The sequence below is a fragment of the Pelodiscus sinensis genome, chromosome 10 (genome assembly GCF_052426305.1).
Source record: "Pelodiscus sinensis isolate ZL-2025 chromosome 10, ASM5242630v1, whole genome shotgun sequence".
Taxonomy (NCBI): Eukaryota; Metazoa; Chordata; order Testudines; family Trionychidae; genus Pelodiscus; species Pelodiscus sinensis.
The window spans coordinates 50,074,256-50,644,697 of NC_143061.1; the positions used below are offsets into that span (position 1 = coordinate 50,074,256).

Genomic DNA, 570,442 nt, shown 5'->3' on the forward strand with positions numbered 1-570,442 from the left:
GCAAGACATTTACATTAATTTTAATAATCTCTATCAGGATACAAGAATTATGCATGTAAAAATGTGCAAGGCATTTGGCAAACATTTCATCAGAAAGACCCAAAGAACTTGGTGTATATGTGAGGGGTTTGCACCAGTGCAGCTGTACCAGAATAACGACCCTTGTGCCCATTTCCCTAGTGCGTAGACCTCTAAGGACACGAATGTGGGTAGATCCCTGCATCCACACAGTTTCATTGGCCTCTGTGCGGCTCCATGCAAACCTTAGCACAGGATAAGGCATAACTGGGCTGAGTTTGTCCCAGCTGAGGGGTCATCCTCAGCTGACAGGAACTCCCTAAGCATGGGGCTCAAATGCCAGACCCTTGTGAAAGTAAGAGGAGGGGAGACAGGTGTCCTGGTCAGATGTAGCTCATCCCTAACCCGTTCCTTCCCGCTGTTCAAAGATAGAGCAAAAAAGGCTTCAAGAAAGAACTAGATACATTCATGTAGGTTAGGTCCATCAATGGCTATTAGCCAGGATGGGTAGGAATGGTGTCCCTAGCTTCAGTCAGAGGCTGGGAACAGGTGACAGGAGAGGGATCGTTTGATGATTCCCTGTTCTGTTCCCTTCCTTTGGGGCACCTGGCATTGGCCACTTTTGGAAGACAGGATACTGGGCTAGATGGGCCTTTGGTCTGACCCAGTATGAATGTTCTTCATTAGCAGCCTTTTGTTCTTTTAAGAATTCAATGAGAGCTGAAATCACTTGTGGTGGGACAATGTTTCTACCTAGCCTGCTCAGAGCTAAAAAAACCAAAGAAACAATTACTAAGCGACTGATCTATAGAAGAGGCAGGTGGCAGCAGCAAAGAGGCAGGTGGCAGCAGAAGGTGCCTGATGGGCAGCCAGTGAAAGTGGTGAAAAGTCAGCTGGTGGGAGCAGCCGGAGGAGCAGCCAGGTGGTGGGACACAGCAGCTGGCAGGGTGGCCATGTGCTCAGATGGTGAGCAAGCCAGGAGCTTCTTCCCTGCTGGGAGGCAAACTCAGACAGATGCACTTCCGAACCTACGGTCCTCATTGATCAAGGACAACCACTGTGAGTGGGGTGAGGTGAAGGAGCTCAGGGGGTACAGTAAGGGAACCTGAGCTGCACTCAAGTGCAGGCGGCAGAGGACTCTGCCCCACACAGTCTGGGGCGGGTGTCCTACTCACAGTTTATGAATCCTGCTGGTGGTATGGATCACATTCCACCATCCTGTATTCAGTACGAACGGGATTTGTAACCCAACACCAGCCAAAGCTGATCACTTGGAGCCAGCTCTTGTTTGCTGGATACCGATGCAGATTAGGTGTGTTCATGTAAAGTTTGCATCTGAAATCTCTTCTCCCCAACTATCAGGGAGAGTTCATTCAGACTCTAATTACACATCATAGAAAATGGGTTTGTAAGATCAGAGCTTTAGCATGATTCATCCCCTATTTCGCATCTGCCAACTTCTGTCCCCACCTTCTGTTCATTTTGCACTCTCAGGATCACTTTGGGTACGTCAACACTGCAGAGTTTTTGTGCAAAAACAGCCGGTTTTGTGCAAAAACTAGGAGCGTCCACACTATAAGTGTGTTTTTGTGCAAGTACAGTAGATCATCAGAAGACAGAGGAATAAGCCTTTTTGCACAAGAGCTCTTGGGTGTGTGGACAGACAATAGGAGTTTCTTGTGCAAGAACCCCCTATCGGGAAAAGCACAGGTGCTCTGATGGCCATTCTGTGAATGGCCATCAGAGCTTTCTTGCACAAGAGTGTCCATGGCAGTGTGGACACTCTCTTGCACAAAAGCACATGGCAGCATAGATCTCTTCTGCAAAATGTTCTTGCATGAGAAGCCTACACTGTAAACGTGGCCTTTGTGATGTAAAATTCTAGTTTCCACTTTCCTATTCCCCTCCTCTTGAGTTCATCTTGCCCAAGGGTTTTCACGTAGCCATTTGGCTCTGCCCTCTCTGCCAGTGAACCCCTCAGAGTCAGCTGGCACCCTTTCTTCTTTACCCATCCCCCTTCCCCAGGCAGATATACTAAAAGCAATGGGCTGTGGTGGAAAACTGCTGCTCCTCACTCCCCATGGAGTCTGTCTCCCACATGACAATATTTATCCCCAGGACAGGCTAGTGAGGATCCTGCCCTCTCCCACAACGTCAGCATGGGAGAGCTATGAGGGACCCGAGAGTCTCGCAACTCTCTCTGGGGTCCAGACTGGTAGCTGGTATCCAAAGGGCAGCAAAGGATGGGCAGACCTGCTCTCACCTCTCCACCACTGTCCTAGAAACGACAAAGGCCTTTCCTTCCATCAGCATCTGGGTCTGGCCCCAGAAGGCGAGATGTTGGGCAACTCTCACGAGGTTGTGTTATAGCAGGAAGCCTGGGAAAATTCTAAGCGGAGGAGCTGCCGTGTAGCAGAAAGAGCAGCAGACAGTTGTAGGGGTTCAGACTCTTTTCCCCTAATCCAGCAAAGTTCCCTTTTCAGCATTAGAAGAAACTGACACTAAGTCTGCCGGTATCACACGGCACCTCTCTCAGCTGATGCTGGGGAAGGAGGGAAGCCTGATGTTGGAAAGCTGCACCCTACTGCATCTAGGATCTGAGTGGTGGCCAGGAGAGAGCCTGTTTGGAACGCAAATGTGCGTGTCTTGTTCTGTGCAACCGCCATTCCACAGGCGTCAGCACAATATGCATCTAAACTGCACGCAGCAGACTTGTGCTTTCAGGACCTCTCTCCCCAGGATTGGTGTTGCTCTTGGCAGCATTTCACTTATAACTGCCCCAAAGAGGTTTAATGTACAGTCTTAAATTTGGAAGTTGGCCTATTATGACATAACAGTAGGATTGCTGTACCATAATTGCATAGCTATTACTTGCCATCAGCCGTGCCTATTGCACAGCCTTGCTAATAGCATTTTATAATTGAACAACAAGGTACAGCAGAGTTAGGCATGTGCTCTTGAGCTATAAAAGCGATGATCTCATGATAAACACTCCTTTAGAAGTTCTCACTGTGGTTATAAAAAGACATAATTGTGGGAAAAGGGCTCCTGGCAAGAGATGAATTTGCAGTTCGCGCTGCTGAACAGTGAAATCAGCAGGCAGTTGCACACATTAATCTCGCTTGTGAAACCTGTGGCCTGCCAAGGGTTTGTGGAGATAGCAAAGGGACAGTGTGGGGGCATTTTAGGGGAGCAATGGTGGCACTGCAGGCTGGGCACTGGCGCGCCATCAGTTGGTGGTTGGTTTCGAAGATCATGCTCCACCTGAAGGAGATTTACCAGGCTATATGAGACCTTCAGTGCACTGGAGACAGACAGTCCCTCATCTTGCAAATGACTCTCGCTGGGTGGATCTCGCTGCCATTCATAGAACCCCACTGACTGTAGTTGGGGGTTGCCCCCACACACAGCAGAGCTCAGGTCAATTGTACTTTATGCCCCCAACACTACCTGGCAGCAAGGAGGCAAGCTGAGACGTCTCATGCCACCTGTGCATGAGAGACAATGTCTTGAGGGACAATGGCCACTGCATGACCTTCTCGCTACCCAGCCCCATTCTACCCTCACCCCTTCTTCCCTCATCTCCAATTGTGCTGCCTCTCCTACCATACCCAGTTCTAGCACTTCCTTCTTCATAGCACACGAACTGAGCCCAGGCCTCTAATTACAGCTGATAGCTCTGTCCTGAGAGCCAGCATGGGCTGGGCCCACGTTTTGCCCACTTCTGGAAAGAGGGGCGATCAGGACTTCCCCACGCTCTGATCCCTTCCATTCAGGGGTAGGAAGAGGCAAGCTGAGGGCCAGCCTCTCTCCCAAATAGTTCAAAGGCAGCCACTCTGCTTGCAGGCCTTCTGTCGTAGTAGTTGAACGTAGATTAGAGCTGGAGGCTCCCGCAAGGCTTCATTATGCTAGATATTGTAAACACACGATAGCGAAATGCTCCCTGCCCAATGTTTGCTTGAAATCCAAGACAATAGGAGGATGCTGAGATGGGGAGCACAAGACAGAGTGTTATGACTTAGCTAGTAAACAGCAGCCAGCGTGCACTAATCATGAACAGCATTAGACTGCAGAACCTGTGCCCTGGGAGCACAGAGGTGGAGCAACGAAGCCCCCTCAACACTCCACGATGAGATCACTCCCTGAGTTAAGTCTTCACTTGATGTGTATTTTTATACAGGCCGAGGCCAAATCTTCACTGGCAAGTGACTGTGCAGTAAATCATCTCCCAGTGCTGTAACGCCCGACGTGCCCACACTGGCACAGCATTTAATGCGCACTAGCTCTGCAGCTGCTGAGCTCTAGGGAAACCAACTCAACGAGAAGCATAGAGCTTGCTGGACTCTGGATATAGCACTGGGGTGCCTGTGGGAATACTTGAATTGATTGCTGCGTCCTGACTGCCCTCCAGAAATGGCCCATAATCCCTCAAGTCCCATCTGCTCTGTTTGTGGAACTAGTCTGTTTGCCCTGCAGGTGAGCGCATCTCCCCTTTCAGCGCTCCCTTTGGGACAGCCTGCTTGCTGTGCTGATCTGCTCCAGGACACAGAGCAGACCAGTCAGCTGAAGTGCTCGTGCTGTTGAACACAAAGGCAGGCATCTTTTTGCGTGAATGAGAGAGAGAGGGGCTATGCACAGAGCTGGAGAGTGAGGCAAGGGGGCTGAAATGTAGGGGGTTCCCCCTCCCCATGTCTCAGGAGGGGTTGTTTCCTGCCACTATCTGATCTTACGAAACAGCATGATGACATCCCCCCAAACACATCCCCACCCCCCGCATACACACACACACATACATTCTTCCCCCTTCCCCAGACTTATTTTGAAAAGCAGCTGTCAATATAGCAGGATGACAATGGAGCAATGGGATTGGGAAACCTGCATCATGTGACATTGACTGCCTTGTGCAGCATTGCAAGTCCCTCCCAAAGCACCCCGTGGCCAGAGGCACAGTGGGATAGCTCCCACAACGCGCTGCTCTCTGAGACATTGCAAGAGCTGCTAATGTGGATATGATCCACCATCACAAGGAGCACAATGTGGACACACAACAGTGGTTCCCCTGAAACACTCTGTGAGCAGCGCTGTAACTACCAGCGCTGTACATCTGCCAGTGTAGAAATAGCCTAAGGCTTCCAGTGCAAGACACTGGAAAAATCCAAGTGTTATTACCAGGGCTTGACAAACGGTGGCAAAAACCGCTCGCCAGCCCTGTCCCACGCATGCACAAGAGCCGCATTGCACATGCGCATGCCACAACTGAACGGGGCGCACGGCTGAAATCTACTCGCCACGGGCAAGTAGATCATATAGTTTGTCGAGCCCTGGTCATTACAATAATCTAAACAGAAGATCTTAAAGACTAAAAAACAATCTAAAATTGCATTAATCTGGGCCATGCCTTTATTTTTATCACTGTACATCATTAACTAAAACTGCTGCCCCCAAATCCCATGCAGCTAGCCAGTAGCATTACATCTGAACTCCCTGAAAGCTTTTTGCAAAGTGACGTCTTTTCTGAACAGACAGTTCAGAAGACTTAATCAGGCAGGTTAGAAGGCCTAAATCAAGAGTGGTTTATGACAAAGATGAATCTGAGCAGTGTGTTCATAAGTGTTCCCCATAAATCAACCCAATGGAAAGTCTCTCGCTCTCAAGAATAACTGCGAAAGGGATTTACAGTGTTTGGGTAGGGAGGAAGCGGGGAGAAGAGAATCACAATACTTGGCTTTTCCATTGCTGTGCTTTTGATAGGACTCTCAGTCTGGGCCATTCATTATCAGTGCTGGATTATTTCTTTAGAAATACCGTCTTCTAGGTAATTGTCTGTCAGTGTAGCTGCTCTCAATTGCTCATCGATTATACAAGCTCTTCTCTCGGCCTCTAGCAAGTTCCTTACAGGACACTGAATCAGTGGACTTATTATCCAGGGTCAAGTTCTGTCAAACACTGGGTGGGTGCACAAAGGAGGAGGGGTTCTAAGGGCCTCCCTCTGGGTACAAGCCTGCCCCAGGCTTCTTGTTCTCCTGTGACATTTGCCTTAGTTATTGTCCCCCGAGTCTGCAGACAGCTTGGTACACCACTGCCTCCATTTGCTCCTGTGTGTGGAAGGCTTTCTTCCCAACAAAAATAGCTACAAAGACAGACGCTTATATTCTGGAGCATAATTCCATGGCACAGGAGAGTCATGCAAAAAACCTGCAGCAAAGGCATCGGAGAAAAACCCCAGTTGTGAGATTATTAGGGTCCTGTACCATATTGGGTTTTCTCTCTCGTGAGAGAGGAGACCCTCAGAACTCCCATTGGGAGACACATTTGGGGCCTTCTTGGAACCAGAATATTTTCTATCATACTAGTTCCTCTTGGCAGCATATATAGTGGTTATATAGATTTTCATGGCTTTGGCTGAAACCTGGGACAGGACAGCCAAGTACTAGGATGTGAACTCATAGCTTTTCTGACTGGAAACCAAATAGTCTAACTCCTTTTCAAGATTATCTTTACAATAATCTAGTTACTGTGAGCCGTTATATTACCGGGGTAGGCCTCTCCGCAGTGACTCCTGGAGTGTGTTTGGACTCTTCACTGTATACAGCATCAGTAATCTATAGAAGCGTGTGTGTGTCATCAGTTATGGGGGAAATCCTTTTAAAACAAAAGGATAAAATAAGGGGTATGTGGATTTGTTTCTCCTCCCTCCTTCCCAGCAGACACTCCAAGTCATATTCCGGTGGCAGCTGTCAAGTTATGGTACAACCCACATACTGCTTGAGGTCAGAAAGACGAAAGATTGAATCCAACATCCCTTATACCAATGAACACCCAGATTAATTGTACTGATAGTGAAAAAACAGCATAACTGAAGAGAACCATGCACCAGGTGCCAATGCCATCCAATTGGCAGCACCTTTACTTCTTAACTAGAAGATCAGTAGCAAGACTACAATTCAGATCATATTCCAGTGTCCCAATGCATTGCTGGAGACAGGTTTAGGCTGCGCTGTCTGGGACAGATTCTAAGCCGGTATCTATCTGGATAGACACCCCAGAGGTCAGAAAAGACACTGATAAATAAATCCTCCTTGACTATTTTGAAAGGTGCAAGAATAACCTTGGCTTCAGGCTTTTCACATGACTCTCCTATGCCTCAGGACTACTGATCTGGTCAATTTCGCCTCTCACTAAAAGAAGACCTATTGTCTAAGACAGAGTCTGAGCTTTTGCTATTACATGCACAATGGCTGCATGATGTGTCTACAAGTGTTACTGCTCTACCATTGTTTTAATTCTTTGCTTTATAAAAAGCCTGGACCACCCACATAGGGAAGGTCCCGTGTGTAACATTACTTTATCATTGCTTCTAAACAGCTAACAATTTGACAGAAAGGGTTTTGTTTACATTGTTTCTCTCACTTATCACCCTGGCACATGCCTTTTATTCAGTTTCAGATATGAAAACAAGCTTCCCACCAACAACCATAAACTTTGCATGGTTCCCACATGCTTGGCCAAAAGAAGGCTCCTTTTAGGAGCCTGGCTCATTGGTTAAGTCTGTCCTAGGGCATCCCGCAGTCAACAGAAACAACAGGCAGACTGTTAAAGGAACACGGTCAAAAGAAATGTATTATAGGAGTGCAGCGTACATGACATTTAGTATGTAGGGGTATCGGTGAAGGATCAGGATCCTACTACAGCAGCCACTGTACAGACAGACCTTACAAAGGAGAAGCGCCACACAAGTGGGGGACCAAGGTAAAGAGGAAGACAACTAACACTGACTACTGCTTAGTACACCAGTGCCCTACATGCCTAGTCCATGTTGCAAGCAATAACGAGACCCATTACTGTCAACACCTCAGAATATTAAAGAAGTGAAATTTGAAAAAAGTAGTTATGTTATTTATGTTTTCATTCACCTTAGAGAGCAAAGCTAACCAGGGAAAATAGGGGTTGGCAGACCAGAGTGGAGAAATGGGCCATCTAAGTCTAGTATCTGTAGGACAGTAGTCAGAATCAGGTGCTTTAAAGGAACGTTCAAGAAGCCACATCATGGAGAATTATTGAACATAAGGAAAGCTTTTCACTAACCCGCAGGTAGTTAGCAGTTGGCTTATGTCCTCAAGCATAAGGATTTAGATTTCTTATGAATGTTTTATTTTGTCTAATATGACTGGATATCCTGATTTCTCAAACTATTTCTTTTAATCCTGCTGAGCTCTTGACACCAGTAACACAGTCACAAATCGCTAAGAGAAATGGGGGTGGCTTCTGGTCTGTGGCTGAATGAGCACCTCTCCCCGAGCCACATTTTTGATTCACCCATTTGCAGAGACAACTTTTAAATTAATTAAAGATATTAGTTTATAGTGTAGCTGCCTTTTCATTGAGTCCCAGTAGTTATGTTATAGGGATGCTCTTCTATTCTGCTTTCCAGCACCTAAGAGAAAATTAAGATTAAGTCAGACAAAATCCTTTTTTCCTAGAAAGTTTAAATATTAAGAGAAATATTTGATTATTTTATGTTAAGTTTTGTAAGCCTCTTTGGACTCAGATTTTCCAAAAGTCTCCAAGGGGACTTGGATTTGCAAGTCTTATTCAAACTAGTAAAAAGTGGCTGTCCAATTCTTAGACAGTTTTAACTGCCACATGGATCACTACCTGGGTAGAAGCATGAAGGGGAATTCAATCCTAGTCAGACCAACATGAAATTACTATTAATACATTTTCCTAGCAGAAATGTCTATGGCTAAGGGGAGAAGGCCACATAGCAGCTGTGCTCCAGGGCATGTCCATCATAGTCTGCCAGACTGAGTCTGGTTCTATCACAGGACGGCTTCTGCAGACTCCTAGGGTAGGAGGAAAACACACCAGGAAGTCACTGCTCCCTCCCCTCATGAGTTTGAGGAACTTCCTTCTCCCCTCTCTGGTGCAGAACCGAAAAACTCATTGAGTCCTGTCTCACTAAACAAAGAAATAAATCCAGCTGCCCCAGGGTAAACGGTAGCCAACCACGAACATTACACTGAGGCAGAGACGACCTATACTTGCAGATGGGCAGGGAGTGGGGGAGTCTGAGTGAGGTCAGTGGCTTCTGCAGATGGCACCGATGACGTGAGCATGCTCAGTACAAGCCAAGAAGCAAGGGGGCGAGAAGGGGGGCCCGCAACAGCACAGGATTCTGAGCGCCCACATATTGCCTCTCCATTAAGGTATGAACCCCACCCCGTTAGGTCACCCCAGTAAGGGCTTGACTAAGCAGTAGTCAGTGCACTTGGCTCTCCATCTAACCATTAAGCAATGCTGCCTTTTTTGTGTTCTGTGAGTGGGCGAGTTTCCAACCAGCCTCCAAAAATGCTCATACAAGATGTTCAGTTTCCATTGCACCTGGCAGCCAGCGGAGCTCACGGAGCTCGGGTGACTCAGGCTTCGTCGGAGAAGCCCTACATATCAAAGGGGCTGCTGGACCCCAACCCCACTGCAGTTTCCAAAAGGGTAAAAGGCTTAGCCCCATGCAGACTGGGCTGCAATAATCTTGTATGGAGGTAAAATAAGCATAGAAAGCATGTCTGGAAGCAAGATCGGTGTCTGAGATATTAGTTCACAACCTCTTAGAAAACGGAGAATTTGTAGCCACTGTTGCTCCTTGGATTTCCAGGAGCAGCTGTGGTTACAAGAGCGACACACATTTGTTACTGGTTGGGGGGTTGGGAAGAGTAAGGAAAAAACTTTCATCCTTTCACTAAACTGAGCGTGCCAGTATCTGCACCCCTTTATTCCCCCCAGCACACTGGGCTATCCTCAGACTTGTCTCCAACGAGTTGTAGCCAGTTTGCCTCCATGACAACCCAGATCTTGACAAAGCACGGAGTAAGCCCTGCATTAGGGCCAGAGCCTCATCAGGTGTAAATCAAGATAGTTCCAGGAAAGCCAGTAGAGAGCCACTGTTTTACACCAGCTCTCATAGCATCCAGGGTAAATATTTATCCTAGAGGGAGAACTGACAAAATAAAGATCAGCGATGGCAGGCAGGGAAAACATCAGAAGGGAATTTAAGGCCTTGTCTACATTTACTGGGAAATGGATGCTGCAGAGAGAGTTTCTTCCGTCGACCCTCCACAGAGGGGAGTAAATTGAACTAAGGCACATCAACCCCATCTAGGCTATTCACATACCTTAGTTTGACTTTGCCCTCTAGAGTAGGCCTGGCTTAACGGGGAAAATTAATCCATCCCTGGAATGGTAGATAAGCTATTTGACTACCCTCTAGGGTCAGGTAGACCCATCAGCAAGCATAATTTTTAATAGGGATACATGTTCCCATTCTTCTACAGATGCTTGCTTTTAAAATCTGCTGACTACATACTACCCACCTAGCAACTACATAATGAAAAAGACTATATTATTCCCGACTCCATTGCATCAGCTAGCTATCAGAACAGATGTGCTACCACCACATGGTGACTTCCTCCTCCTCTCCCATTTTATTTTATTTTTTTTTGAGAGGGGGAAAGGAATTCATTGAGAAGACCCATTTAGCTACCACAGTGGCCATTTGAACTAATTAATGGCTGCAGTACTGCTGCAGAATGGAGTGATAAGCACAACTGAGAAAGGCCAACACAGGTGAGTAACTCAGCTAGAAATAACGGTTATTGCACACCTAGTACACGTGGAGGCAGAAGCAATAACCCAGATGTGTGTCATTCTCCAGTAGTTACAGAACAAGAGCGTTCTCCTGAGTGGAGTATCATAGAATCATAGAACCATAGAGCTGGAAGAGACCTTAGAAGGCCATCAAGTCCAGCCCCCTGCTCTAGGCAGGACCAATCCCAACTAAATCAACCTGGCCAAGGCCTTGTCAAGCCGAGACTTAAACACCTCTAGGGATAGAGACTCCACTACTGCCCTAGGTAACCCATTCCAGTGCTTCACCACCCTCCTAGTGAAAGAGTTTTTCCTAATATCCAACCTGGACCTCTCCCACCATAACTTGAGACCATTGCTCCTTGTTCTGCCATCTGTCACTACTGAGAACAGCCTCTCTCCATCCTCTTTGGAACCTCCCTTCAGGAAGTTAAAGGCTGCTATCAAATCCCCCCTCACTCTTCGCTTCTGCAGACTAAACAGACCCAACTCCCTTAGCCTCTCCTCACAGGTCATATGCTCCAGCCCCCTAATCATTTTGGTTGCCCTCCACTGGACCCTCTCCAATGCGTCCACATCCTTTTGGTAGTGGGGAGCCCAGAACTGGACACAATACTCCAAATGTGGCCTCACCAGAGCCAAATAAAGGGGAATAATGACATCGCTGGATCTGCTGGCAATGCTCCTCTTAATGCAACCTAATATGCCATTAGCCTTCTTGGCTACAAGGGCACACTGACTCATATCCGGCTTCTCATCCACTGTAACCCCCGGGTCCTTTTCTGCAGAACTACTACTTAGCTGGTCGGTCCCCAGCCTGTAACAATGCTTGGGATTCACCCATCCCAAGTATAGGACTCTGCACTTGTCCTTGTTGAACCTCATCAGATTGCTTGTGGCCCAATCCTCCAATTTGTCTAAGTCACTCTGGACCCTATCTCTGCCCTCAAACCTATCTACCTCTCCCCCCAGCTTAGTGTCATCTGCAAAGTTTCTGAGGGTGCAATCCATCCCCTCATCCAGGTCATTAATAAAGATATTGAACAAAACCGGTCCTAGAACCAAACCTTGGGGCACTCTGCTAGAAACCGACCACCATCCTGACATCGAGCCATTGATCACTACCCGCTGGGCCCAGCCTTCTTGCTAGCTTTCTATCCATCTTACCATCCATTTATCCAGTCCACATTCCCTTAACTTGCTGGCAAGAATATTGTGGGAGACCGTATCAAAAGCCTTGCTAAAATCAAGGCATATCACATCCACTGACTTTCCCACGTCCACAAAGCAAGTTACCTCATCATAGAAGCTGATCAGATTGGTCAGGCACGACTTTCTCTTTGTGAATCCATGCTGACTATTCCTACTCACTTTCCTCTCTTCCAAGTGCCTCAAAATGGATTCCTTAAGGATACCTTCCATGATTTTTCCAGGAATCGAGGTAAGACTGACCGGCCTATAGTTCCCTGGATTGTCCTTCTTCCCTTTTTTGAAGATGGGCACTACATTTGCCCTTTTCCAATCATCTGGGATTGGTCCCAATCTCCATGACTTTTCAAAGATAATGGCCAAAGGCTCCTCAATGACATTTGCCAACTCCCTCAGCACCCTTGGATGCATTAAGTCCGGACCCATGGATTTGCATATGTTTAGCTTTTCTAAATAGTTCCTAATTTGTTCTTTACCCACCAAGGGCTGTCCATCTTCATCCCACCTTGCGTCACTAAGGGTACGTCTAGACTACATGCCTCTGTCACCAGAGACATGTAGATTAGGCTACCTGACACAGTAAAATGAAGTGGCGATTTAAATAATCGCTGCTTCATTTAAATGTACATGGCTGCCGCGCTGAGCCGACAAACAGCTGATCAGCTGTTTGTCGGCTCAGCGCGATAGTCCGGACGCGCGGGTGTTGACATCAAAGGTATTTGTCGACCACCCAGGTAAGCCTCATCCCAGGAGCACAGAGCGTACCCTTAGCGCAGAAGTCCAGGAGCCAACCTTGTCTGTGAATACAGAGGCAAAGAAAGCATTGAGTACTTCAGCTTTCCCCACATCATCTGTCACTAGGTTACCTCCTTCATCCAGTAGGGGCCGCACACCCTCTCTGATCACCTTCTTCTTGTTAACATGCCTGTAGAAACCTTTCTTGTTATCCTTCACATCCTTAGCCAGTCGCAATTGCATTTGTGCTTTCGCCTTCCTGATAACCCCCTGGCATTCTCGAGCTATACCTTTAAACCCCTCCCTGGTCATTTGTCCAGGTTTCCACTTTTTTCAAGCTTCCTTTTTGTGCTTAAGTTCACCAAGGATTTCCCCTGTAAGCCAATCCGGACTCCTACCATGTTTGCCTCTCTTGCTACGCATCGGGATGGTTTCTTTCTGTGCCTTCAATAAGGCTTCTTTAAAATACTGCCAGCTGTCCTGGACTCCTTTCCCCTTCATGTTAGCATCCAAGGGGATTCTGCCCATCAGATCTCTGAGGGAGTCAAAATCTGCTTTTTTGAAGTCCAAGGTGTGAATTTTATTAGTCTCTTTTCTTCCTTTGGTCAGGATTCTGAAATCTACCATCTCATGATCACTGCTTTTCAGGTTGTCACCCACCTCTACTTCCCCTATTAGTTCCTCCCTGTTTGTGAGCAGAAGGTCAAGCTGCGCACAGCCCCTGATCGGATCCTTCAGCACTTGTACCAAGAAGTTATCCTCAACATTCTCCAAAAACTTCCTGGATTGCCTGTGTACTGCCGTATAGGTTTCCCAACAGATGTCAGGGTGATTAAAGTCCCCACGAGAACCAGGACCTGCAATCTGGAAGCTTCTCTCAGTTGTACGAAGAAAGCCTCATCTACCTCATCCACCTGATTCGGTGGCCTGTAGCAGACACCAACCACAACATCACTGCTGTTGTTTGCTCCTTTAAACTTAACCCATAGACTCTCAACAGGTTTTTCTCTCTCTTTATACTAGAGTTCAGAGCAATCATAGTGCTCTCTTACATATAGTGCAACTCCTCCTCCTTTTCTCCCCTGCCTGTTCCTCCTGAACAGTCTATACCCTTCCATGACAGTGCTCCAATCATGCGAGTCATCCCACCAAGTCTCTGTTATCCCAATTAAATCATATTTCTTAGACTGGGCGAGGGCCTCCAGTTCTTCCTGTTTGTTGCCCAGGCTTCTCGCATTAGTGTACAAACACCTCAGATAGCCAGTTGATTGCCCTATCTTCTCCATTTGAATCAGGGGTCCTCCTTTGTTGCTCGTTCCTCTTTGCATTTCTTCCCGGTATCCAACTTTCCCACTCCCCTCATGATTTTGGTCACCGTCCCCCGACGAACCTAGTTTAAAGCCCTCCTCACTAGGTTTGCAAGCCTGCCCACGAAGATGCTCCTTCCTCTCTTGGTTAGGTGGATCCCATCTCTTCCTAACAATCCTTGTGCGCAGAACAGAGTTCTATGATCAAAGAAACCAAAGCCCTCTCTGCGACACCACCTGCTCAACCACGCGTTTACTTCCTCAGTTTGACAATCCCTGCCCAGTCCTTTCCCTTCAACAGGGAGGATGGACGAGAACACCACTTGTGCTCCGAATTCTTGGATCCTTCTTCTCAGTGCTACATAATCCGCAGTAACCCGCTCAAGGTCATTCTTGGCCGTATCGTTAGTTCCCACATGGAGAAGCAGGAAGGGGTAGCGATCTAAAGGTTTGACCAGTTTGGTAAGCCTCTCAGTCACATCCTGAATGCGAGCTCCCGGTAAGCAGCACACCTCTCGAGATTCCAGGTCCGGTCGGCAGATGGATGGCTCAGTCCCTCTTAGGAGGGAGTCCCCGACCACAACCACCCGTCGTTTTCTTTTGGGTGTGGTGGCCGTGGAACCCCCATCCCTAGGATTATGCCTATCCCATGCCTTCCAGTAAATGGTGTTCCCTTCCAGTTTCTTCCTTGTGAGGTCCCATCCAAAGCATTCAACATTGCAGAGCCTGTGGAGAGAGCCTGAAAGCAATTGCTTAGCTCTATAGCATTGGGAGATTCCCGCGCTGGCCTTTTTCCCCTTCTAGAAGTTACATGCTGCCAGTTCTCTTCCTGGTCTCGTACTGCCCTCTCTGGCTCTTCCACCTGTCATGCTTGAAGGATTAAACGCTGCCTTCTATCGAGGAAGTCTTCGTCCTCTCTGATCGAGCGCAGGGTAGACACGTGGGCCTCCAGTCCTCTAATTTTTTCTCCCAAAATAGCGACCAGCTTGTACTTTGTGCAGATGAAATCCGTTCTTTCTTCTGGGAGGAAGACAAACATGGCACACTCCGTGCAGTTAACAACAGAAGACCTATCACCATCCATCGCTGCTGTCCTGGAGAAGGGATTTAAAAAGAAAGGCAAGAGAACCTCACGCCCTTCCCAACTCCCTCTCTAAACTCCCTGTTAGCACTCCCTGGTTGCTTGCCCCCACTGCCTTATAAAGCCTTGCAGTGCCTGAAAGTCCCTCCCCCTACCAAGGCTCAGCCAATCAGCAGAGGCTTCTAGAATTCAAACTTTAATTAGAAGCCAGCAGTTTTCACCTGCCAATCACAGCACACACTCCATGAAGGGGAGAGGGGAGGGCAAAGGGGAAGTGAAGGAAGAAAAAAAAAAAGCCTCACTCACAAACACAGGGGAAAAAACAAACAAACAAAAAAAGAATACACACCAACCCTCACTCACAAACACAGCTTTCGCCTCCTGGAGATCCTTGCCTGCCAAATGTAACATGCTTCCTACGGTATTCAGAATGATTGGTGTGAAGCCATTTTCATAGCAATGAAGTCATTTGCTTGTCACAGCTCCAGCCTGTCAACTAGAGACTCTAGGGGCATCTCATGGTGACTGGAGCTGCCACCAGGAATCCTGATTGCAAATAGTTTTGGCAGCAAATGTTCACGCATTAAGCTCTCTCGTGGCAACAAACCCCTCAGCCGCAGCCTGAGCACCTTCCAACCAGGGAAGCACCATGGATAGTCTGTGAGGAACTGCAGTCTAGTCAGATCACATCAGCCAATGGCGGCCTCCAGATTTTGCATTTCACCATGTAAGGTTTGTTCAGCCTCCATTCAGCCCAATCGGATGATGTGGCCATGCATTTACATGCACTGGATCGAGAGTCAAGTGACCGGGAATTGATTTCCACTTCTGCCACACTCATCCAGGGCAAACTCCTCTTCTCCATCTGCAGCATGTTAATCACTGTTTCTCTCACCCCCTTTGCTTTCAGTCAGGCCTGACCGGCAGAGGGAGGGGCAGCAATGGCAGATGCCCAAGGCCCAATGATTTACAACATTTACAGCGGTGGCTGGAACCCTTTAAAACCATCCCCGGAGCCCTGGGTGGCACAGATGGGCTGGCTGGGGCAGGCTCACCCCCAGCCCCACCTTGGGGGGGGTCTGGAGCCAGCCTCTCTCCTCTCCCCCCCACACACACACAGCTTGCCCTGGATTTGGGAAAGTCTGTCTGGGGCCCTGCTTTCAGTATTTGGGTAGTGGATGCTTTGAGGAGATCCTTTTTGTGGCACACTCTATTGCCCAGTCGTGAGTTGGGGTGTCCAAGAACTTCTGATTGTGGGCTACAAGCCATCCTCCCCCTTCTAAGAAACCTGGACTGTCTCTTTTTAGTTGTAGTTCAAAGTGGAGACTAGCAATGGCTACGTGCAGAAGACAAGAGCTGGGTTTTATTAGTAGTTGGCAAAGACAACATTAGTGGAACAACAGATTCTAATATAAATATTAGGAACTTTGTCTCTGGATTTTCAGTTATATCTAACCCAATTCCTCTCCCCCCAGAATGTATTTTCATGCCATTTTGCATGTTACTCTGTATCAGATGCAGAACAGGAATCATTTTAATTCTAGAGCCATTAACAGTATCCCACTGAACTAAAAAACAAAGTAAAATAAACGGGGAAATAGAGCAGAGGAGAATGGTGTCAAACTCCAGTTTCAAACTATCCCTGGTCTGAGAGTCTTATTAATTTAGTGTCCAACCATGTTTTCCCCCCCACCCCCCACCCCAAAACATTTTTACAAGCACCACTGCCACTTAGTCCTTTTGTAGGACCCCAAGCTCTGCTGCTGCAGCCCCCCTTTCCATCCATAGCTGTCCTCTTTGACTCCCTCAGCAGATGATCTTCAGTCCTTCAAAGCACAGGTAAACACCACCTTGGAACTCCCTTCTGAGTGCTACCAAGGTGCTGGCATGGCAGAGAATTAGCTGAATATTGCTGAGACTGGTGCTACTTCTTCCCATCCTCTCTGCTCCTGTGAGGAGCAAGGAGACATGAAGCATTCCTGCAATTCCTTCATTACAGTAACACTTCTCAGGCTCTGCCAGTTAGCGAGGGCAAGCTCTCTAAGGCCATTCCTACCCCAGGAAACAACTTCGAAATGACTACATTTGACTTATTTTGAAATTGTTAAATCGGGAGTTAACACGTCCTCACTACGAGGAAGCATCGAAATTAGTCTGAGGCAGGCTCCATTCATGTGCAGATGCTACCTTGGACTTAGTGCCTCAGGAAGCACTGGGGAGTAACTACATCCAGTTACTCTCAGGAGCAGTTCTTTCGAAATGGCAGTACCGGAGCATCCACACTATTGTTATTTTGAAATAACTATTTTGGTATTAGCAGTACTCCGGATGAAAAGCAGGTGTACGGATTTCAAATTAAGCAGCCTGTTATTTCCAAATAACCGGCTTGGTAGTGTGGACACTCCACTTATAAATTCAGCCTAAGGAGGGTTATTTTGGAATAAAGACCTAGTGCAGACCAGCGCTAACAGTGCAAATTTACAGATATCACATGACATATGCCAGCAGATAATCCAAGTCAGCACAATCTTGTAAGGAAGAGTCCCTCAGGCTATTAGGCCCCCATCCAAACCCCACAGACATACTTAGGAGAGTACATTGAAGTGACTGGATTCTGGATTGGGGCCTTTGTGGGAAATATATTCCCATGCAAGCTGCAGGATTTTGCTATGCTGCATAGTGTGTGGCACTTGCCCAAGACTGCAGTTTTTAACGCCCATCCAAAATGACTTGGCAAGGGGAAAATCTTTAGTACTCAACTGCATTATTGTCGTTAGACGCTCGGGGCCTGATCGAAAGCCTGTGGAAGTTAACAGGAGTCTGCCAGCTAATGAGTTTTGGATCCAGCTGTGGAAGTACTTACATGGAATTCAGCATGGAGAAAGAAGATGATGACAAAGGGAAGGCAGGAATGAAATATCCGGATCTCTCCTGAGGGGATGCACTCCCGTCTAGAAAAAGTTTTGTAAGGAGCTCTGCCCACAAAACATGCCAAGGATTCAGGCCAACCAGTGAGAACTATACCAGGTGCAAGCCAGCCTTAAATAGTCTCTGCAAAATGTGTTCCCTCTTTGCCATCTGCTTTTCATATCTTTGTAAGGAAAATGTTCCGCAGCGTCCAAGTGTAAGGATCAAAGCGAGTGCACCAGGATGCCGCATTTTACTGTAAGCACTAGCAAGTTGACCCATGTTTCATAAATCACCTAGTTGCCAGGATGTTGCGATAGCTCAGAAACAGACCAAGAGCTAAGTCCTGCTCCCACCACCGTCCAAGGGAACAACACCCACATAAAAGAGCACCCAAGTCTGGAGAGGAATTCAAACCCTTCGATACTTGTGCTCAAGACTTGGGCAATACTCCACACCGCACAGCAGATGTGGGTCTGGCATTATGCAGCTAGCAGAATCATTGGCCTTGTTGTGACCATGAAGAGCAACTGTTCCCCACCTAGATCATTAGAACACGCATTGCCTAAGTAGAATCCTTTGCATGGAGCTGCAGTTGGGCTGTGGTCTCCTCCCATTTTTTCATGCTTTAAAACTTGAGCTACATGCTTTGGGCACCCCCTAGCCAAGTAAAGAAGGATCCAGCATTTATAATGTAACACTCAGTTAGATGCCCGACATTGCTTCCCATCCAGCATGTCAATTCTAATGTAAACACACAGCATGGAATCTCCCATTTCTCCTGCTTCGTTTAGGGGACTGGGTGTACTGAACATGTCATTGAAGAAGCTGCTTTCCTTCCCCTCTGAAGAGCCACATTCCTGTATGAAGTGACACATGCCTCGTTTCCATAATACACAGTGTGTCAGTGTCACAGGTCCGCTCACTACTGGGGGCCACCTTCTGGACGCATCTGGGGATTAGCTCCACTTCAGTCCAATGCTTCCTTCTACAACCCGCTACATGGATTGCTGCCACCCTCTCTGGCTTCATGGCTGGACCCTCCAGCTAAGTCACTGTGGCTACGTCTACACTGGCCCCTTCTCCGGAAGAGGCATGCCAATTTCTAACTTTGGAATAGGGAAATCCACGGGGGATTTAAATATCCCCCGCGGGATTTAAATAAACATGGCCGCCGCTTTTTTTCCGGCTTGGGGAAAAGCCGGAAAAGAGCGTCCAGACTGGCGCGATCCTCCAGAATAAAGCCCTTTTCCAGAGGATCTCTTATTCCTACTTGAAATTTAAATCCCCCGCGGATTTCCCTATTCCAAAGTTAGAAATTGGCATGCCTCTTCCGGAGAAGGGGCCAGTGTAGACGTAGCCTGTATGTTTTTTCTCCTGCCATACTAAAGTCTTTTCCTCCAAGATGGCAGTTCTCTCTTCCCTATCCAAACCATGCGCCCCAGAGATTGGTTGGGGAACCCAAGCCCATCCTCTCTTCTGGGTTTCAGCTCAGGGACAAGGTTCTCATTTTTTCCATGCGTGTGCGGAATGCATTTTTGTATATGCACCAAGGCATGTGCATGTTCACCACCAGTAGAAACAAACAACTTAGATGTGGGTGCTTTGCTAATCAGCCAGGTGGCATTTTAATCTCTCGGGAGCAGCTGCACAAGTGCACAGCTTACAGGGAACACTGCTCAGGGACCCTCTAACAGAGAAGGTTTGTGCCACCTTTTCCTTCACCCTCCAACTAGTTTCCCCCTCTACTATCCAGAGAGTAGCTAGAGACTCCCTCACTTAAATCCTGTTCTTCCAGCAGCTTCCTAAAGCTTGTCTTCACCTGGTCCTAGATGAATACTCCAGAGATTAACCTCTTGAGGTTTGATTCAGCAGGTCGAGTAAGGAGTGAGGGAAGTCGACGGAAAAGTTTCTCCCCTCAACCTCACACAGTGGGGATGCCATGGAAATTCGACTTAATGTACATCAGGTCTACCTACTTTATTCTTGTTGCTGGAGATAAGTATCTTTGGACAACTTTCTGCAGTAGTATAGACTTGATTCTAGCACCAGCTGTTCATATCATAATCCAGGGGTTGCTTAGGCTGCAGCTGAAGAGAATTCACTGCTCTATCTAGTGAACTGGCCTTCTCAGCCTCATTAACCCCTTCTAGGCTGGTGTGAGGTGAACACCTCATAACAGTAAACTCTGTATAGAAGGAAGGGGTTGGAATTAGAGCAATCTACTTATCTTGATTCAGGCAAAATAATGGGTAAGAAAGTGTTGTGATGGAATAAAGTACAGGCAGTCCCTGAGTTACGCGGATCTGACTTATGTCGGATCCGCAGTTACGAATGGAGCCCGTCTCCCTGGTCTCCAGCAGACCAGGGAGAGGAAGCAAAGCGGTGTAGCATGCGGGCAGCGGACAGCCCAGACGCGTCTGGGCTGTCCGCTGCCCGCGTGCTCCTTGGCTTTGCTCTGCTTTGCTCCCCATCTCCCTGGGCGCCTCACTGTCTACACCACTTCCCTCAGCAGCCAATAGGATGTGAGGGGAACTCAGGCCCACCCTCTACTCCAGGCCCCAATGCAAGGACCCCAGAGAAAGCCTAGTCATTGTGTGCAATGTCCCTTTCAATAACTGCTTTGCTGCTGATGATTCTCTGGGCCACTTTGCCACAGCCCTCACCTCAGGGCTTTGTCTAAATACAGTCCCAGCAACTGATCCAGAGCACCATCTGCTCTCCTCCTTCTCTAACAAAGAGCTACTTATGGTCTGGCCCTCAGCTCTTCTTACACTGAACTGCTGGCCCCTGATTGGCTATGTCCCTCATACCCATGCTAGGATAGTGATAGAAATGTAGCCGTGTTAGTCGGGTGTAGCTGAAACAAAAAACAGGACTGTGTAGCACTTTAAAGACTAACAAGATGGTTTACTAGGTGATGAGCTTTCGTGGGCCAGACCCACTTCCTCAGATCAAATAGTGGAAGAAAATTGTCACAACAATATATACCAAAGGATACAATTAAAAAAAAATGAACACAGTGTTCATGCTAGGCAGCTTGGAGGACCTCTCAGCTGTCCTTTTTGGGGTGGTGTGTGGCAGGACCACGAGGCCTCCAGCAGAGGGCGTCATGGCCTCGTCCACCCCATTCCAGGGCTTTATACAGATATCTTGCAGAGGGCAAGACAAAAATCCACCCTCCCATCCTGGCGCTTATCATATGGTTGCAGCACTGTCTACAGTCTATGCTGACCCATAAGCTGGAGTAAAAGCTATTGTCTTTCCACAGTCACTGTGCATGTGTCCCCTCACAATCTAGATCTGCTAAGAGCACAGACACCCTACACTGCCATACCAACCTACCCACATGGTGTTACTTCCAGACATCCACAGCACAACTCAGCAAGGGAGTGAATTCACCCAGTAGAACGTTCTGCCCTGTGCAGCCAACTCTGCACTGGGGATATAATAGTGTAGTCAATTAACCAATAAGCAAAAGCTTATAGGTTAATGCTGTAGACGACCCCGCATGTCTCTCTCCGCCCACCCCCCACCTCCCAGCCAGTACATTTAACAGCAGGCTAGCCAGAACTGAGCTGGGCTGCTGGCCTGCGATGGTTCCGGGACCTACTCTCACTGTGGCTCTGCATTTAAAGGGTATGTCTAAACTACATCCCTCTGTCAAAAGAGGGATGTAAATCAGGCAAGTCAAAAGTGCAACTGAAGCGGGGATTTAAATATCTCTTGAAAAAGGGTATTTTGAAAGTGAAAGAACTGCGCCTAGACAGCGGTTTCACTGCCGAAATACCCTTTTTCGAAAGACCGCTGTGACGCAATTATGCAAATGAAGCACAGGATATTTAAATCCCCTCTTCATTTGCGCTTTCAGTTTACCTAATTTTCACCCCTCTTTCGATAGAGGGATGTAGTTTAGACATACACTTTGGTTATTAGGAGCCAAGTGAGCAAGCAGCCCAGCTCCATTCTGGCTCGCACCAGGTCTGGGAGCCAGACCCGCCCCCCACTACCCCACACTGCTGCCTCTTTCCATCAGAGGCAGTAGCACAGGGCGACAAACAGCTGGTCCGCGAGGGGAACTGATTTTAAACTGGCCACCCCCTTGCAGAACAGCTCCTACCTGGCACTCTGCGCTGCTGCCATAGAGCCACGCAGGATCTCCTCAGGAGTGGGGTCAGAGGACACTGGCTGCCAGTCCCACCCCAGGGACTATAGAATAGTTGACTAATCAAGAAGAATTCACAAGGTTACTCAACTATTTAGTTAACGGATATTCAACATCCCTACTCTGCACTACGTAAGCCCTCAAAATAGTCCTTGAACTGACCCCTCTGAAGAGATCATTTTCACCTCCAGGTTGCTTTGTGGGACGCCCAAGCCTTTCCAACACCATGTGCTTTCCCTCAAGAGAACTCAGGAGCAGGCTTTTCACAGTGCCGTTTTGTTGGCTGTTGTACAAGTCAGAAGGCTCCAGGAAGGTTACACATTCTCTTGTCTCTTAACTATATTCAATGAAATATTTTTCTTTAATTTCTTCTCTTCTCTGGCAGTAATTAAATCATAATTTTATAAGAGTGGCTTTTAAAGAGGCCACAAAATTGAAATTAAGATAAAGAACAGGAAAAAACCCCACAATATTGAAGCCTTTCATATGCACACTATGAAAATATTCCTGAAGGACATGAATTATAGGATCTGATGTGACTCATAACAAGATCCCTTTTTAAGGCTGTAAGTGGCCAGATATTTCAGGAAGACTAAGAAGAAATGCAAAACAGTCAAGATTTTTAACCAACACAGAGAGGAATGAATTCCTGCTGTGTCAAGGAAAATGCAAATGGCTTGAAATATGCAGATTTATTTTGAATTAAGTGTACAAAAACTGCCAATAGGATAACAAGTAGAATTGACTACAAAATTAGAGATAACAGGTGTATAGCACAGACAGCTCTGATTGTGAGAGCAGGTGTGCAGCAGATCTATTGTGAGGACAGTGTTTGAAATCACACCGAATGAAGATTCATAACACGTTAGAAAAACTGAAACGATTAAGTAGAATCATTTTTGCTAATAATGTCTGGGAGCTGGGACACAGTCTTCCACGTTTAACAGTCTATTTTAGGTCTTAGCTCTTTATAGAAAGTAAGGATCTAATTGTGACACTTTCTGAAAACATTTAAAGGATTTAGAAGCATAAGTCCATGGAAAGTCAATGGAACTTGTGTTCCTAAATCTTTTAGGAGCCTTTGGAAATCTCACTATTTAATCTAGGAACAGGAGGAGCTGGCCAAACATTCTGCATCGCCAGGGTTGATCCAAAGTCCACGGAAACGGATAGAAACACTCCTGTTGACTTCATCAGGCTTTGTATCAGTCCCATAGCAACAGACTGGAAGCTCATTGCAACATCCTGTGCAAGCCTTGAGAGACAAGCACAGAGTTCACCTCTGACTCAGAATCTGTCAGTCCACAGCATAGATCAGTGGCAGAAAGCCCCAGAGGAAGGAAAGTCACCATTAGACACCCATCTGTGCACTTCCAACAGGTTCCAGTGCTTTGAAGCACCTGCAAAGCTTTCAGCTCTACTTGTGAAATAGAGTCAGGGCCAAGTCTTAGTCCCTTTTTAGAGGCTGAGTATCCTGGCCTGCCAGCCAACACTACAGGGACATGGATGGGAGGCGCAGAATAATCACTCCTAATTTTCAGGGCCCAGAACACATGCAGTACCTTCCCCGCCCCCTGCTGCACTTATACTGCCTCCTCAACCCTGCTCATAATCCCCTTCTGCCAAAGATCACAGCCCAAACTCCTGCACCCCCTCGTGCCCACCAGTTCCCTGCCCCAAGTCACAACCACCTCCTTCACCCAAACTCCCTCTCAGATCCCACACCCCTTCCTGCACCCCATTCCCTTACTGCAAGCTCCCTTCTGCACCTCACCACCATCGCAGAGCCTTCCATTGCTATCATGGAAGAGCACCGTACTTGACCACTTTCCATATTCTTGGAGTGGCCCCCTGGCATAAACTACTGCCCACCCTTTCCTTACAATGAGATACCGATATTATAAACAAGACCGACGCAGGCAGCAACTTACCAAGCACATTTTTATTATTCTAATGCCTGGTTTAACCATAAAAACACAGGTGAGCCAGACTGAGGCCACCTGTGTATTTGCCAGTGTACCACTGAGGCCTGGGGGCCTGGGCATGAGCAGCACTTGTGTGCCAGCATCACATCACCATCTGCAAATTTCATTCTGCTGAATGAAAGCAGAGCGCCTGCCACTACACATAGAGGGGTAGCTGTGTCCGTCCCAGGAAACTAGCGTGACAAGGTAGGTGCAGGAATCTCTTCTACTGTATCAACTTCTGTCCTCTCACAACAGAAGATGGCCTAAAAAGAGCTATTACCTTCCCCATCATGCAGCTACATGTGTCAATTCATTTAATGCTCTGCCTTCTCCTTCCAGATGCTCTGCAGCACCATCCTTCCCCTTAACCTAGCAACATTTTCATTGGAGGGGGCGCAAGGAAATGCTTATCCGCATTTTTTGTTTCAAGGCAAAACTTGAGCCAGCACTACAGCTTCTGCACACTTATCTAGAAAGCAATTTTCTGCCTTTAACTATCACAATTATTTTTGCCCTGTGATTCGCCTACTAGATATTCTGTTTGCATAATCTTATTCCATGCTCATTGACAGCAGCATTCAGTGTCTTCATATCTATGTGGTCTCTAGCCCCACACTTAAAATACCTTGGCTATACAGAGGTAAACAAATCCTTCGTATGTCTTCCGTTTCTACCCCTGCGGACAAATGGAACACAGCATCGGAAGTGCGGGCTGACTGGTGAAAGCTCTAGCAGAGAAACTGCATCATTTGACAGGGAAAGCTTTACCTATCCTTTCCCAGGGCCTTTAAACTTCCCTTTTAAATAGCAGCTAATCGGTTAATTGGTTTGACCTCTGATTCACCTGTTCATTAAGGAAGTTCATCTCTTTGCCCAATCTGAGAGTAAGAGGCAATACGGTATGCTGCCTGGGCTCTCGCTTGGGGATGGTTTTACTGTGTGTGAACTGGGCTTTCACGTTTAATTCCTGACAACATGCTGTTCTAGCCAATGCAAAAGCCTCTACAATACCATTATTAAAGGGGTTTTATTTTAGAGCCTTACAAATTAGAAATGGAATTTCACTTTCTACAATATTTAAGAGCAAGTCAAAGATATGAAAGCATCACAGAAGGTAACTGTTTAAAAAAGAGAAAGTACTGTGCTAGATAATCCATTTAAAGACCGTCAGAAAGGATTGATAATTATCCTGGCATTATAGTAGCTTAGCTTCGACACACTTTGCATCTGTTAATTTTACATTACTTTTGCAGCTCCTACTCTGCAGTGTTTATTTTAGGGAAAATTTTCTACAAGACTTCAAAGGCTTGTACCTGATCGCAAGCCTCAATGAATCTAAATGGGGATGCAATTCCCAAGGAAAGGCTTACGGTCTTAACCAGAATGTTTCACTTCATCCGCATTAATATCTGAGAGTGTCCATGTTAACCAATTCACTGGCATGGTGAATGAAGGCACTATCTGTTGAGTGACAAATTCCACTCTCAGGAAGATCTGTATTGGTTAGTGTGAGCCAAAGGACTGACCTGTTGACCGAATTAAAAGTTGCTTTGATGTCAATACATGTCACAAAGTCAGTGGTTAAATTGTCAGTGCAACTGTCAGAAGCTGGAGAGTAAAGACACTGCCTTTTGTTCACAATACATATGTGAAACCTGGTTGCTGTGTACAAAGATGTCTATTAAGGGATATGCTATCAAATGAAACATGCGCAAAAACCACTCCAGGGACCAATGATGATGAGATCTTCCCACAGTTGCCACACTCACCCCTCTTCCTGAAGTTGGTAATAGCAGGAGCTTTAATTCTAGTGCTGTCGTCTCCGTTCAGATTTTCTGGTAAGTCCAGTGCACAATCTGCCAACCAACACCAATGTGCATGTTCACCAATGAGTTCACCGGTTTTGCTGCATTTCTACACAGCCTCAGGTGCGCAGCAGTGATGCAGTCTTTCTCCAAGCACTTTTCTGTTGAGACAATGACTGGATATTAGGACTTGCCATTCCACACATCAGAATCCAGGCTGGCCAAGAAGTGTTCTGCCGGGTCTGTAGAGAAATCAGAGAATTTCAGCCCCACTCGCCAAGGTGCTACCCACTCAACAGAGTTCAAAGTGTCATGGCAGACAACTAAGGCCCAGAACCCCCATCGCAGGAGAGCTTGAGTACCATGGAGCGTACTGACAAGTGCATCTACCCATGCTGCAAGCGGAGTTCAGTGAGAAAAAAAACTTTGCCTCTTCATGCATGAAGTCCAGGTCTCACTCTTGGACACAAAAACATCTTCATGCTGAACCAAAGTTCAGGAGCTATAAACCTACACCTGCTGCTAGAGAGCTACGTGGGTCAGAAACCTTGACCCACAGGCAAATTTGGAGTTGCTAGTGGCAGTTTATATGCACCATCAGCATCAAGCCCTGATCAAACAATGATTTGATGTCATTTTGCATGAATTCATCTCAGATCTGGCCTTCCTCCAGGCACTCATTATATTCAAAAGTGGTGTTGCATGAATGGACTGAGACACCCCAACACATTGTGTCCCCAAGCTCTGCATTGGTACTCCAGGGCTACGTCTAGACTGGCATGATTTTCTGCAAATGCTTTTAATGGAAAAGTTTTCCGTCAAAAGCATTTGCGGAAAAGAGCGTCTAGATTGGTACGGACGCTTTTCCGCAAAAACACTTTTCTCGCCATCGGGGCTTTTTTGCGCAAAACAAATCTCAGCTGTCTACACTGGCCCTTTTGCGCAAAAGCTTTTGAACAAAAAGACTTTTGCCCGAATGGGAGCAGGATAGTATTTCCGCAAGAAGCACTGATTTCTTACAGTAGGAAGTCAGTGCTTTTGCGGAAATTCAAGTGGCCAGTGTAGACAGCTGGCAAGTTTTTCCGCAAAAGCACCTGCTTTTGCAGAAAAACTTGCCAGTCTAGACACAGCCCAAGAGTGCACACCCGGAACCTACCAGGGCCCACAGGTAATGCCACCCTAGAGATTTGTGAATCCACAGGACTGAACCAGATCTGGGAATGTCACCCCACAATGCCTGGTGTGGTGCTATCAAGAGTGGCCACTCTGACTGGCACAACAGTCCTCAGTAGACTACATGATGTTTGATGCATGGAATCATTAAGAGGGGATAGAGAATAAAGACAGTATATCTTATTGCCTCTATATAAAACCAGGGCACGCCCACATCTTGAATACTGCATACAGGTGTGGTCACCTCATCTCAAAAAGATATACTGGCATTGGAAAAGATTCAGAGAAGGTCAACAAAAGTGATTAGGGATTTGGAATGGGCCCCTGGTGAATAAAGACTAAAAAGACTTGGACTTTTCAGCTTAGAAAAGAGGCGATTGGGGGAGGGGGTGGATGTGATAGAGGTCTCTAAAGTTATGACTGGTATGGAAAATGAATTAGGAAAAGTTTAGTGGAACAAGTAAATAAGAAGTAGGGGGTCACCAAATGAAGTTAGTAGGTAGCAGTTTTAAAACGCACACAAGAAAGTTTTTCTTCGCTCAGTCCACAGTCAACCTGTGGAACTCCTTACAAGAGGGTGTGGTGAAGACCAGGACTTTAACAAGGTTCCAAAAAAAGCTAGATAAATTCATGGAGATTAGGTCCATCAATGGCTATTAGCCTCTGCCTGGTGTCCCTAGCCTCTGCCTGGAACAGGAGAGGGATCATGTGAGGATTACCTGTTGTGTTCACTCCCTCTGGGGCATCTGGTATTGGCCACTGTCGGCAGACAAGGTACTGGCCTAGATGGACCTTTGGTCTGACTCGTATAGCTGTTCTTACGTATGTTTGATATATTAGCTAGGAGCACAACACAACTTGGCACTAAGCTTGTGAGAGCAGACCTTGGATATGATGAAAGGTCAGTGTCTTGCAACACTGGAGTGCGACTGTTGGATTAAAAGTCACGTGTGTGAGCTGATGAAATGGAACCAAACTGAAAAGTGTGCTAGATGGTCTGGAAACAGGGACACAAAGCTATTTTTCATTTGCTATTGTTCCTTAATGGAACAGTTGTGCACAGAAGCTATCCTTATTTCATGCAGGCATAAGGAAAGGAAAGTTCGCCTAGGCTTGCCAGAGCCAGAGTTAAGGACGATAGCTGTGCAGGATTTGTTTGTGTGTGGTCTACATTATTAAAACTGGAAAGCTATGGAGGAGATCAACAGATGCAAATGGTGGCAAACCTGTGGGCCTGACGTTTCTGTACAGCTTTTCAACCTGAAGTTCATTTGATTTTATTTTCGTTAATCCAAAAAGTTCCCAAGGAACAAATATGCTTCTTGGCCACTCTAAAAGAGTTTGCAAACTACTAGAAACCTCGATATCCATATGTTAGGAAATCCAAAGCCCTGCCTATTTCCTAGATCACCTCTAAGGGGACTGATTGGCTAGGGAACAGTAATGAAGAGAGCCTTTTACTGCCTGTGCTCCATTTCCAATATAAACAGGTCACTGCCATTTATACCTGGGGAAATCTCACCCATTATTAAATGTTGATATTACAAGAAAGCCATATTGGGGCCCCCATTATGCTTGATGCTAGTATAAGTAGTGTCAATTACTGTCCGACCCAGAGAGCTTGCAGTAGTGATCACTGGGGGTTTATCTGATGGCCCGCCCTTGAAGGTCCCTTTCCTAGAGCACAAGTGTAAGACTTCGGACACAACGTTGCGAGTTAGGCACCTAAATACTTTTGAAGGCCTGAGCCTCCATTATTGTCTGAACGCAAGAATTGTCCTTGCTTCTCCTACTCCTCTTTTGTCTGCTTAGGCCGTGAGTGATCCGAGGAAGGATCTCTGTGGGTATGTGCAGCACCTCTCCCAATAAAGCCCTGTCTTGGTTGAAACTTCTAGGCATCCCTGTAATTAACAGCCACCCGAGCGGAGGGGTCGTTCACATTGGGAAGTAGTTTGGCAGCCACATGGCTATGGAAACGCTCAGGTCTCCCTGTTCTGCAGCTGGGTAGAGGCCTTTGTAACCAGCACTGTCGATCCAGCACCAGTTCAGAAAATTGAAAGCCACCAGACAAAGCTCAGTGAAAGGGCAATCACCACTTCTGTGGTTGATGGAAAGCTATGGTATTGGTAGGCACCTCAAGTGCTGCTGCAACAAATCAGATTTACATACCCAATCAATTATTTTAAAGGGCCCTCACCCGCTCTTGGTAGGACTCCCTTCATGCAGCCCTCCCTTGAGGCAGAGCGCAGCTTGTGCTCCCTGGGTCCCATGCATCCTGGGAGAGGAGAGGGGTTGTACACTCCAAAAGCTCACGGTGACCCTCCCACTGCCTCATTTCTCTGAGGCAAGGGTACCCCGTTTTCATCACAGGCCACGCACTAGCTTGAGGGAAACCTCCCCATGATCCCAAGGTCCTTTTCCTCCTGTTGGCGGCCCCTAGCCAGGGAGAGGATTGCGGGAACCTGGTCCCACCCACTTACTCCACATTCCGGCCCAGGGCCCTATATGGCAGTCACCAATGGGGCTCTTGCCCCTATCCCCACTGAATAGCAGCCTCTCCCTGGACCACTTCCTCAACCACCCCCACAGTACCTCCCCCTCCCTGGCATCCTGGAGGAAAAACCCCTCTTGCCTGCAGCCTGCAGTTTTTGCCTCCTCACGGTGCTTCTTTTCTCCATCCCTTTTCTCTTCGCCCAAAGGGAAGCCTTTGACAGTGGGCCAGCAGGCCTTAACTGGCAGCAGGTGTTACATTAGGCTGTGCTGCAGGCCAGCTCCTAATGAGTTGCAGGTGCCCACCTGTCTTGAGGGCTGAGCAGCAGCTTCTGGCAGCCTATTGAGGGAACATGAACTCCCTCACCCAGCTACCCGTGTACCTGCCCTGCACTGAACTCCTGCCGCCCACTGCCTTTGGTCTGCCACACCTTGAGCAGAGGTGCACACTTTGTGCTCCAGTGCCCTGACTCTCCTCCTCCACATCCCATCAGTGAAATCCACAATGCTCTGAAGCCTACCCAGGATGTCCAATTCACCCAGAAGACCCATTCTTGGCCCATTGTATTTTTCTGAGCCAGGGGGGTTATACTAGCAGAAGGCTTTGAGTGATCTAACAACAAGACAGAAACTTTGCTGGAACCAGGATGCTCCAGGCATGGCAGCTGGAGAGAGGGGGAACCACAGTGAGAGCAGCAAGGCAGCTGGAAAGCATGAGACAAACAGGACAAAATAGGGTGAAGGTGGAGGATTGAGACTCTCGGAGCCAGGAAAGAAGGCCGGCGAGAGAAAGCAGAAGAGAAAAGCGAACTAAAAGCCGCCTAAGGAGCTAAGCATGCTCTTGGTTATTTCTCACTTCCTGCCTGTGTAGGGAGGAAGGGTTAGAATTGCTTCCCAGCTGGTGGTTGAAAGAAGCTTTTACTGGATAGAACCATCCTAGCCCACAGCAGGAATGTGTTGGCTCAGGCAGAGTGAGCGGGGCTGGAGGAGTGACCCTGTGTGCTGTGCCGCACACAAGGAGGCTCAGGAGAGCCAGGACTGCAGTGTGCCCAGGCTCTATTCTCAGCTAGTCTCTCACTGAGGTGTGCCAGAGGCAACAACGTCCCATGCTCCTTGGCCAAGAGGGAGTTGGGCCACCATGGGGCATCCTCTGAACTAAGACCCACCCCCACCATCATCACTGGAACCAGCTCTACAGGAGGGGCTGTCAGGAACACCAGCCTCTATGGTTGTAATTCATGATCACCGCAGCTGGCCAGATGCTCTGGACATTCATTTATTCAACACTGAAGTTTTGTCCATTATCTTTCATTCAAATGACTCCAATAGCAGCTAAAAGTTGATAGAGAGCAGCATTTCAATGAGGGCCATATACACTTGCAGATGCTAAGCAAATGGCTAAGTGAATGGTAGCTAGTTTGACATGTAGTTCATGAGGACTCTCTGGGTATGTCTACACAAAGTTATTTCAGGATACCAAAGGTATCCCAAAATAGCTACCCTTCATCTTCACAAGCCACATGTTATTTTGAAATTTTCAAAATAATGGGCGTACTAATTTCAGCATCCTGGTAACCCTCATTCCATGAGGATTAAGGAATGTCTCGAAATAGCACTATTTTGAAATTTAGTGCTGTGTAGACTGCACCAAATTTCAAAATAGCTTATTTCAAACTTATTTTGAAATAGGCTAATTGCATATCTTGTTTAGAGTGCAGTGTAGACATAGCCTCTGATAAAGGCATGAGCAGATATTTTCTCTCCCTTCTTTTCTCCATTCACAGGGGCTGCGGAAAAGTTTTTCCGTTAAAAGTATTTCCGCAAAAGCGCGTCTAGATTGGCACGGGTGCTTTTGCGCAAAAGCTTCCATGGCCAGTCTAGATGCTATTTTGCACAAGAAAGCCCTATCGCCATTTTAGTCATCGGGGCTTTTTTGTGCAAAACAGTTCTTCCCTGTCTACACTGGCCCTCTTGCACAAGTATTCTTGCGCAAGAGGGCTTTTTCCTGAGCGGGAGCGTGTAAGTATTTGCGCAAGAAGCACTGATTTTGTACGTTACCAGTGTAGACAGCTGGCAAGTTTATCTTGCCAGTCTAGACACACTCAGGGAGCTTAAAGTCTTTGTCAGCTATATCAGCACTGAAGTTGAAGCTCAAAGTTTCAATAGGGAGGCCTGATCCTCTCCTTTAGACAAACCAGATTTTGCTATTTTAAAAGTATTGCATGTGTGGAAAAGGCACATTGCCCACAGGCTGATAAGGAGTAGAAAAGACAGACGTTCCTTCCCCACAACATCTGGAATTGTCATTTTTTGCAAACTGCTCTAATTAAATATTGCCTCCCGTTAGTTGGGTGGCAAATAATCTTCCTCCAATAATGAATGGGATTAAGGGATACGGTTTTTACAAGGGGAGAACAGCTCTTTCAGGATTCAAGCAGACATGTTTGAAAGAAAAGGCAAAGGTTACATGTAAAGAGGAGGCCCTACTAGCATTTCAGGAGATAGCACATGTCACAAACTCAATGCAGGATGAAGAAGCAGCTGCAGTAATGGATTTGCAAATGTAGATGAGACTCATTTTGATTTATGGGTTTAAAAAAAGAACAGGAAGTAAAAGGAATGTTGTCAAAAGCCAGAGGAAACAGTCAGACAAAAGATGCCTTTAGAAGCGCATTTTCAGCCTGCCTACCTGCAAACTCTCTCTAAACAGGTGTTCAGTCACTTTTTTACAGTGAGTAATGAAGGATAAATTTACCATGAGTTTCAGCCCACTACTGCAGTCTCCATCACAATCACCTCACTCTGCTTTCTCTTGGCACAAAATGTCCATTTAAAGCTGGGCACAAGTCTGAAGTCAGGAATTTCGCTTATTAATGGTCATTTCTGTGACAGTCTCAGGTAAGCCACAAACTGGTTTTTCCATCTGATCACTAAAGGGACGCCCCTGTGGGATTCATCTGGCACCAGCAAGGCTTCTGCTCCTTCCTTCCTCAGCTGACATGGGGGGAACCCTCTCTGTACATAACACTCTTCCCTCTTAAGGCCTTCTGATTGCATCATTTTACAGAGTGGTTCTCCTTCACTCCTCCCAAGTGTCTCACCCCTGTGATCAGGGCCTATGATGCTTCTGCACTTCCAAGTAATCTTGCTTCACAGTCCCATGCCATAATCAATGTTCCCTGTAAGCTGGGCACTCAAGCTGATTAGTAGAACACCCACAGCTAGGTTTGTTTGATGGCTGGTGCACGTTTGCACATGCCTCAGTGCACATAACATTATTCCACACATGGATGGAAAAAGATTAGAGGGAACATTGTTAGCAATGTATCTACCTTTGAAGCAGCTCAACAGTCAGGCTAAGAAAGCCTGTGGTGCCCCACTGCCTTCTCTCCAGTTGGTTTAATGCCATCTCCAGGGGAAGCTGAGGATGGCTTGCTACCTCTTTTCTCCGGAGTGGCGAGGGGTCATGGGTGACTGCTCCCTCCCTTTCACCAGGGATGGCCTTAGGGAAAGCAGTGCCCTGGGCAAACTTCTATTTAGGCACCTCTGTGGGCATGGGACCCCCTATTTCCCCTGGCCCCTTAAACCTCTGCATCTCCATCCTGAACACCCTTCCCACTAACAGCTGCCACCCAACTCCAACACTACGCCCCTATCTCTGCACAATGCCCCCTTTGCCCCACCTCTGCGCCTCCAGTCTGGTCCCCCTGCACTGTGCCCCCTTCATCCCTCACCCCTGTGCCTCCCTCTTGCCCTCACAATGAAAAACTGACCTGGGAGCACCTGGCATTGCTGCTGCACAGAGCCAGTCAGAGAGGGAGTTCCTGGGAGCTGGGCCACTGGGGCGGGGGGAGATCCAGGGGGAAATGGGAACAAGAGGTCAGGGCCCCCTAAGACTTATTGATCTCTACTTTGCCCCGCACTGAGTTCTCAGTTTCTCCCATCCCTCCTACCCTGGAAGAGGCCAGCAGCTTCCAGCTCCCGCTGGCTGGCCGAGATTCCACCCCCATCTTCTATTGGGCAGCCAGGCTTTCATTCAGGCTGCCTGTGGACAGAGGAACTGTAGGTCTGGGGGCAGGGGTGGGGAGAGAAGAGAAGAGCCACGTTACAGTGGCAGAGGCATAACTAGGGTGCTGGGACCCCATGTGGAGCAAAGGCAGCAGATCTCTAGGGATTCCAGCTTTCTAATTCCAGAAAGCCAACCACCCTTACCCTGCCCCCTCTCAAGGCCACCTCCCCGCCGCCCTCACTCCAGCCACTTCTCTCCATCGCTTGCTCTTCCCCACACCTATCCAAACAATAGATCTGCATGTTGGGGCCCTGCATTCTCTCTGCAAGCTCCAACTGGCAAGTTCTTGGCTGGGTAGGTGTATTATGCAAATGTTCAGGTCTGATTTGTTATGGACACTAGAACTGGCAGCAAAATAGTCAAAAAGAGCAATTCTCAAAAAGTTAAATTTCCACAAAGGTTTTCCTGATTCTTTTCCTCCCCCTTCCCATTTTTTGTAACCAACTCCATGGTTTATGCTCACTAACATTATTGTCATGTTATGTGTGGAATTCAATGGGTCTATTAAAGGCCCACTCCTGAAACCCAAATGCAAATCCATGAGCAGAACCATAGTAAAGCACCTGTTGAGTTGAGGTACTTGTATAATTAAATATGTAGAAACTGACTCCCACACCTGCATGTAGATAGACACACGCAGTCATGAGTGTACATCTAACATGCATTAACACATACATACAGGCTACGTCTAGACAGGCATGATTTTCCGCAAATGCTTTTAACGGAAACGTTTTTCTGTTAAAAACATTTGTGGAAAAGAGCATCTAGATTGGCACGGACGCTTTTCCGCAAAAGCACTTTTTGCGGAAAAGCGTCCGTGCCAAACTAGACGCGGTTTTGCGCAAGAAAGCCCCAATCGCCATTTTTGCCATCGGGGCTTTTTTGCACAAAACAGTTTTTAGCTGTCTACGCTGGCCCTCTTGTGCAAATACATTTGCGCAAGAGGGCTTTTTCCCGAACGGGAGCATCACAGTATTTGCAGAAGAACACTGGCAATCTTACATCTGATCATCAGTGTTCTTGCGCAAATTCAAGCGGCCAGTGTAGACAGCTGGCAAGTTTTTCCACAAAAGCAACCGCTTTTACGAAAAAACTTGCCAGTCTAGATGCAGCCAACAAGTTTAGGCTCCTCTCTACCTGGCATGGAGAGCTATGTTGTACTTTGCATGGTCCATCATTTGTCTATTGACTGCCAGGGAAGGGCGCCAGGGGAGGATTTTTCAGAAAGAAAATTCCCCCATCAAGTGCGACACTTCCGACTCCTCCTTAACTCTGCCCCAGCATTTTAATCAATCATCCATCTACTGACATCCCTGCTATGGCTCCACTGGTGATTGGTTCACAAATCCTTATCCACCATCTGTGAAAGCCATCTCCCACTAATGGGCTATATTTGCTAGTGCAGGCCCATTCCACTGGTTTCATACATGGACTTCCTGAGGTAACTATCTCGTTCACCCCCATCAACAGGAAGTGGTTTGGGTTCCCTGATTACTTTGACAATACTTTAACAGGTTCCAAATAATGGGCTGGCACAGCCATCCACTGATCACTCCAGATAAGCTTATTTTTCACGATCTCCTTCCACCTCCTCTCTCCGGCAGTGAGATTAAAGATTTGCTAGTGTGACATATTGAGTTAATGGGAAGCTTTTCAAAACACTATAGAGAAGAAAAATTCCTTATAAGTTTATAACCCCCCCTTAGAGGTCATTGCCAGCAGAATTAAATGGTGTTTCTTCCTAAGCAGTTCAGATGCTGGGTCACAGACAGGCCACAAAGCAAGAGCAAAAGGCATTCTCCTGTTGTCTGAACTCTGAATGAGGCTGCCAGTGACCCAGATGGGGCTGAATAGCCGAGTAGTTTATAAACGTATTATAAAGTTCAGAACAACAACCAACTTTTGATGAAGTTTTTCATGGTTAATTACAACATTCCACTGCAAGGCTCCCTCTGACATTGGAGGGCATCAAGAGTGTCAAGGGCTGAACATTCCTTCCTGATTTATACTTTGAGTTATTATAGGTTGCGGCTACCCTTTAACTTGTGACCACTGAAGCCATCATCCAGGATGCAGGCTGTTTGGGTTGTGGTGCTGCCAAATGTGGTAGCCAAGTGAATCCCAAGCACACTGAATTTGGCAGTGCCTTTAACCACACATCCAGCCCAGATGTTGGTAACTGGATTGCTGTTCCTTCACAAACACCCTCAGGAAACATTGGCTTCTGCCATTCATAAGAACTTGCACTTTTGCATCTGCCACAGTGGGACAGAATGGGCTTGCAGGAAAATCCATTTTGAGAGAGAGGGGAAAGACACCTGCCCGCAGGAAACTGCAGGGCCTGTGGCATTCACTTTGGATTTCCCTAATGAACCCAGTCTGGCCTTAAGGAGGGAAAAGCTGGCAGATGGGCAGCTCTCGGTTCTTGGCTTGGGGACCTTAGCCATGCCACCTGATCTGATCCTGTTCAGGCTGCTCAGTTTACGCAGAGGTGGGTCAGGTGACAGAGACCACCAAGGAGAGCTTGAGGAAGCAGATCAGTAATTAGCAACCTTCTCTCCAGAAGAAAGTGCCATTTAATCCCAAGGAAGAACAGACAGAGCAGGAACCCTAAAAGCCCAAGTCACTGCACCCTGGGGTTCTTCTTAGGCCAGCTGGGGGCAGGAGAGCCCTAGGAAATCGCATCTATTACCTCTCCTCAGGATAAGAGGCAATTTCCAGTGTGCAACCCCCTAGACCTGCTGCCTTCCCAGAACTTCAGTGTAAGAAAAACAGAAGTCAGGCTGACTTTCAGCTCAAGGTCACACATGCCAGTGGTACTTTGCAGGGGGAGGGATGCAGCAGACTAGACAGAATCCAATCTATCTGGAGTGATTTATAAATATCAGAGACATGTCAAATCCATCCAAAACCAAAACGGAGGCTCCAGCCAAGAGTGAAACGCATGCACAGGCCTCCAAGCTGTGCGGATGCTTATCCTTGCCTCCCTGCTTCCTAAGCTAACAGTTCCCCGTCATTCACATTGCGCAGCCTCGCCTCAGGGTATTCTGTAGCAAGTGGGAAAAAACTCAGACGTTTCTCACACCCCATCTCAAATACTAGGCCCTGTGGTCCCACATTCTCCCATTGGAGAGCTGGGTAATAAATGGTTACTCCAAAACTGACAAACCGAGGATGGCGCTGGTGAAGAGGGAGGTGGTCTGATAAGGACCATTCCCTTTAAAGGGCAATAAGGAATGGACTTGTTGGCGGTTTCATGTCCCTCTAGATGTCCTTCCCCTCCAGCTTATCTATCTGCAGGCAAGCAGACATCACTTTTGTGCAAGATCTATTATGCACGTACCTAGCAACTTTCATCCTAGGAGCTCAAAGCGCGGTGGAGCAGGTGAGATTTACATAAGCCTCCAGTGGAATGCAGCACAGCAGCTGTTGAATTGTTGATGTGTACTGTTCAGTGTAGCATATGGTGGATACTGTGGCTATCTGAATAGCAGTGGGGATTTAGTAGGCAGAAAGATTTCCTGAGCTAGAATTAGACAATGACACGATGGCATCCTACTCTTACTAAAGATACCTCAGGTAGTCAGGACCTAAATTCCTACATCCCATGACAACAAAGGCCCTCTCTACCATCCTGGGGCATTTGTTCACTAGTGAACCAAGAGGAATGCCGCATACTCTACCACCAATACTACTTCCCACATCACTAAACAGGTTCCTCCCTCAAGTACCTAGAAGCCCAAGTCTGTTTCCCTGGAGAAACAAAATTCTATTGGATGCCAATTTCCAGACAACATAGAGCTATGCAGCAGTAAGATTTATTTCACATTAGCAGATTTACTCCGCCTTGCCCAGGTCCTTCACAATTCATATTTTTATTTCTGGAAAAAGAAGAAGAAAATGTCCATGCTTTATTGAAATGGTTACATTTTCAAAAATAAAGTGTTTTTATGAACTCCGTTTTCGTTTTGGATTTCTTAAAGGAAATGGTTAATATTTTTCTGTGAGTTTTGTATGCATGTCAGGTATGATCAGTAAAATTATCTGAACATCCCTATCCTGGGGCACTACTCTGCCACAGCACCTCCTTCTGATAGCACTGGGAATTAGCTCATCAGCTCCCTCTGGCTGGCATCTCCCCAGGTCCTCACTCCACACTCCAGTTCCAAGCCTGCATCACCCTCCAGCAGTGCCCACTATAGTTGTCTCCTGTCCCCCCTTCCCAGGGGGGTTAGAATCACAGATCTGGAAGACACCTCAGGAGGCCATTGAGTCCAGCCCCCTGCCTAAGGCAGGACCAACCCCAACTCAATCATCCCAGCCAGGGCTTTGTCAAGCCGAGACTTAAAAACCTCTAGGGAGGGAGATTCCACCCCCTCCCTAGGTAACCCGTCCCAGTGCTGCACCACCCTCCTAGGGAAATAGTTTTTCCTAATATCCAACCTAGACCTCTCCCACTGTAACTTGAGACCATTGCTCCTTGTTCTGCCATTCGTCACTATGAACAGCCTCTCTCGGTCCTCTTTGGAACCTCCCTTCAGGAAGTTGAAGGCTGCTATCAAATCCCCCCTCACTCTTCTCTTCTGCAGACTAAACAAACCCAAATCCCTCAGCCTCTCCTCATAGGTCCTGCGCTCCAGCCCCCTCATCATTTTGGTTGCCCTCCGCTGGACCCTCTCCAGTGTGTCCACATCCTTTCTGTAGTGGGGAGCCCAGAATTGGACACAATACTCCAGATGTGGCCTCACCAGAGCCAAATAAAGGGGAATAATCACTTCTCTAGATCTGCTGGCAATGCTCCTCCTAATGCACCCTAACATGCCATTAGCCTTCTTGGCTACAAGGGCACACTGCTGACTCACATCCAGCTTCTCATCCACTGTAATCCGCAGGTCCTTTTCTGCAGAACTGCTACTTGGCCAATTATTGGCAGTCTTGTGTCTCTGCACTCTGGGGGCCCCCCAAACCTCCTATGCCCACCTTGCCTCTGTGACCTAATTGGCTATATCTACCTCAGCTTAGGGATTTGCTCTCTTAGCCCACTCCCAGGGCTGGGTTTTACCCATAAAGGGCCAGGGCAGGGCAGATGTCCCATCACAATCCCTAAGGTCCGGTTTTGTTTTTTTAAATGCACAGTGGAATCTGGAATACTTCCTTGGGGAGGGAAGAGCATGTACACAGTTTTGTAAAATATTTTCCCTCTTAGCCCCAGGATTGGGGATTTCCAGCTAATCACTGACACTGCAGGGTCCACGGTGGCCCTGTGAGGCTTTAGGAGGAGGGAAAAATAATTTTGGAAAGCTGTGTAGCATTTAGGGTCTCTCATCAGGAATTGTCTGCTGCCAGTTTTCACTGCACTGCACAGACCAAGCTCTTTGTGTCTCAGGGCTAATTCCCATGCTGGGATACATACACATTCCTTCCATCTCTCTGTGGGGGAAGGCAGAGGCAGCACTTCCAGCGAAGAACCCAGGTACTCACGTGAACAAACTCCACTTTACATTCCATACCAGCCTGTGCATCCCCAGCCAGAGCCTCAGCCAGCAGTACCAGCTGCAGCATGGAAGTGGGTGTGTTTAGGGGAAGAGAGGGAAGCTACTCCTGTACTGTATCAGAGGGGTCGCCATGTTAGTCTGGATCTGCAAAAGCGACCAGGAGTCCTGTGGCACCTTATCAACTAACAGATCTATTGGAGCGTAATAAGCTTTCGTGGGAAAAGACCCACTTCGTCAGATGCATGTCATGCCATGGAACTGATGAAGTGGATCTTTGCCCACGAAAGCTTATGCTCCAATACATCTGTTAGTTTGTAAGGTGCTACAGGACTCCTTGTCACTTCTATACTGGATACACAAAGCCTGTTACGTGGGCTCCAACTGATCCAGAACCCTCAGGGCCCAATGAAGAGGCAAAAACTACCTGGCAGGAGGCCTAGCGCCCAACTGTCTAGCAAAGTAGAGCTGCTCACTCCGAGAGCTCACCCTCTTGGACCCAAGAGCCTTGTCTTCCAGGCTCAGACTTCTCCAGTTCCACTCTGCAAGAGGGAATAGACAGGATGCATTTGGGGGACCCTATTAAAGATGCTGGACATCACTTTTGGGAGGGGCACAGGGAAACTAATAAGGGGAAGGTAGAGGGGGATTTGCACTCAAAGGAGTCCAAGGTTTCTCTGATAGAGTGCCTCTGACATCTGCATTTAGATGTGGCCAGTACAGTTAGATTACCACCAACCTACTTTGGTTCCTGCCCAGTGCATATGCATCAGGAGAAAGTGGTGCTAAAAACACATACAGAGATCTGGTCTCAGTAGCACATGCAAAAAATCAGAGTCCTCATCCCTGAGGAAGCCCCAAGTACTGGCAGCCTGAGAGTGTGTCAGATGTATTCTCTGCAAACAGTTGGCCTGATGATTGCCCCTCATTTTCTCATTGGCTGTTCAGAGTATTTGCAAGTGTCACGGTTTTTCAATTAGTTTGTACAAGTGTATTTAAATTACAGCTTTCTGTGAATTGTGCAGAATGAATATTCAGCCAATGTTAGGGTTTTGGAGTTTGGTACTCAAGCTTTGCTATCTAAGTCACTTGCTCTTGTTTAAGTTACCTGATCGGATAACCAAAACATGATAAAGCTACTTCTGCTTCCACCTGAAGGTAGTTTACTTTCACCAGGAAATGAACTGAAATCCTTAGTTAAACTAATCTCAGTTACATGCCTGAAGTCTGCAGCACGGCCCACATCTTCTACCACAGACATTAAAAGCATGGAAATAGGGTAGGGGAAAGATCTGTGCATTCCTAGTTACCTTTACATTGCCTGAACCATGCCAGTAATATCCAATACTCCACACCACTTTTATCCATCTCCTACCAATCAGGTAAGTACATATCCCAACTCAGACTTGCATTTTGATATGAAATGTTGACAGGGACCTTGTATGCTTTTATTCCAATTATACCAACAAATCAGCACAAATGATAGTCACAAATTCTAGACATTTGTGAAGTTATACACAGCAGAGATCAGCGCTAAGGTTAAGCAAGCACAGAAGTGCCTGATGGCATTCACACAACAGATGACTTGTCATAAATTAAAGTTCGTTGCGGTGGGCTTGCTTTGGCACACAGTTCAGAATAGCTAAAATAGGCCTGTAGATGAACTCCGCTTTGCAACAATTGCAAGAATTGGCATGTGAGGGGCAACAATGTGGCCAAAAGGTAAGTCCCAAATATTTTAAGTCTGGCAAATGCAGTTCAAAGGAAAGACATACAGAGGAGAACACACAAACACCCACAGAGGAGTGGGTTTTGGAACTCAGCTCGTATTTCATCAAGGTACCACAAAAAGCTTAAGCGGAGTTTAACATTTACATTCTCTACTTCAGCTTTTGCTATTTCAATGAGCTTTTTACAAAATAAAGCTCCTGTTAAAGTCGAATTCTAAACCCCGAACTATGGTGAAGTTGTATTACCAGAGTCATGTTTGAAAAAATACCCTTCCTGCCTGAACATTTTAGGAAAGTTATAACTGGGTAGAAGAATTCTTGCTCCCATTCCTGCTCTTCTACCTGTGCACTTCAGATCCCCCCGGGATGGTATCACTGAGAGTCAGTTAAGTCTGGGGCAGGGGTAGAATTTTCCAGCTGGGTTTGGATTGAATCAGATGAGCAGTCAGTTATGAAAATTAGTCATGAAAAAATGCATCATGGATGGTGAAATCTGGTCTCCCCCTGTGAAAATAGGTTGTGTGCGCTTCTACCTTATACTATACAGATTTCACAGGGGAGAGCAGCATTTCTGAAATTGGGGGTCATGACCCAAAAGGGAGTTTTGGGGGTCACAAGGTTATTTTAGGGGTGTCATGTTGCCATCATTGCTTCTGCACTGGCTTGAGAGCTGGGCAGCTGGAGAGCAGCAGCTGTTGGCCAGGCACCCAGCTCTGAAGGCAGCACCATACCATGCTACCCTTAAATCTTCATTGCTGCTGATAATGGCTCTGCCTTCAGAGCTGTGCTCCTGGCAACCCAGCTACTCAGCTCTCTGGCCGCTGCCCACAAGCACTATACCCACAACTTGTTTTGGGGTCAGAACCCCCCCCCCCCCATTATTACAGCACCATGAAATTTACAGTTTAAAAAATCCTATGCCCATGAAAGTGACCAAAAGGGGCCATGAATTTGGTAGGGCCCTTCCTATGACACATTTAGCTACAGGGGATAGATTCTCAAAGTGAAACTTTTATTTGAGTTGGGTAGTATTTTGTCTGTTAGGATGGGCTTCCGTGTTCTCTTATCTGCTTGTAACCCCCAAGGAGATTGCTTGGATTCCCGGGGCTTTGTCTGCTGGCAGCTCAGGGAGAGGCACTCTGAGTTTGCCTTGGCTTCCCCTCCCTACCAGGGCCAGAGTCTGCCTGGCAACCCACAGGGAGTGAGATGCCCCTCCCAGGGGGAAGGAGAGACCATTGTTGAGGGGAGTCTAGAGCCAGCCAGGAAAAGGGGAGGACTGTGTGGGAGCTAGTAAGCCCCAGGCCTGCATGCAGGGTTCCCCCTGAGAGCTAGCCTCTAGGGACCTGAAGGCAGGATCCCTCAGCTGGGTTTATGTCTCCACTGTTGATTCCCAGTTGTGGAGTTTGCTGGGAGGCTTCCCCAGCCAGGCGGAGTTGGCTCTCCAGCTCCCTGGGTGAGAGAGTCACTGCATGGTCAGCTGGGCTCTAGCAGCAAGTTCAGGGCTGCTGCCTGCTGTGTGGGTCTGGAGGCTGGCCTGGGAGGCTATAGTTTTGAATTTTGGTGCAGTTGTGTGGTCTGCATCTTGAGCCCTGCACCCCTTCACGGTGAGGGGAAATTCTGGGACCGAAGCAGCCTGGTTCCTGCTTGAAGAGGACCCCTGTGAGAAGAGAGCAGCCCCTTTGCAGAGACTGAGTCATCTCTCAACCTGAGGCTCATTCATGGAGTGTGTGAGTGCACCAATTTTTAGTTAGTAAGTCAGGGAATTTGTTTGGGGATTTTATTACCTGCAGCCTATTAAACTGTGGAGGGATTTGCTGCCTTCTCCCATTTGTGAGTCCTTTGGGCTGTACTGGACCTAGTCAGCCCCACTGCTAAACCTCTGCAGAGAAGGATTGTGTGGTCAACAGTCATCAAGGGCCCCAACAAAGTACGCGTACCAACGGGACACTAACTTCACAGTTGCAGGGCACCGGTGACCCTAAAAATAATGTTTTACCCTGTTCTGTTATAATTGTCTCCTGTTTAATATAATTGTGTTTATTATAGTGTATGTGTTTGTGTTATTTTCTGGGAGTCACCAACTATCTGGCGAATACGTGGGGATTATCCTGGGCTAGAATTTTCCTCCCAAGCTGCCCTGGCAACCCTGCTAGGAAGGAGTGAGGGGGGTGGAGGCACCGCCAAGTACATCAATCAGAAAGAATAAAATTGAGTAGGTGGCGGGATCCAGAAGAACCCAGACCTATCCATCCGAACCTGAAAGGAGATTGGCTCTAAAAGAAGGTAACCAGGTGGAGAGGGGGCGCTACATGCTCCATACGCCATGCCCATGGTGGCAGCAAATGGGGAAAAGGTGATTTTACCGCATGAAGTTGTCTATGTAAACTGCATGAAATCCTTTGGTCATGGGACACAAACTGAACTCACAATGCTAATCAAGTGGGTGTAGCTTGTATTGTTTCAGTCACGGGAGTCAGCAGTGACTGCCACGTCCAGGGGCATTATGGTATTCTGCAAGGGAATGGCTCAATACACCTAACTCACCAACATTGTCAGTGTTACCCTTTTGCATCAGCTGCGGTCACAAGGGCTGTGTCTAGACTGGCCAGTTTTTCCAGAAAATCAGCCGCTTTTCCGGAAAAACTTGCCAGCTGTCTACACTGGCCGCTTGAATTTCTGCAAAAGCCCTGACTTCCTACTGTAAGAAATCAGTGCTTCTTGCGGAAATACTATGCTGCTCCCGTTCAGGCAGAAGTCCCTTTTGCACAAAACTTTTGCACAAAATGGCAGTGTAGACAGCTGAGATTTGTTTTGCGCAAAAAAAGCCCCAATCGCGAAAATGGCAATCGGGGCTTTTTTGCGCAAAAACGTGTCTAGATTGGCCACGGACGCTTTTCCGCAAAAAATGCTTTTGCAGAAAAGCGTCCGTGCCAATCTAGACGCTCTTTTCCGAAAATGCTTTTAACTGAAAACTTTTCCGTGAAAAGCATTTCTGGAAAATCATGCCACTCTCGATGTAGCAAGGCTACTTTCTTGGCTGCACTCTGCCAGCAGCATGCCCTATCTCAGGGGTGGAAGGGACCTTGAAAGGTCATTAAGTCCAGTCCCCTCACCTTAGGACTGAGCACCATCCCTGGCAAATTTGCCCCAGATCCATAAATAGCCCCCCTCAAGGATTGAGCTCACAACCCTGGGTTTAGCAGGCCCATGCTCAAACCACTAAGCTATCCCTCTCCCCTGCAAGAACTGTGGTGTAGGTTTGGGGAACTTCACAGATGGTGGCTTCAAATATCGTGATTTCAAACCATCTTGGCCTCCTGTTTGCCAAGCAAGCTTCTAGTATTTTTTTCCCATTCAGTGCTGGCTCTGCTCACTTCTCCATTAATTGGGAAGAGTAGTGTTACAGGAAAATTGGCTCACTCTTACTTCAAGAGTGCCTGGGCTTTGTCTTTAGTCAATGTCTGATTAAGACTCTCTCTCCCACTCTCTAACAGCTGTTTAGTATTTCAGTTGGAAAGCACAATTTAGGCCCTTTTCAGAAGCCATTTTCCATAAGCCGAACCATTCGCATTTCACAAGTCATTGGAACTGCCTTTTAGAACTCGAGCAAGGTCTGGCTGCAGCACTTTGCACGACTAGTGAGAGCAACCTGCAGCATCTAGTGGTCCCTGTGGAGATCCAGGCCTCCACAGGCATGGTATAAACCTTTAAGTGACAGTCCTTGTGCTAGGGATGTGTGTGCAAGTCTAAGTGGACAAGAGTGAGAGAAAGGAAATATTCCAATTCCCCTTTACAGATAGGGAACTGGAATTAGGGTTTCCATATCTCCATAGAGGACAATGCCAGAGGAATTGGAGGAGGAGTTCAATTGGGAAATGTGAGAGGAGGGGGCATTTGAGGAAAGCTGGAGGAGATGCACACAAATTGCATAGCTTATTCCAAAACAGCCTATTTAGAAATTTAGTGCTGTCTAAACAGCTCTAATTTTGAAAAAAAAACAGAGCGCTATTCCGATGAGTCCCTTAATCCTCGTGCAACAAGTTTTACGGGACATGGGAATAACAGAATATTTTGAAATAACAGGCATGCTGTTAAGATGCACAGAATGCTATTTCTGGCTAAAGGCCTGTAAGGGGAGAGCATGTGGCAAAGAGCCTCCTGTGCACCTTGGAAGTAGGACTTGAATCTACATTCCTGTGTCTGTAGCTGCAACAGGAACGTTTAAGCTATTGCTCTTTTTGCCTTCTTTAGCCACCTTGTCTCACCCTCCTTCTGGGGAGGCCAAAGCATCCTGCCTCATCGCTGCAGCCAAGGAGGAGCCATGTGGCTTTCTGGATGGTTACTGATGCAGGGAAACTAACTCCACATAGGGGGGGAAAAAAGCAGGAGAGGGGTGTTGTGCAATAGGAGATAAGATGGATTAGAAGACTAGCCTGAGAGGACTGAAGGAGGGGGGAGCAAGGAGCGGAGCCAGTAGTTCTGCACCCTGGAAGATGTCATCTTGTTTCATTCGGCATTGCAAGCTGACTGACTCAGTCACCCTGTTCACAGTGGTCACTCGCTAGGCAGGAGGAAACTCACAATAGAGCCCAGTAGAAAGAAGGGCTCAGATCTGTTCACTGTTCAGGAAAGTTCCAGAATACTGCAGCACCCCATAAAAAAATTCCACAGGGGACAGTTCCTCTGACCAGAGGCAATGGGTCTCTGGAGCACCCACCACAGTTTCACACAGGGCTGCTGAGACATTGCCTCAGCAAAGAGCAGGGAATTGTAACCAGGGGCAGATGAGAGTCTTGCGGGGCCCAGGGCCTATCAAAGCAGGGGGCTCGGGGAAGCACAATTTCGCACATGCGCCATGGCCACAGCCCACAGGTAGTAGCACATGCGCGGGGCCCATTGAAGCACAGGGCCCGGGGCTGTCGCCCCGCCCTATATCTGCCACTGAGTGTAACAAAATTGAATGGAAAAGCAATGCAGCATGCTAATGATTACACAGAAGCAGAATGAATGGATGCTGGCCACAAGGAGTCATAGAAATAGATGCTTAATACATTTTCCCCAAGCTAAGCCTTTATTTCAAAGGCCAGTCAAAGTTGCCAGGTGACAATTTACTTATGTTACTCACAAAACCTAAGTGCTTAAAGATAAAGAAACCAATAGCCAGCATCATCACAAATCTTACCTTGCCCATGTAACTAACATAACTCCTGACAATCATCAAGAGGGCTCATCATAAGAAATATTAGTTGCATGATAAAAGCCTAACAAGCACATCTGACTTTTAAAAATGGATGCAAGTTGTAATTGAGTGAGCTCAGACCTGAAACAGGAAAGCTCATGGAACCAGAACATGAGTGACAATAGGAGGCACCTCCTTAAACTTAGCAGGTCCTGCCTCAGAGGCTCACAGCAACCCTTAGTTTAGACATCAGCCTGTTCGTTGAACTACTCTCATCATTGGCCAACATGGGGAAAACAAACTTCATGGTCTTTGTGGCCCCTCCCAGTGGTATAGGGTAGAGCAACCCCATGTATTAAAACCAGCCTCTTTCTAATCCTGAAATGGAGAGTTGGTGATGAGGAGAAACTAGGCCTGCCATCTACTCTGGGTTCCAGCTCAAGGTCCCTGTAATAGCTAGCAGCTGTCTGTAATGTTTCTAGTAGCAGCTACAAATCCCTGGGCCCCTTCCTTACCAGAGGCTCTGCCTCCTAGTATCTGCTTGCACTTTCTCCTCCTAGGCCCTCTACCAAACGTACTCTCATCAACTCTTTCCTCACACACTGAGCAAACAGAAAGGAGGCCTTTTTAAACCAATTTCAACTGCTTTTTAATTAGCCCCTAGGTGTTCTAATTAGTCTGACTACCTTGAGTCTGGAAGCCTCCTAAGTTGTTCCAGGTGTTTTAATTGGCTTGATTGCTCTGACTGATTCTAGCAGGTTCCTGCTGGTTCTGGATCTGCTCTTGTTAGTCTACCTTGGGAACAGAATCTGTTCTGGAGCTAATACATTTTCCATCCGTTTCTCTCCTATAGGCCTTGGGCCTGACTCTGTCACAGAGGCCATACACTGATTATGGGCCTATATTCAATGGAACATGGTTTCAGCCTTAACACTGCAAATGTTACCATCTCTCCGGAACACCCATCTTGTCAGTGCACAGTAGCGCAGCTCTGCTACTATACTTCTTCCAGACTCTAGTCTAGAGTCCAGTCTCTTTCCCTGTTCTTCCTTCAGATCTTAGTCGACAGTCAGGAGGGGAACACGGGGCCCAACTGTTTAGTACATAGCTTAAGTTAGCTGGACTCTCTTCCTGTGTGTGTATGATGTTTCCTAGTCAGGATCACTGATGGGGGGAGGAGGAAGGGAAAAGGCAGCTGCCTCCTTGGCCGGGACATTTTAAAGGCCCATAACTGCTACTTCAGCAGCTGGAGTCCTGAGCCCTTTAAATCCCCAGCAACGTGCACACTAAGGCCCCACCAGTGCTAAAGGGCTGGGTGGGGGAGGCTAGCCCCCAGCCCCACCCCTTCCACATGAGGCCACACTCCTTCTGGGGACCTAGAACCAGGTCCCCTCACAGCCCAGCAAAGACTCATCAGCCCTACTCCTAGTGGTTTCGTGTGCAGGATAAGAGTCTGATAGGCGCTAAGCAGCAAATTCAAGAGATAGAAACTTGTGCTTTTAGTTCTGAGGGTGCCAGGTTTCTGTTCTTGAGGGTCTCATCACAGTGATGTCCTTTTTAGGGTCTTGAATTCCTGTGAACTTCAGAGACTAGGCAAGAGTTCCCTTAACACACGGGCTAAACATCTTTATTTTCCACCTCTTCCCTGGTCCAGAGCTCTAAAGCTCTCTTCAAATTCAAGCCACGCTAACCCACAAACACTGAAGACATTGCAGACAGCCATCTCCAGTAATGGCAAAATCCCACCTAAGGCCTCCCTCTCACTTAAAAGCATCCAGCCCAAGAAAGCTACACCTCAGGGACACCTACATCAGGTTAACAAATGCTGGTTCTCATGGGCCAAGGAGGAAAATACACATCCTCACACTAAAGAGTCTTCCCTGATAACATCCTCTCATCAACTCCTTCTCACCGATGCCGCGGAAGCTCAAGTGTCTCCACAGATCTATACTGTAGGGCTGCGTCTACATTGGCCCCTTTTCCGAAAGGGGCATACTATTTGACAGGTCGTAATAGGGAAATCCGCGGGGGATTTAAATATCCCCCGTGGCATTTAAATAAAAATGTCCGCCGCTTTTTTCCGGCTTTTAGAAAAGCCGGAAAAGAGCGTCTACACTGGCCCCGATCCTCCGGAAAAAAGCCCTTTTCCGGAGGATATCTTATTCCTACTTCAAAGAGCCAGTGTAGACGCTCTTTTCCGGCTTTTCTAAAAGCCGGAAAAAAGCGGCGGACATTTTTATTTAAATGCCACGGGGGATATTTAAATCCCCCGCGGATTTCCCTATTACGACCTGTCAAATTAGCATGCCCCTTTCGGAAAAGGGGCCAGTGTAGACGTAGCCTAGCAGTTTGGCCAAAAGAGAGGTCCTTCAGGTTACTGGTGTGGAAGGTAAAATGGAAGGTTCGAGAATGTGGCCAGCCCCAGAGAGGTGCAGAAACAGGCAGCCTTGTATTGAATATTTTTAACTTTTATTAAAATGCTTTTAACTATAACTTTTTATTTATCAACTTTTTACATGCGTGGGCGCCAGATAATTATTAACAGTAACAACAAACAAACTGCAATACAATAGAGGAAAATGCCCTGGGGTTTCTCTAAGTCTTAAGTAATTATCAATAACAGCCCAGGGATTTTTATCAGTTATATTTACATTAATTTCACTCATGAGGTTTAACATCTATTTAAACTCCTAACTATACTATTTAACAAACTTCTAACTAACTTACTCTTAACACTATTATTTATCAAACCTTTAACTAACTTTACACAGCAATACTCACAATTATCAGACATACAAGAGACAACAGAGACAACAGCATATTCGTTATTCGTTACGCTCTGTAAAAGATTCGGTAGATTCGGTGAGCGGGAGGGGGTCCTCGGGTGATCAGCCCTCAGAACCTGGCTCGTGTTCTGCCTTCCAAATTTTCGGGAACCCTCAACTGCATGCAGGAGGGGTAGCTGCTTTATAGAGAGAGCAAGAGCTTTCCCGCGCCTAGTTGTGATAGGCTTAACAGATTCAGTCTGCCTAGTGACAGGCTGAGGGGAAGGGGAGGGGGTGAGATGGCCCTTGACTGGCGCGAACTTCGCATGACCCTTACCTGCCTGGTGTCTTACTCCTGGTTTTTACTGATTTTAAGTCACATAGTGCAGGATTTTTGATTTGAGGGGAAGGTAAACTTGGGCTAGGAAGGCCTGGCCAGAAAAGAGCCTGGCCAGAAAAGAGCCTGTTTTCACAACTGGGTGATGCCCAAACCCAGCATAATATATTTAAACAAAGGCAAATTGATCTTGTGTTTCTAAAATCACACAGTTCATGTTGCCTGACTAGAATTCATGCCATAGACCTCTTGAATATCTGCCTAGGCATTATACAGAATAAGACCTGTGAAAATACCTTTTAATTAACCAAAATAAGCATGTAGATAACTTTGGACTCTACTTTGAACCCATGCCTACTTCAATGGCAGTGCACCTCCTGATGCTTGAGTTTGGCTCTATTGTGCAAATTCACCAGTACATTCTGACTGCTTCCTGCCAGAGCAGCTGTAAACCCATCTTTTCGCTGGCCATTTATGTTGAGTTTATGGCTGTTGTGTTACAAGAGCTGCATAACGTAGCAAACTCCAAAAGATGTATCTAGTTGCTATGTTTCAAAGTCTGTATGGTAATTATATTTTCCTTCTAAACTGACCTAGTAACCATGAGATTCTTTCATATAATATGCACTAACTCTGAGTGGCATAATAACTGGGCATTGGTATCCAACACTAAAATGTAGTCCTTGTCATTAGAATTTCTTTCAGCTCCTTCGAGTAGTCAAAATCCAGGGCAGCTACACATCCATTGCCATATCTGTGGCCTTCTTGTTAAATTAACTGGTACATTAGTATATAAGCAAGTGATTAAGAGACCACTAGAGAAATCATTAAGTGGTGCAGCTTCTGCAAGAGTGCGTACAAAGGTCAGATGTAAAATGGGAGCGCTCTCATGAGAATTCTCACCTACATTTGCTATTTTGATACAAAGCCTACGCGTCTCTAATTGGTAAGTTAACAAGGTAGTGGAGATTTTCATGCTTGTGAAAGAAATTTTTTTTCTAGAAGTGTTCACTCATCAATAATACTTTGTAGAGAAGTGGGCTGGTCCTGAAAGTCAGTGGCAAAGATACAATCGACTTCATTCATGCTGCATGCTAAATCAAGTTTTAACTGGCAAAAATAAAAAGCTACACAAGTTTGCCATAGGTGTCCTTTATTCACTTTGAGCTACAGCTAGCAGCATTAAACTATTCTACCAAACAATCAAAGACATTTGACAGGTAGCTATTAATATGTGCCGTAAAGATGAGGAGTGTTGAAATAATTCTTTCCAAGCCAGTTAATCCTTCCCTCACTAATTCTGAATATGAAAAATATCAGATGTTTAAAGCGTATAACTTATGACCTCTGCAATATACAAAGCTGTCTGTATAAACCACACTGAAGCTTTGATTCATGATTGTCAGGATGTTATTTCAGCACCCTGCTGTGTGCATGTTCTGAGAAGTATGCAAGAATGGTCTCTTAGTTAGCTCAATAAACTACTAACCACTTTTCCCCCCTTGTACTTCACATCTCCAAGGTAGATTGGAAGGACTAACATTTGTAACATTTCTGTGAGGTAAGTTATTACCGTTTTATGGATGGGAAAATGAGAGGTCACGTGACTTGGCCAAAACTACAGAAGGAGCTGAGTAGCAGAATCAAGGATTTTTTACTCATAGTCCTGTGCTCAGACCACAAGCATGTCCCCTCTTTTTGTTACGTTGAAGAATTAATAGGAAAAGTGCAGGGGAAATATTTCTACAGCAGTTTCCAAACAGACACCTTCTATATGTATGTACCGTAGAGTAGGTCTGAAAATGGGGGGAAAGGGGCTCTGCCCTTGTTGGATTGTTAGACCCTGGTAATGTTTGAACTGGCACAGTTTTCTGCCAAACACAGAAGTAACACTCAAAGCAATAATCCTAAAGTAGCAGTTCCTCAGGCTTCGGGATGTATTCAAGCTTCCAAATCCTTTGCTATTTTCCTGTACTCGCCAGCAGAACTAGCAGCTGTCTTGCATCCCAGAACTGGAGATGAGCTCCAGCTGTAGAATTCTGGTCTTGCTCTGGATCTTTGACAAACCAAAGTGCTGGGATGTTTGTGTTCAGCCAAAGGCTTCCCACAGGAGGCGTTCCTTCCTAACATTCTTGACCTGCTGTCCTGCATAGTACAGAATTTGTGCTTTCACTTGTAAATCCATAAACATCTGCCAGGTGGATGAAAACTTGACATCTCGCACATGTCAGTGTGGATGTGTTCTTGCGCAAGACTTCTTGCACAAGAACTCTTGCACAATATATTCTTGCGCAAGAAGCTGCCAGTGTAGACATAGTCTCAATGTGTTTTCCTGGACAGTTGCAATCTATTCCCACTTGAGCAGCAGTCTTTTCAGATGCATCATTTTTTGCCTTGCAAGACCTGTATGCAAGTTAGCGGTCAATCTAGATTTCTCATTCACCAATGAGCCATTCCATAAGCTTTTTCTTAACAAGTTTCCCCAGAAGGAAGGAAATGCTAGAGGCTAGTGCTTTAGCTCTTATAATATAGCTGGAGTTGCTTACCATAGTTCAATATTGACTCTGAGTGTAGACCTGGGGTCAGGAAGTTTTTCCTAATGTCCAACCTAAACCTCCCTTGTGCAATTTAAGCCCATTGCTTCTTGTTCTATCCTCAGAGTAAAGGAGAGCAATTATTTCTCCTCCTATTATAACCACTTTTCATATACTTGAAAACCCCTCACAGGCTTCTCTTTTCCAGACTAAAGAAACCCAATTCTTTCAATCTTTCCACATGGGTTATGTTTTCTAGACCTTTAATCATTTGTGTTGCTCTTCTCTGGACTTTCTCCAATTTGTCCATGTCTTTCCTAAAATGTGACACCCAGAACCGGACATGGTACTCCAGTGAGGCCTAATCAGCACAGAGTAGAGTGGTCTTGTTTACTCTTAATACATCCAGAATGATGTTTGATTTTTTGCAGGATTGATATTTCAGAAGTCAAGCTGCAAGAATATAGCTCTGAATTATAAAGGCTTACTGTCATTGTTTGCCAAAAGACGAAGAACATGTGTGCCTTTGGAGGAAGGAGGAATGGTCAAATCCGTTGTAGGGGGAGTGTTTGATGGATTAGTTATTCTACTCCTCCTTCTACTTCTGGAGTTCATATGAGAACTAGCAGAACCACAGCCACACTGGTGCTAGCTAAACATGTCCTTAGGGGACCTGGAGATCTGCAAGGGAATCTATACAGTGCAAGAGTACTGCTTAGGTGCACGAAAGAGAAGGGTAATGTAGGCAAGGGAATGCATTGATTTCCCAAAACTGCCTGCACTGCCCAGCTGCTCAGGAGGGGTTGGGGCCTGTGGCCAGGGAAGGTTGGGGCCATGCTGTGAGGCAGCCCCAGCCTCAGCTTGGGTTGGGTGGGCTTGGCTGGCGGGGGAAGGCTGTGAAGGGGAATGGTCTGGGGAGGGGCAGGGGTGGTGGCTTTGGGTAGAAGGGGTTTTCGCTGCCCTCTGTCATGGTTCCCATTTCCTCTCTAGCACATCTCTGCATGGAAAGCAGCATTCAGCCCTCAGTAAGCAGACAAATGAATGGGAATAAACAACTGTGTAAACAGTCACCCAGGGTACCTCTATGGTATCATTAAATAAGGACTTAGTACCCATGTGACACAGTCAGCACCATTAATCTGTACGTATGGGGGTGTTGTTTCAGGAATGGTGCATCCCCACCAGCAGATTTTCCTCTGGGTAATTTACATAGTGACACAATCCGCTGTACAAATAGGGAGGTTAAACTAGCTATGAGCCATGCCTTCATTCCAAGGCTCTTATTAGAAGACTGGTTATTTGCAATGGGAGGTAACTTCCTATTACAAAAATAATGTAAGGAAGTTCTGTGTATACAAAAACTTAACTAAGAAAAACACCTCCCAAACTGGTTCACCTGGAGCACCCAGACTCAAAGGGGGCGTTAAATAGGGATGGTGAAAAGCAGTGAGCTTTATTCTGCCACATTAGCAGAAATTTATGCTTGTAAAGTGTTGTACATTGATCCTATTTCTTCTCTTCTAGCAACCTTCCAGCTGCAGCTTTATTTACTGTCGTTCAACATTAGTACTTGATAACATACCTCAATATCCCAAGTGCTAAAACGCAGCGTTACAAACCACAGTGCTGTGAGCTGGCCCAAATTATGGAAACACAACAGCTGGTGCTGAACAGTTAGCTTGGCATCGGAGCCCAATTAAATACTTATGCCCATGTACAACTCCTCCCGTAACTCTGACTTACGTACTAAAAGGGTTTGATTTAAACCAGAAATAAGCTTGGAAGGGAAGGCTCATGTGGGCTGAGGGAAAAGACTTGCATGCAGGCAGGTGAAAGGAACCTACATTTCTTACAGGTATTGTCCTACTGCAACTTGGGTCCCTGCCAGCTCTTAAAATAGCTCCCTACTGGCTTTTGCTGCTGTGCACCAGGGTGCCACCCTGTACTTTCCCTCTGCATGCAAGTGCTGGCTTGAGCCCAAGGAAACTCTTTGCTCTTAAATTGCCACTAAGTTCTGAGCATTTTCCCTGATGGAGACTTCATCCTCTTTCTCGTGGTAATGTTATCTAAGGTTAGGGAAGTGGCAATGTGGAAGGGTTGACTAACTGCTGATGTACCCTCTCATGAACTGGCATGGCAGCTCTCTCCTCATCAAGCACCCGCTGCCAACAGTCTTTCCGGTCATGCAAATGGCTCCTTTTCCCCATGACTTGGTCCTTTAGCCAGATCACCTCAAGTCTCTCCCCTTCTGGAGCATCCGTGTCACAAACAGACAACTTCCTGTGCACCGCTGTTCATCAGTGTGGCATCTTCCACCCTGCCAGGGCTCCTCTTCCATTCCACACTTCTCAGAGCAGCAGCCCCAAGGCTTTTGACTAAACTCAGAGCAGAACATGAAGTGCAGCCAAAGCAACTTCTGCCCCCCTTCCTGTGGCAGAAACTTTGGATCCATCCAGAGAATTCCCCTCCAGTTCTCTTGTCTTCTGCAGAATGCTGGCTCTGATGAGTTACTTCCATCTTGCCCCTACTCCAGTCTATCCGGAGGCCTCCTGCCTCTGTGTTGCTCTTCTCTCAGGCCCACTTACCCTCACTGCCTTGCCCCATCAAGACACCAAGTGCAAAATATCTGCTGAAGTACCTCTTTCCAATGCTTCTGTGAACTTCCTCCCTGGGGCCAAAGTCCTGCTCTTTTGTCAGGGTTCATAGCCAAAGCTTGCTCCATCCCCTGGAGCAGTTCCCAGGTTCACTACTCAAGAGCAACTGCTGAATTCTTTTCCTCTCACCCTACAGCCATCTTCTACTTTGCCCCCCTTTTTTATAATCAACACCCTGCTCCTTCCCCAGCTGCAGTTCATTTTATTTAGGCCCACCTTCCAGGTACTTTATTTAAGCCCTCCAATTAACCCCTTCCATGCCAGTGTCTGGCAGCTACTTACCAGCAGTAAAGGATTGCCAGAGCTAAAAGGTTCCCTGCAAGTTGGGCATGATAACTGGGAGAAAGTCCCTGAAAAGAGAAGGCGAGGACAAAAGAGTGAGAGCAACAGGGCTTCCTTAAATGGAGAAAAGCAGCGATCGGTAGTACTGAATATCTCTGTCCTTTGTCCCCTATTTGTAAAATCAGAATAGTACTCCCTTTGTTTTCTCTCCTGCGAGTGTAAGTATTTTGTAGCCTGGAACAACAGAACCCTTGATTTCAGCAAAGGCCTCAAAATGATACTGTCATCCTACAAATAAGTGGGGGAAATGTATTATGATGGAAGTATACAAGTGCAGTACAAGGGGGAGAAAGAGTTAAAGAGAGAGGAAGTAGACAAGTTAGAGAGAGCAATTGAGAGACACGAAATACGTTACGCCTACAAGAAAGAGACTCAGCTGAACCACTGCATCCGACCTTTCTGTAAACTACTTCTCAAGGATGGAGACAGGGCCAGGGAACCCACAGAATTCAGAAGACCGTATAACCAAAGAAAGATTACTAGATTTTCTTTTATTACTGTAGTATTTAGGAATTTTGTAGTGTCCCTTTAACAGCTGGTGAGTCCTCTCATGCCCTCCGCATCTTATTTATTAAGGGTTGTCTACCTGGGAAAATTATACCAATATAAGTCAAAGAGTGAATTTAAACTGCTATTATTATACAGTACTGGTGTAGCCTCCACGTGGATACTTTTTAGAACAGCTTTTTTCAATTTAGTTTATATCACTTGAGAAGATACTTAAACTAAACTGAAAGAAGCTATTCTTAAATGGGAGTAGGTGTCCACATGGGAGTTTATGCCAGTATGACAATATCATTTTAACTATACTTGTATAATTATACCCGTGTATCTGACAAAGCTTTGTGTAGGCAAGCCCTTGGAAGCCAACAGAACAGCAGTGTAGATGTAAAAATAGGCTTTGCATGTTGTGTGTATTTAGTATCACACTGTTATTTGGAGCCCACCAGGCCTGTGGAGGTTCATCATGTTAATATTGTTATATAAAGCGTGAAAGACACAACACATGAATTCATGCAAAGAATGAGTTATTATTGGCCAGCTCTTAAATACAAGTTTAAATACATGGTGTTAGTGAAATACTGAGGAAGGCTGATCTTATGGATAAGGTGCTGGACTTAGTGTCTGAAAATCTGCATTCAGTTCCTCAATCTGCCAAAGACAGTAATGCATAATCTCTCTGCACTATCTGCAAAATGGAGAATGCTCCCTTTCTTTCAACCCTGTGTCTGCATTTTCCATTTGGAAAAGGATTCGCTTACTCTGGGTTTGTACACTACAAGCTCAGGATCTCTAGGTGCTTCCAGATTACACATAACTAAAGCTCTTCGACTTTGGAAAGCTAGGAGAGTGATCAGTTTTTTCTAGGTGAGTAGATGAAGACAGTAAGTTTATAAATCCTGTAGCTGTGACCCCTTTTCACTAATAGGGAAGTACCTAGTTGGCTCACGTAACCCAATTCATGGCATCGGAATTCACCTTCTAAAGAAGCTAGTGAGGATCATATACATTCTCTAGGAACTGCCACTGAAAAAGGTTTCAGTCTTGAGAGGAAGCAGTGAAAATACTCCAAATGCACCTCTCTACAATATCTGAAGGGTGCAAATGTGGAGGGAGAGGACTGAATTGGCTCCCTCCACCCCCAAGAGGTTATAACTAGGAGTAATGGGGTGTCATTCAGGAAAGAATATTAAGTGCTTCAAACATTATATTTGGACCACACAGCCATTGCTAATTAGCATTTCATTGCCATGTTAACCAATATCCCAACCCGCTACTTCCGAAATTACTTCTGCTGTGGAATTCAAATCATATTCCACTGGCAACAGGGCTTCTCCACTACTAAAGCTTAAAATTAAAGCAGGTCAGAAAAGTTCAAGAAGCAAAGTTTCATCAGAACATGCTGATTCAGTGAAATCCAACTGTTTTGGGTTTGAAAACTGGGGAGACGGCCCAATTTTCACTGAAATGCCCAGGGAACCTAGGCAGGGTTTGGAACCCTGGCTGGTGTTCTGCCAGCTCACCTGCTTGGCTCCTCAGAAGCCGTCCTGCTCAGCTACTGGAGCCCCAGGGTTTCCAGAGTGCAATGGACCCAGCCAGCCAGGCTGCCTGAAGGCCAGGGCCCCAGGGCTTCCAGGACCCATCTAACCCACTAGGCAGGTGACCTTGGAGCTTTGCTCACATTCCCTGATCATTTCAAACCTTTTGATTTTGAAATCTTGTGATCTCCTGTGAAATGGTATTATCTTTCTCCATGCTGCACAGCTGGAATGAATGAAGTGTTCCCTTGGGTAACAACAGCTCCGCAGGGACTGCTATGTTGATCTTACTGATGCTCAGCCTCGATTTTTCTCTTGCTTAATTTTATCCTCTACTCCTAGCTAAACTTGGGTTATCCTGACAATTCATCCTTCTGTTTACAGCCTTCAATATTTATTAGCCAGTTAACATATCCACCTGGCTCAGAAATTACATAGCTCTGCAAACTTGACATTAAGCTCTACCATCCGTGGAAGAGGCAAACTACCCCAGCAGGCGTTTTTTCTCCAATTCCAGCAGGATTTGGTGTCATATGAAACAGTTGTTGTCTTAGTATGTTAATGTGTATATTTTCATTGTTTTGACAGTCATGGGCTAGTCGTATATTCCAAAATTACATGGGCTTTGTCAGGCCCTTTCAAACTTCAACAGGCAGATTGAAAATGTTAAGAATCAAAACAAACCGTCATCTTGTTTATGCTAAATTGCTACTGAGTTGACGGGCGAGATATGTTACTGTGGGGAATGGCACTTCCAGAGGAGAGTGACTCTTTGAGGATGCTAGGAGCGACATGAGAAATGAATCACAAGAGAAACATGCAAAAGAGAAAGCAAGAGTTATGCCCACAAGCGACCAGGATGTAACTAAATTTTTATTTGTGTCATGCTTAGGTTAACTAAAGTAGGGCTTGTCTATACTTAAAATGATTCAGGGAAGATGCTACCTACGCTGACATCTATGGTCTATGGAGATCTCTTCCGTCACCTAGTGCTGTCTACACTGTTGATTAGGTAAGCATTACTATATCTCACAGGGTATGGACTTCTCACACCCTTGAGCCATAGCCATGGTAACATGCTAGTGCCGACCAGGCCGGAACAGACTGCTTAGCATAAAAAATGAACGTGATTCATGGAGAAGAGGCCAGTTAATACCTCTCCAGTCATATGAGGGGGATAGTCTACTACCCCCTGTGACAGAGGGCTGGGCAAGAACTGCGGACTCCGCCCTTTGTCATGCTGCTCCCAGTAAGGGAAGTAAATTGGAGCTGACTAGAGAAAACTTGTGCCATAAAAAGCAGGGAGGAAGGAAGCCGGGGAGGTGGGGAGAGAGGGAGTGGAAGCATTGCAATAGCGGTTTCCTCCAGGGGCAGAAACTAGAGCCCAAGCTGTGGATGGTGAAAAGGGGGTGGAGCACAACATGTAACTAAAAGGCCCCAGAGATTATTGAACCACAAGTGACTTTGTCAGCACAGCAACATCAGGAGCCAAGAGGGCCCTGCAGCACCCTGCTATGACCCCTCATAGTCCCCACCACCACCACCCCCAGCCAGAACTACTGGCTGGGGTTGCAGGAGCAGGCTGATTTTATGTTTATAGCACAGACATACCACTGAGGTTTTCCCCTTACATTTCAGTGGCTGAAGGGCAGGCCCATGATGAATTCATTTGAGGCCCAATTACCATGTTTACTGATATCTTATTAGTTAACTAGATTTACCTAGTGTTGCTTGGGTTCTTAACTCAAATTCTTCATTTAAATCATTGCTCTGGGGTGGAGCTAGGGATGAGGGGTTCGATATACAGGCTTCCCCAGGAAGAGAGGACAACTCCAGTGCTCTCTCACCATGGCAGTTTGGGACCAAGTGAGAAGCATCTGTCCATAGCCACTGCAGCTGCAGCAGGCACAGCTGGGGGGGGAGGAGAGGGCAGACAGACACAAACAGACAAGCTCTCTGAAATACATAGCAGATAGCTGTCCCTTTCTCCATCCCTACCCGCTGCTGGCCCAATGAGGTTATAGTTGTCCTGGTCCCCATCTCTGGCTCCTTGCTGCTCCCCTCTGCCCATTCTGTCCCTCTTACCAGATCTTGCCCCCTTTCCATTTTATGAGAAACAATCAAATTCTAGGCACATCCCATTGTCATGTCACAACTGAACTCTGACCTTGCTTTATGTTATGATAAAAGGAAACTGCCCATCAAATTTGGTGGTCCTAGCTCTTGCTGTTTAGGGAGAGTTCTTGAATAAATGGACTCACACAGACGGGTGGATACACAAACAGACAGATGCACAAACTTTCTCAAACATATAGTACATTAATATGAACAGCTAACTACCAAAGAATGTTCCTTTTTAAAAAGAGTTTTATTAATCATCTGGATGGGTGGGGAATATGACCCTTGTCTTCTGGTATAGTAATGGTCTTCTTGGATTTGTAAATGGCCCATCACAGGCTAGTTTTTAAACATTACATTGAACAGTATGTTATGGAAAGGAAAAGAAGAGAAACCTACTGTAGAATATACTATTCAGTCAAATCACAAATTAGGAGCATGTTCCACTGAGAAACCAAGGGCCAAATGTTCAAATTTTTGCAATCTGTCCATTTCTACTTGTTTTAAATGGAGCTACATCTGTTTGCACCACCTCAGAATTTAACTTTTAATCATAGCATGTAGGAATTAAAACAGTTTTACACGTTCACTTTCACTACTAGAGTGTCATTCCTTAGTGTAAACAACGAGTAGTTCTGTGGCATCTGAGGGTACGTCTAGACTACAGGCTTTTGTTGACAGAAGTTTTGTCGACAGATACTGTCGACAAAGCTTCTGTCGACAGATACTGTCGACAAAGCTTCTGTCGACAAAGAGTGTCTAGACTACATTCAGTTCTGTCGACAAAGCAAGCTGCTTTGTCGACAAAACCCTGTAGTCTAGACACAACCTTAGATGCAATAACACCTTCTGTCGACAGAACTCTGTCGACAAAAGGCGTTATGCCTCGTAAAATGAGGTTTACCAGCGTCGACAAAACTGCTGAGTTCTGTCGACGTTATGGCGACAGAACTCAGTGGTAGTGTAGATGCAGGTATAGTTTTGTCGACAAAAGTCCACTTTTGTCGACAAAACTCAGTAGTCTAGACACACCCTTAGAGACTAACAAAAAGATATAAAATCACAAACTTTCGTGTGTAAGCCCACTTCATCAGATGAATTGGACACTGGGTTTTACCCACAAAAGCTTGTGATTCTATATATTTTTGTTAGTCTCTAAAATGCCACAGGATTACTCATTGTGTTTAAAGTTACGGACAAACACGGCTACCCTTCTGAGACTCCTTAGTGAAGATTGTAGTAGAAATATCTAAAAAAATTGTTAACTTTAGATAAAACATGTCAACAAAAGTAAAAATCTAAACATTCAAGAAGAGGCTGATCATAATAGACCAACAAAAAACAGGACTATGTAGCACTTTAAAGACTAACAAGATGGTTTATTAGGTGATGAGCTTTCATGGGCCAGACCACCTAATAAACCATCTTGTCAGTCTTTAAAGTGCTACATAGTCCTGGTCTTTTGTTTTAGCTAGACCAGACTAACACAGCTACATTTCTTTCATAATAGACCAGTGACTTTTGAGGTGTCCTCAGACCTATAATTCAAATCAGCTGAGTTGATAACAATATTACATGGAAAATTAACTGACTTTGTCATGAGCTGATTTTAATCTGTAAACAGTATATATCTTCAAACCTGAATTATGATAAAAAAAAATCGTGATAGCAAAAGAGAATTATCTGTTTTCTAAGGGGATATTGTTGAGAGAGAAAAAAACAGAACAAGATCAAAATATGAAGACATCTTAAGAAATGAAATTTAACCTTTTAAAGGCAGCATAATGCAAAATAAACTTACTACAAGCCCGTGTTAAAGAAACATCCATGAAGTGTAACAGTCAAGCACTGCAGTACAGAAATGTATGTGTTTTCCTTATTTCAGTGGCCCTAATTACTAAAGGTTTCTTAACCAGACTTGCCATGGATTTCCTTTTGGAAAAGGAAAACAATGGGGCTCCCAGGTGTCCGGTCTTTGGCCTGGTGGATCTGGTCATCACTGCCAACAGGGCTGTTAAAAGTCCAATCACTGGCACAGCAGGGCCTTGGGGTTAGGAGCCAGCCCTACCGGCCCTGGCTCCACGCTGCCCCCGGAAGTGGCTGCCAGGTCCCTGCAGTCCTGAGGCGCTGGAGAGTCCAGGGTCTGAGAGGCTTTGTGCACTAGTTCCGCACTAGCAAGTGCTAGTTCCGCATCTCTCATTGGCCAGGAACCTGCAGGCGCGAGTGCAGCACATGGACCCTCTCTGGCCCCAACCATGAGCCTAGAGGCTGGCTGCAGGGACCTGGCAACTGCTTCCTGGGAACCGCAGTAAGCACCAGCAGGACCTGCATCCCTCTGCCCCCACCAAGAGCCTCTTCCTGCACCCCAAACTCCTCATCCCTGGTCTCACCACAGAGCCCACACCCCCTCCCACATCCCACACCTCTTGACTCTAGCCCAGAGCCCCTTCCTGCACCCCAAACTCCTCATGCTCAGCCCCACCCCAGAAACCGCAGTCCACGTCCCTCAGCCCCAGATCCATGCCCCAGGGGGAGCCTTCCCCTCACTTCAATCCCTGCCCAGCTTGGCACATTCCCCGACACTCTGGACCCCTCGTTTCTGTCCCCAGCCAGAGCCTGCATCCCTGGTCTATCCCTCTCTCTCTCCCACACCCGAATTCCCTACCCCAGTCCAGTGAAACTGAATGACAGGGGAAGAACAGCAAGCAACGGAGTGAGGGAGCTGGAGCGAGAGGGGGGTGCGGCCTTCGAGAAGGGTCAGAGCACGGGTGAGGCTTTGGGGAAGGGAAGGGCCAGGACAGAGGGGAAGTGCCTTACATTTCCTTATGGGTACTGCAGTATTTCAGCACCCTGGTGTGTGGGATTGCTCAAGGCAGGGAGTTGGGAGCTTCTAGATATGACAGTACCTGTAAGAAATGTAAGTGTGGGGTGGAGTGTGGGGAGGCTGAGGGTTATAGTATGTGGAGGGGGCTCTGAGCACAGGGTGAGGAAGTGGGGGATCCAGAAGTCATGGCAGGATTTGGGGGTGTGAAGGAGGTGCAGCAGTCAGGGATGGGTGCATGAGTAGGGGCTCAGGGCAGGGGGCTGTGTGGATGGGGAGAGTGCAAGGGGGGATGAAGCCTCCCCCCAAGGTTCATGCCAGGAGGCTGCCTGCTGTTCCCTTTTGTTGCTCTCAGGGTATGTCTACACTATCTTAATTTGAAATAGTTAATTAGAAATAAGCTCATTCGAATTAACTCATCTACACACAAAATCTATTTCGAAATAACATTTTGCTATTTCGAAATAGCACGTCCACACTGAGTGGACCCTGAACTGAAGTTAAGGCTGGACGGAACCAGTGCCGGCAGGGCATCAGATTAGGACTTAGTGTGTGGGGCTGTTGCCTAAGGCTAACTGAGCTCTGTGCTTAAAGGGACCCTACCCCCACCCCGGACCGACAGTTCTCAGGGTTCCCCGCTTGCTTGTCTACCTCGATGAGGGACAGCAAAGCAGTCCTGTCTTGGAGTGCCCTGAGTGTGCGCACTCGAACACCACAGCACTCGGCCACATGGAGCCAGAGCTACCCCTGGGCATGCTGGTGCGTCTTGTGGGGTCGTTGCCATCAGCCTAGCTGCACTTGATGCAGGCTGCCATCCGGGGGGGGCCCATTGGGGGGCTGTCAGGATCCAGGAGGCCCTGCAGGAGAGCGTCCACCCCGAGGAGCCCTCAGAGCCACCCCAGTCCTCCCCATTGGGGGCTCGTGCCCCATTGCTCCCTCACGTCCTTCCACTTACCCCTCCCTAGCCCCCCTTCCTGATGTCAAATAAAAAACATGTACAGGCAGTCCCCGGGTTACGTACAAGATAGGGACTGTAGGTTTGTTCTTAAGTTGAATCTGTATGTAAGTCGGAACTGGCATCAGCTGCTGCTGAAACTGATCAGTTTCAACAGCGGCTGAATCTGGACGCCAGTTCTGACTTACATACGGATTCAACTTAAGAAACCCAGGCGTCCCCAAGTCAGCTGCTGCTGAAACTGATCAGCGGCTGATTCCAGGAAGCCCGGGGCAGAGCAACTCTGCCTCGGGCTTCCTGTAGTCAGCCCCTGGTCAGTTTCAGCAGCGGCTGACTTGGGGACGCCTGGGGTAGAGCATCTGGGGTGCTGGTGGGTTGCTCGAGTAGCACCGCTCCTGGGTGCTACTGGAGCAACCCAGCAGCACCCCAGCTGCTCTGCCCCAGGCGTCCTGATTCAGCCACTGCTGAAACTGACCAGCAGCGGCTGAATCAGGACGCCTGGGGCAGAGCAGCTGGGGTGCTGCTGGGTTGGTACAGTGGCGCCGAGGAGCGGTGCTGCGGGACCAACCCGGCAGCGCCCCAACTGCTCTACCCCAGGCGTAGGCAAGAAAAGCCTGGTCTGCTGAGGGTAGGGAGGGGGGGCACTAGCTGCACCCCCCCCCAGCAGACCAGGGAGACGCGGGTGGCAGGACCGCCTGCGTCCTCCACGGCTTTGCTCCGTCTCCCTGGTCTGCTGACCAGCCTTGGCGCACCCCGGCTGTCCCGCTGTGGGCGTGCTCCAAGGCTTTGCTCTGCGTCTCCCTGGTCTGCTGGGGGGGGGGGCTCCCCCCCAGCAGACCAGGGAGACGTGGAGCAACTTTTCTCGCCCCGGAGGACGGGGGCGGCGGGACTGCAGCACATCTGGGCGTCCCGCCGCTCCAGTCCTCCGGGGTGAGAAAAGCCCCGTTCGTAACTGCGGATCCGACGCCAGGGAGACGTGGAGCAGCTTTTCTCGCCCCAGAGGACGGGGGCGGCGGGACTGCAGCGCATCTGGGCGTCCCGCCGCTCCTGTCCTCCAGGGCGAGAAAAGCCCTGTTCGTAACTCGGGGACTGCCTGTATATTCAAAAATAGAAACTGGGTTTATTGAACAAAACTGGGGGGGGAGGAATGAACCTCTGGGGAGACTGGGAAAAGGAGGTGGGAGAGTGGAAGACAGAAGGTGAGAGAGGGGAGGGGGAAACCTGGGAGGAGGAGCTGGAAGGGGGAAGCAAGAGAAAGAAGAGGGAGGGAAAGCTCAGCGCCCAGAGTTAGGGGTCTCGCCGGACCAACTTGATTTTCATGCAAACCTTCTCCTGTGAGGGACTCCAAGAAGATCTCACCAAACTGAGTGATTGGGCAACAAAATGGCAAATGAAATTTAATGTGGATAAGTGTAAAGTAATGCACATCGGGAAAAATAACCCCAACTATGCGTACAGTATGATGGGGGCTAATTTGGCTATGACAAATCAGGAAAGAGATCTTAGAGTTATCGTGGACAGTTCTCTGAAAACTTCCACACAGTGTGCAGCGGCGGTCAAAAAGGCAAATAGGATGCTAGGAATTATTAGGAAAGGGATAGAAAATAAGACCCAGAATATCTTACTGCCCCTGTATAAAACTATGGTACGCCCACATCTTGAATACTGTGTACAGATGTGGTCTCCTCACCTCAAAAAAGATATTTTGGCCTAGGAAAGGGTTCAGAAAAGGGCAACTAAAATGATTAGGGGTTTGGAACGGGTCCCATATGAGGAGAGGTTAAAGCGACTGGGACTTTTTAGTTTAGAAAAGAGGAGACTGAGGGGGGATATGATAGAGGTATATAAAATCATGAGTGGTGTGGAGAGGGCCGATAAAGAAAAGTTATTTAATAGTTCCCATAATAGAAGAACTAGAGGACACCAAATGAAATTAATGGGGAGCAGGTTTAAAACTAATTAAAGAAAGTTCTTCTTCACACAGCATGCAGTCAACCTGTGGAACTCCTTGCCAGAGGAGGCTGTGAAGGCTAGAACTATAATAGAGTTTAAAGAGAAGCTAGATAATTTCATGGAGGTTAGGTCCATAAAAGGCTATTAGCCAGGGGATAAAATGGTGTCCTTGGCCTCTGTTTGTCAGAGGCTGGAGAGGGATGACAGGAGACAAATTGCTTGATCACTGTCTTCGGTCCACCCCTCTGGGGCACCTGGTGCTGGCCACTGTCGGCAGACAGGATACTGGGCTAGATGGACCTTTGGTCTGACCCAGTACGGCCGTTCTTATGTTCTTATGTTGGGTTCGCATGTGGCCTTTGGTGGCCAGGCTGGCAGCTATCCTGCCATAGATGGCCGCATTCCTCCGTCTAGTGTGGAGATAATGGACGTTGGGGGCATCCTCCCAAACCTGAATGAGGTCCATGATCTCCATCCTGGACCAGGAAGGCGCCCGCCTTCTCTGGCCCGTCAGACTCCTGGGAGCTGGCAGACTGCTCCTGGGGAGCGGTGGAGGGCTGGCTGCCAGTGGCTTGCTGGCTCATGTTCTGGGGCCACTGGGTCAGGGGCCCCGGTGGCCACTGCTGGCTCTGGGCTGGCAGGCTTGGAGCTGGCATAGGCACTGTGGCCAGAGTCTACCACTATAATGGCTCCGGGGCTGGGGGAGAGGAGAGTAAGTTTTTCTGGTTATGCCCAAAGTGGCCACCAGGGCTCCCTGGGAAGGGCTGGAGGCCCCCTATTTCAAATTAAGAGTCTACACAGCACTTAATTCGAAATAGCTATTTTGAATTTGGCATTACTCCTCATAGAATGAGGTTTACCAAATTCGAATTAAGCGCTCCACTATTTCGAATTAATTTTGAAATAGCGGTTTGCATGTATAGACGCTATTAAAGTTAATTCGAAATAACGGCTGTTATTAACTTTGCAGTGTAGACATACCCTCTGGGAGTGAGAGGGTGGGGGTGGGTCACTCACTCCTCTGCCCCCTCCTTCCCCAGCCAGAGAGAGAGAGAGACATGCATGCTGTGTGTTTTGCTCTTGCTCCCTGATGGGAAAGGGAACAGCAAGCAGGGTTCCTGTATGAATATCAGAAGGCTTCAGCCTCCACCTCTGTACCAAGACCATGTTATTGCCTGGCAATAGCTGCAGAAGTAGTGCAGGCAAACACCTGGGCCTCAGACACTTGGCAGCCTTCCTGCTCCCACCTTGCTCCAAGAGGTAAGGATAGTCCGGATCAGTAACGTATCTGCACTGGCTGGTGCTGGGGGGTGTGCAGAGGGTGCTGTACAAGAGCTTAAGGAGAAGGGGTTTGCTGCACCATAAACCCACATATCCCAGCCTTAGTGTGCAGCAGCATTCTTCTTAATGAAGAATATCCTGAGGTTCTTTAGCGGGAGGACATGCTGCACGTGCCCAGCACCTACAATGAGTGTCTCGATTAGCCCTGCTTTTCCCTGTTAAGACTGCAGTTCCCACATGCAGGCAGCCAGCCAGTTCCTGCTCAAAGGAACATGCATGAGCTACAAGTAAGTGCCCTTTCTGGAAAGTTGAACTGCCTTGGGAAGGTGCCCCAATCGCCCTGCACCTTAATCTTCCATCCCCAATCAGTTTTGTACCATCAGGTACCCACAGGGCTCAGCTGTTATGGTTATAAAGAAAACCCCAGACATGGTGTAAACTTGTGCAATGAATGAAACAATGGCTGGGGGTGTGAACTGCCGTTGGTCATTTCAGAGAGGTTTAATTCGGATACCATAATAAATTATACTTTCAGTGTGAAAACAATTAACTCTTTCACTACCAAAAGCACAGAGACCTGGAGGAGGATCATATTATGAAGATATGTTTAATCTACTGTGAAATGTCTGATGATGGCACCACGAGTAGGTAGACTAGGAGCTACTGCCCAGTAAAGCGGGAATTCAAGGCCAAAGAGACTAGTGGAGCTCAGACAGGAATTCGAACTCCACCACAGAGGAAACATGAGACAAGGTGTTTGGCTGAGCCTAGAGTTGCACAGAGGAGGAGCCAGCCCCACAGAGCCTGTTGGAGCATGTGAACATCTGCACTGTCTGCTATGAGAGATGTCTCCTTTCCGCATCTCAAGTGGGCACAGAGTGGAAGAGTCATACAACCACCTTCATTCCCCAATCTGGCTTCTTTTTGGGCAACAGCTAGATAAGCAGAACCCATGTTTGTCTTTCACACTCTCACTGATGACAGCAAAGGTTGCTAGACAATATGCATTTACACTATCAGCTGTTATTGGGTCTGCCGCTCTTCCTGGGAATTAGCCTCAAATAACTGTTTTCAGCACAATTTCTATTTAAATCTGCTCAAGACTGAAAACAGCTACCAAAGATCAGAGAGACTTCTATGTTCTGGCTCCCAAAGTTGCTAATACCAATGCTTTCAGGGGCAGGAACTCCATAGTGCACCTGTCTGCCCACTGTCTCTTGCTAATTAGCCTCGTTCTTGGTAATAAGCAAATCTAGAATACTTTGCTGATTTTCCTCAAACAAATTGAGGATCATAATCAATCTTTTGCTAACAGATAGGCATCAGACACTTCACAACGCCTTGATCTTTGGGCTGAAAAGAATCAGCATCAACTACATCTTGCTCACTATCTTCTGAAAAATTAACATGTAGTCTTTGCCAAGATATGGTGGCTCATTTCCATGGATGATGTGGAGTCTTTTATGGCATGTTTTGATAGTTGCATGTACATCGTTCACCTTTTCTAACTTCCCTTCCCCATGGGCTGTCTGACCATTAAACCCAATTTGTCCAAGAATAACTTTCATTGTGGGTTGGGTTCCACCAGCACCATTGCATGGAAAGCTTTAGTATTGCAACTTATACATTATGGTAGGTAATCCTTTACTGCTGGAAATTCCATTTTCAGTCCATGGAGAACTAAGGACAAAGAGTCAGATCCTCTGTTGGAATAAACTGACACTGCTCCCGATCTGGCACCACTTCTTTAACTTAAAAAAAATCATTTTACTCTCACAGTAATCAGTTTTCAGGACACTTATTTAGCCCTGATGCCTCTGTCTCTATTTGAGGGGAACTGTTCATAATGTTCTGCAAGAAATCAGTATGTTTTCATGTACGTCTTTACATACATATGAAATGATGACTCACCTCGAGCATTACAAGTCAACATTAGGGGAAAAGCACACTAGGAATTAAAATGCAGCAACACACTGCAATTTCCCAGCTTTGCTTTTGCTTCCACAAAAGCCCTCATTTTGCCTCTTGTTTTGAATTTCAATGTTTAATAATGGTAGCAACTAGATGATTGACAATCGGTTGGTATTTAACGTCTGTAATAGTTTGACATTAGCAAAAAGCCCTAACTCGGACACATGCCTGAAAACAGAAAACAGGCACCATCAAGGATGTGACTCTCCCCCACATCTCCACTGTTACCCAAATAAACTGCAGGTTCATTTACACAGGGAAACTTACCTGACTAGCAATAGCTATTCCAAAATAGTGCCCTGTGTGGACATTCTGCTCCAAAATACAAGTGATTTTATTCCAGAATAGCTATTCTGCTTTGGAAGTGCACTGATTATTCAGGAATAGCATCTATCTGGGAGCTATTCTGGAATAGACATTATGGACAAAAGGACTCCACAGGAGCTATTCTACCATATCTAAATCTGCAATGCCTGTTTCAATTAATTCCCCATTTCAAAGAACCCTAATTCCATCTGGAAAGAAGAATGCTTTTATTTAAAACCTATAGCCCTTATTTCTGCAGCTTTTATAGACCAGAAACAAGTTCCTTGTGAAGTCAGATCAGTTGTAAGAATATCATTAAATAGCCTCTCTCAATTCAGGGATTCTTATCCTAAACATCTCCAGAGTTGTCTTGAAGCCAGTTACCAAAATGACAGATAACTGGAAAGTGTGAGAAGTCTGGGTAGAAACAGAAGTATTTTTCTACTTTCTTTCAGTTCCTTAAAAGCATAACTATGGGTTTGGTGCATAAGATAATTTTAATTGCCTCTTACAATTCCTTTCTTTTCCTCTTGACTAGGTTTTATGGAAAACACAGGTCGGCAAATATCCATTTCAAGCAGGTAAAAACACTAATCTCTTACCACAGCCTTCAGTCATACTTGTGTGAAAATTCTGATCAAGTCTAAGTTGAAGCTTATCATATTTTTCATTCAAATGGACACATTCTATATTTCCATAAGTGGCTATTCAAACTTTTCTCTTGTTTTACGCAGGAAATTTCTTTACTTCCCACCCCTCCCCATTTTTATGTTTGTAAAAACATGGGCGATGCCAGAACCCCTGTAACACTTGCCCATACACATGGGCAACCACATCCTTTTAGTCAAAAGTTCTTTAAGATGAAGAACAACAACACAGAATTACATCTGTGGTAGAGAGCACTGCTGGTGCACCAGCTCCCCCTCACAGAATGACAGCTGCCTCCACAGACAGCACATTTAAAATGTCACATACCAACCAGAACTACGTACTCCCTAACTTGAACGAGGAGAGATGCTGGAGCAGAGACTCAGTAAGCACCGGCCCTTATTTACTCAGTAATTGATCAGAAATGCAGACAAGTGGGATCCAGTAGATATAGTATACTTGGATTTTCAGAAAGCCTTTGACAAGGTCCCTCACCAAAGGCTCTTGTGTAAATTACATGGCCATGGGATAAGAGGGAAAGTCCTTTCTTGGATTGAGAACTGGTTAAAAGACAGGAAACAAAGGGTAGGAATAAATGCTAAATTTTCAGATTGGAGAGGGTGGTGTAGTGGTGTACCCCAAGGGTCAGTCCTGGGACCAATCCTTTTCAACTTATTCATAAATGATCTGGAGAAAGGGGTAAGCAGTGAGGTAGTAAAGTTTGCAGATGATACCAAACTGTTTAGGATAGTCAAGACAGAAGAAGACTGTGAGGGACTCCAAGAAGATCTCACCAAACGGAGTGATTGGGCAACAAAATGGCAAATGAAATTTAATGTGGATAAGTGTAAAGTAATGCACATCGGGAAAAATAACCCCAACTATACGTACAGTATGATGGGGGCTAATTTGGCTACGACAAATCAGGAAAGAGATCTTGGAGTTATCGTGGACAGTTCTCTGAAAACTTCCACACAGAGTGCAGCGGCGGTCAAAAAGGCAAATAGGATGCTAGGAATTATTAGGAAAGGGATAGAAAATAAGACCCAGAATATCTTACTGCCCCAGTATAAAACTATGGTACGCCCACATCTTGAATACTGTGTACAGATGTGGTCTCCTCACCTCAAAAAAGATATTTTGGCCTAGGAAAGGGTTCAGAAAAGGGCAACTAAAATGATTAGGGGTTTGGAACGGGTCCCATATGAGGAGAGGTTAAAGCGACTGGAACTTTTCAGTTTAGAAAAGAGGGATATGATAGAGGTCTATAAAATCATGAGTGGTGTGGAGAGGTCCGATAAAGAAAAGTTATTTATTAGTTCCCATAATATAAGGACTAGAGGACACCAAATGAAATTAATGGGTAGCAGGTTTAAAACTAATAAAAGAAAGTTCTTCTTCACACAGAGTGTTGTCAACCTGTGGAACTCCTTGCCAGAGGAGGCTGTGAAGGCTAGGACTATAATAGAGTTTAAAGAGAAGCTGGATAAATTCATGGAGGTTAGGTCCATAAAAGGCTATTAGCCAGGGGATAAAATGGTGTCCTTGGCCTCTGTTTGTCAGAGGCTGGAGAGGGATGACAGGAGACAAATCGCTTGATCATTGTCTTCGGTCCACCCTCTCTGGGGCACCTGGTGCTGGTCACTGTCGGTAGACAGGATACTGGGCTAGATGGACCTTTGGTCTGACCCAGTACGGCCGTTCTTATGTTGTTATCTGACTGATGTGAATATGAATGATAATTAATATCTTGTACAGCAGCAGGATCTACACTTCTCCTCCTCCAGGCATTGATCAGGCCCCCACTGTGCTGCACGCTCTGCAAAGGGAGAACAAAGAGGCTGTCCTATCCCTATAGAGTTCACAAGCTAAGTAAGGAAGTTTATGTGTAATGGAATAAAATGCTACCAACAGTGGAGTAACTCAAAGGACAGCTCTGTTAAAGGATTCATATAAAAAAGTATTACGGTTGTATTAAAGCCCTTTATTGTACAGAGTCTCAGAGGGGATGCTGGAGACTTGCTTACCTCCATGACAAGGTGAAAACTCTAGAGCTACTTTATTTTCCCCTCTCTGACCACAGCAGAGGAAATAGACCTGGGCCCTCTTATTGGTACAATTGGTTGTCAGTTTTCTTTAAAAAAAAATGGTTTTGGGTGATTGTTGGGTTCCATTTTGTACCACATTGCATGCTGAGTCTTGGAAATTTGGAGGGGCGACTGTTTACATTTTTATGCAGCACCATCTAGTGCTAGGAATATAGTGTTTCAGCCTAGGTAACAGCAGTTTCCTAATTGGGAATGAGTGGGAAAGGACTCAGTATTACGTGATATATTTAACAGTGGCTTCTTAGTTTATGCTCCTATGGAATAGCTGTTGGTTGTGCCCTTTGCATACTACTGTGCTAGCACAGTAAGTTGGTAAAGTATTTCGCTATAGCAAAAACATCAAAGATGGGGGAAATAAATGTTGATTAGATGAAACCACAGGAGGGTGGAGCCAAAGGGTTAAAGTGTTTTAAATTCCTAGCTCCTAGAACCAGGTCCAGGTCAGGGTTCAGTGCAGCTTTGACAGTAGCTTAGACATTTTCTAAGCAAATGCTTTAATACAGGTCAAACTAAGGCTTACAAAGGCGTGATTTGCTCATGTTAATGGAAGTTTGTAAGTTAAATGAATGTATTTTATGGTGTTTTAAAGTCAAGCCCAATATTTCTCATTTACAGTGTGCTCTAGATTTCTTTCTGGTTTTCCTTGTCTCCTCACTGTTCTCATAAGTGTTCAGCCTTTGTCACTCAGGAGACAATTGTAGTGTGTCGCTTATACATATCTTATTTCTAGAACATTTTTTTAAAAAGTGAGAGGTGGCATTCCCTGCCACCAGATATCACTGATGTCAAGAACATTGTACATTAAAAAAAAAAGGCCACTTGCACTGTATAGATAGGACCTATAGTCACATAAAAAGGTAAAATGTACATTTTACGAGGTAAAATGTAAAGTGACATTTTTCAATTAGAAGCTAGCCACTACTTGGGGCAAGGGTGAAATTTACCCATACATGAAAGGCTTGCAAAACTGTTCATTGTGAGGTTTCTTGAACATTCATTTGAAATAAATACCATTTTGCACTCTCACAGACATGATATTGGATTTTGATAGACCCCTGGGCTTATCTGGATGAAAAGATCAAAAAGCCAAATTGAAATAATATCAAGGTTCAGACAATGTACAAAAGCAAATACATTTGGAGTGCAGTTTGAAAAGCAAACTAATGATACAATCTTAACTCACTTCATTGTCCCACAAATCCCATTCTGAATTCCAATTAAAGTTAGTTAGCCAGAATGCATTTCCTACCTACCCTCTTAATGTCCTTGCTTGTGTGGTTTTAAACTAAACTCTTAAGGCTCCTTTTAAGGTAGCTTTCCTCCATTAATTTAATTAAAAATTATCAAGGTTTAATTTTGATCTTGCAATCCTCTTAAAATTCCTTTTTCCTAGTGTCACTTTCTTAATTCTCACGCTTTAATTTTACATCTTTCATAAAGAACGCTTTGATAAGATGCTGACAATCACAATCACCATTAGAAAACAAAGTGTGGAAAATCCCATAATTTCGTAATGTCAACTGGGTAGTAAATGTATCTGTGCTACTATTAACAGTGCTGCCCCCACGCACCCTAAACCAACATTACACACGTTTTGAAGTTTGAGGAAGCCTCTGAGGTTGATCTTCTGTTTCTCAGACACTCAGCTTTTGTTACAAAGAGGAAGCTGGCAGTCCAGATTCTTTTAGTCTTTCTTTATGCAGTAAAAAGACAATATGCAGATGTTATTTCTTAAGGCTTCTATCATATATAGGAACTTCTACATTTAAATCCAGATTAGTAGCAATTTTGGTCTTTCTATTTTAGCGCAATTTAGAAGCTTGAGTTATTTCAAGACGGCAGCCTCTATGCTAAAATGCACATGGAATGACCATTGTTGAAAGGACACTGCTCAGGACAGAAAGCTGTTACACCCTCCTGGCTTCCTAAGTTGGGACACTCTAGCCATCTCTTACAAAAGTGTTAAGTCATAAAAAGGAATGTGTTTCGAGTAGTGCAGTTTTAGTGGCTACCTGCACTTGTCAGTTGAACTCATCTTCATGACTTATTGCCTCTGAGCTGTGGCAGTATCCAGTTGCTCACTTAAAGTTTATTATACTGCTTTCAAGTTGATTTCATTACATATTTCCTTAGGTTTTGGAAAAGAAAGAAGACCTCCCGAGTCGCTCTCTAACCTGTGACTCCACTGGTCCCCTGCTCACTCAGTTCACCCTTTCAGCTCAACATTAAAAGTGAGCAAGCAAGGGTGAGTGCTTTCTAATTAGCCAAGTGTACAAGTCAAAATCATGTTAATGCCTCTACCTTAGCATACAAGCCCTTCAACGATTCTTTTGTTGGGACCAAGGAGTTGATGCTGCAAACCACTAAGACTGTACACAACAATTAGCACCCTAGTCCCAAGTAGCCATTATAGCCTCCCCATATGCACCAGTCACGAGCGTTCTAAACACGGCCGAAAAGGGAAGGCAGCAGACAGGAGCTTCCAGTGGTCTGAATCTGACCAGCTAGCAAAAGGACTCTGAATGAACCTGTGCCACAGAAGTAGAGAGGATGATAATCCTTCTCAAAGAGCATGGCATTTTCCAAACACAATTAAAAGAACTCTCCTCAATTGCAAATCACTTACAAAACTTGGACTGATTCCTCTCTGCCACAGAAGGCACTTGATATCAGCAACTTTGACTACTGCCCACCTCTAACGTCTGTTTCCTAGGCAAGGCTCTTGAGAGGCTGGTAGTGAATTGTCATCAGCAACATTACCCGACACATTCTAAAGCCTACTGAATATAGCCACAGAGACAATATCAAGGCACAGAAATGATGCTTGCTGCAATGACTTCCTCCAAAGTTAGGACAGACGTGAAATTGCTGTACTGATGTTTTTAGATTTTTCACCCATCTAAGATAGCACCAAAGGTGCTGCAGATCCCTGCTTTATGTCCTAACTAAATGATGCAGATGTAATTCCTTTCTAATGGTTCTGTCATATTAAACAGCTGCTTCTCTGTGCCTAAGAAGACTTGGGGAGGAGCCCTGCACAACACAATTTTTTCACTGCTCTTACTTAATCTCCATGTTCAAATGGGTGATAATGCCAGCAATATGCTGATGACACAGAGCCCTGTCCTTTGCATCAAGTCCAGACAGCATGGACTTGCAGCTGTTGCAACGCATGAACTTGAAGAACAGCTGGCCCCTTGCCCACTCTGTGGGATAACAAACCCCTCCCCTAGACAGGGCACTGCCTCAAAATCATTACATGTTTCAACCACAATCTCAAACCATGTTTAAACCTGTAGGTTTGTGCATGCTTCAAGAGTTCAGCTATCACAATACAAAGTAAAGCCGTGTTGTAACTGGATTAGGAGATGCCTATGTTGTATCTGTCCCCCAACTTGGTTATAAATATAGTGTAAAGGGGCCTTTATTATAAAACTGGAAAATGATGGACTAAGTCCTGATCATAATCTTGGTTTTCCTGCTTTACAGCATGATGTTATTATGCAGAAGTCCATAGATGCCGCTTTGGTGAGCTGAAATTCTGTGCAAGTACATAGATTTCTGAGTACCTGCAGGATGCCAAGGGGAAGAGGATTAACTAAGGGGTTTTTCTTCTGTTTAAATCTTGCCTAGATCTGTGGCATTTGAAAGCTACCAGGGACACCAAGCACTTCCAGATGGCCCTGTGAAACTGTTCCAGGGCAAGAGCCTAAAAATATAACTGCTTCCTCTCCGTGAGACCTGCCTAAACCTGTAGGCTCTAGTGGTTCCAGACTGGCTCATATGTTGTTTGCACTAGAAATGAAACATGTTCTAACAAATTCAGAGGACCACAGTGTTAATTGGCCCTTCAGGCCCATGTGCAGGAATTTCTATGTGTGTGTGTGTGGGGGGGGATGCTTTTTTGTAAATGTGAATGCACCTGCCATGGTCCCCCAAATAAGTGGGGAAATCTGCCCCAGCCTTCCCCTGGCTGGTTAGAGCATGCAGGAGGGAGGCTCAAGCAGAACGCCACTCCTGCCTTCCCCTCGCCAACCAGAGCGTGCATACTTGGGGTATCATGGGGGGTGCTTTTGCACCCTTCACACACCCCTGCGTAAGAGCCTGCCCTATGACGTGGCATGGACCATACCAAAGCTTCTGAATGCCTGGCTTTGTGACATAGCACCACTCCCTTTCCAGCTGTTAGGACAGTAACCCCCAAAATAGCAGCAATTAAGTGAACCATACACCCATCTTCTTTGACTAGGCGAAGAGACCAAGAAACAAAATTCCAAACAGGAATAAGCAGAAAAAAAGTCTTCTGCTCCAAAGAACATGGAAATGAACAGCTTCTCCTCCTCCTCAAAATTGGAATGGGGGAAGAGAACTTTATAAAAAGTGCCTTTGCTAATGGTGAGTATGCCTTAGGACTAGCCAAAATACAGTGTTTTATCAGCTTAACTAAAATTATTATTTAAAGTCAGAATCATTAACTGCTGTAAAAGACTGTGGATGTTATTGAGCAGAACTGGCTAAAATCTGCTAGGGACAGAAACAAGCCAGTCTTAAACTAAAGTACACAAACATAAGAATGGACATATTGGGTCAGACCAACGGTCCATCTAGCCCAGTATCCTGTCTGCCAACAGTGGCCAGTACCAGATACCTCAGAGGGAGGCAACACAACAGGTAATCCTCATGTGATGCCTCTCTTGTCACCCATTTCCAGACAAACAGAGGCCAAGGATACCAATCCTACCCATCCTGGCTAATAGCCATTGATGGACCTAACCTCCATGAATCTATCTAGCTCTTTTTTGAATCCTGTTAATGTCCTAGTCTTCACCTCATCCTCTGGCAAGGAGTTCCACATGTTGACTGTGCACTGAGTGAAGAAAAACTTCCTTTTATTTTAAATCTGCTGCCTATTAATTTCATTGGTTCTTATATTGTAGGAGTAAGTAAATAACTTTTCCTTATTTACTTTTTCCACACCAGTCATGATTTTATAGACCTCATCATATTCCCCTCTCCCCTTAGTCTCTTCTTTTCTAAGATGAAAAGTCCAAGTCTTTTTAATCTTCATATGGGGCCTGTTCCAAACCCCTTATCATTTTTGTTGCTCTTTTCTGAACCTTTTCCAATGTCAATATATTTTTTGAGATGAGGCAACTATATCTGTATGGTTTTTCACATCTCTACGCAGTAGTCAAGATGTGGGTGTACTATGGTTTTATATAGAGGCAATAAGATATTCTCTGTCTTAGTCTCCATCCCTTTTTAAATGATTCCTAACATTTGATTTGCTTTTTGACTGCTGCTGCCCATTGAGTATATGTTTTCAGAGAACTATCCATAATGACTCCAAGATCTCTCTCTTGAGTAGTTGTAGCTAAATTAGTCCCAATCATATTGTATGTATAGTTGGGATTATTTTTTCCAGTGTGCATTATTTTACGATGTGCATTTATGAAGATTAAATTTCATTTGCCATTTTGTTGCCCAATCAGTTAGTTTTCTGAGATCTTTTTGAAGCTCTTCACAGTTTGCTTTGGTCTTAACTATCTTGAGCAGTTTGATATCATCTGCAAATTTTGCCACCTCACAGTTTACCCCTTTCTATAGATCATTTATAAATAAGTTAAATAGGATTGGTCCCAGGAAAAACCCTTGGGGGACCCCACTAGTTACCTCTCTCCACTTGGAAAACTTACCATTTATTCCTACCCTTTGTTTCCTGTCTTTTAACCAGTTATCAGTCCTTCCCTCTTATCCTGGACAACTTACTTTACTTACGAGCCTTTGGTGAGGGATCTTGTCAAAGGCCTTCTGGAAATCTAAGTATACTATATCCACTATACTATACCCAGTTATGTTCATCTATGTGTCTGACAATTTTATTCTTTACTATAGTCTCAACTAATTTGCCTATTAGACTTACCGGTTTGTAATTGTCAGGATCACTTCTAGAGCCCTTTTTAAATATTGGTGTCACGTTAACGGTCTTCCAGTCATTAGGTACGGAAGCTGATTTAAAGGATAGGTTACAAACCAGAGTTAATAGTTCCACAATTTCACATTTGAGTTCTTTTAGAACTCTTGGGTGAATGCCATCTGGTACCAGTGACTTGTTACTGTTAAGTTTTTCAGGTTGTTCCAAAACCTCCTCTAATGACACCTCAGTCTGGGACAATTCCTCAGATTTGTCACCTAAAAAGAATAGCGCAGATTTGGAAATCTCTCCAATATCCTCATCAGTGAAAACTGAAACAAATAATTAATTTAGCTTCTCCACAATGACTTTATCATCTTTGAGTGCTCCTTTAGCCCCACTGGTTGTTTAGCAGGCTTCCTGCTTCTGATGTGCTTAAAATACATTTTGCTATTACTTTTTGATTTTTTGACTAGCAATTCTTCAAACTCTTTTTTGGCTTTTCTTATTATATTTTTACATTTAATTTGACAAAGTATATGCTCCTTTCAATTTTCCTCACTAGGATTTAACTTCCGATTGTTAAAAGATGTCTTTTTATCTGTCACTGCTTCTTTTATTTGGTTGTTAAGCCACGGTGGCACTTTTTTGGTTCTCTTACTGTGTTTTTCAATTTGGGGTATACATGTAAGTTGGGCCTCTACTATGGTGTCTTTGAAAAGTTGACATGCAGCTTGCAGAGTTTTTACTTTTGTAACTATACCTTTTACAGATTATTTTGATGCAACTACTGTGTGGTAGACAAGTCTCTGGAATACCTTGCTTAACAAAGAAATTATTTAAATGATTCCAGTTAAGCGTTGAAATTAACACCTCATTGAGGAATGTGTTTTTCAGAGGGTGAGGAAGTACAGTTCACACATCTGCGGCTACTGCTGTATGGCTGCTGTTTTCTACAGGGCAGGTTGGAGGATTGCACTGATGTTCTGCCAGCATCTTTGTCTTTTTCTTCACTGTAGAGTCCACTTGAGTCTACATCACAGAAACCTCTCACCTGAGTATGGTGGTGCCTTACACCCCAGCTAGCTAGCCTGGGTAGGCCATAGACTAAAACTTGAATGCTATTTACACATTCAGGCCAGTAACCCACCCATTTTGCAGGCTAATAATCGTCTAACACTTTCCCACAATATCCACTGTGTACCCAGAAGGATACATTCCCCCTCCCCCTTCACTAGGAAAGAATAACAGAATGGCTTATCTTAATGCAGTGCTAAGAACCATGGGATATGCTCCAAGTCGTCCTAGCACCCCACAGGGATGAGTGAAGAACCAATGTAGCTGTCTAGTGTGGCCACTCACACCCATGCTAGGCCCAGATGTTTGCGGTTACATGCAGATCAGCTAAGTTAACTCTGCAGCAAAGCCCTAGCCTCTCTGGTGGGAAAAGCAAAACTTGCAGTTTCTTTCTTAAAAAAAAAAAGAAAAGAAAACAGCTAAGATTTTGCAGACAGCAGCAAGAAATGATGAAGTGCTTTGCCACTGCATATGAGAACATTTTATTATTCCTTGCTATCATCTGCAGAAAGATCTCTCCTCTTCCTGGTTTGACCCCAACACCATCTTTTATGCTGAATAACTCATAACTGGCTTAACCTTCTTGTAGTACCTTTTTTTTCAGGAAGAACGGCTCTTGCGCAAGAAGGGTTTTTTGTGCAAAAAGGAGCCGTGTAGATGGCTCCTTTCTGTGCAAAAACCCCTTGCGCAAAACGGCAGCAATATTCCACACTTTGCCTCATTTGCATATTCTCTTGTGCAAGAGAGGGCAGTGTAGATGTAGGCTAAATATTTAACAGGTTAACTAACTAATTAAACAGAATTTTACATCCTCAATCTCCTTACTGATGAAAAGGAACAGCATATCACACTTAAGTGGGGACACTACTAATTTTAAGACCCTATGTCTGTCTGAAAATCTTTCCCATTTTATGACTATTGACACTGTACTTGTGTCAAATGTGATGGCATAATGTAGCTTGTCATAATAAGTAACACTTGAAATCTCAAACTGAAAGATGTTGGAAGAAAACATTTTTCTCTTGCAGTCCATTTTTTGCATTTGAAAGCACTTTGAGTTTACAGGGAAATCAGTGGAGCTACATGTCTAATAAGCCACTTTCGCAACCGTGCAGGTCTCTTTTGCAGCAACAGGGAGGAAACATTTTTTTAATGAGAAAAATGAACAAAACTGCATCTTGTAAAACTGATGTATTGCCAATGCAAAACATTTAAAATTGTGAAATTTAATAAATCATTTGATTTTTTTAAAATGAAATGTTCGATCTGGTTTATTGTTTGGGGTTTTTTTTATTTGTTTTGATCAGAAGCTTCTTTTTTAAAGCAAAAACTAAGATTCATTTATTCTTCCAATTCCATGAGTTGGACTTTAAGACATACACCAATTGGGCTACGTCTACACTGGCATGATTTTCCGAAAATGCTTTTAACGGAAAACTTTTAACGGAAAAAGCACTTTTTGCAGAAAAGCATCCGTGACCAATCTAGACGCGGTTTTCCGCAAAAAAGCCCCAATTGCCATTTTCGCGATCAGGGCTTTTTTGCAGAAAACACTACTGTGCTGTTTACATTGGCCCTTTTGCGCAAAAGTCTTTTGGAAAAAGACTTTTGCCCAAACGGGAGCAGCACAGTATTTCCGGAAAAGCACTGACGATCTTACATGAGATCGTCAGTGCTTTTCCGGAAATTCAAGCGGCCAGTGTAGATAGCTGGCAAGTTTTTCCGCAAAATCAGATGATTTTGCGGAAAAACTTGCCAGTCTAGACACAGCCCAAGTGTAGCAAGATTCAGGATTCAGAAAAAAACCAAAATTGTATAATGTATTTGTCAGTTATTTTTAACACATCACTATTTTGATCACTGTCATGAGTGAACAAGGAATAAATACAACTTGCCAAAGGAGCATTTTCTTTTGCCAGCAGCAGATACTAATTGTTGGTCTACAACCTGCATTAAAGGCTCTGAAAATATGTAACCTCTGTGTCTCAGTTTCCCTTCAGTGCAATGCAATACCTCTTGGATGTTGTGAGGCTTAATTTTGGTGAGGTCATGTGCCCAAGGGATAGAGCTGGAAATAACTGTCAATAAAATGCTTAATCCTTGCTCATTCAAAGCACTATGCAAACTCCCCATGCATATGATTCAGGAGACCTGATTTCCAGTCCTTTGCTTTATCAGCTTAGACTACACTCTTTCTTGTGCTGTACTTCTTGGCTATGTCTACACTTGCAGCTTCTTGCGCGATAAATATGCAAATGATGCTAAGCTTAGAATATTGCCGAGCCTCATTTGCATATCTAATCAGCTGCCATTCTTGAGCCAGAAGGAGTTGTCTACACTGCCCCTTCTTGCGCAAGAAAAAACCCCTTGAGCAATGCTGTTATTCCTGAAAATAATCAGATAGCGGCATTGTGCAAGAGGGTTTTTCTTGCGCAAGAAGGGGAAGTGTAGACAACTCCTTCTGGCACAAGAGCCTCTTCTGCAAAAATGGCGGCGAATTAGGTATGCAAATGAGGCTCGGCAGTATTCCACTCGGCCTCATTTGCATATTTCTCACACAAGAATCCGCGAGTGTAGACATAGCCCTTGTGACCATGAAGTTTTGCCACCGGTTACAATTGTATTTGTTCTCTATCGTATATTCAGTGTTGGCTGAAATGTGTTTATGGCAAATAATGTAATTTTAGTTACCAAAACACACAAGCTGTGTCTACACTGGTGCGATCTTGTGCCAAAGCGGCCACTCTTGCGCAAAAACTTGCTGCCTGTCTACACTGGCCATGTGTTCTTGCGCAAGTAAACTGACGTTCTGCTGTATAAAATCAGGGCTTCTTGCACAAGAACTATGATGCTCCCGCTCAGGAATAAGCCCTCTTACGCAACTGTTCTTGCGCAAGAGGCCAGTTTAGACAGACAACATGAATTTCTTGCACAAGAAAGCCCTATGGTTAAAATGGCCATCAGAGCTCTCTTGCGCAAGAGAGCATCTACACTGGCATGGATGCTCGTGCACAAAAGCACATCTCTTGTGCAAAAGCACATGCCAGTGTAGATGCTTTCTTCTGGAAGAGTTTTTGCACAAGAACTCTTTCGCAAGAAGCTGCCAGTATAGATGTAGCCACAGTGATCACAAGTAGGGGTTTATCGGAGTAAAGTTACAAAAAAGATAGGCTTTTCTAAAATGATTCAGGAACTCAAATCTCATTGTTCCTAAGTCATCTGGTAGTCCTGGGGCACCTTACAGACTGACAAGCATATATAAGATCATGAGCTTTTGTGGGTCCTTATCTCCCTTCTCAAAGCAGATTTTGGGGAGGTTCGAGGGGAACCCAGGCTTGCCCACTACACCAGGTTCCAGCCCAGGGATCCTAAGGCAGTGGCAGCTGGCAGCTTTTCTCTGGGCCACTTCCTCAAACAATCCTTCACAGTAGCTTTCCTTTGGTACCTGCTCATCAGTCCTCAGCTCACGCCTATACAGCACTTCCTGTCCTTCACTCTACTCCTTCCCCCCTTCCTTGCCTGAGGGAGACCTTTTAAAGCGACATCACAGGCTTTAATTGGCTGCAGGTGTCTAATCAGCCTGTATTCTTGCAAGCTCTAATTGACCCCAGGTACCTTCCTGATTATGCAGCAGTTAGGTTTGGGCTTCTTTTTTTTTTTACTCAGGAAAGAGAAAGCGATTCACCCAAGCTCCAGCATGTCTTCCCTCCAGTATGCAGCATCCAGCTAGTTTGGGTCTGTCACATAACATATAATTACAAAATAAATCAAATGGAATACAAATATTGTACTTATAGAGAAGTGTAAAGAAGTCATTTTATGAAATTTTAGTTTGTACTGATAGTCCTAGCATTTTTGATGCAGCCTGTTGCAAAACTAGGCAAATATTTTGTAGGCTGATGTATCCTATGGAAGATCTCTGCATACCCTTGGTTGAGAACCACTGGTCTAGATGACCATGGTGGTTAAAATGCTGTCATGTGTCTACTCTAGCACTCCTGATATTGTTGGGTATATACAAAGCTACAGTTCATCCTCACTTGAATCCTGGTTCATCAAAGTAGTTAAGTCTGTGTTTTATGATCATTCACTTCAGTGGGACTTTAAACTTTAACACAAATAGAGATGGATTTAAGCATATGTTTAAGTGTTCAGAGGAAGTGGGGCCATATCTGTACTCAGCTTTGACATATCAGCATTTATGGGCAAGATTTCAAGGCACTGAAGCAAAAATAAGGGTGTTGATACAGAGATTTGGTCAAGCATGGTAGTGATAGTCATGCAGAATATCTTACATCTTCCACTCCTGAGGTGACTGAGTATTCATAAATCATCTGGAAAAAGGAATGAACAGCAAAGTGGCAAAGTTTGCGTAACACACAATTATTCAAGATAGTTAACTCCAAAGCTGACTGTGAAAAGTTACTGAGGGATCTCACTAAACTGGCTCACTGGGCAACAAAATGACAGATGAAATTCAACATTGATAAATGCAAAGTAATGCACACTAGAAGATATAATCCCATATACACACACACACACACACACACACACACACACAAATGATGGGGGTCTAAATTAGCTGTTACAACTCAAGAAAGAAATCTTGGTATCATTGTAGATACTTCTCTGAAAACATCAACTCAATGTGCAGTGGCACTGAAGCAGTCAAAATAGCTAACAGAATGTTAGGAACTACTAGGAAAGAAATAGATAATAAAACAGAAAAGAGCATAATGCCACTATATAAATTCATGGTACACCTACACCTTGAATACTGTGTGTAGTTCTGGTTTCCCCATCTACAAAACGATGTATTAGAATTGGAAGAAGCTCAAAGATAGGCAACAAAAATGATTAGGGTGATGGAACAGCTTCCATATGAAGAAAGATTAAAAAGACTGTAAATGTTCGGCTCATAAAAGAGATGACTAACAAGGTTATGAAAGAGGTCTATAGAATCATGAATGGTGTGGAGGAAATGAATGGGGTTATATTATATAACACTACACATAACACAAGAACCAGAGGTCACTCAATGAATAATAGGCAGTAAGTTTTGAACAAACCAAAAGAAATGCTTCCTCATACAATGTACAGTCAACTTCTGGAACTTGTTCATAAAAATTTGGCTAGGTTCACACAGGAAAGTTCATGTAAGATAGATCCATCAATGGCTATTAGGCAAGACTGTCAGGGACACAACCCCATGTTCTGGGTGTCCTTAAACCTCTATCTGCCAGAAGAGGGATGAATCACTTGCTAATTGCCCTGTTCTGTTCATTCCCAAGCATCTGACACCATACACTGTCAGGAGGTAAGGCATTGAGCTCTAGAGAGACAATTGGTTTGACCAAACAAGGCTATTCTTTTGTTCTTACCCATTTCAGAAGTGTACAATAATTCCTTATATTTCCAATATGTCAATCATTCTGCAGTCCTTCTGGACAAAAGGTGCTATAGTACAGAAAACATTACATTTTCAACTATATCTCTGAATTTTCTTCTGTGGTTGGGTTTATGTTCTGTAAATTATATTTTAGTATATTCTATCACAAAACAACAAATAGCATGCTCACTACAAATAAAAATTAGTAATGGAATCTAATGGAACATCTCCACCTTTACAACTTTCCATGAATCTATCATAGCTAAACAAAAATTTTAAAATATTCTCTATCTTGGAGTTACCATCAAGTCACTAACAATAAATAACCCATGTAACTGAAATTAACACAATGGGCTATTTCCACTAGTTGTAGTCTTTTACAATCAGACAAACATCAATACTACGAACTGCTTTGTAGTTTTTATGATACAGCATATATTCCAACCACTTACATAAGCCATCATATACATGCCCATATTTACAAATCAAAATATAAATTTCAGACTGTAAGCAGAATTTATACTTCATTTGCAGATGCTGCTAAGTGTTGCGTCTAACAATGCTATTGTTCTGGAGCTTCTAACACACATGAAAAGGGAAAAATCAGAAGCAGACTTTTAAAAAGAATATATCAAACAAAATAAATGGCATAAACACAATATATGAAGCTTTGGGGTGCTATAAAGTTTTTATTGTTACTTCTTTGGGAAGAGCAGCATAACTCACTGTGGCTCTGCAACTAGTGAGTAATGCAGTCATCTCAAAATCCAACATATTTATTGGTAATACTGTTCAGACTAAGCTCTTGTATCTCATTTTCTCCTCATCCCGTATAAATAGGACCCAACTCTTTGCAAGTGGTAACCTACATCTTATTTCTTTGCACTTTATATAAACTTGGTGACTATTTTGGTGGAGGAAAAGAACTAGAGACTCTTTGAAATTGAGTTGTTATATACAGGCAGTCCCCGGGTTACATGGATCCGATTTACATCGGATCCCTACTTACAAACGGGGTGAGGCAACCCCGCACTAGCTGCTTCTCCCCAGCAGACCAGGGAGACGCGAAGCTAGCATGCCCCCCCCCCCCCAGCAGACCAGGGAGATGCGCTTTTCTCAGCAGACACCTCAGCTTGAGAATAAAGGACTGAGGGAAGTGAAGTGTGGGAGAATAAAACTGAGCTCTGGAGAAATGTTTGGCTAGATTTTCCCCTACAATATGTACCAGTTCTGACTTACATACAAATTCAACTTAAGAACAAATCTACGGTCCCTATCTTGTACGTAACCCGGGGACTGCCTGTAGTTAAATTAAAAGATCAGTAGAATTGCATGAAAACAGTAGAACACAGAAATAACCCAGAAAATAAAATATTTATGAGATGTAGATGTAGGAGATGAGGCATTTTCTCATACCATGGACTCTGCATAGAGAATAACCTATTTCTACTTGGCTACTTACATCACATTAGTATCTAAATGTCTTCTCGTTTTTCATTTATTTATTTGCACAATGCTTCTCTGAGGTTAGGAAGTGCTTTCATCTCCATTTTAGAGATGGGAAACTGAGGCACGGATACTAACTGACTTTCCTGAAGTCATCCAAGAAGCCTGTGGCATTTCCAAACCAACACTCTAGTCGGACCATCTTTCCTCTGGGTTAGGAAGGAACTCCCAAACCTTTTCCCAAGTAGTTTCAGGTAGACCCTGCCTTCAGTAAGGTGTTTAAGCATTTAAATAACAATCCTATTGAAGTCACTGAAGATTATTCGCTTATTGAGAAGGTTCCTGTATCTTGAGCATCCAGGGCTGACCACTGTCACGTGCAGAATATTGCACTAGGTGAGCCACGTGTTTGAGGCAGTAGGGCAATGCCTATGTTCCCTGCCCATCTTTTCACGCTGTTGTAACGGGAGTCTCTGGCAGGGTTAATTCTGAGCGGAAGTCTTTGCTGCTAACTTTGCAAAAACATGCTAGTTAGATGCGCCGTTTCTATCGACACCACAGCTGTGACTTTGCTTTGAGGCCAGTCACCTGATCCCTGGTGGTTTGGATTTTTAATTTCACGGCTCCCCCGTGAGAACCTCCCCCCCCCGCGCACCATAAAGTGTCTCACACCTGCTCCCTTCCCACCTTCAGCCACCCCGATCCTCCTGGGGGCCGCCAGGACCAGGGCAAGAGACTCCCCGCGCCCCGGGGCAGGAGCCGAGGCGGCGGCTCGCTTCTCCCGCACGTGCCCGTCCGTGCTCAGGGTGGCCGGAGCAGTGTGTGCAGCGGGGGCGCTGGGAGCACGGTCACCCCCCTTGGAGCTGTAGCCCCCCCTCCAGTTCTAGTCCCCCCCCCCGGGACTGTGCCGGCTCCCCCACAAGGCGGGGCGGCATCGCAGCGCGTCCCCCCGGCACTTCTTCCCTGCTGGCTCTGAGGTTTCTCTGCACCTTGGCGGGCTCCTGAGGGGGGCTCCTGCTGCGCCCCCCCCAGGAGAACGGTACGAACCAGTGAGCCTGCCCACAGAGCGCGCTCCCAGCGGCTGGTGGGGGAAGGGGGAAAAAGGCTGCGGGCGGGTGCTTGCAACCTGAGAGTTGAAAGGGCTGCGGGGCTTTGCCGTCCCTCTCTCTCTCTCTCGCTCGCTCTCTCTGCCTCGCGCTGCTGCTGCTGCTGCTGTCGGCGCGAGCCAGCCGCCGAGAGAGGAGCGCGGAGCCAGCGGCGCCGGCGCTGTGCATGCTGGGCTCCGATCATGGTGGGCTCGCGCTAGCGGAGGAAGGGCTCGAGCCAGCGGGCTCTCCCCCCCCCCCGCATTCTCTCCACGCGCCAGCCGGCCGGCGAGCCCGCGAGAGAAGGCGCCCAACGGCTGGGGGCCCGGCGGGCGCGCGCTCTGCCCGGGAGCGCCCGGCGGCGGCGAGGCGCCTGAGGAGAAGCAAGGAAGGAAGGAAGGGGCGGGGAGCGGGGCTCGCAGCGAGTGGGGCCGGGGCCGTGCCCCCGCCCACGCCCCCCGCCGCGCGCCCAGCCCCGGGAGATGGTGACACATGCGGCGCGCTGGCAGGAGCATGGTTGAGAGGACCAGCAAGTTCCTGCTGATCGTGGCCGGCTCCGTGTGCTTCATGCTCATCCTGTACCAGTACGTGGGGCCGGGGCTGAGCCTGGGGGCGCCCAGCGGCCGCGCCCCGGCCGAGGAGCTGGACCTGTTCCCCACGCCGGACCCGCACTATGTCAAGAAGTACTACTTCCCCGTGCGGGCGCTCGACCGCGCGCTCGCCTTCGACATGAAGGGCGAGGACGTGATCGTCTTCCTGCACATCCAGAAGACCGGCGGCACCACCTTCGGCCGCCACCTGGTGCAGAACGTGCGGCTCGAGGTGCCCTGCGACTGCCGGCCCGGGCAGAAGAAGTGCACCTGCTACCGCCCCAACCGCCGGGAGACCTGGCTCTTCTCGCGCTTCTCCACCGGCTGGAGCTGCGGGCTGCACGCCGACTGGACCGAGCTCACCAGCTGCGTGCCCGGCGTGCTGGACAAGCGGGAGAGCGCCGCGCTCAAAGCCCCCAGGTGAGCGGCACCCCCAGCACGGGAACCCCCTGCACCCGCACCGTGAGCACGGAGCGCCTCTCTGCACCCCCAGCCCACCTGCATGCCCTGCACGGGAACCCCCTGCACCCGCACTGTGGGCACTGAGCGCCTCTCTGCACCCCCAGCCCACCTGCATGCCCTGCACGGGAACCCCCTGCACCCGCACTGTGGGCACTGAGAGCCTCTCTGCACCCCCAGCCCACCTGCATGCCCTGCACGGGAACCCCCTGCACCCGCACTGTGGGCACCGAGAGCCTCTCTGCACCCCCAGCCCACCTGCATGCCCTGCACGGGAACCCCCTGCACCCGCACTGTGGGCACTGAGTGCCTCTCTGCACCCCCAGCCCACCTGCATGCCCTGCACGGGAACCCCCTGCACCCACACTGTGGGCACTGAGTGCCTCTCTGCACCCCCAGCCCACCTGCATGCCCTGCACGGGAACCCCCTGCACCCACACTGTGGGCACTGAGCGCCTCTCTGCACCCCCAGCCCACCTGCATGCCCTGCACGGGAACCCCCGGCACCCGCACTGTGGGCACTGAGTGCCTCTCTGCACCCCCAGCCCACCTGCATGCCCTGCACGGGAACCCCCGGCACCCGCACTGTGGGCACTGAGCGCCTCTCTGCACCCCCAGCCCACCTGCATGCCCTGCACGGGAACCCCCTGCACCCGCACTGTGGGCACTGAGTGCCTCTCTGCACCCCCAGCCCACCTGCATGCCCTGCACGGGAACCCCCTGCACCCACACTGTGGGCACTGAGCGCCTCTCTGCACCCCCAGCCCACCTGCATGCCCTGCACGGGAACCCCCGGCACCCGCACTGTGGGCACTGAGCGCCTCTCTGCACCCCCAGCCCACCTGCATGCCCTGCACGGGAACCCCCTGCACCCGCACTGTGGGCACTGAGTGCCTCTCTGCACCCCCAGCCCACCTGCATGCCCTGCACGGGAACCCCCTGCACCCGCACTGTGGGCACTGAGTGCCTCTCTGCACCCCCAGCCCACCTGCATGCCCTGCACGGGAACCCCCTGCACCCGCACTGTGGGCACTGAGTGCTTCTCTGCACCCCCAGCCCACCTGCATGCCCTGCACGGGAACCCCCTGCACCCGCACCGTGGGCACCGAGTGCCTCTCTTCACCCCTAGCCCACCTGCATGCCCTGCACTCCCCTGCACCCGCACTGCACCCCGGCCCACCTGCATGCCCTGCATGGGAACCTCCTGCACCATGGGCACTGAGTGCCTCTCTGCACCCTAGCCCACCTGCATGTCCTGCACCCCCCTGCACCCGCACTGCATCCCAGCCCACCTGCATGCCCTGCACGGGAACCCCCTGCACCCGCAGTGTGGGCACTGAGTGTCTCTCTTCACCCCCAGCCCACCTGCATGCCCGGCACACGCCTGTGCCCACACTGCCTGCACTGAGCGCCACTCTGCATCCCCAGCCCACCTGTATGCCCTATATGTCCCCCAGCACAGGAACCCCCCTGCACCTGCACTGTGTGCACTGAGCGCCTCTCTGCACCCCCGGCTGTGGGCATATATGGACTCCTCTGTACCTTCACTGTGTGCACTGAACTCCTCTCTGCATCCCCAGCCTATGGCACACACTGAACTGCACCCTCACTGTCTGTGCTGAACTGCTCTTGGCACCCCCAGCTGTGGGCATGCATTGCACTGCCTTGCACTCCTAGCACAGGAACCCCCCTCTGTGCTGTCAAAATCATGCACTGAATCTCTCTCTGTTCCCGTCTACAGTATGCATTACAGTCCCTTGTTCCCCCTGACCACCAACGTCTATCTGCACCACCAGCATAGCCCTATACCCTCAGCCCAGGAATCCCTTCCACACATCCATAGTTTACACTGTATTCCTTTGCATTCCTTTCTGCATCTCCAACCCACACCATGATCTGCACTACTTTGCACCCCAGGCAACACCTCTCCATTCCCAGCTTTTGGTACACACCACACACCCTTGTACACAGCAGTTCTCTGCATCCTTGGCCTAAACTCCCTCTCTGCACCACTATGATGTATATTGCTCCCTCAGTCCAAGTACCCCCTCTGCATGCACTACACTTCTCTCTGCACTCCCAACCCAGGCACCCCTCACTGCACCCCCCCTGCATGCCTACCCAGGGCATCCCCTCTTTGCACTCTGAGCCTGGCATCTGCAGCAGGCACTGTATTCGGTACCCCCAACTTAGGCACCTCCTCAGTGTTTATTGCAACTCCAACTTAGGCACCTCCTTGGTGTTCATTGCACCCCCTTTTCATGGACAGCACTCCTTTCTGCACCAACCAGCCCAAGCGCCCTCTTCTGTACACCCCCAGTATAGTTTGCACTTCCTTCTGAGTGCTCCCAGCCTACCCCGCTGCGCTCTGCATTCCTGTCTGAACCTCTATCTCACACTACTGCATGCACTGCCCCTCTTCTGCACCGCTGCCTGGCCACCCACCTCTGCAGCCATGGCATGCACTCCACTCTGCACCCTTAACCTAGACACTGCTGTCAACCCTGACAGCCCCATCTGCACCCCAAAGGCATCGCTGCATCTTTCTCTGCGCTCCCAGCTCAGATATTTGCCCTCTGTGTCCCCATACCATGCATTCATCTGAACCCCCCCCCCCCCCCCCGCCAGCAGCCTCCACCATGATAAACATTGCACCTGCCCTCTGCTCCCTCCAGCCTAAGCAACTCCTCTTCCCACACTATTGCAGGCACTCGGCACTCTAGCCCACCTCATTGTATTCATTGAACCTCCTCCTCTCTGCACCCCTGAGCCAGGTACTCCCCTCCACTCATCCCAAGGCATGCACTACACCTCTGCTCTGCATTGCCATCCAGACATCCCCTGGATGCCAATGTTTACACTACATTTCCCCTCTGCACCCCACCCGAATCCAGGCGACACCTCTGCCCACCTCATGGCAGGTTCTGGGCTGAAAACCCCTTCTGCTCACCCCACAGCATACATTGCACCCTCTCCTTGCAAGCCCAGTGAGTGTTCTACACCCTTCAGCCCGTAATACTTTTCAGCACTTCACACTCGTGTACTCCACCTTTCCTATGCAACCTAACAGCTTCTCTACCCTCTCTCTGGATCCATTGCCATATACATCACACCATCAGCCCTTCTGATAGCCCCAGCCTTTGTATCCAACTGTCCTGTCCCCAGCTGATCTCAGGCTCCATGGCTGCCCCTTTGAAAAGCTGCCTGGGGCTTTCAAAGTGGCAGCACCGCTGTGTGGCGCTGCCACTTTGAAGTACCCCTTCTCTCCCTCCCCATCCCCCTTTGCTGCCATTATATTATATTATATTATATTATATTATATTATATTGGCAGCAAAGGGGGGGGGATGTCGACTGGTCAAAATATTACCTGATAAGCACATGCTTATTGGATAGTCGATTAGTCTTTTACATCCTTATTTCATACCCCATACAGGCCTAAAAGCACCATGCAAATATCCACTGTATCCCCTCTTGGATTCCTATTCTTTTCCATGCACAGTTAGTGCTTGCTTCAACAGTTTTAGATGAAAACATGTCTTTCTTACAATCCTCAACCCACATCCCCTTTTCTCCCTCTATCTTCCACTTGAGCAAGAGGAAGTGCATCACCCCAAAATCCCAGGCAAGAGGACTGACTCAAAATTTCATCCTTACATACACCCAGTCCAATCCCTCCAGTCCTCACACAGACACCATGTCACATGCATTCCTGTCCTCTTATATCCTTCATTCCACTACCCCAATCTTAAATTGCTCTCAAGCTAATAATTTACAATAATCTTTGCATACTTCAGTTTATTTAAAAGCATTTCCGATTGTTCTGAGTCCTGCTTCCCTAATTTAACATATTTTAAGTATTTGAGTCCCAGTGGTATGATAATTTTGAACTAATCCTTGTCATTGGAAATATCATATACAATCTCTTTAGTGAATGTAAATCACTGTTGTTGTTACTATCTTGTGTAGTGTTTTTTTTCCATAAGTTTCATTATCAGCTATGCAACATTTTATGCAATCATTTGTTAATGCCATGTGCTGTGTAAATATTATTAATAGCATACCTAATCTCTTTAAGGCTGCCATTCACTAGAGCAAGTCTGTGTTTTAGCACCACTGTTCTTTTTCTCTCATGCGGTTTTTAAACTATTTTAGTTGCTTTTGTCCTAAGAACAGTATTCAATTAGTGTGTTCTGTATTGCCTGTTATGATTACTGCTCTTTTCAGCGATCTTGGTGAATTTCAGCATTAGTCAGCCTAATACTGTACTTGAGTCGCTGTCATGCTGGCTGACCCAAGAGCAGCAAATCAGAACATGTAGCCAGAGGGATGGAGTCCTCTCAGGCATTTCTTGTGATAGTTTATTTTTAAGGCACTTGTAAACATTTATAAACAAAATACCCTTCACCTGTCCTGTTGCTCTTGTGGTTTAGTGATGTGCTGCAACAAAAACTGCTCAAAGTTCAAATCTGGTAAAAACCCTGTCTGTGAACCTTGGCGCTCAGCTATACTGTTAATCTACCATAAAGACCAGCATACCAATTTATGGATAGATCCAAATACCTGTGTAATTTTGTCAGGCTCCTCAGTTGTACTTAAACCTACTCCACATTGCTTTTTCATGCAGTTACTACTGAATAGCATAATGCTGTTGTAATGAGAACATATAGTAAGGATCCTGTTACATGGTTGCTCAGTTACCTTTAACCTTAAAGGTTTAATATTTAGCTTTTACTCAAGATGGTTTCGCTTTTGAAAGACACCTCAATGTATTTTGTAGGCACTTCAAAATCAATGCTACTAAATATTGCAGCTTTTAAAAATTATTGAAGTGGGATTGTTTTCTTGCTAGTATTTGTTTTTTGGGGGGCATTTAAGGTACTTTATGTTTTTTAAAAATGGTCTGCGCTCAAAACACACTGAAAAAATGATCTAGTCCCCGTTCCCCCATGTTATTTAATGTTAGTTTTGCTTAGTGCTGTGGTCTCTTTGTTTCTGCTACCCCGCATAGGTTGGATTAGGACATGATTTTCAGAAATGTTGGGGCTATGGTATGGAGGTTTAGATAATCTGGTTATAGCAGTCTTAGTTTGTTAATACACATTGTGCATGGCTTTTCATTAATTTTTAACTGATAATTTTGGTATAAGAAACAGCTGCCAGATTTTATAATATCTTCCTAACACACTGCTCTGTTGAACTGTAGTACAGTTCATTGTGTCTGTAAGGCACCTTCAAAAAAAGATAGCATTTATCTGGCTTGTAATGAAATCAGGATTCATAAATGAGAGATGTTTGTTTAGAATCAGTGATGTAGTGAATTTTAATTTGTTCAGATAAAAAAAGATACCTTCTTGCATTATTTCCACTACACTAGCAGTTGTATTACTTCATTTCTCTGCTCTCTCTAATGCACAGGTCTCATAAAAACAAGCATTGTTTTGATGGCCAAGAAACAGTATTCAGAAGTTACTGTTGAAATAGGATTTGACTATGAAATTCTCACTTGAACAAGCTCCAGACAAAACTATCTGGGTCTGTCTGAATGCAGTAAGACTTGAGAATTCTTTTACTGCTCTTGTGCAATGCAGACATGAAACTGATCTTTCAGAACTTACAGTACCTTCCTTTATATTCAGTTCTTAAAGTGAAGTTTACCAACTTTGATCTTTCCAGCTATTGCATCAGCCTTGGAAGAGTGGGAAAGCAATTTTTTTGCCCAAAACACAACAGCTGTCATCTGATTAAAAATCTGTCTAACACTGTGACTTCTAGTAGCTTTTGGAAAGCTTGAAGGTCATTCAGAAATGTCCACATGTACAAATCATGAGGTTAAAGCTGTTAACTTTGAAAGGAATGCAGCTTATCACTTCGTAGTGCCCAATTGTGCTACATTCCATAACCTAGACATGGTACATAAATTGACAATGCATTAGTGTCTTTTTATTGTTCTTCTGTGTGAGTTGGCCTTAATGATGGGGAGAGCTAGAATGTCAAAAGACTGCAAATTCCTGGGATTTTTTGTTTGGGGTTGGTGGGGTTTTTTTTGTTTGTTTTTTGGCATTGTTATGGTAAACAAGGAACAGACATTTTAAGGGTCACCACTCTTAAAGTTTATGCTGTTTTGTTGTCTTCCAGTGATGTTTACCATGCTTTGTTTTTATATGCAATGAAGAAAATCCATGAAAGCTTATGCCCTAATAAATCTGTTGGTCTCTAAGGTGCCATAGGACTCTACCTTGTTTTTTGAAGATGCAGACTAACACAGTTACATCTGAGACCTTCCATATAAAAGACATTGTAAATTATATTTGCGTGAGCATTTCTTGAAGTAAATGTTGCATTTTGTACATATGCAATAAATGGAGTAAATTGACTTCTGTGCTGTAACATTTGGAACTAAATTGAGCTCCATTGTGGACCAAAAGCAGCATACATTATCTGCAATCTCTGCTGGATGATTTTGTTAGGTCGTAGACTGCAAGATTTTTGAGAACAGCAGTCTGTTCTCTGTTTTGTACAATTAGTACTTAATACATATTGAAACAGACTTTCAAGCCTGGATTTTGGTGCACTATTTGAGACACCTTAAAAGGCCCTGATTCTCAGAAGGCAGGAGCTCAGTGCTTTCTATAAATTTGGGTTTCTTTCATTTGTATCAAGGTAAGCATCTGAAATTGAGATTCCCAAAATGTTGGGCTGCTTTTTAAAATCATCATTATATTTTGCATTGAGTGTGTTCTTTAGCCTAGTTATCACTATTAATAGATTGTGCAAAGTAATCCAGTCTTATTTTGGCTTTCTCGACTAGAACAACTAGTTGACTAGTCTGTCCCCCATACCTCCCCTCCCCTGCTGCCTTTATCAGAAAGAGGCAGCGGGGGAACGAGGGGGAGAAAAAAGGGTGCTTCAAAGCTGCAGCGCTGTATGGAGCCTGGGGTCAGACTCCCGACTCCATGCGGTCCTGCCACTTTGAAATGCCATGTGCAGCCCAGGGCCAGCTGGGAGTTCCCAGCTGGCCCAGGGGCTCCATGTGGCGTTTCAAAGCGGCAGCGCTGTGTGGAGTCGATGTCTGACCTAGGGCTCAGAGTCCCAGCCTGACCCTGGGCCTTATGCAGTGCTGCTGCTTTGAAACGCCGCCGTGGAGAGCCCGGGGGCTGCTTGAGTGCCCTGTAGCACTTTGCCTTTGAAGTGTAACAGCTGCCTTGGAACTCCCAGTTGGCCTTGGGCTGCATGCAGCACTTCAAAGGCAGAGGTGCCCTTATCGAATAGTCAATGCAAATTGCATTGACTATTCGATTAGCCAATTAATCGAAATTTTACATCCCTATTCTCCACTCAGGGCTAGATATAAATTGGTGGTTTTCAAGCAGTTGTCTGCAGACCTCTGGAGTTTACAGACTATGTCTAAGTTTTCCAAAGGGGTCCACACTCCGTTTGAATTTGTTTAGGGTCTGTAAATAATAATAATAATAATAATAATAAAGGTTGAAAACCACTGATCTAAAGCCCTTGAGGTGAATGGAAAAATTCTTGAACCAGCCTCCAAAGCAGTGGTGCCCAAACTTTTCCTGATATGCCCTTCTTGCTGGTAATGGAATATGTTGGTGCCCCTCCCCATTCCTGCACAGTTAGCTCAGTAGAAGAGCTTGGGCTGAAGGCAGAGCTTGGTGCAGAACTCAGGGTGGGGAAGGAACTGGGTGTAGAGGCAAAACTAGCCTGGGGATGGATAGGGAATATATGAGAGCAGAGTTCAGCTAGGGTCAGAGCAGGGGGTGTAGCTGGACTGAGTGGTATTTCCTCCCTGCTACCTGTAAGGCCTGGGCCACCTCCACCCCCCAGCATGCTGCATGAAATGCTTCTCCGTGCCTCCTTGGTGGGTGTGCTCCACTGGTTTTTCACTTCACCTGTTGCACCTATTTCACTTTGTTCAAAGGACAATGGAGAGCTAGATGTTCTTAAGACCTTGTAGAGCCTGATGCCTTTCCTTTTTTATTGTGTTCTGTGGGAACATTAAGGTAATAAATAAACTTAAGCTAAGCAGATTCTTTCTCTTATTCTCCTCATTGAAAACAGTCTTTATAGTGATCCCTACTGGTTCATTCTTCTTTGTATCAAAACAAGAGCATGTAAACTGGTTATTTTCCTGATGATTCATTGTTCACATGGAGATGGTTTATAAGGCATGTCGATGTTTTAAATATCCATTCATCTCAAGCTGCTAGTGGCTTTAGGGATAGCCTGCATATTTGGCAAAACCCTGGAATTGTATTGCTCTCCACCCTCATTTAATTTCTGTTTCTAACACTGTGTAGATTGCTTCTTTTATTTTCTTTTTTAATGAGCCTCCTCAAGAGGCTAACTTAATCTTGGCTTTGTGTGTGCATTTATGTGTAAGTCTGTCATAGAAGTTCACCTGCTGAGCTTTTAATCTACATTTCACACTATGCTCAAGAAATTGACAGGACCACTTTTTTTCTGATCACATATACAAAAAACCTTCTTCCCCACACTCAAGTGCAGACTTGAATCCTTTATAAACAATGAAATACCATATAAGAACATTAACATGCAAAACCCAAGATGTCTGTTGCAGGTTTTCAGTAATACCCATAGTTAAGCAAATCAGTTTGCCTGGATTCTGGAGTCTCCCTGGCAAGCTATTTACGACGTTTGTTTTGTTTGGGCTTTATTTTATTAAAAGAAACCAATTAGCAGAGCCCAGCAAATGTGGACGGTTTTTGCCAGTTAGATTTTTTCTAATGTGTGAACTTTCACAGTTTCATACTACTTGTATCTTTCTTTGTATAACTCTGCATTAGGTGGATTGTTGGTAGTGTGTGCTTATGAGCTGTGGAGACACATTGCCGAGAGATGAACTGTTGGAGAGCTAAAGGTTTTACCAAATAACTTCTAGAATATTAACAGTTTTTAGTAGGTTGGATTTATATATGTGTGGGGGTGGGATGTGTGTGTGTAGAGAGCTAACGGCGTTGTTTATGTCAGGCACATCAGTGTGATTTCTGAAGTAATTCTGGTGAAGACTATTGAATGGTAACAGGTTAAAACTGTTGAAAGTGAGAGGAGAGAAGTCATTGGAATGTGGAAAACCACAGTCCTTTGTCCCCCAGATATGTTAAAGCCACTTGGCCAAATATGTACGCCCATACACTAGGGCTGGGGAATCTTTTTTGGTATGGGGGCCTCTGACCCACAGAAAAATCAGTCATGGGGCACACAAGTGAGAAGTAAAGAAAATAAAACCAATCTCTGATGTGGCCACTAAGAAAGAGGAAAACATTCCCTTTGAATGCCAGATTCTTGGGGGATCCAGGCTACTAGATTTTATGTGCTCTAGCCCACAGGGGGGCTGGAGCATAATCTCAGACTCCCCAGTTCTGGGGGGGGATACCCAAGCCTTGGGGCCAGATCCAGGCAAGTTGGGGGCTGCATCTGCCCCCCCCCCCGGGGCCTTAGGTTCCCCACTCCTGCCATACAGGTTGCATCTAGTTATCTTGATTCTTGAAGCCTAAAGAGATGGCTCTTAAATGTGGTCAGTTGTTCATAGCTGAGACAGTTTTAGCTTGATGGATTGTAAGTGGTTGAATTAGGTTAGTCATTGAAGTCAGGCTTTCAGCTAATTTAAAAAAACAAACAAAGAAACCTGCTGTTCTAGAATTAAGGTGTTCTGTTCACCTAAGTCTTGTAGAACTTTCTAATGTCACCTTAAGCTTAATTACTATTGGAATGTCTGTCCTTTGCTGGCAAAATGGAAAAGATGACTCCTTAAGTTTGCAGCTGCTTTAGTGTTGTCTTGTGTTTAACCTGACTTGAAATGCTGCATTGCTTCAGTCTTTTTAATTAAAACTGACGTAAGAACTATGATTTTTTTTCCCCCATTACACGTACACAGGGCTTCTGCATAAGTTTATCTCTGTTTTGCCCCTCACCCCTCTAAGAGCCATTGGGATGCAATCCATAGGCACGTGGTATTGGAAATAAAATACCAGACAATCGTAAGTCTGTTAACATAAGAAGGATGTTTGTCAAAGATTGTTGCTAAAAGATTTAAAAAATTGTAATCTTGCTAACTGCTTAGTGTTATATATTACATGTTGAAAAGTATAAAAAGAACCCTTGAAAATGTTAAATTGTTTCTTGGTAGTGGACCACATTACTTAGAATTATCACACCACAAGTGCATGCAAAATTTCCAAAACTAATTACTTTTATTCCCCAGAGAGTTCTATGTAGCACATCCTGGTCAGCACTAATGTTTCCTCTAATCTTTTCCATCCATGTGCAAAATAAACTTTTATGTGCACCGAGGCATGTCTGTGCACCAGCAGAAACACAAAACCTAGCTGTGGGCACTCTTCTAATCAGCTGGGTGGCATTTGAATCTCTTCAGAGTGGCTGCACAAGTTCACAACACTGGTCAGCAGTGTATTTTGTCTTACTGGAAAGTCCTTGGCTGGGTAGACATAAGGAAAACAGAGTGACAAATCTACTACCAACTATGCACACACAGATTTCAAGCTAGTGCCGTCCTGATTAGTACTTTGCTTTGGATCTGCTAAGAAGCTTTGAGCCACCAGCCCTGCAGTGGGATGCTACTGTAGTGGCTTTCAGTTAATCTTTAATAAAGTGCATACACCAGAAGTGACTAAGGTCTGCTAAAGCAGCTACTCACTTATCTAGTATGACCAAGCAGGGTATCAAGTATCAGAGGGGTAGCCGTGTTAGTCTGAATCTGCAAAAGCGGTGAGTTACATGCATCTGACGAAGTGGGTCTTTGCCCATGAAAACTTATGCTTCTACACTTCAGTTAGTCTATAAGGTGCCACAGGACTCCTCGCCGCCCAAGCATGGTATGTGTGCACTGTGTGTGTATCCTAACAAATCTCTCCCTGAAAGCAGGGGGAGGGGGAGGAGGAGGGAGAGGAGGAGGGGAGGAATGAAGTTTTTTTGGTTTTGTTTTTTGGTGTGCTAGCATGGGAGATGGAAACATTTGTAATTAACTTTGTGCTACTCTTAAGAAAGTGCTGCTGGAGGAGTTTTGTCTTGCAGCTTAGAGGTTTCTGTGACTCCCTCTTGGCAATCCAATCATCCCAAGCCCAAACTAAAGAAAGACTGGATACTTTTTCCTATGAAGCTTCCACTAATTTGCAGGATTGGGCTCTGACTGAATTTGCATGGTCTGTGCAGGAGCACTGGAGACAGCTTAAAGACTTGGCTGGCACAGGTACATAGTAACACAAGATTTCTGGAAGGATGTTTGTAACTGAACAAAGCTTAGTGGAGACCCAGTCTTTTAAAATAATGTGGTTTTGTCTTGAGTCTTCAAGAGTGACTTACCACTTTGATCACTTCGCTTTCTCTAATATCCCAGTTGGGCCAATCCCTTGCCTTATCTGAACTTTGTTTATAGCTGATGCCACACAGTGTTATGGATGATTCCTTGTTAATCTGTTTCTAACACATCTGGTCAAAACAGTAGCTAGGTTTGTGATATTAGAGAGACAAGACAGGGGAGGTAATATTTTTAATTGAGTCAGTTTATGTTGGTGAGAGAGACAAGCTTTTGAGCTTACACAGGGGGTTGTGATGTTAGTCAAAAGAGTTGTGTGGTTGTGGTTATACAGCTATTGTGGCCTAGAAGTTTGACTGTACAGCTCTGGTTTGATAAACAAGACAGGAAATAACCAGTTCAAGTTCAGGTAGGCATATCTGATTGGTTTAGTGTGTCCTATCCATTTTACTTGGTGTGTTTGCCAGCTTCCTACAGATTTTGCTATTTGATTACTCTTAATGGGGATCATGGTGCATGTGGATGGGCATCTTAAAGCTGTTGGCTTCACTTACTTGTAGGATCACGACTGTTTGTCTTTTTCCATGAAAGATCTCTTAGTTAGAAGCAATAACTGATTTATCAGTTAGCTATATTACCATATGCACGACAAACATTGTATTTGATTGTTCTAGGAGAAAACAGAACTCCATAGTGTGTGTGTGTGTGTGTGTGTCTGCAGTAATTTCAGAAAGCCAAATGGTGCATTCCTCTTTGTGTTTTCATAAAGTAGAGCCCTTATTGCATTTAAATTCATTGGAAATATTAGGATGAGGGTTGGGGAGGAGGAGGATTTTCTTCAGTAAACTTAGAATGTTTCTTCATGGAACAATGCTATTTGTCTGGGTTTTTCCCTACTGTTAAAGTGCGTATAGCTGTTTCTTTAAGTGAAATTTTGCTTGGGTTTGGGATGGAAGGAAATGATACTGATATTTTTGATTCAATAGAAGGGTGTATGTGTCGGTAGGAGGGGATAGGAGAGTATAAAGATGAAGGAATCCTTTGCAGATTCTGTCGACTCTGAGATGGTGGCGGTCTGGAAGGGCTTTTTTTTTAAATGTCTTTTTTGTTTTCCATCATTCTTAATGGACTTAGAAGTATTGATTGATCAGTGGAATTTCTGATTAGTGCAGCTCTAAGGTGACGGAGTCCCTATAATTGCTTTTTTATTTTGTATTTCTTCCCTCCTGCTTTCATTCAGTACAGAAATTGGATTCTCTTCAGAGTGTGCTCTCTATCCCTGTGCATAATCCTTTGGGAATTATTGTTGTCAAGAGACCACGGCCTAAATCAATTGATTCTGCAGCACTTCAGGTTTCAGTTCTGAATTGATGCTGCACTGGGTCTGGTTATGTTATTGACAATGGAGGGATCACCCAGCAGCTATTAGTACTTGTAGTTCAGTGGTCACTAACCAGTAGATTGGGATCTACTGGTAGATCTTGGAGCCTCTGACAGATGATCCTGACGAGTTTGCCCAAGACAAGAGGCTATCAAGTGCTGGCACTTCAGCTGCCTCTCCCACCACTGCTGCTCATCTCCTGTCCTTTGCCTTGGAGCTGCCCCTTCCCCCTGGGAGACTCCTGCTTTCTGTGCAGGGCAGGGGAGCGAGAAGGGGGTGCTGATGTTAAGGTGCCCCCTCTCCCACTCTGTATCCTTTCTCCACAGAGAGGAGAGGGGGCACAACAGTACTTAGGATGGAGTTTGCTGGGTGCTTTTGGGAATGGGCCAGGACAGGGATGAACCTGTCTTAGTCTCACTGAACCACCAAGTAGGAGCCACCAGCAGTGCCCAGTTGGAACCCACATCCCAAACTCCCACTCCAGTCATGAACCCTCTCCTGCACCCCAAGCCCTTGCCCTAACCCTGAGTACCCAAAAGCTGTCCCAGAGCCTGCATCTAGAACCCCCTCCTACATCCCAAATGCCTGCCCCAAGAGCAGCTCAGAGCCCCTCTCACACCAGATCCCTTAATCCAAGACCAGCACTTGCTCCCCAACTCTCTGCCCCAGCCTGATGAAAGTGAGTGAGGATAGACAAGAGAGGGAGATGGAGTGAACAGGAGTGGGGCCTTGGAGGAGGGGTGGGAAGGAGGCAGGTGAGGCCTTGGAGAAGGGGTGGGAAGGAGGCAGGTGAGGCCTTGGAGAAGGGGTGGGAAGGAGGCAGGGCAAAGGTATTTGTATTTGAGAGAGATCCTGGATTGCACTTAAATTCAGAAGGTGCTCTCATGTTCAAAAAGTTTGGAGACCACTGTTGTAGTTAGTCTCCTTACGAGGTGGAGAACCTCAGACCCAGGGGCTGGATGTGGTTGCCGGCTTGCCTACCTTCCGGCCCCTGAACCCTCCCCCCATCATTGGGGAGGCCTACCGTAATGGGGCTGGAATTCCTGTCCAGGAATTCCTCATGGCTTCGAATGCTCCTCAGCCTGGCCACCTCCTCCTGTAGCTCTCCCACCTGCTGCCTGAGAGATTCCACCAGCAGGCACCTTTCACAACGGTTGTCTCCCCCAGCCTGGAGATCACTCAGTGGGAATTGCAAGCCACAAATACAGCAAGACCACACCAGACCTGGGTAGAGGCATCCATGCTCAGGTTCTCTGTCTGGATACAGGCACAGGTGGAGGAGACAGGAGAAGTACTGGCACAAGCGCTACGGGTCTTCATCACCATCAGTCACTCCCTCTGCTCAACTCCCTCTTCAACTCCCCTGTCTGCAGTCCCCTGGTCGCACTGCTCTGGCTTTTTAAAGCCTGCTTGCCTAGGTCAGGCCTGCCCCCTTCTGAGTCACACAGGGGAAGGCTGAGCCTGAGGCTAATCAGAGGCAATCAAGGGAACAATGGCAGGCTCTCAGTCCCAACTGCCACAGAAGCTGAAACTGAAACTGCTAGCACTCACCTGGAATCAGACTCTCAATTCACACTTCAAACTGTAAAATTCAAACAGTCAGGCACAGGCACACACTCACACCACGGCTTGTACTCTCACCGGGTAGCCTCTTCGGCGGTGGGGTCGCTTTGCTCTCCCTCTTCAACTCCCCTGTCTGCAGTCCCCTGTCCGCTTCGCTCCAGTGCCTGTACCCAACAACCTTCTAGCCAGACACCCATCGCCTCCTGCACACATTTTGTCATCATGAGTGATTGGCTGGTGATCCATGGAAAGGTCTACATTGACTTGAGTGGGTTGAAGTCCAAGAAGTTTAAGAACCACTGTCCTAAAAAGAGTTAGAGGCCGTATTCCCTCTAATTTGTATGTCCTTGTGTGGACTAGGGATGTGAAAATGTAAATGTACATGGTTAACTGATTAGCCTGGGCTTATTGGTTAACATGCACGGTTACATGCAGCCTCCTGCCCGGCTGTCTCTGATCTGAGGCTTTTAGGCTAGCTCACCACATGTACCAGCTCCCTCAGAACTGCCTGTTCCCCTCCACATGTAACTGCTGAAATTTTCAGCAGTTACTCGTGTACATGAATAAATGCATTTTAACATCCTTCGTGTGGAATGACTTGTGTGGAATTATGTCCTTGTTTGGAATGAACAAAATTTGTTCCACAAATGGGCTGAGAGATTCAGTGCAGGAGGTTGGATAGAGGGTGTGGGATCTGGGGTGGGACTAGGGATGAGCTTTTTGGAGTCTGTGTGTGGAGTGGGGGGGCTCCAGGCTGAGGCCAAGGGCTCTGGAGTGTGGCAGTGGGTTTGGGGGAGGAGGTTGGGTTGGGGGTTTGGGATCTGGACAGGAGTTAAGGCGCAGGAGGAGGTTCAGGGCTGGGGAGGGAGCTTGGGTGGTGGAGGGAACTCCGGTGGTAGAGGGAGCTTGGGGCTGGTGTGGGTTGCTTACCTGATGAAGTGCTTGTTTGATAGAGGGGTGAACAGGTGGTTCTGTGCTTCGCCACACTCACCTGCATGCATAGCTCCCTGCAGATCCCATTTACCATGATTTCTGGCCAATGGGAGCTGCAAGGACAGAGCTTCCCAGTGCTCGCAGTAACATGGCTCGTTGAAGGGAGGAAGAAGGATAGGAAAGGAACAGAAGCTTATGAAGCCTCTGCTCCCTCCCACCACCACGAAGAAGGGCTGGCCCAGAACACAAGGGCTTTACGGGCTGCAGTCCGCTAAAACCCCTTTCTTAATCCAGCCCTACTTCTGGGGTCAGAGTAGTGCAGCTTTCTCCCAGCCACGGCAAAGGGAGATGTGTACTTTTCCAGTCCCAGCAGGGTGGCCACTCTCCCCCAACCATGACAATCCTGAGCCCCTGGGTGAAGCTTATTAGGCAGCTGCACAACCATGCAGCTTGAGGGAATTTTGGGTAGAGTGCTTCTGTCTCACACCTCTAGCCCTGACATGACATCTTGGGTAACAGCAATTATGTGGTGCTTTCACACATGGCACTCTCCAAGGCTGGTGAGCATTCTCCTGAGAGGAGTCCGACACATGCTGGTGTTAACCTAAAGTAAGTTTTGGATGGGAACTGTTTGACCCCTCTATCCTAATCCAAAATCTCAAGATTATATTTTTTCATATATATTCCCTACCTGTACAGCCATCCTGTTTCCTCCACAGTTGGCTGATGTGTCTCTATGCATATGATTTCTTAAATGCATTTGAACATATTTTTGCTGCTGCTTTATCTTCCACTCTTGGTTAAAGATAAACCTTTTATAATACTTGCCTGCCTTTTTATAGAGGAAATATTTGGTAATTTCCTGCTGTTTTAAACAAGAAATTAGTGATTTACAATTAACTTTTTTGTGGTCTTATGTTACATTTTGTTGCATAACTGTTCTTTGGCTTATTAACTGGAAAGCCTTTGATTACACTTCATCGCAAAGTACAACATTAGCATTTCTTTTGCTGCATTGTGACTTATTAAAAATACTGTCATATTTTGTTAGATTTTACTAGAACCTTGTGGGCCTTTATATATTTGTTTTTATAGTCTTTTCAGGAAAATTAATAATGCTAATTTTGAAGTATTAACAAAGTTCTAAAACTTTTGCAAAATAAAATAGTCTGGTCTGTGTTTTCAGAAGTGTGCTTTTGATGCCCAGCTTGAGATTCACTAAAAGGCTTGACTTTCAAAAGTGCTGAGCACACACTCTTTTGGAAATCAACGTTGTCTCAAGGTAGGCACTACAAATCATTCGTTACTTGTAGATTTAAGGCCGGTAGCTCTAACATCATCAGGAGTAAACAGGTGATGCCAGTAAAATCCTCAGACTGCTTGCAAGTTTCCTTTTAAAACCTTCAAGATTTGTTTTGTTTTTTTAAGTCTAGATTCCATTGTGTCTTTGTTCGGTGGAGTCTCTCCAAAGAGAGTTATTTTGTGTTTTCCTCTCAGGCCTCTGGAGAGGTGTGGGTGGCTGGAACCAAACAAATACTGTAAAAGTTGAATTGACTTTTTATGTTTAAACTACAAGCTCTTGCTATGTGACCCTCTCACCTTCAGTAAAGATTTCAGTTAGGGTAACAGCAACCCTGTACTGCAAGTATTTGAAAAAAAAAAATCAATGCTTCCTAGGGGAGACCAACAGCAGCAGATGGCTGACTCATCAGTTCCGTGAGATCCTTTGCTTTCCTAGTGGAGAGGCTGCAAGAATTAGGAGCACAAGAATCATAAACGGTAATCATAATCGGTCAACTATACCTCCTGTTAACATGCTTTAAATTGGAAGAGACGGGCTTACTCTTGTGCTACTTTTTTTCACCTCTCAACTAGCTCTCTCCAAGAAAAGATTCAGATGTGACTCATCTTGCTGCACAAGAGGCAAAAATGAATAGATTTATCCTGTCTACTTTGGCTTAATAAAGTACAGTAGAGTCTTCTTAAATTAAAATCCGTGTAAAGGGAAATACCCCAAACTTCATGCATGTGCAGTTGCAGAGAAGCCCTTTCAGAGCAGATGGCCTTCGTGTGGATTTTTGAAACCTTTTCTTTCCCACTACACCCTCACAGTAACAGACTACACTGAGCGCACACCACTGTGCATGTGGCCAACTTCATGCCATTTAAGGCAGTGTTTGTGATTTCTTTGCTGTATTCCCAAAGTTATGTGCCTCAGGTCTTGACTACACTGAAGCTTGCCCCAATTTCAGCCATTTACAACCAGCTACTAGTTGAATATTTTTCCTAGTGTAATGGCCTAAAGCAGTGTTTACACTAAGCTTTATTTGCCAAAAAAAACCCTCATCCATCAGTGGTAGAGTTTAATCAACCATGTTTGACCAGCTCAAAGTAGATGTATATAATAGGGTGATTACAATGCTGGCAGCACGTTGGCTATCACCAGTGTTGCAGAAGAGTAGTAATGATGGCAATACCTTCTCTGGTCCATATTTCACCCCTGTACTCCATGGAAACTGTTCTCACCAAAGCACTATACATCAGAACCAGTCTTACAACCTCATCTTCCTCAGGCAGTCAGCTAAATTTGACTCTGGAGACCATACTTTTTTTCTTACCTTGCCCACCCTGGGCTTCTGTGACTCAGTCCTCTTCTGGTTCTCTTCCTAATTCTCCAACTGCTCCTCTAGCATGCTCATCCCTCCTCCTCCCCCTCACCATCTTGTGGGGGGGGGTATTGTGTGTGTTTTCTTCCTCAGAGCTTTGTCTGTGGTCCATCACTCCCTCTTCTGTCTCTGTGTAATCACCTCTGTAAACACACAATCAATGGCCATTGCTATGCTGGCAAATCAGCAGACTTACCTCTCTTCTCCAGATCTGTCTCCGTCAGTCCAAAATAAAATTTTGGCCTGTCGCTCTGAGATCTCCTCATGAATGTCTGGCCATCAGCTTAAGCTCAGCATAGCCCAAACAGAACTCCTAATGTTTCCCCTCTAGCCTTTTCCCCACATTCTTTCTCAGTTATTGTGGACAACACAGCATCCTGCATGTCACTTGGGTCGATAACTTGCCTCCTTCCATTGGTTCCCCCTTCTCTGTTGCATTAAACAATAAGCAACTAGCCTTCAATATCAAAGTTCTTAGGGACCAAACCTGGCCCTACCTGTGTCTCATAAATTATTGTGGTGTTGACTAAGGATATTAAATATCAGTGAATTTACTAGTCGAGTAGTTGATGGAATTTCGTTCGAGTACTTGACTAGTTGATAGGCACTTTTGCATTCCTCATGGGGCTCTTGTACATATCATAGGAGGAATGCGAACTCCACATGCAGCCTGGGGCCAGCAGGAAGTCCTGCTGACTCGTGCTGCATGCGGCGTTCCAGCTTTGAAATGTACAAGAGTCCCTAGCGGGGGCTCTTCTGCATTCCAAAGCAGAAGTGCCCTCATGGAGCCCAGGGTCAGCGAGGCACTTAGAGTGCTCCACTGACCCTGGGCTCCATGTTGTGCTGCTGATCTGAAATGCCACACGGAACCCCGGGGTCAGCCTCAGCATTTCAAAGGGGCAGTGCCTCTCAGCTGAGAGGCAGCAAGGGGGCGGAGAATCAACTAGTTGTCTGACTATTCGATAAGCATTTGCTTATCCGATAGTCAACTAGTCCTTAACTTCCTTAGTGTCGACTTTCACTTATCTGCCAACAGGGCCAACTTCCATTGCCCATTGATTTTTAAAGTGCAACAAGCACACCAGAATGCTTCATCCCATGCGTCTCCTTATATATGGGAGACGCTTCCCTTAAACATCTGCCAATCTATCTTCGTTGTCCTTCATCTCCCTCCTTAAAACTCATCTTTGCTGTGATGCCTACAAAACAATCTGATAATGGTTAGGCACCTGGTGTGCTGAGATTTCTGCCTATCATGCTGACCTAGAGTGTCTCTTGATACTCTCTGGTACGTGTATCCATCTGTTTCTCTTGTCTTATACTTACTTTGTAAGCTACTTGACGGACAAGGATCCTCTTTTGTCATGTTCCATGACTGGGGCTGTTATGTCATAAAATGATTAGTAGTAATGGTGGAATTGTTTGTCAAACAAGCAGAATGTAGGTCAAATAAGTAACTTCAGAAAGAGTCAGAGCTGGTATGGGAATACACAGGAATCCTACTCTGTCCAATGCTGCATCCACTAGAGTAGGCTGCCTCTCCTGTTTGCTGAGCTGCATCCAACTATTCATTGCTGTGGGTCTGTGTTATGTTCAGTTGACCCATCGTGAATCTGAAAGTTTCTACAACTCCTTAAGTAAGCATCTGAACCATTCAGCCTCCCCCCTCTTCCACTAGTGGCTTGTGTGTTTGAGAGAGCTCTGTGGGGGATGGTGGAGGGAATATTATGCCACTGGATTCTAAAATGAGGGATTGTGAATCCTTTAGCTCTTCTCAAGAAAGTCAGGTGCCTTGTTAATTTGGGATAAGCCAGGAATCAATCAGCTGGAAACAATTTGTGCTTTGCCCTCTTACCCTAGTGAGAGGTGAGCCAGGTGATTGATTACCTCTCTCCCCACCTCTTTTGTCTGTTCAGCTTTCATGTGAAGTATTTCTAAAAGCTACCAGACAAGCAGCCTAGGGGGCTGATGTGATAAGAAGTGTGGGGATTACAGCAGTGCCCAGTTTCCCTTCCCCAGTCAGTGTTGTGCCTGCCTGTCTTTGGAAGGAGTTACCTTATCCCAGTATTATCAATCACAAGTGATCAAAAATCATGAGTTGGAACTCATGTCCTTTAAAAAATAAATACATCTGGGTTTTGATTTTAGTTGGCATTTCTCCTTGGAGCTTTTGTTTGTATATTTTGAAATTTTCTTTACAAACATAAGGGCCAGAATATTTTTTAAATGAAAGTTGAGGTTCTCATTTATTCACCTTACCACCCCATGAGCTGGCACTTAAAAACCCCCCCAAAAACCAAATGTAAGATTTGTGATTTTTATAATAAATAGATAATCGTGTGTGTTAGCTGTGGTGATAGAGTTTTGTGTGTTGTTTATTATAAGTGCAGCGTTTGAAATTGAGCCAAGAAAAGGAGTGATTTGATCTGTCCATTGGTTGGAGTACAATGAATACTGCATCTCATGTTGGTTTATAAATATTATAAGTTTTTTGCTGAGAGGGTGTGAGTACCAATTTCCCTGGGAGCCTGCTTTTCTGACTGCCTCCTTAACAATCACTTAAGCTAATAATGCAGGCTTGCATAAGTGTAAATTTCTGTGGTCTTGTTTTACTAGGGGAAAAGTGTTATTTTGAATGTGTTAGCTAATAGTGTTTATAATCCTGTTGATAAGCTCTCCCAACCAGCTAACATATTTTAAAACCACACCCTAGGATTTTGACATTGTTCCGGCCCATATGCGGGGAGGAGGGGAGGGAGGACATGGTGCAAAAGCACCCCCCCCCCATCATTCCCCAAGTAAGCCAGGGGAAGGCAGGGCTGGCCTGCTGCCCGAGCCTCTCTCTCCCATGCTGTGGCTGGCTGATTTTCCCGCTTACTTTGGGAATCATGGGGGGGTGCAGTCACACCCTTGCGGTCCACATTTACACAAAAAACACCCCCCCCACACACACAGAAATTTCTGCATATGGGACTGATGTTCACGTGTATTTTAACATGTATTCATCAGTACCTTTCTTCCTAATGTAGACATGGCCTGAGTTTCTTGACCTGAAAGTAGCCAGACTTGAGCTTTTCCTTTCCTTGAGAGTTCTGTAGTTCAGGACTTGCCCCTGAGGCCTTGACTCCATCTGCAGTTTTAAGGGTAGTGTTATGGCATAACACGTTGAAAGATCTAACATGTTTGAAAAATCTTAAATCTGGGCTAGACAGTTTAATGCATGCTTTAGCTCAGTGTTTCTCAGCCAGTGGTACAAGTACCCTTTAGGGTACTCGAGAAGTCTGGGGGGTACATCAACACAACTGAAATTTGGAGAAAACTGAATTTTTGTTTTAAGTTTTACAGCGCTTCTTATTTTTGTACTTTTTACACCCAAAAATTTCATTGCCCTCCCAGCTACGATTCAGTTGTTTAAACAAATATGTTGCAAAGGTAGAAAAAAAATCGTGTGTGTCTGAAAACTGTCAGTACCGGAGGTACTTATAATAATTTTTTTGAAAAGGGGCTACTTTATATAAAAAAAGGTTGAGAAACACTGTTTTAGCTGGACCTACTTAACATGTCAAAGGCAAGGTGCTTTGTCTGCATTTGATTTCTAAAATGTGTTAGCTAACATGCTAACAACATACTTAAAATCCAAGCTTACACAGATCCTAAGGAATGAGCCCAAGTGTAAACCCCAAATGTCTGTACCTTGAAACAAACATTGAGTGTCAGACTTGTGTGTTAATTCTCTTAATTTGGCTCTGAAGGCCTTAATAGTCTGACTCCAGGCTGATGGGTCAAAGGTGTTGCAGTTCCAAAGCAGGCCCAAGCAAAACCTGTGTAATATGTTTAAGATCCTGGAAAACATCCTGAAAGGATTTGCTAATGAAGGGAAAGCTAGTGCAGTTTGTGTGGCACCACTGCTGTATATTCTTTACAGCCGTGGTGTCCAACACGCTAGATACTACCTGCATGTGGCTATTTGGTCTTTTGTGTGTGGCTAGTTGGCTTGAACAATGTGGCTATTTGGCTGGTTAAGTGGGGTAAAGCCTGAGGTGACATTGAATCTGAAATTAGGGCAGTAGTCATCTGAAGAAGTGGGCTGTGCCCATGAAAGCTTATGATACTGTTTACATGTTTTGTTAGTCTTTAAGGTGATATCAGACTATTTGTTGTTTAAGTAAATACTGCGCATTGTAATTCGGACTTAAAGGCCTCCAGGTGCGAGGATTCAGAGTGCTCCATTGAGGAGCACTTTGTGCTCCAGTGCTCTTCAGCCAGGTGAGCAGGAAAAGCCCCTTCGCTCCACTTATCTGAAGAACTGGGTTGTGCCCAGGAAAGCTTATCTAATTTTTTTTTTTTTTTTTTTTTTTAAGTCTCGAAGGTGCTACAGGACTACTCATTGTGTTAAGTTACAAGCTAACAGGTCTGCCCCTCTGAGACAGGAAAAGCCCCAGGAATTTTGGATGTTTATTCCCTGTTGGAACCACATGGGGAGCTCACCAGCCCAGCTGAGCATGCCTTCCTAGCAGGGCCATCCTTAGGCCCATGCAGTGTACATGGCTGCATATGGGCACCCAGATATTGGGTGCCCCTATCCGGCCATGTCTGTGTCTGTGCTTACAGACAGCCCTGACAATTGTCTGCTGTTTCCTCTCTGGTCCAGCCCTTCACCAGGCTGCTCTCGGCCACCAGCAGCAGGGCTGCCTTGTCACTTCCATTCCTTCTCTCCCGCCCTCCCCCCCCTCCGCCGCCACCAATGTGCTGCTAGCTGGCCTGTGAACTGAGGGCTTCCTCCCCCCACACTAGGGGCAGAGAGGAGTCCTCAGCCTCTGTGGCTCCACACTAGATCTTGGGAAGCCTGAATTCCAGGAGAAGCTTTGCTGGGGGGGTACGCAGGGAAGCAAAGCCCCAGCAGAAGAGCCAAGGAGGTGGGGGCACGCAGGGAAGCTGAGTGCTGGTAAAAACTGCATGACCAGCTTGAAGTAATTTGTATAGGGCCCCATAAATTGTAAAGATGGCACTCTTCATGGAGCATTCAGGAGACACTGGATCTGATTGCTCTGGTGTCCAGGAAGAATCTGTGCCCGCAGAGTTCTGAACCAGCAAAAGAAGCTCTGATATCTATGCCAGAATCACCCAGGACAAGGTAAGGGCTACACCAGGGGGACACACACACAGCAATGTCATGTGAATATAAAGGAACTTAGACAAGAGTGTCACAGATGTGGGAGGCTGACAATATGCACTTATACCCATCTGCAACAATTTTTTCATCCCATGGGGCATCAGGACCCTAGCTCAGAATTCCACTGGCAACGAAGATGCGCTCCATCGACCATAGTTATCTGGTGGGAATATGCAAAATCACATTTGTTAAATCTGATACAGAGAGGTTCTCCTCTGGCTGTAGTAAATCCACTTCCCTGAGAATGGGTAGCCAAGTCAACTGCAGAATTCTGTCTGCCTAGTGCTGTCTGCACCAGGATTGAGGTCACTGTAGCTATAGTGGTGTACATTTTCAGCACACACTGGCCCTGTGGATGTTCAAGTGCTCCCTACCGCCACCCAAAACCATGCTGAAGCTAGCAACCAGTGTCCATTGAATGTTTCAGGGCAACTGCTCCAGGCCCTGTACTTTGGGGAGCACTGCAGGGGAGCTGGTGCTGGTGGCAGGGGTCAGGCCTATCCACATACTCGCTGGTGGTGACTGCAAGTGGAGCAATCCAGCCCCAACCTGCTCCGCTCCCCACCCCCAGCCGCATTGTTCAGGGAGGGGGCTCACAGAAAGTGGCAGAACCACTCCACGTACTCACCAGCTGGTGATGGGTAGTGATGCAGTTGGAAGCTGCGGAAGCAGAGTAATGTTTCCTCTAATCTTTTTCATCCATGTGTGGATGTTTTTCCACCCTTGTATGGAATAAGTTTTTATGTGCACTGGGGCATGTGCAATTGGGCACCACCAGTAGAAATACAAAATCCGACTATGGGTGCTCTGCTAATCAGCTGGGCAACATATGAATTTCTCCAGAGCTTCTAGGAAATGCTGGAGCAGAGCAGGCTGAGGCTGCTGCCCTGTTGCTGGGTGCCCAGTAACTGCATCTCTTTTGGGGGAGGGGAGGGGAGGGAAGGGAGGGAGGGAGAGGTGGCATGGCAGCGGGGGGGGGGGGGGGGTGGAGCAGAGGCAGGAGAAGGTTTGACAGGGCTAAAGTAGGAGTAGAAGCTTGGGACAAGGGGTAGCTGGAACCTGGGGCAGAGAGGATTGTCCTGAGCAGATGAGACAGACCTAAGCATCAGCAGGGCAAAGCCTCTTGTGTGCATCCCACATGAAAGCTTCTTGAAATCTTACCTTACATGCTACCAGTAGAATTCTCTTTGATGGCATCATCTGCAAGATATAATCTCTGAGCAACTGCAGGCCTGTTGTCTGCACAGGAGGGAAGTACTTTTCTGACTGTTAGCCTGATAGCGTGTGAGCCACAGATTTTAGAGCAGATACTTGGCGCGTATGTGCATGCATTGTTTGTTACATGCATGTATGTATATTTCTGCCCACAGCCGTCTCGTCTATAGGACGGTTTGAGACAACTGAGCCCTGCACTTTGCGTGGCCCTGCATTTCTGGTGGGCCATGGAAGTGCAAGGCCAAGAATGGATGGGGGAAATAGCAGGGGTCCTGGTGCCAGCAGCAGGGGTTGGGCTTGCCTTTGCACTCCCTGGCAATGCCAGGAAGTGGAGCAACCCAGCCCCAGCCTACCCTGCTCTGCTGGCTCCCAGCAGCAGCATCACTTGTGGGAGGGATTTGGGAGAAAGGTTGGAGTGGAGGCAGGGAGTGGACACAGCCGGGACAGGAAGAAAAGGGTCAGAAGGTAGGGCCAGGATCAGCAGGGAGCGGGTTTGTTGTCCTGGGCCCTGCACCCCTAAAGATGGCCCTATATTTGCCATATATTTCTCATTGCATTCTGATGTAGGATAGAAAGTGTTCTTTCCCTAGAGAGAGAAACCAAGCCAGAGGTTCAACAACTTTTCTGAGGTCACAGCTGGGGCAATGTATTATTAGAAATAAGGACTGTGTGGTTCGCAGTCCAGTGCCCAATCTGCTAGATTATGCTTCATCCCCAAACCAATTTGAGCGGTAAGGGGAGGGCAGGACTGTATCTTAGGGAGCAACAAAGTGTCCATTATTTCCTCTGGATCTGTCATGTGAATGAACTTTGAATGGGCCCTGTAGTGAGTAAGAATGTGAAAGTGTAACAATATACACATCTGTTAATGTGCATGATTACACAGAAGCCCCTCTTCCCCTGTGTGTAACTGTGAACTGTTGAAAACTTCAGTGGTTACCCAATTACTTAATGCATTTTAACATTCCTAGTAGCGGGGCGGTGGGTATAATAGGTATTGTCTTCCCAAACTGCCCACCTGGCCCTACCCAGACTTCACCCCCAGAATGCTTACTATAGGTTTACTGTGAGCAGAGTATTGCTTGTCCGTCAGAGTATTGCTGCCTTCCTGGGCCGCCCCATGTCCCCTGAGGCTGAAGAGGCTGGGGCCGTGCACTCCCACTCTTCACCTCCCCGTGCTCTGGAGCCAAAGAAGCTGGGGCAGAGTGCTGCCCCACCACCTCAGGGTGCAGGGCTTGCTCCCATAGGGAGTGGGGCCTTGGCAGAAGGGTGGGGTTGTGGCAGGATTGGGAGCTTGTCTTCCCCAGACCTACCTTCACCCACTGCTCATGCCTAATAGTGAGGGGACAGAGAAATAGTTCTCCCAAATCAGTTTTCCAAGTATCCTCAAAAGAAATGCAGAACTAAATCCTTTGCTGCAAGCTGTCCACGGTGACATCATTTTTATTTGGAAAGAACGCCTCTACCCTATCCCACCCCATCTTTCCAGGGTGAGTGTTTCCTGATTGGAATAATTTTCCTTATTGGTCTCTTGCTGCTGGTGCTGGAGGGGTTGACACTTGAGGTGTAGTTGGGCTATAATGGCACTATAAATCACAATAGAAAGGAATACAGCTGTAATTTATAAAATTCTAGCACCTTTCTGAATGATGAATAGTTCCTCCCTTCTATAGCAGGATGCTGTGTTTGGACAGTAGTTGGCTACTAAGAAAGAATGGCTGTTGTCAGTGTAACACTTCAGTAGAAACCTTTGCAGAAGGTTGATTGTGACTTTGAAGGATGGAATCCTTAAACATTAAGGAGTTGTAAGTGAGACACTTGCTTTTCCAAACATTTCAGACAGCTTGGATCTGTTCATGCTTTCTCTCCTAGGGTATTTCTTAGCTGGGTAGATTATTGGGAATTGTTATGAGTTCTCTTTTCTGCTTGAGTCTCAGAACAGACATAAATCTGCAAAAACTTAAAAAATGAATAGTCTAGCAGCACCTTAAAGACTAACAAAACATGTAGATGGTATCCTGAGCTTTCATGGGCACAACCCACACATGAAGTCATCTGATTCTTGAAGTCATCTGAAGAAGTGGGTTGTGCCCACAAAAGCTCAGGATACCATCTACATGTTTTGTTAGTCTTTAAGGTGCTGCTAGACTATTCATTGTTTAAGTTATTCCAGTTACAGACTAACTGGGCTACCCCTCTGAAGCTTCTAAATCTGCAAGTGAGTACTGATGTAATCTGGGAAAAGGGATTTTGTGATATTTTTGGGTATTGCTGAGAAGACCAGAGAGCGCCTCTTTCTTGTGGAAGTTAGTGGAGCTACTCAGGTACTGAGGTATTCAAGTATCTGAGGACACATGAACTTTTGCTACATTTAAAATGATGCTCACTGCCCTAATGAGCAGTGCCTCATTTTCATGAGGGTCCTGTAGGTGTTTTGTGCTAATATTTAAACTGTTTTAAGAATGTTCTTTGATGCATTAAATTCAAACAGATTTCCACACCATTGTTAGTAATAGCACCTGGATTATTCCGAAATTGACTTTTTGTGGTTCCTTTGAAGCCACAAGTGAACTCACATAAAATAGTTACATGGTTCAAAACAAGTAAGGGTTTCCAAAAATATTGTCTGTCAAATCCTCATGAGCATCAGGATCTGCTGCATAGATTTTGCAGAGAGGCATTTGTATAAACAAACACTTCTTCAGTTCTTAGAGGAAAGGAAAACTTCTCCAAGTGATATCTGTGATGCCACTGAGCAGGCCATATGGGTGGGAGGAGGAAGGCAAGAGCATTAATCTCCCACGGGTTGGAGAACAAACAACTTTACTTTCAAACTCAGCTGCTAGGTTTCAGCCATGGATTTCTGCAGATAAGGATACAGACTCACTGCTTGTGAAGAGGCTTTGCATTTCAATAAGTATTTAAAAGAAGTCCGAACAGGAGCTGGTTACTCCAGTTCACTCTGGTTATTGGTCTTCCCTCAACCCCTTTCCAATTATAATCAGTTTGAAAGTGTGACTTATGGCAGAAGCTGAAACTGTAGTGCAGGGAAGTACAGTACTTTTTACCCCGGTGGATGATGCAGCTTAAACAAAAGCTTAGTAGTTGTGGCTCCTCTTGAATTCCATAAAGGCTCACGTGATTTAAAAGCATGGCTTTGAAACAAATCTCTGAGCTTTGGTGGGGGAGTTATGGGCAAAGTTTGTTCCCTAGTTTTTCTCAGCATGAGCTTGGTGATACTCAAGGTGGAAGGGAATACAAATGAGTGGTAGCTGAAGATGAGTACTGCATGTAAGTGTGGGATGGAGAAGCTAGGGCAGTTAAGATGAATTCTGCACAAAGCCAGGATTAGTGCCTCAGAGATTCGTTAGTGGATATGGAGCCTTTTACACCCAGGTCATTGGATTGATTCAGACCAAGTTAGTAGTGACTGAAAGTTGTTAAACATCTGATGGGTAATATCAGTCCCCTTTCTCAGAGGACGGATATTGGTCCACAAGTGTAAGAATTCAATATTGCACTTTGTGGCATCCCAATTATTTTTAATTCTCAGCAGAGTGCCCGAAGAATGAATAGATACAGAGACTGAGACAACTTGAATGCCATTCTGCTTTATAATATAATAGAGATCCCTTGATGGAGTTCTGATTTGATCAGTCAGCCACTATATCTGTGTCAGCATACTCTCTGGCTCTCTATAGATAAAGCAGTGGAGGTGTGTTGGGAGGGCACGTACAGGATGCATCATCCCTATTATGATACTTCCTGTCTTAGGTGGCAGTGTGGGAAAATAAGTCAGCCATTCTGGCTTCCACTGATCAAGCCCGGTTTGCTCTATAACAGAAGAGATGTAAAAATGCTGCTACTCCGCTTCTTATCACTTCTAAGCTGTGTCTCAATCAGACATAGGATAGCAGAGGTGTGACCTGACTTTCAAAGTGAAAATTCAGGACACAGGCAGCATTGGGATAGCCTTGTGTCAGGTGAGGAGTTAGAAAACACCTGGGAGCATCTTAGCAACTGGGAGGTAGGACAACGGTGTACCTGGCCTTCCCTTACCACCCTTAGCACCTCTGAAGAGTTGTTTCTGTAAATCAATCAGGCAGCTAGAGCAGTCCTTGAAACCTGGAAGATTCTTGTATTTCTGGGTTATCTGGCCATTACTTTCCTAGTCCTTGGTAGGGGAGGTTTCTAGGAGTCTTTCAGGTTAAAACCAGAACTGCCATGGCTGTAGAGGATATGTGCTGTCAGAGCAATAAAGAAAGAGCAGGTGCAAACTTTGTATGGAGCCTAAGCCAATATTAATCAACTCATTTTTTTTCTCCTAGAGCAGAGAACTTTTTACTAGTTTCCCTCTTTCCTTCTACAGTTCTTCACACCAGTAATAATAACAGTTACTAATACAGATGCAATCTTGGAAACTCAGCCTAACTTGCAACCTGAGGGAGAGAATAGGTTCATTTGTCTTAAAGCCCTGGACACTAAGTGAACCTATCATAGACACATAGGCGAAAAGTCTGGGTTTAATTTTAGTGTTTTATTAGTGAAACCCAGGTGTGGCTAACAGTTGCAGCATATGCTCTCAGGAAAGGCCAACTAAAGGACTTCATTTTCTAGACCTCTGTTCATAGCTCTTGAGCTAGTAGAATTGCTCAGAGCCAGGCGGTTCTGTGTATCTGTCTCAGCCAGCTGTTCAGTTAGACATCTGATATCCTGAAAATGGCTGTAGTAACATTGATCTGATTCTGAGCTGCCAAAAGCTCTCCCATCTCTGCAATGGAAAAGAGAGTTGGGTTGTTCATGGCAACCCACAATATAGAACAGCTGGCTCCACTTGTAAAAGAGGGATGTTCCGGTGCAGTCTTTGTCTGACTTAATGTGCGTATGTCAGGTTTATGTCATGCATCAGATTGCACCCCAGTAATAAAGAACCACTGAGAGGGCACTAGCCGTGGTAAGTAGCTCAGTGCCTTGGTAGAGAGTCTCGATTGTCCTTTGACTTGCTGTGGATTAGTGTCTCATGTTTCCAGTAAGGTTGCAGTGTTTCTCAATTACATTTTTGTGATGCAACCTCAGACGTATTATTTCCTGAATTTTGCTGATCTGTATCCAGCTTTCACACTCTTTATTTAAACAAAGAGATGCCAGAAACTTTATATTTGTGAAACTCCGATAGATGCTGTATGCATGCCAAATGTTGGATGGAAATAAAAATCGGAATCAAGTATGAGCATTGTTTTGAAGCAAAACCCTCTTAGTTGCAATATAGTGTAAATCTTTCTGTTCTGAGAACTATCCTATGGTATGTCTACACTGCAGAGGTGTGTTTTTTTTTAAACAGCTGTTTTTCTGGAAAAACTTCACTTGCGTCCACACTGCAATGGTGTTCTTTTGGAAAAAAAAATCAAAAGAACAGAGGGGTTTTACTGACATTAGTAAACTTCTTTCTACAAGGAAGAAGCCTTTTTCCAAAAGATCTCTTTCGGAAAAAGGCATGTGTGGACGGGGAAGACGGAGTTCTTTTGGAAGAAGAGGAAAAAGCCCAGGTGCCTTGGTGGCCACTTCATCCATACTAATCACAGCTTAAATGTGAGATAGCGTCCGTTTGTTGTGGACTCTTCTCTGTCAAAAAAGCAGATTACACAGCAAATGTGCATCGAAAAAGCAGACGCTCCCTTTCGGAAGAAGTTTTTTCGGAAGATCTCTTCCAGAAAAACTTCTTCTGAAAGAAGCCTGCAGTCTAGACATAGTCCTAGCTGGGGAAGACCTTGAAAGGCATTAAGCTCCTATTACTTGGTAATGGAGGGAGCGGCTCACTATTCTGCAGAATGTAGACCAGAAGGTCATTGTGATAAACAATTAACTATAAAATTGCTAGCAAGAAGCCAAAAAGATACCTTTCAGTGCTTTAGGATTCCACCTAACTTTGAAATAGGGAATGAAGGAGGTACATGACAAGCAGGTAGTGACGACACATTCATAAATGAGAGAGGATTTTGTTTTAGTTTAAAAATGGTAATTGGGGAGGAGGATAAAAGTTGTGGGGGTTTTGCTTCAAAACGCATAAGCTAGAGTCATGTTTACATGATTCAGATACCTATAAGCTTGATTTAAGCAATAGCATTATACAAAGGGCTGTATGCCATTAAAATGTGTATTAATTACTGAAGACTGCTGACTCCAATTTCTAAACTTTGGTGGCAAATGAGGCATGAAATGTATTTTTATAAAAGTGTTGTCCAGAGTATCTGTAATGGCAGTGTTTAATTATGTTGGTGGAGTGCTTCAAAAGGTTTCTAAAGGTTCAGTCAAACACAGACGGCAGATCTATTGGATTGTCAAATGTGAATGTAGTTGCTGTCCTGCCCAAATTGTCCTTTTTGGCGAAAATACAGAAAGTATTGTACAGAGGAGTATTGTGCAGAGGGGTGACTGGGTGGAAATGAAATGAACAGTAATTTATAGACAACATCACAGTCTATTTCAGGGTTTTGCATATGGCATAAGTTGAGCGGGTATCTCATAACTGACAGACACTAAGCATATACAGTGTGTGTGTGTGTGTGTGTGTGTTCGTTCTCAACTGAGAGAGTTTAAATGTAGTCTATGTCTCCATTCAGGGTTAGCAGACATATTTTACTGTTCAGTAACTCTGTATCATCTGATCTTCATGAGATAAACTGCTTCAAAGAAACCTCAGCTGATGGGGTCTCAGTGCTGATTGCTACCAGAGTATATAAAGGCTTATTTATTTATACTAGTGTTAGATTTTTGTGAATACTGATTTGGTGCCTAATTTGAATTAGCAGCCCTCTTTTCACATTGCACACAGGTCCTAGGAGTGAAACCTACAGTGCCAGGACTTCCCACTGTGATAAACAAAGTCTGATGTATGTTCTGCGCACACGAATGTCACTCCACTTGACAAATGCACCACGTTCTCCTTTCGGCAGGAAGCTCATTGGTCTGGAATCTGGGCACTGCTCCCCATTGTCTTGTTGAAGATTGCTCCCTTCCCTGCCTGGTTTCTAGGATTTTGTCAGTCAGCATTGCCCTTCTACCTGCAGTAATTTTTTTTCACTCTGGTTGTCTGTTTCCATAGATTGTAACAGGAGCTCTGCTGAAGCATACCTTTGGCAATGGTAAAGGCAGTGGGGTTAATAGGTAGCAGCTTTAAAACAAAAAAAGGAAGTTTTTCTTCATGCAGTGTACCATCAAACTGTGGAACTCCTTGCCAGAGGATATTGTAAGGATCAGAAGTTTAAGAGGGTTCAAAAAAGAACTAGAGAAATGTATGGAGGTTAGGTCTAGGGATGTTAAAATGCAGTTAATTGACTACTCGACGGAATTTCCATTGACTACTTGACTAGGTGAGAGGCACTTCCACATTCCTCCTTTGAAATGTACAAGAGCCCCAGGGAAGTGCTGCATGGAACCCAAGGTCAGTTGGGGACCACCCAGCTGACCCCGGGCTCCGTGGCTGCCCTTTGGAAACGCGCAGAGGCAGCATTTCAAAGGGGCAGTACCGCACAGCTGATCTAGAGATAAGCAAATGCTTATCGGATTGTCGACTAGTCTTTAACGTCCCTAGGTAGGTCCATCAATACTTATTAGCCAGGATAGTTAGGAATGGTGTCCCTCACCTTGTTTGTCAGAGGCTGGAAATGAATTATAGTAGAAGGATTACTTGATGATTACCTGTTCTGTTCACTCCCTCTGAGTCATTTGGCATTGGCCGCTGTTGGAAGATAGGATAGTGGGCTAGATGGACGTTTGGTATGACCAAGCATGGCTGTTCTCATGTTCTTAAGGAGGAGCATATGTCACAAAAGAGCAGGCCTGATCCACTCTGTGACTGTCATCTTTTGCTTAACTAATCCTATGGATCCTGAGAGAGAGGGGGGTCCCTCAAAGCAAATCTTGAGACCCCCCAGCACTAAATGCCGGTAAGGAGCCCAACTATCCTGCTTTCCTCCAAACTATAGTGCCCTGAATGGACCTTCTCAAAGGATTCTAGATGAGAGGTGACCCATCCTCTAGTTCACCAGTTGGCTTCACTATATCTGGTTAGGGCCCAGGTAGATAGACTGGCCAACATGGGAAGCACCCCATCTGGGACAAAACCTGAGGCACCATTGGAAGTAGGGGCCTGAAAGCTCCCAATGTTGCTATAGCTTTAGCATTCCCTCATTGCTCTTTGAGTGTCTCCTCCATATCATGAATGAGCTAGAGAGGTCTAGCAAACTGGGGGCCTTTGGTCAGAGAAGATGCAAAGGAGGTCTGAGATGCTTAATCATTCCCTGCTCTGCAAGTCTGTAGGGGTTGGGAACTTGTTTGATTCCCTAGTGTGTACACATCCAAGTGTGCAAATGATTGAAGGTGGCATTGATAACTTTAATTGTTGGGCTATTCAGACAACACAGTGATGTAATAAACAAACTGGCAGGATGATACCAGTAGCTAGAAGCTAGCATGAGAAGCCATGATGATGAAGGACTGGCCAGAAGGCTGTTTGCTTGCTGTTCCTCGGAACTCCCCTGGTTGACATGTCCCACCTTCAAGCAGACAGTTTGACTCTGAAGGCCCTCCTAGAGGAATTAAAGCTGAACTGAGAAGTGCTTCATTCATCAAGTCTACAAACCTTGGGGCAAATTGTCATTGGATCTTTTTGCGACCACCAAGAAGGCTAAGATCTCTGACTTTCCTAGTCATTGCAGAGAGGACCTGGTTGACTACTGTGTTCCTTATTCCGTGAACAGCTCCTCTCTTACGGTAGCTGAGATGAGGTTTCAATTGTACTGGTCACTTTACAAGTGCAGGGCAAGTCCCTGTGAGAGAGAAGGTAGAGACTGAACCCAAAGCAATTTGAAGCAAAGTTGAGGTTATCTTTGTGCTAGGAACCTCCAGCACTGGAACAAACGGTCACTGTTACCTCCACCTTTCTGTAGACTTTTCATATCTGTTTGCAAACAATCACCAGTATCCTAGAATCATAGGGTTGGAAGAGACCTCAGGGGGTTGGATTCGACCAATATCTAAAAGCAAGGACCAATCCTAATTAAATCATCCCAGCCAGGGTTTGGTCAAGTTTGGACTTAAAAACTTCTAGGAGTGGAGATTCCACCACCTCCTTAGGTAACCCATTCCAGTGCTTCACCAACCTTCTAGTGAAATAGTTTTTCCTAATATCCAACCTAGGCCTCCCCCACTGCAGCTTGAGACCATTGCTCCTCATTTTGTCATCTGCCATCACTCAGAATAGCCTCTCTCCATCCTCTTTTGAACCCCCTTTAGATAGTTGAAGGCTGCTATCAGATCCCCCTCACTCTTCTGTAGACTAAGTAGCCCAAATTCTTCAACTTCTCCTCATAAGTCATGTGCTATCCTGCTTTTACATAACTGGTCTATGGGTCTAGACCAGCACAATTCAGACCTAAGTCGGTTGAAGCAAATGGAGGAAAAGTGAGGAAAATAAGGCCCAGTGTAAGTGGAGTTCATCATTCTCAGACATTTAATAATGCTAACTATCTTTTCCCTATTTACATTTAATAGCATTCAGTTCTGTTTGTCTCTTCCTGTACACCTAATTTAAAAGGCAATAAAGGAGCTTGACTGTTCAGCTCGAAACAGTCATACAGCTGCCACTTGTTTATTTTATCATTTTTGATAGCCATGCCCAACAAAATAATTTATGATATTCAGAGGTCGGTGCAAATACATAGTACAAGTGTAGGAAATTTGTTTTTTTATTTCTGAATGTAGATTATTTTTGAATGTAGGAGAAGCACCTGTCCAAATCTGCTGCAGCTGCAGTGGACACAGCGTGGGAAGGGGTGCATGTCGTCCCCCCCCCCCCCCTCGCAGGAGGACAGCTAGACACGCACAAACATAGACAAACTGAAATATTCCTCCTCCCTTTCTCCACCCTGCCCTCTGCTGGCCTGATGGAATTATAGCTGTCCTGGTCCGCATCTCTGGCTTCTTGATGTCCTCCACTCTGTGGGTCCCTCTCTCGAACAAACAGCCTAATGGATGGATGAACAGACGGACATGCACATATTTCTAAAATATATATATTAAGATGTATATAACTCTAATATATTTATAATGCACAAACAAATAATACCTCTCTTTTCTTTTCTTTTTCTTTTCTTTTTATGACTCCTGATGTTTATGTTGTATTTAAATGGATAGCAGCTGCTGCTTCCTTCCCCTCCCCACCAGCATTATTTTACAGTCAGTTTGCTTCTTGCTGGTAAAAAGATGACAGTCCTGAAATGAAAGGAGGTGAGAAGATGCTGTTGAGGCTAACAGAAGCAGCAGCATTTGGGGCCTGCAAATATGTCTTGTTTTAAATTGAATCCATTCTTTGGTGCTGGAAGAATATTACCATGTCACCCTTGGCTCATATTCAGAAAGTTAGAATTTTCTTTCAGGATTCAGATGAGTGGAGATATGCAATCTATGTAATGGGTTGAAAAACATACCCTCTGTCCCAGGAATGGCAATAATTGATGGGGGGGGGGGGCACTCCAAGAATTTGATAAGTGCCACAAGGGCCACACACTTTCATGATATTAATGGAGGAAGTGCAGGGTTTGAGATGAAGGTTGGGTGCAGAAGGGAACTTGGGATAGGGGATTGGGATGCAAGAGGGGGTATAGAGTCTGAGAGGGATTTTGGGTGAAGGAGAGAGTTGTAACAGAGGGCAGGAGTTTGGGGTGTAGGAAAGAGTGCAATATCCTAGAGAGGGGTTAGGTATGAATGTACGAGAGGAAGATAGGAGGGGATTGTGATCTGAGGCTGGGGGCCAGGGTTTGGGAGAGGGGTATGGATGCAGGAGTGGAGATGCAGAGTGTTTGGGTTACATGGGGTGAAGGTGTAGGAGGGGGTCAGAGGATTTGGGGAGGGAGTGGCTGGGGTGCTAGGTACAGGTTCTGTCTGGAAGACGCTTACCTAGTTGGCTCTTGGCCAGCAGCCCAGCAGGTTACTCAGGCAGACTCTCTTCCTTTTACACCTCTCACATTCAAAGCGGCTGCTGGCAGGGGCCATGTGCTTTCTGTGCACCATGAGCCCGGGGGAGGGAGGGGATACTTCATATGCCACCTGCTTTGCAAACAACGCCCAGACCAGTCTCCAGCCAGTGGGAGCTGCGAAATTGTGCTGGAGCTATGGGCCAGCATGCAAAGTGTCTCTCCCCTCACCTCCGGCTTGTGGCAGCACTTAAAGAAGCACATGGCCCTGCTCAGCCAGTTGCTTTGAGTGGAGTGTCTGGGTGGGGCATGCAGGGAGTCAGCTGAGGTCCTGTTTGGTCCCAAGGCAGATTTGGTGGATTGGCACAGCCCACGGGCTGTATTTCGTCTGTCCTTGCTCTGTCATGAGATATTGGAAATTAGGGGCCTGATTTGAAGTCCATTAAAAAACGACAGTCTTTCCATTGACTTCTTAAGACCTGACCCAACCTCCATTGAGTTTTGTGGTGGGGAGGATTTTTGGGGGGGAAGAAGGGATATTAGGAGAGAATGTACTTCCCTGCAGGGAGATAAAACATTTTCTCGTCTGGTGATGGGGTTTTGTGCCACCAAATATTTTATCCCTGTGGGGCCCCACAAGAAATGCAAATGTCGGAAGCTAATGCCCTATTTACTATTGTATTTTGAAATCAGTCTGTTAGCTTATAATTGATTTAATGTGTGCTGTGTTAATTTTGTATCTTTTTATTTTTTTAAATCAAAACGTCATGTGGTATCAAGTCAAATGCCTTACAGAAGTCTAAGTATACCACATCTACATGATCTTTATCAACCAAACTTGTAATCTCATTTTAAAAAAATCAAATTAGTTTGTCAGGTCCTATTTTTCATAAACCCATGTTGATTGGCATTAATTACATTACCTGTATTTTAATGCTTTGAGTCCTGTATCATCTGTTCTGTTTTACAACCTGTGATAGATCTCAGATTCTCAGACCTATACTTACCAGGGTTATCCCACTTATCCTTTTAAAATTAGGGATGTGAACCAGTAGTTGACTAGTCAATTAACCAATAGGCATTGGCTTATCGGTAAATCTAGTAGACTACTTGCATCCCCCACCCCCTTGCTGCCTCTGTATCGGAGGCAGCAGTGCTGGCTGACAGGAGGCTCCCTGGGAGTAGGGTTAGACCACCCTAGCTGCCAGCCCTGCCCCCAGGGACTATAGAATAGTTGACTAACCACTAAGAATTCATGCAGTCAGTCAACTTATTCTAATACCCAGGGCTTGCCAAGCGGCGGCAAGCCCCGCTCGCCAGCCGCGTGGTTCTGCACTCTGTGCATGCGCAGAACGCTCTGCACCGGCTCTTCTAGGTTGTAATCTACTCGCCATAGGTGAGTAGATTACATTGTATGTCAAGCCCTGCTAATACCCTCTATCTAACATCCCTATTTAAAATATTAGCACATTAGTTTTCTTTCAATCTTCTGGAACTTTCCCTGGTGTTCAAAGACTTTCTGAAATTCACTATTAATGAGCCAGCAAACTCCTCAGTCTGCTCTTTTAAAACTCTTGCATACTAGTTCTCTAGAACTGTTGATTTTAAAATGTCTGGTATTTAGTAGCTGCTATTGAACATCCTTTTGAGATAATGGAAAATAGAGAATGTTATCTTTCGTCCTCCTGTGTTTAAGAATTGCATGTAATATTCCAGATGAGGTCTCACCTGTGCATTGTATAATAGCAATAACACTTCCCTATCTCTACTGCGACTACATTGCCTGATGCATTCTAGAGTTGCATTAGCCTTTATGAACTATCTGTGTGATGCAGCTGTGAAAGTCATACTGTGGTCAGCCAATACACCCAAGTCTTTTCCCTCCTGCTTCTTCATTCCCTCTGAAGCATCTGCTACCTTCTGCTGCTAGAGACAGGATACTGGGCTGGATGGACCATTGTTCTGACACAGTATGGCCATTCTTATTGTCTTGTCTTCTCTGGTTTAGTATCTAGGCTCTTAGCATGGACAAACAGGCAATTAAATAATTCCTTCTCATATCCTTAGATTCCTTAATTGTTGTTGTCAACATCTGTCTTTTTTTGTGATGAGTGCAAATATTGTCCCACTTCTTATCCTCCCCTTTTGTTATTAATTTAATGTCCTCATGACTGCTATAACCAGACTATCCCTGGAAAGATTGGTCTCCCTTCTGAGGCAGCGGCTGTCATAACTACACAGCGCCCTTACTCTGTGTTCCATGTAACCAAAATCCTCCACCTACACTGTTTACCTAGTAGGGATGTTAGTGTGTACCCGTTTACCTGGGCTCATCAGTTAATCTTAACAGATGCAGAAGCTGCAAGGGGCGCGGGGTTGGTCCTTTTGGGGAGGACCAGCAAGGAGCTGGTCCTTTTGGGGAGCCAACTTTTAAGCCAGCTTCCTGCACACACTGGCTCCCATGAAACAGTGTCCTCGTCTCCCACTTCCCAGGCAGCAGTGCAGGGTGGCAGTGGAGGGGGGGAGGGAGGAAGGGAATCAGTACAGGCAGGATCCAGTACATGCAGGAAGCTGGCTTCCTGTGCATACTGGCTCCCGTAGAACTGCCTGCTCCCAGCACTGCTGCCTCTGGATCAGAGGCAGTGGGGGAGCAGATGGGATCTGGTGACCACAGGGTGCTCCTCATGAGTGTAACTGCTGAAAAATTCAGTGGTGATATAGTTACAAAAATAAACATTTGTTAACATCCCTGTTACCTAGCCAGCAGTTCATTTTCAGAATCTTTTGTCTTCCTTTGCTCATGAGTCAGGATGTGTCTCAGAAGTGGCACCTCCTTGAAAAATGTCACAACAAAAATATTTTATGAGATAAGTTTTCCAAGTCCTAATTGGATTCTGTTGGGTTTTTTAAAAACCCTTTTACCCTTTTTTATTCCACTCTTACTTTGCTGTAGCTTTCTGTAGGATTTATACAGATATATTATTAATGACTTAGTAAAAATGCAATGCATATTTTTTGGTGTTTCTTTGCTATTTATTGAATATATTAAAATATATAATTTAACATACAGTGTAAAGTTGTTTTTGTTTTGTTTTGTTTTGAAACCAGAACTACTGTTGATAATAGGCCCAGTCTTGTTCCATTGATGTCACTGGGAGTTAACTGTGCCTCACCAGCTTAGTAACTGAAAAAAACTGCATACGTTGGTGAATTACAACTTTCCCATCCAAAATAGGAGAGAGACTCACTCAGAGGTAGAATCAGGAGCAGCAGGGCTAGAAGACTGTCTGGGCTGATTCCCAGTCTGGCACTCCCAAGTGCAGAGGGTGAGGGCCCACAAAGACTTTAAATATATCTTGCCATACAGGCACTGGTTACAAAAACTTCCCCCAGAATTACGAATGCACAGATTTTTTTTTTGGGGGGGGGGCGTCCAGACTGTCCTGCTGTGCCGCCAAATAGCTGATCACCATAGCGCGGTGGCCATTTTGATGTAAATGAAGTGGCGATTATTTAAATCGCCGCTTCATTTTCCTACGTCTAGTAAACTCATCTACATGGCTCCGTCAACGGAGCCATGTAGTCTAGACATACCCCTTGTGTCCAACTGCAGTTATTGCACAGGATCCTAGTCTTAGTTTCCTCAAAGCAGCAGTGTGAATCAGTAGTTCTTAGGCATTATCTACATCATAGATTCCCAAACTGGGGGGGCGTGCTGAAATTCTGGGGGGGACCTAGGCCCCCCCTCGCATTAAGTTTTGCTGCCCTGTTCAGCCCCCCCCCAACAAGTTTTGCTGCTATTTGCGGGGGAGGGGCATGAGGGTTTTTCAAAAATCAAAAAGGGGGTATGATGCCAAAAAGTTTGGGAACCACTGAACTACATGATTAAGTGTGAGGAGGAATTTAGTGACTGGCATAACTATGCCAGTATAATTTAGCTATTATGGAATAACTCCATGTGGACGCTTTTCAGAATAACAGTGATTTTATTCTGGGATAAAGTCTGCTTCCTGAATGAAGTCATTATTCTGTAATGAAGTCACTATTTTTTTTTTGGAATAGTATCAATAAGGGGAGCTGTTCTAGAGTAGCTATCACCATGGAATATCTTAATCTAGGATTGGGCAGTTCACCAGTCCAAAAATAATTAGTAGCTTATTAGAATAGTAGGGCCATGGTTAGTCTGAGATACTTATACCTAGTTTAAAAAAATAAGTTGGTTAGCTTTTGTTTTTGTATTTTTTTTTAAGTTCTAAAAAATGAAAACAATGCACCATGATGCAGTCAAAATGGTAGGTTTCTGCTTACATCAGGGCATTTTTGCTGGAATATAAGATGTCAAATAATAAAATGTCAAGGAGCTGATAGAGGAGGGCAGGGGACTGGAGTCGATGACCTCTTAAGGTCCCTTCCAGTCCTAGTATTCTATGATTCTATGATTAGTGGGGTCAAGTTGATTATTATTTGACTTGGTAAGCCAGTCAATTGACAAGTATAGCTTAATCTACTGTAGTTTTGCTGGTCTATTTCCTCATGTAGACAAGCCTCTAATAATTTGGTTCTGAACTGCAGTGATTAAAACTGACTAGAGCTGGTATTAATTACATTCTGTGTCTGTTTAGGAAATCTGTGAGCAGCAAAGGCAACACTGCATTGATCTGCATTCCGTTCACATTCAGACAGTTATGGTGGCAATTTTAAGGACTTGAAATGGAAACTTTTTGTAAATTAAAGTTTAATTTCTGCAGAAACTGGTGGCTTGAATTCTTACACTTACCAAGGAAAGCTTTCTACATGCTCCCAATGGAATGCTCAAGCCCTGCTTTGAGGAAAGATGCTGAGAAATCATCTCTCATTATTTATGGGAGTCGTGTGCATCTCTTTTAAAATAAGATTAGTGTTGCAGTTGGGGAGTTCTGCCAGTGGAGAAGCTGGGGGTGGGAGGAGGGAAATGCATGGGGTTGAAATATAAGTATGGGGAGGGTGAGGAAGGACTGAATCATTAAATATGTGGGTGTCTCATATCTCATATACCAAATGTTCTCAGACTTTCATCCCGCAAAGCAGCAACTTGTGTGTCTGGCTTTTTTTTTCTTTTCTTAGCAACTGTTACCAGGAAAGTCTGCATACTGAAAAGAAGTTCCAAGAACTTTAAATCACAACATTTTAAAGCAATGGATAAAGTTCATGTAAGCACCATCAAAACACTGTAGTTATTGTAGTTAGGTGGGGGTGGGGAGAAGAGGGAAGGAAACAAATTAAACAGTAATTCTGCGTCACTACTGCAACTGACTGTGAAACATATGTAAGTATGGATGTACAGTTACCCTCCAAAAATAAAGCCATGATAATTGACATTGTTCTAATTCATTAAGTTTATTACCAAATACATAATTAGTTGATTCAAAATTCTGTGCTACATTATTTACCGTTGTTGCTATGAATTTCACAGGCTAGACTTGTGAAGTTGCTTTCTAAATCATACCCACAAAACATGTGCATGCATCTGTTTAGATGACATGAAAACAGGCCCAGCTGTGCCAGTTTCAGATTATATATGACAAAATAAGGGCACAGGCTCATTTCACAGGCATTTTTTATGTTGCTTTGAAAATTTGGTTGCTAAATCATATTTTGAGTTAAAAATTGTCTACTCCTATGGGCCAGATATTATGCTGTGTCTTGTGTCTGCTGAGTGCAACTAACAAGGGAGAATACAAAGATACCAGTTGTGAGTTCCTAACTTTGGGCCCAGTTCTCTATCACCAAACTCTGTTACACTAGCAGAACATAACTGGAGTATATTAGGGCTCTGCCACACCCCTCTTTTCCCCAACCCATATTACCTCTGTGCTGTGGCAATATGGGAAAAGTACAGCAGCAGATTTTGTATTGCCTGACTTCTGGGTGCTTCACTGTAACATCATTTCTTTTGATCTGACTAGAACATTTCCCTACATTAATCACAAACCTAGTTCTAGGCCTGCGTGTATAGAAGTGCATGCACTGTAGAACTGTTTGCCAGAAGATGTTATGGTCTTGGCTTTCTAAACAGGAAAAGGTAAATAAATTCATGGAGGATTGGTCCATCAATGACTATTAGCCAGGATGGGCAAAGATGGTGTCCCTAGCCTCTGTTTCCCTGAAGCAGAGAATGAGTGACAGGGGATCAATCACTTGATGATTACCTGTTTTGCTCATTCCCTCTGAAGTCGGGACACTGGTCTAGTTGGATCTTTGGTCTGACCCACTGTGGCCGTTATGTTCTTATTGCTCAGAGTATTTTTTAGTATTTAAAATGTTTTAAGGAGAATTAAAATGGTCCCTTATGTGCAATAGGGATGTGAATGGTTAACCAGTTACAGTTAACCAGTGGGTGCTGAAGCAGCCCCCAACCTGCAGTGGGGAGGGAGCTGCTCCAGCCCATGCAGGGCCCACCGACTGCCCTCATTTCAGCGGTTAACCAGTTAACCACAATGTTTAACCAGTGAACTGATTATATGAGATTTTACACTTTGAATGTGCTACTGCATTTATGAAATCAAAACCAATGGTTGAATAGTTTTCATGGCAGATGTTGAGGAGTGGTACAAAGTTTGGGGAAGTAATGTTTTAACTACCTTGAGTGCCAATGAACATCTGCTTCACAAACACACAAAGGAGCTGATTAGGAAATGTGCTTTACTGCAAGTGAATCCAGATCAAGTAACTTTGTTTTGTAACACTGAGGATTGCAAAGAAACAGCACCAAACCCACACTCACTAAATTAGAGGAGGTGATTATTATAACAAAATTAACCACAAGCATATAGTGAGTTTACTGTGTGCTTGAAACCTCTCAGGAAGTGCGGTTTATCTTTTATAACCACATGACTGAAAATGATTAAAAAATGTAAACAAGAAAGGAAACACCTCTTTGGCTTAGTATTTATTTTTGCACATTACCTATTTTGCAATGAAAGCTTTGAAAACGTTTTGGCACACTGTAATCTACATGATCCCACCTGCTCTTTTGCTCCATTGCTTCATGTATCTCTGTTAAAGCAGCTTGAAACAAGTTTCTCAATATTTCCCAGTGTTTTCCAACAACCAGTTTCATTAACAAGGTAATGCCTTGTTACCCAGGCATCTTAGGGAATAATTGATTTTTGGGGAGAGAAGAAACTGGTTTGCTTGGTGAAAACTACCTTTTACTTATGGTGCACGCATACAAAACTACTGACAAAAAAAAATCTTGGCGCCAAATCTTGGGCAGGTGTAAATTGGTGTAGCTCCAGTGGATTGAGCTGTGCTGATTTATGCCATCTGAGGATCTGGTACTGTGAATATTAAAAAAAATAAAAATAATCCTCCTCCCTCCCCACAAAAAACACAACCCCTAAAATCTATAGATATACAGAACTATGCATGAAATAACATGACAGAATTTCTAGATTTATTAACCCAGGCTTTGTTTACAGGGTGGGGAAAATTGCATGTTCTTCTTTGAGATGTTTTCCCCGTGGGTGCTCCACTTAGGTGTGTCAGCCCCGCTATGCACACGGCCCAGAGATCTTTGGTAGCAGTCCCCAGCCATCAGCGTGTGCTGCGCTATTGCGCAATTGCTCTGAGTGCCAGTTAGGCACGCACTGGCGGCCATTCCCTCAGTTCCATCTCAACCGCTGCCCATGGGTGGCAGGTTTGTATAATTTTTGGTGGTGCTCCATTAGCCACACCCCCTGACTGCTGTTAACCATGTCCTCTGACCCCCGTTGGCCAGGCCTCTGGAGGTAACACGCTTGGGGCAAGATGGACACATGACCAGAAGTAAAAGGTGTCATGTCACACCTCTCCTACCAACGGAGATTAGTTTGGCCCCTACCAAACCCCCCTAATGCAACTATCCTTCAATTGCATTAACCCAGTGTGTATGACATTAACTCAGGGGCAGAGAGACTGAGGGAAGTGTTCCCTCTAAGGCTATGTCTACACTCGTGGCTTCTTGCACAAGTACAGCCATTCTTGCACAAGAACCCACAGAGCATCCACACTGCCCTTCCTTGCTCAAGGAAATTTACAGTACGGGGTGGTAAGAGAGGGCGTCTTGCACAAGAACTACACTCTTTTCTAACACATGTAAGCTCTTGCGCAGGGATTTCTTGCACAAGAAACCCCGATGGCTAAAATGGCCATTGGAGCTTTCTTGCGCAAGAGAGCATCCACGCTGCCATGGATGCTCTTGTGCAAAAGCACAGCTCGCACATGGCGGTGTGGATGTGTTCTTGCGCAAGACTTCTTGTCTTGCACAAGAAGCCACCAGTGTAGACATAGCCTAAGAGTTTCCTCTCATGAGCAGAATGAATTTTGTGTTGTGCACAAGTATTGAGTTCATGCGGCTTGTTTGGATGTGCCACTGTGGCACCCAGGTTATTAATAAATATCTTATAAACCTCTACCTTGTCTCTCTGCTGCCATGTCTCCTCCCCTTGCTCCATCAGCTCCCCTTGTGCCTTCTGCCCCCCAACTCCTCACCCTCCCCTGCTGTCCTGACTCCTGCCCTTCTCACTGCCCTCAGCCCTCCTGCAACCTGCCACCCTCCACCAGCCCTTCTCTCCCCCCTGTGCCCACTCCTCCAGTAGCCCTACTCTGATCATGTGAGCTACCCCTCCTCATCCCCTCTCCTAACACCTCCCTCCATGCACCTGCCCTTCCTCTCTCCTCTGGTGCTGGTCCCTCCCCTGCAGGTGTCTGCCCTTCTGCTTCACCCCCAGAATCCCCTGGCACTTGCACCTTCCCTTACCCCTGCACCATCCTGGTGCCTCCCCCTTCCCTCACTATCCTGCCCCCTTTGCCCTCTTTTTCCCCGATGTCTACCCCCTCACCACCCTCTTCCCCCATTCCCCTCATGCCCCTGTGCCCTCACACATGACTTGCTCCATCCCCGCCTTCTTCATGTCCACCCCTCCTTTCAAACCTTCTCCCAGCACCTACCCCTCCTCCCTCTAGCTCCCAATGCCCTTACCCTCTCCCCTCACAGCATCACCCTGTTCCCCTCCCATTGACACCTCCTCTCCTGCCCTTTTCCTCATTGTCTCCACTTTGGCCCTCATTGCACCCTGTCCCTTGGTGCTCCTCCCCTCGGCACAAGCCCCTTCCTCTACCACCCACCTTCTGCCCTCCAGTTGGCAGCGACCCTGGCCCAGGCTCCAGACCCCATCTTTCGGGGCGGGGAGCCCAGACCCAAGTTCTGGGCCTCTCCGTTTCCCCAGCCAGCTCGAAACTGACACTGTCTCCAGGCCCTCCTCTGGCCTTTGTCTCTTTTTTGGACAAGGAGGCCACTTGATCTCCTTTTGCTCCAACATCTTTAGTTAGCACTTTGAAGGAGAGGGGCCCAGGCCATCAGTTGCCAGGAGACAGCATGACAGCCATTCTCTCTACAGCAATCAGACACCCTTATTCCTGCACCTAGATACTTAAGAAATGCATAGGGGAAGCTGAAGCACACACACAGTATTCATAAACCAGGTACCAAAAAATATCAAGTTCCTCTATGGCTTTTATAAACAGAGTTTGGTAACAGTGTTAAAAACCAACCACTACAGTAGAAATAAAAAGAAACATTATTACACTACTGACAACCAAGCAGTTTGACACTGTGTTCATAACTAACACACCAAGATTTGTTCAAAGCCTTCTCTAGTCATCTATTTATAGCCAATCAGCCCCTCTCCAATTCCACCTCCCTCCCCCCCCCCCCCCCCCGAGGAAAGTCAAGGGAAATTTAACAGATGTAATCCTGGACCCTAAAACCACACAACTGAGAGGAAAGTGGAATTCTCATCCAAAGATCACCATGTATAGCAGCAACTGGGCATAGAGATGTGTGCTCAGACTTAAATGGAAGTCACGCGTACAGGATTGCCCTTATTCCTACATTATTAAACTTGTTTTAATCGTGTTACTGCAGTATCAGTCCATACACACACACTGGGGTTAGTGCAAGATGTTTAGCCCTTTCCCCAGTCATCAGCTACCTTAAACAAGTATCCTGTTCAGATGTGACCCTGCACAAGAGCAATGTCATTGTTGATGTACTTCTTGTTCATGTTACTGTGTTTGATAGGTATTTTTATGAACTAAGACTAGGTATTTTCTCTAGAGACACTAACCAAAAATAAAGGATGAAAAAGGAGACTCTCCAAAAAGAAAGGCTGCATCTAGACTGGCAAGATTTTGGCAAAAGCGGCTGCTTTTGTGCAAAATCTTGCTGCCTGTCTGGACTGGCCGCAAGTATTTGCGCAAGAACACTGACTTTGTACTGTACAAAATCAGTGATTCTTGAGCAAATACTCCGATGCTCCCGCTCAGGGCTAAGCCCTCTTGCGCAAGTATTCTTGCGCAAGAGGGCCAGTGCAGACAGACAGGTTAATTTCTTGCGCAAGAAAGCCCGATGGCTAAAATGGCCATCGGAGCTTTCTTGCGCAAGAGAGCGTCTACACTGGGCATGGATGCTTTTGCACAAAAGCAAATGCCAATATAGATGCTGTCTTGTACAAATACTTGTAATGGAAAAACTTTTCCATTAAAAGTATTTGCGCAAAATCATGCCAGTCTAGATGCAGCCAAAATGTTTGTGTGCATATATGGAGCATAAAGCCAAACAGCTAGCTTCTCTCTCACCACCAGCAGCATTAAGGTTTTGGTGAGCTAGATAGTTCCTCCTGGCACACACACAGTAGCCCTACCTCTGCCATGTATCCTCCTACTTTCCCCCCATGCCCAGATTTCCCTCAGCCTGTAGTGAATACAAAACAGGAAGCCTGCTAAAAAACCTGTGGGTCCCCTATATGATCGAGCTATAAAAGGAGCAATCAAGGACAATAAAGCCATTGCGGAGAAACTAAATGATTTCTTTGCTTCAGTCTTCACAGCTGAGGATGTTGGGGAGATTCCTGAATCTGCACTGTCCTTTGTGGGTGATGAATCTGAGGAACTGTCCCGGATTGAAGTGTCATTAGAGGAGGTTTTGGAACAAATAGAAAAACTTAATGTTAACAAATCTCCGGGACCGGATGGCATTCATCCAAGGGTTCTAAAAGAACTCAAATGGGAAATTGCTGAGCTATTATCTGTGGTTTGTAACCTATCCTTTAAATCGGCTTCCGTACCAAATGACTGGAAGGTAGCCAACGTGACACCAATATTTAAAAAGGGCTGTAGAGGCGATCCTGGCAATTACAGACCGGTAAGTCTAACTTCAGTTCTGGGCAAATTAGTCGAAACAATAGTAAAGAATAAAATTGTGAAGCATGTAGAAGAACATAATTTGTTGGACAAAAGTCAACATGGTTTCTGTAAAGGGAAATCCTGTCTTACTAATCTGTTAGAGTTCTTTGAAGGGGTTAACAAACATGCGGACAAAGGGGATCCAGTAGATATAGTATACTTGGATTTTCAGAAAGCCTTTGACAAGGTCCCTCACCAAAGGCTCTTGTGTAAATTCCATGGCCATGGGATAAGAGGGAAGGTCCTTTCTTGGATTGAGAACTGGTTAAAAGACAGGAAACAAAGGGTAGGAATAAATGGTAAATTTTCAGATTGGAGGGGGTAACTAGTGGTGTACCCCAAGGGTCAGTCCTGGGACCAATCCTTTTCAACTTATTCATAAATGATCTGGAGAAAGGGGTAAGCAGTGAGGTAGTAAAATTTGCAGATGATACCAAACTGTTTAGGATAGTCAAGCCAGAAGCAGACTGTGAGGGACTCCAAGAAGATCTCACCAAACTGAGTGATTGGGCAACAAAATGGCAAATGAAATTTAATGTGGATAAGTGTAAAGTAATGCACATTGGGAAAAATAACCCCAACTATACGTACAGTATGATGGGGGCTAATTTGGCTACGACAAATCAGGAAAGAGATCTTGGAGTTATCGTGGACAGTTCTCTGAAAATTTCCACTCAGAGTGTAGCGGTGGTCAAAAAGGCAAATAGGATGCTAGGAATTATTAGGAAAGGGATAGAAAATAAGACCCAGAATATCTTACTGCCCCTGTATAAAACTATGGTACGCTCACATCTTGAATACTGTGTACAGATGTTGTCTCCTCACCTCAAAAAAGATATTTTGGCCTTGGAAAGGGTTCAGAAAAGGGCAACTAAAATGATTAGGGGTTTGGAACGCGTCCCATATGAGGAGAGGTTAAAGCGACTGGGACTTTTCAGTTTAGAAAAGAGGAGACTGAGGGGGGATATGATAGAGGTTTATAAAATCATGAGTGGTGTGGAGAGGGCTGATAAAGAAAAGTTATTTATTAGTTCCCATAATAGAAGAACTAGAGGACACCAAATGAAATTAATGGGTGTCAGGTTTAAAACTAATAAAAGAAAGTTCTTCTTCACACAGCGTGTAGTGGAACTCCTTGCCAGAGGAGGCTGTGAAGGCTAGGACACTCCCCAGGCAGAGCCGGGGGAGAGACCTCGCTGCATATTGGTGGAGCAGGGCCCCCGGCTCTGAGTATTGCTGGAGCACGGGCACCACAAGCCCATACAGCTCGCCGACTATTCTGCTGCCGGCATCGGTCATGAGTAGCACAGTCTCCCGAAAAGCCTTTGAAAAGAAGAAAAAGAGGATTAACAAGAGAGATGCAGAACATAAACAATGAGCGGAGTGGGGCACCTGCTCATCCGTGGTGCCTCAAACAAGAAAAACCCCAAACAAAAAAAAATCTGTCATGCCAGTGCCTTCTGGTTTCCAAATGGGTACAAGGTGCGGCGTTTTTATCTTGGCAGCAGACGGGCACGCATAATGTCTCCGCTGCCTAGGGTTGGACCATCCAATAGGCCACTGTCCTCGCTGTTAAAACCCCTTCCCCCCCAGTTCTAAAAGGGGGCAAGAGACTCACAGCGGAGAAATTTTTGTTTTTCATGAACAGGACCATGGCTGCCCAGCAGCCTGATTCAATGCCCTCCCCTCCTCCTTGCCCCCTGAAACACTACACTTGGGACAGAGGGCAAAAGGAGCACTCCCTCGGAGGGACGTGCTAGAGAGAGCTGGATCAGGAGCGCAGAACAAAACGTGCCAGGTCCCAGCTGATGCTCTGTAACTGAGCAATAAAAGTCCTCTGGGCAAGGAGGCACACAGTGCTTGTCCTGAACAGGGCAGCATAAAGCGGGTGAAGGGATCCTGCTCAGAACAAGCCAATGATCCCAAAGTAAGCACAGAGCCACTGGCCAAGCTTCGAGCTCTCCTCAAAACAAGCCTGCGATACCACAGGAGAGGCCGGTACTGGCAGCAGATGACAAAGCAGGCAGGCTACAAAGCAGCAGAATGCCGCACAGAGACACATGGTACCGTTGGTACAGGTGTGTGGTACCATTGGTACCAGGGTGCCCCAGAGTGCCGAATGCACAGATGCATTTCAGCAATGGCAGGCTTTATAGTGATGCCACTGCTGCCCCTGGTACTGAGATATGTGACCAAACGGACCTCGCAGTACTCTTGGTACCATGCTCCCCATTATTTGGTACCGACGTCATACCACAATATAGAGGTTCCTTACTACCGTCCACACTAGCATCACTAATATCAGCGCGCTGTAGCGGTGATGATGAGTAAGGAGCCAGTGCAGAGTCCCTTAGTACACTGCCCACACTTCACAGCAACCGTATACTGCACACCATTCACAGCAGTTCCTCCAACTCACCCACCTACCTGTCCCTCTTCAGGGTACGTGCCACAAGTGTGTTCTCTTGGCAGAGGCACAGCACCTCCTGAAGTAGGAGCTATCAAGGAAATATTCAGCCAATACAGAGGCAGTGGATTCCATTCTAGGTATTTCCTTACCATCAAGAAATCAGGGTGGGAGGTGGTGACCCATCCTAGAGTTTCACGGTCTCAACCAGTTCGTCAAATATCAGAATTCACGATGCTTTCGCTGGATAGGTTCATAACTGCCTTGGAGATAGGAGCATTGCTATCTACCCTCGACCTCAAGGACGTATGTTCCACGTATCGATTCACCCAGCCCACAGACGGTTCCTCAGGTTCACCGTTGAGGACTTACACTATTGGTACAGGGTGCTCCCCTTTGGCCTGTCGACAGCACCCAGAGTTGCCATGGGGGAGGTCTAGGTTGGATATTAGGAAAAACTATTTCCCTAGGAGGCTGGTGAAGAATTGGAATAGGTTACCTAGGTAGGTGATAGAATCTATCCCTAGAGATTTTTATGTCCCAGCTTGACAAAGCCCTGGCTGGGATGATTTAGTTGGGCTTGGTCCTGTTTTGATAGAGTGTTGGACTTGATGACCTCCTGAGCTCTCTTCTAACTTTGATTCTATGAAACCTCTCACTGTAAAGTAGCTTCCTGTTTACAACACACACCAGTTTGGTGAAATGATTAGCAGACCCCAAGCAACCTTTTTATCTGAGCTTAGAATAAAGTTGGAGGAAAGGCAGAAAATAATCAACCTAAGTTTAAATGTAAACAAACTATTATTTCTTTAATCACGGTGGCAGTGCAGGAGCCATAAATCAGGGAGACAGGTAGCAAGGCAGCTGCAGGAAACACAGATGAGTAGAAATGGTTTGATTTTTCATTAATGATATTTTAGTTGCTCATTGACCCTGAATGTGCTAAACTTTTGCACAGGAGGGATAGAAATCGAAAAGAAGGAAATCGCTATATAGACACTCTTCTAACTGCATGCACTCTATCAGCCTTTGCCTTCTTCATGTGAGCTCTTCCCTTGTACCTCTCAGGAATTGAAAACAGACTGTTTGAAGTGCATGTGTTAATAGAGCAGAGTTCTTGTTCCATAGATGATTGCAACAGAGTTTGGAGAAAGACCGAGACAAGTGGCTTTCATGTTCAAAGTAGATATAGTGTAATGTACTTTTTCATTTCTTACTTGGGTAAGCTGGTACAAAGAAAAAAAATCAGAAACCTCATTGTAATTCCCAGATGTTTTTTTTGAGATACATATTTGAGCTCAGCAGCCACATCCAAGAGGTAATGGTTGGAAAGGGCTGAACCCCACAAATGTTTTTAACAGTAGGAAGGACTCTCAATGCTTTTTTACAGTAATTTTTGTGTGAGAGAGAAGAGAGGGGAATGTGATCTGTGACTATTACAGTTGGCAGCTGGGAGTTGATTCCTAGGCTCTCTTCCCAAATCTATCTATGCATGATCTTGGGCCACTAACAGAGGGAGACCTGTATTTTCACGGGAGTCCTCTTTTTCAGTGTGTCCATTTTTTAATGCTCTGCTGGGGACATGGAGGGCCAGTTTTACCTGAGAGCTCCAGAAGTTGTCTGCTCAGCACTTTCAAACCTCTGAGGTGTGTCTCTTTTTGAGCATCCTACAGGGCAATATTCTATATGTTAGCCTTGTCTGCCCCAGCTGTAATGTGGACATTAATACTGTTATTCCCAGGTTCCAGAGTTGTTGGTGAGAGTCTTGTAAGCTCTTTGGAGGATAGGTGCCGTAAAAAAGCATTGTGTTACTAATTGTTAGTTTTAAACATTCAAATGTCTCATTACCAAATGAGTTGATTTTCCGTGCTCTCCCCCCCCCCCCCCAAAGTTTATCCATTACATGCACAGAATTATTGGTGACCTGAGAGTGCTGAATTCAGTAAGTGTATGTTTTGATCCTTTCTTTCCAAAAAAGAATTGACGTATCAAGCATCATGTGACTGATTAATTTTTTAAAAAATGGCAAAGAAAATGTCTAGAATCTAGGCTTGATGCAAAACCCATTGACTTCTAGGCTTTGAATTAGGCTTTTTGTGACCAAAAAGCCTGATGAGGGCCAAATAAAGGGCCTATTAACCTTGGCAGTGAAATGCTTGGCATTTGGATCCAGTCCATAGATCAGTAGTGGAGAAGATACAGCTCATGGGCTGAATCTGGCCTGCCAAGCTGCTGGGTCCAGCCCATGGACCACACTGCCAGGATCCTCATGCACACACAGCAGCTAGCTGCTTCAGAGCAGCTCCATGCTACTTTAAGCAGTTGCCTGCTCCTGTGGCTCTCTGCTCTGGGCTCAGGGGAGATGGAGAGCCTTTACATGCTGCCTCTGCCCTGAGAAAAATCTCTCAGCTCCCATTGGCCCGTTTCTACAAAGCCTCCGCATTACCCCGGTGCTAGGAGTAGAGAGCTGGATGTGGCTTTGAGCCTTGGGGCTCCCCCCCCCCATGCAGGAAGCTGGTGCTGGCTCCAATCTTGAGGGGGCGTGATGCTAGATCATCAGCATGGGCTGGGGTCAGGGTGGCCTGGAGGAGGGAAATGGGCTAGATAGGGGTGAGTGGGTGGGTGACCCTGGAGTGTCCAGCCCTGCTGGGGGCGGAATCCTGTGGGGGTTCAGTCCATGGTGCCCCGGAGCTAACATGGCTTTGGGGCAGGAGGACATGTGTTCCTTTCCTCTCAGCTGCCCCCACTGCCGCCCACACACCACTGGAGTCACAGCCCAGGAAGCATTCACCCTTTAGCAGGGGCCCGTCGGTAGCAGCGGTGGTGCTGGTGGCTGGGTGTGACTTCAGCGCTGACTTTAGTCCATCTGCTGGGGGCACTGTGAGGCAGAACAGAAGGAAAGTGGAGCAGGGAGGCCTCAGAGCTAGGGCTGAACAACAGGGCAGAGAGCAGTGGGCTGGAGGAGGCGGGATGGGACTCACAGGTGAAAGTGGTAGAGGGGCTAGAAGGCAGCTCTGCACCTCCCTGGAAGCAAGAAAACAGCATTTCAGAGCAAGTCCCCCTCCTCTTCGTGGCTGCCGCATCGCAGCCCAGCTCCAGCCTGTCCCCAGCAGCTGGCTCGGGGGCGTCCCACTCCTTCACATGGCCAAGCAGCCCCGCACCTTAGAGCATTCCCGCTCTGCCATATGGCCCCACCACGCCTGCAGCATCTCTGCTCCTCCATGTGGGCTGGCTGCCCCGGAGCAGTCCCGACCCCTAAAACAGTCACCCGCTTCGCAGCCCTGCCAGCTGGGCTGCATGGCTGCCACAGAAGAGGAACCAGGGTCGTGGTGAGGCTGCCCCAGCAGTGACAGCCTCATCATGGCCTGGCTTGCAGAGCAGCCTGCTGTGCCACGTGGCCCTGCTGGCTGGGCCGCATGCCACTCAAAATCGGCACTTGTGCCGTATGTTGCTGACCCCTGAACTAACTCAATATTACACTGTCTGATTCTTTTGTTAAGAAACAGGTGGAAGCAGTTGGCTTTTTCTTGTTTGCTTTCTGTCTTTCTATTCATAAATCTGGTGAGTAGACAAGCAAGGTAACTTACAATAAAAGTGAACTGAGCAAAATGCTAATGGTAAAGAACCACCGATGTAATCTAATGTGTGAATTTAATCAGACATCGTTAAACTGATACAAACCCCTATGTGGGCACTCCATCCTCTATATGAGTTTTTCAGTTTAGTTTGTTGATTGGCAACAGATTTATATTAAATCTAAATATTACACTCTTAAACTGGAATAATAGTGTCTACACAGGGGTGTGCACCAGTTCAAAAACTGCTTGTCTAGGCCAAATGTTAGAGAATGTGCTTTCTGAGTGCATCTGCACTGCAGTTACACACCTGCAACTGATCCATGCTGGCAAACTTCGCCTCATGGGGATTGGGTAAAGGAAGCTGTTTCATTGTGGCATAAACGTTCAGTATTGGTCTGCAGCCATACTCTGGGACCTTCTACTTCACAAGGTTTCAGAGCCCAAGCTCCCGTAAGACCAAATGTCTATACTGCAATTTTGTAGTCTCACAACCCAGCCCCATTGTCCCAATTAAGCCGACAAAAGCCATCTGAGTGTGCTTTATTGAAGTGTAGACATAGTCATAAGCTTTTATGAAATGCAGCTGTGGATCTCTGCATGTCTGATAATCCTTTTGACTGATGTCTTCAAACCCTCTGAGTTCCATTTCTTCCCTAGAGGTGGGGAGGAATGGGTTTTAGAAGTACTCTGACCTCAGAGAAGCCTTGGAATGTGTGAGCTTCTGAACAGAGCAGAAACCATCCTGGAGGGAGTGTGCCAAATTCAGGGAGGAAAGGGAGTGGGAAGGAGGAACTCTATAGTGCACACACTTGTTCATGGGAAAACTTCAGGAAGTTTAAATAAGCACTATGGAACTGAACTTCCACTGCGAGACAGGTGTCAGTGTAACTCTAGTGAAATCCATGGAAGTTAGTTATACCAGGTAAAACTAATAGAGCAGATAATTAGACTTAACTCTGCCAAGATTTATGCACTTACTTTTTTTTAAGCATAGAAGTAGTCCTATTAAAACCAATGTGCTGGTCTGCAGAGCTAGGTCTAACTTTTGGGGATTGAACAAACCTTTTGTCCATCAGTAGCTCCAGTGAGAGGTTGTAATCTGGTGAGAACAGGGTTGAAACCATAAGACTCCTCCAATCTTTTCTTCTCAGTACATTTCCTCTGTAAACATCATATAAGTGCTGCTTGAGAGAAGGTTGTGTTTTTTCCTTTAAAGCCATTTGATTTCCTGTCTTCTGTTTCAAAGATTCTGCCTTAATGATGGTAGGTGACCTGTTAATATTCTGAAAACTGGACGTAAAAAAAAAGGATTGATGCTTTCAACATTTTCTTTTAAATTCCTTCACATTAGTCCATTTTAACAGCCGAGGCAATTTTCCACATGGTGGCTTTATGGAAATGGGCTGCAGCTCTTGCCGACCATGACCAGAACATTATAGGAAATGTATTTTCATGGAAGATTTGCTGCAATTGCCAAATGGGAAAAGGGGGAGGGGGTTTGTTCTGTTAATGGACAACTACATGTCATGATGTGAATCCCTTCTATTAAATTAAATAGGCTGCATTCCCATCATTGCCAGCTCCTTGCTGAAGCAAATAGTCACTGACACACTGTTCCCTGCTATAAAGACCCTGGGCTTTGACATGGCAAGGCATCCTATGCTGGTATAGAGTGAGCAGCAAACACACATTTAGGTTGCTGGCTGAAACAAACTTATCAGATACAAACAATTGGAATATTTCAGTGGGTTCCCATGGAGCTAATGGGAATCAGATATTCAGACTGAAAAGTTATGAGCAGTGATATTTTATATAATGCATAAATAAAAATACAAATTAAGGGGCTGATTCTGTAAAACTTTTTGAATGTACTTTACTTTAAATCATGACTTAAAGCGATGAATTGGCGCAGGTTTGGTGCCTTTGATGACTGAAGGTACATTCTGAGTTTACATCCTCCACTGCAGTATTACTACTGGTCAAAGTCTAATATTTCTTTGTCCTAAAGAGCAGTGTTCAGTGCCTTACTTGTGAAAATACAATCCATGTTGAGATTTTACCCCTCTCTCAGAAAAATACCCCTGCATGAGTATTATTGGACAGTGGCAGAATCATAGAATGCTTGAACTAGAAGGGACCTTAAGAGATCATCAAGTCCAGTCCCCTGCCTTCATGGCAGAACCAAGCACTGTCTAGATTAGGGGTTGGCAACCCAAGATTTAACCCTCCTGCCATGGGCTGCGCCACTCTCTCCACCATGCACCCTGCTTGGTCTTCTGCCCAGGGCTCCACTCCGGCTTTTCCTGTGGGGATGGGAGAAGCAGTGCATGTGCACTTCCCCGCAAGCTGGATCCAGTGCAGAGCGTCTGCAGGAAGCAGGCACTGGTGCTAATCTTGCAGGGGGCCCAATGCTGGATAGCTAGCACGGGCTGAGGTCAGGATGGCTCGGGGGAAGGGGTGTCGAGGGAAATGGGTGAGGTGGGGGCGGGTGACTCGAGGGTGTCCAGCCCTGCTGGTGGTGGGATCCTGTAGACCAGTCCATGGTGCCCTTGCCTTCCTGCCAGGGTGTAGGAGTAAGCTGAAGGTGTGGGAACTTGGCAGGGGGAGAGGATGGGAGTAACGGGGGTTGGAGTGCAGGGGTCTAGGCATGAGGGGGGATGCTTACCTGCCTTTTCACCCCCATTGCTCCCATTGGCCGGCCAATGGCAGCAGTGGGAAAAGCCTGCGGCCAGCACATCACTGCACTGCTGTTCCCCCAGTAGGGTGGGGAGGGGGCGGTTGGTGAAAAAAGCACCGACCTTCTCCACCAGACTGGCTTAGGGAGAGAGGCAGAGCAAACGGCTCTGTGCTGGGGGAACAGTGCACGGAGCCGCTTTCTCTGCCTCTCTCCACGAGCTGGGTGTGGATGCCTCACACATAACGGGGACCAGCCAGAGCCAGGCACTCCCACCCGTGTCCCTGGTGTCATTCACTCCACCCCACCCCTGTGCTGTAGGCTGAGTGCAGGGGGGAGGGAGTGTCGAACTAGTGACAGTGCAGGGGGGCTCCACATGCCCTGGGACAAGCGCAGCTCCCGGCCCCTCCACCCACACCCCTCCTCCTTGCATGTGGCCCTCCCTCCACATGCTGATGTTTTGAGCAGGCTGCCCTGCACCTCCTCCCTCCCCTCATGTGTGCAGCGAGCACTGGCATGAGGGGAAGGGGTGTCAGTGGCAGCCTGTAGTGTGTGCAAGTCACTCATGGAGCAGCCATAAACAAGTGCTGGTGACTGACTCTCGCTGGGGGAGAGTGGGGAGGCAAAGAACCTGGCTTGAGCCTTCTCGTTGTCTGTACCTCCAGCTCCTGTGATTGGCCAAACTCCATGCCTTAGTTGAGTGCAGCTGCTTGGGAAGTTTGAAAGGGCATGGTGTGCAGGAGCTTGTTTATGCACCTCATGGCTGCACAGTGACCACCAGGCTGGAACAGCAGTGCGAGTTCCCTGCTGTGTGCGGGAGGTGGGAGGAGAGGCTGAGCTCAAATGACAGACTGCGTGTGCCACTCAAAATTGGCTCATGTGCCACTTATGGCACATGTGCTGTATGTTGCCAACCCCTGGTCTAGATCATTCCTGATTGATGTCTATCCAACCTGTTCCTAAATACCTCCACTGATGGAGATTCCACAACCTCCTTAGGCAATTTATTCCAGTGCTTAACCATCCTGACAGTTGGGAAGTTTTTCCTAATGCCCAACCTAATCTTCCTTTTCTGCAATTTAAGCCCATTGCTTTTTGTCTTATCAGAGACCAAGGAGAGCAATTTTTCTCCGACCTCCTTGTAAAACCTTTTTAGATACTTGAAAGCTGCAATCATGTCCCCTTCAGTCTTCCCTTTTCCAAACTTCACAAGCCCAGTTAGAATCATAGAACTGGAAGAGACCTCAGAAGGTCATCAAGTCCAGCCCCCTGCTCTAGGCAGGACCAATTCCAACTAAGTTCTTTCAGCCTTCTTTTATAGATCATGTTTTCTAGACCTTTCATCATTTTTGTTGCTCTTCTCTAGATCTTCTCCAATTTCTCTACATCTTTCTCAAAACTGTGTCTAGAACTGGGAACAATACTCAAATTGAGGCCTAATCAGCACAGAATAGAGTGGAAGAATTACTTCTACTGTCTTGCTCACAGTGCTCCTGTTAATGCATCCCAGAATCATTCTCCAAAAACTTCCTGGATTGTCTGTGTACTGCTGTATTGGTCTCCCAACAGACGTCAGGGTGATTAAAGTTGCCCATGAGAACCAGGGCCTGCGATCTGGAAGCTTCTCTCAGTTGTCCAAAGAAAGCTTCAGCTACCTCATCCACCTGATCTGGCGGTCTATAGCAGACACCAACCACAACATCACCCCTGCATCCCACGAAAGCTTATTATGCTCCAATACATCTGTTAGTCTCTAAGGTGCTACAGGACTCCTTGTCGCTTTTGCAGATCCAGACTAACATGGCTACCCCTGATAGTTAACGTCACCCCTGTTGCTTTCACTTCTAAATGTAACCCATAGACTCTCAATAGTCTTTTCTCCCTCTAAATACTGAAGCTCTGAGTAATCATACTGCTCTCTTACATACAATGCAACTCCTCCTCCTTTTCTCCCCTGCCTGTTCTTCCTGAAGAGTTTATACCCTTCCATGATAGTGCTCTAGTCATGCAAGTCATCCCACCATGTCTCCATTATTCTGATCAAATCATAGTTCTTCGCCTGGGCCAGAGCTTCTAATTCTTCCTGTTTGTTTCCCAGGCTTCTTGCATTGGTGTACAAATGCCTTAGATAACCAGTTGATCGCCCTGCTTTCTCGATCGCCATGTCTTCATCCAAATCCGAATTGCTCGTTCCTCCTTGTGATTCTTCTCGGTGTCCGACTTCTTCATTTACCTCAGGGCTTTGGTCACCATCCCCCAATGAACCTAGTTTAAAGCCCTCCTCACGAGGTTTGCAAGCCTGCCCACAAAGTTGCTCTTTCCTCTCTTGGTTAGGTGGATCCCATCTCTTCCTAACAATCCTTGTGCCCGGAACAGAGTCCCATGGTCGAAGAAACCAAAGCCCTCTCTCCGACACCACTTGCACAACAATGCATTTACTTCCTCAGTTGCACAATCCCTACCCAGACCTTTTCCTTCAACTGGAAGGAACATCACTTGCGCTTCAAATTCCTTGATCCTTCTTCCCAGCGCTACATAATCTGCTGTGACCTGCTCAAGATCATTCTTGGCTGTATCGTTAGTTCCTACATGGAGTTAGTTTCTGTCCTGTTCCTCATAGTAGATTCCTCATTCCCATGCAGAGTCCCATTGATTTCAGTGGACCTACAGCTGCTATAATTTAGTTTGTAACTCAATTAGGTTTACATTGGACTGACACTGGCCATATACAATTTTTACTTCATTTTTTAACTGTCAGCAAACTTGACTGAATTATTTAGGAAAAATAATAGAAGGTGAAATATTCAGGAGCACTTAGCATTGGCCTGGCACTGCTCTCATTGATCTCGCTGAGTTTGGGGGACCTCACTGCAAATGTATAACCAATTATTATGGGTTTTTTAAAGTTATTTTTGGAGTTCATCTTAGAAAAGTCACAAACAGGGGAAATGATAGCGGTGTGTAAAATCCTGAAAAAAAACCCCAAACAGGGTTACCCCATAAAATTAATATGTGGACATTTTAATACAAACAAATGAAAATAACTTTTCTCACAGTGCACAAGTAATCTGTGGAACTCTTTGTTAGATGATGTTGTGATGGCCAAAAATACAAGTGGGTTTAAAAAAAAAGGATAAGTTCATGGAAGCTAGGTCCTTGAAAAGCTGTTTGCTATATGGTCAGGGGTATAAACCTATGCCTAAGGTGACCCTGAACATCTGACTGCCTTATATAAGGAGGGGAAAATGGGTAGATCACACACAAATTGCTCTGTTCTGTATACTCTTCTTAAAGAGCTTGTATGGCCACTGTTGGAGACAGGATGCTGGGCAAGAGGAGCCTGGGCATGAACTAGTATGACAGCTTTTGTGTTCGTATAGTGTTGTCTTTTGATTTAATTTAATTCTAATAATTACCCTCTTGTTCTTAGTGGGACCTATGTAATGCTGATAACTAGCTGAATATATGAGAGGGGGAAATAGGAATGGCTAAGTAATTGTAATTTAATATAATTAGCTCTTACTATACCATAGATGCAACACTTGACAAGTTGCCAAACTGTTTCTCTCAGAAGAGCTCTCATTATGAGTCCCTTAATTCCTCACGATCTATGGGAAAAGATTGCTCTGGCCCTGTTTGCTTACCAAGCAAAAAAAATTAAGGTGATCAATTAAAGTTGCACACTTTTGAAGAGATGGCTGCCTCTGTTTTTGATTAAGTATGCATATTGAACTAATGGAGTTGGTATTCTGATAGACACAATGTTATACCCGGAACATCTATTTTTTTTTTTAAATCTTGCTCTTTGCTGCATCATCAGAATCATGCTACCTGGTACTGTTCTCCTAGCCATCTCCTATTTTAATGTGAAGCTAATCATGGTAGGTAAATGTTTACAATCAAATTGGAATACTACAATGAGGGACATGCTGTGACTCAGGGAATGGGTTACTTAACTGGCACACAGAAGAGTTGGGTGGCTTTGGGCAAACCACTTTGTTCCCAGTTTGTAAAATAGTGATGGTATCTGTCTCCTTTGTAAAGTACTTGGTGATTTTAATGTGAGAAGTGTTATGTGCTGATGACAACATTATTTTATATGGCACTCTCTCAACCAGTTCCAACAGCTTTTCTCCCAGGAATTTGGAGGCTTGTGGCAAAATCCTGACTCTGTTGAAGTCTGTGGCAAAATTTCAGTTGATCTCAGTGGAGCCAGGATTTAGAATGTCAGGGATAACTTTCTGTCATGGCCTTTTATTAATAGGTATTTCTGAAGGGGTGAGGTGAAAATCTCTATTTAAAGTGGGATAAAACCAGACAGACAAGCAAAAAATCCACTGGCCCTTTAAGAGTCACATATATAGTGAATATTTGCAATGAACAACACCAATAAGTGTATACCATTTGACTTCTCACCTGTGTTTTGATGGGTAGCCACTCTATTCCGTGTGGATGTTTAGAGTCCAAACCACTTGCTTTAAACCAGGAGCTTGATAAAGCAGTCATTTGAGACAGTGCAACCATACAGTCATTTTACAAATCACCTTTCCCATTGGTGAGTGTGTCCATCTGACTGAAGAGACCGGTTTGCTATATTGAGTATAACGGACCAGCTTGTAAAAGAGTAATCAAACAAAGTTAGTGCACCTATTGTTTGTCCTGAGTTTTTAATATGCCAGAGTCACTAAATATTTACTAGGACAGGAAAAAATAGAGATGTTTGTTAAAAGTCCTTCCTTTTTATGCAGGGTGGTTGTTAAATACCTGTTAAATGTCACCTTAAAAATATGATTCAGCACAATCATATTATAATCCTTATTGTGCACTGGCAGGCAACTACACATCTCTCCTTTCTAAATCCTGTTCTGTTGGGGCCTGGAGCTGCCAGGGAAAGGAAAAGAATATTCGATCCAACAAGATGAAAATGGTGTGTTCCTTTGTCCTTTAATAGATAAGGCCATTTTCCTCTAAGCATCTTAATCATATGGTCATTGCCCAGCCTTGAGTAATTCCATCTGAGGTAGGTGAGCAACATGCACCTTATGTTTGAGACTGTGATCAAAAGGATAGGACAGAAATTCTCCCAGCCAGCAGCTGGTTCAGTTGATGTATTTATTATATATGTCCACATATCTTGTGTGGGTGACAGTCCTGCAATCCATGTGCTGGGAAAAAATAAATTTTGAGAATTTGTAAATCTCATACAATGTAGTAGAAATGATATCAAAAGCTCGATGTAAACCCACAAAAGCAGGAAATTCTGAGTTAAATTAAAGGTGGAGTCTCAGTTGATCTCTTTGCTTCAGATAGTACAGTATCTAAAATATATAATAATCTCACTTGGTGAGAGAAGGAGAGAGAGATGCATATGCACGTGCCTGCGTGTAACCCTGAAGGCTAACCAATACACCCAAGCTCATCAATTAACAGTGTACTGGGGATGTTAAATAGTGATTAATTGAATAGTTGATTAACCTCATGAACTCTTATTGGTTACTCGACTATTCTGTGGGGCCAGCAGCCAGCAACATGGGGTGGCTGATACAGAGGCAGCAACATGGGGTGCCAAGTGGGAGCTATTCCGCGATGGGATCCAGGTTAAAAACCAGCTTCCCTTGTAGAACGACTGCCTGTCGCCCTATGCTGCTGCCTCTGATACAGAGGCAGCAGCCCATGTCTGGGAGGGGTGGGTGTCTGAGCTCCTGGACCCGGTGTGAGTCAGGCTCCTAATATACTTGAAATGCAGAGCGTCAGAGTGGATAGGTCCCAGATCTGCCCAAGCCAAGACTGAGCCATGCTGCTAAATATCTTATTGGCTGGGGGTAGGAAGTAGATGCGTGTAGTCTATAGCATTAACCTATAAGCTTTTGCTTATCAGTTAATCCACTACACTATTACATCCCTACGGTGTATATGGTTACACCTTCACATTCCTAATGCTCACATGCATGTGTGGACATATTTTAAGATTATCCCATTGAAAAGAGACCAGTGATAAAAGAGAATGATCAGGGATGGAGTTATACTGTGTATCTTGAAATGCCCTGACTCTTGTTGTTTATACTAGATATTTACTGTACAATATTGTTGCCTTATTTTCTAGTTTATTCACTAGATGTAGCGTCTAACCATAAACTTTGGCCTGACATGCTTTGTTGATAGGTTTGCTAATTGAACTGTGCATTGAAGCTTTTTCAGTGGGCTAAGAAGTGCTTTCTCTGGACCACCTTGGTGCAAATGGGGAGGGAAATAATAGTAAGCTGTAATACAAAAAAATAGTTACTGCATTGGGCTCCCTGTTTATCAGCAGGTCACAAAGAGAACATAAACTATAAAATAGACCTTTATTGATTTAAAAAAAAATCCTTGCTGGCCCCTTGCCTCTTAAATTATAAGAAATAATTCAACAAGCAGGTTTTTTAGATATAAAGTAGCCAGCCCGTGTGTTTGGCAACTTTCTGGTGTGAAAGGAACCATGACCTCACAGACACTTTACGTGGCTTACAAAGCAATAATAACAGTGCTTTGAGCACAGAGAGTCTATGTAGAGTATTAGCGGTCGTGGCTGTATTTTATCCTGAGTGTCTGGTCGATTTTGTGTTTTGTGATTAAGTATGTCAATAAGGCGTCTCGCTAAAGCCATTGGGAAGAGACTGTTGTGTAGAGGAAATCTTTCATGTTGGTTGTCTTTGAAACCTTGACGGCTGTAAAAAATCTCGTGTATAGTGTTCGGGCCTTCTGGAGGCAATGGAGAAATATGGAGATGATCCTTTGGAAAGTTTATGAATGCTCATAAAATAAAACAAAAAGAAAAAATCCAGTGAGAGGGATGGTGACGTGTTCTTGGGGATAAGTGTTTTAGGTGATGGTGGAAAATAAAGCCAAGGGAGTAGTCATGTGGTATTGGGCAGATATGATCTCAGACCTGTCAGAATACTACACTGAATTGAGTGTACAGAAAAGCAGGTTCCCCTTAGCCACAGTTTGGTCTGTTGCATGGTCACAGAAGGTCTTGAGTCAGCAGTTGTGTAGGAGGAGAGAAGCATTACACTTCCCTGAGGCAGCTAAATGTCACTGTAAGCTAGATTTAAATGGGACCATTTCAAAGTCCTATTGTTTTTTCCATTGTACATATAGTCACCATGCTTTTTAAGCTGGGTATGTGTATTGGCAGCTTGTCTTGTTGCTTTGACTTCATGGGAAATCCACTGTGCAGTTTCTCAGAGTGAACCAGTGATTGGCACAAGAACTGGCTGAAACCAGCAGACACACAAAATCCAGCCTTTCTCTGCCTGTGTCAGTAAAGGATTAAACTGCAGCTGCAGATTAGTACTGTTGTTGAATCTCCTGGTCACCCGTAAAGGTAGGTAGAAGGATGAGTGTGGTTTGCTTTGCCTGCTTCAGAGAAAGGGGTAGTTCCTCATCTAGGCTGTGTCCAGACTCCATGCCTCCGTCGACGGAGGCATGTAGATTAGCCAGCTCGGAAGAGGGAAATGAAGCCGCGATTAAAATAATCGCGGCTTCATTTAAATTTAAATGGCTGCCCCGATCTGCCGATCAGCTGTTTGTCGGCAGATCGGGAGAGTCTGGACGCGATGCCCCGACAAAGAAGCCTTTCTTCATCGACACAGGTAAACCTGGTTTCACGAGGCTTACCTGTGTCGATGAAGAAAGGCTTCTTTGTCGGGGCATCGCGTCCAGACTCTCCCGATCTGCCGACAAACAGCTGATCGGCAGATCGGGGCAGCCATTTAAATTTAAATGAAGCCGCGATTATTTTAATCGCGGCTTCATTTCCCTCTTCCGAGCTGGCTAATCTACATGCCTCCGTCGACGGAGGCATGGAGTCTGGACACAGCCCTAGTGTAAAATCTGGGTGGTTTGGTTGCCTGTTCACACCAGCTCAGGATCAAGCCTATACATTTTATAATCAAAATAGGTGTTGTGCTTGGATTTTGGCAAGAGGCTCCGTTCCCAAAGAAATCCTGCATAGCTTTGGGTGGCATATTTCAAGAATGTAGACTAGCATGAGTGATTTGTGTGTGTGTGTGTGTGTGTGTGTGTGTGTGTGTGTGTGTGTGTGTGTGTGTGTGTGTGTGTATTATGTATATGTGTTGTTAGCATAAGAGCAGGCAGTAACTTTTGCTTTAGCACACATTTACGGTTGCAGCCCAAATATAAACAGAAAGTGACAAGTTTTGTATTAGAAATACGGGGGGAGGGGAGGTGGTTACAGACTGTCCCCTGTAAATAATACTTTCCGCGCTATTTAGCAGGATGCAATACAGCCTTAACTTACTCTGCCTACTTATGCTAATGTAAATAAAATAGCAGTAGAATAGCACTTGAATATCCTGTAATTTTAGTAGCTGCTGTTTTTAAGGAAATGCCAATTATGGTTCAGTGAAGTTGCCTTAGTGCTGTTGTTGTAGTGACTTGGAACTAACGTCATATTTCACAAAATCTTCACCTCCTTTTCTACAGTAATTGTTGCCCTTCAACAGCTGCAAAGATATCAAACTAGTATAAGCAACAGTTGCAGGGAGTACTGGTAAAGAGACAGGCTTGGTCAGGTTTAACACACCTTTCTCTTTGATACTGCTTTTTGACATTCGGTTGCTGATCAAGATACCTGTTCTACCTAGAACCCTACTACGGTAATTGTAACTAAAAATTCTAAGTGGGTGTGTCTGTATTTCATTGGTCTGAATCCACATGTCAAGTATGGCAGGCTTCAGGAAAATAGGACTGGTGAGTCAGGCTTTACCATTATTGCTGTGATCATTCCAAATTGGGCGTTTTCCCTTGGTAAGGCAGAGACATCGATGGACCAACCGCAGCTTCTCCTGGGAGAACCTTTCTTATTTCTTCCCCCAATAATAAATTCAATAAAATCTTCACGGATTGGTTTTCTCTTGGGAGCAGTTGGTAGGAAATTACTTTCCCCTTTTTTATTAGAAAAGGGGGGAAAGCATCCCCCCATTTTGATGTTACTAATTTAATGAGTATAAAAATGTTTATTTAATTTTGCCATAAGGACTTGTGCTTGCCTGTTGCCATTGAAATCAATGGCAAAGCTTCCATTGTTTTCAATGGAAATAGGGCTATTTGCTAGTAGTGAACAGTAGGGATGTGAATGTTTAACTGTATCCAGTAGGGCTCACCTGTTAAGGGTGAGTCTTACCAATTAATGAGCGGGGGCTGGAGCAGCCTCCCACCTGCTGTGGGTAGGAGGCTGCTCCAGCCCAGCCGGAACATAACATTGAACCGGTTAACTAATTAACCGAGATTTTACATCCTTAGTGAACAACAGCTGCTGTAATCAGACAGGTTTGATTGTCAGTGAAAAGAATGCACAACCCATAGAAGTGTAGAAAAGCAGATTACTAGAGCAGTGTGCCTGGAAATAATTTTAGGGGGAAGTAACAATATTAGTTGATTTTTCAAAAGATGTAGCAATCTGTGGGAAATACCAGAAGCTCTGAAAAAAAATCCCTCTGTGTGCGGAAGGAGCAACTTCCTTTTAAAATAACAATACTACCTCCAATCCCAAAATTTGGCAAAATTTAAAATCTTCTGGTGTGAGTAATGATACATGCTGCAGCATCAGTGTGATGCATATGGGAGGGGATGTGGTCTCTAGGTCAATTGCACCTTCTTGGAGAAGACTTTCCCTGCTTCTCACCTAAGTAAAGTTGAGATGTGCCCAAGTGTCTGCGGAATTTTGCTCTACACTCCTCTTCCCCCAGATATCTCCGCCACCAAAGTTATATTTTCCTTTAAAAACAAAAGAATAGTTACTGTGAGTAATAAAACATGAGGTTGTACATTGGTGGGGGCGGGGGGGAGGAGGATTATTGGTAAACTTAAAAAAAAAATCAAAGTGGTTGTTGGGGTGAATTGAAAGGAAAGGTTAAAAAATATGAAAAATAACTGATCCATGCCCTGTATTTTAAAGCTTTTGATACATTTGCCTACCTTTAGAAATAACCTGAGCACAGAGAAGAAAAATGACATGCTCCAGTGGTGCTGATTCATATTTCATGCCTAAATTCTGGACTTACAAATCCAAACCCTTGGTGCTTCATGCAGATTGGAGTAGTGCAGCCTGCTTGTGTGTTATCAGTACATTAGCACGTTAAGGAAGAGATTTGTTTTACCAAGGCTGAAAACAGGTTGCTTGCTTGGCTGAGCAATATCTGTTGGTGCACTCAGGATCCCCAGGAAGGAAAAGCCTATGAATCCCACGTGGGCTCTGATTCCTTCCCGTATCTGGCTGAAGCTCAGTGGGAGAATTAGTTCCACAAAGTTGAGACACTTGTCATTCTTGTAGCAGAAGAATAAACAAGGAAACCGGAGATGAAGCAATACTGTGGGCTGAGAATGGTGGACTGTGAAAGGGGAATTGATGGTATTAGTGGTGCATGTCTCTTTCTGTAATGTGTATGGAGATATGTGGCAGTGCTAGGAAGAAAACAATTGACCTGGCTCAGAGTTGTAAAATTTCGTCCCCAGGTCACAAGGCAAAGGCCTGCTGACTCCAGCTGGTTCGGTAACAATTTCCTTGAAGGAGGCAAAGATTCTTGTGTCTTGTAAGACATGAAGTACCAAGCTATTGAGCAGTTGGGTGTTTCCTTTCTATTCGGTTCAGCACAGTGAGCTGTCTGCACTCCTGTGCAAATGGCAGTGCAGTGGCTCTAGAGAAGGAAGTTTTCAAACCAGCTTCTACCATTGCTGATGCTGTAGCCTTTAGATTAGTGGAAACTTCTGTTTTGATTTTAAGGGCTGGTATTGGAGACTTTTTTTTTTCTCCACACACGTTGGGGTCCTGGAGACTCTGTCCTGAGGAATAACAGATAATGGGGGGCAGGAAATCAGCCACAGCACCTTATTCCAGATTCAGATCTTACTCAGGGCACATCTACACAGCAGGGCAAAAGTCAAATTAAGATATGCAACTTCAGCTACGAGAACACTCTTCCTTTGACTTCCCTTACTCCTTGTGAAATGAAGGTTACAGGAGTCAGAGTAAGAAGTTCTCCATCTCAACATTATTTCGAAATAACGGCTTGCTGTGTAGACACGCACTTTATTTTGAAATGTCAGTTATTCCAAAATAATGCTGCTGTGTAGATGTACCCCCCAGTTACACAAATGACAGAGTATAGGAAAGCTTTATTTATACAAGTAAGTCAAATTGCATGTAAATTGGGGTGTGTTTTTTCTGCCAGTGAACACTAGAATAAATTTGCTTCTGATATGAATGCATTTTGTTGCTTGTCCATGCAGGATTTTTTTTAGATACCCAAGGGCCCCTAATATTCAGAGATTAGGATTTTGCCCAGGCTCTTCATTCTTCAGTGTTTGTCCATGGAATTTGTACAGATGGAAAAAGGCCTATGGGCTTATCCAGTTGAGTTTCCTGCCAGCTTAGTATTGTTCATTACAGTATGTTTTAATGCTTAGTCCAGTATGATTTTTAAACTCCTAGGCTGTTCCACAAGTTGATACTTGATCAGGAGTTTGCTTCCTGAATTCTGTTTAAATTTCTCCTTCGGTCCTCCTATTCATCTTGATTATACCCTTATATAGCACACTGCATAGTTCTTCTCCCCACAATGTTTGACTCATTGCAACCCTCCCCTCCTCCACCTTCCATTACCTCAGCTGTGTAAGAGAAGAATTTGTATAGCTCACATAACCACTGGCTGTATTGTGAACACATTGGGTAAGAAAAGTGGTACCAGAGAAGAGAGCAATTGGCATTCTTCCCAACAGAGGAGACAAAGACCATCACTTCTGCATTGAAGTCATGTCCTCTCTTTCTCTCTTTCCTCCCTATCTCCACAGATCACTCTGTTGACATGGAAGCACCATGGAGACATAGAACTTAAAGCCCTCAATTACCCATTAAGTTCCTTTAGGAAAAACACCCCAATTACAGTTGACAACCTAGATAGCTTTATCTTCATCTGACGGGTATCATGTTGAGGAGTATCTCTGCCAGCCCACCCAACTTGTGGGTGCTATTTCACAAACCTGGCTGGGTTCTGATATGATCAAGGTCTTATTGGAGGAATTCAGAAAGCAAAGTGGGTTGCTTGGTAGGTTGTTTCCCTGGAATGTTTGTCTGTCTCACAGCTCTTTTATCTTTTTGCTGATTGAAGTGTTAGCGGAGGAGGGCAATGAGGTGGAAGCTTTGTCCCTGGCTTGGGCAAGTGAGGCATAGCACCAAATACCTTAATTTGATTAGCTTTTTACGAGCACTTGCTATGGAAACTGATGTGGTTCTGCTATACTGGGAAAGCATGTGAGAGTTGCATAAGCCATATGAAGTACAGGCCCTCAGCAGCTATTGGTTGGGAGCAGATTGAGCAAAGGGATGGGAGCAAGGCTGCTCATCCCTAATGAATGTTTCCCTCTGTAGATCTATGCGTGCATTGAACTATTGTTGACTCAGAGTGCCACTAGTAATTATAGAGCAGTGGTTCTCAGTGTGGTCCATGAGAGAGATGTTAAAGACTACGAGTAGACTATCCGATAAGCAAATGTTTATCGGATAGTCAGTCGACTAGTTGATTCCCCCCCCCCCCCCTTGCAGCATCTATCAGAGGCAGCAAAGCAGGGGGAATAAAGGGTACTTGAAAGCGGCAGCTCTGCACAGCTGATCCTGGGATCAGCTGTGTGGTGCTGCCTCTGGAGCCTGGGGTCAGCTGGGGAGTCCTTGTACATTTCAAAGGAGGAATGCAGAAGTGCCTATCTACTAGTCAGTGGAAATTCCATCGACTACTCGACTAGTCAGTGAACTGCTAGTTAACATCCTTAGCCTGTGACGATGTTGCAGGTGGGTCACGAGCTCAGGGCTCGCCCCTCCTTTGCTGCCTCTATATCAAAGGCACCCCTTGGCTCCCCTCCTGGACCAGCTCCTGCCTGCTGCACCTGCTGCTGCCTCTGATATGGTTACAGGACTATTCAGTTATACACTAACATTCCTACTCCTGACCAGGCCCCGCACTTCAACCCCTCCTGCACTCATTTTGTCATCATGGGGGGGTTGGCTAGTGGTCCACGGAACGATTTGCATTGAGCAGGGTTGGCCATGGGGTAAAAAATTTGAAGACCTCTGTTATAAAGTAGCACCTGGGCTACTCTCTTGGCTCAGTGGGGAGGATCCTTCCCTTCTGGTGCCCTTTGGAGGTTAATTGTGCCTAGCCCACTACGGGGACCACGTGATCAGCAACCCTGGGAATGAGTGCACAAGTGCCACACTGATAGCTCTGAAGATGTAAAGCCTCTTTCTTCTTCGAGCAGTGTCCCATGGGTGCTTCATTGTAGGTATTGGGCTTGTCCCAGCACCGCAGATCGGAGATCTTTTTCAGCCATAGTCTGCCAGACCGCGCATGCGCAAAGCGCGTCTCGTGCCTTTTCGCACTGTTCTATGTGTGCGGTCCGGCTCCTGCCAGTTCCTCCTGACCGTCCTCGGCCACGGACGAAATGAACCCCCTGTCCTCAGGATTGAGAGAGAGAGAGAGAATTTCTTAGTTAGTTACTCATTTACTTGTAGTCTCCGTTCCTATAGTTACAGTTGCAGTTATATTGTTAAAAAAAATTCCTTGTAAATAGTTAGCTTAGTTAGTATAGTCGCCTCAGATGAAAAGGGACGACCATGCCCGAAAAAGTGCGGCGCATGCCAAGAAGCAATGCCTGCCTCTGATGGACACTTCCTTTGTATAAGGTGCCTCGGAGAGGGGCACATTCCGCAAAAATGTCCCCATTGCTCCAAACTCACTGTGCGAGCCAGGAGGGACAGGGAGATGCGTCTAAAAATGTTCCTCTTTGATAGAGCATTACAACCGCAGGGTACTGATTCTCCCTGCTCAGTGGAGCCCTCGGGGCCCACATCTCGGTGGCCACTGTCTCCCAGGAAGACGAAGAAAAGACCTTCTCCTGCTCAGTCTTTACCCCCAACACGAATCAGCATCGGAGACAAGCCAGGCACCTCATGCACGTTCGCTTCATGCAGCCCCGATAAACTCAAACAGAGCCACAGTACATCGGCACCGAATCTGTCATTGTCCGGCTCCACAGTGCTGACTGCACAGAGCACTATACCGGCACCGACACTATCCCAGGCACCAAGCCGCTTGCCGGCACCAGCACCGACCACCGCCTTGGCACCGACTGCCATCTCGGCACCCGCTGCACCATCGGCACTGCCTATCATTGAGGCCCCGGTGCGCCATCCCTCATTGACACTGCGTACATACATGGCGCCGTTATACAAAGCACTGCAGGACACGCTATCAGCGGAACCGACCACACATGATAGGCGGCATCCCGTGCCCAGGGAAATCTCCATTCTGGCCTCATCCTCACCGGAACACTTCCCTGCTCATACCAGCAGGCACCAAAAGGCATGGAAACTGCCAACTCCTTCCCCCAGCCCAGTCCACATGTGCTTCTCCTTGGAGCTACCCTCACCTTCTTCGGAGCATTCAAAGAACTCACTGAGGCATCATACATGACAAATTTATCATTCCCCACAAGTCTCACCTCACTACCACTACTGATACCGACACTTACCAGCTCCATCCACACACTCCAGGGGAAGATTGTGATCTCCCAGCTCACCAACGCTTTCCACCCACTCAGTATACCATGCAATGCACAAACGGGCATACTGTTCTAGATCTCCACATAGGTCCCATTATTATGATCGTTCACCAAGCTGCTATCATTATTACAGTCGTTATTCCCACTCATCTTGCCGGGACACATTATCGCCTTCATCTCCTCACTGCTCACATTCCTCAGCTGCCGAAGATCGTTTGTCTGCACCACCAACTCCAACTTGTGTTCCGCCTCCCATACCCTCCACATCACGGCAACACCAGCGGCCTCCTTCTGAACAGGGAGAATTACAAGGACAGTCACCCACTGACAAATCATCATCATCACAAGATGTGCAGTCTTTCAAGGTGACACTTCCCCATCAGATGACCTTTGTCACTTCCAAGAACTGTTCAAGAGGGTAGCAGACAGCCAGGAACCTTCAACCATCACATCAAGCCAAAGTTGCACTACCACTAGATGACGCCATCCTAGAAATAGCTGATGATATATGGCAGGTGCCAGCCTCAACTCCCGCTACCAACAAAAAAGTGGACAAGAAATATTTTGTTCCAGCGAAAGGCATGGAGTTCCTCTTCACCCATCCACAACTAAATTCACTGGTTGTAGATGCAGCTCAGCAGAGGGCAAAGGCTCCCCAACAAAAACACAATGATGCAGATGAGGACAGCAAACGTCTAACCTGTTTGGCTGAAAGATATATTCTTCGGCAACACTGACCCTACACATCGCCAATTATGCAGCATTATTGACCAACCATAACTTATTCAATTATGCAAAGTTGGTCCCACTCATGGAACATTTACCTGACACTAAGCACGACATTCTTAAGGCAGTGATCCAAGAGGGCTACACAGCCTCCAGAACAGCTCTGCATATAGGCCTGGACACAGCAGACACCGCAGCGCGCACCACAGCCACCTCGGTGGTCATGCACAGAGCGTCATGGCTGCAGCAGGCAGCTGTCCCAAAACCTCCTGTCTAAAGTTGAAGATCTTCCATTTGACAGGCAGAGTCTCTTTTCTGAGAAAACAGACCAAGTCCTCCACTCAGGCAATAGCTCCAGAACCGCACTCAGAACCCTGGGGATGTACATACCACCTTACTGGTGTAAGAGGTACACACCATACAAAAGCAAAGACCGTTCTCCCACCAAATGACCTCATATAGACAACATGACCAGCAACGCAACAAACAGTGTCAACAGACCCCCACCAAAAGCGTCTGGCCAGCACAACACCAGACAACAGGTTTGACGCTTCGGTCGAGGGACTCAGAACCATACCACTCAACAAACACACTCATGCCATAGACACTTTATTCCACCATCGTCTAAAGCCTTTTCAACAATGATGGGGCCATATCACCATCAACAGATGGGTCCTTCAAACCATCGAACTAGGTTACACCATCCCCTTCACATAACTGCCTCCCTCCCTCCCTTCTCACCCCATCCCTTTTCAGGACCCATCTCACGAACCTCTGCTAAAACAAGAAGTACTTAGTCTACTCACCATCAGAGCAATAGCGAAAGTTCCAGATGAGTTCAGGGGCAAGGGTTTTTACTCCCTACTACTTAACTGAGAAAAAGTTGGGAGGTTGGTGGCCGATTCAAGATGTTCAAGGATTAAATCGATATCTTCGAAAGCAACGTTTCCAGATGGTTACCCTAGCTACGACCATCCCAGCACTACACAGTGGAGATTGGTTCACATCCCTCAATCTGCAGGACACATATTTTCATGTGGCCATCCATCCGGCCCACAGAAGGTTCCTTTGTTTCCAAATAGGTGCAGACCATTTCCAATACAAGGTTCTGCCCTTCAGTCTCTCGTTGGCTCCCAGGGTTTTCTCCAAGACTCTGACAGTGGTTACAGCATACCTACATCATCTGGGTATAATGATATTCCCTTATCTGGACGACTGCCTAATCAGAGCACCTTCATCAGCGGAAGCGCTTCATGCCACAAACACCATGAGAGTAGTTTTCGAGGCGTTAGGCCTGATTCACAATATTCTGAAGTCAGCCATGACGTCCCACCATTCAATACAATTCATGGTTCCCCAGCTTGACTTGACCAAAGCTCAAGCCTTTTTACCAATGACCAGGTTTCAAACAATCCAAGACCTGATACAAGACAGATACTTTCTACCAGTCCCAAAACATCTATACTCCACTGTCTACAGCTCATAGGACATACGGCGTCCACGACCTATGTTGTGGCACACGCGAGGTTACACTTCCGGTACCTTCAACACTAGATAGCCACAATATATACTCTGAATACCCACGATGTCCACAGGAGGGTTATAATCCCTGCCCGTGTCAAAAAATCGTTTACTTGGTAGACCATCCCTGACAGTCCGATGACTGGGATGCCCTTTCATCGTCCCCAGCTGACGATGCAGCTTACTACCGACGCATCACTCCTCGGCTGGGGGGCCCATTTGCAACACAAACAGGTGCAGGGCCTATGGTCCCCCAGAGAATCATTGATGCACATCAGCCTCCTGGAATTACGGGCAGTCTACAACGCCTGCCAACACTTCCTCCCAGTTATCCATGATCAAGTCATACAGGTCCTCACTGACCACATAGCCACTGTATATTACATAAACAGACAGGGAGGAGCTCGGTCCTGATCGCTTTGTGCCGAAGTGATACGTTTATGGAACTGGTACAACCGCCACAAAATCTCCCTCCTCGCAGAGTATCTCCCCAGGTGGCAGAATTCCACAGCCGATGCACTAAGCAGACATTTTTCCATGAACCACGAGTGGGAGCTACACCCAGAAGTACTCTCCCTTGTATTCCATCATTGGGGGTTCCCATCAGCAGACCTCTTCACCACACATCTCAATGCAAAATGCCCCCAATACTGCTTGAGGGCCGGGATTGGACGAAACTCCATCGAAGACGCCTTCTTGTGCAGTTGGAGTCACTATCTTCTATATGCCTTCCCTCCCACGCCCTTAATTCCCAGAGTCCTGGAAAAGATAGCTATCGAGAGAGCTACGGTGATTCTGATAGCCCCCGTCTGGCCACAACAAATGTGGTTCCCTTACCTGTCTCGCATGTCGGTTCGCTCTCCATAGCCTCTGCCCAGACGCCACGACCTGCTCACGCAGAACCGCAGGCGCTCGATTCATCCACAGCTCGACCACCTGGTGCTGACAGCCTGGTACCTGGTTGGTTCCAACAAACAGAGTTGTTATGTTCGCAAGCCGTCAAACACATTGTATTACACAGTAGAAAATCTACCCCACGTAGTACTTACTTTCATAAATGGACACGGTTTTCTTCATGGTGTTCTGAGATGCATTTAGATCCCTAGTCTGTGCCTATCCACTGGATTCTGGACTATCTTGTACATCTTAAAGACTCCGGCCTTACCTGCGCTTCTATTAAAGTACACATAGCTGCTATCCCTGCTTTCTGTCATTCAGTAGATGTCTACTCAGTTTTTTCACATCCCATGATGAAGAGATTTATGAAGGGGATGGCTAATCTCTTTCCACACCATAGACAGCCTACAGACCCCTGGGATTTGGAGCTAGTCCTTAACGCTCTAACATGGAATTCCTTTGCACCTTTAGCAACATGTGACCTACACACTCTCACAGTGAAAGTCATCTTCCTGCTCTGATAACCTCTGCAAGGAGAGTTGGGGAACTGTCTGCCCTATCAGCTTCACCACCCTACACAATATTCACCCCCTCAGGGAGCTTTATTACACCCCCAGCCTACTTTTCTCCCAAAGTAAATTCAGAGTTTCACATAAACAAACCAATAGTCCTTCCCACGTTCTACTCTAAACCGCATTCTTCGACGGAGCAAGCGCGCCTCCATACCTTAGATGTCAGACGAGTATTGGCATTCTACATAGACAGAACTAGATCCTTTCAGAAGTTGCACACGCTCCTAGTATCCATGGCTGAGCGCTCTATGGGCCATCCCTTATCTGCACAATGCATTTCATCAATAATCGTCGCCTGCATAAAGAAATGTTATGCTTTACAAAATAGACCTCTGTCCATACACACTGAGAGCTCACTCAGCGTGAGCAATAGCTACGTCAACCACTTTCCTGAAAGGGGTTTAATTGAGATACATTTACAGGGCTGCTACATTGTTTTTGGACTTCACATTTGCCAAACACTATGCCATCTCCAACCTTCTTCTACCGGATACGGCAGTGGCATCAGCAGTCCTCTCCATGGCTACAGCACGATAGGTCCCAATCCCTCCTCCATTACAGGGGCTACTGCTGTAAATTCACCTACAGTGGAGCACCCACGGGTCACTGCTCGAAGAAAAGGAAGTTACTCACCTTGTGCAGTAACAATGGTTCTGTGAGATGCGTTTCCTGTGGGTGCTCCATGACCCGCCCTCCTCCCCTCTTCGGAGTATCTGTTTCTTATGTCTTTCAGACCAAGATGATCAGGAGGAACTGGCAGGAGCCTGACCGTGCGCACACAAACGCTGTGAAAAGGCATGAGACGCGCTTCGTGCATGCGTGGTCCGGCGAACTACGGCTGAAAAAGATCTCTGATCTGCTGTACCGGGACAAGCCCGACCCCTACAGTGGAGCACCCAGGGGACACACATCTTGAAGAACCATCGTTATCACACAAGGTGAGTAACTTTTTCTTTTATCCACTGAGCCTGGATATCTGCAAAATAAGCTTTCTCACTTGTGCTGCTTGTATGAATGAGAGGCTTTCCTTTTCTGTGCACATTCAGGCCCTGGAGCCGCTCGTCATCTGGGTTGCTATAGTAGAGAAAGAACTAGACTGAGCCCACAAACTGAGCAATTATTGTTAATGACTACTGCAGTGCTGGGGAGCAGTATGCAATAGAAAAGCACAGTTCTATAAGTCTGTACTTTAACATATCCCAGAAAAGCTGAATTTGCTCTTGGATTTGCACTTTCCTGTTGTTCTCAGCCCTCATTAGAAATTGGCAGAACCCTATCTGTGCGCTCAGTGATGCCTGGCGATCTGTTGGTGCCCTAGATGAATATTTCATTTACCTTTCCAACCTCCATATAATCTGCCTTTGCAACAGCAAGTAGCACCATGACGGTGACTGTCATTCCTGGAAATGCTGCTTTTTCTTTTATCCATCTCCCCATGCAATTTGAAATTGATTCACACTAGCCTATGTGTTGTCCTCTCTCCATTTCTTCGCCTGCAGTGTGTATCCATAACGTCCCATGATAAAACTGTCATTGCACACTACATGATCATTAGCACAGCAGGTGAAATTAGATTGTGATTTTTCACCATGTAGGAATATAAAGGGGCTGATGAACAACTTCCCAAAGCTGCCAGAGCCCCAGAAGGAACATTGACCTCCAGAAGTGTGTGTGTAAATCTGCATGTTATGATTTAGATGTCATCTGCCTACAACAGTCTCACCATTCCAAGTAAAAAATGAGTAGACAGAGTTCTATAGAAACCATTCTTTAAAAGGTGCCCACATGTAATATTGAATGTATTCTTTCTTCATTTGCAATGGAAAGAGTCACAAATGCTGATTTATATGTAGCAGTGAAGTAGGGAAGATCGCTGCATTTCTTGGCTTTGTGTTCAGTAAATGTAAGATGTAAAATATTGGCTGAAGTCCTATTTGAAACAAGATATTTTTCTTATTGACCCTGTAAACTCTTTCTAACAGTCCCTTGAGTAGCCCAGAGATGTCTGGCATTTGAGAGCTATTTATTTCAGATTTAATACGTTAGGTTTTATCCATCCTGGCATGTTTTTAAAAAGTTCCTTTTCATCTTCTGTGTCTATCTCTACCGAGATACCTTCACTAGTGTTTGTACTGCCCATTCCAGTGTTAAAGGAGAGCTGAAAAGATCAATCATGCCGTAAAAGAATAATTAGTCATCTTTTCCCTGTTACCTTAAATTGAATTTTCATTCTGTGTAGTATTGACTTTTAACAGTTTATTGAGAGAGAGATTTGAGGAAGTCTGACTCTGGTCCGACAGGCTAATCAGTCAATTGCTAATAGACCTGTGATGCTGCTCAGCCACTAGCTGATAGATTTTCTATTGCTTCGTTCCTGTTGGTCAGATTAGATCTTTTGGTTTCAGAGCTAAGACATGGAGAAATGGCAGCTTGCATTTATATCAAGATCCTATTGTCTTCTCACAGAATGTGTTCACATTCATTCATACCTGCTACCCTCCTGCCTTAAAACTAGTGCTTAGGTAGCACAGTGATCATGGAAGGTGCTGAGCTAACAGTTCTGCAGACTGCACTCACTCTTCTTTTACGACCCATAAAATAGAGGTTGGGACAGGCATGTTTCCTCATCCCTTCACACTAGTGTGCCCTAGCCCACACCTAAGAGGAACGTTATGGGGACCAGAGTCCCTTTCTCTGCCAACCTCCAGCCTAGATGTGCCTGCATTTTCAGAGGCAACTGAAAGGATACATGCCTATTCCTTCCTCTTTAGGACCCAAAGACACAAAAACATTTGCTCATGTGGATGCTTGCTCCTTTTCAGAGCACTCTTGACTTAAGTGGAACTCAAAAAAGGAGTAAGGGTCCATGTAGGCAGATCTTCTCACAGTATTGGGCTTATGGTTAATAAAGCATGTTGAGAACCTGTTTTGTGGCAGGAACCATAGGTCAGCACACAATGTTATTAACAAATGAGTTATTGTCAGTAGGGCATAAAAGCAAAGCAAAAAGAGAATGGTTGGTAATGCCTCCTAGTGTATCAGTCTCTGAAAATAAGTGCATATGTTTAAGAAGGCAGGAGCTGTAAGTACTTTGTTTGGGCTGATTTCTCCTAAAATATTCAGAGAGAGAAGTGACTTTTCCTCCTTTTTTTGAGTTGCATACAGTTTTCTATCTCATCTCACAATTTTTTCTTTGGGGAATAAACATTTTAAAAGAGGTTATTGAATACCTCTTTCTCTTTTGATCTTTTGGTGATTATTCACATGTCTGTGTATATAGGTTTTGTCTAGTGATTAACTTGTGCTTACATTTTTCCACATTGCAGGAATATGTAATTTTTTAACCTTAATTTCTGGTGCATGTATTAAAGAATGGAAAAATGGCATATTTTCTAATAATATTTTCAGTTACCTGCATAACAAAGGAAAAGCTTAATTATAAAAGTCTAAACAAAATAATAGTAAAGGACAATTAAAAGATTGTGAGGATTGTCAGGTGAAGCATTAATGGCAGGAAATAACAGTTAAGGTTAAGCCCACTCTTAATTCTGCCCCCTGTGTGTGTAAATTATGGCACAGGTTTTTAATTATTAGGCATGATCCCATATACTCTTTCTCATGTGCTCTTCGGTAGATTGCTTGCAAGATAACCCCTCTGTTTTTACCCTGCCTGAGGCTGACTACCCCCAAAACTAATTGCTTATATTCTGTGGACCTGATCCATCTCCCGATTAAATGTGATCTTTTTTTTTTTTTTTTTTTTAAATGGTGCAGGATCAGGTCATGAATCAGTGAAGCTGTGGATTAACAGGAAAGCAGTTGGGATATTGAGAAGGGTCATGGGCCCAAAAGGTGATTGTTCTCTTAGCTAACATGAGAGGTTGAAGAAATACTGCTCTAGGTGAGAAACCTTAACCTCCCCAAGTCTAGTCTCATTACAGCGAGGATCGCAGGGACCAAACCCTCCTTAAGGAGAGAGATAGAACTATGTGTGCTCCCAGTATATGAAGGCAGTCTATATTCCATATCAAGATCTTTTTCAGACTGATATCACCATATAACTTTTCACAGAGGTGTTGTTGGGAATAGAGAGAAAGTTTGAAGCACTTCTAACCCTGGCACATGGAAGGCTTTTATTACCACCTCATTCTCATGAAGAATGAAGTTTGCAAGTGGGCTTTGTTGAGATGCTAGCTCTTTGGAGAGCAGTATCTCTCACTTGCCCTGCAGCTGGACTTCCTCTTTCTGTTGTTATTTTAGTTAATGATATGAATGCATGCATAAGAACATAATTCTCCCTCAATTAAATATTTGGAGGGAGGAAGAAGGAGGAACTTCTTTAAAAGGCTGTTACTTTTAAAAGTAGGAAAATCATTGAAATATGATGGAGACTTTTGTATGCAATGCTCAGGGCACATGATCGATCAGTTAATTTGGGGATTGTGTTATGTTTAAACAGGTGGTCCAGGATTCGTTGGTGTTAATAGAAAGCCATTATCCTTCTGTGGTTAAAAAGCAGAATGTTCCTATGCACTTTTAGGGTACATGTACACTGCGACGCTATTTTGGGATACATATGGTATCCTGAAAAAGCTATTATTCCGCATCTTTTGAACAAACCCATTATTTCAAAACATAATGGGCTCACTATTCTGATGTCCCTGTAAACCTTGTTCCACATGGATTAAAGGACATTTCAGAATAGTGCTCTATTTCGAAATTTGGCACTGTGTAGACGGCACCAAATTTCAAAATAACCTATTTGAGCTATTTGTATAGCTCAAATTGCGTACCTTATTTAGAGCTAAGGGTGCAGAACCCGTTACCTTAGGGGTACATACGAAAAAGACACTGGAACAGGAATCTGATCTAAGAGAAAAATGCTATAATGCAGTGAGGAGAGTGGAGAGAGTCACTCAGGATTAGAAACCTCTGCATGTCAAAATGAAGTTACCTAATCCCCTTATTCACTCATTCCTTTTTCATATTTTAAAATGAAAATGGAGCTACTGTAACGCAGGTGTGTAACTGGCTGGATAAATGTTCTGATAGAGTAATTGTTAATGGTTCAGAGTCATGCTGGAAGGGCATACCAAGTGGAGTTCTGCAGGGATCAGTTTTGAGACCATTTTTGTTCAATATCTTCATGAACAATTTAGATGATGGCACAGAGAGTATGCTTGCTGTAGGTGATACTAAGCTGGGAGGGGGTGCAAATGCTTTGGAGGATACGGTCATAATTCAAAATGATCTGGACAAACTAGAGAAATTATCTGAGATAAATAGGATGAAGTTTAATTAGGACAAAAGCAAAGTCCTCCACGTGGGAAAGAACAATCAGTATCACACAAACAAAATGGGAAGCAACTGTCTAGGAACAGAGTACTGCAGAAAGAGATCTAAGAGTCATAATGGGCCATAAGCTAAATATGAGTCAACACTGTGATACTTGCAGAAAACACAAACATGATTCTGGGATGCATTAACAGGAACATTGTGAGCAAGACATGAGAAGTCATTTTCCCCTTCTACTCTATGATAATTAGGCCTCAGTTGGAGTATTGTGTCCAGTTCTGGGCACCACATTTCAAGAAAGAGGTGGAGAAGTTGGAGAAGGTCCAGAGAAGAGCAACAAGAATGATTAAAGGTCTAGAAAACATGACCTATGAAGGAAGACTGAAAGAATTGGGTTTGTTTAGTTTAGAAAAGACTGAGAGGGGACATAACTGTTTTCAAGTATCTAAAAGGGTGTTACAAGTAGGAGGGAAAACAATTGTTCACTTTGTCTTCTGATGGTAGGCTTAAAGTGCAGGAAGGTAGGTTTAGGTTGGACATTAAGAAAAACTTTCTGTCAGGGTAGTTAAACACTGGAATAAATTGCCTAGGGAGGTTGTGGAATCTCCATCACTGAAGGTATTTAAGAGCAGGCCTGATAGACATCTATCAGGTATGATCTACATTGTGGTTGGTCCCTCTGTGAGGGTAGGGGATTGGACTTAATGACCTCATGAGGTCCCTTCCATTTCTAGTATTGTATGATTCTATATTTTCTTAAAGGCATTGAGACAGTTTAGTTTTGCATATTAGATAACATTTGATATAGATTCATCGCGTAATATGGACTCTGCTTCATTTTATGAAGTCTTATATTAACCAAATATGGAGGAAGAATAAACCTTTTGTAAACAACTATCATCTTTTGTACTTCTTTGGAATCCATTTTGTGTGTTTACAGTCTTGTTAATACTTCATGAGAAGTACCATACCTTAGAATCATGAACTCTATGATTTCATGATCACTTTCATCCAAACTGCCTTCCACTATCAAATTTTCAACCAGTTCCTCCCTATTTGTTGAAATCAAGTTTAGAAGAGCTTCCCTCCTAGTAGCTTTTTCAGCCTTCTGAAATAAACAGTTGTATTCAAGGCAGTCCAAGAACTTATTGGATAGTCTGTGCCCCGCTGTGTTAGTTTCCCAACATATATCTGGATAGTTGATAGCTTTATTGAAAGGGGGAAAAAAAGTACTTTAGAGGCCAGTAGTCCCACAGAACCAGAAGAGAAATCCGTATCAAACACAAGATGTTGACTTAAGTTTGATAAATTCCACTCCATGGTCAGAGCCTGGAGTCAAAAGGAAGAGAAAGTAAACTCATCCCAGTAGTCCTGCTTACAGAAAGATGACAGATAAGAATAAAATAAGAAGTAGGGATGTCAACGTGTAGTCCACTACACAATTAACCAATAAGCCTTGGCTTAGCTGTGGGACTCTGTGCAGGCTCAGGATTCTGCCTGGATAAATCCAATTGGAGAATTAAAGTCCAAGCAACTAACATGCAGAAATACAGGAAAAAGCCTTCATTTGTCTTTGAGTGATGTCCCCATGGGTGCTCCATTGTTGATGTCCGGCTTATCCCGGTGCTGCAGAGCAGAGATTTTTCAGTAGTGTCTGGTTGGGCTGTGCATGTGGGCAGAGGGGCCCATGCTGTTTGTGCCTTTGGAGTTCGAGCACACAGCCCAACTCCCTTCAGTTCCTTTCTACTGCCCTCGGTTGCAGATGGAGTCTGATCCCTCTCCTCCTCTTTGTGTACCTGTAGATAAAAATTCTGTTCTCAGTTAGTTTAAGGTGGTTGTTCCTATTGTTGCTTACTTCTACTTGTTAGTTAAAAAAAAATTATTCCTCATGTAAATAGTTACTATGTCAATGCCACTGAGAGGCAACGTGGCAAAACGGGGCCTCATGACAGCTCTTTTGAAAGACAGAAAGAAGAAGCATACAAAACAAACACAAAGACTAAAAAAGTCTATTACACAACATAAGAGACCGGAGAGAGAGAGAGAGAGAGAGGAGAGAGAGAGAGTCTAACAAAATGTCTGGCTCTCCCAGGTTTAAAAAATGTGACAAGTGTCATGACCTTATGCGTGCCTCAGGTCATGTATTCAATGCTTAGGCAAGACGCACGTGCCGCAGAACTGTGAGCATTGTTGTAGCCTCATTGCCAGAATGCAAAAAGACAGAGCACTCAGTCAGGATGTTACTGTTTGATAAGGCTTTGCGCCTCAAACAGCTCGGGAGGGGAGTACTGAGCAGGAGACCCCCAGTAAGCAAAATGGGCAGAGTCCCCTTCATCTAAACTGCTTACAAAAAAGAGGCCTGCTTCTTACCTCCCAGAGTCAGCACAGGAGATAAGCTAGGCACCTCCAGCACCCCATGCTGCATCAGTCGCGGAATCAAAACTGCAAACGCCAAGGTCCTCGGCACCAATGCAAGTGGCACTGAAGATGATGGACGTCCAGGAACCGGACAAGACCCCGGCACCACCCGTACCCCAGGTGCCGGACAAAATACCGGCACCAACCAAGGCAAAATCAACCAGACCCGTGTCTCTCTCTCCTAACCTGGAACCGGTGCCCTCACCACTGGCACTGATGTCTCCTCCATTGGCACCGCAGGAGCATTCCTCTAGTTGCCACCACTCTGCATGCATGCACTGGTGCTGATGTTGAGACCACCCTGAGATCACATTGAGATCACAGTGCAGTGTCTCCCACAGACAACCTTCTTGGTCTCTATCACTGGTCAGGGGATCGTCCCGTTCACCGAGATCACTGGTTCTTTCACGCTATAGTGAATACAAGGACGATCGCAGGAGTGTGTTCGCCTCCCAATACTCCTCCCCAGTCAGATCAACCACACCTCATGAGGGGCACCAACCACGGTATTCTCACCATCCCCGCATGGTATCTGGACTGGTCTTACCACCCTCATTACCCATCACAGTGGGCTCCATGTCGGCACTGGGCACCATCCAGACACTAATCAACGACACTATCAATACCTGCCCACTGATCTGTTACAGTCTCTCGTTCTCATAGGCCCCCTCATCCAACAGAGGATTTGGAGACCAAAAAGGGACAGATTATCGATGATGTTGACCTTGACCAACTTTGGACCTCTCTGATGGATAAGTTATGTTCCTCACTGGACAAGGCGGTCATCCCAGAAGCTACATCTCCCACTGACAACCTGAAACAATTTCAGGAGCTTTTCAAGAGAGTTGCCACCAGTCAAGAGGTTGTCCTATCTGAAGTGCAAGAAAAGCAACATAGGCTCTTAAAAATATCTACAACCATTCGTGAAAACAAAAATTGCACTTCCAATTGATTAAGCTATTATGGAGGTAGCGGATGAGATTTGGCAGACACTTGCCTCAGCTCTACCTACTAATACGTGCGCTGACAGAAAATATTTTGTACCCTCAAATGGCATGGACTTTTTTTATTCCTCCACCCACAATCAAATTCTCTTAATTGTTGATGTTGCAAACTGAAGGGCCAAGAATCCACAGTATAAGTCATCCAACCATGACAAGCACTTGGATTTATTTGGCAGAAAAGTGTATTCATCATCCACATTATAACTTGGATAGCAAATTACAGTTTTACTTACCAGTCTTGACTTTGATAATTATGCCAAGTCGACTGAGCTAATGCAGCATCTCCCTGACGATAAGAGATCTAACCTGAAGTCCATAATCTAGGAAGGGTACACTACATCTCGTACCGTGTTGCAGATGGCACTGGACACTGCCGATATGGCAGCAAGAGCAACAGCCATATCTGTAGTCATGAGACGTACCTCCTGGTTACAGGAAGCAGGTGTTCCCAAGGACTTGCAAACCAAAGCTGAAGACTTACCATTCAATAAACAAAAACTTTTTGTGATGAGGACAGATGAAGTCTTTCACTCTCTAGTAAGGATTCCTGCACTACACTATGAAATGTACACACTAGGAATGTACAGTCCACCATATCATCGGAGACGTTACATTTCCTACTAGAGGCAGAAAGACTTTTCATATGCCAGACAACAGCAGAGACCCTTTGAACAAAATCACCCCAGGGGAAGAAACTAGCATTGACAGGCCCTAATAACTGAGCGTCCAACCAGACAGCAAGTTTGAGGTCTTGGTCGAGGGCCTGCACATCCTCTCCATTTCACCAGTGCCTCATGATCATGTGATTTTCCATCATAATCTGCACCCTTTTTACAACCAATGGGCAGCAATAACTACGGGCCATTGGTTCCTAGAGATTATCAAATGTGGATACTCCATTCTCCTTATATCAGTTCCCCCAATCTCCCTGTTCCTCTTTAGGGACCCCTCTCATAAATCACATCTACATCAAGAGGTGGATCATCTTCTATACAGAGGTGCCATAGAGAGGGTGTCTGAGCAATATTGGGGCAGGGGATTTTTCTCAAATTATTTTCTCAGGGAGAAGAGAACTGGGGGTTGGAGACTCATTCTAGATCATTGTCATTTAAAGAAGTACCTCTGCAAGCAACAGTTCAAGATGATCACGCTTGCATCCATCATTCTGGCACTAGATGCAGTAGACTGATTTTCAGCCCTCAACCTGCAAGATGCTTATTTCCATGTTACCATTCACCAACCTCACAGATGCTTCCTCTGTTTTACAATTGCCTCAGAACACTTTCACTATTGAGTCCTGCCTTTCGGACTTTCTTCTGCCCTCAGAGTCTTCATGAATACCCTGCCATTTTGTCAGAGCATCTACGTCACAAGGGTATCATGATTTTTTTACTGCCTTATACATGGTTCCTCTCAACAAATGACATAGGACACAATCTATTTTACCAAGAAGTTTTTCGAATTTCTTGGCCTCATCATAAACGAATAGAAGTCCATCCTGTGTTGCATGCAATCCCTAGAGTTCATAGGAGCTCATCTGGATTCTACCACAGCAAGAGCATATCTCCCCACTCAGCGCTCTGAAGCTAAAAAGCCTGATTTCGATCATAACATCCTGCCCTACCATGACCGTATTAACCTGTCTTCAGCTCCAGCATTGACTATCCTCAGTTTATACCTCAGCCAAGCACCACCTACACAAGCAGGTGACTATCCCTGTATAGGTTCGCATTTCCTTAAAGTGGTGGACCATTCCATCAGATGCAGCCGTGTCGTGAGCAACGCTTGCAAACATTTCCTTAAGCAAATTTGTGACTCTGCAGTGCGTATCCTCACTGTTAACATCACCACTATGTTTTATATCAGCCGTCAAAGTGGTCCCCGCTCTACATCCCTCTGGCTGTGTCCAGACTCCATGCCTCCGTCGACGGAGGCATGTAGATTAGCCAGCTCGGAAGAGGGAAATGAAGCCGCGATTAAAATAATCGCGGCTTCATTTAAATTTAAATGGCTGCCCCGATCTGCCGATCAGCTGTTTGTCGGCAGATCGGGAGAGTCTGGACGCGATGCCCCGACAAAGAAGCCTTTCTTCATCGACACAGGTAAACCTGGTTTCACGAGGCTTACCTGTGTCGATGAAGAAAGGCTTCTTTGTCGGGGCATCGCGTCCAGACTCTCCCGATCTGCCGACAAACAGCTGATCGGCAGATCGGGGCAGCCATTTAAATTTAAATGAAGCCGCGATTATTTTAATCGCGGCTTCATTTCCCTCTTCCGAGCTGGCTAATCTACATGCCTCCGTCGACGGAGGCATGGAGTCTGGACACAGCCTCTGTGTGGAGGTTGTACGCCTATGGATTTGGTGTATCCACAACAACATCAACTTCGTTGCATCGTACCTCCCTGGGGTCAACAATGCAACTGCGGATGCTCTCAGCTGTCATTTCACTACAGACCATGAGTGGGAAATTCATACATGTGTCCTACATACCCTGTTCCTCACTAGGGATTTCCAACGGTAGATCTTTTTGCAACATACCAGAATACAGTGTGTCCCCAATATTGTTCCAGGATGGGGGTAGGACCCAGATCTCAGGGACAAACACTCATCAAATGGGAGGATCGCCTCTTATTACACATTCCCTCCAATCCCTCTTATACCCAGAATCATCAGGAAGATCAAGTTGGGTGACACCCTAGACATCCTCGTAGCCTCTGCCTGGGCCAGACAGACTTGGTTTCCCTATCTTTTATTGGATGTCTCATTGACCTCCTTACATGCTTCTGAGTCATCAAGACCACTTATCTCAGAATGCAGGCACTCTTCTCCACCCCAAGCTAGAAACTCTACACCTGACGGTGTGGTTTCTCTATGGTTCTCAGAGGCAGAGAAGAGATGCTCTCAGCAAGTGAGAAATATTCTGATTCAGAGTAGAAGACCAAGTATTCACAACACTTACCTTCAGAAGTGGAACCACTTTACAGCATGGTGCATCAACATTGGCACTCAACCAACTGCCACTCTTCTTCATATGATCCTAGATTACATCATGCATCTGAAAGGTTAAGGTCTATCAGTTTCCTAGCTCAGAGTACATCTTTCCACGCTGGTGGCTTTCTACCCTCCGATTGCCTTCATGAGACATTATGCAATCTCCTCACGAATGGAGACAAGCTATGCTGTAGCTGAGGTGGTCCTTTCATCTGTGTATAACACATAATCCGAAGCCCACCTACTGCATTTTGGGTACTGCTATAAAGTCACCAACAGTGGAGCACCCACGGGGACATCACTCAAAGAAGAAAAGGAAGTTTTCATCTTGTGCAGTAACAATGTTTCTTCTAGATGTGTGTCCCTCGTGGGTGCTCCACGACCCATTATTCCTCCCCTCTTCTTTGGATCCTTTCCACGCGATAAGGTGTACATGAAGAAACTGAGGGTAGTCGGGCTGCGCGCACATCAACTCCAAAGGGGTGAACAGCACACTTCCCCTGCCGTGCATGCACGGCCTGACCAGATACTGCTGGAAAAGTTTCCGATCCGCAGGGCTATGAGGAGCCCAACATCAACAGTAGAACGTTCACGGGGTCACATATCTAAAAGAACCGTCATTACTTCACAAGGTGAGTAACTTCCTGTTTTGCTTCTCCAGGTTCAGTAGTAAGCTAGCTTGCCTTCATAGGTTTTTTTCTTTTCTCATCCAGTCAAACCCCTGCGGGAGTTTCTGGCTACAGATCTAATGTATTAATTGGCTAATAAACAATATTTAAAAATGATTGTGTGGGGGGACATAAATTAAAATATGTTAAAGTGCACCCACATCCAGGAATCAATCATAAGTTCCTGCAAGCTTTTTTTCCTGTTTGAGGCTTTTCTTGCTAAGCATCCATATTTTGACCAAGTTGAATGTCTATTGAAATGAATGGAATAGCTCCAGTAGCCCAGAGATGGCTTTTGTGTAAGAACCTAAGTAGACAGGAGTAGGATTGGGCCCTTTATATTATGATGACTGTTGTCTCTAGAGGCAAAAGCGGAAAAGGAAATATAAATATATAGATAGAATATAACAAAGGGAGATTTTGTGCCAAAAAGATAAATGTGGCCAGCTTAATGAAAGAGGAAGAGGCGCTCAGCCAACCGCACCTAGCAGTTCATGGGAGCTCCTACAGTTCCTAATACTCAGATTGGTGTCCCCACATCAGACATTGTGACATTGAGGGCAGCTACATTTATACAGCCCCAGCCTCCTTACTCTGTCTTTGCATACAGCATTTGGTTGGAGGAGAGAGGAGTGGGAAATGAAAACAGAGAGCTTATTGTTAAAATTCTGATTAGGGGATTCTTAGCCATAGTAGGAAAGATAAGAAAGTTAGCAGAACGAAAAATCATTGAAACAGTGTTTTCAAGGTTACTAGTTCATAAGGAAATGACTAAATTGAACCAAAGTATATATACACACATTTTTTCATTCTGGAAAGCTGATCTGGAGAAAGAATAGTAATGATCTGTGTGCAGGATTATTATCTGCCAGATAATATCAGCATCATGAGCTGTACATTGGTAAATTATGTTGGAGTATCTTAAAGCTGAATTTTTAGAGATTTTGTTGCAGGGTTCTTTTTATTAATTCATTTTCATGAAAAGCACAGAAAAGGTTTTAATAGTAGTTGGCCTATGATAGTGTCAATCAGTTCGTCTGATAATTGTAAAGCATGCGTATATGTGCTTATGTAGTAATATTAGGCCGGATTTTCATAAGGAGATTGGAACCGCCATACTGGGTCATGCTGGTGGTCCATCTAGCCTTGCATTTTGTCTTCTGACAGTTGATGGTGTTGGATGCTTCAGAGGAAATGAATAGAACAAGGCACTTACCAAGTGATCCATCCCCTGTTGTTCAATCCCAGTTTATGGCAGATGTTTAAGGACTCCCAGAGCATCGTATTGCATCTTTGATCATCTTAGGTTATCAGTGGCTATTAGGTAAATATATGGAAGATAGCAAATTCTTTTTTAAATCCAGTTACACTTCTGGCCTTCACATTATCCCCTGGCAATGAGTTCTAAGTTGAACATTCCTCAGTCCTTTTAATCTCTCCTCATATGGTAATTGTTCCAAACCCTTAATCATCATGCTCGTCTCTAATTTTCTTACATCTTTTTTTCTGGATGAGGTGACCAGATCTGTCAGTGATATTCAAAGTACGGGTGTGCCATGAGTTGAGATAGTGACAGTATATTGTTTGTTTTTATTGTATATCCCTTTCCTAATGGTTCCTAACATTCTGTTTGCTTTTTTGACTGCCGCTACATGTTTAGCAGATGTTCTCAGAGAACTATCCACAATGACCAAGATCTTTTTCGATTGGTAACAGTTAATTTAGACTCCATCATTATATCTGTGTAGTTGGGATTATTTTTTTACATGTACATTTATCAACACTGAATTTTATCTGTCATTATGTTATCAAGTCCATAAAGACCCTTTGTAACTGTTCACAGTCAGATTTCGACTTAACTGTTGAGAGTAACTTTGTATCATCTGCAAATTTTATCCCCTTTTCCAGATCTCATATGAATGTTGACTGATACCAGTCCTAGTACAGAGTGTTGGGGGACCCTGTTGATTCTAAACTGATAATTTGTTCCTATCCTTTGTTTCCTATCTTTTAACCAGTTACTGATTCATGAGAGGACCTTTCCTCTTATGGTATGACTACTTACTTCACTTAAGAGTCTTTGGTGTGGGACATTATGAAAGGCTTTCTGAAAGTCCAGGTACACTGTATCAACTGAATCACCTTTATCTCCATATTTGTTGACAATATCAAAGTATACTAATAGATTGGGGAATAGTGAAGAGCATATTGTGTCTGATAATTTGACTCTGTGTCTAATAATTCTGTTCTTTACTATAGTTTGCACTATAGTTAGACTTAAATCAGCATTATGATAGCTATCCTCAAGCCATCTGATACAGACACCGTTTTAAGGAAAAGGCTACATACCACTGTTAGTAATTCTGCAGTTTCATATTTCAGTTTCTTCAAAACTCTTGGGTGAATACTATCTGGTCCTGATGAGCTATTACTGTTTAATTTAGGTTTGTTTCAGAAGTTTTTCTATCGACATCTCCATCACAATACAAAAGCATTGGTGGGGGAGAGTATGATCCTGCAGCACTGTTCCTCTCCTCCTCATAGTCTCTCTAAATAATTTAGAATCTGCAGGAAGGCACCAGGACAGGACATCCCATTTTCTTTCTATTCTGGAAAAAGTCTCCTCTCTACAATATCTGGAAACTCTGCCTTTTAAAAAAAATGTTCTGGGTAGGTTTGGGTTTTGGTAAGTGAAAATTAGAATGTTAAGAGAGGAATTCTCTTTGTGTGACTGCAGAATGCATGCTTGCTTTTGGGAAGAGGAGCTAGACCAGGGCCATTCAACTTTGGAAGCCCCGGGGGCCACACTGATACATGCCGAGGGCCACAATGATTTATGCGCATGCTGAGGGGCACAACATGCAAATATATATGCAAATAGCTTCTGTCACACTGACTGGCAGGAATACAAAGATAAAGGCAAGACTACACAACATGCAGGCCCCATTTAAGTCAGTGCTGCTGATACTAATAAAATGAAATATTTACCCAATTTCTACCCATATGACAGTACTTTTAATGAGCGATGACAGTCCAGGAATTTAACCACTAAAATGCATATCAACAGAAGACCATTATATTGACTCACCATTGTGGAATGTGTTCCCTGTAGAGGCCATGTTCAAAGGATCCCACCTGTGGGCCGCATGTTGAGACCCGCGTAAACCCAAACTGCACTGCATTTCAAAGCAGAAGCGCCCTCGTGGAGCCCGAAGTCAGTGGGACTTCCCGCTGGCCCCGGGCTGCACACAGAATTCCGCATTTCAGAGGAGGAATGTGGAAGTGCCTATTGACTACTCAACTAGTAAATTAACCGATATTTAACATCCTTAAGAGTAGGAGGTCTAGCCAGAGGGAGTGCTTCAGGATACTCTCGTCAACATGCATCACTCAGACACAGGTACCTTTAAAAATGGAAGAGGAGAGAATTTCAGAAAAATGAGAGTGAGAGCAGACTATCTAACTGGTTTCCTCCAAATGTGCCCTAGAGATGATGATTATAAAACAGAAGGGTGCTGATGCTAACTGCACACAGGGTTGATTGTGTCGCAGAGCCTTGCAGGATGCCTTCTTAGATGCACCCAGACTTAGGAATATAGACTTTAGGATGCTTCCTTGAAACAATAGTATACTTGGACCCTAGTGCACCTTTGCAGTAATGCTAATGGGAAATTTGATGGTTTGCTTTGGTTTTTGGCAATGCTGCATTTGACACCACCATCTGTTTTTGCAATGGTCTGATGTAGTACATTGGACAGAGAATACAGCATTTGTAGGGTTTGGGTCTGGTAGGAGAGCAGACTTCTAAGAATAAACTGAAAAGTTTCAATTTTGAGACCATGATTTTCATAAAAATATAAACTAAAACTCAGTAAGTACACTCAGCCCTTCAGCCGTTTGTTCAGGATACTGATATTTAAAAAGTATAATGCGGAGTTGTTAGATGTTCATGTGCAGGGACCAGGGAGCACTATTTGTGTATCTGTATTTGAGATTAATTACCAACTTTACCCCAACGAATGGTGATGTTTTAGTGCATTTGATATCTGTTTGCAACGTTAACTACAGTTTAATGATATTCTTTTACTGGCATGAGAATCAAGCAGTCCTGAAAAGCAGTACATAAACTGATAGACTGCCCAACCATTGTAAGACCTTGTTAGCAGCAGAGAAAAATATTTCTTTAAATAAACTTTGTTGTGCTATTTTTGTGGAGTTCCCTGATCAGCCTAACCCTTTAAGCTTAAAATTGATTATTTTTCTTTATAATTCCCCCATTGTTATTGTGCTGTTGCTGATCTGTCAATCTAAATCTAAGCTACGGAGGCACTTACACTATACTCAGCACCATGGTATCTGAATGTTGTTGAATATTGGAATGCTTTAGTTCTTATTTCATTTTGAAAAATTGAATTAAAGCCTTTTTTTCAAGAACAAAAGAACTATATAGACTTTGCAGATTAAATCTTAAATAGGTGAGCATTTGACTCGTCAAACCTTGGATAGTGCCCCTATTGGTTAACGGTGAGTATTCAAACCCAGTAAGAGAGTGGGGTACACATCTGAGAAAGGGAACATAGTCCATTTGAGCACTTAGTGTAGACCTGTGGAATCGAACTAGTTTTTAAATATCAATATTTACCAAGATTGTATTATTTCATATCTGTGCAGTCACAGTAATTGGTTTCAGCACACAAATCACATCCCAAAATGCAAAGCCACCCATCAGCCCTTCATTTTACCTGCCCCCTTTATACACCTTCTAGATGCATCTCTGAGGATGGCACAACATGTAAAAACCCACTTGGTGATGGTAAATGTAAACTTTCTCTCATTAAAAAGGCAGGCTTTTATGCCAGTTTGGAAGGTCCTTCGGTTCAGAATTTAGGAAACCAAGATGGATTTCTAGAGAACTTTTAGTGATACATCTGTACAGGGCAAATTACCACTGTAAATTGTGGGATAGGGTAAACTGGACACAGGGAAATGTTTTATGGAAGAAATTCTTTGGAGTTTTCCAGATCAGCCACTGGGGAAAAGTTAAAAATCCCATGTGTCAGAAGCTTCTGATGAAGTCATTGGTTTCCTAACACTTGAGTAAGGGTCAGTTAAAGAAGCTACTGGCTGACACGCAGAATAGCACTGCTCTGAAGGCCAAGCAGTTCTTCATTTTTATCAGGGAAGGTTGGGCTACTCTCATACTCCAGACATCCTCTTCATGGTAGTTGAGAAGGGTTGGCTTTTCTGGGAACTATGGTTTTAGATTTCATCCCTCAGTCTGGGAAACAAGGAAACTATTATTTGATTAATCTCTATCCAAATACTTTGGCACATGATATGAACTTGGTTATTTATAAAAGGAAATTACACATTAAATGGGTGATAGCAAAAAAGGGAGGGGGAGAGATCAACACTCCTGTCTCCATTAAAGTAGATTTCCTTTAAAAAAAAAAACACACAACCTTTTATTTTCCTTAATGAGTTTCTCTACAAACAAAAATGAACACTGAGTGCTCCTGCTGAGCTTCTGTTGAGTAGAGGGTGTGTGTTGGAGGGGAGTTATTTAATTAGTTCTCTGTCATCTAGAATTTTGGAAAAGTAGAGCACAGAAGACATTTATCACCTGAACCTTAGTTAATTTGGTCAGATTTGATATAAGACCCCCACAGAGTCTGACAATTCCCTTTATTTTTGGCTCTCTTAGTCTTTAAACAAATTAGCTTCTCTAACTTTGTTTAATTGATATGAACCCATAAGCATGCTGCACTCTTTAAAGTGTGAGATAACTAAATGAAAAAACAAGATCTTCTAGGTGAAGGGCTTTCTGAAACAGCATAGTCATTACAAAACAATGTGTTCGCCTTTTCTTACTGTTGTAATCAATCAGCAACATCAAATAGATACACAGAGTAATGCTTCGACCTAGAATGTGGTGCATGCCCTGATTAATTATTGAAAATCAGGTTGTATTTCTAAGAACAAGGGTTGTTGTTCAAAGCAGGGGCTATAAGTGATTGCATTAATAAATCTTGGTGAAAGGGCTGGCTCTCATATGCCCTTTTGAAAACATAAACCAACGTGTCCAACAAACACATCCCATTGTGGCTTGTAAGAAAAATACACCACTTCCACGGATTGAGGTGTAATGTAAGGCAGAAAACAGAAAGATGGGCTTGGAATGGACCACAGTGACACAAACATATTGGGACTTGTATTCTTTTTTGTAGTTCTTTGAATTTGTTTCATTTCATTGCCTGCCTAACATGCAAACAAGCAGAGGTTCACAGCAGGCCTGTACTGGCAGAGAGCTGCCTTGCATTTTTGCATGGCCTCTTGAGACTAAGCCTTTTGTGGCTTGTACTTCCTGCATGTTCACCTGTGGGTAATTAGGCCAGAAATCACTTAGGGGATTGTTGCCTACTGAAGAAATGATGAAATGCAGCCTGCTGGGAAAATACTGTTTATGTTGGATAGTCTCAAAACTCACCACTCGGCTATCAGGGGCGCACAGTCACAAGGTGAGGAAAATCTGAGTCGTCCTCAGTAATTTGTGGAATATACTGTCAAGTGATTTAATTGGTTGATCTCTTATTTTAGCCCTTTTGACTGCAGTGGAATTGTTATATATCCCCTCCTACTATAGATTACTTTAGAATCAAGTCTGTCATTTTAATTACAGCCAGAAGCTCCAATATTGATTGAGAGTTTGTTCTGTTCTAAAACTTAGGCTGTGGAGAGAGAGAAGTGCTTTTTCTAAATAACTCCAGTTGGTTTAATTGGATTTGGACAGAAACTTGGAGTTTTGTTACATTACAGCAATGGAGAGTGGAAAGAAATGCTTCAAAGAAAGAGGAGACACTTGGTCAACTCAATTTTTACAGAATTACCAAAAGTTATTGGTCTAAAGTTAAGGTGAAAACCACGTTTTAACAAGCATTGTAAGTTGGCTGTACATCTTATATTTTTTCTGTGCAGTTTGTGCATTTATATTCATGCGTATGGAGACTAGTATATTTACATGCTGACATGATGTTTTGTAATGTCCTTTTAATGAGCAAAAAACAAGTGGCTACGTTTCAGAATAGGTTTTTAAATTGTTAACTGGTGAGCCTCACCCTTAATGGTGAGGAGCCTGCCACAAGCAGCCCCTGTCCACAGCTGGGGAGGTGTCGGGGGGTGCTCCAGCCCAGCTGAGCCAGTCCCTGCTCCCCCTTTTAATCGGTTCAATGGTTAACATTACATTTAACTGGTTATCCAGTTAAATGGAATTTTACATCCCTACTTCAGAAATTCATATGTACTGCTCATCGTATGGATGCCAGTTCCAGAACCCTCTTACTAGAATTTCTCGGGTTCTGGCTAAGGACCACAACCAAGCGAACTCTAAGCTCTATGAGGAAGGGAATGTTTTCCCCCCTGTGTGTACAACTCATAGCTTCAAAGTATGTTTGAAATTGTGTCAGGAATTGCTCTCTTGTACATCACATTTTATCCCAGTTTTTATCTTATTTTATTGCTGTCATTGACCTTGCTTTATGACATTCGGTGAGTCTTCTTCCACCCCCATGCCTCTTTCCTATCCCATCCTTTGTGTTGTCTTTATTCATGGCAAGGAAGTATGTTGCTATGTGTGTGTATGAGCCCTACCCCCATGGGGTGCGAGCCTTAGGTTGGCGCCTACTGTAATATCAATAATAATAATCCTGTAAATGTTCAAGGGCTTCCCATGAGGTGGCTTTTGTTCTTAATGTAAAACCTTTTCTAAGCATTGAAACATGTAAAACCAAGATACAGTACAAGAGTACAGAGATACAAATAAAAGAAATTAGCTCTCTGTAAGGAATGCTGAACATCAGAGTTTCTGTAAAGAAAAAAGAGGCTAGAATTATATTAGCCTCCCTGAGATCATTGTCCAGATAGAAAACATGTCAAATATACACAAAAACACTCTCAGCCCAGGGGGTGAAGGGAGACTGGGAATTGAAATGCATTTTTTTTTATCAGCTGGGAGAGACCATTAGCTTTCGGTCTCACCTCTAATCCTCATAAAAGAGATTATTGAACTCAGATGCTTTTTAAAGTGAATTGAAGGGCATGCTCTAATTTTATTTACCAGAGAATGTCAGAATGATGGTGCTTTCATGGTTTTGATTTCCTCTTCGGAGTTTAGAAAAAGCCCCCCAAACCCAGTGACAGGGTATTTTTATTAGCTGTGTTTGTATTAGTATAGTCGATTAACCCATAAGAAAAAGTTTATAGGTTAATGCTGTAGATTACATGCATTTTCCCCCTGCCTCTTGCCAGTACATTTTTTAGCAGGCTGGCCAGCAGCCCAGCTCAGTCCTGGCTTGTACTGCGTCCTGGACCTACCCCTGCTGCAGTTTTGCATTTAAAGTATTAGGAGCCAGGTGGGCAGGCTCAGTTCCTGCTCGCGCCGGGTCTGGGAGCCCAGCCTCCTCCCCCGACAGGCTGCTACCACTCCACGCTGCTGTCCCTGTATCAGATGCAGCTTCCTGGGGTGACAGGCAGTCAGTCCATGAGGGGAGCTGGTATTTAAACTGGTTCCCTTTGAGGACAAGTTCCTGCCTGACACCCCGCACTGCTGCCTCTGATAGAGACACAGCAGTATGGGGTGGCAAGGGGCTCCCCAGAAATGGGGCTAGAGCACACTAGCCGCCAGCCCCACCCCTGGGGACTATAGGATAGTTGACTAACCAGTAAGAATTCATGAGGTTAATCGACTATTCAGTTAACCGATATTTAACATCCCTAGTTTGTACTTCCATGCTCTGTAGTAAAGTCACAAGGAGTTCAATGCAAGTGTGTTATATGTGTAGAATTCCTCAAAAGCATGAGGGAGGGGCTCTTTCTGCCTCATCCTCATGTCTCATGCAGAAATTGGAACAAAAGGACCTGTGAAGAGCAATGTGAAAGGGACTAACAGAGACTGAAAGCTCTGCATTCATGCATTGGATTATGAATAATGAAACTGATTTAAAACAAAAGCCTAACATTTATCCTTTGGTTGTTGTAACTGCCCCTCCATTCTTTAGAAAAATTGGCTTATGAATATGCACAATTTGAAGATGCTTTATGCAAAACATGTCATGTTAACGATGTTAAATATTGGTTAATTTACTAGTGGAGTAGTCGATGGAATTTCCATCGACTAGTTCATAGGCACTTCCGCATTCCTCCTCTGAAATGTACATGAAGCCATCATTGGGGCTCGTGTATATTTCAATGGAGGAGTGCAGAACTCTGCATGCAACCCTGGGCCAGCAGGAAGTCCCACTGACTCTGGGCTGCATGCACTGTTCTAGCTTTGAAATTTACAAGGGTCCCCGGTGGAGGCTCTTGTGCATTTCAGATCGGCAGCACACCATGGAACCCAGGGTCAGCTCACCTCAGGTTCTGGGGAAATGCTGCACAAAACCCGTGGTCAGCTTGGGAGTCCCCCGCTGATCCCAGGCTCCATGCTGCGCTAGTGATCTGAAATGCCACTTGAAGCCGGGGTCAGCTGGGGACTCCCCAACTGATCCCAGGTTCTGCAAAAATGCTGCACTGGAGTCCGGGATCAGCTAGGGAGTCTCCAGCTGACCCCAGGCTCCACACGTGGCAGTGCTGCACAGGTGATCCTCAGCTGAGAGGGGTAGCAGGAGGAGGGCAAATTGACTAGTCCTTCACGTTCCTAGCTCATGTAATATCATTTTTAAAGTTACCATCTGCTGAATTTATATACCCTACTTTTGTTCATGTATCCTTCTTGTATGTGAAGTTAGGAATGTGAAGTCTGAATCTAGTTTTGATTCTAAATGTGTTAACAAGGGTTATTAGTGATCCTTTAGTAACTTAATGGCTCAGTACTCAAGCCAACAACCCGTGACTGGTTTTATTTTTCCTGTAAGCCCAAACTGTGGTCGGTACTAGAAAGACATGTGACCATTCCACATGGCATTGGGATCCATCTCAAATCTGGTACTTTTCCATGTGGAGGGGGGAAAATGAACAAAGGGTTCCCACACTGGGCAGGGAAGTTTATTTAAGGAAAGGAAAGCAATCAGATATTTGTCTTCAATTGGCTTGAGAAATTGCTTCTCCACCCTAAGGGGGATACCCAAGAAGAAACCTGGAAAAAAATAGCTGTAGCAAAAGGATAAAGGCAAAGCTGTGTTGACCCAGGTCAGAAAAAGATCAACTCTGGCCTGCAATAAGAACAACTGTTTAGGCTAAGAATTTGCATATAACAAGTTTATTTGTGTATTAGAATTAGCTGGAGTCTTTTGCTTATTTTAACTTAGTAACTTATTTTTAATTGTCTGTTTTCACTTGTAACCACTTTAGTCCTATTTTATATAGTTAATAAAAACACTTTTGTTTATCATCAAGCCCAGCATAAATTATTGTTATGTGGGGGGAGAGAAGACAACTCCCCTTGAGGTTCTGTGGTGTAACCTGTCATATTTGTTTCTACTTTTATAATCACAGGCTGCTAAATGAGCAACAAATACTAGAATCAGGAGAAACAATCAGAGTTTTGGGACACTAAAAAAGAAAAAATTCTGTTAGATACCATCACATAGGGACTGAGTAGGGTTGTGGACCTGCCTGGATGATGTAGTGCAGAATAGAGCCTTATGTCTTCACTCTCCCCTCCATTCCATGCAAACCCAATAGGAGAGAAGGGGGATTTGGGCACAGCTATAGCTCTTACGAAGCTGACGAAGTGGGTCTTTGCCTACGAAAGCTTATGCTCCTACACTGCAGTTAGTCTATAAGGTGCCACAGGACTCCTTGCCGCTTTTGCAGATTCAGACTAACACGGCTACCCCTCTGATACTATAGCTCTTAGTTTGCTGAATTTATTTATTTTTGTTTTGTAAGGTTAGTGGTGTGTGATTTGGGGGACATACAATAAAAGACCTGGTTTATAGTGCAGTTGATGTGGGGCTGGCGCAGGGCTGGGCATAGGAATGTGTGCTCAGGGAGGGAGTTTGGCTTCAGGAGGGGGCTTGAGGCAGGGGTTAGGGTAGAGGGGCTTTGGGTGCCAGATAAAGGGGTGCATTCACCTCAAGTGGCTTCTGCAAACAGCCCTTCTGTTCCTTGTGAAGATGTGGTCAGTTGGCACTGCAGGCACACTGCCTGAGTGCTGACTCCATAGTTCCCAGCCCATTGGCGGGAACCGCAGCCAATGGGATCTGTAGGGGGTGGCTTCTGTAGTCGGAGGCAGTGTGCCTGCTTGCAGCAGAGCCACTTGGCCATGCCTCTACTAGGAGTAGCAGAAATGGGGAACTGCTTGTGGGGGCTGCTAGAGGTGAGCCTCCTCCCATCTGGCTCCCCAAGCTCCTCTGCACACCAACTCCCTGCCCCAAGCCAATTCCTGGTCCCAAGATCTCTCTTAGTTAACCAGCAAATTCTCCTTTTGACAGTTTTCAAAGAACAGCTTTTACTGTAAGTTATGTTTACAACTTTCCATGTTGCAGTGCTGTGACATGGGCAGTATAGTCACTCTATTGCTGGGGAAGAGCTCTCTCAGCTATGTAAAAAGCAAACAAAGCAGGCCAGAATGAGGGGTGGTAGCTTCTTTCCTGGGAGTGCAGATTCCAGTGATAAAGCACTGTTTTATACTGGCACTTTCCAGTGCTAACATTTTTATCCCTTTGAAGGTGTTTTTTCTGCACCCATGAACAACTAAAGTTTTAGTGCTGAAAGTAACAGTGTAGAGACAGCATCAGTGGGAGTATTAGGACATCTTTTGTTGCTGCCGTTGCAGCAGAAAAAGAGAGGCGTTCTCTTTCCTCTTTTGGAAACTATATGGCAAAGCTTTGCCACAAACATGATCATTTTTCTTTTGAGATGTCGGAAATGCTTTTATTTCTATTTGTCCTCCTTTCCCAATAACCATCTCTGTAAAAACTTAGCAGAGGGTTCCAGGAACTGTCGTCATAGATTCAGAATTGTAGTGAAGCTTCAGGGGGTAGCCGAGTTAGTCTGTACAGGATAAACTTAAACAAAAACTGGTCTGGTAGCACTTTATAGACTAACAAAGCATGTAGATGATATCATGAGCTTTCACGGGCACAGCCCACTTCTGAAAGCTCATGATACCATCTACATGTTTTGTTAGTCTATAAAGTGCTATCAGAATTGTAGTGTTAGTCATACTGAGGGGCTATGTTCTTTGTTGTTTTGCTTATTGTTTGAAACAACACTATTTGATGTAGAATCACAAACATGCATGCAGTAAAGTGGCCAATGTGTGTTACAGTCCTGTGGAGGATTTTAATGTTTGGAAATCCTCTGCCCTTTTCTCTTTAACATGTTCTGTACTGTCAGTACAGGTACTAGCTTTTCCAGTCACCCCACACCTACTGTGGGATTTTTGTTTTTAATAGAATAAAGAGGTTGTGATATATCAGTTGTCCTTGGTAGCAGAGTCCATTTTGCATAGACAGGAACAAGAACACAGATCTGTTTTGGTTTGTTTTTATTCCCTGTTTCTCTTTCTGTCACTTCTGAAAGAAATCGTGCTGCACATGTTTACTCTCCCTGCCTTACACTCAGCTGCCTATTGACAAAGCTGACTAAAGGACTTGTCTACATATCAACAGCTGCATGGAGACCACTGCAGCTGTCTCACTCTAGCTCTTCAGGATGGGAGGGGTTCTCCTGTCAGTGTAGGCAATCTGCCTCCCTGAGATGAGGTAGCCAGGTCTATGAGAGAATTTTCCTGTCAACCTTGCACTGTCTACATAGACTTATAGACCTTAAGGTCAGAAGGGACCATTATGATCATCTAGTCTGACCCCCTGCACAGTGCAGGCCACAAAATCTCACCCACCCCTCCTAGAATAATCCTCTCACCTATATCTCAGATATTGAAGACTTCAAATACTTTGAAGACCCCAAGATGCAGAGAATCCTCCAGCTGTGATCTGTACCCCATGCTATAGAGGAAGGTGAAAAACCTCCAGGGCCTCTGCCAATCTACCCTGGAGGAAAATTCCTTCCCGACCCCAAATATGGCGATCAGCTAAACCCTGAGCATGTGGGCAAGACTCATCAGCCAGACACCCAGAAAGTTCTCTATAGTAACTCCTATCATCCCTCCATTGACCTATTTCCCACTGATAATGAATGGTCAATTAGTTACCAAGATCATGTACATCAGAGATTAGGGTGGTTTAATTGCATTGCTCAGGTGGTGTGGATTTTTTCATACCCCAAGAAACACAGTGACCTAATATCCTAGTGTAGATCAGGCTTAAGTGTCAAACTTGTTCTGTGGAATGCTGAATATGTCTCTGCTCTTTTCATTGGCTGACTGAAGTAGCAAATGCAGAATTGACATATGTGTTGAAGGTTCGTTCTTTTGTTTTTTTGGGGGGTGGGGGGCATGGTGATGGAAGTATTTAATAATAGAAGCCTCATGTTTGTGCAATCTGGGTTTCAGGCATGGATACTTTCTTATTTTAATTGACTATTTACCAAGGTACAAAAAATTGCCAGCAATCCTTTCCATTTTGAGACCATCTGTGTGCAATAAACTCAACTGCCTTGGGAAAGACTTATGGGTCTGATCCAGAGCTCATTGAATCTGATGGGAGTCTGTCCCTTGAATTCAGTAGGTTGTGGATCAGGTCCTGTATCATTTCAATCTCTCTGGTAATATGATATGAGTGTTTGGTGGGTGATCTTTTACTCTCAACAGTTACTGCTGGTCCATATTTCTTTGCTCAGTGGCAAAGATTTAAGAATTGCTGTTTGCTTCTCTGCAGATTTGCTTCTGATTATTATTTTTTAAGTTGCTCCAGGAAAGGATGGCACAGTTCAAGTTTCTGCCAGTGAAAAAAGGATAATTTAATTAATCAGTTAATAATCGGTAATAGGAAATGTTATTACCCCATTTTAATGTACTTAGGTTTCCTACCCTGACATTTGTCTCCCATCGTGTATTAGTGACTTGTGAATCATTCCTTTTCTCCTAATGGGTTTTCTGCCTCACAGTTCAGTAGGCCTGTGCAGTAAATTCCTCTTTTGCACTGCAAGTTCCCTTTCTGTATTATGCATGAATCTTCCTTCTTTTCAAGGCCTCAAGGTCTCCAGCTCCATAAATATTCCATGAATAGAAAGGCCTTGATTCTGTCCCCTTGGACTGGAAGTGTTTGGAGAGGGGAGGTGGCAGAAGGAAAGAGACAGGCCAAGCACTCAGCAAATGATCAATAAAATATCAATCTGATCCTGCTTTTATTTCCCCTTCCACCTCGCTCCATTTATTTCATGGCCTGAGCAGCCCTCAGACTGGATTTTGGGGTGGGATGGGAATTGCCTAGTTGCTTACACTTCTGGGTTCCTTAAGAACAAATTTAGGGTGGGTTGCCTAGGAATAGAACAAAGAGGGGGATGTAGTGAAGTATGATCTTGTTTTTAATATAACACTGTTGTTTGTTTAATCAGCCAGTGGGGTTTGTTAATAAAATGACACACAAAGTGATATCACAACAATAGTGCATCAGCAATAGTAGGGGTGAAATGTTTATATCTTATTCCCTGGTTGGTTGGTTGTGGTTTGAAGTGTTTTTATGTATCTGCATGGGTTTTGGTTGATTGTTATTTTTAAGTGGCTCGGTTGTTATCTTGAAGCCTTTATAATTCATAATCTTTGTTCCTATTGCCAGAGCAGCACCTGCAGGCTAAAATTGATATAATTGGCTTCTTTAGCTGACAAATGACTTCTGTATGGCTTATATTATTTCAGTGCATCACTCCGCCTTTTCTCTCTCTTAAGTTTAAGTTGATGTGTCAGATGCCAAAGCAGATGCACATCATCATACCCTCTAGAGTCAACCGTACCTCCTTATATCAGGTGTAAACCAGGCTACAAATACGGAGAATGGAGTAGGCGACACAGTAATTATATCTCAATTACAAATGTTCACTACTCGACTCTCCGGTTCACATCCAGTCTTGGGTCTTAAATAAAAAAGGACTTTGATGTCCATCCATGGTCCTAAATGAAAACAAGCCCAGTCTCTCTAAACCAACACACTGTTTGACATTGATGTTGATGTCTGCTCAAAAAAGATGCCACTGAATTGAAATAAAGCAATGGGGCTATTGGAAAGAAGCTTACTGAGAAAGGTGTGCAAGGAACGTACAGCTGTTGGCTGCCTCGGGTATTCAATCAAGCTTCTAACAAGGGGCTTTCGCTAAAATTTCCCTTCAGCATACTTGCTGGCAGAACAAAGGAGTGAGGGACTGCCAATTGTATTCATTTTTCATATTTAAACAAAAAGCAAGGAAGGAGGCAATGGCACTTTTTCAAGCAAACTTCTATGAAGCTCTTTTTGTAGGAAATATGAATACTTGACAACATTTGCAGAATATATTGATTGCTTAGTGGCCAGCTAGAGTGGTAAATGGTGAGTAAGGGATGAGTATAGACTCCCTGTGAACATCTGAAGTAAAGCAACAACAAAAAACCCCAGACCCAACCTTTCACTTGGTGCAATCCCATGCATTGCAAAAAAGAAAAGTGCTCTTCAGGGGTAGTTTTATAAGCCACAGGGAAAAACCTTTTATGGCAGGGATGATTTAACAGTTTCCACAGAGAGAGAATGAACTCCATTAGAGGCCAGAAATCACCCCAGCCCTCCCTTAACCTGGGCAGTGGAATTTTAACAAGAGGTTCAGATTAGCCCTCTCGGGACCCCTTCAGCACATCATTCCATTACCTCCACAATGCCTTGCTCAGCTCAGGGCAATTGCTCACTAAATTGACTCCACAATTAAAGATTAATAAAACAATGATTTATGTGCTACTACTTTAGTGAGTTTGGCACTTTTCAGCTATTGACTTATCATTTGTACTGCTCAAAGATAGAGCCTCACCATGCTGGGCTCTTGCCCCACAGAGATTTCTGTTTACTTAGATTAGACCAGAGGGGAAACTGAGGCATATAGCAACATAGTGGCTTGCTTGAGACCACACAGCAGGTCTGTACAGAGCTTAAACTAGAACCCGGGTCTCTTGGCTGTGTCTAGTGTGCTATACTGTAGACTTCACTGCCTTTTTCAAATCACAAATAGCTGCAATACAACTGTTAAACAATGACAGCAATTGAATGGATAGTTAATAGTTTATAAATAAAAATATATATATTCATAACAATCCCCATCTGAAGATTATTTATAGGGGATTATGGGTGGGCAGTAATTGAATCTTGCATGGGACTGTTTAGTGAGTCTTTACTTTTAGAGATTCCAAATCTTTGCCTTGCACTTCCTCTCCCAAAGTCACCTTTGTTTTCAAGTGAGCTAAAAGTAACCACTTCTTCTTACTCCTGAATCTAAAACAGCAAGTCTCTACAATACAGCTCTTCACATTTAAAGGTGTGTGGGTTTGAACGTGCAGTGACTGAAACGTGGCACCCGATATTCTAGAAACAAGTTTGTCGCTTCACATCACAGTCTAGCGAATTTGATGTTCAGCTGTTTAACAGTCTGGAATTAAAACAAAGCCAAGTAATATACTATTATTCATCTGTATTACTTTAGTACTAAAAGCAGCAGTGCTATGAGTAAACTAAAAAGTTCCTGCCCCATCAATTAAACAAATATTCTTTAACTTCCTGGGTATAGAAGTTGATTAGTTTAAAGTCATGCTTAATAATTTTGGGGCATAACTTTCCTCTACAATGTATTTATTAATTGCGTTTTCAACATAGGTACCTGCACACAAAATGGGAAGAAAGGGCCTGATACTGGGTTTTTACAGATCATATCTTGTTACTCTTGTCATGATCCACTTTAATTTTAAATGATTCTGTCCAGCTACACTCTTTTTCAGAGAGGAGTTGCAGAGTGAGGGAAGGAGAGAAGAAAGAGAAAAGTATTCTTCTTTAGGAATGTACAGGGTTAAAACTTTTTTCTTCAGATCTTTGTCTGGCATGGCGCAAGCCTCTGTAAATTCTTCTGACATTCAGGAATGTTGTGGAATTTGCTCTCATTTGAAAATTCAGATTTTTGAGCTGGGAATAAATTGCTTGCCTACTCTCCATTTGCCAGCTGAGCAACATTCAGGAATGGTTTGTGGCTTTTAACATATAATTGTAAATAAAATTAAAGGGGGGAAATTTTACTACAGCTGAGAACAGCTCATTATGCTTTGGTAGTCAGCTTTGTACACATATATGAGAGCAGTTAGGCTTTAGGGTACAACACCCTACCCCGCATAACTACATCTTTTAATTAAGCTGTCATAGCTGGAACACTAGTGATAGCCATGGGTTGCGTGGATGTTTTTGCTATAGCCCTGTTTACAGTTCCTTGTAACTTTCTGGATGTTTTTTCTGCTAGGATACAGTTTTCTAGGGCTAGTTCCTCTATGTGCCTTTCATTTATTTAGAAAATCTGAGCAATATACAGATATCCTTTGAGTGAGGAACAAAATTTTTCTTGTTGGGAGAAGAGAATTACAACTTGTAATAATACCTTTTAAAGCATTCTGGTTCTAATTGGCTGTGATTTGGCTGAATTTTACCAGGATTTGAAATGTATATCTACGGTATGATATTTTTATATCCTGTCTTATCAGCATGGACAGTTGCTGTACATGCCTATGTGGCTAATATAGCAGCACAGCTGCTCACTTTGTACAGTGAGGTACTTAGTTTACATTAAAATAAAGATTACATAGTGAGTTGCTTGAAAATCAGGAAATGCCAAAGTTTAGTTGCAGTGTGTACATTCATTCTGTATACAATCCTAGTTGACATGTTAACCTTCTATTTCTCAACTGATATGATCTATCCTTTCTGTGACCTCAAAAAGAGCACGGTGAAGGAGTCAGGATGCTCTGCAGTCATCAGTGAATGAGGCAAGGCTGTACAGAAGAAAAGCCAGGGTATTTTTTTTAAAAAGATGAGCATGATCAGATGTATTTTTTCACCCATTATCATTTATCTTGCTCCTCTAAATGTGACCATAGGTGTTTTCTAAAATGAGTACTTCGTTTATATGCCCAGTTCAGATTTGAGCTATATGTGCCTCACCTTTTAGAATTCAGATAATGCTTGAATTGTCCTCAACATTTTACATGCTCCGCAAAAATCCTCCTTTCAAATGAGACCAAATTTAGAAAATTTCAGCCCAAATACAAAGTTTATAACTGGGGTTTATAACTGGAACTAGTTTGTAATGTGATATACATTTGCTCCCATGCAGCCACAGTACCGTGCGTAATGTAAAAATAAATAACATGAATTTCTATTTAAAAAAAAAGTCAAAATGTTACTTTTCCTAAAGAACACTTCTTTGAGCCAGGCATTGTGTACACATGTAGATTATAAAATCCCCTCTCCCACAGCTCTGGCAGAACACCTCCATTCTGACTTGCTGCACTCTTTCTGGTCCCTCCTTGAGCAGGGATTGCCAATTGTGCCAAACTGTGGTGTGATTTTGTAGTGGGTAGGAAGCAGATTCTTTCATGCTTGTGACAGAAGCCAGAACTAAATCTTCTAAAACACTGAAATGGTGTCCTTGTTATGGAAAACATTGCTTGTGTAGACTTTTCTTCCTCCCTTTTGTTTTGAATTTCCCCATCCTAGTCAACCTCCTCTAGCTGTAGATACCTGCAGGCGTTTTATATTCTACCGTATAAAGTAGAAAGCAAATTTTATTGATGCAGGAGTCCAAACTCTTTCTTCCCCTCCCCTCCTTTTAATGGAAGGGGAAAGCCATGTAAAAGGTTTGTCAGTCTTAGGAATTTTATGCTCTCTGACATTTCTTTTGGGGTATCAGTAGAGAGAAGATGCATCATTCAGCTTCTAGGGCTACATAATTTCACTCCTGCTTTTGAGCTGTCCCTTTTAATTTTAAGCAGAGTGTGGAAAGAATCTGATTAAATTAGTACCACCTCAGTCTCCTGTTTTCTTCAGTCTCTCAATTTACTTTCCTGGTTTTTAGTTCTGTTTTTTCCCTTGAATTCCTATTGACTGGTTTCTTTAGTGTTTCTGTGCATACAACCAACACTGTAGCTGGCAACCTGGGAACCCTGAGTGCAATAATAAATCACGCCCACTGCTGTGAACTGGGAAGAAGGCTGCTTTCAGTGAGCTTGGGGCTTGTGATGCAGATTAACAGTTTCAGCAGCTTCTCTTGGGAATGCTGGAGAGAAAAGGGTAGGAGGGAGGGAGAGCTGTGTCTGCATTCAGGAGCCTTCTAGCTGTATGTAACTCTTTTGTTAAGTCTCAGTGTGTTGATTAGGTCACACATTTGCACTTGTTCTGAATAATGTAGAAGCACCCTTGAGAAATTCTATTGCCAGAAAGGGATGGGGGGAGGTGGAGAGGGAGAGAACTCAGGGAAAGAAGAGATCTGGGGTTTGGGAAAGCAGAGGGGGGAAACTAAAGCTCACTGTGTATGGAAATTGAAGGCCAAAGGTCTTCTGTGACTTTGGTCTGCCTGACTGACCTTTTAAGCCAGTTGACTGTGGTGATTTTGCTGCCTGCTACCAATGGATCAATGGCATCGAGAACATTCCAAGAGCAGTTAGGCACCTGTTCATTTGCTATTGACATTTCATTGGAGTAGACAGTTTGTAGATTGAGGCTGGACAACTAATGTACTAAATGTCTTCCTCCCCCTTCCAGTCCTTCTCCTGATTGGTCCAAGAAGAAAAAAGTGGTGGTAAGTTGCTGTCTCCTGCCTAGCCTGATATTCTACATGCAGTGAAATAATTCTCTCTTGCTTTAGAGCCCCCTTGAGAAGGAAGCAAGAACAAAACACTGTTCTCTGCTTACTTTGCTGCTGGCAGTGTCTGCACTGTTCAGCTGCAGGCTGTTGATTAACGTTTCCTATTTTCACAGCCTTATTCTGTGCACTGTGTGACTGTGGTCTCACCATGTTGTGGCTAAACATGATCCTAACCTGAGTCATATCCTGTGACCCCCCCTCCCCCCAGCCTTCTAAATATTTGTGGTTGCACCTCTGACTGCCATCTATGATCCTTCCTGATTCTGAGATGCAGGTTCTTTGGGTGGGGGGGGGGGGGGAGGGCAAGAAAAGTTACCTTTTGATGAATTCACCATCCAGTTTGGTGCTGATTGCCAGAGAGCGTTCCTTTGTTCTGCTATCTCATACAACAGCAATATAAAGGAGGGCATCAAGGATTGGCTTGAAGAAATGGATATGACAGGCCAAGCTAGGAGAAGTGAAGTTCGACACCTATGTTAAAAACATGACTGCAATACTAAGTATTGAATTTTTTGTGGACTGGCAACGCATAATGATCTCCATCTCCATTTTAAAACCAGTAATTCCAATGAATAAATATCCCTTCACTTTAGTGTTGTTTATATAGGGTAGTGGTTCTAAACATGCAGCCCAGTCAGTACTTGGGGTATAAGCGACTGGTCAACTATCCAGTAAGCATAAGCTTATCGGATAGGCGAGTAGTGACTCGACTAGTCGCTTCCCTGCCCCCTTGCTGCCTCTCTCAGCCTCTATCAGAGGCAGCAAGGGGGTGGGGAGTAGGAGCAGTACCGTCTCTGCAGCGGGCAGGGGAGGCAGAGGCATAGTGACGAACCAGGCGTGAGCTGGAAATCAGCCCCCAGTCTCAGTTGCTGTGCCTCTGTTTTTTAAATATATTAAGAGTCTCCAGGCTTTGAATACATTTAAAAGGCAGAGCTGCAGCGGGGTTAGCTTCTGTGGCCGGGAGTTAACCCCACTATGGCTCTGCAGTTTCTGTTCTTATTGACTAATCGACTAGTCGATTAGTTGATTGAATGCAATTTAACATCACTAATCAGCACAGAGCTGTGCCCCATGTGACATTCTCAGGACCATACAGGTAGCATTGAATGCAGTCCACATAACACATTATGGGTCACATATGAGGCCCACAATGGTAAATTGAGAGCCACTGATGTAGGGTTCTATGCCTTTCATATTTTCTTACATAAGTGGTGGGAAAACAAAAAAAAACATAGTCGTCTTCAACCCCTAGTAAATGTCAGAACACATTGGCTTGCTTTACTTAGAAAGTTTGTACGGCGCCAAAAAAAGGGGGGTCTTTATAGGGTCAGATGACCACCATAATATATTATGATTCAGATATCTGGGGATTCCTCTTTCATGTATAAGGGGTTCTACAGACTTTCAGATTCTGTAACAAACTGGGCTACCAAATCTAGATTTCGCTGTATTCCCAAAAGAGCAAATGGGATTATGCTAACAGAAGCTGAAGAGGAGTGATGACTGTGGAGAGACAGGAGCAGAGGCGCTTATGGTCAGTCTTTAACTGATGAGAAGTACCTCTGGTTAGATGCCTTTGACAGCCTCTTCCAAACAAAAAATCAAATAGTTATCAATGTAGAGTTTTGCTGGAAGATTATCTGGTTAGTTGCATCTTAGTTTAGAGAAGTATGACCTTTTTGTGTTTATATTATAGCACAGGAGTACATTGGGCTGGCTTTACAGTAAATTAATAAATGCTAGATCTCTCCACTGAGGAGCTGAGTCCAAGACATTTCAAACATGCTTAGTGATTTTGGGTGTCCAGTTTGACACCTGAATTTGAAAAAGTGTTGCGCTCCAGCTCTAAAAACCGAGCTCCTTTTGGACATTTGAAGCTGGGTACCCAAAATCACAAGTAACTTCTGAAAATGTTAGCTTTACAATGTAAAAGTCTGACAGAAAGCACAAATGGATCTCTTTCTGTTAAATTCACTGTACTTGGGGTAAGGTCCTAAAAAACCTACTTGTCATTGATAGACAATGAAGAGCAAAGTCTGCGCCCCTTGACCCGGTGGTGTTTGATTGTGTCAGTGTAGAGTGTTCAAAAAGATTTTAAAACAAAATGAAAAGATCTTTGGCTGGCAAAGTATTTCAGCCCTGGGGAAACAGTTGTAAGAACTTATTATTCCTTTCATCCCTGATACAAAGGGCAGTATTTTTATGAGAGCAGCATTTTCATTTCTGACAGTGACCAGCTCATAAATCACTTTGGCATAAAAATGGCACTCTGGACCTCTAAAAATGTATATCTTATGTAATTACTGTCCCACAACAAGATCAGGAACATGTTTGGCAGAAAGCCTTCAAACTGCTTAGACTGTTTAGTATAAATAGGAATTCCAGAATATCCCTCTCCACTTTTCAGCTCTTTTTTTTACCAATATTCACAAATCAGTTTTGTTATATGTACACCTTTATTCCCTTTATTTTAGGGTGTTGCTGCCTCTTGTGGGTTCCCCCTTGTTTCAGCTGTCCTCTCCATTGAAGGTGTGTGTGTGTGTGTGTTTGTGTTCGTTACACCTTCCTCAGGAGGACATCAGTCCTGTCCAAGTGCAGGCATTAGAACTTTCACCTCTCTCCATGTTTTCATTATCGTTCTCCTTTCGAACTGATGCATGCACTCAGGCTTTGTACACTCTAGCACAGGGATTGGCAAGATGATTTTCAGTGGCACGCGCAATGAATAGGCTCCCCTCGTTCTCCCACACCCACAGTGGAAAGCCCATGCTGGCAATCCAGCATCACGCCCTCTGAAAGATTGGAGCCCGTGCCAGCTTCCTGCAGCGCAGGGAGGAAGCCTCAAGGCTTCGCACCGGATCCTGCTTGCAGGGAAGTGCACACTGCTCCTCCCCTCCCCACAGGAAAAGCTGGAGCCGAGCCACGGGCAAGAGACCAACCAGGGCTCAGGGTGGAGAGAGCCCCTTCTACCCATCTTGAGAGAGCGGTGTGGCCCAGGGCAGAACAGTTAAGTCTTGGCAGACCATGTCGGGAAGGTTGCTGACCCCTGCACTTGCACTTTGATATAATTTAGTATAAGAATTACCCAGCATTGTCCAGGTCCTTCAGAACAATGATCTGGCATTGTGGGGGGTCAGGGCCAGTGTTTCCTCTAAGCCAGGCCTACTCAACTTTGGAAGCCCCGGGGACCACAATGATACGCACAGCTCATGCTGAGGGCCACAACTTAGGCATGGTTGCAAAAATATGCAAATAGCTTCTTTCACACTGACGGGCATGAATACAAAGATTAAGGCAAGACTGCACAACACGCAGGCCACATTTAAGTCAGTTCTGCTGATATTAATAAAATGCAATATTTACCTGATTTCCACCCATATGACAGCACTATTAATGAATAATGACAGTCCAGGAATTTAACTACTAAAATGCATATCAACAGAAGACCATTTATATTGACTCCTTTTTTGTTTTGGCTCCCAGTTGCGGGCTGCGTGTTGATCCCCTTGTAAACCTAAACCACACTGCGGGCTGCAAACAAATGGGCTGCGTGCTGTGTGTTGAGTAGACCTGCTTCTAAGCTGCGCTGCAGCACAGCTTCATGGGTGATTAATCAGCCCTGCCCAGTTAGTCAGCTCCCTACAGGGAGCCCTGAGCCTCTGACTGGGCGGGGCTGATTAATCACCCATGAAGCTGTGCTGCCCCGCAGCTTAGCGGGAACACTGATTAGAGGCAGCAAGGTGGGAGGAAGCAGAAGCTATTGCTGGGGGGAGCCAGCTTAAAAGCCGGTTTCCCCCAGCACAGTCTCCACAGGAGCAAGGGCATAGCGGGGACCCGGGTGCAAGCTGATTCCTGGCTCACACCCAGCCCCAGACGCTGCACCTCTGTTTTTTAAATGTATTAAGAGCTTATGGCTCTTAATACAGTTAAAAGACAGAGCTGTAGCGGGGTTAGCTCTGGGGCCAGGAGCTAACCTCGGCTCCCCTGCTTATCGACTAATCATCTAGTCAATGAAAATTCTTAATTTCCCTCATAAGTATAGTGAGTCAAACTAATAATACTATGAAGATCTTTGATCAAATTTGAGACAAGTAAAAATGAACTGTTCTTCTGCCCTATGTCTTCTTTTGGGGGTGACTTTCTGCTCATTACCAAGAGAATATTTACTGATTATAGCCTCCAAACTTGTTCCCACTGGTGAACAAATGACCATGTCAAAAATATTATAGCAGCCTATTCTGTGATGACAGAGCACATTGGACACAGGTTCCTTTGGAACAGTTTACCCAGCATTGTGGTAGATTCTCCATAAATAGGGGATCTTTAAATTGAGGGAAGACATCTTTCTAAGATGGGTATTAGTTTGTGGAGTCTCAATTTGATCAGATTAAGTATATTTTAGGGGTCTCAAAGATTTTGCCTTTCACACTTTGATAAATAAGAGTGGGGTATCAGCTAGATTTGAGAAAGGTATGCAATTTTGAACCTCATTGCTCTAATTCAAGTACAAAGGGTGGGATTGGGTGCAAAACTCACAGGCTGCAAGTGTATGGTCAGAATAGATTATCATAGCTGGCACCTTCTGTTATTTAAAAAAACCCAACCCTATTAATCTACTTTATTCTTGATATGCCAGGTGGTGTAGGATGGTTGGCTAATCGTTATGTGTGTACAAGTGATGACAGCCACCTGTTGGCAGAAGTTGTGGGCCTGCTAAGCTCAATGGCTTCAAACCCTGGGGCGCATTATACATAGGAGTTCAGATTTTTTCATTACGCTAAGATTCCAAAGTTAGGGTGCGCATTATACTTGCAATTTTATGGTAGTTGCATCACTGAAGTGTTTTTAGAAGGGAAGGGATATAGGAAGAGGAGAACCAGGGGTAGTGCTTTTGAGGAAAGGTACCAAGATCTTGATAAGTTGGAATTACATTTTTTAAGAGTTGGGGCATCCTAGCAGAGTCATCTTTCTTAATATTCGTGTGTGTGTGTGTGTGTGTGTGTGTGTGTGTGTGTGTGTGTGTGTGTGTGTGTGTGTGTGTGTGTGTGTGTGTTTGAGAGATGGGGTTCAGTTAAGGTTGCTTCATTGCATGAGTTAGATGGGACATCCAGAGCGAGAATTGAGCTGCTTGAGTGAATGGGAGGCCTGTGAGAACAAAGTTATTCTGTGCTCAGCCCATGAGTGAAGGGGACTGTGTTTTAGGATGGTTTTTCCCCCTGCCCTCGTGGTCATAATGAATGTATCCCCTGTATGTATTCTTTGTGCATTATTAAAAAAAAAATCTGTTTGATGTATAAGTCAGTGCTTCCAAGGGCTCTCTGTGCCCCCCTCTTGTTTTTGGTTGCTGTTCCTCAATGGGATTTTTGTCTTGTTGCATGTTGTCAAGTTTGGCAACAAATTTTGGATTCAGTACAAAGAACTGAGGGAAAGAAAATGCAGCCTGCTGGCTTTGAACATTGACTGTGTTGACCTCTTCAGTTTGTAACAGCAGACAGCAAGTTAGTCCTGTTGGACCACAGCAGAGAAGCTATTTTTCCCTCTCTGAAAGTTCATCTTCATCCATTTTACCAACATAAATGGTCTTTCCAAATCCCAGAGGAGCATACGTAGGGCAGAAGCATTTACAGGCAGTCCCCGGGTTACGTACAAGATAGGGACTATAGGTTTGTTCTTAAGTTGAATTTGTATGTAAGTCGGAACTGGTACATATTGTAGGGGATACTCTAGCCAAACATTTCTCCAGAGCTCAGTTTTATTCTCCCACATCTCACTTCCCTCAGTCCTTTATTCTCAAGCTGAGGTGTCTGCTGAGAAAAGCCGCTCCATGTCTCCCTGGTCTGCTGGGGGGGGGGGGGAGGGCGCTAGCTTCGCGTCTCCCTAGTCTGCTGGGGAGAAGCAGCTAGTGCGAGGTTGCCTCACCCCGTTTGTAAGTAGGGATCCGATGTAAGTCGGGTCCATGTAACCCGGGGACTGCCTGTACTTCCATTTGAAGTAGGAGCTGCTATTGATTCCTTTTGCTTGGAGCAGTAACTGATTCTCAGGAAAAGCAGTTTGGTGGGCATTGACTCATTTAATTTTGCCACTCCAAACCTGACACCTCAGTCATAGAGATTCCAGGAAGAAATATATGGTGAGGATCGCATAAACCATTGTAATACAGTTGCACATACAGGCCCTAACCAATACTAGGGCCTCCTTTTTGCTAAGCAGAGTAAAAACATGGAATGGGAAATGGCTCCTCATTGAAAAGCTTCCAGTTAAGCAAAGGGTAAGAGAAGCCGCAGAACCTCATAGAGAGGTTTCTGTCACAAAGTAGGACAATAGCAGAGCTGACAATGGAACCATGATTTCTTGTTTCCCAGTCCCTTGTCCTATCCACTAAGCTAGGGTGCTTCTCCATACATTTGACCCTTTTGTCTTAATTTAAAACCATTGCATTGGTTCCCATCACAGTGGCACTGCTGTAGCGTTTTAAGTGTAGACAAGCCCTTCATTTCTGAGACCTCTTAGAATAGGTGGAATATCGGAAGGCTGAGTTTTCTGAGATCTAGTTCTGTTCCATTATATAAATAAACAAGCAAACAAAAAAAACAGAGTTCTTGAGTAGAAGATACTGTAACTATTTACAAATAAAAGCATGTACTGTGATAACAGATCAAAAAAGAGTGTTAGCAATAGCATACCTACAGAGAATTACTACATCCAGAAAACTGTGAACAAAGTCAGTGATATAGCTTAATTTATTGCCCTGAAAATGACATTTTTGGGCAAAAATCTAATTTTTCCCCCCATAGCTCGCTAAATATCCTAACGTTTCTATGTCTCAAAGCCTAACATCAAACGCATTTGAAATGTTTGGGAGAGAGGAAACTGTGATTCTCACAACAGCCTATAAAAAGAAAATGTGAACTTAATTAGCTTCATACAATAAGGGAGAATGAAGACTCTTTAGTAACAATTAGCATCAGTACTGTTTCATTCTATGCAATCCTTTTTGTGTGGTATGCAGATGTATATAAGATCTACCATATGGATTAGTCTCATTGAAATGTTAACTTGCTTCTGGAAGCTGTGAAAGTCACCGGTGCTTTTGTAAAATGTCATTTTTAGGAACAAAAATTAAGAATGTTATTTCTTTCTCTGTTCCTATTCAAAATATCAGATGGATTGTTAGAAATAATGCTTCTGAGAGTGTACTTCTGTGCTCCATCATTTATTGGTTTTTATTCCTGACTTGGGTTTTGGTGCACTGCGGGTCCATCTATAAAATGGGGATAATACCTTTGCAAAGTGTTTTAAGTTCTGAAAAAAGGCACCACTTAAACATAAAATGATGGTGGTATTTCCCAAAACAATTTAAATAAAAACTCTAGTTATATTCCTGCATCAGCCAATGCCCCAAGGCTTGTAAAGTAAAAGTATGCTGTTTAAAAGATGAAAACAATGAGCTCAGTCACTCCTCTTGCATACCCAACTAATCTTTGAACCTAGAAAATTATAGGTTGCCTATTTCTATATTCCAAACGAAGTACCTTTTGACTGTTGCAGTCATACCCAGCTTAGGCTGACATTTCAAGTAGTAATATTTGGTGGACTATGCTTTAGTAAAGAAGCCAGATTTCTTTTTATTGGTGGTGTATCATTTTCTTTGGCTCTGGATGAGGATTCCACCCTTTGACACCCATCCAAATGAGTGACCCAACAGTTGCCCCTTAGTTCCACCAAGGCACCCTAATCTTAACTAATTGTGTCTCCTGTTATCCTGTGCTGGATCCTACCTAATTTTGTCCAGTCATCAGAATCCTGACCATTAACAATCCAAAGCTCCATTCCTGATACCTTTCCCTAAAGTGGTGGTATGCAGGCCTGATTTAGGAAGATTGAGGGACCCAAGCCTGGAATAGCAGGAGCGCCAAAGGTTCATACTGAGGTACAGTTGCAAAGCTGCATAGGATGCCTGGGCTTGAACAGATAGGGATATTACTGGTCAAAACTAAGGTGCCAGTGGCAGAACCAAGTGAGGGGAAATTTCTGAGTAACGTTTCTGCACCGCTGGGTTCTGTGCTAAAGAATTTCTCATTTTGTCTGGTATTAAAGTATTTCAAAGTTATGAAAAAGTAAAGAAAATACTCCAGTTCTGCATGGAGTCTGAGGCAGAGAGTGCCTTCCAGGATCCCTCATAGCTTACTGTCCCCCATGGTCACTTGTTCTCACATTTTCCTCCTTCCTCTAATGTTCTCCTCTGCTAAACCACATATCTCTGCCCTTCTCCTCCCTCTACCTCCTGCTTTCCACTTCTTACTGTTACGGCTGAGGCTATTGGGGAGGTTGCCATACCTGAGCCATTCTTTTTAGGTGACAAATCTGAGAAATTGTCCCAGATGGAGGTGTCATTAGAGGAGGTATGGAACAAATAAATAAACTTAACAGTAACAAGTCACTGGTATCAGATGGCATTCACCCAAGAGTTCTGAAAGAACTCAAAGGGGAAATTGTGGAACTATTAACTGTGGTTTGTAACCTGTCCTTTTAAATCAGCTTCTGTACCTAATGATCGGAAGATAGCTAATGTGACACCAATATTTAAAAAGGGCTCTAGAGCTGATCCTGGCAATTACAGACTGGTAAGTCTAATGTCAGTACTGGGCAAATTAGCTGAAACTATAGTAAAGAATAAAATTGTCAGACACATAGATACATATAATTTGTTGGGGGAAAGTCAACATGGTTTCAGTAAAGGGATATCATGCCTTACTAATCTGCTAGAGTTCTTTGAGGGGGTCAACAAACGTGCACAAGGGGGATCCAGTGGATATAGTATACTTAGATTTCCAGAAAGCCTTTGACAAGGTCCCTCACCAAAGGTTCTTAAGTAAAGTAAGTTATCATGGGATAAGAGGGAAGGTCCTTTCGTGGATTGATAACTGGTTAAAAGACAGGAAACAAAGGGTAGGAATAAATGGTAAGTTTTCCAAGTGGAGAGAGGGAACTAGTGGGCTCCTCCCAGAGTCTGTCCTGGGACCAATCCTATTCAATTTATTCATAAATGATCTATAGAAAGGAATAAATAAACAGTGAGGTGGCAAAATTTGAAGATGATACCAAACTGCTCAAGATAGCTAAGACCAAAGCAGAGTGTGAAGAGCTTCAAAAAGAGCTCAGAAAACTAACTGATTGGGCAACAAAATGGCAAATGAAATTTAATGTTGATACATATACATCCACTGCAAACATCCACTCAGTATGCAGCGGCAGTCATAGAAGCAAATAGAATGTTAGGGATCATTAAAAAAGGGATCGAGAATAAGACAGAAAATATCTTATTGCCTCTATATAAAACCATGGCATGACCACATCTTGAATACTGCGTACAGATGTGGTCGCTTCATCTCAAAAAAGATATATTGGCATTGGAAAAGGTTCAGAAAAGGGCAACAAAAATGATTAGGGGTTTGTAACGGGTCCCATATGAAGAGAGATTAAAACGATATGGACTTTTCAGCTTAGAAAAGAGGAGACTAAGAGGGGATATGATAAAGGACTATAAAATGACTAGTATGGAATAAGTGAATAAGAAAAAGTTATTTACTTATTCCCACAGTAAAAGAACTAGGGGTCACCAAATGAAATTAATGGACAGCAGGTTTAAAACAAACAAAAGGAAGTTTTTCTTCACTCAGCGCATAGTGAACCTGTGGAACTCCTTGCCAGAGGATGTGGTGAAGGCTAGGACTTGAACAGGGTTCAAAAAAGAGCTAGATAGCCATTGATGGACCTAACCTCCATGAATCTATTAGCCAGGATGGGTAGAAATGGTGTCCCTAGCTTCTGTTTCTCTGGCAGTGGGTGACAGGGGAGGGATCACGTGAGGATTACCTGGGGCATCTGGTATTGGCCATTATCAGCAGACAGGATACTTGGCTAGATGGACCTTTGGTCTGACCCAGTATGGCCGTTCTTATGTTCTGACAGCTCTACAGCTACCTACTGTCACATTTCTTCTCATAGTCCCTAGTCTAGTCTTCTAACCATAGAGTGGCAGCCATTTTCTCTGAGTACAGCTTGACTTCTGTCTCACTGAAAACACAGAGGCTACGTCTAGGCTGGCATGATTTTCCGGAAATGCTTTTAACGGAAAAGTTTTCAGTTAAAAGCATTTTCGGAAAAGAGTGTCTAGATTGGCACGGACGCTTTTCCGCAAAAACACTTTTTGCAGAAAAGCGTCCCTGGCCAATCTAGATGCACTTTTGCGCAAAAAAGCCCCAATCGCCATTTTCGCGATCGGAGCTTTTTTGCACAAAACATATCTCAGCTGTCTACACTGGCCCTTTTGCGCAAAAGTGACTTTTGCCCGAACAGGAGCAGCATAGTATTTTCGCAAAAAGCACTGATTTCTTACAGTAGGAAGTCAGTGCTTTTGCAGAAATTCAAGCGGCCAGTGTAGACAGCTGGCAAGTTTTTCCGGAAAAGCCAAACACAGCCAGAGAGTTGGTGGTCATTTTGAATAGGGAAATTTTACTGGATTGAACCAAGTATAGGGGAGAATGTGAAAATGTTGTATATATTGAGACTGAATTAAAATATGGCCATATTCGACATACAGTAGAGACATGCTGAAAACAAGCATGTCCATTTCCATTCACCATTGATTCAGTGGAAATAGTGGGATCTGAGTTACTATAGCCAGTGTTGCCAAGCTCTAATTGTTCACTTAAAAGAGCTTTGTTAAAGTTGCTGCCATACAACAACATTAATGAATGGGGCTGCATTATGTTGAATTAATCGCTGCATGCTGCAGGAGGCTTGCTAAGAAGGAACCAGTGCCCAATAAAGATGGCATTTTGGAAATTCCACTTTTTTTAAGACTGGTTTATTTTTTTCCTTTGTAACTGTCTCCTCTTGAAATTTTCTCCTGGCTTAGTGTATCCAGAACCATGGGATCCCTGCAGGGAATCAGGTTGTGAAAAGTGCTCAGTTGAAGTTGATGGGAGTTGAGGACACTTTTAGTGCCTGGCATGGTCCAGCCTTTAGCAGTCTCATCCTTAGTAGTTTCCTCTGTTGAAACCCCTACCTCAGGCAAGCAACTCCACTGAACCCTTCAGGAATGTGGATTACAGGCTTTTTGCCTGCAGTGTGTAGGATTGTTTGACAGGGCATTCTTCCTTCATGTTGACAGCCCTCTCCACCCTCTTACTCCTCATCTACCCGCTGTGTTTCTAAAGGTAGGAAGCATTGAAGGCAACACTGAGTGAAATTGACAGTGTTAAATCCACATCACAGTTTTCAAAATCCACAGTTTCTCCAAAATCCCTAGGAGAACTCATGGCATGTCCCAGGTGCAGGGCCCAAGGAAACCCTCCACTGCAGGCTCCACCCACCCTCTGCTCCACCTCCACTCCTTCCCCCAAATTCTGCTCTTGTTCTGCCCCAGCCCTTGTCATCTCTGCCCTGCCTCCTTGCCAAGGCCTCCTTCCCTGAGCAATTCAAGTTGTGGGGGGAGGGGTATAGGGAGGCAGCAGGGCTCCCCACCCCACCCCCAGCATTCACTGTAGTGGCGGAAGGCAGAGTGGTGTGGCAGCCTGCTCTATTCCGTTCCACCACTGTCCCAGTCCACTACGCTCCACTTCACTAAGCCTACCTGCTGCCTCCCTGCAGTAGGTAATCTCTTGGGACACCCTAGGACCCATCCATAGGATGATTGAGGTGGTTGCTGCAGGCCCTACCAAAGTGCAGAGCCTGGGGCAGCTGCCCTGAACCATCCTATAGATGGGATGGCTCTGCCTATATATGCCTGTCCCAGTATGTGGTGTGTATCATCCTGTGCACTTAATGCCTCAATAACAACTCTGTGGGTGAAGCCTGACAATTACTGTGCTCTCGAATGAACTCTCACAGAAAAAATAAGAGAACAAACAAAAACTCACCCTGCCATATCTATGTTACCACTTTTCACAAAACCATCACTCTGTATCTGACTTCTCAGCCCTCGTCTTCAGAGGAAACCTGCACAACACGTTCAAAAGACAAACCTGGGGGCTTAAGTTCATAATTTTGCTAGATGCTAAAGCTCATGGACTGACTATAGAGAAGATGGATTTACAGTTTATTGCAACAGTCTGTAATGCACCAATTGCCCTCCCCCCCATGACTGGATAGGTGTTAACTGGCCAACTTCATCTTGAGTGGTTTTAATTTTTTTAATTGTATCCTTTGGTATATACGGTTGTGACAGTTTTCTTCCACTATTTGATCTGAGGAAGTGGGTCTGGCCCATGAAAGCTCATCACCTATTAAACCATCTTGTTAGTCTTTAAAGTGCTACATAGTCCTGTTTTTTGTTTCTTACAATATGTGTTAGCTGCTCCTTATGCTATCTGATTTTTAGCTGTGACAGAGTATCTTTCCCAGAACCGAAGAAGAGTTCTTTGTAGCTCAAAAGCTTTTGTCTCTCACCAATAGTGGCTGGTCCAATAAAAGATAGCACCTTGCTCACCTTATGTGAAATCCAGCTCTTATGTTATATAATAAAGTAGTGGCTGACCAGCTCACACTATACAAAAAGCAAGTACTTCTGCTTCTTATTCAACAGTTCTTACAGGAGCTTTAATCACTCCCCCCCCCCCCCCCCCCCCCGCTTTTTTTGAAGTATTTAGTTCATGTCTTCAAACTAATTGGAATTAAATAATTCTAAACTAATTTATTTCCTCTTTTTCCTTTTCATGTTTCCTTGATGACTTCTCCCCAAAACCTGTCTCACCATTTGATGCATTTAGGTAAGTCTGAACGCTCTGTTGTTGGCCCTTTTTGTTTATCATGCAGTGTTTCCAGGGTGTTTTCTTCAGCAGTTAAGAAGCAGTTAGGGTCTGTCATTTTACTGGACATGTGCTTTGATACTGAGCCCTCTGGGTCCCTTTAGCTCCTGCTTGGAAACAGATGATCTCATTCTCTTTTGGCAGCTATGGCATCATTGGTCGTCCAGGCTCAGTGGGCTTATCAGTTCCCTGCTACAGGGGCTTTCTGTGAGATTCAGTATGATTGCAAAGCGATTTCCTGTGGGACTGACAAATTTACAGTGTATAATAGAAACACCTCTTGGGCTGTTACCAAAATGACAGTCTTCAAGGTCCAAAATGTTCTTACCTGAGCTTCAATTTTTGTTTTGCACCTGTAAATCAGGAACCACAGTCTATGGTGCATCAATGGGAGAATAGTTAAATGGTTGCTGTGAAGCACCTGTGAAAATCCCAGCTATGAGATTTGTAAGAAATTGCTTATAATTTAATGCCAAAATTGGGTGTCTGATCCAAGACATGTTTAAAAAAAAATCTGATTTTTGAGGCTGGGTTCTTGGCACTTTCTCAACATCAAACCTTTATATAGTGTCTCAGTTTGGGTGACAGATTCTATTAATCACTTCTGAAAATTTAGGCCTACATGATAAGCCATTGTTTCTCAATGACCAGTCTGTGGATGAGTGCCAGTCCCTGAGATCTCTCCTTGACTCAATTTCAAAAGGCAGCAAGCCAGTTCCTGCTCTCAACAAGGTTGAGTAATACTGAGACAAGCTGGTGGTAAAAACCATCAGAGAGAGAGAGAGAGAGAATTTGAATATGAAAACAAAATTAATCTTCTGAGTTTTTTCAACCCTCTAAGATGTGTCTTTATGGATGCCAGTGTATTTCTTGTTTATATTTGCTTTATATGTAAATACATGTGCGTGTGTGTCTGTGATAATTGTGGAACAGTGGGCCCCTTAAATCCCTTAAATCCTTCAGAGACTCTTTAACCTATTAGGACATTGGAGTTTTTCACTAGTGACATAACAAATGTGCACTTTTTAAAGTAGAAGAAAATAGAATACAGAAATATATCCATACAAAGAACAACTTTTTGGCCCATTACACTGAGCTCCAAATTTTGCTTCAGTTCCAGTGTAAATCCAAAGTAACTTCAGTGAATTGACTGTTCTAGATTTGCGGTAGTGTATGTGAAACTGATTGTTTTGCTTCATGTATATCTACAGGCAGTCCCCGGGTTACATCAATCCGACTTACATCGGATCCCTAGTTACAAATGGGGGGGGGGCGCAGCTATTGCGGGGTACCTCCCCCACTGTTGCCGCCTCTGGCGGTGCCGGGGGCGCTTCCCCCCCAGCAGACCAGGGAGACGCGGAGCTAGCGCCCCCCCCCTCCCAGCAGACCAGGGAGACGCAGAGCGGCTTTTCTCGCTGCGGAGGACGCGGGTCTGCTGAGGGGAACAAGACACCAGCCAAAAGGGGGCACTCCAGAGCAGAAAAATTAATTTCCTAGGGAACAACAGGAGCAGCAGGCAGTGAGACCCATTGTGTTACAGTCCCCACCTTGGGAGCAATAGCTCTTTCCCTCTTCAGCACTAGAGCTACAAGTATCTTGTTAGCGTCACGTGAAATTAACAAGTCCCTTCCAGCCTGGCAGAGGTGAAGCTGAAAAATTACCCAGTGGTGTGGGTGGGCAAGAATGGGGAGGAGCAGGACAGAAGGGAAGAGGGGATAAGCCCCAACCCCACACCTGGCTGGAGCGGAGCAGGGTAAGCCCCGAGGGGATGGGTCTGGTTGCAAAGTGGGTGAGTGGACAATGAGGACCCACCTGTGACTAAACTCCTGTTCCCAACACAGAATTTTTCTTTAAAATTAATCCTGTGGATAAATTCACACACACACTTCACAGGAAGGGATTTCCATTTTCTGCTCAGCAGAATACAACAACAGCTTTGATTGTATCAATATTTCACTGTGCTCTCCAATGACTATTGATTACTCTTAATACCCATTTCACTGAACCATCTGTAGCAAATTCTATTTGGAACAGTAATATGCATTGAATAAACTTTTTGTAGTTATAAAAAACAATGATTCTGACTATTAAATGACTAACTGGGATCTTTCAGGTACTCCAAAAGGAAGATTTGGATATAGCATGAAACACTGAAACTTATGATCAATTTTTAATTAAAATATCAACCAAAAAAACCTTCATATCAAAACAGTATGTGTTTTTCTTAGAATAAGGAAGTTGGATGAGAATCAGGGTCTTTTCCACCTAACTCCAGCTCCCCGTTCCCCCCCCCCCCAAATATGTACCAGTTCCGACTTACATACAAATTCAACTTAACAACAAACCTACAGTCCCTATCTTGTACGTAACCCGGGGACTGCCTGTATATTGGAAAGATATTGTGTTACCTTGTATAGAATTTGAAAGAGACTGCATTGGTATTATGGGATTTAAAGTACAATCCCATATGTTTATAAAAAGGGATGTATAAAGTATGGCCTGCTTATTAAGTTTGCTGTTTAGGTAGCAGAGACACCTTGTGGATTTAAAGCTGAGACATTTTGCAGACTCCAAAGATCAGCAATTATTCAGTTCACTCCTGGTAGGCAAGTGGGAAAGGAAAGTGTCCCCAAGTGGGGCAGCTCACAGACACTCAAATGCTTTCTTTGTGGACCAAGCAGGATAGACTAGTTTCAAATTCATTTGTGAGAAATCCTAGTCGCTGCTCACAAAAACAGATGGCAGAGATACTCCAAACCTGCAGCTCAAGGCATTTTCCACTTCAGTGCTGCAGACTCATCACTGCTGTCCCTGGATGCCAGCATCTGTAGAGGTGTGCATGTGTTCTGGCAGAGGCAGCCAGCAGTGCACAAAAGGTGAGGAGAGGATGAACACAATCTTCCATTTAGCACCTTGGCCGGCGCCAAACCTCTGGGCTCCACAGGGAGGAAGTGTCATTGCCAGGACCCTGGCAGTAGAGAGGAAGTGCTGTAGCTTGCTTTCCTGCACAGACTAAGCTGGGAAATTAAAAATGAACTAGCAGACCAGCTGCCTCTACGCAAACAGATAAATCTTTAATAAGCTGTGTGTTCATAGAGTCTCAGGGAAGAACCAAGATTAATCCCAACTAAATTGAAAATTTTTGCACAGACTATGCCAGTTAAACACTTGCATTTATCTTACATCTGTATTCAAATTAAAATAAGAAAAGGAGAATGGCCTTGTCTTCACAAGATACATTTTGCATCTTAGCTCTCATTTGAACAATAGCATGCCTATGACACATGCTGCATCCATGCATAAAAGTTCCACTGGTGGTACAGACAGGTCGTAGCTCTGTGGGCGTTGCACTTGCTTTGTAAGGCTAACCCTTGTGTCACATTCCACCAGTGCAGATGCAGCAAGTGCTGGTATGCTAGCCTGATGATTCAGATAGTCCACTGTCTCATTGGTGTATCAATCACAGTGTTACTGGTCAAGCTTACTGAAATGCTGTATCCTATTGGTCCAGAAGCCCTTCACCTGGACACTTTTGCACACTCAAAATATCTAATTAAAATGCTTTTTGTGCCCTCAGCCATTTCTTAGTGATCACTTTGTGCTGCTTAGCAAGCCTGTTTTTGGGAGTGTGTTTCTCATAAGCCGTCTTATAAGCATGCTTCCAGGTGGTCTGCGGTAGCAATGTGAATGCTTAGCCCAGATGTTATCCTCAAGGAGCAGGCAAATCAGTTAGTTATAAATGAGCTCTATAATTGACAAAACCTTGGCATACAATAGGAAATATGAATGTCCATTTACTTATACCCTTCCCCGGGAAGCTAGGCTAAAAGGAAATAAAAGATCTGAGGCTCCATTACAAAGGTGCGAGGACCAAAAGCCACTTGCGGCATGGAGGAGATTCTCTTTATAGGTTACCTGGATTGTATTTTTGGTACTGGGTGATCTGTGCGGCCCAACATACTCTTGAGCAATACTGAAGTGCCCAGCACCCAACTGAGGGGGCACCAGGAGGAAAATGCTACCCACATTGGCCAGTACCAGATCCAATGTGCCGGGATCCCGCATCCCCATTTGGGAATTCTAAGGTCCAGGAGCAGGAGACTCTAGGCAGAGAATGTCTTTGGGGAAGTTTATTCTTATTATTTATTTTTGGTGTGGTAACAAAGAACTCAGCCAGATTGGGTGCCATTGTGCTAGAAGTCTAACAAACATACAATAAATAGTAGTGCCTGCTCCAGGGAGCTCACATCCTAAAAGAAAAGCTCTAACAGGTAGATGAGACAAAAAAGCAGGCAAAGGTTGGTTTGTGGAGAAAAGAGAACAAATATAATAGGATTCATGGCAGTCAGAGGTAGTCGTCCTCCCTCTACCCAGAGACTGGTCCTCCACCAAATGGGATGCAGCTTTTTGTTGGTGGAGCCTTATATGGTGCAAGCCTCCCCCTTGCACACCTTTGCCAGACTTCACATTTGCTCCCTTTATCTCTAGCTTTGAAGACACAGCACAGTCCTTCCCTACCTGCCCAGGAAAGCCAACTCCACCATGTTTGGCAGTCCCTGCTGAAAAGGCAAGAACAATTAAGGAAACATTGCTTAGCATAACAAATGTCTTAGGGCTTGTCTTCATTGCCGCGAAAATTGATGCTGCGGTGGTCAATCTTTCCGTGTTCAATTTAGCGGGTCTACTAAAGACCTGCTAAATCGATGGTGCTACTGTTGACTGTGGTAGATGGGAGCATTTGCCTCCTGCTCTGGGGATGGGGTGCCGTAACTCAGCTTAAGATACGTCAACTCCAGCCTGCTATTTATGTAGCTGAAGTTGCATATTTTAAACCACCCTTCCAGCTTTAGTATAGACCTGCCCTTAGAGGATGAGACTGGAGGAAGAGTTAAGTAGGACTGTCTGAAAGAACATATGCAGACACAGACACCAGTCGTTTTTATACCCTCAATAAAGCCGCTGCACTTTTTCAGGATATACCGCCTGTTCAGTAGACTGCCACGATACAAATCTATAGCTTTTCTTATTGAACTTCCTCATAATCAGTTCCTTCCTGCTATGCATTCCCATGGTGCTCCACCCCACCAATGAACAGTGATGCTATGGCCAAAAGAGCTAATTTGATTCTTGGATGCATAAACTGGGGAATCTCAAGAAGGACTAGAGAGTATATTTTATCCTTCTGTTTGGCACTGGTGTGACTGCTGCTGAACTACCGTATCTGGTTCTTTGGTGCCTATAATTCAAGAAGGATTTTGGTAAATTGGAGAGAGTTCAGAGAATAGCCATGAGAATAATTGAAAGATTAGTAAACATGCCTTGTAGTGATAGACTCAAGGAACTCAGTCTATATGGGTATGTCTACACTACCACCCTAGTTCGAACTAGGGTGGTAATGTAGGCAACCGGAGTTGCAAATGAAGCCTGGGATTTGAATTTCCCGGGCTTCATTTGCATAAAGCCGGGCGCCGCCATTTTTAAATGTCCGCTAGTGAAATGAGGAGTAACGGTAGTTCGGAATAGGAAGCCTAGTCCGAACTACCTAGTCCATGTCGCGTTTAGCTGCGCGGCACAGAGTCCGCACTAGCGGACATTTAAAAATGGCGGCGCCCGGCTTTATGCAAATGAAGCCCGGGAAATTCAAATCCCGGGCTTCATTTGCAACTCCAGTTGCCTACATTACCACCCTAGTTCGAACTAGGGTGGTAGTGTAGACATACCCTATTTAGCTTAATGATGATATTGTCTGAGGTGACTTGATTGCAGTTTGTAACTACCTAAATGGGGAACAAATATTTCATGCATACTTCAGTCTAGCAGAGAAAGCTATAACTTGACTGAAGCTAGGCAAATTCAGACTGGAAGTAAAGCATAATTTTTTAATGGTGAGAATAATTTAACCATTGGAACAGTTTAATAAGGTTCATAGTAGTCACTACCCCGGCAATTTTGGCAAGATTGGATGTTTTTCTAAAAGATCTGCTGTAGGAATTTAGGGGAAGTTCAATGGTCTGTGTGATTCAGGAGGACATACTAGATTATGATAATTTTCCCTTCTGGCCTTGGAATCTATGAATCTGTCTAATAAAGTGGTCCTTCCCTTCCCCAAGTTCAGTTTGTTGCAAAGCTGGTTGGCTCCATAGAAACCAGAATGCCACTTTTCATGAAAAACACCCTTACTCCACAAGATAGTTCCTTGGTGAATAGATACAGAGTACCTATCCCCACTCTAATTACAATAGTCTTTTTGATTTTATTCAGAGTCAGTGTTACATTCCCCTACTCCCTTATTTTTTTAACTGCGCTGTATCCTAGTTCACATTGGCACTTTAGGGCGCTGTAACTTGCTGCACGTGTGTGTGTTTGTATTTGTTTTTACACCCGTGAGCCAGAAAGTTACAGTGCTGTAAAGTGTCAGTGTAGACTTAGTCTCAGATGTACAAGTGCCCCAGACTAAGCTCTCCAGGATACTATATTGCCTAGAAAATGGTGAATAAGGAAAGAATGCTTGATTACACAAACAGAAGTTGAAGAAATAGGATAGGTACGGGGGGAGGGGCATTTTTGTGAGACCATCTGCTGCTCTGATCTGGAGTCTCAATATAAAATCATGGCCCAAGCTCCTGCTACAGGTTAACAAAAGCTTTAAATAGGGTTACTAATGTGTCAAATGTATCCTTGCTTGTAAGGTTAAGACCCGCAACTCTTCATTTGTAAAATGCGGGGGGAAGGGGTAAAATGGTCACGTTAAAACAAAAATGATGTAGCTGCTGCATAGGACCCCCTTAGCAGTGCTTCAGTATTATTTTTTCTTAATGAAATGCAAGTTAATGCAGTCCCCCCCCCCCATTCCCCTCAGCAAACCTTAACTGTGGCTTTTTGAAGGTCTGTCATGTCTCCACTGGCTTATAAATGATTCCCTACATCTTCCGCTCTCTGCAGCTTTCTTGTCATTGACTGTCCAGGATTTTTGACATAAACAAGGGAGTGTGTCAGTAGGAAGCAGGGGATGTCATGGGCTTCACTTCAGGTTCTCACTTCGTTGCTTTTTTGTGGCCAAAAAATAGTGTATATGAGGTGGGGAGGGAACTGGCAGTGCATTAAAAATGGAGATGGCAGAAGTGGAAAAATTTGTGGTATATAAAATATGAATGGAGATCTGGGCTTCTGGAGTTCACACTTGTATGGGTAAGGTTTATCTTGGGGAACTTGATTGAGTTTTGCCCTGGGTTCATCTACTGGTCAAAAAGCACTTATCCTGAGAGAAAAGGCTGTTATTTTGGGAGCAAGTAGGTCAAATACAGGGTACCTTCGTTGTCTTACAATGCCACAAAGAGTGACTGGAGGGGATCACAGTTTAATTATGGCTTGTTTGTAAGAGCAGAAGCCGCAGACCATCCTAATAATCTTTGCAGGGATATATGTTTTAAGCATTGTGAAAGCAGTGAGTGCCACAGATATTTACCCATCTGTGAATTCTGACAGTGAAGCCTTACTCCCTTTTTGTGGGGTGAATTACTGATCCATTTTCCTGACTGCTTAGTTTTAGACTTAATCTCAGTTTCTATTTAAACTTATGTTTAATCAGTCTCTTTTTTTAAAGCACTCCCCACCTAATAGCTTCCCTCTCTTTTTCTCCTACTACCCTTTCTATCCTAGAGATTGTCCATTTCCCCCATTCTGTCCCATTGGGTGGGGAAAAGAGCTGTTCCCCTCCCCTCCTTTAAATTAGGTTTGAGGGGGAGCAGATAAACAAAGCCCACAGGGGAGTCATGGTGATCAGAGAAACAAGTCAGAAATTGGGAGGAGCATGAGCTATAATAGCAAGGATAAAAGAGACAAGACAGAACTGAGGGACAAAATCAAATCAGTGTCATTGTTTTCTGCATGCTAACATGAGAAGAGTGGGGAATAAGCAGGAAAAACTTGAAATGCGAGTAAATAAGCACAGTTATGATATAGTTGGCATTAGAGAGGCTTGGAATATTGGCATAGAAGAGTACCACTTGCTCAGGCAGAACAGGCAAGGAAGAAAGGTAATAATAAAAATTTAATCGGAGACAGACTTGTTGAGAATCTTTGGGTGAGGATAATAAGGGAAATGTCATGGTAGGATTCTACTAAGGGCCACCTATTCAGGAAGAAGAGGTAGGTACTGCTTTTTTAAACAACTAACAAAATCATCCAAAGCACAGGAATTGGTGGTGATGGGGAACTTCATCTATCCAGATATCTGTTGGGAAAATAACATAGCAAGGCACAGATTATCCAGCAAGTTCTTGGAATGTACTGGATCAGCCCTGTCTGTGGCAGGCCTGACTGCTCCCCATTCCCCCACCGCAGGTTACACGGTAGCTCCTAGGGAGCTGACTGCAGAGCTGGCAGAAAAGTCTCCCCGGGAGTGAGGCTGGCATCCCTAGCCAGCCTCACTACTGGGGAGGTGGCTTTGTCACGGACTCTTCAACATAAAACTTATAAAAGCTTTATACTGCAGAGCCCGCAGTGCATGTCACTGTGTAACTGCTGTGACTTTTAGAGATTAAATGGTTACATTTTAACCCCATCTTTACATCCCTAGTAGAAAGCTACTAGAGTGGAAACTGTTCTAGATTTGATTTTAACAAATAAGGAGGAACTGGTTGAGAATTTGAAAGTGGAAGGCAGCTTTGGTGAAAGTGGTCATGAAATGATAGAATTCATGATTCTAAGGAATGGTAGGAGGGAGAGAGACATAATAAAGACAATGGATTTCAATAAGGTTGACTTTAGCAAACTCAGGGAGTTAGTAGGTACGATCTGATGGAAAGCAAGACTAAGAGGAATAAAAGGTGGCAGTTTTTCAAAGAGATGTTATTAATAGACTCCTGCACAGATATAAAATTTGTATTAACACCTGCATCTGTGTCGGCAAAAATGAGCCAAGGATATCTGCATCCCCAGATGTGAATACCTACGTATGCAAAGCAGATATCCACAGATTTGCAGAGTGGTATCTACATTAAAAAAAAATTGTATCCACATACACATACATAGCTGCAAAAATGAGCTGCAGATATAAAGCAAATATCCACAGATTTGCAGAGTTCTAATTATTAAGAACATAAGAGCAAACTATTGCACTGCATAGAAAAGATAGGAAGTATGGCAGTAGACCACACTGACTTAACCAGGAAATCTTGAATGATCTAAAAATCATAAAGGAGTCCTACAAAAAGTGGAAACGAGGCCATACTACAAAGGATAGATATAAACAAGAATGTAGAGGCAAAATTAGAAAGGTGAAGACACAAAATGAGCTCAAACTAGATAGAAACATGATGGGTAACAAGAAAACATTCTTCAAATATTTTGGAAGCTGGAGGAGAACCAAGGGCAGGATAGGACCGTTAACCAATGAAGAGGGAAAAACAATAACACAAAATGTAGACATGGCAGAAGTGCTTAAATGACTTCTTTGTTTCGGTTTTCAGCAAAAAGGTGGGTGGTGATTGGACACTTAGCTTAGTGAATGCTCAAGAGAATGAGGCCAGTTCAGAAGTTAAAATAAGAAAGAACAAGTTAAAATTACTTAGAAAAGTTAGATGTCTTCAAGTCATCAAGGCCTGATGAAATGCATCCTAGAATATTCAAGGAGCTGCTTGAGGAGGTATTTGAGCCCTTAGCTATCATCTTTGAAAAGTCACAGAAGATGGGTATGATCCATAAGACTGGAAAAGGGCAAATATAGTGCTCATCTATAAAAAGGGAAATAAGGGCAACCCAGGAATCTATAGACCAGTCAGTTTAACTTCTGTGCCAGGAAAGATAATGGAGCAAATAGTTAAGGAAACCATTTGCAAACATCTGGAAGATAAGTCACAGAATGGATTCGTCAAGAGCAAGTCATGTCAAACTAATCTGATATCTGTATTTGATCTTTGGTAGGATAACAAGCCTTGTGGATAAGGGGAAAGCGATACATATGGTAGGCCTAGTGTTTAGTAGTAGTTATAGTTTTGCATGACCTTCTTATCAATAAATGTGAGAAATACAGCATAGATGGGGCTACTGTAAGTGGGTGCATAGCTGGTTGGATAATCATTATCAGAGGGTAGTTATTAATGGTTCAGAGTCATGCTGCAAGGGCATAACAAGTGGGGCTGTGCAGGGATCAGTTTTGGGACAAGTTCTGTTTAGTATCTTCATCATCAAGTTAGATACTGGCATAGAGAATGCATTTATAAAGTTTGTGGATGATACCAAGCTGGGAAGGGTTGCAAGTGCTTCAGAGGATAGGATTATAATTCAAAATTAGCTGGACAAATGGGAGAAATGGTGGGAGGTAAATACAGGCAGTCCCCGGGTTACATGGATCCGACTTACATCGGATCCCTACTTACAAACGGGGTGAGGCAACCCCGCACTAGCTGCTTCCCCCCAGCAGACTAGGGAGACGCGAAGCTAGCACGCCCCCCCCAGCAGACCAGGGAGACGCGCTTTTCTCAGCAGACACCTCAGCTTGAGAATAAAGGACTGAGGGAAGTGAAGTGTGGGAGAATAAAACTGAGCTCTGGAGAAATGTTTGGCTAGAGTTTCCCCTACAATATGTACCAGTTCCGACTTGCATACAAATTCAACTTAAGAACAAACCTACAGTCCCTATCTTGTACGTAACCCGGGGACTGCCTGTAGTATGAAATTCAATAAGGACAAATGCAAACTACTCCACTTAATTCAATAAGGAACAGTTTCACACGTACAAAATGGGAAGTGACTGTCTTGGAAAGCGTACTGCAGAAAGGGATCTAGAGGTCATAGTGGACCACAAGCTAAATATGTGTCAACAGTGTGACGCTGTTGATTAAAACAAAAGCAAATAGTCTGGGATGTATTAACAGGAATGTTGTAAACAAGACACAAGAAGTAATTCTGCTCTGCTCTGCTCTGCACTGCACTGATTAGGCCTCAACTGGAGTACTGTGTCCATTTCTGGGTGCCACATTTCAGGAAATATGTGAAGAAATTGGAAAAGGTTCAGAGAAGAGCGACAAAATTGACTAAAAGTCTAGAAAATATGACCTATGAGAAAAGATAGAAAGAAATGGGTTTGTTTAGTCTGGGAACGGGAAGACACAGGAACATAACAGCTTTCAGTTACCTAAAAGATTATTACAGGGAGGAAGGAGAAAAATTATTTTCCTTTGCTTCGGTTGATATGACAAGAAGCAGTGGTCTTAAATTGCAGCAAGCGAGGTTTAGGTTAGACATTAGGAAAACTCCTTAACTGTCAGTGTGGGTAAGTACAGGAATAAATTGCGTAGGAAGGTTGTGTATAGAGCCCTGCAAATCGGCAGATACCCATTTTACGTCTGTGGGTATCCATATCCTCAAATATGGATGCAGATATCTGTGGTTAATTTTTGCAAATGCAGATACTAATTTTGTATCTACACCTGGCTATAAGTGTGGCATCTCCATTATTGGAGATTTTTATTAAGAGCAGGTTAGACCAATATCTGTCAGGGATAATCAGATGGTGGTAGGTTCTGCCATGAATGTAGGGGCCTGACTCGATCTCTCAATATTCCTTACAGTTCTAGCATTCATCAGACTGAAAGATAAAACAGCATAAAGAAAAGCCATGCACCTGTAAGTTCCCCAGATCTGCTCAGTGTTTTGAAAGGATTTACATGCCACTTTTAATATTTGCAGGGCTGCTTCCCCTACTGATTGGACACACTCCATGACTATCGTCAGTTCTCTTCAGCTAGCTTCTTCTCTGTAAGAGATGACTATATTATCTATTTATGCCCCCATCATTGTAAAATCTAAGCACCTAAACCCCTCTGACCTGCACCATTATCCTGTCTTCCCACAAGCCACACATGTTTTCTTTATGCTGCTGTTGGAACTGCTCCTTATGCAGCACTGTGAATGGTTCCTTCTTTAGGTGGAGGAGCTTAAAAAAGATGCAAAAATAGAGGGGGGAAAATGAACCCTAAGAAATGAGTGTGATTAGTATGAGCTACATTTTATACTTGACAAGAGTAAACCTAGACAGTCATACCTTCTCATAGCTTCAGCACTGTAGGAATGTCTAATATTCTTAGAGAGCATTTTCACTTTTTCCACCTCCTCTCCCCCTCCCCTGCCCATTTCTTCTGATCATCAGTCTATGCAGCTGGCAGATTGTATGTTAGATGTAGCTTCTGGTTTCTGGGCTAAGCAGCTTCTGCTTCTGCCTTTTAAGTGGCATGTGTTCTTTCAGTTATAGTCTCAGATTCTTTTGATCTAAAAGCGCTCGCTTGCTGAATACAATATCTGGAATCCCCCTCCCTCCAAGGTGTTTGCATAAATGGTCTCTGAAATTATCAGTGAAATATCATCTGCATTATTGTAACAACTAGGGCACTAGCCTAGGTCAGGGCCCCATTGTACTGAATGAAATACACATACCTGGTGAAAGCCTCAAAGGACTAAGAATAAAATAGTCAAAAGGCAGGAGAAAAGAAATAGTATCATCCCCATGTCACTGGTAGGAGTTAGGAAACTGAAACATAGAGATTGAGTGACTTGCTCAGGGTCAAATAGGCAGTCTGTGGCACAATAACAACTGTTTTGAACACAATTTTCTTTATCTGATCTTATTTTCTTTAATGGGAACATGCAAATGTTAGATTATTTTGAGACAAAGCATCTTAGTTTGAATTTTCTTTTAAAAGAAAAGTGAACAGTTTTGACCTCTGGTCAGAAGCATTCTGGGAGAGAACATGTTGTAAGCTGTGTCACTCAGATAGTGGCTGTGCTCAAGGGACATGAGGAAAATTGGTTGGCAATGAAGGGAGTAGTAGATCTGACAACATAAGTTGAAATATTTTTTTGTTACCACAGAAATGTGGTAACAAAAAATCTGACACTTAAAAGAAAAAATATCCCAAAGAGAAATATTAAATGTTCCATTTATATATTGTATTGTTGTTTTGCAGAACTAGTTGGCTTCTCTACTTATCTCATATACTCATAACATGTTTAATCAGGGGAGCACCTGGGACAGAGCATAAATTGAGGGAACTATCATCAAAGTAGTGGAAAGAATTGTAGAAGGTATAGAATAGGCGAGACCATAAATAGGTTTTGGATTCTTTCAGATATCTCACATACTGTGTATGTTTAAGTCTCCAGAAAACAGCTGGAAGTCCCTCCCTCCTCCTGTCCCTCTCCCTCTGCCACTACACTGAGACTTTAAGGTAAAAAGTAGCCTTCGAGGACTAGTAATCCAATTTATATGCCCATGTCTAATACTTGACCCAAATGTTTTACCTTAACTGGAACCTTAGCAGATTTAAATGGAGATGAAGATCATATTAGCCCTGAGAGTGGTCCTTTCACATCATGATTATGGGTCAGGCAGTGAGGCATAGAAGATAAGGAAGGTTGCATGGTCACTGTTATGGGGTTAGAGTATACTAAATCTGACACCATTCACAAGCAATGAATTCAGAGAATAGTGGCCATACATTCTAAAATAGTACAGAGTGTCTAATGAAACCATTTGGAATGCCAGGGTTATATGCCTGTGATTGACAAAATTGAATATCCCACCAGACTGGTACAAAGTGGAGTAAAAAATTGTTTATGGAGGGTGTGTGTGTGTGTGTGTGTGTGTGTGTGTGTGTGTGTGTGTGTGTGTGTGTGTGTGTGTGTGTGTGTGTGTGTGTGTGTGTGTGTTAAATGAAAATATCTTTCATAGTTAGTGGAATCAAGCACCAATACCTGTTCCTGAAACCCCAACTAAGTAGTAGAAGAAAAGTAACTGTTTTAATGTTGTTTTGTCTGAGGATGTTAGCTATCGCGTATTTGAATAGTCATGTAACCGCATGAAATCTTTTGTGGTTACACGACCATTCGTCTGCCCTACTCCTGGGGAGTGCTTTGCCACCCCACACTGCTGTGACTGAATCAGAGGCAGCACCTTGGAGTGGCAGGGGGAGCTGGTCTGTGAGGGGAGCCAGTTTAAAAAACAGCTCCCCTCGAGGGCCTGCTGCCCTGTGCTGCTGCCTCTGATACAGAAGTAGCAACATTGGGGGCAGCAGCCTCTGTCCGTGTGGGGTCCAAGCTCCCCACGGACAGAGCTGTTGGGAGCTCAGACCCCCTGCAGAGATGAGCTGCTACTGTGAAGCAGTCTCTGCCTGCGGCGGGCCCATGCTCACCACAGACGGAGGCTGCTCCAGGAAGTGCGGGGCAGCCACTCTCTGTGGGAAGCTTGGACCTACCGCAGACTAGGGCTGCAATCGCAAAGCAACCTCAGGTCCACCACAGACAGTGGCTTATCAGTTAATCATCTAGTCAACTACTCATTGACACCTCTAGTTTTGTTCATTTATACAATTCCTTCCAGTGGTTGTAGTAGGGTTTTGCTTTTATTTCCACTGGCAAAGGTACTTGGAACAGCTGCAAAATGTGAATTTCCATGTTCCACCAGCAGCCTCAGCTGTCTTCTTTAAAGATTCATCTCCATAGTTCTCCTTAGGGGAAGTTGTTTTTAGGCTCTATGTGGGGTCCCACTGAATGGAGGCTCCCGCTTATGGCAGTTGATAATAAATTGATTTCTCTAGAGAGATCCTTGGGGCTCTGACACTCTGGTCAGTCCTGTATTGGTAACTTAGAGGTGAAAGGGCAGTGAATTAATCCATTTAAGCATTCTCCTCCAGGAAACAGAATGTGTCATATGTGATTAAATAACAGTCCCATTCAAGGTGTCCAAGGATAATGAGCAGCAGTTAAAAGAGGAAGGTTCAATAAAGATTAATAACCCACCTTGCTGCACTCATAATGTAATATGTTAAAGAGAGGGCAAAAGTTCTCAAGGTTATGATGAAGGATTTATAATATAACTCCAGGGTCTCTTCACTGAAAGGTGACTGTTTGTCTAGGTGGCAGAAGTAGATTATGAGTGCCATAGCTCTAGAATACAGATAGAAAACATATTTCAGCCTTACATGTGAGCTTGTTCTAAAGCTAAACCATTTGGGCATGACTTACAAGCAGCTTAAAAGGGGATTTATATACTGGAGTGAACAAGAAGATAATTTATACAAAAAGTAAACTACATTACAACACATTCTCTGTACTGCATGTTTGCATTAGATCTTAACTTTCCCCAACCCAAAGTTAATCCTTGTTGAACCTATAGTGAAGTCATGATTCCATGTTTGATGTCACTATCTGCTGCCATGGAAGCAGCTGTGATGTTACAAATAGAGATTTTCTTTGGTGCTAGGTAAAAACACTTATCTCTGACCACTTGCAAAGGTAGTAAGGAAAATACTACACAAAGGGCTTAACCGTGGCAAACCACTGCTGTTTTGTTGCCCACCCCTGAATTAGAGACTCTTGTGCTAGGCCCTTTGGGTAAATTTGTTGTAAAGCACACAAGTCAGTTAGGGCACATCTGCACAGCAGGGCTAAACTCCAAATAAGCTATGCAACTTGAGCTATGCTAATTGCTCATAGCTTATTTCGACTTTGGCGCTGTCTACACAGCAGTTATTTTGAGAGAGAGCACTTCCCCCAACTTCCCTTACTCCTCATACAATGAGGGTTACAGGAGTCTGAGTAAGCAGTCCTCCAGCTCAACATTATTTCAACATTATGTTGAAATAACTGCTTGTGTGTAAATATGAACTACAAATGCAGCTATGTAGACATAGCCTTAGGGACTGATGTCTAACAGATGATTAATGGAATGAAGGCTTCTAAGTAACTTAGCTTGGAAGTGACTTTCCAAAAATCTTCCTCTGCCGCAGTGGGTTCGCGATCTGGGATTTTGACCCTGTAACAGAAGAAGCACACAAATTCGTGGGGGAAGAGGAAGGGAAGGTAATGTAAGGACAGGTACATTTGCAGGTGTTAGCCACTCTAGTCTCATGGTTTACAGTAGCTTCTAATGCAATAACAGTGACTGCAGTGTCACACCCACAGAAGGAGGTTTTACGGGAAGCTAGTCAGAAAGTAGGAAGGAGTTTATTTTCCTCTGATCATGCAGGGCAAAAAGGTATATTTAGGTACATAATTTTCTGTGCACCAACGAGAGAAATAGCTGCACAGTGTTAAACTAAGAAAAGATTTGTCCCACTATCAATCATTTCTTTAACATGTGGTCCTTCGAGTTGTTTGTTGTTTGCTGCTTATTTTCCCCTTTCTCATACATTGAGTTTTAGTGCATTGATCCATACCCTCCATCTCTGAGTGCCTTAAACCCCTCATTTCATCTTCTCAAGGAGCTTGCAAATCTGTGTTAAAGATGAGCGGTTGCTTTGCATAATACATGTGAGTGTTTTCCAAGGAGATCATCCCATGCAGCCTGTTTGGCTCAAGGAGCACCACAGCTGGGACCTATAGTCACTCTGGCCTGCGCCTGTCTATCAAAAATGGAAAGGAAAGGATTGTCAGAGCTCCAACAAAGATGTAGAAGACACCTCACACCAAAGAGAAAGAGAATCAGCTTACAGTAACTTTAGGAATGAAAAGCTTCAAACAAATATTTTTACCAAATCAGTCCAGCATGACCTAGCAATGCTAAAGAGGCCTCCACACTGTACTGATAATCTGATCCAAGAAAGCTCTCCTTGTAGGGAAAGGAAAGATTCCAAAATAAGTTTCAAATACCAGAAAGCTCAGGCTACTTGAAGCTTTTCATTCCTAAAGCCACCTTAATCTGGTTTCCTTCCTCTGTTGGTGTTAGGTGTCTTCTACATCTATTGTTGCGATGGCGATCCTTTCCATATTTAACAGAGAGGTACAGGACAGACTTACTGCATGTCCCAGCCAATAGTCTCCCTGAGTCAATTGGGCTCTATTGGGCCTGTCTTCTTGGAGAACACTAACATGCACTCTGCCTATTCTGCAGAGCATTCCCCTCATCTTTAACACAGAGTTGTTCTAGCTCTGTTGAGATGGTTTGTCCCTCGGTGTGACATATGGCAGCGGTATGCAAAAAACTTTGGGATTTGTTTTAAGTTTGTGTGTCACTGAGCATGGCATTGCGTGCAACTTCAGTGGGCAGGGTTATTGCTGCTCCAGAAACCAAAACCATTGGGCAGAGATGAAGATAAATGAATCACTCTTGTAGTAACTGTCCCCAGAGAGGTACCACCTATAGGAAGGCTTGTGTATACAGATTCAGACTGGGTTTTCCAGAGACTAACACAGAAAGGGCTTTTGGTGTAAAATGGCTGGGTTTAAATTGACTTAGGGCCTTCTTATTGATCTAGAAAACAGAACTTTCTGTCTGGGCAGGTTCCAAACACTTGCAAAATGGTTGGAAAGGCCTTGGCCTCCTAAGGCCCCATGAGACTGATAGGTGAATCCTGGTATTTTTCCTGTGTTTTTCAATATGTTTCTTCTGTTTCGTAAGTTTTCTCTGTAGTACTTTCCTTCAGGGTAAAAGTGCTTGGTTAGGAAGACGTGGATAATTGTGACTGCTGGCACCACACCTTACCTAGTCTGTGGAGAAAAAGCAAAGCACAGGCTTTAGGCAGGCTGGCTTGCTGGGGATATTGCAGCATTAAACCTCCATTCAGAGGGAGTGGCACAAATTCTTTACCCAGAGACAGGTGATAGCTGGAGACTGGACTGACAGGAGTGGTGGGAATAGCCACCCTCTATGCGGCCACTGAACCACCACTTGCGGAGTTTGGGGAGCAAATTTTTGCTTTATTATACCTAAGGCTGCGTGACTTCCAATGACTTCTATGACTTCAGCCAGTGCCAGCTGGGAGCTATAGTGTCTCCTTTCTCCTGTGAAAGCTGGGAGATGTGGGATACTGCTGCAGCTCCCAGCAATCATAGGTGGCAGGAGGGAGCCCTGCTGCTCCCTGCAGCTGCTCTTGGCCACCATGTGCAGTAAGGGGATCTGGTGGGAGGTGGAATCCCTGCTGCAGGCAGTAAAAGGGACACCCGCCATTCCCAGCAACTGCAAGGGGGATTCCCAGAGCTCCGGCTGCTGTGAGCAGCAGGGAGGATCCATAGAGCTCCCTGCTGACATGGGAGGCAGGGGGATTCCCCTCAGCATGGAGCCCATGTTAGTAAAAGTCAAGGACAGATCATGGGCTTCTCTGAATTTTTCATTATTGCCCTGACCTGTCTGTGACTCTTACTAAAAATATCCATGACACAACTTTTGTCTTATTTATGGCTTGTGCAGGTTCCAGAGTTGCTGAGCAGGTGATATGCTCTATTCAGCTTCCTGGGTTCCTCTCTGATCTCCATGGCTTTGGGAAAGATTACTAAGGAACCCAGGAAGCTGAGTAGCCTCCTCAGCTGCCCTGCAACCTGCATGCGGCATATCAAAAGCTTCTTTGCAGGAATGGGAGCTTTTCCCCAGCAGAGCTTGGAGTCTGGGAAGGCACAGCACAGAATGGCAGGCATGTGAGGGGCGGGGAGGGGGCGCAGGCTTGTCTCGGGACTTTGGCTGAGTGGTAGAGGGTTCTTGGGGCAGGAAGTCTTGGGTCTCCAGGTGCAGAGGCTGGGGCCCACTGGAAGAAGGGATGAAATTGGATCAATATTCTAGTCTCAGTGTAACAGTTGGGCATACAGGTGATGGCAGCTCTCATAGCAGTGTTTGTGTTTTGAATGAGTGCAGGCATATTCTGTACCCCAGCTAGCCTGAATCTGTCAGAGAAACAGGCATGGGGTCAGGGTCCTGAGTCAATTTTAACCCAGCCTTTTTATACCAAAAGCCCTTTCTTTGTCAGTCTGAATCAGCCTTCCTAATACACAAGCTTTCCTACAGATAGTACTTTGCTGGGGACAGTTACTACTGGAGTGATTCATCTTGCCTGATCTCAAAAACGATAAATTGTATTGGAAGAGGTTCAGAAAAGGGCAACAATTATTTGGGTTTTGGAGTGGGTCCCATATGAAGAGATTAAAAAGCCTGGGACTTTTTAGCTTAGAAAAGAGGATACTAAGGGGGACTATGATAGAGGTCTATAGAATCATGACTGGTGTGGAAAAAGTAAATAAGGAAAAGTTATTTTACTTGTTCCCACAATAAAAGAACTAGGAGGTCACCAAATTAAATACATAGGCAGCAGGTTTAAAACAAACAAAAGGAAGTTTTTCTTCACTTAGCGCACAGTCAACTTGTGGAACTCCTTGCCAGAGGATGCAGTGAAGGCTAGAACTTTAACCAGGGTTCAAAAAAGAGCTAGATAGATTCATGGAGGTTAGGTCCATCAATAGCTATTAGCCAGGATGGGTAGAAATGGTGTCCCTAGCCTCTGTTTCTCTGGCAGTGGGTGACGGAAGGAATCACGTGAGGATTACCTGTTGGGATCCCTCTCTCTGGAGCATCTGGTATTGGCCACTCTTGGCAGAAAGGATAGTAGGCTAAATGGACCTTTGGTCTGACCCAGTATATTCATTCTTACGTTCTTATGGTGCATCTGTGGGCACATGCATGAATATATACATATGTACACACTAAAGACCATTAGGGGTATCCATGGCTCTTGCCTGGCTTTTCCCAAATACAATATTTTCAGAATTTTATAAGTATTCAGAGTGAAAACAGTCTTCCAATTTTTTCAATATAGCCCTATGAGACAAGTCCCAGAATCATGTGAAAGAATAAACTATTGTCTACCTAGTTCAGTGCTTCTTAATCAGGGTGTGCGTACTCATGAGGCACGCAGAGGTCTTCCAGGGGCACATCAATTCATCTAGACACTAGCCTACTTTTTCACCAGACTACATAAAAAACACTAGCCAAGTCAGTACAATCTAAAATTTCATACTGACAAGATTTATGCTGCTCTGAAAACTATACACTGAAATGAAAGCATAATATTTATTTTCTAATCAATTTATTTTTTAATTCTATGGTAAAAGAGAGAGAGAGAGAGAGAGAGAGAGAGAGAGGATTTTTCAGTAATAGTGCTATGAATTTTTTGTATTTTTGTGTAAGTTTTGTAAGCAAGTAGTTTTGAAATGAGGAGAAACTTGGGGGTAAACAGGGCAAATCAGACTCCTGAAAGGGAGACAGTAGTCTGGAAAGCTTGAGAACATGGATCTAGTTGACATCACACAGCCAGTGCAGGATTGTTCCCTTCATTTTATTTGTCAATAAGGTATTCAGAGAATACATTTTCTGGTGATAAATGTGCTCAGATAAATGAGTGTATAAGCAACTGGACTTATTTTAACATGAGAACAGAGAGATCTTTTCACTAAGGCAAGGCACTAATTTTGGATTCCCCTGCTATCTCCTCTTGTACCTCCACCTCTGAATATCTTTGTAGGTGCTTAAATTTAAAATATGCCATCCATGGCTCCCAAGTGGAATTAGATTCTCTCTAAATGTGACACATGCTGCATTTCCCTAGAGCAGATCCCTAATTTTTCAGCTTTTTCAGACTTTTATGACAGGGTGATTGATTTCGTGGAGGTGGAGCTGCCTCAATCATTATTTAAAAAGCCTGATAAAACTGCACAAACATATTAGACTGATATCAATCATTGATGTTTTCTCCCCCATGTAAAAAGAGGCTGTTTTGCCTTAATTCTGTCAGTGTTTTAGACAATCAGTACCCGAATTTTGCCCAAATGATTAATGGGGAGAGGCATCCCATCTGGCTGAAATGTCCGACCTATGTGTCTACTCTCAGGTCTCAACCAAAATCACCTTAACCCTTATGGAGACACAGTTGGGCCAAAAAAGTTGCTCCTTTATTTTTCCTTATAAGCTGCCCAGCACATGTTCCCTTCTCACTCTTTCTTGTCTATATTTAGTGGCAGTCTCCTCAGATTCCTCATATCAAGCTGTTCACTCTGATGGCAGAGTTTCAGGGTGTTAGTTTCCCTTCCTCCTCCAACCTGTTCTTCTCCTTTTCCCTGGTAAGGCTTAATTGATTTTTGGTAATCACTTCAATGTACAAATGGTAATACAAATCCCTTTGTCATTCAGTGAGTCTGCTGGAAACAGGCACAAAAATGTCTTTTGCCCTGTTTGCTTGAGGTTGGTTCTCCCAATATTTTTAGTTTTATTTAAAAAATAAAACAGTTTTTTTTTTTTTTTTTACAGCTTTGTAGTGCTCGCATTGCTCCATGGCGTCCATGGGCAGCATATTGCATACCAATTCGGTGCTCTGGGCTCATTTTTTATCCATATCATTCACAGATAAACAATTGGCCCTGAAATATTCTCTCATTAAAAATTGTAAACATACCTGTAGATTGATGCTCCAGTATAAAGTTCCGAAGCTTCTTTCAGCCAAACTCTGAAATCTTGGAGGGCATCCTAATGCCACTGCAAAGTACTATTTAGTTAGATTGGAAAATGTCAGCAACTTTTTTCAAGGTTCTGAATTACATTTAATTTTAAAATTCCCTTGAACTGATAATGTTCTGTTAAACAGCAAATATTTACTGTCTAGCTTTCCCCCCAAATTTCTGTCTACAGGCAGTTCCCGACTTACGCGGATCCGACTTATGTCGGATCCACACTTACGAATGGGGCTTTTCTCGCCCCGGAGCTCACGGACGGCGGGTCGCCACCCGTGTTCTCCGGGGCGAGAAAAGCTTCTCCCGGTCTCCCTGGTCTGCTGGGAGGGTCCAGCAAAGCCGCTGAACCCCCCCAGCAGACCAGGGACACCCGAGCAAAGCCGCCGCCTGAGAGGCTTTGCTCGTTTGCCCGGGAGCAAAGCCGCCCAGGCAGCAGGACTCCCGCCGCCTGGGCGGCTTTGCTCCTGTCCCCCTGGTCTGCTGGGGAGCAAACCAGACCAGGGAGACCGGGAGCAAAGCCGCGGAGCACGCCCGCAGCGGGACAGCCCGGGCGCGCCTGGGCTGTCCCGCTGTGGGCGTGCTCCGCGGCTTTGCTCCCCATCTCCCTGGTCAGCCTGGGGCAGAGCAGCTGGGGTGCTGCTGAGTTGCTCCAGTAGCCGCTCTCGGCACTACTGTACCAACCTGGGAGCACCCCAGGTGTCCTGATTCAGCCGCTGCTTGTCAGTTTCAGCAGTGGCTGAATCAGGATGCCTGGGGCAGAGCAGCTAGGGTGCTGCTGGGTTGCTCCAGTAGCGCTGAGGAGCGGCGCTACTGGAGCAACCCAGCAACACCCCAGCTGCTCTGCCCCAGGCGTCCCCAAGTCAGCCGCTGCTGAAACTGACCAGGGGCTGACTACAGGAAGCCCGAGGCAGAGTTGCTCTGCCCCGGGCTTCCTGGAATCAGCCGCTGATCAGTTTCAGCAGCAGCTGACTTGAGGACGCCTGGGTTTCTTAAGTTGAATCCGTATGTAAGTCAGAACTGGCGTCCAGATTCAGCCGCTGTTGAAACTGATCAGTTTCAGCAGCGGCTGACGCCAGTTCCGACTTACATACAGATTCAACTTAAGAACAAACCTACAGTCCCTATCTTGTATGTAACCCGGGGACTGCCTGCATTTTATAATTTTCTTGCATTTTGAAGCTGAAATTAGAATGCTTTTTTCACCAAGATTTATGTGCACTCAGTCTAGCTTATTGCAAGGTTGCTCAGGAATAGACCTGGCCCATCTATTTCTTGCTTATAATTCCATGAATTCTCATTATACATTTCACCCTTTTTGGGGTTTATCGATTAGTCATTAACTGATCCTGGCTTCTGCAAGCATAGTAGTTATTTGCAAGATAGCTTGAATAGTTTTGATCCTGTCTCTTGTATGTGAATTGTTCATTTTAATTATTTTCTTCTTAATATTCATCACAGTTGATTGGTTAGTTTGAGTCACATGGTATTATTTAAATCATCCACTTTGGGAGAAGGCTCTTTTAAAGAGGAGAATGAACAACTGTGAATAATGAGTGATTGATCAATAATGAATAGTGTTGTTTGGAGAAAAGCAGCCATTCCCCAAACATTTGTGCAAACAAAAGAATCTGTTCACTTAAAAGTTAATGAATAATGAGATGTCCTGAACATCATTGTATTGAAGAGCTGTTTAGTGTGAGCAACTGTTTGCAGACACTGGTCTGCAATGTTTGCCTTAGAGAAACTAACAATAAATATTTCTGATTGGGAATATATAATCCATTAAAAATTACGAAGGCTTTGGCCACAGAGATCAAGGGAGAAATGTAGGCCGTGTTTGGAGAGAGAGAGAAACACACAAAATGTGAAGTTCTTAAAACAAAGAGGCGGCATTGTAAAATGTAAGTATAGCTAAAGAAAGTCATGGTAGGCTAGCAAGATAATCCTTAGGACATGACTATCAAGTGCTTGCAAATTAGGCCAAAGACTATGTAGATGAGCTCAACAAAGTAATACTGCTTACAGTATTAGAAATTTTCACAAATATCCTAGGTTTAAGAAAATCTTTAAGAAGCCCACATGGGATAGATATGGTAACTGGTGTTGGAGCAAAATATTTGCTAATCTTCACATTAAACATGTGGATCATATCACTGGCTCTGTGGTGGGATTTTGATCATTGGAATTACACATGGTTTCTTGGGGTAATAAATGAGCCAGCTGACATGAATAATGAGCAAGCGGAATGGCTGAGTGGTAGGCCAGGACCACACTTACAGAGGAAGATCGACTTAAAGTACGCAATTCCAGCTATGTAAGAAACTTAGCTGGAGTTGATGTACATAAGTTGAGCTTTGACATTGTCCTCACAGTGGAAGGTTAATTGGAAAAATGCTCCCATTGACTTCCCTTACTCCTCGCAAGCAGTGGGAGTATTGGCACTACCGGGGGCACCTTCAGCTTTCAATTTACTAGACCAATTAAATTGAATGCCAGAAGTGACCGCTGGTGGGTGGGTGTGTGTGTGTGTGTGTGTGTGTGTGTGTGTGTGTGTGTGTGCTGTCTACAGGATGGTCAAAGTGTGACACACAGGATGGTGCAATGAAACCCATCATGGCCCTCATCTCGAATCCAGGTGTGAACCACAGAAACTTCAGGTCCCAGCATGCAGTGCTCCATCTTGACCTGAATGGAGCACTGAATACTGAATCTGTAGTCTCCACTCCTTCCTATTAAAGCTGAGGGAAAAGAAACAAACTGCTTCATTTTTATAAATTGCTCTTTTTTTCCTGGCAAGTTGACAGTGCTGTGTTTGATTTGGCAAAGTAAGATTTTCCCTGGCCTAGTGTAATAATAGCTGAGTATCTGAATACAGGTAGCTTCTCTTCTTGAAAAGGTTAATTCAGAAGTTGCGTCACTGGCAGATAACTCGGAACACCTTCTCCATTCCTTACTCGTCGCAGTTCAAGCTTTTTACCTCACCATGTAATCTGCTCATTTTGCCTTGTCGGGAGGTGCTCGCAAAGCTGTGTTTACAGCAAAGGGATTAGGTTGGCAGCTCTCCAGTGATGCTGAAAACTGCCACAGCAAGCCTTGTTTCAGCTGAGGTTGTCAGTGCTGATTGATTTTCATGGTCGACGGAATTCAAAATGCTTTCAGATCGCGATTTCTCACAGAGGCTGATTGGGAGGGGTAAGAGATTTTTTTATTATTATTGTTAATAACTGAAGTAGTATTTTCTGGCTACTAGTACAGGTCAAGACTATGAGTGCAAGATGCTATGAGCTGTGGGTGTCAGTCTCAATGCCTGGCAGGAAATAATCCCATCAGGACTTGCTTTGCAAAATGAACCTATCCATGGTCTTTCTGTAGGCCAGCTGAAAATTCCAAAGAGGGGAGTTTTTTTGGATAGGCATTGAGTCTTTTTAGCCCCTCCCCCCAAAAAAAAAAATCCTCAAAAATGTGCACTATTTTTGAGGCCTCACTGCCTTTTTTTAAATGTATTTTATAAAAGTTGCATGTCCTGGTTTGACAGGGGCAGGTGCAACACCATTAGGAGATAGGTGTTTGCAGAGTGGCTGGTTTGGTTTTTGAGCTCAATAGCTTGTGTTGCCCAAACTGAGTAGTTGGGGTCTAATGAACAGCAGATAATCCTTGTCAGTTGTGACATCACTGCTGGTTTTCTTTTGCAGGAGAAGAGGCTGGATGGAAAGTTCAAATTCTCTTTCCACAGGGCAGACACTTCTGCTTAATTTGTGTGTCTATTGCAGGATTCTTTTAAGCTTGTGTATTTTTGCTGAGATCAGTCCCCTGAATGCCACTGGGTGGGTTTGACCCTGATTTATTCACTTACCTGGAGATAAACTGTGAATCCAGTTAGACGGCCTTTCTACCACTGTCCTCTATGCTTGAGGATGTACTGTCATACCTACCAACCATAGAATGAAACCAGTATGGTAGATGCCAGGGCAGCCTTTAGCTTTCCAATATACATTTATTTATCCCTGCATGCATAAGAGAAGCCTCCTGAGTCTAACTTAATTAAGATAATTGAGGTCATGCAAAGGAGGAAATGTCCTACATATAGGAATTAGATCATGGGAGGAATTCTCTCTGACACAGCTAGAAATCTTTCACTGAATTCCCAGGCAATCCACACTAGGGATGTTAAATTTAGATTAATTGGCTAAACAAATAGTCGATACAATTTGCATCGACTATTTGATTAGTTGATAAGGGTGCCTCTGCCTTTGAAGTATAGCAACAGCCCCATGGCTGTTGATGCACTTCAAAGGCAAAAGCGCTGCGGAGAGGACGGGACCAGTAGGAGGCTCAAGCAGTCCCCCACTGGTTCCGTGCTTCCCACGATGTTTCAAATTGGCAGTACTGCATGGAGCGTGGGGTCAGCTGTGGGCTTCCCCGCTGACCCAGGGCTCCATGCAGCACTGCCTCTTTGAAACGCTGCAGGGAGCCTGGCGTCAGGCCCTGGGCTGCACGCGGTGTTTCAAAGCAGCAGTGCCGCATGGAGTCCGGGGTCTGGCCCCAGGATCAATGCGGCGCCACAACTTTGAAGTAACTCCTCTTCTTCTCCTCTCCCCCTTGTTGCCTCTTTCTGATAGAGGCAGCGGGGGGAGGGCAACTAGTCAACTTGACTATCCGATAAGCATTTGCTTATGGGATAGTTGCCTTGTCATTTACATCCCTAGGACTGATTAGTACCTGTATTCTTTAATTAGACCATCTTCAGCTTCAGAAGGATGTTGATAGGTTCCTGTATATGGCACGTATCCTAGTTCTTTCAAAGGTGGCTGTCCCAAGTAGGAGATGTTTCTGTAACAGCAAAGATAGAAGTACTTGATTTTTGATGTTGTCTGCAGCTTTGTGTTGTATGGTATCCTGCTGCCCTGTCAGATATCACACAGGGTAAATCAGCATATTATCTACCACTTTGAGTCTACTGTCTCCTCTTTCCAAACACATAGGCATGTTTTCTGTACATGGTGATGTGCTCGCTCTTGAGAATAGGCGACTCTTTTTTATTATCATGTTTCACTTTCACATTTCAATTTCTGCAATTTCAGTTCACTCGACAGACATTTGTCTAGCTCCCTCTTCAGTGAGTCACTAATACACTGCTCCTCAAGCATTCCTAGCTCAAAAGCATATCCAGACAAGATTTATATAGAGTATGAAAAGAAGTGATGACAACTCCTCCTCCAACTGCTGAGTGCGCTGAAGCTGCACAATGACCCAGCTTTGTTCCCTGCCTCATGAAAAAGCACACTTATCCTAGTTTATTTCTTCCATAAATACTGTAACCTCAATTCAACTGAAAAAAAAATCATCACCCATTCTAGTGTGACACAAAAGCAGAGAGTTAAGGTTTATAGGTAACATGTGAACATCTGTTAGCTTTGTGCTGTGAAAGATAGCATATACTAATGCTTTGAAATGAGCTTGATGACTGTTAGGTATAACAATGAAAAAACAAAGGATGTCTGATAATAGCACCAATCTCAAAAACAGCCTAGTGTCTGGGGGAAAGAGATAACTCATGGAAGAAATCACAACTGCTAATGAGAGGAAATCTTACAGTTGATTCAGCCTAGACATCTTCACTTAAACGGATCACTGCCTTGTTTGCAGGAAGGTCTTTTCGAGTTCAAGGCTGAACTAGGTTATCATTCACAATATAGGGATGTTTTTCTGCTGTACAAGCAATAAGGACAAATAATTACTTCTGGTCCTGTTAATTTTAGGGCTTCAGCCTTCATACACACCACACCACTGTATTCCTGCTGAGATCAAGTGGTGATGTGTGTGAATTTACTCAAAGGTATAGCTAGATGGGTATTGAAATCTAGAGCAAGATTTACCTGTGATGGTCACAAGTGACTGTCAGACATCTTTGTCAGCCTCTTAGGGTATGTCTACACTGCATTGTAATTATGTGTATCCATGCCATGCTTAGGATCTGACCCATCCCTCCTCACAGGGTAGGAGAACCAGGGTGCTAGCTGACCCAATTCAAACTGGTTTGTGGGTGGACAGGAGGAGGGCTTGGATTCCAACATGAGTGAGAGTCTGGGCTTTGTATGCAGTGTGCAGTGTGGATACATTGATACTGAAAGAGAACCACATGCAGCAGTAAGTCAGAACCAACTGGTTTGGTTCTACACTATGGTTCTATAAGTAGCAGTGCAGCTGCTCCCACAGAGGCTGGAACCTGGGCTCTGAGATTCACCCCCACACTGGGTTTAAGTGCAGGCTGCAACCCGAGTGGGACCATTGACACTGCTCTTTTACGCTCATAATGTGAGCCAGTGAGAGCTGACCCAGGCTCTAAAACTTGCTGCTGGGTTGTTGTTGGGAGAGTTTTTTCCAGTGCAGTTCTACTTGGTGCATGAAGCCCAGGCTTTGACTCAGGTTTAAGCACTAATCCATGTTCCATCCCTGCACACATCACTCTGACTCTGGTCAGCAAGTCTAGGACCCTGCAAGGGGGCTGGCTCAGAGCCCACATCCTGCTGTGATTTGAATCTGAGGCCTATCATTTTGCAGTATAGACGCAGCTCAAGCGACAGCCCTGAGTTTGAAGGTCTGTGCAGTGCAATGTGGACACATTCACATGATGAGGAGACTTGGGCATAGCAGTTGTAAGCCCAGGCTTACAGGGGAGTGTGGATGTTCAAATGTGGGCTGCCAAACAGGGAGTTTGCAAGTATAGACCAAGGTTTACAATGTCCACCGTTAGTCCACCATGACTTGGATTTTATGAAACTCATTTTGTTTGTACAGGTTAGACCTCCCTATGGTCCCAAACCTGACCTGAGTGGTCCCAAACCACAGATTTTGCCAAACCAGGAGAAGTTAAGGCTCCTTTCTGAGCTACGGGTGTCCCCAGAGCCTGGGCTTCCCACCCCACTGCTGGCCCCATGCCGGGGCTCACAGTGTCGGGCTCCCAAGGTCAGCCTTCTCAGGCTTGGCTTGCTCCTGGCTGCCACCGGAGTTGGAACTACCCACTAGCCCTACTGCCACTGGCCCCACTCCTGGCAGGGTTCCCTCCCCAGCTGCCGCTGGCCCAGCTTCCATGACTGGGGATTCTACACACCCATCGCCAGCTCAGCTGCTGCTGGGGTTCCCAATGAGGGCTGGGGATTCCTCTCAGCTGCCAGCTCCCTGGCCTGGGGCTCCCGAGGGCTGGATTCCCTACCCACCATAGGACCAGCCCCTGCCAGCCCAACTGGGGCTCCCCAGCACCTGCGTGACTCCCAGCTGACTCGTGCTGCTCACCTCTTGAGCTCTCCTGTCCAACAACTTCTATGGTCCTTCCTTCCAGACCACAGATGTTGCCGAATTAGAGTCTCCTAGATTTGGGAGGGTCAACCTATAGTTTAATATTGTTGTTGTTACCATATATTAGTAAATTTACAGGAGACGTGGTTAAAGTATCCATTGGCACCTATTTGGCTGCATGTGGAATGCTTATCAGTAGTAATAACAGTTAATGATGGAGAATATTTAATTGGTCATCTAGTCCATCTCCCTGAAACAGACATAGTCACCTGACAATCTAGAAGTGGAATAAGCTGTTAGCATTATCACTGCTTGATTAGCAAGGAATTGTGATTGCTCTAATATCCCAGGGCTAAATAGTATATACTGTTTTGACAAATGGCAATAAATGCCTTCAGTGCATCTCCAGGTTCTTAATTAACTACTTGAAATGTTACCTTCTTCCTACTAGAACAACTTTTAGGGTGAATTTCAGTCTACTTTTCCATACTAGTACCAGTATTACACAGAGAATGGGTGTGGTCACATCATCATGATTTAGATACAGAACTGAATACTGCTGTAACCATGCTGGAATTTGAGATAGGATGGTAGTTTGACCCATCACAGCCACCTGGTATTTGTTTCCTGAAACCTTCAAACTTTTACATGCTTCAAAGAGATAGGTAGCCTTCTTTGAATGAAATATTTATGGATCCTGGTCTGCCATTTGCTGGTTTTCACCAACCATATTTAGCGGGAATCTGAACTATAGGTCTTGGCCAAGATGTCCATCAGATCTTCTGCTTGTGTGATTTGTCTAAACTCAGTCAGGGAAGACAGGTTAATTCTTGATCTTTTCTGTAGCTCTCATTTCTTTGTCCTTGAGAGACTTGCCTGTTGGGATTAATGTGTTCAGCAAAGTAATCAGTTCTTTGCAATGAACAGTAGTTGTCTCAGCCTTGGATAATGCGGTTTGGGTTTGGTAATCAGCTGACTATTCAGGATAGTTCAACTAATCTTGATTTAATAGAGTTCTTAGTGGAGAAATGGAGGGTTCTCTTGGCTTCTTTCACTACTCTAACCTATTTCTGTATTTCCAACTGTTGTGCTGCTATTATATGGTGTTATAGGATAGCAAGCAGGACAGTTGCTTGGGGCCCCACTCTGCAGTGGGCCCTGTAAAATTAATTGCTCTTGCTTGGGGTTTAGACTCGATTGTCAGGGCTCAGGACACCAGACTGAGACTAACACTGGTTTTGATAGGTGGATTGCCTGAAACTTAGTTGTGGTCCCCCAGTGAGACCTGGGGCCCTGGTTGAGACCCACTGCATTAGTTTAGAGAGCCTCTGAGAATAGATTAAATGCTTGGCTTCTAATTTATTAATCATTTTTTAATCCATGAAAAAACTTTACCTCTTAATCCTGGTTATCATGTTTCCTTTGTAGCCTTTTGGGAGTGTACTTTATGAAGACTCTTCTGATTTCATCCTTTGGGTATACAAAAATACTGTAGTATAAAATACACACAGGGAATACTTACCTATTGCAACTCAAAATACTAGAGTATTACTCAGGGAAATTTCATAACAACTTACTATCCAAGAACTCACACTGGCTATTAGTGATTTATAGAGGAACCAGTTTGATATTGTGATACAGAGAAGAAAGCAGAGGAAGAATTTAGTCTCTGGATTTTTTTTTGCAATTACTTAACAGATACAAAAGTGACAAGATCAGTGAAAAAAAACATCCTCCTTCAAAACAACTTTTCACAATATAAGTCCTGAAATAATCTCTATATTAGATTAAATCCGTCTATTTAGTCCTAACATACAAAGGGAACTTCTGCACATTATGCCATGCCCGGTAAAACGGCTGTCCCATGTGAGGAAATGTGGATATACTTGGGCTTCTAGTTCCTCAGGATTATTTTTTGGGCAGCAGTTGTAACCATCAAGAATCAATTATTTTTCCTACTGGCTCAGAACATAGAGATAGGAATGGAGATAAGTTGATGTCTGTAGTATCTCCAGCTGCAAAGATTTATCTTACCTATGCACTCCAGAAGCAGTAACAGAGGCCCAACTCAAATCTTATGCAGGATTATAGCATATCTACTCTACAGCTCCAGCGTCTATGCAGATAATGTGTAATGGTGGCATACCAGTGTGCCTCCTGAGCCAGCTTGTACTGAATTATCCTGATCAAAGTATGATCCGTGGGGCAACACTAGCTATTATAACGAGTCCTGCAGTACCTTCAAGACAAACAAATGTATTTGGGCATAAGTTGGTCCTACACTTGATAAGTAACTCCCTTCTTTTGATATACTAGTACAGTGTTTCTCCCAGTGTTCCCTGGGCCTGCTTTGGGAACGTTGCTGGCAGGCCTGTGCCACTTTGTTTACTTAAAGGGCCGTAGCCACGGAGCCTCGAAGCTCCCATTGGCTCTGTTTTGCTGTTTCCAGCCAACAGGAGCATGCCCCAGACTGCTTCCAAACTAACATTTGGATCATGTTGTCTTTTCAACAGTTTATAAATCTTAGATTTTAATACAGAACTTGAAAATCTTCAGAAGGTTCATTTCCCTCGAGAATATTACGAAGCATTTCTGCGGTGGCAAAACATAATGCAAAATAATGTTACGGCTGAGAATTTAAATGCACGAAATGCAGGCTATTTAAAGAGTTGATTTCTACATCATCCCTACAACTAGACTTCCTTGAGCATGTTGTGTTCTGTGGTAATATGTATGGTGTTAACTTAGTCAGATTGCACATACATTCAAGGAAGGCATAACTAAAATAAATTTGTCTACTTTTTTGGATGAAAATGGCTTTTTTTTAACTATATAATTTAAAGTTTAATTCAAAATTTCCCAGTTCCATCAAAAATATGAATGTTGGGGAAAATTTTGATACAAAAACTTAGTTTTCTTTTAAATTTTTCACAAACGACATTCTAGACAGAGATTTTAGATATGCCGTTTTCTTCCTAATATTGTCAGTACAGTCTTTACAGAGTGTGCGTACCTTCATCCAGATTCTGATTTTGACTAGATATTGAGAAAGCTGGGACGTGATTGTGGATGTTGTCTGGGTACTGCTAGCACACATGTCTATATTGTCTCTCAAGGTCTCCCAGCAGTTTCATATGGATGTTGGATAGAAGAGCCTTGTGTGGCTCTCTGTATCACTAGAGAGAAGCAGAACTACAAGCAGTCAACAGCAGTGTTCACATAGAATACATTTAACCAAACAAATCCTATTGCTTTGTTTCCTAGAAATCAGTGGGTGATGAAAATGGAGTTAGATGTAAGGGTGTGAAATGACAAGGAACAATAGTAGGCTATGTCTAGACTGCAGGCTTCTTTCGAAAGAGGCTCTTTCGAAAGCATCTTTCGAAAGAGCCTCTTTCAAAAGATCGCGTCTAGACTGCAGGCGGATCTTTCGAAAGAGAAATCCGCTTTTTCGAAAGAGAGCACCCAGCGAGTCTGGATGCTCTCTTTCAAAGACGGCCTCTTTACATTGAAGAACGCCTTCTTTCAAAAGAGGAACTTTCGAAAGAAGGTGTTCTTCCTCGTGAAACGAGGTTTACCGCCATCGAAAGAAAAGCCGCGTTCTTTCGAAATAATTTCAAAAGAACGCGGCTTGAGTCTGGACGCAGGGGAAGTTTTTTCGGGAAAAGCCTACTTTTCCCGAAAAAACCCCTGAGTCTAGACACAGCTGTAATTATTAAGAGTGGTGCAGGGCCAATTAGCTGAAATGGAGAAAATAAAAATTCTAATAGGATATCAGGAAAAATATCCTGATGATGAGAGTTTTGGCTACAGAGCAGTCAGTCTCCCAAGAGAAATGAGAGAGTTAAATGGGACTTTTAAAGCTAGACTGTATATATCTTAATGAATGTTCCATAAAGAACAGTCTTACAGTGGCAAAGAGATGGACAGAATGACTTAGCAGGCCTGTTTCATCTGTAGTTAATCACAGAAGAACAGAAGCTAATTTTCCAAACACATTTACAGGCCATCTTTTAAGGCTGTGAGAATCCAGTTATGGACCTAACAAATGTTATCTCTCTTTCATTTTGATAATCGTGACTTGTAGCTTTCATCTTGCCAAATCAAGTACCTGTAACTTGACAGGATCAGATTGATGTTCACACGATTACTTCTCTAGAACTATTGCATTCCTTGTTGCTGAGTGTGCATGTCTAAGTACTGTCTAGTACAGTGATTTAAAAACAAATGGATTTTTTACATTTAAATCAGATTTTTATTTAAATTGGATTTTCTTGAATTTTTTTAAATTCTCAATAAAAATAAATTTCTCATTTAAAAATAATTTGCAATTAAATCTTATCACAAACATGCTACACCTACACTTACTGTTTCATAAAAATGAATTAATGGTTGTATTCTGTCCAGCCCAACAACCAGCTCTGGCTTCTTGAAAGTTCTGGGCTTTCAATTTCTGTTCCTTAGCAGACTAAGAATGTTGTAAAATGCTGTCTTGAGGTGTAAGTTGACATGTCTCGGTGATCAGATTTGCACCATTGTTTGAAGAAATATGTGAAGAAGTATCAGTGGGAGACTTGATTTAAATCAATTGACCTTGCTTGGGCTGTGGCTTTTTTCACACCCCTGAGCAACAAAGCTATGCTGACCTAACCCCTGGTGTAGAGAGCAGTGTGTCATCTGGAGAACTTCTCCTGTCAACATAGCTACTGCCTCTTGAGGAGGTAGAGTAAACGAACAGGAGCAGCCCTCCCATCAGCACTGCATCTTTCTTAAGCACTGCAGCTGTGCCAATATAAATTCTGTGTTAGTCCTGCCACCAAAGTGTCACAGCTAAATACAAGATTGAACAGAGAATTTAGCATAAGTAGTTAGAGATCATTCTGAAGGACCATTCAAGGTTAAGTAGTCTGTTAACACCCCTGTAGTCATAGGACAAGAGGGGTATCAGCGGGTTACAGATTATCATAATAAGCCATAAATTCAGAGTCTTTATTAAGTACCTGATTTTTAGTGTTCCGCAAAGTTATGAATTTAACCTTCCAGGCTGGTCTTTAGAAATCATTGTGCAGGTTTTCTTTGAGAGTGAGGGCTGATAGCTTAGGTATAGAATGATCACTTTTTGAAAAATGTTCACACACAGGTAAAATGGTGAAACAAAATACAGGACTATGTAGCACTTTAAAGACTAACAAGATGGTTTATTAGGTGATGAGGTTTCGTGGGCCAGACCCACTTCCTCAGATCAAATAGTGGAAGAAAATTGTCACTACAGGAAGTGGGTCTGGCCCACCAAAGCTCATCACCTAATAAACCATCTTGTTAGTCTTTAAAGTGCTACATAGTCCTGTATTTTGTTTCAGCTACACCAGACTAACACGGCTACATTTCTATCAGGTAAAATGGTGTTTTTGTCATGTTTTCCTGTGTGAGTTCAGCGCAGTGATTGTCTGGTTTCACCCACACAGTTGCTACTGCAACATTCTGTGCACTGGATTAGGTGCACCACATGCTGTAATAAGCATGTGTAGGACCATGGATGCGGGGTGTGTTTTGAATGTCTGCTGGTTTTGCATTGGTTCTGGCAGAGCCTAGTGCTGCTTTTATGTTTGTGCATTCTGGTATGTTGGGAAAACAGGGAGGTGCAGTTGGAAGGGGCTTTGTTTCTGTTTTGAAACAAGTTCTCTTGGGGTATTTTGGTGACCCATTCCATGATGCTATGTCTTTCTCTGGTGAACTGTCCTTGTTTAGTGAAGGTGGTTTTAAGTGTATTAAGATGTATATCCCAGACTTTCTCCATGGAACATATTCTGCGGTGCCTGAATGCCTGGCTATAGATAACAGATTGCTTGATGTTTTGGGGGGTGGTTACTGGATCAATGATGGTGATCCAGCTGTGACACTATGAATACTTTTCCCAGACCTGAAGAAAGAGCTCTGTTGAACTTGAAAGCTTTTATCTCACACCAGCAGATGTTGGTGCAATAAAAGATATATCCTAGCCCACCTTTGCTCTGGGACTGACATAGCTACTTCTACACTGCATACTACTGAGAAGATGTAAGTGGAAATTAAGTAGTACAAAGGCCTTTTGCTGAGCCTCTATGTAGGGCTGATTTTCAACCTGTTTCTCTGGAGCAGCTTTTTGTGCATGGCCAGTTTCCTTTATTTGTGAACGTCTTTCACACAACAACAGGTGAAAGGAAAAACATGATTTAAAATAAGAACAGACTGTAAAACTGACGGAGAAGAAGAGAGGGGGTAGTATTTGAAACTCTTTTTCAAATGTTTTTTGAAGCCAACTAAATTCCACTTTGGCAGGGTCCCTTTAAGATGTCAAAGTGAAAAGTGAGGATCTCAGGGATTTTGATTAGTTCAAAGTGTTTCACTTCAAGTCACTAAACATCACTTTCCCTATTGTCATTTGGTTCTTAAGGACAACAGGCCAGCTACTTTCCAAAGTAAAGGGACATCTGGGATTGAATACTTGTATGTTTCATAAATATGGAAACTTATTCAGTGAAACATCCTCATGCTTACTGGGCTGTTTGTTTCTGAAAAACCCCACATAAAAACCAAGATATCTCAAATTCTCTGTTTAGGAATAGCTGTGATTGTTGCAAGATGCTGAACATCCCTCCCTGAGAGACTTTGCCTCTGTCCTGCCACAGACCCCAGAGCATGCACCCTTAGATAGCTGTGATTGTTGCAAGATGCTGAACATCCCTCCCTGAGAGACTTTGCCTCTGTCCTGCCACAGACCCCAGAGCATGCACCCTTAGAATAATACAGCCAAAGTAAATTCTGTAGCCAGAATCACACTATGCATCCTGTTGACATGCTGGGAAAATATATTTGGCAGCTTACTCATACCACATACTGCATCCATCAATTCAAATATCCATATCATGCCAGGAGGATTGTAAATGTCCACAGCTGGTATTTATATGCCCAGATACAGGCTCCAGGAGGATTGGAAAGTTCCAACGAGGTTCCGAACCCAGTTCTCAGACAACAGTGAGCATAATGGTGAGTGATGACTGTAGCAGTCTTTGAAACATGACTCCAAGATGCAATGAATAAGACTGTGCACCAACTTTTCTCAATGCAAGAGCAGGGATGAATCATCACTCTCATTTGCCACTTTAAATACATTCTAACAGAAGTATTTAAAGATGTCCTGCTGCCTTTCAGAAAATCTGGAAAGATATGATCTATATGCTGTACAGATGAAGATAATGTACTTCAGGGTACTGTCTTCCTCTGTACAATGAATGAACCTACAATAACTGAAAAACTCATCTGCTCATGTCTAAATTGCAGTAAGAATTCTCCATGACCTCAGAATATTTTTCTGTGTAGTCAGCTGTGATGTCATACAGATTAGGTCATCATGTAGGAAATAAGCATCAGAGGCTATTGAACTTTACAGAAATAACGCAAGTCCCTACATAGAACAAAAATAATCATGACCACTCAAAAGAGAAATGCATATGTCCCTATGTGATAAAAAAACACAGTAAGTCTGACATATCACATACATTCATTTTTTGAGAGGATCAAATTTACAAATCTATGGAAACTCTTGGGTGCTAATTGCTTTTGAAAATCTGACCCAGGTTTTAAAAAATTACTCTTTAAGGTGTGTCTTTAAGGATCATATATTCATCCACTTAAATATTCCTCACACTACTAGTAAAAAAAATCATGCTGCCCAATTAATACAGATACAGACGTATCCTTCTAATAGTACACTAGGGAAATAATGAAATACTAGTAGATGCCTCAGCTGCAGCTTGGGAGATTGAACTTGCTAGGCTCAAAGTCACACCTGGCAGCTATCAATCCATGTTTCTTCATGCGAGCTCTGTAGTGGCTTCATCTCTGCATTTTTGGAGACTGCTAAACACTCTGATTATTATAGCAATACCATCTTGGATTAAAAGCATAATACCCCTCCTCTTCTTCAAGGAGTGTCCCTGTGGGTGCTCTACCTTAGGTGTCTGAGCGCCACTGCACCTCTAACAAGAGATTTTAGGTAGCAGTGCCCATTGTCAGCTGCGCATACAGAGCCACCAGCGTGCATCGCTTGAAACAGCAACTCCACATGCTCAGCCAACTGTCCCTTCAGTTCCTTCTCTACTGCCATCAGCTTTGGTCAGAACCCAGCAGTTGCCCAGTTAGTGTTTTAGGGTATGTGTACACTACCACCCTAATTCGAACTAGGGTGGTTAATGTAGTCATACGAACTTGCAAATGAAGCCCGGGATTTGAATTTCCCAGGCTTCATTTGCATGTTGCCGGGTGCCGCCATTTTTAAATGTCCACTAGTGTGGACTCCGTGCCCGTGGCAACACGCGGCACGAACTAGATAGTTCGGACTAGGCTTCCTATTCCGAACTATCTGTACGTCCCATTCCATGAGGCGTACAGATAGTTCGGAATAGGAAGCCTAGTTCGGAATAGGAAGCCTAGTCCGAACTATCTAGTTTGTGCCGCGTATAGCCGCGGGCACGGAGTCTGCACTAGCGGACATTTAAAAATGGTGGCGCCTGGCAACATGCAAATGAAGCCCGGGAAATTCAAATCCCGGGCTTCATTTGCAAGTTCGTATGACTACATTAACCACCCTAGTTCGAACTAGGGTGGTAGTGTAGATATACCCTTAGATAGTTATTAGTAGCAGTATTTCCTGTATCTTGCTCTAGACTTCTAAGTAGGGGTGGGGAACCTTTTTTGGGTCAGGGGCCGCTGACCCACAGAAAAATCAGTCAAAGGCCGCACGCAGATGAGAAGCAAAAAAACCCAAACCACCACATGACATGGTCCCTGACTGAGAAGGAGAAAAATATTCCAGGCTAGTCGATTTTTGAGTGTTCAAGCCTGCAGTGGGGTAGTAGGAGGGCTGGAGTGCCAGCATGGGTTCCCTAATATGGGGAGAAGCCCTGAGTCTTGGGGGCTGAATCCAGGCAAGCCAGGGGCCGCAGGGTCGGAGGTGGTGGACGTTGTTAATCAGCAGGGTAGACGACAAACAGCCCACACAACACCTTATACCAAGGATTGGAAGAGATTGGACTTGTTTGGGAGGAAGGTGTACTGTTCAGGCAGCCTACAACTGAGAGAGCACTTCTGGCAAAATACACCCACAACATTTTTGACCAGTTGACAACTTTTATTGAAATCATCCCAGGCAAAACAAAAGAGAGCAATTTTAAATCAGGTATCAATAAGGGTGAGCTAATCTCCCAAACGGCTCTACAAGCCACATTAGATTCGGCCGACACGGAGGCTAGATCCATCTCATCTGCAATGGTGATGAGATGGGAATCATGGCTGCAGGTCTCTGGGTTGCCCAGTCCACAGTTGAAGACCTGCTCTAAGCTCTTCGCTAAATCCACCAATGCCTTACTCCACACTTTGAAAGACTTGTGAGCTACACTCAAGTCACTTGGGATCCATGTCCCTGTGACACAAAGAAAGCAGAGAAAGTCATTTACACACAGATACAGACCAACACCTTTTAACCAACAACGTGGGCAATATGACAACAAGCGCCAACCACACCAGAATAGGCGTAGACAATGTCTGACCAGACATCAGCCCCACAACCATCCACTTCACATCAGAACTTTTGAAGTGTTGGTCAAGGGCCTAACAGCCCCAGTTTCTCTACAACAGCAATCCATCTCATCCACAACATTTGTCAGCATGCTAGCCTCATTTTATCCAGTGTGGCACAACGTCACCACCAACAGATGGGTGCTAGAAATTATATGAACTGGTTACAGTATCCCATTTTCAGTTACTCCCTTCCCCCCCACACCCGGCCTGTCCCTCTTCAGAGACCCTTCTCACAAAGATGTGCTCCTACACAAACTGGGCCATCTCCTTCAATTGGGGGCCATAGGACACATTTCCCCAGAGCACAGGGGTAAAGGGTTCTACTCCCATTATTTTCTCACGACTGAAAAGAAGGGTGGAAGGAGGCCTAGCCTGGACCTGCCTCTGCAACCTCAGTCAGTTCATTCGAACCCAGCGCTTTAAAATGGTGACCCCCAGCCACCGTTATTCCTGCCTTGGAGAAAGGAGCCTGGCAGTCTGCCCTCAGTCTCCAGGCCACCTATTTTCATATCTCTATACACCCAGTGTACAGATGCTTCCTCCGATTCATCATCCGAGACCTCCACTTCCAGTACAGAGTGCTGTCATTCGAACTCTCAGTAGCCCCACGGGTCTTTTTCAAGGTCCTGTCAGTGGTGACAGCACACCTGCGAAAAATGGGAATTATGATCTTTCCGTACCTAGACAACTGCCTACTGAAAGGTCTCTCAGTGTGTGACACAGAACAGGCAGTCATCAACACTAGAGCCCTATTTGATACATTAGGGTTCCAAATATATCTTCAGTCATCCCCACCCAGCGCCTAGAATTCATAGGGACACATCTGGACTGCCTAACTGCAATAGTGTCCCTACCAACACAAAGATTCTTGACAATCATGGACCTCATATCACTAGCACAAGCCAGCCCACATGTCACAGCATGTCTCACTGCCTTCAACTTCTGGGACACATGGCAGCAGCCATGTTTGTGATACCATATGTTCATGTCCCTATGAAACCACTACAGGCCTGGTTACACACAGTATACAGACCACACATATAAACAGACATCTCACCATGCCCTGCAAAATAAGGAACTATCTGTCCTGGTGGACCATCCGCAACCGTGTTTGCAAGGGTGTACCCTTCCAGCCACCACAGTAACAGTTACTATGGATGCCTCCCTGATAGGATGAGGAGCTCACCTAGACCACCATGTCATCCAGGCAAAGTGGTCACAGGAGGAGGCCAAGCAACCATATCAATCTGTTGGAACTCAGAGCAGTTTGCAATGCCTATTCTCACTTCCTCCCCTTAATTCAAAACAGTATAGTGCAAATACCCATGGACAACCTCACCACAATGTTTTATATAAACCGGCAGGGTGGAGCCCAATCCTAGCCGCTGTGCCAGGAAGCAGCCCATCTATGGGAATGGTGCATCCCATGAAACATCCACCTAATCATGCTTAACTGCCAAGCAAAGAAAATGTGCAGGCAGACAACCTCAGCAGGCACTTTCCACAGAACTACGAGCAGGAACTCAACCCTGCAATGCTGGTACCCCTATTCAAAAGTTGTGGATTCCCCACGGAAGACTTGTTCGCAACCCAATTGAACACCTAATGCTGCAACTATTGCTTCGGCTCACACCTCTAGAGCAGGAGCACTGAGCCCTGCTCCTCCAATCTCACTGCGCCGGAGCCGCTCTCACTCCCTTCTCTTCTCCCCAGCACCATCACCTTCTCCTCCGGTGCCATGCTCCCCACACTGCTATGCTGGCTGCCTCAGGTCTCTGCATGCTTCCTCCAGACTGCCATCCCCATTCCTGACTGCTGGACCCTCTCATCAAAGACATCATTACAGGCAACTCGCTGTGTCTCCTGCTTCTTTCAGGGCATCATACAACCGCTCCCATTCACCTTACTCTCCACGCCATTATTGGTATCGCTCACATTCTTACTATCCGGACAGACGCTCACCGCTGGATGGTCTATATCATCACAACGACCGCTGCTCCCGAGACTCTCGCAGTAGGTATTCCTACCGATCACGGTCCGCCTACTATTATGTTTCATCCAGGCTCTCCCCAACTCCGGCTCCCTTCACCCCTCCAGAACGTTTGGCTTCTCCATCTCAGCCTCCATCGGAACTGGAGCACACTCCCTTTGCGGACCAGCCAACGGGGGTCTCTCCAATGGATTCATCCCCACCACATGAAGCAGTCACTCCAGGCGAGGGTTCTCCACCAGATGACCTCCGTCAGTTTCAGTTGTTCAAACAAGTAGTGATCACCCAGGAAATACTTTTGCAGGAACTAAAGGACAAGCAACACAAACTGTTCAGAAACCTCCAGCCGCAGCACAGGTCATGTCTGGCCATTCCCTTCGATGAGGGCATCCTGGAAATTGCCGATGAAATATGGCATGCTCCGGAGTCCACTTTACCGATGAACACATGGGCTGACAGAAAATATTTTGTGCCCCCAAAGGGCATGGAATTCCTCTTTACCCATCCCCAACCAGATTCATAGACTTTAAGGTCAGAAGGGACCATTATGATCATCGAGTCTGACCCCCTGCACAATGCAGGCCACAGAATCTCACCCACCCCCTCCTAGAATAATCCTCTCACCTATATCTCAGATATTGAAGCCTTCAAATACTTTGAAGACCCCAAGATGCAGAGAATCCTCCAGCTGTGATCTGTACCCCATGCTACAGAGGAAGGCAAAAAACCTCCAGGGCCAAAACCTCCTCTAATGACACTTCAATCCAGGACAGTTCCTCAGATTCATCACCCACAAAGGACAGTGCAGATTCAGGAATCTCCCCAACGTCCTCAGCCGTGAATACTGAAGCAAAGAAATCATTTAGTTTCTCCGCAATGGCTTTATCGTCCTTGATTGCTCCTTTTATAGCTCGATCATCTAGGGGACCCACCGTTTTTTTAGCAGGCTTCCTGCTTCTAATGTACTTAAAAAACATTTTGTTATTTCTTTTTGAATTTTTGGCTAGATGTTCCTCAAAATCTTTTTTTGCTTTTCTTATTACATGTTTACACTTGATTTGACAGTGTTTATGTTCCTGTCTATTTATCTCACTAGGATTGGACTTCCACTTCTTAAAAGATACCTTTTTGTCCCTCACTGCCACAAGTATTGCACCAAGGCGGGCCTCGGCCACACATCTATGGGGGATGCCTTTCTCATTGGCTGGCACGGACCCCTCCTCTACACCTTCCCTCCCATACCATTGATCCTGAGAGTTCTTCAAAAGGTTAAGGCGGACAGGGCGAGGCTCATCCTCATAGCACCTGCCTGGCCATGCCTTCTTCCCCTTCTTCCACCATCTGTCTGCATGTGCACCGGTTCACCTCCTGGAACTTCCGAACCTGCTCACCCAGAACCGAGGACGCCTGATACACCCCCAGATACACACCCTGAACCTCACAGCATGGTTCCTCATTGGCTGAACCCATTCGAATCCCTCTGCTCGGCACCAGTTCAGTGCGTCCTCATACACAGCAGACAACAAACTACAAAGAAAACTTACTTTCACAAGTGGCACAGATTTACCTCCTTGTGTGCCATGAACCACCACCATCCGGAACGGCTGTCTATTCCTCTGGTGCTGGACTATATAATGCACCTAGAAGACACAGGACTTGCATTAGCTTCTATCAGGGTACACTTGGTGGCAATCTCAGCCTTTACACCACCAGTGGACAGTGTTTCCATCTTCGCTCACCCCACCATGAAGAGATTTCTCAAGGGCCGTACCAACATGAGCCCGCCACGGGACCCAGTCCCGATGATGTGGAACCTGGATATAGTCCTCAAAGCCCTAATGAGGCCACTGTTTGAGCCTTTGGCGACTGTATCCTTACATCTGCTCACTATGAAAACAATTTTCTTACTTGCCATAACATCGGTACTCAGGGTGGGCGAGCTTTCAGCCATGATGGCCGGCCACGCCACCATATACAATATTTCGAAAGGATGGGGTAGTGCTGAGACTGTACCCGAAATTCATCACAAAAATCGTGTCCCATGTTCATGTCAACGAACCAGTAACCTTACCAGTTTTTTTCCTGAAGCCCCATTCCTCACCACAGGAAGTGGCCCTACACTCCCTGGATGACCGAAGGGCATTAGCCTTCTATATAGACTGCACTAGATCCTTTAGACGTACAGACCACCTATTCATCTTCCTGGCACATAGGTCGAAAGGACAACTGTTATCTTCCCAGAGGATTTCAAATCTTATAACCTCTCAATCTTACGCAACAAAACGCTTACCCCTATCCGCCCAGCCACGTGCCCACTCCACCAGGGCCATGGCGACTTCAACGGCCTTCCTTAAAGGGGTATCCCTCAAGGACATTTGTAGGATGGCCACCTGGTTGTCACATGAAACCTTTGCCAAGCATTACTCCCTATCTCTGGGCATTCGTTCCGATGGGGCAGTGGCGACTGTGGTGCTCTCCACAGTGGATAAATAGGAACTCCTCTTGCCCTCCTTCCGTTCTGGTGACCACTGCTACGCAGTCACCCGTAGTGGAGCACCCGCAGGGACATCCTCGAAGAAGAAAGTGAAGTTACTCACCTTGGTGCAGTAACTGTTGTTCTTTGAGATGGTGTCCCTGTGAGTGCTCCACTACCCACCCTTCCTTGCCACTTTGGAGTCCACTTTTCTATTGTGTCTTACAGTCTCTGAGGTGATCTCGAGGAACTGGCAGGAGGCCGGACTGTGCGCCAAGAAAAGAGCGCGAAAGCCGCGAGCTCCGTGGCACACGCACGGTCCGGCCGGATACTGCTTCTGACAAGCCTCTGTCTGTGGCGCCAGGGCAAGCCCAGTATTCATAGTGGAGCACCCGCGGGGACACCATGTCGAAGAACGACAGTTACTGCACCGAGGTCAGTAACTTCGCTTTCTGCTGAAGTAAGATAGGAAATACTTATGGCATCACCAGTATGGTCTATTGCCATGATGTTCCAAAATAAGAAGCATGTATTATGTGATCTAAAATAAAATGACAGTGGCAGCTGGCAACTATAGATTTCTCTTGTTCAGATTTCTTTACTGTATATTTGGATGATAGATTCTAAACCTAGTTAACTAATAGCCACAGGGATTAGCTAAGAAGCTTTTTTCCTAGCAACAGCCATCATAGCAAACAGCTTCGGAATTTACTTATTATATTACACTTATACTAAAAGACACAGAGAGGGTCTTGAAGAATGATGCTTCGCAAAGTTGATCCACATTGTTCTTCAGACATATACACATTCATCCACATCACTTTCTCCCAATAAGCAGTTTTCTTTGCTATATTTCATTCTTGCAGCTGGTCTCTGCATAATCTTCTTGCACTTTTTACGCTTAACACATTTTCTTTTTTTACCAAGAGAACAAATTTCTTCAAAATATTTCCCAAAAGGGGGTGTCTCACACCCACAAGCCATGACACTTTTTCTGTAGCAAAAGTGTAGGGGCATATATAAAGCTCCGTGTGCGCGCTGAATAATACCTTCCCTTTTTCTTTCCAGACCACGCCAATGTTCCTTTCTATGCTGCCTCCTTCCTTTCCTATACATTGTGTCTCTGTCTTTAGACAATGTCTTAAATAACTCTGTTGTGCTTGGCTCAGAGCCACCATCATATAAGCATAGAACAAAAACAGTCATATCCAACTTGTGTCTGTGCACGTGTCAATCTGCTGAAAAACAGAAATGGAAGACCCAGAATTTTCAAGAAGGAAGAGCTGGTTGTTAGGCTGGACAAACTTAGAGCCATTTATTCATTTTTATGAGACTGTAAGTGTAACATATTTGTGATAAGAGTGTAACTGTTATTTTTAAAAGAGAAATTTAGTATTTTAATGATGATTTTTAAAAAAAATCAATTTAAATAAAATTTGATTAAAAGAAATAATTTATTTGTATCCACCTGAAGCCTGAGCAGTGTAGTTATGCCAATATAAGTCTGCAGTGTAGATCGGGCATGAGTGTTTTTCCCAGACCTGAAGGAGAGCTCTGTGTGCCTTGAAAACTTGTCAAAGTAAAGCAAAGGCTTAATTTTTAAATAAAGTAAAATATTACATCCAACACAAAAGGATTGTCTTTATTTATGGCAGGAGTAGGGAATCTTTTTTGGGCCAAGTACCACACAAGTGAGAAACCAAAAAAAACCAAACTCCAAACCCCCAATCCTCACTGATGTCATCCCCAACTGAGACACCTCATTCCCCTAGTACTCCAGCCCCATGGTGAGGGGAGGGGCAGGGAGGACTGAGGTTCAAGGCCTCAGGCCAGATTTACTCTTCTGGGGTTCCATGATTTATTGGATTTTGTGCCCTCTCCCCCCTGGGCTCTGGGGGAGGGCCAAAAATGAGGGATTAAGTGTTCAGGATAGGGTTGCTAGTGAATGGGCTAGTAATGGAAGTGCAGGATCTGGTCGGGAGGGTAATAGGAGGGGTGAGGGTGCAAGGTCTGGGTGAGAGGTAGAGTGCAGGAGCAGACTGGAAGTACTGTATATTCCGGCATACAAGACGACCTCTGATGTTAAAAAACATCCCCCAAATATCGGGGGTCGTCTTGTACGCCGGGTATACATCCCAGGCGCGCCTGGGATGCCCCGCCGCCAGAGCCTCTCCGCGGCTTTGAAAGCCTCGGGGGGGGCATCCCAGGCGCGTCTGGGCTGTCCGTCCCCCCCCCCCCCCCCCCCCGCCGGAGCTCCTCCGCGGCTTTGCAAAGAGGCTTTCAAAGCTGCGGAGGGGCTCCGGCGGGGGGGCAGCCCAGGCGCGCCTGGGATGCCCCGCCACCGGCTTCCCCCGAGGCTTTCAAAGCTGCTGCGGCTTTGCTCCCGGTGCCTCTGGTCTGCTGGGGACCATCTCCAGCAGACCAGGGACACCGGGAGCAAAAGAGGCGGAGGGGCACTGGGGTATAAGATGAAACCCTATCTTTTAATTAAAAAAATAGGGGGTCGTCTTATACGCCCAGTCGCCCTATACGCCGGAAAATACGGTAGCATGTCCGCTGGAGAAAGGGGGCAGGAGCAAGGGAAAGGGCAGGCTGTCTGGCCAAGAGCCAGCAGCAGGGTGTCTGGCCAGGGGTGGGGAGAGGTGTCAGGGAATGAGGAGGTGCGAGGGGCACTTGTTTTCATGCTGTGAGGCACGCATTATATAACTTGGTCTCCTGATGCTCCCATTCGCCGGAAGGAGGCCTCTAGGAAGTGTATCCTGGGGGGGGGGGGCAGCTCACGGGGCCATTTTTGGTTCTGCTTATTTCCTGCATGCTGGATCCGGCTGGTAGGCCCAGGGCTTTCTCCGCCTTATGGGGGGAAGGCCATAAGGCTGTAGCGCTAGTGCTGGCTCCCTGCTGCTGGGGAAACTAAGGGGGGCTGAGTTGGGGCTCCAGAAGAGCTATATCTGGCTCCCTAGTGAGCTGTATTTGGTTCGCGAGCCATAGGTTGCCTACCTCTGCTCTAGAGAGTAAACTATAAACTACTAGCCCTGCCATTTCATTCTGAAAAATAAATTAACTTCTTATATTTGTATAATTCATGCGATCTGTGGATGATGGGATAAAGAAAAGGGAGAGAAGAGAGGCCCCGTCTAATCTCACTGGATTTTAGCTAATATAACTTGCAGGAAATAGATGCTCACCAGTCTTAGGGCCCAACAGGCCCAACCTCTGAAAAATGGTACTTCGCCAAATTTGCCAACATTAATTGGTGGTGCTAATGAGAGTGAAAGATAACAACCTTCTCCAGGGCTGCAGAGAGACTTGATGGGCCTCTGGGCAAGTTGGAAGGGAGGCTGGTTCCGTGCCCCCTTGGATGGAAGAGGAGGGGTTGGGGCTAGCCTCCTCCAGACAGCTCTTTAGGGGTGCCCGGCGCTCGCTGCACAGAGCTCCAACAGCAATTTAAAAGACCTGAGGCTCTTGCTATTTTTATGATTCTCAATCTCATAAAGCAAAAGTAATGCCCTGTAATCTTTAACCTCAGTGTATGCCTATTAGAATGCATTGGAGTCTCTGTGGCCCTTTCCACGCTACAGGCAGTCCCTGACTTACGCGGATCCGACTTATGTTGGATCCGCACTTACGAACGGGGCTTTCTCACCCCGGAGGTCGAGGTGGCGGATTGCTACCTGCGAGCTCCGGAGCGAGAGAGCCCCGTTCGTAAGCTGCTCCAGTGCCCCTTTGCCAGAGCAAAGCCTCAGAAGCGCGGGAACCCGCTGCGGCTTCAATCCCGGTGCCTGTGGTCTGCTGGGGACCGTCCCCAGCAGACCAGGGGCACCGGGACTGAAGCGGCAGCCGCGGCGGGTCCCGCGCCTCTGAGACTTTGCCAGAGCAAAGCCTCAGAGGCGCGGCACCCCGCTGCGGCTCTGCTCCCCGTGTCCCTGGTCTGCTGGGGGGGGGGGGGCGCAGCTAGTGTGCCCCACCCAGCAGACCAGGCTTTTGTTTTGGACCCTGGGGCAGAGCAGCTGGGGCGCTGCCAATTGGTCCTGCAGCGCCGCTCTGGGCACTACTGGACCAACCCGGCAGCACCCCAGCTGCTCTGCCCCAGGTCCTGATTCAGCCGCTGCTGGTCAGTTTCAGCAGCGGCTGAATCAGGACGCCTGGGGCAGAGCAGATGGGGTGCTGCTGGGTTGGTCCAGTAGCACTGAGGAGCGGCGCTACTGGAGCAACCCAGCAGCACCCCAGCTGCTCTGCCCCAGGCGTTCCCAAGTCAGCTTCTGCTGAAACTGACCAGCGCTGACTACAGGAAGCCCCAGGCAGAGTTGCTCTGCCCCGGGCTTCCTGGAATCAGCTGCTGATCAGTTTCAGCAGCAGCTGACTTGGGGACGCCTGGGGTTCTTAAGTTGATTCTGTATGTAAGTCAGAACTGGCGGTCAGTTTCAGCAGCCGCTGAATCTGGACGCCAGTTCCGACTTACATACAGATTCAACTTAAGAACAAACCTACAGTCCCTATCTTGTACGTAACCCGGGGACTGCCTGTATTGCTTCTAATCGTGTTTGAAACACTTTTCAAATACCATTACTACCAAGTACAGTTGTAACATAGTTTGTGTTCCTCATTTAACATGATTGCAGAGCTCCAGCCATGTTCTCAAACTCTTGTAGACATGCTAAGATGGAATTTAGAGTATGGCCTCTGCTCGCTTTGTTGTTTCATAATAACAATACTTTCCCTGCCCACAATGGACAGCAGAACCAAGTTAGTTTGCAGAACTTCCCTTAGAAAGTGACTTTTGAATCCAATTATAATATGGTTCTGTTCTCATGGGATCTGGTTCTATCACTTTCTTGTCTCATTCTGCACAGAGAGGTGCTTTTTCTCTCCCTAGTTAATTGTTACATCTCTCCATGTCCTTTTCTTTCTGTTCTTTAATACGGTTGAACAGCTAGGGTTGGCAGGTGTCTGGTATTGAAATGGACAGCCCGGTATTTGCACCTTCCATCCAGTAAAAAAATTTTCAGAAAATACTGGACATCTAAAATGCATTTTTTTTTCTTCAACAACTTTTCCTGATGCGTTTTTATTTTTTGGGTTAGGTATTTTTTGTGAAACCATCTGGTAAACCCTCTGAACAGCTAAAAGGCTTAGTTCTGACATATTACCTTCAGAGCTTAACTGTTCCACTTTCCCTTTAATTTCCAAAGACCAGTTCTCAATGGTAAGAATTAGGGATGAATCTTGCCTGCCCTTTCATTGTTCACCTCCTCTCTACCCCTCACTGTCACTTTCTTTACTGTTGTCAGTTGCAGTTATATAATATTTCCATTCTTAACTAGCTCTGTATGGGCACATCTACAGAGCAGAGCTAAAGCCGAAATAAGCTACGCAACTTGAGCTACGTCAGTTGTGTAGCTTGAATTGAAATAGCTTATTTAAGCTTTTGGTGCACTCTTCCTCCAACTTCCCTTACTTCTTGTAAAATGAGGGTTACAAGAGTTAGAGTAAGAAGTCCTCCAGCTGCACATTATTTTGACATGTCGAAATAACTGCTTGTAGAGTGTAGATGTGGACTATGTTATTTCAGAATAATGTCAGATATTCTGAAATAACACTACTGTGTAGATGTACCCTGTATGACTCTCTCACATTCACAGTTTCCATGGACAATAATAGTGAACTGGAACAGTGTTCAGTTATAGCAGCGTTTCCCAAACTATGGGCCGCGGCCCGGTATCGGGCCGCGGGAAGAAAATATCAGACCTCAGCATGGCTGCCAGGATGGGAGCAGAGTGGGGAAGGCTGGGAGGAGTGGGGGAAGAACCAGCCTCCGGGAAGCAGTGCTGGAGGCAGCAGGGCTGTCCCGGTGGAGATCCGGGCAGGTGGGTGGGCGGCGGAAGCAGGTTTGGGAGCAGCGGGGCTGTCCCACAGAGATGGGGAGAGGGCGGGTGGCAGAAGCAGGGTTGTGGGTAGTAGGACTGTCAGGCAGCGGAGATCAGAGAGGGCAGGTGGCGGAACCAGGGCTGCACGGGGGAGAGGGAGCTGGCTGGGGGAGATCAGGAAGAGGAGAATGGGAGACTCAGCTGCCAGAAGCAGGGCTGGACAGGGGCAGTGGGGCTTGTGGGGGATGAGGGGGGTCGTCGGTGGAGTGGGGCTGACCGGGAGAGATTGGTGGGGAGTGGGGGAAACCGGCCGCTGGAAGCGGGGCTGGACGGGGGCAGAAGGGCTGGACTGGGGAGATCGGGAAGAGAAAGGGGGGGGAGCAGGACTGACCTGGGTACATGCAGTCCCTGGCAGACGAGTGATCACTGTCTGGCTGGGGTTTCCATTTTGTCCCCTCCCCCCCCACCCTCCCAGGAGTAGTTGAGAACTGCCTGGCAGGTAGACACACTCACAGTGTGAGCACATCTACTAGCCAGGCAGCTAAGGACTAATACACCTAATTGTAATAAAACGCACCTAATTAGAAAACACCAGGCATTTTATATGTCTGGTAATTTCTCAATTTCTTTCCCAGACAAAACCTTTAAATACTGGACTGTCTAGTACAAAACCGGAGTGTCCAGAACAAAGCCGGACACCTGACAACCTAACCTTCCTTGCACCCTCCCTCTTAGCCAGATACTCTACCCCCAATCTGCTCCTGCTCCCACCTCCTGAAGTGCTCATGTGGCGCCAGATCCCCCAAGCCCTGGCCCAGGCTGGGTGGAGGATGCAGCCGGGTGAAACACTGGAAATGTATTCATTTTTCATTCTTTTTTTATATATAAACGTTTATATTTTTGGGCTGCAAAAGACAGTACTGAAAAAAATCGGGTTCCAACTAAAGTAAAAAGTTTGGGAAACCCTGATCTAGCCAGCTTTCTATCCATCTTACCGTCCATTTATCCAATCCATATTCCCTTAACTTGCTGGCAAGAATATTGTGGGTGACTGTATCAAAAGCTTTGCTAATGCTGGAACTGGGGGCTTTGGGAGGACCAGAAACAACGTATTTGAATATTCATCATTTGTTTATTGAATATGCAAATGAATGCTACCAGACCTCCAAAAGCTCATGAATGGATTTACTGGTCCCCGTGTCAAAAAGTTTGGGAACCCCTGAGTTATAGGCAAGGTGGAGGGGTTTTCCCTTGTGCTACTTATGTTTTTCTAAAATTAAATTGAATCATATCAAATTAATTAAGGACAGTCTCTCCTAAGCCTGAGCTGATCCAGCTGCTTAATGAAAAGGCAAGTTATTTTTGTTGTACCAGAAAAAAGGGGGGCAGGGAAGCCAACCCTTTCTTTCCTTTGTTTTGCTGGCTTTCTGCAATGACATCAGTGCAGATGTTAATGATTTAGTGGGTGGTGCTGGTTTTGAGAGGATAGTTCAAATCCCTCTGTAGAAAAAAGTCCATAAGATAAAAATTGTAGAGGGAAGTTGAACTGAGAGGTCCAGCCAGATGATGATGAATAGTAGGCTGTGTGGCCATTCACATCCGTATCACCAGTTAAAGTTGACTAGATTTGGAAATAATAATCATCATCTGACAGCTGTTTGGTAGCATGTCTGAAATTTGGTGAGTGATTTCAAACTAATTCATAGGAGACCAATGACTACACCCCAAAGTCACCACCACACTTGGGAATAATTGGCCTCTTCGAACTTCAGTTGCACCGCAAAAAAAAAAAGCCAAGTTTAAACATGGTTGTGAAATGTGATTTAAGAGGGCGGCTTTTCTTAGGGCACTGCATTTTTACCCTGTTGATCATAGTTCCTTAATGTAGTTTTAATGTGTTTTCTTCCTGCCTGCACAGGGGCAAGAGAAAAAAATCCCATTAGTCCAAGTGTCAGTCTGTCTAGATTGTAAAAGCAGCCTTTGACCTCAAGTCACCATTGTCCCCTGAGAGGGCTAAAATGCACTTACATTTGACAGCCTGGAATTGGGACCATAACTGGGGTTTCATCATGTCTCTGAAATATGCTTCAGCCCTCGTCAGTCCAAGGCTGCAGCATGGCTCGGGGGCAGGTTTGAAATGTGGAAAAATAGTCCCTGTCAGTATTCCTGAAGTCTCATAATTGCTTTGACTATGATGGGGAAAGCTGTGGGGTAACCTACTCCCCCAGCACTGTTTTTATTAAGATGTAGTTAAGTCCTGGGCTTCACAAACTGTTTAAATGCATCAGAGGGGTAGCTGTGTTAGTCTCTAACTGGAAAAACTTAAAAAACAAATAATAGTCTTGCAGCACCTTAGAGGTTAACAACACATGTAGTTATTTACACTTGAAGCTCTATGGGGCAGGGTTAGTGCTTAGTTATGACGCTCTGAAGCATTTAGATGCTACCACTATAGCAGAGCTTTTAATATCAGCAAAGAGGCCAACAGCTGAACCTCAGATGAATTTGGTAGCTGTGGTAATCTCATTTGAATGGTGCCAGTTGGAAGATACCATCAAAGCACCGTGTTGGAGCATTTTGCTGCTCTAGTCTTTACTGAATCTGTTCTTTAGATGAACAGGGAACTTCAGCCTACAGAGCGATCAATCCAGTACCTTTCGTAACCCCTTCCCCTGATTTGAATTTAAGATTTAAAAGTGAATTCCTAGAAAACTTTAGGGCGGTTAAAGAGACTCCTAAGTAAAATGACATGCTGGGTGCTGCAGATGTAGCTTATACTCCCAAGTAAGAATCCTTGCACTGATCAGACCATTGATCAACTGTACATCAGTATGTTTCAGTTTCACTGATACACTGAAATATTTTTGAGGCTTCTTGGCTTCGGAAGCTCTCCCGAGGCTGTCAAGGTGAAAGAGATGTGGAAGTAATCTGCCATGATTGCAGCAGGCAGGGTGTGGATATGACACAGGCAGAATTCTTGAGATTCATTGGATACATAGGAGGAACCCACTAAGGGGGAGTGGGAGGAGTCTTTTATAAATGGTTTCCTAGCAGTGTATTAGGAAAATACTAGGAGGCTTACAGATAAATATGTAGGCAGGATCAGTCATTCTTTGGCTCTTCCAAATTCATAGCCATGAAAAATGTGTCCTAGACCATGATATCTAGTCTTTTGTGTACTTTTACCCTATACGATACAGATTTAATGGGAGTGACTCGCATTTCTCAAACTTGTGGTTGTAAGAGAATTGGGGGTGAATTTGGTAGGGTCCTAGTCACTCTATATAGGAAATGTTGAAATTCCATTGCAACGGGCAAGGATATGAAAATAGATCATGACGCAAAGGGACTGGGGTAGAGTGCAGTAATAAGGGTTTTGACTAGTGAAAGTTAGCACACAGTGTTTCCTCCCAGCTGATCCCTCTTACTTTACTTGTCCTCTGTTTTTAACACTTTGAAGTTACGAACCTGTATAGTCCTTCTGGTTAGAACTAGTGTGTTCTAAGTAGGGAGTGGATGTAAGTTGTGTGTGGGAGAGTGAGAGGTAGAAGGAGGAAGCATCCTTGTTAGTAAAGGATGTTCACAACGACTGTTTGCTCAACCTAATAGAATAGGGTATTTCATGCAGGGCTATATTTTAATCTGTCATCACCCTATAAGGGCTATGACTGAGTGCTACTTTATGGGACAAAATATGTGTCAATCTCTTGTTTTTAAGCTTCAGCATTTAACACCTCTGCATTAAGCCTGGAAGCCATGTCACACTTCACAGTTGTTGCTAAACAAGAGAGGCTTCCGCTGCCCAGTGGCAAGAAGGATGGGGAGCTGGGAGATGATGCAGCAGCAGGGGACACTGCTGCAAAGCTGCTGGCAGAAATAAGAGTGATAATGGGTAGCCCTCACTGGAAGACTGGCCAAGGCTCTTATGTCAGTGAGCAGGGTGTCATGGAGGCTCTGTAATGTAGAAGGAGCTGAGACTAATGCTAAACTACAGCAGGAGACAGCTGTTGTAAAGGGCACAGGCAATGCAAAGGCAGCAATCAGACAAAATTCTGCTGAGGGACCAGTACAGTTGTGGATGATGAGCCATATGCCTTGCTAGCTGACCAGAAGGATTGCACCCAGTCCCTTCAAAAATCCCCTTTAGAGTTCCCCACACATATAGCACCAAAGGTCTGCTGAAATAAAGGTCCAGGATTTGGGGACAGCACCAGGGAGTCAGGGAACAGTTATAGGAAGGTCTGGAATATGCATGATTTTTAGAAACTATCAACCCTTTCTTTTTTTCCTAATCCCTCCCCATTCCACCTAGCCTTTCCTCTTGCACTTCAAGGTAAGACTGAACTATAGAAATACCAGGACATGCTTCTTCAAACTGTTATTTCATGCATTTCCATTCTGCCCTACTCAGCGTAGGCTTTCCATGTGATCATATAGAGCAGGCAGGCATTTTCTGAGGGTTCTGTCTGCATGGCAAAACAGATTTTTAAAGGGCACCGAAACTGGTTAAATGATTTGTTTCACCAGTTGACCAGTGACTACTCCAGCCCTGCTGCTATGCATGGCAGCAGCTACTGCAGCCCCAGCCCTACAACAGGCAGCTGGGGCTACCCTAGCTCTGCAGGCTGGGGTCCTGCCAGCTAGGTTAGCGTGGGCAGGAGGGCTGCTCCTGCTAACTTGGTTAATTGGTTACTCAGTAAGCATGCCGGTAAGGCTGATGCTTACCTGGTAAACAGTTAACCGTTTAACCTTTTACATCCCTACCAATAACAGCTCCTGAAAGTGCTCTCTTTAAACTCATTGTCAGAGATTTGGAAGGTGGGAATAGCATGGTGCTTAGGATAGGGAGGGCAGAACAAAGGAAGACACTGGCATCTGTTGCCTGTTAAGCTCATTAATTGAAAAGAAAATACTGCTGATGCCAGAATGAACAGACCTGCTCCTAATTAAACTTAGGGAGACAATGAGCTTGTTTTAATTGCCAGCAGCTAAAAAACACAAATAGATTCAAAGCATGAAGTACATGCAAGACAGTAGTGACTCTTCATTATGGGGTTAGAGTCATCGCACATTTCAAACATCCCAACATGTTTTGAGGAATAATGGGATTCCCATTACAGGCAGAGTCTGTGTGTCTTGAGTTTAGGGAGTTGACTGTTGTGAGCCACATTAACAGCCATGCTTTTCTCAGAAGTGGTTCAGAGACAAAAAAAACCTTTCATGGCAGGAGGAAGAGCTGGAGTGCTTTGCCTATGCCAATGTGGTTCAAGTTAGCCTGGCTTTCATTTGTGTCCAGGTTGCACAGGAGTTCAGATTTTTGGTGTGGGCAGGATATTTTAATCCCAGCTCCATTAATTATCCCTCCTTCCCAAAATAATAATAAATAAATCTTTGTTTTGAAATGCTCAAGAATCATAAGGCTTTAGGCTAAAAAAATCCTACATTATTTTTTTTTCTGCATTTAATTTTGCCTTGTTCACAATGAAAAAATCATTGTTTCCTCAAACCTGTATGCCTGAGGTTTGTCATCTGCCCAGCCTCTCTTTTTTCTGCACCCATGAGCGGCTATGGCAACTGTTCTCTTTTAGCCCATCTGTCTTTCAGTGCAACTGCCAGTGTCATTCCCTTGGGCAGTGTGTGTTAGTCTCCTGTGTCTGATCCACAGGAGATAAGTTTTTTACAGCCCATACATCCACAGCCTAGCTCTTTATCTCAAGCTGTAGACAGATTCTTGTTTTCTGCTCTTGCATTCACTTGTTCAGTCCCCAGTGTTGGTCAATATAATAGTCGTCACAATTCCAGGTTTAACTACACCTCTTTCCCCTTACATGGGTGCTTCTTTAGGTCACAGGCTTTTAGCTATTAGTGTCCCTTTCCCTAGGGGAGACTTGGAATCTAGGCTTGCAGTCCCCTGCAGTTTACTAGGGGGGTTACATGACCATCTCTTTGCTCCCCCTGTGATCTCTGAGGATGTCATATTGAGTAACCAATCATAGTTTCAGCGACTCCTGAAGCTATGGCTCTGACATGCACATTCAGTTGGGATGACAGATGGCACTGTCTCTCTGGGGAAAAGTCAATGTTATGCATACAGTTCCCCCATCCTGTCCCCCTCATGCCAGTGCGGAGTGGAACTTCCGTATAGTAACTGTTCAGATTTGAATGCTAGTCCTAGGCCTGCCATGAATCTGCTGGACAAGAAAGCTAACTGCCAGGCCGGGCTTTCCAGGGAGGACTATGGTAAAAGAATAATTCCAAAGAGAGTGGGAGGCTGGGGGTGTCAAATGGTGTTTACTTTTAACATACAACACTAGAAAGACTTAGAGGAGTCTGGGATTTCTGTCAGAAACCCCTACAGTCAAATGACTCAGGATGAACTTTATTCTGGTTTTCATCCAGTGTATGTAACATTGATTGCTCTTATGCAGTGTACAGTGATTTGAGTATGCTTATCAGAGGTTTCCTTGCCAGTTGTTACAGTGGGCCCACCTGTGATATTGGACATGCTGTACATTTTTATTGCAACTACTGAATGTTTGCTTTTGTTTATCAAGCCTCCTATGTGCACACTTTAAACCTCAGCAGTAGCATTCATGGTACATCACTTGGCTTCGCCCAACTTGTATATTGATCTAGCTAACCTAAAACTTATTTTGATTTGTGTTTACTCACTTGCTGGGTTAATCTTCAGTACAAGTGGCCTCCTCTTTCATACTGTATGTATGCAAGTGATAAACAGCAGTCACTTCCTACAGACCTCAAGATAGTTTTGTAAACTCTGATCTTCAGGTATTGCCACTTGCAAATACAACTAGTGTTCTCCAACAAGGGACTGATAGTGCACAGTTGTCATACAGCATTTTTCTACTCCCGCTTCACTTGCCATCTCTTTAGCGGTGCTCCAGGCATCTCTTTGGATGGTAATCCTTTTCTGTCTCCTGAAATGTAATGGCTTCGGCCGTCTTTTTGAGACTAACCAGTTGTGTGAAGATAATTTTGCCAATTCAAGGAGTTCTCCCAAATTATGTGCTGAGCTGCTGTTTTCAGATGCCATGAATCTTGTATGTTCTTTTATCATGCCCAGGCTTTGATGCTTTCTCCAGTTGTTAATGTCTCCCTCAAGCGTTTGCAGTTTACAGGCTGATCTCTGCTTTTGGAATGCTCACTCAGGCCTGGTCTGGACCGAAAAGTTTCATGGCATACCTGCATCGTACTCCTGACTGACATAGCTATTCTGAGACAACCCCCAGGGTTGGCACTGCTGTGTCCATGGAAGAGGGCTTCCATCAACCTGGCTAACTTTGTGCAGGGAGGTGGTGTCCCTACATCCACAGGAAAAACTACTCCCTTCTGTTGAGGGTTAGGCTGCATCTACACTACTGGACTGTGTCTCTGTAGTGTAGACATACCCGTGAACGGGGATCACTAAGAACAATTCCAACACTGAAATAACATTTCTAACTTACTTGTTAAGCAGCAGATTGACTTTTATACATGGCTCAGTGAGGGAGAGAGGCAGTCTGGTCAAGTGATTAGAGCACTGACGTGGGAGTCAAGTGATTGCAGTTCCATTCCTGACTTTGCCATTGAAGCGCTGTCTGACATCGTAAAGCACTTCCCCACCCTGTGTCTCTGTTTCTCTTCTGAATCTTTGTCTTACCTATTTAGATTATAAACTCTTCAGGGGTAGAGTGGGAGTGCATGTGTGTGCGCACATGCGGCATCTAGCACAAGGGAATCTTGAATACAGTCAGGGATGTAGGCACCATGGTAATATAAATTACCACTGGTGCTGAATGTCTGTTGCTCCTATTGATTTCAGTGGGATTTGCCATTGCTCAGTACCTCTCCAGACTTGGTCTAATATTTACTACAGTATTAGCACATGTTCACCAAGGTGCATTGATTCCTACAGTTCTGGGGCTGTCTTGTACAAGAGCAGCATTGTATGATTCTGAGTGAGAGAGAAAGGCCGAGTAGCTCTGGAAGTATATTTGTCCATGAGAGTGCCCCATTTCATGCCTGTACTACTGCATGCTGCAGGGGTGTTGTCATTGCTAGAGAACTGTTTGGCTGAATTGGGACCATTACATCTCAAAGCAGTGAGGGGGCAGAGGTGAGCCTGCACTGATCTGCTATTGGTAGAGAGCCAGCAGATAACTGGATGACCCATTCTCTGCTGGCTGAATCATTCTTGCACATTTATACTGCTTAGCAGTGCCTTGTTCAGCATCACACTTGATTCTGTGTGTAGTGTGTGTGTTTGAGTGACAGCCCTTTGGGATGCTCACAAGAAAGGGTGCTGGAAAGAGTGGAAGTGATTGATTAAATAACTGAATGAATTAAAATGAAATTAGTGCCTATGGTAACATTGACTTCTAATTTTCCTCAATACCTAAATACCTTCCCCAAACACACAGCCATTGACAGGCTTTAAAGTGAGGGGGGAAAGAAGTGAACACGGGCACTGACTGATGGAGAGTTTTCCCTTCTTTATTTGTGTACTAAAAGACTTACCTGGCATTGCCCAGGTCCTTCAGGGCAGGGGGCTGCCAGTGTGGGGGGTGCAGCAGTCAGGGCAAGGCCTTGGGCGAAACGCAGCCCGCAGGCGGGATCTGGCCCACCTTATGCTTTGATCCACTGCCCGAGTCACCAAATTCCCAGGCAGTGGCTCAGGCAGCAGGATCTTATTTCAGTGGCTCTTGTAGCGCTGCTCCGGCAGGGGCTGGAGCTGCGAGCCTTTTATATAGTTGCAGCAACCCCAGGCGGCTGCCAGGCAACTTGGTAGCAATGGAGCTGAGAGCTGCGAGTCCTATGCTGTGTTTTTACTGCAAAGCCTCTAGCCCCAGACAACTCTGGGGAGAGACTAGTTCTAGCCCCGCTCCTTCCACTGCAGTTTTTGCCCCTTGAAGGGTGGAGCCTGCCTGTGATCATGTACCAAAATTAAGTGGCCCCCTGTAAAACTTATTGCCCACCCTTGGCCTTGGGGATGTGTGGGGGAGTAGGGGTGGAGATGTGAGGGTTGGGGGGGTGAAGAGGAGTTCAGGTGGGGGTCCCATCTGTTAGGGTTTTCTCTCCCCAACCCCTGCAGCCCCTGGGGTCTTCTGTCTGCCCCCAGGCTCTCCTCCCAGCCATCAGGGGCCTTCTCTCTCTTTCCCTCTCCCCCCTTCAGCTCCTACCCCAGCTGTCTTGGGGCCTCCCGCCTCCCCACAGCCCTCTCTGCTGGCCAACCTTTTGGTGCTCCCATTGGCCACTCTGTGTCACATCCCTCCTCTTTGTGCTCCTCCTTTTCCATGTTCTAGAAAACAGTCCCATTCCTGGCATTTGCCATTTTCTTGGCACAAGCAAACCCAACCTTACTGTAAGTTAAAATAAGAGGAAGCTGCATACCAAATTTGATGGTCCTCACTCTTACAGTTTAGGAGAAGTTCTTAAGAAAATGGACAGACAGACACACAGATGAATGGACTCACAGACAGATGTACAAATCTCTAATATATGTGATCTGTGCATAGGCCAACGGACTGAGTCCTATTCTCTGCTGGCTGACCTAGGGGAAGTCACATCACAGCTCGGTGCCTCAGTTTCCCCTGACACTCTCTGTCTTGTCTTGTCTAATTAGAATGGAAACTGTTTGGGAGAGAGACTCTGTCTTACTCAATACATTGGGGCCTTGCTCATTTAGAGCTTTTAGAGTCTACTGAAATCACAATAATTGTAAAACATAATTAAAAATATTCAGCATGCTTTCAAGACCGTGATTGGCATTGTAGCTCGGTTGCACAGCATTTTCCCTTTAAGCTGCAATCTGTTCATTTCTGGCTGACCCAGAGCAATGCTCTTTTAAGACAGGCCGCGTTGCTGAATTGAAAACCTGTGCTAGCCCATAATTGTTTGGTATGATGCAACAAGAACAGGGCAGCCCCTTTGTTGTCTGGTCTCATTTTTCTTTCCTTCCCCAGGGCAAAACCACACCTCTATGTTCCTTGACCCTTTTCTCCTCCCTTCCCCAGCTAATGCACCTGAGCTGTTTGTTCAGATACTCACGGTATGAAATGACTATAACCCCGTCACCTCAACTGCCAAATCTCCCAGCCTTTCAGTGTGCTTTTTAATGGAGTTCTCAGAAAGTGAATTCTTTCTGTTTGGCGCTCAGACAATAGGCTTTCTGCACTCTCCTCAAGGGGACAGGCTTGTCAGTCACATTGTCACAGACAATAATTACCCCCTGCTTTATTCGCTCTGTCTGTCTTCAGAGCAGTCAATTAGGGCTATTGATACAGACAAGCTTTTCTTACCACATTAGTTTTCAACCTAATTAAAAGGACTCTGTCACTGCTTTTCCCCTATCCTTCAGGCCTGTATGGCTTTTTTGTTTACAGAATGGGAGGGACTAAAATTCAGACTCAACCTTAGAAACATAGTGCTCTGTTAAAGAGGATACATTCAACATGCAGACACTTTTCTGGAGTTATGCTAAAGTAGAATGGGGGAAGTGGGGCTTCTAGAACAGACATTTCCACTGTGGTTTTATCCAGTGTTTAAAATGCATGACAGAGCACAACTTCTTGTAAGGTCTGTACTGGGAAGTAAGAGCATATCTCCTCTTGCCACAGTGGAGATCAATCTTTTGGCTTTCATTTTAGCAGGTCTAGTTAAGACCCACTAAATCAAATGCTGAGGGCTGCTCTGGTCGGTGCCAGTACTCATCACAGTTGCTGGAAGTATATTTGCCAGACTTTCACCAGTCTGTGAGTTTAGAAAGAAACCCTTCCATGCTTCATAGTCTTAACACATTTTGACCATACTGAGACAATATAGTGCTCCCTGTGTGGTACTAGACACCACCTGCTGAGGACATAACCAGAGTGAGTCCAAACTTAAGTGTGTCTCCACCATGGCATATTAATCTAGTGTTTGGAATCTAGTTTTTGAGGGAACATTCTGATCAGAGATTACACTGATTTACACCATCTGAGTATCTGGGCCAATTGCTACAAGACCAAGTACTGTTTATATTTTAACCTGCTGTTTGAATTCTCTATTCTTATACTGAATTAACTGTTTGTTTGTTTGTTTGTTTGTTTGTTTGTTTGTTTGTTTGTTTGTGCTGCTCTTGGATCTTCTTTTTGGCCTCTCCTCCATGCACGGAAATGTATAGGTAAGTCTGGAGTCTTGTTTCTTTTCCTGTCACATTCAAGTACATTCAAGCAGGTGGGAGCCGGTCCACGAGGAGAGCCAGTTTAAAAACCAGCTCCTCTCATGGACCAGCTTCCTGCTGCACCACACTGCTGCCTCTGATACTGCAGCAGCTCCTGCCCCTCCCCTCCAACTCTTGCTGTCACTATAAAGAGGCAGCAAAGGGTGGGAATGCAAGTAGTTGAAAAGAATAACCAATAAGCGTAGGCTTATCCGTTAATCATCTAGTCAACTACTCATTGACATCCCTACTCAGAAGCCATGGTAGCCTACTACTTTCTGCTGCTTTTGCAGATATGTGGAGAGAGAAAAGTTTTCACACAGTGCTAGTTCAAAAATCTTAAATGGGGCATTTGACATCAGTGGCTGAACATGAGCATATTAACTTTGGAGAGCTTTGAAAGTGACCCAGGGGTCTTACCCACAGCTGTTCTGAGACCTGCACTGCAATCCCTGAAGTCCTTGGCAGTTCCTTTGGAGCCTCCTACTGGTGGGATCACCAAGCCATTAGAGAAACGCAGCAGATGTTGCATAGTTCTTTCTTTTCGACAGTGGATGCTCTAGCAACACTGAAAGTTACTTTCAACCCATTTCCACCCAGCATTCACAACAGCTTAAACATCCGTTTGGTCCCCCATCCCTGGGATGGTGCTCAAAAGGTCATCTCACTTCTGCTTTCATTATCACTGCTCACAATACTACGATTTCTGTAGTCACAGTTACTTAAAAGGTGGACTGTGTCTCCTTTTATTTTGAGTTAAAATATCTGTTTTAACAAAATGATGTAAAATAGCACAATAGCCCAAACATTGCTAATTTACATAGTACTTCCTGACAAGCAGATTCTTTTTCTCTCTCTGCCTCCCCTCCCACCCCCCCCCCCCACCCCTTTTAATTTTGCTTAAAAATGAAAGGCCAACGTTTGAGATGGAGTAGTACAGGCAAGGTTCACCTAATGGTGTGTGCAGGGAAGGCTCCCTCAGGGAAGAAGAAAAGAGAAACTCAGATGAATTCCCTGAGTATGGGAGAAGTGAGATACTAATATTGATGGTGCCCTACTGACCCTTACAAAACACATGCACACATTGAAACCTGGGGAGGCAAGCCTTTCTAGTTGACATTTGAATTCAAATTTATTATGTGAAGTTCTATAATGAAATATGGTTATCTATAATTTTAAGGATTTTAAAGGTGTCATCCTGTCTGTCCTCTCCTTCATTTGTCCCTCTTTAGCAGCTAGCATCTTAACAGGAAGCCAACTTTAATTAAAGCAATCTTTCCTGACCTTCTGTAAAGTAGTACCCTATGCAGTAGTGGGATTGTGGTCCTTCAGATATGTAAAAGCCACAGTTTCTGAGACGCATTGGGGTGTGTAGAGGTGGCATAGGTTGGTGTTAAGGGGAATTAAGTCAGATTTAGCAAGATGAGCTGAGCAGGGCCTGTCTGAATCCTGTGGATCTGAGTTAAATTTAGCATAAAAGACAGATATAAAATAGATCAAAGGTGTTTACTCTGCTTTATTTATTTAACTTTTCATTTTCTACTTTTGTTCTAAGCAATTCCAGTCTCCCCCCACTAGCATCTTGCTTTATTGTGATTTAGAGTGCATGTGCTACAGTAATACCGGGGCACAGTATTATCCGTCTTGGTTTCAAGCTGTATCAAGGTACTGACATCTCTTTGAAGTGAAGTACTTGACTTGTCAGCTCAGATGCTAAACTCTGTGCGTGTCTGTGTATGTTAAGTACCTCAAAATTATTTTACGACTTTTCACATGAAAATTTATTAAGAGTTACAGGTTACTTTATATTCCCTTGAACATGTCTGATGATAAACTTGAAAGATGAATTGAATATTCTGTGGGATGCCATGTTTTTTTAACTTAGCTAGTTTAAGTTTCTGAGTAGATGCAAGGTGGTAAGGGGAAAGAATATGACAATTAAAGAGAAACATCAGACTCTCTTGAATTCCCGGTTTCCCTTTCCCCCCCTTGAAAAGCTATATAAAGTTCCACATGCCACATTCCGTATGGATTTTGGGGGTAATCAGTCATGCCCTCTTTACACTTTTAAACTTGTGATTGGAATTGAAATTTCCATGTTCAATAATTAAGGCTGAGCTTTTAAAAAATGCCAAAGGATTTTAAACTCACGGTTCTTATTAAATTAATTCAGACCGAACTGAATTGGTATATTTTAACTTGAAAATGTCAGTAATTTCTTTGTCAGAAGTAATGGGTTTCTCCCTGATGTCTAAGTTCTATATAGCGTTCTAGAGACGAGCCTCTGGAGTTTTGCACTTAGTCACTTGAATGAAAATAAAATTGCCAGTGTTTTGGTGACTTAGAAAACAAATTGTGTAGAAGTTAACTTTCTTCCTTTTTTGTTTTTAAAGAAGATAAATGGCCCATCAGCTGCCTCATGCCTGCCTAAGACTGAAAGATACAAATGGGTCAACTTCATTTGGGAGGTTACCAGAAAGAAAAGGAAACCTTTTAAATGAATGTTTCATTTTATTGTCAAGCAACTTGCAACCATTGGAACAATCAGGTAATAAATGGAGGAGAAAAAAAAGAACAATAAAATGATAATACAGTACTTGCAGGATAATTGAGGCAGGATATCTTTAGCTTCTCTGCAGCTGTTCCATGAATTCAAATGATGACAGAACTGGAGGTTAGGTTTCTATATCTCTTTCACACTTATCCCCTTTCCATTGACTTCTTGTGCTTTGGACCAGGGACCTGAAGACTGGGTTAGACACGCTTCCTCCTATATTAGTTTTTTTTTTCTCTATGGTAAATTAATTGCAGGCCTTTTTTAAATAAACTGTAACACCAGGAAAAATATGTGAGGGACAGAAACATTGATGGAGAACGGCTTTTCCATATTAGAAAGATGGGGAATGTATTCTCCCCATTTCTTCCTCCTTTCCTGCAGTGTTTGCTATGGCTACAGACTGTAGGGATAAAACACACATGGAGCTAACAGCCTCATAGTCTGTGTCGCTTGAGAAGTGGTGGAAGAGGGAGATTATTAAATCTGTTGAACAGATGCTTAAATAAACAGAATAAGCTTTCTTTATAAGCCTATTTCCCTTAGGAGCTGAGTGGCTTAATACGGCTCTAAAGACACGGGGCAAAGCACCTCTCCAATCTTGCCTACAAGACAAGGTGTTTAGCTGGAGGACTTTGGTCTATTCATCCTCACTGTGTAGTAGTGGGAGGGCAGTAGGAAGAGTTGCACACACCTCTTCCCACTGAGCCTTTTGGCATATGTTTAAAATATACAGTGTAAAAACAGCATGGTGCTTTTTGCTGTGTAGTTACATCACACATATACTTTATTAAGTAAAATGAAAATCGTGACTCTGTAAAGTAGTGTCCTCCTAGTGTAGTGGTTACCGCTGGACAATTCTGGAGTAATGGGCCCAAATGATTCTGGCTTACACTTGCCTCCCAGAGACTGCAGGTTTCTTTCTGAAGAAGCTTTTCCAGAAGAGATCTTCGAAAGAACTTCTTCCGAAAGAGCGTGTCTATACTGCCAAAGTGCATTGAAAAAGTGACCTGCTTTTTTGAAAGATGTGGACGCTATCTCGTATTTCAGGTGTGATTACTATGGATGGAGTGGCCATGAGGACACCTGTGCTTTTTCCTCTTTCCTCTTCTTTTGAAATAACTTTCTCTTTCCTGTCCATACAGGCCTATTTCTGAAAGAGATCTTTCGGAAAAAGTCTTCTTCCTCGTAGAATGAGGATTACCAATGTCGGAAACAGCTCTCTGTTCTTTTCGATTTTCTTTTGGAAGAACGCAATTGCAGTGTGGATTTAATTAAAGTTTTTTTTCAGAAAAACAGCCATTTTTTCCGAAAAAAACTGTAGTGTAGACATACCCAGAGAGAAAGGTGCAGAACCAGAATTTCATTTCCAGTTTACATTGGAATTGTCCCCATTCTGTGTTTTTGTGGTCCTGAAGTTGGTCACTGAGATAAGGAGGCTCAGAGCCTAAAAGAGAAAATTCACATTTGGTCATATTTAAACTATTCTGTTACTTCTGGAATTGTTCTCTTCCTCCAACCCCCTCATCAATGTTCCGAGTCTAAAGTAGGGCAATCAAATGGGTGTATTTTTGGACAACAGATTCAATACTTTGTTCAGTTGCTTATAGTATTTCTTCCAAAGTACTCTGGATTTAGGACTAAATTGTCTGAGCAAGTGCACAAGCTATTACGCATATGCAGTTAACCAGTACCAGTAGTGCAGTCTCCCAAAATTGCAAATGGTTGATCCTAGGCTGTGTCCAGACTCAGGGGTTTTTTCGAAAAAAGTAGCCTTTTTTCGAAAAAACTTCCCCTGCGTCCAGACTCAAGCCGCGTTCTTTCGAAATTAATTCGAAAGAACGCGGTTTTTCTTTCGATGGCGGTAAACCTCATTTCACGAGGAAGAACGCCTTCTTTCGAAAGTTCCTCTTTCGAAAGAAGGCGTTCTTCAATGTAAATAGGGCTTCTTCAAAAGAGAGCATCCAGACTCACTGGATGCTTTCTTTCGAAAAAGCAAGCCGCTTTTTCGAAATTTCTCCGTGCAGTCTAGAGGCTCTCTTTCGAAAGATGCTTTCGAAAGAGCCTCTTTCGAAAGAAGCCTGCAGTCTAGACATAGCCCTAGTGAGCAACCACCTAGTGGCTCATCTTTCCCCTGTCACTTTCTTTTGCTCAAAAAACATATAAAACAGAGTCTGCAGTTTCCACCCAGAATTGTTGGCAGCTCAAGAAATGTCCAGAACAGAACTGAGGAGCGATATAAACCATCCACATGAAAACAAGTGGGTCTTAATTCTTTGCTTCTTATGCCAATGTAACTTCTATTGACTTCAGCTGAGTCATACTCAGGGTCTCTAAACTCAGGGGTTGTACCATTTGACTGGAGAATTGCTAATATAGTTCCTATTTTTAAGAAAGGGGAAAAAAAGCGACCCGGGTAACTATAGGCCTGTTAGTTTGACATCTGTAGTATGCAAAATCTTGGAAAAAAATTTGAAGGAGAAAGTAATTAGAGACATTGAGGTTAATGGCAATTGGAACAAATTACAACATGGTTTTACAAAAGGTAGATCGTGCCAAACCAACCTGATCTCCTTTTGTGAGAAAGTAACAGATTTTTTATATAAAGGAAAAGCAGTGGATCTAATCTACCTCGACTTTAGTAAGGCATTTGATACAGTACTACATGGGGAATTATTGGTTAAATTGGAAAAGATAGGGATTAATATGAAAGTTGAGAGGTGGATAAGCAACTGGTTAAAGGGGAGACCACAGCATGTCATACTGAAAGGTTGAACTGTCAGGTTGGTAGAAGGTTACTAGCAGAGTTTCTCAGGGATCAGTTTTGGGGCCAATTTCATTTAATCTTTTTATTGCTGACCTTGGCACCAAAAGTGGAAGTGTCCTGATAAACTTTGCGGATGACACAAAGTTGGGAGGTATTGCCAATTCAGAAAAGGATCGGGATATCATACAGGAAGATCTGGATGACCTTGTAAATTGGAGTGATAGCAATAGGATGAAATTTAATAGTGAGAAGTGTAAGGTTATGCATTTAGGGATTAATAACAAGAATTTTAGTTATAAGCTGGGGACACATCAGTTGGAAGTAACGGAGGAGGAGAAGGACCTTGGAGTCCTGGTTGATTATAGGATGACTATGAGCCGCCACTGTGACATGGCCGTGAAAAAGGCTAATACGGTCTTGGGATGTATTAGGCGAGGCATTTCCAGTAGGGATAAGGAGGTGTTAGTGCCATTATACAAAGCATTGGTGAGACCCCATTTGGAATACTGTGTGCAGTTCTGGTCTCCCATGTTTAAGAAGGATGAATTCAAACTGGAACAGGTACAAAGAAGGGCCACTAGGATGATCCAAGGAATGGAAAACCTGTCTTATGAAAGGAGACTCAAGGAGCTTGGCTTGTTTACCTTAACCAAAAGAAGGCTGAGGGGGGACATGATTGCGCTCTATATATTAGAGAGATAAATACCAGGGAGGGAGAGGAATTATTTAAGCTTAATACCAATGTGGACACAAGAACAAATGGATATAAGCTGGCTAGTAGGAAGTTTAGACTTGAGATTAGACGAAGGTTAGAGGAGTGAGGTTCTGGAACGGCCTTCCAAAGGAAGTAATGGGAGCAAAAGATTTATCTGGCTTCAAGATTAAACTAGATGAGTTTATGAAGGGAGGGTTTGATGAGATAACATGATCTTGGTAACTAATTGACCATTCATTATCAGTGGTAAATAGGTCAATGGAGGAAAGATAGGAGTTACTATAGAGAACTTTCTGGGTGTCTGGCTGGTGAGTCTTGCTCACATGCTCAGGGTTTAGCTGATCACCATATTTGGGGTCGGGAAAGAATTTTCCTCCAGGGTAGATTGGCAGAGGCCCTGGAGGTTTTTCGCCTTCCTCTGTAGCATGGGGTACAGATCACAGCTGGAGGATTCTCTGCATCTTGGGGTCTTCAAAGTATTTGAAGGCTTCAATATCTGAGATATAGGTGAGAGGATTATTCTAGGAGGGGGTGGGTGAGATTCTGTGGCTTGCATTGTGCAGGGGTCAGACTAGATGATCATAATGGTCCCTTCTGACCTTAAAGTCTATGAGTTTATACTCATGTAAAGCTGGAGTAACACAATAGAGAATAGCACTTTTTACTTTTAATACTTTTAAATCTTATATTGGTCTGTATGTGATGTTTCGAGTATATGCATTCTCTTTCTAGGGATTCTGATTTCAAGTGGGTGCCAGGTGGGTTGATGTCAGGTGGTCACTCACCCTACCTGTTCCATACTGCTAAATGAAAGGAGAGACCCAGCTGTTTACGAAATATTGAGTACCATTCCATTATTTCAGTTCTCCCAGTGATCAGATTCTAACAGCATATGTTTCAATCATATGATCCTCTACCACAGTTGATCTCAAACTTTTTGGCCAATGGACCACCTGGCTCACTGTTAACCTTTCCACAGACCACCAGTTGCTAATGGAAAATCACCATTAATTTCATAATTATACCCAAGCCATTTTGCTCATGCTGCAGCTAGGGAGATTGGTTTCATTTAAATTATTAAACAGATAAAGCATTTTAACTTTCTCATGTTAGTTTCTCAAATTTCATTTTAAATAAAGTAAAATATTAATTTATGTCCAACACAAAAGATTTCAATGTTTTCTTTATTTATGGCAGAGGTAGGGAACTTTTTTTGGGTCGTGGGCCACTGACCCACAAAAAAATCAATTGGGGACCACTCAAGTGAGAAGCAAAAAGACTCCTCCAAAAAACCCCAACCGTCATTAATGTGCTCCCATCTGAGACACCTCACTCCTTTGGCACTCCAGAAGGGACAGGGAGGATTAAGGTTCAGAGCTTCCCATAGGCCAGATTTACTTTTTGGGGCTTCCAGAGTTAGTGGATTGTATAGACCCCCTTAGGTTCTCGGGTGGGGACAGAAATGAGGGGTTCAGTGTGCAAGACAGGGCTGCTAGCAAATGGGATAGGGATGGGGTGCAGGATCTGGGAGGGAGGCTCTTCATGGTGCCTGCTGAGGCAGAGGCAGCCACTCTAAGGCACCATGGTCCAGGAGCAGCTCCACCATTCCCAGTGGCAGCTGCTGTAACAAAGAACAAGTGGGCTAGAGATGGAGGAGGAGGCTGCACAGCTGGACAGAAGGCCGTGCAGCACATGGGAGTGGCGGGGGCTCACCAAGTGGTTCTGCGCACCATGCTGGAGCTCGGGGAATGCTGCAGCGTGAGCTGTAGCCAGCAATGAGGAGCCATTGGTGGCGTGGGCAGCGTTGGGAAATATTGCATGTGCCCGTGCTGGCAGGGAGAGCGAGCCAGGCCTTGGGCCACAGGGTGGCGGTTAGAACTATACCATTTTGGGGTGTCCTTTCCGCTGACTACCTGTAAGGCACCTGAGGACCGCTAGTGGTCCTCAGACCACACTTTGAGAACAACTGCTATAGTCTCTTGTTAAGCCTCCCTTTGTCTTCCTATCACTGCCACCATAATCAGACAAATAAAACAAAGCCACATTTCTGCAGTTTTCATAGCCTCATATAGCAATCATAATTTGACCTGGTCTTCCTTGCTCCATACCAGGATCACCTCCTCGCTTCTCCCCCACAGCACTGTGTGTTTACTGCCTTGGAGTGGATGGCTTGTCTTCCAGATCTAATGTAAATTAATAAAAAAAAGCTACAACTTACAAGTGGTAGCTCTTTTTTATGAAGGATGAACCAGCCCTTACTAGGGACTTTAAAAGCAAACATAGCTGGCAATGCAGTGAGTCTTTATGGTTTTATTTAACTGTATCCTACAGTGTTTAGAGCTATCAGTAAAGACAAAGTTTAAAAATGAGTAAAACCATCCAGTGTGTTTACTTCGTTGAATTTCATGTATGTGTGTTGCAGTTCTATGGAAGCTGGTAATTATACCTTCCCTGAGTGAAATGGGCAAGAATAAGGATAATCAGCATATGAAGAAGTCCATTCACTGCAGAGGGAGATTTACTATATGGCCTGAAATTGTTCTAGTAGCAGTTACCACACTTCACAGGCTAGTATAACTGACTGATATTAAAATAAATTGTTTGGGTTTTTTAAAGGAAGGAAAGTCTGATTAGCTAAAAACACCACAAGCTTTTTACATCTTTGGCAGAAGTAGAATTTGGCAGTGTTGCCAGTGGTTCCTGTTTTGCAGGGAGTTTCTGTTTAATGACTTAGTTAAGACACTGTTGAACGTGGGTGCAGAATGCCTTGACTGCAGCACTTATGTTTGCAGGGGGTTTTTTATATCCTTTTATTGAACCTTGACTTTTTTTATGATAAGGTCAAATGGTTTCTTGCATCCAATCTGTTCTGTTTTCTGGGGCAACTTCTTACTTAAGCATATTTCATGGATGATCTAACCACGTATAAGCCTATTTCAACATTTACTTACTAGAAGTCAATAACAGTCAGCTCATGGCATATTTGTCTGAGATCTGTTCCAGAGTTTAAATCAGGCTACTTTTACAATGAGTCTAAAGTAGAGCAGTACTGTCTTCATTTTACCATTTTGGCCTTAGGAGAATAGCTGCCTGCCCATTTCCTCTTTAAAAACTACAAATCGGTGAGGACCAAATCTTATCTGACTAAAAGAGAAAGAATTATGAAACTTAATTTCTATCAGTGATTGGGTGAAAAATTTGCCACTTTGTACTGAATTACTTTCCGTTCTGTGATATCCAAAACAGTTGCCCTGGTGCTTTCTGTGGCAAAACCAGGATGACTTAATCAGAGTTTGCAGCGCCTCTTTTCAAAATTACAGATGTTGGTTGCCGTACTCCATCACTAGGAGATTTGGGTGGTCATGATTAGGTGACAGAAGCTTTCAGTCAGGTCAGTGTCTTGTTCAGGATTCCAAAGAAAGTCTGTGCCCATATTTTGAGCCTGGAAGGACTGAAAAGTGACATATGAAAGAATAAAAGGAATGAGAAGCTGAAATAGACAAAATTTATGTTTGGGAGGATCCCCCCCTTTTAAAAATAAAGCCACATGCATTTTTATTCCTAAACAAACTTAATCAACTTATCAGATGAAACTTAAAAGGTAATAGATAAGAACAAAAGAATGGACAAACTGGGTCAGACCAAAAGTCCGTCTAGCACAATATCCTGTTTTTGAACAGTGGCCAGTGCCAGGTGCTCCAGAAGAAATGAACAGAACAGAGGTAATCATCACGTGATCCATTCCATGTCATTCATTCCCAGCTAATGGCAAACAGAGGCTAGGGACACCATCCCTGCCCATGCCAGCTAATAGCTGTTGATGGACCTATCCTTCATGAATTTATCTAGTTCTTTTTTAAAACCTGTGCAAGGATTTCCACAGGTTGACTGTACATTGTGTGAAGAACTACTTCCTTTTGTTATAAACCTGCTGCCTAACGAAAAAAAATCTTCTTGATCGTCTCTTGAATCAGTAATTAAAGAATATCAGTTGTTCATTTCATAGGGAGATGACTGGATTGATTTGGGGGAATGGTGGATAAAAGGAGGATAAAAGTGAAAGACACAGTTGCAGCTGGCTTTTTCTGTTAGATTCAGCTGCCAGTGAAATCAGGTATAACTGTCATGGAAATCACAATGTTAAGTTGAGAGCGAGAGAGTGTCTCACTTACGAGGTTCTTGACCAGTCTGTTCAGCATACAATAATGTTTACAAGGGCCGCACATTTTCTGTAATTTCCTTACCATTGTTAGAATAGAGGAGGAGTGGGCAAAATAAGGCACATGGGCCAAGTCCATCCTATGGCCCAGCAAGGGCCCCAGGCAGGCTCATTGCTGCCACGCTCCCGCATGCTGCTCAAACAGCCAGCTGCAGGGGCCATTTATATCTCTGCGTGCCCCTAGAAGGGAAGGGTTTCACATACTGCCCCTTGCCCCCAACATGAGGAGCTTCCTGGGCCATGCTTTTGCAGCACAGGCAGCATGCAGAGGGCTCCCCCCCGCAAGGGGTGCATGGCATGCAGAGATGCACATGGCTCCTGCAGCTGGCCACTTTGAGCAGCACAAGGGGGTGTGGCAGGCAGGGAGCCTGTCTGAGGGTCCTGATGGGCTTCTGGCTGGGAGTTGCCTAAGATAAGTGCCTCATGGCCAGAACCTACACCTAGCCTTCTGTCCCCTCCCCTTCATCAATGCCCCAGCTCACAACCTAAATCCTGTGCTACTGCACCCATACCATCTCCCAGACCTGCTCCCCAATCCCCAGGCCACAGCCCTGTCCTGCACCTCCCTCCAGCACTCCTGCCCCAGGTCACAACCTCCTCCCAGACTTTGCACTCCCTCCTCCAGGCCAGAATTCTCTCCTGCGCCCATACCCCCTCCTGCACTCCCATACCCTGCCCCAGGTCACAACCGTCTCCTGCCGCCAAGCTCCCTCCCAGCACCCACAGCCTCTCCTGCACCCCTATCCTCTACTCCTCCTTCTGCACCCAACTTCCATCCCAGACTCTGCATCTGCTCCATCAGTATCATGAGAGTGCAGCCCTGGACCCTAATCAAATTCATGAGGTGGCCTCCCATCAAACATTATTGCCCACCCCTGGAATAGAGTCTGAGTTATTATCAGACTCTGCATTTCCTTTGCATCTGAATGGAGCAAGGACAGAGGTCAATGATTAAAATAAATGCTGAGGAAAATCTATTTTATTTAAAAGAATATACAGCATTTTTTCTTTCAATAGTATCATTTTTCCTCCTGGTGGGCACTGGACATAGTATTTTGTTGGAATGACAGAACACATATATATCCCTGGTGGAACTCCACTGTCATTACCCCAGTGGTGAATTGAGCTCTGCATTGTGAGAAAATTTGCCATGACTTTTTTTCCCCCAGAACACTGTGGTAGATTAGCTACAACCAGTTATTCAATACACAGGTAGAAACTACAGTGTTCTGACAGTCTTTGCTTGTGAGCTATTCCAGGTATACTAAGGGCACTTTAGGTTCCACAGATGCTGTGATGGAGGGAAAAAAAGAGAACATGCATTAAGAGACTATATTAGAACCTAAAATAGATAGACCCAAAATATGCTGTTGACCTTTTAGTTATGAGATTCATTAATAGAAGAAATGTTGTTGCCTCAATACTTTTCACATAGAATATAAAAAAGATTTTGAGGAGCATGAGAACAGCTGCAGATGAAAGATTTTCGTAAGGAAGAAGTGTACAAGAGACCACACTCAGGGGAATGTGGACAGATTTTTTGTCCCCAGTGAGTAAACTAACTGCTGGATAACTGTTTAAAACAACTTGGGTTGGAAGAATCCAAAATGGCAAGCTTGCACCAAGAAGAACCTATAATCAAAGGCTACAAGATGATGTCCATTAAAGTTACTTTTGGGACCTTCCAAGTAAGCTACTGTGATGAACATTTCCTCTTACTCATGAGCATAGGAAGGGTTCACTGCATGGCTTAAACTAGAGCTTCACCAGCCTTGTGCTGGATAGACATAGAAGAAAGAAGACGTACTGTGGGGCACATAATGGGATTTCACTCTCAGAGCTGAAAACTAAAGGATTAGTACATTGTGTAATTTGGAGCACTAATGAGTTGGAATGATTTTGGTCTTCCCTCTAAGCCTTAGTTAAGGATTTGAAAGGTCCAGTGGGAAGACCTAGTCTAGACCCAGGGCCGGCTTGAGCCATTCCTCCGCCCCAGGCAACAGGCGCGCAATGGATGCGTTACTCCGCCCCCGGGCGCATGGCACATGCATGGCTCTGCCCCCCGGCACATTGCACACCTTACGGCTGCAATCGGGCACGCAGTGCCTGATGGCAGCTCTAAGGGGCACTGCGCAGCTGCCATCAGATGCCCCCCATAGGCTGGTGCCCCAGGCAGCTGTCAAGACCTCAACAATAGTTTGTTTAGGTCTTTATTATCTGAACCATCTTAACTTTCTGTTCTTGCACCATTTTCCCCATCATCCTCTCCAAAGCTCCCTTTACCCTCTCCTCCTGCCTCCCCATGCTTATCATGAAGAGCATCTCATCGTGTATATTTGGTTGCTGAAGGATGAATTCATAAGAAATGGGTTGTGCCCACGAAAGCTCATGATACTGTCTACGTGTTTTGTTAGTCTTTAAGGTGTACTAGACCATTTGTTGTTGTTTTTTCATAAGTATTTTTACTCCAAACATGCCAAAAGGAAATACTGTTGTAAATCTGAGATCTTCCCTCCAGATTAACTGGAGAGACAAAATGTGTTTTGTTTTTTTCCTTTTGTTTTTGTGGTGATCCCTTCCCTCCCCCGGCATTGCCTTTTGCTACACTGTAACCCATCAGTGTTTTGGGTGGAGGGGACAGGTCCTTCCCAGTTCAATGCAGTTAGCTTTTTTTTCTCCTAGCCTTCATCCCAGGCAGCTGTCATTCACTCCCATCCACTATGAGCACATTGGCAGAATGTCTGGTGATTATGCATACTTAAACTACAGTACCTTTCTTATGTTGAAGTTAGAGCACCTGATGTGCTTAGGCATGCTTCACATATTCTACCAAAACCTCAAACAAACTATTTACCTTTATTTTTCTCTTATTGTTCATTACGTAGATATTTAAATGTAATAAAACTGTCCTCTTGCTTGGCTTATATGCATGGTTGTGATGGTGGTGAGCTCTTAAGTAGTGCTGGGGGAGTTAGCAAACCCCTGAAGAAGGGCCTGTGCAGATCTATACATGGGCTGTGTGTTACAATTAGCAAGGATCAGAAGAGAAATGTAGGAAAGATACATGACGGTTCAGATAATCTTTAGGAACTGACTTGATTTTAATAGGAAATTTGTAAGGTGTGGCTGTTAGAACAGTATCCAGGAACTTCCCGTAGATTTGTGGGAATTTGTGAAAGATTCCCAGGAACATATTTTACCTAAACTGGAAATTGGAATTGAAATGTGTAAATTTGCAGTTAACAGGTCCAAACCTTAGTGGAGCTCTGCGATTTATACAAGCTGAGAAGCTGACCCATGGTAGCTAAAAATAGCATTTCTTACAACTTTCTAACACTCTGAGTGAAGGCCTTAAGGATCCAAAGTGTCATTTATTTGGGACTTTGTGTAAAACTGAATTTGTCTTAATTTTACCATATTTGATTCCTTTGTGCAGAGCTATTTGTTCCTTCATTTAGTCTGCCACAAAGCATTTAACTCATTAACTGATAACTAGCTATCAAGTAACAGGAATAGATCTCTTGGTAGGCTGAGAATGAAAACTCATTTGACCCTTTACAAAACTATGTGAGCTAATTTAATAAGATAACAAATAAATTGAGATTTCTTCAGGTTCAGTGGGCACCCATTCTATTCTATAGTCAGTTATGATGGTGCTTGGTTTTTTTCTCACTGGGGAATGTAGTAAGGCTAGGGCTTTGTGTTGGAGGGAATTAGTGTTAGTATAGTTTAGACTACAGACTCGCTCTAGAAACTGTTTTCACCCATCCTCTATCATGAGGCTATACTGAGGATCACACCCAAATTTTATAAGGTCAGCAGCAGAAACACATTATACAGGCTTCCTGTGATTTTATTTTCAAGAGGATTTGGGTCCAAATGGCAAAGTATTACGTTTCAGCAAAGGCTTTAATTTATTCCATGGTTTTAACAACAATAAGGTAATTGCTGGTGGGAGAGAGGGGTAGACAGAAACATGGCTGTAATTAACTATGGACAAGAGGTCTGCTGCTTTGATTCAATGCCTACCCACATCTCTCTGATCGGCAGATTGGGCTAGTAATCTTGACAGCAGCCTTTCTTTTGTGATACCCAATGCACCTTGGATGGTTATTTGCCTCTTTCATGGAATCTTAGTATTCTTCATCCAACAGAAAGTGCAAAGAAGTTTTTATTTTAGATTTAAGTTGTTTTCATATGCAGTTTCTTACCTGTAGAATGGTGGTTATAAAACATCACCTGACAGTAGAGGATTAATTAGTCTATATTTGCAAAGCATTTCAAGGTATTAAAATGAAGCTCAAATGGGAAATGTTTTGTTTTTGTGTAACAAACTTAGTCAAATCTTAATAAAAAAGTTCTAGCTCTGAGAGTGGTTGGTGTTAGAATCAGTTCTTATTTTACCTACGCTTGTTTGTTCACCCTTCCCTGTGCTAGCTTTTCTGCTGGTGAGTACAATGCAGAGCTGGTCTTGAAAAGCCCATGCTCTGTGTCATCCTCTCTAATAATCCTTTTAAACCTATTAAACTTTGTCTGTTAGTACACTTTCTACCTTGTTTTGTGTTGCATCGTTTTGGGGACAAAGCAAGAGCTGAGTTCAGTGGGCAACATTTTCAAACATGCCTAAGACAGTTGGGAACCTAACTTGCTTGGGAATTTGGGGTGGTAAAGTGTTGCAAATTATATCTATGCCCCTGTATTAGGGATGTGAATGGTTAACCAGTGGGGGCTGGAGCAGCTTCCTGCCTGCTGTGGGCAGGGGATTCCTCTAGTCCTGAAGAGCCCACCAGTAGCAGGGGTTGCTGGAGCCCCTGTCCGCAGTTGGGTAGGGGGCCTCAAGCCCGCACCAAGAAGCGGGGGGCCATTCCAGCCCAGCTGGGCTGAATCAGCCCCCTCACTCCACCCATGCCCCCTTTAATCAGTTAACTGGTAAAACATTGGGGCTACATCTGGACTACAAGCCTCTTTCGAAAGAGAGCATCTAGGCTGCAACCACTTCTTTCGAAAAAGCAAACCACTTTTTTGAAAGTGAGTACCCAGGCAGTCTGGATGGCTCTCCTTCGAAAAAGCCTTGTTTGCATTCAATAACACCTTTTTTCGAAAGAGCACTATCGAAAAAAGCCGTTCTTCCTCGTAAAATGAGGTTTACCGCAGTTTAAAAAACTGCCATGTTCTTTCGATTTAATTTTGAAAGAACGCGGCGGCAGTATAGACACGGGAAATTTTTTCGAAAAAAGGCCACTAGATACACCCTATGTGTAACAGTTAACCAATTAAACGGGATTTTACATCCCTACTCTATATATCAAGAAAAATCCTGTTTAGAAGGCCTGTCACTGTGGGGTCAGGTCTCATTTTATGAGCATTACAGCCCCAGGAGACTTCTTTTATTTTGCAGAAGTTTCTTTATATGTATAAAACACATCAAAATAAAAAACGCCATCCTCATGCAGCGTGATCATATATCTTCTCCTTACTATATATTTTAGAAGTGTGTATCAGTCTGTGGGTCCGTTTGTTCAAGAACTACTAAATGGCAAGAGCTAAGACCATCAAATTTTGATATGCAGCTTCCTCTTATCATAACTTAAAGCAAGGTCAGGGTTTGGTTGTGCCAGGATAAAGGGATTTGCGTGGAATTAGATTGTTTCTCATAAAATGTAAAGGGAGAGGTCTAGCAGGAGAGAGTTATACTGCAGAATGACTACAGCGGGCAGCACGGGAGCAGAGATGGGGATTGAGACAGCTGTAACCCCATTTGGCCAGCAGGGGTTGGTGATTAGAAAGGGACAGCAATCTACCATATGGTTCTGAGAGTCTGTGTGTCTGTCCTCCCCCAGCCAGGGAGCATGCAACCCTCCCCTAACTGTGCTGGCTGGAACTACAGCAGCCATGGACAAGTGTTTCACACCTGGCTTCAGGCTGCTATGATGAGAGAGGGCTGGGGTTGTCGTGTCTCCCCAGGGCAGCCTGCATACTGAACCTTTCATCTCCATTCCCACCCCAGAGCAATGATTTAAATGAAGAAAAAAAACTGTATTTGAGTTAAGGACCCGAGCAACTCCAGGAATATGTGCCATGGTGCTATTTACAATTCAGATGCATACATGAAGACATAGCAGCATTTTAATTACAAACTACACAAAGTGGGGATGGAGTGCTTACTTTTCAGTCACTCTGAACATTAGATTTCTCTTCTGTTTTGAGAGGGAAGATGCAGATTGAAGTCTTGAAATATCCCTCTCCCATCTAAATAGGAGCACAAGATTAAATTGCCCAATTCAAACCAGTTATGTATCTTTCCCTTTTTCAGTCTCTTATGGGCATGAAATCTTATAAAGGATTTTAGTTTCAAAATAGCATCTTTGTGCTGACATCTGTTCTGAATGCAAAGAGGATATTCCACCTTGTCTTAGACTCTGGCATCAGGTCTATAATATAATCAGTGAATTTCCAGCAGGACGTCTTCCATGCACAGCAAAGGCTTTGTCAAGCTGTCTGTAGAAAGCTGTACTATTCCATGCTAGTGATGAGTCCTTGTCTCTCATGTGTGTATTACATTTTTAGACTAGGTGGAGGAATGTGCTGTGCTGAGGTCTCTGCAAATGTCACATCTTGCCATTGTCATGGGAAATGTGTTGAAATTATAATCTTAAAAAAGTCGAGAAATGCAGTCTGGGATTTATCTGGGATTTGATGAAGACTTGCATACTTTGCATAGATGTCAGACAGGTACTGTGGCTTCTAGGAGTGGATGGATGACTATGTTTCTTCCATTTGGACTAATGTGTTAAAAGAACATTTGATCTGTGACTCGGTGGTAATACCCAGGATGATATTTTTGTCCTTGTCCCACTTCCTCCACCACTTCCCTTCCACCCCCAGCCTACCTCTGGAATGTACTCTGCCACCTGCTGTGCACAGTCAGAAAAACTCAGCTACTGCTGTTTAAATACTGAGTAAAAGTCAGCTATTAGGGGTCGTTCTCTTGCTTGCCTGGGGAAGTTAAGAAATGCCCACTGGACCCTACAGTACCTGCTCTGACTTCTTTGCAGTGATTAAAATGATTTTAAATCCACCCAAGAATGTCCTTTCCTTGCACAGTCTTACATATTCTTCCAGTGCTTGTAGAATGAGACACAGCTGTGCTTGGACCTTCAGTGAGCCTATCTCCAGTGAGCATACATAGGCTCTACCTTCCATACTCCATAACAAGTTATGGTGAAATTAACATGATCCCTGTAGATAGACACAGTGTGGCCCAGGGATAAAGGTGCAAGACTGAGACGCAGGAGATGCAGCCACCCAGCTTCTGTTTGCAGCTGTGCCACTGATTCCGGGAGATCATACCATACCTCCCTTTCTCTGTTTTGTCTTACTAGACTGGAAGCTCTTTCAGACAGGGACTGTCTATTATTCTGTGAATAGTGGCCTTCATCTTGGGTGGGACTTGGAGGTGTTGCCCTATTACCAACAAGTAACAATAAAAGTGGGTTCCCAGAATGAGCCTGATAGCTAGATGATTTATACCAGCTGTTCCCAGTGATTTCATTTGGCATTGCAGGTGCTCAGTACTCCTGAAAATCAGGCATAAGGTGTCTCCAGTTGGGTGCAAAAAAAGGAGGACTTCAAAAATGAATGGGCTTGTTGTAAAAAGGGCCTGTTTTCTTATACTCTTGGGCTGTGTCTCAGGGACAGGGTCAGGTCAAGGAGGAGGGCACATGAATAAGAGAGTTGAAAGCCCCAAACATGATCATATACATTGAGAATTCTAACAAGCATCAAGATACACCTGTCAGGCAGAATGACAGATTGAATGCATTCTGTGAAATCCTGGGGAGAGTTTTAAATATGTAAAAAAGGGCTTTTTCAACCCAGTTTTTATGCTGCAGGAACAGAGCAAAAAGAGTCCATTTCAGCGTGAAATGGTCATGAAAATACGTTCATTCAAATGTGAAGAATTTTTAATTGTGGGGGGAGGAGCTTGACCAGTTTGCTTTTCAGAAGCAGGAATGAAGCAGCCCAGAGAGTGAGGAGGTGTGAGAGAGAGCACAAGTGATGTAATGACAGCCCTTAAAGATGCATTAAACTGCAGGGATTCTAAAGTAGGCTTAAAGATGAGCCTAAGTAACTGGGACAAAGTCTGCTCAGCAGCAGCCACAGATGGGCCATGGCTTTCAATATTATCTGCTTGGAATCACAAAGGAGGGAGTTTGGGTGCTTTTCTGTCCCCCCATCATTTGTTGTGAGAGAATATTAGTTTTAATTTTCACTTCTACAGGAGAGACTGCAGGGAGAGGCAGAGGAGAATAAAAGAGAACAGCCACAACCAGTAGTTATAGGGATCAGCCTGTACTGGATTCTTCCATTCTGCCTTTGCCAGGCGGGGCGTTAATGTGCCGTGAAAGCAGTTTAAAGCCCTGGGCCTCTCTCTGAGCCAGCAGGGTGTCCCTTGCAGGCCAAAGTCCCCAGTGGGTGGCTGTCAGTGGAAGTTCGGTCGGTTAAGCAGAAATTTATTAGTATTATATTTTTTCCCCTTTTTGTTCAAGCGGCAGGGAGAGCGCAAGTGACAGCTGTACTAGAAGCTGAAATGTCTCTGAATGGGATCAGAAGATATCTGCAGAGGGCTTTCTGACAAACCCTTTTTGATGTGCTTTAGTAGCTTCTAAAGATATCACGGGGGGAAATAAAATCGGGAAGCCCTTACTGTTTCTGTGGCGTTTAGTCTCCTACATCTTTTTATTGGTCTATGTGTTTATACAGCCCTGGTTCTTTTCCATCCCTCAAACAATTCAGGGAGCCCTTTTGATTGGAGTCACAATCAAGTGAGGGGAGTGACTCTCCTCCCTTTTTATAGCTGCACCCCCACATCATCACTCCTTTTGTCTAATTTCCAAGTTTTGTGGAGTGGAGGTTTGGAAGGGAAAAGAATCTCAGAGGGTATGTCTACACTACAAAGTTAGTTCAAACTAACGGACGTTAGTTCGAACTAACTTTAATAGGTGCTACACTAGCGCTCCGCTAGTTCGAATTTGAATCGAACTAGCGGAGCGCTTAGTTCGAACTAGGAAAACCTCATTTTACGAGGACTAACGCCTAGTTCGAACTAGCTAGTTCGAACTAAGGGCTGTGTAGCCCTTTAGTTCGAACTAGTGGGAGGCTAGCCCTCCCCAGGTTTCCCTGGTGGCCACTCTGGCCAACACCAGGGAAACTCTATGCCCCCCTCCCGGCCCCGGACCCCTTAAAGGGGCACGGGCTGGCTACGGTGCCCGTGCCAGGTGCAAGCCTGCCAGCACCCAGCTAGCAGACCCTGCACCTGGCACGGCACAGAGCCACCCACCCGATGCCCCCCAGCCCACCCCCTCTTGCCGGGACCAGGCTGGCGGCTCCCGGGAGCTTGCCCTGGACCGCAAGAGGCGGGCACCTTCCTGGGCTAGTGCGGACATCGTGGACCTCGTCCACGATCTCCGCACTAGGCACAGGAAAGTGGCCGTCTAGGGCAGGAGAGCTGCCAGCCTGGCCACCCAGGAGCAGGTGTGCATGAAAATCAAGGGGGTCCACTGAGACCCCCGACCCTGAGCCCTGAGCTTACAATGGCCGTCCTGGGTCAGACCAAAGGTCCATCTAGCCCAGTAGCCTGTCTGCCGACAGAGGCCAACCCTAGGGACCCTGGAGGGGATGGACCGAAGACAATGACCAAGCCATTTGTCTCGTGCCATCCCTCTCCAGCCTTCCACAAACTTTGGGCAGGGACACCACTCCTACCCTCTGGCTAATAGGACTCCATGGACCCAACCTCCATCACTTTATCTCACTTCCCTTTAAACTCTGTTCTAGTTGTAGCCTTCACAGCCTCCTGCAGCAAGGAGTTCCGCAGGTTAACTATTTGCTTTGTGAAGAAGAACAACTTTCTCTTACTAGTTTGAAGCCTGCTACCCATTCCTTTCCTTTGGTGTCCTCTAGTCCTTCTTTATGGGAACTCAGGAAGAACTTTTCTGAATGCACCCTCTCCACCCAACCCCTTCTTTTAGAGACCTCTATCCTGTCCCCCCTCCGTCTCCTCTTTTCTAAGCTGAACAGTCCCAGTCTCTGTAGCCTCTCTTCATCTGGGACCTGTTCCCAACCCCTGATCATGTTAGTTGCCCTCCCCTCTCCCAGCCTTTCTCTTCCCCTCTCCCACCTCCTTTTCCCAGTCTCCCCCAGTTTTTTTTCAATAAAGACAGAGTCAATGTTGGAAGAAACGTTATCTTTATTTTGTACATCAATAAGAAGGGGGGCTAAGGAAGGGTAAGTGGAAGGAGGTGAGGGAGGAATGGGGTATGAGCCCCCGATGGGGAGGACTGGGCTGGCTCTGCGGGCTTCTGGGGGTGGAAGCTCTCCTGCAGCCCCCCAATTACTCCCTCTCCCCAGATGGCAGCCTGCGGCAAGTGCAGCCGGGCTGATGGCCGAGTGGTGTGATGTGCCCAGTGTGAGCACTCAGGGCACTCCAAGCCAGAACTTCTTTGCAAGCGGGGCACCCCTTAGAACTGTGTGTCCGGGGTGGGGGTCGGGACCCTTTAAGCGCAGCCCTCGGCTAGCCTGAGACAGCATCTCCATGCTCTAAGTCCTCCTTTTATGCCCTGCCGGCACTGCTTCCGGCCATCCTTAAGCCCTGTTCAGAGTCCACTCAATGTGGACTTGCTAGTTCGAACTAGCAAAACGCTAGTTCGAACTAGTTTTTAGTTCTAGACGCGTTAGTTCGAACTAGCTTAGTTCGAATTAACTAATTCGAACTAAGTTAGTTCGAACTAGCGCTGTAGTGTAGACGTACCCAGAGTTATGTCTCATGGCAAATCTCCTACATGGTATTGCTTAGCTCTGTTGCCACCAATGCTATCAAGCCACCCAGAGATATTTTAAAAAAACAAAATGTCTTTATTTTTTTTTTTTTAAATCTCTGTCTCCCCTGACCATCCATCCCCCAGATCCCTTCATCTTCAGCTGCGTGGCTTGGAAGAAAAATAATGCAATATCTTTTATCATTAACCTGCTCAGTTGCAAATCCTCCCCTCACCCCAGCAAATTCACACATATATTTGCATTTGCAATAGACTGTATTCTTTATTTCTATAGTGTACCTTTCTTATTAATGTCTCTCAAAGGGCTTTCCAGGAAATGAAATGAATAGAGATTAAACACGAAAGATCTGCCTTCCCTGTTAAAATACTACATTTTTGAGAGGGGTGAGGAGCTAAGTTAGCATTTTATCTCATCACATCTGCTGCCCCTTTGATATAGGGCATTTAAACTCAGCTCACTGGATTCTGTGTCAGTAGCTGCAGGCACCCAAAGTGTATTTCTGATCCTAATCCTTTATTATCTTAAAGGGTTTTACTATATAAGGCTTCTGATTTTTTTTCAGGCTTTGAAGTAATGTAAAAACTGAAATATAGCCTATATTTTTAGGGGCTTCCCTCCACCCTCCCCAGTTCTGTTTGTTTATTTTCATACAGCAATCAACACAGAGAGCCCAGCAGTACATGATTGTGTAGGTCCTGCTGTTAGGTTAGTCATCTACATACATGTTTTTGGTTGCCAAATTTGTCAGATGTTCTATCACTGGCACAGTCAGCCTGGGATGGATGATGTGTGTATCTATACTGGTAGTTATCTGTAAAGTATACTACTTTAACTTATACTACATGGGCTTTTTGAGAGTTTAGATAAAAAAAAAAAAGAAAGGTCTAGAATGAATAATAGACTAAAATCAGCTCCCATATTTCACCTGTCTGTCCCAGCAGAAATTGGACCATGTGGCTAGAAACATTTTTCGAGGTCATTAGTCCCTACATTGCACAGTCCTGGATACACGTCCTAGATAAAAACAAGTAGTCCTATGGCACCTTAGAGACTAACAAAAATATATAAAGAATCATGAGATTTCGTGGACAAAACCTAAAACTCGTGATTCTGTATATATTTTTCTTAGTCTTTAAGGTACCATGGGATTACTCATTGTTTTTAAAGTTACAGACTGATATGGCTATACCTCTGAGACTTACTGTCCTGGATGTTGCTAAGATTCTATTTTCAAATCTGTGCTGATTAAATTTGGGGCTTTTAAGTTTGAAATCATGTAACAGAAAAATTCTGAGCTTTTCTGGACTTTGATATCCATTACAAGTGAATTTATGCCAAGTTTTAGTGAAACAGAGGGACAAAAATTATCTTTACACAGGAGCATAAGTAGGTGGAACCTGTTGTATTTCATGTTCCCTAATCTAAGGGTACGTCTAGACTACCGCGTTTTGTCGACGGAAGTTTTGTCGACAGATACTGTCGACAAAACTTCCGTTGACAAAGAGCGTCCAGACACATTGAATTCTGTCGACAAAGCAAGCTGCTTTGTTGACAGAACTCCGTAGTCTGGACGCAATGTTACAGGCAATAACACCTTCTGTCGACAGAGTTCTGTCGACAGAAGGTGTCATGCCTCGTAAAATGAGGTTTACCAGCGTTGACAAAACTGCTGAGTTCTGTTGACGTTATGTCGACAGAACTCAGCGGTAGTGTAGACGCTGGTATAGTTTTGTCGACAAAACTAGGTAGTCTAGACACACCCTAATATATGCCAAATGTATACAGAGTGGGCATGTAAAATTCAGTGTTTTGATTGGACGGTAAGAAAAGTCAGTGATCTCAAAGTTCATATACAAGGAACTGGACAGAAAAGATCACTGCTCTCAAATAATGTATCATTTAAATTCCAAACCTCAGTGTTTAACGGCAAAATCAAATGGCATGATTTTGTGCAAGTCAGTACTGGGCTACAGTCACATACTTCTGTAAAAGCTTGCTGTGATCATAGAATCATAGAACTGGAAGGGACCTTGAGAGGTCATCAAGTCCAGTCCCCTGCTCTCACAGCAGGACCAAGCACTGTCTAGATCATACCTGCTCTTAAATATCTCCAGTGATGGAGATTCTACAACCACGATAGGCAATTTATTACAGTGTTTAACCACCCTAATGTCCAACCTAAACCTTCCTAGCTGCAATTTAATCCCATTGCTTCTTGTCCTATCCTCAGAGGTCAAGGAGAACAATTTTTTTCCCTCCTTGTGACACCCTTTTAGATGCTTGAAAACTGCTACCATGTCCCCTTTTACTCTTCTCTTTTCTAACTAAACAAACCCAATTCTTTCAGTCTTCCTTCATAGGTCACATCTTCTAGATCTTTAAAACATTTGTGTTGCTCTTCTCTGGACCTTCTCCAATTTCTCCAGCTTTCTTGAAATATGGTGCCCAGAACTGGACACAGTACTCCAATTTAGGCCTAATCAGCACAGAGCAGTGTCTTGCTCACAACAATCCTGTTAATGCAGCCCAGAATCATGTTTGCTTTTTTTGCAACAGTGTCACACTGACTCATATTTAGCTTGTGATCCATTATGACCCTTAGATGCCTTTCTGCAGTATTTCTTCGTAGACAATCATTTCCCATTCTGTATATGTGAAAGTAATTGTTCCTTTCTAAGTGGAGTACTTTGCATTTGTCCTTATTAAACTTCATCCTGTTTACATCAAATCCCTCCTCTCTCAGCTCCTTGTGTATTCTAGGATGCATTTCATCAGGCCCTGGTGACTTGCAAACATCTAACTTTTCTAAGGAATTTTTAACTTGTTCTTTTTTAATTTTAACTTCTAAAGCTACTCCATTTCCAATAGCTTTCACTATGTTAGGCATCCCATCACCATCCATCTTCATGACAAAAACCAAAACAAAAAAGTCATTAAGCACCTCTGGCATTTCCAAGTTTCCTGTTATTATGTCTCCCTCTTCACTGAGCAGTGGACCTACCCTGTCCTTGGTCTTCCTCTTGCTCCTGATATACTTGTAGAACATTTTCTTGTTACCCTTTATGCCTCTAACTAGATTTAGCTCATTTTGTACATTTGCCTTTCTAATCTTGCCCCTGCATACCCGTGGTGTTTGCTTATATTCATCCTTTGTAATTTGACCTAGTTTCCACTTTTTATATGACTCCTTTTTGATTTTTAGATTATACAAGGTTTCCCGGTTGATCCAAGGTAGATTCCTGCCATACTTTCAATCCTTCCTATGCAGTAGAATAGCTTGCTTTTGGGCCCTTAATATTGTCCCTTTAAAAAGCTGCCAACTCTCTTCAGTTGTTTTTCCTCTTAGTCTTGTTTCCCATGGGACCTTATCTACCAGCTCTCAGAGTTTATTAAAATCTGCCTTCCTGAAGTCCATTGTCTCTATTTTGTTCTCCCATCTACCATTCCTTAAAATCATGAACTCTGTGATTTCATGGTCACTTTCACCGAAGCTGCCTTCCACTTTCAAATTTTCAACCAGTTCCTCCCTATTTGTTAAAATCAAATCAAGAACAGCTCTCCCTTCCCCCCAGTAGCTTTCTCAACCTTCTGAAATAAAAAATTGTCTCCAATGCAGTCCAGGAACTTATTTAATAATCTGTGCCCTGCTGTGTTAGTTTCCCAACAGATGCCTGGATAGTTGAAATCCCCCATCACCACCAAAGCCTGTGCTTTGGATGATTTTGTTAGTTGTTTAGAAAAAGCCTCATCCACCTCTTCTGCCTGGGTAAGTGGTCTGTAGTAGACCCCTAGCATAACATCATCCTTATTTTTTTATCCCTTTTAACCTAACCCAGAGACTCTCAACAAGTCTGTCTCCTATGTCCATCTCCACCTCAATCCATGTGTATTCATTTTTAATATATAAGGCAACACCTCTTCCCTTTCTCCCCTACATGTCATTCCTTAGTAAGCTGTACCCTTCTCTACCAATATTCAGTCGTGTGTGTTATCCCACCAAGTGATGACGACAAGGAACTCAACACTAATCTTTATTCACTTTCTCTGTTAACCAAAAATAAGCTGTGTTTATAATTACATCTAGTGATCCACCGAGGCAAACTTTTCAAACCCTAGAAGGCATTAGGAATTAGTTTTGAATTGCCCAGTGCGTATTATGAAGATTTAAATTGCATATCACAAGACCTCAAAATGTTTTGAAGAGTTTATGGAGTAAAAGATTAAGAAAAGTTAGAGCTGACTGAAAAGGGGTACTGTGAAGAAGTCCACCCTATCTCTTGGGCTGTTTCTATAACCTCATATGTATTGTGCCTATCAGTTTATTTCTCTGTAATCTTCATCTAAGAATAAACTAATACCCTTTAGTAGGTCTCAGTGAAAGTTAATATCGTCTCTGTGAGAGGGTGAATACTAGGCTCTTAGTAGTGCTGAAATAACAATTAAATACTTCACTGTTTTAAATTAGGCAATTTAAATTAAAACATGAAAAGGTTAAGATTTGAGAATGTGTATATAAATAAAAATTGTTGTATACCATCATCGGACACAATTGAGCAAGTTATAATCTTCTGCTTACTTTGGGTCCATCTGTTTTATTGCAACATGTTTTTTTGGGGGGGCAGGTATTTGTTTTAGGAATTGGAGGTATTTACATGTGAATATCATGGCAAAAATGATAAAGAAATAAGCTTAAATTAATTGAAATAAAATAGGTGAAATGGGATTAGCAAAAAGCAGCAGCTACTGGAGCTACTCCTGGTATCCTCTCAGTGGCTAGTTATTTAGCAGCCCTTGCTACCTTCTCGCCCAAATGCACAGGCATTTTTGGATTCTCCTGAACTGAAAGAGTTGGTTTTGGCAGCTAGAGGCATGTCTACACTACAGAATTAGGTTGCTAGTATTTAATTTGACTTTGAAAATCTGATTTAACAAATGCGATTTTGCATATCCCTGCTAGGTGGCTCTGGTTGATGGAGCACATCCTCACTGCCTGGGATTGCGTGGTCTCGAGAAGGAGTGATGCATTATGGGTAGCTATCCCACGGTCCCTGCAGCAGAGTGGAATGCTGGGGTAGCATCCCAAAGCCTTATAGGATGAAAAGATTGTTGCGAGTAGTGCATGTCATCGCCCTTCCATGTCTGTGTCTCAGAACAGCCATTCACCACCCTTGTCCTGTGGCACACTTATCTAAGCTCCTTTATTTTCATACAGCATTGCTCTGTGTCCTTGGCGTGGCCCTTATCCATCTTCTCTTGTGTGATTTTGGCATAGGTATCAACTTTTCTTTTGCTGATTCAGAGGACTGCCTGCACCGACACTTATCCCCTCTCTCCCCCCCCCCCCCCCCCCCCCCCAGCAGTCCGAACCAGTGTCTCCTGAATGCTTCATGCTGGAGAGCATCTACCACTCTGGGCATGCGTGCTCAGCTGTGCTGATGAGCTCTCTGTGCTGCTCCAGCCAACAGGCAATGAACATTTGAAAAGTCTCCTGGCCGAACAATGTTGGAGTTCAAAGTGCTCGCCAGAGCATTCACACTGGAGCACTTTGGGATCACCACCTGGAGGCCAGTAACTCCGAATTACGATACACAGTGCTTTTACTGCCCCTAATGCAAGGCATGAATGTAGTCAATTTTAAAAGCTCGTTAGGTCTAATGGAGGGAATCTGCAACATTGACACACATTACAAATTTGACCTAATGCTGAATGCATTGACCTAAGCTCATTGTGTGGACCAGCCCTCCGTAGGGGGCTTTAATGTATTCAGAGGCTGAGGTAAGAGGTTTGGGAATGATGATTAGGGGAGGTAGCAAAAGAAGTAACTGTGAGTGGCTGGGGAGGTGTTAAAACACAGCTTCTTTTGCTGGAGTCTTCTGTCAGTCTACTGTAAGCATTGCATTTGCATTTGTCATCCAAATCCTCCTTTTGCAAGTGTAAAGACCTGTGCGGAATACATTATTATGCCTCTCTATCCACTCCTTTCTTTCCCTGCAACTGAATAATCCGTCCTTAGTGTCCATTCTTTCACAGCCACTCCGCGCCAGGACAGTATTCATGTCTGCACTGTATTTTTCAGTCCTGACACATTCAAAATGCAGGCAATTCCAGCTGTATAGTGCTTACAATGTAAATTAGTTATTGGAAAGGTGGCTGCAACATGTGCCTTTGATTTTGGTAAGGGCTAGTGAAGAAGGAAATCCCAATGACTTCTGCCATGCTCTACCCCAAATGCTGATTTCAAAAGAAGGTCCTTTGATCAGGTTTTGTAACTAACATGGAAATTCCATGAAATTCTCTCCCCACCTGCCATGATCACTATTGCTGCTGTCATTTGAGAGACCAAGGACTGAATAGATCTGGAGCCTGAACTCCCTTGTCCTCCCTCAGTAGGATTCCTAGGTCAAGCTAGGATATGTCAGCAAGGCAGTGCTGCAGAGATTGTTCTGCAGTTGCCTGTGTTGTGCCTCTCTAGTGATGAAGAAAGGAACTCACACTTCAGGGCTGCCGGTCTGGGACTTTTTTCCAGACAATAGATTCAGTTAAAAAAAATAACCATGATGATGAGCTTTCCCTTCTCTCGTTCTCTCCTTGGAGTATGATAAGCAGCCCCATGGCTGGCTGTGATCCAGAAAGGTTGGAGAAAGAGGGAGAGTATGTGGTTTGGTTTTGGTTTTGGTTTTGGTTTTCTTTTCTTTTAAAAAAGCTCACACTACTAAAAGCTAAGCATCATTATTTTGGTGCTTATTTGTAAGCCCTTCTAAAATTTAACTTGTTCATACTATTTTTTAGAATTAACAAGCTCAGGCTATGTTTCCACTGCAACTTATGTCTGCAGAGCTTATGTCAATCTGGGGTGTAAATAAACCACCTTCCAGAGCAACGTAAATTAAACTGATATGTGGTTAGCGTTGTGTTGTTAGGAGAGCTTCTCCTGAGGGCATAGCCACCACCTGTAATGGAGGTGCTTTTATTATGCCAACAAAAGAGCACTCTTTCCCATCACCGTAGCATAGAGCATATTCATCAGAGACGTTGCAGCCTGGAAGCTGTACCCTTCTACCATCCACGGGAACTGATCATATTGATTATTCAAAAGAGGAATGGGGTAGTACAGTTATTATGAGAATAGCTATAAGAAAGGCTTAACTGTAGCAGTACTTTTTGCAGAGAGTGCTCGATCAGAAACTCCTAACAAAGAGGTAGCAGACTTATTTTGTGAGATTGTTGGCCTTTCTCAGAAAGACTAATGGTGCTGTGCCAATATGTTCAGTTTAGCTCTCTCGTACTTCTGAGGGCTTTTTTTAACCTAAGACTTCCTATAATCATTCTTTGCATTTTCAGTGCAAAGAGAGCAAAGTATCCTCTAGTGGAACTCAGCAACTCTATTTGGGGATATGGTACACCCAGTTTGAGAGTCTACTTATCTCTTAATCATAATAAGCTCTATGTGAAGCGACGCCTAGTCAGAACTTGTCCATCCCTCCTAGCCCAGTGCCCATCTGATGTGTCTTGTGGGAACGGAGGTAAAGAGCAACGAACATGGTACAGATTGAACTGGGTCAGGAAACAGAAGGAAAAGATCTGACATCCATCATTTGAGAAATCAAGTTTGATCTAATTGTTTCTGGGTAGGCTGTTGCAAACAGTAACAAATCACTGAATGATAGAGCCTGGAATTTCATAGTGTCTCATCATCCCTTCTTCCCCATGCCCTTCTCCCCTTCCATTTTTACAGCGTGGTCATTTGAGGCCTAATCACGGGCTCCCTGTGGTCAAGGAAAAAGCTCCCATTGACTTCAGTGGGCTTTGAATTAGGCCCTGGAAGCAGAAGTGGCACAGGTCCAGTAACAGATGTATCTTAAAACATAAATTAACAGAGGTCATTTTTAAAAATTTGTTGGTGATGGGGGAGGGGGTTGTTTGTTTTGGTTGAGTTTTTTTGTTTGTTTTTTGTTTTTTGCTTCAAGTGCATTTACATCACAACCTAACTCACTCTCTGGATTTATGAAGCTCCTTTCTCATGTTTCTTTATTCAGAAAGCAGTCAGGATTAGATCATTAATGCTCCTTTTTGATTTCCCCTGCAGCAGAGGGAAGAGCCGGAAGGTCAGAATTAAACAACATTAACAGGGCAGAATCCCAAATGTCCCACTCTAAATCTCCCATGAGCTTCACCCCTGAAGGTGAGAAGAAAAGAATGCTAAGAAGGCGAATTCTTGAAAGGGCCATTGTTAACACCCCTTCCTTCTCAGCATCCCATGCCCCCAGTACATAAACCGCAACCCCAAAGACAGTTTGAGGCCCTCACACATCCCTTTTTAAGAGTAAAATTACTCACGACTGTGTAAACTGTGTTACTGGCAGATGCCGCAGCTATTTGCACTCAAAGTACATTCATGTTGCCGGCTGTGTCTAACCACGAGGCATATAAAAGTGATTACATTTAAAAATTAGGATGGATGGCAGCAGTTCAGTTATCCCTTGAATAAATGTATTGTACAGAGCAGCTATAAATCTCATCAATACACTAGTCCTGAAAGGCCCCACTTGCACAGTGAGAGACCAGTTGCACTTCTTCTATTGAATGTAAAAGGCAAACAGGTCAAAGGTGTTTTTCTGGACAGAACAGCCCTACGGCCACTGCAGGGATGAGTGGGCGGGTCACGTTCCCTCTGTGTGAAATGCTGAGAAGGGTTGCTTGGTGGAAAGCAGAAATACACCCTCTACTGCTAGGATCCAGCCATATGTGACAAATGACTCTGGATGCCAAATCCAAAGGTGACAGAAAATAAGAAAAGGAAGCATCTTTATGAATTCCAGGTACTGGAAGGCATGTTCCATTTTTTTGATTGTTGTAAGGAGGGGAAAGAATTGTATTTCTTTATTTTCTTATTGTTTTCTTTTTAGCCTATTTCCCATCAGTGGCATCCAGGAAAGATGCATATGCTTCTCTTTGGCTTTCTGCATTATGCTAATTGGGATGGGGAGACAGCTGTGTATTACTTCAGTAGCTGTGGAGAGAAAATCAGAAGTTCATCCTGGAGCAGACACTGCTGTCAGTCATAACGCTTCAGTGAGCAAGATGGGCATCCCCTTCTCCCACCCACCCACCCCTGTTCTCCTGCTGGCAAACACCATAGTAGGGTCCATTGTTACAAAACCTCTTATGGGAACAGACATACTGCAAAGATGTACTTAATCCACCGGATGCTTTAACAGCACTATATGCATTGATCATGTTATTCATCTTAATTGAGGAATAATCAGTTGATGAATGTGTTAATAACACTAAAGAGAGACTGCCTAAGAAGACTTAGAAGTATTCTATTTTATTTAGATTTCTAGAATTTGTGATGGTCATATTTGCTGGGTGCATTTACAAAATGTTACAAATGTAATTGAAGTTGACATATCGTGTAAAGAAAGAGTTTTCTCCCTTCTTTTTAATATTGACTTGCCTTGACAGTCCAGTGGGCCATGCCATTTCGGGTTGTAAACTCATCAGATATTTGCAAGTTTAAGCAAAGCCAACTCTTATCAGATGTGCCAGAAAACCAGATTGATCCAAGAATATGGTGTTGGTGATTCAGTAGGGGCAGCCTTTCTGGGTGAGTGTTAAATCAATGCATTAGCACAGTGCAGTGTGTTAGGGAACATCTACACTGCATGGCTATTTTGGGATACTGGAGTAGGGATGTGAAGGACTAGTCGACTGTCCGATAAGTAATGCTTATAGGATAGTCGACTAGTCACTCCCATCCCCCGCTGCCCCTATCAGATAGAGGCAGCAAGGGGTGGGGGAGAAGAGGGGATACTTCAAAGCGGCAGTACCACTTAAAGCCTGGGGCGGAGGCACCCTATTGACTAATTGAATAGTTGATGCAAAATGTCGAAAATATTTTTCGAATGGACGCACTAATTTGGCATCACGGTAATCCTCATTCCATGACGATTAAGGGATGTCTCAAAATAGTGCGTTATTTTGAATTTGGCTCTGTGTAGATGCGCTGAATTTCAAAATAGCCTATTTCAAAATTCAGTCGAAATCAGATATGCAAGTTGCAAGCTACGCAACTTGCATATATTATTTCGAGTTTAGGGTGCTGTGTAGAAGCACCTTTACTGAGCTATTTGAAGTGTCTTTTTTTAGATCAGATCTTGAGGTGGAGTTCCTGACTATTTGTGGTCATTAACATTTCTGTGGCGCTTTTTTGTGTGTGTGTCCTGGTGAAATTCTAAGAAGATGCAATAACTGCTCGAGACCCTGGAAGATTTCTCTACATGGGACTCTCACTGTTTTAAGTAAATGATGGTTATAGTCACAAGATTTTTTTTTAATAAACATTTTTCCTATGTAGAGGGACAAGGGATGAGCCCCTTAGCTCTGAGTTTATGGTCTTTTTTAATTCATACTCTGTAATCTCTGAAACCACCTAAATTCTCTTTTCCCAGTGGCATGAAGGGGCTGCAGGAGACAATCAGAGTTGCAATGTAAGCTGCAGCAGGTTGATTACCACAGCTATATTCCCCCTCCCTCTTCTTTTCTAGGAATACCATCTGTTTAGTCATTAGCCCCATCAGCTCTCATTAATTGAGTCATGTCTCATTTAGGCTGCTGTATTAGCTTCTCATTGTTCCCCAGATAGGGAGTCACAGGCGTTTTTGCAGATGTCTTGCTTCCTGTTGAGCTCTGTCCAAAGTCAGGTGTCAGCTGGAGAGCAAACATTGGCTCTAGATCCTAATTCGGTTTCTTTTTCCAAACCCTCATGCCAAAATTCCAGCCTGTTCCTTCAGGGTACCAAGTGCCAACTTGTCTTTGCTGGCCCAGCTTTGGAGAGTCATATGGAATATAAAATTGCCTTAACTAAAGAGAGGAAGCTTTCTGTCTCTGCTATTCTCTTCCCTTTTATTTCTCCGCTTTCATCATCTCTATTCCAGCTAATCTTTTTTCTCCACTCCCTCCCCCATTTCCCAGTGGGCACATCCAAGTACCAAAACCCTGATGCAGAGCAGATGTTAAGAAGAAATTACCTGGAAGGGAGTGACTGGATTACAATTCAGTTACTGCACTTTGGTTACACAGAATTAGTCCTGTGATCAAACTTTATCAAGAAAACCTCTAGAAGAAGAGGGATGGGCATGTGAGGGAGAAAAGGAGCCTCCAGTCATATTTAAATTGAGCATGAGAGGGTTTATAATTTGTTTTAAAATCTTCTGTTTCATTTGGTTGTTCCAGATGTATAGTTACTACTGTTAACTTTGTGACACTTGCTATGATTTTTTTAAGGTTGAATGGACTGGTTATAGTGCAACCCTTGAATTTTTTTAAAGCCCCGTTTGAGTGGGAGGATGTGTTAGAGATTAACTGGTTCTCTGTGAGATGAATGATTTGTTCAGACAACAAAATGTGGGTGTGAGTTTGCGAAAGCTGCCTTCCAGTGATATTAGAAGGGTGCTGAAATAATCAAGGCTATTCTGAGTGATTTACAGAGAAATGAATTAATTACAGCAAGTAGTAAGCTCACACTTTCCCCTCCCCCTTCCAAGACCAGCTTGAATAACACACTGTGGGGACATTACATAATATTCCATCCCTAGACATTTTTAAACCTTTCCGACCTACAAGCTGAGGAGGAGTTTTATATACAGTTTCTGATTCCATATTTTCCAGATATTTTGATCAACTACCTCTGAGCACTTTTCCCGCCTAAATTTAGCTCCAAATAATTTTAAAAAACCCAGCATTATTCCCACGCTTAACATCTCTGCTTTGTCCTATCTTATTTCATTTGATTTTTAGTTTGCTGCAGTGATATGCATGCAGTCCCTAGGACTTTTCCCTCCATCCTATCAAGGGCTCATGTCTGCCTCCATCTCCTCAACTAAATAGGTGGCAGTAGAAAACATTCAGAACATTTTAGTTTCTCTGTGAGTTTGTTGTTGATTTCCAGTGGTGGATAAATAGGGGTTTACTTTGTCAGTTCTTGAATAACTAATGTCACTGCTGAATTTGGCTTAAGGCTGGGAAAACCAAATGGATTGTACAGGAGACCTAAACCAACTTTGGACTTGTTACACCATCACATCCCCTTGCTCCTACATGCCTAGCTAAAACTTAAAAAACAACAAATAGTCTAGTAGCACCTTAAAGACTAACAAAACATGTAGATGGTATCGTGAGCTTTCGTGGGCACAACCCACTTCTTCAGATGACCGGAGTGTTGAGTGTAGTCTTTATGGTGCTACTAGACTATTTGTTGTTTTTTAAGTTTTTCCTCTAACTCAGCTACCCCTCTGATACCTAGCTAAGTAATTCCTTTGTCCTGATTTCTACCACATTCATTGTCAAATCTAGAGGAGAGTATACTAAGCAATATAAAGTTTTAAGCTTAGATAGTGTGACTTAAACTATATAGCCTTTCAGTTTACTTGTTACTCTGGAGTCTCCTTGCTTCCTAACCTGCATGCTATGGCTGGGCTGGAAAAGCTATTTCCTTTCTCTCCACAGCTGCTTCTCCCTGCTTTCCATCACCACCACTTTATATCAGTAGTTAGCCTCTTCCCTGCCTATCCTAATATGGGACAAGCACAGCTTATTACAAACTGTTTATTTTATGTATTTTTGTATCACATCCATTCTGACTACAGGAGGGAAAGATATAGAAAGGGCACTTCCTCAGAAACGACAAAATACAGTGTAGAGACTATGAGTCCCATTGTGGTAGCCATTGTATAGAAATGCAACAAGAAGCTAGTCTTTATTTACTGTTTAAATAAAGAAAACAAATATGGAGTTTGTAAGCCAAGACAGAGTTTGGAGAGATGAGCCAATAATGATGGGGGATGGGAAGAAAGAGGACTTTTAAGTCTTCATTCAGACTTAATGGTGGAGAGATACTGGCTCAACATAATACAAAGCAGCCAACGCATGGGATGACCACCTATGTACAGTACAGCTTTACAAATAAAAAAATTATAATTTGACAGGTTGAAGTGTTGTTGGACAGCATGTGTGATTTTCTCAGGAGAGGAAAGGAGCTGAGACCCAGAACTGCAACAGTATTTCGGCTCCTAACTCCCAAGCATCAGAATACCTTTAAGGATCCAGGCCCAAGTGACCATGTAAGGTGGTTATATGACTCAGATGCCCTGCATAAACTCTTCCTGTGCCTGGAGCCTAAGTATGGTGTGTGAAGTGCTCAGGCTTTGCTCCTTTGAGCTGTGCATGTTAACCTTCTATGTAGGCTCTGCTGTGTCTTTTCCCCTACAGATGACATTTGAAAGCAATGGGGCTGGCAGCATTATCCATGCAGCCGGCAAAGCTCATGCTTCATCTGAGGTTTAAAATCAACTTGTCAGTGTGAGCCAGATACAGGCATTTTTGCAAGTATCGTCTGAGAAAGGAGAATGACTGAGTACGGGCGTTTGCCTCTAAGTATCATTTCTGGGAGCTCAGAGGCTTAGTGGATTAATCTTCCTTCTGGAACTGTGGATCAAGCTGAAGTGCAAGGCAGGATGATTATTAAGACTGAAATTCTCTGTCAGTTTGGTGGCAGAGATGGTTCCTCTGCATCAAAGCTGTGGCAAAGGAGTGTCTGTGAAAGTGCCTGGCCTTGGGCCCTTTTGTCTGTGGTGGAAGCAATTGTGTGAACACATGCAGCGTGCTGCATTCTCGGGGTCTGTAGTGTGCCATCGCCTCATGTCTTCCCTGTTAGGTTTTCACTTTGTTCTTCATAAAATCTCCAAACAAAGCCCTTGCCAGATTCCTCTCATAACAAGGAGTTATGTTGGATAGAACATGTCTGATGTGTTTGGAGACCTGAATCTTTTTGGTTGTTTTTCCTGAAGTCTGTATTCCTGTTGGGAGCCCAGAGCCTCCTCTGTTAAGGGCCCATGTCCGAATGGAGCTAGCGATCAGCTGTTGAGTGATTCAGAGCATCTTCGCTGCTTCCTCAGGGACATGAGTAATACCTGGCTAGCATTCTGACTCCTGGTCCCGCTTTAGCAGGGAGACAAAGGAATTAGGCCTGAAAGTTGAATGTGGGTCTTCCACTTAGCAAGAACACAGGATATAAACTGGCACAGGACTTGAATCTTTGATTTTATGCTTGCCGCAATGAGAGTATGTGCTTAAGTCCATACCTGTTTAGCAGCATCTGCTTACGTGCTAAATAAGGATGTTTGCCTTGCTTCTTATTTTGTGCATAACCAGTAGAAACATATGCTGGCGGCTGTGGATGCTCTGCTAATCAGCTGGCTGGCATTTAGGGTCGTCAGGTGTCCGGTAATTGCGCTCTCTGTCCGGTAAAAAAAAATCAGAAAATACCGGACACGTGCAATGTCTGCTATTTTCTGATTTTTCTGGGTGCGCACTGGATGGAAGCCTGGCGTGGGCGGGGGGAACAGCTGGAAGGCGGGGCTATGATCGGTGCTAGGAGCCTGTGATTGCGCTGAAGCTTAGCAGGGGTAGGGGAAGTGTCTGTGACTCCCTGCCACTCCCCCGCCCCTGCCTTCGTCCCCACCAGGCTTCAGTGCAATCACAGGCTCCCAGCGCGGATTGCGGCCCCGCCTTCCAGCCTGGGAGTCCCAGCTGGGAGGTGGGGCCACGATCGCTGCTCTGGGCGTGTCAGATGCCTAGCAGGGGCGGGGGAAGTGGCTGGGAGTTCTCTACAATCATTTCAGCTGCAGGATAAAAAGGAGTTCTTCTAAATTCTTCTATAGCCTTAGCTTTAGAGGAATAGAAAACAATGAAAATAGCATGCACATTTGCACAATTACTTCTAAGCCTCTTTACATAGAGATGGTGTAGAATCATAAAATCATAGGACTGGAAGGGACCTCGAGAGGTCATCGAGTCCAGCCCCCCGCCCTCAAGGCAGGACCAAGCTCTGTCTACACCATCCCTGACAGATGTCTATCTAACCTGTTCTTAAATATCTCCAGAGAGGGAGATTCCACCACCTCCCTTGGCAATTTATTCCAATATTTGACCACCCTGACAGTTAGGAATTTTTTCCTAATGTCCAATCTAAACCTCCCTTGCTGCACTTTAAGCCCATTACTCCTTGTCCTGTCCTCAGAAACCAAGAGGAACAAATTTTCTCCTTCCTCCTTGTGACACCCTTTTAGATATTTGAAAACCGCTATCATGTCCCCCCTTAATCTTCTTTTTTCCAAACTAAACAAGCCCAGTTCATGAAGCCTGGCTTCATAGGTCATGTTCTCTAGATCTTTAATCATTCTTGTCACTCTTCTCTGTACCCTTTCCAATTTCTCCACATCTTTCTTGAAATGTGGTGCCCAGAACTGGACACAGTACTCCAGCTGAGGCCTAACTAGTGCAGAGTAGAGCGGCAGAATGACTTCATGAGTTTTGCTTACAACACACCTGTTGATACAACCTAGAATCATATTTGCTTTTTTTGCAGCAGCATCACACTGTTGACTCATATTCAACTTGTGGTCCACTATGACCCCTAGATCCCTTTCCGCCATGCTCCTTCCTAGACAGTCGCTTCCCATCTTATATGTATGGAACTGATTGTTCCTTCCTAAGTGGAGCACTTTGCATTTCTCTTTATTAAACTTCATCCTGTTTACCTCTGACCATTTCTCTAACTTGCTACGGTCATTTTGAATTATGTCCCTATCCTCCAAAGAAGTTGCAACCCCACCCAGTTTGGTATTATCTGCAAACTTAATAAGCGTACTCTCTATCCCAATATCTACATCATTGATGAAGATATTGAACAGTACGGGTCCCGAAACAGACCCTTGCGGAACTCCACTTGTTATCCCTTTCCAGCAGGATTTAGCACCGTTAACAACAACTCTCTGACTATGGTTATCCAGCCAATTATGCACCCACCTTATCGTGGCCCTATCTAAGTTATATTTGCCTAGTTTATCAATAAGAATATCATGCGAGACCGTATCAAATGCCTTACTAAAGTCTAGGTATATGACATCCACCGCTTCTCCCTTATCCACAAGGCTCGTTATCCTATCAAAGAAAGCTATCAGATTAGTTTGGCATGACTTGTTCTTCACAAACCCATGCTGGCTATTCCCTATCAGTTTATTACCTTCCAAGTGTTTGCATATGATTTCCTTAATTACCTGCTCCATTATCTTCCCTGGGACAGACGTTAAACTGACCGGTCTGTAGTTTCCTGGGTTGTTCTTATTCCCCTTTTTATAGATGGGCACAATATTTGTCCTTTTCCAGTCTTCTGGAATCTCCCCTGTCTTCCATGATTTTTCAAAGATCATAGCTAAAGGCTCAGATACCTCCTCTATTAGCTCCTTGAGTATCCTAGGATGCATTTCATCAGGACCTGGTGACTTGCTGACATCTAACTTTCCTAAGTGATTTTTAACTTGTTCTTTGTGTATCCTATCTTCTAAACTTATGTAGTATGAAGACTGTTTATAATAAAGTTAAGTATTAAACATATCATGTGTGTTCGTGGCAGTGGTTTGTTGTTGGTGGTGGTGGTGGTGGTTTTTTGGGGGTTTTTTGCTTGACTAATCTTTAGCCCGCATGTTCGGTATTTTTTGGGAGACCATCTGGCAACCCTACTGGCATTTGAATCTCTCCTGGGTGGCCACCCAAGTTCTCAGCTTTCAGGAAATGCCGATCCTGACCTGGGATCTGAGTTACTAACAGAATGAAAATAAAACATGTCTTCCTGCTTCTTGTGAGGCTATACAAGTGCTTTTGTACTGTGATTACAGTGAGCTGCATTCACTTTTTTATTACTTTTATTTTTGAAATAAGTGCCCTCTGAATTCTCAGCAGCTGTGGGATATTTAAAAAATACTTTTCCAACGATGGACTGAACAAGCTGAAAGTGTGAGCCTATTGACAGGCTGGGGAGCTCTGTACAGCAGCTTGTCAGTAAGTAAGTTTGTGTCTTCTGGTAAAAATATTCTTGGCATGACATTTGTTTAAATAAATTTTAAAAGATAATTTTTTAAAAAACCCTAAGCCATGGGCATATGTTTTCAGCAATGTCTTCACCAAGCAGGACCTGTTTTTATGGCTTTGTTGTCTTTTAATGAGGGTAAATGAAGCTTCTTAGTGGAGCTGGTCTTTCTTTTAATGTTTGAAGCACATATCAGCAGATTGCCAGTGCTCCAGGGGTACATCTGTTTTTCATGCACTTTTAATGCAAGTTTTGTTTTGAGGGGCTTTTTTTATTGATTAATCATTTCTATCTGCTGCTTCTGTTCACCCTCCACTAGGTTTTCTCTGTTGGGCATCGTGGGGAAGAGAGATGCGTGTCTGAGTGTCCTTGGATGAGCGCTAGTACAAAGCTTTTATAGTCAGGGGACTTAATCCTTTTCAGACTTCATCTCTGTGTAATCATGGCTAGCCTTTTTGAACGGGGTATCACTAATTATTTACAGGCAGAAAGGAGGTCTCCATTTAAATTGACATGTTCTGGTTCTGGAGGTTACGTGGGTTCTCCACATCCATAAAATCATTAATATAATTTGAGCAGAGGATGATAAATGGGAGTGCTGACTATGCATGGACATAACACAGAAATCTGCAGATATGTTTTTTTAAATGGTTGAAAACACTGATGCTGGCTGTGGCTCCAGACCATACATTTAAATGGTCATGTGGTACAAAAAGGGTGGCATTGGGCACTTTTTCTGAAATTTCCTTGTTTCCCTTTTTAAGCGGTTCCTTGTATTTTTGACTTACCCAACAGCTTGTTTTTGCTTGCTATAAAACAAACGTAGTGGCCAGTTTGGGAAATGTAAGGAACTGACACACAAATGAAGATTCATCTCAGAATCCTTTGTGCTCTTCACAAGAGGTGCCAGTCTCCAAATTCATCCCACCCTCTGCACTTCAGAAGAGGACACATGGGAATGGACACACTGATTTATGGGGTGTTTATAGCATCTAGGAAAGACTGGTTGCAAGTAGATTAGAAAATTCACTTCAGTAGGAGGCACAGGGAATGAGAACATCAGGCTCACAACTAGACAGACAGCCACTCTCTTTTACCTTAATAGATTCATCTGCCAAGTCTTTGTTGTTCATGGTGACGTGAGCCAGGTATAACTGAGTGGTGAAGGAGCTAGCCAAAATGAGAGAGATGGCTGAAGTCCAGATTTTTATTGTTGAGAGTGCAATAAGTTTTTGGACCATGGAGTGTATTGTTAAGCATTTTGGTGAAACCTCAGTGGCACAAGGGTCACAGAAGAACCCGGCAATTACCAGTGAGCTGTAATCTAGCAAACCCTGGGGCGCACGCCCTTGCACATAAAGCAGAAAATGATTAAAATTTTAGGCCAAGGTGTGTGTCACATCAAAAATGTTTTCAGCCTCAGCCATTAAACCCCTAACATTGTGTTTTGGAATGTGGCCATAAGCCATAAAATGTCTGAACAGGGAAGAGTACTAGTAACGTCATAAATAATAATGACACTGCTCTCAGAACATGCATGAGCAGAGAAAGAGAAATAGGGAACAAAACAGACACAGTGAGATTTATTAACCTTAGCAGATGCAAGACTGGAAATTCCTGACAAAAGCAAAGCAAATGTTGTAGGGTCTCCTGAAAGTGGAAAAGAAATGGTAAGGCCCTACTGAAGTAAGTGGTGTTGCAGGTATAAAAGATCAGTGATACAGAAACAGTAATGCTGTGTATCAAAATAAAATATTACTGTATGATATGCTGTTACAGGCTAAGTTTTTAAAGTTTTAAAGTGCAGTGTTTGGCAGATCAACTGCATCATTTTTGTGAAGTTCAGTTCCCAACAAAAGATGCTGCAGTGAAAATCCATTTGTGTTATTTTTTTTCTTTGTCACAAAGATGCACTGAAATTTTGTATATTTTCAGAAGGATTCATGGGTATCATCATAAGAAGGTGTTTATATATATATATATATATATATATATATATATATATATATATATATATATATATATATATATATATGAATATAAAGTTCCATATCTCTCTATCCTTATACTAAAGTAGTAAAAAAGATTAACAAAATGATCAGTGATGAAATCAGACCTGAGCAATACTACAGCCATACCAACAATCACTTTGCTCCTTCGTCTGCAATAGCCTGAGTAAATAGGTATGCTGCAAGGAGTATCCTATAGGCAAAAATTTGCCATTATTTCAAATGCAGGTGGGGAGAGTACGCTCCACAGTTGAGGGCCATGCATGGAAGCTAACCTACTGGCAGCCCTCTTCCTTTTATGCTGAAGGAGCGTTAGCTTTAATGCCTGTGCTGCCCATTGCTGTAGAAAGTTCCAGTGTTAGGGTGTTTTCTAGGATAAAACCAGTGCCTTAAATTCCAGTTGAAAACGAATAGGCAACCAGTGCTGACCACACAGCAGTAGTAGTATGTGCTTCTAGCCAGATGTACAGTGTAGTGAGGCACTGCAATCTGCATCCGTTTCATTATAAAAGCAACAAAGGCATGGATGGATTTTATGGTTAGTAAGGATCTGCATCCAAACAAGGTCACACTTTCCAAACAAGACACAGATGAAGAACAGAAAGCCTTTCCTGTCACTTCTGCTATATGATTACCAATTATCCAACAGCATCTGAGGATGCCAGATTGCAAACTCTAGTGAGCAATGATAGGTGCACACTATCAGGAAGAGGGAGAGGTATTTTTGTTATATCCTCCATTTGCAGAGAAGGCTCAGCAAGGAAGGAACAGATCCACCCAGGAATGTCATGTCCTACTACAGTCCCAGAAGCATCACCCACACCTGTAATGAAGGCAGCTGATAAAACTGTTAGTATCTGAATGGGTACCTGACCTTCATCTATGGCTAGGAGATTGCCCTGGTGATGTTAAATGACAATCTCTGTGCTATACTCAGGTCTGTGCCTGGTTTAGCTTGGACCAAGGAAGTTTTTGTATTGCTGTGTCACTGCGATTGTGGAATGTCCCATTCTCCAAGTGTAGGTATTAAGACCAAGAGAGGGTTATGGACTCTAATTTGATGCCTGTATCATGCCTTGATTCTGAACTATCTGAATCTTACCATACTCTCTGGTAAGGATACCGTTTGTCTGAGATGACTGCATACCACGTCTGTGTGATAAGAGAGTTGTACATCTCCAGGATGCCCCATGCAGCAATAGTCATAGAGCATTTGGGAACTTTTAATGCACAGCAGCAGGACCTACATGGCCATTGAATTAAAACACAGCACTTCAAAGCATTGTAGATTTACACCCCCAGCCTGCTGTGTGCTGTCTCTCATAGACAAGCTCAAGAAAGGTGAGACTTAAACAAGACAGCAGCATTCTGTAACTCGTTTATGTCAAAGAACATGCCAGATTTATCCATGAATCCATTGCTCAAGTCGTGCTGTCTGACATATTTGATAGTGTTCTGACAGTTCACTGGAATGAATGATCAGTGGGAAAATGAGCTGTACATGGCAACAACGAACCAGTTTCTAATCCAAGGAGTATGGTACCAATTGGGTCACTGTGAAATACATTGCAATGCTATTAATCTATACACTGGGAACTGTTGTGAAAGATGCATACTTCCATAGCAGGAGTGGAGGAAACTGCAGCACCAGGCTTAAATCGGAGAAAGCTTATACTACTTTGCATTGCAGCCTTGATAAAAGCCGTTTCCTTACTTCCCTTCCTGGAGCTGTAGCAAACAAAGCGAAGCTTCTTAGCTCTGTCTCTGGAATAGAAATGGACAGCAGAAGCAGCATGTAGAATAACCAAACCTATATACAATTGCATACTCACATAATCTCTTTAGCCTGGTTTCCTCCAGTAAGCGTTGGCTTTTTGAATTGCTATTGAGAGATTTAGAAAGCACCCCCTGGAGCTATACTGCGGGAGCTCCCTTTTCCTGACTTCCAGACTACATTTCTTTTTTTGGTTTGTATTCTTCTCTCCCCCTCACCCCTTGTCCTCACCTCTTTATTTTTGTCCATGCAAACATTATAAAAGGCCTAAAAGTGGATAAGTGTCTGCTTCTAGTGTATTTAAGTGGGAATACCATGCAGAGAATCCCCCAAGACAGCTGCTTTGGTTCGAGGCCAAGCCTGCATTAATCCTAAAAGGAGTAATTACAATATAGTTATATACAATTAATTAAGTCTATTATTTATTCCCATTCATTGATGTTATATTTAGTAATTATGTTTTGCACTTAAAACACTTTCACCAGAGTTTCTCAAAGTACTTTATCTACCTTAATTTATGTAAAAAATACCCTGTGAGGAAGGAAGCTTTATTATGTTTGTGTTATAGTTTCCACCACAAGAGCACTTATTTGGGAAATTACTGTACAGTATTCACTGATCTGACTATGAGTACAGAATGTTCAGCAAGTATTAATGCTTGTAGGTGTCAGGAATTACTTCTTGATCAGCATTTCATTCTAGAGTACTGATGAGAAGATAGGAAAGTGAAGTGGCAGAAACTTTATCCTGTAGGATCAGACTCCAGAACACTTTACTGGAAAAATATGGAAATGGTTTAGGCAGTCTCTTAATCCTTACTGCAATATAAAGGAGAGAAAATGTGAACCAATCCTTTTTATTCTCCTTTTCTGTGACCTAATGATGGAAATTAATTTTAATGCAGTAAATTAAGAGTATTTAGTGAACAGGTAACAAACAGTGTACTTTCCTCTTTGATTTACTGTGCTAATTAAGTGCCATCTTAACCCCTGCATTGGAAATAATGGTGCTCCTGAACCTTCAAATTTCCTGCAGTTCATTTCTTCAGAGTTGCAGTATTCTACATGACCCACCAAGCCCATGGATACACAAATGTCAGAATGCTTTTACAGATGTCTAGTGCTATTGCTACCACCTCTTTCATTGTAGCAAGGTGGCTCTTCTTGTTCTATCAGCAGTCCCTTGAAAATACTGTCCAAGGATCAGTCGATTGAGGAATGCACGCTCCCTTGATAATTTTTTAATGCACAATCTGTACAGGCCACTGCCTCGCTTGCTGAACTGCATGGGTGGCAGGTATCGTAGGGAAGAGTAGGCTGTGCCTTTCCAAATAGCCATGGATGGCTTTGCCCATGTTTTGCCCCCAGGCCAGTCCCCCTCCCATGTTTCCCTAACAGCCAGTCACTGGCTGACCACACTGAACTGTCCCTCAGATCTTCATCAATAGATCCATGTCTTCATGAAGCAGCTGACAATAGACTACAGGCAGTCCCCGGGTTACATGGATCCGACTTACATCAGATCCCTACTTACAAACGGGGTGAGGCAACCCTGTACTAGCTGCTTCCCCCTAGCAGACCAGGGAGACGTGAAGTTAGCGCCCTCCCCCCCCCCCCCCAGCAGACCAGGGAGACGCGGAGCGGCTTTTCTCAGCAGACACCTCAGCTTGAGAATAAAGGACTGAGGGAAGTGAGGTGTGGGAGAATAAAACTGAGCTCTGGAGAAATGTTTGGCTAGAGTTTCCCCTACAACATGTACCAGTTCCAACTTACATACAAATTCAACTTAAGAACAAACCTACAGTCCCTATCTTGTACGTAACCCGGGGACTGCCTGTACTGGCAAAGTGGTAAATAAAACTGCTCCTCCAGGAAAGCTATTTTAAGATGCCTATTCATTCATGCAATAACCTTATCTCTACTTGCATCCTTCTTCTAGCTATAACAGCTGATATCCAGTGGCTCATTATGAGGAGCTTTTGAGTTCTTCAGAACAGCTTTATTGTCTTTCAGTATTTTCCTAACTTGAAGCCATTTCTTTATAAAACACTTTGATTCACCCACACTTTGTAAACAGCTGCATAAAACCAAATTCTGTTCCATCTTGAACTCACATGGGGTGTTGGTGATCAGAATCTCTCTTATAACTACCCTGGTTGCCCTCTTTGACAGTGCTCAAAATAGCTGAGATTCGAGAGAGAATAAGAATTTGCACTTTCCATCATCTGCAAAATCCAAACAGTAGTTTAAGCTGTTGAATTTTGCTGACTTTTTTTTTTACATTAAAACATCCTGAAATAGTCCAAAATTCAGCTCTCTTATATTCCCAGCCCTCACCCTCAGTGCAAGAAAAATTGTTTTTCCACAGTCTGTCCTTGGTGGTCACTGTTTCTCATGGATGGCATGACTATGGGATTCTTTTCATTGAAAGCAAAAAAGCAGAATCTGCCCCCAAATAAATAAAAACTAAGACTCCAGATAAGCTAGTTAAGCATTGTGTAGGCCTGACAGACAGATAAGAAAAAGGCTTTAAGCCTAGATGAATCTAAAAGAGGGAAAAGAATCCCAGAAAGGATTTTGAGTGGGCTTTATCTGGGAGGTGTATGTCTGTCTGTGATTTTAAGGAAATGATGGCAACCTCCCAGACTTGCACTCTCTGTTGGACAAACACTTGATTTAATTAAAAACCTCCAAAAGAATGTTGCTTGGCCTACTACAAAAAAAAAAGGACCCTGAGTACATCATCTTTCCCCATCCTTGTATATGCATACATGTGTGTACAAATACACACGTTTCCTTCTGCAGAATGGAAAGGAAGCAACAATTCCTTTTCCTGCCAAAGCTTGTTCACCCTAGGTGGCTCCATTTGCATGTCACAGTCTGGCAAATGAATATCAAATAAATGTTCATTTTGTTTTGTTCATTTTGTGGAGGAGAGAGGGAAAGACCAGCCACATACTTGTAAATTTGTTACAGTGGCCTGCTGTGTGAGATCACTGCAGTTCTCCTTCGAGTGGTCCCCATGGGTGCTCCACTCTAGGTGCTGGTGTGTCCTCGCGCCGGCGACCAGAGACTTTTTCTAGCTGTTTCTGCCGTGGCACCCTCTAGTGTCATTGGGACTGAAGGGTGCCTGCGCGCGCACGGCTCCTCAGTTCCTTCTCTACCATCCTCGGCAGTAGACGGAGCCCTCTCTTTGCCTTATTCCTGTGGGAAAAAAAAAGTTAAATTCTTCGTTTTACCCCCTAGTTACCTCATCAACCAAGTTTTCGAACGCCCCCCCCCCCCAACTAGTTCTTAAAAAAAAAAAAAATTTCTCTTGTTGCGGCTTGCCGCTTGTTCCCCAACCCTTCATGCCCGTCAGAGCCAATAGACTGACGACTCTCTTGTATGAGAAGTCGCTCTGTCCCTCCTCAGAGGACTCGCCTCCGCCTCAGCCGACTAAGGGTATGGAAAAAGACCAACCCCCTACTCGCTCTTCCTCTGCGGTGTCAAAAACCGCACTCTCTCCGGCTCCAGCTATATCCTCAGCACCCTCAGCATCGCGGGTGAGCACTGAGGACACGCCGGGAACCTCTGGTGCACCGCGATCTAAGACGCAGGCACCGCACAAGAGAGCTCATTCTAAGCCAAAACAAAAATCAGCGGCACCGACCGCTACAGCACCTAAGCCGTCCTCGGCACCGACGGCGCCACCTAGAGAGCGCTCGGCACCGAAGCACCACCAAACGGCACCGAAAAAGGCCCGCACCGATAATCCACCTCCTAGCACTTCGGTGCCGGGATGCACGTCGGCACCTTCATCTCCACCGAGACCACACCGCTCGGCACCGTCCCAAAGCTGAAGCCGGTACCGATACCCAGTGCAGAGCCACACCTCTTCGGCACCGCTGTCCCTGGGTTCCTCTATCCACTCAGCGAGATCGCACCATTCCTCGGCCGCTTCTCGTTCAGCTAGTGACATCGGCACCGAACCCAGAAGCAGGTTCTCGTCGCAACATTCTAGCCCGGCTCACAGACTTCCATCCTGGCAAATGCCTGTGGTTCAATATGCCTACCCTCCCCCTCCGCATCCGTGGTATCCACACCAGTATGCCTATCCACCCCCGCCATATGCCACCCAATGGCAACTGTGGAACTCACATCCAAAGAGGTCTCACCATCGACCCTCTTCTACCGCTTCCAGGCCACCTCCGGCCTCTCCTCCTGCCACCACATCGGCCACAGAGCCGAATTCTCCGGCTCCTTCAGGCGGCCATGACTCCCTTTCTGAGGGCAAGACCAGATCTCCGCTACACAATTCCTCCTCCTCCCCAGACGAAGCGGTCACCACTGATGTCCCACCGTCGAGATACGATACAAAAAAGTTTCAAGAGTTGTTTAAAAGAGTTGCCGTAGCGCAGGAAAAAGATCTTCAAGAGGTGCAGGTCAAACAATATCGACTCCTTCGCACGCTTCAACCTCCAACTGCTTCCAGAATTGCCATCCCTATGGATGAGGCCATTATGGACCCAGCTGACAATATTTGGCAGACCCCAGCATCCATCCCTCCAACAAATAAGAGAGCAGACCGCAAATACTTCATTGCTCCAAAGGATATGGACTTTCTTTTCACCCATCCACCCCCTAACTCCCTAGCAGTGGATTCTGTATGTCACAAGGGTAAACAACCTAACCTAAGAACAACCCCACAAGACAGGGACCACAAAAAGGTGGACATTATGGGCCAAAAGGTTTATTCTTCGTCCACATTGCTCCTTAGGGCAGCCAATTACACTGCTATGCTCGCAGACTATGATAATGCCAATTACTCAAAGCTCCAGGACCTCCTCCTACATCTTCCGTAGCATAAACGGCCAACCCTGCTTAGTATTATGCAGGAAGACCTCACCATTTCCCGCATAGCTTTGCAGTCCGCTATGGACGTGGCAGACACCGCGACTCAAATCACGGCCTCGGCGATAGTGCTCCGCCGAATGTCATGGCTACAAGCCTCCGGCGTACCTAGGGACCTCCAACAAAAGGTCGAGGATTTACCCTTCGATCAGACCAACCTATTTGCAACCAAGACCGATGAGATGTTGCATTCTATGAAGGACTCCTGTACAACCCTTAGGACCCTAGGAATGTATACTCCTCCATTTAGAAGGACCAGATACCAGCCTTACCAACGACCGAGAGAACCGTTCCGCCAACAACCCAAATATGATTTCCGCAAACAGAGATCCCAGCGTCGTAGACCACAACGCCAACAACAACAACATGCCACACCTCATCCCCCAGCCAGCAAGCAGCAGGTTTGAAGGCCTGGTCGAGAGCCAGGAAGCCAATCCGCCGACCCTCCCAACTGCTACCCTTCAGTTCCACCACCCCCTCCGAGCGTTTTTCCACCAATGGTCCCTCATTACCTCGGACAAGTGGGTTTTGAACCTAGTCCAATCGGACTACGTCATCCCCTTTACCTCTACCCCGCCCAACCACCCTCCTACCCCATCCCTTTTCAGGGACCCCTCTCATGAAGCCGTACTCCTGCAGGAGGTTTCACACCTCATTCAACTGGGCGCAGTAGAACACGTACCAACACAATTCCGAGGCCGGGGATTCTACTCAACGTACTTCCTGACCCAGAAGAAGACAGGAGGTTGGCGCCCCATCTTAGACCTCAGGCGCCTCAACAAATACATTGCATACCACCGTTTCAAGATGGTTACCCTCTCAACTATCATTTCTGCACTCGACCAACACGATTGGCTTTCGGCTCTCGACCTTCAGGACGCATATTTCCGTATTACAATTCATCCTGCTCACAGACGCTTATTCCGATTTACAGTGGGTACCCAACACTACCAATACAGGGTGCTCCCATTTGGCCTCTCTACGGCCCCCAGGGTATTTTCCAAAACCCTATTGGTAGTAATGGCCTTTCTTCCACGCCGAGGCATCATAATATTCCCATACCTGGACGACTGCCTCATAAAAGCTGCGTCTTTCAACGAAACAAAGGCCATGACAGATACCACAGTAGCCCTTTTACTCAGTCTCGGGTTTCACGTAAATTACGCAAAATCCACTTTATGCCCAACACAAAGACTGGAGTTCATAGGTGCCCTCCTTGATACAATCGCAGCAAGGGCCACTCTTCCTGAACACAGGTTTGCGATAATACGCGACCTTGTCCGAGCAACACAAGCGGTACCTACTGTCCCGGTCCGCCACTGCCTCAAAATCCTCGGACACATGGCCTCCACGACTTACGTTGTCAGTTTGGCCAGACTCCACATGAGACCTCTTCAGTCCTGGCTCGCTACGGTGTACAGACCCTTCAGGGACCAAATCTCCAAGTACGTCGCTATCCCACCACGCATTATCAATTCCATGCTCTGGTGGACAATTCCTCAAAACATGCTACACGGCGTTCCCTTTCAACGTCCAACTTCCACTCTCACGCTTATAACAGACGCCTCACTCATGGGGTGGGGAGCCCATTTGGGAAGCATCACAGCCCAAGGCAAATGGTCATTTGTGGAGCAAACATTCCACATCAACCTCCTCGAGTTACGGGCAGTCAGAAATGCATGCCAGTACTTCATTCACCATATAGCCCTCAAGACCATCACCATTATGATGGACAATACCATCTGCATGTACTACATCAACCATCAGGGTGGCGCCCGTTCCCCTTCCCTATGCTTGGAAGCCGCCAAATTCTGGACCTGGTGCCTCTCACATGGGGTCACCCCTTCCGCTGTATATCTTCCCGGAATACTCAACGTCACAGCAGACGCCCTAAGTCGCATGTTCATGGACCAGCACGAGTGGGAGATCGACAGACGTGCCCTCACTCCGATCTTCCTTCACTGGGGCCAACCGGAAGTCGACCTCTTCGCCACAAAGAACAATTGAAAGTGCCACCTCTACTGCTCCAGGGGAGCCCTGGGCAGAAGTTCCCTCGGAGACGCCTTTTCCATCACATGGGACGCCTCCCTCCTCTACGCCTTTCCCCCTCTCCCACTCCTACACAGAGTCCTGGACAAGATCAGATCGAGCCAGGCACGGGTGATTCTGGTGGCACCTGCTTGGCCCAGACGAACATGGTACCCTTACCTCCTCAAGATGATGGTAACAGACCCGTATCCCTTCCCTCCACATCGCGACCTCCTCTCACAAAACCACAGTCGGACCCTTCACCCGGACATCCCCAAGCTGAAGCTCCACGCCTGGTTCCTTCATGGCTCCAAGATGCCAAAACGGCCTGTTCAGAACAAGTGAGACACATACTAATTAATAGTCGGAGACGCTCCACCAGGAAAACCTACCGGTACAAGTGGACACGTTTCTCCCAATGGTACACTCAAACCCATGCAAGCCCACCACATCTTGCTCCTGTACATACCTTATTGGACTACTTACTCTCTCTGAAACACTCCAGCCTAGCACTCAGTACTATCAAGGTCCATGCTGCGGCCATAGCGGCTTTTCACCGTTCTCTACGAGGCACTTCTTTTCTCGCTGACCCACTGACCAAGCGTTTCTTCAAAGGCCTGCAGAACACCTTCCCTCCGGTTCGGCCACCAGTCCCCATTTGGGACCTGAACCGTGTCCTTAAGAGCCTCACAAAACCCCCGTTTGAACCAATAGCAACCTGCTCTTTGTCTCATTTGTCCATGAAAGTGGCTTTTCTCGTCGCCATTACCTCCAGTAGGAGGGTGAGTGAGCTTGCAGCCTTAATGGCTGACCCTCCATACACCGTATTTTTACAGGACAGGGTGGTACTCCGACCCCACCCTAAGTTCCTACCTAAAGTACCCTCTCCCTTCCATGTGAATGAACCCATACACTTACCTGCCTTCTTTCCGAAACCGCACACGGAACCGATCCAGACCATGTGGCACACTCTCGACGTCCGACGAGCATTGGCGTTTTACATAGATCGCACGAGACCCTGGCGAGCCTCGCCTAGACTTTTCATCTCATATGCTGAAAGATCTAAGGGACAAGCAGTCTCATCTCAGAGAATCTCTAAATGGATTACATCCTGTATTAAAACCTCTTATACCTTACATAACAAAGACTTACCTGGACTTATCACAGCTCATTCCACTAGAGCGGTAGCTTCCACGACCGCTTTTCTTCGTAATGTTCCATTGCAGGACATTTGCAACGCTGCTACCTGGTCATCTGACCACTCGTTTGCGCAACACTATGCTCTCTCCACCTCGATAGCATCTTCTATGGCGGTTGGACAAGCGGTGCTATCCACAGTTACTACCACACGGCTCCAAACCCACCTCCGTGAGCCGACAACTGCTGTGTAATCACCTAGAGTGGAGCACCCACGGGGACCACTCGAAGGAGAAGAAAGAGTTACTCACCTTGTGTAGTAACAGTTGTTCTTCGAGATGTGTCCCCGTGGGTGCTCCACTACCCTCCCTCCTTCCCCTGCTTGGAGCCTGATACTCTGGCGGGTAGAGAAGGAACGGAGGAGCCGCGCGCGCGCAGGCGCCCTTCAGTCCCAACGACACTAGAGGGCGCCACGGCGCCTGCGCGCCGCGGCAGAAACAGCTAGAAAAAGTCTCCGGTCGCCGGCGCGAGGACGCACCAGCACCTAGAGTGGAGCACCCACGGGGACACATCTCAAAGAACAACCGTTACTGCACAAGGTGAGTAACTCTTTCTTCTTCCCTTTGCCTCACCAATCAGCAGCCCCTAGGAGATGGGGTGGAATTTAAAAAAAGCAGGTCCAACATAAATGGCTTATTTTACAACCATGAGGTGAACCCAGTCCTATTTGAGGCTGTACCTACACTCGTAACTGATCAGTAAAACTTTTCTCGTGAACAGGTGCCTAATCACAGCGTCCCACAAATGACAAAAGTTTTGCCATGACAAGTGCCTGTGTAAATGTTGCTTTGTCAGCAGGAGCTCCTTGAGTGTAGAAGTATTTTGTCGGCAAAAGGGCTAACACACAGTGTTCACACTGGCTGACTTATCTACATAGTTGTGTCGACACCTCCATGTTGCTAAAGGCTGCAGAGTGTAGATGGGCCCTGGCAAATGCATGTCATTTTCTCGACTTTTCTCCTATGAACTCTCTGGTTTCCGTTGCTTCATTTTACTGAACTGAATAATTTTGACCCGAAGTTAGGTGTCTGAAAACTGACATATAACTGCCCAGACTGAGAGCCTCCCTAGTCCAGAAAGCCCCTTGCTTCTTTTTTTCATCTTTGATGAATAGCAAACAGCCCTAGCCACTTTCATATTTGTTTCTGTTACCTCAGTATAAAGTAATATCTTCTCATTACGTCCTGTTTTTACTTTACATTGTCACTCACAGAAATAACTTCCCATTCACAGGACCACACTTTATTGAAGACAATTGTTTGACTGTTTTTTGATTGCCCTGGCCTGAGAGAACCCTTTTTCTGTTACTGAAATACATTGTTTTGGAAAGCTTTAAAATCTTTCTAAGCTGAGAGAGATCAAATTGCAGCCAATCATTCTTGTCTGAGGATTTGCTTTTTGGCTTTAAACTGCTTTGGGTCTTTCCACCTCATCCTCTTAAGTTATCTGCTGTGATAGTTTATAGAGGCAAACGCCAAAATACAGATAGTAGTTTAAGTGAAGAATAACTTTCCCACCCAAGCCCCCAATATCACAAATTGGATTTCTACACACACGCGCGTGCCATTTTAATAATTCTGTGGCAGGGAAGCAAATTTTTATTTTATTTTATTGATGTATGAAGTTAAACAAGATGTCAAGTGCGTGGTTTTTTTAAGTAACAAGGAAACACTTTTGCCTGGAATAGGTATTATTAAAATCAAATAAATAATGTTAGTAGCCAAAATCTTATTTCTATAAAGCCTTTCCTGCTGCATAGAAATATTAGCAACCATTGTGACATTTTGTCAGAAGTTTAAAAGAGCTTTTAGAAATCACCCACACCTTGAATTGAGTTCAGATGCAAACGAGACACTGAAGGGATCCCAAATACTGATTTTTAAAAATCGCATAAATAATACCATGATCTGTGTAAATCTAGTCATATTTTAGAGTGCATCTGTCTGTGAGTCCATTTGTTCAAGAACTCATTCTACATGGTAAGAGCTGCAGCCACCAAATTTGGTATGCAGCTTCCTCTTCTCCTAACTTAAAACAAGGTTGGGGATTGGTTGTGCCAGGACAGCTGGAAACGCTAGGAAAAGGACTCTTGTCCATAACATTCAAAGGGAGGAGCTGCTGTTTGAAGGGACACGATATGAGAGTGGCCACTGGCAGTAGCGAGCCTGCAAGAGAGAGCTATCCTGCAAAGTTGCCACTGGGGGCATATGACCTCCAAGTGAATGGCCGGCAGGACTGGGGCATCGCCATCTTGCCTGCCAGCACACTAAATAGCCCACCCCCCTTTCATCCCCTCCTGGCTCTTGGCGGCAGTGCAGGGAGGGCACAAAATGCCCCTGGCGGCTGAGGGTTTGGAGGGAGGAAAAAAAGCCCCTGGAGGCTGGGGGAGAGAAAAGGCCCAGGCCAAATGGGACCCCCTGTCCTGAGCCTCTTGTTATCTCCCAACCCTCATTCTTGCATGCCTCCAGCCTCCTGCACACACACCTTACGCCACCCGCCCCCTGCCCTGAGGGACCTGGGCAACGCCGGGGAAGTCTGCTAGTACTTTATAAAGTGCTCCCGTCTTGCAAACACTAGAATTCAATGAGATGGCTAGAATATGTAAAATTACCCACGGGGTTAGGTATCTGCAGGATTGGGGTCCTTTGTGCCCAAAAGAATATAGAGCAAGAATTGTGATATCTTATCCTGGGGGAGGATGAACAGTTGCCCTGCATTGCGCTTGCTGATACCTACAGGATGTGACCATCAAATAATTATTTTAAATTGGGCTTCTGCTAATTTGTGTTTCTTTATGAAGAATAAAGAATGTTGTCCTTTATCTTAGACATGTCAGGTATCTTATATTCCAGATGTGGGCAATAACTTTTTAAGGGGGGGGCCACAAATTTCTGAAGTGGCCCCAGGCCACCCTCAAAGAAGTGGAGCCTCAGGAGGAAGGGGCAGGGCCAGGAGACTTCCCATGCTCCCCAACGTACAGACCCTGGTTGGCCTAGGTGTAGGAGAGCATCTGAAGTCTTTGCCCCTCCTCCCCCGGGGCCTAGAGTGAACCGCCAACTGTTTTGAAAAGTGTGCCCCTGGCGGTGGGAGGAGACTTTGCCCTCTCCAGGCCAATCAGAGCTGGGGACATGGGAGCATGCAAAGTCTTTTGCCCCCCCTGTCCCTGCTCTGCCAGAGGTGTGCAGTGCCTAGAGGGAACCACCAGCTGTTTTGAACAACCATCCACAGGTCTTGAGTGGCAGGGCAACTGCAGGCCAAATCAACAGGCTTGGCGGGCTGAATCTGGCCCATGGAGTCTGTCTTGCCCCCATCCCTGTTATATTCTGATCTTCTCTGGTTTCATTGACAGACCTGAAGGAATCTCAACAATAAGTATCGTGAACTCTCGGGAATCTGTTGAAAGAGTAGGGCTGCTGAATCTTCAACGAAGAGGTCCTGTCTCAAGTATTAAGTATTAAAGTTAAAAGAAGGTGCCAAAGAGTTTTAATTAGATTTACAGAGGTCTCTAGGAAGAGGGGAAAATGATCAGGAATAGTCAGCATGGATTCACAAAGGGCAAGTCATGCCTGACCAATCTGATTAGCTTCTATGATGAGGTAACTGGCTCTGTGGACATGGGAAAGTCAGTGGATGTGATATACCTTGATTTTAGCAAGGCTTTTGATACGGTCTCCCACAATATTCTTGCCAGCAAGTTAAGGGAATGTGGATTGGATAAATGGACGGTAAATGGATAGAAAGATGGCTAGAAGGCCGGGCCCAGTGGGTAGTGATCAATGGCTTGATGTCAGGATGGCAGTCGGTTTCTAGCAGAGTGCCCCAAGGTTTGGTTCTAGGACCGGTTTAGTTCAATATCTTTATTAATGACCTGGATGAGGGGATGGATTGCACCCTCAGCAAGTTTGCAGATGACACTAAGCTAGGGGGAGAGGTAGATAGGTTTGAGGGCAGAGATAGGGTCCAGAGTGACTTAGACAAATTGGAGGATTGGGACACAAGAAATCTGATGAGGTTCAACAAGGACAAGTGCAGAGTCCTGCACTTGGGACGGAAGAATCCCAAGCATTGTTACAGGCCGGGGACCAACCAGTTAAATAGTAGTTCTGCAGAAAAGAACCTGGGGGTTACAGTGGATGAGAAGCTGGATATGAGTCAACAGTGTGCCCTTGTAGCCAAGAAGGCTAATGGCATATTAGGTTGCATTAAGAGGAGCATTGCCAGCAGATCCAGAGAAGTGATTATTCCCCTTTATTTGGCTCTGGTGAGGCCACATTGGAGTATTGTGTCCAGTTCTGGGCTCCCCACTACAAAAAGGATGTGGATGCATTGGAAAGGATCCAGCAGAGGGCAACCAAAATGATTAGGGGGCTGGAGTATATGACTTATGAGGAGAGGCCGAGGGAGTTGGGTCTGTTTAGTCTGCAGAAGCGAAGAGTGAGGGGGGATTTGACAGCAGTCTTCAACTCCCTGAAGGGAGGTTCCAAAGAGGCTGGAGAAAGGCTGTTCTCAGTAGTGACGGATGGCAGAACAAGGAGCAATGGTCTCAAGTTATGGTGGGAGAGGTCCAGGTTGGATATTAGGAAAAACTATTTCACTAGGAGGGTGGTGAAGCACGGAATGGGTTCCCTAGGAAGGGGGTGGAATCTCCTTCCTTAGAGGAGTTTAAGTCTCCGCTTGACAAAGCCCTGGCCGAGTTGATTGAGTTGGGATTGGTCCTGCCTAGAGCAGGGGGCTGGACTTGATGACCTTCTGAGGTCTCTTCCAGCTCTATGGTTCTATGATTCTTCTTTCAGTTGCTCAGCATTCATTCTCTTGGCTCTTTTGGTAGTCTTCCAGTCTAGAACTTCTAATCTAAAAAGCAGGGAAGAAAACCTTAAACAAAAACCCTCTCATACACACACCCTTTTAGGTTTTGTTTGTAAAATGTAAAGGGTCAGCCAGCCAACCTGTACATTCCTCACTGACATAAGCATAAAATAAATAATGATTGGGTCCCTCAGTACCAGTTATTTTCCAAAGTTACATTGTCATGAGGCAGAGAACAAAGCAGTTCTGAGAAGAGATTAAAGAAATTATTAAAGCAGTATGACAAGAAAATAGGCCTGGCTAAATTTGGTCTTTAGAAATAAATTATCAATAATATTTTGAAATTACAGGCAGTCCCCGGGTTACGTACAAGATAGGGACTGTAGGTTTGTTCTTAAGTTGAATCTGTATGTAAGTCGGAACTGGCGTCCAGATTCAGACACTACTGAAACTGACCGCCAGTTCTGACTTACATACAGAATCAACTTAAGAACCCCAGGCGTCCCCAAGTCAGCTGCTGCTGAAACTGATCAGCAGCTGATTCCAGGAAGCCCAGGGCAGGGCAACTCTGCCTGGGGCTTCCTGTAGTCAGCGCTGGTCAGTTTCAGCAGAAGCTGACTTGGGACGCCTGGGGCAGAGCAGCTGGGGTGCTGCTGGGTTGCTCCAGTAGCGCCGCTCCTCGGTGCTACTGGACCAACCCAGCAGCACCCCATCTGCTGTGCCCCAGGCGTCCTGATTCAGCCGCTGCTGAAACTGACCAGCAGCGGCTGAATCAGGACCTGGGGCAGAGCAGCTGGGGTGCTGCCGGATTGGTCCAGTAGTGCCCAGAGCGGGCGCTGCAGGACCAATCGGCAGCGCCCCAGCTGCTCTGCCCCAGAGTCCAAAACAAAAGCCTGGTCTGCTGGGGGGGGGGGGAGCACACTAGCTGCGCCCCCCCCCCAGCAGACCAGGGACACGGGGAGCAGAGCCGCAGCCGCGGGGGGGTGCCGCGCCTCTGAGGCTTTGCCAGAGGAAAGCCTCAGAGGCGCGGGGAACCGCCGCTGCTGCCGCTTCAGTCCGGGTGCCTGTGGTCTGCTGGGGACGGTCCCCAGCAGACCACAGGCACCCGGACTGAAGCCGTAGCCGCAGGGGGGTCCCGTGCCTCTGAGGCTTTGCCAGAGCAAAGCCTCAGAGGCGCGGGGAACCGCCGCTGCTGCCGCTTCAGTCTGGGTGCCTGTGGTCTGCTGGGGACGGTCCCGTTCGTAAGTGCGGATCCGACGTAAGTCGGGGACTGCCTGTATTTTACATTGATTGGGTATGTGGAAAGCTTCTCTCTGTTTTCCTGAAGTGTCTTAGGGATGCCTCTGATTGTCATCTGTTGGACTGCAAAGTTACAGCAAGCAATTCAGTCCCAGAGAAACAGGATATCAATTAAAAGGGAACACTTATTTCAGAACTGCTGGATATACAGCATGAGTGCAGAATGAGAGAATGTCAAAAGCTCAGCCAAAAGAAAAGGAAAAACTGTGTAGCACTTTAAAGACTAACAAGATGGTTTAATAGGTGATGAGCTTTCGTGGGCCAGTTGAGTATCTTGAGCTGCTGATAGATAATACACTAAATGCCCTGGGGTTCGAGTCTATATCCCCAATAAAAATCTAAGCTAAAATCTCTTAGCTCACGGGTCAGATTGACTGGAGCTTGGTTCTCTTTGAATAGTTATCCCCCTGGCACACCCTACCAATCATTTAGGTACAATTAGGCATCTTCAACTCAGTGGAACTCCAGAAGTGGCATAGCAGAGGGTCTTGCAGGTTGAGACTGAGGTATGTTTGCAGATGTTGAGTGAGGAATGTTTGCATAGGAATAACTGTTTGATGTTTTCAAGCCAGTGGTGATCGTCTTTCTCATGTAAACTTATGGGTAGTGTGCACAAGAAGCACTACATTGGCTCAGATGCATTGGCTGTAGCCTGTTTGGTGAAGTGATCTCTCCTGTCAGCATAATAAATCCACTTTTGTGAGACACAGTCGCTGTGTTGATGGAAGAGCTCTCCCGCCAGCATAGCACTGTTCACACCAGTGCTTAAGCTAGTGCAACTTATGTCAAGAGGGGGATGGCACACCCCGAGCAACATAAGTTATACCGAAGTAAGTGGGAATGTAAACCTGACCTCAGTCCAGTTACACTACTTACAAAGGAGAAGGAGCTTGCTTAGTGTTGCATAATTGCTGTTTTCCAACCAATAACTAGGTGTTGACTGTTCATGTGGCAGGACAAAGAAGACAGACTATGCAATGAGACCTTCAGCATGTATGACAATGTAACTAAAGAGGAACACTAATGAATTGGAGGGATGCTGCTTGAGAGCATACTTAATGAAAGTGAAAATGACCTGGAATCATTCGGGGGATTTGTTAGGCAATCTGTAATCTATTTGTGCTTTCACAAGTATATTTTTGTAAAATACACGAGTTAACAGAAAATGATCCTAATGACTTAAATCTGCCACTTTTCCCTTCTGTTCCTTTCAGGAGAAGCCATCAAACACCAATAATTCTAATCTCTTACAAGTGCCTAATGGCTCCCAGCCAACAAGGGTTTTAAGAAATAAATAGAAGCTCTTAATACAATGAATTTCAGTTTTGCCTAATCTGTGCAAATTGATGATTTAAATCCCTTTGCATCTCAAACCCACTTTGGTGATTTGCATGGCAATTACTTCAGTTTTCATAATTTCCCCCCAATAATTTCCTGTCATTTCTGAGGAACAAAAGCCTAATCCCTCCATCTGCTGTCCATAGTGTGTATGTAATAGGTGCTGCAGTTTTAAAACTTTACGTCTTTACATATTTAGATATTTAGTTATTTCATGGTCACAGATAATTTATTAGATGAGCACAGGAGACCATCTTGACAACTGGCTTTGAGTATCCCCTTGTATTTGCGAACATTTCCACTTCAGTGAGCAGAAATCCACAAACTTGATTCAAGAAGCAAATGTGAGCAAATTTTCTCCCTTGATTTTTGCAGACTTCTTAATTGAGGCAGGTTGAAATTTGAGCCATGCAGTATTTTGTATATATTCATATGTAAATTATCATGTTTCTAAAAATAGATTTAAAATATAAGATACACATGAAGCGAATATATTATTATATATTACAGGTTGAGAGTGCATGTACTTGTTTGTTTCTATATTGGCATGGTGCATACTATAGTGAAACCTGAATGGAGAAACACTTTCAGTAAGCATCCCTCTGTCTTAAAACAACTACTTCATAGTTTATCCAAGGCGTCAGTACAAAAATGTTATCTTTAGTTAAAGGTCATCTTCTAAAAGGCAACTTTTTCTCCACAGTTCCTTACATGACTGAGTAGTTGAAGTTTTGGTGTATAATTCTCCGTCTCAAACGCACTCACAATATGACAGGGCATATGTAACATTCACTTACGTTTGAGTTTGTTTGACATGTTACTTACATGTCATGTAATGAGAGACTTGCGATCAGTTAAGCACTTAGAATGAACTTTAATGAGCATACTATTTTAGAATACTACACTGTACCACACTGTCTAGTTACATGGTTTTGGTGTCACGGGATGTAATCACTCATTTGTGTTAAATATAAACAAGATTTTGACTTGTGCACCATTCAATACTATCCCTGCTTTGAAAATAGCTGTGATGATTAGCCCCAGTCTTTCTGCTGTTAGATCTTAAGCCTTAATGAGGTTTCTTAATTTTCATTTTCATCCACTTTTTAATGATAGCTTTGTACCACTCTAGTAGATGGACATATATATGTATCTGTCAGTACCCATGTACATAATATGAATAATTGATTATTTATACAGACTCTTTACAAATAGTTATGAATTAGGTAAATATCTTAACACTCCTCCCACCCTACCCCGCCCTCCCGTCTATAGAAAGGCACACTGTCTAAAAGACTAATCAAATTGCTTAAGGGCATATAACAAGTTGTTAGAGCTAGGATGAGAATTCCCATATGATATGTTTACTAACAGTGTATTGTTCAATCACTGCATGTCTCTGTGTATAACATTGTATACAAGGTCCCTAGAAACCAATTAGGGATGTAAAATCCTGTTCAATTGGTTAACAAGTAAAATGTAATATTTAACTAGTTAACTGATTAAAGGGGGACAGGCCACTCCAGCCCAGCTGGGCTAGAGCCCTTCCCCTGCCCCTGTCATGGACAGAAGCTGCTCTGGCTGGCTGGAGATTAAGGCAAAATTATGCAACACGCAGGCGCCATTTAAGCCAGTTCTGCTGATATTAATAAAATGCAATATTTACCTGATTTCCACCCATATGAGCAATGACAGTCCAGGAATTTAACTACGAAAACATGTATCAACAGAAGACAATTATATTGACTATTTTTTTGTTTTGGCTCCCACCCGCAGGCCGCAAACAAATCGACCGCGGGCCGTGTGTTGAGTAGCCCTGATCTAGACAGTGCTTGGTCCTGCCGAGAAGGCAGGGTACTGGACTTCATGACCTCTTGAGGTCCCTTCCAGTTCTAGTGTTCTATGATTCTATGTAAGTTTCAGCCATTGTAAGCTATAAGCCAAGTTCTTCAACTTCTTGCAAGCTTTGTAAATTCCAGCTATTGCCTGTACAATCTTTAAGCTCTGTAACATTCTATCCTGTGACAAGGGAGTGCATGGCTATGTGTGTAAGTGATGTGAATAGGGTGTGTATAAGGTGTGAATAGGGTAATGTCTGCGCCTTTGCAGACGGGAGCCATGAGGCTACAGATTGGAACCAAGGGCTAGGTGGTACCTCATGTAATTTTTACTTGCACATGAGAGAGACAAGAAATGGAAGTGCAGCAAAGATGAGTAGAAGAAATTAATCTGCATGAGGAAAATGAGGTGTGGGTGGGCCTCTCGATGACACACACAGAAGAAGAACTCCATGTACGTGACAAGAGCTGCCCAGCTCTATTAAGAGAAAAGAGCACGAAGACAATGGGTTGTACAGTCAGCTCACCAGCCCAGATTGGTGACTGCAGGCAGACACACCAGACCCACCATGCTTGGCTTCATCTGCTCTCTCTACACAATTCATCGCATGCGTAAGTGCATGAGTGTTTGAATGTGTGAACGTATGTGAAGGAGTTCCATTCCCTTTTCGCTTGATCCGGTAGTGGCATTGAATAAATCAATATAAGAAGGGCTCAACAAATCACTGAATCTATTCGCCCGTGGCGAGTAGATTTCAGCTGGTTGCCCCGTTCACTGGCGGCACGTGCGCATGCGCAATGCAGGTCTTGCACATGTGCAGTGCGGGCTGACAAGTAGATTTCACCGCCGTTTGTCAAGCCGTGAATATAAGTGTAACCCTGGGTTGGTCTCCAGTGAAATTAGGTAACATTTAATGTAATTCAAGCTCAGGTAACAGTGTCAAATTTGAAGATGAATTTCAGTTCTGCAATCTCTCTCTGTAATTGTGTGGTGAAATTTCTTTGTAGAAGAATGTCTACTTTAAAATCCATGATTGAGTGACCAGGCAGGTTAAAATGATCCCCTACAGGTTTGTGTGTGTTACCATTCCTGATGTCTGATTTGTGTCCATTTATCCTTTGTCATAGAGACTGTCTGGTTTGGCCAGTATACATGGCAGGGGGGCATTGCTGGCACTTGATGGCATGTATCACATTAGAGGATGTGCAGTTGTATGAGCCCCTGATGTTGTGGCTTATGCAGGTAGGTCTTGTAACGGTGTTGCTTGTATAGGTGCATGGGCAGAGTTGGCAACAAGGTTTGTTGCAGGGTTTGGTTCCTGGTCTGGTTAAGGGGGGGGGGTGTTTGTGTAAATTTGGTCCCGAGCTGTAGCAGAGAGTTCTTGAGCAGGTAGTGTAGTTATCCAGTCTTCTGAGGCCACTTGCTTTTATTTAAACAACATACAGTGATCCTAAAGAGCCCAGTGTAGAGTTCTCCTGTGCAGGAGAATGTTCTGCTGGCAGAAAGCTCGTGGAGGGAGCTTCTGTACCAATTGTCCCACCCCAGACTGAAAAGGGAAAGGGCATCTCAAGGGCATTGTGGAGTAACTGACGTGGGCAGTATGGAGAGGGGCATGCTGGAGTAGAGCTATGCTATGCCCAATTGGCCGTTGATAAGCCACTGGTGTACATCAGAGCTACCCAGTGGCTTTAATTTATGCTGGGGCCAGGTGGCTGAAGGTCAGGCTTCCCATAGCCCTCTCCTCTGTTCCATTCCTAAATTTAATGCTCCAAATTAAGGGATTTGTCTCTGTCTATTTAGAGATTGCATGCATGTGAAATATAATTGATCCAGTTCGTCATGTGGGAACACACAAGCATAGAGAGGTGGTGTGACTTGCTTGTGAGGTGTTGTATTCTAGCAGATCAGGCATGCATCTGGATTCAGGAGAGCTGACTTCTAATGCTGTTTCTGACACCGAATAGCTTAGTGACCGTGAACACTTCAGTTAACCTCTCAGTTTCTGCATGTGTAAAAAGGTGATAATAAATAAATACCAGTGCAGGTCTGTTGAGAAGGGTGAGGAGCTGGGAGTTAAAGTTAATACAACACTGTTGGGAAATCCTGGATTGAGAACACTTGAGGATAAACATCTGTTTGGCTAAAGAACAGGTACAGCACGGAGAGTGGAAGAGCAGTGTTTATACACCCTTCCCCCCCCCCCCATGCACACCACTGCCTTTGTCCTTGATCTCTATACAGACAGTAACTGAGCAAATCCCCTAAAAAGGAGGGGCTTCTCCTGACCAAGAGAGTCATTCAGTCACATGCCTCCTGGTGGCTCTGACAATTACTGTATACAGTTATGGGTTTTTTTAACATGGGCACCTGTTAACTGGGACCTGGATTAAGATGGCCTCATTTTATATAGGGCACTGAACAGCTGTTAGATGGAAACATCTTTCAGGACTTGATGTAAGGCCATGACCTTGGTGTGAAAGACATATCTCATTACTTAGACCCTGAGCTACATAGCCTTCCCTGTGTGTGTAATGCTAGAGTCCTCCATTTTCCATAGATGAGATTCCAGTCAGCCTTTGAAGTTACTTCACAAACATTTACATAGCACATGACTGAATTCTTTTATATTACATGCACTCAAAGTCAAGTTTGTAACTGTATAGCTAAATGTGTGTACACCATATTATATATTAGAGCTTGCCTTAAAATGCATTGCCATTATGCAGTTCTTTACCAATGTTATTTAATTACTGAAGTAGGTACATGTCATTTTATAGTTAAGACTTTTAAAACCTAAATATTAGGAGTCCCAATCTATCATGCCCCCTCAGTATTTAAAATAAAAACATCAGCAATGAAATGGAACCAGTGAAGTCAAGCTACACAGTCATCATCCATTCCCAGACCATACCTCTTGTTATACCACAATTAACAAATTAATCTGTGTAGACACATATTCTAAATGACACAAGGGAGGAGGCAATACAGTAATTCCTCATTTAACACTATAGATATGTTTCAGAAAATGATCATGTTAAGTGAAAACGTGTCATGCGGGATCAATTTTCCCATTGAAAATAATGGAAAAGGTGGGGGTTGCATTTCAAGCAGTGGTGTCTGTTGGGACTGGGACATAAGGTTGGGGGAGAAAGGACATTGGGTTACAGCAGAGAGGGGAGGTGTTTGGCTCTGGGGAAGGGAAGGAGAAGAGAGGGGAGGAGGATTGGGTTGGGAGTATGCCCCTGTGACAGGTCTGCCGGGACCCGCACTGTGTCTAGAGAGGAGGGGCGCCGGGGAACAGCACGGCGAGCGGCGAACCTTCCGCCGCTTTGCAGGGAGGTGGGGGAAACCCCGCACAGCCGCCGGTGACGGGCTGGTTGGGGAAACCCAGCTGCTGACCTGCTAGTGGGGGCGGAGGAGAGGGGGCAAGGTGTCTGGCAAAAGGGAGTCAGCGGGGAATGGCGCGGCGAACGGCAAACCCTCCGCCACTTTGCAGGGAGGCGAGGGAAGCCCTCCGCAGCCGCCAGCAACAGGCCAGCTGGGGAAATCATGTTATTCCAGGGATGGTCATGTAATTCAAAAAAAGTTCCCTAAAAAAAAAAAATCATGCTATTGCGAAAACGTGTTAGGCGGGCATGTGGTAAATGAGGAATTACTGTATGCACAGACACTTTTAAAGAGACTTCTTCCATTTGCCCCAGTAACAAGCAAGATGCTGTTACCTAATCGATAGGTCTTACATTGCAACTGTAAATAAAGAATCCATATTAAGCAGTGTATTCCTGTTGAAGCCTGCAGGGATTGGTTCTTGGCTCAGTGCTATTTAACATTTTCATCAGTTACCTAGAAGAAAATATAAAATAATCACTGATAGTTTGTAGATTACACAAAAGTTGGGATGGCATAAATAGTGAAGAGTACAAGGATAAATAAGTGGTTCAGAATAAACTGGATCACTTAGTAAACTGGGTGCACCTATGTGTTCTTTAACAGAAAGCAAAAAAAAAGTTACAGTTGTCATTTTCTACACATTTTTTATTTCCCATTCTTAGAGTAAGAGATAATAAATTAAGAAAAACTGACTCCATAAGCAAGGAAGTAAAAGTGGAATATATACATATGACATCACCCTGGTGCTATGCAATCCCTTTCATGTAAGATTATAAAATTGATAACTAAATTGTTATGCATGGTATATGTTATTAGTGCAGTCCATGCAATTATATCTTTGAAACCCCATGTATTTCTCGACAGCACTGAAGCAAGAGAGTTTCTTTATGGAAAATATGTGTTTCACAACTTGAAAGGAATAAAGTCTCTCTTTGTCTCTTTCTCATATGATTATTATCTCAGGTTAAATAATTAGTGTAGTGCAGCTTTTAACTTGACAGTGGGGAGGATTTTCTCCTAGCTGAAGCACTACTCTGTATGTCAGTGCATCTGGTGAAAACTACTTAGTTTCATTTGAGAGATTTTCCCAGTTTAGCTGCTTAAAAGCATTACTTTGCAGGGCTGGAAGATTTTATAAAGCCATTTGTCTGGCATTTTTCAAGCAGCTTGCTTCCTGTTGATAGTAACGGATGTAAAATGCTGAGGTTGTAATCAAATGTATCCACTGTATCCACATCAGATTGGCACAGTTGTGACTGGTTACTGGCTGCATACCAAGCAAGTTAGTTGTTTATATTATTACTAGAAGATTTGTGCGGTGTTGCTCAGGTCCTTAATTTTTTTAAAGAAACTGAAAATGTCCATGCTTCATTTAAATTATTGCCCTGGGGTGGAGTTGATGAGGGATTCAGTGTGCAGGCTGCTCTGAGGAGAGAGGGGACTATTCCAGCAGCTTGGGGACAGATGAGAAGTGCTTCTCCGTGGCCACTGCAGCTCTAGCAGGCACAGCTGGGTTTGTCTGCCCCCTGCACTCCCCAGCCAGAGTGAGGAATGCATCAAACTGTTCACTTTCCTTTCACTCCCTGGCTAAGGGGAACAGCCAACCATGTTCCTGTACAAATTGGGAGGGAGTTTGAGCCCCCCATATGCACACACTCTCCCTGAAGAGCATCTGGGAAGCAGAGACAGCCCTGAGTGCACCTCCAGCCAGCCCCCTTCACCTGCCTGGTGATTCTCCCTTTTCTGGATGGTTTTATGTGCCCCATATGAATTGGGGGGGAAAGAGCTTCAAGCCCTCCCTCCCCCCCACCTAAACAGTGCTAGCTTATGGGGATGAGAGGTCCCGGATGGGGAAGGTCATGCCACCAGCCAGCCTCTTTAACTTACCTGGTGCTTTGTCTTTTTTCTGTATGATTTTCTGAGAAACAATCCTATTCTGGGCAAAGAAAAAAACACACACAGACACACACACACACACATTCTGTCTGTCTGTCTGTCTGTCTGTCTGTCTGTCTAAAATATATAGTAGGTCTCTTTCTCTACTGTTGCCTCCCAGTGGGGTTACAGCTATCTTGGTCCACATCTCTGACCTTGCTCTGCCCCCTTGTGTTCATTATATGGTACAACTGTCCCTGCTAGAGCCCTCCCTTTTTATTTCATGAGAAACAATCACATTCTAGTTTACCCAGTTAACAGACACACACTGCCTGGAACAACCAAACCCTGACCTTCTTTTAAGTTATGATAAGAGGAAGCTGCATACCAAAATTAGTAATCCTAGCTCTTACTGTTTACTTGAATGAACAGACAGACTCACAGACACACAAACTCTCTCAAAAATATAGTAGGTTGTTATTATTGTTTTATTATTTTAAACAACAAAGTGCAAAGCCAGACAAGCAGTCAGTTTATTCCTTCTCAGAAAGTATGGTCTCTCACTTTGATGCTTGCCAACGTTTAGTTAAGGGGTAAAAGTGCAAAGCCGTCAGTATGACATGGAAGTCTATACAGCTGCCCTGTAGCCATTGTGTCCCTGTAAAACTGCTTGGCAAGAAGTAGTTAAACCATGGGTTCCCAAACTGGGGGGCATGACAGTTCCCAAACTGGGGGGGGGGGGTGAAGAAATTCCAGGGGAGGCACAAGGCAACCCAGCCCCCCCTTTAGTTTCCCCACCCCCTAAGTTTTGCTGCTATTTTTGTTTGTTTTTCTACCCCGGTCCGTTCCTTTTTTTCCCCCCTGTTCAACAAGTATTGCTGTTATGGGGGGTGGCGTGAGGGTTTTTCAAAAATCAAAAAGGGGGCGTGATGCCGAAAAGTTTGGGAACCATTGAGTTAAACATATAGTAACAGGGTCAGACCAGAAGGCTACAGGAGAGTGCTAGAGGAGAAGTATGTTGGCCTTAGATTAAGTAGGTCTCTGTTCCCTGGGTAAACTAGCAGGGGCTGGCCTAGAAGCAGCAGGAACTTTCCAGGGTCAGTCTGCACAGTCAAGCCAGTTGGAACACCTGGAGCCTTCCAGAGCCAAAGGAGTCAGGCTAATCAGAACACCTGGGACAATCAAGAACTAGTTGAGACTGGTTTAAAAGTGTTCCTCTTCTGTTAGTTTAGAGTGATGTGAGCAGTTTGGAGGAGGGAAGGAGCCAAATATCTGACAGTAAGAGGTGTCTGAGTGAGAGCTGGGAGCTGCAAGTCAGTCAGAGTGCAATGGAGGAGCAAGATAGGCTACTCCAGTACCAAAGTAGTCTGTGGCTCTAAACTACCTTATTGGAGATCCAAATTTCATTCCTGGGTAGCTCCCAAAGGCCTACAAGAGCTACATTTAATTGCAAAAGAAATTCTCTAACTTCCTCTTTAGGATGGTATCATAGTATTTGTGAAGGAGTACAGTCACAGAAGTCCCCTTAGGACTGTTCCCCAGTGTGCTGATTATGCCACTGACTTCTTGAGTTTTTGCTCTCTGGGGCTCCCCACCACTCTGCCCTGCTGGGCCAGATCTTCTGGTCTCCCCCAGACAAGGCACACAGTTGGGGTTACCACCCCCCTGAAAAGCAATGCATATACTGAACTACTTCAGCTCTCAGGAAACCAACCCCCAAATAGGACCAACACCCACTGCCCCGTCCATCTTTTTCTGTGTAAAAGTTTTTGCACGGGGAAAGCTCATGAGGATGTTCACTCTCTAGAAAAATACCAGGGTCAAAATGGAATCCTAGTACCAAGTGGTATGGTCACATGTGTTACTGTTCCAGTAACTTGTGGAATTACAGGACAAACAAGGCTGTTTACAAATTAAGTTGATTACCAAGTCATTAGGGCTGGGATAGGGCACCAGTAATGGCTCTCATTAGCACATTTAAAACTATAAATAGTCTCATACTTCATATTTCTAACTTCTCATACAAGAATGATACATGAGCCAAAATAAGATACACAGATCCAGCTGACAGTAATGTTAAAACTGATAGATCACATGAGGAATTTTGTCCATTGCACTTCTGAGTTATACATATTTATAAAGCACGAGTTGGGGACTATCACAGAGTTCAGTGGTGTGTGGATATGAAGGGCAGTGGAAGAAGAGATTAAAACAAAACCACGTCAGGGACGTGTCCTACAAGAAACAGATTGGGTACACTATCAGCAGTTAAATATGCAGCTGCACACTGGCTGCTGGGGGCTTTCAGAGACATTATCTATATAATGTAGTCTACCTGTTAAAGCAGAAGTTTTATTATCATCTATTGGGGAGGAGATACTCATGCACACACACACCGTTTTTGGAGGCAAATATTATGGAAAGAGGTAAAGAGCATCCATTGGAAGTCCTTCTGCAACAACAGATCTTCAGATGCATCTTTGGAAAAATGCATAAAATGCACCAAACAGCACAAATGAGCAGCGCAAATGAGTCCAAAGGAATCTGTTCTAACGACATTCTTGTTATTTTCTGTGGAAAATGCTTCTGTTCTTCTTCGAGTGGAGTCCCCATGGGTGCTCCACGGTAGGTGCTGGGCTTGCCCCAGCACCGCAGCACAGAGACTGTTCAGTAGCAGTGCTCGGCTGGACTGTGCACATGTGGCAGTGTCTCGCGGCGTTCGCACTCTTTTCTGTGCTCGCGCGGTCCGGCCCCTGCCAGTTCCTCTCAACTGCAGATGGAGTGAATTGTCTCCTCAACCTTCTTCCTCTTACTTCAGCGTGAGCTTGTTCTCGTCATAGTTTTTTCTCCTTCACTCCCAAATATCCTTCTCATTATTCTCCTAGTTAAAAAAGGGGGGGGAAGGGTTGGGGTTTTCTCTGTTGATAACCAAGTTTAATCCTGTTTTTATATCTTCCCTCAAGTTTCTATAGTTATTAGTGTACATAGTTACATAAAGGCTAACTAGTTGACTTTTTCATTTAAAAACCAAACAAACCTCAGTTTAATATTTTGAAGAAATGCTGTCCCCCTTGGGCTTTAAAAAATGTGACACTTGCCAAGAGGCAATGCCTACCTTGGACAGCCATTCTTCCTGCATTTGCTGTCTGGGAGAGACCCAGCTCCCTCAAAAATGCCCACATTGCATAAAACTGACTGCGAGGACAAGACGGGACAGAGAGATGAGGCTCCGCATGATTTTGTTCGATAAAGTGCTTCAACCAGAAACTTCTAGAAGTGCAGCCTTCTCAGGACAGCCGCAGAAGCATAGGGCTTCTTCCCCTACTACAACAATATCTAAGAGGCACAGGGCATCACCTACAAGATCTCTGCCCATAGCCTCACAGAGCAGAGTCAGTTCAGGAGATAAGCCTGGGACATCCGGCACTTCAAAACCGCGCCCGTTGGCTCCTGCGGTGCCAGAAACAAAGAAACCGGTGGAAATAGCACCGGCACTGAGATCTACGTCGGCACCAGCTGCATCCTCGGCGCCAAGGGCATCATCGGCGCCAACCTCACCATCAGTGCTGACCACAGCTTCGGTGCGGGCTGCGGCACCGAGCTTGGCGACACAATCGCCTACGGCACCAACTCTGCACACAGCCGGCACCACACCAAGTCCTCATTGGCACCGAAGCCACTCACGCTGCTAGTCATTGATTTTTTTCATCAGCACCATCACCATCTCTACCAGCACTGCGGTCCCCCACACTACTTGATGGAGGCCAACATCAATCCCCGCACTCTCCAAGGCAAAGGCTACCTTCACCATTCTTAGCAGTTGCCAGCAGTCATCAGCACCATCGACATCATATTCTGTGTCTCCAGCCTCATCTAGAGCCTCGTATGCTCACTCTCATTCACCCCGCTCAATCTGTTCATCGCATTGGGAACCACCTCAATACACTTATTCTGATCGACGGTCGCCACTTGAAAGACTTTACTACTGTGATGACCACTATCACTGATACCCGCCCTGTCGACACTCATGCTATTACAAGTCTACATCTCGCGGATAGTCATGCTGCGACTGCATATCAACCAGACAATCCCCAACTCCAGCCTCTCCCACTCCAATGGGCCGACCCACATTTCCTCAATGCCAGCTGTTGGAACCAGATGACACACACCTTTCCACCATGAAAGACCGACTGCAAGAGGTTTCCCCCATGAACTGATCCTCTTCATCCTTGGATGAAGCTGTAATCCCAGGAGACATCTCCCCACCTGACGACCTTTGTCAGTTCCAGGAGCTCTTTAAGAGGGTAGCCATAAGCCAGGAAATCCACCTAGATGAAATAAAGGAGAAGCAACATCATCTCATCAAAAACCTTCAACCTCAGCACAGAGCAAAAATAGCCTTGCCACTTGATGAGGCTATACTTGAGGTTGCTGAAGAGATATGGAAGACCCCAGCCTCTGCACCACGGACTAGCAAAAAAGCAGACAGGAAATATTTTGTGCCACCTATAGGGATGGAGTTCCTTTTTACCCACCCCCAACCAAATTCCTTAGTAGTGGATGCAGCACACCAAAGATCAAAAACTCCACAGTATAGAAATACTGCCGACAAAGACACAAAAAGACTAGACTTACTCAGCAGGTGTATACATCCGCGACGCTCATGCTCAGGATAACCAAGTACACAGCACACCTTTCTAACTATATCTTCGACAACTTCACAAAACTTTCACCTTTGCTCGACCACTTACCGGAAGCAAAGTAACCCATCCTCAGATCAGTCGTCCAGGAAGGGTATACATCAGCTACAACTGCCCTCCAAATACCTATGGACGTGGCGGACACGGCAGCAAGATCCACCACCGCAGCAGTAGTGGTGAGACTAGCATCTTATCTTCAATCAGCTGCAGTTCCCAAAGATCTCCAGACTAAAGTCGAGGATTTGCCGTTTGACATAGACAAGCTGTTTTCCGAAAAGACTGATAGCGTGCTACACTCATCGAAGGACTCTCGCACAATAATTTGGATGTTGGGTATATATACCCCTCCATACAGGTGTCCATTTTAAACTCCATATCCGCAACACTATGACTATCCTTACGTCTGACAACAATTGCAGAACCAACAAAGGGCCCTTGACCAACAACACAACCGACAGAGACCACAGAGGCATCAAAACTAGGGGAATCGCACCCAGACCCCACTGAATAGCAAACAGCAGGTTTGACACCTCGGTCGAGGGTATGCAGACAAATGCATATATTGGCAAAAGTCACCAATATCACCACCGCCTGGGGCCCTTTTACCACCAATGGGCCTCAATCACCACCGACAAATGGGTGTTAGAAATAGTCCAATCCATACCATTCGTCACCGTTCCCTCCACCTTTCTCCCCCCGCCTCCCTCCCCCGGGACCCATCTCACGAAACCCTGCTACGCACCTTAGTCAACCACCTCTTCTCTGTCGGTGTGATAGAGTCAGTTCCAGCACAATTCTTTGGCAGGGGATTCTACTCCCATTATTTCCCCTCTCAGAAGAAGTCGGTCGGATGGCAACCAATATTAGATCTCTGGAACTTGAACAAGTTCTTTCGAAAACAACGTTTCAAAATGGTGACCCTTGCTTCGCTAATACCTGTGTTAGATCAAGACAACTGGTTTGCGGCTCTCGACCTCCAGGATGCATATTTTCACGTCACAATCCACCCAGCACACAGACAATTCTTACGATGCATGGTCGGAACAAGTCACTTCCAATACAGGGTCCTCCCCTTTGGCCTTTCCACTGCTCCCAGGGTATTCTCAAAAATCTTGGTGGTAGTAGCGGCACACCTCCGTTAGGAAGGGGTGATCATATTCCCCTATTTAGATGACTGTCTACTCAAAGGTCGTTCTCGCACTGATGTTCTCGGTATGCTCAAGACCACTATGAGAACTGTCCATGCCCTTAGACTACTCATCAACAACCGAAAGTCCATTTTTCAACCGACTCAAGAGTTAGAATTAATCGATGCCCATATAGACACGATTGCCGCAAGAGCATATTTACCCATCCAGAGGTTTCAGACTATCCAAGACCTAATAGCAGTTGTTTGAGACAGTCCGTCCATCCAGATACTTACCTGTTTAAAACTCATGGGTCACATGGTTGCTGCAACTTATGTAGTCCGCTACGCCAGATTACTTCTTCGCAGCCTTCAGTATTGGCTAGTGACCGTATACAACCACACAAAGCACGACCTCTGCAGATCAATGATCCCTCCACCATCTCTTATCTAGGAGCTCCAGTGGTGGATGAACTGCGCAAATCTTCTTACTGGCATGCCTTTCCACCCACAACAACCCTCCTGTCATATAACCACTGACACCTCCCTTCTGAGCTGGGGAGTACAGATGGGCAAAATTTCAATCCAGGGCCTCTGGTCACTTTCTGAGACACGACTCCATATAAATCTCCTAGAACTCCGGGCAGTCTTCAATGCCTGCAGATCTTTTCTCAGTCACATCACAATACCACCATGAGGATCCTCACAGACAATGTAACTTCAATGTATTATGCGAACCGCCAAGGTGGAGCTTGCTCCCACTGCATGGAAGCGATCCGTTTTTGGAACTGGTGCATCTGCCACAGCATAACACCAGTGGCCTCTTACTTGCCTGGCGTCACAAACATTCATGAAGACTTCCTCAGCAGAAATTTTGCTCTGGAGCACAAGTGGGAATTGCATGATGGAGTCCTCCATATTCTCTTCTGACACTGGGGCACTCCCCTAATAAACCTTTTTGCCACATGTCACAACAGCAAATGCCAGAACTACTGTTCCAAAGCCGGACTCGGTCCGGGTTCCCTCGGCGACACGTTTCTCCTCAATTGGAGCGAACCTCTCCTCTGTGCCTTCCCACCTACAGCTCTCATTCCCAAAGTTCTGCAGAAGATCAAAACGGATGGCGCCACAGTCATATTAATAGCACCAGCATGGGTGCGTCAGCACTGGTTCCCCTTCCTTCAGTGCATGTCACCATGCAGACCATATCAGTTATCAACCCTTCCTAACCTCCTCACTCAGAACCAAGGTACACTGCGATATCCACAAATACATACCTTGCGACTCATGGCATGGCTCCTAGTTGGCTGAATCCTGCTGAATCCCTTTGCTCTACTCAGGTTCAAAATGTACTAATTCACAGTAGAAGGCAGACAACCAGAAATACTTACCTCTCAAAATGGTGCAGATTTCCCTCCTGGTGTGCCATGCAACAGCTGCTCCCTCACTCCGCTCCACATCACCGTGTCCTCGACTACCTGCTACACCTAAAACACTCAGGCCTAGCCTCAACTTCTCTCGGAGTTCATTTAGCGGTGATTTTGGCCTTTGAACAACCTATTGAGGGCACCTCCCTTTTTGCCCACCCAACTACGAAGAGATTCATGAAAGGCCTTCTGAACATAGGTTCCCCTCTAAAACCCATTTCCCCTAGTATGGAACTTGGACGTTGTTCTGGGTGCCTTAACCATAGCCATTCGAACCATTAGCCACCATACCTTTGAACACCTTAACCATGAAACTAGTTTTCCTTCTCGCAATTACATCAGCATGCAGAGTCAGCGAGCTATCAGCACTTATGGCAACACCACCGTACACTATCTTCAATAAAAATGGGGTATTCCTAAGGCCTCATCCAGCATTTATACCAAAAGTTTGTTCATCCTTTCATATCAACAAACCTATTATCTTGCTGTCCTTTTACCCTAAGCCTCGCTCCTCACCACGCAAAACGACTCTCCATACACTGGACTTTCGTAGAACCCTCGCTTTTTATATAGACCACACAAGATGTTTTAGAAAAACGGACCGCCTAATCGTGTCTCTAGCTGAGAAAACTAAGGGATAACCGTTATCATCCAAGCATATTTCTAAATAACCACGTGCATAACCCAGTCTTATGCCACCAGGGGCTTACCACTTCCAATGCAACCCCGAGCACATTCTACACGAGCAATGGCAGCGTCAACAGCCTTCCTCAAGGGCGTTTCCCTGAAAGACATTTGCAGGGCGGCCACCTGGTCTTCACACAATCCCTTTGTTAAACACTACACAATCCAGCAAAAATGGCTCTCAGGCGCTGCGGTGGCATCAGCAGTGCTCTCATCAGTGGACAAACAGGGACTCCGTATCCCGCCTTCCTGCTAATGAGGACATTGCTGCTCAGTCACGTACTGTGGAGCACCCACGGGGACTCCACTCGAAGAAGAAAGCAAAGTTACTCATCTCGGTGCAGTAACTGTCGTTCTTCGAGATGGTCCCCGTGGGTGCTTCACTTCCCACCGTCCTCCCCGCTTCGGAGTCTCTCTCTCTTTCTCCTGTTTCACAGATTCTAAGGTGGCCTCGAGGAACTGGCGGGGGCTGGACCACGTGAACACAGAAAAGAGCATGAACACCATGAGACACTGCCACGCGTACGTGGTATGGCCAAGCACTGCTACTGAAGAGTCTCCGTTCTGCGGCCCTAGGATGAGCCCAGCACCTACTGTGGAGCACCCACAGGGAACATCTCGAATAACAACAGTTACTGCACCAAGTTGAGTAACTTCGCTTTCTATTCCTCCTTTTGCCCATTATCCAGTTTCTCTTCCACATATTTCCGCTGCTGGAGAATAGGTAGGAAATGAATAGTAGGAGCAGAAAACAAAAACAACATATTTTTTACATATTTCAGTTTACTAAAAACCATTTTACTGTGTACTAAGGATGCTAGAGTGGTTTTTGGTTAATCCTGTAGCCGATACAATTTATATTGACTACACGATTAGTCGATAAGGGGGCTGTTCTGCAGAGCTGCAGTGGAGGTAGCTCCCGAAGCCAGCTGAAGCTGGGACTCAGCTGTCCTGGCTCGTACTGGCTCTTGACTGCTGCAGTTCTGCATTTTAAATGTAGTAATGTACATTTTAAATGTACCATCTTAAATGCAGAGGCGCAGCAGTCCCAGACGAGCAGCCAGCCCGGGCTGCCGTGAACAGGGGCTGCTTGGTGGCAGCAGCCCCTGTCCACGGAAGAGGAGGAGGGCAGCTTCCCACTGGGACCTCTGCAAACTGGGGCTGCTATTTGAGCAGCTTCCCCTATTCCTTCTCTCCCTCCCTTCCCCCCTGCTACTTCTGGGGGTGGGAGGCAGGCAGCCATGCAGAGACAGTGCTGAGGGGAACCAGCTTTTAAGCCAGCGGGGAAAGCAAGTAGCTGAGTACTCCACTTGACTAAGCTTATTGGGTAGTCAAGTAGTCGACTCCTCACTTACATCCCTACTGTGTACATAGCTCGTTCATCTAGCCGGTGTTCCTTATTATACCTATGCTCTGTCTTCCTTCCTCCCTTGTTCCTTCCAATTGTTTATTTGCATTAATTAATTATGACTAATGTTTGTTGGTAGCTGTACGGGCTAGGGAAAGTCTTAGCTTAAGGTGCTTTTGGTTGGGGCAAATGGGGGCTCCTGTAATATAAACAGAAAGAATACACTGTTGCACAGGAAGCAGGAATTCATATAGTGAAAAAAGTATTAATACCATCATCTTCAATCCCTTTGGTAGCATTCTAATATATTAGAGTAGGAAGAGTAAATGGTGGCCACCAATCACGGACCTGATAAAACTCAGTGGATGTACTAAGCACCTTTTCTTCAAGTTAAATGAGGAAGCAATTAAATGCCCTTTTTTCAGTGATGGCTGAAACAATACAAGCTGTCACCCAAGGTGATTACAAAGCCTGAGCAGAATCTAAACCATGTGGCCTGCCTAAAAGCTTTCCTTGGGGACTAATTGCAAATGCAGGAGATGGGATGTTGTTTGGTTGAAGCATTGTGCCTGTGTATGAGAGAAAGCAACCAGAAAGCAAGAAAGACTACAAGAGATATGGTGATAGAAATGTAGCCCTGTTAGTCTGGTGTAGCTGAAACAAAATACAGGACTATGTAGCACTTTAAAGACTAACAAGATGGTTTATTAGATGATGAGCTTTCGTGAGCCAGACCCACTTCCTCAGATCAAATAGTGGAAGAAAATAGTCACAGCCATATATACCAAAGGATACAATTAAAAAAAATGAACACATATGAAAAGGACAAATCACATTTCAGAACAGAAGGGGGATGCGGGGGGGGGAGGGAGGAAGTGAATGCCAATGTCACTGGCATTCACCTTCCTCCTCCCCCCCCCCCCCCGCATCCCCCTTCTGTTCTGAAATGTGATTTGTCCTTTTCATATGTGTTCATTTTTTTTAATTGTATCCTTTGGTATATATGGCTGTGACTATTTTCTTCCACTATTTGATCTGAGGAAGTGGGTCTGGCCCATGAAAGCTCATCATCTAATAAACCATCTTGTTAGTCTTTAAAGTGCTACATAGTCCTGTATTTTGTTACAAGAGATATGGACCTGGGAAGAAGACATAGCTTCTTGTGGACAGAGTACTTGCTGAAAATTAAAAGGCAGACTTGGTTTCTGAAATTAAAAACTGCTTCCTAATGTTTGTTTCCACTATGCTCAAGGAAACAGAACTTTGTGTACCTTCTTATGTAAATAAACAGGATTGTTTATTAGAATCAGAAGGATTATCTGATTCATATAAAACAATTCATTCTCCTAACGGAAACAATCTATCAAGACCCCAAATACTGGCTAACTGTCCAGGCTAAAAGGGGCAACATGGATTCATTTTAACAAGTTTGAATTTCTGTGTATGAATAAAACTCAGGAAGCAACTTAAAAAGAGCATTAGGGATACCACCAAAGCTTTCAGAAGAGATAAAAGAAAAGAAGTTAAAATATTGCATTAAGAATCAGTGTAGAAGTTGTTTGAAGCTCAACATTTTGTCCCGCAAGCTCAGCAATATTCATTAACTTCCCCCTGAAGATTGTTAAACAACTGGATCCAATTTCTAAGGAGATAATCATGAAGAAATTAAATTAATAGTCTTCAAGTGAAACAACTGAAGATCAGTTGTGGCAAGCTTTTTTATATGTAGGAGGGGTGTGTGAGCTATTTTGCATGTGAAAATTGTTGGTGCAATTCTGAGAGGAGTGGGGCCTGTTTCTCAGCAATACAGTTATCATTTCTCTTGGATTGTGAATATAGTAAGTCATAGATAAGCAAGATTGCTGCTGGCTCCCCATCTTTCTTATCTGCTGGGTCTGAACACATCGCTGCCATGACACACACACGTATCTCCTCCGAGGAATCACTGCCGTTTCAGTTTCAAATACAGTGTGTTTGTGACAGGCCAGTCAGAGCAGAAAAGGATTTTGCTGGCCTCGGTGCAGGTTGAGTGCCTTCGTGATGTTCTGTTCAATGTTGTATGGAGAAGTAAATGTAAAGAACGACTTTCCCCCATAGCACAATCAGAAATATTAGCAGTATGATTTTTCAGAAGCACTCAACATTGGCTTAACTCTCTTTTTCCATTGAATTCAGTGCTAACACTCTATTATTTTCATTAACAGCTGAGTTAAGCCAATGCTGAGCACTTCTGCAAATTCCAGTTGAGGATTTCCCTTCGCCAAAGCCTCCAATTTAATTTGCTTCAACCAGGTTTCACAGTGAACAGAGGCAGACCCTGCATCCTCTCCCTTCTAGCCCTCTTTCCCCAGATCCTGACTCTGGCTGTTCATTCTCAACTCCCCACAGCATGTCCTTTCTAATGGTCTGTCAGAGGGAAATTAATTAATTTCTCACAGCTGGTACACCCTGCTACCTTGCACATCCTTATCGTATGAGTAGACATCTGCATTCTGTACTCTAGCTAGAAGGGCACATTAACCTCTTCCCTGGCCATCCTTTGAACATAGTTTACATACCATGTCATAATGCTGCTTAGTAAAATTGGTTAGAATCATTACAAATGAAAAGTTTTCAGAAATAGATCTGAAAATACTGATCTGCATGTATGATTTCTATGCACTGGACATGTTCTGGCAAGAATCACTTGTACACAGTCAGACTAACAACTTTCTAAACTTGAAGCACAAATACACTTTTACTGGCAGAGATGCAATCATTCTCATAAACTGAGGGAAAGAGGTGTTGGAACATTCTTGTTTGCCTGATTGAGCTCCGGTTGGCTCCATAGATTTCTCTTTGTAAGAAACCATGAGAGTCATTTGCAGACCCACAAGGATGTTCCTATTCATGCAGATATATGTAGAATTAAGCAAGTAAACCTTTTAACTTTTTTGGGGGAGAGAGGGGTTATATGGCCAGAAGTTGTTTCTGCCATTGTTCTGAACTTGGTCATCGTCAGCTTACCAGCAGTCTAAAACTAAATCCTCAGCATCACCTTCCTCCTCTCATCCATTTCCATTCAACAGCCAACAGAACAGCAGGCTGGTTCTTACTAACTTCATTTTCTGTGCAAGTGTGTCTCCTTTATACTGGACAGTACTTTGTCATTAGGTCTGAAGCAGCTGTTCACCAGTGCCCCAATTCAGTAGCCTCACACTTTTCAACAAGTGGCTTAACCCTGTGCCTAAATTTAAGCACATGCTTATGTGTTAGAAAGAGATGGACTTAAGCACATGCTTAAATGCTTGACTGAACTGGAATCCCAGAGAATTCCATTCAAGTGCATCCTTCACTGTGCAGAAGGCCCCTTAGTTTTGGGGAAGTATTAGGCAGAATGGCATGGGCCTGGCACAGTTTTCAACAATGATGGATAACAGCCAAATACCCAGAAGCATTGCTTTTTTCCTTTTTAGTCCTGAGGGGCATATTTGAATATTCGGACATAGAAAACTGGGCTATTTTTTTCTTTTCTTAAATAAAGCTTAAGTTTTAAGCTTAAAAAGGTGGGTCTAGTCTCTGGAATTTTTAAAGGGAAACTTAATTGCCTCTGGGATTTGAAGGATTGACTTCCAGGGGGAGATAATTAGGGATGTAAACTAGTGATGTTTAGTGGGGAGATAATAGTCGACTATCCGATAAGCAACTACAGGCAGTCCCCGACTTACGTGGATCCGACTTATGTCGGATCCGCACTTACGAACGGGGCTTTCTCGCCCCAGAGGTCGAGGTGGCGGATTGCTGCCTGCGAGCTCCGGGGCGAGAAAGCCCCGTTCGTAAGCTGCTCCCAGTGCCCCTGGTCTGCTGGAGACCGTCTCCAGCAGACCAGGGTCACTGGGACTGAAGCCGCAGCAGCAGCGGGTTCCCACGCTTCTGAGGCTTTGCCAGGGCAAAGCTTCGCTCCCGGTGCCTGTGGTCTGCTGGGGACCGTCTCCAGCAGACCAGGGGCACCGGGAGCAGCTTACGAACGGGGCTTTCTCGCCCCAGAGCTCGCAGGCAGCAATCCGCCACCTCGACCTCCGGGGCAAAGCCTCAGAAGTGCGGGAACCCGCCGCTGCTGCGGCTTCAGTCCCGGTGCCTGTGGTCTGCTGGGGACCGGGACTGAAGCCGCAGCCGAGGCGGGGTCCCGGCCTCTGAGACTTTGCCAGAGCAAAGCCTCAGAGGCGCGGCACCCCGCTGCCGCTGCGGCTCTGCTCCCCGTGTCCCTGGTCTGCTGGGGGGGGCGCAGCTAGTGTGCCCCTCCCCCAGCAGACCAGGCTTTTGTTGTGGACCCTGGGGCAGAGCAGCTGGGGCGCTGCCGATTGGTCCTGCAGCGCCGCTCTGGTCACTACTGGACCAACCCGGCAGCACCCCAGCTGCTCTGCCCCAAGTTCTGATTCAGCCGCTGCTGGTCAGTTTCAGCAGTGACTGAATCAGGACGCCTGGGGCAGAGCAGCTGGGGTGCTGCTGGGTTGGTCCAGTAGCGCCAAGGAGTGAGGAGCCGTGCTACTGGAGCAACCCAGCAGCACCCCAGCTGCTCTGCCCCAGGCGTCCCCAAGTCAGCCGCTGCTGAAACTGACCAGCGCTGACTACAGGAAGCCTGAGGCAGAGTTGCTCTGCCCCGGGCTTCCTGGAATCAGCCGCTGATCAGTTTCAGCAGCAGCTGACTTGGGGACACCTGAAGTTCTTAAGTTGAATCTGTATGTAAGAACTGGCGTCCAGATTCAGCCTGTTGAAACTGATCAGCGGCTGATTCCAGGAAGCCCGGGGCAGAGCAACTCTGCCTCGGGCTTCCTGTAGTCAGCCACTGGTCAGTTTCAGCAGCGGCTGAATCTGGATGCCAGTTCCGACTTACATACAGATTCAACTTAAGAACAAACCTACAGTCCCTATCTTGTACGTAACCCGGGGACTGCCTGTAGTTGATTCCCTTCCCTCTTGCTGCCTCTATGAGATAAAGGCAGTAAAGGGAGGGAGGGGTACTTCAAAGCAGCAGTACCTCACAGCTGAGCTGGGGATCAACTCTGCAGCACTCGCCCTTTAAAACACAGAGGAGCTGAGGAAATGCCACTCGAACTCAGGGTCAGCTGGGGAGTCCCCAGCTGACCCTGGGCTCCCCATTGCATTTCAGCGGACTCTGGGGTCAGCTGGGGACTGCCCAGCTGACTCCGGGTTCCGCACAGTATTTTCCCAGAACACAGGGTCAGTCCCCAGCTGACCCCAGGTTCTGGGGAAATGATGCGCGGAGCCCAGGATCAGCTGGGGACTGACCCCGGGTTCCAGGGAAGTGCTGAGCAGACCCCAGGGTTAGCTGGGGAGTGCTCAGCTGATCCTGGGTTCTGCTGAAATGCTGCACAGTCCCAGGGTCAGCTTGGGAATCCCCCGCTGACCTCAGGCTCCATGGTTTTGAAATGCACAAGAACTCCTGCTGGGGACTCTTGTACATTTCAAAGCACACACCCACTTGCAGCCCGGAGTCAGCAGGACATCCCACTGGCACCAGGCTGTACAAGAGTTCCACATGCCTCCTTTGAAATGTACAAGGAGGAATGAGGAAATTCCATCGACTACTCGACTAGTCAATTAACTGCATTTTAGCATCCCAATGTAAACAGGTAACTGGTTAACCAGTTACCTGGTAAGCAATGTGATGCTTACCAGGTAACCGGTTAACTGGTGCCAGGCCGAGGGCGGGAGGGCTGCTCCAGCAGCCCCCTACCTGTGGCACAATGCAGCAGGCTGGTTGGTTAATTAAACATATAGTTTAACCAGTTAATATTTTAAATGAAGTTTTACATCCCTAGAGATAATGTTCTCGCTAAGGTGCTTCTGTCATAATGTGTTTGGATATAATTTCACCCAGAGACCAGCCCACAATAATCAATACTGTATATTACCTATGTGCATGCACATATATCTCATTAATCTTATTGTAACTTTTAAAAAATCCACATTTGCACATCAATAAATTCTCAAACATTTTCCTCAATATAATTATTAAGTAACCCACAAATCTTTCCCAAATGAAAAAAACCAACATCTTGCCACCTTCTCCCTCCATCTCTCCATGACTACCTGTTGTATAGGGGAGAAGAATGAGGCCTAAATGTGCAGAAGGATGAAGCTGACTCCTCTGTATGAAACAGCTATTAATGTCCTAATCTTAGTAGTAGATCTTCTCCTCACTGGACCTGCTCCTACTCTCTCGCTCTCTTTGGGAAACAAAAGCTGAGAAACATGGACATTCGTATGCCACAGGTGTGGGATATGATGTGAGAAGCTAGCATAGGTATTGGCTAGCTTAGGTATTAGGTACATGCCCTCCCCCTCTTTGTTACAGTTTGGCATCAATTCAAGGAGGAGAAATAATAGCATATGACTAATCCTGATCATCAATTATAAACATGCACAATCAGCAATCTATTTTGAAATATCTTTGCATGAAACACCTGTTGAATAATTTCAGATAAACAAGAAAAATCCAATTCTGTTCACAAGCAATTTGCAAAATAAAAAGAGATGAAAGTCATCAGTTAAATTTTTCACTAAAGATAGTCCATTTTCAGGAGTAGCATTTGTATTTTATGGTGTTGGAATTTTGTACACATAATAATTTTGTGGTGCTAGATTTCAGTAAACAGAGAATCAGAGAATACTAGAACTGGAAAAGACCTCGAGAGGTCATCAGCTTCAGTACCTTGCCCTCATGGCAGTACCAAGCACCATCTAGACCATCCCTGATAAATGTCTGTCTAAGCTGCTCTTAAGTATCTCCAGTGATGGAGATTCCACAACCTCCCTAAGGAATTTATTCCAGTGTTTAACCACCCTGACAGACAGGAAGTTTTCCTGATGTCCAACCTAAACCTCCCTTACTGCAATTTAAGACTGCTTCTTCTGGTCCTATCATCAGAGGCCAAGCAGAACAATTTTTCTCCCTTCTCGTAATACCCTTTTAGATACTTCAAAACAGCTGTCATGTCTTCTCTTTTCTAAACTAAACAAGCCCTTTTTTTCAGTCTTCCTTCATAGTTCATGTCTTTCAGACCTTTAATAATTTTTGTTGCTCTTCTCTGGACCTTCTCCAATTTCTCCACATCTTTCTTGAAATGTGGTGCCCAGAACTGGACACAGTACTCCAACTGAAGCCTAATCGGTGCAGAGTAGAACGGAATTACTTTTCGTGTCTTGCTCACAACACTCCTGTTAATACAGCCCGGAATCATGTTTGCTTTATTTGCAACAGTGTCACACTGTTGATTGAAATTAAATGACCACTATGACCTCTGGATCCCTTTCTGCAGTACTCCTTCCTCGACAGTCATTTCCCATTCTGTATGTGTGAAACTGATTGTTCCTTTCTAAGTGTTGTATTTTGCATTTCTCCTTATTAAACTTCATCGTATTTACCTCAGACCGTTTTTCCAGTTTGTCCAGATCATTTTGAATTATGCTCCACAGCACTTGTAACCCCTCCTAGCTTGGTATTATCTGCAGACTTTAATAAGCGTATTCTATGCAATTATCTAAATTGTTGATGAAGATACTGAACAGAACTGGTCCCAAAACAGACCCCAGCAGAACCCCACTTGTTATGCCCTTGCAGCTTGACGCTGCACCATTAATAACTACTCTCTGAGAATGGTTATCCAGCCAGTTTTGCGCTCACCTTAAAGTAGTCTCATCTAGATTGTATTTCCAAAGTTTATTGATAGGAAAGTCATGCGAGACCGTATCAAATGCTTTACTAAAGTGTAGGTATACCAGGTTCACTGCTTCTCCCTTATTCACAGGACTTGTTGTGCTATCAAAGAAAGCTATCAGATTGGGTTGACGTGATTTGTTCTTCAGAAATCAATGTTGGCTGTTACCTATCACCTTATTATCTTCCAGATGCTTGCAGATGAATTCCTTAATTACTTGCTCCATTATCTTCCCTAGCACAGAAGTTAAACTGACTGGTCTATAGTTTCCTGGGTTGTGACAGACCCTTCCCCCCCCCCCCCCCCCCCCCGCTTTATGAAATGGACTTATGAACACAAATATGCAGAACTCAAAGTTGCTTAGGCCAAATTGCCTCATGTAATATATCAATCTTAATGTCTTAACCCACTGGATCTGCTTATCTTATTTTGGTGTACATATCATTCTTGTGTGTAAAATTAGACACATGGGCTGTGTCTAGACTGGCAAGTTTTTCCGCAAAAACAGCCGCTTTTGCAGAAAAACTTGCCAGCTGTCTATACTGGCCGCTTGAATTTGCGCAAGAATACTGACAATCTAATGTAAGATTGTCAGTGTTCTTGCGCAAATACTATGATGCTCCCATTCGGGGAAAAAGCCCTCTTGCGCAGGGTTTCAAGGGTTAAAGTGACAAAGCTCCTTAACACACAATGTATTAGTAGCAGCATTATTGTTAGCGTTATCCTCTGCTCAGGGCCGGATTAAGGCGGGAGGCTAACCGGGCAGCTGCTCAGGGTGCCAACCTGTGGGGAGCACCTGATGGTAGCTGTGCGGCGCCCCTTAGAGCTGCCATCAGGTGCCGCGCGCCTGGGGCCAGGGGTCATGCAGCGCCCCTTAGAACTGCCATCAGGCACCAACAAGCTACCTACTTCTGTAAAAAGTTGGCTTAGCAACTGAAGGAGCTCTGTTTCTACCTTCCTGGCTAATGGTTTCCACCAATTCAAGGGAGTGACTTTGTTCAAAACATCATCAGTAAACATGTAGAGTATGTCTACACTGCCACCCTAGTTCGAACTAGGGTGGCTAATATGGGCATTCAAAGTTGCAAATGAAGCCCGGGATTTAAATATCCTGGGCTTCATTTGCATCTTGCCGGGCGCCGCCATTTTTAAATCCCCCTTAGTGCGGACTCCATGCCCGCGGCTACACGCGGCACGGAGTAGGTAGTTCGAATTAGGCTCTCTAATTCGAACTACCAGTACACCTCGTTCCCAGGCTTCATTTGCAACTTCGAATGCCTACATTAGCCACCCTAGTTCGAACTAGGGTGGCAGTGTAGACATACCCGTACTGATTAAATGGTTTCACTCCATCCCTTAAATTCACTATGGCTGGCATAAGTAAAGTGATTTTGAGATGCCCAGGCCATAAGAGTAGCAGCCTCGTCAGAAGTTAGGCATCTACCTTTACACCTGGGGTTAAGAATGTTGGCAAGAAAAATGAGGTGGCGTTAGCATTTGAGCTATTTCCTTTTTATTGCCTGCAGTTTAACTTTCTGATGAGGCATTTCTTTCATCAGTGTCTCTTACAATGCCTTCCAAATTTCGACAAAATCAGCAATGCAGCAGTAATTTCTCAAAAGTTTGTTTAAAGGTTTTGATAATAGGTTTCAGTATACTGAGCATATTTTGTACATTCCTCTTTAATCCAATGTAAGATACTTTGGCTGAGATAATTCCATTGATTTAATCTGTTTTCTTCACAAATTTGTATGAAAATAGTCCAATTCTTAACACATTTTTCAAAACAATCACAGAATTGCATTAGACATTTTGAGGGAGTATTAGTGTGGATTCTCCTGATCCCTTCAGTGAAGCTGAAGCAGAATGGTTGTTACAGAAGTATTTTGTAACTTCAACAACATTTTCTTTTATACCTGGAGAAGACATACTTAAGTCTTTGGCTCAAAGATGTTTTAAATGGGCACTGCAGCCATATGTTGTTAAAGAGCATCCTTCATCTTCTTCTAAGATTCTTCTCATCTTTGTCATGTTTGCAGTATTGTCTATGACAAAACTATGCATGTGACAGCTGAATTTTTGTTCACAGTTTATTACAGCTTTCACTGCCACTTTTAAATATTCTGTTGTGTGGGCATTTCCCGGTGTATCTGTTGTTTGTGAAAGATATGCATCCCCATCTTCTGTTGTCACGCAGGCACATATTACTGGATCATTGTGCATGCCACCAATCAAGGCTTAAACTGGCAGATTTCCCCACAGTATTTCTTGCACAGTGTTCAAATTCGTTCTCATACAGATTGGCTCTCCCTGGTCTGGCACCCTCAGGATCTGACTGGTCCCAAAGAAGGGAGTTTGCCAGACCAGGCAAGGTCAATTCTGGACCCTCTGCTGCCAGGCTCTCTTTGTTTCTAACTTTCTTCCACCAATGTCTGCTCTACCTGCAGTGTAGTCTGGTTGTAAAGACTCAACTACGTAAGGATACAGATCTGATTCCAAATTACCAAAAAAGTAAAGACTTTAGAGTGCACTTAAATTTGGAGTAAGCCCCTTTGAATTCACTGGCACTTGAGAAAAGCAGTATAGGATGGAAAGCTGAGTTATGTCAAGAAAAATAAGGAATAGACTTCTGGCATCACCATTATGGTCTGTGGCCACCATGTTCCAAAATAAGAGGTATGTATTATGTAATATGAAACAAGAAAATGACATTAATGGCAACTCTAGATTTCTCTTTCTGCAGCTTTTGGTAACATATACTTGGATGATAGGTCCTAAAATCTAGTTAGCTAATCCTTATGGCTTGTTTAATTATTTAAGCCAAAACATTTTTTCTGGCAACATCCAGCATAGTAAACACCTTGAGAATTTACTTGTTAAAGTATATTTTTACTAAAAGGCAGAGGAAGAGACTTGAAGAATGATTCATTGCAAAGTGAATTATTTAAGTTACTAATCACTTGATCCATATTGTTCTTCAAACATATACGCGTCTTCATCCACATCATTCCCCTGCCCTCCTCCCCAAGCAGTTTTCCTTGTTTCATTCTTGCAACTAGGCCCTGCATCATCTTGCACTGCTCACATTTGATGTGTGCTCCTTTTTTTACCCAGCAATCACATTTCTTCAAAATATTGCCAGTTAGGGTCTCTATTATGGCCAGAAGTCATGACAGTTTTTCTGTGAAAAAATGCATGTGCTGAATGTCTTCCCCTTTTCTTTCCAGTCCTCTCCACTGTTTATTCCCCTCCATGCTGTTTCCATCCGTTTCTATATACGGTATTGTCTTTCTGGCTTTAAGACAATGTCTTAAATTCCTCTGACATGCTTCACCCAACTCCATCGCCACATAAGCACAGAACAAAAACAATGCTACCCAGCCTGTTTCTGTCTTGAAAGTGCAGAAGTTTCAAGAAGTTAGAGCTGGTAGTTAGACTAGATGACCTAGAGCAATGATGGGCAGTGTAGGTTAGTGAGTGGGCCCAGTGAGTGGCCCTCCTTCATCTCAGTGGGCCACAAAATTATCATAACCAAGATGGGCTCCGGGGATAGGGTAGTTTTGCTAATTGCGCTTGTATACCTAGAATTTGCAGGGTGCTGATTGAACCGTAGCCTCGCTTTGATTGGATGCAGAGGGAGTGCCTGCCTCTCATGGTCAATATTGTGTGCATTCAGCTTGTACCATACTTCATGTGCATCCCTCTAGGAAAACGGGTAGGAAAAATACTGCAGGCGGAAACCAGCGGAATCTAGCAACCTTGCACCTGGGCAATGGTAAACAGAATTTTTTTTGGCCACATGTAGGGGTCCAGTGGGCCACATGCAACCCATGAGCCACAGGTTGCTCACCACTGGACTGGAGCCATTAATTCCATTTTATGAGACTACAACGGTAGGTGCATCATGTTTGTGATGAGATTCAATTGTAACTGTTCTTTTTAAATGAGAAATTTAGTATTGGGGTTTTTTTAAATAAAAAAATCTGATTTAAATTTAATAAATAATTTTTTATTTTTTAATTGTTGATTTTTATCCACCCTGGTGGGGCCTGAGCCCCTGTATCCTAGAGCCAGCCCCAGCTGAAAGCTCCTTTGAAGCCGTGTGGGAGCCAGCACTGCCCAGGCTTCCCATCTCAGTCCTGTGCCCCGCAGGAGACTCAAGCACTAGCACCTCCCATTCCTCTGCCTTGATCACTGGAGCCTTCCCAAACCCAGCCCCCAGTGCACCAGGCAGCTGTGGAAAGAGAACTCCTGGGGATATGCAGATATCACTGCTGCTCAGCAGGCCCAGCCTGCCCTACTCAGGGGACATGGAACTGCACCTGGGTGAAGGCCAACATTGGCAAGGCCAAATGCAGGTGGCAGCATGGAGCCAGGGCAGTGCATGGGGCAAGGCCCAAAGAGAACCCAGCCCTGCCATCCTCCTTGTCCATCTTCACCTGCTGTAGGTCATGATGGGGGTACGGGTGGGTCACGTATGAGCAGTGTTGCAATTAGGGAGGTGACGGTTTAACTGGTTAACCAGTGGGGCTGAAGCAGCTCCCTGCCTGCCATGGATAGGGGCTATTCTAGCTCTGTAGGGGGCCCTCCGCAGGCAAGGACTGTGTTACAGCATCCTGGCTAGTGCAGTCCTGCCTGTGGGATGCCCAGGGGGAGCCGCGGGCAGGGGAATTGGGGAGGGGAGGCATTCCAGCCCAGCGGCAGGTGGGGCCCCACCCGCTCGACCTCTTTAATCAGTTAACCAGCTAAATAGTGTGTTTAACCAGTTAGCCAATTAAATGGGATTTTACATCCCTAGTTGCAATTCCACATGCCATGTCACAATGCCATTCACTCATAAGAAAAAATAGATTTCGTTATAGGCTATTTACAGTCTTGTAAGCACAGGTAATTGCAGTTATTTTAGTCTGTCATCATTATCTACAGTTTAGAGCCCCATTCCTGCAAACACTTTTTCAAGTGAGTAATTTTACCCATGATTATAGTCCCACCGAATCCACTTGTGTGTGTATAAAGTTACCTGCATAACTGTTTGCAGTACCGGAGCCCTTGTCACTTGTATATTTGAGTCTCTGATGGTGCCTACAAATCTGGGATTTATACACCTGAGTGACTTAAATTGCCTGCTCAGCTAAGACTGTGTCTACATTTTAGAAACTGGAGGCTAGTGTTTGGAAAATCTAGCTCATAGTGCATAATATAACACACCTCAGAGTGTGGTACCTTAAGGAAAGAGTGAGATACAAATATCTTGATATCAATTTCGTCTGATTAATTCAAAATTTCAGCACTAAATTCTATCTCATTGGATTCAATGGAAGAAACAGGTCTATCAGAGAGCAGAATTGTCCCCTTATATTTTTATGTACACACACACACACGTAATGGTGTCCTTTCCTTCCTTCCTTCCTTCCTTCCTCTTAACCTGAGGGCTTTGTGTGTCCTGATGTCTCCCCAGATTAGTGGTTCTCAGTCTTTCCAGACTACTGTATCCCTTTCAGGAATCTGATGTCTGAGCCCTGCCACCAGGCCTGAGGCATGTAACTTAGGTTCTTCTTGGAGTGCTTGTTCATATTTGTTCCAATGAGGTATTTGTGCTGCTGCGTGCATGGCAACAGGGAAGTTTCTCCCCTAGCTGCTAGCCATCAGGTTGGCTGTGGAGCCTCCTGGAGTGGCAGTGGTGCAGCACACTACGTATGACCCTGCCAACCAAATTGCCCCTCAGTTCCTTCTTACCGCCAGTGGTGGCTGTTGGAACTGTGGCTCTCTTGCATTGCAAGCACCATGTGTCCCCAGTGTTTACAGTTCTTTTGTTCGTAAATAGTTGTACTTAGAGGTTAGTTAGTGTTGTAGCAGCAGGACGCTCCCTATACACCATAAGGCAAAGTCTCAGGGCTTTAAACATGTAGGTCTTGCCTCAGATCTATGCCAACAAGCAACCCCCATGACTTGTGCCGTCAGTGTCTGGGGACAGCCCATCAGGCAGACAAGTGCAAGATCTGCAAGGCCTTCAAACCACATACCAGAAAGGAGCGGTATTTTCTCCTGAAGCAGCTCCTAATGGAATCTACTCTCTGGCCTCAGAGACAGGAACAGCACCAACACCAAGGGCCTGGGAGCCCACCAATGGCTGCCTCTGTGGCAGTTTTGGATACTGTGAGCATTCCATCAAGCCCAGAGCACAATGCCCAGTGCCCCTCAGTGAGCCACCTCCAAATCCTCTGTTCCAGATGCAACAGTCAGGTGCCCTCTACTGCAAGATCCAAGGCCATCTGCAACGCCACCTCCTGAGGCCCGGCAAAGCACTCAGGTGCAGACCCAGCAATCAGGGGATATGCAAGATGCAGTCCCTCCAATAGCCTCCTCATCATCCTCCCTGGACCAAGGACATTGACCAAGACTATCAGATGAGCCCTTGCCTCTATCGCCCCAGCAGTCAAAGGGGTGGAAAGAACGTACTTTATTCCTGTCAAAGGATTTGAATACTTTGTTCACCCCCCTCCCCCCCACCACCATGTTCCATAGTGGTAGAGGTGGTGAACGAGAAAGAGAGGCAGGGCCCCCAAGTCCAAAGACACTAAGCACCTTGATTTATTCAGCTGCAAGGTTTACTTCATGGGGGAGAAGGGCTGCTTCTCAGGATAGCAAACCAAGAAGCTATTCTGGGTCGCTCTGACTATAACAGGGCCCCCTGTAGCATAAGGCCGCGGGCAGTTGCCCGGCTTGCCAACTGCTGTCACCAGCCCTACACTTGCGATCCTCCCTAAACCCAGATTGAGAAATGCTGATCTTGATGAGTTGACATGCTCACTGGAAGACGTGTGCACCCCCAGGAGTATGGGTACTCCTGGGTGGGAACTACTGTCCTAGAGATACCTCTAAATGTAAAGGCCCAGCACTGTTTTGGCTCAGGTGGAATGAATGAAGACTGTCTTCAGAGCTACATAGTTTCTTCCTCATTGAATGCAAACAAGCAAAATAGTGTGCTGATGGTGAAGCAGTGTATTGGAAAGAAGAGAGGGATTATTTTTACTACAAATGGGCAGCCTCTCTTGCTTTGCACCTCCTTCTCAGATGAAAAGATCAATGTGTCATTGTTAGGATTCCAAACATTTCTGTGTTTAAGGAAGACAAAGCCCTCCCTTGTTCGTCTTGCATGCTGGGACATAGCTAGGCATATTTCCCACAGGCACATGAATCTAGTGTTCTCTCTGTGCCCAAGGCTGGAGTCAAGCATGCCATCCTTGTGATAAAAACATCCTTGACCATTCTTTCACTGCCCCTCTGACCCAAGATGGCCTGTTGTTTGGGTCAGCACACCAGCGTGGAAGTCAGAGGTGAATGGGAATAGCCTAATATTGCACATGCACAACTCCTGATTAGAAAATGCAGAAGGCTAGATCAGAACTCTGTATTAACAGCCAGATGTAGGAATTTTAAAGCAAGGCAGCCCATACACTCGCTGTTAACACCAGTGGTTTATTAAGTATAAACTGCAACTGTGTTGAACTATTATTTTTATTGCATAAACATAGTGAGGTTTCAGAGGACAGTTGTAAGAAGCATTGGAAAACTGAAATGAAAGCCCTTGTAATTAAAATAATTAGTAAACTTCATTTATTTTACTTAGTTTCAATTTCTCCCACTGTGATTATTAACCGTTACTATTTTTATTGATTTCCCCCCACCCTCTTCTCCTGCCAGCTATTGAGAATTAAGTGGATTTAAATTTGCAAGCAATCCTGTTCTCCTTAAACAGGTGGACCATAGTCTCATGCTGACCCACTTAGAGATTTTACTGGAGTAGCACGTTAGTGCTGGCAGGAGTTCAGAGAGTACATATGTACATGCTAAAAGGAAATCTGATTTTTGACGCACTTGTATCTCAAACTCCTCAGATATGAAGGAGGTTTTGGAATCTGATACATACTCAGCCGGTTAGTCACTGGAGATGCTCTGACATTCTCCAGTTAAACATATGAACTGATTTATTCCATACAACCAATATTGCTTTTAACCATACTAGGAAATAATACTCATTTTTATTTCCAGTTTTCAAAATGGAAGTATTGACTTTCTGTAACCATGGCATTATGGGTAAGGAGCAGGCAGGACAAATCTGAGCTATCTTCTGTGCTATGGATTTCCATTGTGAACTTGGACAAGTCCATATGGCCTTTAACCAGTTTCCACATCCACAAACATGGGCTATTAAATGCCCAATTCATGGGAGCAGTGAGGCTAAATTCATTAAAGTTTGTGAAGTGAATTAAGACCCTCCAGTGAAAGGCTGAATGTGCAAAGTAGAAGTATTAAACTTTCCTTTCCTCTTGGTGTTTGACTGAATATTATTAATACCTTCAATAAATAGTGATGTCTGTCTGTACAGGCCATTTAGCAGGAGCCAAGGCTGACAGGTAAGAGTGCCTTTCAGTTAACCCTTTGAGTTCTGGAATGCTGTGCAGAAAGAAGATCAAGCTGTTTCTAAAGTGGGTTAGTAAAATACAAAGCAACATAGTTGTCATGTAAAACACTCATCCTATGTGTAATTTTAGACATAGTTGTCATGTAAAACACTCATCCTATGTGTAATTTTTTTTAACATCCATTGTGTTGGGATTTATTTGTCAGTTGATTGTATATGAAGTGCTAGTATTAGATCTTGATCTCATCTTGGAAACTCACCGGGTGCAAGTTTCTTTAATTTTGACATGGTACTGTGTGTGCTGACCCCCGTAATAGCAGTGAGATTCATGCTTTGTAGTACCTATCAGCCTTCAGTTTGAAAATGCAACTCTAATTGTCTGCTTGGACACGGTAACCTGTGGAAACCTTGCAACAGCTCTTACAAAACCATATAGGATAGAAAAAAGAGAGTTGGGCCAAAGAATGTTTTTCAGGATTTGGCTTCAGACAAAATTGAGGAGCTCCCAAATTAACCCTGTGTTCACATTCCTATGTTCTCTTGGGTTCTCTTCAGGGCGGGCTGATGGGAGGGCGGCAATTGCCATGGGGTCTGGGTTATTTAATAGGGCTCGGGGCCCCCTGGCTGCTGCTGCCAGCAGCGCAGCAAGGGTACGGCAGGCTTTGTGCATACCCTTCATCAGTGCTTTTTTTGTTTTTTGTTTTAAAAAGATGACAATACTCTAGGGGAAAAGTTGTTGAGCTCTGACTGGAGGTCTGGTACTGCTTCACAAAAAAAGCACTGTCATTCATCCTCACAGCTTCTGGAAGCAGCCAGTGCCATCCCTGAAGCTCCTGGGGGGCGGGTCTCTGTTCATTTCCCCCCCCCCCCCCAACTCTACACTCTCATTGGTCAGGAGCTGTGGCCAGTGGTGGCTGCAGAGACGTGCCTGAGGGCTGCAGAGCACAGAGGTATCACAGAGATACCCCCAGGTATCACAGCCACAGGGATGTGCTTGTTGCTTTTGGGAGCCAACACCCTGCTCCAGCCTAGAGCCTGCACTCAAACTCCCTCTCAGAGACTGCACCCTACACTGCCTCCCACACCCAAGCTCACTCCCTCCTGCACCCAACACTTAAGCTCCCTGCTGGAACTTGTGCCCCACACCCAGGCTGGTGAAAGTGAGTGAGGATGGGGGAAAGTGAATAACAGAGGGAGGGGGAATAGAGTGAGCAGGGGCAGGGCCTCAGGTAAGGGGCTGGGGCAAGAGTCTTTGGGTGTGTATTAAAACAGTTGGTAACCTTACCAGGCAGGCACGTGAAATCCCTGGCCATGTTGAAAGAGTACGCCCAGTAGTGCAGCTAGCTGCTTCCTGAGCACCAGCAGTGCAGCTGGCAGCTTGTGCCTGTATTGGCTGTTCTGGCCCAGGGCCTGTGGGGGGTTTTTTCCTCAACAAATTTTCCCTGGGGTCTGCTTCCCCCACCCCTCCTTTTCCTCTGCTCGACAAAAAAAATCCTTGGTGTTCCCCATAAAAAAAATTGTTTGGTGTTCCTGAGTCTTAAAAAGATTAAGAAACACTGCTCTAGCTCTTGTTTCTTCACTATATTTCACCAAACAAGAAGCAAGGCGTGCTTCTATGACGTTGAGGGTCTGCAAACTTTTTAAGCCTTAAATCTGAGTTTATCAGATCTAGACCACAGTAGATTGCTATAGGAGTATAGTTGGTACACTGTCATTCACTGTTAGGAATCTCAGCCACCTTGTAGTTGAGCTACGTCCATTTATGTCCATCTATCATCTTCTATTTAGATGTAAGTTCACTGGGTTAAACAGTATTTTTCTCTAGTGTGATAGAAATACAATAAAATAAAAATAAAGAAATCATATAATCTTGTTATGATTGCCTCCTAATTTCTTGCAGTTGTTCACACAACGCCAGATTAATAATTTATGATTCTTGCTAAAAAAAAACCTAGGGAAAGGGAGAAGAGATGTTTTTGTGATTGTTCTGTTTGTCATCAACAAATGGAAATTATTATGAAGCACGGGTAAAAATCACAAAATAACGTTAACATTTTTCCAACAATAGTAAATCTCTGAAAGCCATTTGTGTACACATACGTACGTTTCCATTTTAATTTTTTTCATATTTATAGTAATTTTTAGCAGTCTTCACCCCACTGTGATCATACTTGTGAAAAGAATTCTAAAGAAATCAAATTAGCTACCCAAGCTTCAGCAGCAATAGATGAAACTTTTCAATTCCTCTGATGTGTTGTGTGGGCAGATCTCAGAGTTTTCCAAATCAAGTTTCGCTTTCTTTTCTCTTTAATAATCATTAAATCCTCGTCCCTTCATGTCAGTGATGCTTTGGGTGGTGTTTTAGCTTTAACAGAGTATGGTTGGAGGGTAGAAAGTAATGGCAATGATAAAGAATAGTTACTGAACATTAAAACAACAGTTGGGATTCTGAGATGACAACATGCCAACTTCATCAGTGGCTGGGTCTTGCACTGTTGAAGTTTTGCCAGAGGGAAATATTAAGTGTGCAGACAAATCTATGAATATGAGGCACTTCTATTGTGTGTGCCAGCCCTCATTTCTTCCCCTTTCTTTCTGTTTTTCCTTTGATAAAAGCAGGCAAATGTCGCAAAAGAATGTTAATGAAAAATTATTAGGAGAAAGCTTTTTTGAAAATGTTATCCACTCACAAAAGTCCTTTACAATACTCTCTTTCATTTGTGCTGTTGTTTATTTGAAGAAAGCAAAATAAATCTGATTTAAACTTATTTTCTTCCTGTTTATTTGGCATGCTCGTAATGAAATATAAAACTAATTATATTTTTTTTCTGTTTCCTTCCTTCGTCTGACCTGCTTTTGTCTTTCTGATTACTTTGATTTCCTATGTGTGCGCCTTTATTCTCTTCTGGATTAAAGGTAAGATCACTGTTTTCCTAGTCAATATGATATAGATATCTCAGGTCTTTCTCATGATATGAAAATATCACCTGCAAGCAGGACAGACTAGTGGGAAGGTCATAAAGGAGGCACCAGCTGGAAGGGAAACATAATCTCCCACAGGACAACCCCCCACACATGTGACTTGTTCTTGCCTCAGGGCCCCCGACACTGTCCCTGTGCCTTTGCTATGGCATGTTACCTGGGGCAGAGGTTGCTCTGTCCTTTCCCAGGCAGCCTCTGGCCACGCTGCTTGTGTAGCATGCTGTCCAGTGCAGCCCAAAGCTGCCTGTGATAGTGCAGCCACTGTCCTTTGCTGGGCAGTGTCCCAGGCAGGCTTTATAGGAAAACCTCTGGCCCCACCTCTTCCTTTCCAGCTCTGCTGCTAGGCCCATTAGCATTTTAGGGAGGGGTATGTGACCATGCATGCCTCTCCCCTGCGTCACAACTGCCTGAAAGTCATGTTGAAGAAGAGATCAGGAGAGAAGCAAAATAATTTGTGGCCAGTTGACACACACGTAAATATTCAGATTAGATCATTTTATGTCCTGTGACTTCACTAACCATTGACTGTGTGAGGGGATGCACCCAAGAGAGGTGAATCTTACACTCTTTGGAAAGTGTTTTCCATGGCAACCCCCTTGGAATCTGTTCTAAGTTTTGCCAGGTTGTGCAACGTTTCTCTCCACCCCCTTCATATCTGCTGTCATCTCAGTATGCTGCATAGTGGAAAGCAAGCAGTGAGATGGGGCAATCCAGCTGCCTCTTTGTGACTCCAATAAGCAAAACAAGCTCTAGGTTTGAAGGTGCCCAAATAACATGGTAACCACCCACCAGAAATTGTATTAAAGTTCTGGGAGCACGTTGTCTCCGCTTACACAGGATTCAGTTGTTCTGCAGTTACTTAATTATTTTAATTAGAGTTGTATCCAGAGATTTCAGTCAAGATCAGGGCTCTATTCTGTTATGTCTTTGTTGGTTCAGTGCCTTATTGCTACTCTAAAGATTTCCATGTTTTCACACTACCATGCAGCCACAAATAGGCTATAACTTGTGCTCCCCTCTCTGGGAATCCCAAATCTGAGGTAGAATTGCTCCAGATGCTCTTCTCTGGAGATCATCCTTTTTTACCACTGATTTCTTTCTTAGAAGTCAAAGCATTTTCATAGAGAAGCCAATTCTGTCCCATCTTGCACTGCCAGCATTCAGAAACACTGGTGGGTGGAGATATTCTTAGGTAGGGTCGAAGTCAGGAACTTTGCCTGATGTATTTTCAGACAATTTCCAGGGTAACTTTACAGTCTGGAATGCATAAAGCCTTGCTGAAAGTCAAGTCCCAGTTCAGATTTGTTTTATTATTAAAACAAACATGTATTATGTGAATAAATAGGGATGCATGTGATATAGTCCCATCTCTTCCTATGCTTTCCTGAGATGCTTTGGTCTCTGCCTAAGTTCTGAAGATCCTGTTATTTTCCTGCATTTTGTCTCCCAAACATTTTGTCTCCCAAACTTTATTCCTGCTAAAGTTTGGCTGTATTCTAGGGGGTGACTGAATGGATTGGCACTATAGCTTTGTATTTCTGTCAGCAATAGAAGGCTATTCCATGCATTTTCATAGTGACAGTGGAGTCTCAGAAGACGTGGATGAATATAATTAGTAGGAGTGAAAATGTGTGTACTCATAATGTAAAACATATGAATTTAACCCCTGAAATGAAATACTCAGGGACATGCTGACATGGCAGGATGCCAGTGTTACAGGCAGACACACAGCAACTGCAAGTGTGCTGCAAGAAATTCAGCCAAATATGCTGAGGCGGTGGGGTTTTTCACGCCATGTTACAGAGTAGAACTCTGTTATAAACATTGATTTTCCCATAGCAAGCTGCCCTTTGAAGCAGGATGTGAACATATAAGAAAGTTGATTGTTAGAAGCCTAATGAAACATGCAAAAAGTGCTGGGGAAGTAGTTTGGAGTTGTACCAAAGTGCATGTCAGAGTGAAAGGTTATAATAAATATTACACAGTGTGTGGCAACCGCTGGAATTTGCCAGCCTGTGATGTGCTTTGCTCTGCCAAAAATGGCTACAGGGAAAGATTACCTACCCACTTACTGAAAACGTTAATCTGCAAAACCTCAGGAAAATTACATGATGGCGGATTATCACTGTGGGACACTGGGACAGTGGTGGGCAGCTTGCAGCCCGTGGACCTCCATCTACCTCCTCCCCCATGTAACTCTAGTGCACTGGGGCACCCGAGCCCCACACTTCCTACTGCTCCCTATCCCTCCCAGCACTTTCGGTTTGATTCACACGCTGTCCCCACTCCCCTCCCCCCTTCCCAGAGCTGGAACACCACAAATCAGCTGTTCGCTGCTGTTCAAGCTGTGGGAGGGAGAAGGAATCACATGCTCTGAAAGTGCTGAGAGGGAGGGGGAGGAGTAGGAAGTGCAGAACTCCACTGCCCCAATGAGTGAGAGGTGCATGGGGAGAGGGGGACCACAGTACTGCAAGTGGAACCCCAGTGGGCTGCGGGTTGCTGGGACCCGCAGAGGGGAGGGAGGGCCTCTCATGCAGCCCTCTCCCTGGTTTTGGTTGACCATCACTGCTCTGGAGTCTCATTCAGCCTCATTGTACAGTATGTGTGACAAAGAGTCTCACAATGAGCTTTAGACTATTTTCAATACAAAGAGAGGAGTTTTAACCCTTCTGGATCCCATCCAGAATTGGCTATTTAGTGGCAGCAGAGTAGGGATGGTATACACAAAGAAAAGAGTCTTTCTTAACTGTTGCCTCTGTTGAAAAGCAAGGGAAGCGTCTCTAACAGCTCTGAATATTACATCTGTCATGTGGTAAGTGAACCTGAAAGACTTGTATTCCTGTGGTCAGTGTGGCACTTGAATGTAGTCAGCAGTGGTGCCTCCAGCTCTAGATGAATGGCACACCCGTGCAGTGAGGCTGGACGTGCTTGGCACAGTTTTCCTTTCTGTTTGCATGAATAAAAGTGTTGTCAATAAATCTGTATGTGACAGCAGTGAAGAAGTTAACAAGATCCGGCCGCACTGAGAGGACTGATCGGGAACTCAAGTGGGCTAATCAGCTAAAATAGAATTTAAAAGAGAAGTGTTCCAGCTGTGAAAAAAATAGAAAGACGAAACTGGCTGACTTGATTTCAAGGAAACACGTTCCGCTATCATTTATTTATTCCAGCTTTGTCTATGGTTTTAGTTTATTTACTGATTGATTCCAGATTTGTAATTTTTTATTATTATTCATTCAAGAACAGCTGCTTTAAAGCCAGGACTTCCCTGTGTTCTCTGAGGATTGCTTCTGCATGTAACACAGTTCTTGGTGACACACTTGTGCCATGATTTTGTGCTAGAAGAACATGGCTCAGCAGCCTGCTTCCTGCAGAAACAGTTTTTCCTTAGCCCACTTTGAATGTGACTGTCCAGGGCCCACCCAATGTGACAGGGTGACTTGCTCCACGAGAGCCTGGGCCAGGATTACAGAACAAGCCATTCTTCTTCAAGTGACTGCTCATGTGCATTCCAATTAGGTGTGTGTGCGCAGTGTGCACGTGTCATCGGAAGTTTTTCCCTCAGCAGTATCCTTAGGGCCAGCGAGGAGCCCCCTGGAGTGGTGCCGGTATACCAACCCATATATACCCCTGCTGACCCCCTCACCCACTTAGTTCCTTCTTACCGCCATGACAGTCCTTGGAACAACCCTCAGCTCATCTAGCGATAGTTGTCTTCAGTATTGTTCTCTGATTCTTCAGTTAGCTTAAGTACCTGTAGTTAAGTTAGAGACTCTTGTGTTGTTCTTTGTTGTTTTCGTTGCTGTTCCCCACCGCAGCGCACCATGCGCCTGTAGCAGGCTATACCCGGCCCGCGAGGCTTTAAGTCCTGCAAAAAGTTCCACAAGCCCTGGGGTGACCCTCATTCCTCATGTTTAAAGTGCTTAGGGGAGAGACACCTCACTGAAGCCTGCAAAATCTGCAAGGCGTTCAATCCACGAACGAAACACGAGAGAGAGTCACGTCTTAAGATCATCCTTATGGAGGCGGCTCTCCGGCCGGCACCGCAGAGACCTCGACACCAGTCTCAGTCTCCAGCACCGTGGAAGAGGAGGAGGCCTAACAGGGGACGGTCCCCTGCTAGGCACGTGCCCTCCGTGCACCCTGCAGTGGGGCATGCGGCACCGGCAAGTGCAGAGCCCAGACCTCCTGGGCTTCCAAAATGTCCTGGTGAACAAACTGAGCAGGTCTTTTGCAGGATACGAATGGTCTTTGAGGTAGGATGTAGCCCAATCTATCTTCCGTGTGTGGGAGGACTCCCCATTTGGACCTCTTCACTACAGGGCAGAACATGAAGTGCCACCGATTCTGCTCCCTCATGGGACAAGGATAGGGCTCACTGGGAGATGCTCTCCTTCTCCCCTGGCTGCAGTGCCTACTATACGCCTTCCCACCATTCTAATCCACAAGGTCTTACTCAAGGTACGAGAGTTCAGGGCATCCCTGATTTTAATCACCCAGGCAGCACTGGTTCTCAACTCTCCTCAGCCTGTCATGCAAGAGACCCATGACCCTCCCGCTGCTCTCGGACCTGATTACTCAGGAATTGAGCAGGCTCCGCCACCTGGACTTGCACTCACTGCATTTGACAATGTGGAAGCTCCATGGTTAATGGCCGAGGAACTTCAGTGCTCGGAACAGGTCCAGGAAGTCCTACTGAGTAGCAGGAAACCCTCTACTAGGACCACATACCTGGTTAAGTGGAAACGGTTCTGTATCTGGGCTGCCCAGAAGAGGGTATACCCAAGGTGAACTGCGATCTCTTGATCCTGGATTACCTGATAGACCTCAGGCTCCAGGACCTCTCTTCCTCCTCCATCAAGATTCACTTGGTGGACATTTCGGCCTCCCACCCGAGGGATGGGGGGAAAACTCTGTCTGCCAACAGAATGGTCAACAGGTTTCTGAAGGGGTTGGACAGGCTCTCCCCACACGTCCATCAGCCCATTCCCCGGTGGGACCTAAACCCGGTCCTTTCCAAATGTATGGGACTCTCGTTTGAACTGTTAGCGATGTGTTCCCTTCTATACCTGTCGTATAAGGTGTCTCCCCTGGTGGCACTCACATCTGCCAGGCGGGTATCCGAACTCAGGGCACTCACCTCAGATCCCCTCTACACGGTGTTTTTTAAAGAGAAGGTTAGGCTCTGCTCCCACCCAGCATTTCTGCCTAAGGTGGTGTCTTCCTTTAACACTTCCCAGGACATTTTCCTGCCGTTTTTTTTACCCCAAGCCACACCGTCTGGGAAAGAACAGGCTTTATACATTTTAGATGTGCGCAGGGCTTTAGCTTTTTACTTAGAAAGGACAAAACCATTCAGGAAGTCACCACAACTCTTTGTGGCCATCGCAGAATGGACAAGGGGTCAACCCGTGTCCTTGCAGCGGATCTCCTCCTGGATAACCACTTGAATCGAGGAGTGCTATGGGTACCGGCCCCACCCATTAGAGTGCACTCCATGAGAGCTGTGGCAGCCTCTACCGCTTTCATGGCACAGGTTCCCATCCTGGACATCTGCAGAGCCACGATGTGGTCCTCTGTCCATACCTTCGCCAATCCTATGTGCTAACGCATCAAGCCAGGAAAGACGCTGCCCTGGGCAGGGCGGTCCTCCACTCCTCTATAGCTTCAACATCCGGCTCTCCTCCATAGGTTCTGCTTTCGAGTCACCTAATTGGAATGCACATGAGCAATCACTCGAAGAAGAAAGAACGGTTACTCACCTGAGGTGAATCAAATGTTCCCAAGATAAAAAGATCAGAAAGTTGCACTATCAGGAAATGTCTAGGTCTGGAGACTCTGAAGGGAGCAAGAAGACTTGTGCTGGACCCTGAGTCAGCAGGGGTTAAAAAGCTGAGGGTGTGAGAGAAAGCTCTCCAGGTAGGGAGTCCTAGGAGAGGGCTCTCTTCCTCCTCCCCTCCAATATTCAAGCAGGGGAGAAACTGTAAAAGCCAGCTGGGCCAAGAATGTATGAGTTTGTGTTTTGTGTGATTTTGGGTTCATCAGAAGAGAGACCTTGAACTGCTTGTGGCATAGAAGACTAGTATGCAGAGCCCTGCAAATCCACAGATGTGGATGCAGATATCCATGGCTCATTTTTGCAGAGACAGATACAAATTTTGTATTCACACAGGGCTCTACTGGTATGTATTAGAGGAGTAAGTAAACAGGGTTTCTGAGGATTGTGTGAGCCAACTTTAAACAGAGAGTTCTGAAAAGGCCCAGAAGAGAGGGAAACTGAGGCAGGGTACAGCACACTGGGAACACTCAGGAGGCATCTGCGCAATATTACACTTGCACCGCAGCTCATCTAATGAAGTGGGTTTTACCCACAAAAGCTCATGATACTGTGTTTTTTTGTTAGTCTCCTGGTGCCACAGGACTACTCCTGACTTTTATAAGGTAACACTGAATATTTCTACTCCAGTCCCCCAGTTTCATGAGAGAAAAATGAAGAAGGGGTCAGGAGAGCAGCACCTACAAAGGGAACCAAGAAATGAAAGTGAAAGCTGTGTGACTGAAAAGCCATTTCTCAAATGTTACCTAGGGGTATGTCTAGACTACATGGCTCTGTTGCCAGAGCCATGTAGATTAGTTTACTAGACATACCCAAATGAAGCCGTGATTTAAATAATCGCCGCTTCATTTAAATTAAAATGGCTGCCGCGCTGTGCCGATCAGCTGTTTGTCAGCTCAGTGCTGTAGACTGGACGCTCCGCGGTTGACATCAAAGGCATTTGTCAACCTCCCCAGTAAACTTCATCCCACGAGGCATACCAGGGAGGTCGACAAATGCCTTTGATGTCAACCATGGAGCGTCCAGACTACAGCGCTGAGCCGACAAACAACTGATCGGCACAGCGCAGCAACCATTTTAATTTAAATGAAGCGGCGATTATTTAAATCGTGGCTTCATTTGGGTATGTCTAGTAAACTAATCTACATCTGGTGACAGAGCCATGTAGTCTAGACATACCCAATGACTCCTTCCTGTCTATGGCTTCAGCCTGTACATCCACTAGTGACAGGAGAGGTTCGCCCATTGTACTTAAGAACAATTAGCACCTTCTCTATCAGCTTTATGTAGCATGGACACTCTAATTGAGTATTTCTTCCCCCTTTTTTTCTTGTTTCCTACCCCCCAACCCCTATTTATTTAGAAACTGGACTTTTAATAACTCCATTCATCTGAAGAAGTGGGTTGTGCCCATGAAAGCTCATGATACCATACATGTTTTGTTAGTCTCTAAGGTACCGCAAGATGACTTTTTTCTTAATTTTTACCCATTGCTGCAAGCAGTCCACCTCCCTGAGAGGCAATAGCTAGGTCAAGGGAAGAATTCTGTCTGCACTGGGGTTAGGTTGGCTAAATATATCCTCAGAGGTATGGATTTTCCACACCCTTAAGAATGACCCAGCAAGGTAAATACAGAAATATACATTTGAATTTATTTTTACTGGCCTTCTTTTTATTGAGCAAAATTTTTTAGTGTACATTCAAGTTGTGTTCTCATCTCCCTTCTCTGCAACCATGAGGTCTAAAAACTTTTCAAAATTGAAAACTGAGATTTTCATGCAATCTCTTGATTCCAGCAATTGGGGACCTAAGAAAAACATCACATATTGCAAGGTTTATGATAAAATCATGAGAATTAACAGTCACTCCTCTTCCTCAGCATTCCCTCCTCTCTCCTTTCAGCTCCTCCCAAGAAAAGTGCACTTCTTAATGTAAGTACTTTGAAGGGCTGTGATGGAAATACCCCCACCCCAGTTTACTTGAGAGGGCAGACAGAGTGGGGTAAATAAAAGCATTGAGAGAAAGAGTTGGCAGAGACAGCTGGCTCCTGACAATAGGAAATCAGCTTCAGTCTAAAGTAAATCATAGTCTGAATGGTTTATTCATTAATTACATCTCTCCCTATGCATCTATACCTCCTGTCAGCGCCATGCTGCAGAGGATTCTGACACAAAAATGTCACGTGTGGTTTTTTTCAGTTGTGATAGGGCTTTTTTACATAGGTTTTGCTGTCTTTGTGAAAGCCTGAGGCAGTTAGAGGTCAGGGATATTTAACTAGATCCCCAGGTCAGGATTTATTCCAGTCTCAGGTCACCATGTCAAGTGCTGCTGTTTGCAACAATAGTTTGAAGGATTTAGCTTCTTAATGTCTTCAGTTTCCTAGGGAATGAGTGTGGCTTGCAGCAAGACAGTCTGGCTCATCCAGAGCTGCATGGAATCATAGTAGAACTTGCATTGTGACATGGCGGAGTGAGGAAAGACATCAGTGAAAGTTAACTCACAAATGACTGCTCCCTGCTAGTTGTGCCTTCTACCAGGATGGAGACAATAGCGGATTCATATGGTGCCTCTTTATTGCCATGTGACAGCCCACTGCTTCTTTGAAGTTCCAGCTGATTTCTGTGCAGCACTAGAATTATACAGACTGTGGCCCTTTTCTGTGCTTTGCCTTCAGTTTCCATTGCATACATTTCTGTTGCACTGTCTCAGTGTTTTCCTGTCCCCAAGCTAATCTCACCCACATTTTTCCTCTAGGGCCTTTCTGCCCAAGAAGTGCCCTGATCCCACTCTTCTGGCAGCTGTGGCACGACAGTGGAATGTGCAGTGGCTTGCACCATTAATCTCATGGCAGAGCTGGTAATATTGGGGGGAGCGTGTCTTTCCTCCCACAATACCAAGCATTGGTATTTCCTTCACAGCTCATCAGGTTGGGGGCATGTGGATTTCAAAGTCACTGAGTATAACTTCAGACACCAAAGACTCTGGGGGCTGCCTCAGCCAAGATAACATACTTTGGAAATGTATGCCAAAGAGGGAATTCTTTCTCATTTTTACCTCAAACTTCCTTTTGGTTTGAAAAAATGTTTTAAATTTATTAAACTGAATCTCCCTTTTAAAAAAAATGACGCAGAGGGGTTATCCCCTCGAGTAGTACATGGAGGAAACTGCATGTCATGCTCCCATGCAAAAAAGAAGAGTCACTCCCTCTTTCGACCCCCCCCCTCCCACAAAAAAGTTGACATTAGCAGACTTTGAACTCCAGGGGCTCACCAGGTCAAAACGGAGACAGTTACAGCACTGTTAGTTGCTCTGTAAGTGGGGCTTAGCCACCCCACTGATATGCTTCAACTGTGACCCAACAAGAACATGCCTAGGTTCTATGTCCCTCTTTGCTGAGACTGCCGGTTGTGGTGGTTGTGGTTTTTGTGAAATGGACACTTGGTCTCGGGGCTGAGGCGATGACCTACTTTTGCACAGCCTTCTGAATAGTCAGTAACTGCTTTCAGTCACAACTCATCGAGTCCAAATTTAAACATCTGACTTAAATGTGAAAGTTGCTGTCTCTCATTGCCTGTCCTGTAAGTCTTTCTGTACCCAGGGTTGCATGATTTTAAAGTTTTGACTGGAGCCTCTTACAAAGTTGGCCTTCTTGCTGAAATGAGTTTTAACACGACTATTGTGGGATCTCAATGTCAGAAAGCAGAAATCAGTACCAGGATTCCCAACTTTCATGTATTCATCATAAGTCTCATGATGATTACTGTTTTCTTTAAAGCCATAACTCCTGGAGTCCAGTTATGTCCGATGATTACAGCCTTCGTTTGTAAAGAAACAGTTAAGTTTCTAGCCTTCGTGGCTGTAGAGTAAGCTTTAAAAATATGACCCCGGTGCACCTGAAAAGGTCAAAAAGCAGAAGGCAAATAAAGAGGACACCAAATCTATTATTTTTACAAAATCTCATTAATGTAAAGCCAGTGTCATGATTCTTGGTGAGCCTGATTGTTGAAAATTGGGGGTTTGGCAATACTGCAGTATCTGTCTAGCTTTAATACTTAATCAGCCACTAGATGGCAATAATTTTCTTTCACTGTCATCCAGAATGAAGTCTGAGCTCCTAACCTTGATGTGGAGCATTAGAAATCCCATTATCAAGCCTAAGAAATCCAGCTCTCCAGTATTCAAAATAACATATCATCCCAAAGAGGATTCATCCATAGTGCCCATATTAACAGGTTCTTACTTACATGACTTCAACTGCATGAGTTCTTTCAGAAAAGTCATCTATACCCTTTCCAGGAGACTGGAACTGTTTGTTGAGACAGGGTCAAGAAAGATTGATTATGAATCTTGTTCTGCTGTGTGCAGTAAGAGTGTGGGACCAGACTAAAAGGTTTAAGTTGATGCTGACACTGTTCGGCTATGCAGTTAGGATCCTTCACTGATCACTAGCTGAGCAAAACAGATGTGCTATTTCCTGTACATTTCCATTAAACCAGTTGTTTTTACCCAGAAACTGCAACCAGTTCTCCTATAACATTGCTTTGCGCCCCATGCTCTTTGTGTCCGGTTCTGATATTTGCAGTTCTAGATGGACTTTGATACATTGGAAGGGGCTCAGGGAAGAGCCACAAGAATGAGAAATGGATTTTTAAAATATAATTTTGATGAAAGACTCCCGGAGCTCAGTATGCTTAGTTTATGGAAGAGAAGGTAATGCACTGACTTGATTACTGTCTAGAAATAGTCAGATGGGGAAAAAAAATTGATAATTGAGGACTCTTCATCCAGCCAACAAAGGTGTAACAGGATCAAATGGCTGGAAATTGAAGCGAGACAAATTTAGACCAGAAATAAGGTGCACATATTAAAGTGAGTGTAATTAAGAATTGGAACAATTTACCAACGGCTGTGGTGGATTCTCCATCACTGGAAAATTTAAAATCAAGAATGCATGTTTTCTTAAAGATAAGCTCTAATTCAAATAGGAATTAATTCAGGGATCTTCTATGACCTGTGTTATGCAAGATGATCACAGTGGTCCCTTCTGTCCTTATGTGTGAATCTCATTAAGGTGAATAAGTTGCTGTTGGAACCTCTTCTTCCTGGAGCACTGGTTAGGGTCGTGGTCACCAACCCGTCGATCACAATCGACCAGACCATCTTGGAGGCTTGACCAGTCGATCGCGAGGCTTTGGGGGTCCCCCTCACTGTCCCTCCATCCCCAAGATGTAGGCCGCGTTCATGCTATCTCCAGGGACCACGGAAGTAGTGTGTGCTTTCTGCGGGGCCGGGGAGGAGCTCTGCAACTGCGCACCAGGTCCTGGAAGTGTGCAGGCTGCTCTCCATCCTGCCCCAACAGCCGGCACAATACCTAAAACGCCGGTCCATCGCGTTCTGGGGACTTTGTTCCCCTGCTGCCTTCCTGTGCGCGGGGGAGTGCGCCTGCTTGGGCGGCACATGCTTCTGTGGGGAGCAGAGAAGCAAGGCACACGCTGCCCAAGCAGTTGGGGTAGGTGTGGTCCAGGACTCCCCCTCTCCCTGTGCAGGAGGGCAGCAAGGGGATAAGTCCCCAGCACACCCAACTCCAGCTGCTCGGGCGGTGTATGCTGCCGTGGGGAGCGGAGAAGCAAGGCGCGCACTGCCCCAGCGGTTGGGGCTGGCGCAGTCCAGGACTCCCCCTCCCCCTGTGCAGGAAGGCATCAGGCGTGCGACAGACCAGTGTTTCAGGTACTGCACTGCTGTTTGGGTCACGGGAGAGCAGCCCGTGCGCTTCCTGGGCCTTGGTGTGCAGCTGCAGGATCCCCAGGTTTCAGTCCCTGTCCCAGCACCCACAAGTACCCTGCCCCCTGCCCCAGCACCCATTGGCACCCTGTCCCAGAACTCTGTCCCAGCCCCCACAAGCACCCTGTCCCCTGCCCCAGCACCCATTGGAACCCTGTCCCAGCACCCACAAGCACAGTTGGGGCCACATTAGTGAGGTTTGAGGGGTTTGGAGGGGTTGTGTTTTTGTATCTCACTTGTGTGGCTCTGACTGACTTTTCTATGGGCCAGTGACCCCTGACTCTAAACAGGTTACTCACCCTTCTCATAAATAAAGACGATGCTGAAATCTTTTGTGTTTGACATAGTATTTTATTTAAAAATGAAGCCTGACCAACAAGCCCCCAATTGGGGCCAAATGCCCATCTCACTGCAGCATCATAACACTCCTGTACCCACCACCCTGACTCCAGATCTGAGCCTCCCATACACTGGAACCCCCTGTCCTGAGCCTCTCACATCCTCAAACTCCTGCACCCCCACATCCTCAGTCTTCTGCCACAACACTTGCACCATTCCCACACTGCAAATCTGTGTCCTGAGCCCATGATACTCCCAACCTCTCTGCCCTGAGCCCCTCACACCCCCAACCCAAACTCCTGCACCCTCACAGCCACAAGTCTGTGGTTTGCTCAGCACCCCAATCCTCCACCTGAGCTCAGCACTCCCCAGCCTGGAGCCCCCTCCCTGAGCCAGCATCCCCTTCTCCACATCCTCCTGAATCCAAATTCCCTCCCAGAGCTTGCACCTCTCACTCTTTCCCACACCTAAATCCCTCATTCACACCCCAGAGCCCGCACCTCCTGTCTTAACCCAGTGAGGGTACTGCTAGGCCGCAGGAGTTTTTCCGGAAAACACTCTCTTTTGGCAGCCCCTGTATTCCTCGTTCTACAAGGAATGAGGGGGCTTCCAAAAGAAGGGGGGTTTCCGACATTTGGCCCAGGCTAGACGGGCCAAATGTCAGAAAAATTTCTTCTTTCTTTTTATCACTGCCATAAAAAAGCAGCAGTGGAGCCATACCCTGAGAGCATATAAGGGCCGGGGATAGCAAGTTATGGAGAGAAGGGGAACAGAGGGTGGGGCCTCAGGGTGGGGGTGGGATTTTGGGGAAGGGATGGATAGCTCTTGGCTTGTCCTGACATTTAAAAAGTGATCTTGGGTGTAAAAAGGTTGGAGACCACTGTGTTAGGGCATGAAACTCTATCAAAGGTGTATCCTGCCTATTAATATGATGTCATTGTCTAAAGAAAAATCCACACACAGTTTGCTTCACAGAAGGATCTAGTAGTTTCAGTTATCAAGAGCATTTCTCTCCTTACACAATAGGTGCCTTGTTTATGATAGAAGGTGCATGGGGCATTAGAGTTTTTAGCCTGTTTATTCTGATCGAATAGTGGAGTATTATCACAAGAAGAAAATTATTTTTATATTGAGACAAATGCAAATTATTTAACAGTTTTGCTCTGTTATCCAGTTATAATGGTCATCAGAAATGAACAGGTATTCTCAGTCCAGTATCTAGTGTTCCATTATCTACAGGACAAAAAACTCCGTAATAGTTAGCAGGAAATGCCACTGTTGCTAATCTCAACACAGAAGTCAAAGAACTGATAGGATGTGGTAGGCGAACTCCTCTTTCTGTCCTGCATGGCTAGGAACACTTTGGAATCACAGGTCTCAGTGTCCTTTAATCAATAGTACAATCACATGGATTCTTCCAGGTTCCTGGTGTTTGAGTGCAAAGTGTTGGCCTAAGAACCAGATAAAAACATCCCTGATTAGATTAGAATCGCAAACAAGGATAGTGCACAGGAAGAGGGGAGGAGCAAAAGCTACCTATTGAGTTTTTTCAAAAGTGCCTAAGTCTCTTAGGACCCTTATGTTGGAAAAAGTGAGGCTATAGGTGCTTTAAATATTTGTTCTTCCACCTTCGTTCCTAAATTGTATTAACTGTGTAGATGCAACTGTAGTTCCAGGATTGAACTATCATCAATTTCAATTGCAGAGTTTGGTTTGAAATACAGAAACCATAGTGTATTCAAATTAGCAGAGTTTCTTTCAGGCAGCCAGTTTTGTAATGAAAAGCTTTGAGTTACTGTTGCATTATCAGAGCCAGAATGCCCCAAAAATCCAGTGGAGGATTATGCTAGCAATTTTTGGCTGCTTTTAATATGCACAACAGTAAGGGTTAAATGAACAGGAAAGCTCATGAAAAGAGGACATTTAGGGTATGTCTGCACTGTAATTAAATACTGGTATCTGGCCGGTGTCTGCTAACTCACGGCACGAGGCTTGGGCAGCAGGACTGTATAACTGCAGTGTAAACATTGGGGCTCAGAGATCCTATCTACTCACTGGGTCACAGGGCCTGGGCTCCAGCCTGAACCTGAAAGTCCATACCAAAATTATATAACCCAATCATAGAATCCGAGGGCTGGAAGAGACCTCAAGAGATCATCGAGTCCAGGTCCCTGCCCACATCAGGCCCAACCCCAACTAAATCATCCCAGCCAGGGCTTTGTCAAGCCAGGACTTAAAAACCTCTAGGGATTGAGATTCCACCACCTCCCTAGATAACCCATTCCAGTGCTTCACCAGCCTCCTAATATCCAACCTAGACCTCCTACACTGTAACTTGAGACCATTGCTCCTTGTTCTGCAATCTGTCACTACTGAGATCAGCCTCTCTCCATCCTCTTTGGAACCTCCCTTCAGGAAGTTGAAGGCTGCTGTCAAACCCCTCCTCACTCTTCTTTTCTGCTCCACACCCTCCCCCCATCATTTTGGTTGCCCTCTGCTGGACCCTCTCCAATGTGTCCACATCCTTTCTATAGTGGGGGTCCAGAACTGGACTCAGTACTTCCAGATGTGAGCTCACCAGTGCCGAATAAAGGGGAATAACTTCTCTAGATCTGCTGGCAATGCTCCTCCTAATGCCCCCCAATATGCCATAAGCCTTCTTGGCTACAAGGGCACACTGTTGACTCATATCCAGCTTCTCATCCACTGTAATCCCCAGGTCCTTTTCTGCTTAAATGCTATTTAGCTAGTCAGTCCTCAGCCTGTAACAATGCTTGGGATTCTTCCATCCCAAGTGCAGGACTCTGCACTTGTCCTTGTTGAACCTCATCAGATTTCTTTTGGCCCAATCCTCCAATTTGTCTGGGTCACTCTGACAAGGGCCAACTGCGTATATTTAATTACAATGTTGACATACCTATGGTGCCATTTTTGTTTGTACAGAAATATTCCCATATGGTTTAGTTAATATGAAACATAATTGGCTCCTTCTTAGAATGGAGGCATTTTTTCTTATATAATATATCCATGAATTGGGTGTGAGAGAGAGCCCATTTCACTAGAAATGACTTCCTTTCCATTTTAGCCAAGAATCCGCAATTCTGAATCTACTTCCTCTTAAATCTTTTTCCCAGATTTGTTCTCTCACAGTGAGATAACTAAGCTGAACCACTTCAAACATAAGGTAAAACTGTGTCCTAAACTAGACACTGGTTTGTGCTCACTCAGGCTTGATTTGGTCAACAGATCATGCTGCATATGGATGCTGCCAAATCAGAATAAGTTTTTCCCCCGCCTCAGAGACAGGTCTGGTTTTCATTTTAGGACCTTAGAATAACAGTAACAGATTATGCTTGACTTTAATTTCCATTTTCTATTTTTATTTAGTGTTGTCCTGCTGTATTACTTTGTGGGGTTGGGTTTTTTCTTCACAACATACAAGATTTTTAAGCAAAAGAAAAGTGAAAGTGACTATTTTTAAAATCAACTAGCTGTCTTGTGGCCTCTTAGAGACTAACAAATATATTAACTCATGAGCTTTCATGGGTAAAGTTACAGACTAACACAGCTACCCCCTGAGATTTTGTCTCTCTAAAATATATGCCAATGAATCACAAATAAATCCTGAACACAGAATATTCTTCTTCTTCTTGTTAAACAAACAAACAAAGGTGGAAGTCCATGGAGTGTGCTGGATGTTTACTTCCGTTTCCTTTGCAAAGCTTTCACTGCTTTTGCTTGCTCAGTTTGCTTTTGGAAACCTAGTATTGAGAGTGCTGGCACTAGAGAGAGATAGCTGAGAGAGATTTCTGTAAGGAAGTGGAAAAACAGGGAAATTTGATTTTGTCTGTTGTATGTGCAGGAATATTTATTGTTCAAAAGCAAAATGGTAGAACACGCAGTAAACATGAAGCTCAGGGATGGTACATGGTTTAATGAGAGAGATAGATATGGCATTGGCCACTGGACTGTGTTTCTGGCATAGGAGAATCCATTGGCATCACAAAACCTACATAGTGGCTCCTGTGTCGTGTCCTTCTCATGTGTGGTGAGCGTGGGTCTCCTCATAGCCCACTGAGCCCTGATTGTTGTACTGGCTCTTTGAGGCCACTAACAACCAATGTAACTTTCAGCTTTCATATTGCCCAGGCAGCTGGACGGGTGAAAAATTGGCTCAGAATCTGTGGAACTCAAGGGCATCTTTGTCCCCACCTCCGCCCCACCCTGGCTTTACTGTGCATGCTTTGGCCTTACCAGCAGGTATTATTATTGCACATTTATATTACTGTGGTTCCTAGAGGCGAATCAGCCAGGGGCTAGACACTGTCCAGACATACAGTAAATGGCAGGTCTCTGGGCCATTGTCGTCTTGGACTTTGTGAAGCAGAATGGGTCAAGATTGGTGCTCAGATTACAGATAAAACCTTTTGTGTGTACTGCAGACACAGAGCAAGTCTGTTGAGTAATTGCTTCTCTTAACACAGTAGTATAACTGCAGTCTAAGGAGTCTAGATCACACTGTTTGCTTTAATGCTACAGGTGCTGCTGCATGGTTGTCCTCTCATTTTTGCGTCTGTGTTGTTTCCTCTCCCTTAGGCGTCAGCATACGACTTTTAGTAGCAAATCTCCCTCTTTATTGGAGTCCAAAAGACTTAAATCTCTCCACATTTTTGGTTCTATCAGCTTGTGTGTTTGCAGACCCTCTGTGCCATCCAAAAATTTGATTAAAGAAACAGCCGCACAAGAGATAGACAGAGCATGGAGCTGAGAGATGATTGGGATTCTGGAGTGGACATGAGGGTGGGAATTACTTTTAAAGTATCACTAGAAACCCTCCAGTAGTCCTAGACAGGACTCCAAATGGACACACATTTTACTGCTGTGACAGAAGCAGTCTCCAGTTTCAGATTCAGTAGGCAAATGGTTAGAAAAAGTGACTTGTGTCCCGGAGGACCCTGGTTTCTAAGGCCAGTATGCTCAAAGAGAATTGAGTGGCCTAAGAACCATTTCATGGAATGTGATTTTATAGCTCTGCTCATGATTTTCAAGGACCTGACGACTCATGGTTTTTGAATGCTCAGGGTTATTTTTTAATGCTACAGCGCTATTTGGCTTTCATAAACTTCAGCCGTAAAGATATAAAACTAACGCCATGATGTGTGGAGTAGAGGGAAATTAAGGTCAATAGGTCCCACATACTGAAGGGCTGACTCGATGGCTCTGGTTCCTTCATGGAAAGAAGGGATTGAAATAAAGTTCTAGTGCATGCTAAGATTTTTATTTTCTGTATTTTGTTCCTTGGTAAATTACCAAGTGAGAACTATCTAACTTGCTTGCCTGGCTGCTGAATCATTGGGAGCCCCGAGCTGCTGAATCATTGGGAGAAAATCTTCTGTCCAAGTCCCATTTGGCAAACTGGGCACAGAAAGCTGAAATGATAGAAATGGTACCTAAGAGAGAGGTCACAGTATTTAACTCCAGTCATGGGGCTGATGCATCCCATCACCCTGTGGGGCAAGGAAGAGGCTTGTCCCTGCACCGGGGTCAAGTTTGAGGTGGTGCCTCACATCTCAGGGCTGCACAGCTCAGGGTACTTAACACAGCCCCTAAGAGCAGGGTGGTGCAGCCCAATGGCCAGAGTCCATACCGTAGAATGATAGAATCCTAGGTCTGAAAGAGACATCAGGAACAAAACAGGACCAACCCCAACTGAATCATCCCAGCCAGGGCTATGTCAATCTGGGACTTGAAAACCTCTAGGGATGGAGATTCTACCACCTCCCTCAGGAATCCCTTCCAGTGCTTCACCAGCCTCCTAGGGAAATAGTTCTTCCTAATATCCAACCTAGACCTCCCACACTGTAACTTGAGACCATTGCTCCTTGTTCTGCCGTCCATCACCACTGAGAACAGCCTCTCTCCATCCTGTCTGGAACCTCCCTTCCAGAAGTTGAAAGCTGCTATCAAATCCCCCCTCGCTCTTCGCTTCTGCAGACTAAATAAGCCCAAATCCCTCAGCTTCTCCTCGTTGGTCATGTGCTTCTGCCCCCTAATAATTTTTGTTGCCCTCCGCTGGACCTTCTCCAATGCACCCACATCCTTTCTGTAGTGGGGGGGCCAGAATTGGACTCAATATTCCAGATGTGGCCTCACCAGTGCCAAATAAAGGGGAATAATAACTTCTCTAGATCTGCTGGCAATGCTCCTCCTAATGCACCCTGATATGCCATTAGCCTTTTTGGCTACAAGGGCACACTGTTGACTATATCCAGCTTCTCATCCACTATAATCCCCAGGTCCTTTTCTGCTGAGTTGCTACCTAGCCAGTCAGTCCCCAGCCTGTAACAGTGGTTGGGATTCTTCCATCCCAAATGCAGAGCTCTGCACTTGTTCTTGTTTAACCTCGTCAGATTTATTTTGGCCCAATTCTCAAGTCTGTCTAGGTCACTCTATCCCTGCCCTCCAACATATCTACCTCTCCCCGTGGCTTAGTGTCAATTGCAAACCTGCTGAGTGTGCAATCCATCCTCTCGTCCAGGTCATTAATAAAGATGTTGATCAAAACCAGCCCTAGAACTGATCCTTGAAACCGACCACCAATCTGACATCAAGCCGTTGCTTACTACCCATTGAACTCAACAATCTAGCCAGCTTTCTATCCACCTTGCAATCCATTTATCCAATCCATACTTCCTTAACTTGCTGGCAAGAATATTGTGGGAGACCAAATCAAAAGCTTTGCTAAATGTCAAGGTATATCACATCCACTGACTTTCCCATGTCCGCAGAGCCAGTTGCCTCATCATAGAAGCTAATCACATTGGTCAGGCACGACTTGCCCATGGTGGAGCCCCTGCTGTTGGATCAGTGCAGTCCAGTGGCCAGAGTTAATATTACTGGTGAGCTGGACCACCACCCCAGAGTAGGTGGTGGCCAGATTCAAGGGACATGGCCCATTCTCTCTACCTGTTGGTGGCAGGTGTTCCAATGAAAACACACTGAGCCTTGGTTCTGTCACCGTTTCCCCGCAAAGCTTCCCTAGGACACTTCCTGTGTGTGTCTCTGGAGTCCTTCAGCTCTGGGACTCTCCAGTCTCTCCACGGTCTGTGATACCCACATCTGTGTGTCAGGGTCCAGCACCATCCAGCTGGCCTTTGCATCTTGAAGTGCAGGCGGTCCTCTCCCTGAAGCTAGCAATGCACCACCTTCCCTTCTGGCAGTGAGCCCAGACTCAGCTGCTCTGCTGCCTTTTATTACTTGGCTTGAGCTGGAGCATGCCCAGCAGAGCTGGAGGGATGTGACCTCCTCAGCAGAGAGAGAAAAGTTAACCCCTACTGTACCAGTGCGGGGCTGATATACCTCATCACAGTTCCCTATACTGATCTTGAGAGTATTCCTTTCTGAAAGGTTGTACTTGCAAAGCATCTTGGTCAGTCAGAGAATTGATGGCACATGTAAGCCTTTTGTCACTAGATTACTAGTTCAAATCTAGCTCAGGTAGGTCATTTTCAAGCTTAGAGAATGAGATGAAGCTCGGAGTTTTTCGCACACACACCTGCTCTTTGCACAAAAGCGCCATCACTGTTGGGTTCCTCATTGACAGCGAATGCAGAAATGCAGGGCACTGAAACAGTGTGGAAACTAAAATACTTTGTTCCTCCTCAAGATGGTCCTTCAGTTGGGGTTTAGGCACACTGGAAAATCTTGCTGACTGAGTCAAACCCGTGTGTTCCATACAAGTTCCCCAACACCAGTTTTGACTTGGTTCCACCTAGTCTAGTGTGTAGGTTTGGAAAGTAACTTTGATCACTGTTTGATTTTTGTCCATACCAGCCTATGCACCCTTTCTAAAGGAGAGTTGGGAACAAGAGAAAAAAGTCCCTGTGGAGCACTGCTGTATGCTTTTTCCATTTCTTATGGCAGACTCTGATCTGAGATGTTAACAGCCAGCTGTGAAAAAATTGATATTGCAATATGTGATGCATAAGCATCTTGAAAGTCAAGATGCAGCATTTGCTTTGGCTTCAAGGAAAGCACTTGTTAGATGGGGAGACAGTCTGATCCAAAGCCCACTAACATCAGTGGTTATCTGTTCTGATAATTTTAATGGGCTTTGGATCATGCCACATGGAGGTGGGGGGAGGGCAGTATTGGCAATACAATGTGATAAAGAAAGTGGGTGTGAGTTGGGAGTCAGCTGGCAAGAGGGATATTGCAGAAAAACAGAGAGGGCTGGACAACGCACAAGCATCATGTGATCTGTTCTAAGATCAGTGCAAGAGGCTGAGCAGCGAGGAATGGAAAAGAGTGGGGGGGGAGAGGTCAATATCATTTCAAGAGAAAATATTCACAATTATAGCATTGTCATGTATTGGGTAGGCTTGTGCAGTGTTCGAATAAGGATGACTAGTGAAGTGTTCAGCCTTTGGATCAGAATACAGGGGAGTGTTACGAATACGGACATATGAATTGTGGTCATTTTACAGGTTTTTGTTTTTCATTTCAGAAGGGAAAATAATACTTGATGCAAAGTCTGTGAAGTAAAAAAACAAATACAAGATAAGATAGCAATAGATACAGATCTAAAAATACACTCTTGGGGTCCTAGCTGTAGATATTGTATATGCAGACTACCTCATCCCAGTTATACAACAAAAGGAAAATTATTTTTTTCATTTGCAACCAGAATGTGCTTTTCTGCAGAAATTGTTTTTAAGGGGCAAAATGACTGATATTTTCAAAATCGCCCCTTTGTTTCAGAGCCAGATTTTCCTGTTTGCCACTGGGACTGTTTATCTTCACTCTCGTTCACTATAAAATAAACTGCAGACAAGCCCAAGGCTGGTGAATACGATGGTGGTCTGCAAATTTTTGTTGAAGACACATAAGCCCAGCTCACTGCAAACTTTTCTTCCCTTCTTTCTCCCCCTGCTCCCTACACTGCTGTGTGTCCAGTTGTATCCCTCATTCTGAATCGTTGTCCACAATTGTTTTTAAAAGTCTTTGTTACACGTTCAGACATCAGCCGGTGGAGGTATTTGTTTATAGAAAGCTCATATCTTGATTGGGGAGTAGATAACAGCTGAAGGAGGTAGGTATTGGTTGTGAAGGGTGAAGTGTGAGCATTGAACATGCCTTCCGTCGGTCCCTGCCATCACCCTGACATGCTCAGCCAAGGGAGAGTAGATGGCAGACAGTAGATGGCAGAGGGCTGCAAGCTGCTCGCTGAAGTGTAAAATGGAGTATGGTTTGTAAACTGGGCATCCATCAAGCAGGATGGCCAATCTCAAGGGTGCACCGTGGCTTGGCAGCCTCATGATTTCTGGATGATGGGAGAACTATAAAGTACAGATTACTCTGCCCTTGATAGAAGCACTCAGGATACGATTTGGACACTTAACTCCATTAGGCTGTTCAGAAAATCTCCACCTTAGAGTGGTCCCAACGTAAGGCACCGAGGAGATCCCCCACCTATTTAGAAGCTCTCTTCAATTTGAAAGTGAGATCCTCCAGGAAGGTAGACCCACCCCCACCATTCTGCCCTCATGCAAATTCCCCTCTGAGAACAATCCCTTTCTTTTCTATCTCAGATATTTCATGCACTAGCCTTGCTCTAGAAAGGGCTCTGCTCTTAGCTAGCCTGTAGGGTATGGGCATTATTTTACAGTTTCAAGAACATTTCCATTGGGTGGGATTCTGCAGTTACGGACCTTCAGATCAAGTCTTTAGTTCCAGTTTGATTATAGCACAGGTGCCCATGCTTCATAAAGATACCAGTGGATAGCAAGGCTTTTGAGACTGATGGGTTAGTACAATTGTTAAAATCACGGACTTAACGATTCTAAATGTAACCCCCAAGGAGATTACCTAGATTCCTGGGGCTCTGTCTGCTGGCAGCTCAGGGAGAGGCACACTGAGTTTGCCTTGGCTCCCCCTCCCTACCAGGGTCAGAGTCTGCCCTGGAAACCCATAGGGAAGTGGTCCCCAACCTTTTGGGGCTGCTGGGCGCCTGGGGCGGGGCCGCTCACACGCTGGGCACCCGGGGGCGGGGCCACACATGCACCTGGAAGCGGGGCCACCCATACGCTGTGTGCCCAGAGCTGGCGCCACCAATGCGCCGCTTTCCTGGGTCTGGCGCCGCAACTGTGCTGTACACCCAGGAGTGGGGCTGCCCACGTGCCGCGCGCCCAGGGCCGGAACAGCCCATGTCTTGTGCGCCCGGGGGCGGGGCCGCCACCACCCATGCACTGCGTGTCTGGAGCCGGCGCCTGTGCTATGCACCCAGGAGCTGGCAGCGCCCATGCGCCGTGCGCCCGGGGCCAGCGCCGCCCCTATGCTGCACACCCGGCTTGGTGCTGCCCAGACGCTGCAAGCCTTGGGCCGGCACAGCCCTTGCGCTGCTCACCTGGGGGCAGGGCCACCCATGTGCTGCACGCCCGGGGCCAGTGCTGCCCTTATGCTGCGTGCCTGGGTCGGCGCCGCCCATACGCTGCAAGCCTGGGGCTGGTACAGACCTTGCGCTGCGCACCCAGGGGTGGGGCCGCCTAACCGCCCCGCACCCGGGGCCAGAACCAACCATATGCTGCGCAGCCGGGGCCGGCGCCGTCTGTGTGTCCAGGGGCCGGCGCCACCTATGTGTCCAGGGGCGAGGCCGGCCCCGATCACTTGGTGGGTGCACAGAAATGGCCCGGCGGGCGCCATGGCGCCCGTGGTCACCGCGTTGGGGACCACTGCCATAGGGAGTGAGGTGCCCCTCCCGAAGAGTTTAGGAGAGGAAGGAGGAGCCATGGTTGGGAGAGTCTGGAGCCAGCCAGGGCAAGGGGAAAGCTGGCTGTGTGGGAGCTAGTAAGCCCCAGGCCTGCATGCAGGGTTTCCCCTCTGAGAACTAGCCTCTAAGGACCTGAAGGCAGGATCCCTCAGCTGGGTTTTATTTCTCCACTGTTGATTCCCAGTTTGTGGAGTTTGCTGGAAGGCTTCCCCAGCCAGGCTGAGTTGACTCTCCAGCTCCCTGGGTGAGACCAGTCACTACATGGTCAACTCTGCTCTGTCAGCTGGTTCGGGGCTGCTGCCTGCTATGTGTGTGTCTGAATGCTGGGTAGGAGATTATAGTTTGAGTTTTGGTGCAGTTGTGTGGCCTGCACCTTGAGCCTTGCACCCCTTTTGTGAGGGGAAATTCTGGGATCGAAGCAGCCTGATCCCTGCCAGAAGAGACCAGCCCCTCTGCAGTGACTGAGTCATCTCTGAACCTGAGGCGCGTTCATGGAGTGTCTGAGTGCACCGTCTTTTAGTTAGTAAGTCAGGGAATTTGTTTGGGGATTTTATAACCTGCTGCATATTAAACCTGTGGAGGGATTTACCGCCTCTTCCCACTTGTGAGTCCTTTTGGCTGTACTGGACCCAGTCAGCCCCACTGCTAAACCACTTGTGGTCAAAAGTCATCAAGAGCCCCAACAAAGTACACATACCAACAGGATACTAACCTTACAGTTGCTGGGCACCGGTGAACCTAAAGATAGTGTTAGCCTGTTATGTTATATTTGTCTCCTGTTTAATATAATTGTGTTTATTATAGTGTATGTGTTTGTGTTATTTTCTGGGAGTTTCCAACTATCTTGCAAATACATGGGGATTATCCTGGGTTAGAATTTTCCTCCCAAGCTGCCCTGGTGACCCTGCCAGGAAGGTGTGAGGCGGGTGGAGGCACCGCCAAATAAATCCATTGGAAAAAATAAAGTTGAGTGGGTGGTGGGATCCAGAAGAACCCAGATCTGTCCATCAAAACCTGTAAGCAGATTGGCCTTAAAGAAGGTAAGCAGGTGGAAAGGGGGCGCTACATAAATAATACATTTCCCTTATTTCCTGTGTTGAATATAGCTAGACTGTAAAAAGAAAAGATGCATTCATGTATGCTGAGCCACCACTTGCTATGAGCATCACATGGGTACCCTGGTCACCATACATTGAGTTGAAACTATATTTTGTAAGCACCTATTGATTGCCAGTTAATGAAGAAAGGCTCTGGCAAAGATCTTAGGGACAAAAGGCTTGTTTCGGCCAATGGTTAGCACTGTGCATTTTGAACTTCCATGAAAGAAACCCTGTCACACAGTCTGGTTGGTTCCACCTCTTTCTTGGTACTTTGTCCTAAAAAAGAAAGAAGATAGGATAAGGTGAGTGCAGTGCTAGTAGTTGTGAATGAATTCAGCTAAGCTTGGCAGAGCTACAATGATAGCAAAACTCCAGTGCTGGCTTAGCAACCTCTTCCATGTCAAAGGAAGCAAAGGCCTTGGAGCTATAACTACCTTTTCCCCAATCTGATGTGTCCTGCCTTCAGAAAGTATGTGAGGGTGCAAATTTCTCAGGACCTCCCCCTGGTGGGGGAGACCAAGTTGATTATAGCACAGGTGCCTATGCTTCATAAAGATACCAGTGGATAGCAAGGTTTTTGAGACTGATGGGTTAGTACAGTATTTGTGATGAGAAGAGATTGCACTGGACCTTCTGTCCCAAGCCAAAGTGTGTGTGCATATGTATATGTAGTGATGGCTGCAGCAGAAGCAATAAGGATGCAAGATCCAGTACCATAATGTCCTGATGCCATCACCACCACTTACTGACGCAGCAAGATGATCAGAAAATAGTGTCATTGCAAGAGGAATGGATGATATCATCATAGAATGACATTCCATCATGCCCCATTAATTTCAGTGTTACATTAAATATATTGCAAATCAGTTTGGGACAGACCCATTTCACATCCCTGTTCAAGAAAACATTCCTATGCAGGAAAACAGTTAACATACTAAAGCTCTTTCCTGTATGATAGCAAGATTTGGTCCATCCCACGTACTTGGGGCTAAGAGAGAACTTTCCTTGCTGTAGCCGGGGATCAGTGTTGTTAGTAGCTACCAGAATGGGGAGCTGAGGTTTGCCTTTTTCCAGATCATGAAGAAAACTTTTTTTTCTAAGGCAGGTAGATGACTAGAATATCTATTTCCATAGCTGCGTGTTTGGGGGTTAGGGTGTCATGACTAATATGACCTAAAAGATTCCCCATTTGCCCTCCCCCCTTCCTGCGCATGCTTTTTGCCCTCCAGATTTCCTTCTGCCAGGTGTTGCAGTGGCTTTTTTGACTAAGCTTGTCACCATGTCCTTACTCGCCAGAAGGGTTGCTGATGAGTCACATAACAGTTCTGTCCTCCAGTCTCAGCAGCAGCCATGGCTTCCAGCTGCGGGGACTCCTATGCAGAGGACATTCTGAAACAATAATATTGACATGTGAATTGGTCTTGGCTTTTGGTTTTTCAAAAGGGAGACAACTGCCTTATGTTGCTTTTAAAATAAAATATATGAAACCATTCCGATATTTCAATCTCAAAGGGAAATCGGAATGTAAGGGGTCACCCCCACCTGAGATGGAGCCAAATCTCCACTGATTTCATTTGGATGAATGAGACAGGCCTGATTATGAGACATAAGCACCAAGGGATCTCTTCTTGATGCCTTCACAGAATCTTTTAATACAAACAGGAGTTGCCTATTTATAGGGGAGGGAACAGGTGTGGGAAATAGCAGTGAAGCAGGGTTACTTTGTTTGGGGCTAGATATTGCAACACTGAAGTTGCCACTGTTAACACTTTAATGCAGAATAAATAAAACTGTTATGTCACTGTGGGGCAGTGTCCATTTGACACAGGCCAGCCATTATACAGACCAAGAAGGAATGGTTCGTTTCTGATTCTAGACAAGTAAATGGTATGATAAGAATCCAAATGGATGTTGGGAGATTAGGATGGATGCACACCTAGGAAAAAAATATTTTAACATGGCTCATGTAAGCCTGCCTGTTCTGGAATCCTGGCGCATTTGGAACCATCAGTCTACAAGGGCTGTGCTCCTTCAACTCCCCATGCATTTGAACAGTAGAATCACAAGAAAGGGGCAGGGGCTGTTTAAGGAATCTGATTTACCCTTTCCCTGCATACAAGAAAACGTTCAAGTAAGTCTTCAGGGAAAGTGAGAGGCTTGATCTGCAGTCAGATAAATCTTTGATATGGTCCCTAATCTGAGCATGCCCCCATAGACTTCCTGGGAGGCTTCTGATCTTGAAAGATTTCTCAATATCTGAGCAATATTTACAGCTGGAAAGAGGGGTTTCCCCCAGCACCATCATCTCACACAGACATACACAGCAACCAAAATATTTTAATGATCTACTTGACATGAAGGTATGAAACACCGGGGTGACTGTCAAGCATAGAATATACATCCAGAATGAGAAACTTCAGACAAATCTGTGTCAGACCCAGCCAAAAATAGTTATTTAATTAGCCCTTTTCCTGCCCTGTCAAAAGAAAATAGGCCCCTTGATTTCATGGAAAGGGAATGAATGCAAGGAGTCCCAACTTCTGCGGCACTATTCCTGTGTATCCACTGAATGAGAAGATGTTGAGCCTGCTGGGAGAGTGAATTCTGCTGACGCATTGCTGCACGTGCCTTGTCAACTCCACCTAAATATAAGAAAAAGAAGGGATCTGGCAAGTGAGAGGACTGAAAAGAGCCATGCCAAGCGAAGAGTGCAGGAGGGGTGTATGTTTTGACTCTACTTGGAAAGGGCGGGGAAAGGGGGAGGAATGGGAAATGCACTTGATCATTCTCTAAACTTTGGTGCTCTAATTTCACAAATGAGCAACTGTAGGGTGCTGAAAAACAAGTAGGTGTCACTTTCCAGAACAGAATCATACTAATGAGCAGCAGCATGAGCTGAACTGAATCTTCCAGATGAGAGAGGTATTTCAGGAGATTATGCTAGTGAGGAAAATCCAGCATGAATAGTTTACACAGAGATGGGCCTCAGCTAATTTCTGACATGCATGGGCAAGATGGGTTTCTATTTGAAAGCAGCCATGCTTGCTCCTCTGTCTTTCACGTAATGTGGAAATAAAATTTTCCAAAGTAAAAGGCTCCCATTTGTTTCCAAAGAGCATTTTCTCTCTCCAACAATGTGTACTGGCCCTAAAGTCTAATTAACACCTAAGAGACGTTAACAGCCTGATCACTGAAACTTCCAAAAGGTTTTGATCAACTACGAGAAAGATGTACTTTATATTTTGCTGCCCTGTATTCCAAGAACAGCTGGTCTCCTGAGGTAGTAAGTGTGGACTAAGTTAATGAATTTAAATATGCTTCTGTTGGATCTTATTATCATGAATGTAATTGCAACTGGTAGTCTTTTTAATTTTTAACTACGGAGTCGGTCATTGGATTTTTTTTAATGTGGTGATGCAGCTCCTTCCTGCAGGGAGTCCTCAAGCATGAGGACCTTGTTCTCATAAACTGTGCATTGTGTATCCTTGCTGTACTGATTCTTCTAACAGTAATTTCTATAGTAACTGCCCCCTTTCGATCCCTTCCAATCTCTGCTTGTACTTATCTCTTTGTTACTTCTGGGCAGAGAATATGCATGCAGTGACAGGAACACCCAGCTCCAAGCACTGATTGGGAGATATTTACCTTTGTTTTCATCTCAGGCACAGACATCTGCATTTCATGCCAGCACTGGTGCTTGTCTGTAGGCTGACTGGAATAGCAGGAGGCATTGAACCCAGATTTTCACTGACAGAAGGAAGAACTAGTAGGGGAATTCCACTACCCCTATATCCCACAATTGACTAGTCAGTTGGCATTTTTCTCTGCTGGAGTTAAGCAAACTGAGGGAATGTTGGCTAGATATTCTGTGATGTTAAACGTTTTCCAGGTTTCCTCCTTTAATACAAATTTCTTGTTCGAGGTGAGAAAATTGAGATGTGGTAGTCTAGGAGCCTATAAAAATATTGAGAGAAATTAATCGTATTGATCCTGCTGTCTGTCCCTTCCATTGGCCTAAAACTCAAAGACCAATTCCTGTTCAGAATAGACAGTTAGGGGTTGAGTGACTCGGGGAATTAGTGATGTGGCAGATGGAGAGTTTACCGTAACAAAATCACCAGCTCATAGCCAGCCAAGGTTGGTAGGGACTGAAATCCATTATGGTCTAGAAATTTGGCAATATATGTGAGAGGCTTATGCTCTTAGCCCACTGGGATCCAGAAACCATGTATTCTCTCCTAGAAAGGGCTATGAATGTTAAATATTGGCTTATGATCAAAAAACCCACCAATTCAGTTACTTGTCTTTATTAATGGCTTCAGCAGACAGACTAACATACTCTGTCACTTCTGGAGTTTCTTTTTCCAGCCAAAGTTGATCCAGAATACGAAAGTACAAACCACTGGAGAAAGAGAACCCAGGTCTCTCAACTCCAATTATTTATATACTATATGTACTCCAGGACAATAGGCATTTTGCATATCACGTTGCAGCAAGTGATGAGGGTCCTATTAAACCGGAAATGTTAATACAACTTAAATCACAGTGACATACGCTGTATGTTATCCTGGAAGGGAGAGTGTGTGCAGAGAATCACCCTAGGAGGATTCTCTTGATTGGAGTGTGTTGCCTTGTCAGCAAAGTATGCTGTTGGTACCCAGCTGTGCTACGTCTCCAGATGATCCTGCATGCTGTTCCCTATTGGATGGTGCTCTGGCATTGCTATCCTGCATCTGAGAGGAAATTGAGACATTTAGAATTGTTTTTCCCTTGCATCCAATTAAATTAAATCCTGCTTGTGACCTTAATATGTAAGACACATAGCAAATCCCATGAGAAGTGAAGTAAGTGTATTGTAATAATGAGAAATGCTACTCTTCCTCTTGCTCTATAATGAGTGCAGTGTGGTAACACAGTGTTACCAGGTCAAGAATTCAAAGAAACCAAGTGCCCTCTAGTGGATGTCTCGTAAAATAGTATTGTCACTGACCAATGCTTCAGTTTTAGAACTGTACTTTACATGCCATGTTCATTGTATCTGTGTGGGAAAGCTGTGTTTTCAATTTACCCTGTGACACTGGTGTGTTTCTGCCACTGTAGAAGCAGGAAAAATAGTTTCCTGTGAACTTTTTCTGGAGGAGGCAGAGAACTGTCTGCAATGAGTCATTGAGGGGAATTGCAAAATTAACTTTTAGCGCAGGATTCGGCGGTACTTAATGGCACTCCAGTGGAGCTAGTAGATGACCTTTCAGTCAAAGTATCAAAGCACCTAGGTTTTCCATTTGAACAGCAGGTTAAACTGTAATGTGCATTTTTAAAAGTTAATCTGTTCCTGGGACACTTATTGATTAGAGTTATTTTTTAAATCATGCAAACTCCACTGGGCATGCAGCTGCTTTCCATGATAATTATGGTGAAATGTTCATGGTAATGTTGAATCCTGAACTAGGGATGGTAGCATAGTCATTGAAACAATTAACCAATAAGCCTGGGCTTATCAGTTAATCCTAATGACTACATGTACCCCCCCTTTACTGCCCCTGTATCAGAGACAGTGGGATGGGAGGGGATGGGAGCCGGGTTTTAAAACAGCTCCCCATGAGTACTGGATCCTGCAGAGCCACCTGCTTTCCCCCTCTCCCATACGCTGTTACCTGTCTATTAGAGGCAGCAAGGGAGCAGGCGGGAGCCAGTGCTCGCAAGGAGCTGGCTTAAAAGCTGGCTCTCCACGAGCACTGGCTTCGTGGAGCTGCCTTCCCCTCATGGACTGACTCCTACCAGCCACCCCACACTGCTGCCACCTCTCCCACCTGCCCCCTTCACTCATAGAGCTCCCCAGGAGTGGGGCTGGGAGAGGACAGCCTGCTGACCCCACTCCTAGGGACCATCAAATAATCATGTAACTGATAAGAGCTGGCGCGGATACATGATTATTAAATTAAACGACCTCTAACATTCCTATCTTGAACACTAGCAAATGAGTCTGACTTCCAAGGTCCATGTGTGTTCTTAAACTGGAGAGAGGTGTTTGTTGGAATACCTCCTTCTTGCTCCAGCTAGCCAGTCTGCTCTCTCTGCCCAATTGCTGAGCACCAATAGGTCTTGGGCTCCTTGCTGACTAGTCCCTCTTTTCCTCTCATCTGGTTGACCCATGCTTGCATCAAAGTCTTAGGCAGGCCTCATCTTGCCCAGCCCTGCTTTATAGGTTTATGTGTGTTACCATTTCTGGTGCCTGATTTGTGTCCATTTATCCTGTGTCATAGAGACCATCCAGTTTGGCCAATGTACATGGCAGAGGGACATTGCTGACACTTGATGGCATATATCACATTAGAGGATATGCACTTGTAAGAGCCCCTCATGTCATGGCTTATGTGGTTAGGTCCTGTGATGGTGTCACTTGTATAGATGTGTGGACAAAGTTAGCAGTGAGGTTTGTTGGAGAGGTAGGTTCCTAGGTGAGTGTGTCTGGGGTGTGATGAATGGCAGCTGAAAAGAATTTGCTTCAGATCAGGGGTGTCTGCATGCAAGGATTGGCCTGTCTCCCAAAGCTTGTGAGAGTGAAGGATTATTTTCCAGGATAGGTTGAAGATTGTTGGTTTGAGCTGGGGGCTGTAGGCGACAATCAGCGTTGTTCTGTTATTTTCCTTGTTGGGCCTGTCTTGAAGTAGCTTCTGGGTACTTGTCTGATTCTGTCAGTGTGTTTCCTCACTTCCTCGGGTGGATATTTAAGTTTTAAGAATGCCCGATAAACATCTTGTAGGTGATTGTCTCTGTGGGATTTGAGCAAATCCATTTATCTTAGGGCTTGGCTGTAGATAGTTGATCATGTGATGTGTCCTGCATAGACGCTAGAGGCATATAGGTAAGAATAGCAGTCAGTAAGCTTCTGGTAAAGGGTGGGGTGTTTATGTGACCACCATTCATTTGTACGGTAGTGTCAAGAAAGTGGATCTCTTATGTGGATTGGTCCAGGCTCAGGTTGAGGGTGGGGTGGAACTTGTTGAAATCTCTGTGGAATTCTCCAAGGGTCTCCTTCTTATGGGTCCATATGATGATGTCATTAATGTAGTGTACGTACAGTAAAGGTGCTAGGGGGCACGAAATGAGTAAATATGAGATCAGCCATAAAAATGTTGGCATATTGTAGAGCCATGCGGGTGCCCATAGCTGTGCTGCTGACTTGAAGGTATACATTGTAATACCAAAATTGGAAAGAGTTGTGGGTTAGGACAAAGTCGCATAGTTCAGCTCTCAGGTATACTGTGGCATCATCAGGGAGAGAGTTTCTGAGAGCTTGTAGTGCATCCTTATGGGGAATGTTGGTGTAAAAACCTTCTACATCCCTGGTGACCAGGTTGGTGTTTTCAGGAATATTATTGATGCTCTGCAGTTTCCTCAGGAAGATGCCAGGATCCTGCTTATTCAGTTAACTAGTTAAACATTAGGTTAATTAGTTATTTAACCGATTAATCGGGATTTTACATCCCTACCATGAAGGACATTGGCAACACACATATAAAGAAGCTCAAACTTTACTTAAAGTTAATAGAAACATACAGATAAATGCAATAGCACAATGTGTTTGTGCTGACTATCTTAAAGACATTGTCAGAAGTAAAGGTAGAAAGTAAGTGGAGAGTATCTTAAGGGGGTGAGACAATACAAACTTCTGCCTTCTTGTCACCCTAATGTCCCAACTAAAGATGAGATCACATCTATTATACATATTTATTTTATTCTGGGCACTCCTATCCTTGACCATATCTGACCAAGTTTGAGCCCTTTGCCCATGCATTGAATTCTGATTTGCCATAATTAGGTTTCCCACCATTGACACAAGGCAATCATTTTCCCAGTAGTTTTGATGCATCAGTGCGGTTAGCTCCATGGTTACCTTATTGCAAAACATACCTAAAATCTGTTATTTTCAGCTTATTTATGCAACGTTGCAGTGTACTTTTATTCTTCTGTGTTTTGTTTATTGCAAAGCACATATTACTGCATTTCGTGGGTATAGGCCAAGCACTTGTGCCAAATGATGCTAACTACAAGGCCTTCTAGGCCTTATGCTAGTTCAAACCTTAATACGTAGAGCAAAACCTAATATAATTATATAACCTTAATATAATTATATAACTCTTTAGTTTCTACTTTTATTAGAACTTCTATTAAATTCTTAAGCATTCTCAAAACGTATAACATAGATATATGTTAGTCGGAAACATACATCTTGGGTGTGGCCCTTACACACTTGCTGGAGAGATTTTTTTTCACAATCAGGTTGGGGTTACAAGTTGATGAACTTGAAGCAGAAACCCAGCATGGAAAATTTATAAGTAAATTAAAACAGTGTCTTATAACGAAAAGGGCCGGGCAACCTAGAAAATAGGCAGCACTATCTGTACTCCTACAATATATTACTGCTATGAAATCCTGTAGGTTGTGTTTAAACTGCAGCAGAAAAGAGATTATCATCTATTAAATTCTATAGGGCCTGAGTTTTATTTATACTCAGGTCCTTTTGCACCATTCTACCAGTGCAAAAGGACCTTCACATGGATTTAAATGTAACATATGCCCATTTTAACCTTTATGCTGGCAGAGTTGTATAAAGGAGCCTTTGACCTAACTAAGGATGTAAACAAGTAGTCAACTAGTCAACCTCACGATAAGCAGGAGCTTATCGGGTAGCACTTTTGACTACTCGCTTATTTTCCTTCCCCCCACCCTGTTGCTGCTCTGCACTATTCAAGAGACAGGGAAGCCAACACAAGCGGACACTGGCTGACTCCCTGGTCCTGGGTCTCAGCACAAACACAAGCATACACACACACCCTGCGCTCCGCTCTGCATTTTTAAAGGGATGGGAAGCCAGCACGAGAGCTGGGACCAGGGACTCAGCCAGCATCTCTTACACCAGTTTCCTGTCTCTTTAAAAATGAGGAGCAGCAGTGAGAGTTGTGCTGAGACTACTCCATTAGCCAATTAACCACTACTTAACATCCCTAGATATGACACAAGCTTTTGAATAAATTGGAAAGCTTGTTAGACCAGTTTCTGTGTGATTTTTCTATAGTACCGTATTGTGGAGTATCAGGAGTGGCTTGAGGCAGGCTGCGGCAGCTGGCGCCCCAGGCTGGCGGCGCGATAGGCACCCCACCTGCATGGCCGTCAATGACTGTGACATCATCACGGGGCACCCCAGCACCCCGTGACATCATCATCAGGCGCCCGGGCCAGTGGTACTCTAGGCAACTGCCTAGTTCGCCTAGGCTCACGGGCCGCTCCTGTGGAGTATTGTTAAACAGGAGTCAATATTTCTTGGTGTTGTAAATTTTTTCATGTAGCTGAAATGGGTGAGATCGGGGCAAAGCCCAGATGAAAGATTGTGAGGTCTCAGTTGCAGCCCATGAGAGTTCAGTTTGTCCAGCCAGAGAATCAAATATAAATTCCCAAAGACACAAACAGATTGATTTCCATGCACCCTTGCACTGAGTGCTTCATATTGCTTCTGAGAGACCGTGTGCAGGTCAAAGATCCTATCACTCAGATTCCTTTTGGGCATTTTTGGGGGCAGTTGAAACCTGGCTTGTGTTACTCTACAGCAATCCCTGTGACTGATTTAGTGATGGATTGGACTAGCACTAATGTTTCTGCACATGGGAGTCAATTCCACGACCACACACAGGTGCAGTTTCCTTACATCATATTATAGGTGCAAGAGGAAGAGCAGTGGTGAGGGGTGGGCAGAGCCAAGGCTCCACCCTTCAAAAATGTGCTGATCAGCAGAGCTGAGACAGAATGAGGGGGCAATAGTGTACATATGGTAAAGGCTTATAGCAAAGTATTTTCCCCTTCAGCTCCAGGAACAATGTGGAACCGTGATAATTGTGGCTCCTTCATTCACAGTCCCTCCGTGGTGTTCCTCACAGAGCGCTACAATTATACTAACTCCACCCACAGTCAAGGCTTGACGCCTCAATCTAATCATCCTGGAGCAGCACTGACCATCTTGGAAGAGAATCTCATGCAGTCTTCAGATGGAAAAATGGTGGCAGCAATGCACGGTGTGAACAGCTGGATGAGGGATGTAGGGATCCTGCATGGGTGCAGAGAATTCTTCAGTAATGGATCATAGAATCATAGGACTAGAAGAGACCTCCAGAAGTCATCAGTTCCAGTTCCCTGCACTTGTGGCGGGACCAAGCACCAGCTAGGCCAGGGGTCAGCAATCTTTCAGAAGTGGTAGGACAAGATTTAACTTACACTTCCGTTTATGGGCCAGCGTGCCAATGATACTTTTTAAAGTCAGTAATAGTCTTACTTACAGCAGCTTCAGTAATAAATAAATAAAGATGCAGATCTTACCGTTTGGATGATCCTTGGCCTTGCTTTGCCTTGCTGAGTTCTCCAATCTCAGGCTCATAGATTGATACTTTACGCAGCACATAAACCTCTGAGTCCGGGTTCGGCAACAAGAGCAGCCACCCCCCAATGCAGCCACAGGCCCGTCCCTGTCTCCAACCCACCTGCCCATGGCTCCAACCCCTGGCAGCAGCAGCCTGCCTGCCTGCAGCTTTAACACCCCTCCCCCAGCAACCTGACCCCCCTGCAGCTTCAACCTGCCCGCAGCTTCAACACCTCCCCAGCAACCCACCTGTAGCTTCAAACCTTCTCTCCCTCCCCCCACCCATAGCAACCTGCCTGCCCATGGTTCCAACCCCCCAACAGCAGCAGCTTACCCACCCACCCACAGCTTCAACACACACACATACACAAACCGCAACTCACCCTCCTGTGCTCCAACCCCTGGTGGCAGCAGCCCGCCCGCCCGCAGCTTCAACACACAGCAGCAACCCACCCACCCACCACGTGTTCTAAGCCTGAAATGCTGGCAGCAGCTACCCCACAATGCAGACTCAGTCCCAGCGGTAGCTGGTCCCTGACATGGCCCTGGCTACCAGAGAGGCCACCCGAGCAGGCCCTTCCCCCAAAGCGGCCCGAGGACATCTCCATTTCTGCCCCCACCAGCGGGATCAGCCACAACATTCACCCTCCGGGAGCAGAAGGAAAGTGAGTGCTGCTGCGGAGGTAGGCAGGCTTAGATTAGAATTTGTTGTGTGTCACCACGTAGACGCACACGTGAAGGGAACACTGGTTCAGGCTCCAGCTGCGCAGGGGCGGTGGGGCGGGGCGATCTCCTGTCTTGCGTGCCAATGAAAATCGTCTCGCATTACATAGATTACCTACCCCAGATTATCTCTGACATGTTTGTCCAACCTTCTCTTAAATATCTCCATTGATGGATGTCCAACAACCTCCCTAGGCAATTTATTCCAATGTTTAACACTCTAACAGGAAGTTATCCTAATGTTCATCCTAAACCTCCCTTGCTGCAATGAAGCCCATTGCTTCTTGTCCTATTCTCACAGTTAGGAACAAGAATAAAGAATGAAACAAATTCAGAATCTATCCCAGCACAGTTTCTACAAGAAGTCAGTGCGAATTTGATTGGTGATTGCCTCCAGCGAGATGAGGAAGAAACTTCCTGAGGGCAGGTATCCTGTATGCGCGCTTACTACTGGGTTTTTTACACCTTCTTTTGAAGCATCAGTTCTGGCGCCTGCCAGGTAATGCGATAGATGGATCACTTCCCTGATTTGGAATGGTTATTCCAGTCTTCCTTGAATTGTGTAGCTAATGAATTTGTCATGTTAGACAGTTCCCTCGATGTACTGATTCACTCACTGGAATGATTGTTTTTGTTACCTAGTTAGTTACAGTGATAGTTTCTGCTCGCCAGCTTGAAGTGGACTTTGCCTACCCGAGTTGGCAGACACTGATAATGCTATTTGTTGTAATACAATTATCCCTTGTGTGCTCCGTGTTCTTCTAAAAATAAATAAAATTTGGTAATTAAAACCTTAATTTCCTGTTCAAATCATGCTGTGGTATTTTCAGGCTAAAGCAAAAAGAAGTTGAAACCAGGAATTGACCTACTGTTTCCACATCAGCAATTTGTGAAAAATGAGTAATGATGGCCATAAAGTCTCTAGCTGCATTTTCAGAAAGAAATGGGTAATAGTTGATCTAATAGAATAATGAATAGCGTGGCTGCAGTCAATCTGCAGTCCTTCCTGTGAGCCTTGCTGCTGTACGTCTGCATAGCAATCCTATTTACAGTTTTAAGAACAAATTGTGAACAAAACTTTCACCATCTCTATAAATGTTGTGCCTCCTACAGAGTACTGTCCTGATGCAGGATCAGATGTTGTACAGTGCATGTCTACTGATGGATTATTTATATAGGGACTAGGGGGAGGAAATGTTCCTTCATCCCAGGAAGTAGTGCCTGGTATAGCTTTTAGGCAGAGGCTGTCTGTTTTCCTACTGCAAGGAAAACTATTTTCTTACTATTAAAGACTTGGACAGGACCGAACCATAGTTGGGAGCATGTGTGTCAGTCTTAAAGATGGGGTATTGTTATGGCAACGTAAGGATGTTTTATTGTGTGGGAGATAGATTTTATTTCCCAACTAATCCGGGTGCCTACAGCTGCTGTGTAGCTATCACTGCCTAAAAGACAGGAAGGAACTGCTGAACATCTGTAACAGCTACATTAAGTGGTGTGGTTTATTGTAGAATTATGGATGATGATGATGGCTGGATTACTAAATTGTAAATCACTCAACAGCACATTGATGATATCCTAAACCATGAGAATGTAAAAGAAATGGTGGTTTTCTGCACCAACTGGTGACCTCTCTATCCCCCATCATTTTTATTTATCACTAGAAGATTTACCCGGTGTTGCTCGGGTCCTTAACTCTTTTTTTTTTAATAAAATGAAAATGTGCATGTTTCATTCAAATCATTGCTCTGGGGTGAGGCTGAGGCTGAGGACAAGGGTTTCTGAGTGCTGGCTGCTCTGGGGAGAGAGACTATCCCAGCCCTCTCTCACCACAGCAGTTTGGGGCCAGGTAAGAAGCACTTCTCCATGATGGCTGTAGTGGCACAACCAGAGGGGGGAGTGCATGTCCCCCAGCTGGGGCATGTCCAGATTCACCTGGCCCTGTGCTCCTCAGCCAGAGTGAGGAATACAGCAAACTGTGCACTTTCCCTTCACTCCCTGACAAAGAGGAACAGCCAACAATCATAGAATCATAGGACTGGAAGGGACCTCGAGAGGTCATCGAGTCCAGCCCCCCGCCCTCAAGGCAGGACCAAGCTCTGTCTACACCATCCCTGACAGATGTCTATCTAACCTGTTCTTAAATATCTCCAGAGAGGGAGATTCCACCACCTACCTTGGCAATTTATTCCAATATTTGACCACCCTGACAGTTAGGAATTTTTTCCTAATGTCCAATCTAAACCTCCCCTGCTGCACTTTAAACCCATTACTCCTTGTCCTGCCCTCAGTAACCAAGAGGAACAAATTTTCTCCTTCCTCCTTGTGACACCCTTTTAGATATTTGAAAACTGCTATCATGTCCCCCCTTAATCTTCTTTTTTCCAAACTAAACAAGCCCAGTTCATGAAGCCTGGCTTCATAGGTCATGTTCTCTAAACCTTTAATCATTCTTGTCGCTCTTCTCTGTACCCTTTCCAGTTTCTCCACATCTTTCTTGAAATGTGGCGCCCAGAACTGGACACAGTACTCCAGCTGAGGCCTAACTAGTGCAGAGTAGAGCGGCAGAATGACTTCACGAGTTTTGCTTACAACACACCTGTTGATACAACCTAAAATCATATTTGCTTTTTTTGCAACAGCATCACACTGTTGACTCATATTCAACTTGTGGTCCACTATGACCCCTAGATCCCTTTCCGCAATGCTCCTTCCTAGACAGTCGCTTCCCATCTTGTATGTATGGAACTGATTGTTCCTTCCTAAGTGGAGCACTTTGCATTTCTCTTTCTTAAACCTCATCCTGTTTACCTCTGACCATTTCTCTAACTTGCTAAGGTCATTCTGAATTATGTCCCTATCCTCCAAAGAAGTTGCAACCCCACCCAGTTTGGTATCATCTGCAAACTTAATAAGCGTACTCTCTATCCCAATATCTACATCATTGATGAAGATATTGAACAGTACGGGTCCCGAAACAGACCCTTGCGGAACTCCACTTGTTATCCCTTTCCAGCAGGATTTAGCACCGTTAACAACAACTCTCTGACTATGGTTATCCAGCCAATTATGCACCCACCTTATCGTGGCCCTATCTAAGTTATATTTGCCTAGTTTATCAATAAGAATATCATGCGAGACCGTATCAAATGCCTTACTAAAGTCTAGGTATATGACATCCACCGCTTCTCCCTTATCCACAAGGCTCGTTATCCTATCAAAGAAAGCTATCAGATTAGTTTGGCATGACTTGTTCTTCACAAACCCATGCTGGCTATTCCCTATCAGTTTATTACCTTCCAAGTGTTTGCATATGATTTCCTTAATTACCTGCTCCATTATCTTCCCTGGGACAGACGTTAAACTGACCAATCTTCCCCTTTCACCTGCCTGGTGATTCTCTCTGTTTTCAGTATGGTTTATTAGAAGCAATCCCTTTCCAGGGGGCACATCCCATTTTGCTAGCACAACCAAACCCTGACCTTGCTTTAAGTTATGATAAGGGGAATATGTAAACCAAATATGGTGGTCCTAGTCTTACAGTTTAGGAGGAGTTCTTGAACAGACAGAGTGGAGAGGCAGACACTCTCAAATATGTAGTAGATTATTTTGAGAAGATTTCAATCCTATATAAAAATGAAAGTTTTAATAAATTGATGTAAAGATCAGGTTTTGTGGCTGTGAATAGTGATACTGTGATGTTCTGGGGTACAGATCAGACCAGTGATTAGTTTGTGACTGTCTGCCTTGTAACATAGGGTGCTTCACAAGGCTTTGGTGTTTGTAGTTCACAACATGGGCCAACCAGCATGCTGATCACACTCCGAGTGTCTATATACTACGTAGAAAACAACAAATGATCTGGTAGCACTTTATAGACTAACAAAACGTGTAGATGGTATCATGAGCTTTTGTGGGCACAGCCCCTTCTTCGGATGACAGGAGTTATCTGAAGAAGTGAACCATGCCCACGAAAGCTCATGATACTTCTACATGTTTTGTTAGTCTATAAAGTGCTACCAGACCATTTTTTTTCTGTAACAGACTAACTCGGTTACCCCCTGAAGCTCCTGTAAACTAGGCGTCCCTAGGTCAGCAACTCTGACCCTGGAGGCCTGTCTACATCCCCACTCTGGCTTCTACTTGCAGGGTGACCCCAACACACAACCCTCCCAGAATGTTCCTCAGAGTGCATGTTCTGCACTGTTTTGCCCTCTCCTGAACAGCTCAGAGAAATAATATGATTAGTTTATTCCTCTAAAGCAGGGGTGGGGGAACATTGGGGGCAGGGACCTCAGCCCCCCAGAAAAATCAGAGAAGCAGAAAATGAGAAGCAAAACACACACACACACACACACACAGAGAGAGAGAGAGAGAGAGAGAGAGAGAGAGAGAGCCTTGCAAGGCCCAGGCTACTAGATTCTAGGTTAAGGCCAAAAATGAGTTGAATGAGTGGAAGGGGCTGCCAGGAAGGAGGCTTGAGGTGTGGGGTCTAGTCAGGAGGGAGGGTGCAGGAGCAGAGTGGGGATGCAGGGCATGGGTGGGACAGGGATGCAAGCCTCGGGGAGCCCTGAGCCTCATGGGCCAGATCTGACCCCCAGGCTCTAGGTTCGTCATCCCTATTCTGAAGACACAGCTTATTAATTGGGAGTAAATAAACCTTCCCTTTAAACTTAGCACATAGTTTGTGGTAAAACTGAAATGAATGTATTAATGATAGGCATAAGTTAAGTGATGCTAAGTAAAAGGAATAAAGTTAGAAAGGGTTTCAGGTGACCCCCCATACTTACGACCTAATAGGTTCCTGGAGAACTGTTGTAAGTCAAGCCGTTGTAACTCAAACCCTTATTTCCCATAGGCGCAATTTTATAAATGGTGTTTCCGTTCCTGGAAACCCATTTCATACCCTAAAAATACCAAAATTGACTATGGAAATGGGGGAAAACTAAATTAAATTGTTCAAATAATGCACAAAAATAACTAAAAAGTGAAGACCAATGTGGCGGAGATGTGCGCAGGTTAAGCAGCAGCTGCAAACTGGTGAGTCTGACTGACCTTGTGCGTTTCCTGTTTTGGGATGACTCGTGGAGTCTGCATCATATGCCATCGTAAATGCGAGCTGCAGATGTAAATTGGGGGGGTTTGGGAACTATCTCACATGAAAAAAATGGTCGTAAATGCGGGGGTCGCCTGTACACTCAAAAGTCTAAAACTTAATCCAACAAGGTACAGGCTTTGTTCAAGATACTGTCCCTCACCAGTCATTTTTCTTTCCAGCCATGGCTGACTTTCCCTCAGTCAAGACCTTTCACCAAAACACCAGGTGCAGACTTCCCTTGTCTTCTAAGGTGAAAAGTCTTTGTCTAAGCAGGTTGTTTACCTATATTCAGTTCCAGAGACTTTAACCTCTGAAAGGATCTTGCAGCCTGTTTAGTGTTTTGAGCCATTCCTGCCCAGGATTTTGCACACCTAACAAGCAATCCAGTTCCAGCCAGTTCTAAGGTTTTCACTGCACAAACAGGATTTAGTTCTAGTTGTACAATTGACTCTTTTGATCTGGTGTTAAAGTGCTTTCCAGTACCATTAATTAGAGAAACAGTGTTTGTCGGTTGTGGCTCAAAGTGATCTGAAACGTAAAAGTGGTTGATTAGTGACTCAGCTTTTTTTGGGATTATCTAGTGGCTATCTGTGTCAGCTGCACCCAAGCTGGCAAGCAATGAATTGATAAGGTGCTTTGATCCTCTCTCTAGACCACCCTCACATGGTGCGCAAGAAAAGTGAACAACATTGCAGGCACCTCTCCCTGCACGGATTTAGAGGCAGGGTCTATGCAAGAGAAGGAAGGACCAAGCATCTTTAATTTCAAACATTTGAGATGTTAGTGCCCTAGCAGCCCAGTACATCTTGGAGGTGTTGTGCAGCTGAGATTCTCTGGTAGATTGCACTGTGTGTAGCCTCTGAATGGGTTGCACTGCTCGTTATGGTCTCCGTATTGCGAATACATTGGTTTTGTGTTACGGCTGGGAGTTGTGATGGATGGTTGGTGCTTTTCATTCTTACTTGTCAAAGTTGTCTTAGCATTTTGAGTCTGTTTCTCGAGCCTTCCCCAGTACTATCACCTAGGAGAATGGGGTTTGGATTCGAGGCATTTTTCTTCCTAAAAGCCCTTTCATATATGATAGTAAATTCCTTGAACAGCTCTTTCCTCGCCACCAGCGACTCAAGAGCCTGATTCAGCTTTCACTGCAATCAGTATATGGTCTCCCATTGACTTGAGGGGAATTGAATCAGTCTCCAAACCATTCTAAGATGATGCAGAAATTTGAGACATTTGCATGGAAACTTCCTACCACAAACACTGTATCATTTCAGACTCTGACAGGCTGACTTCTGTATATAAGTTGTAGCATCGTCTAGTCTTTTAGACTATTTTATTACTCCCTCTCCTCTTGCCCCTCCCCCCCAAATATTTCTTCATCGTTTATCCATAACAGATCCATGTGGGAGTCCACTCGAAACACATCTGTTTGGCAATGATTTCCTGTTTACAATTACATTTGAGACCTCTCATTTAGCCAACTTTTAATCCACTTATAGTTTCCCATGTTCATTTTATATCTTTCTAGTTTTTTAATCAAAATGTTGCATGGTACCAAATCAAAATGCTTACAGAAGTATTAAGTATATTATATCAACACTATTACACTTATGACCCAACCTTGTAATCTCATCAAATATATTTCAAGTTAATTTGATCATTTAATTTTATTTTCAGTAAATCCATATTGATTGACATTAATTGCATTACTCTCCTTTAATTCTTTATAAAATGAGTCCTGTATCAGCTATGCAATTTTCTTGCCCATTATTGATGTCAAACCGACAGGCCTATAATTACCTGAGTCATCCGTTTTATTCCCTCTAATTTTTTCCATTCATGTGTGAAATAAATTTTTATGTGCACCGAAGTATGTGTGGATGTGCACCACCAATAGAAACAAAACACCTAGACATAATATATAATTTTTAAAAGTTACCATAAAACTAATTACCCTAGCCAGGACAGGCTAGACATTTTGGAACTCACTACTCAAAGAATTAAATGTAAGTGTAAGAGAAATAAAACTTATGAAATGCATAGACCAGTCAAAACACTAAAATAACATATTTTAAAAGAATAAAATTACAGAGAATATAGCTGCATTGCAGGAAGTATCAAGGAATAGCAGCAATAATAATACAAGTATTTGTTGGGAGGGGAGCATGAAAGAGACAGAGAGTAAGGCAGAGCAGGTATGTCTAGACTACATGCCTCTGGCGACAGAGGCATGTAGATTAGACTACCCGGCATAGGAAAATGAAGCGGCGATTTAAATAATCGCCGCTTCATTTAAATTTACATGGCTGCCGCGCTGAGCCGATCAGCAGTTTGTCGGCTCAGCGCGGTAGTCTGGCATACCTGGGAGGTCAACAAATGCCTTTGATGTCGACCACGGAGCGTCCAGACTACCGCGCTGAGCCGACAAACTGCTGATCGGCTCAGCGCGGCAGCCATGTAAATTTAAATGAAGCGGCGATTATTTAAATCGCCGCTTCATTTTCCTATGCCGGGTAGTCTAATCTACATTCCTCTGTCGCCAGAGGCATGTAGTCTAGACGTACCCAGACTATGCGTGTGAGAGACAGAGACTGCATATATGTGTGACTCACAGAGCCTGTGTGCTGGCTGCTGGGGAAGTTTCTAAGGTGCCATATGCTGTCTCGTCAATGCTCTCACTGAAAGCTCTCCTGCTGTATCCTGAGTCCTGTCCCCCTACTCTGCTCTGCAGAGCTGGGGTACATGGGCGGGGAGGAGGAGGAGAGAGAGTGTGTATGTGTCAGACAGACACACAGACAATATGAACTGTCTGCTGAGGAAGTCTCAGTGACTGTGTGCTGTCTCTTTAAGAAAAAGACTCACTCACCACCCCGAGGCTGCTATCCTCAAACGCAGCAGATCAGAGACCCTGAGCCAGACCCCCTCTCCCCTGCTTTGTGGAGATGGGGGCACGGGCACCCTGTCATAATCACCACCCTACCACCACACTGCTCTGCACAGCCAACAGGAGGCACTGGGAACAGCTGCAGGGGTAATGTGCAATCATAGATAGATGGGACACTTGAACACATGCTACCGGATGTGTAGACTGTGCTAATCAACTGTGTGGCACTTGACTCTCTCCTGGGCACAGCATTCATCAGTATTAATGGTCCTGCCAGATCCTCAGTCAGCTCTTTTAATACTCTTAGATTTGAGTTATTTGGGCCTTCTGATTTAAAAGTCTCTAGCTCTAGTGGATGCTGATGATTATCCTTCAGAGATACCAGTGGACTGGAAAGAGTGTTATCATCTGATGGCACTTCATCACCTGTGAACTGTTTCACGCTGTAGTATAAGGATGTTACACCATGGCTGCCACGAACGGAGACTGCTCCAGCACCAGCCCCTGTTCACGGTAGTCAGGGCTTGCCATGGACATGGGCTGCTGCCTGAGCAGCCTCTTCCCACGGCCACCCCTGGCTGCTGTGAACAAAGGCTGCTTGGTGGCAACAGCCCCTGTCCACAGTAGGGACATAATAGTGAAGTTGATTAATAAGCAAAAGCTTATAGGTTAATGCTATAGACTACACGCATTCCTCTCTCTCCCTCTTCCTGCCAGTAAATGTTTTAGCAGGCTGGCCAGCAGCCTGGTTCACTCCTGGCTTGCAATGGGTTCAGGACCTACCCCTGCTGTGGCTCTGCATTTAAAATGTATTAGGAGCTAGAAGGGCAGGCAGTCCGGCTGAGTCCTGGCTCACACTGGGTCCAGGAGCTCAGACCCCACCTGACCCTCAGATCAGGACTACTGCCACCTTCTCGGAAGCTGCAGCACAGGGCAACAGGCAGCTGGTCCGTGAGGGGAGCTGGTTTTTAAACTGGCTCCCCTTGTGGACTAGCTCCTACCTGGCACCCCACGCTCCTGCCTCTGATACACTGGCTGCCAGCCCCACCCTCAGAGACTATAGAATAGTCGACTAACCAATAAGAATTCATGAGGTTACTTGACTATTCAATTAACCGATATTTAACATCCCTAGTCCACAGGGGGCCCAGGTCACTCCTAGGACGGGGGCTGCTTTCCTGCAGTGCCTCCATTTTCCCCACCCTGCTGCCTCTGAGAGAGGCGGGGGGCAGGTGGTAACCCAGAGATGGTGCTGGAGGGAACCAGCTTTTAAATCCCCACTCACCCCGTGCTCCTTGCAGCACTTCAGCTTTTGAAATGTACAGGAACTCCAGGGGGGTTTTATATGTTTCAAAAACAGAAGTATTGGCAGTGGGAACTGGCGCTAGTGGGGACTGCTTCGGTCCCCGCTCCGGATGTGAAAGACTAGTTGACACTAATCACTTCCACCCCCTTGCTGCCTCTATCAGAAAAAGGCAGTAAGGTGGGGGAGAGGAGGAGTGTCTTCAGAGTGGCAACTCTGCGGAGAGCCAGGATCAGCTGGGGACTCTTAGCTGACCCCAGGCTCTGCATGGTGCTGCCATTTTGAAATGCTGTGGGGAACAAAGGGTCCAGTCCCCTACAGCGCTTTCGCCTTTGAAGTGTAGCAACAGCCCCACTTCAAAGGCAAGGCTCCCTTATAGACTAATCAAAGTCAATGCAAATTGCATTGACTATTCGATTAGCCTATTAATCTAAATTTAACATCCCTAGTCCCCGTTCATGCCATTTCCCCGCTGTGCCTCTGCACCCCTGCTCCCCACAGAGATGGTGCTGGGGAGAACTGGTTTAAAGCTGGTTCCTCCCAGCACAGTCTCCTGCCCCTCCCCGCCCTTGCTAGCAAGTTTGAGGGTGGGGAGGAGCAACTAGTCGAGGGGCTACTGTTATTGTCCGATAAGCATTTACTTATTGTATAGTTGACTAGTCACTAAGGGTACGTCTACACTGCATCCCTAGTTTGAACTAGGGATGCAAATGGAGACAACCGAAGTAGTTAATGAAGTGGGGATTTAAATATCCCGCCCTCCATTAACATGATCTCGCCGGCACGCTAGTTCGAATCACAGCTGATTCGAACCAGGAAGTGCGCGCCGGGACGCGTTAGTTCGGACTAAAGCCCTTAGTCCGAACTAATGTTACTCCTCATTTTTTGGAGATCATGTTAATGGAGGGCGGGATATTTAAATCCCCACTTCATTAACTACTTCGGTTGTCTCCATTTGCATCCCTAGTTCAAACTAGGGATGCAGTGTAGACGTACCCTAACATCCCTAATGTAGTGCTGATATGTACTACAGGTTGGACCTTCCAGATCCAGCACCCTTGGGATCTGACCGAGATCCCCTGCTATTGGCCTCCTAGTCCCCTGCCCTTCCCTGCTGCTGCCGCTTCTGGCTGTGCCTAGCCCCACTGCTCTTGGGCTCGGGCTCCTGCCCCTTGCTACTGGCCCAGCTGGGGCTCAGACTCCAAGACTGCTGGGGCCAGAGCTCCGCAGCCACCACTGCCGCCACTGCCACAGGGGCCAGAGCTGCCCCACTGCCACAGAGGCCAGAGCTGCCCACTGTGCACCCACCCACCACAGGGCTCTCGGCCATGTTGCCAGACCTCCCTGCCCCTGGGCTCAGTGGTCCAGGAACAGCCTGTAGATCCTTGCCACTGATTTCAGAAGCTTCCAGTCTTAGAGTGCCATCTTGTGTCTTGGGTCCAAGAAGACCATACACCATCCTGTTGTGCACTTGCCCCTTGCAGAATGTGTTTTCTAGATTTCTGAGTATTGCATCCCCAACAAGGCTCGTCTGCTACCTTGGATGGTAGTTGATGGTCAAGTTTGCTTTTCTTACGGGTTTGGCCAAACTGCCATCCATGCCCGTAGGTCTCTCCATTCCCTAGAACCAGCTGCATCTTGACAGATATCTTCCATAGTGAGGACCTGGCGTCTCCTTTCTGAAATGTGCCAGTATTAAATGCAAAAGGCTGTATTAAATGCAAAATGCTGTTTCAGCTCACAGAGGGATTAATTTTATCTAATGTGTATTAATGCATAACTGTCTCTCTATCTGGATTGATAGCCCTGGAAGCTGGCACACTGAAGTAGCTGTTGTTGTGGTTGTTTTAGTTGTTGCTGTTCTTTTGTTTTTAAATCTGTAGAACTAATATAGCATGGTTGACAGCAGTGCAGATTTCCCTACAGTACCTCCCAGTGCAGCTCTGTCCTGATGGAGAGGAGGAGAAATTAGTTCAGCCCTTCTACAGGGACTGTAGCTTGTGATGGCATTTTCTGTGGTTTGCTTCCTCGAAGCAAGAAATGAGATCCTCAACTTATTCCACATACATACTCTGTGCTGATTAGGCCTCAGTTGGAGTATTGTGTCCAGTTCTGGGCACCAAATTTCAGGAAAGACTTGGAGAAATTGGAGAAGGTCAAGAGAAGAGCAACAAGAATAATTAAAGGTCTAGAGAACATGACCTATGAGGGAAGATTGAAAGAATTGGGGCTTGTTTAGTTTGGAAAGGAGAAGACTCAAGTCTATGTCTAGACTGCAGGCTTCTTTCGGAAGAAGCTTTTCCAGAAGAGATCTTCTGAAAAAAACTTATTCCGAAAAAGCACATCCACACTGCCAAAGTGCATGGAAAAAGCTATCTGCTTTTTCGAAAGATAGCGTCCACACTGAATGGACGCTATCTCGCATTTAAACTCTGATTACCAGGGCTTGACAATTAGGGCAATCTACTCGCCCATGGCAAATAGATTTTAGCCTGGTACAGCGCCGCAGTACGATCAGCGCATGCACAGCGTGGTTTGCGCATGCGCAGCGCGCCAAATCACACGGCTGGCGAGTGGAGTTCACTGCCGCTTATCAAGCCCTGCTAATTGCTATGGACAGAGAAGCCACCAAAGCACCGGTACTTTTTCCTCTTTCCTCTACTTCCGAAAAAACTCACTCTTCCCTATTTACACATGCCTTTTTCCGAAAAAGCTCTTTCGGAAAAAGGATTCTTCCTCGTAGAAGGTGATTTACCAATGCCGGGAAGACCCTTCTGTTCTTTCGATTTTCTTTCGATTGCAGTTGCAGTGTGGACGTAATTGAAGTTTTTTCAGAAAAATGGCCATTTCAAATATCTAAAAGGGTGTCACAAGGACGAGGGGAAAAAATTGTTCTCCTGAGCCTCTAAGGATAGGACAAGAAGTAATGGGCTTAAACTGCAGCAAGGGTGTTTAGGTTGGACATTAGGAAAAACTTCCCAACTGACGGTGGTTAAACAGTGGAATAAATTGCCTAGGGAAGTTTTGGAATCTCCATCTCTGGAGATATTTAAGAGCAAGTTGGACTGACATCTATCAGGCATGGTCTAGACATTGCTTGTTCCTGCCTGGAGGGCAGGGGACTGGACTCAATGACCTGTCAAGGTCCCTTCTAATTCTAGTGTTCTATGATTCTAAGTTTCTACAGGAGGCCACTGTACAGATGGCAACTACTTTCATCCTCTTCCAATCCAGTGTGTCAGATCAATGAAAAGCTCTGTGGATTATGAGCCTTCCAAAGCCATACAGTGTTCTTTGGGGGTTGATTTATTTTTCAATAAGTTTTAATATAGCAAAAAATAAATATACATAAGCCTGGTAAACACCTAGTCACACTAGTTTAGAACTAGCAGCACTGTAATTTGGTTGTAAAAGTGCTAATACCTTCACTTTGTGTAGTGCCAAAATAGACAGAAATGAAAGCCACTTTTATACACCCACTTAAGTAAAGGCAGTGAATATATTTTTACAGGGAAAGTAAACATTTTTCCCCTTGAAATCTCCCATCTTATGAGAGGGAATGTATAATAAAGGATGAAAAATGGATAAAGAATTCTTCTATTCCCACAAAAACAACGAGAAGTCCTGTAGCAATTTATAGACTAACAGATTGATTAGAGCTTAAACTTTCGTGGGCAAAGTCCCACTTCGTCAGATGCATATACAGTAGTGGAAATTCCAGAGGCAGGTATAAATATACAGGCATATGAAAAGAGTACCAACCAAGAGTAAAGCTATAGATAACGAGGTCAATTCAGTCAGGGAGGATGTGGCCCGCTTCTAGCATCTGATGTGGGCGTGTGAACACTAAGAGAGGAGAAACTGCTTTTGTAGTTGGCTAGCCATTCACAGTCTTTGTTTAATCCTAAACTGATCGTGTAAAATTTGCAAATGAATTGTAGCTCTGCAGTTTCTCTTTGAAGTCTGTTTTTGAAGTTTTTTGTTGCAGGATAGCTACTTTTAAATCTAAATTTTAAATCTTAAACTCAGGTCCCCTGGGTAGGGGAGAGAATATCAAAGATGGGAGGGAGAAGGAGGAGGAAGAGAGCAAACTGGGGACAGACACACAAGCAGCAGCTGCAAAATCAGAAGAATTCCAGACTCTATTATGCATTTTAGAAGGGCAAAAAGAAGGGACGGTCCTTTTTTTTTTGTTTTGTTTTAATCTTTGCAAATCAACTTTCACTAGCAGCCTTTCGCTCTGAGCAGTTATGCTAATGTAACAATTGTGTGCGCAGATACAAGGAATATATCATGCACAGATGCACATTATTCCTACTGCCAGAGTTTAAATTCAGCATTAGATTATTCCAATTTACTGCATTCTGTCTCTCACTTTGGTTTGAACTGAGTACTTACGGCATTCTTGTACTTGGCCCTCTCTAGGTCTGTATGACATCACATGGAGGTTTTATTGGATTGGTTTCTGTGGAGAAGTGTTTCTCAACCTTTTTTTTAATAGTACGTCTTTTAAAAAAAAAATTATAACAGAAAACAGTAACTACAGTTTTCAGACACACAATTTTTTTCTGCCGTTGCAACGCATTTGTTTAAAAAACTTAATTGTAGCTGGGCAAGCGATGAAATTTTTGGGTGAAAAAAGCACAAAAATAATAAAGCACTATAAAACTTAAAACAAAATTTCAGTTTTCTCCAAATTTCAGTTGTGTTGACATACCCCCCAGACTATTCTCAAGTACTCTTAAGGGTACTTGTACCACTGGTTGAAAAACACTGCTGTAGAGTATTTGCCACTTAGTCTTCTTCAGACCTGCTGGTAGGGTTGCCAGACGATTGAAACAAAAATACCGAAACCCCCCCCCCCCCCCACACACACACACACACAAAACACACCGGGGAAAAATTCTGTTGAGGGGAAAAAAAGGGGGGAGGGGACCAAAGTTGTTGAGCAAAAAAGAAAAAAGGACTCCGAGACTTAAGAAAAAAAATTAAATAATAAAACAGCATTAAAGCAGCATGGCCCCTTTCAGAGTGAGTGCAGAGTTAGAATAGAGATAGGAACAGGGGAGAAGTTGAGCTCTAAGACCCAGGGAAGGCATTGCTTCCCCTTGGTCTTTAGGCTTTTTGCTGTCAGCCATTTTGTGTTCTTCTTCAAGCCAGAACTTAGCTTCCCTGCAGAATCAGGTAAGCATGGGGGTGGGGGACTGGGGGTGTCGGGGGGCGGGAGCGGGGGCTGGGCCCGGGTGCTAGGGTTGCCAGGTGTCTGGTATTTTCTCCTCCTGGCTGGGAAAAAAATCAGAAAATACTGGGCATTTTAGGTGTCCGGTATTTTCTGAATTTTTTAACCAGACAGGAGGCAAAAATAATGGACGGTCCAGGTCCATACCAGACACCTGGCAACCCTACCTGCTGGGCCTATTTTAAACTGTGGCAAGGTGCCTATGTAGCCTTTCTCATGCGGACATCCCAGGGAGAACCAATTTGGAGCAATTTGTGTGGGTTTGTGCATGTCTGAGGCAGACTAGAAAGTGCTTTTTTTAAAAAAAAAAATTCTTTCTTTTTTCCTTCCTTCCCTTTTCTTTTAACTCTACATTGTGGCTGTTTTTTTGCCTCCTTCCTTGTTCTCTCAGCATCTGCTGTCCTTAAATTCTGTAATGTTTGCGAGGAAGAGAAGCCTTTTGTTCAACGCATGCACATATATTGCACCATCTCTCTGGCATTCCAAAGTGGCTTCTCCTGTTACAACAAAAGGTTGTGTCAGTTAGGGCCATGATGCATTCATCATGTATACCCCAGACTGAGAAATAAACAGGAAAACACAGCTGCAGGTATATGCCTTTTCTTTTGTGGTTTCTGTGGTTAGACAGAGAGAAGGTCTCATTCAGCCCAGTGTTAGATATTTCTGTTTATTACCGCGTCGCAGGTAACTGAAACCATCTGTGGCATTAGATAACAAATTTTAATTTGTTTTAAAATAAAGAAAGACAAGGAGATACTCACTCTAACAAGCAACTGCGGCTATTTAAACGTCCCAAGCATCAGGTCCAAATAATTTAAGATCCATTTTGGCCCTAAAACCAGCGTTGTTGTGTTTTAGCCATTACTGTCTGTTCATATCATGGTGTTACACTTATTGTTTTAGTTAAAGTTGAGTCAGCTCGTCCATTTTTAACTGTTCCGTCGCTCCATTTTTCCATGACCATAGCAACTGAAATGTGTGTTAGTGGTTGCTCCTATGCAAGGTCACAGCCCAGGAGTCCTATACAGGTACTGCGCCAACGGTAAAACCAATCCATGCTCAGGCACTGCATTGCATTCTAGAAGGGACCTGATGCCATTTTCTATGCTGAACCTATTCTGTAGCCAAATAGATCCTCTGTCTCCAGGGCTGGCAGGCCTGGGCCACTCACAGATTCTAAAATTCACTTTTTGAAACATTTACAACAAACCAGATTGTTTTTAAATTCTGTTTAGCCATTACACTGGGAAAAAGTCACTGTGATGTGATTCCTTCTGTTGTCCCACTCTGCTACCAGGTTAATTGCTACAGACTCATTGGGGCAAGTCTGTCTCATTAGATTCTTCTACTCTGAACGGAAGGAGCAGCTATGATTGAAGTAGCTGGGTCCTAAAGGAAAGGAGTGCAGCCAGGCCAATGCTTCAGTTTGTTGGGTGACTCTGAGTCACCCCTTTTGATGGCAAAAACCCAGTTCCACAAGGATGGATTCTACCTGCTTTGTGTCACCATTTTGTGTTTGTAAAATGTCTGTAATTTAAAAAAGCATATCTGTGATCTTGATTTTACTCTGGTGATTATCCCATTAGAGTCTGATTTTTTTGGACAAAAGAACACTGCATTATAAGAGCATTCTTTTCCCCACGCTACCATCCCCAATACTGAAATGTTCCTAAGAGCACTAGATTGATGCACCTGAAAGCTCTGAATCAGTGTATCTACTGGATGTAATGGCATGCTAGCAAGCATCGAGTCAGTGACCTGTGTGCGGGGCTGGCCTTATGGAAAATGGTACCCTGGGTGAATTTGTATTTTGGGACCCCAGTCCTTAGCGCATAGCACCACCCATATCCCCTGGCACCCATGGGCTCCCTAACCGCTGCACCTCCATCTTGTGCTCTTTTTACCACTAGCCCTGAATTGTTCACCCTCTGCACAGTGTCCTCTTCATCCCAACCCCAGCCCTTTCCACCCACCTGTGCCCCCAACCCCAGCCCTGCACTTCCAGCATGTCCTGCCACATGGCCCCCCTGCCCAGTACCTTCCACTCCCTTTGGCCAGCAATACCCATGCTCAGTTGCCCCTCAGCCTCTGGCGCCCTGAGCATGGGCCCAGTTGCCCAGCTCTAAGGCTGGCCCTGCCTGTGAACTCAGAAGAGTGTACATGATGGCACTGAGTAGGCCACATCGTAAAAATTCTACCTTTTTAAAAATAAAGGCCCCAGGAGCTCATCAGACAAAAGAAATCCAGCTATGCAAAATGAATGCAGGTGTGAAATCCTGTGTTAGCTTGAGATGTAGGTATTGAGGTTTATTGAAAAAATAGTAAAGCTAGAAATATGTATGGACATGAATTGAGGCCAGAGTATTGACCTTAATACTGAATTTCCTGGCTTTGATTGGTGCCACAATTTTTATTTAAACATAGGACGGGTTGTTTGTTTTTTGCTATGACTGTAAAAGGACTGGAGGAGATTATTGTGTGTGAAATGCAGGAAGAGTTTAAATGAACACCATGTGAGAGGAAATAGACTGAGGAAAATTAGACCTATTTGCTACCAAAGGAAGTGATCATTATATTAATCTATGGTCTCTACTAGAGTGAGCATGTTGTTATGTAAGAGGTCTGATTGTAGAAGAAAAATAGATATTGAACAGTGTGGAACTGGAGAGAGCCCTAAAATAGATGGGTAGAAACTCCATTTCACGATATTAAATAAATTGTAAAGTACTCATGAATTTTCCATGAATCAAATTCTTTAATTGGCTAAACAAAGAGCGTTTTCCAGTTAAATGCTTTCCACAACAAGTGACAGTTCCATTATGGCTCTAGGAGGAGGAGCAGAATGCAGCTTAAATCATTATTTTTTAAAAGTTACCTCTAGCATCACTTCATAATAAATGTATAAAGCACTTATATATTCCACGTCATTTAAATTGCTTGCTACTTCATTCACAGCTCAGAGATCACTAGAGAAACACCACTCAGTCCAATAACCTCATTGCCTGAACTGCTCATTAGGAGCCATTCCATTTTCAAGGGAGGCGACCTTGGCAAACGAAAAGTAATACTTACACAGTAATTTCCTTAATTGCCTCAGTGGGGTGAGAGTTTAAATGGTTGCTGTATGGAATAAGAGTTTTTCTTTCTTTTCATATAAATGAACCCTTATTTTTGCAGAATAAACAGCAGTGCAAACAAATTTGTTCTGTAAACTCCAAGCCCAGTCTCCTTTTCATTTGATTGTTGAGCAGCAGGCTCACATAGACAATTTACAGCAAGAACTGACAAGCATTAAGGATTGAGGAACCACCATAAGTCTTTTAACTAAAGTGAGAATACACACGGCACAAAGGCTTCATTTACATAGATGCCTTCTTTCCCACCCCCACCACATGTTACTGCAGGTTGAAACTCTAATCCAGCATCCTCAGGACCTGACTGGTGCTGAACCAAAGAATTTGCTGAACCGTGGGAGTTCAGTATTGTCTAGCTGCATTACCAACACTTCCACTGCTTGCTGGGCTCTTAGGAGACATTTAGGGGTAAATTAGAGCTAAATAACAGCACAGAACACTGAGAGCCAAGACTGGCGGCTGTAAACAGACTTTACAGGACTGTGGGAAACTTGGCCACACCCATAAGTGGACATCATCTAACTAAAATCATGCCGGACCATGGATGGTGCCGGTCCAGAGAAATTCAACTTGTAGCATTTCATTTAAACCAAGCAAAGCATTCTCAGTCTTACAAGCTGGTAGGCTCCCTCTTCCATTCAGTTGGTTTCTCAAGGGGCCTGGAGCTTGTTTTGTTTTGCTTTAAGAGAGCAAAGGGAGCCTCAAGGCATGCTGCCCTGAAAGATTGAGGTTATAAAGCTGAAGTGGACCCCCGCATCTTCCTTCTGCTCCCCCTTCTCTGGCAGGAAAGATGAGAAGCATTTACAAATGGAAGCAGCTAGGCCTGATGTTTACCTGACTCCTGAAGGTCGCTGAAGGGACCAAGAAGGGCTTAGAATAGGTTTGTGAGGTTAGTACAAGACATTTTTCTGTGAGGACTCTTGAATTTTAAGTGAGAACCAGCAGAAAAAAGTAATAAAGTATTCACCTCAGCTAGATGAGGGAAGTGATTAACTTCAACACATTTTAATGACCAGCAGTGGGAAGCAAGAGGTCTGTATCAAAGGGAATAAATGCAAATAAAATGAATGGCGAGAACAAGTGTCATACTTAGGCCATGTCTTCACTATGAGGAAGATTGACACTGCCGCAATCAGTCTTCTAAAGTTCAATTTAAGGGGTCTAATGAAGCCCCATCAACCTCCCACAGTGAAGACAGTGCAGAAACTCAAATTAAGGCGTGTCAACTCCAGCTACATAATTAACATTAATAAACGCTGGAGTTGCGTATCTTAATGCGACCTTCCCCTTTAGCATAGACCTGGCCAAAGAATCTATTTGTCAGCTTCTAAGAGTGGTGCTGGCTGGTAGATAGCAAGAGCAAGGCAGGAAAGTCTTTTTTAAGGGGAGAGTTTTCACTTCTCATTAATGGCATAGGGAATTCTCAACAAAATTGTCCCAAGGAAAATTGTCCTGAGGAATTATTTAACTACTAGAAGATTTACCTGGTGTTGCTCAGGTCTTTTGGGGCACTAAACTGGAGGTGTGGGGAGTGAAGGAGTCAGACCAAGGGATCTGGGGGGTGCAGACATCAGGATTTGGTGGTAAGAAGGGTCTCGGGGCAGGGTGTCTATGGGTGTAGAGGGTTCAGAGCAGAGGGCTAGAGTGGCCAGCGGCTGTCCCAAGGGCCGGCCTAGGACAGGGGGCCATGCTGCACAGCCAGCAGCTGCTCTGTGGTTTTCCAGGGCTGTCAGGGTGGCCAAAGTGTGCTTACTTGCTGCCCCCTTGTGATCATTCTGGAGCATAATTGTCCTTGCTGTCTCAGCCTTCCCTTTTCGTTTGATGAGAAACAATTGCATTTCATGCACATCCTATTTACCCGGTACAATCAGACTCTTACTTTGCTTTAAGTTATGCTAACAGAAAGCTGCACAGCAAATTTGATGATCCTACCTCTTACTGATTAGGAGGAGTTCTTGAACAAACAAACTCACAGAGGGTATGTCTACACTCGCAGCCTAATTCGAAATAGGGCTGCAAATGTAGGCATCCGAAATTGCAAATCAAGCCCGGGATTTAAATATCCCGCGCTTGATTTACATTTTCCCAGCCAGGCGCCTTATTTTTTTTTTTAATTTACAAGACCGGAATAACTGCCCGCATCTACACGCAGCAGTGAAACAGCTGTTCGAAATAAAGCCCTATTTCAAACTACCTGTTAAAACCTCATTGCAGGGGAATAACAGGTAGTTCGAAGTAGGGCTTTATTTTGAACAGCTGTTTCACTGCCGCGTGTAGACGCGGGCAGTTATTCCGGTCTTGTCAATTTCAAAAAATGGCACCCATCCGGGAAGATGCAAATCAAGTGCAGGATATTTAAATCCCGGGCTTGATTTGCAATTTCGGATGCCTACATTTGCAGCCCTATTTCGAATTAGGCTGCAAGTGTAGACATACCCAGACAGACTCACAAACTCTCTCAAATATATAGTAGATTATTTGCTATAGTAGCACATAGAGGCCCCATCTAAGGTCTGGGAACCTTTATGCTAGGAGCCTGTGCATACCCATGGTCAGAGACCGTCCTAGTCCAAAGAGTTTATGAGCTTAAATAGACAAGATGAACAAAGGAAGCATTGTTCCCACTTTGCAGATGGGGAAATGAGGCAGAGAGACTGATTTGCCCGAGGGCATATAGGAAGTCTACAGCAGATCCAAGAATTAAACCCATATTCCCTGAACTCAGTACAGTGAGTTAACCACAGACACAGCCTTCCTCTGGTGTAAAGATGAGTCTTTGTTTTCCCATATTCAGTTATAAAAATGTACTGTTTTACCAAAAACATGATGGGTCAGGTAATTTCCATTTTAAAAAAACTTCTTTCCTAAGGGTGATCATGCAGCTAACATACACACAGTTCAGTGTAATAGATGGTTTTGAAGTTGCAGTGCCACTGAGGTTTCTGAGCTTAGATCGTACCTTGGGACTGGGTGAGAAGGGAGATTGGCAACCATGGCTCAGCATCTTTTTGCCCAATTTGGGATCCTGAGCCTCCAAGGAGATGCATAAAAGGAGAGCCGCCAAGAACAAGGACTGTGATTTTGCCTTGTCTGAATCTGATATGAACAAAAAAACCCAAAGTACCTTTATTGCTGGCACTGTTAACTCCAGGAAGATCCGAGAGTCCTGGCATGGCATCACCAAAATAAGATGGGCAATGTTGAGGAGGAGGATGACCACCACAGTTCTGAAGTGGGCAGTCTTGTCTTGCTATATTTGAATTAAATACCTGTGTTGGGCACTAGGCTGAAAGGAAGGGGCACTCACAATTGCATGTCTCTCCCAGCCAGTAGGGATACGTCCCCCACCCTACCAGCTGGGAGAGAACCACTGCTCTGTCCTCAGCAGGGAGCTACTGCTGTAGCTGAGGGAGAAGTGACCCTTCCCCAGCCAGGCAGCTCTGTGTGCAGCAGCTCTGAGCCTGTGGGTGGGGCTCATTAAGCAGCTGCGAGGCCTTGCTGCCACGCAGCTTAGAGGGAACCTTGCTTCTGTGCCCTACTGCAGCTTTTGCTCTGTACCGGCATGAAGCATAGTGATAGCAAAATGCTACTTTTTTGGTTTTAGTGGAACGTTCATGTTTCACAGCGTTATATGGGGCAGCTTCTGAAATATTCATTTTTCTTCATATATTAGGTATATTTTTATCCCTGCAGTAAAGAAGTCAGCCAGGAGATGGTCTTGTGCTTACTGTCCCCAGCGTCTTTGGGCCTTGGGCGGAAGGAGTGAGGCCTGGGGCCCTCAGCACCATCCAGAGTGCACCACAGCTCCTTCCTCTCCCCTACAGACAGCACTTAGTGCCACTGGCTCCAGGCAACACTGCTGCTGCAGTAGCTGTGGCAGCGGCTGGATGCCCTGGGCCCTTTTAAATCATTGGGCCCCGGGCAACTGTCCTCTTTCTCCCCGCCTTTCCCCCCTCCCCAGCCCCCGTTGGTGGGTCTGGGCTCAGGATATTCAGGTTCAGTTCCTAGTTCTGCCATGGACTTCCTGTGTGACCTTGAGCAAGTTACTTGATCTCTCTGGGCCATACTTCTCCATATGTGAAATTGGATACTAATTCTTCCTTTTATCCCACCCTTCCTTGCTTAGATTGTAAGCTTTTCAGGGTAGGGACTGTCTCTTCCTATGTCTTTGTATGCTACAATGAGAATTAGACTTGATTGAAGCTTTTAGGTGCTACCATAATCCATGTAAGATAAAGTTTTATAACTACCTCATGAAACATTATAACTTCTTCAGGAAAAATGCCCTTTGGATTCCATTGGGGTAAATTAAAAAAAATAAATGAAAAGTCCACTTTGGTTCACAAGTCAAAAAAAGTCAGCTCTGTTTAGCATCAGTGTCTGTCACTTGAACATCTGGCATCCATCGTGGCATTCCTGCTCTTTCCACTGTCATATTTTATCCCCATCTGTTAGAGGTTTTTTAGCATTGCTTATATAAATCTTAGCTGCGTCCCAGACAGGGGAGATGAATCATTATTATGGGTTGCAGTGTAAAAGGAAGAGAGAACTTGAGAGGTCTCTTCTACCCCCACCATTCTACAAATGTTTCTCCATTAGACAGTGCAAAGCTTCTGGCATGGAATGAGATTGAATAGCAGGCATTCTTACCAACTGTGGTCACAAAAACAGAAAGTCGACGAGCAATTGGGGCCTGATCCATCATTCATTGAAGTTGCTAGACCAGGCATGTCAAACTCGAAGCCTACTGAGGGCCGCACAAATGAAAAATGATAGTTTTCAGGGCCACAGGACCACCTAGATGGTTTGACCAAAAAAGAAAAAAATTGGGGGGGGGGGGGCAGAATTTAGGTGCTGGGCAGAAGGCAACCCTAGGGCCTTTGACGGAAAGTCATAGTTATTTATTATTACAGATTATGTTTTATAATATTGCAATAATTTGATGTGTAAAATTATTTGCTCATATTAAATAATTTTTAAATTAATTTTACATAAATTTATATTTAAATTAAAATGTAAGGTATTTTTAAATTTTGTATATGATACTAACTTGTTTTGTTGAAATAAAAACAAGTATAGACCATGGTTAATCAAATAGAACAGGCTTCTGTGAAAATTTCAGATACTTTGTAAGTTTGAGATTTTGCATAAAGATATAATTATTCATGCAATTGCAAAAAATTGACATATTTATTTATATAAAATTAATATACTTTTTGTGATTTTATTTGGGAATACATAAATAAAAAACAAAATATTAACAAAATAACCCCTTTCTCTCCCCCAGAGCCAGGCACTCTCATACCCCCGTTCTAACCCAATCCCCCTCCGCTCCCCCAGAGTCAGACCACCCCAACCTAATGCCTTTTCCTTGCCCCAGAGCCAGGCACTCCCAGCTCCCTCCTCCCACCCTCAACTTAATACCTGGGTCCCGGAGTCAACGTTGCTGCCTGAGGCGCTGTGGCAGTGTGAGCACAGTGGCCAGCTGTGACTTGAGCACCTGCTGGAGTGCCCAGCACGGAGCGGCCCGGCCCACCATGAGCAGTCGCTGCAATGCAGCATGTCCCGTCCAGCTGTGAGCAGGCACTTCGCCACGTGCTCCAAGCATCCAGCAGGCCGCACTTCATTCTTTTATAAAAATGTTCTGGCGAGCCAGAAAAAATTTCGATCCCCTCAAATGTCAGTTTGATATTCCTGTGCTAAACTCTGATTCACTGTTGTGGGCTTTAGATGTAGCTCTTCGAGAACAGGAAACTGGGAAGGAAAAAATTATTTAAAACTAGATTTCCTGGGCAATGTCTCTGATGCATTTTCTTTAAATTAAATTGCTTCATCTTGTACAGCAACATTGGGTGACCATTAGGAAAAAATAATATTAAAGGTGTTGGGAAAGTATGAGCATGTGATAACTTTATCCAAGACAGAAATGTTTACTTTGCATTTTTATTTTCTCTAAAAACAGTGCAGTGCCCTCATAACCTGCAGTATGTTCATCACATGAATGTATATCTATCTCACTGTCCCGGGAGTGCAGCAAGCTATAGAAGCATTCCACAGATACTTGTTTAGCAAGAGAAAAATTCTGCTCCTATCCTCACACCACATCCTCACGAAGGGCAAGATACAGAGTATCCCATGTCTGTGTGTTATTCCAGTAAAGTCCCTTGTGCTCCCACCTGGAGATAACATCACACAAGCAGATAAGCCTGATCCACCTCACTGGATCTAAGACCCTGCCACCTTTAGCAACTAAAAACGTTTCACACCAAAGGCCTGATCCACTGCCCATTGAATTCAATAAAATAATTCCAGTGGTCTTTGCGGTTAAGCTTCAGTTAAAACTGGTAATTTTATTATGAGAGATGCAGAACATTTGGGTAGCCCCACACACCATGGACTGAGGCTGCAGCGACTTTCTGCACGCCTTAGAGTTTAAGGTGCCATTTGCATTTTAATACACTCCACTACTGTTGGAGTTATGAAAATATATTCTATCGCTATGTATGTTCTTGTCTGCCTTTCCTTTCACCGGCTGGCTTGCATATCAGAATTTTTCACATACTTAATTTGCATTTGTGTGGATCAACTGAACTGGGAGCTAGCAGACGCTAGGGGTAGAATCTCACTCTTTCTGCTTATCTGTTACAAGGCTGCGTCTACACTGGGCCACGAGTATTTGCGCAAGAACACTGACTTGGTAATGTACAAAATCAGTGGTTCTTGCACAAATACTCTGACACTCCCGCTCAGGGATAAGCCCTCTTGCGCACGTATTCTTGCGCAAGAGGGCCAGTGTAGACAGCCACGTTAATTTCTTGCACGAGAAAGCCCGATGGCTAAAATGGCCATCAGAGCTTTCTTGCGCAAGAGAGCGTCTACACTGGCACGGATGCTTTTGCGCAAAAGCAAATCTTTTGTGCAAAGGCACATGCTAGTATAGACGCTCTCTTGCGCAAATACCTTTAACGGAAAAACTTTTCCGTTAAAAGTATTTGCGCAAAATCATGTCAGTCTAGGCGCAGCCCAAGTGTTTTTTCTTCCTGATTTCCCATTTTAAAAATAAATTGTGCTGCTGCCCCATTTGTCAATGCAGATTGCTTGAGTTTCAGTTTAGCAATAAGATAAAGTGCTATGTAGTCCACACAATAGGTCGTTGCACTGATAATGATTGGATCAGTTTATAAATAGATCAGTTCTTGATCAATGCCAGAGAGTGAGTCTTGGTTGACTCTGAAGATGCATGTTAGTGGGAAAGGCCAGCGAGACCCTAAAGCCAAAATTGGTCTATGAGACTGGTAAGTCAGTTGAATCTTAATGATTTGTTCTGACATTTCAGTCTGTTGGTGGAAAGCAATATCCCTGAGAGAGTGAGAGAGCTCTGACTTGTCATGACTAAAATGGAAAAGATGAGTTACGAGGAAAATGTAGTTCTGGTATCACTCAGATTGCTTAGCAGTACAGATTCTAGAAAGAAAAGAATCTGAGAGGGGTAAATTAAATGAACTCTGAGGCATTGTCTGTTGCTGTTCTGTGCCATACAGCCCAGCTTGCCACATAAGTTTGTCACATGCTGAATATTTTTTTCTTCTTGTAGAAAATTTTACTACATCACGCTGCTGAGAGACCCTGTGTCCCGTTACCTGAGTGAATGGAGACATGTCCAACGAGGAGCCACCTGGAAAACTTCCTTGCATATGTGTGATGGTCGGACACCAACCCCTGAAGAGCTGCCATCGTGCTATGAAGGCACAGACTGGTCAGGATGCACGCTGCAGGAGTTCATGGATTGCCCATATAACTTGGCCAACAACCGTCAAGTAAGGATGTTGGCTGACTTGAGCTTGGTGGGCTGCTACAACATGTCTTTTATCCCCGAGAACAAGCGAGCGCAGATCCTGCTAGAAAGCGCAAAGAAGAACCTAAGAGATATGGCTTTTTTTGGCTTGACAGAGTTCCAGAGGAAGACTCAATACCTGTTTGAGAGAACTTTTAATCTGAAATTTATCAGGCCATTCATGCAGTACAACAGTACAAGGGCAGGTGGAGTGGAGGTGGATAACAACACCATACGGAGGATTGAGGAGCTCAATGACTTAGACATGCAGCTCTATGACTATGCAAAGGACCTTTTCCAGCAGCGCTACCAGTACAAACGGCAGCTGGAGAGGATGGAGCAAAGGATAAAGAATCGGGAAGAGAGGCTTCTTCACCGGTCCAATGAGGCACTTCCCAAGGAAGAGACAGAAGAGCAAGGACGCTTGCCCACTGAGGACTACATGAGCCATATTATAGAGAAGTGGTAGCCTAAGCAGACTTTTATACTGAATGGGATTCTAGGGTTTCCTGTTAAAAGATAATGGAAGTAAAAATACAAAACCACCACCAACAAATCTTTTATTTGAAAGCGAGTCTGTATAACAGAAGGTAGAATTCTTCTTTAAACAGTGGATCTTTGTACTGTTTCTTATAAGACCAATGAGATTCTTAAAAAAAAGACTAAAAATAAAAAAGGATCAACATTAAAACTCAGATTTAAAAATGCACAAATTCAGCCACCCATTTATGAGGCCAAATACAATGTATGTTTCTTATCCTCCCAAATTCAAACACAAATGGCGAAGGTAGTATTTTTTGTTTATCTGTTTTTCCACTGAGTATGAAAACAGATATACAAACACACACATGTATATAATAATTTTTTACAATCAAGGTTTCCTTTTGTTTCCCTTCTTTTTTGGGGAGGGAGGGCAGAGGGGTATTTTTGTTTTGTTAAATTAAGAGTAGAGTGGCAAAGTTGATTGCATGCTAAGCTGTTAGGGTATGATCTCGCCACAGGGGCAGCTGCTCAGACTCAAATGGCAGCCTCTTTTGAGAAAATGGAGCAGAGTAAGAAAAGAAAAAGATGACAAAGGATGAGAAACATTAAAGCAAATGGACTGTGGCCAGAATATACTTAGCACAACAGTTTTGATACATTGCACTGGGGTCATACGCATATGTCATATTGCCATAGTAATACCAGTTAGTGAATTCATGCACAAACATCCTCAGCTTTTACTTCACAAACAAGTTCCAAAAGCCAAATAAAAACCAACCAAATTCCATGTAGAGTCTCACATGCACACACAGATGGAATTGTCACCCCTTTCCGTGCACAGTATATTCCAATCAGTACAACTTGTAAACAGCACAGGAAAATCCTTTTCTGTACTTTAAAGAAGCAAAGCACAGAGAGAGAATAGGTAGCATCACTCCCTCATGCACCTGCATCAGAGAGAGTTCAAGCAACACCCCAGGAGTCATTGATGGAGACATGTTTGTTTTGCTGGTATGGTGTATGAAATGAGATTTAATTACAACGATCACGTGTACTTACATATACCTACATTTCCAAAATGCCTTTTTTGTTAGATCATGTTCCAAGTCCCGTACCCAGCAAAGTCAATGGCAAAACATCCACTGATTCCAAAGGGAGCAGTCTTGAGACCTTGTTCTAGGACAATAAGATTTCCTGCCATTGGCCTGAATTAATCTAGTGAGAGTGCATGCTGTAATGGGGCAGAATGGCCTTGTGTGTAGATCTTTTTTTCAACGAGGTGCACTTATAAACCTGGAAAGGGACTTCATTGGTAATGCTTTTCAGTCTCAGCCCCTGATCAGACCAGAACCTTTCTCATTTTTAGAGAGTCTAGTAACTTTAATTCCCAGTCTAGGGGCAGTCTTACCAGCTTCTGCCTACTCTCATTGCTTCAGAGGCCAGCAATGGATTGTCACATTTCCCTCCTCCCCACGCACTGTTCAAATCTGTCTATTTTTTTTATCACTGCTGTTGCTATTCTAAGCACTTCTGCATTGGTCTGAAACATGGAAAAGAAGCAGGTTTTGTCTGCTCCATGTATTACCCATTATTACTCAGCCTCTTAGGATCTGAGCTGGCTACTCTGTTTAGGGTGAAGTATGAATCAAATGGCAGACACCTTGGTTTTCAAAGGCTATGTTAATTGCAGATCAAATATGAGAGTGAAATCACAGGAGAAGAGTCAGAGAGATGATATATTCAGATCTATCATGTCCTTTTCACAGAGTTGTCTTTCCCTTTATAGGAATGCACTGAAGTGTGGCTCGCTTTGTATTTTAATTCTCTATCTGCTGTTGCACACTGTTACCAACACTGTAGAATTCAGATTGAGTTTCGCAGGGGAGGTGGATGCCCACTGCAGGAGCTGCCTGACTTCCAGAACAAACTGGGAGCAACAAAGCTTGCTTTTGGAGCTGCTCTTCCTTAATAGAGAGGAAAGATGACAGAGCATCTGGAGAGAAAATCTGGCAACACTAGGGATTAAAACATAACCCTATTATGGAACTGATCCAAAGCTCCTTGAAGTCAGCGGGAGTCATCCCTTTGATTTTAGCGGGCTTTGAATCAGGCCTTCACAGCCTGGTCCAACAGAGCACTTACGTATACTTTCACTTGAACCATAATGAGACATACTGAAGTGCTGTGTTAGATCAGGCTTGTCAATCAGCACCTGCTGGTGTTGTCCTCTTTAAAGGTCTGTCAGGGCTTCCATTAAGAGCCACTCCTGGTTTACAGGGGTGTATAACATGGCCATAAATATTTGCTCCAGGCTGGAATGTGGAAAGCAAAACCTCCTGAAAACAATTTGGTTTTGGAGCAGAGAGTACTATAAACCCATTCCTTCACTTCTAAATTCCAGAATTAGGAATAACAATGTTTGCTAGTTCTCAGCACTCGTGTGTTGATGTAACTAAAGAAAACATTGATTTTTACAAAATGCAATTTTACATTCTGTTTATCCACAAACGTATATATGAGCTATAAAAAGCAACTGTTTTATGTGCACGCTATCAAACTTTACCCAACGGCTTCTTACTGTGCATTCAGTGTCATGGATCCATAGTGCACAAATGGTTACTTAAACTAATCCATATTCAAAGTACGCACCAGAACAGCTCCATAGAAGAGCATGCTGTGAATGCTCATGCAATACTATATATACACTGGTACAGCGTACTGAGAATTTTTATTGAGGGCCAAATTCTGTCTTCATTTATCCAAAGGCTGTCAATGATTGGAGCTTCATGATCAAGGCTGACACTACAATTTGGCCCAGTCTATCAAGGTTATTTCTGCATTATGGGCTCTAAATAACTGGCTGAATTTTAGTGGCTCTGTCTACATGGTTCAAAATTAGAAGAGACTACTGACCTTAAGAGCATGTCAGTGATAGATTTTTTTCAATATTTGCTTTGTAATATATTACAGTAACCAACAAATGAAATGAAACTACATAATATTGTTAACAGTTTCCCTTAAACCCACAAAAGGAAGAACAGAAAGTTATGGTGATTTCTAATGGTCTGAATCCAGCCCAGAGAGCCAGAAATTTCTGTATTCAGATTCTGGCTCTGACATCCCTTGAGTTTATTCTCAGTTTCTCCCATCTGTACCCTGGGAATAAGGATACTCGCCACAGAAAAGTGGTGTGGGGGTTAACTAGTGCAAAGTGGTGCACAGATAAATTCTAAGCATGATTAGAGTAAACAAAGGATACCAAGCCCACTATGCCAAGTGGCTTGGCCAAAGATTTTACACTAATTTACTTGAAGGGCTGGGTCCCAGGCTATAGGATACAATCACTGCACTGACACAGAACATTCTTGCTTTAGTGGGCTTAAAGGAGCTTCTTTGACATAATGTGAATGTAGTTTATTGTGATTTATATGTACTACGATTTGGAGTGGTACCAGTTTTTAGGAGCAGATTATTTGATGCTACAATAACATGAAAAATGTATGTGTAGTTTTAAAATTAATAGACATCATCTGCTTTAAGAAACTTCAGTGGAATTATTGCCCAGGTATTTTGTTGCTGTTAAATATGTGCCCCTCTTTTCCAATACATCTCCCCTGCTGCTCCCTGAACTCTCTATACATTTAGAGCTTCTTATATATGATGCTTCTTCATGAGACAAGGAAATATTTCATACTAGCAGTGGGTGTAGGAGAATTATAGGGATAGTGAAGACAGTTGCAAGATTCTCGCCCATGTCCTGTTGAAGTCCCTCGAGAGACTTCCTTTGAACTTAATGGTAATTGAATCAGATCCCAAGTCAATATAACATTCGCCTATTACATCATCTTACATTGTTATGTGTACATTGGTTTCCTGCTATGATGGCAGGAAACTTCCAGGGAAAGTCGTCACTGCAGTTGAGATCTTTATGAAGTGATTATGAGAATGTATCTGAGTAGTAATGCTTAGCGAGAATGATTACACTGGGTAGCTGCATTATTGGCGCCAATGAGAGACCAGGGCCTGACTGTCCACTTTCTTAGAGTTTGTATCATCATTACACCCATGCAGACAGAGGTATGGCATGCTCCCACCAGTGTTCAAAGAATTCGGGTCCAGTGGCCTAAATATGAATGTTATAACAAATAAGATACCTGCCTGCTCAAACATTAGCCAGCCAGTCAGATGCCACCTTTCATCATACCCTTTGAAGAATGTTCCGTATTGACTGGAGAGGCTCCTGTGTCCTGTCACCTGTTCCCCAGTCAGTCATATCTCACAACAGAATGAGCACTGGTCATTTTTCTGGTCTCTATTTCCTTTCTTCTCAAGCTGGCCTTTTCTCTTCCAGGGCCTGCCTGCCCAAGATTTTTAGTAGAACACGGAAAAAAAAAATTGGAGTGAATTTAATGGGATTCAGACTGTCATTCCTGCAAGCTGCAGTCCCATGTAGGGGATCTGGAACAGTTTGTACAGTGGGAGTGCTGAGAGGCACTGAACCAAACTGTAAGCCCTGGGTATGATAGAAACCACTAAGTTCTAGCACCTATGGTCTTGTGTCTATCCATGAAACAAGGACGTCATAGGCAGTAGCATCAAAAGCCTCCAGTGGGCTTTTCGAACCTTTCTTGCAGTTCCGACCTCATGGTTATTTGCTTCTTAGTCTTGTTCCTCACAAGCAGGAAAGAAGTCCGGCTATCAATAGTAATGCAGAACTTGCCCATTAGAAACTAGTTTGAGGCATACGGACCACCTGCTCCCTTGACCACTGAACAGCTATCAGCTGGTATTGACGGTCATTACTGAGCAAAGTATGACTTGCATTTGTGACAGAGTTAAAAGGCTCCATTGCCCCTTATTACCAATTCTTTGAGCCATCCTCCCACTCTGAAATTTTTTAAAGGTAATAAATAAACAGATTACAGTAATCTGCACAGAGACTTACTAAATGTAATGTTTCAAAGGACATGTTTCGGCATTGCAGTCCACATAAGTTGATATATTCAAATCATAGAGTTTCTGGGTTAGCTTTGTTCTTGTTTTTGTTACTATTAGCAGATCATGTTCCAGTAACAGAAGTGAACACGACATTTGCTAGCTGACTGATAGTGGAGGTAGGCCTTTAAAGCACAGATCAGTTAGCTGTAGTTACTGTTAAAGCTACAATCTGTGGGTCACTCACACACAATCAGTGTTATCTGTGGCTGCGTGTTAATGCCATCCACAAGAACTCTGGCAAGGGGAATGTGGCACTTGTAAGCACCTAGGTATTAAAGCTTCCTTTGCCCACCCTAAGGGTGGTGGTTTTCAGTACAATTCTTGACCATCCAAGATGAAAAATATGATTTGTGATCCAGCCTTTTTCTTCCCCCAAGTCTCCACTTCCTTCTACTACTGGATTGAGAGAGCAGTACTGTTACGAATAATTTTATATTAAAATGGCTTCCGAGTGTGATTTGTTTTGTACATATTGGAGTATGATTTTAACTTATTGCCCCTTTTCATTCATTTTAATTGTTTTTTTTTTTTAATCAATGTGAAGTTTCTGTGTGTGTGCAGTCTGCCAGGCAAATGGACAGCAGCCATGGGATTTACAACTGGTTCTATTGGAAACGGATCTGATTTTGTGTTGATGTCATTTGCTCTTGTCTGAGGTTTCACTTTTGTTCTTTTTAATTTCTGCTCTGCTGCATGAGGCTGCAGTAGAGGAAATGGACAACACAGGCAGGGCATTCATTTCCTTCCCCTTTGCTTTTTTATCTACCAAGGGGCTCAGTTCTTATATCTAGAGGTTTGTGTGTCTGAGGGTAAAAACAGAAATTAAAATAAACCTCCTCACTCCTGTTTTCCTCCCAGTTGTAGATCAAACACTTTCACCTTCTTTTAAAAACAGTAGTAGCTAGGGTCATCCACCTGTGTTTCCATTAGGCTGAATCTGTATGGTTTGCAATTTCATTTCAGGAACTTAAAAAAAAAAAACTGTTTAACTTAAGCCAAGTACCACTTAAAGCTTTATATATTTATTTATAGCATCTTACAATAATGTTAAGGTTTGTTTTTTTTCTCTCCAGTACAAAAAATATTAAAAATAATAATCATCTAATGGTTTTTGTCTAGATCAAGAATGAATGTTAGCAGATGAAATAAACCCTAAAACCAAGCCTCTGTTGTGTGGGTGTTATACTTACATTGGCCTTTTGGAACTTGTATTCTCCAGTGATTTGCCTGCCGTTTTGACAACATAAAATGTCTTGCATGTATTACATGGTGATAAAGCTGCCAGTTGGCCTGAGAGGCCATGGTTTCACAATTTCTATACAAAACACTTAGAAACAGAGGAATACAGCCCATTCATTCTTAACATGACATAAAATGTAGCCCAAAAGTCCAGACATTGGTCATTCAACTTTCTAAATGAGTTTATTTTAACTCTGAACAGTCATACGCCCTTTCACTCACCTTTGCTTTACACACAGTCTGCATACTGATTTTAAGGCTAGAAAGTTCAACAAGAGAGTATATGTTATGCAAGTATTGAACATTCACAGGAAATTGTCTTATATTTAAAAATATTCCCAAAGTATTCTGAGTTACTTGACCAAGCAGGTAATAAAAATGTACTTTGTTGAATAGCTCAAATTGCCAGTGGTGCAAAAATGTATAATTCTGCCATTCATACAAGCATCACTAGACTTTAGAGTTAACATCTTATACTAAGGATGATAGCTTTATACCTTAAGAACTATGATGTCTGATTTTCCTCTCATGCTATAGGTAAATTAGGACCTCAAAACATTTGGGAGTGAGTGGAAAACTTTGTAGTTAAGAAGAACTTTTTAAAAAAAATGTCCATTTCTTAAAAAAAAAAACCTAACTATATATTTTGCAGCTACAGATGGAGTTACTAGATACGCGCTGACATGGAAATACTATCTCAGTCTGCTCCCTGGGGAAGCACAAGATTAATAATTTACTGTACTCTCAGTCATGCAGAGACTCTACTGCAGACCTAAGGTGAGAACCCAGCTCTCCTGAATCACAGTTTCATGCTCTAACCACAAACTCATGCTGCTCCTTGATTGGCAGGGATTAGGTTTAACCCTTCATCTCTTATGCCACCCAACCCTACCCACACCCATCATGTTAGTAAATGTTTGGGATAAAATCAACATCCACACACACACACCCATTCAGCTCAAAGCCAATATTACAAGTGGAAGCAGTACAATCAACATTGAAAAGTTTTAGGAAATTGGTTTTTATATTTTCTATATTTACCTTTAGAATAACAAAACTGTTTCCCGTAGATGTTTTAAAATGATATGGTGCCTCCTGTGTGCTTTGAAAAAACTGTTTGGTATTCACAAGTGTTACAGGTGCCATCTGTAGCCAAAGGATGTTAGGCAAAAGGTTTCTTTGTCTGTGCATGTCAGTAAGAAAATGATCCACTGAGATATCATCTGTAATAAGCGAATTTTATGGTACAGAGAAAAAGTTAAATAAACACTGTCCCCAGTCTCTTGACCATCAAAACATTTTGAAAAGCAGTAATGACAATATTTCAGAGTTTGCTTTTTAATCTCCCGGAGGATTCAAAACTTCATCCGTATGAAAGCGCCAATTGGCTTCTGCCCCTCTCCCCTCCCTTGTATGGTCACCACTCATAGCCCAGAAATGTCCCTACGGTTCCTTCATTGATATTGGGATGGGAGTAGCATAACAAATAACAGGAGGAGTAGGCTATACTGCAAGTATATGCAGAGCTATCCCTCATATCTGAGGTCATCATTCTATTTCTAGTGATCAGAATGGAAAAATACAGTCCAGCTGGTACAATGCTCATTCAGCCTGAAGAAATAGCTCTGCTGCTTTATATAGATGAGATGGTTTTGTTTGATGCTAGTATGCTGGTTGATATAGTTGGGTTGGTCCTACTCTGAGTGAAGGGTTGGACTAGATGACCACCTGAGATCTTTCCCAGCCCTCATATTCTATCATTCTAAGTCTTTTTTTTTAATTTCCCTTTATTTTTAGTAGTTAACACCGTACTGTACAGCATTTGCTCTTTTGATTATGATTTTTTTTTGTTGTCTCTGCTGCCTGATGGCATACGTCCAGTTCCAGATGGTGTGTGTGGTTGACTGGTCAGTTCGTTATTCTGGGGTTTTACCATATAGGAAATGATTATGCATGGCAGTGGCTGAGCTTTCAGCCTTGACAGTGGATCGCTTCCTCCAGGCACCAAGTGTTCTGGATATGTTGGCATCATCTTCCACTCAACCAAGCTGCAGAGAAGCCCAAAGGACACGCCACAGCCTTTGCTTGAAAAGGGAGGAGAGAAAGAGCTGCATTTGGGCACAATACCTGTATTAATTTCATGTGGCATTTCAGTGCCCTGCTTCGAAATGCTGGAAAGAGAAAACAGGGGAGACGGTGGTCTGACTCTGATTTCACATCTCTGCTGAGCACCTAATCTAGACTGATTTCTGGGCCCTTGGACTGGAGTGAACCCCTTAGCTTTATAATCACTTGGCTCTTTCCCTTGGCTTTATAGACACTTTAGCTGCTGCTACTTCCTTCTCCTACATACAAATACACATTTTCTTCAACATTAAAACGCTATTTTCCCTATTAAAACGCTTTCCCTCCTTTTCTTTAACTTCCTTCTGGGCAGAGAAAGGATACCAACCACCCCTAAAAACTAATCAAGCAAAACCAATACATTCATATCTCCTCTTTATAGTGGTGCCAACCCCATGTCATCACAAATCCTGCATTAAGCCAGCACAGTGATGAGATTTGCTTTAAAATCATGAGATTTTAAAAACAATCACTTTGCCTTTTTATCTGCCTTCTGGCTTTTGCACCTAATATTGATATTGGGACACCTGGAGGAAGAGGTGTCTCTTATTAGGCATTTCTCTGCACCCATGACCGCTTGAAAGCTGAGCTAGTTTTGAATTCCCTTGTTGCTTGTCAGTACTGCATTCCTAACAGCAGGTGGCGCTGTGTGACGGTATAAATAGGAGCGTTGGCTGCTGCTGCTGGCCCAGTCTCTCTCACTGATCCAAATGGAATTCAGCTGTGAGAAGCAAACAAGAAAATGGCAATAGGGCAGCCCCCAGGTGAGAATGGCCGACTGGCTACTCTTCCAGCAAGAAGACGGCAGCTGGACATTGTGTACCCTTTGGCTGTGAAGAAGTGGGCTGTGCTCAGGATACCAACATGTTTTGTTGGTCTTTAAGGTGCTACTAGGCTCATCGTTGTTTTACAATTTCCAGGGAGAAACTTAAAATTCAGCAGAGGACTTCAATGCAAGTACCATTCCTTGTAACACGGACACTGTGGCTGATTGCACCATCACAAGTTTACCCCATGCTTTCCTGCAATTTTTTTTCTAGCAGAGTGCAAGGGCAGGAGAAGGGGGGAAAAACTTCCTTCCCTGTGTGGCTCATTGGGCCTTTGTTTACAGGGTGAGACAGAACCCAAAGGGCAGCCTAGGGACTGCTATTTCACAAGCTCTGAACAGGAGGGAGCCAGGAATGCTGTCTGTGGCATGCACCGTCTTCTGTGTTTGTGCAGACTGGGATCCGGTTCTGTGACTGACACTCCTGCTCGTAACTGTTGCTCGTTGAGATGTGTTGCTCACGTCCATTCCAATAGGTATGTGTGCCACTCCAGGGGGCTCCACAGCCAACCCAATGGATCCCGTTAGGATAAAAGCTTTCCAACAATCGTGCATATAGCGTGTGCACATACCTAGTGGACTGTTTGTCAACTGTATGGATAGTGAAGAGGGTTGAATTGTTTGTGGGTTTTTCTGTGGTGCTAAGGAAGGCAGGTGAGAGGACATGTGCCAGCCATTCCCTTTTCAGACCGGTGCACAATCGGAATGGAAGATACCCATTTGAAAGGCAATGAGAAGTCCTGTGGCACCTTAGAAACTAACAAAAATTACAGTATCAGGAGCTTTTGTAGGCAAAACCCACTTCATCAGATGTGATTAGCTGCAGAGGAATAACTGAAATCTAGTATTTTATAACAGGAAAAGGGGGAAAAAATACCTGCCAATTGTAGGGCCAGTGCTAATGAGGCTAATTAAGTGGATTGGAAGTGTATGGGTCTGCATGTAGCTAGGGTGACCGACCATACAGCCCATTTTGCTAGGGCAGTCCCCTTTTAAAGCCCTGTTCTGGCCGTCCCAACTCTTTTTCCAAAAGCGGGCATTTATCCAGTTGGTCTTGCTGACTTTTCCTATTTGTCTTGCCAACTGATCAAAATCCTGCTTTTATCAAAGCAGGGTGCAGTCAGAGAAACATGTGGAGTGGATGAACAAGTGGAGATACCAGCTGGTTCCCCACAACTGCCGACAGCCCAGTGAGGGGTAGCAGTATTTCATCAACAGCCTCAGGGGGGGGAGGGGTGGATTGCTTAAGGAAGTGGCTGGGGGACATGGCCAGTTTTCCCTTTGGAAATATGGTTTCCCCACATGTAGCAGCAGCAACTAACCACTGGAAGAGAGGGGCTAAGTGGAATTTGAGGTTTTGGCCACAGCCCAGTCTGCCTTACAACCACAAGCCCTTGGACACGGTAGGATGCGCCAGCCGCACCTTTTTAATGTCCTAACATCTGCCATCTGTGCCCACCCTACCCTGGCACACCTCAAGCACGCTCCCTCCCATTCCTCTCTGCAGGCTGCTGTGGCTTACAAACAGAGAGAGCTTCTGCACCGTTTCCAGAGTGGCTCTGGCAGCAGAAAGGAGCCTTTCACACACCGAGCTGGGATGGGAACTCTCCAGAGGAGGAAGCAAGGCAGGTAGAAAAATCAAGCAGGTCTCAGGAAGAAAAGGGTTTGGGAGAACAGAGCAGAATCGATGGCCGAGAGAGGAAGAGCGGGGGAAAGAAGTAGGGAAAGTAATTGCCAACATAAGAGATGGCAGGGCTTCCTGAGGGGTTTTCTGTTTGGGGATCATTGGTCTCACTGAAGATTATTATGTGTCCTCATCCTTCAGGCCAGAATATTGGCAGATCTCCTGGTTCTGTAATATGCTGTCCAGTGCCTGCTCTGGGGAATTTGCTACCTCCGGTTAATTGGAAAGTCTCCTCTCCACTCCCCTTTCTGCTTTCTGTCACTATTCTAACAACAATAAACAATCCCTGACCGTTCTGGTGCCCCAGGTGATGGCCTGATCTCCCTGCATGGAGAAGCTGACCCTGACAGCACCATCTTAGAAGAGGGGCTGGTGAGTGGTTGTCAAGGGTTTGGTTTTGTGTCTGCCATCGGCTGCTTTAACCCTGTCTTTGCTTTCCAGTCCCTTTCGAGCAGACCTTTCCCTTTGGATGTGTGATCAGACTGAGCCGTCTGGTCCAACACTCAGATGCTGCTGTTGCTCTGTAAAGTGACTCTGAGACCTCCCGCCCCCTCCCCCCCCCGAGGTACCAGGGAGGGAAACGCCTAGTCAAGGAGACCTAAATCACACCTTGCTCTGGGGATAGACTCACGGACTCCAGTGAGGCTACCTATATTGTTGGATACTTGTCAGTGCGTATTAGGGTGAGACAGGATTATCCCGGTGGAATTTGTAAAAGCAACAAGAGGCGTCTGAAGGAGAGGGACTGGCATTCGATTTCGTTGTACCACACTGCCCTTTACTTCAGTGACTTTAGTTAGTTGGAGATGAGCCAGGCCCGTGAGCAGGAATTTCGGGGGCGGGGTGCTTTTTTTGTAAATGTGGACAGCAAGGGTGTGACTGCAGCCTCTATAGTCCCCCAGGTAAGCGGGGAAATCAGCCCCAGCATTCCCCTGGCCGGCTGCAGCATGTTTACTTTGGGGGACCAAGAGGTGCTTTTGTACACACCCCTGCGTACAGGCCTGGATGAGCCCACATCAGAATTTTGGATCTGAATGCTACTGAACCCTAGGGCTGTTTGCATCGGAGCCAAACACAACAACTCAGGCCCATTTCTAGCCACAAGAGAGGAAAACTCAGACTCATTAATGCATACGCTGAAGTGAGAAATACATTACACCCTCCAATCGCAGAGTCGTTTGGGGTTGTGGTAATTAATACTCTATGAAATTGCACCTACAAGAGACATAACAATCATGAATTGCATCAAGTAGACTATTACTGCACATCATCATACATGGATTAAAGTTTCTAAAGCTCTGCAAAATTTTGCAAGTGACTCGGCTGAACAAGAGTTTCCAGAAGCACTTTCCACTCAGTAACAGATCTTGGAAATAATTAGTTTAGGGATGGATCGATACATGTTAAAAGGACATGCACAAGTATGGTCTATGCATAACTCTGGGAAAACAAACTGTCCCAAATAATTTAGACCATTCTCTATCTGAAGAAGTTTTGAGTGTTTAGCTCTGTAGTATTGCTGCTTAGATCTCTGATTTTTTTTTTCTAGGTGCGCTTATAAGTCTCTTTTTGAAAAACAGAATTCACTCTGTTGAGAGAGACTTCTGATACCCCAGGCTGAATCTTGCTCATGTTGTTGGTCACCTCATTCAGTAGACACAGTATCAATATTAACCATGTTGCCAGAAGTAACTTCACTGGATTCTTTAGATGGGCCACAAAATTATCTTGGAGCTGTACCAAAAACTGCGAAAGCAAAAACCCAAATATCCTAGAGAAAAGATGAGTGTCTATGGTCCGGCAGCCAAAAAAAGATATGAGAGGGCAAATGCTTCCAAAATGTTTAACAAGCAAAATTTTTCCTCTTCGTTTTTCCCACTGACATTCTTCCAGCAGCCTGTGGTTATGGAATCCAGATGTTTGGTTAGCAACTGAATATTAATGTTAAATTGACAGGCAATGGAAGCTGCTTTAAATGTCCTAATTATTACTGGATCCCCATTAAAATATCCCTCCTTTTAGTGACCTAGTCCCAATAGTACACTCAGTGGTGCCATAAATAGTAAAGAAATTCCATGTGGTTAATTCATGCTGGATCCCTGACACTGAAATGAGTAACCAGTAATCAATCCTCTATTTTCTGGCATGTGCCATGACATCACATGAAAATCATGTGCCCTTTGCAAGAGTATGGATGACTTCCCCTGGAGTCCTCAGGTTGGGGGCATGTTATTACTGCCAACCATTGTTTTCAGAAACAACAGCTTGCAGACAAATTAATGAATGATCAGACGTATTGCATAATAGAAGAGTCCCCATTAATACACATTACCACTGAACATATGTTCTTGTAATTTTTTAGTCTGAAATATTTTGATGCTAACTAGGAGTTGTTTATAAACTGATTCCAATTAGCCATGTCTTCTTGCAGGCTATTAAATATTTCAACAGAGTGCTGTGATCCAACCTCCAGTTAAAACTGCAGAATTTGGTCCTCAGTGATTACAAAAAACAATGTGTTTTGGAGAGAAACAATTTTCTGCCACTAGCAGGGGGAGTGAGTTATAATTGAGCATGGATAAGAAATAGCAACCCGGGCGGGGGGAGAGGAGGGAATAACCAAAGAAATCAAAGCCATGTGCCTGTTAGGTTCCTTTCTTTAGGTAGCTTAACAAGGTCATTTCATCCTCCTCTGTGAAGGGCGGGCAGGGCTCATGCTGTTTGATTGTACATTCATGCTAGGCCTATCCCAGATGTGCGGGGATGTACAGCAGCAAAATGCACAGCAGTGTCGTGTGGTCAGCAAGGACTTTCGAGTGGCTGTCTCTAGGGAAGTTAACAGGTAGCCTATTAACATCACCTTTAACGGGTGATGCTTACCAGAGAACAGTTAACCAGTGCCCAGGGAACATTCCCCTGCCTGTGGCCTGCCAGGCTGCCAGCACTTGGGCTGGAGCAATCTCTGTGTGCGGCCCCTTCCCCCTAGTTAATTAGTTAACCAGTTAAATGTTAAGTTTAAAGGGGATTTTACATCTGCAATAGGGTGGTGAAGAAGTCTACAGGGTTGGTTTTGTCGTCTTTGTGGCCCTTATAAGCTTGGATGGGTGACGCAGAAGTGCCCCTCATTTCATGTCTACAGGCAGCTTAGACTGGGGTTGTAGAGTGAGGGTCCAAGAAGTTGTGGTCTATGATCCTGGTGAATGATGTTCAGTGAAGTTACTTACAAGGGGTAGTTTTCACCACTTTGGAGAGCAAAAGAGCTGCTTTCTCTGTCAGATGCTGCCACCATTAAACCGGAAAAGAGAGGAAATGTTCTGTTTAAGGGGCTCTGTGAGGCCAACTCCACGCTCAGCATGGCTTCTGGAGGAGTCCTGCCTTGTTTGCTGTGCTCTGACAGTTTCAGAACGGCAGCTGACTTCGTAGCCGTTCCTGCCACTTACCCTACGGTTGCTCGGGTGGGAGAACGGCCTTGCCTTTCCTTGCAAAAGGATTCACAACATGGCTTGTTTCCTGCTATGAGGCTCAGGGCTCTGTCTGTAGAGGGCAAGCAAAGCATGAAAGATGTGGTTAACCTGTGAGAAGCAAACACTGCCCGTGAAGGACAAGTGAAGCACCGGAAATACCACCGGTTTGTATGCATTTTTTTTACCAGCATTTCTCCCTTAAACTGAAATGACTGCAATGGGAACATTTTAAATCCCCTTTGCTCTCAGGTGAGCCTTTTTTAGCATGGGTTTATATAGAGCAGGTGCGGCCAGCCTGAGCCTGAGCTGAAGCCACAGTTTACCAATGTATGTAGCCAAAGAGCCGCAGTGATTTGTCGGCAGTCCCCGTCAGGTGCCTCCTCTCCCATCTCCAACATATTTTCCCCACCAGCAGCCCCACCGATCAGCTCCTCCTCTTCCTTCCCCGCACCTCCTGCCCACTGCAGTCACCTGTTTCATGGCCCTTAGGAGGCTCTGTGGGAGAGGGAAGGAGCAAGGGCCCAATACACTTGAATCATAGAACCACAGAGCTGGAAGAGACCTTAGAAGCTCATCAAGTCCAGCCCCCTGCTTTAGGCAGGACCAATCCCAACTCAATCAACCCAACCAGGGCTCTGTCAAGCCGAGACTTAAACTCCTCTAGGGATGGAGATTCCACCACTTCCCTAGGTAACCACCCTCCTAGGGAAATAGTTTTTCCTAATATCCAACCTGGACCTCTCCCATCTCAGCTTGAGACCATTGCTCCTTGTTCTGCCGTCTGTTACCACTGAGAACAGCCTCCCTTCATCCTCTTTGGAACCTCCCTTCAGGAAGTTGAAGGCTGCTATCAAATCCCCCCTCACTCTTCGCTTCTGTAGACTAAACAAACCCAAATCCCTCAGCCTCTCCTCATAAGTCATATGCTCCAGCCCCCTAATCATTTTGGTTGCCCTCCGCTGGACCCTCTCCAATGCGTCCACATCCCTTCTAAAGTGGGGAGCCCAGAACTGGACACAATTCTCCACATGTGGCCTCACCAGAGCCGAATAAAGGGGAATAATCACTTCTCTGGATCTGCTGGATCTCTTCTTAATGCAACCTAATATGCCATTAGCCTTCTTGGCTACAAGGGCACACTGTTGACTCATATCCAGCTTCTCATCCACTGTAACCCCCAGGTCCTTTTCTGCAGAACTGCTACTTAGCTGGTTGGTCCCCAGCCTGTAACAATGCTTGGGATTCTTCCATCCCAAGTGCAGGACTCTGCACTTGTCCTTGTTGAACCTCATCAGATTTCTTGTGGCCCAATCCTCCAATTTGTCTAAGTCACTCTGGATCCTATCTCTGCCCTCAAGTGTATCTACCTCTCCCCCCAGCTTAGTGTCATCTGCAAAGTTTCTGAGGGTGCAATCCATCCCCTCATCCAGGTCATTAATTAAAATATTAAGCAAAACCGGTCCTAGAACCAAACCTTGGGGCACTCTGCTAGAAACCAACCACCATTCTGACATCGAGCCATTGATCACTACCCGCTGGGCCCGGCCTTCTAGCCATCTTTCTATCCATCTTACCGTCCATTTATCCAATCCACATTCCCTTAACTTGCTGGCAAGAATATTGTGGGAGACCGTATCAAAAGCCCTGCTAAAATCAAGGTATATCACATCCACTGACTTTCCCATGTCCACAGAGCCAGTTACCTCATCATAGAAGCTGATCAGATTGGTCAGGCACGACTTTCCCTTTGTGAATCCATGCTGACTATTCCTAATCACTTTCCTCTCTTCCAAGTGCCCCAAAATGGATTCCTTAAGGATCCCTTCCATGATTTTTCCAGGAACCGAGGTAAGACTGACTGTTCTATAGTTCCCTGGATCGTCCTTCTTCCCTTTTTTGAAGACGGGCACTACATTTGCCTTTTTCCAATCATCCGGGATTTCTCCCAACCTCCACAACTTTTCAAAGATCATGGCCAAAGGCTCCTCAATGACGTTTGCCAACTCCCTCAGTACTCTCGGATGCATTAAGTCCGGACCCATGGATTTGTGTACGTTTAGCTTTTCTAAATAGTTCCTAACCTGTTCTTTACCCACCAAGGGCTGTCCATCTTCATCCCATCTTGCGTCACTTAGTGCATTAGTCCAGGCATCCACCTTGTCTGTGAATACAGAGGCAAAGAAAGCATTGAGTACTTCAGCTTTCCCCACATCATCTGTCACTTGGTTACCTCCTTCATCCAGTAGGAGCCGCACACCCTCTCTGATCACCTTCTTCTTGTTAACATGCCTGTAGAAACCTTTCTTGTTATCCTTCACATCCTTAGCCAGTCGCAATTGCATTTGCGCTTTCGCCTTCCTGATAACCCCCCAGCATTCTCGAGCTATACATTTAAACCCCTGCTTGGTCATTTGTCCAAGTTTCCACTTTTTGTAAGGAAAAAAGCTTGGAGGAAGAGGTGGAGCCAGGAGTTGAGCACTGGAAAGTTGGCACCTTTCGCTGCATCCCCGGAGTCAGCGCCTGAGCAAGGAGCTGCGTATTAACTTCAGAAGAGCCACAGGTTGGCCACCCCTGACACCGAGCTTCTTGGGTCTCAGTGCTCTGATTTACCATTTCTGTTTTCCTCTGGCTACTGTTGTGCTGGCTCTGAGGTGGTTTTCTGGCTTTGCTGCTGCTGCATTTATGTGGCCTTGTTGCTTGTGTAGTGTTGCCTGTGCTAGAGAACAGAAATTTGGGTACAATAAACAAACACAAAGAGGATTGTGCCAGTACTTGTGATGCTGGACCCTCAGAGACCTTGTAGGTAGGGATGTAAGCAACCAATCGAATGGTTGACCACCCAGTAAGCCTAGGCTTCTCAGGTAGTTGAGTCCCTTCCCCCCTTTGCTGCTTCTGTATCAGAGGTTGCAAGTTGGGGGAGCAGGAGCTGATGCTGGGGGGAGCTGGCTTAAAAGCCTACCAGCTCTTACTACATTTAAAAAGCACAGCCACAGCAAATCCCCTTATTGACCAAACTAGTAATCGATTGAAATTCCATTGACTACTTGATTAGCTTCCTAGCCGCTATTTAACATCCCTACTGGTAGCTTCCTGGCTCCTTACTTTGAACAGTGTGTTTACTGCAGCATTGCCATATAGACTCTGCCTACATTCGAGATTGCACCAGAGCAAGCAGCTAGCATAGATACGCTGCGTTATGGTAAAAACAGGACCTGCACCGTGTGATGAACAGGGATAGATCATGTTGGTTCAGTGTATCTGCCAAAGGGGGGTTGCGGCAGGGTAGTGCAGCTAGACTGGGGGCTTGTGCCAATGGGTAAAAATCCCTAACAGACAAGTGCTAAATCCTGGTGCAGATTAAGCACTCCTGGAATGGATCGCTGACGACACCAGAAATCCCTAGTTCCCCCCAGTGAAAGACTCTGCTGACTGGCACAGTGACAGTTTTGAAGTTGTCATGCACATGATCCCATACTAAGTGCAAAGAGTATTCCCCTGTCTGAGAACTGCAGCGTAAAGGTGGTTATGTGTTTCCTATTCCATCCACTGTGTTGAAAAGAATGCCGTAGAGTTAATCTTTGCAGCCTTGATATGCGTACCAAACCCATGCCAAGATGTTTTCCTGTTCTATGGTTTACACAGAGCATAGACTTTTTATTTGCACATTTAAGAGCTTCTGCAACAAAACCAGAAGCCATAAATCTTCTGGGACAGTTTATTGGGAGAAATAATTATTCTGATAAATAAAGCTCTCTGCATGCATGCCAACTAACAGCCTTTACCATCGCCTCATCAGATATTATTTCACTAACAGTCGCTTGTTAGAGTCTGTCTCCTTTGGGCTTCTACATGTTTTTATGTATGCAGATAGTTCCGTCTCTCTCAGCATGAGAGAAGAACTATATTAAATATAAGCACTTGTAATTCATAATGTCAGTAACATCTGTTGGAGGAACTAGAAACTAAATCAACATATTTTGCTGATTTTTACCCACTTCCCTCAGCCCCCATTTGGGAATCTCATTAGCTGAGGTATGGTTTTTTTCAGTGGCTTCTTTATAGAAGTTAGTTGATGGCGACGTGTTTCTTGACTATTTCTATGTGGGTCTTTCTCCTGTATATTGGGAATCTAAGAGTATGTCTATACTACAATGTGAACCCAGGTTTCAAACTCAGGCTCTAGCCTAACTCCCTTCCATTTACACACAAATTACATTAACCCAGAGCTCAGATGCAAGGTCCCCATGGGAGGAGCGGAGGGTCTGAACTTGAATCAAGCTGGGACCCAGGATTCAAACACCTATGTATTGGCAGTATAGGCACAGCTCCCCTGGACTTGTGTGCTGGGAGCCTGCCGAAACGATCCCACAGTCCTATTGGCTGACTTTCCTTGTCCTCTGGACAGTCCTCTTTGGTGGACAGTAAGGTTTTCTCATACTCCACCATGAACAAAGGGGTTAGAGCGATCACATTTTGGGAAAATGTCATGTGAGTGGTTGGGCTCAGGCCCACATAATGCTGGGGAAGGAGTGGTAACGCTAGTATCAGAGATGTCCTTTTCGCATCCCCTGTTCAAAGTGGCCCTAATTTGGATGTGTTATAAAACTTTGAAACAAAATCTGTTTGCATAGTCTCAGTAGATGCTTGTTAGGACTTGGCAGCTACATTCGCTGAAGATTCTGTCTGTATGGAGAAAGCTCCAGCACGGGATTACAGGGAAAAGAGACGATGGAGAAAAGGGGGGAGGGAGCATGAGCAAAAGATTCTTTGCTCCCTACTGCAGAGGTTTTCAGCCTGTAGTCTATGGTCCCCTAGAGATCCCCTGACTGAGTCTGAGATTTCCAAAAGGGTCTGCACCTCCATTTGAAATTTTTAAGGGATCTGCAACTGAGAGAAGGTTGAAAGGAATTCAGAATTACTGCATCTCATCATTCCTCTGCTGTCAGCAAATATCTGTGAATCCCAGTGGCGAAGTGTCCCGTCTCACTCTAATGCTGGTTCCCATCGAGGACAACAACTTCCTGTTACTACCAGTTCCTCCATTGCCTCAAGTGGCTGAGTTCTGAGTGGTGGAACTAAAGGTCCCAACTGTGCTGATGACCTCTATGGGCGTCAATATGATGCCACATATTTTTTTTCAGTTTCCTTTTCTTTTTAACATAGAAAATTACATACAAACATACTGTCAAGACTGCTAAGGCTGCAAAGTCAATCACTCAAACTTCACGAAAAGCCACAGTGTGTGTGGCCCCATGCCTGATGTACTGCACACTAGTCATACCCTACACTGAATACAGAATGGTTGCTTTCTCGTGTGCTGTTCTATTATGCTCATCAGTAGAGTATGAGTGCTTCACACACAATAATGAATTTATTTTTACAATACCCCTGTGAGATGAAGGGGTATTACCACAATGAGGTATGTAGTAATAAATAAATTGCCAGCTGTCTCAATTTATAACTGCCAGATATGAGCTAAGAGAACAATTAAAAATTATTTCCCAGGAAATCAATGTGTTTTTTTTAATTTCTCTTGAGTTTTAACAAACAGGATTCATTGATGTATTTTAAAATTTGGAGAATAGAAAAGTACCTGCTATTGCCTCTACCAGTATGTATCAAGGCCTAAAAAGTGTACTGACAATATGGGGAGCTGGGCCAAGATTTTTTTAAAAATGCTTGAATTTTTATGTCCAGTTTCAGACTCCTCAGAGTCCTGATTGACAGAGGGCAGGTGCTCAGCACTGAAAAGAAATCCTGAGAACAGTGTCTCAAATTGGATGCCCATAACAGAGACACCTCAAAGCAGAGGAGGTTACGATCTTTGAGCTGAGTGTCCCTGTGGGTGCTCTACTTATGGTTAAGGTGCTTCCCAGCACCTTTGACCAGAGATTTTACAGCAGTGCTCCCTTCCTCCCAAGCCTGGCTCACACAATATCTACCTCCCTGAGCTGTCATTGGTTGAGTAGCACATGCACAGCTCAGGGCTCCTCAGTTCTTCTCTACAAAGGAGTAAGATTCTATTCTGAAATGGTGGGGAGGAGGATGGGTAGAGGAGCATCTAGAAAAACATCAGTTACTGTGCAGGTGAGTAACCTCCTCTTCTCCTTCAAGAGATGTCCCAGTGGGTGCTCCACTTCTGGCGACTGTGTCCCTTAGGATGGTTGGGACTTTGGAGGAAGCAAAACGGCTACGTACATGACCGCTGTGGCCATTGGGAAATAGATGATGTAGTCTTACATATGCTCTCCCAATGCTAGGGCTGCCCCCAACTAGAACTATTTGCGGTGTCAACAAACAGAAAATGCCCCAATTTTTATACCAGGGTTGGATGGGGGACCAGCTCCTGTGGAGATGCTGTTCCTCTCCTGTGGACTGGATTTCTCATGTATGCTTTCCCCTTGATACCCTTGCTGAACAGGAAGATCAGGAAGAACAGATCCAACATAATCCCAATAGCACCTTGATGGCCCAGATAACCATGGCACCCGTTTGTGACATGCATGTCCGTCAAACCTCCGATTCTCCTGCCACTCTTCCCCCATCTCCTGTTTTAACAAAGGGGCCAAATACTTCATCCCAACACAGACCGCCTTTACGTATGGGTATGGCTACTCAACGGTTTTCTCATGCAGAGTTAGCATGCTCCAGACCAATCAGGACAATCCTCTCACATAGTAGGACATAGAGCACCCACAATACATACAAACACAAACGGAAGAGGCTCACAACCTGGTGCATGAGGAAACATACTTCTCTGACTTCCTCTCATCTTCCTGTCATTCTAGATTACCTACTAGAACTGAAGTGATCCAGTTTTTCTACTAGCTCCATCAATCTCCATCCGGCTGCCATAACTGCATTCCATGACAAGGTGGACAGTAACGCAGTCTTTGCCCACCCAATTGCTAAAAGATTCATAAAGGGCATCCAGTGCCTATACCCAGACATAAAACCACCCCTGGGATCTGTATCTAGTACTCAGCACCCTCACACATAAACCCTTTGAACCACTAGTCACCTGCTCTATCCTCCATCTGTCCGTGAAAACAGTCTTCCTAGTAGCTATTACTTCCACCAGAAGTATAGGTGAACTCAGAGCCCTCATGGCTGACTACATTCTTTAGAGACAAAGTCACACTCCGCACTCACCCCAAATTTCTCCCAAAAGTACACTTTTCCTTTCATCTCAACGAACCCATCCACTTACCAATATTCTTTCCCAATCCACATGCGAATGCCTTTGAAGCGACCATGCACACTTCGTACAAAGGGCCCTGTCCTTCTACCTTGACAGACCTACACCTTTCACACAGGAACCTAAGTTATTTGTGTCCACTGTGCAGAGATCACACAGTAAAGCCATCTCCTCCCAGAGATTTGCCACATGGATCACCAACTGCATATATTTATGCTACCAATTGAAACAAGTCCAGCCTCCTCCAGCTACCAGGGCACACACCACACATGCTGTTTCCACCTCCTACTCAATGTACTCATATCAGACATTTGCAAGGTAGCTACATGGGCATCATCTCACACATTTGCTAAACATTATGCACTTTTACTTTAAACCTGCTAAAGTGTTATCCTGTAGCATCAAACCGTCACAGAAAGAAGCGTTCTTTCACTGAACAAGGACCTGGCTTAGAATAAGGAAAACAGTGTTATCAGAACGACTGTCTCTCTCTTGGTTCTCACTCTAAAGTTTCTGCTTAGGACATCTAGAAAGCCATGCCTCCTGAAACAGAAAACAGTATACATAGCCTCACATGCAGCAGGGCTATGTCTACACTGGCGAGGTTTGGTGACAAAAGTGCCATCGATATGCAAAAGTGGCCAAAAGTGAAAACGAGTCAAACCAGTTTTTCTGCTTCCCATAGTCAACATGACATGGCCACATTGCTAGCGCCCTGACAACAGATAAGAGCAAAGCACTGTGGGTGAGCATCCCACAGTGCATTACTGTGTAAGGCAGAGCTGATCCCTGCGCTTCTTGGGATTCCTTCCTAGCTCTTCCAAGCACACAGCAGTCTCTTCAGCCCCCTACCCACATAGCAGTGGTTTGCCTGCTGCTGCCTTTCTAGTATAGGGAAGAACTGAAGCATTCCAATTATTTGTTCTTTGTTCCCTAAATGGAGCAGCTCACTCAGCTGTCAGACACTTCTCAGAGATGAGAGAGGGGAGGGGTTCATGCCTGCAGGACAACAGAGAACACAAAACACTGAGCACAGCCATCAGGGCAGGCATTGTGGGATACTGGCAGAAGGCAGTTCTCTTAACAAAACAAACAACAGAGTCCACACTGGCTCTTCGCTGACAATAAAGGGAGGAAAAAAGACAAAAATCTCTTGCAAGGGTAGAAGTTTTTTGTCGCCAAAACAGGGTGTCTCCATTGTAGTATAAACACTTTCACTGATTTATCAACAAAAGGCAATTGTTGGCAACAAAATGTGCCAGTGTAGACAAGGCCACGGCTACATGATAGTCTATTATCATTAAGTGTAAGGCTAAGAGTTTGTGGCTCATAACATTTCAAAGGCTGGCGCAATTTTCTCTTTACAAATGAAGTTGAATGTAAATCTAGACTAAAGAAAGCAGATCCCCCAAAAGCTAGTGTTAATTACCTCAAAAGAGATTTCTTAAGCACTTTTTGAAAATTGGTTACATTTGTGAATGTCAAATGTAGACTTCATTCAAATTATCTTCAGTCTGCTTAAATACCTAATTAATCTATCATGCTCTCCTAAGCTACAGAGCAGAGAATGAGTTATAATTTGTGAGGGACAATGATTTCATGACACTGATGAAGAAGACTGAACTCTCAAACTCCATTAGGGTGAATGAATCACAAGGTTTTCCTCATGAGTTAATTAGAAAGTCATTTTTCCTAATGTAATGAAGTTCTGTCTTTGATTCTGAGATTGCTGCCGGTTGTCAGATTTATTATATCTCCAGATGGTCTGTTTTTTCTCCAAAGTTTTCTTATGTTATAAGGTGAATTTTATAAGTATATAAAATATTAGCTTCTCTACTTTGATTAGCAAATTTCCCAGAGTTATAGTTCACTTATTTTTAAAAAGAAAAAAGGTGAAATTCTCTCATTTGGAAGTGATGTGCTGTGATTTAAAGTGTGAGAAGAGGCTATCAATTAATATGGTCAGAGGATATTAAAGATAACCCTGACTAAATATTAGAATTACTGATTTTAAAAGTACAAATTCTTTTTAGCCAGCTGATCATTGTTCAGACCATTTTTTTGTATATCTGCTACCTTTATACTGTCATATGTGGGCAGCATGGTATTTTGGGCTTACTTCTACTCTCAAACTGAAACCCCACAAAGACATTCCAGAGAGTCTGGGTCATGCCCTCTGCAGTTATGCATGAAGAGCTGGAAAAATGGCCCAGATTTGTTGGAAGTTTGTGGAATCAAGCCAAAGCCAAAATTGCACCCCCTTCCTTCCCTCAGATCCAGTGTAAGCTCCTGTTCAGGACCTCTGTGTGTTTGAACTCTGTAGATTTTAATGAGGTGTAGCTGGGGAGGAGGATGGCTTCTCAGGAGAGCTGCTTTTCACAGTGTACTCCCCCTCCACGTGCACAGGAATTTCCCTCATGAGATAGTAGTCCCAGTACCGCACTCTTACAATCTCCTTTCCAGGAGGTTTAGAGACCTGGGATTTGAACCAATAGGAGCCTGACCATGGTAGGCAGTTTTATAACAATGTAATGACAGAGGTGGTTTTATGTGTCTCTTTTTTCGCAGTGCTGCCAAATCCTGTGATTTTTATCTCAAGTCCTGCAATATTTGGTGTTTTTTCTTAAAGCCCCAGTACCTGGAGTTCCGTGATTCTATGAGAGTCTCAGCTTTCATTAAAAAAAAGTTCCCTTTTTAGCTCTCAGTTTTGCCGAGAAAATCTTGATAGTGTGACCCCTCAAGGTTCAAAGACTAGAAGGCAAATGTAAAGACCCCCAAATTCATCATTTTTGAAAATGTTTGAACATGTGGGGGTTGTAAATCCTGCTGGAGTGCATGCTGGCTAGATTCTTGGCTATAATCCCTTTGCAGATACCTTGGTAGAAAGAGGTCTTTAGGAGATATTTGAATATGGATCCGCTCTGGAAGCAGCATGCCATGGATAATTTTGACATTGTGGACAATGGGTTTGAGAAGCTTACAAAAGAAACAGTCCAGTTCATTAGCAGAGGGTATGGTAACATGAAAAGAGGCAAAGGTGGATAAGCAGGGAATCAGAATTACGCTGGGCCTTTAAGCAGGGTTGGGCAAGATGTGGCCCAGGGGGGCGGATCTGGCCCACCTAACACTTTGACCCGGCCCATGGGCTGCATCTGGCCGCTTTCTATATATCCTGCTGCCCATGCCACTGAATTTCCAGGTGGTGGCTCAGGCAGCAGGATCCTATGTAAATGGCTCCCGGTTGCAGCACTGCCCTGGCAGAGGCCTTTTAAATAGCCGCGGCAACCCTGGGCAGCTGCCTGGGAACATGGTAGTGGCAGGGCAAGGCCGGGAACCAGCAGCACTTTGCTGTGTTTTTAATTCAAAGCCCCTAGCCCTAGACAACTCTGATGGGAGGCTAGTCCCCAGCTCTGCCCCTTCCTCCAAAGGCCCCTCCCCTTCTAGGGGTGGAGCCAGCCCATGACCACATAGCAAAATTAATTGTGCCTTCCCTTCCCGCCCCGTGAAAATTATTGCCCACCCCCGCCTTAAAGGCAAGAACTAAGGACGTTAAGTATCAAGTAATTGACTAGTCGATTAGTCGATATGGCGGCGCTGCCCCTTTGGAATGCTGCAGTGGCATTTCAAAGGGGCAGTGCCTCACAGAGGACAGGATCAACTGTGTGGTGCTGCCCCTTTGAAGCACCGCTGCAATATTTTAAAGAGGCAGTGCCACAGAGCCCGGGACCCCAGGCTCCATACGGTGCTGCCACTTTGAAGTACTGCCCCCTTCCTGCCCTTGCTGCCTCTATCTGAGGGGAGCGAAGCGACTAGTCGGTTATCCTGTTGACTATCCAATAAGCATTTGGACTAGTCCTTAACAAGAACAAGAAGTAGGTCCATTGGGTAAGAAGGGATGGCTGGGAGACTGAAGGGGTTGATATGATCAGGTTGCTTGAGAAAGCTGATTGCAGTTGGAGGGGAGGAAAGGCGGCTTTGCTATTTGAACAGGGAGGTGACGCGGGTCTGAACAGCAAGTGTGTTAGCTGAGAGGCTAGAGAGGAGTGAGTGGCTCTTGCAGTGCTTCTTTTGTTATATAAAAAAAAAGTGCCGGTACCCAGGGGAAAAGTTGTTGAGCTCTGACTGGAGGTGCTAGTACTGTGTCTGGAGGTGTTGGCACTGTGTACTGGGCAGTACCATCACAAAAAAAACATGGGGAAAAGTGGTAGGCAGAGAGGATGTATTAAATCACCCGCTATTTCTTCTGTAAACACAAACTAATTGGCATTCAGTTCATGACCTGTTCACCACAGGAGAGAGCCGCGAGTAGGTTTGGTTTGCAAAGGATGACACCTAGCAAGGAGAGTATCGCCATGGGGTACAGGCACCTTGTTAACTTGGCTGAGAGATCTGTGAGTCTTCAAAGGTAGCCAGTTCTGTAGCTTGTTTATGTACCCGGGTGACATTGTTAATTTTCAGTTTCTTCTAATCAAATTGCATGTAAGGGGTACCTCTATTGCTCTCCTCTTAACACCTCAGAATCCTGGGCTTGGTCGTCTGCTGCCCTAGAGTTTTTGTTTCTGAATTGTTGTGACTGGCAGGCTACTGGGACTCCCCAGGGTGCTGCCGGTCAGGTTTCATTAACACAGCTCTGTGATGGCAGGAGAAATTTCAGCAACACCTGCATGTGACTAGCTCATTAGAATCTCATTTTCCTGAATAATAAACACCCTAGAGAACAGAACTTGCCTGACCCTTGTGTAGAAGGGGACAGGTAGGTAAGGCTGTGTAAGCATCCGGCACAGTTGTAGTCCTTGCGTTCAGGAGAGTGCAGGGACCACTCCATCTGTATGCCCAGAGCATGCACAGCGCCCCAAAATTGGCACATACGTGGTCTTCTCCAGCCCTCCCCATAACAATGGCCTATGGAGTGCGTCTGGTGTGTATGGGTGTTATGTTGATAAATGGTATATAACAGGGTTTTAATAAGAACAAAATAAGTTGAAGGAGGGTAGGTCCATCAATAGCTACTAGCCAGAATAGGCAGGGATGGTGTCCCTAGCCTTTGTTTGCCAGAAACTGGCAATGGGAGACGGGATGGATCATTTGATGATTGTCTCTTATGTTCATGTCTTCTGAAGTACCTGGCATTGACCACTGTTGGCAGGCAGGACACTGGGCTATATGGACCATTGGCCTGACCCAGTATGGCCCATCTTATGTTCTCATATAGAGCCCAAATGTATCTGCCCCCTGTTGTAACTGACTAGATCCCAGTCCACTTCCAGAGCTGAGATAGAATCTAAGAGTCCTGATAGTCTCTCTCTCTCGCTCTCTCTCCACAGAGTTAGTAACAAAGTAAGAGTTGGCTAACCAGTGTCCCATAAGTGACGTGCCACAAGATGTCAGAATATGTTATTATTAGAGCTGAGTGGGTCTAATATTTATTTCATTTTCTGTTATATAGGAATTAGATACAGTGCTCCTGTCAGCTAATTGCTAAGTTATGTGCCCAAAAAAAGAGTTTTCCAGTGCCTTTTGTAGTTACTGGAAAGAGGTAATGTGGGTGGGAGGAGAGTGTGTGTGGTCCCCCCTCCCACAATTTGCTGCTTGGTTTGTACTGAGTATGTCAGTAACACTGCTGAAGCTACTGTCCTCATTTCTCCCCTTCCCCCAATCACGGCATGCACAGGTCAGCCCCCTTCACCAAAATCTGAAATGGTACCCTTGCCTGCCTGCCTGAGAACCAGCCTGTTTTCAAGTCACTAAAGACATGGAAGTTGTGGCATCTAAAATCACTCCTGATCATTTTGCCCCTATTGGCATAACTTGAACATAAATAACTAAATTTAAAAAGGAAAATACAGCTTGCAGACTGATCATGCCTGGCTGGATTCAGATCTGGGGGTAGGAAAGAAAGGGGACCATTCATTTAAAGCCCCAGGAAAAAGCAGCTTTGATGGTTTTGCTGGAAACACCTCTAGCAAATGGTAGTGAATTTGTTGCCTGCTGATGAGGTGATGCTGGAGAAGGCTCACTGTTAAGCAGTGGTCCCTTAGGTAAGTCACAAATGACAGGCTTTCATCCAGACTGTCTCCTCAAAATGTTGATGAAGAATCTACATATGATCCCAGGGAAAATGAATGGGCTTTCATCTTGGCCTGTTGCCAGAAAATGATAGGAGCAAGGGGTAAAAAAATCAAGAAGGGGTTTCAATTGGTAATGAATATTCTTTGTTTTTCTATTTCAAAGGGACCCAGTAAAGATGTCCAAATCCTTCCCAGCATGACATCTCATACATAAAAATGGCCAATCCATGACAGAGCTGCCACAGAATGATGTCGTTAGCTGCTAGATGTTTGCATGCATGACTTCCCCTTGCCCTTCAGTCTGAAAGGGAAAAAAGCAGCTTTGTTGAAAAGGAAAAAAAAAGGGTGTCTTCAGCATCTTAATAGCTTGCTGCTTTATGGCTGACTGTGTACCCACAGACTTTGGTGTAACTGTAGTATGGGTCTCATCTCAGCCGACCATACAACCCTATAACAGTGTGAAATACAGGAACTAATACTAACTTTGCCTGGCTGTATAGCTAACACTAAGTGTCCCAGTGGGCCCATAATTGTATATACCACATAATAAGATGCCACACAGTGAGGCAGAACAGAGCCTTTAATGTGTAGGGTGTGCCAGGATAGGGTTGTTGTATTTTTTCACTTTCTCTGTAGCCCATTTAGAAATGTTCCTCTTGATAGATTACGTAAGATTACAGCTTTGGGAAAGTTAAGATCCCTCTTTCGGTTCCCCTTTTAGCTGGGTGCCATTTTACTAAAGAGGCTGCGTGTGTCAACTACATTTATCTGGACACAAAGGCCATATCGATACTAGCAAATGTACAGCGAGACAGCTGTCCCAAGGCAGCTGCACCACTGTGAGATTGCTCTGGTTGACATCATAAAACCACCTAAATGAGCAGCAATAGTTTTGTCAGCCCAGGACCAGAAATCTCTCCCTGCATCAGAAACCCTATAACAGAAACAGATTTTTCCTACTCTGTCTGGGTGCTGAATTGTGTGCACTGGTGAAGCTCAGGACCACATCTATTGGGATAGTGGGAAGCTGTCAAAGGAGGAGCTCTGAGGTGGTGAGTTAGACTAGATTTTTCTCTTATTAGTATGACAGAAATCACATTGAGACCCGGGATGCCCACAGGCTGCCTCAGACGGACAGCACCACCATATATGTGAGGCTGAGCCTTTTATAGATACTGACCCGGGATAAGTTGGACTATTCCAAGTCTGAGGTAACGGAACCTTCAGAGTTCTGGCGGGAATACAAATGGAATGTTTGGTGCCCAAAGGCGGGAAAATCCAGTTTCAGCTAGTTTGAACTAATTCTGTGTCAGTGTTTTGGATTCCCAAGGTCACATGTCACAGATTCCATTTTGTTTTGTTTATTTTACATATATATACAGAGTATAACCTATTAAAGAAATTTGCCCAACAGAGGGAATACAGATGAAAATGTGATGATCAGATTTTGTAGAATTCTAAGAGTCAGCAGACAGAACTTCAGCCCAATGGGGGTATAATTCCCATCAGTGGTTCTTAAACTTTTTCACAATGTGGGCTTTTTGAAGATGAGATCTCTTGTAGGCATCTCCCCACCTCTCAAGCCAAATCTCACTCCTTTCGGTGATGATCATAGCATCTGTGTAAGACGTCTTCAGTGGCTGGTTCATGTAGATGGGATTATGCCAAAGACTCTCAGCAGCAAAGGGAACTGCTCCTTTACCTCTAATGCCAGGGGTTCTGCTTTTGTTGCCAAAGATTCTCAGTCCCATCGCCACCAATGACAAAGGTGTCTGGGGTTTGAGCCAGTTCCCACTGATCTCAGTGGGCACTGGTTCAAGTCTTCAGGTATATGGCCTCTGATTTATTATTTGTGCCTTAGTTAAATAGTAATGACAAGACAGTATTAAGGTGACATGCTGGAAGTCCACCTATTGTATTCAGGGGAGTTTATCTGAGCTGTTTAATTTATCTCCCTGTGTATTGATTAGTAAATAAATGTCCAATGTTTCAGATTGTAAATGATCGAAGGTAAGGTCACTTCTGATATTGGGGAAATGTCTAGAACATTGTGGCTGCGTCTAGATTGGCATGATTTTCTGGAAATGCTTTTAACGGAAAAGTTTTCAGTTAAAAGCATTTTCGGAACAGAGCATCTAGATTGGCATGGATGCTTTTCCGCAAAAGCACTTTTTGCGGAAAAGCGTCCGTGCCCATCTAGACGCGCTTTTCCGCAAAAAAGCCCCAATCGCCATTTTTGTGATCGGGGCTTTGTTGCGGAAAACAAATCTGAGCTGTCTACACTGGCCCTTTTGCGCAAAAGCTTTGTGCAAAAGGGACTTTTGCCTGAACGGGAGCAGAATAGTATTTCCGCAAGAAGCACTGATTTCTTACAGTAGGAAGTCAGTGCTTTTTTTTGGAAATTCAAGCGGCCAGTGTAGACAGCTGGCAAGTTTTTCTGGAAAAGCGGCTGATTTTCCGGAAAAACCGGCCAGTCTAGACACAGCCTATGGGTACTACTAGCACCACAAGATGGAAGTAAAGTGCGATGAGGAGGAGGAGATGACATCATTAAGTTGACTCATGTACTTACTGTTAACTGTATTTTAAGGGCTTTGATGTGTTGGGGCCAGAGTACTCAGCACTTACACCTCTTTCTCATGACCCCATTAACCCAGTGTCAGTTGTCATCACTTGTTAAGCTTTGGCATTTAGATTGTGTGCTCTTTATTGCATGGCTCTATCATTTTTATTCATCTATGAAGTGTCATGCGCACCTGTGGCACTATGGGTATATATATCATTTATTTTACTATATTATGCAGACCCAACAATGGGGGAGCAAGAGAGGCAACTGCGCTGGGGCCTGGCAATTCAAAGGAGTCTAGGGCTCCCTGCACTGCTGCTGCTGCCCGAACCCTGCCCCTTCTGCCTGAGGCCCCACACATTCCAGGAGTGCAGAGCCAGGACCCCTCTCCCACCTGGCCCAGCGAGGCTGTCAGCTCCCCTGATAGCATGGCAATATGGTCTCAGTATCAGATGGCACTTTTATAACATAATCCACAAATAAAGAAAGTGAAATTTCTCAAGGACTTGTTTTCTTGAGCGTTGTTTAGTTTTATGGTGACATTTCTCCATGCGGAGAGACAGCAGGAGGCCTGTACACTGGGCTGAAAAGCAGTGCATTGGATCTTTGTTGTGTTTTCATTCTTCATCTGATAAACTCCTGGACTTTAAAGTGAGAAGGGGCCATCATGATCATCTAGTCTCCTGCACATTGCAGGTCACAGAAACTCATTCACTCACCCACTCCTGCAACAGACCATAACTTTTGGCTGAGTTACTGGGGTTCTCAAATCATGATTTAAAAGCTTCAAGTTAGAGAATCCACAATTTACTGCAAGTGACCTTTGCCTCATGCTGCAGAGGAAGGCAACCTCCACGCTCCAAGTTTCTGCCAATGTAGCCCAGGGGGAAAATCCTTCCAAACCCAAAATATGGTGATCTGTTAGACCCTGGGTATGTGGGCAAGATCCACCAGCCACATACCTGGGGAAGAAATCTCTAGTACGGAAAAACTTGCCCATCTAGTGTCCCATCACTTTCCATTGGAGATACTTGCTTACATGCCATTGTAGCCAGACTTATACCATCCCCTCCATAAACTTTTCAAGATCTTCAGTTGATAGGTTTGGAATATTACTTTGAAGCTCTTGCTTAAACTACACTCCATCTTTTTATGACAGATTTTTTTAATAATAAAGGAAATCATGCAAACCAAGACTTTTTTTGGACCTGTTCCTTGAAAACTGATGCCTGTAGCAATGTCTGTCCCTGTAGCTCATCTGTGTTTTGGTGTAAAACATTTAGCTCAATCACAAATTGTTCCTTTGTTGAACTTTGTTGACCCCAAAATCCTCTTTAAGGCTACGTCTAGACTGCAATCCTCTCTTGAAAGAGCAATGCAAATGAAGGACATCGAAAATGCAAATGAAGCGTGAATTTAGAAATCTTGCACTTCATTTGCATTATCGTGTCTGAGCGCTTTTTTGAAAAAGGGTTTTTCAGGAAAAATGCAGTCTAGACAGGGTTCTTTTGAAAAAAAACACCCCTTTTTCAAAAGAACCCTTAATCCTGAAAAAATAAGGTTTACAGGTTCTTTCGAAAAAGAGGTTTGTTTTTTTTAAAAGAACCCCATCTAGACTGCGGTGGGTTGTTTTTTTCCGAAAAAGTGCTTGGATGCAATTATGCAAATGAAGCGCAAGATTTGTAAATTCGTGCTTCATTTGCATTTTTGACGGTCTTCATTGCCATTCCTCTTGCAGTCTAGATGTAGCCTAAGATGCTCTCTTTTGCACCTGAATTCTTAACTGTAGCTATTGAAAGTTGGACTCAGTGCAAAGTGGCATATGCACTGACAGCAGATTGTCATAATCCTTTTTTAGTTCAAAGTTTGCTAACAACACTGTGCTTAATCTTTATCATTTGCTGCATTCTTTGTTAATTAGCTCACAATTTGACACGTACTGTAGGAGCTTGTTGCATTATGTTGCAGAAGGATGATGTGGGTCTGGAATATCCTTATATTTAGCTGTTGTGTATTTAAAGGTGCTTAGCCGATAGTGAATGCTCAGAAAATATTCAGGATAAGAATATATTTTAATGAGTACTAAGAATGTGCAGGAAACTGTTCTAAATGACTTATTCATGACTTTAATGACTGAGTGTAGTTCATGATTTGACTTTGGCATATTGGGGTTGCGTGGTTAATTTCCCAGTAACAACCACATGGTAATTTTACAAGTAAAATTAAGGCTGTAACTAACTGCTCAGGCCAGAAAAATTTAATCAAGGTGGGACAACTTCTTTACTTCTCATACGTCCCTAATAAAAATTATTTCACAAACCGAATTAAGATCTCAGCTATACAAATCCCTATAAGCTGTAAATCCACACCATGGCAAGCCATTTCCAAGAGTGCAACAATAAGCTTCACAGATAGAAATGTGCTATATTGCTTCAGATTGAAGAATATAAAAGCCCAGTGGTGCATACTCTTCATGCTAGGAACAGTCCATATGTGAATATCATGTCAATCAGTGGGGTCTACTCACCTGAATAAGGCTTGCATGGTCAAGTTGCTTCTTGCAGAGGTATTGGTAAGGGGAGGGGAAACTTGACTTTTTTTTAAACCTTTAGATAAATCTTCTTCAGTTGAACTTACTTGGTCATCCAGTGACTGGTTGTTATAGTTACAGATAATGTATTCTTTATGGAATTTCCAGCAGAGAGATTCTACCTCCTTTGTTCCATATTAAATGGGAGTAGTGTGAATCTAAATTGGTTATTGACTACCTTTCATATTTGGCACTTTTCCAGAAATGCTGAGTGGCAAAACTGTATTAATTTCCAAAAATGTTATTAGATGTTGTATACATTGGTCTGTTACCATTCACAAATGCCATACTTGTAATAAATACAAAACACCGCATGCAGACAGACAGACACAGATACAGAATACTACTGGGCTGACTGCGGGTACATTATTCATTTCCATGAGTTATTAATGACTTTGTAATTCACCAGTGACCCAGTAAATCAGAGCCACAAGTGAATTATGAAAGGACATAAACAAAGAGTCAAAATAATGAATGTATCCCCCATGCTTATTTTGTTCAAACTATAGTGTTTTTCTTTGCTTTCCCCCTTCCTAGTTCAAGGATTTCTCCCCTTCCCCCACTTATTTGGTCACTCTGCAGCCAACCACTTGATTAGTTGCAGAGGGTTCTGAACTGTGTCCTGTAATTAGATGGTGCGTTAATTTTTCCCTGTCCTTTCCATTCTGCTGTAGAGATATCTATTATCAGATCGAAATAACTACTGATTTGAACAAGGCTTTATTTATTTGCTGATCATTTTCATGTAATGGAATAGATTGAGACTATACAACAGACTAGTTTTGTAGATTGGATTCATATTTATGATTTTAGATACAAACTCTTACTTAAGAGGAAAGGTGATGAAATGGGATTGTTTGTTTGTAAAACCACCTTCCGTAGGTTAGAGATCCATATTATATTATCCCAAATCCCAGAATGTGTGTTGAAGGAAAGTTGTGGAAACTGGGCTCTGTTCCTGGCCCCTCTGTGATTGATGCGGAATCGGGTTTTGATTTGCAAAACCATGGGCGGTCAGTAATGTAGGCAAGGGAATATTCCCAAAACTGCCTCCACACCCAACCGCCTAAGGCTGGGGCCATGGCATGGCAGCCCCAGCTCCACACATGGCCAAGAAGGATCAGGCTGTCGGTGGGTAGGGCTTGGCTCCAGGGGTGGGGCCTTGGGCAGAAGGGGCGGGGCTGGGGCTTGCCTTCCTCAGCTGGGCTTTTACCTGCCACCCATGTGCAAAACTAAGAACCAAAGAGTGGAGTGTGGATGCACATCTGTCTGAAATCCATATCCCTGATGTCCAGGTTGGAATTCTGTAAAAGATTCCAGTTTGTGTTTGTGTCAGTGTGGTGCTGTTAGGGGAGGAAAAAAAAGGAAAGGAAAGGGAAATGTTTGAGAACTTGGCTTTGGTTCTCCCCAGCTGCCGCATCTATAGTGACTTTTGCTGTTTGCTCTCTGACTTTTGCCAGAAAAGTGAGTGCCTGGAATCTTGTTCTTTTGTGAACAGAATTGATGCTTGTAATTACTATAGAAATCAACAACCTGCGGCCTGACTCTTGTACTCCTGCCACATTGCAGATGGGACCATGAATCTGTAACTAGTTAGGGGTTCATTTGGTTCACTCAGTTAGAAATACCATGACTGTGTTTATGTCGATGCATTTAACAGGTTTTCTTCAGACATACAGTAAACTTCCGATAATACGGCACCTTTAGGACCCAGGGAGTGCCAGATTATTGGATATGGCGGAGTACCGGAAGGGGGGCTATGAGAGGTCAGAGGGCGGTTGGGGGAGGTCGGCGGGGAACTGCGCAGCATGGGAGAGGGCGGCGCTGCCGGACCAACCTGGCAGCACCCCAGCTGCTCTGCCCCCGGCTTCCCCAAGTCCACTGCTGCTGAAACTGACCAGCGGCGGACTTGGGGAAGCCGGGGGCAGAGCAGCTCCAATTGTCTGGCTGGCTGGAGCACTTCTGGGTTCCAGTTGGTGCTGGGCCATCAGGAGTGCCGGACCACTGGATGCCAGACAATTGGAGTTTTACTGTATATTATGTCCTCACTTAGTGTGTAGTCTGTGCCTTTAGAGCAACCTTATAGGGCCCCAGCAGCAACTGTCTGTACCAAGCACTGGACTGTATTTTTGCAGCGTCCTCCCCTCCTGCTTCCGCTTAGGGTTAGGATATTTCTTACACAAAACCCATAATCCTCTGCAATGGGGGGAGGGGGAACCACACTCGTAATTTCATTTTATGGAACCTGCATGCTCTAAGATTTTGATGCTTCCAGGGAGACGTGGGGGAAGCATTACGTATTTTGTTAGGCAACAGTGATGAAAGGAAATATACCCCAAAAGCTACCTACAGAGAAGGACTGCTGCTGAGAGATCTAGCTCTTTCACATCCTCCTTCCTGTGACCTCCAAAAGGAGTCTGCATGGAGATAGGATGTGAGCGAGGGTAGGCACCTGGAAGCACTACATTGGGTATGAGTAGGGCATTTCTCAAGATGCTCGCTACAGTGGGTGAGGCTTCCTTATACAGGTAGACCTTGTCCCCTTCATCTAGGCTGGGCCTGAGTGAGTGACTGGCTCCCTTCCACCGGGTCTTGCCTTGTTCTGTCATCTCTAGGTCACCTCACTTGTCTGCTGCTCCTAGTGGCTTCCAGGATGGTCATTACGGCATCGTCAGCACCAGTGGTTGCACCAGAACCTGATGGATTCTTCTATCTGCCAGGGGCTGGGCACTAGTGGGGATTTTTTTTCTGCTACATTACTCCTGCGTAGGCAAGGCTGAGATGCTAAGAAAGAAGAAAGAGACTTTTATATTGAGTTGAGCTGAATATGGTGGTGAAGGTCTCAGGACGTCAGGATGAAAAGCCATCACCCCTGGCCAACCCCCTAAGTACATCTGACACCCACCAAACAGATTGTTTTAAAACCTGGGTCATCGTTACAGTCGTGACGCTGAGTTCCATGGGATCATGTTCACAGGGCCACTGTTTTGGTTAATGTGCCATTCTGATTTGGCACACCTGCAAGAGAGTAGCCCTGTCGAGTTTTTTGCTGCATGGGCATTAAACTTTACAACCTTAAAATAAATGAACGAGTGAATGAACACGTCGGACAGCTTTTAAGTGGTTGCAAGGTCAGACCCTTCTGCAATGAGACTTTGAAAATGTGAAGAGAAGCTGTCTGATATCTCCTTCTCCATCCCCCACGTCCCTGAAATACCTGTGGTTTGCTGAGACAGCTTTAAAAAAACACACACAAAGATTGTAATATTCAGCTTGTGCTTGATGGGGCTGAAGCTGGTTTTAAATCACTTTTCCGCTTTTAGAACACAGTTCTTGCTTTGATCAGCAACACAAAGTGATCAGGGGCATTTATTATTCCATAGATATGAGCTGGCAGAGGGCTGCTCATGCATCAGCTCTCCTGCAAATACAGAGTGAAAGCAGGCAGGGCGAGAACTTCAGAGATGAGGGGAAGGGAAAGATAGCATCTTAGCTTAATGTATTCCCCTTTACAAATTCCTTATTGCTGTGGCTTTTTTCTCCCTAGTGGATCCAAGCATGGAACTAAGCTGAAAGACACTTAAAGACACATTGTAAGAGAGCCTCTGAAGGCAAAGAGAGCGCATCATTTTGACTCAAGAAAGCTCAGTAGACATGCTGCAGTAATATAAATCAGGACTAGATTTAAAAAAAAAATCAACCCCCAATCAAGCTGTGTTGGAGGAGGGGGGTATTTAATGAAACTTTTGGGTATTGGCCAAACAAAGAAGAAAGCAAAAGCTTCCTCCAAATAAGTGAACAGAATTAGTCATTGAAATAAATGTGAGTTGTTCAAAGAAACACTTTTTAGGAGCCTGTTTCAGTGAATATTAACCAAACAATTGTGCTTCACCAAATGGAAAGCACAGAGCATAAGAATTACTGCTTAGATGGCAGCTTTATCCTGGAAATAGAAGGGATGTCAAACTTATGGTTAAGGGTTTGTCTTTCACTGGCAGAGATCAGGAAGAAATATCCTTCGGACTGGTTCTTCTTGTCCTTTAAATTTGTCTTCTACATTGTCTCTTGCATCTTTCTCCAAAAGAGCTTGTCACACGTAGGGCCGTGTCTATACCTCAGTGCTAAAACATTAGTTGTTCTGGGATGCTAAAAAGTATCCCCCTGAACCACAAAAATTTTAGTGCTGAAAAGCACCATCATAGATAGTGCTTTATCATTGGGACCCATGCTCCATAAAACCTGCTATCCCTTGTTCAGGGTGGGGTTTGTCTGTTTTTTTAATCACTGGGAGAGCCCGCCCCGGTTATAGTGTGACTACACTGCCCAAATCACAGCCTTGCTGTATCGTGGGCAGTGTAGACATATGTCAGACACAGGGTAGCAAGCAAGGAGCACTTCTGGTATAGTAATTCCTGAGCTCTAGTCCAATAGTTAAGTACATTGCACAAAATTGGTCTATTTTGGTAAAAAAGGGCCAAATCCTGCTGTTACACTAAGATGTATTCAGTTTCCCCACTGAAGTCAATGGAATAACTCTGGACTGAGAATGGAGACCAGTGAGAGAGACTAGAATGGGGTCTAAGACCACTGATTAATAAATGCTGCAATGATTTTATATAGATCTGATATTTGCCCCCTCTCTGCCTGAGAGCAGAAATAAGAACTCTCTGGGCAGCTACTTTAAACCTAATTGATTTGCCTTTAATCTTTCTTTAATATTTAACAGCAGATCTATAGGGTGCCGTGAACTTTGATTGAAGTGATACTTAGCTGCATATGTTCAGCATGCATGCAGCCCCAGTGGTACAGCTCTAGGGCTGAGAATGCTCTTCTAATTCTAGGCTGATTTGCTACGTTCTAGTTGCCTTTTTTAATTGTGGGTTTTTTTTTTCCTTTTTTTTTTTTAAGCTGAATATCACATCAGACCACATGGAGCAAATGCATTTCTGAGTTTAAACGTTGCTGGGGATTAATGCAAAAGGAAGCTAAGCAGCAAGCATCTACAACTTTCAACAGGGCAAGCGCGCCATCTAGAGGTGAGAAAACCTAGTAAAACAATGCCTGTGGCAGGGATGAGCAATCAGGTCAGTGGTTATGTGGCTAGCTTAGAACCACAGCACCTTCTAGCTCAAATGTTTAGCTGATCTAAATGTGAGTAAGTTGTTTCAGGTAGAAAATCCCAGCCTTTGCCTTTTTGGGGGGGTAATTTTAATGTATTGAGTTAATTTTAATTCAGCCATGTTTAATTTGGTTCCATGGCTGCAAAAACCCCTACACCACTTGGAAAGCTGTTTCCTTGTCAGAGCTGCTAGAGCTCAGGATCAGGACCTGTGTGAGATGGAAACTAGGCAATTTCTCAACAAAGTGTTGATGGAAACCGTTGCCTGCATCGCATCTTAAGCTTAAAAGGACAAAGATGCATGGTCTTATTTGATTTTTTTTAAATTGTTGAAGAGAATTTAGTGCTCATAAAATGGTGATGGGCACCCTGCAAGTACTGTTACAGGCTGGGGACCAACTGGCTAAGTAGCAGTTCAGCAGAAAAGGCTCTGGGGATTCCAGTGGATGAGAAGCTGGATATGAGTCAACAGTGTGCCCTTGTCGCCAAGCAGGCTAATGGCATATTGGGGTGCCTCAGGAGGAGCATTTCCAGCAGATCTAGAGCAGTGATTATTCCCCTTTATTTGGCACTGATGAGGCCACATGTCGAGTACTGAGTCCAATCCTGGCCCCCGTTCTCCCACTATAGAAAGGCTGTAGATGTATTGGAGAGGGTCCAGCGGAGGGTAACCAAATGATATGAGGGCTAGAGCACATGACCTACGATTTGGGCTTTTTTAGTCTGCAGAAGAGAAGAGTGAGGGGGGATTTGATAGCAGCCTGCAACTCCCTGAAGGGAGGTTCCAAAGAAGATAGCTGTTCTCCCTCCCTAAGGAATGCCTTCCAGTGCTTCACCACTCTCCTAGTGAAATAGTTTTTCTTAATATCCAATCTAGACCTCCCCCACAGCAAGTTGAGACCATTGCTCCTTGTTCTGCCATCCGTCTCTCTCAGAACAGCCTCTATATCCTATCTCCACAGGGCACAGTGGGGGCACAACAGAACTTGGGATGGAGTTTGCTGGCTGCTTTTGGGAGTGTTGCAAGGCCAGGGCAGGGGTGAGCCTGCCTTAGTCCCACTGCACCCCCACCCAGGAGCCACCTGAGGTAAGCAGTGCCCAGCTGGAGCCCACATCCTGAACCCCTACCCCAGTCATGAACCCCTAGTCCCTGCCCTAGCCCCGAGAACCCCTGCATCCAAACACCCTCCCAAAGCCCACACCTAGAACCCTCTCCGGTCCCCCAACTGCCTGCCTCAAGCTCAGCTCAGAACCCCTCTCACACGCCAAATCCCTTAATCCAAGACCAGAGCCTGCACCCCAACCTGCTGCCCCAGCCTGGGGAAAGTGAGGGAGGATGTGGGAGAGGGGGAGGCTGGAGTGAGCAGGGGTGGGGCCTCAGAGAAGGGGTGTAAAGGAGGCGGGGCAAGAGTTTGAGGTAGATCTTGGATTGCACTTAAATGTAAAAAGTGATCTCGTGCTTAAAAAAGTCGTAGTCCCCTGCTCTAATGGTTTCTTCTGACCTTAAAATTTACGAATCTTTGAAAATATGGGACATAATATTTCAAAAACTGCATTTGAATAGACAGGTGGGCACCTAGGCACACTAGTGTAAAGACCGTTCTGCCCTGATCATGATGGCCAGGCAAATCATGTCTGCTTGAACAAGTGTGGGTTTTTTTTTAAATCTATTCTCCTCCCAAGTGATGTCCTGTTGCCAGTAATGGTCACTTACTGGACGCTTTGTTGACTGAGCACCTAGTATTGCACCCACACTAGTTTCAGCCAAAAGTGTTTGTTTGTTTTTTAAATTGAAGAGTTGTACTGAAAGCACTGGATAATGAACGAGGAAGATTGTGCACTGGTTTCAAAAGATGCCAACCATCTCTGTGCTCATGCTGATTTTCTGGAAGCCTGTTTGGTTACGTTTTGCCTTTGAGGCTACCCCCAAGTGAGATGGCTGTGCTGCAGTTAATAAAATATGTTTGAGATTCTTTATTACTGGCTCTTACACAGACGAAATATTTTTCATTTATTTCCCCACACCCCAAAAGTTAGGTTAATAGGGAACAACTTCACTGTGTTCAAAGCACAGAGCAATATGCCTGAGCAATGATCCTAATAAAGTCCAGTCAACAATAAACCCCAGTAGTCAGAAACAATTTTGCTTGAGTGTCCTGATTGGAATCTGGATAATTTAGAGGAATTTGTCAATGAGCAGCTGGCACCCATGCAGCAGACAGAAGGGGGGCAAAGGGGGACTTTAAATATCTTGAAGTCAGCAAAAACAAAACCAGATGGAGTGCATAATCTGCCTGCAATACTTGTGATTGGGTAAATACGGCTATGTGGCTGCAAACATGAGGGCAAAACAAATGCTACTAGAAGAGGGACTTTTCCCCTGGGCTGGGCATGTGGACACTGGTACAGTTACACTGTAGCTGTTACCTAAAACAGAAATGGAAAAATTAAACAATCAGTCATCCTTTGTCCTTTAACTGTTGACTACCATGTGCAGTGCTAAATGTTGAGAGACTGGTTCTTGGGTAACCTTGGGTTACCGGTGTTGCTCTCTGTCCATGCCTAGCGGCTGGACCACAGAAGGGGGATTAAGTCTGTACAGCCTGCGAGCTCTAATTCACGCTTTCAGATCCAGAGGTCCTGGGTTGCATCCTTTCTACCCATCCTACAGCATCTGTAAATGCACATCACTCTAGAGAGGTTAGGCACTGCCACATAAGTATGAAATCAGTCTTTCCTGAGCAAGAATTCAGGCCAGAATGAGCAACATAGAGTTCTGGGGTTTGAAATGTTAAAAGCGCTAAGCAGCCTTTCTAAATTCAAGGGCTAAAGAGAGGAATCAAGTGTGAAGTCTGGCTTGGTTGTGCCACTCTGACTTACCTGGTCAGGCCTACAGCACCAATCTTACAAACTGATGAGTGGGGGTTCAGCTGCTGTGTCTATTCTATATACTTATAGGGCTGTTGAGTGATTAAAAAAAATCATGATTTATCACGATTAAAAATGTATCAATCAATCACACTCAAATAATAATAGAATACAATTTAAATATTTGTGGCTGTTTTTCACATGCACAAATATATTGATTTCAAGTACAACACTAGCATTCAAAGACCATGCTGCTCACGATATATTATAAATATTTGCCTTGTAAAAATATTTTTCAGTTCACTTAATAAAATACTGCAGTGCAATCTCTTTATCATGAACGTTGAACTTACAAATGGACAGTTATTTTTGCACATAAGTATGCTCAAACACTTCACGGCCTACAAGTCCACTCAGTTCTACTTCTTGTTCAGCCAATTGCTCAAACAAGTTTGTTTACATGTTCAGGAGATAATGTTGCCTGCTTCTTATTTACAACAAAGTCATTCAGATGGCACTTTTGCAGCCCATGTTGCAAGATATTTACATGCCAGATGTGCTAAAGATTCATATGTCCCTTCATTCTTCAACCACCATTCCAGAGGGCATGCATCTGTGCTGATAATGGGCTCTGCTCGATGAACCAACGCTGTGCAGACCAATGTGTGACTGATTCCCTCACCCCATGCTTTATGCAAGTGGCTTATGAATATAAATATACATATCAAAGATTGTTTGGACAAATGTAACCTATCATGTAACCTATCAGTTTTAATGTTGCATTCTGCTGCATCTTTATATCTTATTTTGGTGCATGTACCAGTCTTACATGTAAAATTAGAAATATGAGGTATGAAGACTGTTTATACGCTAATGAGAGCCATTAATGGTGTACCTGAAGCCTTAAGGACTGAGTGATTAACTTAACCACTTGTAAACAGTTTTGTTTGTCCTTTAGGTCTAAGCAGGAAGACATGACCATACTACCTTGTACTGGGCTATCAGCTTGGCCAGATAATTTTCCATGGAAAGGTGGATATAGAACAAAAGATTGCCACAAAAGAAACATCTATTTAAGGAATGGGAAACTAGCAGTCCCTTTGTTGCTGGTGGTGTGACACCCCTAAAAAGAGAGTTGGGGACCCACGCAAGAGTAAAAAAAATTATCCTTGACGTGAAGACTTGCCTGAAATAAGAAGAGTTATTAGGGTAAGTTTGCAATAAGTTTTACTATATTAGAACTAGCTATTATGGATATAAAATTCCGCTTAACGAGTTAACCAGTTAATCCTTAGGTTTAAGTGGTCAACTGATTAAGCAGGATTGCAGAGAGGTCCACTCCAGTTCCCCATGTTTGTGGGCCGGCCAGCTCCGCAGATGAAGGTACTGTTCCTGGGCACTGGTTAACTAGTACCTGGTAAGCATCACCCAGTCAAGTTAACTGGTTACCTGTTCACATCCCTACTAGCCATGTGTTTTCTTTACATATTAATTCGGTGACTTACTTGAGACCGTCTCTTTTCACGTAAACATTTTGGTTTACTATCAAGCCCCGTCTGCACATTCTTCTTTAAAGGTGGCTTGTCTGACTGAGCTTTCATTATGTAAAAGTCTTGTACAGAAAAAGGTGGATTTGGGGTTTTTTGATCCCATTTGGGGGTTGGTTTTCTGAGCACTGCGCCTTAGCACTGCAGTCTTTGGGGGGTGGGTACCCCAGCTCTGTGCCTTGGCTGGGGAAGACCAGAGAGTATGTCCCAGCAGGATAGTATGGTGGGGCGCCCCAGGCTATGTTCTAGACTACGGGGCTTTTCTGTGTGTGTCCAAGGAACGCGTCTGCTCTTCCGCTTTTTCTTGCAGAAGAGCAGATGTGCTCTTTCAGAAGCCCTGTCTTCCTCCTCCCAGGAGGAAGAAGGGCTCTTCCGAAAGAGGGTTTTTTTTCCCGAAATTTGGCCCAGTGTAGACGGGCCAAATTTCAGAAAAACCTCTTGCAATGTGTTTACCTTTTCCAGATAAAGCCCCATAGTGTAGACATAGCCCCAGAGAGCAAGGTGTCTCCTGTGACCCCAAACCCCTGCCTCAGCCTGGAGTCCCCTCCCATACTCTGAACCCCTCAGCTTCAATCCACCAGCCCGGAGTCCACTCCTGCACCCCAAACCCATCATCCCCATCTGAAGGCCTCACCCCATCTGAACTCAATTTTGGCTCCACATCTGTGTCTGCACCCAGCAGGAGCCCATACCCCAATGCCCTGAGCCAGTGACAGAGGGAGGGGGCTGGAGGGAGTAGGGCCACAGAGAAAGGCTGGGGCAGGTGCAGGGCCTCAGAGGAGGGACAGGATACGGGTGCTCAGTTTTGTGAAGGTGGAAAGTTAGCAATCTGGCATGTAAATACCTTGCAGTGCTAGCTACAGAAGTGCTATGCGAAAGCCTATTCTCACTTGCAGGTGACACTGGAAGAGCCAGGCAGCGTTAGCAGCTGTAAATGTAAACAAACTTGTTCCTCTTGGTTGAACAAGAAGCCTGAGTGGATTTGGGAGACTCTAAAGTTTCATAGTGTTCTGTTTTGGAGTGCAGTTACGTAACCAATAGATCTACAGTTGTAAACTGTGTGTAGATTGCACTGCAGCACTTGTAAACAAATACTATTTCTATCACTTTTATATTGCAGATATTTGTAATAAAAATTATATAAAGTTGAGCATAGTACAATTTGTATTATATTGAGGTCCATTACAACATATTTGAAGATGCAGGAAACCATCCCAAATATTAAATTTCAATTGGTATTCTACTGTTAAACTCAGTCCTTAGGCAATCTGTCATTAAATCGACAACCCTACTTATATATTCTGCATAGGTAGAGCCCTGCAAATCTGCAGCTATCCACAGAATATCTGTATCCATGGATATGGCTATCTATGGCTCAGATACCGATGCATAAACAAATTTTGTATCCATTAAGACCTCTCTGCATAGGTTCTGCTGGTGCTTGCCAGTAATGTATCAAGCAACAAGTCTAATAGAAGTGAGTGTGAATGTGTGTAAAGTGATGAGTCCCTGAAGTCTGCCAGTCTGGGTAACCAGCTGCCAGCACCACCTTGACAGCTGAAGAACAGTGTGAGTGAGCCCTGCAAAAAGAACCCACCAAGAGACAAAAAAGCCCTCTCAAGAAAAGATCAAAGTCCCATCTGCAGTTAACTGATGACTCATGATCAGACAGTGCTCCGGGGCAGTGGGACAGGACAAGATTTATAGACTAAAGATGGGCGTAAAACTATAGACTTGGGTCTTTCAGTTCTCCAGACATCTTATGGGAACATCAGTGCGCACAGACAACCCAGCTGCCCGCCTCCTGTCTAAAACACCTGGCCAATGGAATAGCATGAGCAACTGAGGCTGGTAATTACATTCCATTTGTAGAAATGTGTAGTGGACAGTTTTAATAGCTAGGGACAGTAAATGACTTCTGTCTTCACAATAAACTTGGCATGTTGCCTTATGCCCCTAACAAGCTTCTGCTAGTTCTATTTCTACTAGTTGATGCCATTACACCTTTCACTGTTTCCCTGCATATGATTAATTTTGACAGTCATATTAATTCAAAGTAGCAAAAAACCCTCTAATGGAAGGGTTGTCTCAGATTATTGATGGGAGCTGGAGGCCTTGCTGGAAATTCCTTTTGAGCCTGTCTGACCCTCCAGGGGATGTTGTGGCACTGAATGCATTCAGAGTTACTCCCACCCCTCTAGGTGCCACACAACTGCGCTATTGTTTCATTAAAAGAACTTTACATTTTTATATAAAGTGACAAGTGCCCTTTTCAAAATTATATAGATGTGATTTGGAATCAAGGTCCGCCTGGCAATTACCTTTCACAATAAATTCTGAATGCTTAGTGTCTTTATATTAAGAGCTCTGTGTGCTGATCTTGTCCATACAGTCTGTATGTACAATCAAGCATGATGCATATATTATATGGCCTTAAGTTTCAAACAGGGGTGCCTAAAGTTGGTCTTCCAAATCTGTTTGTAGGCACCTAAATAAATGGCTGAGTTGTTCAAAGTTGAGTGCTTTAGGACTTAGACAGCTGCAGATACTTAGTATCTTCCAGGGGAAAAGTCAGACTACTTCAATAGGTGTCTAACTTTAAGCAACTAAATAGATACAAAAATCTGTAAAGTGAGACTCTTTCATTACTATGACTTCAAATGCTTAGGCCTGGGTGCAAAGGATGTAATAATCATTAGAATTTAGAAGACCATAAAATTAACAAATATTTCTCACTACTCAATATGAAAATTAAATGAGTGACTCACATAGCAATAGTCTTCTATACAAATATGTACTTCAGTAGTCCTATTAATGAACACAAAGAACAGGGAGATCTGATATAAGAGACAAATGTTAGAGAAAGGAGAAAACTGTGTGTGGAACAGCTCTTATTTTGTATTCATAATATATGAGTCTTTGCTATCTCCGTTTGTGAAATATAAGACTTCTACAGACCTATCAATAAGTATCAGCATCTTTACTCTGCTTGGTGGTATTGAACAGGGTTACAGGAAATCTAATTTGGAAAAAGATTAGAAAAGGTACTAAGGTTCCACAAAATCCTAGCTGAAGTCTTCCCTTTGTCGATGGCTCCCCTTCCACCTCCAGTGACTGTGTGTAAAAGCTGGTTAAGAATTTACTTTCCACTTTTTCACCACTTCTGTTTTATTTTGGAATAGGAGCATAGTCAAAGCTTCCTTTAGAGGAAACCTATTGATGGATGGGCATAGGGCGAGGGTCATAGAAACAAACATTGCAATCGTTTGAAAGGCTTGCTTTAGTTCAAATATTTGGAACAGTGCCACACCATGACTTTTTCATGCTCGAGCAGCATGGGGACCCAGAATTAGACACTGTAAATCCATTTCAACTGCATTTTAGCAACATCTATTATCCCTGCATAACTGATGTCACTTTTCAGTACAGACCCCAGCCGCTCCGGTCAGAAATAGCTCTACTTAAATAAAATTAAGATTCTACTGTAGGAGTTCAGAAGGCAAGAAAGCTTCATCCAGAGAACCTTTGAGAAGATTTTTTTCAGGAGGAGGGAGAGGAACGAACAAAAAAAACCAGTCCCCTCAGAGGATAGTGTTATTGGTAGTCCGGAGAGAAAGTGAATACTCTCTCACCTGCCACAACTACAGTCCTGGAGACAGGCAGGGCAATAGTCTAAGTACAACTGGAGTGGTTTGGTACACACACTTCATGTTTTGTGATGAATCAAAATAAGCACAGAACTCAAACTGTACTGCAAAAGAATTGCAGAATTTCTCATTTACAAGTAGTTTCTCAATTAGATCATACCTAATTATGACTTGCTTCCCTATCCAGGTGAGTGATGTGTTTATTCTTGGACAGATTCAGAGGAAAAGAGACAGCTGAAGGGAAGAAGAAAATCTTTATTAAGCAGGAGGAATGTAAAACTCTCTCTGGCTAATTTAATAGCTTTCCAAGTTAAAGAACAAGTTGATTTATATAGCAATTTTACATTTCACACCCCATTAGCTACAAATATTTCAAGAATTTGGGGAGGGGGGGGGTGTTGGGTCTTCTAATCACGCTCCTCCTCAGGTACTCACCCTGAAAAACATTGGACAACCAAACCTGTAATTGAAGAGTGAATCATTCAAAAATAAATAGCCAGCTTGACAGTGAACAAGCTCCACTGCCAGCGCCTACACGCAGATCAAAGTATTTCCTGGACTACATGGACTGTGCTTCCTTTACCCTCTAGTCTCTACCCTGTATCATTTACCCCAAATCCATTCACAGAATTTGTGCAGCATGGACATATGTCCATGCTGCACAAATGTGTGCTACTCCCTATTGCCTCCTTGGAAGCTTGGATGGATTCCTTTTTAAACAGACTTTTCAACTGTCTCACTCCCCACATATGTACTTCATCAAGTATTACTGCTGTTGCATCAGTCTGAATACACTCAGTGACCTGATATTTCAGTAGGTGAAACTGGGCAATCCTTTCAAGAAGCAGGACACTAGATTTTGTATTAAATGTTGTATATAAATACTTTTACAAGCAAAAAATCAGAACTCAGCACACGTGTTGGCATGCTGTTCAGAACCCTGTGAAAGAACATTCATTTTAAGTTGCTGAGGGTTCCTATTAGCACCTATTTTACTTAGGCTTTTGATCTTTTTATGGGAAAAACTTTATAATGTATAAAACTAGATTAAATTTACACTGGAATGAGTTGAAACTCCATCTCATTTTCCATCCTTCATTATTACAGCTCCAACAATGTCTGAATGGTGCATTAAGAGCTGCTGGATAGAAGATACATACACTATGTTACCGTGACGTGACAGAATTGAGCTGAACATCAGTTTAATGAATTCCTGGTTGATGAAACCCTGTCCCACTCACTGGCTGAACATGACTTTGGTCACAAAAGAGGGCCCCCCCCCTTTCCCTACTGCTAAGCTGCCATGCTGGGGATCGAAGAGCTGCTAAAAAATGCCTGTGCAATAACCATCTGCCAGATAGGCAACACACATTGTATCAATTAGTATCAGGGGCAGGCAGGGAGTGTTTTAATATTTTAAAAATGCCCTTGAAGTACTGGAATACAAAAGGTTCAAGGGAGTCCTTATTTTCTGTGTCTGTTCATGTAGGTATCTATCATAGCAAATGCTTGTAAAATTCAACCCCACTTGCACAATGCAACAGCCATTGGGGCCAAATTCTGCTGTGCCCTGTTTCCATCTGCACAGGCAGCCATTTCCCCTCTGTCCAGCACTCGGAAGAATGCTATAAGCAACTTCCCTAGTTCTAAAGGCGATAGTGTGCTGGCTGGAGTATGGCCAGCATGCATGAGATGGTGTTTAAAATGCATCAGTGGCAGATGCATACTGCTCTGTACTTCCTGAACTGATACTCATACCATCACTCAAGCTGCAATGGCTCCATTTTATTTGCAAAAGGGATCTTGCCTTCAAAGGTGGTAATGAAATAAAAGGCATCTGCTTTTGCCCTAAAAGCAAGTGAAACTAAAAACCTCTTCCCGCCAAAAATACGTGTCCCTTCAGTTACAAAACAGGTGCACACAACAGTACAATAGTTCTATACACAAATTTAGGGTTATCTGAGCCAATTTCTACCTAGAAGTGGATTTCAGAGAATTACCTACCTCAAATAGTGACATGCAAAGTAGGCTTACAGCACAACCAGCAACACAGAACATCCACCTTTAAAAAGAAAACACTCAAAACTAAACTCAGACTAATGCAGAAACTCATCATCTTGGCCACAATGCTTGGGGCCTGTTTCTGAAAAAGAAAAAGCACAGCCCATTGCTGCACCTGCGCTCATTCACAAAGGGCCAGCTAAATGCACACCTGGCATTCTGTGCCCTCTTGGCAGCCACCTAGGCATACGGTTTGAAAACAAAGACCTAGCTCTTTCAAAGCTGTTGGAATATAAAATAAGGAGACTTTTCTTCCCCTTGACTGAAGGGCCTGAATTCCCAGCTCTCCAGGAGCTGTGTGTTCTGGACATACAGTGCTATCTGAGCACAAACCAAATTTCTCAGCTCATCTTTCCAACTGTCTCTTAAAGGAAATTCTGTTTTGATAATATATTTCCCAGTCACATTAGTGGAAAAATTTACACACTGAACCTGAGCAGATAGTAACTGACTTTATAAGTGTACTCAAGTGGCAGAACTACTGCCATGGTTTGTTTTAAAATTAATACCTCCAAGAAGTTTATTGAAAAATTTACAGTTGAAGAAACTAAGGACACGAATCCGTAGTTACTCAGAGAAAGAGGTTTTCTGTTCTCTGCACCTGAATTAAACATATTGCAGCAAAGCACCTAAAACATGTGTACACAGAAGGAACCCATTACTGAGCTCCCCAGAAAGGAAGACCGAGAAGATCAAAAGAAAGAGAGGGGTGAATGTGAGAACTGACACAAAAACCTAAGAACTCCAAGGTTTTATTGATGTAACATCTTGTGTTTGAAGAAAAATTAAATTTACATGATCAAAAACTTCCACAGATTTTCATAAACAGCAAAAACATTCATGAAACAATGAACCACAGCATTATTAATGCCCTAAAGATTTTTTTAAAAACTCTGAAGAGTGTGAAGGGAAAATAAGGGCACTTTTAATTAAATAAATTTAGGGGGAAAAGAAAAGTCAGAAAAAAAAATCCTGATTTTTCTATCAGTTGCAAAATATTAACCTCAGTATCATTGCAGCTGAAAGTGGATGTTTGCTTTTATCTGATGTGGGTCTCTTTGCCAACTCTTCAAAAATGAGGAAACAGATGCTATGTCTTAATTTAAATAATGAAAACTGCTATTCTGTATCAGTGGCATAATGAACAGAGCCTTGTAGAAGATGGACCATCTGAAAACCATAACATTAGACCAGTTCAAGGTATGATTCCCAGCTTCATGTATCCTGAAAAAACTAGCTCCAACTCAAAACACTCGCCTGAGGTAAGGACTCATGCTATCGCTGTCCCACCACTCGCTGAGTATGCATTTTCCATGTGCTCTTGGGTAAGATACCTGTGGCTAATAGTATCATGGCCAACACTGGTTGTATGTGGCAACAGCTAGATGAACAGACCTGCTGCTTTTCAATGTACTTTGAACGTCTGTTACTGAAATTCTACACTCCCCTGTAAGCACTTTCATCTCCTCCATAGATGCAAAAAACAGTAACTCTGACCCTATTTCATATGCAGAAATCAACCCAAAGGCAAGTGATAAAAACACAAACATCATCATCCCATTCAATTATTCAGCAGTTTTGCAGACATACTGGAAAAAAAACTAGTATTTGATATAAAAATTGTCTATGGAACAGTCTAACTTCATTTTTCCCATGGATCATAATTCCACGTGTACTCCTAGATCTGTAGAAATAAAAAGAAACAGAATGAAAATCAATTGATGGGTTGGGCATGAGTCATGTGTAAAACTGGACAGCCTGTACACAGTAATCCTCTGACCTTTGTATTAAATGACATTTTTCTTCAACTGTTGAAAAATTGAGAGGTAGGCCCAAATTTCAGAACCTTCACCCACCAGCTTTCAGGTCTGTGCTCATGTTAACTAATCCCTGCCACACAATTCCCTTCATATATGCTCTTGCTTTTTGTGGTCAAAATGATGCCCAAATTGCAAGTCTGCTCTCCTGTACATTTCTTGACTAATATTTGTAAAGTGCTAAGAGTGACTTGAAACATACTGGGTAAGCTATATATTACCAATATTCAGAATGCAAACCAAAGCTACTACACTCATGTATTGGAGATAGGCTTCACAAACAATTTACTTAAAATCAAGAGATATGAAGGCCTTCTTGACAATGTTCAAAATGGGTTAGAGCCACTCGTACAAGCACTTACTCCATTGTCTGCATTGGTGCAGGTGCACCTTGTGCTGAAAACTAATTGAGATTATGCAGCAGGAGACTGAAGTCTGTGTCCAGCCAAATGTTCTCCAGTACATTAAGGATGATATTCAATGTCTGAAAAATTCCCATTCTGTTCAATTCACAGAACTGTGAGGCATTTTGTTTAGCCTAGATTCTGTTAAAGCATTTGCATCTTGAAAAATGAACAGAATGTTAAGGAATGTGCCAGTAAATTTCTTTTCCCTATGTCATCTACAATGGACTTTCACTAAACCCAAATAAAGACACTAGCGTACAGTGGCATAGTACACTTGCATTAAAATGGTCAAGCATGAATTATTTTCCAGCAGCTGCGAAGAAATTCACTAAAAAGCCATTACATATTATGTAAACTCTTAGCAAGCTCTTAGTTTCAATAAAAGCCATTTTTCTAAATGGGAGACTGTACAATTTACCTTTTCTGTTTTGCTGTTTCATCCCATCTGTTGTTGCAATGGTTCCTGATTCTTTCTCTTTCTGGAAATGACTGTATAGCTGTTTGATTTCTTGATCGTAGTCCTGCCACTCTGGGACGATGCGCACGGCTGCTTGCAGCTTGGGCTCTTTGGTCATTGGATTATTACACTGCAAATGAAACAGAATTCTTTACTAAGACAGATGGTCTTTCCATACATGCTAAAAAGACAGGTCTGTGGTAACTCGAGTATTTTCAAGCCCCAGATTTACCTTATCTTAAAAAAAAAAAAAACCCTGAATATGGGAAACACTTCCTACTGCAGTATTTCTTAAACTGTGTTCCGTGGCGCACTGGTGTGCCATGGAGAACAGAATTCAAAATGGCCACCCTTAAAGGGGCAGGTGACTTTTTTTCCTCAGTAACTTTCCCTCCCAACCCTTTTTCCCCTGACTTCCCCACCCCCCCAACAAAAAATCCTTGGTGTTCCTCAAAAAAAAAATATTGTTTGGTGTTCCTTGGTCTTAAAAAGTTTAAGAAACACTGTCCTACTGGATGAGAGTAGTTGTAATTCCACTATCATCCATGACTAACTGAAAGGAAAACCCTTCTTGCTGCAGCATGTCTCATAATTGGCAGAGAGAGTACAGGTTTAAAGTCTATTCCCAACTCATTCTAAAACCATTCCTGTAATTAGCTATACAATCAATACAGGAAAAAGGGGTAAAGCAATGCTTGCAAAATGCAGAGAGAGAAAACTGCTGGTGAGTAAGGATGTGGATAATCTATGTAATGTACATATATGGCCCTCATCACCGTAGTATCTGATAGCCTCACAACACCCTGGAGAGGTTGGGAAGCACTACTCTCTCCATCTTCTGGGGTCAGTCATTCAAGCATCTGCCATCTTCGCATGCTCAAAACAGCACTAGAATCCACCTCTTTACCCATGATGATGCAAACTATCACTTCCTCTGCTTTGAGGTCTCTTTCTCACTGGCCTCCCCAGCAATGTTCCCGCTAACATTTTCTATCCCTGGGCGGGCTGAATTTTCTTTTGGGCAGGTTAACATTTGTTCTGTGAAACACCAATATTGAGGTAGTGTGTGGATGTGCACCCCCGATACAAACACCCCTCCCCTCCCAAAACTCAAAGAGTAGAAGCCCCAGAACAAATTAACACATGACCTCAGGGTTTGTAGATGCATGTTTCAAAGAGCTTGCAGATAAGGTTTCATCCTACAACACAACTAGCATCACACTTAGTACTCACTACTTCTGACTCATAAGAGCCAGAACTTTACTAAATGGCAAACATCTGGCCCTAATGTAATACAATACACAAGGTATTAATTAGTAACACGGGATTTAAAAAAATCATTAAGATCAGAGTTTTAGATATCTGCCACACTCCAAAAAAAATCTGGTGAAAGAATATTTTTCTTTCTTATCTTAAACCATTGGCACCTATGCAAACTTTGTGTGAAATGTAATCATGCAAACGTCTTCCTGGCACGCGTGCGCACACACCCACCACATGCAGCCTGCTTTCCTCCCTCCAATCTAGCCAGAGAGGACTGCAACAAGTGAGTCAGACACCCCAAACAAACTGCCCCGTCTCCACCTCATTGGACAGATTGCAGCACTCACCCACCCCCTTCTTTCTCCCACCTACACCATGCAGTCAGCCCCTTATCTCCTCCTTCCCAGAAGGCTTGAGAGTGCTGAGTTTCTGCTTCTCCTAGTGCAGACAGGACTCTCCAAACTCCCCTCCCCTTTGACTCCCCCTCAGCCAATTAATTACTTACTCCCTCCCCCTCCCCCACCACTCATTCTCTCCTTATCTCCCTTTAACTGCTCTGGGAGCTGCTCAGTTTCAAGCAGGCAGCTAGCTCTGTTTAGCTGCTCGTTCAGTGAGAGGACGTCCTGCCCCTGCACAGTCAGCTTTGAACTTCTGAGTGGAGCTCAGAAAACAGCTGTGTGACTACGCAGGCGCACAACATACAGGAAACTATGGCTGGGGAGCAAGGTTCCATTAATCCTCTGTTTAAAATTCCTGAAATTCATCAGTCACATGACAGACTGACTTCTATCCTAGTGGTTTCATTTCAAAATCTGTCCATTTGTGTAACTTTAGTGCTCACATACCCATAGGGCCTCCTAAAAGGCTGGGAGCTCATCCTTGACCACATCATCATCTATAAAATGCCCAGAAATAGCCAGTGTCTCAGGCAGCCTCTGACAGTTAAACTTCCCATCACTTGCCTCCAAGTGGGAGGAGGTGGGTATCAGGCACCTTTTAAAAATACCCAGACAGCTCAGGGGAGGTGGGGTTCTTTAGTCTGGGAGGGCAGGCTACCTCAGAAAAGGAAAACTTTTCTCTCTCCCCCACCCTGTTGGGTTAATTTTAGTGGGGCCTATCATGTCTACGGAAAGGAGGGGGGAAGAAAGAGGGCAAGTACTCAGTTCAGCTGGGGAAAGGCCCTTCTCCCTGTTGTGTACGACTCAGGGATGCCAACCAGTATGTGTTGGTGAAAGGTCATTTCTACTTTGGCCAGTTGCCAAAGGAAAATGCTAATATCTCTACTTTATAACAACATGCTAAGATATAAACCAATTTAATCTACTTATGAGCCATAATGGCCTTACCAGATCAATAGTTTTTGCTCTCTTCTTTGAAGAATCATCACACCATGTTTCACACCAAAGCCACTCCTGCGGCAGTGATTTAATGGGCACCTGATGGATCATGTTGTTGGGCAAATCCTATTTGAAGGACAAAAATGTATTAGTGGTATCTACAACAGTGAGGGGGAAAAAATCATTTACCTTTAGAATTCCCAAGGATTGCCCTATGAGAACGTCTAACCTAAAGAGCAGAATGTACTATACACCCAAGAAGAAAAGTAAGAGTTTTCTACTGAGTGAAAGTGAATGATAACATTACCCAAACAAAATCTATGAGAGTTAATTGTAGAGTTCAGTATTCAAAATTAAACATCAGTTCATTTATCATCTTGTGAGGTTTTAACTCCATTTGATAGTTGTATGCGTATCTCTTATCAAATCCTCACTTCTGCAGTAAGCTAGCTCAAATGGCTATTTCTTAAGAGATATTAACAAGAGATTCCTGTTGGCACGTGTACTGCTGTTTAGAAGACAGAGCAATGGTCCCAAATACTCTGCCCAACAATCCCACTGACTTCTAGCACTAATGGAAACATTAGTAACCTACACACAAGATTATTCTAACACTGTGTAAAGTTCAGATGCAAAAAGTCATTTTTAATATTCCAGTCATCTGAAGAAGTGGGTTTTGCCCACGAAAGCTCATATCATCATCTACATGTTTTGATAGTCTTTAAGGTGCTGCTAGACTATTTGTTGTTTTTCTAAGTTTTTCCAGTTACAGACTAACTTGGCTACCCCTGTAAGCTTTTCACTATATACAGTTTAACACATGGCACATTATAAAGAAAGATGAGTATTTGAATATACATAAAGTTTTCTTTGGCCTATTACTAGGAAACCCCAGGACAGACTGGACAGTTCAAGAAATCAGTAATGCGTTAGAGAGAGACTTTCACCTCCACAACCCTAATTCCAATCGGGAAATAGTAACCAAACATTACAATCTAAAAACTTTTCATTGACCTATAAAATATTATCCGAATTGGTGGTCTGAGGATACTTCCTAAGACCAAACAAGCCTCCATAACACTTGGCATTGCCTTGACTGTATTAGGTGAGAAGCCATGGAACAAACACACACGGAGAATTGTCTCTCTCACAGAGATGTGTCTTGAGGGACACCTGCAAAGCAGTGAGGAAACTTGAATTGTGGCTGCTGCCAATGTAGGACTTCAGTGGGAAACTGAACGTGTTAAGAGTCAACGCAATCTCGGAAGAGCTAAAACACTCTGTACAAAAGGACTACAATATAATTGCAATATAAGCATTCATCTTGGAGATCCCTTCCATAATGCCATTTCAGGGCTTGGTTACTTTGAAACCAACATAAAAGCTCTGCCGAGTGGTGGTGTGTCTTGAACTCAAATTACATCGAACTTCTACAGAACTTAGAATCCAACGTACTGTATATGTACTACAGCACAATGGTCACATATTATTGCTGCTGAAAGTTAGTCATGGTATCTGATAAAGCCAATTAGAGGTGTAGGATCGGTAAAGTGCATTAGAACAACATTAGCTTATAGCTACCATGTACTAGGGAATGAAGAATTAAAGCAAGCAAATGTCAACTCTGAATAAAGCATCAGATTTAACTGCAAGCTGCCTTAAGAAGAAAAAATACATGACTTTGATAGGAATTAAGAGAATCTTAAATAGCTGAAAGCTACCATCTAACTGCAAAAATTAAAAGTCCCGAAGTACACAAACCTGATCAAGGTTGGAAAGACTGTTAGGATCCTGACTAAGACCTTGATATTGTCCTCGGAGCCGATCTCCAGCAGCTATCTTCCTAAACTTTTTCAGATCCACAACATATAGAGCACTAAACACAAACAACACAGTTGTTAATAACTTGCAGCCTGACTGATATATTAATTTACAAAATTCAAAAACAATGTAATCTTAGTTGAACCCACCCAGAGGAATTAGGTTGTGACGTATAAATTCAGACTCTTCAAAAACAATATCTTAAGATTGCTGTCTCATTATCCATTCTTTCATTATCTTCTAAATTTAACCCAGATATGTCTAACTGGCAACTAACATCACCAAAAGCAAAGTAACATCTGCAAAAGCTACAGCAAAGAAGAACATAAGAACGGCCAGAATGGATCAGACCAAAGGTCCATCTAGCCCAGTATCCTGTCTGCCGACAGTGGCCAATGCCAGATGCCCTAGTGGGAGTGAATAGAACGGGTAATCATCAACTGATCCCATCCCTGTCATCTATTTCCAACCCCTGACAAACAGAGGCTAGGGACACCATTCCTACCCATCCTGGCTAATAGCCATTGATGGACCTAATCTCCATGAATTTTATCTAGTTCTTTTTTGAACCCTATTAAAGTCCTGGTCTTCACAACATCCTCTGGCAAGGAGTCCCACAGGTTGACTGTGCACTGCATGAAGAAAAACATATTTTTCTTTGTTTTAAATCTGCTACCTATTAATTTCATTCGTGACCCCTAGTTCTTATGTTATGAGAACAAGTAAATGACTTTTCCTTATTCACTTTCTTCATACCTGTCATGATTTTATAGGCCTCTATCATATCCCCCCCTTAGTCTCCTCTTTTTTAAGCTGACAAGTCCCAATCTTTTTAGTCTTTTCATATGGCACCCATTCCAAACCCCTAATCATTTTTGTTGAGGGACACAATGTTCTAGCCTTATATGTCAAGTGGGAAATTCAGAGACTTCCCAAGGTTACATGGTATAGCCCAGAAAAATAAAGTATTGAGCAAACTCTCAAACACACCGGTGACACAGATTTCAGTGCATACATGTACAAATCAATCGACGTTTGCCAGCAACAATGGCAAGTGTTTCACATTGTTCACAAGTTGTTGTTTTTGTGGTGGTGTTTTTTTTAAATCCCAGCAAGAGCCCTACAATCTGTCTGGTAATTCTAAATTCTTCAGTACCTGATATGATATTTTCTTCCAGCCAGGTGACTTGCCCAGTACCCTGACTTCCAGAACCTGTAGCCATCCATCTCTTTTCGGCTTTCACAGAACGGAGTATAGCCATACGGTGCACCATCCAAATTGAAATCTCTTAACTCTTTGAGGTCAGTGCGCACAATCTAGCAGAGGGAAATGGAAATGGATTTTATTTACTGTGGACACAGACCCTTTAAAAGGTGGCACAGGGGGTTATCTATCAGGCAGGGGTTAGGACTCCATAGAGTTAAAGTTGAATAAGCATTTGAAAAAGATTACTTATTACTGGCACATTCTACATCATACCAGTGCACCAACATAATGCCCCTGCCCCCAAGCAACTCAGAATCGGATAATGCACATTATCAGTCTTCAAGTATCAAAGATGTAAAGAATCCAAAATAGACTCCGTTATTAGAGTTAAAGCTATTAAAGGAGAAACTGGTATCTAGGTCATGGAACCTACAATAGAGCAGAGGTAGGGAACCTCAGGCCCAGGGGCCGGATGCGGCCCTCAGCTTGCCTGGATCCAGCCCGATGCTCAGCCCCTCTCCCCCAACCCTGCATTGGGGAGCATGTGCTGGTGCCCCAGCCTCTCTGCTGCCCCACCACAGTGCTGGAGCCCACAAAATCTCCTAGCCTGAGTCCCCCAGGCCCTGGTGCGCGAGGGGAATGTGAGGAGTGTCTTTCTCCCTCTCAGTCGGGCACCATGTCATTGAGGGTTTTTCGTGTGGGGCTCTCAACTGATTTTTCTGTGGGTCAGTGTCCCCCCCCCCGGAACCAAAAAAGGTTCCCAGCCCCACCTTAGAGTATGTCTACACTGCAATTAAAAATCTGTGTCCAGCCCATGCCCGCTGAGTCAGGCCGGAGCCTGCGCTATAGGACCCGAACAGGAGGAACAGTCCTAGTGCTCAGCCTGAGCCCAAACATCTATACCATGATTGAACAGCCCCTTATTCTGAGCTGAGACAGATGAGCCACAGGTGTCTCACTGCAGTGTTTACACACCCATAGCTGTCGCTCTATCTGACCTCTCAGTCCTTGTCCTCAAAGGACTGTACAACACTTTCAATATGAACCTGGGAATTTAAAATCATCATTCTGTTGGATGCCAAAATACATGGATTTAAGAAAGATGCTTGTTTTGTGGCTTATTAAAAAAATTAGTAATATGCCCTGCAGCCTATAATAGATTTATCCTACAACTGCAGAGGCATTAATTGTGAACTCCTTACATTTAATCTGTTACTCCTTGCATCTAGTTTAGTCACTCTGGTTACCTTCTCCAGACATGAAGAAGAACTTTGTGAAGCTTGAAAGCTTGTCCCTTCCACTAAGAGCAGTTGGTCCAATAAAAGAAATTAAGTACTTTACTTTACTATGTTCCTTTAACATAGGTGGTTTTGTGTTTAACTCTATTTATGTTAAACTCTAATTACGCGTACGCTGACCGTGTAATTCCTGCCAACAGTCCCAAAACTGCCAGATAGCTTACCTGATCGGCATCCACAAATAGGAATTTATCAACCACCAAAGGGAACAGCACATCCAGAAAAAGGATCTTGTAACCCCAGATAATGCGCTGTTTCTCCGTTTGCTGGTGAAGCCATCGTGGCCATTTGTATTGGACAAGTTCATATTGGAAATTGTATTTCTCTGCCATGTATGGAATGAACTCCTGGAGAGGGAAAAATTATTTGTCTTGAATCCATTTCTGGATGTGTCCATTATAGAAAAACAAGGCAGAAGCAAAATCAATTTTAAATAAGAAAAGGCCCAAGAGATTTTGCAGCCTTTGGGTAAGCCACTTTTTTTTTTTTTAAAGGGTGTTTTCGTTCTCAGCTAAATATAATTCTATTGTTATCACACACAAACCCCCCCCCCCAAAACAGACTGCATAATGTAGTCCTAACATTGTGTGAAAGTCACATCATCAATGCAACTGTCAGAATGTAGTCTTTGAAATCCATCTAAACATCTTGGGATCCCTTCATCCCACAATTATGACATGTTTATATTTTATAACAGGGTGAGGGGTTTGATTTATAAGACGACATTAGTGGAATAAAAATAAAAGGGGGGAAAAAGGTAAGAAACATCAGGAACAGATTCTCAACAAGGTCCACTGTTTCCCAAGAATAGTGGGAGATGTCCCAGTTGTTGAACAATTAAAATAAACCCTGAAGAAAAGCACACAGAGAACAATCCTGGATCAGCAGAAAACTGGGACTAGAGACTCTAATACGTCTTCCCTTGCTATTCCCCTCTAACTCATTTGATAATTGCAAAAGAGTTTGTCAAGGACTGCTATATTTTAATAAACTCAGTAATCAAACAATATAATGGCATAAATCAATGCCAAGTTTTTAATACAATTAAAGCCCAATAAATGATTTTGGCTGACTGACTTTGGCTTTGTATGCTCCCAAGATCTCAATGTACCATCTGAAAATGTGCTGCATTAGAAAAGAAAAAGTAACCAGAAGTCTTAGTGATACTAAAATCCTAAATTTGCTTTAACCGGTATCTTTTCCCTAGACTGTTACTTGTCCAACAAACTCCTTGTGCAGAGTCTGCATGGAGCAGGGAACTGATCTACTGATGGCCAAAGGCAGGAACATATTACTTCCCCTCCGGAACAAGGAGCGAATAAATTGAGAGTCACAATTTGTTCTCTGGCCTGAGACAGCATAGACTGTAAGGTCCCAGAATCTAGCCCTTAATTTTTCTTTTATATAAACAGACTCTTCATTTAGAATGAACAGCCAAGCGAGATCAGACCCATGGGCCGCCAATGCCAGACAGAAGAAAGTGCAAAACTGCATTAATAAACAGCTGTAAATTAACACGCCTATAGATGATGCTTCTTCCTAGGCATTTATGGTTATCTCATCTCCTGGAGCATCAGCTGGCCGGCAGACCAGGGGGAGAGGAAAGGTGGCAGGTGGTGATTTGACAGAGCTTGGGGCTCCCATTCACCACCACCGCTACAATGGCAATGGCAACTGCCAGAACACCAGGTCACAGTGAAGGCCTAGCTGGGAGAAGCTAGCCCCAGCCCAGCCCCTTACACCCGATGCCCGGACCCGATGCCTGCCCCACTACCTTGCCCAGGACCCAGCAAAATCTGTAGGTCACCCTGAGCATCAGGGTTGATGTATCATATGTATATATTCTCTCATCAATATACACATGTAATCCTTTTCTGAATCCTACTAAGCTGTCTGCCTGTATACCTTGCTGCCTCGGCTTAATCGCATTATGTAAAAATGTATTTCCATACATTAGCTTTTTATTTGCTGTCTCCTGAATCCCCATGTTCTTGGTTTAGTATGTGTGTACAACTGGCCTCCTCTATAACCCTGGTGATTGTTCTTTCATACCACCAATTATTTTCCTCTCAAAAATTAAAGGTCCTCATATTTTTAATGTCTTCTTAAGGAACTTTTTCCATGCCTCTAATCATCGGCCCATCTCTGGGCTTGCCTCTTCCTGCTCTGTCCTTATCACCCCTATATGACAGGCTGCACACAGTGTCTTTGTGCTGTTTAAAAAGAAGCCTCTTCTGTTTAACAGTCACCTTACTCCAAGTTTGCTGCCATGCACTCCTCCCGCCTTATATGTCCCCTTACAAAGTTAAGGCACTGTCAAACTGACCTTCACTTACAAAAACATGTTAAACAGAAGAAACAGATTGCAACTATACTTGTTTGTCAAATAAATATCCATAAACTATTATATACAACTTTTTATGTTGCTTAGTATGGGACTCCTCTACCTGTTAAAAGAAATGAGGTATGAAGATAATAAATGTAATAACTCTTAGAAAAGATGTTTACTTTTACTTGTGCCCTTTGTAAAAAATTTAGTAACAAACCTTGAATGTAGGTGACAAGTAGTTCTTCAAGAACCAGAATTTCACCGGGGTCTTAGTGTGTTTCAGCACTGATAACATCATTATACTGTTAAAAGCAAAACAGAACAAAGTTTTTGTACATTTAATCAATAGGAAATAATCCCACAACTGTAAAGACAACTAGTGTTAGTGCTAAGACAAAGTTAGAATAGCCCAGTTTTGTGGAAAGCTCTGTTTAATGTTTCGATTACAGGTGGTTGTTTTCCCATAATAGTCTAATGAATGCAGTTTGTGCCAGATTACTGACGCTTGTGCAAAAAAGCAAAACATACAGCTGCCTGAAACCTATTAAAATCAGCTTCCATGCTTAAATACAAAACATTTTATTAAAATATTGAACAATTTTTGCATGAATATACAAAGTGGGTTGTTGTCTAATCCAATATACAGTAAATCAAATATTAAGGCAGTAATCAATTGCCCTATTATCTATTAGATAAAAGGCTTAAATCTATTTTAGCTATTTGTAAATGGCAAAATACTTAATAGAAATATAAGTCACTGAATAAATATCTTGTACTTTTAAAAATCAATTTTTTAATCTTTGCCAATTGGTTTGTAACAATGAGAATCTACAATGATATTACATCTCAGTGACAGCTACTAAACAAAGCTTACCTTAACAGTTCACTTCCTGTAAATTACATAAACAGAAAGGTTCATAAAATACACTAAAATTTCCAACTGTCTTGAATCTAATGGGAGTTTTACCACTGGATTTCATGGTTTTCAATATTACCCTTAACATGAAGTAAGAAGACCTATGGCAAGTGTTTTCAACAACTTTCTACCAAACTATTCATCGATAACAGAAACTGTCAAATTATTATGAAAAGGAGATTTGTTGGGATCCCATAGCTTCCAACTACTTTTAAGTAAATAGCAATAGCATCAAATTAACAACTGAGAAACAAAAAACTACAATCTCTAGACTAACCGGAGGAATCTTTCATACAGGTGTCCTGATGCCACAGAGAATATATTAATCACGTCATCTTTATCCTGTTTCACTTCGTCATTCTTCTGCCCACCTGTAAATCCCCTGAAATCAGGAAAAATACAGTCCTTATTAGAATATTTCTATGTATCTGCAATGTCATGTGCTTTTCCCCAGACTAAATCTTTCACATCCAGGTCTGGCAGGGGTTGAGTGTGCTGCAGACTCACTATGCTCAGGTCCTGGGAGGGAAGGGAAACACCAAGCATGCAACTAGCTTATATTATTGATGAGCTCTGAAGAATCCAGTTAATGAGACCTCTTTAGCTCTAAGGAGGCAGACCATGAGATTTTCTCCCTACCCAATTGAAGAAAATTGTTGCCTGTAACCCAACGTATCTTTTCACTAGAGTGCACGCTCTGGGGTGGGGCCAAGGAGGGACTTAAGGTGCGCAAGCACTGGAGTGGGGCTGAGGATGACTGGTTTCGGGTGCAAGAGGGGGTTCCAGGCCCTGGTTTCCCCTAAGCTACATGGCCCCATGCAGGTGCTCATGGCTGCAGTCAGAAGAGAGATTGCTCTCCCCAGCCCTGAAGCTGCCAGGACCAGCAGGGAAGAGACCCTGGCCCCAGCACGAAGCCACACAGGTAAGCCTGAATCTCAACCCCCTGCCCCACCTTGAGTCCACTCCAAACCTAAGCACCCCAAAGCCCTCATCCCCCGCTCCACCCCAAAGCCCACCCCAGCTCAGAGTCTGCACCCCAATCTCTAGACCAAAACCTGGCGTCCCCCTCCTGCAACCCAAGCCCCTCATGCCCACCTGTACCCCAGAGCCTCCACCCCCAGCCAGATCTCTTGCACCCCCACCTTCTGCCCCAGGTTGGAGCCTCCTTTTTCACAACCACTTGTCACCATCTCCGCCACATGAATTTTATGTGCACCTTATGAAGGTGATGTGTCGCACATCATCTCCATGTTGGTGCGCATAAGAAAATTCAATGCGCTCAGAGAACACTGTTTCAGGATGGGGTTGGGGCAGGGGACTCAAGGTGCAGGACGGGGCTCGGGGTTGGGGGAGGCTCAGTGCTGGGGCAGAGGGTTGGGGCATGGACTCATCTCTGACAGCTCCCGGTCAGCAGTGCAGCATGGGTGCTAAGGCAGGCTTCCTGCATGTCCTGGCACCGCAGACTGCGCTGTGTCCTGGAAGCAGCCAGCAGTATGTCCGGCTCCTAGGGAGAGGCACATAAGCAGCTCTGCACGTGGCTCTTGCCTGTAGGCACTACCCTGTGGAACCCACTGGCTGGGAACTGCCTAGTGGGGGAGCAGAGCTGGTGCTTAGGGTGGGGGTAGCACAGAGCCACATGGCCTCCACCCCCTGCTTAGGAACCAGAACTGCTACTAGCCGGCTCTGAGGTTCAGCGTATTCCACGGTGCCAGGACAGACAGGACGCCTGCCTTAGTAGCCCCGCTGGTCACTCTGTAGTACGGTGACCCTGTGCCTGACAGTCCATGACCCATTACTAGGTCACAACTCAAAGTTTGAAAACCACTGCTTTAGAAGTGTACAGAGATCAAAGGCTCCAAGAAAGGCACATGGTAACTATTTACAAAGCAAAGAGAGAAGGAGAACACCGTTATAAAGCCACGGTGTCCAACCAGTTCTAAGCCACTACAGTGAACATAAGAACATAAGAACGGCCGTACTGGGTCAGACTAAAGGTCCATCTAGCCCAGTATCCTGTCTACCAACAGTGGCCAGCACCAGGTGCCCCAGAGAGGGTGGACCGAAGACAATGATCAAGCGATTTGTCTCCTGCCATCCCTCTCCAGCCTCTGACAAACAGAGGCCAAGGACACCATTTTATCCCCTGACTAATAGCCTTTTATGGACCTAACCTCCATGAATTTATCCAGCTTCTCTTTAAAACTCTATTATAGTCCTAGCCTTCACAGCCTCCTCTGGCAAGGAGTTCCACAGGTTGACAACACGCTGTGTGAAGAACTTCCTTTTATTAGTTTTAAACCTACTACCCATTAATTTCATTTGGTGTCCTCTAGTCCTTATATTATGGGAACTAATAAATAACTTTTCTTTATCAGCCCTCTCCACACCACTCATGATTTTATATACCTCTATCATATCCCCCCCCAGTCTCCTCTTTTCTAAACTGAAAAGTCCCAGTCTCTTTAGCCTCTCCTCATATGGGACCCGTTCCAAACCCCTAATCATTTTAGTTGCCACACTCAACTGGCCAAACAGCCATATTGTTCAAGCCAACTAGCCACACTCAACTGGCCAAATAGCCAAATGTGTCTAGTGGCTAGCATGTTGGACACCACAGTTTAAAGCAATGCCCTTCTTCTGCACAGCTGAATCAAGTGAATTCTCACGAATTACTGATAGTGTAGTTTTAAAAATTAAACACTCAAACCCTGTCCCATTTAGAACAGGATGGCTACAGATTATTGGTACTTTAGGGCCATCTTTCAAACACCAGTCTTTCAAGTCTCTAGGGACCGGCAGAATTTAATGAACAGACAACTTCTTTTACCATTTAAGAGACTCCCAAAATCCAGACTCATTATCATTGGTTCCATCACTTAATAAATCTTCATTCATCATGTCTAGTTTCTTCTGAACCTGCAAATGTACAAGGCAGTGTTAGCCAACAAATTCTATTAATAACTGAGAAAATAGCTACAAAATACTAAACACTCATCACACCATGGTTTTGTTTTCGTTTGAACCATGTCCACAGCCACAAAACTTAGGCCATAATAAGGTACTCATCAGAAGGGACAATAAGTCAATTTTCACACAAAATCCAAACTAGTTCCAGAGGTCCTAAGAGTCTCAACTTTTATCATCAACTTAGATGGAAACTGGAGAAAAAATTAACAATACTCTCTATACTGACCAAAAGGAGTCAGCTATCACAGCAGGGGTGTGTCTAGACCAGGGGTTCCCAAATTTTTTGACACGGGGACCAGTAAATCCATTCACGAGCTTTCGGAGGACCAGTAACATTCATCTGCATATTCATTAAGCAAATGATGAATATGCAAATACGTTGTTTTTGGTCCTCCTAAAGCCCCCAGGGCCAGCTTTAGCAAAGCTTTTGATACGGCCACCCACAATAGTCTTACCAGCAAGTTAAGGGAATATGGATTGGATACCTGGACTGTAAGATGGATAGAAAGCTGGCTACACCAGGGTTTCCCAAACTTTTACTTTAGTTGGAACCTGGGTTTTTTTCAGTACTTTTTTTGCAGCCCCAAAATATAAAACAACATAAAAAATGAAAAATGAATAAATTTTCATTGTTTCACTCGTTGCATCCTGCACCCAACACAGGCCAGGGATTGGGGGACCCAGTGCCGCACAGGCACTCCAGGAGGCAGGAGCAAGAGCAGATTGGGGAGAGGGTATCTGGCTAGGAGTGAGGGTGCTAGGATGGGTAGGGTTGCCAGGTGTTTAGTTTTGTACCAGACAGTCTGGTATTTGAAGGTTCTGTCCAGAAACCAACTGAGAAAATGTCCGGTATTTTCTAATTAGGTACGTTTTATTATTATTATTATTATTAGGTGTATCAGTTTGTAGTTGCCAACTTCCTGGCTGGTCAACACATGCTGAGTGAGTGTGTCCACCAGCCAGGCAATTCACAACTACTCGGGGGTAGCAAAATGGAATCTAGGAGGCCTGACTCCTTCCTGCTTCGCCCAGACCATGCACGGGACAGGCAGCACCCCAGGATCTGTGTGCGCCCAGATCAGTCCCACTCCCCATTGGCCAATTCTCTTCCCCCTGCTTCCCCCTCGGCCATCTCCGCTTACCCCGACCCTCTGCCAGCCTGGCGGTTCTCCCCCGCTTCTCCTGATCTCCCCCAGCCAGCCCAGCTGCCCACACCAGCCCTGCTTCCTCCGGTTGGTTCTCTCCACCCGCCCCCATCTTTCCCGGCCAGCCCCACTGCTCCCGTCCCACCAGCCAGCCCTGCTTCCACTGGCCAGTTCCCCAGCCAGCCCCGCAATCTGCCCCAGCCAGCCTCACTGCCTCCGCCCGCCTGCCCCACCAGCCCTGCTTCCACCAGCCGGTTCCCCTCCCTATCTCCCCCGAGCAGCCCCACTGCCCCAACCCTGCTTCTCTGCGGCCCATATCCAACCCTCCTCCACTCCCCACACCCTTCGCAGCCAGCAATAAGAGCTCACCTAGTAACCCTCACTATGCCTCTGCCAGGAGCCTGAAACATATGGCTGCATCCGCCCAGCCCAGCTGAGGGCTTGGGGAACCCGGCGCTGCACAGACAGTCTGGGAGCCTGGAACACCCTGGCAGCCACGCTGAGACCCAGTATTTTTTTCCCGCAGCCCGGTACTGAGCCGCGGCCCATAGTTTGGGCAACGCCGGTCTAGACTACAGAGTTTTGTCAACAAACTATACCTGCGTCTACACTACCACCAAGTTCTGTTGACATAATGTTAACAGAACTTGGCAGTTTTGTTGACGACTGTAAACCTCATTCTACAAGGAATAATGTCGAAAGAAGGCATTATTGCATCTACACTGTCCTTTGCGTCTACACTCTCATGTCGACAAAGCGGCTTGCTTTGTCGACAGAACTGGATGTAGTCTGGACGCTCTTTCTCGACAGTATCTGTCGACAAAGCCTCTGTCAACAAAAGCCTGTAGTCTAGACGTACCCTAGGAGTGCAGCACCAGACTTAACCAACTGAATCGTGGTAGAATTAATAAGCAAGAAGGCAGCATCTGAAAACCAGAGCCAAACAGAAATTGAAAACAGAAATTCTAGCACAGGGGCGGGGAACCAAAGGCCCGGGTGTCAGATGCAGTCCTGGCTTGCCTGGATCTGGCCCCCAAGACTTTGGGCTCTCCCACCCCCAGCACTGGGGTGACCACGCTGGCGCTCTAGTCTCCCCGCCATCCTCTCGTGGGTCTGGAGCACATAACTTCTACTAGCCTGCGGCCCCCCCAGGCTCTGGTGTGCGAGGGGAATGTGGGGAGTGTCTTTCTTCTTCTCAGTTGGGGGCCAACTCAGTGAAAGTTTTGGTTTTCTTTTTTTGCTTCTCACTTATGTGCAGCCCCTGATGGTTTTCCTGTGGGTCAGCGGTCCCTGATCCTCACCCCTATTCTAGAAAGAAGAGGGAACCCACAGGCTGCTAATGGATTAATCCTGTTCCATTTTCAGCAGCAATGTGCCCTCAGAGTGAGACAGCATCAGATAACTATGAAGCTGATGACAGAAGATAGATAAATATAGGTCTTTAATAATGCATATGATAGCCCATGACTAAAAACATGTTTATAATAATACTTATACTACTGGCTGGTGGGCTATTTGTTATATAATCATTACCAGGAGTGGCAGAGGAAGCATATTAGACATGATTAAGGGATATATTTTTAAAGATTTTGTACTCAGTTGAGCCTGTAAAAAGTAAGCACAGTTGTTGCTAATTTACATGCAAATTAGAGCAACCATATGTCAAATCCCTCACTCTGCACATAATGATATGCACAATAAAAAAGGCTTATGTCTATTTACTACTATAATACTGAGAGCACCACACAGACATTCTTCCAAATTTAGCAACTCATTGATAAAATTCCCTTCCAATTTACATTCACATAAATGCTTCCTTTTCCATGTTATAATTCATCTCACTTTTCTTGTATAATTGATATTGTGCTCTTGTATATGAACATTATTCATTATAATGAATAATGGGGGGCTGAACATAATAAACCATTCATTATTATGTACAGCCCAGGGGATAGGACAAGTGGACCCCATGAATGAGGCTACACTCCCACACCCACTCTAATAAATATAATGGAGAGAGACCAATTACGCAAACATCAAACAGGTAGTATGCTCTAATAGACAGGATAGATTTAAGTATTTGGAGACCTGGATTTTAATCTAAACTCTGCCATTGACCTGCTCTTCAATTTACACAATCATTTTATTGCACTGTGCTAGTTCACCCTCTGTAAAACTGCGATAACACTTATGCATTTTTGTAAAGAGCTGTAAGGTCTACAAATGAAATGCATTGTTAGGGACCTGACTTTAACTGGGTTTAAAAAAGAGCTAGATGGATTCATGGAGGTTAGAGTCATCAATGGCTATTAGCCAGGCTGGGTAGGAATGGTGTCCCTGGCCTCTGTTTCTCTGGAGGTGCGTGACAGGAGAGGGATCACGTGAGGATTACCTGTTGTGATCCCTCCCTCTGGGGCATCTGGTGCTGGCCACTGTCAGCAGACAGGATACTGGGCTAGATGGACCTTTGGTGTGACCCAGTACGGCTGTTTCTATGTTCTTTCCCCAAAAGGTGTCTGCATAATCTAAGGATCTTGAGGCTTCTGCTTTATTTTGCAGACACTGCCTCGGATATAAGCTTATGGGGGGGAGGAAGGGTGATTAACCCTTGTTTCCACTGCCATTGTCCAAGAGACCTGACACCAAACACTAACTCAAAAGGAGCTCTTGCAGTAAAGTTTTCAAACTCACCTTCACTTTAATAATTTTGCTCTTAAAGTTGTTTAGAACAACTGTGACTTCACTGGCATCAGGGGGAGAATCTGTACCATCATGGCTAGAAATTTAAAAAAAAATTAGTTTGATACCATCACAGAACAAAGGCCATCTTGTTTCCCAATTCCTTCTTCATGAGCACATCAAAGATCTTTTTTCGTACCAGACTGATTCCCTCCCCAAATAAAATTTAACACCATACGACATACAAACCTATCCAATAAATACACATACAAACTCACAAAGGGAATGTATTAGATTTTATCTCTAGTTAAAAATGTTCGCAACAGCAAAACCAAAAAAAGATACCATATGGCTGCCTACCTATAGATTCTGTAGATGTCCTCGGACCTCCCCTTTCTGAGCCTCAAAACCCAAGCGCCAGGATTGGCTTTTAACTGGAAGTAGCCCTGTAAAGGAAAAAAAAAAAAAAAAAAAAAAAAAAGGACACAGTTTTAGCTGAAAACCAAAACTACTTTTGCTACTGCATCAACTACTGTTCTTTGGAGCAAAGTAACTACAGAAGCAGGAAGATTTAACATTCGACACTCTGGTATAAGCTTTAAAAAAAATTACTACGCAAAGCACATACAAATATGTTATTGCAACGGCAAGTTTTAGATTTTAATTGCAAAATAAAAAAAAATTGCTAAGGTGAAAAAAATGTGACGAGGGTCTAAATATTTGTGATGTTGCATCGCATGGGCTACCGTTCTTTTATTCTGCCACCGAATGCGTAATTATGATTGCAAAATTGAAGAGATGCATGTGCATGGGTGACATGCCCATAAGGCAAGGGAAGGCATTGCCTTCCCACACAGGAGCTGCAGGAGCCTAGTTCCATGTCACTGATGTTTTTAAAGTGGCTCATGCAGCTTCCGGGGAGTGGGGAAGGCTGAACAACAAAGAAACTCCTCAGGGGCCTGCCCTGGAACCGGCATGGACCACAAACAAGCTCAAATTTCAATCAGCTACTGCAGGGAAGCCGGGTGGTCGGGGGAGGGGGTTGCTCTACAGAGTGGTGTGACTGGGCACCCCTCATTTCTGCAAACAGAGCTGACAGCTGTGCCAGGAGCTCCATTGCCTCTGCAACCAAACAGCTGCTGACTGAAACCTAGTGTCCATTGGTCTCCCCTTCTGTGTGCTGGGAGGGGAGCCTTCCTGTTTTCTGTGCCAGCAGCGGAGCTGAGTAGGAGGTTCAAGCGGGCAGCAGGGGGAGGAGGCAGGAGGGAAGGAATGGGGAGTGGAACAGAGCAGATGGAGCAGTGAGATTGAGAAGAAAGGGGATAGGTGAATCATGGGGGGGAGCATGCAGTGTCCCCTCAGCAGCAGCTAGGACTCCTCAGCTAAGCAGGCCCATCTAACCCTCACTCTGACAAGCCCTGCTCCCCTACCTGGACCCACCCAACAAGTCCCCCCCCACACCCAGACCTCCACCCCACTGAGCCCCAGAAGGTTGCACTTCCCCAGCACCTGGACCCCACACCAAGCCCTACGTCCCCTCGACTCCTCCACAGAGTTCCATTGCCCCTACACCCAGAACACCCTCAATGGTACCCTGTGCATCCAGATCTCCCACTGAGCCACCCACACCTGGATCCCCCTCCCCACTTGGATCATGCTGGGCTGAACCTGCACAGCCACATCTGGTACGCCTGGCACAGAGGGGCAGAGACAGCCCTTGCGTTGTGTCAGGGCCACGTGCACAAGTTCCTGCACTGGGGAAGGCTGGGGCTTCAGGGTGATCTCCCCACCTCAATGCAGCCAGTGGCCTGTGCTCCCCTCTACTAGAAACATAAAGACCTGGGGTTTTCTTAATGCCATTCCTGTCACAGACTTCCAGTGTGATGCTGGATCAGTCATTTAAGGCTTGATATCAAAGGGAGTTTTTCCACTGATTTAAAACAACAGAGGATAAGGAACTTAGCCAGTGTCTCGGTTTCTCCAGCTGAAAAAAAGGGATCACATTTGCCTGCCTCACAGGAGTTTATGTAAATTAATTGGCTTTGGCTCGGTGCTTTGAGGTCATCAGATGGAAAGTGCTTAGAAACACAATTTTGCAAAAAAAAAATTATAATTTCTGTTTCATTCATGTAGTAGTCCCCCCTGGATTACAGAAGAATTCCAACGTGGGACTTTGTGGGATGACTCCTCCTTCCACTTGGTGATGCTGGAGCAATGTGCCAGAAGATGCAGGGGAAGTGAAAGCAGGGCCCCACCTTGCCTTGTCCTGTCCATCACTTTTCAGAGTCCTAGACAAAGAGGCAGGCAGCCCAGCCAGCCTTGTGCTGTGTGTGCTGTAAGGGTGCGTGCTGCAGGGAGGGCTGGATCATTTACGGCAGCAGGCACCTGTGCTGGCCGGTCCTCACAGCCAGGGCCAGCTAAGTAGGACTGGGTGGCTGAGACTGAGGAATGAAATGGCCAGGAGGAAGGGATCCCCCTCAATCTGGGCCAGAGCCCTTCAGAGCGTTCCCACAGGGAAGCAGTGGCCTGGCTGGGGCACTTAGGTTGTTTTACTTGTTCACATTCGGTGATGGGCAGGGCAGGGGGAGAGCTTGGCTGAGGAAGGCAGTGAGCTTGAGCAGCAGGAGCCTGGGGAAAGAACGGGGGGGAAGGCTTGGTGACAGGGAGGAGAGGCGGTATTGGTAGGAGAAAAGTCTCAACTCTTTTCAGTCTGTTTTAACACAGCCATGTCAACGTTCAGCCCTCACAAAGGTAAGCTGTGGCCCTCAACTGGCTTGTCACGTAATGCTCAGACCATGTTACCTGACTGATTACTGTAAGTGGAAGGAGTGTTTTAAGTTGATTTGCCATCACTGGCAAAAAAGCAGTTCAGTGGCATGATCAGCTTTACTGTGCCAAAAGAAAATTCCAGTTAGGATACCAGAATCCAGTCAGAAGTTACTACAATCCAAGTCCAAATGGGATGGACATGGCTGCATAGCGTAATTAAGTACAATCCATCAGTAATTTATTATAAAATCCTTGTGTTTACTTTTGTCTTGACCATTTTTAGGCAGCAGTGAGGAGACAAAGATTAGTGACTCAGAGCTGAATTTTGGGAGGCTGTCACCATGGAAGACTTGGTTAAACACAATACACGGTGGCACCTTACATAGTGTAGGAAGTACAACAAACACTGTATTTGGCAAGGTTGGAAAGAAAGTACTTGAAGCATCAGGGTTAAGTTGAAGAACCTAGAACAAGTGACAGCTGTGGGAAAGGCTCACTTTATAGTAGGTCCCATGGGGCATGTTTCCAAAACACCTGATCCTTCGGCAGTAAGCCTGAAGCGCATCAAGCACAATTTCAACACACGAGCCATCATAATGAAGCTGCCGCCTTGCACTGTTCAATGGAATGTCTGTGTAATCACCAAGAGGAGGTGGACATTAAAATTACCTTGCATACTATCAGTACCCGAGAGAGGTGCTAGTAAAGTTCAGGTTTTATCTGAGATGCTACTCCAGACTTTCGCAGGATTCTGTTTTTGTGCCTACCTCTGGGGAACAGAATCACTGTATATCCCTCAGAGGCGTGGTCCTATCACTTGGATCATTACAAGCTGCCATGCTTTCATATTTTCATGCGCTCTCAGGGTGTGCACTATTGGACGATTGGCTTGAAAGACCAAACTGTCTGATTGGAAAGCTATGTATTCAGTCTTCAAAGATCACTCTCCTTGCTCTGAAGGTGTTTGGAACAGCTGAGGTAGTCACTGATGTGGTCCGAAATGCACTGGAAGCATCAAATGGAAAGTTTACCATTTGAAAACCAACACTGTGACACTTACAGAGCTACGATGATGTATGTTTTTCCAGGAACCAGACAAATGAAGAGAAATCACCTCCAGCGAGGAGTGTGTTTATACGTGCAAACAAGAGGGTAATTATCAAGCAATGAAACGGCTCCGGGATGATCCAGCACATCCAAAACTACCTTCCCCTTGTGGGCATGGATAGGTCTTGGAAGATGGACTGATCTCATCAATGATATGTGAAGTACCAGGCACTCGCAAATCTTCTTCAATTCATCAAATGCTTGTATGCAAAGATCAGCTGCTAACCACCCTGCAAATGTTATGCCAGCAGCCTGCCTTACAGGAAGGCTTGTGAGCGTGGCACAGATCAGTGAGATAGCATGTCTAGCAGCGGTGCCCTAGACGGAGATTAGTGATAGAAATGTAGCCGTGTTAGTCTGGGGTAGTTGAAGCAAAATGCAGGACAATGTAGCACTTTAAAGACTAACAAGATGGTTTATTAGATGATGAGCTTTCGTGGGCCAGACCCACTTCCTCAGATCAAATAGTGGAAGAAAGTAGTCACAACCATATATACCAAAGGATACAATTAAAAAAATGAACAAATATGAAAAGGACAAATCACATTGCAGAACAGAAGGGGGATGCGGGGGGGGGAGGGGGAGGAAGGAAGGTAAGTGTCTGTGAATTGATGATATTAAAGATAGGGAGAGTGGGATGTTTGTGAGTTAATGGTATTACAGGTGATAATTGGGGAAACTGTCTTGGTAATGGGTGAGATAGTTCAAATTCTTGTTAAGTCCTTGTTGGCAAGACGGAGATGACACTGATGATGACTTCGATGAATACGTTTTCATTCCTGCATGTCAAGGGTAATATCATATATAGCTACACTGGAATGTTTACCCGGCATCGCTCGGGTCCTTAACTGAATTAATTTTATTTTTTCTTCGTTTGAATCATTGCTCTGAGGTGGGACTGGGGATAAGGGGTTCAGTGTGCAGGCTGCCCTGGGGAGAGAGGACAACCCTCGCCTTCTTTCACAGTGGCAGGTTGGGACCAGGTGAGAAGCGCCTCTCCATGGCCACTACAGCTCCAACAGGCACAGCTGGGGAGGGGTGATTGTCCCCTGGCTGGGGGCAGAAAGACACAAAACCAGACAAACTCTCTGAAATACATAGTAGATAACTGTCCCTTTCTCCACCCCTGCTCCCTGCTGCCACAATGGGGTTATAGCTGTCCCAGTCCCCATCTCTGGCCCCTTTCTATCCCACTGTGGTCATTATACAGTATAGCTGTCCCTACTTTCCATCCCATACCCCCTGCTGCTCACGTGTGGTCATTATATAGCAGAGCTTTCCCTTTCTGTTTTAAAAGAAGCAATCCCATTCCAGGCACATCCCATTTTCCAGGCACAACTGAACCCTTCACCTGCTTTAAGTTATGATCAGAGGAAGCTGCCTACCAAATTTGGTGGCTCTACCTCTTATTGTTTAAGAGAAGTTCTTGGACAGACAGGCAGGCAGACACACTTACAAACTTTCTCAAATATATAATAGATAATTGTTCTGGGTTTGTCCTCTGATACCATTGTGTTCATGGGCATCAAGCTAGAATTCTCTCCTCCAACTTGACCCATTTCTGATGACACTGTATTACCAACAATTCTGCCAAGCAGAGGAGCTGCAGGGAATGGGGAGAGGGCAGAGAAACCCTCCTGTCACTCTACCGAGGGTGACACCATTGAAATTATAGTTCTGTAGATTCTTACAAAGTAAATGACATCTCTTACCTTTCTATGAATAACTTGCCCGCAGAATAAGATTTTACTACCTTGTACTCCCAGACTGTAAAGAAATGTACTAGCATTTTGTAAAAAATAAAAGCCTGGCTAAACTTTGAACACTTTTGTGGTTAATTCTGAAGCACATCCCATTAGCAACTTGGTTGCTTTTTTAATTAAGTACATTCCCTTTTTAGAGCCCCAACACAAGGTCCTGTTCGTAGTGTTTATGATTACAAGAGACAACAAAACATAATAAAACCCCTTTTTCTAACTACCCAGAAGGTCAGAGGGGTTCAGACACAGAAAAGACAACGAAAAGGAGAACAAATGGGAGAAACTTTTAAAATGGTGACTAGACATGCTGTAGGAGAGAATAAGCTGAGACCATCATTATGAAGGAACTACTTCCCCTCCTAGGATCCTTTTTAGCAAAGCTATGGTGGTCTGCTGATCTAAGACATTATGAGGGGAAAAAGTTCTCTTTGGACAAGGTTCAAGCTGGTGTTGAATACAGCCAAGGCAGCCAAGATCACGCTCCTTGGATAGCCAAGGGCAACAATAGAACCAATGAGCAATCCTACTGTACTCTGAACAAGATGTGATGAAGAAGCCATGCTAGGAAGGAATTAAAATGGCAGCCTCATGGGAGTGAAAATATAAATTGCTATTATAAGGTCATTTTGGAGACACAGGCCAGCCTACACCAATTACATAACTGACTGGTTTTCCATGGCAAGAGTTTGTTCAATGTAATGCCAGTATTTTTAAGATGGCACACGACTATCTGCAAGACTACTCCTAGTAAACCAGGGTACAGAGTGACCAAGAGCATCTTGATAATGACAACGGACAGCCCTCTCCAAAAGCAATACTTCTGCCCGTGATAATGTAAGGAATAAAATGCTCTAACGCATCTACAACTGAAACCAAACTTGCAAGATCCACTGGGTGCAAGCAATATTCACATGTATTAATCTATTAAAAGGCAACCCGTACTTACAAAAGACCTCACCAATAGAGTCTGCATCTATTATAAGCAACACAGAGAAAAGAACCTTGCAGGTCATATACTGCCTGTATAAAACTGGTCACTTACTAAGTTGGCCATCACAATGGTATCAACGATGACAGGATTGGCTGAAGTTCCCAGTGTAAACTGGAGTCCTCGAGGTGGCTGTCCTGTAGAGATGTCGTAGCAGTGTCCTTCCAGGAGTAGATACTCCAATTCATATTCTGCAGCTACTATATTATCCACCTGGCCAAAAAAAGCCATTGCGGCATTTAGAAATATAGCCAAAAACATCAGTTTGAGATATTTGCTAGTGACTGGATTATGCTCTAAAATCTTCAACTCATTTTCTCACAATTCAATTTAAGTTTTTAAATAAAACTTTATTTTGGCTCAGAGTGGTGTTTTGGATGGATTACTAATAATTGCTATTAGAGTAGCCCATAGAGCCCCCAGAAGAGATTAAGACTCCACTGAGCTGGGCACTGTATTTATACACAATATGAGACAGTCCCTGCCCTGAAAAGCTTACAGACAAAAGAAAGGGTGGGAGAAAAGAAGCATTTTGAAATGGAGAATTTAGGCAGAGAGTGCAAATGACTTGCCTGTTATCACACAGAATCTGTGATGGAGCTAGAAAATGAACCCAGATTGAGTTCTGTCCAGTCCAAGACCATCCTTGATTCCCAATTAATTTTAAATAAACATTTGTAATTTAGCCTTTACATACAAACACATATTTTCATACTGCCCATAATATGCTAAGTGCTGTTTGAAAGACTGATGAAATAGACTGCAAATAATGCAGGACAAATCTGCAGAGCAAAATTACCCACCCAGAGTTCTCAATGCACCTCAATCCTAATCCCCTCATATCTTCGTCTGGGACCTTCTCCTGAGGAGATTATCAATTGTGCAGAATGTTATGGTAGTTTATGAGATGGTCCAACCTCCCTGCTGCTCCAGAATGCCCAGTTTGTCAGCTTTAGTGATCTGCATCTCAGAGATCTCACACACAAAAATGCTGCCAGTGACATGGCATGGTGAACAGATTAGAAGAGTCTCAGATAAATTCAGAATATTTCCATGTGTCTGGGCACAGACCAGGAAAATATAATTGGTAAAAAATAAATCTTGAGGTCTAAAATTATTAGAATTGTCCTTTAGTTGCTCTTTTATAATTTAATTTTAAGACACTAAATTAACAGTGATACAAATACAATTTTCTTTACAATTAGTACAGGATCATTGATGCTTGTGCCAACCATTCTATCTAAAGTATCTGGCACTGGACATTATCAGATGTTAGGGGGATGCAAAAATAAAAACGAGGGCTTGACAATTTTCAGACAATGTAATCCAGGTTGACAATGGCCAAAAGTTATTTCCAACTGTTGGCTTTTGAGTGGCCTACATGAAGTGATTTGTTGGTCTTGCTCCACTTTGCAGTGGACAGAAGTCCATATCATAAGAGCCACCTTCTCAGCTGGCACGACTATGGACAATCTCAGCAGACAAAGCCAAGGACTGAATGGTTCTGGAGACTGAACTACCCTCTCACCTCTAGAGGTGGTTCCTCCAGGTCAGGGTTGAGGCACATTGGTGGGGAAGCTTGCACTGCCACTGCCCAAGCCAAATCTGTTCTGTGGATAAATAGAGGACTTCAGCCTCCAGGGCACTCAATCTGGCATCTTGCACATACACTAGATACACACACAATTATTTTTTAAATAAAATCTAATTGTTTCTCGTTAACAGTGCAATGGCTTAACCCAAAGGGGGGGGGGGGGGGGGAGAGACACTTGCAGACCTGCTCAGGCTTATCAGCTTGTGCTTTGAAAGAGTTGTTCATCTTGCATCACTTAGCAATTTCCTAGGCTGAGTGTAGGTGATTGTGGCGAACCTCGTAATGCAGGTGAGGAGACCTCAGTACTAGCATCTATGACCTGATTCGCTAATGTTAGTTACTAGACTGGGGAGTCAAACTCCTGTCAGTTTACTCCTCCCTCCCTTTAAAGCTTTTCTAACTGCCAGCCCGTGACAATAAAGACAGATATACTTCCTTTATTCTACTATCAGCATTCTTGGATTATACATGGATTCCTCTTTTGATTTCACTTCTTTCCTTGTTGCTTTTTATCCACCTGCCCTTTAAAGATTTCTCTGATTACACGTAAGTTTTAAAGGGTTACCATCAAATTGAAAAACAAACAAACTCATTTCTATCTGAAAATGGTGAACCTAATATTATGAGTACTATAAAGGAAAGACAAGAGAACATTTATTTTCCAGTTTCTTTTGTAGGTTGTCAGTTTAACTATTTGGTAGTGGTGCATGCTCTATTCCAGCACCTGAAAATGGGTATCTACCATGACAGCAACAGCAGAACTGAAAATAAAGAGGAAGCAAACAGTAGACAAGTGTGTGCTAAGAAAGAAAGGGGAGGAAACAGGTGGGTGGGCCTATACACTGAGGTGATATTCTCCTGCCCATCCAAAAATCCCTCAATAAACAAGAGCTGAAAAAAACTTTAATTTTGAAATAATGGGTTTTAAAAAAAATTCAAGACACTATTTATATGGAGCATGATCAGAAAAACTGATTTTAAAAATCAATTAAAATAAATAAATAAAGTTAGAGGCCTGATAAAAAGGTTTCTCTTTTCTAGTTCAGGACCATTTCTATGAAATGCTGTTTTTCTGTGGAACCTGCACTAAACTTGGGATGGGTAAATGTGGCTCTCTCGGATCTTCCCCACCTATCTAGAGCATTGCATTGTTTGAGCTTCCAAATTCCAAAGATGATTCCCATAAAAATCTCACACAAGCACATTAAACAACTAGGAAATGATGAAGCCTCTTACCTCTTCTAAATAAATGTTATCAAGATCATAGGGAGTTCTGACAGACTCCACCATCCAGCTCTCAGGAGTATTTAGGTTCAGAGTGAACAGTGGAGTCTGAGGCATATCCAAGAACTTGGCAATCGGACCAGGAGCAAAGTTGTCGTCAGCTGTGAAAGAAATCTCAGGCTCCAAAACGTAGCGATAAAAGCTGAAATTTCAAAAGGAAAATCCTAGAATATCTGGCTGCTATGTTTCATGCCTTTTAACTCTCACTGACAATCATCTTTGCAAAGGATAGTGTCAGAGACTCTGAAACTCCATTACTGGACATTTCTTCCCTTCTTTGTATGGGCTCTTTGCCTAAGAAATCATGCTTAAAAACAGGTCTGATTTCATCTTGACTAATTAAATCCTTTCCTTTACGGAAAGACCTAGATTCACATTCTGCAGTCTCTTACTGAATAGCTACAATATCTTGATATTGCATTTGAACCACTATAGTTAAAGTCATAGCAGAGATTCTAGAGACTGAGGTGGGCATTATGCCGAGACATACTGATTTTGATAAAGTTTTCTTGAGGGAGAGAGAGATGGTACCTGCATTGTATAGGCACTTAAATTCTATGGGCACATAGTTAAGACAGTGGTGTGGAATGTGAGAAATTCAGGTCCCTGCACTGCCCAATTCAGAGTGGTCAAAATTCTACTCTGAATCAGGCAGAACAGGTAACTGAAGTTGGCTCTCACACAGTCCATGCTAGTGCTATACCCACCAGTTTCTAGACACAGTCAGACAAACACACACCCCTTCCTGAACTGAAAAGCTCATTTTCAATCCCAGAGAGGGCATTTGAGCAAAAACATTCAGAAGGGTTAGTTTTCATTGCACGGTAGAACAAAAACTAATTTTGAAACCTCCAAGGTTGTCATGAAATAGAACTGTGGCCCTCAGGGCATGACTGAGAACAACTCAGAATTGCATGTTTATCTCCCGTAAATTTTCCCCGTAAACATTTTTACACGGCTGTTTACACTAAGATTTTTCCCCCAACATGGTATTCCTTACCTTTTCAGAGGCATGTCAGAAAGTTTGGACTGGCAGTTCATAAAAACTCTTAGATTCATGTTTATCAGTTGGTTCAAAACCTAAAAATATGAGAGACACATATACCCTAAAATTCCTACTGAAGAGACGACTACTTTTTTTTTTTGTAGATTAGGCCATCGTGAGCATTTAACAATCTCCCTTTTCACTCTGCGTTCCACAAATTTTATTTAATTGGTGCAGTGACTTATTTACCTGCTCTTCTAAGATTTTAAACAGGACTTTGGGAATATTCTATGTGGTAGACAAGATGTGAACATTCTCCCTCCAAAATGTTGTCTGTGGAACTGAACTTGTATAAAATGATCCAATGAAAAATTCTCAATTAGATAGTATACTGCAATTAGCATTAGTAAATTAGAAGTTAGTTATCGGATATATTCTATCCAAATGAATCTCTTACACATCTGAGATGCAAGTCTAAATTTGTCCTTGTCAGAACAAAAAATACTGTAAAATATGGAGTCATCTAGGACTATGTCTACACTAGTTTTCTGCTGGCACAGCTATGTTAGTCAGGGGCATAAAGAGGGATAATCTTTGAGGGCATGTCTACACAGCAGGCCTAAAGCTGAAATAAGCTACGCAACTTCAGTTACGTTAATTGCGTAGCTTAAGTCGAAATAGCTTATTTCAGCTTTTGGAGCTGTCTGCACAGCATGGAGTCCAAGAAAGAGCACTCTTCCTCTGACTCCAACCCAAGCCCTGCATCACCTCTAGAATTAGTAACAGTGGTAAATGGGGAAAAAAAGTTTTTAATTTAAGTTTTTAATTTTAATGGATCACAGGTTGAGTGTTGCTGTGTGAAAGGGTTCATCAATTCAAAAGTTTGAGAAAGACTGCTCTATCAGTTTTGCTAATGTTGTGTGGGCAAGTGGTTTACTATGCTAGCAGAACTCTTATGCTGAGTCACCACTAGGGGTCTATGCCAGCACAGGTTCTGTAGTACGGACATGGCCTATGTTTTTGATACAAAAAAACAGGACTTTGTAGCACTTTAAAGACTAACAAGATGGTTTATTAGGTGATGAGCTTTCATGGGCTCATCACCTAATAAACCATCTTGTTAGTCTTTAAAGTGCTACATAGTCCTGTTTTTTGTTTCAGCTAGACTAGACTAACATGGCTACATCTCTATTACTATTCTATATGTTTTTGACGTTTGGCTTCCACACAAAGACTGATTTTACATTAAAGAAAAATCCTAGTGATCTAATTATTAGAGCTGAATGGTTTTATTTTAACAATTTTATACTTTGTATTTCTAGAGAGCTTTCCAATCCATGAATTCAAAGCAGTTTAATTTTGCAAAGCCCACAACCCTTCTGAGAAATTAAAGTTAGATTTAGAACTCAAACTAAGATATCCCCCACCTCTGGCTTTTCTTTCCAGTTTAATTAATAAACCCATTACCACAATTTGCAAGCCTGTTAGTCTATTTCTTCAAATAGAAGATGATTTCCAGTAGATAATTTTATGAATAAGAGATGTCAAGGAGTATCAAAAGTTACATTCCAACGTGACTAACACTATGCACTTCACATAATTGAAGCTTCTCTCATACTGACAACATAATTTCGCGTTTCTCCTGATACCATAATTCTCTAATGCTTTTTTACTGTATTGTAGGCTTCGATCAGGCCCTTATTCAATTCCTACAAATAATCCATTTAAAAAGAAAGAGAAACAATTCATAAATACAGAACTAACTATATTGTAAAAGATTTTGACTGCTGATTAATGCATTACAATGCTGTATATATACCATAAGTAATGGAGCAAGTCTTTGAGCATCTCTGGTAGCTGGATCAACAATAGCCACCACATCAAAATAGGTCTCTCCCTCCTTTGGTCTGAGTTTAACTGCACTAAACAAAAAGAAAAGAGGACAAAGAGTTAAAAAAGCCATTTTAAAGTGACAGATTTATGGCTAAATTAACAACAAACCACTCAGTTCTTAGAACCTCAAATAATGTGGGTGAAAGACCTAGCAAATTCTTAACTCAGGAAGGTGCTTAATAGGACTACTCACACATAGCATAGATATGTGCATATTTAAGTACATTCATGAACTGGGGCCTCATAGCCTAAGAATCTGTAGGCTGGGTGCTAGTTATATTGATTTTGATGGAATAAACTGGCCCAAAAAACAAATGACTGTCATGGTCCAACATTACATAATTTTAAATAGGGTTTGGTACAGAAAGACTTAACCCTACTAGTCCCAAAGCAAATATACCATTAAAAGTTTTCAAACCTTTTCAGATGAGAAGGAAAAAACCCAGTTAGTCTACATTTCAAATGCTTTTAAAGTGAGCCTTTTGTTTTAACAATATCCTTTGCTTCCTTTCCCTCTAGCAATAGAGAGTCTTCAGAAGGAAAAGCCCATATCTGAAATAGTGTCTTAGATTGTACAAAATATGGGGAAAAGAGAAAAAAATAGCTAACATAGGTTAAAGCTACTGTTTTTGCTATTGCTGTTGAAGTCCTAAGAAAAAAAAAATCTACCAAGGGCTGTAGTGAATTCTCCTTCACAGATAATTTTCAAATCAAGACTGGATGTTTTCCTAAAAGATCTCCTCTAGGAATAATTTTGGGGAAGCACTCTGGTCTGGGTCTCTCAGAACGTCAGATCAGATTATCACAATGGTCCTTTCTGGCATTGGCATCTACAAAGAAGTCTGATCCCTTTTCCTAGAGGTTATAACAAACATATATGAGAGGGGAAGACAGAAAATACAGGCTCTCTCGCTGATATTAACTTTCACTTGCAACTGTACTGCTGGAAAAGCACACAATCTCATTAGCCACTACTTAGAGGCTGCATCTCTATCATTAGCCACTCTGAGACTAGGAAAATTCATACCGACATTCAGGCTATAAACTGTCTCTTTGGCCACATAGGCTTTGGGCAGTTTTGCAAAATATAAACTTGGCCAGCTAAGCCAGATTCTTATTAGAAGGCAAAATAAGAAAGAAAAGACACTAGGGTGGGGAGGTTGGTTTGTTTCTTTTGAGGGCCAGGGATGGAGAAAAGAGGAAGGAAGCAAAGACTCATATCTGAAGCCGTGTGTGGGATCGGAGTTGGTGGACGTGGCAATGTTATCTGAGCACCTTTTTTTGGCCTGGGTTGGTCAGGACATCTCTCAGGACACCAATAGGGATGGCAGCCATGATAGCAATGCTTGCTCCTCCCAATCCACCCATCTCTCAGCCAGCAGTTTTCAGAGAAGCTTCTCCACTTTTAAAAAACGTTTCTTTTAAAGTCCCCAAAAGAGAGAGACGTGCATAATGACTCAGATCCTCATTTTTTGGTCCAACAATTATGCCTAGTTTCTGACACAGCAATTTAGGTACATTGTAAACCAGAAAAGTGTGGAACAACAAATCAAAACATGATTTTAACAGTCCTAGAGTTATATTCATAATCCTTTTTTGTTTCCACTGATTCAGTCTGTCTCCCTTTTGCATCTCTTCTCCTCAACATTATAGATTGTGACATTTTATGAACTTTACTCACTTCTTATAACTGATCTTACAATTAGGGCTAATTTGTAAGCCCAATTATTACAACATTGTAGGTAAGCTTCCTAGCCATTTGATCTTCACTCAAACAATTCCTCATTAAATGTTTTGTTTTATTATGTTTCATGAAACACAAACCTTCTCTGAAGCATTACTGTGCCCTGAGACTATTCTACTGATACACATATGTAGCAATAGAAAAAATGCAGGGAGTTAACTTAGGATTTGCCATGATGATGATAGCGATGATTCAAAGTTGAATAGGATATACAGCTAACATACATCAGAGACAAGGAAGAAGAAATACACAGGTCAATAAATATACTCTGAATTTAACAGCAGTAGAATACCTGTATCGGTCTTCAAAAAAATGATATTCAATCCTTGCCTCTCCTTTTGGCTGAGCAGACAGAAGAGCATCCACCTTCATAACCAAGTCACTTGCACTGGAAGAGAGGAGGTTTTCAAGTACTCTGAAGTATGTATTTCCCTCAGTATCACTGAAGATTAATATACACAAAATAGAAGGCCCAATTTCTAATCTCTGGGTATGTAGACTACAGGGTTTTTTCGAAAAAAGTGGCCTTTAAAAAAAAAAACCACACCTTCCCCTGCGTCTAGACTGCTGCTGCATTCTTTCGAAAGTAAATCAAAAGAACGTGGCAGTTTTTTCCACCACGGAAAATCTCATTTTACAAGGAAGAACGCCTTTTTTCGAAAGTGCTCTTTCGAAAAAAGGCACTATGATATGCAAACTGTGCTTTTTTGAAAGAGAGCATCCAGACTGCCTGGGTGCTCTCCTTCGAAAAAGCTGCTTGCTTTTTCGAAAGTACTGGTTGTAGTCTAGACGCTTTCTTTCGAAAGAGGCTTGTAGTCTAGACGTAGCCTTTGATGCATGGACTGTTTTATACTGCCTCTCAATCCCCTCCCACACCTTTATTGTTCATGTACATGTACAGTAGTGCACTTTTGAGACATGACAGTGTGGAAACAGATGATGCAAATTTCTAAAATTAAAATCTAACCCAGAGAATAGGAGCTATTATCCTCTCTCTCCCATCACCCTAAGGTCCAAATATTTCTCTGAGGAGACTGAAGATCTAAGCTCCCATAAGGCATGATCACCAGCAAACTGAGACTAGAGTGGACTCTGGAAAAAAGTCACTCCATTATATGCAAAAGGAATTAATTGTTGAGCAAAACAAATCAGTTTGTATTTGTAGTGACTAGATATGCTGCTTCCAGAGCTCTTCCTGCCTCTGCTAGAACCAAACTCAGATAACCCTGCAGAGTGAGTACTGTTGCAGGGCAGCTCTCGAAGTTTCCTTTTTAAAAAAAACACAATTATCTTTAGAGACTAGAAAGCAATTCCATGCATCGAGCAAATTTGAATGCAATGTGATACCATAATCAGAGAAGAATAACTACTGACAAATTACCTCCCTTTTATTACTCCCTGAATATTTAAACTAGTTCAAGTATCACTTACTTTTTCCAGATTAAAGAAAAACATCTCTAGTAAGCTCCAGCTCTATTACAACCTAATTGTGAAGAAAGAAATACTAAACAATGAAAATAGGGCTGCATGGCATAACAGTGCAAGCTGGTGAGGCCAGAGTTAAGGATCTTTCAGATTCTCCTATAATTAATTCTAGTCTCATGGGTTTATAGCCACAGTTATGCAAGCCATTCATAACAAAACCATAAACCTGATCCAATCTGCTAAATTCTGGCATGTTTTCTAATCCAGAACTCAGTCCAAAGCTGGCCTGCATCTGCCAGAACCATATCCTCCTTTCCTTCTCCAGCCCCTTTCCTGGAACATGCCTTAGCCTTCTCCCTTTCCTTCTACTGGGAATGGGCATAAAGGGATCTGATGTCTTTACACTTAAAAAATTCTTTGACCATGTGAAAAAATGCATACTACTGGCTTTTGAAAGGTAGCAAGAGGCCACAGGAAAGCGAGGGTGAGTTTTACAGGCTGTACAAGATTAATGCATGGGATACTTGAGATCCTACAAACAAACTATGAACAGTTGGCAGCGTACAGGAATCAGTGTTTTTTGGCAACTCGTACATGTTCCTTAGCACCTGAACATAACTAGATTTCAAAAATACATTTTGTTAAACTCATAATGTGTCTCTCTCTGTATGCCTATTTTGCCTCCTTTATTCCTTTTTCCCTCCTGTGTCACTCCATGAAACACTGATAAATTAAGAATGAACTTTTAAAAGACGCTAACGTGCTTATATAGTTACTGCAATTGATACAGAAATGTATCTTGGATCTGCAATATTCAAATAAATATTCAAGGCTAATCAGCAAAAATAAGCTAAATCCCACTATGTCCACAAAATGTATTCTTTGTGGCATCCTGCTAGCATGTTCTCTTTCCCATTTTATTCCTTATTTTCTGTTTGTAAAAAATACTGAAGCGATACAACAGCTTTATATTCTGAAAAATGTACATACTCAGGGGCAGCTGGATTAAAATACTTTCAAATCTAATTTTGTACAGAAAGAAAAAGAGCATCCACAGAGTTGCCAGGCCCTTACCATTATGTGAACCTAGGTTTTTGCAGTTTAACTACAGAGACTGACAACACAGGAAGTCAGTTTTCAGGAACAAGTTGATTCGTATGTAGAATTGTAAGAGATTTCTCTCTAAACATAGGTCACGGTAGGGAAGAGCAAGCATATTATTTTTCTTATTTAAAAAGTTTTTTCTCTTAGTACATGAAGGAGTTCTGTTGACATGTAATGCCATGTTACCAACATGCACTCTGCTTTTAACCAGTCCCCTTAGTTCCTGTTCATATTTACTTACTGATCATCTTCCACTCCCAACTGCTGAATATGGGATTTGATTTTTTGTCCTGATGTCTTTAGTATAATATTCTCTAGGAGGTGGAAATCGTCCTGATTGAACAGCTCATTGTCTTCTAGTGGGCCAATAATCTACAAAGAAAATGGAATCGGACTTACTAGGCAAATCACGTATTGAAACAAAATTGGTAACAGCAGCACAACATTGTCACACTCCCCACTGTATCAGCCTCAGCCTTGAACTACAGTTACTTTCTCTCAGTAAGAGGCAAGCTTCAAGTTGTGCTGGTCACAACTGACATTCTTGTTATGTGGACATCTGTCCAGTTGAAACTGTATTGAGAGCAGTCACTAATGTCATACACAACAAAGAGCTGTCAGATGGCAACGGTCTTTGGCCACAGTCAATCTGGGCTAGATTTGAACAGGTGACTTGAAGAGTCCTGCATCATATTCCTAGATCCCTGTTGTCACTCAAGTCTTCCTTATTTGCTACATTTTAAATATGTCTGTTTCCCCATCTGGGAAGTGAGCTCACCCTTCCATTGCTGATCACTGCCCTCTGTCCTTTCTTCAGCTTAAGAATATCCCTGCAGAACATGGCATGAGACAGTACAAAATCCACTTTGGGGGATTCAAAGGCCTCTTTAAAAGTGTTGACATCCATACCCTAAAAGAAAAAAACAAAAAACAAATATTCTTACTGAAATGGGAATCATAATAGAGACTCTGAATAAATGCTCTGTGACTGATGGATACTACCTGTTAAACTGTCTTTTAAAGTTTTCACAAATATCTTCATAGTTTGCCACAATCTAACCCATGTACTCTTTTTCTTTATTCCCTTTCTCCAGTTCTCTGTTTGAGCCCTGGCCTTTTTCTGTCCTTTTCAAACAAACAATCTCACCGCTTTGATGTGAGAGCTTTGTTTTCTGCCATTCCTGCTACTGGAATAGCCACGATGAATTTCTGTATCTTTAATTACTTAGTATCACATTTTCAAGTGTGATCTGAAAACTTTCCTTTACTTAAAGGTACACCATCAAACTAGAATGCAGCTACATTTCAAACAGAGACTCAGCAATAGTTTCAGGTACCACCCTGCTTTGAAGCCCCATTGTTAATTTTTGTGTTTTTTTTTTAAACCATACTTTTTTATTCTATTAATATTTTCTCTCCCTTTTGTTGTTTGAAGAATTTATATGCATAGAAAGTGGAAGCTGAATATGCACAATATATTAACAAATGCACAAAGTAATTACGTATAAAACCAATGGACTATCCACTCCTTAGTCCGTTTTTACCTTATAACAGGACTTTTTAATTTTAACTATTGTTTCCTATCTTGTACATAAGGATCTAAAGCATTTTTGGGACAGAATTTTTAAGAAAAATCTAAATAATGTTTTATTACACGCGCACAGAGAAGGATATTTTGAAATCTCAAGGCCCCACTGGGCTTCAAAATCATACAAATAAAGGAAATAATCATGTCGTCAATTGTGAAATCATGTTGAGTTTGGAGAAATTAACCCGTTAAGGATAAGAATTAGAATATTACTATCTAGCATTATTCACATTTTGTGTGAGCATACTACATGAAGAGTTACCTCCTGCCATTACCCTAAGCAGTTCATCCAAAGAACCAGCAAAACCATCACATGTACTTACACCAACCGCAAATTCTGTGATGTCAGCCCCTGCTTCCAGTGCCTTTGCTGTGTCTTCTTTTGCCATTTTAGTGATGAAGTTCTTGGCATTATTTGACGTTTGTGTCTGTAAAGCTGCCCATATGGCCCTGGTGATGATTGTGTTCTCATTGGTTGGGTCTTCACTGGGGTTATTAATCATGCTAATTCGGACAAGATTACTGGATTTCTGTGTTTTAATAAAGTGCTGGTTAGAACACATTTAGAATTCTAGTGTATTTTTAGATAAGTGGGATAGATCCATTATAAGAAAAAGCAAAAGGAAACTGATCTGTATTGCCTAATGGAAAATACTGATTCCAAATTAGGCATAAGGCTAACAGGACTAATGATAATGAGTGAGTTTAAACTAACTTACTTATTACTTGCATTGCATCAGCATAGTTAGCATATTAGAGACAAGTATGAAGTCAAGATTTCTGCCACAAAGAGCTAACAATTCAAATGCTAAATGGACCTCAAAGTACTGTGCAAACAAATACCATGTATATTATATTTACACACACACACAAATGAATGCGACTAACACGGCTGCCCTTCTGAAATATATATGTTGTGTTTACTTTGTGCTATTGCCTTGCTTTATGCTGAAGTGTAACCACTGCAGAAATAAAACCTGGCAATACCACATGACTACTTTGGACAAAAAAAAATGTATTTTCTACTCTTAAAGGATAATTTGGGTAAGAATGTGATTACTCAAGCTGAAATTTAGCCAGGATAAACTGGAGTCCACAAACTACTTTTACAAGAAGTACTATAGGGACAAGCACTGTTGGGTATTAATGAGCCCAAAGGGTCTGCATGTCAGGCAGCTCCACCCCCTGTACATTGGACACCCTTGTGGGGCACTGGCTCAAAACCTGAAAGGAAACAGCACCCCCTACTGCAGCATCAACATCACTTCCCATAGCATCTGTTTTCTTTTAGAGATCTGATCCATCTTGAGCATGTAAAGATCTGACTGACTCTCAGCTTTAGGTGGCATGGCTGCAGAAATTTGAAATACCTGCCAAACACTGCAACTTATTTAGAAGTCAGAAAAATTAGCCATGCTGTTTTATTAAGTAACCCACAATAATATTACATACAGAATCTAAGTTAATACAGAAATGTTGGAGAGAGAGTAAGTGAATAGTAGTCAAGAAATTCAAATACATGATTCCCACCATTATCATAAACATCTGCCTCCCTGATTCCTATGTTGTAATTGAATTACTAGAGAGTCGTAACTAGAATTCTTAATGAGTATTGGCAATATGTCTGAGTTAGTTAAAATGTTAAGTTTCTTGACATTTATGTTATGTGCTCAACTGTGACAATGCAGGCACTGAATTTTTCCCCTTCAAACTGGAAAAAGAAAATTCAGCAACGTGCAGGGCAAGTTGTAAGGCTCGCCTGTTTACCTAGGCTTTTGCCTGAGGAGGGAACTGGAGAGAGACATTAAATAGCACTCAGCAAAGTTAGTGTGTTTCTCGAGCATGTTTTTTGTGGAGCGTACAGGTTAATGTCCAGAGACTGAAAGGGACAATGAAAGGAGATAAAAAAGTAACTATACAATATTCATGTTTATTTAAACGTGTAATAATTGTTGTGAGCAGGCAGCGCATTGAAATGCATTGGAATTTTGCCCAAAATATTGGAAGAAAAAGTTAATGTGCTACAATGAGAGTGCAGATGAGACACACAAAGCAGTGTCACTCTAATATTAGATCTGTCAGCCTGATTTGTGTCCATTAGTATTTGTATTAGGGTAAGTGCCTACTGACTTAGGCACTGGGTTGTGCTGAGCCCCAATTGTGCTGGACCCTATACAAAACATATAGTAAGGGGCAGTCCCTACCACCAAGACTTAATATAGACAGAAAAGATAGAAAAAGAGTTGAAGAGGAAATTTTGGAACAGAGAGACGTTAGTACCATTCCAGTTCTCTAGACACTGAACCACACTGCCTCTGCTTTTAAGTTGAAATGCCACCGCCTACCTGATGTTTGATGGCATCATATAACAACTGTCTCCCAGAAGGTTTATCAAAGTCTCCAACAATCCAAAAAGTAACTGGTCTAACAAAAGAATCATCTGTAAAAGAATAAAATGTGACACTTGGGGGAAAAAAAGAAGCTTCTGATTATCATCACATTGGCATTACACTGGAAAACATACACATGCAGGGTTTGACAAAAAGGAAAGGTCTACAAGGAAAGATTCAGATGAAGTCCAGCAGTGATACTTGTATGTATATTGAAAAGTGGTATTACTATTATTAGGTTAGGATTGATTATCTTGGAGGGACATGCATCATTATGATTCTAAACTTATTTGACTACTTGGTAAATTCAGAAATTATAAGTAACCTAAGAACCTGCAAGTAACCTATGATTTCTCACTAGAGTACACACATGCTTTTTTCATCCTTCTGAAGTGGTAGGTTACAGAATCTGGTTTTTTTCCAGAGATATAAAGAAATAAAAACACATGCAGACAGTTTTTCCTACTACCTGCAGGTTCTAGGCCAGCATATTATAACATCAGAAAATCCCCAAATAACCTAAACATGTTTAAGTAATAACCCAAGAAAGGGAAACTGCTAAAGCTTGAGTTACCATAGATCTCCTTGGAGGACATTCCTGGATATAGGTAAAAGGAAAAAGTGGAAGAAAAGGAAAATGTCATTATCAATTTCTATAAAAAAATGCACACAAGTATAAATGAGCTAGCTGTGCAGCATGGTATATGCAATTATCATGTTACCAAACAGCTAAAATTGAGAATACATGAGCAAGCATTGTTTGCCAGCAACACTATATAAAACTTGGGACTTCTTTTTTAAATGAGTGCAAAATATTATATACAACAGTGACCCTACAACAGAATTTGAGGAAAGCACTGGAATCAAAACTCCAATTTTTGCAAAAAGTGGCGTATGATCTAGATGTGGCCAGCTATTGCTTTTGTATCTCACTGTGGGTACATCTACACAGCAGATGGGAGGGTAATTCCCAGCTCAGTTAAACGTACACAGGCTAGCTCTGCTCAAGTCAGAGTGCTAAAAATAGCAATGTGAGAATGGGCAGCAGCTCAGTCTGCCTGCCTGAGTGTGAATCCAGGAGCTCAGGTGGGATTGTAATCAGGTGGCTACCACTGCCATGCTGCTATTTTTAACTGGCTAACTCAAGCAGAGCTAGTACTCTCATGCAGAGGTGACCAATGCCCTGAAGGAAAGGAAACCAGGGGTTGAGGAGCAGGCAGAGTGAGGTCATCTGGCTTCAGGAATTAAAATCTAGGGGGACGCTTCACATGGTCAGAATTAGGGATGTAAGCGACTAGTTGACTACCTGATAACCATAGGCTTACCAGATAGTCAAGCAGTGATGTGGCTAGTTGCTTCGCCCACCCCTTGCTGCCTCTATCAGAGAGGCGCAGAGGGGGGGAAGGGAAGAAGAGGAAGGAAGGCAGAGCCAGTGCAGGAGGTAGCTGACTGAAACTGTCCCCGCTCGCCCCATGTTCCAACTGCAGCTCTTTGACCTTTGCTACATTTCAAAAGCAGAACATACTTGCCCGTGTTCGGAACGTACTTGCCCCATGTTCCCCATTGCCCTTCTGCCTTTTAAATATAGTGAGAGCCATGAGCAGCTCTTATTACATTTAAAAGGCTGAGGTGCAGCCAGGATAGTGAGCGCCCCATCTCCCCCTTATCAACTACGTGATTAGCTGATTAATCAAAATTTAACATCTCTAGTCAGAATGGATAAGGAGGAGGAGTGAACTCAGATGTTGGTCAAATTCAGGATGGCCAAAGAGGGGCAGAATTTATGACTCTAAAGCAAAGGCATATACCTGTGAATGAGACAAACCAGCTGCAGTCACTCCCAGAATCTGACAGAGCATGACAATGGAACCAGCCTTGAGGTAATCCCCAATTAACAATTAGATGATTCCAACATGACACTGCAAAACCCATCGACTAAAGTTGGGACTTACAACTATAAAAGTGGGATGAAGCTTTGGGTTCAATCCTGCAATACCACGGCACATAGAATCATAATCAAGATTTATGTGTTGCTTATAAATATAACAAAATGACCCATCTAGGAGAGCATGTGACCCCTCCTGCCTTCTTCCACGTGTCACCTATGCTTTCATGTCTACTTGAGCTGGAAATCACTCTCCCAGCTGCTGTGTAGACACTCCCTAAGCACAAGTTCAATACCATTGCAGTGAAGAATACCAACAGGTGAGTCAGCAAAACTTGGGCTTTTCCACTATTTAGAAAAGAAACATGCTACATTATTCTGCGTAATCTAATACTAGCTATCCAGAACTCTGAATAACTTGAGGAGCAGCAAGCCAAAAATTGTGAATTAAGCTGGGACAGCTCAAAAACATAATGCCTCCATAAGCAGAAGGTGTCCAGATAGGTGCTGAAATCAGCAGACAACAGAAAAGAGGATTCTACATGAAGCTGATCAGATCTAAAATAATTCTAGCTGTGAAGGGTCGACTGGTCATCTACCTTGTTAGTAAATAGTTATGCTGTCATTCCCTCTCCATGGGAATGTCTGCTTCTGTACAGATCCAGACTGCACACTATAACAGAAAAGGTACTTTCAAATGAGAGTTTGGAATTGTAGTGTATATTTAAGAGTTACAAATGTTATATTAATCTAGGCTCTTTGGCTCACTACCATATGGCAGAGAGATTCATGGGTTAATTGCTCTTCTAATGAGTGGCATGTTTTCACCTGAAATACTGAGTTCAGTTCTGGTCAGCACATCTTCAAAATTTGACTTCAGTAGAATGCTCAGTGCTTTGCAGGACTGGATCTATGTTAACGTAAGTACACCAGGAATACAATGGTGCTGCAAGAAGAGTTTGGTGGTAGAAGACAATCACAGAAGGCTACAGTTGATTCAGGAGGGTAAAAAGAGGCAGACCCAGGGGAAAAAGGAGGACAAGTATTTCTGTGTACCTGAGAAGGATGTTAGTGACTGGCTCTCTTTGCTAAACAGCTCAGGAACCGAGAGACAGAATCTACCAACTCACTGCCTAATCTTATCTGAATCTGCTCTCTGCCTTACTACTCCCACTTCACCTTACAGTCAGTCTCTTGCATCTATAATAGTGATAGAAATGTAGCCGTGTTAGTCTGGTGTAGCTAAAACAAAATACACGACTATGTAGCACTTTAAAGTCTAACAAGATGGTTTATTAGATGATGAGCTTTTGTGGGCCAGACCCACTTCCTCAGATCAAATAGTGGAAGAAAATAGTCACAGCCATATATACCAAAGGATACAATTAAAAAAAAGTGAACACATTTGAAAAGGACAAGTCACATTTCAATGTGATTTGTCCTTTTCATATGTGTTCACTTTTTTTTTTAATTGTATCCTTTGGTATATATGGCTGTGACTATTTTCTTCCACTATTTAATCTGAGGAAGTGGGTCTGGCCCATGAAAGCTCATCATCTAATAAACCATCTTGTTAGACTTTAAAGTGCTACATAGTCCTGTATTTTGTTCTTGCATCTATGACACTGTTACCTATGCCTGACAGTCTCCCATTTCCTGTCAAGCTTCAACCTCTTCCAGCCCGTAAGCCAGCTCTTAAGGAAGTCTTTCCTTTGACGTCCTCCTCACCAGTTCTCTGATTTTATTTCCTTCCCTGAGAAGATCCTCACTTCAGGTAAGATTGCTTTCCTCCCTATAAGTGCTTGCAGTCTGTAAAGCTCCACGTAAGCAGACTGATTTTAAAATTTATATCACTATAGTGCCCCAGAGGTCCCAACCAGGGTCAAGGCATGGCTGTATTAGGAGCTGCACAAACACAGTAGAAGATTTCATCATGATTATTACCTTTCTTTGTTAAGTAGGTCATACTATTGGCTACAGCTGCTGTTTTATCTTTGGAATCCAAGACAGTAAATCTAGCAAAATCATCCACAAAAAAGTTATCTGCAGGAAAAAGATACAATATTAGGTGCAGAAACTGACAATATCATTAGAATAAATAAATTAGTAACATTCACTAATGTTTAAGCTGCACATTTACCCTAATATCATCATGTTTTTATATTTGATGTCTAATGTTTATGGCTAATATATTAATAAATGTCACTGTCACAATATACACCAAAAACTATGTATCATTCACACTCTGCAAAGTACAACTGAAACCAGAGGTGTATGGTCCCATTCAACTTAAGTCTCTGTGCAAAAAAAAAAAAAAAATATTTAAAATCCATACTGTTACTACTCCCCAAACCGTTCAGGTAAGATCTCACATGTGCATCTGTAACTATTAATATTCTACATAATCTTTCTGTATGGGGTATACTGCTTAGTATTTTAACAGTACAAAGTTTCACTGAAATCTGTACTATAGCAAATCGTAAGTATTTCAAGGAGATGTCATCAGTTTCTCTTCAAGTGTACTCTGATGGATAAGACAGCCAGACCTTGGTGTTTTAAGTGAAGGAGGTAGTCCAGCATCAAGGGACCCATTACCTGCTGGGGGAGGGGACCTTATCAAGGCACCACAGGGGGAACCTCTTTTATTTGACTACATAGGCAGCCCTGAGCACTGGAGTTTGGGGCGATTTAGCCACGGAGCTTCCATGCTGTGAGGTGGAGTGACTCAGGTTTGGGTGGCACAGCCTGCCAAACTCCTGTGTCAACAGGTTGGGAACCAGGGGGAGCGTATTGGGCTTGGCCACCAAGAGGGACAGCAGTGTGGTGAACCAATGGTGCTTTGACCACGCCGGTGCCATCAGCATGACCACCGCTTTGTCCTGTTGAATTTTGAGGAGGACCCTAGATGTCAATGGCTCTGGAGGGTGGGGAAACCGTACAGGTGCTGCTCCGTCCATGACAGGTGGAAAGCATCCAGCAGGAACTGAATGAAGCAGAATTGCAGGCACTTCCTGTTCAAGTGAGTTGCAATCAGGTTTACCTGGACATGACCCCACTCTCGGAAGATGAAGAGACCCACGTCTGCTCCCAGGAGAAAAAGGACTGACTGAGGCAAGCTGTAAGGTCATTCTGTGTTCCTGGGAGGTACGATGCTTGTAGGGGAGTATTATGAGAAATACAAAGGTCTCATAAAACGATGGCCTCCTGGCACAGGAGAGAGAGGAGTGAGCCCACCACATCAAACAATATAAAACATCCCTGGGGTGTTGACTGTCATTACCAGGACATATTTGCCTTGCAGGTGAAGCAGGAACACCTGGCAAACAAACCCAGATTGCCCTGGGTTCCCGAATATTGTTATGCAAACACATGTCCGTGCAAGACCAGAAGCCCTGTGAACACATGTTCAGATGCGCACCCCATCCTGAGTCTGAGGGGTCTGTCACCAGGGTGATCTCTAGCTGCGGGCCCACAAATGGGACCCCTGCACACACTATCTGGGCCTGCATCCACCAGTCGAGGGACTGCAGGGTTGCCGGCAGCATGGTGACCATGCAGTCAAGGAGGTCCCTGCAGGATGTGAACACAGATGCCTGCCACGCTTGGAGCAGGCACAGGCATAGGTGGGCATGGCACAGGACATAAGTGCAAGAGGCCGTGTGCCCAAGAAACCTCATGCAGTTGCCTACCATTGTAATTTGGCATTATTGCCGCACAGAGGTGAGGCCTGCCATGGTACTCGGGTATGGACACTGTTGCCCGAGTAGAACTGAAAAGGGCCCCAATGAACTTAATTCTTTGCATAAGGATGAGAGTGGGTTTTGGCACATTAAGGATTAGGCCCAGACAGAAAAATGTGGCCTTGACCAAGTCCATATGCTGGAGCACCTGCTCTCTTGACTTGCCCTGGATCAAACAGTCGTTCAAGTATGGGAGACTTGCACCCAGTTCAGTTGTAGAAATGCTGCCACCACCACCACCATGCACTTGGTGAAGACTTGAAGTGCCAGAGCCAGACCAAAGGGCAATACCATGAACTGGTAATATCTGTTTGCCACTACAAAACACAGGAGCCGGGATAATGTGAAGATACAAGTCCTTGAGATTGAGGGCAGCGTACCACTCCCCTGGATCTGGGAAGGTATAATGGAGACCAGGGAGACCATGCGAAACTGCTTTCTTATGAAGGTGTTTAAGTTCCTGAGGGCCAGGATGGGGCACAGACCCCCTCTGGCCTTGAGAATTAGGAAGTATCAGGAATAAAACCCTCAGTCCCTGAAGTGAGACAGAGAAGGCTCCTAAGATGAGGAGTGAATGTAGTTCCTGGAGGAATTACTCATGAGAAGAGTCGCTGAAGGAGGACAGGGAAGGGGGTTGGTGAGAAGGGAGGGAGCAGAACTAGACAGAGTATCTCAGTCCTATTGTGTTCAGGACCCAACAGTCTGAGGTAATTTGAATCCAGGCATGTTAAAAGTAGGACATTTGGTTCCCAAAGGGAGGGAAGGGACCCATGACAGTATCTGGTTCAGGCACACCCTCAAAAGTGAGGCTTAGCCCTGAGAGGCACCCTGGCACTGCATGGAAGAGGAGTGAAGAGGTCCCCCACGTATTACCCCTGCCCCCGTGGCATCCCTGATCTTGTCTGGAAGGGCCAGAGAAGCAGCATGTGGGCTGTTGTGGCCTAAAATGCCAGTGCTGGGGATGGAGGGAGGAGCGGGGGCTTCTGGTCCCTTGAGATTTTAAAATGACCCTAGAATATTTTAGGCTATGTAAGTGGGAATCCATTTTCTCCACAAAGAGGTCCGAACTATCAAAGGGCAGATCTTGTATTGTGTGGTGAACCTCAGGTGGGAGACAAGAAACCTGAATCTACGAACTGTGGCACATAGCAATGCCTATGGCCACAGTACAGGCAGCCGAGTCTGCGGAGTCCAGAGCTGCCTAGAGGGCTGTCTTGGAAACTGTGCACTCCTTCTGCACCTCTGCCACAAACTCCTGCCTCGCCTCTGTGGACAGTAGCTCCTGAAATTTGGAGAGAACATTCCAGGAGGTAAAGTTATAGCTGCTGAGGAGTGTCTGTTGGATGGGAACACGGAGCTGAAAACCTCTAGTGAAATACATTGTCTGTCCAGAAAAGTCCAGCACCTTAGCTTCCTTATTCTTAGGTACAGGCCCCACTGCCCCGGCGCTCCTTGAGACTGATCATGTCCACCACAAGGGTACCAGGTGTTTGTAACCCCACTGCGGCACAAAGTAGCACGTCTCCGCTCCGTTGGCCCTGGGTGCGATCGAGGCAAGTCTGCCAGAGCACCTTACTGGTTGTCCGTATGGACTTGATAATTGGGAGGGCAACTCGAGCTGGGTCCTCTGGTGAGAGAACATCCACAACAGGATATGATTCCTCCACCACTTCCTCAGCTTGGAGGCTAAGATTTTAAGTCACCCACCAAAGAAGGTCGTGGGGGAGGCCTGTCACCGCCTCGTCTGGAGACGACAATGACAAACCAATGGGAGTACAGGATTATCGTACAGGGTCCTCCATAATTTCTACCTCCAGCAATTGCTCTGGTGGGGCCCGTCATGAGTGTGGGTGCCACGGCACCTGGTTGCCTGTGGGTCTGGCACCAGAGGGAGGCTGGCATCACAGAGGAGGACAATGGTGGTGCCCGAGTGAACAGTGCCATGGAAGCTGCCCTAGAAGGCAATTCATGCCCTTGGTTCTTGTGGTAGGCTCACAGAGTCCAAAAGGGCCATTGCATTGGCACCTGCCATGAGAGGCCAAGAGTGTACCTGTGCTGCCAAGGAGTCTTGGTGCCAGTGCCGGGAAGAGTGCCGGGGTGGTGCCACGAGCGAGAGAGGAACCTAGAATTCTGGGACACGAAGGACTTTGTGTCAGAACCCAATGCATAGTCCGACATTGCCCACAGGGGAGCAGAGCCCAACAATGACAGTGAATGGTGCCTCACCAAGTTCTCTTGCTGGCTCTTGGCTTGCCATGGTGCGTTGGCACTGAAAAGGGGCCCAGCACCAAGGGAGTCCTGAGGGGGGACCCGCATATGGCACCCTGGCTACAGTCATTGGTGTTGACAGTGCGGTTGCCTGTAGCACTACAGATATCGATGCAGCAGGAGCTAACCGCAGCGCTGGGACAGGTCCAGAAGTTGGTGCTATGCACAATGTGGGGTTTGGTGCCACTGTTACCACTGGTACCATCTATTGTCTTGGTGCTGTTCATACAGCATTGGTGCCATGAGCTCAATGAGGTCCCAAGCTGCCTCAAAAGTCTGTGGTGTTGAGGGCAGGTCAAGGTCTTCCACCACCACAGGCTCCAGAGAGTCCACTGACACTGGATTTAATGGTTACGCCCTGGATAACAGAGTCAATGGTGTCTGGGCTGAGATGCCCAGCTTGGGCAGGCTCAGTGCCATGAGGGCTGCCTCCGCAATCTTGCCAGACCTCCTGGAGGGAGAGCAGTTCCAATCCATCTTTTTCTTCTTCTTAGGCACTGGCAAGCGAGAACAATGCTGCACCGAGGAACCCACCTCGTACAAAGGAGACTAGGACTGGCGATCCCACTGCTTATCCTGGTGGGTAACAAAACCTCCTGCACTGAAGCCAGTGCGCTATGCACCGAGGAAGTTGAAGCTGCGTCATGGGGTTGAGGCCTAAGTGACAACTCCATCAGAAGGTGTTTAAGCCGCTGATCTCGTTCTCATTTGCTTTGTGGCTTAAACCCCGTGCAGATACTGCGCTTATCTTGCTGATGGCTTTCTCCAAGGCACTGTAGACATGCAGCATACGGGTTGCCTCTGGGCATACGCTTCCTGCATTTAGCGCCTTATTTGAAATCCTGGGGCCAATGTATGCCCCACAGGCTTCAGTAAACAAGCAGAGAGGGAAACCCCCACAGAGCAACTATCATGAACTAACAGTAACACTCTACATTACAAAGAACTTGTGGAACAAAACTCGAGAGAAGAACTACTTGCAAAGCAGGAAGTCAAAGCTCCAATGACCGGCACTGACAGAAAGGAACAGAAACAGGAGTCGGGTCGGCAGTGAGGCGTCACCACAGGGGACACTACAGCCAACCCGATAGGTACCACTAGGGAAAAGTCTTCCAATGACTGTGCATGCAGCACACGCACACACCCAATCACTCGAAGAAGAATGGGGAATTACTATGAAAAATCTGACACAGATACAGGTTGGACTTCCCTGGTCTGGCTCCCTTGGGACCAGACCTGTCGCAAACAAGGGAGTTTTCTGGACCACAGGAAGTTTGGAAGGGGGTAGAGCCCAGCCTCCCCACTGGGCTCCTCTTCTCAGCCACCAGGGTGTAGTAAGATGAAGGCCTAAAACATAAGCCCATTTAGTAGAGGCCTGGTGTGAGGCCTGAAGCCTAGCTAACAATGGACAAAACTTGGCTAACATAAAGCAAAGCTAAGCTGTGAAGAAGAGGCAGGACCTCCTGCACCCATGCTGGCTGCAGGCTCTGGTGTCCTGAAAGCTCCACTGCCCCGCTCGCTGGCTCCGCTCCAAGCCTCTGGCAACCTCTGCTGCTGGGGCACTCTAGTCCCACAACATCCATGGGCCTGTTGGACCAGATAGTCCTGGACCACAGAGGTTCAACCTATATAAATGTTTACGCTATTCATGGACACAGCGTGTCTTCTTAGTACCAAGTGGGCTGGTATCTCTCCTCTCCTGCTATTAATACATTTTGTAATTGTGCATTCCACTGAGAAATACCAATTCGTGTAAATAAATCTTGTCTGTATAACTATTTATTGCAATTGACCATGTCCCTTACTAGTGGCAGTTAGATCTAGGTACTCTCTGTCAGCCATCAAGATCCTTGAGTTGATTCTTGGAACAACATTAGGCTGGTTCATGATGTATTCAACCACATCTTGATCACTTGACAATTCACCCTGAAAGAAAGATGGAAGAAAAGTTGCTGCATAAGCCACTGTTCTTACAAATACGTTTTTATTAAATTGCTTGAAAACAAACTATTCATGTGAATTAAGAAACTCAATTATATGATTTTTTTTAAGGAACTCGCCTTGAGGAACTTCGCCTTTCAGAAAGCTAGGATTCCCCTTGAAATCCCAGTTTAGAAACATCACATACCAAGTACACAGCTCTCTGGAAGATGCTGGTGGTTTCCAAGATTTTTTGCATTGTTATGGTTTCTAGATCATCAGGATCCAGCTGCTCTTTTTGAAAAGGCATTCCGTTAAACAGCACAATAGGGAGAGGGCCCACACCTGTCTGCTCATAGTACCCTCTGCCTTCCTGATATGAAAAGAAAAAAACATATATAAGTACATTATCTTATTACTGAACAGAATTGTGTGCCTTCACTGTAACACTTAACAACGCTGATGAACTCTACTCTGAACATTCTTCCAAGTAAGGTACTATAAGCTTTACTACAATTTACATATTCTGTAGATATATTAAATATAGAAAACATCAGTTTACAATACCCCTTGTGCTCAAGACTCATCTAGACATCAGGATTTCAAAACAAAAACATTAAGTGTACTTCTTTATAGTGCCAAATAATAAATCAACTTGTTCCATTAAACCAGTACCAAAAATTTATGATTTACTGTGCATGCAGGTAAAAAAAGCAGTTTTAAAAGCTGCATATAAATGGTTCCATATCTGCACTTGAGCCATAATCTCATGTAGAATTAATGACAAGAAGAGAATGCACTCTCTGAAGTCCATGTATAAATCAGTTCAACAATGATGGCATATATGACAGAGCAAAACTTTTTAAAACACTGTTCTTTGCACTCCTATGAAAACGCATTAACAAGTATATGTCATTAAAGACAACATGTCTCTCTATTGCATTTAACCATCTTATGGTCCCTTTTTATTATATTTAGTAATCCCAAAGCTAATCCAGTACTGTGACCTTAGAACATCTCAATGCCACGCGGCAAGGGGGTTCCAAGAATATCCTGATACTGGTATGTACATTTTGGTTCACAGATGAGTATCATGTGTGTTCTTAAATGAAAGCCAGGCATTAATACTGTTACGAAACATGTGTACAGATACTATGCAAGGAATTATGTGTATACCCTGAAAATATGCACCAATAATCTGTATCAAGGCAAATATGGAGACAGTATATTCACCTCTTTCAACATGTTAAACACTAAGCCAATACAATGGCAGCCCAATTTATGTATGAAATCAATGGGGGGGGGGGAGAGAGTCTCTAACCAACAGGGAGGCAGCACAGTGCACAAGGAGTTACTCTGATTCTGGGGTACAGACACTTTGTGGGATAGAACAAGGAAAACACCCTTTTATCCAAAGCCTTAGAAGTAATCAGAAGTGCAATTTTGTTAATTAAAACACGATCTCAACCTGCCCTGGCAGAAATGCTGTGAATGACTTTTGGGGTGAGATGGAGTTTTTAGAAACCATGTCATGGTTTTATTTTATAGTTAACCTTCTTCTTTCCACTATCCTTTCTGTGGTATCTTGAACCGCTGATAATAAACTTACATGATTTTTCCCTAAGTATCATGGCTGAGCTGAATCATTCAAGCTGGTGTGTACATTGTCACCTTGAGGACAGCAGACGCAGTTGAGTGTCCAGTGTATAAAAGGCTAGACACTTCAGGGGAATAGTTCAAAGGGGTTCGGGGATTGAGGTGCACCCTACTGTTAACCTGCAAGACACAATAACGGCTGGCACAGCTCAGGGGATTTGGGCAGCTAGCAGGCTGGTGGTTTTAAGGAGCTGACAGCCAGTTATGCACAAACAAGTGTCCCTCTCACTGGAGTAAAGGGGGTACTCTCAGGCCTGAACAGTGTGAGAACTGTCACAAGCACCTCTCCCAAAACAGGATCTTCTTTATGTAATACTTTCAGCATTGTCAGACAGAGCAGATATTTACCAAAACCATCTTAGTGTTTTTCCTTTCATCCCTTTACAACAGGGCTAATCAAGGTTAAAAGTTAGGACATGATATCCTTTGAGCAGAAGATCTTGCAATTTTTAAGATCTGGTCTCAATCTCCAGAGTCAGGTAAAACCTCTTGCAATGATTCTTTCAGCATATATATATATATATATATATATATATATATATATATATATATATATATATATATATATATATATATCTCCCTCCCTCCCTTTCAGAGACTAACATTTTTGTATATAAAAAGGGCTTTGCTTGAACATCCAAATCCAGTAATTAAGTATTTTTTGTGAGGGGAAAAAGTTGAATGGGTCAGAAGCACCTAGTCCAGTAGGGATACAAAGAACAGCCCAGTTTCATGGCCTAGCTTGATTTATCATCATCTCTGCAACCTTTGAAAGTTTTAGACAGCAACTGCCTTCCCCAGTGCTTCTGCTTTAAGCCTCAGAATTTTGAAAGCCACCATTCCAATCTGCCAAAAGAGGCATCCCAATTATGGTGATTAGCGGATACCATTTACTTGTTTTAGGGAAATCCTGCCCATGGCTGCCCTGCCATGCCCTGGGTCAGTCAAGACCTGGGGGGTAGGGGAATGCGTGAAGTAATTTGCTACTCAAAGCAGGCTGACCGCTCCCTCTGCCCACCAGAGTGCGGGGTGCCTTAGGGGAACCACCAGCCATTTTGAACAGTGAATGACTTTGCTTACTTCCCCACCGGCAGGTCCCAATTGGCCTGGGGGTAAAGGAGCGTGTGAAGTCTTCTCCCCTTGCCAGGAGCATGAGGCACCTAGAGGGAATCGCCATTGAAAACGGCTGCTGGTTCCCTCTAGGTATCACGTAACCCTGGCGGGGAGGGGTGGGGCGGGGGGAAGACTCTAATTGGCCTGGAGGTGGGGGAGTACACAAAGTCTCCTTCCCCTGCCTGGGCATACAGTGCCAGAGGGAACCGCCCCTTCCACCCACAGTCCTGCTCTTTTGGGGGCAGATACGGCCTGCCACCACAACCCACAATTCGTGAAGTGGCCCCCTGCAAAAATTATTGCCCACCCCTGCCCTACTGGTTAACCGGAATCAGGTCCCCATTAACATCCCCAATACTCATAGTACCTGTTTATTAAAAATGACCTCAGTCCCCATTTGTGCATGTGAAGGACACATTAGTAATAATGAGCTCTGCCCTATTACACCAGAGAAAACATTATTTGGCAGCTTCATTCTGAGAAACTTTGGCAAGTTTTTCAAGTGAGAGTTCCACTGTGCTCGATATCCTGGCTGAAATCATATTCAGTAAATGGTATATTAAACCAGCGGAGCATCAGGACAACAATGCTTCATCTCACAAATTTCTTACCTTCCTGTTTTGATCATAAGCAGAATCAATCCCCAGAATGCTGTTCACTTCTACATAAGGGTACTGCTTTTCCAGAACACTAACCACATGTTCAACCTGCAGCTGATCTCCAGTTTTTACTTTGTTGTATATCTGTGAAGGAGAAGCAAATGCATATTTATAGCCATGACTGATTTTTTTCCCCTTTCTTTCACAAACACAATAGCTATATTCCAACTTCTAATATAGAATATTTATGGAGTCTTATTTATGTGATAATAGATTATGTATAAATGCAAGCCAAATGATAAACATTGCTAGTCTTGAAAACTAGCCTGCAATACCTCCATGTAAATATTTCCTAACCTCAATATCGGCCAGAATGGCAATCATTTCTCGTGATTCAAAATCTTTTCAGAAAACATGTAAAGCATGCTTTACATGTAAATCTCAAAGGCATGCTTCTCTGTAGTATAGTTTCAGAGTTTTTGCTTACAACCTTTTGTTTACAGGAGGCTGGCATTGCCCTTTTTTTTCCATTTTAGTGTACTATATATCATCTCTGATTTCCAACTAATCATTAGTGTATGAAAACAAATCTGAGGAAAAACAAAAAGCAAAAGTCTGAGGCCTCTAACAATTTAACTCAATTAAAAAAAATCCACCTTGCTATTATTTTAAGTTAATATGAGCGCACAACATAAGCTTCAAAGGAAAAATTATCTGGCAGGAGTGGCAGTCTCTACTAAAGAAAACCATAGATCTACAACAGTAAGTGGCATAGCAGGAGAGGACTGAGATGCTGGGGCAGAACTAAAGAATGGGAGGGAGGGTGACACAAAAACTTGCATAGGGCTGTCAATTCTATTTGATCCTCATTTTCGTTGGCAAAATTTTTACCAACAAAATTTTAAAGAGAAAAGGTTTTTACAAAGTGCGCTTCATCAGATAGTAGAGTCTCAGATTTTCAGAATAAGATTTCTCTTATTACCCTATTAACACAGATAGTCTCTCTTGTACAACAGATCATCAATGTGCACATGAACACTTACAGATATAACAGTCTGGAATGCATAATTAGTATCCATTTCTTGTGAAACATAATTAAATGCTCTAAGAAGAGCAACCCCAGCATCTTGTAGCCCATCAACATCTTCGGAGTCATTAACCACAAACACCAAACCAATCCTGTGAAGAGAACATGAACCTGTTATGCAGATAAAATCTCAGTGAAGATTTTATTTATTTGCATAACAAATAATACAGAACAGCCAATGATTATAAAGATCTTATGCAAGAGTTCTTGTAGGTATGTTAATAAGCAGACTTGAATAACTAATGCAGGGGCTCTACAGAACATTCCCCAGGGCTCTCCTATTCTAATCCTTTCATGTCCTCAAGGCAATCACGTTTTGATAATTTTGTTCTCCTTTTTCCCCTACTGTTTTTTGCCTTCTCCATTTTCTTTTGTTCTGTTGGAGGGATTGGCTTTCCTGGGCCACTTTTAACAGTTGAAACTTCCTACAACATCCCTGGTGGCTAAAGATGAACACTTTTTAATCATCATAAAATCCACAAAAGCTACACCAATGCCCTCTCATGAAAATGTAGCATTACCTCAGTGGGATGTGGTTGCTGAAGAACATCTCAGCCACATTAAGCAATTCTGCTGTACTCTCATGGGAAGGATCCACTATAAGAACCTTTGGGTAATTACAAAATAAAGGTTTTTACATTAGTTTATTTCACTAAAAAATCCAAAACACTGGTTCATGGTTAAGACAACTTGTTTATTCATGTTTCACTGCAGAGATACCATCAATATTTTACCCAAAGTGATTTTCCTACAGTCACAAAGGAAGTTTATGATAGAGCAGGGAAGTGAACATGATTTTCTTGAGTCTCAGCCCAATGTCATCCTGCAAGGTGCTCTAGATGAGTATAACATTTTTACATGTGGCAAGTTCAAGAAACCTCATTAGCCATCATAAAATATTGGCAAGTCATGAAAGTGGCATTTAAAAACGTGACACTCATCACATCTACAGAAAAACACTGTTATAATAATATATAATTAAGATCATAAGAGGTCATTATGATCATCTAGTTTGAACTCTTGCATAATGTAGGCACTTAGCATTTCACTCAGCAATTCTTACATCTAACCCATTATTTTTGGTTGAGTTTGAGATTCTCTCTTAGAAAAACATTCAACCTCAGTTTAAAATATTCAAGTGATGAAGAATTCATCACACGTGTATGGAAGTTGTTCCAATGCTTAAATTTCCTAAATTGAAAAATGTGCACCTTTTTTCAAGTTGGGTTATTACTTACAAAGTTGTGAAAGTTTTTCCTAATTTGTCTGATTACTCCAGGAAAGGTGGGTCGCAGCAATTCCTGCACACTGGAAGGCCAGGAACTGTATCTACTATCAACTTCAAGGTTGTTGATCCACTAAAAAAAATAAATAATTGCTTGTTAAACTAGTATAACTTGCAATTAGTTAAAGTGAGAAGTCTGAAATAAATAAAACAAGCATTGCATTTAAGCATTTTAGTTTAATAAAATCTGATTAGGCCTGAAAAACACCAACTGAATTTGGTTTGTTAGAAATCAGATTATGAATCAGTTTTCCCCAGTATTGCCATGTCTTATACCATGCATAATTTCAGATTTTCACTCCTCATATTTTCCATTTTTCCCTCCTATAGTGCTGCAAGACCTTATCTCAAAGACATGACAATGGAATAAACAATAATGTGAAAGGAAAAGCAATGACGGTCCAGCCTGAGGTGAAGTAACAGTAGAGAAGTGTTTGATTTTTTGATCCTTTAAAAGAAAGTTATCTATAGTTAATAATGCTCCACAGGGCTGCACAAAGTATATCAAAGTTTTCTGATTTTAGAGAGATAACCTAACCAAAGGTCAAAAAGTCTTTACTACACAGTGGTGTTTAACTAATTTCTCAGGTATTAAAATAATGCAGTATCAATTCTGGTTTTTGGGAGGCAGGTTTTTGGACAATCCATTTCTCATCACATCGTAGATATGAATGATCTGTCTTTTTTCTAATTTTTTGTGGCTTGTCTCCCATTTTTAAGTTCCTGCAACAAAAATACCTTACTAAATATCCAGTGCCGCTAATATCTCCCTTAACTTGTTTCTTATGCTTCTGTTTGCCATTTTAGAAATTATACAGCATGTGTCAGCTGGCCACTCTCCCGCCACCTGATCTTATTTTCTTAGACAATCCAGTAATGTGAAGAAGCTAAGCACAGTACTCTCAAGTTGTTTGTTTTCAAGCAGTTTGCTCTTTTATTGCTGAAGATGTTTGAGATGTTATAGATCACAGAGTAATTACATGCTCTTTAAACCACTTAATTTATTCCAGGGCCTGAAAGGGTTAGATCTTTACAACAGTAAACTGAAGCTGATGTTAGATCACAATGAACCAAACCAGCAATGACACCATCTACCCTGAAAGAGAGGAAAGCTGTCTAAAAATGTTGCCATTTAAATTTATTGCAACCTGAGATAACCCTCAGAAATGAAATGCAAAATTAACATCAGACAGTTGAAACAGAAAGAAAAAACAGGATCACAATTTCATCATCTCATTTCTGCCCAAGATTATTTGTAAACAATGCGGAGAGCTTGCCTCAGCAAAAAAATTTAAAGTTACAAATTTATTCAAGGACAGCCCTGAGGGATAGGTTAGGAAACCCTAAAGTTCTGAGCTAGTAGGCAAGGGTTAAGGGTAGGAACAAGAGTCAGCTGGGATCATTTCCAGGAAAATGTTCTAGAACATAAGAGAGGAAATCAAGAACCGGCTGCTTGGAGCAGTTGGAGAACTGCACAGCTGTGCAGCAAGAAGCTAGCTTCCAATCAAGGTGATTCTTCTAGAAACTATATGTATGATCTGTCCTAACCCTGAAGACAGTTGGGAAATCAGTCTGATTGTTTACAGTAGAAAGAAAAATCTGTGCTCCCCCTTGATCCTTCTATTCTTTCTCACTGTGGACTCTTAACTTGGTGAGCAAGAGAAATACCGTCTCACTGTCATGTTTCTGAAATACTGTCTTTAAAGATACTGAAGTTCACTTTCTCAGTTGAAGAGGGAAGCTTGGGACTTGTACTTTGTCCTTATACTTTATCAGAATTATATTCCAATACCTTGTGAGCAATCTAGATGTTTTCCAAACCAGAGGATTCTCTTCTATATTGCTTTGCAATGAAATAGGTAAACTTGTTTTTCCAAAGAGAGTAATTTTTCTTATTCTCCTTTCTATTAAAGGCTAAGTCCACATAGTGCTCCTAATCTGAGTCTCTAACAGCTTCATTTTAGTTAGAAAGCAAATTATTTTAAATTACAAGTAGTAAGTGATTGACTAATTTGATTTTTATGCAGTTGAATTTGCTGTCTATAGAAATAAAGTTGGAGAATTCCACATCTAAAGGGGCATTATATAATCTCTATTTATATCTTCCAACAAAGATGTCAAAAAGAATTCTGCTTTCAAGTTGTGCTCCTGTAGGCAATTCTGGTCAGAAGCTGGATTTCTCCTCAGCTATACCAGCTGTTTTCAGGCATGAAAATATTGCACTGGATTACTGGGTTTCTTTTTCCCCCGTTTCCTGTGCTCTACTGGATATCTTATATTTTGTAGTTATTTCTTTTACAAGGAGCAATCATGAAGCCTCTCTCTACGGTGAGCTGTGCACCACTTCATCTCGCACTGCCCTCTCCCTAGCACCTTATTCAAACCTTTTTACACACACGCTTCACCCTCGCCTAATTCCTGCTATCCCTCTCTACTATCCTCAATCTCCCTCCTCTCCTTATTGATTCCTTAATCTCATTTTCCCCTCCGTCCACTACATTTTCCTTCATTTTGTTCTCTGTAAGTTAAAGAGCCATATACCACTCACCTGCTCACACTCTCTCTTCCTTTAACTCAACGCAAGAATCTCTCTCATATTAACTTACTTACCAATTATGCTTCTTCATTTATCATCACTCCATTATTAGGCAGAGCCTGATACATCTCTACAGTCTGTATCCCAAAGGGTTTACAATCCAGTATACAGAGCCTCATGTCAATTAAATTGTAACTTCTTCGCAGTGGCGACTGTGAAGACTGTCTTCTATGAAGTTCTAGTTATTCATATAAATAAGGAACGACACTGCACTTGTATGATGAGCTAAAAAGGTGCAACTAAAAGCCACAGACTCAAATAAGATTTTTGCTAGACAGCCTGGCTCTTGTAAGAAAATGTACTCACTGAAATAGCAGGGCTTCTGATATCCACAGCATAGTCTGAATCTGATGGCTGGATGTTTAGCTTTAGAACATTATGCAAGGAAAGGCCCTCAATTCCCAAACTGTGAAGTCCCTCCATAACATGAGCTTCATTGCGCAATATATCAAACAAGCTAGAAGGAATACAAATCATTCAGTATCATGCATATATTAAAATACAACTACTGATTTGCTGCAACCTAAGCATTACCAGATTATATTACAGTACAATCATTATAAGAGTCTACAAATATTTCCACTATATAAATCAGTTTTCTATGTTAAGCATCTCACTTATTTCAAAGGATATTTCTCCCAGAAAAATCATTTAAGTCCAGTGTTACATATCAGCAGAAACACACATACACACACAAAACCAGACGTTCAGAGCTAAAATCTGGCCCCAATACAGCAGTTTTCAAATGGACATTTTTTCAGAGATTTAATTTCTAAGAACGGATATTCTGCTCTTCTCTTAAAATGAATACGTTTGACAGATGTCTGATTGACATCACTAGATCCCAAAACTGTTTCACAGAACAGGTTAAAGCAATGCGGAGCAGCAGGGAAGGGCTGACCTTGCCTTGATTAAGGTTCATTTCTCCATTAGTCTTTCTGCTGAAACTGCCAACAAGAACATCAATCGTAATGTGGATTTTAGGAAGTGACACTGACAACCAGCCATCAAAAGGTCTGTTACCACTGACTTGCCCTAGTTTTAAAATCCTAGATTACGGCTAACAAAAGAAATAAGTTAACTGAACAACTAATGACTAGGTCTTAACTGTATACAAAAGGAATAATGGTAAGAGAAGAATTTGTCTTTGACACCTGGGGAGAACAAGATACACAGGATTCAGCTAGAAATCTTGGGAAATGGAAAAATCTTGGAAAACTTTAGCATACTCTCAGCAGGGGGCATTAGTGATGCCATGACAACATTAACTCCGTATTTCACTTGCTAAAGGGATAAGTAGGACTTACATTTATCATTATAATCCTAATATTTTTAAAATGCATGAACAAAAGTAAATTACATTTAGTATTTCACTCTGCTGAATTTACAAAAAAACACACACTTCTCCATAAATAAACTTAATAGCAGTATACACATGAAGTAACACTTTCAAGATTCTAAACCAGAACAGTTTTGTGAAGAAAGCGTACAAATTCATACCTAAATATATCCTGTGTGTCTAAATCTATGTGCAGTCCATTGATGAATAAGGCAGAATCACCAGATTGCAATCCTAATGTTCCTTTGAAGTACTAAAGGAAAAAGTGTAACAAAGCTATTAGACAAATGCTAAAAACCGAGTTAAAATCACTGTTAAAATGTAAAAAAACAAAAAAACTTCCACAGCATTTATTCTGCAGTGTTTCAAATCTATGAAACGTTCTGACCTTTGTATGTTAATTCCATTAAATGCACCCTATTACTTCTATACAATAGCCTTTTGGTGACTTTGAATCAGAACCACATTTAGGAGTGTACAGATGACAACACACACAAGATATATAGCTATTAAACCAACTAGAGCAAGCCAACTGCAAACGCCTTGTGTTTACCCTCAAAATAATCACATGCTCATTTACTGCACTGAGACCAACAATCCCCTTCTCCATTCAGTAACAAAAGTGGAAAAATTATTTGCTCTGAAGTCAAGTTTCACAGGCACAGAAATGCTGTAAGAGAAGAGTCAGGCGCTATGTTTAAAGTGCAGTTTTACTGAGAGATTTTATTTGTGTATTGTCAAGTGCTTTTGCATAAGTGAGATCAAGAGGTATTTCCCTATCCAGAAATGATGTTCCTAACTGCCAGTTCAATGTGGGATTTGACAATCAAGCAGAGTCCTTGCTGCCTTTTACATCATTTCCCAACAAAGCGTTATTAAAAGTTCCCTATTTTCTACTCCCCAAACTCTATCTTTCCTAAAGGCCAAACTTGCCCTACAACTCAAACAGCTCTTGATTATCATTCCCTCTATATGTACAAATGTTTTTCTTGCTGTACGACAGAATGCCTCCATCACTCTCTCTGGTTGGTGAGCATAGCGAGCAGTGGGCACAGCCCCTAGTAATCCAGAAATATGCCGAAGCAATGTGTGTCTAAACTTCATAGCTTATCTCCAAATGCTCTTTACATCTTGGGAGAAACCCGGATGGTTACCAAAACATACACAGCCAGAAACTGTGCCTCAACTTCCATTCAAATGAAGACATCTTTCCTTAAAAATCTACAAGTTAACCAGGATGACTTATTGAATAAGGGCACTGACACGGGGTTCAGAGATTTCCCCCCGTGCCAATTCAGGTCAATGGTGAGTGAAAGCAGTTTGGGTGTTCAAGGGTCTACATGGGTTAATCAATTGTTTCAGTTCAGTCGTTAGTGGACAAGCAATCACCACAAATTCACCACCGTAACTGACAGTTGCTGGCAGTCTTAGCAGAAAAACTAAGGACTGAACTGGTGTAGAGACCAAGTTACAACTGCCCCCAATGAATGTAATCCCTAATTTACAGAACATTAAGACATTTCACAAAGACACAGCATGGAAAGGGTAAGAGTAAAGTCTGGTTGTGACAGGATGTGCCTGGAATTGGATTGCGTCTCAAAACAATACAGAAGAGAGACAAACTCACTATGCAGGTGAAAGGGGCTGGATAGCTTTCCCCTCACCCTTGCCCTGGTTTGGGACTGCCCTACCCCTGAGCCTCCCACACCTCAGGCACCTTTTAGGGAGGGCAAGGTGGAAGCTGAAACTCCCTCCCTCAATTAGTGGAGGAGCACTGTGGCTGTTCTCCTTTGTCATGGAGTGAGGAGAAAGTGCACAGTTTGCTGCGTTCCTCACCATGACTTGAGAGCACAGAGGACAGACCAACCTGGACCTGACGCAGTTGAGGGACATGCATCCCTCCCCCGGCTGTGCCCGCTGGAGCAGCCATGGAGAGGAACTTCTCACCTGGCCCGAAAACTGCTGCGGGGGGAGGGGAGACTGAGGTTGTCGTCTCTCGCTAGGGCAGCCGGCACAATGAACCCCTCATCTCCACCCCAGAGCAATGATTTAAATTTTTAAAAAAAAACAAGAATTAATTGGGTTAAGGACCCAAGCAACAGTGAGTAAAGCTTCTAAGTTTCGATAAGCATTACCTTTTGGTTCTCTTCAATTTCTGCTCTGAGTTCTGAGGAAACAACTGTTTTCGTTATTGCTCTATGAAAACGAAACAAAACATCACATGTAACGGTTGCAGGCAATCCTCTTTTCCACATCCCACCTCTGCTGTCTTGTTACCCCACCCTGCATTCTTTAAAACAAGTACGCTCTTCAGGGCAGAAATCTAGAATTATCTGCAACCAGAAGTACGTAACACACATTTGGGCACCATTAAAACAGTAATAAGAGGATAGGCCAAGTAAAAGCTTTTAAAACTTACTCTTCTGTACAGTATTATCCTGAAACCCTACCCCAGACAGCAACCACCACTTACAAGACTGAACTTCAACCCTGGTATGTACAAAGCCTTAATTTCAATACAAGAAGTCATAGTAAAGTGAGTGCAATCACCATTTCTCTACTCATGCATTTTAAATTTTAATTGGTGCATAGAGACCTTCTCAAATATCAACTCATTTTGTACACAAGTAGTAGTTATAAGAGGCAATTAAGGACTATTTTAATGTAACACCTTTAGGTTTCATAGTGTAGCAATTAAGAGTCAGAACGCTGCACACCTGATCCTTGCCAGAATCAGTTTTTAAGCATTCAAAGCCACTAGAAATCCAATTTCTATGCTTTTAGTCATAAGTACTGTAACTTGAGGGGTGAGGTGAGAGGGTGCTGCAGCAGCCCCTGGCTTGAAGTGATTTCTATAGCATAAAAGATTCACAGTTTGGATCAATGGCTCTAAGCGTCCCTACTACACAAAAACGTGCCAACCCCCCTGTTTTTAGCAGAACAGCAAAGATTTTATCAACAGAATACAAGACCCTTTGAAAATTTTCATATTACAAAAATAAACTCAAAGCAATGGTGGAGTCAGCCAACATTTAATGGGTAAGCTAAAAAGTAGTTGGTGAAAATCAATATTTAATTACAAAACTAAGGATATATAGCAGATGAGTACGTGTACATAACTGTATGTCTGAGCATCTCTCTGCCATGCTTTGGATTTTTGCTAGTTCTCAGATGGTAAACTCTTGAGGTTCTACTTCTCTGTCACTACAGAGACCAACACAATGCAGCCTTGATTCTGACCATGGTTTACGAGCACTACCATAATACAAGTACTAGATTACATACAAAAAAAGTTAAAAGAATGTTATAATTGAAAAAAATCAAATGTTCAAAAATTGGGAAATGTGACTTTAATTCAGCCTCCTTGTGAGTATGCAATAGTCTTGGCAAACATATGGGAAGCCTGTGGCAGAGCCAGGAATAGAATCAAGTTCTCTGGGATCCCAATCCAATACAAGAGAACATGTCTTCCCTTTCTGTAGCCTTTGCTCATTCTGTGAAAGGAACAAATAGCACGAGAATGTAATTCAAGTCTATACCGTAACTCATAAAGGGAAACTGAATGCACATCTCAGGAGCCAGAATGTGTGCCAGGATATGAGATTGTGTTTAGTAAGAGCAGCTGTAAAGTGCACAAAATTGTCACTACCAGCCACTGTAAGAAATAAGACTAGAACATGTGACTCCCTTATGGTGCCTAGCATACCTCCCCCTACATCAAAAAGGAAATAGTAGCTACTGCATCATTCCTGTCATCCAAATAAATGTCTCTAAATTGCTCAGGGAAACTAAGCTAGCAACCTTGTTTAAACACATTTCTAATCACAGCACAGTCTGTCTCCAGATTTTCACAGAAGGCTAGTTGCCAGGAACAGAGCAAACACCCATCCTCTAACATCAGATATGCCTCCTTAACCACTGTGCCAATTATCAAGGCATCTCTCTTGGTGCACAGTGGGAACTGGTGCAAAAAATAAAAACCCACCTCTAACGTGCATTTGAGGCTCCTCAGGTGAGATCACAATATGAAAATGGCTCAGAGCATAGAAAGGATGCAAATGACATTGCCAGAGTTCCATTAGTCAACTCTAACTTCCACTGAAGGACAACACTCACCTAATGTTATGGTAAGAACATAAAAACGGCCATACTGGATCAGACCAAAGGTCCATCTAGCCCAGTATCCTGTCTGCCAACAGTGGCCCATACTAGATGCCCCAGAAGCGGGAACACAACAGGTAATCCTCACATGATCCCTCTCCTGTCATCCATTTCCAGACAAACAGAGGCTAGGGACACCATTTCTAACCATCTTGGCTAATAGCCACTGATGGACCTAACCTCCATGAATCCATCTAGCTCTTTTTTGAACTCCAATAAAGTCCTAGCCTTCACCACATCCTCTGGCAAGGAGTTCCACAGGTTGACTGTGCGCTGAGTAAAGAAAAACTTCTTTTTGTTTGTTTTAAACCTGCTGCCTATTAATTTCATTTGGCGACCCCTTGTTCTTATATTGTGGGAATAAGTAAATAACTTACTCTTATTCACTTTTCCCACACCAGTCATGATTTTATAGACCTCTATCAGATTCCCCCCACCCCCATCATCTATTTAATAAACTGAAAAGTCCAAGTCTTTTTAATCTCTCTTCATATGGGACCCGTTCCAAATGCCTAATCATTTTTGTTGCCCTTTTCTGAACCTTTTCCAATGCCAACATATATTTTTTGAGATGAGGTAACCACATCTGTACACAGTATTAAAGATGAAACAAAAGACAGGACTATGCAGCACTTTAAAGACTAACAAGATGGTTTATTATGTGATGAGCTTTCGTGGGCCAGACCCATTTCCTCAGATCAAATTGTGGAAGAAAATTAGCATGACCATATATACCAAAGGGATACAATCAAAAAAAGTGAACACATATAAAATTGACAAATCTCTATTAGTATTAAAGATGTGAGTGTATCATGGTTTTATATAGAGCCAATAAGATATTCAGTCTTATTCTCTATCCCTTTTTTATGCTAAAATATCTTTCCTAGGGACACGCTCTCATGTAGAAGACTTGTTTATTTTTCAGCTACATGAGATTCAAGAAACATTTATTAGGTCTTCTGCTATTAATCATGATGAATAGAGGACAAAACATTATTAGGAAAGTTATTAAATGGGAAGACTTCCCGATGTTCTGCACTGAATTACCTGGCCTTTGTAGGAAAGTTCTGACTGAGGTCTTTCATTACCATCAGAGCATCCACAGTGGGAGCAGCCAGGATGCGAGCAGCAGTTTGAAAACTTAGATCTAAAAAATGAACACAGTTAACCCAAGGATTGTATATTAAAAATAGCAACATATTTAGTGCAAAACCAATTCAGTTCACAGAACTACCATCGTCATGTCACACAAAGGCTTGGGATACAAACAACCATTTCAGAGGATAATCTGTTGTATGTGGAAATCTTGAAGGTTTAATTTTCTGTGTGTCACTTTGGTCTTCTTCCTGATCTATAATCTTTAACAGCCAACTTTGTATAAATGGCTTCCTGAAATACTGTATAGTCCCTACAGATAATACCAAGAATTCTAGTTCATCACAGACATGTGGAACCGTAGGAGACTGGATGAATAAATTTACTTTGGAGTAGGGATGTTAAATTTTGTTTAATCAGCTAATAAAGTTAAACCACTTGATTAACTGAAAAGGGGGGAACTGCAGAACCACAGCAGGGTGAGCTGCTGGCCTCGGGAGCTAATTCTGCTGCGGCTCTGCCTTTTAAATGTAGTAAGAACCAAGTGTCTGCACCCTGCATGAGTATTTGAAGATGAGCAATATAGTCATTATGTAGAAGGAAAACTTCATAAACCCCTTAGTTGGTATGGAAACTTAACTGAAACTATTAACTTAACAGAAACTATTCTATTGCTACTTCCCAAGAAGATGTAGACCGAAAGCTGCTGGACATTCTAGGCATTTACAGTTAAGAACACCTTCAAGAATACCCTCCTACAAGCAACGAAGGCCCATGCAAGGGACATATTTTTTACACAACTAGGAAGAAGCTTTTCCACACATACACTACCTTGTAACTGCCATACTTTTAAAGGTGCCATTTCATTGGTGCTTTCAATAAGATGCTTTCTAAGCTCCTTCAATTCTTCCTTCAAGTCAGGATACAACTGCCTGATAGAAGAGACACGGACCTTCGTTAGGGCTAGATCAGTGAAACTTAAGAAATTAGCACACCAAAAATTAGCACACCAAAAATGTCTGCATCTGCCATTGCATCTAATTTTTGTTGTCTTAGGACTTCTAGGCTATTTGAGTGCATTGCTAAAACTCGTCAACTCTATAAGCCTGCCAACATTATTTTGGGGTTTGGTTATTTTTGCAAAAACAAAAAGTAAGTTTTAACATGCTACAATGGAAATTTTACCAAAAGAATGTCTTACCTTAGCTTTCCAAAGAGAAATCCTTGCACTTCATCGATAGGGTCATTTTCACCTATTACTGTAGCATTCACCTCAGTACCTATAAATACATGGCAAACACAACTATTATTGCATTATTTAGAAAATAGTTGCTTGCATATATTCTTTGGTTTGTTTTACATAACAGCCGCAAGCAATAATGATGAATACTTACTTTGAAATCTAAAGTGAGGAATGTGTAGTTTTTTTAAAAAGTGTGTAAGTAGCGTAATTTCCATATTTTACAGATGGAGCAAATAAGGACAGCTGAATGACAGCCCTTGGTCATACGGTAAGTTATTGTGAAAACTGGAAATAGCAACCAGTTCTTGTGACACCCAGACCCATAATCAGTTCACCAGAAAACAGCTGCCGTGAGAATCTAACAAATGTTAATTAAAAAACTTCAACCGGCTAAAACCAGGATGCTGTATTAGACGCTCAACACAAGAAACAGAGGCTCAGAAGTGAACCTGGAAATTATATTCCTGTACCCAATGTATGTTAAGAACTACAGAAGAGAGCATAGCCCATGTGTGAACTGTAGAGATGATTCAGCAAACAGTGGGAAGAAATGAAGGGCTGAATCAGAAAAGGAAAAATTGGAGAATAGAGGAATTAACTGGGGCAAGAAGATTTTCAGTGTAACCTAGATATGTCACATCTACAAAATACTCATTATTATTAAAATAGTGTGCAGATACGAGTAACAAAAAAGCATCTTCCCACAGATTCAATTTTATTCAGAATGAGAGGGTTTTCTTTCCTTAAAAAATAAAAGTGTTTCCCTCCCTTCTGGCTGTGAAAACAGCTTTTATTCTATAAACCAAGCACAAAGGTCTTGCTGAACTTGTAATGATACATTAATTTTAATTTAAGAAACTTTTATTCTTGTAACATTAGTATGTCAGCAATTTCATTAATCAGATGCATGAGAATGTCAATTATTTTCAAAATGATAAATAGTAATTTAAGTTATAAAGGCATTTGAATGAAATCTGCTTAATATAAAATAATCTGAGGGATAACTTTTGTACATGGAAAAACATTCTATTCTAAGAATCTGAGAGAGAATATTGACAAAATACAGAGTTATGCACATCTGAGTTATGAACTGACCAATCAACCAAATACAGTACACTATCAGGCAGCAGCAGAGACCCAAAAAAGGCAAATATAGAAAATACTGTGTTAAACATAAACTGCTAAAAAAATAAAGAGAAAGCTTAAAAGAAGATTTGACAAGGTAGGAAAACTTTGTGCTGGTTTAATTTAAATTAAGACGTTAAAAGCAGCATTTTAATTCTGCATAGTACGTTATGCCCATGTTCACTTGTACACATTTAAAAGAACAACCATAATGTTTTACTCAGAGTTACAAACATTTCAGAATTACAAACAACCTCCATTCCTGATATTATACCATATTTACAAAAAGATCACACTGCAAATCCAAAAACATCTGGCACAAATTATAAGTTTTGTTCTATTCAACAATAACCTATATTTACTGTGGATGAAAGGACATTTTTAAGTACAGCATGACACCTGCTATTTTTCTGCTGAGTTTACCACCATGTAGGCTAAAACAGTCACAAAATTAATTTCAAAGTATAGATGTGATCAATTCAATGCTAATATTTTAAAATGGATTAAAAGAATGGAATTTGAAAAAAGCTATTTTCTTTTTAAAAATCCAGAAGTGTCTGCTAAATGGACTCATAAAATTATTAAATGCAGTTCCTTGCATTACATATATACATGCATTAATGTAACTAATATGAAGTTGAGCCAGTCTGTGCCAAATTCGCAGAAAAGGAAATTGCCCCTTATTCTTGATGCAGAGATGGCAAAAGGGGCAAACTAATTTTAAAGATTCTAGTCTCCATCTCCCTGCATGGCTTGGAAGGCTGATGGAGGAATCACACTGTGCTCCGCAGTGGGGGGAAGTAAGAAGAAATGCCTTAGTGGTGCTCAATATGATCTGAAGATAAACTCTCCTCCCAAATTAGGGGGGGAGGAGGAGGAAGAGGAGGAGGAGGAAGAATCAGTTAATCGAGTAGTTGATGGAATTTCCATCAGGGTTAGCTCCCGGCCTGGAAGCTAATCCCTCTGTGACTCTGCCTTTTAAATTTATTAAGAGCCTGGCAGCTCTTCATACATTTAAAAGGCAGAGGCGTAGCAGGGGAACCAGGTGTGAGCCAGGAATCATCTGATTCCTGGCTTGCGCCTGGTCCCCCCTATGCCTCTGCCTCCCCTGCTCCTCTGGAGGTGGTGCTGTGGGGAAACCGGCTTTTAAGCCGGCTTCCCCCCAGCACTGGGGCTTCTGCTCCCCCCACTCTTGCTGCCTCTCTCTTATAGAGGCAGCGGGGAGCGGAGCGACTAGCTGAGGCACTATTCAACTACCCGATAAGCATATACTTATTGGGTAATCGACTAGTCGCTTACATCTCTAATGTGAATAAAGAGATAGTGGCTCTTCAGAGTTCAGACAGGGAAAAAGAGCACCATATCCTGCTCTCTGGAAGAAAAACTCCTTATATGAAAAGAAATATAAAACCATTTTATTAGAACTCGGATTATTTTTATATAAAATTCTTATTTTAAGTAGAAATTCACCTTTCACCTGAGTATCATCCTTGGCCTTATATTCTGTACTTTTAATAGCCAGTTCCACACCATAGCCTGACAGGTAAACTTTTTCTTTACTTGGATTCTGGAAGAAAAGGTAAAAAAAGAAAAAACCCAGCACATTGCATGTCTCTGTGTGGACATATAACACACTAAGCTAGTGGTTTCCATAACTTGCTTGTATTAGCACACATTAAAGGTGACTGGAGTCTCAGAATACAAATGTCTATTATTTTAGCATTCAGACAGCACTTGTATAGTATAAAATACACATGAAGTAACCCCAGTATGAACTATTTTGCAAGAGTACAACAATCATTTATATACATATATAGGCTCTTTGCAGTTAAGCTAGCTGAAGAAAAGAACAAAGAAAATCATAGGAAAGAGCAGATCACACTAGGATTGGAGAATGGTTCTGTGAAGCAACCTATGTTTGCATCCAAAATAAAGCTTGTAAACACTGAATAGAACCAAACAAAAAAATGATAGTGCATAAGTCAATGTTTCAACCAATTTGTGATGAATACATTTATTTAATCAAAATGAACCATGGGGATAAAATGTTGAGAAGCAATTAACTGTGAAGCAAGAAAATGAAAATACTCCAGCCTCCAGAATGGTAAAAATATATAGGAAATACCACAGAAATGATCAAACCAATTAACACTTCAAGACGGGAGGTCATATATTCATTTCACGATTTTAACATGACACTTCCGAGAATTTTATGTAAGCATGTGTCTCACAACATATATCAAATGTCTCTTATAACCAAGATACAGAATTAAGCATTTTATGCAAAGAATGGAAATTGTCTCATGGAATCGTGCTATTTTTAAAAAAAGGAAGGTGGTGTAAAAGTCTTATTTTTTTTGCTATGTCTCATGAAAAGTACAAGTATCACTAAAGCTGAACCATCTGATACCTTTTTGCAGATGGTAAATTTGGCCATCAACCCAAAAATTACATATATGGCTCATATCAACACAATAGCACCATCAGGAAGAGAAACAAAACAGATCAAAACTCTTGTAAGCCATTAAAATGTACCATTAAACATTTATTCCACAACCATTTCTTTTGAGATCAAAGATAAAAAGTAAATTTGGAGTATGGCCCCTCCAAGATTGTTGGGATGGAGGAACAAGGGCAGATAGATCACAGTAGGAATGTTAGACAGTGATTAGTTGAATAGTCATGTAACTACAAAAAATATTATCGGTTACACAACTATTCGATAGTCCCTGGGGGGCAGGGCCGGTAGCCAGTGCGCTCCCAGCGAACACTCTGCCATCCCACACTGTTGCCTCTGTATCAGAGGCAGTAGTGTGGGGCAGCAGCCTCTGTCCACGGGGGAAGGGGAGAACAGGGAGTGGAGGAGCTCCCTGAAGACAGAGGTAGTGCTGGAATCCCATAAAGCAGCCTCTGTCCACAGCAAGCCTGGACCCACTGCAGATAAAGGCTGCTCCATGGCCTCCCTCCGCTGCTAACTCTGATAGAGAGGTGGAAGCATAGCTGGCAGGTGGGGGGGGGGGAAAGAGACATGAAGGTGGCTCCATGCCTTGTGAGGAACCAACTTGGCACCAGCTCTTGCTCCCCACCTCTTGATGCATCTGATACAGACCGGTGGGGTGGGGGGAGGGGAGAATGTGTGTAGTCAATGAGATTAACTGATGAGCCTGTGTATCGGTTCATCTTGTACTCGACTACACACTGAAATCCCTTGATCACAGTACAAATGATGAATCCAGCAATGGAATCCAATCGTAGTTCCATAAAAAAAGAAATGGCTTCCATTTGGAAAACACCTCCCTCTTTACCCACCCAGCTCAAACTACAAATGTTTTGTGCTTCACCCCATCTATGCAAATATTTGATCATAAAAGGAACTCTTTTTCTTAGCCATGTAAATGATGAAAGTGACTTTCATAATTTGATTGTATAGGTATATCAGAATCCAGAAATGTTGTCTGACTATTGAGTTTAGTGCAAAGAAAATATTTGGGTAACAGGAAATATGGGCCTACATTTTCAAATTGGGTACCTAAAAATCAGCACACTATATTCAGATTCACACCTCTCAAAAATTAGACAACTTATTTAAGTATCTAAGGCTGGATGTCAGAGCCTCACCATAGGCAACCATTTTTTAACATCTTAGCAAGAGGCTCTCCCTAATTCCCAAGAAAATGTTCAAAATATTATCAGTACTTACAGCAACATAGTGTCTGAGGATATAAGTGATTTCTCCTGCACTGGCTTTCGAAACAAGCAGGCTGTGAAATTTGGAAAACTCCTCTGTGCCAATCTCAGCATACAGTATGACAACTGGACTCTCGGGATTAGAAAGGGGATATCTGTGATCTCCTTTGAACAAAAAAGGCTTCAACCTAAGAACAAATATCAAGAATTAAAATGTTGTGGTTTTAACATGCACTTGAAAGAAGAAACTGAGCAAGGTGCATCAAAATCTCTTTTCCTTTCCACTGTAAGCTTTCAGGTGTCTTTTCACAAAAGAACAAGGCCTAATCACTATTAAGCCTGTGAGTTGGCATGTGGTTACAAAACTTTGATAAAATGGAAAAAACAGGCTTTCAAAGCCCTCAATTGTAAGACTGAATAGGTGGGGATTGGAAAGCACCCAACAATGATCCTTGAAATAGGCTCAGTTTTCCTGCTCTGCGTTCTTGTGTCTCTTTTTTCAATTCTTGCCCCTAATATAAGGTTCAAAATATTCCCAACAGGGATTTACCAAGAGAATTCATCTGCAGTGTAGCACATGAGCAAGATGGTGCTATGCTCCTGCACATGAACCACAAGTAAAAGATGCCAACTTTTTACAAAAAATTAAGCTGCAAAACCGAGAAAAAATAGAAGAATCTGAAGAGATTGTAAGTCGCTAAGATATTAATTACAGTAAAACTCCATTGGTCCGGCAGCCACTGCTCCAGCACTCCTGATGGTCCAGCACCATCGGGAACCCGGAAGTACTGGGGCAGCCAGACAATTGGAGCTGCTCTGCACCCGGCTTCCCCGATTCAGCCGCTGCTGAAACTGGCCAGCAGCTGAATCGAGGAAGCCGGGGGCAGAGCAGCTGGGGTGCTGCCAGGTTGGTCCCGTAGCACTGCCCCTCGGGGCTGTGGGACCAACCCGGCAGCACCCCAGCTGCTCTTGGGGATGCCTGGCTGCTCTTGGAGACCGAGGGGTGGCACTACGGGACCAACCCGGCAGCACCCCAGCTGCTCTGCCCCAGGCGTCCCCGATTCAGCCGCTGCTGAAACTGACTAGCAGCGGCTGAATCGGGGACGCCTGGGGCAGAGCCGGACTATCGGAAGGGGGTGGCTATGAGGAGTCTGGGGTGGGATCCCACCCCACCCACCTAAAAGCCCCCCCTTCTGATAGTCCGGCATATCTGATAATCCAGCACCCCCTGGGTCCTAAAGGTTCCGGATTATCGGAAGTTTACTGTATTACATTTTGTAAAATCTCTCACTTTCTAGTTTTACCACCAGGATTTACTGCCAATTTCAACTCAATTATTTCCCTTTATAGAAAATGAATTTAAGAATGCTATGATGTCTTATTTTAAAAAATAACAATGAAAATAAAGTAAACCTGAGATGCATTTGTTAGAATAAGCTCTTACTTTTTGTTGTCCTACACTTTAAAATGTGCAACAGTTACAACAGAACCACTCTCAGAAATAGTGTACAATAGTCTGCTGTCCAGAATCTGTTTGTCCAGGGAAAATGACAACATGGTAACACTGACTCTAGTATTTATAGTACAAATACCTAAATGTAAAATATTTTACATGTTCAAGAATTAGTGGCTTACTACACTAACACATCAATGTCTTAGGAACACAAAAAACACATCCTGATTTTAGAGAAGATGGACAGTTCATGATCCTCCACAGTTAGAGACATGCTGCAGCAGGAGGCTTAATAAACATGGGAACTTTCTGTTAAGTGAGTTTTCTAGTTCCTGCTTAAAGCATGGATCTTTGGCTATGTCTACACTCGCAGCTTCTTGTGCAAGTATGGCTGTTCTTGCTCAAGAAGCCGCAGAGCGTCCACACTGCCCACCCGCTCTTGAGCAAGGAAATTTACAGTACTGTGTGGTAAGAGAGGGCTTCTTGAGCAAGAGCTATGCTCTTTTTTAACAGGTGTAAGCCCTCTTGCGCAGGAGCTCTTGCGCAAGAGGGCAGTGTGGACGCTGGGCAGGGATTGCTTGCGCAAGAAAGCCCTATGGCTAAAATGGCCATCAGAGCTTTCTTGCGCAAGAGAGCGTCCACACTGCCATGGGCGCTCTTGTGCAAAAGCACAGCTCTCACATGGCAGTGTGCAAGTTTTCTTGCGCAAGACTTCTTGCACAAGAACCTTTGCACAAGATGTTCTTGCGCAAGCAGCCGCCAGTGTAGACATAGCCCTGGTGTTTGTCCTCATATTACACCCTGACCAATAACGTGCATCCACTCCATTATCCTTTCTTCAGCACCCTAGTGTGAAGGAAGACATAACCCCTCATAATGGAGAGTTATGCAGTAGGAATTACCTGGAACCAGTTTCTACCTAGTCTTTTGCAGTTTGTTGTCAAACATTCTTACATACACTTTTGTGCTGATCAGCAATATCCTACATAACTGATTAATTTGGAGCAACATTTGGGCAGACCTTGTGTAGTAACTTTGTGCAGTCCAACAATGTTCCTCTTAAGACAACTGTTCCAAATAAAGAGTCCTCTGTGTTTATTATACCCAATGCTGTTCCTTCACTCATGAGGGATACTACTGCTTTTATCCTCATTAGTTTAACTGTGGCTCTTCTGATTATTCATATTAAATGATTTACTAGTTTTAATCCTAAAATGTTTGCCCAGTAATATTTAGCAGCAGCGAGTGCCAAAGATAAATAATGCTGTGAAACAGTGAACTGTCACATAGGGGTCAAGGGATGGGCAAGCAGCTGACTCCAATTAAGCAGTTCTCTCAGAGGCTGCTGGGAGTGGGAGGAGTCTGGCCCTATAAAAACCGGACCCACCACATTCCAAGGAGAAAGATGAATGAAGTTGCTCTCAAGAGTGGGAAGAAGCATGGCTAAGGAGAAAAGCAGCTCCAGAAAAAAGGCAAATACCTTAGGGTAACAATCCCAATTTTAGTGAGACTGAAGCACCAACTGCAAAGTACCTGCCTAGAAAACTTTGGGCTTACTCTACAGGTAAGAAAATAGGGGGAAATGCTTTCAGTGTTAATGAGGAAAAATGAATACATTGTTTTATAAGTATTTTTGCACCGTCTCTGACTATTTCCCCCTTCCATACTCCCTCCCTCTACTTCCCCTTTTTCTGTGGGGTTCACATCATATTGGCCCACCAAAATAAGTTGGTGATAAATGCATTTTGTAGGAGTGGGGGGAGAAACTACCAATTTTAGCTGTGTCGCCTATTATTTTTTATGGGTTTCCCTTTGCTCTCTTATTTTAAGAAAAGAGAAATAGGAGCATCTGATTGACCGCTGCTTAATCTTTCATTAACTTATATCTTTTATGTCAGTTCTTCCTCATTTCTTCTCTTTAAGTTGCCCTGCTTGCTTTTAAGTTCTTTACATGGACATTTTCCCACATTTCAAATAATTACTGCTGCCCTTCTGAAGATCTTTTCCACTTCTATATCCTTTTAAAACATCTTTACTTTATGGTACAATATCTGAGACTGAGAAGAATAAGAGAATTATTCCTGACTGGCTTGATACCAAAGAATAAATTGCAAATATGTTTACTCTGCCTGAGAAAAGGCACATCTAGACTGGAAACAGTACACAGAATATAGGAATCCAGTAAAACTTCCCCGTCTTAATCAATTGAACATAAGAAAGTTACAGTTTGGGCTAGATTGTATATAAATAGACTACCTTTCTGATGCTGTTTGTAAAAGGATTTCAAGGGTGTCAAATTCACAAGTCTTCTTTCCATGCACAGCAAAAAATGAGTTACAACCCACTGGTGGAGGTTCGTCTGCTGCTATCTGCATTAAAATATCTGTGTTACAATATAGTTTCTAAAAATGTTTAGAACACAGATAATAGAAATTACTACATTATACTACAAAATAAAATGGAAAATAGGTCTTTTAGGCAAACAACACTACCAGGTTCCTAATTAAGGAACTCAAGGTGATGTACAACTCCAAATACTAAAATTAAAATACTGTAATTAAAAGCTGCCTGCTAAACAAACAAAAAAGTAAACCAAGAACATTTAACAAAGTTTAGAAATACTTAAATTCCATGAATGTTTTGCAGAAGGTATTTACAATGATAGGGCTTTCCGCATTTTTAAATTTTTATTTTACATGTAATACCTACACAAAAAATTCTATGCAGAACTCCTTTTGGTGCTTAATCATAAAGCGAGTCCCTCTAAATATGACCATCTCTAAACACTCAAGGGGCTCGTCTACACTGGCCCCTTTTCCGGAAGGGGCATGTTAATTTCACCTATCGTAGTAGGGAAATCCGCGGGGGATTTAAATATCCCCCGCGGCATTTAAATAAAAATGTCCGCCGCTTTTTTCCGGCTTTTAAAAAAGCCGGAAAAGAGCGTCTACACTGGCCCCGATCCTCCGGAAAAAGTGCCTCCGGAAAAGTAGGAATAAGAGCCTCCGGAAAAGGGCACTTTTTCCGGAGGATCGGGGCCAGTGTAGACGCTCTTTTCCGGCTTTTTTAAAAGCCGGAAAAAAGCGGCGGACATTTTTATTTAAATGCCGCGGGGGATATTTAAATCCCCCGCGGATTTCCCTACTACGATAGGTGAAATTAACATGCCCCTTCCGGAAAAGGGGCCAGTGTAGACGTAGCCAAGATGAAAAGGAAATGCTCCTCAGAAAAGAACACAAGTCTGCCATTACGAAAGTAAAGTACTTTCTACAATGGTGTCTGTTTCATAACAAACTATAAACTGTACTAGATCTGTAAAATAAAAATGTGAAGAACATAGAATTTCCATTTAAGGATTCTGTTAACTCCAGTTCCACGTTCATGGAATAGTATCTTTAGAACTCCACAACAGAACTGAAGGGCTAATAAGTTTATGGTGTGTCAGATGCCATGAAAATGAAACCTGATTAAGTCCACAAATAAAACAACTCTGATTAAGATTGCTAAGAGACAACTGTATATTATCTAACCCTTTCCAAAGCCCAAATACTTTACAAGGAATTAGATGCCCAAACAAACAAACAAACCCTGGATCACAGTTAAGTGATAAAAATGCATGTTCTGTATACTTGAGAATATTCATTATGTAAGTATTGTCAGCTACATCTTTGAGGCCTTGCAGGGAGACTTTTGGCAAAACAGCAAAGACAGAAATATTAATGTAAAATGTAAAAGTAAGCAATTTTTTTAAGTAAAGCTATCTGAAAGAAGTTAAACAAGATATAGACCCCTTTTTTCACCTTTTCAGATCTCTATTAATTTTCCATCCAAATATTTAGAGTAGTTTAATTGGTTTTATACCTAAAAAACGAACACCTTGTTTTTCAAAACAATCTAAGGTTTGACCATGAGATGGAATGGAAACTTTTACCAGTTTGAAATCAAGTGTCAAACTACTTCACTGTTTTTAACATCTGAGTCACAAATTTACTATCTGTAGGTAGCTGAAGTAGCCACTTCCTTCTGGAACCGAAGAAACACTGAGTCATTGGATGACTCTCAGTGCTTTGTACTAACCTGCTGAAAGGCTTGTATCGTAGCAGAATATGAACGCAAAGACAGGGAAAACTTCAACAAGTTCTGCTGCAGCGGTGATAGGTTCTGGCAGGCTGCTTTCAGCATTGCACGGTAAGAGGAATAATTAGTACCTATAAAGCCAAAGCACAAGCAGTTAGCAGTCCATGTGAGAAGGTTGCAAAAGAGAGCCATTTAATTGTAAGTCATGCATTTTCACAATGATACATACTATGAAAAGTTCTTGGGACCCATTAATGTAATTAAAACCTGAAGAAAAAAGAGCCAATCTCTCAAAATAATGTGAAGCATTACTCCTCTGTTTCTGTTACAGCCCAGTTCTAAGTTGGTCTGCACTGAGCTCCATGTTGCTTTAGATCCAAATGCAGGATCAGGGTTTAAATGTAAGGAGTATGGGAATATAGTAAAAAGTAGGGATGCAAGTGTAGTCGATTGACCAATTAACCAATAAGCAAAAGCTTACAGGTTAATGCTACACGTGTTCTCCCCTTCCATTTTTCTGATACTGCATACAATGTGAAATATTTTGCTAACTTTTCATGTAGGCTGATGAACATCAAGCAAGGAAAAAAGATTACAGAATCTTACCATGATCTGATGATCTAATATCTTGACTGGCCTCAACAAAAGTCCAGAATTTCTCTTGACCGTCTTCTGCTAAAAATTCACTAAACAGAGAAGGGGGAGAAATCTTCAGGAGAACATGTTTTATAAAGTTTCTCTCAAATTACAATTATTTATGAAATTGTTAGCTTTCACAGCAAGTTTAATCCCTATCATATGTCTGCCCATACAAGAAAAACAAACAATTACTAGTAAGGACGCTAAAATGCTGCAAGTAAGGACAAATGCTGATAGAACTGTGTAAAGCAGCAGTTCTCCACCAGGGCATGCAGGGGTCTTCCAGGAGATACTTCATTCATCTAGATCAGTGTTTCTCACCCTGGGGGCTGCAGCCCTCGGGAGGGTGACAGAATAGGTTTGGGCATATTGCAAATGTAGGGCTGGCATTAGCGGTTGGTGAGTAGGGCAACTGTCCAGGGCCTCATGAAGTTACATGTTTCAACCCACTACCTGGAGCTTGGGCTTTAGACAAGGCTTGCAAGTGAAAAAAAAAAACAGGCTAAGGTATCACACTGCAGAGTAAATGGAATATAAATATTATAGTCAATTTATTTTATAATTATGCTAAAAGCGAGAAAGCATTCAATTTTTCAGTAACAGCATTTTGAGACACTTTGCATTTTTATTTCTGATGCTCAATGAAATTAGATTAAGTGACATGAAAATTAGGGTGTGCAAGACAAATCAGACTCCTGTCAGGGGTACAGTAGTCTGAAGAAGCTGTGAACCACTGGTATAGAGGATTCTTGTAAAGCACTCACTATTAATCCCTCACAATCATAAGCACTAAAATGGAGAAGTGTGCATAATTTGAGATTTCAGTCTATCCCTTTTACTTCAGAGCTAGCAATGTTCATGGGGGAAAATCATCTATGCAATGAATTACAAGACATTTTATGTGAATATTTCATATTAAAAAAAATATTTCCCCTCTTTCAACAGCCCTGTCACCATTCCTAACAGAAAAATCTAGCTACTTTCTCATGACTATTATGAAAACTTTATTACATGTTTCAAACACCAGGGATTTGTTTTATTTTGACCAAGAAATCCTTCGAAAAAGCACATCACTTTTTCATTGTGCTTTTCCTGTGTGGACACTCTCTTTTGGAAAAGCTGCTTCTGAAAGAAGTTTGCAGTCTAGATGTAGCCTTCTCCTGGAGTGGAATCTCCATGTCACCCCACTTCTTTTAGATCAGCTCCTAGATATGGCAACCTGTTTACCAACCTGACACAACTGGTTTTGATGGCATGCAGACTTTTCTTCAGGTACTAACAACAATTAAGGATGTTAAAATGTATTTATTCAAATAAAAGTGTAACTGCTGAAAAAAAAATTCAGTGATTACACATTTACACATGGAGGGTGGGAGTGACTGTCAGCTCCCTGGAAGCTGGCCTGCCACACCCAGCCCCCACAATACTGCCTCTGTGTCAGAAGTAGCAGCAGGAGGGAAGTGGAGGGAGATGGCTCTACTGAAGCTGGTACATGTGGGAAGTTAGCTTAAGAGTTGGTTCCCTGCAAATACCAGCTCCCACCTGCCTCTCCACTTCCCCCCAGTGCTGCTGCCTCTGATATAGGATCATTGGCTAACGACATAAACAGTTACACTTAAATATTCCTGATATCAATATAAAAATGCATTGACACTAGACATCTGTTTCAAAACAACATACAAGGGCAACAAGAATCATTTTCCATCCTATTTTTAGCAACCTAGATAGCAAATTGTTCTAAAACAAACTCTTAAAATACTCATTTAGGAATCCCCACTTCAGAGATACTTTAAAAATCTTAGCCAAAAAATCAGGAACAATTTTCTAACGAGACCTATTAACCTGTGGAATAATCTATCAAGGTTCCAATTTTGAGGACTGAACTGAATCTTGAAGTCAGGTAACAAAGATCCTAACTTTACTATCTCCCATCCACAGTACACGTTTCTTGGTATCAAGAATATTTAACATCTGATTTTACCATTGGGACTTGATCCATCACCTAATTGTTTATTCTGAAGAACTTCGTAGTCTCAGCTTGCTGTGCACTGGGGTAGGAAGTAGGAAAGTAAAAAGTCATTTGAAAATGTGACCATCCTAACCTCCTAAAAATCCTAACAGTTACACACGCTGAGGGTTCTGCAGTACAAAGCTCCCCAGAAGCCAGCACGTAATCTGCAGCAGGAGGGCCAGGCCAGTCCCGCCATGGACAGAGGCTGTTCCAGCCTGTCAGCTGACACAGCCCCTGCCAGCTAGGGCAGAAAGGGAACTGCCCATTAACCAGAATTAGTAAGCCTTACACATTAAGGGTGCGGCTTACCGGTTAACCATTTACATCCCTAGTAAGAACACACTGTACCATCCTTTCTGTGTCACCTATATTTAAATCTTGTTCCCTTAAACTCCTTTGTCATGGTATTTCTCCTAAGTTCAAGGCTCTCTCCATGCACATTTTTAACAGCTGTTAAAATTATTTACATATTTCTTTGCTTTAAATTGTTTTCCTGGTTTCCAAGGCAAAATCTTTTGTTATTGGAGACTTTCAGGCACTCTATACTCTTGGGTTTTTTTTTTTTCCAACTGGGCATTCCTTAATGTTTATAAGGACTTTCATATCCACAGATATCTGGGTGATAAGTGTATTAAAAACTGACTGCATTAGGGATGTAATAGTGTAGTCAATTAACTGAAAAGCAAAAGCGTATAGGTTAATACTACAGACTACCAACATTTCCCCCTACCACAGGCCTGCACAACTCAGAAAGCGGCAAGGGCCATGTTACTACAAAGAAAACAGCTGCGAGCCACAAGTCGAGTTGCCAGATGCTCTCCCAAAAAATACTGAACACGCAGGCTAAATTTTTGTCGAGCCAAAAACAAAACCGTCCCCCCAAAAAATGCATGTTGGGCACACACAAAAAAACCTGCACTGCCCAGCTTTAGCACGCAACCATAGGAGGCATCACCAGGCTTCTGTCCAGTGCCCAGCCGGAAATTCAGAAAATAACGGACATTGCACATGTCCGACATTTTCTGAATTTTTTTTTACCGGGCAGCGCATGCAAATGCTGGATTGTCCAGTAGAAAACCGGACACCTGGCAACCCTAGTCACAAGGGTAGGTTGGGAGGGTGGGGTGATACTTTATTAAGAATTTTTCAATTAAATCAGGCCTGCACAACATACGGCTCCCAATGCCCTTCCCCTCTCCTCTCCCAGCATCACCCTATCCCCCCTCCCACTGACACCTCCCCTCCTGCCCTTTACCTCATTGCCTCCACTTGGCCCCCTGGCATTTGTCTCTCCTGCACCCTGTCCCTTGGTGCCTTCCTCTTTCTCTTGACCTGCCTCCCTCCCCTCAGCACAAGCCCCTTCTCCTCCCCTACCTGGCTTCTGCCTTCCAGTTTGCGGGGCTGCTGGAGCCTTTTTGAATGCGGTGGTCGCCTGCCGTGACATCACGACGCCACGTCACGCCAGCATCCTGCCTCCTCACACCAGAGCTGCACACTGGCCATACGACGGCGAGAACTGCTGCACTTCCCCCTCCCCGGCGGCACTCCTCTTCTCCACCCAGCCGGCAGATTGGATGGGGCTGAGCCGCCCGAAGTCATCACGGGCCGCACAGTGAGCACCTGAGGGCTGCATGTTGTGGAGGCCTGCCCTACCATTAAATTTTTTAGCTGTCTAGACAGCAGCCCAGCTCAGTTCTGGCTAGCACCAGGTCTGGGACCAGGATCTACCCCCACTGCAGTTCTGCATTTAAAATGTATTAGACGCCAGGCAGCCAGGCTCAGGTCTAGGACCTCAGCCAGGTCAGGGGGCTACTGCCATCCCGTGCTGCTGCCTCTGTATCAGCTCCCCGGTATCCTCTGTATATCAGGCAGCAGCGTGGGACGACAGGCAGCCAGTCCACAAGGGGAGCTGGTTTTTAAGCTAGCTTCCTTCGCGGACCAGCTCCCGTCTGGCATCCCAGGCTGCTGCCTCTGATAGAGAGGCAGCAGTGTGGAGTGGCAGGGGGCTCCTTCGGAGCAGGGCTGGAGCGCACTGGCTGCCAGATCCACCCCTAGGGACTAAAGAATAGTCAAGTACAGCCGGTCTTCAACTTACGACCACCTCCACTTAACGACCATCCGCACTTATGAATAAAGTGGTCCTAAATGCGGTCCCCGAGTTATGAACATAATCTGCCCTTACGAACAGCGCAGTCATGTGTAACTCTATGGGATCCGAGTTACGAACACTTCGAGTTATGGGCCAAGTGTTTCGTTCGTAATTCAGGGACCGGCTGTAACTGAAAAGAATTCATGAGGTTAATCTTCTATTCAATTAACTGATATTTAACATCTCTACATTACATAAGAAAAAGCAGGTCAGTTTTGGGCCCCCAACCCTGTATCATTTTCCTATCAATGTTTCTATAAAGTTCCTATTGAAAATATTTTTATAGAAAATATCATAAAAGTGATTAGTTTTGAAAAAACATTTTTAACACAAATCTATTTCTTTAGTTCTTGGTAACTTATTTAAAAATCTTTGATAGTGTAAGATAACACGATCTTTTCTTCAGGTCAGGTTACTAATAGTCCAACCTGCAAACACTTAGGCACTTAACTTTATGCAGACTACTCATGCGAGTAAAGTTAAATATGTATTAAGTGCTGAAGGACTTGAGCCTACGCAAAAAAAAAAAAAATGCGGGGGGGGGAGAGAGGGAGCTCTGAGGAAATACATTAGCACAGCGTGTAATGCACTGACTAAAGTGATTCATGACATGGAATAACTCATCCAAAAGACAGTCTATCAAACGTGTTGAAGTATTTTCTCTCTCACACACATTCCCCCTCCCAAAAGCATAGTGATCATGTTTAATTCACAAAGTTTGGCTATAAGAACCTTACACGGCACTGACTAATTGAACCAAGATTGAGGCAAGGATATGTAGCGCTTATGGTCATTTAAGCAGGGGCAGGGGGGGAGAGAATGGCATGCCTGTCTCTCTTTCCTCTTTACAAATTCTTCTAAACTAACATCCTTGCACTTGTTTCCTTCATCTTTTTGAGGATCAAAATGCACTTGAAATAAAATCCGACCTGTTAATAATTCAGCACATAAACGTATGACGCTTTTCATTCATTTAAAGTAGAGACTGTATAGCTATACAGCATATTTTCAAATCAGAACTCCTGCTGCTTCACTGCTCAGATGGGGAGGCAGGTGCTCTCTGGACACACTGAGACTATGCTGAATGCTACAATTAGCCAGAGCTCAGAAGTCAGAAGTGCTGACAAACAGGCCCCCTCAACTGGGTGGAGCTTTCTATCCCGGCATTGTTTACCAATTCATCACTAATCTTGTTAGAGGAGAAGAATATAAATGTAGGGACAAAAAGTATTAATGTTACTTCCCTTTACTGTATACCAGGCTGTTAACATAGGCACAGGAAAAATGGGACACAAGAGCAGAATTGTGCATTAAGTCCACAGTATTGGGGGAAAAACTGAGTAAACAGATTTAGACATAGCAGATTAGTGCTTACATCTAGTTGCTAAGGTACGCTGACAGTCCATTTAGTACTCTTCTGGAATTTACTATATTCTCTCTGTGTGTGAGTTTTAGCCCACAAGCTAGCATTTTTATTCTTCTAAATTTCAGAATTGTGAAAGACAACTAACAATATGTATGCTTACCTTGCTTCAAGTAACAAAGGTGTTGAAAACCACTTTGTAGTCAGGGACGTTGTCACTGCTTTAGAATCTCCCTTTGCTAGAGAAGAACTGAACCAGATTCCAAGAAGTGCAATAAAAATTCCCATTTTATAGAAAATGCCTAGAAGAAAAAAAAATCAAAGTTTGTCTCTGAAACAGTCAGTGTATAATTTTTGGGGGAGGGATCATACAGAGTCCTAGTCCACCTAAAATATAAGTCCAAGTTCTATTTGAAATTGAATGGCCTGTGCCAGGCAAAGAGTCAGACTAGACAGTCAGTTAGTCCTCCTGTTCTTAAAATTCAAGAACCTAAGAGTATTAAAGACAACGATTGTAAGATTAAACTCCTCAGCTACAGTCAAGCCTAAAATCATGGGAACGAAAAAGAGCATGATAACCAGTTTTTTGAACATGTATTCCTAGATTTGATTCAAAGGTCAGAAGGGATCATTGTGAGCATCTATATTATACAAAAGATTAGACTAGATCACTGAATACCTTAAAATAACTATTTGAACCACAGCATGTGTTTTAGAAACCCTTCTAATCTTAGTTTAAAGATTGCCAAAGATGGTGAATCCACCACGACTCCTGGTAAATTGTTCCTCATTCTTAGAAATTTACACCTTTCTTCCAGTGTAAATTTTGTCTAGTTCCAATTTCAAGCCATTGGATTTTGTTGAAACTTCTGACTGCTAGACTAAAGAGCCAATCATCAAATTGATCTTTCCTCATACAGGTATTTATAGACTGACCAATTCACTCTTTAACCTTCTTTGTTAAGAAACTCAATCTCCTTATTTAAGACTGTCACCAATCCTTTAATCTTTCTTGTGGCTCTTCTTTGAACCCTCTCCAGTTTAAAATCCTCTTCAACTATGGACACCACAACTGGACATAGCATTTGAGTAGTGGTCACACCAGTGGCAGATACAAACTCAATTAACCTCCCCATCCTTCTCAAGATTCCTCCGTTTATGCATCCAAGAACTGCATTAGCCCTTTTCATCATAGCGTCACATTAGAAGTTCATGTCCAGATGAATAGCCAGAGTTATCTTCAAGTCTGTTTCAATCACTATTTCCTGAAACAGAGCCCCCCCATCATGTAAGTAAGAGCTACATTCTTTGTTCCTAGATATATACATTTACATTTGGCCATAATAAAACATATTGATTGTTTGTACCTAGCTTACCAAGAGATCCAGAAGGCTCTCAAACCTGTCCTCTTCCTTATTTGCCACTCTCACCCCCATCAGTATAATCTACAAATTTCATCAACGATATGATTTCTTCCAGCTGAAATGACGATATTAAATAGCTGAGGGCCAAGTACGAATCCCTGCAGAACCCCACTAGAAACACAACTATTTCATGATGATTTCCTTTTACAATTAAATTTGGAGGCTTATCAGCCAGGTTCTAATCAATTCACTGTCTACCATGTTTTTGTATGCCAAGTAAAATATTTACAGGAGTATGATATATCATAATAGGGATGCTGGATAGTGATTAACTGAATAGTTGCATAACTGCATCAAATTTTAGCAGTCACATGACTGTTTGATAGTCCCCAGGGGTGGGGCCAGCAGCCACCATGCTCCCAGCCCCACTTCCAGGGAGCCTCCTGCTGCTGCCTCAGTATCAGATGCCCAGGCTTATCAGTTAATTGTGTATTGGATTACACATTGACATCCCTATTACATAAGCACTATTACCTTTATCATTCAGTTTTAATATAATCAAAAGCACAAAAATAGTTTGACCAGATCTATATTCCATAAATCCATGATGATTAGCATTAATTATATTACCCACCCTCCACTTCCTGGACTCCTGTATTAGCTCTAAGTTTTTGCTGCCATAGATCCCTCTTCACATATGCTACACCCTAACAAAGGCATACTACAAACTAAGCTCCTGACTATAGTGATTAAAAATGCTCTACTATTTTCATAACTGTAGAGATTCATTGCTGGTGTCCTGACCAAAGTCAAACCATAGATTCATGAGAGCCAGGTAAGTATACAGAGAAGGCCCTGCAGGTTCAGTTGGACCCTTCAAACACTCAAGAGATACGTTTTTCAAGGAGTCAAGAGCCCTCAACTCTCTCTAGAGCAGGAGTGGGCAATAATTTTTATAGGGGGCTACTCCAAGAATTTGATAAGTGGTCATGGACCACACTTCTCTATCGTGAGGGCCAGAGACTAGACTTGATGACCTCTCAAGGTTCCTTCCAGTTCTAGTATTCTATGATTCTATTATATTAATAGTAGGGATGTTTAAATATTTGTAATTTACTAACCATATAACAACTGAATATTTCCCAAGGGTAGAAGAAGGCTTTTATTTAGAATTAATAAGAGACCTAGTCAAAGCTCTTGGAATCCTAAAGTATTAATTATACAAACTAAGTTTCAGCAGCATTTAAATCAATTCAACAAGAGATTAACCTGCCTCTTATGAAGACTTTTTTCCATGCCTTCATCAGGAAGCACAACCTCAACCTTCTCCAAAAACCATCACACCAGTGTCTTTTGCAGCATGGCCAGAAGGTTAACAAATTCTAACTATTTTGGAGTAAGGGTCATTGGTGCTCTATATTTGGATCATTTACACATCTATAGAAGACCCAGTTTGAGAGAACCTCTATTCATGTGACTAAGCACTACTAGCAGTGGTAAAACAGAGGCTGTTATTTGTAATCTGTTTTAGAATCTGGGAATTAGAGCAATCATCAAATATGAACTGTGTGTGAAGCAGAACCTGGCAAGAGAAAGTTTGTGTTTGTGAAGTCCATGCTTAAAAACATGGACCTGGTGTGATGTCAGCGGGTGAACAGACTCCTCTCAAACCCTCAATCTGGAGTTTATATAGAACACACTAGGGCTACGTCTACACTGCAGGCTTCTTGCGCAAGAACAGCCGTCAAAACTTGTGGAGCGTCTACACTGCACGTACATTCTTGCACAAGTAAATTTACAGTAAAGCGTCTGAATAGAGGGCTTCTTGCGCAAGAGTTATTCCTCTCCCCATGAGGAATAAGAGCTCTTGCGCAAGAAGGCAGTGTGGACAGGCAACAGGGGTTTCTTGCGCAAGAAACTCCTATGGCTGAAATGGCCATCAATAGCTTTCTTGTGTGAAAGAGCGTCACCACTGCCTTGCACAAAAGCACATGGCAGTGTGGATGCACTCTTGTGCAAAACCGTTCTTGCGCAAGAAGCCTGCAGTGTAGACATAACCTATGGTGATAACAGATATGGGAAGAACAGGCTGAAACCATCAAAATCCCTCATAACTGTTACTAAGTTTCCTCATTTAAGTCATGACTACACAAACCCAGGTTTCTTTTCTGCATTGAACATCGGGCCTCATGGTCTCTCATTAAGCCCATTAGAAATGGATATTCACTTTAAAGACCGTACTTTCAAAAGCGCTGACACCATAAAACTAATTAATCAGGTGTCTGTCTAGAACTGTTTTTTTAACACAAATTATTTCTTATAACAGGCTGGAGATCCCTTCTAACAGTCTCGCACTTTTGGGCTCTAGATCTGACATAAAGGACTTTTATACCTAATTTTTGTAATGTCTCCATTTTATTATAGATATTGAAACAGAGGCTAAGTGACTTGTGCAAAGTCACAAAATGAGCCACTGACACCGACAAAGATTCCTCGTCCAATAGCCAAATTTGTTTCTAAATAGTGAATTTAAAAATAAGAAACAAATGAACCATGATCCTCCTGTAAAACTTAATTTACTCATTAACGAAGAGAAAGAGGAAGGAGACGTGTAACACTGAGTGACTTTTAGATTGTCCAACTCCCTAGTATGCCTTTGAAAAATCCCCTCCCTCCCCAAATTGTTTTAGATGTGAGAAGAAAGTACAGGACAGCACTGGCATAGTTAGGAAAACAATACATTTCCATTGAGGCTAAAAACCTGACACCACTTTAACACAGTGTCACTGTACAAGACTGTCATTACGGGAAGACAATGTAGCACTTTAAAGACTAACAAGATGGTTTATTAGATGATGAGCTTTCGTGGGCCAGACCCACTTCCTCAGATCAAATAGTCTATTTGATCTGAGGAAGTGGGTCTGGCACACGAAAGCTCATCATCTAATAAACCATCTTGTTAGTCTTTAAAGTGCTACATTGTCCTGCATTTTGCTTCAGCTACCCCAGACTAACACGGCTACATTTCTATCACTATTACGGGAAGAGTGCTCTCTGCATCGTGCAACATAAAAGCAGTAAGAAGGGCCATTGGGGTGCAGAGCTGCTCACTTCCATGAGTTTTCTACACGACTGGCAATGTGTTCAAACAGAAATGAACTGTGATGTGATGCATGACTCGCTGCACCCTCCTCACCCAAAGCCACGCTAGCCTCACGTAGCACTTGGCAGCCTGTAGTGGAGCGAGCAGACCGGGCTTGCCCGGGTAACGCTCTCCCACTACAGCGCAGCCCTTGTGCCAGACTCTGCGCTAGCCCGCCCCATTGGGGCCAAGCTCAACAAGGGCAAGCAGAGCTGAAGGCGGAACCCACGGGGTGCGGACCAGGGTGAAACCTGCCCGCCTGTGTGGGCAAGGCTCCCTCCCCCAGCCAAACGGGAACCGTGACCTGCCAAGCAGCAGCCTCCCCCAGAGACCTGCCCTGGCCCCCCTGCCCCGCGGGAGGGCTGGGCCCCAACCCGCACGCAGCACCCGAAAACAGGCTCTCCGCCTTGGTCGCCCCACAGAGGGGCTGCCCCACTGGAGCCCGCGGACCGTCCGCTCGAGCCCGGCCTGACCCGCCCTCCGGCCGCAGGGGCGCGCGCGGAGAAGGCACCTGCCGTGCGACCGTCTCGAGGCCCCGAGCGCCTGCGGTTATTGCACCTGTGAGCGGCCGCCACGCTCCCTTCCGGCTCCGGCCGCGGCTGCTCCTCCGGGAAGGTTCCTTCCGGGCAGCCGGCTTCCGTTTCCGCCCTGAGGCCGGACACATGGAGGACTGACTGCCATAGAGAGGCTGAAAGTAGCGCCAGGCGGCGGCTAGAGTGTCGCCCGTCAGCCATCTTGAACGTGGCCGAGCGGAGGCGGCTGTTAGAGCGGGTCATTCGGCGTCCTCGGAGCCCGCGGCAGGGAGCGGAGCCCAGCCCCGGCTGGACGGAAGGAGTCTGGGGATGCCCAGGAAACAGCTCCCTTGAGAAGAGCCACGTTAGGACAAACTCGTGTTGTTCGCGGATGCGTAACCCCCGCGCGCAAAGTGTCGCTGTTGCACGTGCCGGTGTGAACCCTGCGCGCGGGGGGGGGGGGGGGGGGCAGGAGTCTCTCCAGCCAAGCGGAAAGCTGCTTGTGTCCGCAAAAGTACAGACGCTTCGCACGCGCCGACTGTTAACAACCCCGCCCGGTTGCTAGGTGCTGCCTGCTGCGGGGACACCTTCCACTCTGCCTGGCAGTGACCCGAAATGAGGAGCGCTTCGCCCCCAAGAAGCCAGTTCAGCACGGGACTGGCAGCAGCCCCCTTGCTCTTCAGTCCCTAATTGGAGCTGTGTCATTCGGATACCCAGTTTTAGACCCCTATATTGCAGCACAGTCTGCTGTCCTGAGTTTTGAGACCCCTCCCTATCCCCACCTGCCCAGTTTCAGCAGAGCTTCCTGGGAGCCCCAGTGGCTCGCTATTTCTGAATATCAAGCAATAGATGTCTAAAGATGGGCACTGAAGTTAATATTAATGAAAGTTTGGTTCTGGAGGGGAACTGACATCCACATAATGGGAAGTCTCATAGTTCAAGGTAGTGTGGCTAATGATACACAAATAGGCAATGTCTTTATTTTCCGAAAGATCTGCATCTAGACTGGTGCTTTTTTCCGGCAAAGCTCAGTGCCGAAAAAAAGCGGCAGCCATTTTTATGCTAATGAAGCGGGGGAGATTTAAATCCCCGCTTCATTAGCAATTTACGAAAAAGGGATGCAATCTAGAGGTAGCCATAGGGTGCTAACAGCAGAGGTAAGTGTGGGATTATAGAGGATATATGTGTGTTATTTATTAGGGCTGTTAACTATAAGGTACTTGTATAAATGCATAACCACTTAAAATTTTGGCAGTTACACATTTACATATGGGGAGAGGGGAGCTGGTACTCAGGGGGAGACAGCTTTTAAGCCAGCTGCCCCCAAGCATTGGTTTCTGCCTCATCCTCTCCTTACTGCCTCAGGGGGAGGAGGAAGGGAGACTCCGCAGAAGCCAGTACATGCAAAGAGCCAGGTTAAAAGCTGGCTCCCTGCCTCCCACACTGCCTCTGATACAGAAGTAGTGGGGGAGGGGGGGGAGGTGAGGTGCATGTAGTTGATGGGCTTAATGCCAGATTTCAGTTAATCTTGTTATCTGTTACTCATTGACATCCCTAGTATCTAATCCTATAAACTGTTGCAGGTCAGGGCAGGACTGAGGCATGGGCAAGCCGGGCAGCTGCCCGGGGCGCCAACGGATGGGGGGCGCCTGATGGCAGCTGTAAGGGGCCCGCGGCGTCCCTTACAGCTGCCATCAGGCGCCACGCGCCCAGCTCCCACAGCGCCAGCCAACAGCACTCTTCCCCCCACAGCCATGGGCCGGGCAGCGCATGCGCCGTGCGCCCCAGGGGCGAACCCCAGGCTACACGCCAGCAGCCGTGGCCGGCCTACGCATGCACTGTGCATCCTGGGGGTGGGCCCGGGCCCACACATGCGCCGTGCGCACAGAAGCGGTGCCACACGCCCGGGCCCAGGGCACCAAAAGGGCTTGGGTCGGCCCTGTTACAGGTAATGCAAAAATTTAGCTTATTGGTGTATAGTGATGGATGTTTTGCAGTAGGAATGTAAGCTACTAATCAACTATCCAATAAGCAAAAGCTTATTGGATAGTCAACCCACTAATTAACTAGTTGCTCTCCCCCCCCCACTGCCTTTATCAGAAAGAGGCAGTGGGGGGGAGGATCCAGTTTAAAAGCCGGTTGCCCTCAGCGCCAGTTCCGTGTGAGGAGGCAGGGGCACAACAGTGGTATCCCTGCTGGCCCCAGGCTCCATGCAGCCCTTCTGCTTTGAAAGGCCCAAGAGCCCCTACTGGGGCTCTTGAGCATTTCAAAGACTGAAACACCACATGGAGCCCAGGGCCAGCAGCCCTAGAAAGGGCTTTTGTGCATTTCAAAGATTGAAACATTACGTGAAGCCCGGGGCCAGCAGTGGCCCCCAGGAGGGGCTCTTGTGCATTACAAAGCAGAAGCACACACATGGAGCCCTGGTTCAGTGGGGGACTCCCCGCTGGCCCCAAGCTCCATGTGGTGTTTCAGTCAATTAGTTCAAACTATAGTAAATAATAGAATTGTCAGACACATAGATGAACATAATTTGTTGGGGAAAGTCAACATGGTTACTGTAAAGGGAAATCATACCTTACTAATGTATTAGAGTTCTTTGAGGGCACCAACAAGCATGTGGAGACGGAGTATCTAAGTACACTTATCCACTGGATTTCCAGAAAGCCTTTGACAAGGTCCCTCACCAAAGACTCTTAAGTGAAGTTAATTGTCATGGGATAAGAGGGAAGGTCCTCTCATGGTTTGATAACTGGTTAAAAGACAGGAAACCAATCATATCAATAAATGGTCCATTTTCAGAATGGAGAGGGACAACTAATGGTGTCCCCTAAGGGTCCATACTGGGACCTATCTTATTTAATCTGTTTATAAAGTGATCTGGAGAAAGGGGTGAACAGTGAGGTGGCAAAAGTCTGCAGATGATACTGAAACGCTCAAGATAGCTAAGTCCAAAGCATACTGTGAAGAGCGTCAAAAGGATATCACAAAAACTAGGTGATTGGGCAACATAAGAATGGCCATACTGGGTCAGACCAAAGGTCCATCTAGCCGAGTAGCCTGTCTGGGTTGTTTGTCTGCTCTGGCCCATGGTTTGTCCTCTCCCTTCCTCTCTTTCTGACTACAGCTTAGAGATTCTATATCAATGGATTCTACTCTAAGAGAAGTCTCCATCCGATTTACGTGCATCTCCGCACAAATCAGCTTTCCCCCATCTCTTAGTTTAAAAACTGCTCTACAGCCTTTTTAATGTTTAGTGCCAGCAGTCGGGTTCCACCCTGGTTTAGGTGGAGCCTATCTTAGGCTCCCCCTCTCCCAAAAGTGTCCCCAGTTCCTAATAAATCCAAACCCCTCTTCCCTACACCATCATCTCATCCACATATTGAGACTCTGAAGCTCTGCCTGCCTACCTGGCCCTGCGCGTGGAACTGGAAGCAATTCCGAGAATGCCACCATAGAGGTCCTGGATTTCAGTCTCTTTCCTAGCAGCCTAAATTTGGCCTCCAGGACATCTCTCCTACCCTTCCCTACGTCATTGGTACCTACATGTACCATGACCACTGGCTACTCCCTAGCACTTTGCGTAAGTCTTATCTAGATGCCTCGAGAGATCCGCAACCTTTGCACCAGGCAGGCAAGTGACCGTACGGGTCTCCCGGTCATCACAAACCCAACTATCTATGTTTCTAATGATCGAGTCACCCACTACTAACACCTGCCTCTTCCTAACAACTGGCATTCCCTCCCCCTCAGAGGTATCCTCAGTGCGAGAGGATACTGCAACATCCTCTGGAAGGAGGGTCCCAACTACGGGATGGTTTCCCTCTGTTCCCATTGAATGCTCTCTTCCCTTGAGACTTTCATCCTCTTTAAGAGCACTGGGCTCTCAGACTGGAGGTGGGACAGTACTACAGTGTCCCGGAAAGTCTCATCAACAAAATTGCATTTATCAACATTAAAATTCATTTGCTAAGTAATGCACATTGGAAAAATAATCCCAAATATACATACAAAATGATGGGGACTCATTTAGCTATAACCACTCAAGAAAGAGATCTTGGCATCATTGTGGCTAGCTCTCTGAAGACATCCACTCAAATGTGCGGCAGCCGCAGTCAAAAAAGCAAACAATGTTTGGAATTATGCAAAAAAAGATAGAGAAGACGACAGAATACTGTATTGCCTCTATATAAATCCATGGCATGCCTGCATCTTGAATATTGCACACACACGTTATTGCCCATCTCAAAAGATATATTGGCATTGGAAAAGGGTCAGAAGAGGGCAGCAGAAATTATTAGAGGTTTGGAATGGGTGCTATATGAAGAGAGATTAAAAAGACAGACTTTTCATTTTAGAAAAGAGGGGACTAAAGGCGTATATGATACTGGTATGGAGAAAGTAAATAAAGAAAAAAGTTATTTACTTGTTCCCATAGCATAAGGGCTAAGAATCACTGCATGAAATTAATAGGTAACAGGTTTAAAACGAACAAAAGGAAGTTTGCCTTCATGCAGCACAGTTAACCTGTGGAACTCCAGAGGACAGTGGTGGATATAGGGCAGGGCGAGCGGGGCGGCTGTCCTGGGCCCCGTGCATGCGCCATGTCACAAGGGGGGGCCCCTGCGAAATTGTGCTGTCCTGGGCCCCGCAAAATTCTCATCTGCCCCTTCCAGAGGACATCATGAAGACAAAGACTTAAACAGAATTGAAAAAAGAACTAGATATATTCATGAGGATTAAATCAATGAATACTTATTAGCAGGGCTCAACAAATCAGTGAATCTACTTGCCCCGTTTACTGGCAGTGCGCACATGTGCAATGCGGGTCTTGCGCATGTGACGTGCGGGGCTTGCAAGTAGATTTCACGGTTTGTCAAGCCCTGCATATTAGCCAAGAAGGGTAGGAATGGTATCCGTAGCCCAGTGGTCTCCAAGCTTTTTTACACCCAAGATCACTTTTTAAGTCTCAGAACAGGCGAAGATCTACTGCCCCGCCCCTTCATTGAAGCCCCGCCTACATTACATGAAGAAATCTAATGTAAATGAAATGCACACCTGCACAGTTCAGAGAGGGCTCAAGAGCTACTCTTAGAGCCCCTGAGATCTACCGGTAGATCGCAATCTACTGGTTGGTGACCACAGCCCTAGCCTCTGTTTGTCAGAGGCTGGAAATGGGTGACATGAGAGTGATCACTGATGATTACTTCTTCAGTTCATTCTGGGGCATCTGGCATTGGTCACTGTCAGAAGTCAGGATACTGAGCTAGATGGACCAGTACATGATCAGCAATAACCCAAATGTAGGTGCATAAAATTAACAAAGTTTGAGATATTTTAATGAATCATGGAAAGTTGTGGAGAGTTGTTTGTACAAAGCGCAGCGTGTCCCTCAGTAAATCAGAATTTAGGATGCATTGTCCATTGGAAAATACAATCGATTCAGGAGGTATCCGAGTTACCTTGATCTCATCACCTAATAAACCATCTTGTTAGTCTTTAAAGTGCTATATAGTCCTGTCTTTTGTTCTTGATCTCCACTGTGATTCACATTACAGAATCACGCTTAAATCCCCACTTCCTCCAGACCCAGCCGGATCAGCGCCTTCCCCCAAACCTTCCTCTCCTTACGCTACCGCGGCAGCTCACATACCCGAGCGCTGCCGCGCCAGGTGTATAGACAGAAAGTGCAACTCTCAGTTTTTGCGACTGTTGCAGTTTCTGTCATGCATACATGCAATTCGGTGCTACTGCTAAGGACTTGCTACCTTTGCTGGTTGCAAATTCAGAGGGACTGGGTATTGTGGTCGAAAACACTCACAATTTGCTCCCTGCTTGCTAATGGACTCAGGGGATAACAGACTCAGGGGATGCTTGTGTTTTTCCTTTTATTTTATATTATACACAACAACCAAAATACTGATAACGATAATTCATATTTTAAAAGTTTATTATTTCATGGTATCGAAATCTATTTACACATCTTGTCAGCTTTATGAAGTAGAACTGCACTAAGAACATTTTTGGCACTTGCATTCTGTCTTCTCATCATTGATCATTTCTTCATTGGTTCCTTCCGGAATGCACGGCATATGTACCCACCTCTTGCAGGAATCACACTGGACCTTTGATAAGTGACAGACGAGAAAAAGAACTCACACAACTTATAATGTAACACATACTTTCTACGCAATCATGGGATTCCTTCCTCATGTAATCATTTCCTAAGATATTCCTATCAGTGCTATTTGAAAACAATTTTGTTGGAGACACACATCATGGTTCCCAAACTATATTCAGTGACATGTCCTGAAATCTTTGACTCCTTATACAGTATGTTCTCCGCCCTGATTCAGCCCACTCTGAAATCACACACCCTGACTCCCAAACTCAGAACTTCCTCCCATCCAACCACCTCTGGTCTGCTTCCCGTCTGTCCAATGTGACCTACGACCCTTGTTCAACCCTCCTGCTCTCTGTCCTCTGAGTAGCAGGACTGGCAACAGTGCTTCATGGCTGTAACGAGCCATTACGCTGTGCAGTGCAGTCCCTCCGCCTAGAACTCCTAGAACGCTTTTGGCAAGGTGAGCAGATGTGGCAGGGGAGGGTGGTCAGAGTTGGAGGCTATTACATGACCGTGATCGCTAGGGCAGGGCAGGATGTTTCCGCATTCCATGTGTGTCCTGCGTACTGCAGTTTGCTCACTTCTGTACTACGACCATGATGAAAATGTGTAGTGTTGTGGTGTTTTTATCAAATTCAATAATATTAAAAAGATTATGGCATGTGTTATATACAAATCTGTATTATCTTACCATAGTGCATTCCTCACTTTTCTTTTCACAATTGATCCTATTGCAATATATGCAGAATTCTTCTATGCTTTCTGAAAAATAAATACATAGCAATGAAATGCAAATTGTTATGAACAACACTGTACATGCTACTACAGCGTTATTAGTTACTGTAAAACTAGTCACTTGTTTTATTATTATTTAATTTTTTAATACAATTTTTATAAACTGTAACTACACTACATCTGGATATAAAGTAAACCGGTTTATTTATTTAACTTTTCGAACAATAGTAACGATTCTCACAATCTAAGTTTTTTGGTATTTACTGGTATTAGTGTTGAACGGTCAGCATTACATAACCAAACCTGTGAGATAAACCACTTTAGGGGTATTAGGTTGACTGTGTTTTACACCACCTATTTCAACTCTTCCATTTAACTTATCATGTGCTTACTGATTCTATAGAGCATGTGATAAAATTATTACCTGACTCCTTCATTAGAAGAATTGCTATGTGTCATCTAAACTCATTTTTTGCCTCCTCTGATATGTCCACAGACCTGATGTCTTTCAGCTGCAAATACGTTTCTGCAAACTAACAAGACTTCTGTTTAGAAAACATGTCATAATTACCATACATTAGAGTGTGCCGTGAGGGCACGATGGTAAGAAACAGACACTGGTTCAGTCATGTACATAACTGACCATACATTACTGCTGTAGTACTGCTTTATGTTTTCACGTCGCTGCCCCCTTTAACCCTCCCATTCTCTGTGGCCCGGCCATGGTATCTGGCAGGGCCAACAACAGTGGTGGAACAAAAGTTGACTGGCAATTTAAAACAGCATGTGGCACCTTGGCACTACAGCATCAGCTGTCAAAAAGTGACTGCTGGTTGAATCTGTCCTTTCAAGAACCGCACCTCTCTCGTAAGACAACAGCACTTATGAAGTCCCAGAGCACAGCTCACACACCTTGGCAAGGATGCCTTTGCAGTTCAACCAGTATTCTTTTGCATTTACTATCACCTCTGCTAATGACACAAATATGAAATACAGACAATGTTTTCTTACTAACCTTTATGATGAATGGTCCGCAGTTGTGCCCATCAATTTGTCTATTATGGCTAATAATTAGACTTCTAATTTGATGATGATTGGCGCTCTTCTACTTTGATGAAGTTTCTGAAATATTAGTGGAAGCCATTACTGGACTGCTCAGAACATCTATTTTTTCTTAAGTATTTTTCTTTTATTTTCTGTACATTGAGTAAAATCTTTGTGAGCTATCTCTAATTATTGATACTCATGATGTATTTCTCATGTAATACAAACATACTTACGTACACATACAAACACTTTTGCTTTCAGATTTCTATGTCACTAGTACAGAGTGTATCACCTGCTTTGCTGTGCCACATGTGGATAACACCTTCTGACTCATGCATCATTCAACTGCCTCGTGTCCAAATGATATGAATTATTAAGCTAGACTCAAATAACATAAGTTCACTGCTATGACATCAGTAAGCACATTCAGTACGAGCACATGCTCTTTCCATTATTCTTTGCAGCGAACAGGAAGATATTACTCTCACTATTGATACATAACTTTAAACTATTTAAACACCAACAGTGTAGGATCACTGTGAACACAATTATCTTAGCATTTACCTCCAGTTTCTAAGAAATTTTCTTTCATAGCTCATCTCTTCACACAATGGATCAATTATTAGCAGTTCTTGTGTACCCATCAGTGCTATCTGTAAGTGTAGAGAACATGTACAAGTTAGGTTGATAATGTGCTAATTCATGATGTTTATTACTGACGTACACAAAACCAAATATTCACATATTATCATTTGTAATCACTAACACAAAGTAGAAAAGCATATTCTGAATTCAATGATCTATCACTTACTAATACAATTTGCTCACGTCTTTGACGTTTTGATCCCATTTCACATTAACGTGTGTTGTTTAAGAAACGGTGCTCTCAAAATAGCGACACTCATATTCCACTTTCATTTCCATGCATGAACTTACATAAAATACACAGTTGAGGACATAAGACCACTGCCACCCAGCTGTGTTATCACCCTCTTACATAATACCACTTTCATTCAACAGATCACAGGAGTGAAATAGAAATCATCTTACTGCAAGAACCCAGTGATTTGGTGCGTTGTAAGGAAGTAATAGTATCTCATGACGAAGAAATCGGCTCTGTAATTAATTTTTAAAAATTAGGTTCAAAATTAAAGTTGAAAGATAAGCCAACAATGACATGTAGATTATACTATCTTAATTTAGTAACATGGATTACCATTACTTTATGCACTACCCATCAAAATTAGCATTGTAATTTAACATTTTTGGTAGTGTCTTCATTAAGAATGTGCTCTGTTCATGCGAGGTAGGAAATATTGGAAATCTTTACCTTCGATTTCAGGTCTCTTTGTCTGCCTAACAGAATCTGTGTGGCAACTACTGCTGAGATGGCTTCTACCTGTTGACAGACAAGCAAGATCTTACTGCATTATTCATTCATTAATGCACATGAAAAACCTAAGATTAGTTATCAGATTATTTCTGTGATCGATAATTAGGGACCCTTAGACACCAATTCATTGTGGTGTGTAGCTTCTCTTGAGTTTTTTCTTCACTATGCTATGCAGAAATGAAAACATAAAGAAGGTAATGACTTTATGATACACATCCATACAAGGGATCCGTACTGTTATCAATAAGGGTATGGACGAGATTCATGGGGGGAAAAAAAGGATTTGTAAACAACATATTGTCTTACTTAATGTAAGACATTATTCATTAGATCACAGATTAGTATGTAATTAATGTACAAGATGATAATTATAGACAAACTACTGTAAATATCAACATATCAAGTATTGTATGTCATATATTCTTCTCAAAATGCATTACAATACATGGTTTTTTCATTTACGTCATCAGAAATGTTGCAATGGCAGTTGTATACTGTTATTTCCAAAATATTTTGAAAGCCATAGTTTCTCTTACATTCAAGTTAGTGTTAAGTAACTGATTCAATTCAGACAGTTATGTAGTATCACATTACGTGGCCTACCTTTCCCCCCCGATTTCTCGACTAGACAGCTGAAATACGCATCAATAACCTACAACACATGATGACAAAACAGGAACACTGTAAATAATATTAGATTACACATTTATCTTTCCATACACTTGTAGTGTTAATTAAGAATACCTCATCACATATCCAGTTTCTTGGTTTCAGGCAATGAAATGAAGTGCCATACAATTTGTAATTTCTCACTTTGGCCTCCAGTCTCTTTGTTTTCCATTCATTGCAAATTTTACTGGAAAGAAAAGAAACACCCATTACTTGCAGATAATTTCAGTCTCCTTTTTTCATAGTGTAAATTTTTTTTTTTTTTTTTAAACGTGAAAGAATATTGTAACACACTTCATACATGCAACTGTGTTTAAAAACTGATTTGGAAATGTGAGTTAGTTAAGAAAGTACCTTTCAGAAACCATTCTTTGTCTTCCACATCCTCCATCATCATGTCACCAAAATCATATTCCTCCACTATCTCCTCTTCTTCCGATGATGTCTTTTTTATATCGTTCAATGATTGAACCTGATATGTGATTCAGGCCCATCCAATTTTTGAATCTTTTCACATGTATTTGTTGTCCCATTGTTACTCACTGTGATTTCAGTTACAATTCTTTCCTCTGTTGTGCTCTTGGGAGCAAATTGTGGTGGCTCTTTAAACATGCAATGCTGTACTTGGTTGCTAACATTTTTCCTGACATGGTTTCTAATTTTACTGTCTTCCCCTCAATACTTGTAATTTTGTATGGTCCACGATATGTAGGTTCTAGTACTCCGCCTTTTCTTGTTCTCTTCCTAGCATTCAATAAAAGGACAGAGTTCCCAACATCAAAGCTTACTTCACCGTATTTTGAGCTGTGCCTTTTTGCATAATGTCTCTGTTGCCTTTCTTGTGCTTTAGAGATATTGAAATGGCTTTAAGTAACGTCAGCCTCATGTCGCAATGTCTTTTCTATGTCATACTGTTTGTAGAATTCTTCATGAAGTGTATTTAAATCTGGGATCTTAGAAAAAGCATACAGAAGGAGTTGTATTCGTTCCCTGACTTCATATTGAAAGACATATGTACTTGTAAGGTGCAGGTGATAACATACACTTACCGTGTAATTTTCTGAGACTTCTTATGGAAATATGGGGTCTTCTGCATACATTAGTCAAAAGGGGGTAAGTTTTGTGCTTGAGTGTTCTTTTGTTCGCATCGAAAACAAAATTGGATGAATTATTTCATCCCAATTTGTACCATTGTCATCAACCATCTCCTGTAATGCTCTGTAAGAAATGATCAGAGATTTTTGGTGTGGATCTGAAAGCACACTTTTATTGTAGACTGAAACTAATAACGAATCAAACCTGTGCAATGAATAATCAATATATATTTTCAATCAAAAACATGTAGTAGCTTGAAAATTCATTAGTTAGTTGCAGATTCAGACACAGCAGATTACACTTGCCATTATTCATGTCATATTGTGACCCATTCACTTAGTTCTGATTTTTTTTATTAGCATTGGTAAATAAAGCCATTGGTTTGAGGATGGTACGGGGTGGAGAAGCTACATTCTATGTGGAATTCTTTGCATAGAAACATATTAAACTGGAAGAAAAGACAATAGATCATTAACTTACATACAGAATTGTCGTAAGGACTGTTCCTATGCCTATTTTCCATAAGTGTTATGTATAATTTATATTTTTAATAGTCGATCTTTTAATACTACTATTGGAAACAACAGTATTGTTCTTTCCATTGTCCGATCGGAAGACGACATTTAAAATTTTTAGAGCACCTGTCACAGTGACCAACTTAAGTTTCTTAAAAAAAGGATGTTGATTGTTCTGGAACAGTGGTTGAAAACACTGTGCCTTTCTTTTGACAGAAATGAGAAGTGGCCAGAAAACAATGTTCACTGACAGGTGGAAGATACCTAATCTTTAGGTTGAATACATTTGTAAAAAACTTATAACATTATTATTGTGATTATTTTAAAGAATTATTACCTTATTACAGAATTCAGGACCACGATCGGTCAGTATGCGCTGTGGGAATCCACGCATACAAATCATGACGTACATTTTCTGGGCAACCTCAACTGCTGACTTACTTCAAAGTGGAAACGCAAACAGAAATTTTGAAACAATCTATGACTGTCATTATATATCCATTCTTAGTTTCTGGTAATGGTCCCATTAAATCCATTCCCAACAATTCCCAGACACGAAGAGCCTATAAATCAGGATTAAGAGAAAGAGTCAGACTTCACAGTTTTAGCACACAAATGTATCAATTATACATATAATTTTTTAGAAAAATACAGAACGTACTGTGGTTTCAACATTATCAGAATGAAGACAGCTATTTTTAAAAGAAATTACTAAGTAAGGAAGGAAATATAGCTACCATAGCTACTATTATTAGTGTGTATTGAATGGATCACGGACTGTAGGGATTACCCGGCCTCATCCCTACCCTCCATTATTATTCACTGATACTGGGAGACAACACACTGTGCAATGGGTGGTTGCTTCTCCTCATCTCCAATGATGGCTTATGACGACACTGGCACAGGAGGCTGTGAGCCTTTTCTCTAGAAAATTAATGGCTACATGGTGGGTAACAGATAGCCTCCAGAGCGATCAAAATCTGTGCTTAAATGTGGGACACAGTGAATTTATGACCTATCTTTGTCACAATTGATAAATAATGTGTCTGACTACAAAAAACGCACCTTTATGCTTCTCAAGCTGTTATCCACATGTAACTTCTTTCCCTGTTTCTGGCAAGTCGGACATCGCACAATCTAGTTTAGATTGAAGAACACGATCACATTACTTTTTCCTTAGATCATTAGTACTCCAAGGGAACAGAGTTCACCTTTCCACAGCGAATATATATTTTCTTAATTTTATAAATCATGAAATTGTATTTCAATAGTCAATGTCTTTCTTCCTGAATTACTGTCAAATCTTTACATACCCAATCGACAATGTCTCTCGTCATCCCTGGCCAATAGTATTTTGAAGTCATGATATTCCTAGTTTTGAATATTCCTTCATGTCCACCCATGAAACTGTCATGATACCGTTCAAAAAGTGTCCGTGCTTCTTTCATGGTATGCACAACGATAACCTTTCTTCCTTTGGCTGAATGGTACAATGTGCCATCTGTTGAATATAGAACATGGATCAAAGAGGATGAGTAAGGTGATTGCCTGCTGCAACAACCAATGTTACATCTCTGTTAAGCATCTTCCCCTGTATCTCATTTCCTGTTCACTCATTGGTATTGAAAAATTATACAAGACACACATAGCAAGGAAATCTATACACTGTATACTTCGTAATTGTGGGAGTACAAGGTGTGACTTTCAGTGTATGATTATGATTATTTATTTGTTTTGTAAATTAGAAATCATTGCTCACTGACCAGATAGTGACTGCTGTTGGTGCTTTGCATCACAAAGGAGAATATTCATAAGACATGAAGAACAGTGATAATTTTAATTTTCAAAGAATTATAATTCTTACTAATTTATAAGGTAACTGACCAATATTTTTCATGTATGCATAGATAGCAATATAATTTTTAAATGAACTGTGAATGAAGGTAATGCTGACAATCACAGTAACAGTGAAGGTAAGGTAAACATTCCAAATAATCCCAGTGTTGGGACAGCAGTACAATCCTGTACAGCATGTATCATCCATTGTAATGTGATTATTCTATTAAAAAAAAGGATTCCTTGCCTTCCAAAGAGAATCTACTAGCAAATCTTCGAAGGTTCAATCGTCCAGCCTTATTCATTCCTTCAGGATATGTGTTACTCGTTATGTATGCCAAAACATTTTTAATGTTGTCCTCAAAACATTTCCCTGAGAATTGTTCAGAACAGGAAACAGCTAGTGAATTGGAAAATGGGAAAAGCAATCCATATAACAGTCAGTTCAAGTAGAAAATATGAGATCTACATTGCGTACATATAAGCAACGTAAAACAATATTAACAAGGCCTGATTGTCAAGCCAGTGACAACAGACAAATTAATTTAAGGAACATGCATAATTCTCCTGAATGTATGTGTTACCAAAGAAGGATGTATTCCATCAATGATGATCTAATGTTTTTTGAGATTGATATCACCTAGATCCTTGATTATAGTCATTGCTTGACAAATAATTGAAAACACTACTTGACAGACAAAAAAGGGACTGGCCACCCCAAGTTAATAAATTCCGACTAATAATAAGAACAGTAATTGCTAATACGTTATTAATAAAATATCCTCCCTGTTAGTAATGCATGTATTATAAACTTCAACTTTTTCCCCTCTGCTTCCATGTCTCCTCCCATTGCTCCAGTAGCTACCCTAGTGACTGCTGCCTCCTAACTCCTAAAACTCATGGTTCATAAAGCAAATGAATGCACAATAAAACACTTTTTTATGCATATTGGACAAGTAAACGTACCTTCCATAATGATGTGTGTAGTACAAGAAACTTTTTGCTTGTTGAAAATATATGAGGAACAGATACTGTGGAAAAAGTATTAAGGATGTGAATTAAAAGAAACACCTAGAACATATACATATGAGTATCACTTGATACTCAGTACTGCAATTAAACAATCATTTAACAGAAATTTTAATTGTTAAAATTAATATATTGTAACTAGATTATCGAGTAAATTGTATATCACTGTAATGGCTCTGAGGTTGTGCACAGAATTGGTCCCTGTTACAGATATAGGAATGGGGTGAGCTTAGCAATTATATCATTGTCCTGCTTGTAGTTACTTATGGTCTCATAGGGAACATATTTTTCAACGTTGATAATTCACCACCACACTGTAGCTCTATTGCAGGAACTAGGTTACTCAAGGTTGTTATATTCCAAACTTTGAAACAGACACTGCCACCCACTAACACAGAACAACTCAGAGTATTGTGTAATCATCACTCAGTGTGACACATCATGGACTCTGCATGCTGTGTTTAACAGCAATGCCACACTGCACCCACTATGCTTACAGAGGTAGTTTGAGGTGGGGGAATGAGAAAGAGAGGGAACTCACCACACCGCAGAACTGTACACTGATCAGGGTTCCCAGATGGTGAAGGTATCTGTGTGTCCAGATGGTTGAAGGAAAGCACAGCAGAAGCCACAAAACGATCAGAAAGGAGATGGTGTTGCTCTCTCAATGAAGCTTCTCCAGTATAAAACCCACAATGAACAAAAGTTTCACCAAGGCTTAGAAAGACTAGTGATAGGAGAATACTTGTAACAAACAGAGGTGTGAGCAAAGGGAATGTTTTTCCTTGATGGAGGTCACAAAGCAGCTAGGCAGTTTTAGTGTTTTGGATGTCAATAGGATCATTACTATCATTGGTAAGATACTGAAGAATGAGGATGTTAGCAGCACTGGCTTCAGAATCTGATTGATCTGAAATTCCACATGAGAAATGCACTCCTCCTGCACTCAAACTCCATCCCAGATCCTGAGCACCAAACATGGCCAAGTATCCAAGGGGTAGCCGTGTTAGCCTCAATCTGAAAAATCGTTGAGGAGTCCTGTGGCACTATCTTCAGTTCATTTATAAGGTGCCACAGGACTCCTCGCCAACATGGCCAAGTGAAACTTTTGTGATTCCTCCGATACTTGGCCATGTTTGGTGCTCAGGATCTGGGATGGAGTTTGGGTGCAGGAGGGGTGCATGCTAGGGGGAGTTTGGGGGACGGGTGTGGGCTCTGCCATGGGTCAGGGGATTGCAGTACAGGAGAGGGTGTGGATGGGAGGGACTTTAGCACATCAGCACAGTCCACGAGAAAGGAGAGGCAGTGACTTCAGATAGACATAGAAACTAAGAGAAAACTATTAAATACTCCAAAAGCAAGAGGCAGAGTTTGAGACAGGAACTGTCTGTAGAATATTTCACACTTGTACACATACAGAGGAAGCATTGACCATCTAGGAATTGGGAAGCCGGTGCCTTTAAGAACTCAAGCCCAGGAGCCCCCCCCCTCTCCCCTCGGGGCTGACAGGCAGCATCCAGGGAAAAG

The 570,442-nt window shown here is 44.1% G+C and overlaps 2 protein-coding genes and 1 pseudogene across 6 annotated transcripts; 1 reads left to right on the forward strand and 2 right to left on the reverse strand.

Moving 5' to 3' along the window:
- Nucleotides 1–85,770: 85,770 nt before the first annotated feature.
- Nucleotides 85,771–424,851, forward strand: HS6ST1 (heparan sulfate 6-O-sulfotransferase 1). The gene is made up of 2 exons (XM_075938357.2): nucleotides 85,771–86,721; nucleotides 417,968–424,851. Exons 1-2 carry the CDS (start codon nucleotides 86,204–86,206, stop codon nucleotides 418,674–418,676), a joined length of 1,227 nt encoding a protein of 408 aa, XP_075794472.1. The 5' UTR covers nucleotides 85,771–86,203; the 3' UTR covers nucleotides 418,677–424,851.
- Nucleotides 424,852–467,425: 42,574 nt separating this feature from the next.
- UGGT1 (UDP-glucose glycoprotein glucosyltransferase 1) lies at nucleotides 467,426–554,652 on the reverse strand. 4 transcript variants are annotated; one of them, XM_075938349.2, is made up of 41 exons: nucleotides 554,519–554,652; nucleotides 549,618–549,756; nucleotides 543,899–543,978; nucleotides 543,293–543,423; nucleotides 541,472–541,584; nucleotides 537,776–537,950; nucleotides 535,546–535,642; nucleotides 532,909–532,987; nucleotides 532,539–532,639; nucleotides 531,660–531,759; nucleotides 528,587–528,647; nucleotides 526,613–526,704; nucleotides 525,419–525,569; nucleotides 522,470–522,589; nucleotides 521,753–521,838; nucleotides 521,188–521,323; nucleotides 520,157–520,288; nucleotides 516,985–517,149; nucleotides 516,662–516,782; nucleotides 510,793–510,891; nucleotides 507,538–507,561; nucleotides 506,919–507,013; nucleotides 504,897–505,103; nucleotides 503,764–503,895; nucleotides 503,227–503,357; nucleotides 500,749–500,844; nucleotides 498,639–498,741; nucleotides 496,835–496,914; nucleotides 495,787–495,976; nucleotides 493,011–493,169; nucleotides 486,693–486,778; nucleotides 486,345–486,429; nucleotides 482,369–482,457; nucleotides 479,819–479,923; nucleotides 478,843–478,927; nucleotides 476,461–476,643; nucleotides 474,948–475,108; nucleotides 473,732–473,846; nucleotides 471,980–472,096; nucleotides 469,332–469,500; nucleotides 467,426–468,373 (listed from the first exon to the last, which is right to left on the reverse strand). In XM_075938349.2, the coding sequence occupies exons 1-41, from the start codon at nucleotides 554,622–554,624 to the stop codon at nucleotides 468,348–468,350; spliced, it is 4,722 nt and encodes a 1,573-aa protein (XP_075794464.2). In that variant the 5' UTR covers nucleotides 554,625–554,652; the 3' UTR covers nucleotides 467,426–468,347. The 4 variants fall into 4 exon arrangements, with proteins under 4 accessions (XP_075794464.2, XP_075794461.2, XP_006115516.3 ...); XM_075938346.2 differs by having other exon boundaries at nucleotides 554,472–554,622; XM_006115454.5 differs by lacking the exon at nucleotides 554,519–554,652 and adding an exon at nucleotides 550,831–550,932.
- Nucleotides 554,653–558,592: 3,940 nt separating this feature from the next.
- LOC102443716 (uncharacterized) lies at nucleotides 558,593–567,142 on the reverse strand (annotated as a pseudogene). The gene is made up of 11 exons (XR_016350372.1): nucleotides 567,116–567,142; nucleotides 566,388–566,613; nucleotides 564,795–565,658; nucleotides 564,516–564,627; nucleotides 564,375–564,423; nucleotides 563,709–563,777; nucleotides 562,943–563,031; nucleotides 562,347–562,453; nucleotides 561,756–561,864; nucleotides 561,288–561,358; nucleotides 558,593–560,597 (listed from the first exon to the last, which is right to left on the reverse strand). The product of XR_016350372.1 is annotated as an uncharacterized LOC102443716 (transcript).
- Nucleotides 567,143–570,442: the final 3,300 nt, after the last annotated feature.

Bases quoted from the DNA above. Each gene is read 5' to 3' on its own strand.
- UGGT1 (XM_075938349.2), bottom strand. From the start codon at position 554,624: ATGTGTCCGGCCTCAGGGCGGAAACGGAAGCCGGCTGCCCGGAAGGAA. The intron at 549,757-554,518 runs GTGCAATAACCG...TTTTTCTTCTAG, and splicing joins AGCGTGGCGGCCGCTCACAG to GCATTTTCTATAAAATGGGA. The intron at 500,845-503,226 runs GTAAGTAAATAT...CCTCTCTTCCAG, and splicing joins TTGGGAGTGGAAGATGATCA to TGCAAGTGACTTGGTTATGA.
- HS6ST1 (XM_075938357.2), top strand. From the start codon at position 86,204: ATGCGGCGCGCTGGCAGGAGCATGGTTGAGAGGACCAGCAAGTTCCTG. The intron at 86,722-417,967 runs GTGAGCGGCACC...TTCTTCTTGTAG, and splicing joins GCCGCGCTCAAAGCCCCCAG to AAAATTTTACTACATCACGC.